We start from the raw sequence: 576,716 nt of genomic DNA on the forward strand, positions 1-576,716 counted from the left end.
TAGGTACAAATGAATTGTTCATTTAACTTGTGTACAAGAGTCGATATTGATTAATATCAAGGCAATTCACTAAATGAACCGATTTTTAAAAACACAAATGGCTGATTTACAATCCATACATTTCAAAAGCAAATTGCAAAGGTCATTAATAATTTTGTAAAAATCTGGCAAAAATTCTGAACAGTTCCTTGTATGTGTATGTGCCATTGGAGCCAGGCTTTTTATTTGCTTTTTAGCTTGTGTTCATCACCATCATCTTTATCGTTGAGAATGGTGTTTGGCCCTAGGTTTTATTTTAGTGACTGGCATCTGAAGAGCACTGGAAAGCTAATGCCAAGACATAGGAATGTGGAGGGGAAGGGAAAAAAAGCACCTTCTGTATGTGTGTTTTGTATCCTCTTTCTTTTTTTGACTGTTTAAATGTGCTTGGGAACAGATGTGTGATCTGCATTTTGAATCATATTGTTAAAAATATCCTCCCTCTTTTGTTGGGAAGCTCATGTTGATCTTAGCTGTGTTTGATTTGTTGATAGTTTAACTGGAAGAAAGTGACCACTTTTTTATATTCTCTCAATTAAACCTTCAACAGTTACAAGCTGTTGACAGTAGTTATAGACGTTTTCTATAATAAATGTTCAAGTATTTTTGTACATAATTGGTAAATTTTAATAAGGAGTGTACCATTATGTGAAAAAGAAGCACACAGTTGTGTATGCAGTAAGATTGTTATAATTATGCCAAATACTTTATGTATGGAAAAAAGAATATTTGTAAATATGTGCTTTTAACAATAATTCTGCCATATTGACTTTACAATTTTGAATGTCAGAAAAAAAATAATATATGTTAAAATATTTATGTTTTAGTGAAAGTATTCATAACTTGAAATGGAACATATGAATTTTAGCTTTGTATCTTGCTGATTTCAAAGTCTGAAATTCCTTGAACTAGCTCTTGCTTTCTACTATAACACTTTTGTGTCTGTAACCACATCATAAAACCTGTAGAAGGCTACATATTTATGCTGATATAAAGAAGTAATGCCTGATATTTAAATAAGTTGTCATGAGTAAGATAACAAAGCTGCTCTGATTTTTTTTTTCACCCATGTAGTTTAATAGATTTTGTTGACTAGTGCTTGAGCACAGTACAGTGTGAATCAGTGTTATTTGCTCCTGAACCTTTTTTTTTTTTTTTTTTTTTTTTTTTTTTTTTTTTTTTTTTTTTCTGGAAGTAAGCAGAGTTGATGACTTTATCATTTGTGTGCATTACAGGTCAGCTTTGCAGCAAAGCATTTCACAAAGTCTCTGTTTACCTAGACTCTCATGTTGGTTGCTGCATAATGTTAGTATGAAATAAAAGAAATTGATTAATCTTTACAGTACAAGTTGTTTTCTACAGAATGAGAGATTCTAATTCAGTTAGCCACAGAATGAAAGTTCTGACTCCTTGTCTTGCTAAATCCAGCGCTTTTTCTGTTAAAAATCTCCTGATAGATCAAATTTTCTCCTTCTTTAGACCCATAATTGCTTTGTGAGTCAAGGTGGGGAGAGCACTAACATGCTCTTCTGAACAAGTAAAGAACATAAAATTTACTAGAGAGTTCACTGTAAATTAATCTGCATGAGCATTCTTTTTTTATAACCAAGACATCAGAAATACTCTGAACAATAGAAAATGGTGTAAAATTGACAGAGTATTCTTAAGCTGAGTTGACACATTTTCTGCTTAGCCAGTTTTGACAAATTGATTCTGTAGATCAGTTTTTCAACCTGATTACCTATAAAAAATGTAGTATGAAATTTTGTTATGTATGTTGCAACACCCACTGCTTGAAAACCTAATGTAAATAAAGTTCTTGTTTGAATTTTATGTAGTAGTCATGAATATAATTTTATCACTTTCTGGGTAATGGTGAGTAATTCAGAAGCTCATACAGGAAGACCATTGGGAACAAGTTGCTTTTACATCTCAATAGCTTGAATGTCAGCCTGTGTGTGTATAACAGGTGACAATCTTGTATTCAAATACCATATTTGAGGTGGTGGTGTCTCTGGGATGCCAGAGAAGCATCCTCAAACTCAGCTGACCAGCTTCAGAATGATGCAGTTCAGACTGGTTCTCATGATGGCATAATAGCTCCATAGTGTGAGTGAAATCAGTTGTGATGTCGTAGGTCAAATGCTGTGTCAGGCCAATTGCTATGTCCTGAAAGAAGCACAGAACTGGAGTTACTCCTCTTAGTAAAGGTTCCAGGGCAGTACAGTTATGGCCCTTCTCACACAGAATGGGGTATAGCTACATGAAAATCTTCTGTATGAAAGTGCCACCTTGCCCTCCTGCGTGACCATTCTTCATGTTCACTGATTGTCCAACAGAACCTGCAAAAAGAACAGTGATGGAGCAAAATCATACCAATAGGCAGGAGTCAGTGCCTGAGATGTAAATTATGAAAAGCATCATGTTTTGAATGTAACTGTCAGTGAGGCATGTAGCAGCATTGTCTCAGTAAACCCAGGTGCTGACAGATTCAGATCTTTGCTCCAGAACTCTGCTGGTTGCTGGAATTTCTGATGATTTAGGCAGACATATGCTGGCCAAAGGGCAAAGTCCCATCTGGTGGAATACTGTGGAAGGATGGTCGCCACTGGATCCCTTGAGATTCTGACCTTGAACTAGATTCTGTGGGAGAAAGCCCTTTTCATATTAATTTGATTTGTCTTTACCTTCTTTCTCATTGACATTTTAATTCAGCTTTTGACATATGCTTCATACAAGAAAATAGTATTAGTTTGACTAACATTGACCAAAAAAAAAAAATAAAAACCAAAAAAAAACCCCAACCCATTGGGGATTAAACAGTGAAACCATTCAAACCTCAGGAATAGGAAAGGTTTAGAGCCGCATACCTCATGTGTGCCATGAGCACCAGGTTAAGGAGTCGTCCTGGGTGGTAAACTAAGGCTGCTGAAGAAAGAACATTAAATATGTTTTTATTTTTAAATGATTGCTCAGTAAGGAACTTGGTGTGTCTGTTTTGACAAGCTAAGGGCTGTCAGACTTAAGTGGGGATGCAGCCGACAACATGAACCTTACAGACACAGCTGGGCAAACTTACCTAGGTTAGAAACTGTGCTAAGGACACAGGTCAAAACTCCTCTTTAATTGACTGATATTCATCCCAGGAAGGCTGTGTTAGAAGAAGGGAAAAGAAGGTCAACAGTTGGGAAGAAAAATGAGGTGCAAATAAAACAGGCAAAACCCTTGATGGCTTGACAATCCAAGTGTGTTTTGACTCAGCCATGAGACAGGGTGGGAGAAGCTGAAATTTTACCTGAAACTGAAGCGTCAAGTATATTACTTTAGGCTAGTTTGTAGCACGATGTTATACCAGCTTAATTACTGGTTGAGCTGAAGGGAGTGGAAGGGAAGCTGGAAGTCCTGACAAAATAGAGGGCATTTTTATTTTACAGAGGCCTGGGGGTGGGGGGGTCTCCTCTTTTGCTATGGCTAACCAGAGGATAGACTGATAATCATAAGTTGCAAAGGCAAAGACTTTCTAAATAGCAAAGCCCTACAAAAGAATCAAATATTTCCCTGCTAAACAGTTATTTTCTTAACCCATGGTGCATAACTGATGCAGTGCATTTTGCAGTTAACATTCTCAGTATTTTAGAGAGCAAATCAATGTCAAAATTTTATAGTAAACAGTTTTTCTGATGGCTCATAAGCTGCTAAAATTTTGGTCAAATATTTAAATGTTTTAAATCACTGATTTGCTATTGTAACTACATCCACTTATGTATTCTAATTTATTTTACTTCTGGAAAATTCTGCAGAAAATCTCTGCAGTACATTCTTGCTTATTTGTTAGAGATTGCTATTGCTGCTGGTTTTCATTGACCTCCCTGACTTCCCTTGAAGTGTTTCCTCTTGCTTTTCAAAAGAAAGACCATCAGCAAGGAGCTACTTCTGCCTTTCCTGTGGGGAATATTTCAAAAGCACAGCCTGAAGGGGATGCAGCACAGCAACTGTTCCCAGGGGAGACTATAACCAAGAGCTTTGGGAACAAAAGCTGAGGGGGAAGTTTGCTCATAAAGCTACTCCCGTAGGAGTTTGTGTTCACAGACAGAGAAATGGATCAAGGACAGGGACTAAACTAATTTACTAAAATCAGGAGGGGAGATGTAGATAATGTCCAACAGGCTTTGCTAAAGGGTGAGGCTCAGTCCCAGCGTGTCTTATAAATGGGAATCCTTTGCCTTGTTTCCTGATCTTTTCATGGAAAATGTAATGCCAGGTAGACACACAAGGGTAGACCCACAAGAGTGTAAGTTTTGTTTAAGGGTTGCTGAGCATGGATAGGGGCAGGGAAGAAATGCTGAATCTATACTTCAAGTCCAAGTTGATTTGAGAGATCATTCCTCTGGGTCTTTGGGCCACATTATATTCAAGGGATGTAACTGGTGCAATGATTTGGCCTAATACTTTGACTGTGCCCTGGAGAGCCAGCTGCCCATCTGAACTCCCACACCAGTCTCTTTTTGCCATGTGTTGTGAAAGCAGGACTTGCTGCAGGTGTGCTGGAGCAGACTCTGATGCAGCCTCATCTCTGTGCTTCTTTTTGAGATGTTCTGTTCACCTTTGTAAGTACAGTGCTGTGGTAAATCCAAGGATGTGATACAACACCCAGTAAAATTTATGTGAAGATTTATACCAAGTTTTTAGAAATGGCATGTGTCCAAGAGGAGTTGGGTGAAGGCAGCTGGTACCTAATGAATTTGGTCCCATTTGAAGAAAATAAAGCTTTCTAACATGACCACAAATCGCTTTACAAGGAACAAAACATATCAATAAAGTCAACTTTTTTTTCAGCTAATGTATTACGAGTTGAAGGAACAAAATATTTCTGTGCTGCACTCTTCTCAGGCCATTAAGTTCTGCAAAGGAAGATTGTGCACACTGGACAGAGGCTTTTTATGTTGCCAAGGAGAGTTTTCCTGCATCTACAGCTCCCCATCCAAGTTCTGTCTCAGAACTAAAGCACATCTTGTCAATCCCCCTGAAGCTGTAATTCAGTGAACTTTTCATAGCTGTAAAACCTGAGCTGCATGATGATAAGCTAGCAAAATCAAAGCAAGTCATAACCTGTTATTTTGAACATGCAGACACAGGCTACAGGGGAGCAAGCAGGGAGGAAAAAAAGAGACAAAATTGGTTTTCAGGCCATAAAGATCAATTTTGACTTCTGGAATATTTTGAGAAGTACTGTATTTTCACCACATGCTTTACTGGGTTTTTCTCCTCTGTGTGAGGTAATGCTGGGAAATGGTTTTCTCTGGTGTTTGTGTAGATTTGAATTATGGTATTTTTCTTGTACCCAAAGTGGTTTTCATAGTTTTGTTTCTTTCTCTTCAGTCCTGTGACAGGGTAGGACAGCCAAAATAAGACAAAAAAGACTGGTCAGTGTACCAGCAGAGGTTGTCATGGATAAGGGGGAATGGCTTACAACTGAAAAAAGTAGATTCAGATTACATGTCAGAAAGAAATTCTTTACTGTGAGGGTGGTGAGGCACTGGAACGGGTTGCTCAGAGAAGTGGGTGCCCCATCCCTGGACGTATTCAAGGCCAGGTTGGATGGGGCTTAAGGCAACGTAATCTAGTGGAAGGTGTCCCTACCCACTGCATGGGAGGCTGGAACCAGGCAATTACAGTCCCTTCCAACCCAGGCCATTCTATGGTTCCATGTTCAGAGAAGAGCATCTGTAGTCTCTAGGAAGATGTTAAACTCATACCTTCAAAAGCTAAAATTCAGTTCATTGTGGGCCCCTCACATCTATGCACAACGACAAAAAATGGGTGAGTTCCATATTGCTGTGGGCAGTGTGCTTCTATATGTTGCTCAGGCATGGTGAGGTGTGGACATGGATGGGCACCATGGAATGCTGCCCTCTCTTTGGCGTTCTTATTGCTGCAGGAATAATGTGCTTGTGATGTACAGTGATGTTGAGTATCATAACTAGCTGTCACAATTGCACATCGTCTTACCTGCAACTAGCTGCAACTGTGTGAAGTACACAGAAACAATCAAAATGTCAAATTGTAAGACAAAATTGCTATCTATCATTCTCACCAACTATACACTTATTTATCTTGAAAACTGGGAAATTTGGTGGATTTTGCAAATTCTCTTAGTGAGCCTTTTCTGGTTAAGTGCTATTTTTACTGAAGATAACACCAGCCCATCTTGCAAGTGAAGCTTTCAGCAGTTGTGCTACATGAAACCAGGCATAGCACGAATGACAAACCCCCAGCACTGTGTGGGCGGTATTCCATGCTGAGCTGAAGGAGATGGAGTGATCTGGGAGACTCTGAGCAGGCACTAAACCATGGAAGCAAGCAGCAGAAATGACAGCAGATGGCAGGGTCAGCTCGTTAACTGCATTTATCTAATGGGAGACTTCCCATATATTGTCAAGCAACAATAAAAAAAAATCTGTCAGGAATTCCACCTGGTCATAATTGATCATCTTTAATAAATCTGTTCCAGAACAGGCTGCCAAAGTCTCAGCTATGATTGCATAACTGAAACTAATCAGCAAACTATAATTGCTGAGGTGAGTTGCTTTGGTTGGGTGACAAAAGGAACCAAAGCTGTGGCTGCTGCTGGCAGAATGGAAAGCTGTTCTGTGAAGGTATGCTGGGCTGACAAAAACATCTGGTGAGTTTGCTGTTTCGGTCTAGCTCTGTGTGCTGTGAAACACATGATTGTAACACTTTGTTCTAGAAACACTGATTATACATAAATGAATAAATATTGCAGCTATATTAACATAAATTTGCCCTGTAAACCACAGATTTATTCCTGATTTCCACCTTGGTCTCTACAAAAAAAGGCAAGAGACAGGAGTGTACCTGAACAAGAAAAGAGACTTCATTTAAACCATATTATGAATTTATTGTTGACATAATGCTGACAAGTTTCAAACTATAACTTAACCTTTCATGTAGTTATCCATGCAGCACCCCTGAAGGGTCCCCCAAAACGAGGTTCAGGGTGGGGCCAGGTTCCCAACCCAAGCAGGTGTGGGCCACTGCAGGTCTGATGATGGAGAGATGATCACTCCAAGGCTGCCGTGCTGGACTTCCAGGGCAATTCCCCAGCTCCTCTGTCTTGCCCCTTTGGAACACCAGACCCCTCACGCCCCCATGCCATCAGACCTGATGGCACCTGGTGCTATGCCAGATGCCAACATGGACTTTCTGTTCTGCAGCTCCACCAGTCAACCGGCAGCACACAGCACAGTACGGACACACTTTAAAACACGTCTCGTCCTGTTTGTCCCAGTCTCCTCAGGTACCAGCACCACCGCCTCAGCCGCGGGCAGCCGCACGGTGCGGCCTGCCCTGGACCTTCTCACTGAGCTCCGAGGCACTGGTGGTGGCACTACAGGGCTGCCCTCAAGGGCTGCCGCCGCCTGGCAGCTGCTGTCGCTGATTGCTGGAGAGCCCCCCCGACTCCCCACGGCAGCGTGTGCCGCGACACGGCTCTGCTGGGAGCGACCAGCAGCAGGAACCACCGGCCGGGCTGCTGGGCCCCGGGTGTGGATGAACACGAGGGTGAGGGCAAGGACCAGGGCCAAGGCAAGGGAACAAAGAGGACGAGGACAGGCACTAGGCACAAGAGTCATCCCGCGCAGCGGCTGCGGCCAGAAGCCTCCGAGACGGCGGCAGGGACGCGCAGTGCTCCCGGAACGGGCTGGGCAGCTCCGAGCTCCGGCTCCGGGCAACAACGGAACCGCGGCACCGCCCGCCTGCGGCGACACGATGGCCGGCGGCACGCGCGGGGACTGACCGGGGCCTAAACATACGGCACGGGCACGGGCGTGGATACTGACACACTTACGGCACGGGCACGGGCATGGATACTGACACACATACGGCACGGGCACGGGCGTGGATACTGACACACATACGGCACGGGCACGGGCATGGATACTGACACACATACGGGCACGGGCACGGGCGTGGATACTGACACACATACGGCACGGGCACGGGCGTGGATACTGACACACATACGGCACGGGCACGGGCATGGGCATGGATACAGACACACATACGGGCACGGGCACGGGCGTGGATACAGACACACATACGGGCAGGGGCACGGGCACGGGCATGGATACTGACACACATACGGGCACGGGCACGGGCGTGGATACTGACACACATACGGGCACGGGCACGGGCATGGGCATGGATACAGACACACATACGGCATGGGCATGGATACAGACACACATACGGGCACGGGCATGAGCATGGATACAGACACATATACGGCATGGACATGAGCATGGATACAGACACACATACGGCATGGGCATGGATACAGACACACGCATGGGCACGGGCATGGATACTGACACACATACGGCAGGGTCATTGATACAGACACACATACGGCATGGGCACGGGCGTGGATACTGACACACATACGGGCACGGGCACGGGCACGGGCATGGGCATGGATACAGACACACATAGGGGCACGGATACAGACACACATAGGGGCACGGACACGGGCACGGATACAGACACACATACGGCACGGGCACGGCACAGACACCGTCCCCCAGAAGGACGCTGCCCGCGGCGCCGGGCTCTGCCTCACCTCGGGCTCACCCTGCGCACGGTCCGGGCTGCTCCGGCCGGGCCCGAGGCTGCGGCAGGCGCCCGAGCATCTCTCGCCTCACTCGCTCTGGGTTCTTCCCTCAGCTCGTGGCCAGGGTGCCGCTGGGCACCACACTCCCCAGCAGGCTAACTTTGCCCGCCTCCCCATCTTTTGAGGAGCCGGTTTAGAAGTGGTGCCTTGAAATGTTTGCGAGCGCTTTCAGTTAGGCAGGATCTTATGGGCAAGAAAGCATCGTGGTATGCTGTCCTTGTATAAAGTACTCAGCAGCACTAAAAGTAATTTACTTTATAATGACAGAAAATTACAGTTTTTTAATCTCACTGCTGAATCCTCAGCCTGGCTCCAACGCAGTCAGCACCACTTCACAAAGGGTACTGCTGCAGTTGTTTTTATCTGGAGCAGACAAACTGCTGTGGCTCCTTCTCAGGTCTTCTGTAGCTGTCTTGTACTCCCTTGCCTGTAGAGCAACATATTGACAAGGTCATACAGCAGTCAGGAGAAGACTGAGCACTCTGCCTCACCTGCTTTGCCTGCATTTCACTAAGAGCCTATTAAATGATGCTTCAGCAGAGCACAGTCAGAACAGCACAATGCAAAGAAAAGGGCAAGCTCCCATCCTTAAGCATATTTCCAGCTGGAAATCATAGCATAGCAGAGCCAGAAAATAGGTGAATAAACAACATATAGGAAATATTAACTCCACAGCAGAGACTGCTCTTAGGCAAACAGGTTATCGAGTACATTGCTGGATGAGTTCTCAGCACCCAAATAAAAATATTGCAAGTAATATTCAGGTCAAAAAGATGTTGAGTTCTTCAAAAGGGTTATGGTTTTGCACAGATGAGTTGTAAAGGGACTCTTTTCTAATTTTTTTTTCTAAATATGTTCAGAATAAATAGCAATTTGTGATGGATAATGAAGGTATTTAGAGAATGTGTCAAATAATAGCTGTTTTTTATTATTATTTTAATTACCTTATAAAACTATTTAAGCAATAATAAATTTAAAGTTATGTTTTTCAGTACTTATGTTCTCATTTTTTGTCTTGGTTTCTCTCTTCAGGCTAAAGACTGTTTTAAATGTACTGGTTTATTAATAAGAGGGGTTTGGGTAGGCTTATGCATTATGCAGTTGGGAAAACCCACTAAATTCTTTGTATAATTGGAATTCTTCACAGAATGGGAACAAAAGTATTCAAACATCAAGACTAAAATATTTTTTCTTTAGGCTGATTACAGCCATATAATTTTATTTAAGCTCCTTCCTCTAAGATTACTGTATCTAACAAGACTATGAAAAAATTGTATATGGTCAGTTAAATACTTGGGGTGAAAGTCAAAGCTCTGTAAACCATCTACAATCAGACAGTTCAGAAGCATCATCTTCAATAGACTAATCTTGAAATTCTCAGATGAGGTAGAGAATTGAAGTATAAAATTGCAATTAGTATATAGTTGTGTTTTACTTCTGTGTTTTGAAATCAAGTGATGCTACACATTATAATTTTAAAACACTTGCTAATATACAGCATACAATTAATAAAAAAAGCAAAATAAAGGAATTAATATTCTTTCTAAGCTGTCAGAAATAAATGAGATCAATGTGGCATGTTATAATCTACACATTTCTCACATGTTTGGAAAAAAAACATCGAATGTAAAACCGTAAGTAAATTGATAACTCTAAAAGCACAATTAGTGTACTAAATTAATCAAATTCAATGAATTACCAGTGAAGCATTACACACAACATTACTGAAAAAACATGTTTTATTCCACTGAATGATTACCAGAGTAGCTTTGTGAAAGCAAAAGTTTGGATTCATCTGGATGCTGTTCCACAGATTTCAGAGGACTTATTTCCAGTTTGGAAGAGCCAAATAAATAGCCTTTTACCTATTCAGACCCAAATTGAGAAAACTTGCATTCCCATGCTGATTTCACACCAATCTACAAAGAAAGAGGTGAAAAAGCCCAATCCCCCCCCAAAATACACCCCCAGAATTTCAAACCTATATATACTGATCCCTAAAGGACCAACATTTTAGAATTATTACCTTTAATATATATTTTGTCCTCATACACAGAATTTCCCCTAGCAGAGCTGATCACTTATATTTTAGAGTCTCCCAATTGAAACTGTAATGGGGCTCAGTGCATATTATTTACAGTGCTATACAGAAAATACAGGAATTTTATTCTGATATTTAATCTTAGTTCATGCTATATTTTCTGTGCATCATATGAAAATACGTTTCATACCTGACACAAAACAAGTGGATATATGCTCTCACTTTTCAACCAAGATGTATTAAGGTGCTTTACCTTCATCACACTAACTGCATAAAATATTTGTGGTACTTTGATAATCTGTAGTGGTACTTATGGAAGATATGTTTTTCTATGCTTTTGACTTTTTAGTGTTTGCGGATTAGTTTAAGCCACAAGACATGCACAATTCTTTATTAAGAATAAATATTTTACTGTATCTTGTAAGCTTGAAAGTTCATGTTTAATGTTTCAGGGTTTGGTATTTCCCCCTTTCTTCTTAAAACCTAAGTCTCAGTCACTTGGAAAATCTGTAAAATTATGCATTCTTTATGCAAACTACCTCAAAAAAAAAAATAGTTCATGCTGTGGCTTAGTTGCAAAACTGGCATCAGCCATCTTGATCTTTTTTTTTTAAAAAAATATGTTTGACAAGCAGATTCAGTGCACTTACTTGTATTTACAGCACTGCAATTTGGAACAGAACAGTCTAACCTGGAGAGAGATAATGTATTTACCTTATTATACACAGTATATTACATGCAATACATTTGAAGGGATATATGTATTCCATTGGCACCTGGTATATGTAGTCATTGAAAGTTTTCAAATAAGAGATCCAAAAGTACAAGGCCTGACCTCACTCTTTGTTGTTGATACTTTAAAGTTTGTATGAACATATACCTTTGTATATATATATTTGTATATATATCTTTATATTTGTATATATACCTTTAGCATTCTCTAGTTTTTCAAACTTCCATGGCCAAGGCATGTTGGTGTCAGCACTACGCAAGAAGCTTAGCATTTAGCTCACATGCAGGTCTGCAGTGCTCAACCTAATAGTTCCCATGACATTCCTCCTAGAAGGGAGACACCAACCAAATATGACCAGGAGAGGCAGTACCTCCTCTTTGACATGGTAGTTCCATTGTTAAAGCACTCAGCTGGTCTGGGGTCAATCCATATGCAGTTTCCAGGTAAATCTTTGACCATTTTTGAGACTCTCATAATGTAGCTAAGGTTGTGGAGACAGTATCACAACTTCGGGCAAACCTGCAGCTCCAAATGTTTTCTCAAATTTTATGTTAAATATTAGGTACAGTTAATTATGTTGAGGTTAGTAGGTATGTATTAATGTTATATGTAATATGCTTAAAATGTGGTAAATATTAGTTGGTGAGCCTGGGACATGGATTTCCAGTTAAACCCATATGAATATCAAACCAAACAGAACGAAGATGTGCATTTGTTCTTGTAACGTCTTGTTTTGTCTCAGTTGTTGTATGTGTGGTGTGCTGGTTGCTCTCATTGGAAAACGCTCTGCTGCACTCTGTCATCTACAGCTTCCCCAGCACATGAAAATGCTCTCCTTAATAGGCTCCTAGCACAGGGTAAAGCACCCCTTGTACAGCTCTCTCCATTTATGTGACACAATCAGCAGTTTGCTGTATTGTCAAACACAGCATGATTCAATTAATGTGTTTCTGGGGGGAGCAGGACACTGTGATTACATACCTGCCTGCATTCTGCCTAGATAATTTCATTTTTCATTTAAAAGTTGCCTGCTGAAGCAGAGTCAGAGAGCAGCTCTCACAACTTGTTTATCTCCCTGGGTGAATATTTCAGTGAATAAGACATTGCCTGTATCACCACCAGCAGCAAAGTGCCACAGCACACAGCTCATTAAAAGAGCTAATGCAGGTGCCTGTCTTCGGCACAGGATTTGACACAGCACTTGGGACTCTTTCACCTGAATGCACTGAGGCACACAAGCCTTACCAATAGTGCCGCTCCAACCACAGCTGTCCTGCAGCTTTAGTATTGACTGAGGAAAACAGTGAGCTCTGAGAGGCTGCTCTGAGGACCAGCTGCCCCTGGGTGCTTCCATCAGGTCAATGCATTCCTGGGGCTGGGAAGGAGACAAGGCCAAAACACAAAGGCTAGGTACTGCTTTTGGTACTAAAGGTAGCCCTCAGTATATAAACCCAGAGTATATGACATTTGTTTCCCTGCAAGGGATTTATATCTATTTATCGACGAGTCTGCTGAAGAATTTACCTGGCCATAGATAAACAGATTTTCAGTTTTCTAAGATGCTGACAAGTAGACATTATATTCAGATGACAATCTTTTGATCTTGAAGTTCCAAATTATTTTTTGCTAAGCCTTAAGAAGTCTTTCAATGTGTATGAACTTTAATGGACATCTGAGATGAGTTTTGCAAAAGAAAATGAGCCCTGTAAGTTTACTTGTGAATGTACAAACATAAGCAAATTAAAAATATTACTGTTTTAAGGGGATGCTATCACTGAGTTTCATTTTAATGAGAGACCCAAACATCTGTGCTGCAATGCCTTCAGGCAAGAGGATATATGCATACATGTAACTGAAGTCTGGAAAAAGCTTTAGACTAATTTCCATTGCTTTCCCTAATTTCTACCATTAAGTTTCATACTTTTAGCTCCTGATGAGGCTGTTTTTTGTGAGTTTCAGCTTTAGTTGTTCATGCAGGAATGTCAAGATTAAGGCCTGAAAAAATGCATCTATAAAATGTTTTAAAATTATCAAGTATGCAATGAAAAAGAGACCTTTTCTCATTGAAAGAAAAATCAGATCTCAAGTAAATGGCTCCAAGGTCAGCCGATGGGAACTGAAATGCAGTATAGTAAAAAATAGCTGCATTAAATTTGACCAATTTATGTGGCCCTGAAAACTACAGTGTATTTTACTGGTGTGCCCCACAAACAAAGAGTCACAAGTGAGCAAAAGCCTTAACTCTGTCATGTCTCCTTTGCCTGTTGCTGTCCTGTAGCTTAGGTGGGGCTGGCACAAAGGAGTTTGTTTGTCCAGAGTACAGAATCCCAAGAGAATGGATAGACAAAGGTGTGTTGGGTGGACAAAAGTGGTCAGAGAGATGAACAGATGGGTAGGTTACACCCAGAAATATTATTGGTACAGATATATATATATATGTGTGTGTGTGTGTGTGTGTGTGTGTGTGTGTGTGTGTGTGTGAGATACTGAGGGAATAGATGGCAAGAAGAGACCCAATTCCACCCAGCCATAAAGTCATTGTTATCTCAGATATCCTCATATAAACTCATTAAACTTCAGACTGAGTATTTTACAAAAAGAGTTCCCTAATGACTCAAAATTTCTATCCAAATAACATGAATATGACTCAGAGGTATATGAAATTAAGCTATACAGTTGAGAACTGCTTCCCACAAAGTACCACAGCTAAACTTTATGCCAACCTGATTAGGTTTTGTAAATGGCTCATTTTGTCTTCAACCCTTGAGGTCCAACAGGAAATTTTAGAATAGGCATTGAGCACTCTGAAAGAGGAAGGAGCTATGTAAATTACAGGAGTAAGTTGCCATTTTCTTTTACATGTTTGCAACAGCAGTCAATATCTCTCTTGTACATGGAGTCAATCTAGGATGTATGGATTAACCCTAGGAACTCCTGAGCTTCAGCAAGAAACCAAATATTTGAGCAAGGAAACTGGGATCAAAACCCATTCCCTAGAGACTTCACTAACAACATTTGATGCTTGTACACTAAATGCTGTTATTTTAAAACAAGTTAGATGTTTTGACAGTCTTAATTCTTTGGGATAAGTCATGCTCTGATAATTCATATCAGATTTAAAAGTCTCATTTGTTCAGTGTTCTGATTTTGTGATGTGTAAGTGTTGCTTGCAGAAAAGGAGGATTTCACAAAGAAGTTGCAGGTCAAATGAGGAATTATCCACAAGGTTATACAACATCTGAGCAGTAGTGTTTAGACCATAACTCTGGATTGAAGTGTCTCAATTCTGATTCTGATGTCTTAGTCATTTATTGGCTCTAATTTCATGTGTTTGGAAGGAATTTTTCCCATAGGAGGTTTCAAAAAGACTCCAGCTAGTTGTTCCTTGGAGATTCTGGATTCAGATGGTGCTGATGTAATTTAGAAAACATTTTAACTCAGCCGAGGCTATACTATTAGAAGTAAAAATTGTTTCAGCAAACAAGATGTGCTCAGAACATGGTCACCTAACAACCTGTAATAAGGTCCTCAAAATACATGCTAAATGGAGGGAAATGGAGATGCCAATTGCCCCAGCAGTGATACCCACTATTCTCCTGTAACACTGTGTCACATATTTATTTTAAATATATTAGTAAATAATGCATTATACTTTCTAAAGTAACAATAGATGAGATATAATAGATGAGAAAGAAAATCAAAAGTTATGTGTAGTATTCATGAAGAAAACTTTTGAAGGATGATTTGATGGTGCCCTAGGAACTAATGGTGCTGACTATAAACTAATTACAGCTGCCCCTCCGGCCTTGGGTTTGCTCGCCGGGAGGTTCTGCTTACCTGGCTCTTGTGCAGATAACAAAGATAGCACACAAGCTGCTGCTAAGTGAGGGGCTGGGGGGATGAGTTGGAAACAAGAGACAGAAAATGTTGCCATACTCTTCAAAGTGCTGTGCTTGGGGTATGTGTCCATTCCGTAATTGCACAGGAGTTCGGTCACAGCAGGATTTTGTGATTACCCAGATTAATTGTTCCCGCCTATTATAAAAGGCTCTTTGTTTTTGCTATGTGTCTTTCATATACATCCACACTTTCTATTATGTTTCTGCTTGCTTGTCCCCTACCAATTCCTCCAGACTATTATTTGCCGTTTCAATACACTCCGCCACGCTCGCCTCAATTTAATTTTCTCATGCCTCTGCTCTTTCTGTTGTTGCTGTCTCGGTAACTCTCAGCCTGCTCCCCTACTTCTAATTCAGCTCCCACTCACTGAAAACCTCTCATGCTGATTTTACTTAATACAGGATAATTAAGGGTAGGGTTTTTCAGAGGTACATGCATAAGAGGATGGACTTTTCGCGGGTGCAACCTATTTATTATGCTTGTTAGAAACAATGTTAAAATAAATGTGGCTACAAACACTCCAGGGTGGACACCTTTGACAAGAGTAGACAATGGGGCCTTTGTGAGATCCCAGCAATGAACCTGTTTTAAAATGTCTACCTCCCTACTGCTTGGTTGAAGGGTGGTTTGCCCGGCATAGTTATTATTCTCTGGTTAAAAGTGGATAGGTGGGAGGGGACTGAGTAACAAACAAGATACAGTTCCTGATTTGCCTAAGTCTTCAAAACCAGCATATTATAAAACAACAAGCTGAGAGTGGTCAGATGGGCTGCTAAAGTCAGAAAAAAAAGTACTTCCTTAACCTGGTTATTCGTGTCAGGGACAGCAAATGCTGTGTTCATGTGGCACTTACTATGCTTTTGATTTAGGCTTCCCTGGACACTAATGTTTAATGGAATTTGAGGAATTGCAAATGGCTTCACAAGCCACTTCTTACTCTGAAGTGATGATGAAACAAAGAACGAACAATACAAAGGGTAAAAATGCTTTCACAGCCTGCTCTCATCAGAGTATTATGGGAAACATGTAAACAAAGAAAACAAATCAGCGCCTCGTTCACCCTTCATCAACTACCTAACAACTTGCAATCAGTTAATTATATACCTTTAAAATGCATGTACAGAAGAAATTATTCAGAAAAAAAGCCTCTGTAATGAGAAAGGACTGCACAGAAATACTGACTCAATACAGGTAAATTTAAGACTTTAAATTTGACAGTACTGAGAGAATGTACTGCATGTATTAGTAAACTGTTATCTGTTTTATGCTAAGCATTTACTAATCATTAATTTACAATGATTGCTCTACATTTTTTTTGTTTTTTTTTTTTTTTTTGCTAATCTTTGTAACCTCTGCTCTTCACTTAAAAGGGAGATAAGGACTTACACATTACATAGAAGAATTGAATGCTAAACTGATTACATATATTGAAGAGTATCAAGCAATAAGTAACATTAGGTTGAGTTACTTCCACATTTCTAAATACTTACGACCCATGTAGATCAGTAGCTCAGGCTCAGTAAATACATTATTGCTATGGCCAGCAGCACAACATGGACTTTATACTGATTTTGCAAATCTTCTGGACTCGTCAGGCTTTGCTGAGCTTGCTTTAGCATCCTTGCAACTGTTTTACTTTGCTCCTCTGTAACAACACTCTCATAATGATCAGGAGATACTTCTCTAATGTACTGACTTCCACACTGGTAACCAGTGCTAGGCACAAGGACATCAGGAAATGGAATGAATCTGGATCAGGGGAAGTTCAGACTAGACATAAGGAAAATGTTCTTCACTGAAACAGGGGTCAGTCACTGGAACAGGCTCATTGGGGGAAGTGGTCACAGCCACAAGCCTGCCAGTTTTCAAGGGGCATCTAAACAATTTAGCCACATGCTTTAGATTAGGTAGTCCTGTGAGGACTAGGTCCCTTTCAAATTGAGATATTCTATATTTCTGTGTTTTACTTTTAGGTAATTCTATATAATTGTGGGATACAACCTTAATACATTATAATAAGTAATAATAAGCAGTTGGTAGAATGAAATATCTATTCCCTTATCATAATAGTGCAATGGGGGGGATTAAAGTGTTGGAATGACAGGAGTGGGGGGAGGCGCAAGGTGACACTGGAAACTTCAGGGTTGTAAACAAGTAACTGTTGGTCAGCTAAAAATACACTGACCTGGGAAGCTGGGAAAAGACCGTTGCAGGGGTAACAAAGCAAACAACTCCTATCACACTGAATCAAACCATATGAAGACCTTTGGAAAACATCAAACGGTGAGCAAAACACCAGGGAAATGAATGTTAGGAAGTTGTTATAAGAATTTTAGATGTCTATAATAGACATGGATGTTTTCCCTTGTAATAGCATTGTAGTTTTTTTGTAATTACAAAATCTGAATGGAAGAATCTTTCGTGAACCTGTCAAGAATTTACCTATGTTGATAACCTACTCTTGACTTTGCAAATCATGTTTGTTTTCTTCTTTCAGTGCAAAAATATGAGTGTAATAACTGTTCCTTGGGGAATCCAACACAATTAATTTGACTATCATAACTTATTGATATATATTGATATATTTTCTGGCCTTCAAAGATTATGCTATTTTCACTGACCTGTGATAGGATTTCAGGAATAAATTTCTTGTGTTTTAATTCTTCTTTTTTTTCCCTGATGGATAGGTCACTTGAGAGATTTATATTCTGTGGCTTGCCTGACCAACTGGAAGCAAAATCTACTTTATTCTGACCAGACTGTGTTTCAGTGTGTATGAGGCATAACATGAACAATATGTGATGGTTAAAGGTAGCAGGAGTTAAGTTCCCAGACATGTAATGAAATGGAGATGTGTAATAATACAATATTGAAGATGCTGCAATCATATTTTTTTCCACTACAATAGCAAGTTTAAGACTTATTGCCCTCTTTTTTTGCCATATAATTGATTGCTGCCCTTGGGCCACGAGTTCTTCAAGCCACAGCTGAACTATACAAAGTGTTCATGTGCATTATCCATTAAGCAATCTGACTTTTTGATCCTGGGCCCTTTTTTCACTGCACCTTTTCTGTGCTCTGAGGTAGTTGATCTGGCCTAGTATTTTCCTCCAAAACACACTTCCTCAGAGCAGTACACTCAACACCACTCAAACATTCATTTCTTTACTACATGGAGGAAGATAAAAATGCCTTAAATACTCTACAGATAGTATTATTTGCAAATGTAAGGATTTTAACTCAAAGCAGGTCTTGAATATCTCCCATACATTTTCTGTGCTCTTAAAATGCAAAATGAAATTAACCTGGAGGAAACTGAAATAAATGTGTTTTGTAGCTTAAAGCTTGCCGTTTTGAGAGTCCGTTGAGAGTCTTTTAAATGGATATCGTAGTGCAAAAGTTTTCTGGATTGCCAAGAATGCTTTAATGGTACTCTTAACTGAAAAGTAATTGAAGAAGTGGGTAAAAAGGGCTCGCTTTTTCTTTATTTCAGTCACAGATGAATCAAAGCATAGAAGCAACAAAATCTTTTCAGTACCTCCTCGTTAGAGTTGAAAGTAAAAAACATTGTAATTTATTTTTGGGTACCAGCGCAGTTGCAGTAGGAATACTTATTAGAAAAAAAAAGAGAAAAATAAAATGGTGCAAACATTGGTAATGTATTGTTTGCAGATCATAACTTTAGTATCATCTTTGATAAATTTCACTTTATCCACAACTAAATAAACAGTAAGAATGGGCATTTCCTGCTAGCTGCTTAGCACATACCTGATTTCAAAATGAAGAGAACTGATAAGCCATGTTTGATCTTGAGAGGTTCATAGCAAAAATCTTTAATTTGAAAGAGTTTCAGGTCAAGAATTTCAGAGGGAATTATTTCATACTGTCAGCTTCAAGTGCATGGAAACATTGAGGCACATTCTCATAAGGTGCTTCTCTAATGTTATAATTAAAAAGACAATATTGTGCTTTGCAGCAATATTTTTGTAAATTAATGACAGTTTCACAGTAAAATTTTTTCATGAAAGTTGAGATGGTGGATAGCAGTGGCCAAATCCTCTCTTAATTTCTACACAATGCACTGATAACCTACTGTAGATTCTTAAAGACAGCACAATATTCAAATGTGTTAAAGAATGCATTAAATAAGAGTTAACCAACAACAAAATTAGTAAGACTTACTTGATTGCAAAGGTAGTGCTTGTTTTGAAATGTCAAAGGAAAACAAAAAGTGAGATAAGGTTACAATCACTGGTTTTCCCTGAGTAACAAATATGTTGGCATCAAGTGATATATATCAAATAATGTGCTTCAGAAAACAAAATCACACCAAAGCTAATTATGTTTTTTTATTTGTTTTTTTTTTTTCCCGTGGAAATGTTTTAAGCACGTCCTGGTTTAAAAGACAGGCGTCTGCCAAGGAAGGCGGGAACCTCCCTGGAATGGAAAATATGATCCTCTTCCAGTCCCCATGGCACCCCACGCATTGGCTCTGGAGCCTCAAGTGGCCGGGAAACATGGAGAAGGCGAGCCGGCCTGCAGTGCAGAGCCAGCGGTGAGTGAGCCTCAGAGCCTAGCGCACGGCAGCAGCCGCAGGGAGCAGGGGTCCGGCAGGACACACTCCCGGTCCTGGGTTTTGGCACCACATGCGCTGGCTCTGAGGTCACGAGTGGCAGGGAACCAGCCAAGCAACCGGCAGGCCCTGGTCTCAGTGCTGAAGGAAAGAAAAACAAAAAAAAAAACCCTAAAACCCCTACAGGGCAATAGGATTTCAGGTCAAATACACTCACTATGCTGCGTGGCTGTTGACCCAGGCCCCCACTGGAAGGAAGCTCCAGCCCCAGCTCCAACCCCTGCAGGATCCTGAGCCCCCTTCCCCCATCGCGATACCCCTGAGCCGTGCAGGGGAAGGGGCATGGGGGAAGGCGGTCAGGGCAGTGACAATTCCGGGCACAAAATGACTATGGGAGAGCCCCATCACCATGAGCCATCCCCCCAGCCCCACAAAACAAAACATTAAAAGCGGTAAGCGTTGCTGAAAGGTTTACAGGAGGCTGGGAATGTCGTGTTTGGAACAGAGCGTAACAAGAAATTTTATAGATTATGTGTACGTAATTCACATATCTTGTATTAAAAATGGTCTTAAAATGGGCCTTCCTATTCAATTTATTAATAAGTAGTCTACTGCCGTGTCTTCTAAGATAGTTGACTCCTATAAAAACAACTGTGGAAATATTTTATCTCTGATAAAATCAGATGAGAATACAGACAACTATTCATACTTTCATAGCTGAGCCTCAAAGTCAAGATCAATTCAGTTATGAACAATTTTATACTTGAGTTTAAAAATAACATTTTAGTAAAAAATTGCAAATATCTGACCACATAGGACTCAGGCAGAAGTGTCATCTTACACTGGTTTCCAACAATGGCCTAACTAGAAGTCTCCCCCAGCATCTAGTCAGGAACTCCCTGAGCCAGATATCGTTTCTATGTGTTTGATAATCTGTAATGGATTTTCCCTGCATGAACTTGCTCACTGACTCTTGAGGGTACGTGAACTACGTGGAAAAACCTCCTTCTTCAGACTATACTGTACTGCACTTGTTATGGCAACTGATAAAAACAACCAAACACTGAATGAAAACACAAGCCCTAGCGTATCCATCTGCACCAGCCAGGAAAACCCAGCCACCATCCATGAAGTCCGTACAACGCAGCCAGCTCTAGATGAAGTAGATGCGGCCGGCATCGGTCCCGATCAAATCTGGCGTGCTCCAAGGGAAATCATCGGCCGTACAAAAATCCTGCCCTTTTGTGTGGGTTACACTACATACAAGGTACAGAGCAGCTTTGTACTGAAATATTAAGAACTCCCAATATTACATATGAAAACCCATAGAGATTTATTGGTGTCCAATTGTCAGAAAATGGCCACAAGAACAGACACCTTGTGTATCTCAATCTCCATCCTCACCGAAGGAAAACACAGCCACTGCAATGCAGCATCCTCAAGTTTTTTGGCGAGTCAAACTGTAACTACAGGGGCCGAAGAAGGATGAGGCCAAGTACCTGATTCCGTGCAGGGCCTGTCCTGCCCTGTGCGCGCACACGGTGAGCCCGCCAGGCCGAGCCCGAGGCGCGGTGCAGCCGCCGCAGCCGCGGGCCCTCAGGGCGGCCCGGGGCGGCCGCTCCGGGAGCACCGCGGGCTCCGCGCGTCACGTGACGCGGCCGGCTGCGGCCCGCCCCCCGCGGAACGGAGCAAAGGGTGAGCGGCGGGAGCGGCCGGGAGCCGGGCGGAGCCACGGGAGCCGGGCGGGCTCGGAGAGCCGGGGCGGGGAAGGGGCCGGGGAGCGCGCTGGTGGAGGAGGGAGCGGGGACGGGCGTGAGCAGAAGAGATCGAGGTGCGGCGGCGGGGGCAGGCGAGGAGCCCGCGCGGCGGGCCCGGCCGCGAGCTGACGGCGGCTCTGGGTGCCGCCCCTGCCCCGCCCCTGCCCCGCGCAGCGCGCCCGCCGGGGCGGGGCCCCGTGGGGCTGGCGGAAGCGCCGCTCGCGAATGGCGGCGGCCGGGGCCTGCGCGCCGCTTGTCGGCTGCGTGGTTCCTCCCTCCCTCGCCCTTCAGATTACCGGGATATCTATTTCCCGTGGGAAGGGACTGGGTTAAAAAGAACCAGCGGAGTCAATAGCGGGAAGCAGCGCCGCTGTGTGCATCCTCCGCTTGTCGGAGGCGGTGCGGCAGGCGCTCCTGCCCTGCTGCCGCTGGAAGGCGAGGTGCTTGGGCGGGGGAATGAGCTCGGAAGCCACTCCGGGGTTCTGCTCCTGTTCCTTGGCGTCATGTCTGCAACTGGGACTTGTGCTGTACGCTGCTCTTGGTCCTGGACTGAATGTAGTTCTTACCTGACGTATTTCGCTGCTCTGTTAAAAACTTCTGTCACGTCTTGTATTTGTCCAATGCCGACTGCTATTAATGGCTGGCTGTTCTCTGGTACCCTGATGGAGTGGCTTTCCTGCTACCCTACATCCTGGACATCTGAGAGAGATTATTTTTTGTTGTTAGTTAGTTTGTTTATAATGATATTACTTGTCCTAAAGTGGCTGATTTCCCCCGTCTGGTGCTTGTGCTGCAGTCTCTTCTTAGTTAAATGCTTTTACATATAAAGTTTGCAATGCATGAAGCTGAAGAGGTTCATCCAGTTCCTAGACATATCTCTCTGGTGTTCCTACTTTTTTTTAAAGGCAAATTTTCCTGCAAGTTAGCAAAAAGCTTAGATAGAAAAAGTGCAGCTGAACAACAAACAGACTCTAACCTTGTAAAATCTTTTAATTAGCCAGTACTCCTTTACGGAAGTTTTACATTTTTTTAAATATTACCCTTCTTGTTCTGTGGAACTGGAATTCATCGGGCACACCAAGATACCAGAAAAGGCAAAGCTGCTTTGCATCTCTCTAAATAACTTTCTTCTACCAGCACATTTTTATTTTCTTCTTCTCCCCTAAAAGCATATGCCACACATACTTGTTCATTGTTCAGCTAGGAAGAAAATCGAAATTGTCAACAAAGTATGCTAGGAGGACAGAATGTCTTGAGGATTTTCAATTTAAATAATTTTTCTGCAAACTTCAGAATTAGACTTGAGTTTTCCAATATGCAGCTTTGTAACTGAATACATTTTGTAAAAAAAAAGTTAACATTTTTGACTACTGTATTTGGAAGATTTTCCTGGAGTCTTTAATTTAATTCATTTTTAAAATTACAGGATTTTGTATTTAACTTGTATGTTGTTACCAGAATAAATTTTCTTATGGAGCTGGTGATAAATTACTATACACATGGTATAGAAGTGGGTGATATCCAGATCCCTGAAAATAATATTTTAATCATGCTAGCAATAATTTTAAGATAATGGTTTTAATGGTTTCACGGTCACAGTTGTAATTTTGTGGTGAGATCTTTATAAGCTAACTAGGCTGCCACAGCTTTCATCTGTTTCTGGAAATCTATATCCTTATGCTTGTTTAGTTGTTTTGCTTATTCTTGAGACCTAATAAACTTACATGATAGTTGACGCTATCACAAATCCCAGACTCAAAATCAATGTGGTGGGAGTACACTAGGTCTGCTCTTAACGAGTCCCACAGTGACCTCTAGAGATCAAGGATAAAACGTGAGTTATTAAAATAAATGCATTGATTTTTGAAGGCATAATTTTATGTATTACTTTATACATTTAGTTTATTTCTATCCTCCAGAGAGTAGACAGTAAGTAGGTGGCTCGTTAGATTTTACTGCTGGGTTTCATGGGAGTGTTCTGTTGGGGAGTCAGTCCCAATTTTCCCAGCTTTGAATGAAAGCTTTTACAGCAGTTGTGGGAGAATCAGTTACTTTTGTGAAATATGCTGAAAATGGAAAATACCTTTCAAATAGTAAAAGCATTTTTCTGTTCTTTTTCTTGGCATCATTTTTTCAAACCATAATAAATATTATTTTCATTCATATGCTGTCCCTATACTCAGTGCGTATTGGCATGCTTTGAAGATTCATAGCTGAGAATCTTGTTTCTTCTGTTAATTTGTTTTTGTATTCATTTGTCTTTCCATTAGGCTAGAAGAAACTTCCCTGTTCCATATGAAACTTAGTTCTTCTTAATCCAAAAGCAAAACGTTTTAGAAGAATTTGTTTCTGATGATAATAATGTTTGTAGCTGAGTGCTGTTATTCTTAGGCTGTTCGTTGAATATTACCTGAATACCTAAAGTTATATATTTTGGTGAAAACTGAATATCCCCTTTTTTGTTGTCTTTTTTTGGCCTAAGTTTTCTTCTGGATAACCACAACTAACATGACAGTACTGTAGCGCTTGAAAGAATCCAGAGAGGTGACTAGATGAATGTACAAATTCATTGAAATTCAAAGGTTATGCAATTGTTTACTGTAAATATAATTCACAAATTCAGTAAGTTTCAAAGCAACTCCTCATTTATAAAGTCTGCTTGAGAGCAGAGCAAAGCAGCGGCTGGTAGTTGTTTGCAAAGGACTCTTAAAATTGATATAAACAATAAACTTTGGCTACAGGCATTGAATCCTTTGGCTGAAAGCAACACAACTTTCAGTTGTAAGAAGCTGAGAGTGTGTTATGTTTCTCTCTTAAGTGAGTTCAAAAAATCGATGTAATTTAGTACTTTCCTTTATCTACAGTATATAGTAACGATCCTAGGTTTCTTTGTAGGTGCAGGAACATGAATAAACCCAAATACTGTAACATTTACGTTACGAGAACTGGTACTCTGCCAGTCGCCTTGTGTCATGGTACTTGGAAGACATTTTATTACATCTGAAGTTTTAAGTGCTGGGAAAAAGTCTGATTTGTAACAATTTTTTTTTTTAATTGTAGTTCCTTTTCTTGATGCTTGTGTGTATAAAATGGAATCCTGAATAACTTGTCAGAACTGAGGGATGGCTGATTACTTGCCATCCTGAACTAGATGATTGCTGAGAGTAACTTTGGTCTACAGCTGTGTTTTCTTCCATTTTGCTTATATTTGAAGAGTGAAATGTTTTGTTTGGAAATACAAAATTGTCCATTAGGGTAAAATTTGTGTACTTGAAACACAAAATTAATTTTTAAGAATAAGCAATATGAATATCTTTCCAGTTAAAGCCAACACGTCAACTAAACCTTTGTACATGACATAGATCCCAGTGATGGGATAGCAATATTTTATTAAAAGAAGAATGACATTAAACTGATTTCCCCCCCCAGCAATAATTTTGTGACTGATTATGTCAATGTTTGTTGTGGTTTAAGCTTTTCTATTTAGTTTGTGAGCTGAAAGCTCATTATGGTTGATCTGGTTTTGTCTGCTTCTGGGAACTTCTCTGTATGTTACAGCACTGAGAAGATTAGAAAAATGGATTTTTATTGTTGTTTTTCTTTACTGTGGTATGCTGGAAAAAAAATTATGTATTTTATAGAGCTGGGAGCTATTACATGGATATTGTAAGTGCTTGAATTCAAGCAAAGGCATAAGAAAATGGTACAAAATGGAGTTGAAACTAGCAAAATCTGGAACAAGCGAAATACCTGGGTGTCAGAACAAAATGACTAATTTAGAGGAAAGAAAAAAGAACAGCAGAGCATACGTGTGCAGTTGCTGAACCTGCAGATTAGGTTAAGATTTGCTTCTTCAGTAACACAGCAGTTGTTTCCATGATCTGTGATATTTCCGAATTCACAGTAGAGCAGTGTTCTTTAATGTCTGTATGCTAGGGGATAAAGGGAGAGTAATATGATGGAGGAATAGGATGAGTAAAACCTGTGCAGAGTATAAATGCATTGATTGAATAGATATGTTACCACTATGGTGGAAGAATACCAGGATAGAGTTTGCTTTATTGAAGGATAAATGAGAACTCCTTCTGGAACTAGATAGGATTTTTAAATGAAAACTTAAATGCACTGATCTGTATTGATTATTTTTACTGAAAACTTATGGGCTAGTCTATTTTGATTCTTCTGTGGCATTCATCACCATCATGTCCAAAGCTGTACTTGGATAAATATACGTGAATTAAATTAGCCTACTAAAAACTCTGCACACTTGTGCCCTTACAGTAATCACTGTAATATACAAGTTATGGAAATGTACTACTAAAATGGGAACTGTGAGTCAGGCTGCATGGGAGTATTTAGCTCTGGCCATGTATCATGAAAGACTGTAGAAAACAAATGTGTTAAAAAGATCACACAAATTCTTACATTGGGCAGTATCCTGTTAATCATGATTGTTAAGTCAATGAAGAAGCACATCAGGGGCCATTCTGTTTCCTTTGCAGATGACTGCTAATGCCTTGTTTTTGCAGCTATTTTTCCTATCAAACTTCTGTGGGTAATTTTTAAGGACCTAGGTTTGCAAATGTATTGTAACCTGGGGCTTTTTGAATTACTTGATAATTTTCTGCAGCTGTTTGATAAACAGTGTCTTCAAATGTGCAGGCCAGTGGAAGAAAAAATAAACATTTTATACATAGAGATCTATCTAAATAGCATCTCTGCTCCATATGTTGTCATACCCACAAGAGGCTCATTATAATCCCTGGACCTTTTGTGCACCAAATACTTCAGTCCAGATAATGCTGTGCTCCATCTGCCTTAATCTCTGAGCTGCACAATGTGAGATTCTTAATGCTTTCACCTGCTATATGCTACCATTTTTGATCTTGCATTTTTCTTGTCCATGTTTCCATTTCAAACAAGTTTTCAAGGTTGTTGGTTTGAAGTTTGTCAGTTCTACTGAATTATTATTTGGGTTTTTGTCCCTAACCCAAGTGTAACTTAACAGTGCTGAAAAGTGTATGCATCTCTAAAATATATATACATATATATATATATATATATATATATATTTAATTTGCTATTGTTTATTTTCTTTTTTTCCCACATGTTTTAGGTGTTGTGATTTGTTGATCTTATTCAAGGTGCCAGCCTAGGCAGAGATCCAGAAATATGTGCTAGGGAAGTTATTTTTTTTCAGCAAACAATGCTTTGCTTGCATCACTGATATGCATTTAAACCCGTCATCATAAACCAGACACTGATTTATGAATGGCTCTTACACTCGTATTACTTACTTATACTGGTATTTCAGAATTTCACTTCAGAAACATGATGCTTTTAAAATCTACAGATGCTTTAGAAATCTCTAAGAGCAGAATACTATCTTCTGGAGTGATGGCTATCTTATGTTTTCTTTATTAAAAAAAAATCTCCAACTAGAATTTTTTCTTTTAATTTTAAAGGTCATTTTTGTGTCTGTCCTTTACCCCCTTAAATTCTCTCTTGTGACTGCAGCAAATACTTATCATTACTTTTCCCCCTTATTTTCTCCTACAACCATCAAAATATTAGAAAAGACAATACTGCACCTTTTAATCCAGCAGTATTTATCATCTCAGGATTATCCACTCACACATCCAGTTACTGGTAGAAGGTAGTGCTGCAAACTGCCTTTCTGCTGCCTATGTTCCAGCTCTTCCCCTGTGGCACTGAAAGACTACTTGAAGCCCCTTGTGTGGAAATAGTGAGGGGTAACTTCCAATTTACTGGCAGTTGGGTGGTGAACTGTTTTGTCAGCAGTCGCATGGCAACTCTGCATGTACATTTACTTGTCTGTGCTTTTTAGAGGGGAAAGCTTATGAAACAGACCTGGCAAAAATGTGTTCACTGTTAAGTCAGATACTGACATGTAGTAACTTACCTTTGTGTTGAAAATATATGAAAGGGATTGAGGTTAAAGATGGATTATTTTTAAATAGTACTTCTCAAATTGTTTGAAATGTGTATGCAAATGTTTGCTATCTTTTGGGAAGAGAGGCTTCTGCTGACTGGCTCAGTTTGTGTTATGAGAAAAAGCTGTCCTTTACTGTGGGAGGAGAGGAGCCAGGAAAAGTTCAGAATGTAGCACATCATTATAAATTAAGGATTCATCATTTTGGTGTACAGGGGAGATAGAACCAGTGGTTTCATCAATTACTGAGAGGAGAAAATTCAGGTCAAGTAGAGAAGTCCTTCAGCATATGAGCTGTTGTTGGTTTTGGTGGCTTTCCAAATTGATTGCTTGTAGGGGTGCTGCTGGTGCTTTTTCTCTTATATTTTTTAAAATCATTGTGCCATGTAATGCTACATGTGTTCAAACCCACAAAAGTAGCTCTTTAATTCCCAGTGCTGTCCACAGCTGCTAAAGACTGCTGGTGTTGCCTTGACCAAATGGTGTACTGAGAATGAAGCATTTTGTCTTAGCAGTTTTACCCTGACTGCTAAATTCTCCGTCACTATTAATTATCTTGTAGTTCTAGGAAGCATATGGTTGGTCCCCTGTGGATTGTCTGACCAATTACTTCTCTTCAGATTCTAGATTTTTCTGTAGACACTAGCATGGGGCTTCTGCAAGAAGTTTGTAACAAGATCTGTCCATGGATTTAGTAGAAAGGATGGGATGAATATTCATGTTTCTTTATTAATGAAAAAGAGGTTTGTCTCTGAGGAATTTTTAAAAAGTAAAGTTGTTTGATTTCTGAATTTTTAAAATTGATTCCTAAATCAACCATATTGTGATTGACGTGTCAAACAGTGTTTTCCTGCTCAAGTTACTCTAGAGAACATGGTGAATATATTTGTGAGTAAGGTCTCAAACCCATGTTTTGTGGGTAAGGTCTCAAAACCGTGTTTTGTGGCTGACGTTGCTGTTAGGAGGAGATCTGAGATGCCAGACCTCATAGCAGAGAAGTAGAGTTCTAGCTACAAAACTCAAGATGCAGTTCAAAGTGAATAGGTTGAAAGAAGGGTGTTAAGGTGGAGTCAATGATGGAGTCAGAAGGTAGACAAAACCCTGATTTTTAAAGTTTTTATTTTTATGTGGCATATTTTCCAAAGGCAAAGCTCTGCTGATTGAGGCAATAGTCTCTTTTGGCGGATTGATTATAATAACAAGTTCTGAAATGATAGCTGAGAGTAAATCCTTAAAGCTTTTTTCTTGAAATGGTGAGGTTTTTGTTCTGTTTCACAAGCAATTTAAAATTATTTGTAAAACTGGTTGATACAAATTGAGAATGTTTGTACAAAATATTCAGAAAGAAAATGAATTAATTATAAGCAGTGTGAAGATTTAAACTTATGAGCAAGTTGCAGCTGATGAAATATTTCCACTTAAATAACTAAAACCCCTTGAAGGTGGATGTCAGAAGTCATGGTCTTAGAAGACAGTTCTTGTCATTGCAAAGCTATTAATATCTATAAAGAATTCTAGTGATGGCTATGCAGATGGCTTACTTTGTAGAACTGAGTTTTCTAAGTTTTATGGTTTTTGGAATTAAGAAGCTCTATCTATGACAGATATGCTACCTTCAGTACTATTTCATCAGAGTGTTATGAGTTTATATTCTGCATGCAAATATTTCATTACTTTCATGTTTCTGAGAATGCAACAAAGAAAAAAATTATTATATTGTGAATTTTTAAATATTTCATAAGATGATTGAATGAAACTTCATATATTTATGTTTTCCATTATTTTAATTGAAAAATAACTCTTATGTTCTTGAATATAAACACAAGCTGATCTGCTGGTGATTCACTAGGTGTCCTGGTTTGAAAGACAGGTGTTTGCTAAGGAAAGCAGAAGCTTCCCTTTGGACTGAAAAATGTGATCCTTCCTTCCTACAGATTATTATGATTTTGAAATTAAGGGCGCTCTCAGGCAAAGATATGGGGTAGGAATAACAGTTCTTTACTAGTATATCTAACAAGACAAACAAGAACAACAACACCTATGAAATTACCCACAAAGAGAACAGTAACTCGGTCCCAGTGTTTTTTGGCTGCAGGCACCTTTTCCCTGAGCTGCAGTTCCCGGTGCTGGGGGCGGGCGGGTCCCGCAGAGCCGCAGGAGGGCTGGGGGTGATGGCAGAGCTGTCCCGGGGGAGAGAGAGATGGAGAGAGCTCTCCACTCACGGTGTGGGTCCTGGTGCTCAGAAGAGTGCTGGATGGTGGCAGGTGACAGCGAGAAGGCAGCAGGGCAGGGTCTGACAGCAGTGAGGATGGCTCCCAGTGCTGGGATGACAGAGATGGGACACAGGCAGTGATCGTCCTTCTCGTCCGAACTCCGCGGGGGAAATGGGGCGAGACCCAGCCTTCCGTCTGCTCTTCTGGATGTTTGGATATCGAGGGGTTTCCCTCCTCTCTCTCCTCCCCCTTGTCACCAGGGCCCAGTCAACAGGTATCTTAGCATGACAATGGGGAAAATTCCACAGAGGGAAAAGGGAAAGAACCAACCCCCAACACTAGGTGGAGGCAGCAGTTTAAAAGGGAATTGCCGATAGGCAAAGGGCAGCATTTCTTATACTGAAATGGCAGTTACATGAATTAGGCTTGAGTCTATGCAGCAGTACCTGGACATTCGGCTTGCTTTTCAGAGGTATGACTAATACAATCGAACAGCTGGTGTTTCTATGCACTTTGTAGGTGTTTTCCAAGCATGTTCAGTGGTTCAAGGCTAAATAAATACATGGGAGATAGTATAATACATGGAGTTGGAGTGAAATCATTCCATGTGTCATTTCATAGCTGCCTTAGTCTGCCAACAAGGTTTTAACTTTGTGATGGAGTGGTGAACAAAGAGTCATTGTGTTATGGTGTGTCCCTACGATATATGTGACAATTTGGACTGATTTTACATTTGCAGTTAACACCACTTTGGAAATGATGAATTTGTGCATTTTCATTTGTGAAAATATTTAATGAAGAAAAGGTGATGTGTTGCAAATAGCTTTGCTTATCACAATCCACATTTGGGGGTGAAAAATTAATAAATACCAGTGTATGGAGAGGAAATTATTTTCAGTGCTTATTTTTTTTTTCCAAAATGCATTATTGTATTTTGTTTTGTTGCATCACTTTTCTTCTTGTTTACCTGTCACATTCAGTCATTTTTATCATGTACTTCTGTTAGTACAGGAACACAAGCTATGTTCAAATTAGCTAAAGGGTATATGTGAAATATCAAGCTCTGTTCTGTAGAATAGATGTTTAAAATCTGATGAAGATTTCTGGTTTGTTGGTTTGGGGTTTTTTTCCTTTCACATGTTTCCACTCAATTTTTTTCCGCTCTGGATATTGTGAGACTCTAACAGATAATACATTTATTTTTAATTGTTCCATGTTCAATTGCTACATGTTGATGTTACTTCAAATTTGTTTTATAACAGTTTTTCTCTTTCTGTCATGTTTTTCAGATTATGGCACAGGCTCAGGGTTTGGGGAAGAGATACATTAAAGCCTTTCTTAAAGGTTTCTTTGTTGCTGTTCCTGTAACTGTGACTTTCCTGGACCGAGTTGCCTGTGTTGCAAGAGTGGAAGGAGCATCAATGCAGGTATTGCTGGAAATATCTTATGTCTGTCGGGAAAGGTGGCTCTCCACTGATAATAGCAAGGTGAAAAAAAATCATTTTATCAATTGCTATTAAATGACATTCTAGTATGGAATAGTTTAATTTCTACTTTGTTAAATATTTTGTGATGTGAAAGAAAAATTTTGAAAACAAAACATCCCAAAATTCTGGGTCAGTAAAAGGAAAATACATGGAGAAATAGTGATAGATTGTTTTGATATCTTCTTAAGCATTTAGAAATATTTGGAGCAAATTTGTCTCTTGGTGTTCAGTTGATGACTCACAAACAGGCGTTATTAATTTTTAGTAGCTACACTATAGTAACTGTATGGCAAAACTGTTTCTTGCTATACTTGTTCTTACTAATGAACACATTTGGCACCATTGCAGGGAAAAATACTGAAAGTGTCATGAACCTACTAATATTGCTTATGTTTATCAGGAAATAGGTATGAATTCACTGTTTTTACTTTGGTTATATTGAATGTTTAACAGCATAAGCAAGTAAATATAAATAGGATGTGTAACATTTAGATGATAAATTCTCAAGAACACTATTTCATTTTCATTGTTTATTTGATTTTGAAAAAGCTATATTTTAATGTAGATAGAAAATTTCCATTTTGTTACTTTGCATTTTAAATCATATGCACTGCACATTGCTATGTATCAACACTGACTACTATGATGTATTTTGTTCCAATGTTGCAACATTCCAATTAGCAGAGAGTAAGGATTTGATTCTTGGATGTCAAGCTCTCTTTTCTGATTGTCTTAATAAGCTCAGAATTTTGAAGAGAGGTTTCACAGCAATCAAGACCAGCTCCTGGAGTTTGAATTATGAAGAATTTACACGTGGGCTAGAAAACTCAGGCTTGAACCTGCACTTGGCTGATTTATGTTTAATGTTCTAAAAAGCAGGTGGTGGGGAGGAGGGGATGGCAAGGTGGAATTGTGTCTTTTGTGGCAGTCTGTAATCTGATGTTTAAACTCTGTCAAGAAATCTCAGCAGGCAGCTCTCACATCAAGAACAGAGATGAAAGTAAAATCATCTTACTCCAGTAATTCTACAATCCAAGGCCAAAAGCTAGGTGTAACGTAAGTTATCTTTGCCTTTTTCATAGATGTTATTCTGAATATCATTGATGACCAGTGAAAGAGAGGAGAATCTCAGGGCTTGCAGTTGCCGAGACAGAAATTTGCACTGAAAAGGAGAAAACTCTGAAAAACAGTTTTGGTATCTTTTTACTGTCTTCAAATAGGAGAAATTCAAATATATAGCATAGCATCTAGAGAAGTACAAAACCAGCCAGATAAGTGCAACTCCCCTGTTTTCCATCTTTCCATTTTTTTTTGCCTTGGCTGCAGGTCTAAGGTAACATGGAGCATTCAAGATGCAGATTCATGCTGGATTTTCTGGTTTTGGTTTTCTGTCCTTGTTTCTGCTTTTTGGTTTTTTTTTTTGCTACTAGTGAGTGTGACCTGAACATTTGAATTTTGAGGTGTTGGTTTTTTTAGCATGCCACATCGCCATTCATTGTTTGATCTTTTCTGCCTCTGATGTAGTGTTCTGTTTGACATCCATTATTGCTTAATAGTTTTGCTTCAGTAGCTGGAAAGAAATTTCTTAGATTTCCCTCTCCACAAGTCTGTTGTGCCCCTCTGATTAATACCTCAGTTTTATGTTTTCTTTGAAGTCAGACCCAAGTGTTTGAGAGTGCTCTGGCGTTGTTTTGGAGTGTTGCTTCTCTACTCACTCGAAGAGCACGCAGCTGACTGTGGTTTATCCATGGAAGATTTGAAAAGCACTGCAGTTATTTGCTTAGATTTATTCAACTTGACAAAGGGAATATTCACTGGATTATTAAAATTGAAGCTTTTCCCTTGTTGTATCTGCTAACTAAATATTCCCTCTGTTGATTGAAAAATGGATAGCTTGAAAGCTGGCATTTATAATTTTACTGACACCTCAGTATCTGTAAAACTCTCTGGTTTTATTCCGAAACAGAACTGAAATAGAGGTTTGTTTTAAACCTATGCATATGGCCATTTTTCAGATTGAGGAAAAAAAATCCTAGTGCTTTTAATAAAATACTAATTTCCTTGCCAAGATTTATTAGACATCTAAGCCAGTCTGACAGGGACACAATTATAAGGAATATATCCCTCTCTTTAAGAGTACCTTGAAGGAGTACTGGTCATGTTGCAATTCTGTCTATTAGCTGTGTTCTTTGGAGAGTGATCTATGTCAAACATATCTGAAAGCCATAGGTATGAGGAAGACTGAAGTTCAGTCAGTTTGTAGTCAGCATGTATCCTTCAATCACATGCTTCTAGTAATACCTTATTGTCCCAATTTGATGTCATGGTAAGATTCCCAAGAATTTGTTTATAATAGACCTCTAAAATGTCTAACTGGCTTTACCTACTCATAATTCTGGCTCCTGCTGAGCCTGAAATTAAAAGTTTTGACAAGAAGCAAGAAATACATTTCTCTGTGTCATGTTTGCTCTCCTGCTCTTGTTCTCTGCTGTGCACTCTCTCTTCCCCTACACTTTCTCCTTTTGTTCTGGACCAGCCTTACTGCTGCTTTGTAGTTTCTGATGACGAGAACAATTTTTTGACACCCTGGCAAGCATATGAATAAAGCTTCTAATGGAAATACATTTTTTTCTGACCCAGTCAATTAAGACTGACTTCATGTGTTCTATTGTCTCAAGCTGATTTTGTATTTGTCAGTACTTTCAGCCACCTGTTGTAATTTCACTTGTGCTGAGTTCAGTGTATATGTATATTAACTCTAACCTATAGGGAATAACAGTGAACTACTGCAGTTTATAATTTTAACAGTTTTAATAGTTTCATTACCTTCTATTTTATTTCCAAGTTTCCTGGGTTTTTTAACCATCAAATGATGTAGTTTTGTTTCTTAGGATTTTAGATGGATGTGCTCAGCTAGCATTCTACTAATAGAGGGTTTCTAGTGAGTTGTAATCTGTTCGCAACATCAAATGTAAGTGATACAAATAATTGGCAATAAGATTTTTTAGTGGCTTATTGTGGATTTTTTTTTGTGTGTGATTTCTTGTAGTGTGGGCTGTATACTTTTAAATGTTTTTTGTCATGTAGACATCTTGGTATTGGTTTATGTTATTTTTTTGAGTTTCATTGCTTGTCTGGTATTACAAGCTCTTCATACATAAAGATGTGGAAAAGGATATATAAAGGATATATCCCTCATGGATATATACATTTTTAAATTCATTAAATCAAAAGGACTGTTTTCAAGTGGGATAGAAGATGACAGTGTATATGCAGCTTTGTATGCAAGTTCTATTACAAACAGTTCAATAGCAATAATTATAGGAAGTAGCCTGACCAGTGATCTCTGATGAAGCACTCGTATTTATGCAGCAAACATTATTGAATGTTCTATTCCATTATGCATAATAGCAGTTGTAATTATTCTGTGGCAGATTCTCCTAACTTTATTATTAGGATTACTGTACCTAAGCCTGTAAGCTCATGTGAATATTCTTTGTGTTCCCCAAGCTACAAGCAAGTAAGTTGTGACCTTTGCTAGCAGCATAACAACTATCAAGTTAATCATTATTTATAGCAAAAGGGCATGTTTTTACCCTCGTACTTGCGGAACCTCATGTCCTATGAGGCTTCATCATTTGGCTAGGGATCTCAATTTGCATGCTTTTAGCATTAGATTAGTTAGTAATTGGAAGGAGTAATGTTTTGTGGCTTCTGCACCACAGTTTAAATTAAGACCTGTGTGCCTCATTTGAAGCAGGCTTTTATGCCAAAAACTCGAGCAAAGAAATTACAATGCTTCAGACTAGAAGGAAGAAGTCTCTGTGTCATTCTGTTTCTTATGAAAAGCCCTTGTGACCCTATTTGTTGACTCCTTTTGTAGAAGCTGTATTTTGATTTGCTAGACCTGAAACCTTACTGCTAGTTAAAATATCATGATGAACAAGTTGTATTGTTTCTATACTTGTTTGTTTTTATACTTGTGTGTATACTCAATTTGTGTTATTTACAGTAGAGAAAGGCTTGCCAAAGGATTTCACCTTGTATTTTTTAAAATAGACAATAGTGATTGTTGATGCAAATGAATAGTTTTCCTTCAGTTTCTTCTAACAAAATAGTATTGTCTGAACATTTATCAGGTTTTTTTCTGAGAGAGAAGAAAAAAAGCCTACACTGTTGTATTTTTCTCAAACACAGTTCTAATGTGTAATGAGTTGGATATCCACCCTGGATGTCAAAATGAGGTCAGGTATTGTTAAAAATGCATTTAGAGTGCTTTAAGTTAAAAAAGCTTATGAAATATCTAAATATCTTTAAGTTCTAAGGCATTTCCTTTGTTTAAATGCAGAAAAAAATAGGAGTCAACTGGGATAGTCCAACTAGGGCAATACTGTAACTACATGGTGTATTTCTCTGTAAGATGTTGGTGCAAGAAGTGTGTGAACACCCATTTAGATATTTTCTAAGTGTCAGCTATGAGATACATTATCTTTTGGAACAATGGTTTAAAGTTTCTATTTGTTTCGTTCTTCTCTTTTTGGCCTTTTAAGGCAGATACCTTTGGAGTACTAAGGAGTTTGCTTTGAGAGAATATGTCATGTGTATGATTCCTGCTTTGTAAGATTGGCTTCTGCTTTCTACTTAGTAGTGTTGTAAGCTTCTGGCCCCTATGTTATCTGCATTTGGCAAAGGGAGAATGACTGAATTGTTTGTGAATTTGTATCTAAGTCACTTGTATGTAAATATTTGATCCTTTGGTGGAAAATGCTGTAAAGGTGACAAATAATTCTGGGAATCCTGATTAAAAATTAATAATAAAATAACTGCTAATTAGCTCCTGGTTTTCATTTATCTGTTTCTTGCAGTGCATTGAGTCTAGTAAATAAAACAGCAATGAGCATTAATATATTTATAACTTAGATTCAGACCTTATCTCTATGGATGCTAAAGTGATCTGCTTTGATCCCCTTATTTACCCAACTAGAAATTTGCCTGTAGCCCAACATGTAACTAGCCTCATTTGCTCTTTATCTAAACGTTGTCATATCCCTTCCCCTCTCTGTACCACATTTATTCTTTTGACCTATCATATTGCTTACTGTGACTTACACCTACTAAGGACCCTACTACTTCATTGTGGAGAGCTAGGCTGAAAGGATAGTGCAGGAGGGAATCTTCCCCAATGACTTGCAGCTCTTCTGATTACTAAGGAGTGGAAGCATCTGTGTCTCACCAATCAGTTTGGGGTTATAAAGGTGTGTGTTAGTGGGGACTAGTTACAGGCACTTGCAGTTGGAGTTGAGACTGGCGGGGTCTGCTGGAGTAAGAGAAGGAGGCTGCTGGCTGTGCTATAAGGTGGTAAGGGACAGATAAGGTAAGAAGGTGTTGTGTGAGAGACAGGGTTAGGCAGCCTGGAAAGGGACAGCTTGGGGTTAGCCAGTCATGCAGAAGGAGTCAGAGTTGCATGGAACTGCCTGCAAGACAAGGAATCAGTACTGTGTGAAGCTGCCAATAAAGCAAAGAGTTAGAGTACCCAAGAGAGGCATTGGGAGTTGTAAGGTAAGAAGTTTGATGAGAAAAAGGCATGTAGAGTTTGTGAAAAATGGACTGGTGGGAATGCCAGCCCTGTCTATCTCAACTTAACTCTGACACTTTCTCTTGCATCTTGGAAAACTAATTTTTCACAAATCCCACTTGAACTATGTCAACTAGTCTGTTTAGCAATGTTGAATGAGAAACTGTAGTAAGGAGAAATCAGCACTTCTAAATTGCTTTTGAAGTTAAAAATAAATAATATTTAATTTTATTTGAGGGCAAAGTTTACTGAATAACAATAGAATGAAATTTGACACTGTATAATTACTAGTGTTGAGAAGAGTTAATTTCAGTTTCCCTGTTGGTTTACTTATCAGAGCTGCCATCAGTTTGGTGAGGGGACTATCAGCAGTGAAAGTCCAGTGGTTTATGTGATAGTTCAAGTTATAGTATAAATGCCTCTTCTGCAACAACAATTTTTTTAGCTGGTGTTGCAGTCATTGTACAAAGATGAGTAGCCTAATTTCAACACAATGTGCTTTATTGCATATGTTACCTAACTCTGGAATCTACATTAGTGGTTATCTCTTGGCCAACTTGGGAGATACTGTAGTTGTTTGGAGACTCTGAAAAAGCTTTCTGAGAAATAAACTATTATATAACTTCAGTCTGGAATACTCGAAAATAATTTCTGTTGAGTGAAAAGAGTCCCTGTTTTAAAGTAAACCTTGTAAACATAAGTAAAGACAGTACTGTGGTGGGCTTCTTCCTTCCTCTGCCCTTTCCCAAGAGTTTACTCCAACCCAGCATTGATATCCTGATTTTGTATTGTATCACACCAAATAAATTTGGGGAAATTGATGTACTTCCTAATTATACATTAATTACTTGGTTATTTTGATTCACGTCTTTTTGTGTGCTGTTATGGAAGGCCCACATTTATTGCCAGTGTCAGTGTGTGCTGTAGGTATAGGGCTTGTTTTTCCCCTTTGCAAAGAATGCTGAGGTTAGTATTGCTACAAGTACATACTTCATTTTTAGTGCATTATGCTTTTATAAATTGTAAGATGCCTGCAAAAAGCTTGTTTAGTTTTTTTTGTTTTCCCTTGTAATTAGTTACTTGGTTTACCTTTGATTTTAATATTAAATGCTAAGTAATAACAGCAGTCTCTTCTTTTCATCAGGCTTGCCATAGGTATGTATCCTATGTGATCTGATTTACATGCAGTAGTGCATTGAAAGATGTAAACTAGAGTTTGTCGTAAATTAATGATATTTGATAGGCCATTTAATAAAGAAATGTTTCTAATGTATTTCCTCTAATACAACAGATTCTTAGCCTCTTACTATAAGTGGGTATGTTTTTACTAATTTTAATGGGTTTTACCTGTTGATGGAAAGAGATTTAGGCAGAAGATTGATAAAGGAAAGGTAGATCTATTTTTCTCCCTTTCTTTCAGCCTTCTTTGAATCCTGGGGGAAGACAAGCATCTGATGTAGTACTCTTAAACCACTGGAGCATTAGAAATTATGATGTACAGCGTGGGGACATTGTGTCACTAGTGTAAGTAATTTTGCATGCATTTCAATACATGCTTATGTAGACGTTGAACCGTTGGTGTTTCATGTACAGTAATGTAGGTATATACATGAACAAGGAACTTAACATTTTTATAGTACATTATTGGTATTTCTATAATCTGTTTTTCAAAACTCAGGTGTTCAAAGAATGTATTACTAAGTTTTTACTTGAAAGGGATGGAATGTAAGAGGTCTTGTGTGTCTCTGTACCAAAACTGCCAAGAACAAAGAGTTGTGAGATAAAAAACAGATAAAACGTTATGTGGATTAAAGGAATATAGTTTCAGGTTGTACTTATGAGAAAAATTTTCAGTTTTCCTTATCGACTAATACTGTATGTTTTTCTTCCTGGTGAAGTATGTTTAATGAATAAAACTTCAGATCACAAAAATTTAGCCACCTCCATAAAGGACAAATGGAGCAAGATATAATTTTACATTTAAAATTGAGAGGTCTGTGTATCAAGCCAAAAGGTGGCAGTGTTTCTCTGTTGAAAATACTCAAGACTAACGGGGGACAGTAACTCCATTTCAGCATTAATATAATATAGAAACAGAATGTCAAAGTGCTCATAACTGATGCAGGGATATAATACGTACTCATATTATGTGCTTGGAGAGTTGAAGCTTAAGGTTTTAGTTTTGAGTGAAATGCACAATATGTAGATTGTAACAGAAATGGCTTCGGAAGCCATATTATCTGCCTGCCTTTTTGTCATATATAATTTTTAATTATCTCAATTTTTTTTTTGCCTACCTCTTCACTGTAGTGGTAATTTTCACTACCAGCCCTGAAAGCCAACTCTCTCATGTAGTCTGCTTTTGCTAGACACTTAAAATTTGCACTGTGATGTCTCATTTTCTGTCATGTAAAATTTTCTCTAAGTAGTCTAGCTACAAATATGAATTTATTCATGTTTGCTACAGATAATATTGCAAGAGGACTCCAATTTCAGATCACTTAATGATTGCTGTAAAATGAGATTCTGCCTGTGTGTGCATCTCTCTGCCCAAGTCATGCTCTGGTGATTGTTTAAAGGAGTCAGTATAACTGATTAGTAATTAATAGACTGAACAAAAAAGAGCATGTTGTCTGATCAGAAAACAAAATTAATAGTTTCATTCCTATTATACTACTTGAACATTTGTGATTCTGTCTGAGCTATCTGCATTGGTTATTTTCACTTTGTTGGATGTTTGAGCATGATAATTAGTATTTTAGATGCTGTGGGGATTTTTGTATGTTTGGAAACTTCTCCCTAATCTTGATGGAGGTTATGTGCACCTGTATAGAAGAAGTTGTGTTTATGCACTGTATGCAAGTTTTTCTTAGTCTTTGGGAAGTCCAGCGGATAATCAGATCAGAGTACTCCAAAAGCACTTTAAAATCAATACAAAGGAAGTTGAACAGTGTAAAATAATCTATTGTATAGCTTTATATTAAAATATCCTTCAATGTTTACATTTATCAGTGACAACTTTCAAGTATCTCATGATACGGGTTTGTAAGAAGTGGCTTTGGTCTACTTGGCTAAAATGTTTTTTTTAATTGTGTGGTAAAGTCTTGCAGGATATAGTACCTAGATGTGGTTTTGTACTTGTCAGCTTTTGAGGCTTAATTTTGCTATACAATGCTTTTATTGTATGAACAGGTTAATACTTTTATCTTTTTAATTTTGATTGTTTACATATGGTTTCTATAACTCCTATATATACATGAGTTTTACTTGCTGGTCCTCATTGTCTGATTTAGGTAGGCCTTCCCTGTTGATGCCTTATCTCCCATCAGGTGCTCCTTTACTATTCCTCTCAGAAATTCAGTTGTGGAAGTGTTGGTGTGACTGAGGTAGGCAAATGGATATGTAAACCTTTGTTTTACATCCTTGTTGGCTGCTTTACATTTGTCCACTGTCTCCTCTTTGCCAAGTTGTACCAGAAGATAATTTAGAGGTTGTGGAAAGGTGGTCTTCTGCAGAGCTGAAGTAAGATAATCCTTCATGGCAGCATGACTAGGGCCATTCAAACTCATCTCTTTGCTCCAAGTTTTGGCTGTTGACCTTCTACTTACAATGGACATTGCTAGGTGGGATCTCAACAATCCCTTTAGGAATTGTGGTAGGAACAGCAGCCATCCAGAATGACATGCTATCTCTGATGGTATGAAGAAAGCGAAGAAGTGAGTTAGTCCTGGTGATCCTGGATGCCTCAGAAGAGAATCAGTGAGCCTGTGGTCATGATCCTGATGCTGCTTGCAGATCTCAAGGGTTTTCCTCTGTTGTCCAATCTAGTTTTGATAAACATGTGTATATATATTTATTTTATGACTTTGATTGCAAATGAACACCCAAGTACTTGGTGGTGTTTATACCTAGTAAAGGTACTAGGTACTGAATGGAGACTGCCCGTATCTGTCATCTTGGTCAGTCATCTCAACCACAGCTGTCAAATTAGCCACTGTATGTGCACGTGTGCATTTACCTTGTTTTTGACAAAATACTTAGAATGGCATTCGTCTTTAAAAAGATTAAGTTAGAGTCATGTAAAACCAATGGAGATAAAAAGTTGTTAGCAAATAATTATTTTTTTAATTGTAGATTAGTGTTGTACAAGTAGTTACGGTACCTCAGCCTTTTGAGTTTTTTTTTCCCTTTAACTTGAACGAATTTTTATTGATACCAGAATTAGGAGAACTCCATGTTACATGCTGTGACTTTTGAACTCACTATTTTAAGTTGTTTCAGAATTAAGAAAAATGTTATCATTCTTAACTTGATCACTTACTTGAGTGCTTAGTTTAGATACTGCAATATTACTGGGACTTAATACAGTTAAGATCAAAGCTGTAATAATTTTTAAATAAATGAAATATTTTTAGTTATTCTGTCTACCAGAATACTGTCTTTCCATCTCTTAAACGTATTTAAACGAAGAAACAACTGTGTTACATTTTTAGTTTTGGAAATGCGTCTGTCTTCAAAGAGAAAACCTCATGTCCTACATGATTATTTATTTTTCAAAGGTGAATGCTTTTTTTTGCCAGGCAGACCTTGATTTTTCAATACTTTGTTTGAAACAGGCATCTCTTTTGTAAGAGCTTAGCTGAGGTAGATCTCAGTAGTTATGTAGAACTTCATCAGATATTGCAGAATAATTTACAAGACATGTAGTGTTCTCTCAGCTGGTTTTACTCTGTAAAGTTGGAATGCCAGCAGCATTGTAGCTAGAGCCCTATGTGTCACAGTGGGGGTTGCACAGCTCGTGCAGTTCCCTGGGAATACATGCTGCAAGCTGCACTTCCCAGTACTTATAGACATGGAGATCTTCTACTGCACATTAAGGGATTTTTTTACCAGCTTTACTTTTATGCAATTTTTTCCTTACTCTGTACAAATGCAGGCATTGTTATAAAATGATGTTGTCAAAGAGTGATTTCTAGGACTAGAACTCATTTTGGTTGCTGTTATGGAAAAACCTCCTGTCCTGGCTGGCTGCACAGTCATACCATCTTTTTATTCCAGAATTCCTGTCTTAATGTAGAAAAAGGTTGATGCTTAGTTTTTCAAATGATGAAAACTTAAGGTTGAAAACATTGATACATTAATTTTAACCTTGAGGTCAAAAATTAGAGGTTAAAGATTGTGCTATATCTGCAATAGAGAGAAGACCTTCTCCAGTGTTTAACTGAGAGCAGGAACCTGCTTTCTGTATAGGTTGCCAGGTGTGTGCCTCCACTGCGAATTTAGAATGTGTTCTTATGTGTCAAAAATAGCTATGTGAAATTAATTGGGGGGTGGGGAAGAGAAGAACCCTGCTGTTTGTTCTGTACATTCTGAATGGTAACATGCTTTTTAAAAGTATGAACTATAATAGCTAAATGGGTAGTATGTTTAAAAGCGTGTTTTTAAAGGTCAGCTATAAAAATAAGGAAATAAGTGTTGTATATTTTGTCAGCTTTTTTTCTAATGTAGGAGCATAATTGCTTTAAATACAAATTCAACTTTCTACATCTAAAGTTCCTTGGCATTAAAAATCCCCAAATCATACTTCTTGCCTCCTATCCTTATTCTCCTTATGAGGGATATTAAATGGCTTCTGTCACTGCTTCCTCAGACCTAAAGGAGTAAACTCCTTTTTTTTTTTTTTTTTTTTTTTTTTTTTTTTTGGGTAAACTGCTAAGCATTCATGCGAGCTTGATCTTTGAAAAATCCCGTGTGGGTCATCATTCCAGAGGTAGAATCAAAGTACTGCACTTAAGGTTGTTTCTACAGCCGTGTCCCTCACAGACATCTGTTCAGAAATGAGAACTGGACAAGATAATTATGATGATGATTTCATGTGATGGTTCAACATGTTTCAACCTATACACACAAATCTGAATAATGCAATTTTTGAAGGAATGTAGTCTTGTTTAGTTGATGAAAACAAGAGTTCTCAAATGGTGCAAACTGAATATGTTATTCATAGGAGATTGCTAATTGGAATTTCATTATTGAGACTAGCTTGGTAAAATAAATATCAATAAGAAGGTATTACTGCAGGAACTGCTTCAAACTTGAATTTGTTATAATTATGAAATGGTTTTCTAGTAAATTCTGATAGATATAACATGAATGAATATGTAATGGTTCTTGCATTATGTTTAAGAAAGCCTCTTTCTGACTAAAATACTGGACAACCTTTTATGAATGCCTCTGCTTGGGTTTCTTAAGTCTTCCAATTTCTGTTCTATTTTTGTTCGTACTTAGGTCTCTGTACCAAGTCATCTGTCTTCTGGCAGGTAGGACACTGCAAAGGAGGTTGTGCTGACACAGAAGCTAAATAATCACTTTAGTTTCTGTGCCTCAGTGACCTCAGAAAATCTTATCCTATTCTGTTCCTTTAGCTGGGGAAAAAAAAGCCCCAACCCTCTCATGTCTTTTGTTGATAAAAATCAAATATATAGCTCTACTTTTATTATCTGTGTTAGGATTTATTCTTAGTGTGGGTATCATACTATGTGTTAATACTGTTGGTGGAAGAAAGCTGTGCATCTTCTATTTATGAAGTAAAATCCTTTTTCTAAGGAAACTTTCCAGATACTGTACATGATTCTTGGTTGTATTATGAAGTGCTCAGGAGGGGTTTAATAGGCAGTGATTGTATTTCTGTGGAAACTGAGCAGTTGTGGAGGAAAGAAGTTGTTGCAGTTGAAGTTATGGTTGTTACATTTAAAGCCTATGCATATGACCAAGAAGTTGACAAGATTTAATTGCAAAAATCACTGCTGGAAAGAGTCTGGCTACATTCTTTAGGCCAAAAAGTCACAGAAATGAAAGTCATAGCTTACAGATTGTTTAGTGGTTAAATTTCAAGTTGGAGATTTAAAAATAACTGTACTTATTTTCGGAAAGGTAATGATAAGGAAATCAGATGGCCTTTGCTCTTTGTGAAAGAGGTATTGATTGATTGAGAAGACTACATTAGAATTGTAAGTGGTGCTGTGAAAACTTCATATTCTGGTTGTGTTTTTTATTGGACTTGCTTTTGAATTAAGTACCTTGCTGTTGAATTTAGAAACAAGTTGTTGCTTGCTGAACATTTATTAGAGTATCTATTAGAATACTACATTGGAAGTAAACTAAATCCACTTCATTGATTTGTTTTAGGTTTTGGGTTTGATTGGTTTGTTAGTTTGTATGTTCTTGGTTTTCCTGTGTATTGCGTAGTCTTTGTGTTTTATTTAAAATGCAACATTGAGAGACTTGATGACAATTACTCAGATACAGTGTGGTATTTGGTTGAATTTACTTCTGAGATAAGTAGCGTAAAGTTTCTTTAAGATCCATTGTAGTGCAAGTGGAAGGAGATTAGTCTTGCCCACCTCAGAAGCAAAATGCTTAAAAATGGAGATCTGTAGATTATCCTATATAGAACAACTTTAGTTTTGATGGTCCTGAATTGGTACTGTATATATAAGTATATTGACTTATCTATATTTACACTGGAATAACTTATAGTAGTGTTGCAACTCAGCTAGATTAAGATGTAAACGATCAAAACAATTTGAAGTTACACAAATGTGTGTCTGATTCTTTGGGAAGTGAGATGTGAGAAAACATGGTTGTAATCTTCAAATTTTAGGATGATCAGGTGTTAGCAACTTAATTGTTACATAAGGAGGCCCTAGGTTCTGCTTGGTTCTGTTCTGCTGTTAACTGTGTTATTTTCAATCTCAACATTCACTGATTTAGTAATTCAATGTAATTACTTTTACTTCACCTTTTAGTGATCAGGCAAATGAAGAGGAAGAAACTTATTTTACCAAATGACAATTTTTACCTTTTCAATAGCAATTTTGAAAAAAATGGAGCAGCATAGCATAGGTTTTATACTAATCTGGATGACGGGCAGTCACGCTATGTTGGAGGTCCTAGGTCTAAGTGGATAGCTGGTTGGAATGTTGCAGAAATTGCATCAGTGATTTGGTTGGCTGGAAAGCGGTCTCTGATCCTGTAACTCTGCCTTGTAGTAGGATGGCTGTCTGCCCTGTGGAGGTCATATTGAGCAAAAGGAGCTTGAAACCTGCCTTGGTTCAGAAAAATGTTGCTTTTACCTTTTGGAATAGTTATAATTTAGATGCTAGGAATATGCTTTGCTGCAGTAGAATCTGCTGCCTTGTATGTACAGAAAGGTAACAGTATATGTTTCCTGAACTTTTTTCTTTGAACCTTAAGAAACTTTGAAAACTCTTACAGGAAAATATTGGATACCTTTTTTTCTCAGTACATTTCCACCTGCTGAGAAGTAATTACTTGTTATTTATGACTGGCATTGCTTGTAGGTACTTGGAACCAGGAAAGGTTTTACAAGTCAGTGAAATAAGCTACAGTCTCATTGCTGGAAGTGGCAGGCAATATGATTTTCAGCAACTAATGTGAAATTCCAGTGCTTCTTCTCTGTAGGGTGTTCAGATTAGACACCTTATGTAAATTGAGATTGAAAATCTGTGGTGATATATAATTAATGGGCATTCATATTGTTATTCTTGCACTTTTGATCAAGTGCATTTTTTGTTATGATAAATATAGACGGACTGTAATTTTAAAAAATATGCTCTGAATACATACTGTGTTTAATCTGCTGATCAGATATTTTGATACTTTGAGATTGTTAAACTGATAATTTGTTGAAAGTAGTTTCCTTCCCTTGAAAGTGGAGCCAATATTCTGACTATGATTCCTAGAGAAGATAACAAATAAAGTACTTTGTGTTAGGTTCCACTGCACTTATGAAATGCCGAGTGCTGAATTTATGAAACACTAGATTCAGTTTAAGATAAACTCACTATTTTAAGTGTTTACCTTTCATATTGCTCTACTTGAATTGTGAATAGTCCACATTTTGGTCCTAATGATGCTATTTCACCTATTATCTAGAAATTCTAAACTTATGAAGAGAGAGAGTAATAAATTTTTTGTGTTTTTTTTTTTCTGGAATAACTCTGGAAATCAATGTATTCTTTCTTTTCCATATGAAATCATTATTTTTCAAAGAGATCCAGTCCATTGGCATCAAGGCTTGCATATTTCAATGCTAAGTTTTGCTACCTGCAGTAGTATGAGAGCTCAAACAGAGAAATATGGGTAGGATGTCACAGTGTGATTTAGCAGTTCTTGAATCCTAGAATACAGTAATTTTTCTGAAGAGGTGAAGATTGATTATTTATATTTTAAGTTCTGGATGTAAGCAATTAATCAAATTAATTTGGTTCTTTGTATGCAAAAAGATACCTAAATACATTTTATCTTTTTTTTTTTTCAATTTGCCTGTTTCCATTATGTGTACAGTTTGGGAAATACTGAGGTGATATTTTATTTTACAGGCGATCCTAAACATTGTGTTCTTATAGAAATTATAGATTAAATATTGCCACAGCTGACTTTGTATTTTTCAGTAATAACTTCCCCTAAGCCAGTTTAGTCAGTTGTATTATGAGCAACCATAAATATTAACTGTGGAATGTTTCTTCTAGGAATCTTTCAATTAAATACATGCATGCTGACAAAGTGAATTTTGCTTACACATGAAAAATATTTATTTCCAATCTAATTGGTCAAGTTTGAAGAAAAACCATGGGTCTTGACCTGTGCTGAGTATATTGTGCATGTGAATATTTTTGCATGTAATAAGCAGTCTTGGCCTTGTTTTCTGTTTTTTTTTTTTTTCCAACCTGTTAGCAAAGGCAAAAGCAAGGGAGTGGCAATTTATCAGGCTTAAAATTATGATTAACCTTATCACTGTATTCTCTAGGAAAATTATATTGATGAAAGTAACAGTTTTTTGTGCTATCAGCTGTTCCTGAAAAGTGTGATTGAGTAACATTTAGCTTTAAACACATGTGTAAGTATTTTTATTTGGCACTTCATTGTTATTGTCAACTGCCCTTCTGATGATTAGCTACAGAGAAAAGTCCTTCTCAGACCTGCACAGCGGAGGGATGAGACCGGTGCTGTAGCTGCAGCAATGGGCATTCTGACTATGCACATGGGGGGAAAAAAAGGCAGGATGAGAATTTCCAAGTCATTAGCCAGAGAGGCTATGAAACCTCCAGACTTAATTGAAACTGGACTAGCAAAAACCAGAGCATCCTCATCTGGCTTTCCAGTTGCATCTGTTTTGTCCATGAGCAAAAGTAGATGGCTTCCAGAGGTCCTTTTCAACCTGAATTATTCTGTTTGTGTACATCAAATGGAATTTCGGCAATGTAACTTTTAAAGTGGGAGGCATGCTATAGGCTATACATTATCAAGGTTAACATTACTACTTAATGTTTACAGTAAGCGTTATGATGTTTTTAATTTGTTTTATAGAATCGAGTGAAATTTCTAACAACCTCTTGTTCTGTGTATGTGGTTGTGATATTTGTCTTAGAACTGCTTCTAAAGGACCCAGCTATGCATTGAAAACCTATTCTGTTAATAGCTGAACATACAGAGAACCTTAAGATTGCATTTTGGTTTTATAACTAGATTGTAGATTCTCTGAAGGAGAAACAATGGGTAGGTTCAGATGTGTGGGGTGGGTGGCAGACCACAAGCAGACATCCAAAGATTGGGACAGTTTAACATACTATAACGAAGGGAAATGCTTGGCCAATATATCAGGACAGTTGTTCCCAAGTGAGAAGTGGAGCCTGCCCAAGTATACAAGCAATTGTTTGCTCACTTGTTAAATTTTCAATGAAGTCTGACTGGATTAATTCATAAAGGACTGAAAATCAGAGAGAAATGTGTCAGGAATAGAGTATAAAAGTATAAAATGAAGGCACAAAAGTTAATGTGAAAGAACACTGGAAGCAAAGACAGGGGTTACCTACATATTTTCATGTCATGTCTGCAATTTAATGACTTTATGTAGGAAGAATCAACAAAAATCTTTTTCATTTATTTCACAAATAGAAGTTAAATTGATTTGAACTTGACCTGTGTCTTCTGCCAATATGGAGCAGAACACTCTAGCCAGCCTATTCTCTTGCCACTCAGCTTTGATTTTCCCTGTTATTGTAGGTATATTTTTTATTGCTACCTTTGTGAAATGTAGAAAATTAGTATATAGTCAGAATTTTGGAGTAGGGAAGGGAAAAGATATGAGTAAAAACTTTAAATTATTGTTCTCATAAACCCATCATCTATAACATAATGCCATTTAGGGTTTCAGTAATTAATAGCGTATATCTTAAGGCAAAAAAAGAGATAGCTAGTGAGCATATTTCTTGTGTTATGAGTTGTTTTATATGTTTGCTTTAAGGGATAGATTACTGGCATTCTCAGAACAATAACTTTGATGTTTCCAGAACTAGGGCAACTGTAATGACAGAAGTGTGGTTTTGCCTTATAAAGGGAAGTATGTTGTCAGCAAGCAAAGGATAATAGCATCCTGTACACCCAGAAGGCCTGCTGTGATGTTTGCGTCTGCATAAGATCCCCTTTGCCTTCAGAACAGGCTATTTTTAAACTGGTGCTGAGTTTGACCTTAGTAAAGAAATAGTGTTGGAAGATTTTTAAATGCATGGTCATGCAGTGTTCCTCAGTCCTATAGGATGCTGACAGTAGTATTTTTTCCACAGGAAATTTGTTTCCAGTTGCACTTTACTTGAGTTCAAAGGCTTACCTGTTTAACATTACCGGGAAAAACCCGATTACAAATTATTTTCTGTGTCCTTAATTGATGTAACTTACCTGAATCCATGAGACAGAATTAAAGATTTAAATTCATTGTTCCACGCAGCTTATGATGAGTTGGTCACATTTCTGATTAAAATAGAAATAGCTTCCATAGACTTTGTTGTTAACTATGTTTTCCTCACTATGAGTGGTGATGCTGTAAAACTGTGGAGAATATTAATTGTTCCAGGTCAATGCTACTACTTCTTCATAGGAACAGCATGCATACCTTTGATAACTGAAGGAGAATGGTGGTGTAGTTGACATACATTTGTTGTAGCATCTTTCAATACCTTGCAATGCCAGGAAATCTTAGGAACAATCTTTCATGGGTCTCTTGTAACCTTCTAAGACCCTTGTTATTGCATTGTATCTAGAGACAGGTGTTAAAACTGACAGTGATAGGAATCATTCCAATATTGCATTTTCCCTACTGGGAGAAATTTATGATGTGAGAATAGTTAAATAACATTAAGTAAGGCCTGGCTTAGCAAAACAAAGGCCTTAAGGTGTCAGAACCCAGATTCAGCAGGAAAAAAAGTGCATCTTAATATCTGCACTTTTTCTAGATACCTCTTGGCTTTTATAATTGAAAGAGGTGAGCACATTGACTTGGAATATTTTCTCCCCTTTACTTCCCTTTTTGCCTAACTTTTTTGAGGAATTATCTCAGTGATTATCTTTGAGAGAGTTTTGAGTAGCTGGCCTTCTCATGTTATTTATTTTTTTTTTTCCAGTTCTGTTTTCTAATCCTATGGCCATTTGTGGTGTTGAAAAGATTGCAGGGTTTATGAATGCATAAAGTGGGCTGGAGTTAATGGAAGTATTTACAGTAAGTCTGTAAGTCTGCAGTTTTGGAGCTGTTATCTCCCACTCTTCTGAAGTCTGCTGCTTTTTTTTCAGCTAATTCTGAGTTTCACTTTTCTCCTTTAAAGCACTTAAGGGTTTTCTTTTGGGCATGTTTGTTATGTATGTTTTAATCAGTTATTACCTGCGGTTAGTGAACAGGTATAGCATAATATAAGTCTCTAATACATATGTGGTTGAATTGCTAAATTTGAGAATACTAAAGCTTGCAAAGACTCTTAAAAGAGTTGTTTCACATTTCAGCAGTGTAATTATATGCGATTCAGCTCAGCAAGGTTTTCCAGTTTGCAAGATTTGCTAATGCAGCAGCAGTTAACCACCAAGGGAAATTTGGACTTGAAGGGACTCTTCATGTCCTGATTTGTAAAAGCCCTCCTGGGCTATTCTAGAAATTTCTGCTAGCAACTGCATTTAGCTCTTCTGTGTGGCTTGTTTCAATTCTGTGTGCAGCTGTATATACTATTTGCTGAAGCTCATGAGGTATGACATGGCAGCAACAAGTACATTCTCTAGATGGTAGCAGCAGGGCTGGCAAATGTGTCAGCTCCTGGGATGCAGAGAACATCAACAGAGCGTTTGCTCTTATTAGCACAGAGCATTACTTCAGGCTAGAAGTAATCAGTCGTGGTATATCTAATCTACCAGTTATGCTCCTGCTTCATGATATATTAATAATAATAATGACTGATACTGGAATGGGCTGAGTAAAGGTTTTATTTACTGTTTTGTTCTTTGTCTCACATTTGCAGTTGATAAAGAGAACAGATCAATATTGCTTTTATCATGAGCTTCATCTACATGAAGCTAAAAGTTGTACAGTATTTAATGTTATCTCATGAAGAGCCATTTTGCACACAACAGGGTTATGATTGCTGTATTCATATATTTGATCGGTCTCCCATGTGTTTTCTAAGAAACTGATTTTTGGAGATTGCTATGGAAATTTGATCCAAGTAGGAAAGGTGAACTAACATAGGCTTGTATGAATAGCTGATATTCAGAATGATCTTTTGACTTGGGAAGAAAATAAACCACACTCAGATTTTGAGAACTGTAATAGCAAAAATTTCAACAAATATGAATTGGTGAGATTATATTTTTTAAAAGTATCTGATAGACAAACTGACAACTAAGAGCCTTGCATAGTAACTTAATGATTATTATGTGTATTTAATACTTGTAGAACAATTTCAGATTACGTGATTGATTTGTGAAATATCCTATATGGACACACAGGTGTCAAATTATGAAGCAGTTGGCATGTAGTAGCAGAATGACTGCAGCACCTTACACACCCTGTAAAAGTTCTTAAAATATGTATGTGCTTTATGAAAATCAGTAATTTTTCCTTTCCCCCACAACTTAGAACAAAAGCCATGGTTGGTGCTGCTGAGAGCCCAGAATCTGAAAGGATTTAGAATCCTTGCTGCCTTTCTTAGGGCAAATGAGGTTCATATTGCCTGTGAGAAGAGAGACTGTAATTCCTGTTTTGCTCTTACAAGTCCTGAATATACTGTCAACTTTTTCTCCTTAGTATCTAAATTCAATATATATTTTAAAATGGTTCAGAAAATCAGGAGACTTGAAAAAGAGGAGAGGGAAAAATTTAATTGATGTATTTTACACCTTATTAAAAATCAAATATAATATTTACATTATTTAATATATTAATTTATGGATGGGTTTATGGTCTATAGGAGTGTTTTAGATCCTAGAGTGACACACTATTGTATTTGAAAATAAAATCCATTTTCATCAGTTTGCATGGAGTGTGCATGCAGCAGCTGAAGGCGCTCTCCCTACTGTGGTAATCCTCTAGTTGGATATGAGGATAATTCACCATCTTAGTCACGTATAGGATATATACATGTAGGGATTTGTTCTATTTATGACCTGTTAAAAAAAAATAATTTTGACCTGTGTATTCCTGACCATAGCAGAAAAGCTGGACTACATGACCTTTCAAGGTCTCCTTCAAACCAACCCATTGCATGGCAATAAGATCTCTTCCTGAAGTTGTGTTCTTGCTGGTTTTGGGTTGTTATATTCAGGTTCATACTAATAAGCCGAAACTGTTTTCCACTTCAACCAGTGTAACTGAGATTTATATGGAGGTTATATGCTAAAAAAACCCACATGTTTAGGTTTGTCTCCAGGTAATGGGTTTGGATACTTAGATTGTATCTGAGGTCATGCCCAAGGCATAGATAATGTGCTACTGCAAAATGAGCTGCTTTGCATTCCCCGCTTAATTTGAGTGTGTACATCTTGGGATGTCAATCATGCCTCTTTCAACCAGTTGTAATAAATACATTCAGAGATATCACAGAGAAAACAAGGAAGCTGAGAACAGGCCTGTGATGAAGGAAAAATTATGATTGACACTATTTTCTTTTGTTGATCCTAGCTGCACTTTGGAGTGTCTATTCAGTAGCAATTCTAGAGGGAAGATTGTGACATCTTTTAGTTCTTATTTTGTTTTACTTTATCATTGCAGATTTTCTTAAACAGATTACAACAGGCTAGTTTATCTATTAAAGCTTGGCCAGTGAGCAAGCTTGTTTCCTTCCTTCATAGCATCTTGTGTCTTGTTTGTATTTCAGAAGTCTCTAATGAAGGCTGAAGAATGAAGCCTCTAACTTATTCTTATTTATGTTCTGTTGTGCCTAGGCATGCTGATTTTGGACAAAAGCATCATTATTAAGAGACTACGTAGATTTCTTTGTCACCTCAAGGGGGGTTTCTGCATTAAACTTACTCCAATTATCTCTATTGTTTTAATAGTTAGATATCATAAATCAAACCTACTCACCAGAATTTCTCTCTAGTCAATAGAGAAAAATGAGCACTTACAGAAATGACTTTTTATCAATTATCTTAGACATTTTATATTAAATTATGGGCCAAATAAATGGCATGTAATTTAATTAGAATAAAATAATACTTCTATTTAAGTTTTCTACTTTTGTCCCTGAACAAGGTGATCAAATAGTAATGAAATTGGGTATGTTTCACCATACGCTTTTAAGGATTATTTACATGCAATTTACTACTGCTCAGAAAAAAAAAATAATTCCATGTTATATCTTAAATTTCAGGGTGACGTTTCCTACTTTTCACTGTACCTACTTGGACACTCCTTTTGAGAGACTGTGATAGCTGATCAACAAGGGTCTTCAGTTTTACAGTCAAATTTTCATCCTGTTGAGATGAACCATCTGTTAATGAGCTATACATGCAGATAACTAAATAACATGGGGGAGCTTCCATACTGCTCTTGTGTTGAAAATATTTTTTTTCCCTTCCTTCCTTCCTCTCTGTTAAATCACACAGAAGAAATAAGGTCATAATTTAATGAATAACCCCTTGGATCACAGATGCTGACAAAATGAAGCCTGAACATTTTAAATTGGCTGGCTGCTGTTATCCTAACAGAGCCCATTAAAGTCACATAAGAGAGGATAACTTACTATGTCGTGAAACTAGACTTTTTCATGGTTTCTTTGTAAATGTGACTAAATGTATGGATGGCATTAGTGATACTAAGTTGACAGAATTAAAACCACTGTCTGTGGGCACCGTTCAGTAACTTGATTTAATTGAGTTCTCACCACATTGATCTAAGAGGATGTTCAGGCAGTATTTTATGATGAGGGTTTGAAAGAGAATGCTGAAGCTCTCACAGAAGTGAAGAAATAAAAGCAATATTTGCATTTAAATATGTACATGTTTAGCTAATGACTTCATTAGACTCTTGCACTTTGAAGCAGTGGACAGTGTTTTGTATAGGGGCTTCAATCATTGTCTAACCTGAAAATTCATCTTAAGCTAGTGGTTTACTGCATTAACAGTGAGTGTGTATAACAGAGCAATTCAGCTCTAACTCAGATAAACACATTATAAATGGGGTAACAAAATCTAAGCTCCATTGATAGTATTGACTATATTGGAACTCCTGACTCTTAGTTCCCTTATTGATACCTAAATTTAGCATGGGTTATGGAACAGTATCATAAGTAAGTGAGGCTATAAGGATAATCAATTATCTTTTCTGTCAGAGCAGATAATGCCTTTTCATTTCTTCTTTCCTGGTTTCTTTCTGTGTGTCTCAGGTTACCTGTCCTCATTATTAATCAACGTGATTGTGAAGCTACTAAGCATCATATTATTGCTACTACCTACTTTTAAAATTTTACTGAAAAAAACTGGCAATAATAATCCCTGGGATTTTTAAAATGAATCTTTTGTGCATTTAAATATGGTAAGATTTTGGAAAATGCAGTATAAGCCTGTGAAGTGAGTGCAAGGAATTATAAATTGAATGCAACTCAATACAAGAAAGTAGAAAATTTTCATTTAATTACTGATACAAATTTATGGAGATGTCAGTGTTACAGGAGGGCTTGTGGTCTGTTAAATACAGTAAATGGCTTTAAGGACATTACGATGTACACATCTTAATTTTTGACAGATTTTACTTGAAAAAGCAATGTTACCAAGAACTAACATTCATCATGTAGCAAAAAGGCTGTGTTTTATATTATTGCACACTAGAATGAGATTATAAATTAAAGTCAAAATTAATAACACTTTTAAAATAAAGTAATTTACATTCTTCTTCAGCATGGAAGGTTTAAAAGGAGCAGTACTTGCCAATACAAGAAAACTATCCTAGCCCAACTTTTTGCAAGCCCAAGTAAATCTTGGTATGAAGTACCTTGTTGAGGGCTCTGGTGGGAGGGTAGCTAGGAAATCTGTTAAACCACAGATTTATAAATTAAGGTTTTGGCACAGAACTTGCCAAAGTTACACACATTAAAAACTGGTATTTGGCAGAAGTGCAAGACCACTGAGATTAGCTCAGTTGGTGTTATCAGCATCACACTATCCAAGGTTGTGGGTTTGATCCTGGTATGGGTCACTCAAAAATCAGACTTGATCCTGGTGGTTCCTTCCAACTCAGACTGTTCTGTCATTCTGTAAATATGAGGCTCCTTACTGTAACTCTCTAACAAAGAAAACGTTTACTTCAGCATCTCTTTTCAGAACTGGCAAAAGAAGGTGCAAATTGTCAGTTGGTTTCCCTGTGTGCCCTTCCTGATGTAGTTCCTCAGTATTGAGATACATTGGATATGTTTATTTCCATTAAATAGTACCTAAATCTGTACAGCATTTTCTAAAACAAATTCATTTGATCCATAAACTGCTAAATGTTACTTCCTCTCTAACTTTCTGTGGCAATAAACAGCAGAACTTACCAGGTGTTTTTTATTTTTCATTTGTTCTTCATCCCAGGAATGTCGCAAATCCATGCATGTGGTTGCTAATTTCAGGTATTAATTTCAGATTTAGCTGAAAATTGTGCCAGTATTGCAACTCTCAGTAGCTCTTTCTGTAGAATTCAGGATGGGTTGGATGGGAGTCTGAGCACAGTCTTCAGAGCATTATTTAGATTTGAAGAATCTCTTCAGATTGACTTTTCTCAAAAATAAGTAATTGTCATTTATGTAAAAAGTGTATTTCTTGCTCATATTTCACCTTCCTTTGCATCAATATTATAAAAAAAGAGAAATACTCAGATTATCTTAATTTCAGTACATGATGGTATAGGAAGGTATCCATAGACCAGGTGTTGAGTCCTGATATTAACACTGTGTCTTCCATTGTTAATATTAGCTCTGAGCTAGTATTAAATTTGTATCTTAGTGATGTCAAGTTGCATATGAAGAAGTATTTCTGGAATAGGAAAATTAATGCCATGATAATTTTTCCTTATATCCATGATTATTTAGTGATGGCACACTTAAACAAATGTCATTTTAACTTTTATTTATTTTACTTCTGCTATGTTTTTCATATTGCTGACTTGTATCTGTAAAATTCACTTGGATTGTGAAATTGATGCAATGTAAGAAAGCAGGAGAAAGGTTCACATAATTCCAAAATTAAACTTCACTGTTATATTACAGTGAGAAATATGCCTGTATTGGCTTGATGTAGGGTTTCTCATGATAATTTCAAATTCTGCTATGAAACATCCAAGTTTACTATGGAATCTTCACAAAATCTTTTTCCCAAATGACAGAACAAAAACCACAAAGAACTCTACACCTGTGCACTTTTTATTTCTCATGCTAATAATTCATAATCTAACACTTTTATTTGTTGTTTTGAAAAAATGCTGCTGTGACACCTTTCTGATATCTGTTAAATTTAGTGGAAGTAGTAGTGGTTCTGGGAGAAGACCAAGGTGTATTGAAGAAAATGGCAGCTTTTAAAGCTAAGTGAATCTGGTTTTGTGGTTTTTATTGCACAGTAGATTTCTTTTTTTACAGATTCTGGTTTAAATTTAAAAATTCTCAGCCTCTCAAATATTTTACTGAAAAAAGTGTTCATGACAATATTTAAGGCTGCTGAGCAAGAGGAACAAAGATTTGGTTTTGCTAATTTTACCCAGCTCTCCAACACTTACATACTCACTCCATTGCTTTCTAGGTCACTTGGAAAAATAACCCAGCAAAGCTTCCTTCTTTGAAAGGATTATTCGGGGGAACATTTGCTTTACAAAGAATAAAATATATTCAGTGTTAATACATTTAACAGAATACATGCACAATCCTTTTCCTGTATTTACTATGAAGTGATGTTCTTAATTTGAGAGATTTTCTTAGAATGATATAAAAACAAATTCCTTAAGGAATTTCATGATATAAATAACATTTTATAAATACTTTCTTTTATAGTGTTTTTCATACTAAAATAGTAGAATCTCTAAGGCATGATGGAAGGTATATGGGAAGAACTGCTACTTCAATGAAAACCAGTGAAGTTTGAGGGGATTATACAGTTAAACAAGGCTCATCTAAGAAAACACAGCTAGAATATTGCTTGAATGTTTGTACTTTCAGGAATTCTACAGAATGTTGATGTAGACAATAAAAGGACATATTCATCAGAATGTATAATTTAACACACCCCCACAGCCTCCTCCTCCCACCCCAGCTCAGTTTAAGCATACTCAGATTAAGTACTCAGATTTCACATGATGAAGGAAAAAACCCGAAGGATATTTAAAATTTGAGGGGTCTTGAGATTTCATTAATTATGTTGACAATATACACAACTTCTTTTCAAAATGGATTGGCCCAGAAAAGGTGAACCAGACGCAGTTGAAAGACTTCCTGTAGTGTGTACTGAATTATGTGAGTTACTTCTGCTTATATGTTACCCCAGGGGACTGCTTAATGTGCTTGGTTATATAGAGCTGCACGTTTTTAGCTGTGGGCTGTTATCCATATTGAGCCATAAATTTATAGTTGATCTATTGCTTTCTGGGCAGACCAGTCATACTCAAATGGAATTAAGGGCAGTAATTGATTTCCTGCTCAATAAGACTCATGTTGGTTTAAAATGTAAAAAATGTAAACTAGAGTCTCTCTATGAAACAAATATATTCTAAATATTGGTTGTAGATATGAAAACCTATAGAAAACCAAATAGATCTGTCAAGTTACCTTCTGAATGGAACAGTATTTTTTACCATTTGAGTTTTGATTGACAAAACCATTTCTGCCAACAAATCTTTGGCTGCTGTGGCTACATATTTGTTGTGACAATGTACCATACTAACAATGTAGTTTTAGCTTGTATTAAGTACCAAGGTGAATATTCTGTGAGTTAGGGGTCTCATCCTCTCATATATACCATAACACAAACTGTTTTATAGATAAAAAAAATCAAGCAGTGATTGCTTATCAGTGATTTTATGAAATTTAGAACGAGGCTGATTCACCGAGATGCAGAGCAAAATCTTTTATTAACTGAAGCTCTCTTTTTCTGATCAGCAATTAAGCTGCCAAGTAAGTCTGCTTAATTTCAATTCCATCCTGTGAAATTCAGCTGCTGTTTTCATGATACTGATATAACAAGTAAAGGAGGAAAGAAATTACCTCTACTGACAGAATAAGGAAAACTTTGTTATTTCAACTTAATTTATATTTGGAATTGCATCCTGCTTCAGAATTTAAAAAGCATCAATCTCCCTTCCCCTCCTCTTTCCCCATGTACTCTTTTTCTCTCTTTTCTTTTCTCTGCCTTGTTTTTGCAGTGAAGAATGTGCTTTGTAAAGTTGAATGAACTTGGATTATTTCTCATCAGATAGACACTTATCCTGGAGGATTTCAGCCCACATTTTCCCTTTACTATCAACTTTTACAGTTGACATGAAGTAATTTGTATCCTTCTTGAAGATAAAGGAAAAGTTTTTCTATAAATATCATTTCCCAGTTGTAGTCTGATTTTTATGTCAAAGCTGTGTTTCTGTCTAGAAGAAAAACCTCATCCATATAGACTTTATTTTCCAGGCGAGTTCTTTATTTAATTAGTTTGTTGTTTGCACATATGGCTGAAATTACATATTAAATCTGAAGCAAAAGAAGCAGTGGCCATATTACAGTGTTTTGGTGATTTGGTTAAAGATAAATGCCCATTGTTTTTCTAGCAAATGCTAGAAAACATGTTCTGTAATTTGGGTTTATGAAGGAAAGTCATATATAGATATAGCTTTAAAAATTATTCCAGTTCACCCCTTCTTCCTAACCAGTGTTTTGTTTTTATGGGCAGATAAATAGTTTTGTCTTTGGCACTTGAAGTTCAGGAGGAAGAATCTTCCTCTTCTCTACTGGTTCGTTTTCTAAAGCCGTGGACCTTGTACCCTGACTGCTCCTTGTGCTAACCTGAGAGCCTGATCTACAAGAAGGGGCTGTGTCTGTGCAGCTGTTGACTCACTGCTCAGGCCTTTCTCAGCTCTCATACTTCCCAGAGCAAACACTGGGACAACCTGGTCCAGATTAAAAGGGATGGATAGTGGAAGAGGTCGCAGTTTCTACTTGTACTTGCGTTCTCTACATTGATTAAAATATTTGCAACATTACTCTTCTGGAAAGAGAAGACAGAATTTTTCTGAACCTCTTCTCATACCATTTAACTTGTCTTGATACAATTCATTTCAATTTACCCTTTTCCTGAGCTAGAAGTAGTAGAGGGTATAATATTATTTTTGAGAAAGCATAGTTTAGAAATAAAGGGTCACTAGACTCTTGCTATTTCAATACAGTTTCCTACTTATATATTTTTCTGTATTTTTATTAAACAAGATTTAAAACTTTTGAAGTTCTAAAAGACTGCATTACTACTGTTGAGCATGATAATTGAAAAGAAAAAGCTTGTCTAATTCTGGTTTTGCCACCTTGTTTGGAGTAATCCAAGACTTAAGATTACTTGTTTACTCTGAGCTCTCAATTTTAGTTGTCTTCTATGTCAAGCTTTGAGACTAGTAATTGTTTAAAGTATTTTCCAGAAATGACATTTCTCCAAGATGGTCTAAATTCAACTCTCAATTAATGAAACATTCTTATTTTGAAGAAGTACCACTTTCCAGGTTGGATTGTATAGGTGTGACTGCTAAGCAGGCATGCAGTGCTATGTCTGCTGCTTTTTGAATGCACTGTACATCCATCTGCTTGCTAGATGTGACTTATTTAATTTTTCTGTGAGTTGGCAGGTCTTGGCTGCATTGCCTGCAGTTGTGCAGTTTTTTTTTATCAAATACTGTGCCCTACATCCCACATGCTCATCTTATACTATTTCTAGGAGTATTTCTTTCATGAGGGTTTTCCTAAGCTTTTTCTTTGTGTTTCTTTTTTTCTTTTGTTTTGTTTTTGTTTTGTTCTGCCCCAAGTGTAAGTATACTTGCATTGTTAGTTTGGTTGGTTGTTCCCCGCCCCCCCCCCCTTCCTTTTCTTTTGGGCATTTTATTTTTGTCTTGAGGGATTTCTGAAGCCTTCCCTAATCACATACCACTCTTTTCCAAGTGTGAAGTCGTATTTTTTGTTAGTTGCTTGTGTCTTGCCCTCCACCCTGCAGCTTTGGATAACTGAACTGAGCTAGTATCTATCTGCTATAATGAAATCTGCCAACAGCCTTAATTATAGGTCTGACTCATTAGTTTAATATTAAGAAAAGATTCTTCAAGGGATTCTTTCACTTTTTTTTGAGTTTCATTTGCAATCTTTCAAAAGTCTCTTTTTTTCAGCATTATTGCAATTTCAATTCAGAGCTTGCACTTTGTCTTGCTCTCTAAACTGGTTTCCATCAGCAGGTGCAAGTTCAGCAAAAATAAAAATGTAGTTATTAGTGAAATTTTTTACTTAATGTGGATTCTAGCTTTTGTCTTACAGCTGTCAGATACTTACTTGACTTTGTTCTTGCCATCCATCAGTGTAAGATTAGTTTCATCTTTAGTGGCCTTTAGGTCCTGCACTGGTGTTATTTCTTCTCTCTCATTCTGAGGTGTTTGTCTTCCTAATGTCTCTGATAATCATAAAGTAGTTTAGTTCCTAACTGTGAATTTATAGACTTACAACTTTGGAATCCAAACACATGCCTAAATTAGAGCTAATGTTAGATCAGGTTGTAAAGGCACTTAAAGGCATTTTGACTATCTCCAGTGATGAAGTCTTGTGTGAGTTTTTGTATTATGTAGCACTGAGGAGAACAAAAAAGTGTTAAAGGAACAAGTGTTATTGGTTCAATCACTATAGTTGAGAGCTTGTGATATAGGGAGATCCTAGTTTTCATGCCCATTTGCATAAGAAATTGTACTACTTATTTCTGAATATGTTTACACTGATGTTGCTACAGAGAATGTGACAGTAATTCTGCTGGAACTGTGACTGTGGCTGATAGAGTGCAACTCTCCATGACTGAAATAAACCCTGTGACCAGAACCTGACCATTAAGTAAATAACATATTTTAAAAAATCCCAAAAAATAAAAACCAAAGGCAAACCAAAACAAACCACCAAATGCCCCACAAATTAATCCTTTGTAGGAAATTAATCTGTATTTTTTTGTCATGCTATGTTATTAGATTTCTTTAAATCCTTCTGTGTTAGTGGTCATTGTGCTGTATTTGATGGTGTATTAAAATGTTACTGAGAATGTTAATTTTCAGATTATCAGTCAGTTTAATATTTGACTGAATGACTATTGGTGTTATGCAGAGGTATGTTGTGCAGTGGCCAAGGCTTCTAATTTATTGTAGTCTGGAACAACAGCGAATATTACTTGAGTGGGGAAATTTTGTAGTTATCTGCTTGAGGGAGAAAATATAATATTTATCCGGTGGTAAGTAGAGAGATTTAATAAATGCTCTGTAGAATTTAAAAATAGTTCCTGTACACTATTTCAAACACTTTTAGTGTTGTTTGGAAATGGACACTATCCTTAAAGGACAGATGGCAATTAATTGCATGCAAAGCATGTTCTGAACTGTTTGCTGTCTCAGATGCCATGAAAAAATAGGAAATTTGACAATATATATTGTATTATCCTTTCATGGAATAATAATCACTTATTGCTATTTTCTTCTATAGGTACTTCATTTTAAATAGTTCACTACTTCTGCTTTCATAACAAAAAACTGGTTCTTGTTTGTGCCATTTAAATATTTGAGAGCAGCTTCATAAGCAGGATTTTGAAGATAAAAGTTGAAACTTTTTTTCTTAAGTTTTGAGAAATGATTACTCTGCTTCTGTCTTCACTGTAGTATTTTGTTTTCTTTGTGAATGTTTAATATATTGAGTATTTTATTACTTGAGTGTATTAAAATATTATATAAGTATGAAAATTATAATCAATACCCATAATATTATTATGGTATCTCATCCTTGCTTAGAATATGCTATGTTTTCATATACAGTGATACCTAAACCCTAATTTTGCTAACTCCATCTCAATTTAACTCTGCTATTGACGAACCAGACTCATGTGCACAATATAACATGCTTCATGAAACAATGGGATTAAGATGAAAAAAGCTGTTTCTAAAGATAACTCGTACTTACCACAGCAAAATGTGGAAAATGATATGCAACTCTGTGTGGGGTCTCTTTACACAAACCATTCAGTGAACTGCTGCTGATATTTCACTGACATGTAAGATCAGAAGAGGGAGTGCTAATATAATTAGCTATTAAGCCTTTTTAGAAGGCCCCCAAGTCCTGCTTATGTTTGCAGATTTTCTTTGTAGTGACTAAAAATGATCTGTGCAAGCACATATAAGACCTACCATGCTATAGTTTTCAGAAGATTTGCAAAATTTCCACAATTTCCTTTGAATGTCCCATCAGGTCAATAATCTAGCTGCCGGGGCACATACTGCCGAAAATTTTCATTCCTTTTTCTTTGCTGTTTTGAATATTAACTACACTGCATGCAGATCCCTTTCATATCTTTCATATATTTAGTTTTTCCTTGTTCTTCTATTACAAACATTCACCAGAATACAGTTGCAAGTTAGAAGCAGTTCAAGAATATATTTGTTTGCCTTTATAAAGCTTTGGCTCTCTAAATGAATTCAGGACTTCCCACACTGCCTACTGACAAATATTATGCATAGGAAACTCATATTATTGTAGGTCACTGAATTAATTTTTAAAATGCCAATTGACATGATTCCCTTAGGGACTTGTAAGTTGCTGCTATATATTATGTTCCTACAGAAATGTGGAAATTTTGAGTTTTGGAAGGGAAAGCATTTATAGTACAGAAACAGCTTAACATGTCAGGTAATGCTTTTCTAACGTTTAAATTCTAATAAATTGGAATAGGCGGACTTTCAAGACATTTTTTTCCTTGTCATTGCATGTTTAGCTCTCAGTCAAGTATTGAGATTGGTGTCCTTTCTTCTGGCACCAAATTTCACAACCTCACAGTATTTTGCATAACCAAAAATGGGAATTGGAAATACAAATAATGGATAAAGCTGGGTTCAGTCCATAGTGATACCAAATGCTGGAAGTGAAATAGCCAAAGAAAGATAAGCTAGCCAGAGTTTTTTTGAGTGATTTTTGATTGAAAAAGATCTTAGAGATGGTACTACTGCTTGGTATATCTTGCTGATGTATAATGTGTGTTTTATTTTTGTCAGATAGTCAAAAATAGAACACTGTCAGTGGGAGATGGTTATGAACCAATAAACAAGTCTTTCCACTTAAGTATAACACTGCCCAGTAGCAGTGTTACTCTAAATGGCTTGTTGGCAAATTCAGTGTTTCCCTTGTGCACTGAAATTTATAAATGTGGTAATTTTTATTTTGTAGAATTCTGAAATGTGGTATTCAGTATATGCCTGTGAATATACTGAATATATATTGCTGCCTTTGGCCCATCTTCCATTACATGAACTTTATTAACACAGCCTTGTCAATGTGAAAATTACAAGTTGTTTGGGACTAGTGCAAATTTACAAAAACTTCCTAATCACTATAAAAATGCTGTAAGTTTCTACAAGCACAGTTATATGCCAGCATATAATTCTCATCTTTTCAATATCAAGACTTTTTTTTTTTCCTCTTTAACTTTGCTTTTCTTTTTTTCAGTAGGGCTTTTTTTTCCATTTAAAATAGCAGAGTGATTGTGAACTTCTGAAATTTGTCAGTGATCCTGTTGAGCCATTACTCTTGAATTGGGAATCGTCACCTTAGTCATAGGAAAACACTAAGAAAACATTTAATCTACTTTGAACTGGCTAGAATAAAATGCTGGGTAGTACGTGGTATAGAATACTTTTTTTGGCAATGGGAAGAAAGACTTGATGGTATGTTGGGTAAATTTCCTTTTCACATCTTGTATGATTGTGTCCTAGCATAATATAGTTCTTTTTGGTGATGTCCACTGAGCATGAACAGGTATATTAACAGATGTATATAATGCATATTTGATTTAGTTTTACATTTTGTGACAGAATATCCAATATTTTTTCATGTTGATTTGGTTTCATAGCTTTCATTTCCATGCAGAATTTTTAAAGTCACCACAGCGTGCCAAGATATCATAAGCTGTTTTATGCTGATGTTAGCAAATGGTTTAGATTTTTTTTGTTGCATGGCTAATGAAGGGTTAAAAGCTAACACCAGTGCAGGAGGGAAATGCTTTCTTTGTATTGTTAAGAGAGAACATTTGAATTTTCACATGAGTGAATTTACATGGGAGTTTTATCAGCATTCTTGGTGATATGCCTACTCTGAATGAATTCCCCACAGATGCATTTTTTTTGACTGTCTTCTTTATTCTATCTTTCCTCTTCTGAGATACTAGCTTAAAAGGGTGTATCTGCCTTTTATGTCCAGAGAATGAAGCCTTGAGACTTACTTGCCATATTTTTCAGACAGCCTGTCTAGTTGTTGGAAGTTAAAGAGCAATTTTGCAAATAGGTTTGACTTGTACCAGGAGTGAGGTCAAAGCAAAGAATTAGGGAGGGCAGCAGCCACTTCTTTGACCACCATTTTTACTATAGTTCATGGAAATTACTAAAATTCTTCTGAGCTTTTCTGCCTGTGTATAAAAAATGTAAAGAAGCTAGACATCTTTTATGGACAAGTGTGCATGTCTTTATATCTTCACAAAACAGGAAGATATAGGTTATAGGATCATATCCCTAATCTTAGGGCAGTTGAGGTTATGACCACAGGGGGTTCAGTCTCTTACTCCATCAGAGCCAGCTATGATGTCAGATCAGATTCTGCTAGGCTTTATCCAGTTGAGTCTTGAAGACTTTGAAGCACAGGGACTGTACAACCTCTCTGGGCAGTTCTATGCAGTACTCCATATTGTTGGCTTCCAGGCAGAGGAGTATCTATCAGCCACTACCCTTTGAGCCTGATAATGCAACCTTTTTATCTTCCGCATTTGAGTTTTCATCCAATGGGCTGCAATGCCCTGACACAGATACAAGAATATTGTGGTAGACCATGTTCTGTATGTGAATCAAGAAAAATTTTGTGATCGTTATTGTTTTTTATTTTCTTTTTCAGTGTTTGAAAAAATTCAGTTAGTGTTATTGTAGTAAAACTTGCAGGTATAATACAATAGATGAACATATTTTGTAGTGCAATTATTTTAGCTCTCCTGTGTAGTTTACTAAGTTCCAAGTCATGAACATGAACTTGTAAAGAGAGAAACTGTTGCATTGACTCAGATACTAGTGATTGTTGATTTTTTTTTTCCTTTGTAGCTCTTTGCTTAAATTTTCAAGTCTTAGGAGATGTTTGAAGGACGTTTTGACAAAATCAATGCTTGAATGTGACATGGCAAAAAGCCAAACTGGAAAGTATGTTTATTTAAAATGAGATTTAGATTAAGAGTACTTCAAGGATGATGATGGGTATGTAGTGCAATAGTGTGGTGTCACTTGTTTTTCTAGATTGAGATTAGCTCTCTATTCTACTAAAAAGCCATTAATCAGCATCTGTATGGATCTTTGCTGTTGTTCATGTGAGTAGAACATGGGACTCTCTACATAACTTTGACTAATTAATAGCATGTGTTTTTTTGCCCAGCTTGTCAGCAATATAGAATCAAATGATTGCATTAGAGTGCGTTTGCATGATTCTTTATGGGTTTTTTGGTGTTTATTTTTTTGTGGGTTTCTTTTGTTTTAGTTTTGTGGGTTTTTTTCTTTTCCCTTTCAGATGGGACTACTGTGGAAGGTAAGATTTCATGGCTTGATTAATTTTGTTCTTTTTTGGAGAAAATGCTGAAGACTACATTAGGAGATGTAGAAGTAATCTTGTATAATGTTACAAAATCTGAAGCCTCATGTTTTAAGCTCTGAGGTTGGTCAGCAGAACTTAGAAAAGAGTAACTCTGCTGGAGGTAGCCTGGAATCTAATGCATTCACAAAAAATAATCATGGTTTGCCAATCTAAGTGAAAAATGACTTGAAGTCAGTGGGTGGTGTGTCAGGTAGCTCTTGCACTGTTACATGTCATTTGGCGTTCTCAGGCTAGGACATGTTAGTGACAAGTATTGGGATATTACATCTTCATTATAGAAAAGAGGCTGGTATTTTCTTACTTGAGGTTTAAGCATCATGAGGATGGCTTAGGGCTTCTCTCTGTTTTGATAAATTATAGAAGTTGCAACTTGGCACATTTTGTCTCTTTTTTTTTTTTTTTTTTTTTTTGTTATGGGAGTGACACCAGAACAGTGTCAGAATGTTACCAGAATGACTGCTATGGGCAAGAACATGAAAATGCTAAATAATAAATTATTTTAGAAAGTAGTTAGCATGTTTTATCACAGGCCTAAAAGATAACCTGAGGATTTGGGTCTTGAAATAACTCTTGATCGTGTATATTGTATACCAAGAGAGCTATCTCCTGTGGAAAGGTCCCCATGCTGGATCAGGGGAGAAGTGGGAGGAGTCCTCCCTGTGGCGGAGGCATTTGATGAGCTGACCACAACCTCCTTGCCTGTCCCCTTGTGCCACTGGGGAAGAAAAGGTAGAGGAAATCAGGAGTCAAGCTGAACATGGAAAGAAGGGAGGGGTGGGGGGAAAATGTGTTTTTAAGTTATGGGTTTTTTCATTATCCTGCTCTGATACTATTATTATTTATTACTAAATAAAATTTATTTTCCCCGCGTTCAGTTTGTTTTGCTTGTGACAGTAAGTGGTAAGTGATCTCTCCCTGTCCTTATCCCAACCCACAAACCTTTCATTCTATTTTCTCTCACTTGCCCAGCCAAGAAGGGGAATGTTAAAGTGGTTTTGGTGGGTACCTGCTGTTCAGCCAGGGTCAGCCCACCACAGATGTGTTATAAGGAGTCTCATCAGCACAAAGTTTCATCCTTTTTGGAAAATGTCATATGGAACAGATTGGGTTCATGGCTGTTGTCTGAGTTTTGAAGATTTGTCAGTCGTTGAGTTGACTTTCTTTCCTCCTGTACTTCCTGTGCTTCTTTGCTTCTTCTAGAAATTATTAAAATAATGGCTTATCACAGGCTAAAGGGAGATCTGATTTATAGATTTGATTATCATTAAAACCATAATCCTTCTCTCTTGGGCTCCTTAACACTGACATATATCTTGTTCAAATATCCAGTTGCTATTGAAGATAAATTGTTCCAGAAGATTGCCTAATGATGCAATTAATTGGGTGTTTTCCATTTTTCCTTTGTCACTGTAACAAACAAGAAATGTAGTATTTTGACATGTCTTTGTGAAATATCTTTTGTTTTTGAAAATTAATATAGAAGTTATTTCTTTTCTCGGCTTTGCATTTCTGCCATTGTTCTATGGATTCTGTCCTCTGACCAAGTTACCTTAAAAGTAGTCATTGTGCTGCTCATTATAACAGGCTTAATTTCTTTTATTGTCTTTCCATACTTATGTTTAAAAAAGGCAGGCAAACATCTCTTTGCCATGGTAGTGATGGCAACTCTTCTGTCAATATGTGGCTGAAGAATGGTGAAAGAAATTACATTTCAGTAAACTCAAATTTAGAAAATGGGGAAAAAGCTTATTTGAAGAGTGGTTTAATCTTGTCTTTTGTAACAGGATTCTTATTTAATGCTTTGACCTATAATCCTGTCATAGAATCATATGATGCTTTGCGTTGAAGAGACCTTAAAGATCATTTGCTCCAGCTCCCCTGCCATGGGCAGGGAACCTTCCACTAGATCAGGCTTCTCAGATCCCCATCCAACCTGACCTTGAGCAGTGAGGGAGCACTGATGTCTGTGGGCAACCTGTTCAAGTGCTTCACCGCCCTCACAGTGAAGCATTTCTTCCTAATATCCAGTCTAAACCTCCTCTCTTTCAGTGTAAAACTGCTTTCTCTTGACCACTATATGCCCCTCTAAAAATATATCCATCTTTTTTGCAGGCCCCATTTAGTTACTGGAAGGCTGCTCAAAGGTCTCCCCAAAGCCTTCTCTTCTCCAGGCTGAATAACTCTCTCAGCCTATCTTTATGAGAGAGATGCTGCAGCCTTCTGATAATTTTCCCAACCCTGTTGAGCAGGTCCATGTATTCCTTGTGCTGGGAGCTCCAGAGCTGGATGCAATGCTTCAGATGGGGTGTCACCAGAGTGGAGTAGAGGGGGTGGAATCACCTCCCCTCACTTTCTGGCCATGATGCTTTTGATGCAGCCCAGGTTAAAGTTTGCTTTCTGAGTTAATGGTGCCCATTCCTGGCTATATTCAGTTTTACGTGCACCACCATCTTCAAGTCTTTATCTGCTGCCTTTTTTCCATCCAGTCATTTCCCACCCTCCATCCATGTTTGGGATTGCCCCAACCCAAGCACAGGACCTTGTACTTGGCCTTGTTGAATTTTACAAGGTTTGTACATCATTCAGTGGGAGCTCACAAAAATACCTTTGTTGCAGCCTAACTCACAGTTACTCCTTAGCTGCAAAAATATATCAGAAACCAAGGGACTAACTTTCCTAGTAGCTTACATCATTCTTATGTTGTTACCCTCTTTGATGTATTCATAAAGCATTGTATTCATTGTGTGAACAACAAACCTTTTTATAGTTTAAAGCAATTTTCAGTAGCATTCTGTATGATGAGGCAATTTAGCTGACTTTTCTGAAGCTTTTAATATTTTCTCTAATTTGTCTGGTTCTTTGCTGTTTATATATTTTTAGCCTGAAATTACAATCCCTGTTTGGGATGTGTTATGTAATTTTGTCAGTGGGGGACATATTTAAAGTCTGCGTTTTATATCAATATGCATCTTTAAATCACTTGAATCCCTTGAGTTCTGCTTGAAAGATGAAGTGTTGGGCTGCTGAGCTGTGTTGGTACCTGCCTTCATTCAGACTTCTAAACAGATAGGGCTTTGCAGTGTGACTGTTCCAGATTTTCTGTGTGAAACATTTCTTCTGGGTACTGAACATTTGGAAAGGAATCCTTGGCAGCACTTTCGAAATTTGCTTCCATTTTACTTAAAATGAAACAGAAGAATGGCTAAAGACTAAGAACTTACATGAGGTAAAATCAATTTGCTACAGCTCTCACTTTCTCCCGTTTCCCTTCCCTCTGTATTCAGCCATGATTAAGGAACCATACCACATTCCTGATATGGTGTAACTGTGGCTTAGGTTTTTGAGGAGACTTCTATGTTAAAAGAACTGAGAAAATAGCTATGGAGTAGAATGATGTAAGCTGAGGAGGTCAAAATGAGAGATGTAGGTTGTTATGATGAGATGGAAATAAGCAGTAACACCAGTTACGAAACAGCAGCATGAAAAGGCATACAGACCTAAAGACAAAAATTGATTGTTTCCACATACCAGTGAAAGATGGCCCTCTCCAACATGAATGATTGCACTTAGGGGCAAAAGGCTCTGTGTCTTGACTGGATGTTGATAATGCTAATGCTTATTTACCTAAAAACTGAAGGTATGAAGGTGTATTTTGTGGGCATTAACCAACAAATAGTTTTACGTATCATGTTTACTGTTGAATAAATGTTGTTTGTTAATGGTACTCTAAGGTGTATGTCATCTGAGCTGACTGGGGAGTTTCTGTTCATACAAACCTTCTATAAATCATTCTGCTGGAGTTTTAAACATTCGATAAACTTGAGTTGTGTCATTTGCCATGCCTTTTTTTTTTCTCCTAGTGGTAAATTGCTCTCTATTATTGTGTAACGTATATTGTTCTAGTTTAGTCCTCATCTTGAAAACTGCTTTATTAGCTGTTTTGTAAGCAATAGCAAACATTAAAGTGAAATTGAGTCATAATATTACTGCACTATCACAATAATGTGATCATGTTCTTTCTACAGTAGGAGGTATACATAAATCTGTCAATAGCAAAACCTGCAAAATAAAAATAAAAATCCACACCATTGTATTGATGGTTTTTCTTGGAGGTCTCAGGTCTATCAGCCATCTAGCCTGCATATATTGAATTTATATTGGCTGCAGCAATGAAGAAATCTATTCTGTACTTTTGCATGTAAATGTCATAAAAATCAGATCTAGGATGTCATTGTGCTTATTTATAAAGAATAGGTTTATTATTTACATTGAAGTTGATAAAATACATGAATGTAAAAACCAGTTGAAGTAATGAAGATGACAGTTCTGAATTCCACAAAGCCATGTGGACATGGTCCAGGACAACTGGTTGTAGGTCACCTTGAGTTGGATGTTGGATCAGATGCTCTCCAGATGTCCCTTCCAAACATTCTGATTCTATGTATATAAAATGTAGAGGAAACTGAGGTGCCTCCTACCATTACAAATGGAGAATTTATGTACTTCTCTAACATCCTAGTGTATGTTTTAGCAAGGATGTGGGGAACTCATGCTGTGTAACATTGCTAGACTGAAGAGGTTCTGGAGGAACAAAAGACAGCACTGTTTTTTTAAGAAAAGCCTCATGAAGCAAGACAGAAACCCTGAGTTTAAGCATCAAGGAAATAAAGAAGATGAGGAAGAAACATAGAATTCTTGATGTAAAGAGTAAATTAGACCAAGGTCTGCCAGGAATAAATCAAATATTGATTACATCTCAGTGCAAAGAGACTCAACTCTATCATCTCCCTCTTTTTCAGGCCTGATTTTGACTTCTTGCTTTGCTCTTCCATGCAAAAGAAGTGCATTACTGTTAAAGATCAGAACTTATTTCTAACAATAGGGCCTTAAATCTAGGTCTTGTTAATGATAATAGTTCCCCTAAGTTAACCTGGAGATGAGAAACAGGGCACAAGTGCATGTTGGTCACTGTATTATAGGTTTCTGTCACTGCTGGTTGATATGTAGTATCAGTATTATCTGTACTGTGTTTGTTTGACTGATATGACATGTACTTTCTTACTACTGTCACTTACTAATATGGAGCAGGGTGTCTTGTAAAGTCTTTGTGGCTGTATTTTCTTACTGAATTCTCCAAAAGGTTTTACTTCCTGCTCAATCTTTATTTTCCAGACAGAAGCATATATTGCTTAAAAAAGGTGATTTAATAAAAATAGGGATGCTGACTACACAGCAAAGGATTACTTTTGTTACAGTTTTCTTTTGTTTTTCATCTTTAGTCTTAAATGTATTATTGGTGAGAGTGTGCTTTTGGTCACAGGCTTGAGAGGAGGCAAGAGAAAACAGTATTTGTGAGTTCAGTAGGCACAGCAGAAAATAAGTTTATTACTGTCTCTTCTTGCTATGTTTACCTGCTAAATATCAGGTTAAATAAAGCTTTTGTAGTTGCTATTTTGGTTTGAGCAGATTGGTTTCCTTTTAAAAGGTCTGAGCATGCTTATTACAATTTTTATTCTAAGTACATTTGATAAGGATAAAGCTTCTAATGTATAAAAACACGAAAAGGTGGTTAAACCAACATTGAAATATGTTTTCCTTGCATTTACTTCAGAATCAAAGTTCTGGCTTTACAAGAGATGTTTCAGTTCTCAAGAAAATTTACGGTGCTGAAACTGGCCCACCACACAATCCAAACCAAAGGGATGATGTTTGTGTACAGGTCTAGAAGTGTTTTTGTTTTTTGTTTTTTTTTTTTTTTTTTTCCCCCCCGGAATGTGCTGTTCTGTATTTCAGTATATTTCTTAGAATACTCCTTAAAGTTTGCTGTGGACTGCACTTCTGATTCTCACTTAAAGAAGAGTATAAACGATGAATGCATAGAATAAGCACTAATATCCAGCAGGGTTCTTTTGCATCTCAGAAACCACACTTAGGTGTAAAGTTTTTAAATATTCAACTAATATGCTTATTAAATAATTGGCTCAGCTTTCTCATAGTTGCATTCCAGGCCAACCTTATAATAATGGAATTTTTCCAGTGTAGCAGTGCTGGGTCGTTGTAGAAGAGCAGCAAACCAGCCAAAGGTGCTGTGCAGGCACTTTTAGTCTGAATTCTGCTCTTCTGACAGCACATAGCCCTTTTCTGCTTAGTCTGTGTCATTCTGCAGAGGTGATGTAACTATACTATCAGAGGTAATCCTGTTACCGTGTCATGGCTGGATTGTCTTATTTAAATGTGTCTGTTTGAAAATGAGCTTTTCAATAGGGCATAGTCACTTAGACTTCCTTTATAATTAACTGGGCAAGCAGGCACCCCAAGAGAGCACTATATACCCTTTTAAAGAGGATCTGATATAGATGGAATGAATTGTCTTCTTTTTATGCTTGTCTGTTCGGATAAATTGGATAGAGGATCTGGGTGATTAGACTAGACAAACCTATGTTTCAGATTGGTGAAGTTAAGCATGATGAATTTGACGTGTAGAGTACCATACAAGCGAATAACTGCAAGCCATTGTGATGGATAATAATTGCACCATGAATAAATTTTTTAAAACAAAATAATGAATTCTGTTATTAGTTAGAAAATAGGAGTGAGCTGTATGTAGGCAGTTTTATGCAAATTCCACTAAGACAGTAATGCATAAAATGGATTAGGCATTTCATAAAAAAATCATGAAAATGTAAGAATGACGTGTTAACTTGAAGGGGCTTGTTTATTTATTTCATAATAACATACACAAGAAAGGAATGTCTGAATTGCTGGTGTGTTGTAAAGGATATACAAACTCATCTCCTGGGTTATAGCTTCTAGTCATTTTTAGAACAGTAACTTGAAGTAGGCTTGGCTGCTTATAGGAATAATGTAAGTATGTAGAATGTAAGTAATTAAATCTAATGAGGGATTGTTATTAGGAGAATAGAATCAGAAATGCTTTAAGCCTTCATTTAATTTTAAAGAGAAGGGATGAAAATTTTAGAGAGCAAATGACCTTATCTGGCAGTATTACTACAACATGACCTTTTACTCTGTTGACATCAATTTTATTGTGCATTATATTTGTACAGATTTGAGCTGTGTGCCAGTATACGAACAACTGTAATAGTGTACAGATTAGCTGGTTTTGTTACCTTTTAATGATTAAGTATTTAGTCTGCTTAGTACTAGCTTATTGGGTTAAAAATTTCTGTTTCAGAAGAACAATCTTGAGTTTTTTGTTGATACATTGGTCTGATTTTCATGCGATGGGTCAGGTTTGTTCAATCTGTGAATGTAGGACAAATAAGAAAGGAAAAGGAGTGGAGTGAGATGATTTGTTACTTACTTTATTTCAAGCTTATATTGTCATTCTGGAATCATAGAAAGTTTTGGGCTGGAGGGGACTTGAGTGATTACCTAGTTTCAACTCCACTTCAATAGGCAGGGCCACTTTCCACTAGACCAGATTGCTCAATGTCCCATTCTACATGACCTTGACCAGGGATGATTTTTTTATATTGTCCCCTCTTCCACATTGCCCCATTTTTCTTTTCCAGATATCGATATTTTACTTCCTTATGTAACAGCTGAGAAGATCAAGAAATTATAGAGTACATGCATTTCTTTAAAAGTTGATCCATTAATAATTTGGCAGTATTAATAGTCAGTTTATTGGTATCTGTAGACTTTATAAACCAAAAAAATCTAAATAATATAATAATAAAAATAGGAAAAATGAAACAAGGCTGCAGAGGTTTACTGTTGTGCTGACTCCTAGTTTCTATCAATATTTGTGTTAATTCATATTTGTATTTTGAGCATTCTACTGGAATATTGATTTCTTTTGCCTGCTGGAATGGCTTAATGTCTTTGTAGAGGCCTGTAATAAGATAGGTTTCTGCCTTGTGTTACTGCAAATGAAGTAAGTTATGCAAGGGAAAGGAGAAGCAGATGGACAATAAAAATAGAAGGTGAGAAAGCATAGTAAAAAGCAGGGGAAAAGAGTAATGAAGCTGTATGAGAATAGAACCTGTATTGATAGTAAAAGGCAATGACTAAACCTTTCCCATTATATATACTGTTTCTTAGCGATAAATTGCAAGTAAGCCAAATGCAGAGTTTCTATTAAGGTTTTCATTGCTTACTGTAATGATTTCTAAGGTGTATCTAGCGAAGACTTGGTAATTAGTTCTTAAGGCTATTCCTTGGCTTTATACAAAGGAACATTAAACAGATAGGAGGGAAGTATACATGACTCTCTAGATTTGCTATATACCTATACTTCTCAAAAATCTTACTTGAATGAGAAATGTGAAAATAGGCTAATAAAAATTTCTGGAAATTCTTAGCTTACCCTTTACTCATCAGGTATAGCACACCTCAAATTATTTCATAGAATATGAACTAATTTTTGTTTGCAGTGTCCCCCACTTGGGAAAATTTTTAGTGCCACATCTAATGTGAGCTTCAAATTTCAGCAGGTGAGACCTGTCATACCTTTCACTGTGTTTTAATTAGCATACTGTCTTCTTTTGTGTTTCACTAGTATATTCTTATGTTGGTCCCACTGTGTGTATTTAGGGTCAGACATCCTGCATGTTTTCACTGTTATCTGCTTCATTTTTTCAGACAGTTTCAGGAAAAAAAACAGCATAAAGAACAGAATATTCTGCAGGTGACATCTGTTTTCAGTCTTTGACTTAATTTAGTGTCATGAAACTTTTCTATAGCTATTTTTGTGTTATGTTTTCGTGGTCTGTAATCTTTTTTTCTTGGGTTTAAATTTATAAAGTCTTTTCACTCATCTCTCAATTTCATGTGCTTTGTTGCCTAACATCTCTATTTCTCTAGCTCATTTTGTCATATAGTGTCAGGAAAGGTTTAGTTTAGGTATCAGGAAAAGGTTCTTCACCCAGAGGGTGTCTGGGCACTGGAACAGGCTCCCCAGGGAATTGTTCACAGCACCAGCCTGACAGAGATGAAGAAGTGTTTGGACAGCAGTCTCAGGTACATTGTGTGACTGTTGAGGCTGTCCTGTTGTCCTGTGTGGGACCAGCACTTGACAGTTAATGATCCTTGAGTCCCTTCCGACTCAGGATTATTCTATGATTATCAGACTGTATCTTCCAAACATCTTGATATTTTCAAAGGTGATGCTTGCCTTTGACTTTGCTCTTCCCCCCTCCCCCCCCCTTTTTTTTTTTTTAAGAGATAAATATCTGTATCTTATGCCTCATTTAAGAGGGGCTTAGGGACTAGGTCTTTGTCTTGCTCAGACTTTTTAGTCTCTGGAACTTCACTGGAATATGTATACTTTGGGGGACACCACACACATAATTATACTTAGAGGAAGGAAAATAGCAATCTCAGTTTTATAAAACATTAGCTGTTCCTAGAGAAAGGCTTTAATTAATTTCTAGCAACTTGGATTTTTAATAATATATGGAAGATGGAAATTTCTTGCTTCTATGCTTTAGCTTCTGTCTTTATGCCCTAATTGGGTTTTTCCATATTGAGCTATTACAGCAAACTCCTGGGTCAGCTACTGTGTGTTTTGTCTGCCATCTTTCTTTTCAAGAAGCCTTTCACAGGAATCTGCTAAGGAAAATGTTTACAGTTGTCTCTCTCTCTGAGGCATGCAGAGTTAGTTATTTTATTACGCAAAGGGCTTGGTGGGAACTATGTGCTTAGTCCAAAAATTGATAAGAAACCCCATTATGCTTCTGCCGTGATTTGCAGATTGCTTCATCATTGTCCAGCTTTCAATCTCTAACTGCTCTAGTGTGAGGGAGGGTGCTGACTATTATTTCTCCAAGTGTTGGATCCTGCTACATTTTGGCCACAACAACCTCCTGCAGAGCTACAGGCTGGGGACAGTGGCTGGACAGCAGCCAGGCAGAAAGGGACCTGGGGGATGGACAGCTGACTGAACATGAGCCGGCAGTGTGCCCTGGTGGCCAAGAGGGCCAATGGCATCATGACCTGTATCAGGAACAGTGTGGCCAGCAGGAGCAGGGAGGTCATTCTTCCCCTGTACTCAGCACTGGTGAGGTCACACCTTGAGTGCTGTGTCCACTTCTGTCCCCTCAGTTTAGGAAGGACATGGAGATTCTATCCTGAGAAGGGCAACAAGGCTGGTCAGGGACTTGGAACACAAGTCCTATGAGGAACGACTGAGGGAGCTGGGGTTATTTATTCTGGAGGAGGTTCAGGGGAGACCTTATCACTCTCTACGACTGCCTGAAAGGAGGCTTTAGCCAGGTGGGAGTTGGCCTCTTCACTGACATGCAGTGATAGGACAAGAGGATATAGTCTTAAGCTCTGCCAGGGGAGGTTTAGGGTTGGACATTAGGAAGAAGTTTTTCACAGAAAAGGTGATTGGGCATTGGAATGGGCTGCCTAGGGATGTGGTGTAGTCACCATTCCTGGAGGTGTTTAAGGAAAGACTTGGCATAGTACTCAGTGCCAGAGACTAGTTGACACCGTGGTGTTAGGTCATAGGTTAGACTTGTTGATCTCCAAGGTCTTTTCCATGGTAGTTGATTTGGTGATATTACTATGACTTTTGTTTCATAGAAAGTGGAATTAAAATCACTGTAATTAATGACTTTTTCCAGCTGTTGATGATATTCAAGATATTCTCCAGAGCTCACCTTCCTTTTATTGTCCAGGCCTTCATGCAGTATTTTGTTGTTCCTGTTACTGAGAATCATGGAGGGTGAGAAGAACCAGTGTGAGAGACACTAGTGCTGGGATATATGCAAACTAGTGCCTGGAAGTTCATATAAACTGAACACTTTAAAAGATAATTTTTTCACTTTGTTATTAATTAAATAGTCTGGCTGTTGTTTTGTTGATGGCAGAAATGCTATAAATATTGGTATGTGAATTAATTTTGACCCTAATTGTCAGCTGTTTAAACTTTTTGTTGTCTTCTATTAACTTTAGGAGAAACTTCCTACCACCTTCTTGGGAGTTGACCCAGCACTTTGCATATTGTCAATGCTAAACTTTGATATTTATGCAAGTAAGATTATTGGGTGAAAAGCCTAAAAATAAAAAAGCCTGAAATAGGACAGAGTTAGCAAAAATAAGACTAGGAGTTAGCAAAACAGTTTTCTTATTTTCTTTTAAGTAGTAAATAAAGAGTAGTTAATAAAGCATGATATCTTGAAAGATGGTTTTAGAGCATAATTTCTTTATGAGAAAGCAAGCATGGGCTTTAGTGAAATGATGCAGGAGCTTTCTGAGCTGAATATATGACAAAGATAATACAAGATACATTACACTAATTTCATACTTTTACATTGGCAACTTACCTTTAATGTGATACAAGTGTAAGGTGACAATTGAATTAATGATGCAGGAATGTAGGGAAGAAATGCAGGTAGTTTTTTTTTTAAAAGACTATTTATAAAAAAGGCTATTTAAGCAAAGTAGATTTCAACAAATAGGTAGAAGTGGCCTACCTTCATATAAAGCCTTCCTCAAATGTATATGGTTTGTTTTTTTTTTTTTAATGTGGTCATATGCTTTACTATGAGACAAAAACTACTATAATTGCATGGGTTTGTTTCTTTATATTCTGAATACTTGTTCCTGCAATACTGTTAATTGTATCTGCTGCTAAAATAAAATTGTTATGCTTCCAGAACTGGTCTTTGGGCTTTTCTAATTTCCATGGTGAGTTGATTTAATCATTCAGATGAATTCACTGAAGTGGCTGTTATACTATGACAGTGACAATGAGAGTCAAGAGAACTAATTAAAGTTAGAAAAATCAGACTTTTCTGGTTGTAGTCAATCTTTTTACATCATTGAAGATTCCTAAACTAACTTCAATGAAACCATTTAGTATCTTTGTTTTAAGAATTTTTTCAGAGTTACTACTGGTGCTGGACTATATTGGAGAAGGAAGCTGCACATTTTTTACTTTTTGAAAAAGTCTATTCTGTGATGGCAATACCTTGTAGTTTAAGCAAAATCTGGTTTTGTTCTGTAATTAAAGATTAGAATTCTATTGGAGATGGACGGTTATGTTGAAGTGCCCACTTGAGGGTATCTAGCATGCTAGTTGTTTAAAGTCCTGTGATCATGTCCTCTCTACAGCAGAGGTCTAGTTAGAACCATCACTAGAGGCTAGAAAGCAAATGGATGCTTATGCATCAACAGCTGAAAATGGCTTTCTGAACTCAACTGAAGTGTCTTAGTCCTTCTCTCAAAAAAATGCCCGTGCCAAACAATTATTCTTTTATTGAAAAGTCATGTAGTGTGTAACTGAATTTGTCTTTGAGAGAGGATGTTGAACCTTCTCCTTGTATTAGAGTACTGCTAAATAGCTGACTTAAATATATTCTGACAGCTTTGTTTCAAGAGGGATTGTTTGATTTTTCTGTAACGCTTCCTGTTTATGCAGCTGTAATCCAAAATGACCAGACAAGTTGAAGAATGTCTGTGGTTACTTAATTAAACAATTTTCATTTATATCAATAGAGCTCAAAAGCAACAACAGGAATATTACTTCTGAACGTGAAGCACAAAGGAATAGGAATTATATCAAATGTAAGGACTGTTAAGTGATAGGAAAAATATGTATTTCTAATATTTTTTGTTTTGTTGTGCCCTAAACATGGTTCCAAGGTGGACCAGGATTTTATTTTCAATGAGAGAACTCATAGTAAGTTCTTTACTTTTTTGTTTGTTTTTTTTCATCTTTCATGTATTGAGGGTGGGGAAAACTACATAATCTTGAGTTTTCTCACTTTATCTGCAAGGGATCTGTACAAGTTTTTAAATTATATATTTACAAAAAAACCCCAACTTTCTTTGCACTCATCCTAGTACTTTTGTGTATGAATACAGGTATAATATTTTGGTGTTTTTTTAAAAACTATCTACAACATAATTTTTTTTTTTTTTAGTTAAAATCCCCTAAAATCTATCCACTTAGCTTCAAATCATTTTTATTCAGAATAATTTTTTTCACTGTTTCAAGAACTTAATATATTTACATAGTAAGTGGCGAGTAAAGCAGGACCTGCTGGCACATGATATACTGCTGTGCCATACCTGTGTAGTAGATCAGTAATTTCCAGAAGACTCAGTTCTGTGGCTTGTTACACATAATGCTGCAGTTTCCCAAACATTCAACACTGCTGTTGCAAGAGGTATCTGTCCTCCTTGGCACACTGCATGAAACCCACCCAGTAAATTGTACTGTACTGGTTAACTGACAGCCATTTGCAATGTTATGTTCTGTTCATTTTGTGTTCTTTGTTCGATTTGTTGATTTTCTGAGAACATTGTAAAGCAGATCAATTCAGGTTTTGGGGAGCTCTACAAATGCTTTGTCACAGTTGTAATTGGATGTTCAAGATAAAAAGGTGAAGGCCAAGGGTTGCAGGATGAGGAGAATACTGTCTTCATTTGATGCAGTGTTGGGTGATGTTAGGTTAGTCTGTTCCTGAAATCACGTTACAAGTCAATGGATTTTGGCACTTAGCATGCATGTCTGCTAGTGTGTGTGTGTGTTTTAAAGAGAATTGGTGCTTGCAGAGAATATGGAGTTTCCTGCATATACATGTTTCTATTTAGGCTTTTCCAACACAGTTGGAAATAATTTTAATTTTGCAGTGAAATCTTCAGCTTGATATATTCTTGTAGATTTGAATTTTATTCCATAGTTCTGCTGGACATTGGTACATAAGTCTACTGACAAAATGTTTTAGTATAGTTGATGCAGGATTTCTTGCTTGAGATTTTTTGGTATTAATTGCAAGAAATGCAATGGATTATCTTCCAGAAAATATTGCTCATTCTCTCTCTGTGATAAACTTGTGATTAAGCATTTCATCTTTCTTCTAGAGAATATGGTCTGCAGTTTAGACATGGTTCACATGACTCAGTAGATAAAAATATACACCTAGAACTTATGTTGCCAGTAAAGTTTTTGAATTTTTTTCCTTTAAAAAAAACAGCTTACTGTATTTCAGTTAGAAGCCCTTTCCTCTCTGTGCTTTTATGGTTTACAAGGTATTAAATAACAAATTATAAACTGTAAAAATTCATTTTCCTGTATTATTAATAGACAAATAAAAAGTGCAATAACAAGATTCATACAGAATTGTTAATGTTTTCATTTCAGGAAGGTTGGGAACTCTCTCTGATATTTTGAACCTTACCGTCTTACAGATTTTTTTTCCAGTTGATGTATTTATTTTGCTGTTTTATCATCAATTGACAAGACAAATTGATCTTTTGCAATGTATTTCTTGCAATGAAATGTCAAGGTTTCTGTTCTCACTGTATTTTTACTTTAGACTTAATTGAATTGGATTTCAGTTTTTGACTTCCCTTGTCAGAAAACCTGCTTTATTTTTTTTCTTGGCAATAAATTTTTTTCTTTGCTTTTTGTCTTTCATGAAGATTTTTTTTCTTACATTCATGGGCTGAAGAGCTGATGCGTTTAGCTCTCTTCCTCTTGGTTCATGACTAATTACCCTGTCTCACAGCCAGTAACAATAAGAATAATTTCCTAGTACTCCATGGTGGTTCTTTGGGAAGGAGATGACATTTTACATGCTTTTTACTGTAGTGGGTAGTACTCATTTTCATTAGTAATATTTCTGCTTTCTGTGTCAATATTACAGGAAAGTAAAAGTTGAAGTGATTATTCTCCTTAGAGATAACTTTATTCTTCAACTCCTATTTTTCCAGATATCTGGTGAAAAAGGACACAGGGTAGGTTATTTGTCTAATCTGTGTACAAGGAGCCAAAATTTTCATGAGTTTCATCTTGTCTCAAAAAATGCTTGGTTACAGTACCCTGCAGGAAACTGTTGACGATAAGCATAATAATACTAATTTAAGATTTAATTTCTTTTATTTATTAAGCCTTAGGACGGACTATGTAACTTTATCAGGATGCATATTTTTGGGAGACATACATCAAAACATTTGAACAATCAGTAGTGAAATAAAACTAAGAATTTATTGAGGTTCAAAATAGGACAGAGTGATGAAAATAATCTACAGTAATAATCAAATAGGATTCATCTGAGTTTCCTCACTTTTGTGGGATGCATGGTACTAATTACACTGTGAGAAAGGATTAGGTCTAGGCGTGGCACAGCTACTTAAATGCTGGCTACAAGACACTCTTCACATGAAAAATGCAAGTGTTTTTACATTAAGGGTACATATTTACACTAAATAAATTTTAAGAAAATCATTGCTATGCAGAAATGTGAGTTTGTAAGCTATATTTATGGTTATTCCTAATTCATTGGAATAGTGAGAACTCTAAATTTTGTCTAGCACTACTGTGTTTATTTTACTCCTCACAATAGCTCAAGGGTAAACTAAAAGGCATAATTCATTTTGGTGGCAAGCACTTGGTAGGACTTGATTATGCAAATTGATTTAAATTTTGTAGTGCAAGTGTACAAATGAGCCTCTGGTACCAAACTGTTTAACTTGTTCACAGATAAATATATTTTAAAAACATATTTTTGAGAAATGGGCTTAAATAGATAATAGATGTGTTGCTCAATTCGAAGGGAATGCATTTTACTGTTTTAATGTTTCAATTAAACATGGTTAGAAGCTGCACAAATTACCAAGTTTTTAATGGCACTTGTGGTTATCACAATTCAATATGGATGACTGAATTTTAATGTCAGTTATAGATAGATAGTCCTGTATTGTTGTTTAGTAGGAAATGATGCTTCATCCTGTGTCAATTTTGGCTGAAATAAATGAAGAATTTGCTAAAAGTACTAAAAACAAATGGCAGAGCTTCTTCAAAGGAATTTCCCCAAGTAGTCTCTGTGCAGGACAGAGTTAAAAGTTAATCTCCTTTGCCAGAAACCAGTTTTTCAGTAATTTTAAATATTTGTTAGTATTTTTTCAGTGATATATCAAGGTAATATATGCTGAGTCTCAGAATGTGTTCATTTTTTAATGTCTTTTTTGCATTATTTAAATAAATGCAGGATGTGCCATACTTTGTATGTTTTCCATTTATGTTATTTGCTAGGTGGACATCTTGCCCTTTAAGGCCTGTTATTTGATCCCTTACTTTAATGCAGAAAATTTGAAAATGGGTTTCTCAAATGGGTATCATGTCTAGGTCCTATTCCAGGATTTGGTTAATTTAGCCCTCTTCTTAAAAAAGCATCTCTTCACATTAGTGTGCTTGACCATACACGTTAGCTGAGTTTGCAGTCACAATTCAAAACTGAACTTTTTACAGAATACATTGTTTCTAGTCTCCTCCATTTAAACTTGTCATAGCTCAATTATAGGAAGTCATCAAAATGTACAGCATTGTGGATTACTCTCTAAGAACAAAACTTTTTTTGCAGAAGTCACAGTTACTGTTGTGACAGTTTCCTGTTGTGGGTTGGTTTTCTTGCCTCAAACATGGCACTGCTGTCTCTTGCCAGTGATTCAGGTGGGCTGTGAAAGTTACTCCAAGATCAGAGATTCACTTACTGTCTTAGAAAACACAGTTTTAGCAGGACCTTTTTCTCATCTATTCCTGTTGAAAGAGGAATTCATTTTCTTATTTATGGTCCTCTTACCTATATTTAATTGTAACTTTATGGCAATAAAGTGAATTCCATGCTTAATTTACTTTTTTTCTGTGAAGATAATAACAATTTTAGAATAGCCAACATATGTATTTTTCCTTTATATGTAGCTAGTGTTCTACAGTGCATAAGAGTGAGACACACAGTGTAATACTTGCTTCTTGGTGTAGTTTTAGTCTGTAGTAAATATTAAGTATAGTTAAAGGATAAATATAGACTTGTGCATTATTTTCTGTGTTCTCACACATTCTGTGTTTTGTCACTGTATTAAATTTGCTCATTAAGAACCAATGTCCTGTAAATCCCAGGAGGCAAATTTAATGTTATCCATAGCATAGGGTGTATTCAAACATCTGTTTATTGCAGAGCAGTGGACCACAGAATATGCTTCTGATGTCCAAATACAAAATTATCCTGACTAGGCTGAAACATGCTTCAGTCTGAACTTGACTTTTAATGAAGTGCAACCAAAATACTTTTATAGTCAATCTCATCAGTGCTTTCTTTATATGCCTATGTATACAAATTATTTATGTTATGGTTACAATTACTGTCAGCTGTACCAAGGAGGTGGTTAAATCCAGTATTCCTTAATTGTTGTATTTATTTTGATCAACTATTGAAAAATATAACTGCTTCAGATTTTATTTTCAGATGGAAACTGCTAATTTCATGTCAAGTTAATGCTAAATAAATCTGTTAATTCTTGCAATTAAAATCCTGTCATTACGTGAAAATTGCTGTTTAGAATATACAGAAACACCACCAGTAAATGACTTTTTTCGTTTTGCTGGTTGTTAGATTTAGGACTGAGAAAGTATTCCATCCTCTGAGATTGAGGATGAAGTCAAGTATGACAAAACATCAGTGTGATGAAACTCTAGACTTGGTTTATATTTTACACTAAATGGAATTATAGGAAAACAACACCAGGCTACAAAATTCATTGAGATGAAAAATAGTTGGAGGCTGGGGAAATATGTGCTCAAAGGAGAAGGAAGAATAATATTAGGCTTTTCCCATCTTAAACACTTTTTGAAGGCAGCTCTTTTTCTAACTGCTGTCAGAGATGCAAAGATAGATGAGTTCTTTGATCATGGTCAGCATGGCCATTTTTACACTTTAAAGTAATTAGGAGAAAAAGTGATTGAAGAATTAAACCTTTCTTGTTTTGCTTATTTGCAAAAAAAAACCAAACAAAACAAACAAAAAAACCCCCAAGGTTTGATTTTTTTTTTTGTCTTTTAAAGGGTGCTGGACAACAGATGCACTAAAACAAGTTCTCGATTGGAAAATCTCTTATCTAATCTTGTGCTTAGGCAGTGTATCCTTGCTGAACTTGTCTGTAGAATGGAGTTTTTACTTCTAATCAGATATTGGGGGAAGAAAAATGTGTTATTGCCTCTATTCAGTTTGTTACAGCATGGCAAGACAATGGGTTCAATGGGGTGCCCTTGTTCCAGTGGGTAATTCCTGTCCGAGGAAATGCAAATGAAAAGCGTCAGAAAATGGCTTGTATTCGCTTCCTGATTTGAAATGTAAATGTACTGCTGAAAATCTACCACTGGAGACAGGAATCAAACAGCTTTATGAAGTGCAGGCTAATAGCACAAAGTATCTTTTGAGAGACTGATTTGTACACTGGAAATGCTGTTTGGGAGCAACAGACAACTGCAGTCGGTCTTCTCTGGAGCTGTATGACATGGTGAGCCAGCTGAAAAGGAATCTACAAACTTGTAAAGAAGTGCAAACTTTAAGGTTAAATATCATCTGTTATCTTAATCTTTTTTTTTTTTTTTTTTTTTTCCCTGTGTTAGAAATATGAAAGTGGTGCTTTAAATCCACACCAGTTTCTCTGTCACAGCCATTTGAAAGCACTGATATGCCCTGGGAAGTAGTTGGAAATGAGTTAATTCAGTGAATAGGGATGTTACCACTTGGGAGTTCAGACTCTCTGCCAAGAGGGATAGAGCAAAATAGTACCCATGGAAAACCTGAAAGGAGAATGGGAGTGTGAGTTGCTTTGGAACTGTAACAACAACTGCCAACCCATAAGCAAACCCCAGGACTGTTTGTGCATTATATTCCTTTCTGTTCTTCCAACCACCCATCTACCAAGTTTTAAATTTTAAATCCATTATAGTATAAAAGCCTTGATCTTCTGCTGTAAACATACCTTAACATTATAGGTTTGCAAATTAATAGGGGAGTTTTCCAGCGATATTCCAATAGCTCTTTTGTCATCTTATTAATACAATGCAGTAATACAGAAGATGTTCGGGACAACAATTCAACTGGAAGGTTTTGTATCAAGTTATATGATTTATATGTAATCTCTACACCAGTATAAAATATTTGTATACTTCTTAGAAAGGAGTATACACTACATGCTGTTTTAAAAGGTCAGCCATAAAGACAAGAAAGAAAATAAAGATGAATATCGTGAAGGTGAGTGAATGTGGACACATGAGCCATTAGTCACTCTGATAGAAACAGTGAAAAGATATTGTAATCTATAAACATAACTTGATTTTTTAAATCTCTTTCAGTTTTGTTATGGTACACCTGTACTGTAGTCATATTTATAATAACACTGACTATAATTTCTGACTCGTCAGAAATTGCTCCTTCTTAGGTTGGTCACTACGTATTGATTTAGGATTTGCCTTTCAGGGAGCTGACAGTGATTATGATCTTCTGTCTTTCCATCCTATGCCTCTTCTCTGAGTCCTTAGGATGTATTCACTATCTCTTGTCTCCTTACCTAGGTCATTCAACCCTGTTCTTTACCTTTCTGTAGAACTTTGGTTTATCTGCAGTACACTGTCCCTCCCTTTAGCTTGTTTTTATAATTGGCATGTGCTATGAAGTTGTGTGTGGAGGACCTTTATTCTGATTAATGTAATTTTCATTAATGTATCTATTTGTATAGGCCTTTTGTAATTCCTTTTTATTTCCTTCCACTCCTCTGTATTTATTCCCCTCCCATTTATTCTGCAGTCATATCAGTATTAACAATTCTCTTAATCTCTGAAGCTATGTGTTTTTCTAGGTCCATGTTTGCTTTAACACTTTTTATACCACTGTACCTGTAGAACAACCGGGATACTAAAATTTAGGAAATAACATTGCAGTTGGTGGTAAATGGCTCAGCAGTTATAATATAAGTGAAATGCTGCCATAGTGGATCAGTCAATGTTAGTCAGATATTTTCTCTAAGGCAAATATTTTGGGTCACTGGTACCTGTAAAATCAATGAAATTATGAGGAAAAAAGATACAAGTCTTACCATCTACCACCCCAAAAAGTGTAATAAAATGACATATCAGTTTTAGAATGGCACTAAAACCATCCTATTTTTTTGTCTGTATCAAATTTCCTTTTGCTCCTTGATGACTCTTTGGATATTGATTAGGATGGAAAGAGACACTGAATCTCTCAATATTTTTCCTTTTTTTTTTTTTTTTTTTTATGTTTTCCCCCACTTCTGCCAATGTATGAAACTAGTCCTCTACAATCAGTAAGACTGTTGAAAAGACAAAATTATTTTGTGAATTGCCTCAGGAGCTGATAGGCTCATCCAATGATTCCTGAAGGGATGGATGGATCTCAAGACCATCTCCCTCTCTCTTGGTGAGTGTTAAATATGTTCTTGAAGGAATAGCTGTGCTTTGAAGCATTGTTTCATCCTAATCTCATGCAGGTGGCTGTGTTGCTGGCAATACAGAAACTACTGCTTAGACAGAGGGCAAGGCAAGTGTTCCGTACTTGAAGGTCGCTGACTTTTCTGTTTGAGGGTGCAAACACAGGCATGTGATTAATCAGCATAAAACCGTTTTAGCCTGACAGATACCTATGTGTGTGGAAAGTAGGAGTATACCTTTTCCCTTACGTTTTTGTCTTTAAGACAAAACTAAGATGATTTCAATTTGGAGCAGCAATTGCTGCTAGTTTTTTTTCTTAGATAATATTCTGATTCCCTTATTACTATCTTTTTTGAAAGATATCTTAGACTATTAAAAGTATCAAACTTCTCTGCATTAGCAGATATATTTAAATAGTAAGGGTTTTACATACGTCTCATTATGTTTCTTAATTTTAAATGGAGGAAAGAAGTAGAATAAAATTACACTGTTTTCAATTAGATTGAGCAGACTGCCTGAGGAAAAGTCTGGATGCAAGTTCTGTGACTTAACCTCAGCAGAGGGATGACATTTTCCCCCCAATTTCCAGCTCACTGTAGTTGAATTGTATCCACAAAGAACAACATATTTTTGTTTGTTTTAAATCAGTTTCTAATCTTCAGTTGCCAATCATCGAATCCTGGAATCTGTTTGCTGACCTACCTGCAACCACTTTACAGACTGTAAACTGATCACCTTGAAAACAGTTGTATAGGTACAGGAGACATAAGCAATTTTAGGTTATTGAACTGCAACAAAGTAGAACTGTTTAAGGAAAATGCTTGAATTGGCAATTCTGGGTGTGGGAAGTTTTGAATTTGAGAATCGGTTACTGCATGAACTGCCACTTTTAAACTTCAAAGTATATCCAAGAAAAAAATTAGTTACTCAATATCATCCTGTAAAGCCCAGAATTGAGAAACCATGATAGAACCTCTGAATCATCTCTTTGAAACAAGAGTGGAGTGTTTTTCTTTCATAATTGACCCATGTGTAGCATTATTTAAAACTCAATGTGTGATAAGAAGTATTATATATATATATATATATATTTGTGAATACATAGCATATAATTATTCGGTTGTCAGGAAAGATGCATTGTTATATTTATAAGTTTCTTATCTGTTTTGTCATCATTGTCATTACCTGCTGAGAATGCATAAAGGTGGCAGATCTTCATAACTTCAAAGCTTTTATTTGACCAATCCCAGAATATATCTTTTGACTTGGAAACTTGTATTTTTTATATTTTTGTGTCAATCCATCAAAAATTCATTGTTATATTTTAGGAAATATTGAATATATTAATGTGAAGCGTTTGAGTATATTTCTTGCAATTGATATTTTCCATCAAAGATAACCCTAAATCACTTTGGCACTTACTTCATGGTAATAATTATTTATCTAATTTAAAAATTATTCTTTCCATATGCTCAGTTTTCAGAAAATACCAGTATTTTTAGATTTTTTTTCTTTTGTGGAACATCAATATGTCCTTTCAGGTAATAAACTAAAAATATGGCTATTTAGAGGTTTCTGGAGTTAGGTATTTGTTTCATATAACCAGTTGGTTCACAATTAAGGGTATGCATCAGTGAAGACAAGCACATAATGAAGGTAAAGAATGGCTGTGAAGGCTTCCCAATCCTAATATGAAATAATTAATTAAATTAACCCAAATATAGGAAGCTCTGGCAATTATTAAAAGGCTTGTAAATCTAAGCTGACTTCTGTGTATTGATGGCCTGAAGGGGCCTGCAATTTTTCATGACATATTGCAGATGCTCTCAGATTTTTTACAGAAGGTTTGGATATAAAGTTCAGCGGATCTGCTGCTGTTAATCATGCTTGAAGAAAATACCAACTTTCAGCCACAAGGAGGCTTTGTGAAGAAAGGCCACCCTGTTGGTGGAATTGTACTTATAGAATTTTAGCAAAATATAACTGGACAGATCATGAGAGAGCATGTAACTAAGCTTTACTGAAACTGTGAGTCCAAAGGACTTGTTGTTTATATATTGAGCTGTGTGCACTGATGAGATGTAATGGAGACTAATTCTTTATGAAAGAGAGGTAAGAAGTAAGAATAAGAACCTATGGACAGAGATGGTTCTAGAAGCTGGGCAGCCTGACATAATGGAGAAAGGATCTGGAATGAAACTGGGGAAGTAGAGCTAGTAATTTCTCACTGGAGAGTGTAGGGAGCAGCAAGTGATAGAGGTCATGATGTGAACATGGGACAATACAAGGTGATCTGGCCTGGCCAGTGTTTATGCTGGTTTGTAAAGTATTGTTTAAATTACTTTGAAAAATTCATTCTTTTGATGATCCCTTAGTTACCTAGGCATGCTATTTCAAGCCTTACTTATTGCTGCAAATGTGAGTTTTTTTCCTCATTTTCTTGTCTAATTGTATGCTGATGCCATTTCAGCCATTGCCAATAAGCCTGTCTTGTCTACAGTGGACATGAAGAACTGTTTATTGCTTTCCTCTTTACAGTTCCTTTGTGTTTATTTGAAGACTTCAGGAGTTTAAGTCTTTACTTCAATCATCTTGTTTTATTGTACAAAATCAACTAACTGTGTTTTTCTTATAGACCTTTATATTTTTCCTGTATTTAGAGCTGCTGATTGTACTTGCTGCTCTTCTCCAGTCTTCTGGATCCTCTGCAGTTGGTCAAAGTTTTCCTGAATGTTAGCGTCCTAAATAGGACAGAATATTTTACCTAAGAATAGTACTTATTAGTGCTGGATGCAGTGGAAAAGTTGCTTAATGCATTATAGAATTACTGAATGATTTGTCTGTTGGAAAGGACATTTAAAAGAGAAACTACTTTCCAGATTTTAAATGGGAATGGTCCCTTCATTCTAACAAGCATAACACAGTCTAACAAGAATGTTAGCGTGTAGTATATTGTGGAGAGGTTTCTTCACTTCTTTCTTTGATTGTTGCTATCTTCCTTGACATTTCACATGGTTCACCCCTTTATTTAGGATGTCTGTCACTTCTGTAGGCAATTAGATCCCAGTATCTTGTTTTTCCCCAGAGTGTCCCAAAATATCCCTGTTAAGGGATCAAACATTTTTTTAAGAAACAACATTGCAGTGCTGACTCGTGTTCAGTTCATAGACTTCTTTGCCGTAAATACTTTTTTCCATTGCAGAGAATAATATCTCTATTCAAATGGAAAGTGGCCATTCTAATCTCTGATGGTAGGCACCCACTCCTTCATAAATGGAATTTCATACTTGTGCAGTAGCAAAATGAAGAAAAGATGCAGATACTAAAGTATGACACTTTCAGAAAGTGTAGTCTGAAAGAAACAAAGACATAAACATATTTCTTACAATGTAAATTGTGTTTCCAGACGTCGTGCGTACAAATTAAATCATTCTGTTATCCTATTTACCAAGTCCATTTAGAGCAAATCTTGCCACTGGCAATCGGTATTCAAATAATGACAAGTTTGTCTTAGCTGATGTGTTAGAGGCAATGATATTCTGACCATAAAACATGAGATCCATTGTGACTTGCTCTAGACCAGCAGACATGTCATCATGGCTCCTGTAGTACTCAGCAGGGAGAAAATACCTTCTACAGGGCTTAGTTCACCACCCTGTAAGATTGCTAAGTAAAACTTCATGAATAATTTCAAAGATATTTCTCTTTTTCTTCACTAACTGAAGAGGGGATTTAAATCACTAGCATAAACCATGTATTGACTTCAAATTCTTAAGTTTAGTTGAGGTAAATCCCCATGTGGTTTAGAAATAGTTGTTTACAAAACATCCGTGAAGCCAGAGTAAGTATAATAGAAACATTTATATTGTGATGAAAATTATAATTATTTTTTGTAAGAGGCATTATGCATTTATATGTGTATAGTAATGTTAAAAGCAAACAGATTCTCTAAATATTTTTGTTTGACTGATAGTGTTAAAGTGTAAACTTACAAAGAATGTGTTTTTGTATGTGCCAGAGGATATTTTCAGTATTGTCTCTACATATTTGGGAAATATTCTGACTCTGAATGTTCTGAGTATTTGTTTGCAAAGTTCTCCACACCTAAAGAATACTGTTATATCCAGTTTTAGACTTGCATTAGCTTTTCAGAAATCCATTGTGGTAAACAAGAAATGATGATGTATTTGAAATAAATGGTTCTTCACGTATGCTTCTAACAATTAAAACATATGCTTCTAACCATCAGGTTCATAAAAGAAAATTTCAGATAATCAGGCTAATTTTGCAGCCAGAGTATGTTTATTCTAGAGACCTTCTTACACATAATGAGGAAGGAAAGAAATGGGAACTTGGACTCAAGAGAACTTATGAGGAAGTGATACTTGTTTACTACTGCTCCTGCTATGATATTTTTATCTTCTTCAGCTGCTTTGCTTGCTAGTAAGGAGTGATGATGAAGACTGTTTTACGTTAAGTGCTTACTGCATTCCTTGAAAGGTGTGAGGATAAAAGACTGCAGATAGAACCAGTACATTAGTCCTTCTGTAAGTGCACTCTGCTCATTATCTTATGAGCATAATGAAATGGAAATCAGAGAAAATTCAGTAAGTCATTTACTAGTGCCAAGATGTGAATCACTATGCTTTAGAGTTCTATTTCTGATCAAGAAAACAAATCCTTCCCGTAGTTCTGTTTAAAATGTCACCTGGGTTATAATTTTGACTGGATTTGTGCTGCCTCATAAGCAGGACATGAAACAAATTGTGCACATCAAATTAGTAGAAAAAAAAAACTTTCTGTTGTTTAAGAAACTTAAACTATAATGTGCCCTATTGCCATAGGAAATTAGGTAATTTGATACCTGCTGGCTTCCTTTCAAAATAATCTTTATTTCAATTTTTTAAACATGTATAACTCTGGGTAATTTCTAAACTTATTTCTGCTATCTAGTTGAGATATAGCCTGCTCTACCACTTGGAACACCTCTGAATCTGTCAGGCAGAATCAGTGGCTACATTTTCGTAGTCACCATTTTATTTCATTGTGGAGAACTAATCTTGGATAAATATAGAAGTAAAAGAACTTGAAAGGCATGTTGAAGTTGCATGAGACAGATGTGGGAATTAGTTGCAGTAATTTCTCTGCTGTTTAATGATAAAGTTGCACACATCACTTCCCAAGCTATAGATCTTGCTCTGACCATTCAGTGTTGTATAAAAGTCACTTCCCCCAGATATTAATTCTGTCCAAAATTGAACCATTACCTGATCCAAGAACCAATGTACTTCTAATTTATCTATATTGATTCAAGTCACACGTCTCAGATACATGCAGTTTATTTCGGGTTTTTGTTTGCTTGGCATTTTGGGGATGGGCTGGGGGTTGGGAAGACTTTGCATTGTCCTTAAGGCCTGGAGTTTTGAATTACTTTTGAGACATGTAAATGCTTCAGCAATTTTCTTGCTTGAAATAGGAGGCTCAATCTGGGACTCCAATGTGTCAGAAAAAACATGAGGTATTGCTTTCTGGTTAATATTTTAGGCTAATTATCTAATCAGCAGTGTAAGGCATATAAATGTGCATTGTGATTAAACTCTATTTCAATAGAATATTTCAGACATTTTTTTAAAAGGCCAGGGAGTATGTCAACAATAACAGCAACAAAAAGATAATAGAATGTATTTCATAATATTCAAGTCTTTGAGACCTTGACTGAAGCATTATATTGTGCATTTAAATTATGATCTTTGGACACCCTTTGCTAAGTGAAATGAACTTTTTTGCTTTCATATGCACTGCCTGTGAAGAAGGGCCAGGATTGTGATACCAAGTTCTGGCATGGTAGGTAGGGCATGAATTTAAATTGGTTAGTAGTAGCATAACCCTTTAATTCCTTGGAATTCAGGTATCTAGTCTAAAACAGCAAGTCAATGTCTGTCTTCTAAGAATCCTGAAATTCAGCCTGAGATTATTTTCAAGTCCACCTTGCAGAAATTGAACAAGGATGGGTAAAGAGGGAGTGAAGTTGTACAGCTTTTCTTTTTCAGTAGTGCCTCCTGCCCTGGGGACCTTCAGTTCACCTTTCGCCTGACAGAGCCAGTTTGTCACCTAGGACCACACCATGACTGTGCTGACATAGGGTGTGCTGAGGTGAAGGTTTCTTTTCTTCAGCAAACTTTAGCAATGGAATTTTAGGCACTGAGTTGACTGAGATGCCTGCTTGGCTTTGAAAACCTCAGAAATGTTTAAATATTGTATTTACAATTATTGAGGTATCTCGTCCCCTGTGTTCTTACTTGAAATTTTTCCCTAAGCACACAAAGAGACATGAACATACATACGTAGGAACTGCTGTTAGTTTAAAAATAACTGCATTTTAAATATATTGTTCCATTTTGATGTTCTTAGAAGCAATTAGTCTATTACCTTTAGTCAGTGGGTTTTAGAACCTTTGTACTTGAACTAATTTTTCAGGACTGTATCCCTATAATGAGTGTCTACCATTACAAATGCTGTGTTGGAGTCAACTCCCATGTCATCTCTTCTGAGAGCTGGTTATATGTCAAAAACTAAAGCTTGAAAAACTCTTAACAGATTTGTGTCAGATTGTCTGGTTATGCAGATCAGCCTATTACCACTGAAATTAATGGAGCTGTACTGACTCATACAGGTTATAGATTTGGTTCATTGTTTCCAGGTATATCATTCACAAGGATATTGTGGATTGTCCACAAATGCTCACTTCCTCTTGTTCAAATTGCTGATGAAGTAGGTAGCACTCTTTGAACTATATTCCTGAGTCTGAATTTCCTTTTTCGTTTGCTGAATGCTCTCTAAGTTAGAGTCAGAAAGGCACAGGTAAAATATTTAAGGTATGCACACTGTTGAGACCCCCACTAGCTAGAAAAGGTTATTAGAGCAAAAGAGATCCTTTTGGCCACTTGGTTCAAAAAACCAAATTTCTGTCTGAAGAACCTTTGAAATTATAGTTTCTTCATTTGCTTACTCTGCTTTATCCAGGAGTTACCTGAAAGAGGTGATCATGTTAAATATTGTGAAAAAAATTCTATTATTAACATTTCAAGAAATTCCCCTATAGTTCCTTCAAAACTTGTTTTTTACTTTGTTTCCCTATTAGAAATAAGAATATTTTTCTAATAAATGTAACAGTAGGGGAAAAAAGAAGTCTTAAGGTATTTTATAGCATTTTAAATATAATTTTTTTTAACATAAGGGATTTTATTTTAGGTATAGCTTGGTTTAGATACATTAGTGTTGAAATAGCTATAGGAAGTGACTGAGAAAAGATAAATTCCAACAGTTTGTCTCTTGTGTTTGGTAATATAACTGGAAATATCTACTCCTTTCACTTGGTATATTTTCAGATGATATAGAAAATACATGTAAGACTGATATATTATCTTGCTTTTATTCTTGTTGAAAATGGCATAGATTTTCTATTTAAATATTTCATTTCCTAACAAAAACTGCTTTTTTAATCCACTTAGAAAAGCATTGTAGAGCTTTGTTTGAAACTACTATTATCTTGTAATTTGGTAGTGCCATATATATAATTAATCAAATCCATTAAAATTGTTCTTTAATTTGTAGACTATGTAACAAAAAAAAAAAAAACAAGCCACATTCAAATTGTATGGTCCCTGATAGAAATTAAAAGAAAGAACCCCTGTACTCTAACTAGTAATCTTCCATAATGTATAAAATATGGTTAGAAACTTAGGGAAATCAGCCTTTTTTTTTTTTTTAATGGCCATTTTAAAATACTGCTGGAAGAATCTTTCTTTTGGAGAAGCACTTTTATTTTTATTAACTAAATATATTGTGACTAAGCACTAAATGTTGCTGGATTTCATTATTCAGCATTCTTGTAGGTTAAAAGCAAAATTTCAGATAAATATTTTTATGTTCTGCTAAATTATTTGGAACATCAGGATCATTGTTACCACAGCTTTGGATAGATCCTGGTATTGTAATCTGTGTCAAGAAATGCTTTTGACATACACAAAATAGCTGCTGATTATTTACAGAGAAGAAAAGGGCTGTATGAAGGGTGTGTGAGGTACTGTGCTGGGTATGCTGGGTATGATTTGAGGAGAGTGAGGAGGGAGTTGTTGGAGAGGGATGGAGCCTTAGCTGCCCTTTTCAGCTGTGAATCTCTATTGCAGCTCAGGATGTGATGCTTCCAGAAGTGGCAATATATAGCATATGCCTCTTCTGTACTAACTTTGATGGACTTTGGGCTTAAACAGGCATTGTAATTAGGAATTACCTTGCATCTGTCCTGTAAGCTTAGAATAGGAAAACCCAAACAACTTGAAAATCGTGTGGCAGAGATCTCTTACATGAAAACCAGGCAGTTCAGTAAGCTTGGGTTTTAATTTGTTCTGTCCTTGTAAACTATCAAATAAAAATTATTAATGTATAAAAAAATTGCTTGCTTGCATAATAAAATAACTATAGTGTGAGTTTAATAGCCCTATGCAAAACTACAAACATTATTAATAAGCTAATCTCAGTAGTTTGTTACCATGCTTGCTTAATAAGGGCTTGGCTTGCTGACTTAATGAAAGCAAGTACAGAAACAGTAACTGATCACATTTCTAAAAAGCCATTCTCCTTTAACTGAACCACTATAAGAATTGGTTATATACCTCTATACTGTGTAATTTACATGCATTTGTAAATTATAGCTTATAATTGCATAACTCTTAGTGTACTTCCTGTACTTGTTAAATGCTGGTTAACATCATTTTAATACTGCTGTACCCATAAAGTTTCAGCACATTTAAAATGAAATTTGCAGATGCATAAAAGGCCACTGCTTGAATTTTTTATAGTGTAACTGCTGTTAAAATATTATTATGCTTAGTTTGAAAACATTCCAAATATAATACTTAACTTACCACAAAAGTAATTGCTTTTGTTACTGCAGTAAGAGGCATGCATGCATTTCCTTAAATTAAACTAGTAGATAATTATCTTAATTTTATGTGCAGCATAAAATAATTTTTCTGCTGTAGACAAAAGAACATTGTAATCAGGTTTTTTGAAGCTCTACATGGTTTTATTTATCTCTCTTAACATGAGCACTTGCAAGTCTTTGTTAACAACAAATACTTTAATATACTCATAGTATTGTAACTGATTTTTTTTTTAAGAATAAAAGCTTTACAGATTTTGTAAGGAGATGGTAATATCCTAGGATTATTGCAATAATTGGAAAAGATGTCCCCTTTTGACCATGAGAGACTCTGAAAATCTGTAATACAAGGAGAGGTCTTGAAGAACAACTGTAAATTGTTATGAATTTAACCTGTTTACTGACCTGCATCATTTGAAAGAAAGAAATAATGGATACCTGTGGAGTAGGGGTGGAGGAAGGAGAAAGGATGTCATCCAGAGAAGACACAGAGTCATTAAGTTCTTTCAGACAGGGAGACAGAGATGAATATGCAGCTTTTTTTCAGAGACGAGTGAGAATTATAAAGCATTAGAATCCTAATGTTCTCTGTTGTGCTGCTTACCATCCTTTGAAGTTTGTTTTAGCTCTCAGGATCATCTGAGTTTTATGAGTTTCCCTCACAGTCAGAACTGAGAGGTTTAGAAGACTCGGGTAAGACTTGATGGATTTCTCTCAAGTGGTATGTTTATTTAGTTAAGGGTCTGAGATTGCTGAGCAGGGCAGTATGAGAGAATGATACACAATGGATGTTAGTGGTGTCTTAAGGCTTTCTACACATTATGGCTTATTTGGGGTGTTTCAAGAAGCACCTGCTTTTATAATGATGCATATGATACTTTGCCTGTTTTTCATGTATAGTAGTTTGTATGCTTTCTAATTTGTGTCGAGCAGAATGGCTAATAGGATACTGCTGTAGGTGTATTTGAAATGCAATTTGATGTAGAAGTAATGATTATGAAATTTTATCATTGTAATTTGAGGGAGTCCAGAAGATTAGAATGTTATCTGTGTATTTTATGTAAATAACAAAACTGTGCTGCATTTAGTGTTTCATTTGTAACTTGCCATGCTGTAGATCAGTCAGTATTGGCAGATAAGGTAGCCGTGAGTGAGAATGGAATAAATTCATGTTTGGGCAGAAAAACTGAATATTAGACTTGTTCTTACTGAAGATGGACAGTGATTTGTGTTTTGAATTGGCCAAGGTGATGGTGGAAGAAACCTATTGCATTCCCAGAAAACAAAACTCTTGGACAATTTGGAGGCTAGATGGTTTTTCCAAATTCCACTGGTTCTTGAGAGTATTCTCTATCCTGTATTATACATGTGGTAGGAATTTCTTCCTTTCGTTTTCCTTAAGTTGCTTGGTCTGTGAATGACAGAACAGATTGTATGCAATGTTAGGAGGTGGTGAGGATGGGGTTTACTGTCATTGACAATATTTTGAAGCAGGATGCAGAGTCTCTGTTAGGGCCTGGTACCAGCTGGGGTTAATTGATCATTACTGCAGCTTGTGGTGTAATATTAAATATTTCATTTGACTTCAACAGAAGAATGAAAGATGAAGTCATGAGTAAAAGCAGCCATCACTAGAACTTTTCTCCCACTGGAAAAAAAAAAAATCTATGAAGTCCTTGGCTGTGGTTCTTAAATCAGCAGAGAAAATACAAGCTTAGAAGAAGAGGGATCAAATATGAAGATGGACTTGTGTATCTGAAAGATTAGTTGTTCATCTCTTAACATTATAAGATTCCAGCTGAGAGGGAAATAAAGTGTGAGACTGAACTAAGTAATTCATGAGATTGATTTTATTTTCTTTCCTCATCCCTTTCCTTTCTTCCTTTGTGAAGAAGGATAACTTTTGAATTACATTTCAGAAAATGATAGTGGGAACTTTTACAAGCTGTGATACTTTAAATGATAAGTATATACAGATTACTGAGAGCAAAATTGGCTGGTGACTACAGAATGAGGATTATAAGGGTTCTTGAGAAAGAGCTGACATTAAACGCACCTCTACTTTTCTGAAATAACTCTGCTTTGTGAAGGCTGTGCCTAGGTGTCCCTGGTAGGTTAATTTTGGAGACATATGACAGCAAGCTGTAGCAGCAAGTCTTCAGCTGCAACTTTTCAGAGGTAAAGCCTCTTGGAGTCACAGCAGTCAATACCCATCATGATTGCTCCTCTATAATGACTTCCGATATCTGCACTCTCAAGTCTGTCTGGTATTGACTATCAGTAGTCAGAGAGTGTAGAGCTAATGAACTGCTAGCCACTGCTATGAAAACAAAGGATCAGATAATGCTTGGGGAAGGTTCAGCAGTTCTATATGTTTATCATTTTAGATGTGTTTTGACTGAGACTGGTATGCATGTGTTTATTTATTTTCAGTAGAAAGCAGTTTTTCAGTGTATGCAGAATCATGCAATGCTTGCAGAATTTCAGAGGCGGTGGATTTACAAGAGCCATGATGAGTAGGTCTTTACATGGATTTCTGTAGTGACAAATGGCATTTTTCTGTGAGGGAGAGCAGTAGCATCACCATTCCTCTGAGTATTTGAAGAGTTGAATCACTCCCCTTTTCTGACCTATAAAATCTGTTTTTCCATTTGTGAATAGAAGGAAAGAACAGTTTAACTTGACATAGTAAAAAGGAAATGTTTCTCTCAAAACCTAAGTTTAGGAAGAAGTGTCAGAGAAGTAGGTTGAGTGCTGTTGAGGAATGTGTGCCTCCTGACAATTGCTTACTATGTTCTGCAAAAATTAGGGTAGAAAAATTATAGTTACAGACATGAACAGACGGTTTCAATCTCAGAATGACTGGAGAATATGATCCCAACATTGCAGTTACTTGGGGGAAAGCACAAAGTTACGCATCACATTCCTTTAGTGCCAAGGTTAAGGCAAAACAGAGCCTCCTGCAGTAGTTCTTACTTGCCTATATAATTTACTCCTTAATGCAGGTCTGTGAGCATGTAATGTAATCTATAAGTTTATTTAATATTAGGAAGAATACAGCAATTTTTTGACTCTCTACATGAAACAGATAGCTTCCTAAATAGCAAGTAGTCAGAAATGTTTTAGGAGGCAAAAACCAGATGATATTTTAGTTACAAAACACATCTCGTGAAAAAGAGTAATAATTAAAAAAAAAATTGCTTTAGTAGGTGATCAGTGCAAAGAAACCTATGGAGATATTGTCTCCATATAAATGATATAAATAAATGGACTGTAGCCATTCCATCAAAGAGATGCTTCTGTCTGTACATGCTTCTTTGGGTCATATCTTTACTTACTCCTTTGCTAGTCAGGTAAACTGATTTCAAGGTTCTGATTTACAAAATCATACCAATTCATGAAGTATAATTACCCAGTAATCACTTATAAGTAAAATAACAGGGACAAAAATCTCTTGCAAGATGATGCTCATATGCAATTGGGATTTCAGTGTGTTCACTGCAATGTGACATTGAATCAGTGACCTTGGAGCAGACAGGTGTTCTGGTAGTCAGCAGAGCTGCAGGGGATGCTGACAGGAGGATCTGACAAGTGTGAAAGATCCGTTGCTGGGTGTAAATATATTCCTTGTTGTGTCATGTTTAAGCAAATCTGATAGTAAATTGTCCCTTTCTTTGCCCCCAGATCCCCATTTCAAAGCAGTTTTATTCATTCAAAGGCCAGATAATACATGAAAACTCATTTTGTTTATGGATACGTGTCTATATGTGAAAAAGACTGAAATGTGTAGGGGTAAAACTGCACCATAGGCACTCCTAGATAAATACTTCATATTTCTGCCATAGTAAAAAACATTTAAGCCATAGCAATGAAATAATTCCGTTGCTTAACAAAATTGTATTTGGCAAAATAATAAACCTAATAGCGCATCCTACTAGCAAGTGGGTCATATCAAAACATTTAGAATCACACTGGGGAAAAGCCCACTTTATAATGCTGTCAATAATTGAAAATAAAACCTTTTGATCATATAAATATTTTTTAACCTTCACATTTTTGTCCTTCTAGAATTAGGTATTGATAACTGAGTAAATGTTGTGTTCTAGAATTTCTGTTGCTTTCTGAAGAAAAGAGGAAATACATGTTAACATGTTATTTTCAGTATTTTCTTGAGCAACATTTTGATAGTATCAGGTTATTTGGATACCTTCTTTACATCTAGATAACTAGAGGTTATTAAAGCCAAGATTATGCAAAGCTTTTGCTAGCTTTGTATCCAGATATTTATTAAAGTGTTGAATTATAAGGAGTCTTATTATTTATCTTGCTGCTATTTTCCAAAACTTGATATTGAAGCTTTAATCTTCAATCTGGCCTATGTATTGATAAACTTTCTTATTCAGATTTGTATGTGGTTTAATCTGGCCTTTTTTCTCCAGCTTGAGTTCTTTGCATCATAAAGCCCTTATATTAAAAAGCAGATGATTTGCATTTGTTTCAACAAAATAATTATGAACAGTATTTACTTCGCTGGGAACTTAAACTTCCTTTGTTCCCTCCAGTAATTTGTTTTTATTGCTGTCCATAAATGTTTTAAAAGGAAATATTTAAGTGCCTTCTTTTTTTTTGCATTGTAGGTTATGTCTTCTCACAGGCAAAATGCCTGGTATATATTATATAAATTAAATTCTAAGCCATTCATGTACATTACTGCCCTGCAAGTATTATTTAATACACAAAATACTTCTAAAGCAAAATTCAGTAAATGTAGAATTCTCCATGGAGAGGCAGTTGAAAACCTCATAAATTTAGATTACACAGTCATGTCAGTGAATTCAAATTAATGAAATGGATTCCCACACAAGCACTACAGTAATTTGCATATTAATTTCTGCTAATTTTTTTATGTCTGTAACAGACTTGTACTAGTCATATTCTATAAAATACAACAGATTGTGAAACAACAAACAGTGAGCAGTTGGGCATGATTTATCTGTTGTTCCATTGGATCTTCATTTTCCCAGGAAAATGCTCTGTCTACATTATTAATGTCTGACGATTTTCTTGTATTCATGCCCTGAAGCAGAATGTCGGTTAATTTTGTGCAGTGGCTGCTTTCCTAACAAATAGTATTTGTTTTTCATGTGCTAATAAATAGGAAATAAAGCTAGCTTTTTTGGAATTGGGTGCTAAATGTGAAACACAGTTCTGTGTGTGTACATGTGTTTATTCTAGGTTACAGATTAGTATGTTTTTCACTGGATTTTGTATGTTTTCATTCTATATCATCATTCCTACTTTGATGTTAAATGTTCCTTTTAATTTTTTTTAACTGTGCCCTACAATTGTAGGCAAAGTACATCCTGTTGCAGAAAGTCCTAGTAAGGTGTTTCTCTTCAGAAAACAGCCTGTGCCAGGGCACTTGGAGTAACCTTCTCTAGAAGTCAGGTTTCTTCTCACAAGGTTTTCTTGTATTCACTGTCTCAGCCTGCCCTCTGATTGAGTGGCAGTGTAGAGCAGAATGCAGTGTGGGTGAAAGGAATACTGTTTTTGGAAGTTCCAGCACTACACTAGCTATCTGGTGGGTAAAGTCACATGCAAGGTCTCTAGAAAAATCTCAAAAGCTTGTACTAGATGGAAAAACTAACGCATGCTGTTAATTTAAGTAGTAGCTAAATATCGGGTACTTTGAAATAAATCTTTCATTCCTTAGTGTATTAAAATTACATAACTAGTTAAAGATACAATGACATGTATGCCTAGATTCTAGAAAATAAATGTCTTGCTTGTATGGAGTTGTGAGCTTTTGTGGGAGAAACATTCCATGAAATTTCTGAAGTTGACAGGGGGTTGATAGGGATAGTGAGAATGTGTTTTGAATAAATATTTTCAAGGAAGAGCTTAAAATGCCTGTATCTCTGTACTTGAATACAAAATATCATGCTCTTTTTCTTTCATTTCTTTCTTTTAATTTTGGCAATAAATGTGTCCCTTTGGAATCTCAGAAGACTTAATTTTTCTTTTTGCTACATATAATTTGCATTATTCAGTGCCTTATTTTATCATTGACTTTGACTTTAGAACTTCAGAAGAGAGATATCAGATAATTTTCATATCTAGATCAAAATAAAAGTAAATGAAAAACTAAACTTTTTGCATGTTTTTAGGCAAGGGAGTGTGTTAGATAAACTTAGGTGTGACTAAATAATGCTGTAATACTAAGTGGCATCCTGCAGTTACGAAATGTAATGCTTCAGGATGTGTTTTATGGGAAAAGTGTACCTAGCTATGGTCTACTCCAGCCACTATCTTTGATAATTTTTTACAGATATCTATTCCTGGCTATGCAGAATAATGGTCTCAGCTTCAGATAGGTGTTTGCAGTGCCAGCCCATACTTAGTTGATGGTTGTTAGCTGATTGTTGTGCCTTCTGCTAGCTCCAATTACTTATGTGTCTAATTGTCTTGTGTCTATTTTTAACAGTTTCAATGCTAAATAAAATCTTGGTTCAGTGCCATGTATATATTAAGATATAAATTAGACAAATTTTAGGTGATTAAACACTTTCAAGTTAGATTTTTTTTCTGCAAAGATGAAACAAGGTGGCTTTGCCTGCATTTTTCTGGCTACTTTGATTTAAAGTAATAAATTTCTGTCCTAATTTCATATCTCAGTCTCTGCCCAGCCGTGTGTTTTTTGCTTGGACCTGTCCCACGACAGGTAATACACATATCTAAATGCTGTTGCATCATCTTCAGTACAACTGTTATGAATAGAGTGAGAGCTTTAGACAAGCCCTGCCTTAGGCTCAGATTTTTGGCAGCAGCTCTACTCAGGTGACCTGCACCTAAATTGCTCTGGCTCACAGGTTCTCAAGAATGGCAGATCAGTTTTTGATAAAATGAGTCTATTGAATAGACAGGAACTTAACAGACAAGAGACCTTAAACAGAGCTGCTTACTACACAGGATAAAACAAAATAACTACTAGTAGATTACATAAAACAGTGCACAACATAAAGGCACCTTTATTATAACTAGCAAAGAAATAGTATATATTAGGAGTCTGTGACTTTACCACCAAATTGATGATGGGGTTCATGGAGTCCTTTCACTCAGTCCTTGAGAGAGTAACCATGAAAGTTGGCATCCCAGCTTTGGGGAAAAGACCCCACACATTTCCAGGGAATGTGCAGAAGACTTCTGCTTTGTGAAAGTTTGGTAGCTTTTATAGTTTGTCAAGTGGCTGTCAGTCAAATTCCAGCTTATCTTCCTATAATCTACCTTTTGAGGCAAGATGTTTGTTGTCAGCTGGGAATGTCACCTTCATGGTGCCAGAATAACTCACTACCAGGCAAGCTGTCCTGATGGAATTATTTCACCCATTAGCAAATTCACGTGGGTGAATTAGAGGGGGAAGATGCCCTGAGCTATTGCACCAGCTATTAGGCAGAAAAGGAAAGTCCTCCTGTGATAGGGGGAATGTCCTGCTACATTGACATGTGGTTGTACTACTCTCATCCTCCGATCTTAATAATGGCTACTTTTCCTTGGTTTTGGAAATGAAGAAGCAGAAGCTCTTCATATATGCTCTTGGTTTTTTACCAGAGTGGAGAGTTTCTGGAGTATCTTCTGAATGCTTGGAATGATTCACTGGTAGGAGCAGTGGCAAAAGGAACAGGAAGTGAAATCCTGTGATAATACACCTACAAATGCCTTTCCTTCACCATGGGTGTTTTCAGGGTGTGCTAGATCTGCAGTGTGGTGATGACTGTAGCATCCTAATATGGCTGTGATCTTATAATAGTATTTGAATTATTGCAGCCTTTGTAAAAAAAGATTATTTAAGAAATGTTGCGTACAGAGCTATTAGAAATGATCTTTGAAATGCTCACAATGACTAGGGAAAATAAGATAAAATTCAGAGTTTGTGCTTCTGTATTTTTCTTTGTATTGCACATTTTGAAATATTTCTTTTTCTTTCCAAGTATGCTTTCTTACTTTATCATTTTAATATGACTTTCATGTACATACAGAACTGACCTTTCTCCAAAGCAACATTAACTTAGAGTACAGGAATGACTATGCTGGCTCACAGCAAGGTCTTAGCTCAGCAGCACCTTATGAATATTATCTAGTCTTTACGTTGTGCCCTTTCCATTATAGTCAGATAATCTTCTTGTGTAAAAGTTACATTATATGGTGAGACACAAACTGTGCCAAAATATGTATTTACAGCTGTAAAATGATTTTTCTGTACTGGTTGATTCTGTATCAGCCACTTGGAAACTCCCCCTCCTTTTTCCACATGATATCAATATACAAGAAGCAGTGCAAACAGATAAATAAATTGAGCAAGATTACTTGTCCACAGAAGTCCATCTGAATTAATCAAACTTTATAGAACCCTGTGTGTATAGAAGTTTCAAGAGTTTGGGGGAAAATTTAAGAACAAATTTAAGTAAAGGAGACTAGATGGAAATAAATAAGTCACAAATGCCTTTGCTAATAAACAGAACAAGTTTTGAAGGACATATTTTTTCCTACTGAATTAAAAGTGGATTCTGAGGAAACTATTTTAATATGGGAAGGTCACTTCCAACCCAAATAATTTTGGCTCTGTGAGTTGTTGTGCATTTCTCTGTGCAAATATATGCTTTGTATCTCTTATGAGATTTAACATTACTCTTGCAGCAAAGAGAAAATACCTTGGGTGGTATGGATTATGCATGTTATCAATATCATAATAGTAAATCAAATTATATTACTTGATAACATTTTACAGATTTCTGGATAAGTGGTGGACAGAATTGCTAAGTGACTTATTGTCTCTAAAACATTTCTTAGAAGTATAGTTTGAATTATGATGAAATGGAAAAACTTAGTTGCTTACCCTGTCTGTAGTTAAATAACAAATCTATATTTAGTGACAGATTTTCTTAAAAATCAGGTCTTCAATTTGTACATGGAGTAAAACAGGAAACCACCTCATTTGAGATAATATTTAAAAAAAAATATTTTGAAAATTGTTCTAATTGCCTCAGAGGAAAATTTTCATAATGTATGTTCTTATGTTCATTCAACCCATGTTGTTAAATAACAAAAGTGGGCAAGAAATTGGACCTTAGGGATCTGTAATGTTGGTCTTCCCCTGGATGTTGTAATCCAGAAATAGATTGTTTTATGGTATGTCTAGAATTCTTTGAACCTATAGTTGTTTTGGCTATCAAAGTTATGCTAGTGATCTTAATAAGAGATATGAAAATCTTTATAGATTCTCAGAAAAAAAATGAAAGGAGTTTTAACTACTGGAGGTATTCCTGCAGCTGTGCTAATGTTTCACAACATATATTTGTACCAAGATTAGATTAGGTTTACAGAATTGTCAGTAAACAGTAAACTTTTATACAAATGTATTATTTTAAAAATTTTAATACATCCTTTAAATGACTGCTTTCTTGTGTAATGTTTTGCTGGCTGTACTAATAGGAATGCTTGCTATTTGTTACTTGCAAGTTTTACCTAATGGCTTTTTCTTCGGATGAATAAACAAAGCTTTTTGAAGTGAAGATGCACCTGAAAAATTTAAGTAGTGCTTGTATCTTTCTGACAGCTAAGTGAAGCATTTCATTATCTGTTTGTTTTTTTTCTTCTCCCTAAAAAATAGGCAGAAGGAGGGAGATGATGGGGGAAGAGGGCAAGGAGTAGAAGAAACAGAGAAAAGGAGACTGGGAGGAAGAGACCAGAAATCAAGAAGCCTTAGAAATTTTTCAAATTCTCAGTTTCACATTTTTTTCTCCTTGGATTTTTAAAGATTTTTTTTTTTTAAGATCTGTGTGGTGGTTTACTGTGCAGTGTACACAGTATCCCTGTACTTTTGTTATAACTTTGAGGGGTTGTTTTCTCCTCCCCTTTTTCTTTTTCCTCTGCGTAGGAATTGGAGTAAAATCTTTTCTTTCAGTCTAGCACTGGATCAACTGAATTTATAGCCCTTAGCTCACAGAACATTTTCTCATAGAATCCCTCTGTGGCATCAGGCTTGTTATTTGCCACAGACAAAACTTTTTCTTCACTTTGTTGTATTTATGAATGTTCTCCTTTTTTGTGGGAAAAGGTAGAAGAAAGAACATAGAGTAATATCTCCTCCTCTCCCCTTGTTCTTTGGATAGAGCGGGAGAGACAGAAGTCTCTGGGGAAGTAAAAGCTAAGTAAGAAGATAAACTACTTCTTCCAAGTTCATTCTTATCTATAATATGTGTTCTGGGTGAGTTTGGTAATGGATGAACAATGGAAATGTGGACCAGGACAAATGGGCCCTGACATGATACGCTAGACCTCCCAGTAAAGCCCATGTTCTCAGAAAGTTTAAAATGTGAGCAGGGAGACCAGATAAGAGGCAGCATATAAATGTTGCTTCATATGGATCAAGGAAGATGGAATTATTCGTATGGAAGCTCATGCAAAGGCTATTCTGCAGCCTGAGGCAAAATTCTATTTGAAGCTTTCAAGTTGTATGTACTTTGTAAAGTGTATTTTCCTTTTTAATCTTAATACAACATGGAGAAAGTACATACTTTTGTTTTTGGAAGTGACAGTACCATTTGGTGCAGTTTCAAATCTGTTAGAATTAATTTTACAAACTGTTTTTCTGGTGCTAATAATTCTTCATTCTCTTTACTAATTTATTCAAATGTTAAATACAAGCACTGATGCACAATTATGGTAACAAATAATAAGCGACTTCTGGATTTCAAAATAAGACTTGACTTGTACCAGGGGTGTGTCTGGTGAGCTATAGTGAGACAGATGGGGGGGGGGAGGGGGAGACTCTTCTGTGTCTATTGTGAATTTTGTTGTTTTGAAGCATTAAGCACAAGTTCTAACACACCACATGAGTTAGTAGGTTGCATTTATTTTATGTGCAGGTAGCTAGGGCAGCACATCACAACACCTGAACTTCAGCACAAAAGCCTGTGTGTGATCACAAGTTTAATTCTCATTTGGTAGTAATTTATTGTCCTAGATAGCAAGAAAACATTTTTCAAACATTTGCTCTGAAGCAGCAATATCTGTAAAAACGTTTTACAATTAAAATAGCAGCACCCTCTAGTGTGGATTCAGTTACACTGGTTAAAATCCCTCACGTAAGTTTAGGCTTTTAAAAGAGCAATAAATCCCTGTAGCACAAAGAATTTTATACTGGCATAAATATGTTGAAAGTAGAGGTTGTCCTGTAGACATGTGGCCCTGCTGAGAGAGATGTACAAACACCTGGTGGGCAGTCACATCTCAAATGTATAAATCTGTTTGGAAAGTTGGTCCTTGTCTTTGCCCTTCTAGAGATACTAAACTCTAGGTCAGGGAAAATATAAGTGATTGATTTGAATAATTTTAAAGTTAAACAATTGCATTAAGATTTAAGGCAAAATGACATCATATTATGATAGAATTGAAATGCTTTTTACTTTATTTGCCATGATTGTTTCTCATAAAAACTAATTTATTTTTCAAAAGGTTAAGGAAGGATGATAAATTGGCTTGCACTTTCCTGAGTCATTAAGCTGCACTTTTAAACCAAAGAACATATGGACATTTATGAGAACTGATGGAGATCTGAAAGTAGTGCTGACAATTAGTGCTTTAATAAATGTTCATCCAAATGAATCCAGCAGGAAGGCCTGTTCATTAAAAAATATTTTGTGATATTTAAAGTTTATTACAAAGCTTTTGAGAAACAACTTTTATATTTTTTGAATATATTGTTCTACAGTTGTGAGATAATACTCAAAGTCCATCACCTGGTTGAGGAATTGATCCAATTAGTTATACATGTCTTGTGTACCATCATGTTTATTTCCTACTTCTGTAATCCAAGTCTTTGTTGTTTAAACACAATAACAAAACCAACAATTGTCCTACTTCTGACCTCATTTAAACCTCTTTTTAGCTTCTCGATCTTGTAAGTGATCTCAACCTTGCCTTTCTAAGTGACCCTCTTATATTCTTTCTTCTGAGGTCCTGTGACCTTCACAAACTCTGATATAAATCCTGTGCTGGTGCCCAGAATGTCCATGTTTCCAGGAATAATTATGCCATTTGAATCTTCTCCTTGCTCCCAATTTAACATTTTTCTGTGGCTTATATTTCTTTTAATTTTTAAAGGTATTTTTTTTTTTTTTTTTTGTTCGGATGCCATAGAGTGCAAGATTTGGGCACTCAGAAAATAATTTCAAAATTTTATATTTTCCCCTTTCAAAAGGCTAACTTTTCTGTTAACTTTTTTAAGTTTAATATTTATGCTATTTTTGATGGAGGTGTTAATTCTGTAATTTTGGTAGGTACAGTTCTACTAAACGTGTATATATTAAATGTATATGTATACTCAGTGAATGTTACTTGAAAATATTTTTTAATGTTTTCCTTGAATATTTTGGGTTAAATTTAAGATGATCTCATAAATAACCTCGGAGTTACAATCCAAAATAATTTGAAGCTAGAACTAGGATCAGATGTAAAATTAACAATGCACCCAATTATAATAATTTTATAATTTAACTCGGGCATAATGATTCTAGTTGGGGATTTCTGACTTGCTTTTCAAACATGTATTTAGCGAAGTGTGAGGGACTTTTAGGTTGGATATTAGGGAGAAAAAAAAACAATAACACATGAGAAAACCACTTTCGGGAATAAAGTAAAAGCACTGGTTTATATTGTTTAAGGAAATCACAGATCTTTAGGTTTCTGTTGGTCGGTGAATAGGAAGAGACCTGAAATGCACCTATTGTGCAGTATAACAACAAATTTGGAGATCTCTAATTCTGTTTAAGAATTAGGCTTTCTCTGGAATGATGTTCCATAGTCCTTACATAACAATTTGCAGAAATTAAGGATATATTTCTTAAGAACACTTTGTAGTATTATTGAGGAGCTTGTACTGACTTTGTAAAATTCTTTTATGAAATTATAGTACAATGTACTGTGTTAATGATGTTCTTTTCTATGAATGCTGAGTAATTTTCTCTTTTTGTGGGATGGATATAGGAGAAATAAGTAGTAGTTCACTCATTCTCCATGCTGGTGATTCATAATATTGGGTTTTTTGCACTGAGGAGATGATCAAGACAGTGACTATTTCAAACTCTTTTCATATGTTCTTTAACAAATCCTTCCCCTTTCTTTACAGTTTACCATAAAGTTTTATCTTTTTTGCCTCTAGTGTTTAATTTTCTATAGTGTTTGTTGGAGTGCCATGTGTTGGAGTTTAGCCTGGGGAAAAGGAGGTTATAACTGGAGTTTGTCTCATAGAATTTATATACATGAGTAATGAAATACTAAAAAAAAAAAAATTAATGATTTTGTAATGCTTAATTTTTTCTCTAGAAGGATCTTATTGTATGAAAATATATTTTAAACAATTGACTGCAGGAACTTTAAACTGTTTCCAATGAAAACTGCACCATTCTGAAATGATACTTTTGAGCCCTGTTAGTCTTTCATTGTTGGCCAAATAGGAGAAAGTAAGCTCAAAGAACATTGGTTATGTAAGAGATGAGGAGAAATTTTTGATTTTTACTTCTTTTTTCCCCTTGCTTTTTCTACTAAAACTTTATCTGCTATATAGAGATTTTGCCAAGAGTTCTGGTGTTAAAAATCTGTAGAACTGCAGAATGCTCTGGGCAATGTTTCTGCCAAAAACATAATTATATTCTGGAAAAATATATCTTCAAATAGAAGGAGAGTACAAACATAGGAAAGTTGACATTTGGATGCTAAAATTCAGATTCAGACATTTAGATGTAAATTCAGATTTACACATATTTTGACCTATAATTCATTAGCTTTCCTTTTGTCTAAATTTGGAAGAGTATTCTGATGAACGTAAAACAGCGGTCAAGAATTTTGGACCTAAATGTAAGTAATTTTTCTGTCTCCAGAGACAGCATTGATCCCCCAATGAGGTATGCTTCAGTTTTGTTCTTTTTTAATATGAGGTTTTGGAGAGCCAGCAGTGCTACATTAGGTCTTAAAAAACATCATACATAAGTGATTCGCTTCTGTGTAAATTGTTCTTTGTGAGAAGCAATTTTATTTTATGTGATTCTGTTTAAATGATGAAATCTTGACATCTTAGAAAACAGATGTCAAGTCTGCATGCTGCCCTACACCAACTGAATGATTAGAATACTGTGATAATTGAAGAATTTTTTTTTACAGTCAATAGCCAAAATAGATTTTCTTTGGGTATAAGACCTTAAAGTTGATTTTTGCTATTACTTTACAGTTTTAATTTAAAAAGTTAGGGAAATATTTGGTTCAGCAAATAAAACACAAACATTTTAGACTGATTTATTTTCTTAATGTTTAAAGCTATAAGAATTTATATTTACCTTTAAGATTTCAAAACAGTTTCATTTTGAGTCTTTGGTGTGTAAGGGTGGATATGGACTTCCCGAGTGATATAAATGGAGCTTATTTCTGCATGCTCTTCTGTAAGCTATATTTTTTTTCTGTTTCCTCCAGGAAAAAAATTCTCCCTCTAGTGGATATGGGTCTATGATTTCACTTGGAATTTTTTTTTTATATTCCTTAAATTAGAGAGTAAGTAATTTTATAGTCAAGGTTTCCAATGCAGTTTTTAAGCTTTTTTGTTTTACTTCTTGAAAGTTTACTTTGTTTAAAAGTGCTTTTAATATTTGCATTTTTACTAAATCAAAATATGAGATTTTTTTTGACTTATCCTGGTGAGATTTAGAATTCAAGTTCTCTTAGTTTTCTGCTGGAAAATATGCAGTTAGTAGGACCACTTTGGCCAATACTTTTCCATTATTACAAGCTATCACACCCTATAATATTTTTATAAGTTTTTTTACTCAGTGCTTTAATTGGAAGATTGTTTCAGTGTATCTTATTGCAAGATCACGTACTAACATTTTCTTCAGTTAATTTATGATCAGCTGAATATTATACACACTTACGTACAGTGTGTTTATATTTTTGTATTTATTTGTTCTGGTGTTACTACTGTCTTCCACCTGAAATAGTTCTTCATTCTTTGTATATTCTTTCTTAATACACTTTAACATACAGTGAAATCCTTCCCAGTCTTCATTTGATGAGAACCAAAGGTCTTGCAATTAACATATAAGACTAACAATGTGATGCATTGTTACACTTTTGATTTCCTAAATACCATAGAAGTCATAGGACAACAGTTGTTAGCAGTATAGAATCATCATTCCAGTTTCTGGGTATTAATGCTAATCTCAAATTTGGCTGAAGTCTGTAAAAATAAAAGATGTGTTTATATGCTCACCAAGAAGAAGCTGATTTTGTTTATGTTCTTTTGAAAAATAGTGGGGAGAAAATTAACGGTATGGATCTATATAATAACCAGGAATTTCTGGTTTTTACTTCTTAAAAGTAAATAATTGCAGTGAAAAACCGTGTTGAAGTTACTTTCCATTTCTTGTGTTTAGCTCAGTCATGCACAGATTTCTGCCCGACAGCTCAATCTGCATTTAGGCAGCTGCTTTGTCACATGAACTGTGGGGTTTTTCATTTATTGGAAAACCGAAGAAGGCACAGGAAGGTTCTGTGTTAATCTGCTCCCACTGGATTCAATAACTTGTCAGATTTTTTCTGCAGTATGGTAATTAGTTTTCGTCTACATTTCCAAAGTAATTCTAATAAAAAAATTAGTATTTGTTAATTAAAGGATATTAATAAAATAATTCATACTAAAGTATCAGAGCTTGTTATTGTCAGATATTTCAAATTAATTTTTATATACAGCATGTATTTTGCAGAGAAATTGAAACACAGACAGGGCCATTCCAATCATGTAGATATCAAAGTAAGAAATGCCCTTGTAAGAGGGGAAACACCTTAAGCTGCCTTTATGGGAGTTTGGATAAGAAGAATACAATTTACACTAACTGCTGCCCAAATTTATTGTTAGAATGAAAGTTGGTAAAAGAAAGCAATGCACTATGAAAATACCTCCAGGGTGGTAGTCAGCCTTTTCCTTTGCTTCTTTTCGCTATCTGAAATAAAACTTAGTCATTTCAAGAATGGTAATGAGCAGCAAACTGGAATAGCCTCCCTATATTTACGTCCCTCATCTCCATGAAGGTAGATAAAAATGTGATGCTTTATCTTGTCGATTTCAAAATACCAAACCCTTTACACAGATTTAACTTCATGGTTTTCTTTGAGGTCAGTGCTTGAAGATTATTAAAAACCAGGGCTAGATTATTCCTTGTGTATTACTTTTATTGATGCTTTTGTAATTGATATAGTGGTTTGAAATAGGGAAGCATTTTGAAATGGAAAAATAACCTGTACATTAATTCAGATATTTTTAAATTTAAAATATAATTCTATAAAATAGCTGTGATCATTCCTAGTAGTTTTCCGTGTTCTACATCCTAATAAGATAAAGGTTGTATTTCTTCTGCAGTTGCTTTCTCTTCATTTCTGAAATGATGTACTATCTCTTAGAGTCAGAAGCCAATAGGAAATTTTGTAGGATGACTTGCAGAAGTTCTGGTATTGAAACTGTATGTCTTTTTCTGGGAGAATTGATTGCCATAATAAATTTTATCTTTAAAGACAGTTTTTGAGCAGTTTGTCATAATAAAGAATTCCACAACATATTAGATACACAGTCAAGAACTAAGTTCCTTTACTTGTATTTAAAATGGAAAAGTCCACTCATTTGCTCCCCAGTGAGTAGAACACTTTATGTAGTAGATGCTACTTAAGAAATAACTCCTTTTGCTTATGTAATATTTTTTTTTGGAAAAGCATATCTACTAAATAGGTGCTGATTTAACAGCTGATATCATACTTTTCTCTCTGCACAGGTATTTTGTAGTGGTGAAATAAAATCATAATTTAAAATATTATCAGTAAGACAATGGCAATTTAATTCTAAAAGGTAACACAGTCTTTATCAAACTACTTTCATCAACTTAACTTTTCTCATGTACAACCTTAAGTGAGGTCTATGATCTGAATCAGCAAGTTATTTTTAGAAATACCTGATCATCACACATCCCTCCATTCACTAGTGAATAGATTCTGCTTTTCCTTTGAGAGGTGTTTCCACTTCATATTTGCATATATGCATCTTGCTATGCATATTTTCACTTTTATTTAAAATGTCACACCATTACATAACAAAGATGTTACTTGCTATGTGAGTGCTATATTTGCTCTGTATTCATAGACGGGGAATGAGAACATTTCCCAGAATTAGAAAAGATTATAAGACAAGTTGCCAAAAAGTTCTTAGGGATTTTCTTTATTTTGATTCTGATTTGATTTTGATAAAAAACAAAAACAACAAAATTCCAAAAATTGTTACCGCTTTTCATCTTGTCTTTTTAGAGCACGTGAATAAAAGCTAAATTTCTTGATTTACTAAAGTTTAAATGCAACATTGAATATGGCTCACCACTGCCACATTTAATCATTCATGAAAACAGGAGATGAAACAAAGAAGCTAAGAACCACACACATATGACCAAACCAAATGTTTAACTGCAAAAAGAAGTTACACAAAAAAACTACTGGACTCAAGCACATTATTTTGAAGAGTTTATTTTCAAAATTATGAAACTACAGTGATCTAGAATCATGCTATTTTAAAACAAGTTACAATTTTACAGTTATGAAGGGATTTTATCTTTTAACAGCAGTACGAAAGATGTGTCCACAATAAGATATAGAAAAATAGGAATAGTTGGCAAGTAGTAATTATGCTCTTCTTATTCTTTTACAATGGAAAAAAACTGCAATATCCTGACTTGCTCAGTGTGGGACTAAATTCTCAAAAGTAGGATGCTTTTGACCATATATGACAGAAGGTCTCAGTTTAAGAAGTGAAATTACTTTTTAATATTACTATTTCATTCACTCTTATCCATAAGAGTGCTTGGCAAACATTTTAATTTGTTAATTTAATTATTACACTTCTACAGTGCTTCTCAGTAGTAAAAGATATGCACATATTTCACAAGCTACAGCAATTAATCTCAGAGGAGCTATCGTATTGTATAATTAATACCGGCACAATCAAAGTAATAGTTTCTTTTGCATGTCACTAGAGCCCATTCCTATTCTACATGCTATAGAGGGACATGACTGCTTGAAACCAGGTCTGCACAATAGTTTTGTTAGATTTTACTCATTTATTTGCTTGGTGCTAGAGCCAATCATGTTTTGAGTAGTTAAATACACACTTTCTTATAATAATTGAGAAAACCTGCAGGGATTCAAAAGATAAGAAATGACAAAATCATTATGTCATAAATGAAATTTTTGAAACAGTAAACTATACTGAGTGACAAAGTGCCATGAGTATATTGTATCTGAAAAATATATGGCCTCAGATTTTAACTGATTTTTTGTTTTTCTTCTCTGCCTGACAAATACTTCATACCAGTTTCTTTATTTCAGTTATTTCCATGTTTTTTTGTTTTTTTTTTAAGCAAAAACAAGCAGGCCTCAGTACTTGCTCTTCTGAATGCTGTAATTTTCCAGGCATTCTTTCTCAAGATTAGCATTTATTTATTAGTCCTAATGTTCCATATCTTGCCTCCTACTCAATTGTACATAACTTTCTCAGTCTATCTGCAAAGCATTTTTGTTCTGTACTTTCAAATCCTTTCTGTAAATTTTCTGATGCATATAAAGTATTTAGTAAATTGTCACATGTGGGTATAAATTTTAGGTCCATTTGTGCATGTGAGTTGACATGCCTTTGTATTCTTTCTTTCACTGTGAACACTGTCTGTTATTAGGCTGGTTGTTTATAGGTGTTTTTCAGCCAGCAAAATACTAAGTATACCAATGATATTTAAAAAAAAAAAAAACTATTTCATAAGTCTTTGTGGTGAAGTGGTGAAATATTTTCTATGCCCACCATGATTTTTAAAAAAGGCAACGAAGGGACTTTTTCCTATGTTCAGTCTGTTTCACAAGGAAGTGCTTTTCATTCCTTCTACGCAACAGCCAGGAAACACATTCAGATGTGTGGCAGTAGTTTGTCAAAATTTCCAAAACTATGCTCTTCAGAGCTATGCTCTCTTGTTTTGATTTTTTTTCCATATCAGTAAGGCAAGACGTACAGAGAGTGATAGTGATTTTTATCAGTTCAGGAGAAAAACCCACATGTTTTTTGGAAATACAGGCCCAATACAAGATCCTAATTGCAGGCAGTCCGTCTGCATGATTTAATTCAATAAAAGATAGTACTACTTCTTCCAAATCTTTACTTATCTCCTTAAATCCTCACAGCTATAACAACACTGTGGCTTTTGATCTTTTTGGCATTGCCATGTAGGCAGCACATGTAATATTTATCAAATTCTCTTTTCAGCTATAAAAAATTAAAATTTTACTTGAGAGTGCTAATACAGAATATGTTAGCTATTAATCATATTGTTGATGTAAACCTATGAGATTAGTCCTTCTCCTGGTCATGGTTAAATTTTACATTTCAATAGTTTACAAAGCTTTCTTAAAAATATTCACTCTGTCCTTAAATTCTGGAACTGTAGGCAGATTCCAAAACTTCAGGTTTCTCTTGAACTTTTTTCCCAGTTTTAAACATACATACTTTATCTTAGCATTGTAAGTCAGTCTAAACAGGAGATTTTTTTTTTTGCTGCATGCAGGCTTGAGTGATTAGAAAGGCTTATCACCTATTCCAAGAAAAAAACAAGCTGTTCTGTAATAATTAAGCTGTCATTAATATTTCTTATATTTACTGCTGTAGTAGGTGGAAAAAAATATCAGAAAGAAGAGATGAAATCTGCTCCAAAATGAACTGGAAAGGAGTGGAGGAAATGTGCCTGAAGGATATATGTTACTTTCCTTTAGCATTTTCTCACCTCCTCTGTAGAAAAGCCTAGGAAAAACAAAAGGTGTTGAAGGAGAAGCAAGGTTTCTCAAATGGGCAGTATCTGACAGAAAGAGTCAGTAAGTGTGTATGTTCAAGTTGTGTATTAAGAGCACAGTGTACTTCAGTTCTTTGCTAGGACCCACATTAGTATTTAATGTGCTATTATTAGCCAGAAAATGGAAGATGAACAGAGAAGTAGCAAATTCTGCAGAAGACACAACACTATTTCAGTAATCAGCAACTTAAATGGAGACAGTTGTGAAGGGCTCTAGCCAGCTGACTTAGAAAGTTGAGTGGCATGGCATGATTGCAGTAGAATTTCATCTGGATAGCTGCAGGGCAAGACATCATTGGCAATTATTAGAAATGTCTCTAAGTCCTACAGTTACAACCACTCAAACAAAGTGTTTGAATCAGACCAGACTCAGGAATGAGTGCTAATACATGAAACTGGCTAGCTATAATTTCACTATGTTATAGATGAATTCACGTTGCAGTTTTTTCCCCGTGAGCCAATCTCTAGTTCTAAAAACAAACAAACAAAAAACCTAAAGAAAATGTAAGATATAACACTTACTGATATTGAACAATGAGGAACACTAGAGGAAATCAAAGTTGGAACCACCACACTAGCATTAAATTTAAGAATTATCATAAGAAAGGCAGAGACTCTGGAAAGAGAGTGGCCGGAAATTACAAAAATCTAATAAATTATTGGAAACGTTGAGCAAGTTTACTTCATGTGGAGATCATTATCACTGGATGATATAACTTTATTTTGCAAAGATCATTAAATCTGTGATAATATGTAGCTGGAAGATTAGGTAATTTCTACTTCAGCATAGCAGGGTATTAATTTGTACAGTTGCCCTGGAGGCAAACTACTTTAGCCCAAGTGGCTTTGTGAAGTTCACCCCAGTGATCTAAGCACCAGTTTGAATCAAAGCATCCTTTTTCTGAGCAATGAAACTGTTGATTGGATACTCAGTGCAAGACTGCTGCCTGAGGAAGGAAGGACAAGCAATCTGCAGCTTTGTGTTCAGTGTGATGAGCAGAGGAGTCAAAACTCCGTGTTCACTGGATGTTTCTGGACGTCTGTTAGTCATGCGCACATGCACACATATGCATTAATATGCTGTGTGCTAATTTTGACTTCCTGTCTACAATGACAGCCTCTTGCCCCTGTGTCCCTCAGAAATTTCTCCAAGTAGAATTAGCATACTGCCAGGAATGGTTTAACCTATCCTTAAAAACTTCCAGTGATTAAGACTGTAGGCTCCAGGAGCAGTGTGTTTTCTTTTTGATGACTGTAATATGATATGGTATTTTTAAAAATAGATATATTTCAGTAATTTGCTCTTGTAACAGTGGAAACACTGGAATGCTCCAGTTTGATCCTGCCGTCATGGTATTGGCCAACATAAATTTATTTTTATCTCAAATTTCTAGAACACCACCAAATGAAGTGCCTGTGATTTGAGCAGTGATTGTTCCTGTTCTGAGATCTGATTACTGTTTTCCTTGTAACAGGAAACAACTTCCTGTCAGTCAAACATATACGCTAAAAAGTGTGATAGTCTGATCTTTTCAAGAGAGTAAAATCCTTTACAGGTGATGTGTGTACTTAGTATTATGGCTCTGGATTAATCTTGACATGACATCATCCTATACAGATAGGTCCTGAGAATGTAGGTTCTAAACCTAGAAACGAATGTAAAGGGAAATGGTTAAATATGTGGGGAAACTTAAACAAAATGAAACTTCTGGGCCAATGTTTTTTTTCCAGTAAGCAAGGATTTCTGAACTGATGGAGAGTTATAAGATATTATGAAAAGACATGAGCTTCAGATTGGTCTGGGGAAGAAAGGAGGATGAAGCCTGATCCAGAAACTGACATTTCTGCAAAATTGGGTGGTGTCTGAGATTAAAATGAGCTGAATATGGTTAAGTAAGAGACTTAAAATAACAACACTTTCACTATTTAAAGACAAGGGAACAATACAGTCTTCTAAAAGAATTACATTAATATGATCGTTATCTAAACAAACAGGCCAATCAAGTTGACATTAGTGTTTGAAATAATAGGAAGGTACTGTGATGTCTTTATTTTGTTTCTTTACATATTTCTTTGCACAGTTAAATATCGAGAAGAACAAAACAACCATTTAAATAAAGAAGTTGGCTTTTCTCCCCCCCAGAAAAGTTATTGTTTAAAGAAGAAATAGGGACAAACAAAGAGGTACATGCAAATGCAAGTCTGTGTTTTAGTTGCTGTCTGTGATTGTGTTGAAAGAATATTAGGCTATTCAGTAATTGCAAACTAGTGTTGGGCTATATAAGCGTGGAAGGATAAGACATTAACTTTGCTAGTGGCTTTTGCATGTAATTGGTGCCATAGGACTTAGTTTTCATACTTAACCCAAGTTGTGGTCTGAAAAGGAGTATGTAGGCTTGTGAAGACAATTTTCTGTGTGTCTTTTTATCCTGTTTTACTGTTATCTGCCCAGCTTTGCCCCAGGTTATTATCTGGTCTACTTCTCTTTTCAGCTCCCAACAAGACAAGCTACTCTAACTTTCTCTGACTTCCCTAGGTGCCTTTGTGGTAGAGCTACTGAAAGTACAGGAGAGGAATTCGGCTTCATTTTTGGTTCTCATGCTGAACCTCTGTATCCTCAAATACCAGGCATGGGGAACAATTGCATGAAGAAAATTGAATGCTTGGTAGCCCTGAAGCAGATCATGATACTAATAACCTAGCATGACACACATAGTCTTCAGTGTATTGAATATAGATATATTGATATAAGGACTGGCTTCTGGCATTATTAGTTTAATTTGGAGAGTCAATAAAGGTGGTAAATATGGCCAGTTTTCATTTGGGAGTAGATGAACCATGCTGGCTCTATGCGGGGATTGAATGTGTTCAATTTAAACAAAGTCGTCTCAGGGTAAAGTAGGTGGCCTCAACAGAGTATAAGCAAAAAACAGTCTGTAAGGGCTTGTTACTTTACAGGATATAAATAGGGTCTTGTGAGCTCAGAATACATTATAAATTTATAGGAATTTCATCTCTGGATAGATTTGACGATCTGGTTGAAAAGAAAGGGTGATTTAAATTTCTCAGTGAAATCATTTTAAGAACATCATAGTATTGGAAGAATAATATATTCTACCTCTACTGGTTTCCAGTAATAGTTGAGCAATTTTAATTGGAGAGTTAAAGAAAAAAAACCCCAGCTTTTAATAGATGCTCAGCAGGGAAAAATTCTAGTCTGAATAGCAGACACTGTAAAAGCTGACTCTGACAACTAAGGTGTCACCATACATTGCTGTCTGTAATGATCCCAAGGAAAAAAGTAATTTAGGTATCAAAGCGGGGAAGAAATATTTCAGATTACCTGTTTTTTTTTTTTGTAGAGGCTAATCAAACAAGTTAAAACAATTTACAAGCTGATTATAATTCCTTCACAGGAGCAAATGGTGCTGTGGCAGTGCTTCAGATAACTCCTCTCATTAATTCGGAGCAGGATATTTGAAAGAGACAGTGAAAATTCTAAGTTGATAACTATAGTTAATCACTTTGTTGCCAAGTGGGCTTGAAGAGTACAACTATCAACCACACATACATATGGACATAGTTTGGGACACAGTTCAAACAAACATTTGATTCACTGTAGTCTGTTTTATTAGAATCAGGGTGAAATACCTTCACTGACAAGTGTTATATTGAATCAATTTGAGTTCAGCATTTTAGGAAACTAGAACAGGATATTTAAAGCCCCTTTAATTGAGTGCGCTTCTTATCAATCTAAATACTTCTGCTTTTTTGTTTGTTCCTGTTCTTTCCTATATTTCATTTGCAAGGAATAATATCATTTGCATTGTAAGCTCCCTGGGCAGTGACAGTTCTGCCTTTGTTTAGAGTTTTGCACAGTAACTATTTGAGGCCTGGCCCTGCTCATTATCACTATCCTTCTATTCATGCAATTTGATATATTGAGAAAACCTATCACAAATGCATCAGGTCTGTTTTACTCCCTTCTCTTAAAATATAACATTATAAATCATATGTAGTACTAATTGGCACTTGACCTTTATTTTGTTAAATAGATTACTTTCTAAAGTGGTTTGGAGTGAGTACTATTTCTAAATGAAATATTTTAAGTCATCCTTCTGAATTGCATTAGGGATCTTTGTTCAGGACTGTATGGTGCCTTTAAAACCTGCTTCAAATATGTCAGGGAGTGAGATCATAATTTTTGACATGGCTGTATCGTGATGCAATGAAATCTAAGACTTTCTTTTATAAAAAATAAAATTTTTAAACCGGTTGGTTATAGTATAACCTAGTATTGCTATTTGAGAAGGAGAAATAGATGAGTATAAATGTAGTGTTTGTGATTACCTAATTTTTTTTTTTTTTTTTGGTACTCATGCTGTCTGACAGTGTTACAAAGTTTTGGAATTCAACAGAATCAAATATCAGCAAGTATCAGGAATTTTAGTCAACTCAGAAACCCATTTTTTTAACTAAAGTCAGAGATACTGATATGTACTTGTATTTGTGTGATCTCTAAATGTGACTTTGGTATTCTCTTGTCCTGCTTTCTAATCTACAGCTGTTTGTGTTTGTCTGCCTGGCTAGAATGCAAGTGCTGAAATTTATGGCTGTACCAAATAGAGCTGATGTTTAAGATGTTTGTGCCCTTATATGGGTCTCTGTTTAGTCATATTTTTCTACCATATGTCTTAGTCTTCAATGAAAAAGCACTTTACCAGTTTGTTGTGTTGTTTTTGTTTAACAGATAATAGATTAAAACTTTGATAACTGTTACGTGAGGAATAAACCTTCTTTCACTGAGCTCTTTGGCTCCTGCTTATCTTCCAGTTTCTCTATATTCAATTTTCTATGTCTCCTAATTTTATCATCTGTAACCACGATTTTTATAACCTCTGAATTTATGTAATTAGAAGTGATTCAAGAGTTTTGAGAGAAAGGAATTTCAGTTTCATAATCATTACAGAGTGCATTTTGGATAGGAGATAGAGAGGGCTAGGAAGGATAATTTAAGGGTGTTCAGGGTACAAGAGAGGCTGTAGAGTCTAAAGGACTGGGAGTAGCCCTGTTTTGTTTTTTTTTGGTTTTTTTTTTTTTTTTTTTCTGGCTTCTTGTCTTTCCTGCTGTGCAAATTAATTTGTCTTGCTCAGTCTTCATTCTTGGTTTGCATCAGGAGAAACATGACCAACAAGTTGAGGGAGATGATTTTGTCCCTCTATTCTGCTCTGGTGAGACCTCACCTGAAGTGCCACATCCAGCTCTGGCATACCCAGGGTAAGATGGACATGTAATTGTTGGCGTGAGTTCAGAGGAGGGCCACAGTGATGGTCAGATGGCTGGAGCACCTCTCCTATGAAGGCGGTCTGAAAGAGGTGGGGTCTTTCAGCTTGGAGAAGGCTCCAGGGGGACCTTATTGCAGCCTTTCAATGCCTAAAGAGGATCTTTAGAGATGATGAGAACAAACTTTTTAGCAGGGTGTATTACAATAGGGTAAGGTTTAAGGGTTTTAACTCAAGGAGGGTTGATTTAGATTAAATACAAGAAGGAAGCTTTTTACAAGGAGGCTGATTAAATGCTTGCACAGATTTCCCAGAAAGGTGGTAAATGGTTCATCCCTGGAAACATTCAGTTTGGGTGGGGCTCTGAGCAACCTGATCTGGCTGAAGATGTCCCTACTCGGGGGGGGTGATGGGACTAGAAGACTTTTCAGTCCCTTCCAACTCAAATGCTTCTACGCTTCTATGATCCTTTTGGTGTTGAGAATCTATGACACTCCCTGTGTTGCTTTCAGCAGTTTTCATTATGTAATAGCAATTTAATGATCTTTCCAAAGATGTGGGTTGTTTTGCTAGTCTGCTGTAGTGGGTGATAAGAAGGAGAAAGAAATGGAGAGGCCAAATTATGTTCTTTCCCTATAGAGTCACTTGGTCATAAAAGCTGCAGAGCTAATACAGTAGCCTGATTACCTTCTCCACTTTGTCAAGTGGATGTTTTCAAAAGAAGAAAAGCTGTCAATTATGTTAATGCAAGCTTAAGGGTGACTGACTAAAACTGTACATAGAACCTCACTATTTCTAGTGATCAAGTGCTCCCTTCTGCCTTTAATTACAAATATTTTTTACCATAAATATGATTATTTTTGGCATGCTTTTGAGTGGATTCGTTTGAGAGATTAATGTGAACAGATGGTAAGGTGAGCATCACAGCAAGCACCTAAAATATGGACTATGACTTCAAGGTCTCTTTTGTGCCTGTAAAGGACAATACTGGTGCTGTATAACTGTGATATAAGACACAATAGTATGCAAATTTTGTTAGAAAAAGTCCTGGTTTGTGCAGCTGTTTGAAGTTGAATGGCTGTGGTGGAAATTAGTTTAATTTGCATAATGTTTTCGTAGGCTAAAATATTAGCAGTCTTATAAATGACTGAAATGTCTCTTCATTAATGCAGACTATTTATGCAGTTGTTACAATGTCTAACATAATCTTTAGACTGAAATACAGACAGAAAAAATTGTGTATGAAAATAAAGCACTTTTTGATATAACTGTGGTGTTTCTGTTATTCTAAGGAAAACATTCAATTGCCTCTATCATTTTGTGTAATTGATCACTGCAAAACAAAAACTCTTCCTACTGCCATCTGAATACATTTGAAGTAATGGTTTTTCCTTTTCATTATTGCCTATTGAGTGGATAATAAAACTAATGAATGAATGGGTAAATATTGTATGCTTTTGGACAAGCAAACATAGCTGTTATAAGTGGAAATTTTTCATTTTTGATATTTGGTGCTGCTTTGAGAGAATTGTCTGTTATGTAATCCTGTTAATTAATATATTTGACCAGAATTTATAAAATATGTTCATTCAGGTATTTTACCAGAGGTTATAAGGGAAAAGAAATAGCTATTGTGTTTAAGTTTGCAAGGATAAATACTTGATTAAAATGTATGGTCCTTTGATCGGTGAAGAATGGTTTCCCATGAAGTTTGCAAGATCTTTATTGAACATAGGGCTTTGAATATATTCATAAATAATATAGGAAAAAACCCAGTAAGCAGTGATATGTTCCAATTTGGTGTTGACTTGCTAACTTACTCTGTGTAGGTAAGGTAGCACCAATGATGAAAATTTGCCAGGAGACTTTATTGAATTGAGTGTATGACAAATAGAATGAAAATCAGTATAGTCAAATTTAAGGTGGTGCACATGGCAGAAAAAAGGAATCCTGGCTCTCTATCTAAAATGATGGATTTCAGTTGACAGTTATCACATGGTAATGAAAGCATGAGATTATGACATGCAATTCTTTGAAAATGATGTTAACTAGCCAACAAAAAGCAAAGTAACTGGTATGAATTCACAAGAAAATAACAATGTATAAATCAGAGTATATAATGTTGTATATATCCATGTGTATATATAGGTATCTCTCTCTCTCTCTCTATATATATATATGTATATATGTATGTCTCCACACCTTGATAAATGCATGTGGCTTTAGGTACTATATTGAAAAGTATGTAGTAAAACACCTAAAATGCTCTCATTGGGTTAGACTGTTGGCCAAAAGCATATCAGCATGAATTATGTTTCCCTCTTTCTTACAGTTTTATGTAAGCACCTAGGGAAACTAGATGCTCCAGATAACTTTTTGGTGCTAGTCAAGCAGTGTGAAGAGAGTGAGATCTTCCAGGAATATAATTCAAGTATAGGCTGTTAGCAAATTGTACCAGTCAGGGAGTCTAAAGGAAGCGAAAGTTTATTGTCAATGCCTGTCGCAGGATTTTGGTAGAAATGTGTTGAAAATTAAGGAAAGTTTTGGAATAAAACCAACAAAAACTAGAGGGACTGCATGTTTTAGAAAGATTTTTACCTCTCTTGTGTCTAATACAGTTGTATGAAAGATCCAAGAGTACATAGCATAGAATGGTTTGGATTTTAAGGGACCTTAAGGAACCTCTAGTTCCAGCTGCCCTGCCATGGGTAGGGACACTTTTCATCAGACCAGGCTGCTCAAAACCCCATCCAGTGTGGCCTTGAAACTTAAAGACATTCACGGTTTCCCTGGGCAACTTGTTCCAGTGTCACACCATCCTCACAAAGACTTCTCCCTCATATCTGCTCTGATCTTTCAGTTTAAAGCCATTAACCTTTGTCCTGTCACTACAAGCCATCATAAAAAGTTTCTCTCCAGCTTTTCTGTCAGTACATCCAGGTACTGGAAGGAACAAAATCTCCCCAAAATATTATCTTCTCCAGGCTGAGCAACCTCTCAGCCTCTTTTCATAGGAGAGGTGCTCCAGCCCTCTGGTCATCTTTGTAGCCCTTCTCTGGAATTGCACCAACAGTGGCAATGGTAGTCTGGGAGACTGGACAGTGCTAGCAACACTATTCTAAGTGCAATAGTAGGTTTTCTGTATCACAGCAAAGAGTCTCTTAGCAACCTTTTATTGTAAATTTAGTTTCTGTCACATACGAAAGTTTTTCCGAACTTCACAGTCTTGGGCTGTAAATCATATTGCTTCAGAACAAAGTTTACTAACAGACAAATAGTTTATTCATTAGAATTGCATCTTTTAATGAAATGATACTATATGTGAATGCTTCTGTAAGAGGTTCTGAAAAAACTAAACACGTGGAAAGTGAAACATTTAGGTTTTTGTATACAAACAATTTAGCTAAAATTACTTTAAATGTTAAAACAAGTCCAAATTAAACCCATCAGCCAATCTTCACTTTCCTGCACTCTACAAATTACTCAGCTCTGCTAGATGCCAGACATAAGCATTCATGCTAATTCCTTCATTACTCTATTCACTTTCCAAAGAAAAAGTAATAATGGGTAGAAATCCTGTTTCTAATTGTGAATAGTCTGAGCCCAGCATTGTAGATTTTTATTTGTTGATCTTCATGGGAGGCAATAAAAAGATTCATTCTAACCCTTTCCATCTTGCCAAACAATTTCAAATGAGACCAGAATCTCTTGGTCTCTGATGGCTGTGTTCCTGGAATATTCAATTTGTCAAAAATACATAGTTAACACATGCCGAAAATATTTTGCTGTGTCATATTTGATTCTGAAGGATAGGGAATGTGTTCTGTCAGTGTGAGTAGTGACTAATTAGACACTCTTATAAGTGAGCAGAGTACAATTATAGTTAAAGACTGACAAGGACTTTTAGTACTACATATGTTGGGTTTTGAGAAAATTAAATTTAAGCTTCTCATTAGGCACATTGCACTGTATGCTGGAAATATTCATGTTTTTTTCATCCTGTTGAATTTTCCACAGCATATGAAGCAACTAAATTATGAAGAAACGTAAAGAAATTCTCTAGAAAACTAGGGAATAGAACATCATCTATTAACTCATGATGTCTAAATTAAACATTGAAAATGAACTCAAAATGCATGACCAGTTGTCATAGCAGATTATGCGCTACTTTTGAGATCAAGTGGCACCAGTTCATGTTGCACTGCAGAGTCTTCAGGTTCTTCAGATCTTTCAGCGCTAAATTAGAAGAGAGATTGTCCTCCAGCAAAAGTCTTTTACATTGTTTGCTCACAGGACAGTTGCATTACTTAGAAAAAGATGAGCTTTACTACTTTTTGAATGTACTGCCTTCTTAACAGTACTGGAACCATAAGTTTACTCTTTAGAGGGTACTTAGCAAGACTCTGTAGCCACATGCATGTGTCTGTTCCTTGGACAATAGAGAGACAGTGTGATGCTCCTTGATACTTTTATATATACTGTGAGTTTTTGAAAGACCTGGAAGTTTTGGAAGCAAAATCACCTTCATTAGTTTCTCAGGAAGGAACTGCAGAATGGGAAGTACTGAATACACATTTCTTTCATGACTGTCAGTGGAAAAGTGAGCAGTTATAGCTTTCAAGGCCTGCTTTATTTTGATGCCTGTAGTTTACAAAGGGTTTGGCTAATGGATGTAGTAGGGCTCACATCCTCTTTTTCTGTCTCATCATTTCCCTAGTCATCTGTCTGCAAGCATGGTTGATTTTGGATGTGCCTCTTTGACCTTGCTTGTCATCTTATGCACATGTAGCCAATGTCATTAAAGTAAAATGTGTTTAAAGTTGACGAAAATTTGTGGAATGTTTTCCAAACAACTTTTTCAGGCAGGGAAGCACTGTGATATTGCACAACTGGTACTGAAATATGGGGGTGGAAAAAAAATCCTAGGTTACAAAAGAGACAAGTTTGAGACAGCTCTCATAGTCCACCTGGAATCCCCACATACCTAGCACTCTTACTTACGGGTTTTATTTACCTTGTTTTGAAATTGTTTATGACAGATGAGCTGTCATTGTATAAATAACCAAATTCTATCTAACCTCAGGTTGAAATAAGTCTGAAAAGTTATATATATAAATCAAAATATTAGAGATTGGTAATGATGGTAGTTAAAGGTGCAGACATGATACTGGTGTGAATAGGTTATCAGAGTCTTTCTCTCAGGCTTACTTCTGCACGCAAGGGTTATGTATCTTCTGGACCTGTACTGTTGAGTGTCTCTATAGGGAAGCCGAGCTTTCTTTCCCGGAAATCTGAGGGTTGTCTCCAATAATCTTAGTGAAAGAAACTTAGTAATATATTCCCTTCCTTCCACTTGTCGTCACTTTGTAGTCAAGGTAGCACCAGAATTAATGTAGGTAAGTTAGGCTGGAAATACAATGCTCTGAGTATGGACAAAAGCTATCAGATGACTTGATCCATACAACATGAGTGAAATCAATGCAGTTTGCTTGTTAAATCTGTGCAGATGATGTAATTGTAAATAATAAGTGTCTGATCTTCCAAAAGGGATTTATTAAAGCATGTAAATGAAAAAATATCAAGGTTACTGTCTTTGTTCATGAACTTCCTTAAAAAGTTTTCATATGCAGTCAGCAATATTTTTTTTGACCTTGGATTTTGTTGCTGACAATTAATTTGGAGAGATAGCTTTGATTATTTTGAGAATTATTGGGAGGCTAAAACCTGAGCGTGTTTTCCCTAGTATGACCACATTGAAATAAACTGGAAGAATGCCATGTTTATTTCTGATGTACCTCAAATTTAGTATATCAACATACAAGAATAACAATTTTGTCCCTTGGTTTTTGTGTCTGAAACTGAATGTCAAGCAAAGCTACAAATGGTGCAAACTAGTGGTTTATATATTGATGGAGTCTTTAATGTGTCTCTGAAGAATTAATACTTTAAACAAGAAGTGGCTATAGCCCTTCTCTTGGGAATCAAGTAAAAAAAACAACACTTTTTGTTTTATTACTAGGCATTGAATTAAATATTTGTTTGGTTTAATTTTTATTTATTTTTTTACTCCAGTGTTGTTGAAGAGTTGTTAAGAAAATTAGAGCTGTAGTGTACTTGAACAGCTTCATCTTGGGTTACCGAGATTTAGCTATATCAGTGACTTATTTCTGTTTATTAATTGCAACATAGCAGCAATGTTAATTTGAAATACTTGTTAGTAACAGCCTGTCTGTCCTTTGAGGGATAATAGATAATCTGTGTCCTTCAAAGGGGTTAGCAAATGCCAGTCTGCGAATTAAATAATTTTTTTAGTGTAAATGAGTCTGAAAGCAACCTGTCCAAAACCCAAAATAGGTTAGAAATATGGAAATAAATTCAAAGCTATTGCTTTCAGCTATTAGCTCTGCTCATCAACCCAATGTTTAAAACTCAGAATTTCATGTGTAAAGTTTTTTAACATTTTGTGGAAGAAACATCATGTGAAGGACTTTTCCAAATAAAGGGCACCTTTTGTAAGAGGGAGTGACCTCATCTAAAACCAAACTGTTTGCACTTAACATCAAGAAGATTGCAAGAAATTTTTTAAATTGCAGAGCTGTAAGAAAGCTGTGAAGTATAGAAGAGGATGTGGTTTAAGGTGACATCGTTACAGTTGAAGATAATAAAATTATCTTAAGTGTAGTATAGCTCAGAGAATGAAACTAATTGAATAGGAACTGAAACCTAATGGGTTGCCCTTTAAAAAGGGCATTTAAAAAACCCCACAAACCAAGGTGTGGAATCAACAGAACACCAACTTCGATAAAAATTTAGGAAGCTGAAAAAATGAAGGAAAATGGCTAGCTCTAGATCTGCCCAAATTTTTGTGAAAGCTAAGCTATATAACGCTGTAATAGCAGAATCAAAAACATACAGACAAGAGAAAGCAAACTGTCACTGTTGAAATAATGCTGTCTCTTAGAGAGTTTGCAAGCAAATTACTAGTGACTAGCTCAGGGAGTAGCACAGTGGAACTTTGTCAGGAAACAAGGTTCTATTATACAGGATTTAAAAGCAAAAGGCCCTTTGGGCATGTGAAATAGAAATTGTATCTGGAAGGACTATAAGCCTGGGTTTCATCTGGCTGAATGAAGGTGTCTAAATTTGAGTTCATTGTTCAGACTTCTCTCCCTTGCACTCAGTGGTGATAAATAGGCATTCACAGGTGAGTAAACCATCTCATTTTGAAACAGACATCTAAAGTTACATAAATTGGGTATGAAAAGTGACCAGTTGCTCTCTATCCACTATGGAGCACAAGGGAGCTAGCTGAGATACACCTCCTGAGTAGATGACATGAATCCTTCCTGAAATGGCAGTGAAAGTAGGCCATGCAGATCTCCAAGTTTGTGAAGTGCCAGGAGAAAAATTAAGTCATGCAAATTGACAGGAAACACAAATGAGTTTATTTTGCTTTTTAGGTCTTATTTTGTTGCTGTTGATTTTTTTTTTGTTTGTTTGTTTGTTTACTTTGATCATTTTCTTTTAAGTCTAGGAAAAGCTATATGAGCAAATTAAGAGTTTTTAAGAAATTGAAAGCTGGGAAGTAGTTTCTGTTCCAGATTTTTAAAGAAATATTCTGTTGAGTCTTTTTTGTATTTGATGCATATTACAGCTGAAGCAATCCACTTATTCAAATTATTTTAAAAATTTGAAGATTTTTAATTTTTTTAAAAATGAGCAGTGGTTTCAATAACAGGAACATGTTCTTAAAAACAAGTATTAATGCATATTTTTTCTCACTGTAATAATTCAGTGTTTAATGGAGATTTAGAATATAGACTGGCATAAAAAGACAAAGAGTTTTAATTTAGGATGAAGCTAATCACTAGGCTGAAAAAGAGGTACAAAAATTGATAGAATTTGCCTCATGGAGAAACTTGAGAACTGCTTCCGTAAAATCCCTCAATGAACAAGCTTTTGTTGGCCAAAAAATTGTGGTTATATTAAAATTGAGTATTTCTTCACCTTTTGAAATCCATGCTACTTGAACTATTGTTCCATAAGGCGCTGGCTTATTTAAATTAGCATTATTACATATAGGGAGACACTGTGAAAGAGGAATGTATAATATATACGTAACTTAAATCAGTCTATTTCGCAAAATGCAAGCCTTTGAATTTTTCTTTTTTTACATTATAAGAATTTAGTGCTTTTTATAGTGAGCAAATTCCTTCCACTTTATCTTGTTCAGTGAAAAAACTACACATCTCAGTGGGTATTAGTTTGATTTGTTAGGTCATGCTTGTGTAATCATGAGAAGAGTTTTTAAACCTTTCTGTAGTCTCTGGAAACTTTTCTGTTAACTTCATAGCAATAGAACTGCTTTAGTACTCACATGAGCCTGAGCTTTCCTCACTCATTGATACCTTCTTTGTGCGTGGGCTACAGTTTTGGCCAGAATAAGGCCATTTTCTTACACAGTAACTACTCTTGTCAGTTCTTGTAAATAAGACGAGCTGTCCAGACATGAATTCTTGAGGTAAGTGGTAGTAGGACAGACAGACATATTGACTAATTCTGAACTTTCATATAAAATTGAAACATATTTATTTTACAAAACTGTTGAAAAAATGCCATTTAGATTATTTTTGCTTTTCATTGAATGGAAGATGTATCTTCTTATTTGAAGAATCCACAACAAATTTAGAAAACACCAGATGAGATGAGAGCTCCTCATTGATACAGAACTAGCCAATTTCTAGATAAGCATAGTGAGTGATTTGCGTGGTTGCAAGAAAGTGTCAATATGTGAGACTCATCCCTTATTTAGTCAGTAAGTCACTGTGTATTCTGACAGTCCTCCATGAAGACAGATTTGTTTTACTTTACATACAATAAGTTGTTTCCATAACTGTTACTGCAGAGAATTTTGTCATGTAGTCATTTTTTCATGTAGTTTTTACTGTACATTTCCCAAATCAAACTGCATAGAAGAGACAATAAGACCATTCAAATGGAATATATATATATATATATATATATATTTATGAAGAAGAAAATTAAAGTATTTAAAGTTGTGATTTTCCTAAACTTAAGTTAAACCATCTTTTGTAGTGTTACTAAAAATGGTGGTCAGGTTCTTTGCACTTTTACCTTTCCTGATATTAGCTGCTTCATTTTACATACTTTTGCACTTAGTAGAATTTAGGGGTGTTAGTACTACTTATTTTATTTCCATGGCATATAAAGCAGATATTTTTCAAAGTATCAAAATAAGATATTAGGTAGCTACTTGCAAGCATAGATATGTTTCTCATATGCAACTTATGTTAGTCTTAGGATTTCCATCTCTCTACTTTGATTTAAATTTTAACTGCATTCTCTCAATACAATTTTCCTCTTTCATTGTTGTTTCATTAGCGTGGAAAATTCTCTCCCTTTTGCAAAGTTCAGTTATCTTTCAATGTCTTTTGAAGTTTTGAAGTTCTCAATTAAAAAATACAATGCACCTCTTGTAATTCTGTTATAGAATTTTTTTTTTTAATGCTTGAGAGAGGCTCTTCTTTTTATCTTCAACTTTTGGGCAAGCAGTCTGGTTTACTCCCTTTTTATGTTTTACTTATGGTGGGTTTTGTTTTGTAAATAATTCTGCACTATTCTTTAGTAGGTGCTAATTTATCCTATTTCAACTACAGATTCTCTAAATTGTTTAGTTCTCTAATTTTCACCTTTTGCCTTCCTGCTATTTAAATGTTTGCAATAGCTGCTTGAAATATCTCTTGAATTGTAATCTCAGGGTGGTTTTTTTTGTTTGTTTGTTTGGTTTTGGTTTTTTTTGTTTGTTTGTTTTTTGTTTTTTGTTTTTGTTTTTTTAATTTGAGAAGTATTTTTTCAGTACCTGAAAAGCAAATGTCAGTTTTCAAAAGCTCTGTTGCTTTGCTGTTTTTTAAAAACAGTATTTAAGAATTGGAATTTACAGCTTTGCTTCCAATTGTTGAAAAATGGCTATTTTCTCTCCTCATTTTCTGTGGACCTGTGGGGTTTTTCTAGAACCACTAGCTACTGCGTCTGAAAATTTCAGATTTTCCCTACTCTAATTTCAAGTCTGTAGCAATGCCTCTCATGTAATCTTGTCCAGTCTGTCCCTGAATATTTTCGTTTATGATTTGATGTATGCTCATTTTTTGTTCATGCTCGTATGATCTTTGCATGGAGAAATGAAAAGTATTGCTGCAGATATGGACAAGACAAGGAGCAGAAATTGACCCAGAATTGTAATTAGTGACCAAAATTCCTTTCCAGTTTTTAATTTGCCGTTAATGTACTTGAAGATAATTTTGAATAAAATCAAGCCATGTGATAAAATATGGATTGATATGTTAGCCAATGTTACATGATTTTAATGTTTTCACAGTCAATCCAATTTCAAATGCAAGCACTTTCAAAAGGACTGCTTTGAAATAACACATATAATAAAATTTAAATATAAATCATTAGAAAAGCACCTTTCCAGGGAGGTGCCTTGGATGCAAGAGCTGTCCCCTGGATGCCCTGCTCCCTGGCCAGAGATATTGGGAAAAGCTCTGGCTACCAGGATGTGCCCTTTGGAAGCTCCTACTGCTTCACTGCCCACAGGAAGCTGCTAGTACACACTGTGCTCTGGTACTTAAAAAACCCCTAATCTTAGAGGATGTTTTACTTGTATATAAAACAAGAATCACGTTCTAGTTCTCAGAGTTCAACAAAATTTGCAATTTAAGCATGTAAATTGGGAAACAGTAATATAATGAGACAAAGTATGGATTCTAAGCCAACAAGCATACATTTATAAATCTGAAATAAAAAGTTCTCACTTTACAGATGTGATTCAAAGGCCTCCTCTTTCAGAGAGTTCTCTGCTTTCAAAAATTGCTTTATCAATCATTTCTGTAAGTTAGTCTGTAAATTGGTGTGTAAATGAAGTGCTGTGTCTGTTTCTCTCTTTTGTTTTCTTTTATACCCTGAACAAATCCTCTACAAGGTAGATTCATTTGTTGTTCAGTTGCAATGGAATGACTACAATTCCATAAACAAATTGGGCCTCAGTTAGGGGCACTTTGTCATAAATAATCTCTGAGGAGATTGGATTTCTCTCCTTGCTGATGTATTTCAGCTCTACATTAATCTCATAGCTTCTTAAAGGGACTGAGTTATTGCTTAGTTGAGCACCCATCGAGGAGCCCACACTTGTCCTTGTTCTCCTGTGTTGTAGCTGTCTCTATTTTCCTTAAGCATATTCAGGAAGGTTTATGGTAAAAGAAACTACCAGTACTTTTATTTTGTTTTATTTTATTTATTTATTTTTTTGTTGTTCTTTGTCCTTTTTTTTAATATTTTTGTTTTTATTCAGCCCCATGATACACAGCTCTTTCAGTGTATATCAGTGTATATTTCTTTGTGATCTGGAGAGAAAAGCCATTTCATAGATTGGTTAAGGGTATTTTCCATGCTCCGGTCACCTAATACTCATATTTCACATTCAGCAGTAGGCCCTTTAAAATGTAACACAATGTCTGTACCAGCTGCAGGAAATGTCCTTTACATTTTCATTTATAAATTTCACAGGTGTTTATTTTGCTTTGTTGCAGAAATTTGCTCTACATTTCAATGTGGGCTTTTCACTGTGTTTTTTAAAAACAAACTGAAACTCCATGGTTCTGTGGTGGACATTGCTGAGGTGCTGACAGCATGATAATGAAATCTCTGCTTTTCCCAAGCTACAGTCTGCAGGTTGTGTAAATGGGTTGAGCAACATCTGCAAAAGTATGGTTGTTCTATTCTAGAACTGTCTACCTCTGAACTGTGTCATTTCTGTACACAGCCAATCATACTGAGCAGTCTGAACAAGACTTTATTTAGATGGGATTATGTAACTAGCCCATTGATAATAATTGAACTGAATTATTCCCACAGGGTAGCAAGCTCTAAATCTTTTCATATAATTAGGGAATTGTTCATGTTTGATAGATGGCATGTTCATTCTTCTGGTTTCTTTGTATTTGATTTATTTTTCATCTGGAAAAAACTCCAAACAATATATAGAAGGATAGAAAATAATAGAATACAGCCTAATTCTTATATAAAATCCTAGAGTAATGAAATAGCAGAACTCTTTATTGATGAATGAGCTAATTTTTGATGCATATAGTATGTATGGGGCTCATTTAGAAAACAAATGAGACACAGTTCTTGTCTCAAATCTGATCAGGTGAACAGATGCAAGTGTGGGGACAATATCAGGTATCTCCACTGCAGAACAGTATTTAGGAAAAATTAATTGAGAAAGCCATTAATGTAAATCTATTTGTTAAGGTGAGGATGAGTGTCAAGTGTAGCAAGCAGAGTAGTATCTACTCAGATGAAATAGTCCTTCAACAACATTACCCAGTAATCACAGGCATTACTGATTATCTGCACCTATTTTATAATGTAGTATTTCAGGAGTTCAGAAGCAATGAAATTCTGTCATGCAACATATATGAACACGTAGAACGTGGGTACAAGTGTGGGCAAATACTATAATTGCTACAAATTGTATGAATGTACTGCTAATAAGATAAAAAGAGCAGTATATTTATACACACTTTCTTTTTCTTTCTTCTGCCATATCGTACTTCATGTAGCTCAGGTTGCATTCCTGATATAAACCACTCAGCAGCCATGTCAGATTGCACATGGGTGTGAGTAAGTAGAGCTGGATGTAAGTGCATATACTTGTCAGAATGAACCACTTGGCTGGCTTTATGCAGGCTGAAAGTAGGTGTTAACAAAAGAGGCCTTTGATGGAGGAGCTTAACAAAAGGGATTTGAAGAATATGTGGAGAACCTATGGTGGGTTGGAGGGTGAAGAATTGGGCTCTAGAAAACAGACTAAACACAGTGTTTTCAAAGATTTTATGACAGTGTTATTAATCTAAATTTTGAAATGGCAACACAGAAAGTCTCACCAAAGAGTCAAAGCTATGTGGTTGGACAACAATATATTTGCATAAAAATTGTCACTGAGACAGAAAGGATTGGTGAGAAAATAGCTCAGGGCCAGAACAAGGCCCTATTAATAGAAGTGAAGAGTTGGTGAATGTCAGTGGTAGCTGAAATGTGTATGGAAATGATAGGTACTAGAGAGATATTTTTGGATAGCTAATGAGAGGAGAGAGTAGAAAAAATATAGTGTATAGTCTTGAAAGATTAAGATAATAATAGTTGTAATAGTGATGGGAAAAAGGGCAAAAAATTTGAAGTGAAGATGAGAGACTTGTGTTTAATGTGACAGTGGCATTTAAATAGGAAATATAAAATCCAGTGTAGAAGACTTCAGAGGAATTGTGTCATGGATTTTTCATAGATGCTCCTTGTTATTAATTAGGCAGATATGTTACATAGAGAAAAATCTATTATTGTGAAAAAAGAAGCAGAATGGTTTTAAAAAAAAAGTATTATGAACTTTTTAAACAAAATTGTTCTGTTATTCATGTGGTGCAAAAGGGGGTTTTTACTATTTAAATTACACATTGCAGACATTATTTTAATTTTAGTAGTGTTACTACCCTGCAAAATAGTTATATGTAGTTATGACTAATCGTTATATATATTAGCAAACCAGGAATTAGTTCTGGATAATACATACTCCTATTTTATCCATGCAGCCGGTGCTTCACATGCTGCTCATTGAAGTAATAGCAATTATTTACTTTCTGTTGAATATCATAGATACTAAATATCCATGATATTTAGTTATCAGACTTATGTGCATAATTTAAGTATGTATTTTAATATACGGTAAAGGTCTTTGTCTCTTCTGTGATGAGATGGGCAGAATGGTCTGGGGGAGCAGGGCTTGAGATGAGCAAGTTCTGAATATTGGTTTTCCTTTCTTCCTTAACGTCATTATGAAACTCCATACCCAACTTTTATTTTGCTTCAGTTTCCTCACTGTGCAATATGGATAGTGGGAGCTGAGTGAGACCAACCTAATTTTAATAGGCCTTTGAATCTGTTGATATGGAAAGTTTACTGTCTTTTCTCAGGTAGGTTTATATTATTATACTTCAAATTTCTTGATGTTAAAAAAAAGGACAGGGGAATACTCATTTCTCTTGCTGTGATGTGGGACTTTGGTGTGATTATTGCTCTTTTTTATCATATATATGTCTTTTAGAAAGTACCTGGCAACAGGAAAGAAAAACTACCTGGGATTACTTCTGTCAATTTCTCCTATTTAATTAGTGAGAAGATCACAAAATTTAGTTTTCAAGTTTTTGACAGTAAATTCTTTAGGATTGTATTTTCTTTGTATTATGGCATATAACTTACATGTTGTCTGGCCACCCTAAAATTCTGCTCTATGGTTCCCTAGAAATTATATATAAGTTTAAACATATTTGCAAAATTCTCAGTTCTTTTTCCATTATTTTAATTTTTCTGGTGTTTTTCCTAGGGTCCTATAGGGAGTTAATATAAATTATAATTTGACAGATGAAAAATTCACATTGGGTACATTTCTTTAAATGCAGATTCTGTCTTCCAATAATTTTGTAAGAATATAAACAGTGGAGACCCATGATTATTTAAGCAATAATGTTATTTTAATGGTAGGATTTTTCTTCTCAATACGGCTAAGTAAAGAAATATGGAAATAGTAGCAATAATTCTTTGACTGTCTCACACAGAACGTGTGTTAGTGAATAGCTTTATGGTGACACTAATAGCATTCTCATATTTATTTATTGTCATAAATACATTATTAAACTGGACTGTAATGTCACATATAATTCCATTATATTTTTAGGCATGTTTATGTTCTTTACACAGGGATCTGTATTCTTTGCTTTCGTAAAGATTTAAACGCAGATTTTTGCAATTGTTTGATAGCCACAGTAGGGACACTATTATGGGAACTACATCATCCATCTAATTTTCTAAGCCCAGTTACGAAACCAGTTACTCCTGGACAGTTTCTATTGAAAAATCACCATGGTTAATGCTTCTAACTGCCCTAGTGATCTCTGAATATGCCATCTGGTGCTCATCAGCTAAACTCAACATCCACGCTGAAAGTGTTTCAGCTTTTTTGCCACTGGAGGCTTCCAAAGTGTGTAAAACAGATCTGTTAATGGTGGCATATTGAACTTTGGCTATGTGTTAGGCTCTCACTTGGCCATTTAAGGCTTTTCAGGCCTACATCTGAATTAGGTACCTAGCATGGTTACATTATGCAAATGTTTTAAAGAGTCTTTTCCTTAATTCCCTTAGTTATTCTGAAAATTTATTCAGGTCATAATTTTTAGACTTCTATAATCACAGTAGAAATTGATCATGAGACCTCTTAATAGTGAGTTGACTATTTCTTATCTCAGTTGATTCCCATGTTACCTTATATTTCCTGGATAATATAATTAATTTCCTGGATCCTGTATTTATAATATTTAAATACTGCACCAATAATATAGTAATATATGTTAGGAACCACTCTATGCAGCTTTCTGTCTGAGCCTCCATATACATTCCTGTGTGTAACTTCAATTAGTGCTGATTTCTGTCCTCTATGGGGGACCAGTTTGACTTTTATTTTTTCTCATGTAGAGCTCTTACAGTTGACCACATGTGGTTTCTGTTTATAATAGAAAGTATTATATCATGTCAATGTCAGACATGCACAATTAGTTGAATTCATCTCTTTTGATGATATTATTAAAGTCACTGTTAAACAGAAAACAACAGAAGAGAATATATTTTTCATGGATTTCTGCATTTATTTTCAGGACTGTATTTTTGTAAGCTTTAGCATTTAAACTAAAATAAGTAATAATGTCATATGCTGGAGCAGCCATCGCAACCATAGTACATTCTCAGATAGAAAGATAATGAAATGTCTACATCTTGAAGCACTTTTTTATCTATATTATATTATTTTGGAAGACTGGCACTTTTACATAACAATACCTTTAAGAGCTTTACTATTAAAGTTTTATCTCAAATTTTCATGCACCTTTTCCTTTATAATAATTTAGTTTCCATTTTTACATATTAGGAAACATAATATGAAAATATTTCAAGATAGAAAAATCCAAGAAACTTCTTTATTTTCTGTGCTATTATCACTTTTAGTTTTTAAGAACAGGAGTGAGCTACTTTCTAGGCTTTACAAGCAGGTTGAATCTTCTCTGGTGTGTGGGTGTTATTAGTATTTTTAACAGTCTCAGCAGTTGCTAGAGTTGTTTAATGCTACAGAACAGGGCTTGTTAGACTCCTACTGTACTATGATATAAGCTGTAAAAATGTCTGGATTACTTAGAAAAATTACAAGTGCATAGGGAAAGCTTAACCTGCTTTAGCTTGCCTGCAGTGTTTATGGTTTTGATAGAATTAACAGTATGATTTTTAATGTCTAAATTATGCAGATTCAGACTCTGGTAATACTGTAGTACCAGGCAACATCTTATTTGGAAAGATTCTATAGAATTTCAGTCTAAAAATTAATTTTTGCTGAGTACTTCTTTATCTTGCTGTGCTACTTGTCACTGTGTGAGGAGATGCTGCTGCAAGTTCGGCGCCTTCTGCTGTAACTTCAATGTCTCCAAGGCAATACCATTTGGCCATTGTGTTCACTTTCAGAGTTATTCCTGTTTTCTCACAACACCCATGTAAACACCAAATGCATTTGGCTTGATAATAAATGTGACTGTATTGCTTAAAACAGAAAGAACAGTGCATCAGTGGCTATATAGGAAGTCTGGGATACAAATGCAAATGAAGCTTATAAAGTAGGTGGTGTAAATGATCCCCAATTTGAAATACTCAGTTTCCAAAGGTCAAACCATTAATATGTTGTCACCTTCAATTCAAATGCATACTGATGTGTTGAAACAACTAGTAACACAACATGCTATTTTTTTCAAAGATAAAATATAGTAGTTCATGGTTCTAAGTTTTGAGTGAAGCCACCAGTCCTTCATGAGTATTTTCTTTTGCAGTGCACAGTAGGAGAATCTGTAGTTGTGCATCTGGAGAGACAAGTGAGATGTATGTCTCTGATTTCAAGATTCTGCTGGAAATCAATTGCTGCTGATTTTTATCTGGCAGCTTGCCCTTGGCTCTCTGAAGGAGGTCCCAAATGATCCATCAGGACAATCCATCAGGATAGTGTTTGTGGTGGTTGTTTGCACTGGTGACACAAATAGCCCACAGCTTGTAGATAACCTCAGTGAGGTAGATAAAGACAATCTCCATGAGATATAAAGTTTAGGGAAGCATAAACAGCATGGAAGAAAGCTGCCAATAAGTTGTGACTACTTTGACTAATAAGAGGGAGTGGTATAATCGGATATTTTTGTATGGAATAAATGAAAATGGAACAAATCACTGAATTACAATGGCAAGTTTTTATGAAAGTATTTGTACTGAAAGTGATAAGGGAAGGAAAATTGATAAAAAATACTAAACAACTCCAACCATTTGTGTTTTAATAAGTTTTAGGTTATGCTGCAACCTCAAACATTGCTTGAACTTGGTCAGGGGGTGCATATCCAGTATTACTCTAAACTGATGCATAAATGTAAACATGTGCTACATCCCATTGAAAGCAAATATATTCTTTCTGTTAATGGTCAAAGTAGGCCACCTTAGCCATTTAAAGAGAGCCCCATGGGGCAAGTTGGTTGCCATGAATGACCTGCAGCCAGCACAAGAGCAGACAAAGGGCAACCCCTCCACTGCAGCAGGACCCATGGTGACACAGACTCCAGCAGAGCTGACGATGTCCATGGACATGCTTCTGGAAGGTCAAATGCATATGAAGGAGACAGGGTTAGCAGATCTTGTGAGTCTGCTTGGGGGGGGGGGGGGTCTTCTTGCTTCGTTTTTATCAGTAACCAAATTATTCTGTCATCTCTATTCATTTTCCAGTTGAATATGTACTTTTGGTCACCAAAGTAGTCTAGGAAAAATCATCCATGTTTGCTTAAAAAAGAGGAAGGACTGACTCAAAGGCCAATTTCTGTAGTCCTGGAAGAGATAGTTAACATGGGTGGTTTCAAACCCCCTTCAATGTACTGCCTTTCCCAATTCAAATAATCAAGAAGAAAACCCCACCTATCTGTAAAAAGAGCTAGCTCTCAGTCACGGGATTCTCTTCAGTACAGGCAAACCCATGATTAACTGTGGCATTTGTATTCTCTCCAGATATTTCAGTTACCTGTAGTTCAACTTAAGAAACAAAATAATCTCTTAAGCATGCATTGCATAGACATCATAAAATGAGTTTTAGAAAAATAATTCAGGAATTTATTTTTTGGATTACTATATCTTTTAAATATTTATTTCAAAGTATGAATTTAAAAATATATTTCTTCATCTTCAATCTTCTGTCTTTCTCTATATGAATGCAACTTAAAAAATTAAATGAAAATAAACACATCTAATTTTGCATTCACATCTCATACAGGCAAGAAAGGACTTCTATTTTCTGTTCCATGAACCTTGGCCAGTGAAATTTGACAGTTTTCAGGCATTTATGCATAGAAGATTTTTAACTCCAAATGAAATAGTTTAATTATAAGTTTTTGTCCTCATTCATGGGTTAGAATGTTGTCTTGGAAGTCTAGCTGAATAGAGATATACTGGTTTGTAAATTGTTATAAGATTTTGGAAAAAAAACATTTCCATTTTGTTTTCAAAAGGGGAGTTACTTCTCAAATTCTGATAACTATTGATGTATTGATGGAAGAACCACCTCTTTGTTTCTCAGAATTTAGGAAATACAGTAGTAAACTGTACAGACACAGCCTCAAGAAATCTGAAGTCCTCTCTCATGAGGAATACATTTATTTTCATGAAGTACATTGACAGGGAGATGGATTAAATGTAAATGGATGTGCATATAAGCTCCTCTGTTTCAGCTGGGCAATTAAAACCTAAGACATAATATTGGATTCTTTAAAATTCTTTATTAAAATAGAGAAGTGACAGAACATTGACAAATGTTTGCTTTTGGTTGCTTTGATTTCATTAAGAGATGAAACTGTTGAGAAACCAAAACTTTCAGAATACTTGGCTTGCTTCCATATCTGGAGTAAGTATCACTAAATATATTTTTTATTTTTTTGCTAGAGATATAGCCTACAACCAGGCTCTTTAGAAAATGTTTATTATTGATTTTATTTTGCTATTGTTTGAAAATCCAGAGACAGAATGTGTCAACAACTTGTTCCTGCTACATCCAAACAACCTCTTTTTGAAGATATTGTCAAATCAAGAAAAGACTTATACATTCATGGAATAGGTCCAGATTAGGTTTGCAGGTGTTATGGTAAATTGGTGAGGAAATGTTTTTATTGGTCTAATACTTTGAAATGCTCTGCGTGTTTGTCCATCTTATTCCTTTAACTTTATATCAAAAATTGCATAATTAACGTTCAAGAATCATATTTCGTAAGTACTTTTGTCATTTTGACTTGCTTTACTTGGATCTCAGTTGCAATTTGCCAGTATTACAAGAGCTTATATAAATAAAAATGGCAGAAGATTGGACGTTATTAAGGTAAAAATACATATATTTCAATTTAAATAACAAACCAGAAAATTGTGTTAATTCATGGACTCCATACATATTTTCAGATTTCCTTTTTAACTATTTGGGTATCAGATGTTTAAATTAAGCCTTTTGGAGTTGAATAATCATATCTTCTGAGTTACTATTTTGCTGATAGGCCTTTTTAAAATTTTGGATTAAAGTTAAATGTTTGCCTTCCTTTATGTAGAATGTATGTAATGAGTAAAATTGAATTAGGTAGAAACGACATTTATAGTATAGATGTATTTTAGTGGAATTTTAAAATTAGCTACATTATAAGCTGTCTGTTTGCAAGTCATAATTCTCTTAGTTCTAATGCTGTTACACAGCAGGTAATAAAACTTGGATTATTCTTCTGTCCTCAGAGTTGTGTTTCAGAAGTATAGCAGATAAGACATTATTAGGCATTAATTTTTTTCTTATGGTCTTTCAAACCTGATAGAACTGAGATTTTTAGGATGTGTCTTTTTGATCCAGATGTTTTCTGGGGAGGGCCTTCTACAAGAACAGGGAGTAAGAAAAAGTACTTACCTACTTTTGATTCCCCACATGTTGGAGTTGTGAGGTTTATCTGGTACCCTCTATAGTTCATGAAATGTGCTTATTATTTATATTTTATATCTGCACCACTCTTAAGGCACAAGAGTGGAGCAGATATAAAACACAAAATGCAGATGAGGCAGTTTTGTTGCAAACTTGGGTGGATTTCAGAAGCAAGACTGAATTCTGTCAAAATTCTAGGAATGGGGAAGTAGTGCTAGGATTTTGATGATAACTAAAGAAATAAAAAAACACAACTAGTTTGTGAGCAAAGTTCAAGTCTGATATAATGAGGGTGATCTGAGTACAAGAAAAAAGGTCTCTCCTGAAATATCTATTAGTTAGATAGTTAGATAAAACTGGTAGTTTTATCTACCAGTTAGGAAGAAAGTACTTTTTAAACCAAGGATAATTCTCATTTGGATGACATTTTGATAATTAGATTCACTATAACCATTTTTTATGAAACTTAAATAATAATATTTAAATTATTCTAGCCTCTATTGGTATCTCAGTTCCAGCAGTATTTTAAATTTATGAAAAAAAACCTCCAGAAATAGATTTAATATAGAAAAATGATCATGCTGTGTAAAATGATAGGACCATAAAAATATTATTTGATGTACTGTTTAAAAAGAGAAACTGAGTACTAAGCTACTTATTTGAATGCATTTGTTTGTGTTCTTTGTTTAAAACAGATGCCAGCTGCAGGCTAATCCATGGAAATCTGTTATGTACCTAAAATGTCAAGTCTCCATCAAGCCAAATGAGACTGTAAAACTTGCCCTTTTAGGACATGAGGTCCTATGAAGGTGTGATTGCTACACTGATGAACAGATTTCTTTCAGTCTTTCCTGGATCTGCTGAAAGTAACAATATTAATAAAAGTATCCTAGCATGTGTTCTGGCTTTGGCCAACATCCTTGCTGTGTACTGAGTCTGCAACAGCCTTGTTGCTAATGTGTTCTGCATTTTCAATGCCAATACCCTTCTGTATGATGGCTGTGCTGTCTCATACTGCAGCCCAGTATTGTTTTGCCTGGGGAGATACACCAACAATTCTTAAAAATTGCTAAAAGGCTTTTAAACAAGTGGTTTTGGTGAAGGACTAATTTATTAAATATAAGAAAAATCTCAAAACTCAAATCTACTCAACAGTTTTATAGCTCAATCATTTCTTTGAGAAGTGATGTTATGCTAGGCTTTAAGTCAGCTGTAGACAGTGTCAATGGCATAAGCTGAAAAAAAGCTGTTTTGAAAAAAGCTAGTTTAAATGGACAAGCTGGTTTATTTCATTAAGCCTTATAAAGTCTTGAAAGAAAAACATAGACTTAAAATTGCAGCATTCAGCATTCTGACATTTTCTGTTCACACATGTTCTTCAGTGCATAATAACTTTACTTTCTTGTGGAGTATATAAACTGAGGCATAGCCCCCAGTAGTAAGGCGATGAATGTTTAAAGCATTTGTGAATAAAGCTACATCAAAGGGTAATTAGGTGATTATAATGGCAATTTCTTTGAGAGAGCTAATTTTAAAAACTCTATTGCTCCCAAGCTTAATTATTTTAGTAATGCCAGCATGTTAGTAATGTCAAATTTGTTGCAGCCCGCTACAGTTAAAAAAAAGCAAGTATGAAATTTGAGATTTTTGTCACATCCAAAAGGAAGCTTTGCTAAATTTCGATGTTAATAATTTTCTTTTTTATGCACTTTTTAGCTCATAACCAGATATTTAGAATTTTTATAATGATTATCTGCTGTTGAGCCATATGTGAATGCCAGAGTATTTTGATGTGTTGTATGATAGTTGCACAAGTGTCTGCTCACTGTTATTTCAGCGGTGGAAGGCAGTGATGCATCGGCTGCCATTGACAACCTCTGTTACCACTTGTGTAGCTGTGAAGGCAGGTCTGATTTGTATCTTTAGCTAGCCAGTCTATTGCCACCTCGGTGCTGCAGAAATAGTGGGTTGCATGCAGTTGTTGCAAGCTGATGTTTCTTTGTGACATCACCCTTTAGTTATAAGTAAATGAATTAAATAAGTTTTTGCTTATTTTTTTCCAGCTTAAGATCTTTGTAAACACTTCATCTTATTATAAACACTTTCCTGATATCATGTTACTCTGATAAACAGGAAAGTGCAAGAGAAAAAAAAGTTTTCATGGTTTCTATACCAAGACAGCTTTGTCATCTTTACCTATCTAAATTAATAAGTAGAATTCCAGGTTGCCAATATACTTCAGTCAACTGTTTTTTGGTGATGACGAATTTCATTACTTATTAAAGATTTCTCATGGTTCTATAGACGCTGCTCTTTTCCTGTTTTCCCAGTCACAGGTAAAATCAGAGAAGAGAAAACAGTTTTATGATATCAGAGCAACCTTTCCTGTCTGCTCTAAAACTGTAGAAAAAAAACTAGATAGCATTTCAGAAATAATATTTAAATTTCTGATGCTTAACTATTTAAGCCATGGTGAAAGAAAAAAAGAAGAGCATAGAACAAAATATTGACTTTTTCTTCCCCTTGAAATCAGTGTCAGCTTCCTAGATCACCTAATAGAAAACTGTTTATGTCCCATCTTTTCATTTTGTGATCTGATGTGAACACTCTCACTGATGTCAGTTAGGGACATGATATTAATGTGTAGGGAACATTCATTCTACATATTGTAGAGAACATTGAATTCTTCTTCCATGAAAATTCAAGGAGTGACAAAAGCTCTGAAATCAATGTGTAACAGCATGTATTACTTAACTCAATGTGATCACTGATAACCATTTTATAATGCTTGCATTCATCTATTCTCAAAAATGTTGTTAGCTGTATCAGCCTAGAAAGGTGATTAAGTATTTTTTTTTATTTTCCTGTGATTTTCATAATCCTAGATTGTATATATCAGCAAAAAGGACTTCATACCTTTATTAAAACCTCAGTATCTTCATTTATGTTTATAATGTTGGACACATAGCATTGAAACCTGCAAGTTGTGAAGGATAAAAAGTCATGTTTAACTAGAGAAACTAAATTACTCCTTCCAAGAGTCAATAAAACTGAAAAGCATTCACTATGAAAGTAATAAAAACTTATGAGTCCCCTTTTTATTAAAACTACCATCCTCTTTCCTGATGGAGCTGGATTATTTAAAGGATAGACTAGTGACATTTTAGGTCTAGTATGCAATGGGTTTGTGTTTAACGTGAGGTCTCTTGAAACTAGTATAGTCATTATTACCACTAGCTGAACTAATCATTGAATATTTTAATTCATTGATTACCCACATAACTTGACTGAGCTATACTGAAACAAGGAAAGAAAGAAAAAAAAGGATATAGTGATGGGTAGGTGGACACTGATTTACATGGGAGAGTTGGTGGACAAGAGTCAACCATTGTATACAAACTGCCCGCTATTGGTATGAAAGGAAAAAGAATGAGGTCCGGAGTACAACTGTTTCTCTTGGTTTGAAAGAGAGAAAAACACAGGAAGTTAAAAGTATGTGTCATCTGATACTAGTAAAAGTTCTTTTTGATGTGATCAGAGACCTGCCACTGAATCGAGTTTGCATGACCAGGTTTTGGTAGCAGGGGAGCTACAGGGATAGCTTCTGAGGAAAGGTGCAAGAAGCTTCCTCTGTGTCCAACAGGGCCCATGCCAGCTGACTCCAAGATGGGCCTGCTGCTGGCCAGGGCTGAGCCCATCCATGGTGGTGATAGTGCCTCTGGGATAACAGATTTAAGCAGGGAAAATCCTGCTGAATGGCAACTTCAGCTGGAGAAAGTAGCAAGACTGTGTGAGAGAAATAAGTCTGCAGACAGCCAGATCAGTGAAGAAGGAGGAGGTGCTCGAGGTGTCAGAGCAGAGGTTCTCCTGCAGTTCATGGGGTCCATGGTGGAGCAGAGATCCACCTGCAGCCCATGGAGGACCTCCACTGAAGCAGAGGAATGCCTGAAGGATTCTTTGAGGAAGCCTGTGCTGGAGCAGGCTCCTGGTTAGATCCATGGAGAGGAGCCCATGCTAGGTCAGGTGTTCTAGGAGGCTTGTGACCCACTGGGGGACCCACAGTGGAGCAGTGTGTTCCTGAAGGACTGCACCCCATGGAAGGGGCACAGACTGGTGCAGGGGAAGTGTGGGGAGTCATTTCCCTGAAGAGGAAGGAGTGGCAGAGACAATGTGTGCTAAACTGACTGCTGTCTCCATTTGTGGTCCCCCTGTGGCACTGAAGGGGAGTTGATAGAGAATTTGGGATTGAAAGTAGGCCCAGGAAGATGAGAGGGGTAGGAGAAAGGTGTTCTAAGATTTGCTTTTACTTCTCATTATTCTATTTTTCTGTTAGATTGGTAACAAGTTAAACTGTTTCCCCATGTTGAGTCTGTTTTGCCTGTGACTGTATTTGACGAGTTCTCTCTCCCTGTCCTTATCTCAGTCCCTGAGCCTTTCATTTTATTTTCACTTCCCTGTCCAGCTGAGGAGGAGAGTGATAGTGTGGCTTTTGTGACCACCTGGCATTCAGCCAGGGTCAGCCCAACAAAGCTGCTTGAGTAGTCAGAAGTCTTCTCTTTCAGGCATTCAAGTAATGTTGTTATAAACTATATAGACATTATAAAATATTCTGGTGCATGTAAATGACCAAAGGAAAACTGCAATATTCTTTTTTATCTCACTGTGTATCACATAACATGAAAAGCAGAAAGGGTCCATTTTTCCAATGAATTGAACTGCATCATCAGTTCTTCTTCAATGGGACCTTATTATTTGTCTTTGACTGTAAAACTTACAAGCCCCTTCTTTTAATACTCTTATTATCTGTAAATAGTAGTATCGGAAGACAAACTCAAAGAAGACTGTGTTGTGAATGTGCAGCAATTACCCAGAAACTGGAATTTTGGACTATTAGTTAGCCACTATTGAATTTATTTGTTGTTCATTATGAACTCTAGCAAATAACTGTCTATGGTATGCATGTTGTTTATGAATAAAATTGCTTTTCTTTTAATTCAGCGTGATGTAAACAAGCAAGCATACAAAAGGGAAGTATCATTTAAAACCAGTTAAACAATGGCTTAAATTATGTAAATGTGCATTTTTATTTGGCTAAAGGTGAAGAAAAATCTCATAAAAATCTTCTAAATTGTTGAGTCTCTTATCATTGATTGGTGCAAGATTTCTTTTGTGTTATTAGAAGATCTTAGAAACTGTCTTCTGTCTTTTGACATGTAAAACTTGATGTCATGAAATTAATCTTTAGAATCAGTTGCTTTTCTGTCAACCCAGTTTGTACAAGATGAGCAGTAGAAGCCATCAGATAAAAGACAGTTCTAAAATGCAGCAGATATTCCATAGGTAATAATGAGATTTCAGTTCCTCCTGTCTGTATCACTTAAATCACAGTAAATAAGCTCAAACAGACAGTTGTAAGAAAAGCACCTTTGATATCCATGTTATTGCAAGTTTAAAAGTAAAACTTTGAATTATTTACTCCGCCTATTTAAAAATATTTTAACCCATAAAAAGTACTAAATTCTGTTTTGTTTGAAGAAGGGTAGGAAAATAGCCTCTTTCTGATAAAAGAAAATTTATACTGAAATTATTTCAGTACTCAAATACTCATGGTTCATTAAAAAGAAAGCAAAGATATCTAAAATTTATTGTCTGTATCTATTGAACCTCAAAAAATTTGTGACCTATGTGTTCTGTCAGATTTATTTTCCTAATGTGAATCATTAAATGCGTCATCATGAAGTTGGTGATAATATTTAATGTTATTATGTAAAATTCACAAATATTTTCATTAGCTGATATTCCTGTTTCAAGTCGCTTCTTATTGTAACACACAAATTTGTGATTACAGCTAAAGTCCTTTAGTTAACAAGGTATAACACTGTGAATAGGTCAGAATATAACTTGTATGAGTAGCTAAAAGCAAAGTAAGTATCTCTTTAGCTATAGAATGTTATTTATGAAGTGAGAAATTTGCGATAATGTTTTCATTATATGAAGGATTATGGTCATGCTTCAGTATAAAAGCAGCATTTTCTGAAAGTTAAGCATCTTTAGGTGAGTCAGATTGTACTCTCAAAATTCTGGCCTTTGCTTTTGGAATATATGCTGCTAATGGTAGAAACCTGTCACAGTTTAAAGTGATTCACAAAATTAGGTGTTAAAAAGAACAGTGCAGCAACTTATGGTTTAGTACTTGATTTGTTCTCTTGGTGAATTTAAAGGTCAATACAGGATTGCATGAAATGAAATAGATGAAAGCAATGGTCAAAATGTAAAAGTCATATGGAACAGTTTGGGCTACAAGTTGTGGAATCAGTTGTTGGCAAAGGAACTATGACAAAAGTGACAGGGCTATATATAGTACCTACAGTTATACAACATAATATGAGGAGGAGTAATTTGGATATTAGTAGAGCTGGCAAATATTGTATATTTCCAGGAACTCTGTCCACATCTAAGGGACAAGACCTGCTATGGTAATGATAGAAGAATTTGATTCTTCATGTCTTGAGAGACAGGATGAGTATCCTTTCCTCCAAGTTGCTTTTTCAAGTGATTGTCCATTTCTTTGTTTTTTATGAATGCTCTAGAAAAACCACTGTGACATGCATAGTTTTCTGTTTGCCAAAGCAGAGTGCTGTGCTCTCTTTTATTCAGCTGCAAGTATCTCATACCTTTGACAGGCAGTGCTCATCAAGGAGTTTCTATCCAAATTCTGACTTTTGGAGTGAACGTTTTTTTTTTCCACTTTAACTTTGGGTTTCTCAGGTTCTCTATAGTACTGAAAGCTGGCAATAGATATGTTCCAGCACGGTCTGGCAGTATGTAGGAGTCACATAGCATTTCCAGGAGTGGGCAGAAGAGCCAGTTAGGGCTACAGTTGTGTTTTATGCTGGGGAAGACAGGAAGCTGTTGAACAACATAATATGGGGGGGAAAAAAAAGTTATTTTAGCTTGTATTTAAGGCTTTTGAGGTTTCTTTGGTTATTCGGAAAATTGTCAGGAAGTAGAGCTAAAAGTTGAACTTGAAGAATTTGCCTTTTAAATACTTTTACATCTACTTAAATTTGTGGAGGTTTTGTTCAAATACTAGAGGAATGTGTCTTTCAAATGGTCTTACTGTATAGACTTCTTGCCTTCTCCATTTTGCCATTGCTACATTTTATTTTGCTGTCCTTCCCTTTGCCTTTAAACACTGATGTCTTCTACTTTTTCCACTCTGAACTAAACAGAAGATCTTTGGGGTTTTTTGCACTCAGGTTTCACACAGAGCTAGATGACAGGTTTCCTGAAAAGTTACAATATAGCCCTCTAAACATCTCAGCTTCCTCCCTGTTTTCCCATATTTTTCTTCTCCTTGGTGGTATTCTAAATTCTCTTCTTTGCCATCTCCCACAGCAGTAACTCCATGTCTCTCCCTGCTTTGTAACCACTATACTTCTAGTTTCCATCTAACACATTGTATAATACCCACAACCATGCTGGAAATTCCAACCCAAAGGGGAGGAACTATGACATGGCTTCTCTGACCGCAGCGAAATCCATGTGGAACATAGAATGATTCTAGTTATTCTATAGTCTTCTCCCATGAGGGTATTTAATTTCAGTGCCTCCCCTGCTGCTTATTTTCCTACATTTGCAAAAGCTTAACACCATGAAACTTAACACATTGACATTTCATACTCCTCCGCTAAATTAGGTGAAAATTGTTCAACAGATTAAGAGAAAATCTTCAGATGGTAGATTTGTGAAGGTAGGTAATGAAATAATATAAGAGTTGATTCCTTTTTTGCTTCATGAATCAAAATCTATCTGTCTGTCTGTCTATCTAATCTATCTAATCTATCAGCTTTTGGTTTAGGTTTCTTCAGACTGAAAATTCCCCAAAGCTACAAAAGTTTTCTAGGGTAGTTTGAATACACAGCTACCCTGTTATGCTTTTCACTAAACGTTTTTGGCTGTTGTCAGACAGGATACTAGTTTAGGTGAATAATCCTTACTTGCTTGAACTAAATACAATGGAGTTGGTAGAAAAATTTGTCCCTTACAAATTGGATAGAGAACTGGTGGGACAGATAGGAAAAATTATGTAATTTTTTTTGATAACTTACTCTGTTACTCTCTTACTCTGTTAGACCTGGACACCAAATTAGCTGAATTAAAGAACTATTAGGAAAATACAAGGATAAGAGGGATGAAAACAAAATAGGACTAGAACCAAAATCTACAGATAAATGCGTGAGGCTGACCACAAAACTAGAAGGCGTGGTCATCTGAGCAGAGAGCTTTCAAAACTATTTTTTTTTTATTTCAGTCCGCTATAAGCATTTTAACAACTATAAATGTCTAGGCAGCTGTTTTTAATTTTTGAACATTTTGTGAACAATAAACAGTTTGCAAAACTTCTCTGTGATAGGTAAATTGTTCCCTTTTTAAACACTTTTTCTCATTAATGGAAATGATGGGAAAAAAAAGATTATTTGTCCTTTTGACTTATGGAGCAGTTTATTCTGTTAAAGAAGTATTTTTTAGAGCTTTTTTGATTGTTCTAGTTCTCAGCCATGTCACCTGACAAAAACATTTATTCTGTATGTTCATTCACTTTCTCTTATTTTTTGACATTGGTCTCTGTTGTGATTCACAGGTGTGCATATTCTTAGATTTCCTTTGTGCCTAAATATAGTAATACTGCCTGTTCTTAACCTATTTTCCCGAATTATGCCCTTGTAGATTCAGATTCACTTTGAAGATTCCTGGAGTAACTCTTCCTTTAGAGCTAAAAAGTTGGCCTGTACTCATACTTTGCTCTAGTTATTGAGTGAATACCACACAGGTGTACTGTATAGTAATTTTGAGTTGCTGTCATTTGCTATGTATTTTTGAGTGGTATGTGTAGGTGACGGTTGCCTTTCTCTTTAGCTTTCAATTTGTATTATGTCTTCTCTATCTGAATGCTATCTTGTCTGGGATGAGTAATCATAACCTTACTCATAGTAATAGCTTTTTTATAATACTTCATTTGAATATAATAGAAATTTGCATGGATATATGTTATCTTTTCTTGTCATGCAGCATTGATCCAATAAATCACATAGAGACAAAATTCCCTACTGGACAAATTCTGCAAAAAGAGAAAATTTAATATAAACTGAAAATCATGCTCCCTGGTAAGTAGTTGGCACAAATATTAGGTATCAAATAAATTAAAGTCTTTTCTCATCTACCTCAAGATTTTTACAGACCTATAAAACTATCTTCATATATTTTTTCTAAATCCCTATATAAAGCACATCTCTGTAAATTGTGTAAATCTAGAAATTGTAAATCTACAAAAGCTATAAACATATAATATTGAAATATTAATAAAATGAGGCTTGTTGCAAAATTCTAGTGAGCTCTCATGCTTCCCTGAGAAGACAAGAGCTTTGAGGAGAATCTGCCTTGACCTTCTCTTTATAAGGTGCTCCTGAAAAATATCTAAAGGTTTTTAAAGTCATAAATCCAGCATATACTCTGTAATTATTTTATTGATAGAGAAAAAACCCGAACCAAACACACCACACAGTTACCTTAGACAAAACAACATAAGCAAGGTTTCAGTATTACTCTTTCCATGCATAGCAAGTAGGTCCTTCATTCATGATTGGTTTCAACTACTCCTTGACTTTATGGGCTTAAGAAAATTTTGAATCAATGTCTTTGAGCCTTACTAATTTTCTTTCTTCACTGATGCCTGGTTGCATGTACCCTTCTTCTTGGCATGCTCGGTTCTGCCATATCTTTCTGTCTTGGGACTTTCTGTTCCTCAATGCTCACTTGGCCACGATGATGGCACACTCTTCTCCTAGCTCCATATAATTTTATCTGACTCGCTCTACTTGAAGAGACGCAGTAGATCATTAAAAACATGCAATATATTACATCACAGATATCACAGAAGCCATAATTTAAATGAAAAGTAATTTAAAAGTACAAACTTTATATTATATACCAGGACTGAAGTCCTGAGAATCTCATCCCAATATGTTTTCTTGGAACTCAAGAACACAGCATGAAATTGCTGTTTCTAGTGTAAATCTTTATTTTGGCATACTAGCAATGAAAGAGTCCAAATGAATACAGGGGGTAATTACAAGGAAGAAAAGATTATCGGTACACATGTCACTTAGAGTTGATATTTAGAAACGTCCATTATATGACCTAATGATTCATATATGTAACTTGATGTATGGAGATTAATCTACCACAGCAGTTTATATCTCTGCAAAATTTGGGTTGAGAACAACAGCATTTGATGTCTGAGTATAACTCTTTGAAACTATTTTACAACAGATGAAGAGCACCAGTGCTTTTGGTGTCACAATATGTGGAACATTATTTACTGGATCTCTTACAAGGAAAAAAAGTCTACTATTAGCAGAATGCCCCATTTATTTTTACCATATCACTAACAATCAATGAAAACCCAACATAAATAAAACAGAAACCATTCCAGATGTTGCATGTTATGGGGTTCGCATTTTTTTTTCCTTCAAGTAAATGAATTTTAATAAATAAGGAACTTTTTTAATAGAACAAAGACATAAACGGTACTTAAGAACAAAACAAATTCACATCAATCTGCCCAAACTGAAACATATGGAAGAAGCATCATGTGTTTCTTTCCCTGTGAATCTTACTTCCAACAGATAAACTTTCAGGGACTGTCTGAGTCACAAGTTGCATTTGTATTGTTTTGTTTAATACCTCCAAATAATTCGTTTTCCACCCTCCAATAATTCCAATAACCACTTTTCTACCTCTTAAGATTTTTGGTCTATAAACCATCCTGAGGCAATGAGCTTCTCATGGTAATAACAGTTGTCCTACTGGTGTTGACGGTCATTCAAAGTTATTTTGAATTGGAAGTTTCGATATTTAAATTTAGGCATATCTAAATTTAAATATTGTGAGGTTTTTTTTTCCCCTTGACTTTGCTGGGCATTTGTATTTTCTTTCCTCTGGATCACGTTGTTTTAAAATTTATTTATTTATTGATTTTGTCAAATGTCTATGCAGCACAGTAGAAAAGCAATAAGCAAAACTCAGAAAATAGCTATGTTCTTTTTAGTAATTTCTTGTCCTTAGTGTTGAGCTAATTTCTGGTCTGGCAGCCACTAGCAGTATTTCACTTTTTCATTAAAAATAGAGAGAGGGAGAGATAAAAAAAAGTAACTTAGGAAGATGTAGTAGATGATAGAGATTACAATACTGATTGTTGCAATGTTATAACATGCCACTGGGATAGTGTATAAAGCCTTCTTCCCTGAAAACTGCAGTTCAGCTACTACTGCTTGGGTACATGAACAGTGATAGAATTTACTTTTTCTCTAACTTATTTGTTGGAACTGAGATAAGAGGAAATGATCTTTCAGTTATGTGAACTGCTCACTGAACCTACCAAATACCAGTATGTGATTCCTTCCTAGTGATTTTCCACTATAAAACAGGAAGTATAATGAATTTTAGTCTTAGATGAAATGGCTGTTGCCAAGATGCTCCTCCCACTCCCTTCTAGCAAGTCACATTTAAAAATAATTTAACACATATAAATTGCCATTCTCAGTTTTTTCCATTATCATGTTTTGGTTTTATGAAGAGCTATTAATGAGGTACTTTTCTTATTTTACATTATCTGTTTGCATAAGTATTTCTGACGTTAATTTAATAAAGGATGAAAAATTCATGTAAAGCCAGTGGTTTTTCACTCCCATGAAAGTGAAATGTGCTCAGAAAGTGCATTCATTGTGTAAATAAGTGTCATAGCAGTCAAACTCCTTTAACTGCTGGCCACTGCCTTCCTTCACCCTATTCACTTACTACTCTCTTTGAAATGCTTCAGTTCACATGAGATGCTGAATGAGCTCTTGCAGCACATTAGGGGATCAGGAAGCTAACCTGGCCACCAAAATAAAACTGGCTTTGATAACTTAGCTTGCTGAAATTTCTCACTAATGGGCCTGATGGACATCAAAACCAGAAAAAAGAGTCAGGAAGGGCCATAACTAACCCCCAACAAAGCTGGTTTTGAGGCATATCGTCAATATGTATTTGCTATGTACAGTTTAATTCTGCAGCCCAAATGCAGATATTGGGCTCATCCAGGAGGTAGTACTATTTAAAAGTATATTTTTACTGGGCAATGGATAGCACTGTACAAAAAGAGAACTTCATTGATGAGGGATGACCTCCCTGAATCAGTTGATGGTAATGAGAGCTATGGGAAACCCAAGTTAGTTTGCCTTGAGAAGCAGAAATGCTACTGAGAACAGATGACCCACAGCAAGCTTATACAAAAAAAACAGTGTTCATTTTGTGGAAGAGGTGGGTCTTTTTTTTTAAACATTCATCTAATTTCTGGGTATTTGTTTAAATTGCAGAAACTTCCCAATACCTGGAACAGAGAAATCACTTTGAACTGGGATCAGAGTGCAAGATAGCTGTCAAATATAATATTGCTTTGTGTTTCTGTCACTAAATTAAGAAAATAGTGCATTTGGCAGAACAAACTAATATTTTTTTCACTTGAAAATTTATTGACTATTAGGGGCTCACAGACCCCACTTATGTCTTTGCCCATGGTTTGGCCATTCAGAAATAAAATAAAGATGAGTGACTTCCTATCAAAAGCTTTAAGTCCTTCACTATTTTGTGAAGCTGAAGTCCAGTGCCTGGCTTGGAAACTTACTTGTGTGAGATACTGGTTAGTGACAATTGCTTCATGCTGGCAACCGTTATCCAGAACTTTATTGGTATCCATGCTGAAAATTTGAATTTTTCCACAATTTAATTTAAATAAATGTTATAAAAGATAAGTGGCAACTTGGAAATAAACTGTATAAAATTTGTGTGTTTCCTTCATGCCAGATTGCTTTCATTGCAGAGTTTGGTAAGATACCCATTCTGTTCTAAGTGCCTAAGTATCTTGAATTCAGCTAGTTTTAGCTAATTAGTAATTCCTGTAAGTATGTTTTCTTCTATCAGGAAAACCATATGTTTAGGAACAGTTTTGTAGTCTTGAAAACTATGTGTTCTCCAAGTGCTTCTGAACTCTGGGCATGACTATCGAAGCATTTATGTCTGGTGATAAGTTTTCTGTTGTCAACCCCCCCTTTTTTTCCTTTTTCTGGCCTAATGGCTGTATGTCAGTAAATGGGGATAGTAGTTGCATGATTCTACCTATTTTGCTTCTAGTTACTGAATTCAAGAAATACAGATTTGAAAAGGTGAATTATAGGTGATTGCTTTTATGTATTAATGGTGCCTATGTAGGATCTCATTAACACTCACAGCATGGAAAATTCCTGCAGCTGCCCTACAGAGCAATGGAAAACATGACTGCTGAGCAGGCTTTATTGTTTATGCTTAATTTTTCTAATTTATTCTCTTAAAGGGTATTTTTGCAACCTCCATATGACAAATAAGATACCATATGGGGGAAAAAAAAGAACTGGACAAAGGTAACAGGAATACTATTTTCTTTTATTTATCACAGGGGTGTTTTTTGTGATTTATTTTGGGACTGAGAATTTAATTTTAATTGTATTCTTGTGAATATTTAATTTCCAAGCTGGCATTTGGTATATTATTAGAGCAGCAATCAGTGATAAAACATCTTGTTGCAATATTTGCACTTGGGAAACTGAATTATATATGTGCAATGAATATATATATTTTAGTGCAGAGTTGTTTTTTAAGTTGTAGCATGTTTTATACATGTTCTTATGAAATTATTAAACCAAATCTAATGCTACTGCTTCTTGTTGAAAAGGCCTTATTTGAGGCCAATTTTGTACATTCAAACTATTTTACTTTAATTAAAAATTGCTCCTTTTTACAACAAGAAGGAAAAATATTTTTACACTAAAAAAGGGCTTATTCCTTTTCCTATAGTAAGAAACAGGATATACCTTGTAATTCGGTGGTTCAATGTGTATGCATTGTGGTAAGGAAATAATTTTCTTCATTTCATATCATAGTGCTTTGGATTGTTATCTACGATAGAGTGTCTATGCCTTTCTGTCTCAAAACTGTATTCCTGGATGTTTAGCTGGAAGAGCTAAATGGTTTTATTGTGGTAGAAGTGATCCTTTTGTTGCCCTGTGAAATAGCCAGCACAGTGGTACAGCAACGTTTGGGCGCACATTGCCCTGAAGGCATCAGTGTTCTGTGATGGACACCAGTGCATCCATTCCTGAACTGGGGAATTGTACCTGGCAGCAGAGCCACTGCATCAGCCACAGCTTTTTATATAGGTTGCTGAAAACCTGTGCAGCCTAACATACACTGACTTCAGATATAACCTTATCTTTTATAAAGATTTGCCACTAGAATATATTGGGACTTTTTGAGTAGGAGTTTATTTTTTTTTTTTGTAAGATTAAAAAAAAGGGGCAAAAAGAAGGGTGCAGACAGCTTTGTCCTTGGAGATGGTCATATTCCCTCTCAAGAAAACTGAAAAGTCTTGTGTTGACTCTAGCTTAAGTATTTCTTATTTTGTTTTCATGTTGAAATTTTCTGTTTGAAATTCTAATATTTGCATGAATGCTTGTGTCTCTCTCAAATGTGTACTCTTTCCCTGTTTGTGAAATGTACCAGTTTAACTGATTTTTCTCTCAATGCATTTAATAAAAAAATGTAACCAAATTGTTTGTGAATAGTTCCTTGTAAAGGTTGTGCATTCAGTGTTCAATATCATGATTTTGCTGATATATTGTTACTGGATAAAGTCACAGGACCTTTACTGATTGAAAGCATGTGTGCTTCTGTAAATAATTATGTATCTTCATACATTTAAAAACAATATCTTTACCTATGATTTTTGCTTTGTTTTTTAAATGTCATATTATTTGGCTTAAAAAAAATAACTCCTCAAATTTCATATAAATGAGAATTTGGAAACTAGATGTTGCCATCTGTTGTTGATACCATGAAAATGTATGTGAGGAGCCTTTTGATTTCAGGTATTCCCTTTGCAGTGACTCTTAATATTCCATCTTGTATGCCTTGAATATTTTAAGGGAGATAGCATTTCAGAGAAGGATCTGCCAGAGTTTTTGAATTCTGTAACTTGTGACTGTGGTACAATGAAGTTGAGTCCATGGACTTAACATCCTCTGGGAAATTAAAACATCTGTCTCTGTCTGCTCAGGAAAAGTGCAAAACCAAAGATTTTCTGTGCTCCAATCACAAAACAAAACCCCCAAAATAAAACAACAAAACCAAAAAAACAAACAAAAAAAGCCAATTCAGACATGTTCTCCAAGTCTTCTAGTCCTGTTTGTTCTTACTGCTTTATAGCTTGCAGGAGTCTGAATGGATCATAGTGCTTGTCATAAGGTCTTTTTTCAGGATAGAGCAATTAAAAGATAAAGTTCCATGGTCTCTAAAGCAGAGGAGACTGAAAGATGTGACACTTGCAAATGATCCCTGTCATTGATCAGGACCTTCCAGGAGCATTTTCAATATTCATTGCTTTAGGAAACAGGCATTTTGGTGGTTCTTATTTAGAGAAGAATTACTTAAAGTCAATGTTTTGTGGTTAGAGAAAATGTGTAAAGTAGTTCTAAAGAAAAATTCTATCCCCTCCAAAATTGTATCATATATTTTATGGGTTTTTTGGTTTTTGCTGGTTTTATTTTTTCTAACCTATATGGGTAGCCACAGGGCAATGACTGTAGTTTCTTTTTTCATATCCCGCTATATCTGATGTAAAACTAGCAAGCTTTTAAAGCCCAAGGCATTATATACTAAAATGAAGGTGGGTTGCTGCCACCTAAAACACATTTGTTTAATATATTTTTAATTGATGCTGCCATAATTTTTCCCTTATTGGTCTGAGGCAATTAAACACCCTCTTGCTTCGATTCTTTGGAATTACTACTCTTTTGTAATCTAATTTACTGAATATATTTCTGATATTTCTGATAAATGCTGTGAATAGCATACATCAAAAAGCTTTATTTCACTCAGTTCAAAGAAATGTTTACTGGTGTGAATTTAATGGAGATTTTATAGGTCTGTAATTATGCAGTGACACAAAGTATCACTAACCAAGTGTAGATAATGTGGTTTTTAAAAAATGCAACAGTTTTCTTGACTTCATTAGTTTAGGTGTGCCACATCTTGGAGCTACTCAGCAGTGTTTGAAGAATTGAATTTTCCCCCCTTGAGAGCAAAGATAAAATGCCTTTTCTTTTTTTTTTCATTCATTTAATGAATTATAAAATTTTGCTGAAGCAGAACAGCTGCTGTTCCCTGTCCTCCCTCCCCTACCCACTGGCACGATGGCCTCTTTTGTTTGAACTCACTGCCCCAGCAACAATCCAGCTCTGCTTGCCGGTATCCCAGCCTCTGCAAATGTCAGACCTTTGTACCCCACGCCTTTGCACAATGCAAGGACATTGATAAGAAAAGGACATAAGAGGTGCTTCACTCTGTCCCTGATCACCGGGCAACTCACTGACTGCTCAGCCTCTCTCTCCATGGGCTATGGATAGACTAGAGGAAAACAACTACAAAAGCCTGTGCCCCACAATGTGCCAGCCCTTTCCATTACACAGCACTGTGCTCTTGTTAGGGAGGGTGATGCTTCCATGCTCTCCTCCTCCACGTTTTGTTGCCTTTATTAGCCTGACAGTCCAAGTAATGGCCTTCTTTGATGATAGCTAAAAATAACTCTGCGAAAACATACAGCCCCGCTCTTATTCCCTTGGAATTTATTAACAACATAGCAATTGTGGATCCTTATTTGGAATGAATTAAATCCCTCAATTTTACATTTGCCAGGACAATGTTTTTCATGGCTATGCGGATGATTTACTGGTACCTTAAGTCAGACAAATTTCACTCTTAGTAGACATATTCCTATTTTGCTTCTTCCATACCTAAATTTTGATCAGAATAAATTTTGTGCTCTCTAATGAAGAAATAGTGGATGTAACTGTTGTTTTTTTTTTTTTTTAATGATCTGAGGTTTGTGTGAGATCAGCTTCTAAAATACAAATTTAAATTTATTTAAATTGTTTATTGTATTATATTAATCAAATATTTATTGTTCTGGTGTAGATTGGCTCTTTTAGGAAGATGAAACCAATTAGGGCTTGGAAGAGTGAGGTTAGAGAGTGTGAAGAATTGGCCAGGTTTGGGAAAAAAGATACAGTTTGTCAGTTTTGGCAGAGTGAGTAAAATATTTCAGACATTTTTCCTGATGGCTTGGCTAGGAGTCCCGTCTAACAGGGAATAGTAGCCAAAGGGGAATTGATCTCTGTATAGAACTTTGGCTACCTAACTAGGGAACTGTATATTCCTCTAATGTTAATTTTTCAGCATGAAATGCTGTTCTACTGAAGTCAGTGAAAAATGTTGACCTAGAAGAATTTTTTTCCCCTGCATATTGTAAAGATTTTCTATAGAAGGCTGTGATCTAACCTGAGTGTACCTTTGATATTTTACTGTTTCTGTCTAGCTGCTTAGTTTCCAGCTGTGTGTCTTGGACTTCTTGAACCATGCAAGGATTAAATATACTGCTTGAATAGCAAAATGCATAGAGAGGACCCTGAATAAAATTGCATGCTATCCTTCTCATCAATAGTGAGTAATATTTCATCTTCTTTGGAATTCATGCTTCTGTCATATGTAACTAACCTTGATTTTAGTGTAGTGAACCATACACTCACCTATGTAGCTTGTTTCTCTCTGGGCGAGTCATTACTTATTGATATTTCCCAGCATTAGGTCTGACAAATGAGTAGGAGAATATTTGGTGTCCAGAAATAAAGGCATATATTCCAAACTGTTAATTAAATTTAAAACTTCATTAAATGTTTTTAGTAGCTTATTGTGGACTATTTTTTTTTTCTTGAATGTGTGTTTTCATTCTTTATCCATGTAGTTTTAAAGGAACTATATAAATTCTTGGATTTAGTAATCATTAGTTACTTGTTAATTTTTCAGTCAGTGATTAGGTTTTCTTGATTTTTTCATATCTGCAAAATGAAAAAAGGCAAGAAACTATGGGTGAAATAGTTCTAGAATTTTAGTTTAACAGGACTTATGAAATTAATTGATTCTTGGAACATTCTGATTTGCAGCTATATCTACTAGCTCCTGGTGTCTCTCCCAGTATTAGTGAATAAAAATAATATGATGCCATAAATACCAAAGACTCCTGTTTCTTTCAACTAACTATATATATATGTTAAAAACGCAACTTCAAAAAATGAAGAAGTCTTAAGTTTGGATAAGAGTAGTGAATGCCTAACAAAACCTTCGAGCACCTTCTTCCTGGAGCTTGAGATAAAACCCCCAAGCCCTTCAGGTAGGCGAAAGCTGTGAAAACAGATGGATGTGTCTATTAAAAAATGTCTGTGCTACACTGACAAGTTAAAGGGGCTTTTAATGACATAAAAGTTTTGCTTGCATCTTTGTAGACTGAAGTCTTTCAGTTATTCAGAACTGGAAATGAAGTATCGTGATGTTGAGGTCTTGAGCATGGAAAGCCAGGAGCGTCTGTCAGTGTTAATGGCTGCACAATCTCTCTGCTACCCCTCTGCCTCCATTTGTGTTCTAGAAAGATTAAGTGTTTTTAGAGATTCTTAACTAAGTTAGAAGCTTTTTATGCTTTTATCTACACTGTCTCCTCGTTGATGGTGCCACTCTGTCTACTTTTATGTAGGCTGAAATCTGCAAAGCTGGTAACAGCTTTCAGATACAGATCCACTCAGTCTAAGCCAGCAATGCTTGGTGAGAGTGGCAACTCTTGTAAAACAGCCTAATGCTTTCAGGCCAAAAGTGTGCTTTAAGCTATGTGATATCGTTATTCTGTCATTCCCCTACCCCTTTTTCTACATTTTCACTAAATGTAAATTATCCAACATAGGTCCAGCTACGAGAGGAAAAAGTTACATTTTTTATTTAAAAAATGCGAGCAAGAAAACGGCATCCTGTTGTCAGATCTCACATCTGTGCCTGTTGCATATTATAGTACTGTTTGTTATGATATTCAGTGATTCTTTGATCAACAAATTTAGTTACAAATATTCTGTAAAGAGAGCTTGAAATCCCACCATTATCTTTTGAATCTGTGGCAGGCATTTCTTACCTGCGGGCTGCTTGCTCATGTGAAAGCAAGCACATTTTACATTTAAAAGCACTTCAGCTTTTTGCCTGGAGTGAGTTTCTCTTGCAGCTGGCAAAGTCAGGATGACCTCAAGGCTTTAGGAATAAATATGTTTGCTGTGTTTTCATTTTACTAAGTATGGAAGTTGATAAACATAAAATTTGTCTTCTAATAAATAAAACACCAAATATGCTCCTAAAAATGAAAACAACCACAGATTAAAAATAACTTCTGTCTGACACACCATCTTTATAATATTATGTAGCATATGTAATTTTTTAAAAGTCTAATTTATGCCTATAAAAACTGGTTGCAAGTCTCCAACTGTTAACTCAGCCTAATTTCTCTGATTTTTAGAGCTTCATCTCTAAGCAAAAGCACTGTGGGGTGGGTTTATCCCCTCATGGATATGTGGCCAACATTTGTGAGGTTAAGATTTTAATTTGGCCTGTTATGAAGAGGAGCAAGATAAAATTTAACTGTTCAATCAGCAGCGAGTAGTTTTATGTAGTGAAGTTTGCTATTTTGTTGGGCAGACACAGTAATCAAATCAAAATTGATTTGATTGTGATTGATGGAGGAAATGTCAAAAAATGCGATTAAGGATGAGAGGCTGTTATATTCTTTAGAACATGAAGCACAGTGTTAATGTAGTTCATAGTTTCCAACAAAGGATTGTGTAGAATAGATTCCTTGTCTTTAAATTTCAGTTAAATTTTTTTGTAGCATCTTTATGGAGTTTTTTTTAAGAGATAAAGCCATTGATGTAATTGTGTTGCATAAAACTTTTATTTAATTCAAATATTTTGAGTGTGTTCATTTTGTTTGAATGCATTTTCAGTCTTCCCATCATTTTTTTTTTTTTGAACAATAAATTGTGGTTTAATTTAAAGTGTATAATTATTTTAAACTTTCATAAAGACCATTTTAGAAATCTGAGCTGTCTGGTAATTCAATTACTTCTGATATTGATTAGGTGTGTTTGACTGTTAGAAAGCTGTTTTTCCTCTAAATTCTATTGATTTAAGCAGCATACCCTAGACAGTTGCAGTGGACTCCATTTAGTATTGCAACATGCAAAGATTCTCATCTATTATGCTTTATTAAAATATATTTTACTTATTAACCTTCGTGTTTAGAAAAAATATTGTTTTTCTTAATCCGAGTCCAAATCATATTTCTTCCAGTCTTCTTGGGTTCTGAAATAACTCTTTGAGGCAACAGAGTTTCTTTAGGTTCATGTAGCTTATAAAAAATAATTTCTTAATATACCACTATCTTCAAAAATATGTTACAGCTAGTGGTCTGAAGTACATTATACAGTGTCTGTGCTAACATCACTATATTATCTCAGCAACTGCACACATTTAGAACTATTTTAGGCATCTTTTGGATCCACTTCCAGAAGAAAATTGCTTGCAAAAATTAATGCTACTGGTTTCATTTCTCCGTATTAAATATGTACCAAAGAAGTAGATTGTGTATTTACAGAAAGGAGTTAATTACTTAATCATTGCTATTGTTTTCAACAAGGGCATAATTCATAGATTTCTCAGGCTACTCAAGTTCTGATGAAATGGACTGCCACAGTACAGCTTCAAACTTCTGTTCTTAAATTCATGTTTAATAATTTTTTTGTTTGTTTTTGTTTTTCTGGTTTTCTTAATTCAGGAAAAGTAGAGACAATAATATTAATGAAACAAGCAAGTAACTCTGTGAACTGAGTAAGGGGAAACTTTGGGGAGTCAAGTAGGAACACTTAAGACCATTGTGTGCCTTCAGGGCCTAGACATTTGTCTACAAAAAAAAGGCAATGCACCACTAACAGTCTGATGGTTCTATTTTTAAGTGTATATTTAAAGCCAAATGGCATCTTGCTTTTTTATCACAACATGTAAATCAAGTTTCTTAACAAAATTCCTGTAAAACTAGCAATGGTGAGGTAACAGTTTTTGCCCTTCAGTTTAACAACTTGCTAGTCATTCTGAGGCATATATCAACATGGAATTTAGTAGTACCTGGTACCTAATCTTTGTCATTTGAACACAAATTATAATGCCAAGATTTTAAAAGCAGATGAAAAACAGGTTGTTAGTCCCAGCAGGCTTTTTTTAAGCACTCAGGGTTTTGTAAAAGGGAGGTTCTTTAATGAGCCTTCCGGCATCTTTGTTTATGTACATAGATTAGATGGATTTAAGAATTTGCTTGAGTAAAATCAGAGAGAGGTCATGAGCTACTTCTGCTGATCTTGTTTCCAAAATAGCCCAAGTAACACACAGAAACTGTCAAACTAGAAACCCAAGTTACCATCTTACTTGTTCAAGTCAAAACAGATGTACATCAGAGATCTTAAATAATGCTGATAGCTCTGTCGGCTGACATTTTTTGCTCAGGATTTGACAGGATAAATTCTAAACCTTCTTTCAAGATTATAGTGATGTTATAACAATCAATTTCTTTACTTCAATTTTTTTGAAGCACTCTTAGAGAAGTAGATATATATGGAGAATTGTGTTAAGACTGAAAAAAAATCATACAAGGACCATTAAATTAGGGAGTACAGAAGATTATGTAGGGCTTAATTGGAAAAATGTCACTATTTTCCTTTCACCTGATAGTGATGAGAAATCCCTGGCATTACTGTTGCTGTTTAGATCTCTTTACCTTTGACAGTGGTGATCTTTCAGCTTATGCATTTCCATTTCTTATACCTATTTTTCATTTTCTTGTGCATGAAAGCATAAAGGTTGGGGATTATTGGTGTAGTTCTATGACTATAAAAGTTAAAATGTTACCGATAAAGAGCAAATAAGGACACAAACTCAAGAACTGATTGATGTAATGAGTGTTTTGCTTTCTCAATGACTTTTTATCATTATTATTTATTCCAATAATATGTATTTTGAAGCAATCCCTGTGTATGCAAAATTTACAGAGGAAATGCTTTATTTTTCTTTGCTTCACTTTGTTTCTCCAGCTCAGAAGCACACCAATGTCATACTAACTAAAGAAATCCAAACATGTATATGCCCAAGCCATGCATTCTTCTTGTGGGTCTTAATTCATTTTGCGATTTTGTGTGCTGATTTTATTGCTGTGTTTCCAGCCTGTAAAAACAACACTATTGAAATGTTCATGTTTCTGGGATCATATTCATAGATCATGGAGTCAAAGAATAATTTGGTTGGAAGGGACTTTGGAGATCATAAGGTTCCAACTGCCCCACCATTCCCACTGCAGGGAACCTTCCTCTTCCATTTATTTCTGAACTTATTAACTAGATCAGCAGGTCTTCCACAGGGTAATGCACTGTAGTCATATCAGCAGGACTGTGCAGTTTGTTATTCTCAGCTGGAGTTCTGTGATTGAATTAATATAAAGATCACTGAAGGGCTTATATGCTCATTTTCAAGATAATGCTACATTACAGCAAAGATACAATACTTCAGTCAAAGAGAAGGAACCTTCCTGAATCAGATAATATGACTAAGAAGTTTTGTGTGAAGTCTACCTTTTCTTATTGTTGTTACGCCAAAAAAAAAAAAAGAAAAAATACTGCTTCCTTAAGGTTAAGTCCTCTTTTATATATATATATATATATATCTGTGCTCTTTGAGTTTGTAAGATAAAGGTTTGTCCCATGGTAATTGTACATCTCTAACATGGCAATGACTATTATTTCTAAACACAGGATAAGATAGCATTAAAACGTTACATTAGTAGAGAATTTACCCTTGTAGTATATGGAAAAATATTATCCTTATTGATGCCTTTGATTTAGAAATACCCATTATTGAAAAAGTGTAGTATGAATGACTGTCTTCTCAGAGAAAAGAAAGTATATCAGTAGTAATGGTTTCAGTTTGCAAGACTAGTTTCTACTCTAATGATGTGAAGGTTTACAGTGTAGTGACCTATAAAACTGGCTCCCATCCAAACCTCCTGTTTCACAGTTGCTACTGGACTGTTTGCCTAGCAACGTACTTAATGGACCCATAGGGAATTTACACTTACAGCTAAATGAGTGTAGAATGCTGAAGAGAAAGACCAATAGTTTAGGTATAGGAAAAGGAAGAGAAAGCATTTTGGCTGACAGAATCCTGAAACTGAGTAATTTTGCACAGAAACAGCTCCTTTCACTTGCTTTCTAGATAAATATTAAAAAGTTCATACTATAAGGGGTAGGAAGGTAAGCATCTCTTAATTTTATTATCCTAACATCTTTGTCTTAGTTTTCTTATTTTTTTACTTTTTATCCCACCTCACCCACTCGAATTGAATGGAATCCAATGAAAAGAGCATTTGACAGTAAAAGGAATGAGACAAAAAAGATTAAAAAAAAGCCTGGCAGAAATAAGCAAGACTATTTCTGTTGATAATGGATGTCCTTGATTATGTTTGTCAGTTTTTCAAGAAAACTGCTATCTAATAAAGATTTTCTATGAGCCTGACTGCTTAATTAAAAAGGAACAAAAATGTCTTTAAATGTTTTATGCGGTGTCTTAGGTGATGTCATAGATACAAATCAAAACAGAAAGCTATTCTTTATATGGGGAGGTAGTACTTTTAGACAGTTAAAATATAAATTAAGTTTTAGTTAATCTTTTTTCTAAATCTCCCTCTTAGATGAAAATCTGTTTGTTTTTCAAAAGATATAATGTCTAATTTGTTTAAAATGAGAGGTTTTGCAGAGTTTCAAGTGACAGATATTGTTTGGAGGTATTTTGCATTTTTTTTCATAACTTAATAAATTAATTTAAAAATACAACAATTTTATTGTGACCTTTTGACTTTGCATAATATTGAAACAAAATTTTCTCATTTTTTTATTATTTTAATTTAAAAATATACTGTTTGAACTATATTCTGTAGTTCACCAGTAATTTTAGCTCAGGGACTGAAGCTGTGTGATTTGTAGGATGCGAGACTAGATTATGGCAGTAATTTAGCATCACTTTGTGAATCTATTAGTACTGTTGTAAGATAACCATCAAGCTCATTCCATGCAGAAACAACTCAGTTACAGGGCAATATTATTTTACCTGCAGTGCTGAAAAAAACATATACGTACTACTTCAAAGTTTTGCTTGGATCTGAAAATGAGCTGCTTTCATTAGACATAGAGACAAAAGGCAAAAATGCCTATCCCACTTGTATCTTAGTGTCCTCTCTGCAGGCTGTGTTCACTGCCCTCTTTAATATCTAGATTTCCATATGAGGAATCCAGAGGCTTGGTTGCTTTGTTTTTTTTCTTATGGATAGTTGAGAACTGACTATGATTGAGAAAGGCTTCTCCCTCAAGAGCTATTCCCAATATTTTTTGGATCCTGGCTCTCATAAATGGGGAAGTTATGCCTTAGATTTAGCTTGTTTTATTTAACCTCCTGCACCCTCTCCCTAAAAATTTGCTTTGTTTGTTGCTATTGATTTGTCTTCACTTGAAGTTAAAGTGGAGCACCTAAACATTCTGTTTCTTTTAGTATTTTAATTACTATTATTTGAGAAGGGTTACCTAATTTAGTATCAAGAATAAACCTACTATTGAATCTATTTAGGTAAAATGTCTTTCTAGAGAGAAAAAATTCCCTGAAATGGTAGAATCATACAATCATATAAGTAGGAAATTGCCTTTCAGATCACTAAGTCCAACCATTAACCCCAGCACTGACAAGTTCATCACTAAACCATGACTTTAAAGTGCATTATCCACATGTCTTTTGCATACTCTCAGGGATGGTGACTCAACCAGTGCCCTATGTTCCAATGCTTGACAATCCTTTCAGTAATGAAATTTTTTTCCTAAACTCAATTTAAACCTTTCTTGGTGCTACTTGGGACCACTTCCTCTTGTCCTTTTGCTTGTTGCTTGGTAGAGGAGACCAACACCCACACTGTGCAACCTCTTCTCAGAGCTGTAAGGTCTGTTCCGAGCCTCCTTTTTCCCATGCTGAACAGCCCTCATCTGCTTCTCATAAGATTTGAGCTCCAGACCCTTCGCCAGTTTTCCTGCCTTTCTCTGGACATGCTCCAGCACCTCAATGTCCTTCTTGTACTGAAGGGCCCAGAACTGGACACAGGACTTGAGGTGTGGCCCCACCAATGCTGAGTGTAGGGGGACAATCCCTGCCCTGGTCCCGCTGGCCACACCATTGCTGATACAGGCCAGGTGCCATTGGTCTTGGCCACCTGGGCACAGCTGTCACATGTTCAGCTGCTGGCTCATGCTGACTGTCAAACTGTACTCCCAGATCCTTTTCCATTGGGCTGCTTCCCAGCCATCTGTCCCCAGTCTGTAGTGTTGTATGGGTTTGTTGTGACCCAAGGGCAGGATGTGGCACTTCTTATTGTACCTCATACAATTGTCCTTGGCCCTTGGATCCAGCCTGTTCAGATCCCTCTGCAGAGCCTTCCTGCTCTCCAGCAGATCAACACTCCACCCAACCTGGTGTCATCTGCAAACTCACTGAGGGTGCAGTTGATCCCCTTGTCCAGATCATTGATAAAGGTAGTGTTGCAAGATTCATTACAAAAATACCCACATTAATTAGTTTTCAGCGCTTGATGACTTAAATAAACAGATAAATATTCCCTCTGCTCTTTTTTAAAGTTATTCAATGCTCTCTAATATTTTTATATTCTCAGCACCGTGGAGAAAAACCCTTTTCTGTTTTCTATAAACATTGGTAACTAGCAATATACTTTGGAAAAATGTTTGCTGAATTCTGAATTTTCTGGTATTTTCAAACAGAAGGAGATTCCATATCCAGGTGCAGAAAAATGTATTAGTGTGACTGACTGACAGTTTAGTGTGTCTGCAATTGTTTTCCTGAGAACAATATATATATATAAAAAATAAACAAACAATAATATATATCTATTTATATATATATATACACATATATGCACATATATATATAAAAATCAGTTTGTATGCTAGTAGGATACAGGAAAATGCTACGCTTGACGGTCCAAAGTAGTCTGAAGAATTTAAAAATGGACACAAAGAATTCAAAGAAGATATGTGATACAATAAATCCGTAAATTTTTTAGAGTTCTAGGGACGGTCAAGAGAAGCCCGATCAAGCTATGAACTTAATTTGAGCAGGACGATCTCCACAAGTGTCTACAAATGAAAATTAAACTGCGATTAATTTAGTAAATTTATATGTAAACAAAAAAATCTGGATTTTGTTTCTCTAAGGCAGCATCCATTTTAGTGGTTAAATTTATTTATAGTTAGGTTAATTTACCAGTACATAATTCCATAAGAAAAGTAGGTAATTCATGAAAAGTTTGCAGGGAATTAAGATAGAAAATTTCTACCACAGTTGAAATTTAGTAGCACACAGAAAGTATTTTTTTGCATATTTTGGCTTAATCAAAATGTGACAACTGTAAACTGGAGTCACCTTTTGCTTCTGCAATTGGTCAGTCTGCTTATTAGTAAAATACTTCATGGAAACAAATAGATTGTGTTCTCACAAGAATTTTACATGTCATTTATTTCCTTCATCAGATGCCTTTTCTCATTTAGCTGTTTTGTATAATACAAGAGATGTATAAATAATTCACAATTCTAAAATTTATTGCTCTAATCTTGACACTGGTGTATGACGATATCGCATCTTATTTTGTATTATAAATTGCTGTGCCCAGCAATTGTGTTACATAATAGCACAAATTTCATGTTACTGTTGCAGAATAGTTTTTGTTATAATTTCTTATTTATTTTTCACAAACTTTTCTTCTTTTGATATTCTGAATCTACATCCTTCCTTGTGAAAAGGACCAAACTAGTTCTTTGAATAACCACCAGAGTTGTCGTTGGAACAGAAAAACAAGATTTGGCCTTTTGCTAGATGCAGGTAACAGGCCAGCACTAATACAAACATTTCAAATATATAAAATTATGAAATGTTGAAGATTATGAGAACAGTTCAAATAAAGAAAAATTAAATAATGCAAATTTTATTATCTCAGAAGAGACAGAGTAGATCTAAATTTTTACATTATTTAAGAAAAAACTCTGACTCATTGCTACAGTAAGACTTTCTCAAGATCAAGTGACACCTTAATTATTCCCAAGGAAATGTGACAGGCTCCATTAAAATTGCCTTATTTCTATTGGTTTTGTACAGATGGTACTTACATACTGCGATAGTAGTTCTAAGATTAGACTGGAGAGATCAGATAAATGAACGAGTAAGGTTGAGAGATTTTTTTTTACTTAGTATAAAAATTCACTATGTAAATTAATATCTTACTATAATGTTTGGGCTGTTTAGGAATGACACTGTTGAAGAAGGGAAAAAATTTATATGCAATATAAAATTATTTCAATGAGAAAGTATCATGGAAGATGGAAGAACTCCAGAAAAACAGCCAAGGTGAATAGGCAGACTAATGGAATGTAAAAATTCATTAGTAACAGCTGAATAAAGAAGTAGTAAGCTGAGTTACTCTAAGAGTTCCTAAGTGAATTCATTAAATTTATTATTGCCATATAGTCAGGTGGAATGATGAATGCAGAGAGGGATTTTCTTGAGAAGAGAGATTTAAAAATTGCAGTTGTTCATTTGGTCAGTAGATGAATAAAAATGTTCTCTGGAGAAGTGTTAAAAATAATGATTGTTACAAAGAAGGTAATGGAATTGTACTGGTTGCTGCTTCTGGAAACAAAAGAACAAAGATAACTTTGAGAAATTCAAAACCCACAAAATTCTGAACTCCGTAATTAATAATTTTGTTTTTTCACATGTGTTCTTAACTTCTGGAATACTGGGCATCACTAACACTGAGGAGAATTACTCAGGTATAAAATACTGTCTTTATTTGCTTTTTCTTCCTGCCTTCTGCTCCGAGACAAATTCTGTCAAGTGCAGATATATTGGCAATTTTAAATAAATGGCCTTTAGCTGACATGTTGTGCCTGTGTAGCTCCCTGATCAAATTGAAGCTGTGTCTGAGTCTGTGTGTACTTAACCATACATAGAGGGAATTGATAAATATACATTTAATACAGCATAAATGCCATTCTTTAGAGGAAAGCAAGAACAAATTGAATGCATACTAGATGGTAAATATGGGGGTGTTTAGCACATGCTATTTATAAACTCTTTAGCAAGAGCTTTTCTTTTAAAAAGTGATTTAAAATAAAATACTTTGGTCTGATTGTCTAGAAATTCCATTAATTTTTCTTGTTATACAAAAGGTAGTAATTTGATTTCATGGTAAGAGTAGTGTTTGTGTAGTGATTCTGCAATAAAGTAGTAATTTTGTGAATATAAATAAATTAAACACATGCTAAAGATGCAGAGGGATAATTAAGATCAATTCACAAGATAAAAACCAAATATGACCATCTTTTTATGTCATTTTGATAATAGTTGACACCAGGGTTTTTAAAATTTTCCTAAACCTCTGTTGTCTTATGTAGCCATTGCATGTCACTTTATCAGAATAAGAAAGAAAAGATTGAGAGAGATTTATAAAAAAACACTCTTGAACATGAGACTTATTCTTTTCAAAGTAATATCTTCCTCTGGATTAGTTAATTTTAATTGAGAGTCTGAAAAAGTTTAATGAAACTGCTTCTTCATTTTTTAATGTGTCTGTGTTGCTTAGCCTGCATATAGATAGCTAAACTGATACCACTGAATTTATACCTTTGTGGAGTTAAATTCCAACAAAATAGTTTTCAAAGGCTAATTCCATTTTTGTAGCATCCTTGTAGGTGGTATAGAGTGTAAGGCTTTTTGAAGCATCAATTTTAGCCTATTATTTAAAGCAGTTATTACTGTTAGCCATGTTACTAACCTTTTCAAACTCTCTAATCTAGAAAAAAAATCTTGATTCTTCAATGTAATTACAGTTACTTGATTTCTAAAATGGCCATTTTTACCTTTCCTGCTCTTTTTCTCTTGCTTGTAGAAAAATCTTCTGACATGCTATGATATTAATATCTTAGGGGGAAAAAATAGGTGTTGCATGGCAGCTTAACTGACTGTAAATATAAGAGCTATTATTTTTTCAGTGTTAATATTGAATTTACCAATCCATGTGGAATAAGTACTTGTATATTGCCCAAAATCCTTTTCCAAGCTGTATATAGTTCATAAAACACTTTTAACTAAAGTACATCAGTTTTTTGGGTGTTTGTGGAATTTACAATTTCCTGATTTTTAGGAATGAGAAATTTATTTAGTTAGGTTTTCCATCGATAACGCTGCTTGTGCATTTATATACTCAGAATCTTTTGAACACTTGACTCTATCTCATGTTGAATGTAATGGTGCTTGATTTCTACTCTGAACAGAAGCTGATGGAACAAATGATGCAGCCACCACAGCGCTTCAGTTCTGAGTTTATGGGCACTTACATGCCTAAGTATGTGCTAAACTTTATTCTAGTATCAAGTCTTAAAGTCAGTGATTGATAGATTAATAAAGTGTGAATGTGTCCTTACATATATTAACCTTATAAGCATAATTTTAATGCTGATCTTTGTTGATTTTGTTGTTTTAGATGAGGGTGTCAAAGTTGTAACTTCTATTGTTTGTAGTAGTTACTGGTTATTATAATAACAATATTGTATGCTACAGGAAATATACATCTGCAATTTTTTATACGTAAAAAGTAGGGAAGGGATTGTGAATGACTCATTCTCCTATGAAATGATCAGGAATCAATCCTTTGGCCTTAAATAAAAGGAAGAGAACAAGTATGAGCTAACTAGTAGCTCATAAAAATTGAGAGAATTGTTCAGTGTAACATCTTGAGGCAATTAAAAAAATGACATATCTAGTACACAAAATTTGAATAAGCATTAGAAAATATGGATCTCTCTCTCCTGTTTTTAACTGGATACACTGTATTGTGCTGCGCACAAGGGAAAAATATCTATCTACTTTCTAAAGCAGTAATTCATGCTGAGTGGATATGAGCAGTCATTCAGTGAACAATTGATTTTACAGTATTGTAAACTGGGTTTGAAACTGGGGCATTCATTGTACTATACGCAATTAAAATTTGTATATAAAGTTCACATTAAAGTGGCTGTTTTATTAGGAAAATATTTTAAAAGGGACACTGGACCATCTTAAATGGGGAAGAGGTTCTTTTAGCAGTATTTACAAAGCAGTTGTGTGAAATCAGTGTAAGAGTGAATTATATTAAAAAATAAATTAAAAATATTACCAAATAGTTTGACTTTTTATATAGTTCTAAATAAGAACTATGAAAAATCTTTAAGAGCTTTGATATTTCCTAATGTGAAACATTTAATAAGGACTCTTTATAGTTATTATTTTGACTATAATATCCAAGTATCAAGCTTTCATAGAGTTAAAAAAAAAAGAATTATATAAGTGTTTTGGTTCAAAGGGAGCTTTAAAGGACATTAAGTTTAACCCCTCTGCAATGAGCAGGATCATCTTCAACTAGATTAGGCTGCCTGGAGGTCCATCCAGCCTGCCCTTGAGCGTTTCCAGGGAAGAGACATCCACCACCTCTATGGGCAACCTGTGCTAGTGTCTCACCAAGTTCATTGTAATGAATGATCAACCGAATACATGTTTAGTATGAAATTACATTAAATAAGTTGAACTTACTGGTCTGACTAGTATGGACCAGGAAGAACCTGAATCTGCTAGAGAATAGAGATTTCCTTGTCACTTATCTATCTGATGCTTTATAGTGGAATTAAAAACTAGATTCTGTGGAGGGGACTACACAAGTCAAAGGTTTTGAATAAACACGGACTTAAATATTGCATGTTCTTCTTTCATTAACAATTTGACAAAAGGAGGAAATGATTGCTTCTGTAGCACGATTCATTTGTTAGTTTGAGGAACAAGGATTAATGGAGACCTACCGATATGAGTCAAGATTTTAGGAAACAGATGCTCTAAATATAACTAAGTCATTGCCTCGCATATTTTCCATTCAGTTTCAGAGGGAAGCTAAGAAAATACCAGGAGTAGGGATGAAAGTAGAGTTTAGACTGTAGCAGTTTAAAATTTGGCAAGTGCTTTAGGAGAAGATGTCAAGATTATGGGCATCAGCTGTAGATACAGACTACTGAAGTAGTCAAACAAACTTACTAAACTGGCTTTTTGTGAGAGGAGGATACCATATTCAAGTCTGTGTTTAATTATTATTTTAAATGAAAGAGCATTATAATATCAAAAGTTAAAATGTAAATAGCTTCTTTTAAAAAAAGCTAATTAAGGTGTGGCTCTCCTGAATTGGTTCCTTAGGACATTTTGACCCTGATTGGTGCTGTCAATTTGAATTATTATTAGGATCTCAAAGGTTGTCCACTTTAGTAACAGGCAGTTCTTTTGCCTGTGGTTAAAAAGCAAATTATTTCAGTGGTGTTTGAAGTCCAAACACTAGTGACAAACACTAGTCAAAGTGTTTTTCAGCATGCATCAGATCCAATAAGCCTACCCTTGATCAATTATTATTGCCTGTGGTGGTGATGTTGTGTGAGAGTTTATTTTGTTCTGTACAGGGGAAAAAAATGTGATTAAACTTGGGAAAGTTCTCTAAAGAAATATTTTTTATTAGAAGCTATTTTTAAATTTGAAAAGCACATATTCACATATATAGTGATTGTTGGATTAAACCAGTCATCACCTCAGATACTGTTACTTATAATGCTTTCATTCATAGGATAACCTTAGAAATTGTGTTAGAGATGGTGGATCCTATGAGCTTCAGGTTGCTGGCAGGATTTTTTTCTTTAGTCTGCTTCTACCAACTTTGGTGGATTGTAGGACTCAGGGAGGCTCCTGTCCTGATGCCATAAATGAGATGTTGCTGTGGTTCTGTCTACCAGGGTCCAGCCAGTGGTGAGGCTAAGCATACATCCTGCACAGGCAGAAACATACCATGCACAAGACACACTTAAGTGACTGCACAGATAATACAGAGAGAAAACAGTTTCTGTGTCAGCCCCAGCACAAAAAATGAGCAGCATAGAGAGCCAACTGATGCAGGCTAAAATGTGTTATTGCTCACATTCAGACTCATCCACAACATACGTGTTTTATCCAATCAATTATTATACCCAGAACTGTGTTACAGTTACTGGCAATAAGAGCTATGGGACCCCCAGACCTGCAGTCCTTCTGGAATGTCTCATCCAACAGAGGCTTCATTTCAACCTGTAGTAGATTTTGCATACACACACGCAAATTAGGCAGCATACATACACAGAAAATAGTTGAGACCAGAGTTTAATAAAACAGACAGATTGTGGTGTTCAGGTACAATATTTTGCCAGCAAATGTACTGACCAGACACTGGCTTACATGTGTGGCCCCTTTTATCCTTATGCTTTTTTACTTAGAATCATAAAATGGTTCAAGTCAGAAGTGATATTTAATGGTCTCCTAGTTCAAACCCTGTGAGCAGGCTTATCTTTCACTAGATTAGGTTGCCCAAAGCACTATCCAACTTCACCTCATTTGCTTCCAAAGATGGACAGCGCAGAACTTGTCCAGGCAACATGTTCCACATAACTTTTTGAGCCAGGTAAGACAGCCCTAGCAGAGGGAATGTGTTCCTGCATCTGATGGTCACCAACATATGTGAGCTAAGTGCGGACATGAAGGTTGGAGGCAGCCTGAGTGGCAGTGATCATGCAGTGGAATTTGTAGTCCTGAGGGATATGGATAAGGTATACAGTACAGTCAGGCCCCTGAACTTTAGGAAAGCAAAGTTTCAGCTCTCCAAGTAGATAGTCAGTAGGATCCCCTGGGAGACTGACCCCTGGACAAGGGTGCAGATCAGAGCTGGCAGGTCTTTGAGGAACTCTTCCATAGAGCACAAGAGGTAGAAATGCCCAGGAGCATGCAATAAGGCAAGGAAGGCAAAACACTGGCATGGCTGAGTGAAGACCTGCTGGTCAAACTAAAGGCAAAGAAGCAAATCCACAGGCAGTGGAAAGAAGGACAGGTAACCTGGGAAGAGCATAGAGGTGAAGGTCACTTGTGCAAGGATGGGGTGAGGAAGGCCAAGGAGAAGCTGGAACTGAATTTGACAAGGTACATGAAGAATAACAGGAAGGGTTTCTGTACATACGTTTACCAGAAAAGGAAGGTAAAGAAGGTGTAAACCCCCTGATAAACAATGCTGATAAACTGGTAACAACAGAGGAAGAGAAGGCTGAGGTACTCAGCAGCTTTTTTGCCTCAGTCTTCAATAGCAACCTCTCTCTCCATGCTTCTGGAGTGGATGGAGAGTGGAATGGGGATTAGGGAAGCAAAGTCCCTGCTCTGTAAGTAGAGATCAGGTCCACATCCACCTGAAGAACCTGAAGGTACATAAGTCTATGGGAGCTGATGAGATGCATCCCAGAGTCCTGAGGCTGATGTAGTTAGTTGCAAAGTCACAAAGGATTCTATGATGGTACGGAACAAAACCATACCCCAAAGAAATGAAATTTTATAATAATTGACAGTACACAAGGAAAGATTTTTCTGTCATAAGTTACATGTTTTTTTTAGAAGAGAGATTAGGTTGGTTGATTAGAGCATGGTGTTAGGAATGGGAAGGACATGGGTTTTGTTCCTGCGCACAACATTCATTTGAGTTGGACTTGGTGATCCTTGTGGGTCCTTCCAACTCTGAATATTTTGTGGTTCTGTGAATTTGAATATTTTTCTCCCGTTCATGGATTTGTTCAAAATTTTTTACATTTCAGAAAAATATATGCTAGTTATAGCTGGTTACTGATGTCTGTGTTAGTAAATAAAGAAGGAAAACTCATATATTCACTTTCATCGGCTGCTCTCCATTTATGCAAAATAATACCATTTAGATATGTTGAAGAACATTATAATGAAAATAGTAGAGCATGAGAAAAGGCATGTAAGAAATTCCTAAAGATTTTGTTCAAAAAAGTTGAGTATATATATTTGACATAAAGTATGGCCACATGTTGAAAGAGTAAGAGAGGAAATAGCTGTCTGCATTAGGAATATATTTTTAGAATGTGGACATTTAAAAGGCCTAAACACCTACTGAAATTGTATCTCTTCAAGAACTCTTGGAATCATTAAAAAAAAAAGCACGATGACATTACTGTGTGAAACTTTAGAGTAATTTCAGCTAAATTTCTTTTTGCTTCTCTGAACAGGTTACATTGCATGTATAGACTGGGGATAAAATTCCTCTGCAGAATTATTCAGGTTAGAAGATAAGTCATCTATTGAACCTTATACTCAAACAGGGTAAATTATGACTCAGATAATTTTCCTTATAATTGCATACCATATCTCTGCAACCTATTCCCAAGATTTTTTTCCTCATAATTATTTATTTTTCCTATATCTAGTTAAATTCCCTTCCCCCTAAATTCTGTTTTAGGTTGTTGTCACTCATTTTCCTGCTGTGCCCCTCAGTAATGAGCCTGATTCTCTCCTCTCAGTAGCCATCTCTTAGATACAGAAGGGTTGCTACTTATTCTTCTCAAACCTGTTTTTTCCCAGGCTGAACAAGCCCAGCTCAGAATTTCTTCTTAGGAGTAGGGCTCTGACTCTTGACATTTCAGGAACCTCCTGCCAAGCTTGCTACCTTGATCAACATCTCATATGGGGCTGTGCAATTAGGCATCCAAAATTAGACACAGTATTACTTGTTAGAGGTAGTCTAACAAGTGTTGAATGAAGGGGCGTTCTTTTCCTCACTCTTCTATTAGTTCCGTGTTAGTACAGCCCAGTATCCAGTTAGCCAACTGTGCTTAGAAGCCCCAGGTCATTTTCAGCAGAGCTGCTATCCAGCGAGGCAGTCACAGGTTGGAACTCACTCAGGTGTTAGTCCACTCTAGGTGCAGGACTTTACATGTGTCCTTGCTGAATTTCATGTCAGTCTGTTTTCGCCATTGCATTTCAACACCTGTTGGCCTAATTCTCCAGCGTTTTTAGATTCCTCTAAATGTCAACCCTGTGGTTAAATATATTGACTGTGTTCTCCAAATTAGTATTGTCAGATTGATAAGGATTTTGTCTCCTCCAGGTCATTAATAAGCAAATTAAATCCCAGAGTAGAAGCCTGAGGAACAACACTTGCAACTTATCTCAAACCAGTACAAATCGTTGACCTCTACTCCTTGAGTGTGGAGTGATATTGTCTAGACTACCATGGCTAGCACTGTGTATTTTAGCACCTTTGTGTATACAATCTGCATGGGAGTGATATTAGTGTGCCTTTCTGTCAAACTAATAATGTCCAAATGTACTTGGACCTGGACTAGAAAACCCTTGAAGGATTTCCTATTTCAGATCTCTCCAAACTGCACCAGAGAGGGAGCTTTACTTGTAAATACATTGTCAGAGATTCAGCAGATCAGCTCTGTTTTAGATACAGACACCTAGCTGGCTTATTCAGTCTCTCTTACTTCCTCGATTTCATTGATTTTATCAGTTAGTTTGCTAAGAGTTTTAAAACAGGTTTTAAAAAATTATTTTTCAAAAAACTACATTTCTGTTACTATATTCTGACTGACTCTTTTGCGTTGGTCATTATTTTAGTATGTAACTTATATATATTAACTTCACTTTCATAACTTAATTTTAAACAGAATCATTCTTGTCTTCACTCTTTTCTCCTCTTAATTTAATTGATTTTGTTTTCTTTGTTTTTCCCTCTGCTCTTGGTCTTTCCTTTTCTTTTTCTTCAGGCTTTTATTCTATGTAATGATTGGCTTCTTTTTTTGGCAGCATACACTTGCTTTCAACATCATTTAAAACAAATTCAAATACCTTATAGTGTCTTTCATTGTTGCCTTAAAATGGATTTTGTAGTTAATCCTTCAGAATTAATTATTTTTAAAGTACTTTGAGGCTTCTTAGAAACAATACTTGATATTTCTTTGGCTCTTGTAATATTTAGAAAAATCACAAATCTTAATTGGTTATTAGTGGCATTATAATTGATACAGTTAAGCAGCTCCTGGACCTTGAGCTCTCTAATTAGAGGCTATAGTGTCTCCTTCCCTCTGAGATTTCCTTATGAAAGTATTTTGCTTAATAACACAGGGTTATCAGCTTTCAGTTGTCTTCTGAATGAAACCTCCCAAATGAGACTACCTGTCACTGCCTTCTGCATATTAGCCAGAATTTCTCAACATGCTCTTTTGTCATTGCTTAAGCACTTTTTTCACTTTCTAATAAATATTTTTGCTCTTGTTGTGCAATTAGTATTGTAACTTTTTTCTTGACACATGATCATAAGGTGTGGAAGTTATAGTTTGTCCCTTTAGCATTAGCTTTTTTCTGTACTAAATATTTTTGACCAAATCAAAGCACATAGGGCTGCTGTCTTTTTCTTCCCCACTTTTGTTAAGTCTTGTCTTAATTTGAAACTTTTATATATGTATTTCATGGTATCTTCAAGCTCACTTGTTTTCCTTGAGTCTTTCTTTATGTCTTTAGCCATAGTTTTTCTTAACTTCTGATAATACTGTCACTTCTTCTTGTTTAAAATTTGCTTCACTACTGACTAGTCTATTGTTATGTTTAATTATTGTGTTTCCAGGATGGGCTGTTAGGCCCAATGCCTTCACTTGTTTCTTTTCTTTCTTCTACCTTTTATCTATCCTACTTGCCTCCTTCATTGTCTTTAAACCTACTTGTAGCACCTCTTTGTTAATTCAACTTATTTTTTCGCTTATTTAGTGATTTGATCATGTTGCAGACTTGTTCTTTCAGCAGTTTTGGCCCCTTTGGCCACAATTTTACAGCTCTTTTCTGGTTTATTCTAAAGTGTTTGTTCCATCTTATGTTACAATTGGTTTTATCAGCTCACTTATCTCCCTTTGAGTATCTAAACTTTCTGATTTTTCCTCATTTTTACCTGTAACACTTACATAGTCTGCACTTTATTTGTTAGCAGAATATGAAGGTTTCTAATGTACCATTTTTTGGTTGAAGTATTTTTTTTCTTTCTTATATTCTGTCAATTTTCTGAATATTTTCAGAAAGGTTTCAGGCATCTGTTTAAGGTAAACCCCTTCTCACCACAAAGTCATCACACTATACATAAAGTTCGTCATTTTAATTTAAGTGTTTTAGCAAGAAGCATTTGGATTATTTAAACACAACCAGTGTGGTGGAAGACAAATTTTGGCAAGACAAAAGTAGAGTACTTTGCTAGAATGATAAAAAAAGAAATGCTGATAGTGGGATCATAATGTACTACATACAAGAACAGAGAATTTCCATGTGTAGCATAATATAAGCAAAAAAAAGTTCAAAAGAAGGAGACAAAAGGAAAAAGAAAACAAGCTGAAGCCTAACAAAATCTGTAGGATGATTGTCTATAGTTAGAGATAAATAGCAGGAGCAGACTTTTGAAAACCTTTTAGGTCAGGAGGAGGAAGAATCTGAGGTAAAGCTATATTGTTTGTGGTATTTTAAAGTAATTTAGAATATATTGTATGGTATATTATTTTGTTTGTAGCTAGATAATATCTGAATAGATAGACAATTTCTTACCTGGTGCTTAGTTTTCTTCAATATCCAGAATTTCTTTGATGGATATTGAATTATTTAATCTTGAAACAGATGCTCTCCAATCTATTCTAAGCATTTAAAATAAATAATATTGTTCATTTCCTATTTTGTCTTAATTAAAAACATATGTAATGTTTTCAATTAAATGTATGATGTGTATTGCATTTATATTGTCTTTAGTAGAGCTGTGCAAATGAAAATTCTTCGGGACTCTCAGGTGGACAGGTTCACATGGCCAAGCTTTTGGGCATACTTTATAATGTCTGAACCACCTTAACAGGTTGGAGAGTAGCATTTGTTAAATTCAGTGGAAATTGTACACCTAAATGCTTTCACTAGATGAGGAAGTACTGGTGGGTAGTTGTCTACTTCTCAGTGTGGTAGAGAAAAGATTTAAGTCCTTTGACAATATACTTCCGTTTCTTTTTTCTAAACCTTTAGTTAATTGCAGAGGTGTTTAATCCTTGGTGTATGTGCTTTGGTGTGATGTCTTTGTAGGTATATGCTTACAAACTGTTATGTACAATTTGAAAGGCTGGATGAATAATAAGATTATTCTCTTTCTGTTTTCTTTTTCTAATAATCCAGATATGGCAAAAGCTACAAATAACTTCAAATTACTCTACCTGATGTTGTGGAAATCCTCCACATTCTAGTCAGCTTTCCTAAGACCAAGGAGGAACTTTAGTTATGATAGTACTATTAAAGCAGAGCAGACTGCTGAAGTAGGTTGGGGAATGGAATGCAGAGTTTTCAGGGTTGCAATTTTCCTCTTGCTACGCTTGAAATTTGCCTTGTAATGCATAGAGCATTTCAGTTTTTGTTCTTTTTTTTCCTGGGATTTTTCTCTCATGTCATTGATAATTACAAAATGATAACAAATGTCATTGAGAAGAATATTCTAGAAGTAGTCTAGAAGGTAGGATACTCTGGAGGTAGCCTAGTTCATAGTAGGCTGGGGAAAAGATGAAGTATTAATAAAGTAGAAAACAGTTAAAAAGGCTGCTGCTGATGTAATTTTGTGTAAGAGCAAACAGTAGGTGATTGCTGAGTGAAGGAATGAAATGTGAAGGGTGTAAGAGAGGTTGAATTTCTTGGAAGGTAGAAAGGGAAGTAATTTTTAATTGGACTTAAACAGCCTGAAAGGTGACAAGGTGAATTGGACATGATACATTTTTAAGTGTTGTGACATTGGTCAGTACTACTGTGAACTTGTCAAAATAAAAGTCTGCAGTTCCTGGGGATACAGCTCATCCTAGCTTGAGTAAAGAAATCTCTTTACATTCCTGTAGAATAAATGGAATTGGGATAGTGGTGTGCATGTGCTTTATATTTTAGGTATTGATAGTTTAAATTGTGCAAGCAGATATTTTAGGAGAAAGCACTATTCCATATTTTGGAATGCACTGTGTAACACATGAATATTCAGTATAGCACTTAGTTTGCTAAAAATGGACATGCACTTATTATGAATAACTCAAAGCATTTATGAAATAAATTATGTGAGACTTTAATATCCCATTTTATATTAATTGTTAAGGCAAAATTAATCTAAGAGACTATACTTGATAGTGAAAAATTAACTTAATCCCTTTATTACCTGGTACAGAAGGAAAAACATAGCTGATTACTTTTAATTTAATGATGGCTGTTCCTTTACTATAGTGAGACTAACTCTAAATGGTTGGGGTTTTTTATCTGGCATAGTTATTGGGCACTTTGCATTTAATTTAAGTGATCATTCTGACTCTATTTGTAGCCACTTTATATTCCATTTAAATGTTGGAATATTCAGGAATAGATGATCTTCATCATCTGTTTCTGTGTCCTATGAAATCATTCCACCATTATGTCAAAAGTGTGTTTTAGCTGTCTTTAGCAGACTTCAGACAACAAACCACTTTCTCTGGTGTTATAAAGTATTCAGCTCGATGTTTTTAAGTTTAGCTGACATTCATGCTAGAGATAAATGGAAAGAAGTTATGAATGTTAACAGCAGAGAGTAAAATTTCATACCAAAAAGAAAAAAGTTATTCCCAACAGCTGTCTCAAGGAATCTGACTTGTGCTCACATGGTAAATGACAAAACTGTAAACTTTGACCTGTAAAGTGTAGTGTATGAATGCTGAAAGGCTTTCTTTATGGAATCTAGGTCTGGACAGGAAGAAATGTGTGTAGACAAAGACACCAGCACTGAATTTAATGTACTTTTGTGATTCACAAAAGCATTATGGTTATTTGGAGCACAGTGTGAAATTGTCATCAACATGGATAACGAATAATAGATATGTAAGGGTGAGGCAGATGGGGTTGTTTTCCACTTATCTAAACAGTAATGTAAAAAGAATATCAGCTATTTTAGGATCAGGAATAGGCCATCTGCCCAAATTGCATGCCCTTCCAGCTTTATCTAACTTCCATATTTTCTTCTGAATGTTGTTGCATTATTTCTGATTTGTTTCCTCATGAGACACTTTGTCGCATTACCTGATCACCTTTACAACTAGGTTCTTCTCTAAGAATATGAGATCTTTCTTCAATAGTTGTATTTCTCTATTCAAATATTTTGCCTCCAAGTATTATGTTTCATTGATAATTTTTTAATAAGTCAGACAACATCTGTCCTTACTGGAAGTGCTGGAAATGATGTGACAGTCTGGCAACAATAGTAGCAGGAAATAAACAAAGAACCCACAGGGAGGATGGAAAGGAACAGAGAATTTTCATCAAGGCAAAGAAAAGGGCTTTGGGAAAAAGGGTCTAAAAATAATTGAAGCTGAGAGACAGAAATATGAGCAAGTGAGAGACATTTGTAAAAAGCACTTTTTTACCTGAAAGAGGAATTTAATTTGTAGTTTTCAGCTTTGTCTGAAGGAAGGAATGACCAGCTTAATAAAAGACTTGGTTGCTTTGAAAGTACTTCAGTATATCTGCAGCTTTATATCTCTCTAACCATATTGTAGTTGAGTAGGTAGATGTACAACACATTTATTTAAAGTTTTTTAAGTCTTTTAAATATGATGTCCAATTGGCTTAACCTTCTATCTCTTTTTGGTCACCCTGACTGTAGAAATGAATCACTACTTAATGTAACCTGAAAAATAACATAACCATAGTCAGTCGCACAACATAGGGTACATTTTCATTATTCATACAAGTTTTACTGTATGCCTATGCTGTTTACCAAGGTTGCTTGTACATTTTGTCTCAGAATAGTGAAGTGCAGCTAACCATGGACAGAATATAGTCTTGTACTTCATTTTCACACTGCCCTATAATGGAAACATTGAAGAGGATGCAAGTCCTTTAGAATTTTTATTGAAGGTGAAGTAAATAGCTCAGGTCTCATTTTCAAAGCACAGTTCTGACTAGACAGCTTATGATTGTGTATTTTAACATTCCAATCATGCAAAGCTTGCCAAGTTCCAGTAATATATTGAATTTATCCATATAAATGACTAATTGCAATTATCTTGTTTAATATCTAACTTCTGTAGTTGTCATGTGGGAATGAAGTTTGGTGGTTTTTTCCTTTAATTTTCACAAACTTTGTCATCTAGATTAATTTTTGTTCTCTGTCTTGATTTCATGTTTACTGAATGTTTAGATTGTCTTTCTCCTGTTTTGACCATGCTTCTCTTTTTTTGTTGTAGTTTAGCATTTTCCCTGAGTATCTGTGTAGTCTTTTCCTGAGAAAACTGGTTCCAATTATTTCCAATGGTATTAAAGGAAAAGCTATTCAAATTAGACATTTGGTACATCAGTCAACTGACCTACCAAAAGCTGTATTTCAGAAAGATCTGAGGGGTTTTTTTCCTACCTAGTAGGCAATACCAGGGTTTATTTTTGACTCTGGATATATTTCTACTCATCTGGTTTCTGACCTCTACAAGAGCTGGATGCAATTGTTAATATTTTTTCAGGTATGTTTCCTAATCTTTAGCATGGGGTAAATTTTCAGTCTCTTTTTGGCTCTTCTGGGTTGTGTTTAATGGCTGTCTCCTCTATTCCATTTTAGCAATGAACTTTTCATACTTACTGTATACTTTACTCCATGTAAAATTTCTTGTCTTGTCAGTGCCACACATCCACTCTATTCAGTTCAGTAATAAGAATTAGTTTCTTCCTTATGTCTGACAGAAGGTTGCTTTTCAGATTTTTTTCTCGCAGCTCTCCTAGAATTGTCTGGTATGTGAACTTATTTTCTGTACCATATAGCAACCTTTTCCAGAAATGTTTCTTCTGGCTTCAGATAAAAAGAATATCTTATAAGATTATTGTTGATCATTGTGTCTTACTGGCCAGCACAAGATTGTGGGAAGAATCTCAATTTCTATTTTAAGTTATCTTGAGGTCTCTACTTCAGGCTACACAAGCAGAATAAGTTTTATTAGACAGTTTTGGAAATGGAAATTTCCTTTTAGGATATAAATTAACATATTTTTCTCCAATCTCTTATCTAGGTTTTATAGCTGCTTTTTTGAGTTATGATTTCACAGCATTTTAGCTAAACTAGAAACTGAAATATTCCTATATAAGGTAGCATTTAGCTGTGTTAGCCGGTGAAATACTGCAATTTATTTTTTAAACGGCAGAACATTTTTCACCAAAAAGTAAATGCTTATTCTTTTTATGAATAAAACATTATCTTTAAGGCTAGTAGCTGATAAAATTAATTAATTTATATCACTTTTTTCTTTTTTTTTCAGTATTATATTTTGGGTATTTCCCAGCCAGATATTTCAAATATTTATGTTTGCCTTCTCTCTTTCATTAGTGGTACATTTCAAAATGAGGTTTGCTGTCAAATGCCAAAGAAAAGTTAATCTATTTCTGCTCTTTTCTCATTTGCATAACCAGTAAGTACTGCTTTTAATGCATTAAAGCATTTTAATGCATTCCTGAGAGAAAACTATGAAATAAATGAAAACACAGGTTTGTAACAATACTTATATGTTTCTGAGGAAATTACATACAGCTCCTTATCAGTTTCTACCTCGATTAAAGGCAGTAAATATCTCAATTAAAGAAATAGATTAACATTTTAGCCCTATGCCTTGTGTAGGAAAAAAACAGCCTTCATGTAAATGAGGAGATTATGAAAAAGCATACTTTAGCACAGCTAAGTTATTTCTGTTTTTTTTAAGACATTCTACTTTGCTGAAAAAACTGCTTTTTTTATGTTTGTGCAAAAATGCAAGTTAATATACATTTTGCTATTAAAACTGCAAGGTGGATTTGGACTAAGGGCTTCAGGTTTATGTAGGATATCTGTAGAAGGAATAAGTTGTATATGCAGCTACACAAGAATTTTTATATAAAGCTACACAAGAATTCCACTGCTCACCTGTTGTTTCTGTGGGGATTTTGACAAAATGGCTAATATCATGGAGCTGTTTCTGTGTAGAAATCCAAGATGTCATATTCATATGGATGGTGGTTCACAGTACTGCCATGGAAAGTATTGCCATGTACTCTAGAAGAGACTACTGTGTGGGAATAAAATCACGTAATACAGATATAATGAAATAAAGATCTTCAGGCTCACATGTTGCTAAGAGAACAGAAGTGTTTCACACAAATACATAAATGTATAAAATAAAAGGATCAAAGAACCAATTAACCAATTAACCATTAACCAATATCCATGCTGAAATCTAATTAAAGTGGGTTTAAGTGGAGTCATCTTCAACATCCCTTTTGCCTTTATAATGTTCTTAGAGTAAATAAAATTTGATAAAATACTACCACTAAGTTTACGTTTCTGTTAGAAACATTATACAACCTAAAATCAGCAAAAATATCTTTTGCGCTCAGATTAGCATTTTAATTGGAGAATATGTAAAGAGATATTTTATCAGACTTTGGAATGTGTTTGTTTATTGTCAGACAAGAACTCCCAGAATGGTGGGGTGTTTTCTTTAGAAACAAACAAGACAAAAAGTATTTTGATTTTAATCAAAAATGTATTTTCTCATAAAAAAAAATTCACATACTCACTGTGTCTACTCTACAGAATTTGTCCATTTCATTACACCATATGTCAACCCTAGTATATCTGTTCACTGCAAAAACTCGTGGCTATTTTGTGTAATACAGCACAGGAGGAGGTATTGCTCAGTTCCACTACTTTTATATAATAATTTAAAAAAAAATACAGAAAATGTTCTTGGCTACTTCCACTGTATTCCAGACTTAAAAGTCCCATGAAAGTTCTAGAATATGAAGTTAATTTTATTTGGTTGGTAGAATACCCTTAGAAGCCAGTTAATTAAAATTCTTCTCTTATACTGAGTCATATATATTCCATTTGTTGGCAGCAACAAAATCCAGGAATCTAGTGCCTTAGAGAAATATTTTTTCTTGTTGTCTTTTTATTCAGCACAAATACAGTCATGTGCTTTTTAATTCAGAAATTAAGTGATATACTGACATATTTATGACACATTTGTTGGTACACCTATCACAGTTGCTTTTACTTCCATTGCTGTGCTTTTTTCTTTGCCCATGTCCCAAAGAGTGATTAGAGGAGGATAAAGCTCATTGAGTGAAAAGGATTGTTTCTTCAGGTAATTCCTTAGATAGCTGTGTCCAATGCCAGAGTTCATATCTTGAGAGATGCAGCTGTAGAGATATATCACAGAGATGATTCCCAAAAGAGCACCAAGGCAGGCAAGGAATCCTATTATGTTGTTCTTTTCATACCCTTTCACTTCCAAGTCCAGTCCTTTTGTGGTTACATTGACACATTGTTTTCTATTCTGAGAATAGACAGTGGGAATGTCTATACAAATTTTGTATTCAGTTGATGGATTTAGATGTGTAAGATTATATACCTTTATATCAGATGGTATTCGAGCACTCTGTGCAGCCCGGGAGTCTTCAGCTTTCAGAAAGGCTGTCCATCTAACGCTAGACTTCAGAATTTTAGAACTTGCTTTCCATGAAACCAAAACAGAATTAGATTTTATGTCTTTTATTTTAATATTTAAAGATCCATTGTGTTCCTGAGGGAAAGAGCCGTCCACTTTAATCATGACTGACTTTAGGTCTGCCCCAACTAAATTTGTTGCTATGCATGTGTATAAACCACTTTCTCTTTGTGTTACATCACTTATATCTAACGTTCCTTCAGAATGAATATAGTACTTATCAGAGACAGTATTAGGCAAAAGTTTGTGTCCTGATGGTGTTATCCAGTAGATTTCAGGTTCTGGTTCTGCTGTTGCTCTGCAGTGCAAAGAAATATGGCTGCCAGCTTTTAAATCCAGTGTAGATGGAAAACTTTCAGGAGCTATCAGGGGAAGACAGATTTCCATCATTTCTCGAAAGTGTATCTGTCTCACATTCTGACCTTGGAGTTCAGGAGGGTCTACACAAAACAGGGACTCTGGCTCCATGAAACGAATGTTTGTTTTATTCATATTAATCCAGCGGATGACACAGTCACACCTAATGGGATTGCTGTGTATACTGACTTCTTTGAGGTTAGGCAGGGATTCCACTGTACTGCGGTACAGGGCACTCAGCGCATTGCTGTTGAGCATGAGTGATTCCAGCTTGGGGAGTCTGTAGAATGCATTGGGGTGAATGTATGATAATCTGGGGTTATTGGTTGCTTCTATTTTTCTTAAATCTGGCAAATTATCAACAGCAAGGCTATCTATAGAAATCAGTTCAGGCATGTTATTAATTCCTAACTCTTTTAGGTGCAGCATATTGCTAAAATCCCCTTGTCGTATTCTGTTAATGGGATTCTTATTTAGATCCAGAAATTTAAGATTTGTAGCCTTTTGAAGAGCGATGTGGGGCACTCTAACAAATCTGTTGTCATAAAAGGAAATACTTTCTAAGTTGTCAAGGCCAGCCAAAGCATTATCTGGTATTTCAGTGAGATTTATACCTGCTAAAACCAGGCTGCGCAGATTGCTAAGAGGCTTGAAGTTCATGTCTTCAATTCTGATTATTGGGTTTTCTCCAATCATGAGAACTTCAAGATTAGGAGTAGCTTCAAACCACTTTCTGTTGATCACTTGCAGGCCATTTGAATTGAGATGAAGTCTGAGAAGGTTATTGAGGCCTATGAAAGCTCCTGGTGCAATCACAGAAAGCAGATTATGATTAATATAAAGTTCTTGTAAATTGTTGAGTCCAGAGAGACATTCTTCAGGGAGTTCAGTAAGTTTGTTTTCTTCAAGGTACACCGAAAGCAGCTGTGGTATCTTTCTAAGATTAATACTGGTCACCGAGGCTAAATTGTTCTGAGATAAATCTAGACCAGTTAAATTCACTGGGAGGTCTACTGACTGTTCAATTTTTACAATATTATTAGTTTGTAGAAGTAGGACTTGTGTGTCAGCAGGCAGTGTAGCTGGAAAATGAAAAAGGCCTAAATCATTACAGTCCACTGTTGGTGCTTCCATGTAGACAGACCTGGGGGTGAACCATGGTCTGATTTCACATATACATGACTCGGGGCAGTCTGCCTTTCTTCCTACAGCTTGTAGTAGAGCAGTGGTAACTAGACCAAGCAGTAAATTAATTTTGAGTTGCAGGTCCTTCATCTTAGCTCGAATGTTCAGGAAAGCAAGAGACCCTTTAGTATTCCACAGTTATGGTCTTGGAATTCAGTATGACCTGGTCAATTAATAAAGCACAATCTTGCATTTATCAGATGACAATCATGAAGGACTTCCTTCCTGAGTATAAGTGATAAATTGGTAACCAACTTGTCCAGTAGTAAGAAGCATTTTGTGGAAATGAAGGTCACTTTGTCCTTGTTGACATAAAATTGATGAGCTTTGTGAAGATGAAGTATGTATAGATGGTCATAGGAGATTAAACAATTCATTTATTTAGTAGTATTAACTTCAAATTCCATGACTGATTAGTGTTTGCAGGAATGACAGGATGACCTAAAATACAAGAAGAGGAAATAATTAGTATAAGAACCTATAAAGTTATAAATTAATTTAGCCATCTTTTGCTCTCTACTGTTAATTATTGCAAGTAAGAAAAGAAAATGACTGTGGTGTCTGGAGTATTGTAGTGGTATCCAGATAGCATAAATTAAGTTAATACGGTAATATGTCTTTAGACTTTTAGCTTGTCATACATTCAGTGGAGCACTGTTCTACAGAAAGATGAAGATCCACAGAGTATAAAGTAAAATATATCAGTGAGATTTTTCTACATATTTTATCCTCCTTTAAAATATTTTCTTTTCTCTTTCAGTTATCACTGGAAGCAGAATAATTTCTGTTGGCTTTGAAAATGTAAACACTAAAAGAAATTCTATGGAGCATGAATATTTGACTTTTTTTGCATAAAGTTTCTAACTATAAAGAATATAATTTATGTGTAATCAAAGGGAAATGGAATGGTTGAATTAATACACATTCCTAATGACATTCTTAGGAAAGCCTCTAAGATATTTATATAGAAATATATGAAATTGAAAATTCACAGGTTTTATAATTTTTAATACTTTTTGTCACTACTGTTTAGAAAGAAAACTTTTTTCCTTTTCTATAAAGTGCTATTTAGAAAGAAATATGTACCTTATAATAAATAGCTTGTAATCTTGACAAATTCAAGCTCATCATTGACTTTCTTATTCTGGCTTCAATAACCTCAGTTGCAAGGAATATTAGCAAAAGTGTCTACAGAATGATAAAAAAAAAAATTACACTAGCAATTACTTCTTTGCTCTGTAGTTCTGCAAGAGTGTAAAGTTTGTAGACTGACTTCAGGTCCTAAATTATAGTAAGGATTGAAACCTTGTGGCATCAATGCAACTTGTGACATCACATGTGTGCTTCCCAGGTTTTAGATATGTACTTTCCTTTTGTGGAGTAAAATAAATCTACCTTTGAGTGTACATTTTGTTCCAGTGACACAACACAAAAGCTTCTGTGTTTTCTTATATAAAGTAGTATACATTCACAGCTTAATTTACTTCAGAATACAGACTTTACACTTAATTTCATCCAGACTTTGTTTCTGAAGACTGTTGTGCAATACACATTTATGACCTTTCTCCACTTGCCTTTAGTGTTAAAATTCACATTGACATTGTTTGACAAACCGTAAGAACAGTGTTTAATTGACATTGATAAATAATTTTGAAAGGGTTGCTGATATAGATAAGACAGAATTGCAAAAGTTAAGTGTCAACCGTTTGGATTTTAGGTGTCCTTTCCAGGCCCAGGAGGATTTGGCTTAGTGACCACTTATGCATTCTGTAACAGTTCAGAAGAAAGGTGTTGGACTGTGTAAAGTAATAGGAGCATTGGGCCAATTTGAAGTACATTTGGCAAGTCTTTGAGGCTGTTCTTTGTGCTATGTGCATTTAAGGACATTTAATATTTTATTTTAACATGTAAGTTTATTAATAGAATGAACAGACAATGTGTGAGATAAACATACAGAAAACATTCTGCTGTTTTGAGGATCAATAGTATGTTTTTATGCACATGGCCCAGTTTATACTAAAATACTAAGGCATACTGACTGAAATGGTAAAATATAGTCTGTTTCTTTGTTCTGGGAAATGAGATGAACTTGAGGATTGCAGAAAAATAAAGGTTTGTGTTGAAAAGTTAATGCCTGCAACTTGCTCTGAAGTTTGCTACCGGGGGCAAGGTGATACCCCTACGTGGAGTGCTGTCACATTTTCCAAAGGTCTTAGTAGAAATCATTCTATGCCAAATGCACAGATGTAATTGTGTAAGGGGAAAAGAGGATGGCTACGTGGGGGAGAATTTTTTTGTCATGTTCTTAATACATATTCTTGAAGTACATTTCGTACTGACTATTGTATTCTCAATTGGATCGTATATTAATGATGGAATTTTAGCACGATAAATACAGAATGTATACCTCAAATAATTGAAAGATCATTGAAAATCTCACCTGAATTGTAAATTAATTGAGATTCAACAGACTGCTACAACAGATACCTTATCTCAACCTTCTGATCCCACTATGATGCTCAGGGACTTCTGCTCAGTAGAGGGACTTGTGAAAGCATTCTGGAGAAGTGTAACAATACAGCTGACCTGGTTTTCTGTCCCTCCCTGGAAATTTGCTATTGGCCACTGTGAAACATCAAATATGGGCCAAGATGGAGTTTTCATGTGTGTCCCAGGCACCTGAGAGGCTGTACCATTTAGTGTACATAAACTACATTTTTATATACTTTTGCGCCAACATACTCTGGTATTTGAATTTATACTCCTGATTTTATATTCTTGTTTCTATGGGAGTCTCAAACCAGAAGTAAGGGCACCAGTGGATATTTCCATGTCATACATATCAGATAAGCTTTCTGCAAAAGGCAGCAGAAAAAAGAAGAGCTGAGATCCAGGTTGAAATTCTGCTTCATTATGATTTAATCTGATGTGCTTTCTATTTCTGGTGAATGCTTTAGCTGATAAGTCACCAGCTCAAGCTCATATGGTGCTCTAGCATAAATCATCCTTACTTCTTTGGTTAAAGGGCTTCTGTCTTGTGTAAAATATTCACTGAGGTTGAGTAGCTTGAATAACAGATTGTAGAATAATTTTGACACTTCCAGCCTGCAGCTATCATTCCAAAATACACTGTTTCAACTGAGAATGATTTTTTGTTTTAAAAAGTGGCATATCTATGTATTCTTTTATATAAAAATTATTTGGTTTTAAATGTCATTTAAGATGTGTAATAACATAATGTTTCTGGAGCAGAACGGACATCCATGCTGCCTTATGAGATCATACAATCATAGAATAGAATATTGGAAGTTGGAAGGGACCCATCACCTGCATCTGGCAGGACAACCTAAAACTAAACCATATGACTGTAGTACTCTTTGCATGACAGAGTCATGCTTTGAGTGACATTTTTTAAACTCTTTTGTTTATAACAGTATTATAGTGCGACTCCAGTATACATCTTGACTAAGAATATGAGAAAACATGGATTGCTGATGTAAGTTTTCCATCCCACCTGAAGTGATCAAAGCCTAGAATCAAGTTTAACTGGTTGCACTGATTATGTGAGTGTGTCTGTGTGTATGTAGCTAATTTCCAATCTGGAGATGTCTTCAAATAATTTTGAAGTGATAAAGTGAGCTGTCATTTACTGTAACAAAACAAACCTCATGTAAATTGCACTCAGCAGCATAAACTGTACCCAAAGTTCAGTTTCCTTGAAAACTGTGGTATCACAGAGATAAGTGTTTTTACTGAGAAAAAAAAACAACCAACCAAACAAAAACTTTGTGTTACTTTCAACTTCTGGAATGCATTGATTCCTTTTCTTCATTAATGTACCATTAATAGTAAATAGTGTATAAAATTTGAATGTAAATGGTCTTATTAGCAGTGATTTTCAAGATTTTTAATGTGTTCTGGTGCTTTAAAGCTGAGTGCTTTGTACCATCTAGAGTTTTATGTGAAAGTTTTGTGTTTTGAAGGTACTAATATAAGAATGACACAGAGACCCTGAAATTTTTTTGTTCTGTTTCTTTGAGTAGTATTTAAAGTAACTGAGGTTTACATATATATAGGTTTATGTGCCAAGAAAGCATTTTCTTTCTTGCTTTGAAAAAGAAGTTCTTTCAATTAATGCAAGTATGTCACCATTAACTCTTTGTTAGTGGATTTTGGTGACCTCTCAAGATTATTGATGTGATATTCTAATCAATTCTTAAAACTTCTACTATTCTTAGAACTTCCTCACAGTAGAGAAGCTTGCACAGGTAAGGCTCCACAGCAGATTATCACCAGTAAGCTGAGGTGTGGGATAAATGCTTCTGCACAAGCAGCAGGAAGAACTGTCCATCATAGGTTTGGAGTCTTTGATATAATTCTTTACCCTGCTGCATTTATAAATCTTTGTGTGCACTCTGATTGTATTTGTATTTCCTCACCCAGATGAAATAGTATGGTTTGCTTCCTAATGTCTGCAAATAAAAAGGTTAAATATTTTATATCTAATAAATTAGTATTCCTTATTAGTGCTTCAGGATTTTTGTTCTTGCTTTCAGGTACTAGAACTTATGTACTAAAACTGCTTACATCTTTGTGCAGTGATTATCTGTTCTTTTCTGGAAGTCCATCCCTGCTGTCACCCATACTTGGTGTCTTACTAAATCTGGTGTGTCTCTTGCTTTTAAGGTAGTATCTCTCACTTTTAGGAAAATGTACCCTGATGTGTGTGACTTTTTACTACCTAATTATTTCTTATGTCTTAATTAGTTTTCTTTTATTTATGGATTTTGACAGCTGGAGACTTGATTTGCAAGAGGGTGTCACCATTATTTGAGCTGGAAAAGACATTCAGTGAATGAATAAACTGAGCAACATTTCTCATCACTGGAGCAACAAACAGCTAAGAACCAAGTCAGAGTGGGCAGAAAGGAAAAGAAACACGTCAGGTTTTGGCAATCGTTCTTTTCCACTTCAGCAGTTAGAGAGACAGTGATAAAAACTAAAAATGCAGCAGTTACAGTGCAATGTGCCCTGCTGGCAATAAGGCAAACAGTGCACTTCACAAGGACCAATTTAGAAGTGGCAAGCATTTTGGAAACACAGCTGTTGGTACAAAGCTACCTTTCAAACACGTCAACTGAAAGAGAGGTTCTCAATTCTTGTCATTATATCTACTTTGAGCAGTTCTATGGACAGAAATCTGGAAATGTCATTAACCAAAAATTGGGTGTGAAACATGCCATAACTTACTTGATTTTACTTAGGTCACTTAGGGTTTTTTTCTGATTTTCTAAATGTTGGTTATGGAGATATATAGACTGAAGTTTGAACTTCTTTCTGATAACTTAATAAGACATTTTTTCCTTGTTTGTTTCATGGTAAAAAAACCAAAAAAGTTGCTTTCTTGGGCAATTTTTTTATTACACTACAATTAATAAAAATATGCAACTCTTCTATATTTGACATATTTCATTAAAGCACAAAAAGTTAATATAAGCGATATAATAGATTTTCATAACACAATTGGTCTTGAAATAATAATTATAGAAGTAAGCTATACTAGCTGATCTGAGAGGATTCCTGAAAATTATACAGGCACTGTAAAAGTGGAAAGCACTTCTGTTAGCCTATGCAATTTTGCCTTCATTCCACTCTCTGGAGCAAAGCATTTCATTCTGTTGCTCTTTACCAATAAAAATTAATAGTTCACTGAAATACACTCTTAATATTTTATATTCCTACATGTAGCTAAGATATAGGCTAACACTGAAAGACAAATTAGGATTTTCTAGAAATTTTGTGTTTCTGAGGTGTTTGACTTGGGCAGCTGAAAGTGTCAAATGTCTTAGGTTGAAAATCCCAAAAGTGAGTACCTGAAATATCAGGACATTTGTGAAAAATTTGGGTAGGGACTCTCTATTGGAACCTTGACTAATTTTGGAAATCCACTTTCCTTTTTTTCTAATGATTGATTTTTAGAACTTCAGGCTGGCCCTGAATAGCCTTATGTGCGAGATGTAAAAGAAATGGCAAAACTGGTATTCAGCCCTAGAAGCAATTGGAATTATCTGAATAACTATTTCAGCATATGTGTTTATATTTATTTTTTGTGCTAGTTACACCTCCTTTTAATTTTTCTCCTTAAGTGGAGTAAGTTTGCCTGAGGGAAAGCCACAGTCTTGGAATGTTTAATATGTGTATGTAAAGTTGGACACGTTGTCATACTTTAGACCATTGCAAGAATGCCAAGGTCTTATAAATCATTACAATTTTTATATCAATGGACATTGTGTGGTAAGAAGTTATATTAACCTACAAATACAGATAGAGTCAGAAAAACATTATGATCAGCTACATTTACATGAGATTTAACCTTTCTCACTAATTGTGTCTGGCTTACTATTCTACTGTTCTTGTTCACTGTCTCTTAATGGAGTTTAGCAGATATCAGAGGAATTATTACCACATACAATAAATTACGATCTTACTATAGCTCTCATTCTTGTATCAATCAAAAATTACATTCCAGTATTTTGAAAACCATTGCAATCTCTTAAGTCTCACAGCTTAGAAAATAGAGTATTCAAAGTAGATGTGATAAAAGCAAAAAAATAAATGGAATTTAAAGTAGTATGTATATATATTAATTTATTGTATATGCTATTCTGGAATAACTTTTCAATGGATAGAAATGAACATTTAGAAAAACATTTTTTTAAAAATGGAGGATGGAAAAATGTTACGATGTTTACTAGCCTATTTTAAATGGGATTACTGTCACTGACCATGGGCTGGCAGACAACTTTGGGAGTACCTGTATTAAGATGTTTGTCAACCAAAATCAAAAAGCTTAATAGAAATAGTATTTTTGTTACCATTATTAATATAGTGTCAGCAGCATCACTGTGTATTGGAGCTAAAGCAGTGGGTCAGGACCCTATCACCTTGTGTGTTCACTTGCTGCTGAACAAAACCGTGATCTTTACTCCACGGAGCTTAAAATTAAATGCAAGGCAAGGGACAACTGATGATTCAGACAGGTAAGAGAAAAAAGTCACTGTGGCAGTTTCTGAATATCCCTGGGTTTATTCTTCTCCTTTGGCTGTAGTCTAGTAGTTTACTGTCATGATCCTGCATTACTTTTCTAGTCTTTGATTTTAGATCTTCCTTCTATTGTTCTGTCTCTCATGTGCTTTTAACTTTTAATCATACACTACCTAGCCATTGAATACATCTTTCCTTTTCACAAATGTCACAGCAAAAGATGAAGAAGAGTTACTTTGATCTCACAAAGGAATTAATCATTTCAGTAATTAGTTACCTGTTTTTTGCTTCTCTTAATATAAAGTGCACAAAATAATTTTTATCTTTTTTTAGTGAGAAGAGATTTTAGAAGATTATATGACAAGAGAATGAATTTCAATGGAAGCTACACATTTCTTTACCATTTTTAACTTGTAATTTATTTTCTAATTTTTAATGTGGCTTTCCAAATGCTCTTGCAATATATTCAATGTGTGTCCATTAAACTATATATAATTTTATGTACTTGGATGAAGAAAAAGAAACTTTAAAAAGAACCCAAACTGATGTTTATTTTATTTCTTCCTCCTGAATCAGATATTGCATGTGTAATTCTGATGTTTTTATATAGAGATGTAACACATTGCTAGAATTACATTATATTTTCTAGTTATCAGAGAAAATAGACCAAAATGTTACCAATAACTCTTCAAAATACTTAGATCCTTGGTATCCTTTTTGTAGTTCTTAGCCTTAGACAGATTTCACTGTGTGACTTTATTGCTGCCATTATTAAGCAATTTTGTACAAAAATGATGGCTGTAACTTAGGAAAGTAAAATGTTAATTTAGATTTATTCGTACATGTTCAGCTTCTTTCTGACAGTTGTCATGTTAGCAGTGGAGAAGCACATATTGGCAGTTACCTAGGCACATAGTTGGCAAGAGAGCAGTCACGTTCTGGATGTGGGTGCATGTACCCAGCTACCAGATGCTTCTAGCAGATGGCCAGAACTAAAGATTTCGGACCAGTTTTGGCTTGATTTGCTAGAAAGCTACCATACAGATTCTGCAAATCTGTAGTACATTTGACTAGTAAATAAGCCCAGCCAAAATCCAGCAAAGCTACTGGCAAAATCTACATATGTTTTTTCCTCTGGGGCTCTTAAAATGTAAATATTAAATATGCCTATACCATAGAAATATGTGTGTTCAGATACCTGTAATAAAGACAGAAACAGGTAGTGGCTATACTTACCACATGATATTTTCCGTAGCAATTAATTTGTCTCTCTTTTTCAATTTTTTTTTTTTTTTATCATGGGGAAAAAGGTCACTGTAATAAAACTAGCATAATAAAAAAGATAACTTTAGGAGTTACAATTTCTATTTTATAATTTGTCAGTAACAGAAATTTAGGCTTGGAAGACCTAAATTACTTTAAATTGTTGGTCTTTAATGGCAGCCTCTGAATATTTAGTGAATTCAGCTTTTAGTTTATTGGTATATTTATGGTTTGTTTGGGACATGATCACATCAAGGTAAATGCTATTATAATAATCTATAAAAAGTTATGTCCAGTGTGCATTGTATTGAGTATCAACTATAATAATCCAAAGATATAAATGACGTTAATGAATGCACTTATATCAGCAACATCCTGCTACAATGACAGCCAGCAATTGATGTATATACTTAGAACATATTACATGAAATTTGGTTTGAGATACATGAAGGGAAAACATTTATTGCTTATCATTATCGTAAGCAGAAAGTAAAAAACAAAAAGTGGTTTATTTTTGAGGTGCCAGTAGTGGATGAGATTTTATTATGTCATGAATATTCCTACCCAATTACACCGACTTGCCTTTTTTTATAATTGTGACTATATTGGGTGATTACTTCCATTTGGAGCCACCTGGAGAAGCAGGTTCGCAATGTATTGTGCAACAAAAATAGACAATTTAAAAAATATTTTTTTGTAATTTTTTTTTGCTTGAGGCAGTGTAGAGAAATGAACTGATGAAAAATAATACTTCAGGATGCAAGGACTGACAATTCATAAACCAAAATATTATTGTAAAGATCAGAAAATAAAAGATCTTTTTCTGCTGGGCTTTTTAACAATTGGAGTAATTTAGGCATACTCATAAATTACAAACTCATAGAGATACTGTCATATACTGGTTTGATTGCAGAAAGTATTTGGGTTTGTATCTAGTTTTAATTACAGTTTTTGCTCAACTGAGCATGTCACTAATAATATTACATGTTATGGTGGTTTTTATGTGATTCTCAAAACTAATGTTATATTTAGACCTAAAATTATAGGGTTTTTTGGCTTTTATCACCCATTTGTTTGCTGTAATCCACACTATATGTTTACCATGATTCACTTCTTATTTCCCCTGAAATACATACATTAAAATAGTGATATAATCTTCTCAAGATTTACTTTTTAAAATAAGACCAGAAGAAAGATGACAAATACAATATAGATAAACAGCAGTACTTACAGTTAAGTATCATATTCCTTCTACTGTGTGTGTCACTACAGCAAAATAATCTTATAGTTCCTGGAACATTAACTGAATCCTCTTTCAAGTGTTTTTAATTTCCTTTCAAAATTGAAAGTTTAGATAAACCTTTTCAGAATGTATAGATACAATACCCACTGATCCCACTCCATTATTTCCCAGTGTATAACTCTTCTAGTGTTTTATTGTTGTTTTAAAATATTCTTTTAAATTTTGTCTGAAATGAAAGATTGACTCAATTCCTTAGAGTTAGATGATTTGGCTCATTAGAATTGAACAGGATTATTTCAATTATGAAACTTCAATTATGAAACACTGATATAGTCACATTTTGATTTTGTATTTGTTTCTTAGCTTTACAGAATCTATCATCTTTGCATCACTTTTCTAAATTTTGGACGCCAAATTTGACATCAGCACAAAGTCTGACATTCTGACCTTCCAAAGAATTTTGACCAGTATTTATTGTTCAAGAATTCATGCCAATCAACCAGATTGCAGTCACTGCAATCAAAAGTTTGCATTAGTTTTTCCTTGGCATGCATAATTTCTCTTGCATTTTGTTGTGATTCCTACTTATGATTCCAAAGCTTTGGATAGACATATCTGCTGTAGGTGCTTATACAGAGACATGTAAGAACACTACCTCGCACATTATGATCAGAATGATGGAGATTCAGAGATGTATTTGTGCAATGAAATGCCTCTTGCTATAGAAATGTTGCTCTTCAGACTGAAGAAAAGGCAAGTTTGAATTAAGATGCTGAAAAGATGCTATTAGTGGTGATTATGGAACAGCTTTTTTTATCACACATATTAAAGTGGGATGGGACAGATAAACCATTTCAAACTGTCCTTCCAGTTTGTCCTTCCAAAGATGGATTGGGCATAATTTTGTAATGATGTTATGCCAAAGCAATCTGCATTTTTATTCTAAGACATTTTTTTAAGCCTGACTTGAGCCTTCATGCTTTCAGAAAATAGCATGGTTGTCTCTTTCAGCAATAAAACAACTTGAATAAGTAAAGATAGATCATGCAATAGTGTGATATTTCAACAATGTAAAATGATAAGTTATGCTTTCAGGGTCTAGTAGTAATTCCTGATGCAAAGCTGGAAGTTACAGAATGAAGGAGATAGACACAGCATGCTTCCTTACTCATAGGGGGACCACTGGCACCAGAATGCCTGTGAAACAAAAATTATGAGCCCAGCAGATGCCAAAAATCATGTTAGCTTATTGGTTACAGGTAAGAACCCTCATGAAAGGCTGTATATGGTGCTGGTCACTGAGGTTCAATACAACAAATTGGCATTAGGGCAGAATCAGTTGGTTTGAGGAAAATTACAATAAAATTTCTGAAAGAAACTAGGAAAATGAAGGTTGCTTACTCTATAAAACAGTTTTAGATTTGTTGACAGCAGAGGAGAGTTGTTAGTTCTTTGTACAAACATTTAGTACAGTGACAAATAATTTACAACTAGATAAGGAGTAGTTGTATTTATTCAATAAACATGCAGTTGTTTTTCTCCCTGTATGTGCATCATAATTCTATAATAATATGTCAACTTTGAGGGGCCATATGAGGATTAATTCCTGGTGGTCTGTTGAATTAATAAATGGTTCTCCCCAGTTAACTAAGAGTATGTATGGAAACTAACTGGAACTAATTGAGAATACATACTGCCACATATGGAAAATAATCAGGAGTATATATATAGAAAACAGGTGAGCAAACATAATGGAAGCATACTTAAGTGTCCCAGGTAAAGTGTTTAAATGCATAGAAAATCCCTAGATACATGCTGAAAGTGATGACTTAGGTATGTTTTTTTTTTTTAAATCCTACATGCAATCTGCAGTATTTAAAACTATATTTGTTGCTATAGTTGTGAAGAAAAATATGCATATACCATGGAAGAGTTTAAAGCAGCGGACACTGATATTTGGAAGGGTGTATTGACTTTTTAACACATCCTTCATTACCTAGTATGTTAAAACTAGGCAGACAGCATCCCTATAGCATTTGATTGACCATCTAAAAAAAGAGATTAAGATGCTGAGGTGTTTCTCTAAAAATATATAATAGGTCTTCTATGTTGCAGCAGTGCCTAACAGGTAGATTATTATCCGAAGATAATTCACTTGATGGAGTTAGCTGATGCAGTACACACACCAATACCAATAAAAGGGAATTAAGGATTAATATGGTTAATCATAATATAAACAGGTAAATGAGGATAATTCAGCTTTGGTGTGTGTCTTTGTTCCACCAGTTCTTATACATGTGAACTAAATATATAGTTTAAGTTCTCTTGTAGTGTAATTATTCTTCCTTCTGGCAATAGTTTTCACCTTGTTTGATATTGTAATGATGGAAGTTATAAACCACCTGTCTGTCTCCTTGCAAATGACTTTGTGTCCTCTGTTAATGAGCTAGGAAATGTCACCTTAAGCTGCCTTTATCATTCCTAATACAAAGAAAACAAACCATGGAAAGGATTTTTGAAGATCAGAATCCATAGCGGTCCTTAGGTTTGTTTAAGTATGCTTTAAACTGTCCTTATCATTGTATCCTATTGTATGTGGGAAATGGAAATTTTTAAAGTAAATCCAGATTTGGAAAATGGAGTGTGGAACACTGAGTCTTCTAATTCCTGTATTTTTCAAGCCTTAACCAATCAGGTTCACTTTCCTCTTCTCATTGTGGAGAATGATCCTGATGTAGTTCTGATATGTCACTTCTGAATCTCTGGTGCCATCCAGTAATTTTCAGTTGGTTAAAGGTTGAGATTATTCTGTGATTAAATGAATAGGCAAAGCATCACATCTGAATAGCTGAGAACTTGAAAAGTCCTGAAAAAACTCCCTTGAAGGTGACAGAATGTTTTTTCTGTCTCTTGGTATTCATGAGCAATAATGTGAGCAACATCCAGGGAAGATGAAATAGCATTTGAAAGTTATAGAAGTAATGAGTAGAAAGTCATGTAGTTATGAGGTGGAATAGCTTTGTTTGGCAGTCCTTCAGGAGCAGGCTTTTAGGACTTGCATTTCAAGCAGTAAGGAAAATACCCTAAAGGCCATAAAAATGTTTGGCTCGAAAATTGGGTTTTAGTTTCATTATAATTCCCAGGTTGCTGTGAAAAATTAGAATTGAATGTAAATTGTTAAGAGATAAATATTTTCGCTGTTTAGTTGCCTTTTTTCTACAAATGCTTCTTTAAAAAGGGTCACTTTAAAAAATAATTTTAACATTTTTTTGGTAGTTGCTAGGAGCCTATCTTGGAACAAAATACTTAAGATTTATTGAGATATATTCTCTCCAAAGCCAGGATGTCTCAAACCTTTTTAATGTCCTTGTAGTTTATAGTCATCTGGACACAGAAAACTGATATTCACGAGAGTAATGTTTTAATGAAAGATGAAATTTCTACTGCCGGTGGAGACATAGTTACTTAGTTACAAACCCCTATAATTAGCTTGAAAGAAATAAAAATGGAAGACTACAATTACATGTTGATAAAGATAAGAAAGACAAGGCTTGGTATTCCTTCAAACATTGCCATATAGTGACCTGCACCGGTCCAAAATTTTTGAACACGTTATTAGTAGCTTGATCTTTTACCAAACCCTTTTTTTTTTTGTCAAGGGATCTCATGCTTTGAAGTCAATTGTTGTTTTGTTGAGAGTTAGTAAAACACCTGAATGTTTCTTCAGAAGGATTAGGCATCCTTTTCCTTATCGTGACAATACAGGATGATAATGTAATAAATAAGATGGTACCAAGGATATTTTGGTTATAGCAACTGCTGGATGCTTGTGAAACAAATGTTAACTATTAGCTATGCTTTACTGGTAAGCATTCATAGTTTTTTTTTTCTTAGGCTGAATAATCTCATTTTAATACTATGTAGCTACCAAACTAATAACTAAGGAAATGGTAAAATGAGGAAGTCTTGATAAGTTTCATTTTTTTTTCCTTCTGGTCTTCCAAGCTATTTTCAGTGTTTTAATTCTTTCAGGAATTGCTATTAGACTTCCCCTATGTCAAAGAATATGAATTCTATTATTTTACAACAGAAATGCTTCTAATAATGTACCCAAATACTTCCCTATATGTGAATTCAATTTCTAGAACTGTTAAGGAGAAGGAGGCAACATTTCTCTCTCTTAATTTGTAATAAATGTAAAAGAAACTTACAACAAACTTTTTGATGAATGGAAAGGTTTGTTTTGATTTATTTTATTGTACTTTATATATAAAGATTATACACAAATGTGTTCCTTGAAATCCAGTGGAAAGATAAATCAGCACATTCCAGTTAAAAAAAATCTTTCTGGTTCATTTGCTTAATTGTGAAATAGCATATTTTTCAAGCTTTTATTAAGGTTTGAAATAATTAGCCTTCATTAGTTTGGTAATTAGTTTAGGCAGATTGTTTTGGAACAGGCTCGTTTCTATCTTACTGCTATTGAGTCTCTAATACTTTTGTTATGAAAGTCACTCTTGATGAATTTTTCACCATGGTTTTAATTGCTTTCTCTTTGAAAAATAATAATAGCTAAGCAGCATGAAGCAGAATTTGTTTCATGAGAAGAAAAATCCTTAGAAAAATCCATGTTAGTTTGATATTTTAATGTTTACAAGTGTTAGGCTTCCATTCTTTGTGTTATAGAAAGAATTTTCCAGTGTTACAAACTATACCAGACAAATACAGGTAATTCTTTGGGACTATCAGGCAGCATACTTCTAAAGCAACAGTTGCTATAATCGTCTTTGTTATATACCCTTTCTTAATTTTAATATTCAAAATTATTAGCATTGGATTTCAGTGACTTCTGTTCGATATGACAGTGTTCATGGGGGCACTGGCACACATTGCAAAACTGCATATATTTCTTCATAAAGTAAACCTTTTCAGTAGAGTTAAAAATAAAATTTCAGTGTCTGCCTGCAGGAAAGGAGGATACAGATAGAGTGAGTATTCTGCAGTATGGGCATATGTCAGAATCCAGCTGAGGTTAACTGTGGTCTCATTTAATTTTGTGCCTGGAAAATACTCAGAATACTTATTGACTGGAATTCAACTTAAAGAAGCTCCATTCATGTCTCCCAGCCGTTCACATCCTAATTTGTGGGATGCTGCTATGTGCCATTCATTATACTCATATACTTCCTGCCAGCCAGGTTCAGAGTTTAGGAGAAAATATATTTGGTAAAAAAAAAATTTCAAAGTATTCAGAATGACTATGATTTTCTTTAATATTTTTACTTTTTAAATTTGGTCTTCTCAGCTGCACCCTATGTTTGCTAAATAGCTGTGGAATAATAATGAATTACTAGGAATTATAGAAATTAACTTCTTCCTTCCTGGCTAGTATTCTGAGTACAATTTAAATATATAATATTACATTTAATTGTTGATTATACTGAAAGGAATAGGTACAAACAGATTTTGTCTGCCAGAGGCAGATGGGTAAGTAAGATGAGGGCAAAGAGAAGGGTTGGGGTTTTTTTCCTACTTTGAGTTCAAAGTAAAACCAAATTGATGTTAACTTAATTGTAATTCTGCTCTACACAATGATTTCTAGTACTTCTCATTAAAAAAAAAAAAAAAGAAAATTAAACATTGGTTGCTTTGTCCTTTGAGGGCTTTTTTTTCCACTCAGACTAAGGCTCTATTCCTAATGGCTGTTTGGGGACCCATGTGGTAAAAATTAGACTTCTCAATCCTTTAGGCCTAAAAGAGATGAATGAAACCAGCATTTACAATGCCATCAACCTGTTAAGAGAGCTCAGTGTTTTTCACACATAACCTGAAAGGTTTCAAATTCTAGGCCAAGCTCCATGTCTCTCGGGGTTATCAATGTTTCCTACTTTCTGCAGTTTGCTGTCGTATGTACTAGATTTCATTTACCAGTTCTTGATTTAAGTAGTTAACTGCAAGGTTTTTTTCCAACACTGTTCCCCATCTAACCAGTCTGAAAAAACACAATAATTCACATTTGTTATTTGATATTCTGAGTTTACTGTTACCTCTGTGTAATACTTTGTGTTGGAGGTACTTTCAAAGTAAATGACTCACTTTTCATAAACTGTTGCTTATGAACTTTATTGAATCCCAGCCAGAATATGCTTTACAGCTGAACAATTTCAAGTAATAGACTTGGAATTCATTTTGCATGGCTTTTTGTGTGAAAACAGATTTATTCCTGCAAACAAATTTGAAAAGCAGGAAAAAGCATATATGATTCAGGATGTCTGGATTCTGAATGCAACATAACTTTTGCAAAAATCCTTAGCACTTTTTTCGATGTTTACATTTCTGTGTTATAGGCATAAATTCTAAATATACCAGGAATACTTCTAGAACTACTTGTAAACTATTTATTGCATTCTTAAATGCAAGGAATTTGAACAGAATGATCCAGTGCAGTATTTTCTTTCTGCTGAGAGATGCTTTTCATGCCACTTAGGAAAGTCCATTAATTCCTGAGGGCTCAATTCTGTCTGGTTAGGCATAGATTGTAGAATTGTGTGGTGATGAGCTTTATTTTCTAAGATAACCACATGGACATAGAGTGCCTCTGGGGCTTAGGCTTGTACAGTCACAAAAGCCTTATCTTTCTGAGATAACCACATTGACCTACACTGCCTCTGGCTGTGGAAATGGTGGATTTGAGGACAGGAACTTCAAAAAAGAGGTCTCAAACCTCATTAATGGTATGAAAAGCAAAAATCATCACAAGCCACTCTTTCCCATATATGCAATAAGATTTCTGACTGCTCTTTCCCCTCTGCCTTCTCTCAAAGATCTCGTCAACAATCAGGTCAAATTTGCATCAGTGTGTTTCTAGCGTTAAAAATAAAAAATTAATTTCTGTTAAACCAAAACATATAATAATAAAGAACCTACAGCTTAAGAGACTTTGGTGTTTCATTGATGAGAAAAGTATTGCACAGAAAAATCATCTGGAGGGTTCATTAAAGACACAAAATTGTTGCTCTTTCGTCTTGCACCAAGCCCATGGCCCTGACATTTAATCAGAGCCAGAATGGCATTTATTGAATCTCACATTGACTAAGTCTTGAATTAAAGTGACTTACTTAATAAGCCAAATAAACTGCAAAATAGTTATATTTTTACTTATTTTATTAGTTTATGTGCTTGTGCTTTCACTTGAAGATGTGCTTGGAGAATCTAACCATAGAGTGACTAAAAAAAATTATTTCTCTCCCTTTATCACGTATATTTAATATACTTATTTTATCTGTTTATCAACCTAAACCAATATAAGACAAACCAAATGCAGGATTTTGTTTAAAAATAAAGAGAATTGTTTTTAGACTTATTAATAGCTCAGTATTTTTTTCTCTTGAGAGTGTACTTAGAGCAGGTATTGTTTATCTAAGACCTAAAGTAAGCAACAGATGGGTAGCTAGCACTGAGTTGAATGCTTTCATACAGACAGACTGTACAACATGAAACCTTTGTGCTGTTGAGTGGCTTTGCATATCTGTACTGTGTGCCTAAATATAATGAAATTATTATAAATTCTCAAGACTTGATGGAAGATATGATGCACTCCCATAGCTAATCTGAATATTTCTTGGTAGAAATTAAATTTTATCTAGTATTTTGACTCTACTTTTACTTGTAATAGAGGTGTAGATTACAGTTTGTTGGCATTTACATCCTTGATAATTGTTTTGCATCTCACTATAAAAAACGAGGTTGAAGACATGCATAACATATTAGAATTGCTATTAAGCAAATGATTCCAAATTAATGTTTTGCCTCTCTATGCTATGCCAAACAAATTTTCCCCAATTGATTACTCTATAGTATGTCCCAAGGGAATGCAAAAAAGGTCTGTTTATATGTTCCCTGCTATTGTGTTTCTGTAGTTTGATTAAACTAAGCATCACAAGAATCCAAAGGGAAGCATATGCTCATAGCAGTAATGTCTGAGACACTTTTAGTTTGAATGCTTCCCAAAGCCTAAATACAGAATTAGCCTCTATGAGTTTACCCTTCCAATCCAAGAGGATGCTGCCAGATCTGTTTCAAACTTCTAACCTGTTCAGGAGTTGTACATGTGCTTTTGTTTTTCTTGTCAATCTAATGCTATAATTTGCAGTTTTAGCTACATGCCAAAATCCCCATCCCTGATAACTGTAGGAAAAAAAAAAAAGTTTATTTTTTACCTGGGTTTATTTTCTTCTGATAAGAAGTTCCTTAGCGTTTGTATTCTTTTCAGGTGTGTTATGATTTAGAAGTCAGCAGAGATAAGTAAAACAGGCAGTGCCACATTTACTGGTTAGAGCTTGTGAAAATAGCTAGCAGGAAGAATATTCAAGCATACAAATGCTTATTTAAATTCAAAGACTTTTTAATTTTTGATTATTCTGTTTCAAGTACAAATTTAGAAATATTTTTATTATCTTAATGGGCAAAATCATGTATTTGGAATGAGGAGTCAGAATGTAACAAAGTATTTTTCTCTATTCTATTAAAAAATATATTTTCATGTGGAAACCAGAAAAAAAAATATTGGAAGATGGGAAAAAATGCTTAATCTTGACCTATAAATTATGAGTCCTGGCTTGTTTCCTGTGCAGACCGCTTGGATAAAGGCCTGTCTCTAGGACCAGGGGCTGTGAATCTCCAGTAGACACAGAGGCTCCTTTCCAGGCTTCAAAACTCAATGTAAGAGTTTTCCTTATCATATGTTCGTTAATGGCTAACTTCGGTTCATTCCCTTTTTATCATTCTGGTTATTTTGTACTACTTTGCAAGACATCTCATAAATTATATAGGGCCTAGATATGTAACAAAGAGGTCTGCATTTTGGGGAGGGAGGGCATGTAATTAATGAGCAACTGCAAAATCCTTTAGTTCTTTGAACTAAATCTTAACCTTTAACAGATCATGAGAATTTGAGATCTTCATAATGATTATCATAGAATTATCACAGAATCACAGAATAATTTGTATTTAAAGGGATGTTAAAGATCATCTTATTTCCAACCCCACCCCCCCATGGGCAGAGATGCATTCCACTATACCAGGTTGCTCAAGTCCCTATTATGCTTTGGAAGATGATATCCTGTACATTAGAGAAGTTTTGAAAGCTGTACTCATTTGCTATAGATATTTACTAGACCTGTAATAAAAAAAAAAAAGAAGAAGAAAACAACTATCAGGTTGGACACAGTATACATTTTTCTCCATATAGCTCCTAATCTTTGTTTTTAATTTGCAGATAAACCATAAAGCGAAATGAGTTTACAAAGTACATACCATACTCTTTCTTTAATATGCTTTCTTAAAACCTTCAAAAACACCTGCACATTCTGGCACATGAAGTTGTGGATTCTCTGTGGTGCTGAGAGATCCTAATAGAAGTGCACAATATTATTCTTTTATAGGCTGCTCTGTACCTCAGAAATAAACTGAGTAACATGTGGCAGTTGCTAGGGTAACCAGTTTTTGCATTTTGCAGAAAAAGTCCAATAATAAAACACAAGTAAATTGGCAGTGTGGAAAGCAGTATCATACACAGTCTCATGTTCTCAATTTGTTCTTTATGGTTTTCCTCTATACTATTTACATAACAATGACTAAGATCTGCTTCATCTCTTACTTTTAATCTCCCATACACTTGTATTTTGCATGGCTATGAAAGGCATTTAAACATTCAACTGCTAAGCTTAAACTAGTTTTTGCCCTGTCAAACTATCTAGATTTACTGTCAGTAAGATATAGCTGTGGTTGCTGTAAGTGCTGATCATGTTTTCTGTGTGTGATTATCAGGGCATGTAAACAGAAATTAAATTTAATTTTAAAAGTTGTCCTTTGCACTTAAATATGATTTCCTGTAATTGTTCAAATTATTCAAATTCCATTAAGCATTTATCTTGAATATAAGAGTCTGAGTTAAAAACCAGCAGGCATTTAGAAAGACAAGATTTTCTTGTTCGTACAAGAGTCCTATTAAGGACTGAACTGGAATTCATGTTAAAGCAAACCTTTCTGTCCTTGTTTTGGAAAATGTTTGTTAATAAATTCTTGAAATTACTGCATAATGAGAAATGCATCCTCATTACAAGAAGAAATAATTTTATAATGAATCATAAACATTTTGAGTTACATTCAAATACTTAAACCCAATGAATGCCAACATGCAGACTTTGTCTGGCAGATGTAACAGTCATAGATAAACACAGTCTATAGTAATTATTTTGTTGAAATTCTTCTTCTAAAATTTCATTATTCTTTGCATTTTTGAGTTTAGAGTATTCCAGTGCTAGAATGTTTACTTAGGGAGTTCATATAATACCAGTAATAAATATCAGCAATATAACTTACTTTTTTCAGAAACATTTTTCTTTAAAAAAATTATTGAATTATAGCATTTACCCATGCTAATGAATAGAAATGCAATCTGTCTGCACGGGATGGTTTTAATATGAGAAAAGTGCTTTAAAGGCCTTCCCAGCACTCCCTTTAAACTTAGTACTAAGTAAATATCACGACAATGATTTTATGCACATGCAGAACTAAGAACAGAAAGGGCTGTTATGTGTTATCCACTGATAAGATTAGAGCAAAGCCTGGAATTTAGTGCTGACGTTTGTTTCTGTCCTGCTTTACACTTCATGGCTGCTGTGAGGTTGTAGGTAGTATTATTGTGTGGATTTAGTTTGTTGTCCTTTGCACATTGCTTTTTTCAAAAATAGGTCTTAAAATGGTGTCAGTTTAATCATTTGTAAAATGATTAACTCTAAAATTCAGGCAAATTTAATTGACCAATTCGTGTTTCTTGAATTACTCTGGTAGAGTATCTTGATAATCTTGATATTGGAGTAAGTCATCTTGATACTGGTGATAACTATGGAAACTCAGCATAAATAGTACCTTCAAACTGACAAGTTTTCTCAACAGAACCACCTCTCATTAAGTTCACTGCAGGTTCATAACATGTAGAGTGAAACAGTTTAAGTATATTCACTACATGAGGTAAAATACCACTATAGGAAGTTTAAGCCAAAGTTTAGCACTTAATGTGAAGTGCTTATTATGCTAACTCTAATTCATGATTGCTAATGCTGTGGTTTTGAAGCTGTGTATAAAACTGTAGTGTATTTAGTCCCAGTTCTGTGGAAAATACTGAACACCTGGCTGAGCAGAAATGCGGAGATTTCAAATTAAGATGGTAATGTTTCAGGGAATCATGCTTCTCTCTTCCTTAAAAATAGTTGCTTTCTGTTAACTGAATAAATATAGTGTGTTATTTTAGAATTTTTAAACAAGCTAGTAGGACATTTAAACAATTTCAGTGTCCTGCTGGGATTTCATTGATTTACTCTTCACTTGGTAGGTAACAGCAAAGCAAATATTGCCTTGTGACCAAATGGAGTTTTATTTCCTTTAGCAGTCCAGCAGACTGTCTGCCTTTTCAGAATTTTCAGCTCGAGACAGCTAGCTCAGAGATCAATTGAACAGTACCCTTCACCTCCAGTAACATCTAAATTGCTCTCATCTGATGCAGTCATACCAAGACATCTAAGCAGGTTCTGATGACAGTGGTGCTGTGTATCGTTACCCAAGGCAGTGTTGGCAGAGAAGCAAGCCTTTCTCTTGAGAGGATCATGATGGAATAGTCAAGTGGAAGGGACCTCAGGAATTCTTTAGAGTCCAACCTCCTACTCAAAACAAAGTCTGCTCTTATGCCAGACCAGCTGATGGAAGGTAAAAATCAAACTGGAGTTTGTTACTACTTCCAAATCTTGTTCTTTGACCATTCCATTGCAAACAGATCATGGTGCATTCAATATTGTACTTTGACATGCCAAACAAAATGTATTTTGAAACCATGCTAATGCAAATTTAATTTTTTTTTTATGGAATTGGATATTTTCCTCAGCCCTGAGCATTGATTACTCTTTATTGTTAAAAAAGAAAAAAATACACTGCAATTAATGAAGGAGTAGATGGCTTTAACAGAATTTACTCAGGCTTTCTGAAAGTTTGGCTAACCTCTATGTGAGAGATTACATAGTAGTATAGTGGATTTATGCCACAACTTTTAATGTACTTACCACTGACTTGTTGTAAATGGGTAGTCTACAATCTCAACATAATTATTATTGTTTCCCTGACATATTTGGGTCAGGCACAGATATTGTGTGTTTATTTAAACTTTTAATAATTTTTTCTTCACTTTCAGTGTTTTCTGTACTTGTTTGTTGTTGCTAGGATTGACCTAATGGTGTACCAACACAAGATGCTTTTTGAAGAACTGATATATAAACCAAATTTAAAACAAATTAAAGATTACAAATACTTAATCTACATTCATCTAAGATAAATGAGATTTTTTGTTTCTTTTTGTGAGTTTTTATTAAACCTCAGAGGCTGTCTGAGCAGTAGTGAGAATAACATTTGAAAACCAGCAAGTTTATATATTTTCCAACCCTTGAAAGAGAAAAGGAGCTCTTCAGTATGGAGCAGAAGGCCAAGACCTCCAAGTATGCAAGTTTCAGATATGTGAATCTATATACTTTGCTTGAACTGAAATGACCAGAGATCCTAAATGTACTTAGTAATTTGGACAATATATGGGTAAGATTTTAAGATTTCAGCATTTAAAACTTTTAAATTGTCTATAATTTTAGGCATCTATTCTAGCTACAGTTCACTGTTAAATGATACCTGCTGAAGGCAATATTTAAATGCCTAATAAAGGCACTTGGGATCTGCATTGCCTTGAGTAGCCTCATTAAAAGGACTCTTTGCACTAATATCCAAGGTGATTGCTTCCCATCAGAGAGAGTGTAGGGTTTGTGTAATGTGTCCCAACATGCATATTATCCTTGGGTGGAAGAGAGAAATGCAGAAATATTTCTGTGCAGCTCCTCAGATTGACTGGCTCTTCTTTCTGCCTAGGAAAGAGCTCAGCAGTCTGCTGCTGTTGAAAGACAGAGTACTTTTCCTTATTTTCTGGAGCTTAGAGTTTGGAGTCTAACCCTGGAATAGTATGATGAATATCCTTTTTGTCTCTTATTTTGCAATAAAAATAAAATGATTGAAAGTGTGTTTGTCTGACAAAATATTGATGACTGGATAATCTATAGCAAAGCAAGATTCAGAAGAATGTTATCTGAATTACACATGCTGGGTGAAATTGCTATTCAGACAAACATTTCTAACTTAACAGATCATTATATTTGCAATTACCTCATTTTGTCTTCTTTCACCTCATAAGGATACCTCTATGAACTGGTATAATCATTATTAATCATTCCATTTCTCTCTTGAGTTTTAGCCTTGTATTGGGCTTACCAGCAAGTACTGGCCAAACATATTAAAATGAAACAGTAAAATTGTGAGGGTGTGATGAAACACTGGCTCCATAGTCCCAACTATCTTTTCAGAAAGTTAACATGGTGCATCTGGTGTAAAAAAGAAATATATTTTCAAAATGCTGTAATACTTGTGATATAGCTAGGATAATATTTTAGTGTTACACTTAGGAGGATAACCTAAGTAACTATGTTTTGTTATAAAGTGATATTAAATAGGAGTTGTACAGATAATGTCCCTCAAGATACAGTGGTAGTGAAGCACCACTTGACTGTAATTATATTTTTCATACTGAAAGGCTTTTAAAAAATTGTTTAGAATTTGACAAGAGAAAATACTGCACTTCATAAATTAATTGACTTGTTTCAGATCATCCTTTTGCAGTGCAGTGGGAGGAAGAATTTTTACAGCATAGCCTGGTTTCTGTATGGAACACAAAAAAGAGAGCAGTTTAGTATTATGCAGCAGGTTTGAAGCTGTTGTTACACAAAAAAAGATGTTTTTTCTGGAATACTGAGCTCCCATGTGAGTTTTGACCAGAGTGGGCTCTCCTGTCTCCTTCCATGGCATGCAACATAGAGCCAGCTGGGGTGGGGAGCTCAGCAGGTAATTTTGCGCTTTGGTGGAAACACTGCACTGCACTTGGATGAATTAGCTCACTGGGAAGTGTCATCTCCAAAAATTGCTGATGCTTGACATGACCTCTAGAGAAAGCTGCTTTCCAGAGAGGAGAGGAAGTTCAGTGACTTGAGAGAACTTGGCAGCAGGAATGACCTTGGGGTGAAGAAACAAATATCTCTCTCTAGTATTTCTATTTACAGCTACCATGACACCAGCTAAAATCTTTGAGAAAACTTTCTGTTTTCACATAAAATTATTCCTGTCAAGAAGAAATATTTTATTAGGTCTTTAGGTACTGAATAAATTACATAAATATGATATAAATAGTGACATACATATATATATATATATATATATATATATATATATATATTATATATATGTTTTCAGCAGAGATATGCTACTATTCTAAAGTAGGAAACATTTGTATTTATCCTTATTCAGGGAATGAGTCCCATTATTTAAATGCCTCCCAAATCTGGTATACATTTCTCATTCTATTTCAAATAAGAATGACTTTTTTGTTTTAGCACCATGACAAAACTAGACAACTCAGTTTCTTTTAACCTCTCAGCAGTACACTAAGTGGTCTGATCATCATGTTGCTTTTTTAAAGACAATTTGGAGTCCTCTTATCCAGGATGATGTTATAATAGAATACTATAGGAAGAGTACTAGGTCAATTTTAAAAATATCTGAATGCCCAACTTTGCTCTTCATTGTGTGTTCTATTACACCATGCTTTTTTTTTTATTTATCATTCCATAATTTATTCAATAGATAATTTCTGAAATTGTCTGATCCCTCGACATGTAATTGTTTAAAAAATATTTTTAATATTTTTAAAATATTAGTAGCCGGATGCCTAGGGATTTTTAAGATTTGTACCTTTTTATGCCAAATATTTAAGAGAATTTAAAGTATTTCCTGGCAGACTGGTTGCTGTTTGCATAACAAGAAATGTCTATTAAAAGACTCTTGGGGTAATACTAATAATCATTTGAAAAAATATTCCCTGTAGCATTTTATTCTGCTTTGAAGTGTTTACCTCTAAATACAGATGCTTATTCAGGAAAGAGAAAAGCTAAATGATTTCTTTTGTGCCAGTGTTGTCAAAAAGCATTTCCCAGTTTGACTGAGACTGTGGGAGCTGGGAGCACAAAAGAAGCAAAAATACTTTTCTACTCTAATACAGAGGTCAGTAGAGTTAAACTACCATTAAATTTGGGGGAGATATTTTAATGAATTCCACAAATACAACAATTGAATAAAAATAATGTGAATACAGAGATCTTATTTCTTATTTCCTTTGAATTAGACCACTGTTGCTTGTGGTCAAGCTGAAAGAGAGTTGAGATAAATCTTCTGTGAAAAAGAAGTATTTCAAAATGAAAGATAGTGGTTTCAAGGATATGCTGTATAAATTTGTGTTTATAAAATGAAAATTTCCCTTCATTTTAATGTCTGCAGTTGTTTTTACTTTGAGGAAAAGTAAGCAGTTTGGTGAATGCTAGGGATGAGAGCATGCCCATAGCTTGTATTACAGTTGATGTTCCATGTATAAAGAATATGAAATCCTTTTGGGAGAGGGTAATTGGATCAAGCAAATTTGTGAAAGTAGTTTGTATTTGACCCTCATGAAAATACTCTTTCTCACAAGGCGTCACATTGAGCTACTCCACAAAGAACCCAATGTGAAATAATCTTATTGAGATCCATATTGGATCTTTCTGTGGTGCGGATGTGTATAGTTCCATGTGCAGTGCTAATAAACATGTATCAGTTCAGTTAAGGATATGAATTTATTGAGGAAAAAATGATGAAATAATTTATTATAGATTTTGTGTATACCACTGAAGGTCATACTGTTTATTTAAATAAGTACTTTATGAACTACACCATTTCACAATAACGGCTTTTAACAGTTTGTGGACTGGTCAGTTGAATAAAAAGGCACAGTAATTCCTTTTTACAGTTACATTACAGTTTTAATGAGAATCATTGATTTTTCTCTTAATACTAATGTGTTTAATGACTTTTCTAATGACATCTGTCACTACTGTTTCTTCTCAAATTGTACTGGCTTTTTCTTTCAATGAAGCAAAGGATTTTAATTGCTTGTTGTGTTGTTAGAATGAGAATTAGTACTCTTTTAAAGTAGTATGAAGGCTTGTAGAAGGCTTATTCTGTTAAAAAATAATTAGAAGCTGTCTGATTTTTGATCTTCAGAAAAATTTTAGAAACTGTCCATTCCTTTGCCTTCAAAAAATAGTTCATAAGTGCTACATGTGAAACTGGTTTTTCATTATCAGTTTTTGCTACTTAATATCAAGTAGATTTTGTAGAATTTGACATGGAAAAGTATGTTAAGGTAGTTTCTGACTATGACTCCCTCAAGAGTGGAGTACCTTCCACTTTTAATGGTACTATCTGAAGAAAAGATATGTGAATTAACTAAAACATTAATATACCTGAATCACTAAAACCATCTATATACAGTTCCAAAAAGGTACAATTTTTCTCTCTGTGGTGACTTTTGTTTCAATTGTAGATAGGGCTTGTCTTGAAAAACTCTTTTGTTTTCTACTGCTTACCTTCAGTTGTTTTAGTACTCTAAAACTTGGCTATTAAATACCAGCCTAACTTTAGTTGAGTGATTGTCAGCAAGAAACAAAGCTTTTGGTTAGCTTGAAATTCTTATTATAATAAAAGTTATGGGTGAGAGTCAAAGAAAGTGACTCCAACACTCCTAAAGGGTTTGGTCTCTTGCAAACACACAGTCTGCAAGACTTAAGTGTCAGTGACAAGGGACAAGTGATTACAAGTGAAAAGCAGGACGTGAGTATTTTCCTAAGATGCTCGATCTCGTTCAGTTAACAGAGACTATACAATCTAGATTTGTCCGCATGACAGGTAGCAACGTTGCTTAGTTGATCTGGTGTAAGTCAGATGTAAAACTGAAGTACTCGCCCACTTCAGGGCACTCCAAGCAGGCATGCTCTGATGTCACGCTCCGAGCTGCCACCCTAAAAGGCGGGACTTCGGGGTTACCATAACAACATCAGCCCGTCGCTGGCTGGCACTACAACATTATTGCAGGAGCTTGGAGGGAGTATTAACCAAAATACAGTCACCATACATTTTGCCTGCCTTGCTGGTTAGAAATGTCTATACTGTGTAGAGATGCTTCATCTATCGCATATGTTCTCTGTGCATGCGTGATTGAAATGGCCACATCTTTCTGAAGCTCTGACATATCTGTATAGAATTTTGAAATAGCACATAGCATATTAGAGTGCAGGTGGCAAAACCCAACATCCATTTGTGTAAAGTTACTCATATTCACTTATTTTCTGCATTAAAAATCAATAAGGATAAACATTCAGAAAAGCTGAGCAGCTATCGAGGCATGTAGAAAAAGTTTCCTCTAAGTAGTCCTTTGCACATAGCATGAAGAGATCAGAATCAGGTTTTCTCTACTTATTTTATAGCACCCTTTGTAAAATCCAAACCGGGAGCTAGAAATGCTTGTTTTAATAACTAAAAGGCACATGCAGTGTGAATGAAAACAGGATATTTAATTAATTAGACCAGAGATAGTTTCATAAAATAAGTCAGCTTGCTTTAAACAGGTTTCACAGACCACCTAAAATAGAGGAAGCAAGCTTGCCAATAGCAGGAGCTAATGCTTCAATACCTTTCATTTTGTTCTCTGAAAAGAAAACCTCTTCTTAAGCTCATTCATTTTCCAGAGGGAATGTCGAATGCTGTGGCATATTGTCAGAGCTGCTTTATTGTCACCATTTACAAAGGTCACCTGAATTAATTGACTTCTTATCATACATATTGTTAAGCTACCCATTTCCTGACATTTTTGGAAAGGTGACAGACTTAAAGCCAGTGGCTATCTGTTGATGGTTCTTTTCACAGTGTTTGTTTCTCAGAACACAGCAGCTCTAAAATTACAATCAAATAATTATATTGGTGCAAAGGAACAGAATCTTTATTATGTTCTCCAGAGTTTATAGGAGTGAGGGGGCTGGAGGGAGAAAAATGGGTAGGAGAAATAATCAAAAATACTAAGGTATTTTTAATACAGATGTAGTACTCTAAAAAGCAAACAAAAGCATACGGGAAGATGCAGATTGTATTTTTTTCCCTTTGAGGCATGCATTAGAGGGCTAACGTGTCTTTTTCATGGTGTAAAGTAAAATTTATCTCTGTCTTTCACTGATGCATGAATCACAGATCCATGCTGATGCACTTTACCAAATGTGTTTTCATCTGAAAGGATACAGAGGTACTCTGATACTGCATGGAAGAAATGACATACACATGCATAAGCAAAAGCACATTAGACAACTGTAGTGCTAGCCTGGAATTTTAAGTTGAATGGATTGGTTAAATAAAAAATCACTTGTATTTTTCTAGCCCCCTGCATTTGCTGCCTTCTGCTTCCCCCTGTGCTGGGCTCTCTTTCTCATCAGCAGTGCTGGGCAAAAACTCCAGCTAGACATGTGAAAACAAAGACATGGAAAGCAAAGACAAACAGTTCTGAGCTTTGCTATACTAAAACAGGCAAAGCTTTTATAGTGATGGATTTAAACACTCTCCTTCCTAGTAAATAGAGGCACCCTGCTGAGATGCTGTTAATTACCAAAGATTAGAACTCCTCTGCTTAATGTGATCCTTTTCACCTAACCATCAGTTCCAGCTGCATCAGTAATCAGACATTCACGCTGTCCCTTCTGACTGGAAAAGGGATGTTTTTAAGTGAAATCATTTGCCACAATCCTTAAGATGTAGCCTGGCAGAAATTCAATAACTGTCTGTGATATGCTCATTCAGCCTCATTGCTCAGTGGGTTTTAGGTCTTGAAATAAACAGCATTTCCCTTAATCCTTGCACTGGAGAGAAGAAAGGAGGCTGTCCTGTTTTTGTTTTTATTGGTTTCAAAACACAGAGCGAGTGTTTAATTTGATATTGCCTCTGAAACATCAGTGGAAACATTCTCCTTTTATGTTTTTTTATCCTTCGATGTTCTTTCAAGCTAACAAATGCACAAATCTGCACTATTGCGAGCATATTTAGATAGTCTCTGGCATAAAAAGCATATTGCATTTGCATTTCTGTTCAGGAAGTTAAAATGTGAAAATACACTAATAAAATAACTTTACGAAAAGAAGAAAGGGGAAGAGTCTAGAAGTTAAGATAAAAGTCGGGGTAAAATTGAAAATAAAGAGGAACTTACCCTATATTAAGAGTAGTTTCAGAGCTGGAGGAGTTCTCGCATCTCAGTAATTTTGAATCCTTAGTTCAGGTAGCGACATACTTGTATTAAAGCCAGAGTCTGTGCAGATGAGCACACACGTACGTGTGGCTGTGACTCGCTGTGCACGCGTGCGTCTAACCGCCTGTAACACAAAGATGTATCTATTGATATCCTCCAGCACGGGAGAAATCCGTGCTGCCAGCTGAGATCCCTTGCGTTTGCCAGGCGCTGTTGCTCCCTGCCTGTCTGAGGCTCGCAATCCAGCGGAGAGAGAAAGGGTGGGGGGAGAGAGCTGCTCGCTAGCCGCTCCCGTTTCTGCTGGTTTCCATGGTGGTTAGCGGCGCACGGCTCGGGCTCTGGGCTGTCACACGGCCCCGGTGCTCGGGCTGTCCCCGGTGCTGCCGGCTGTCCCCGGTGCTCGGGCTGTCCCCGGTGCTCGGGCTGTCCCCGGTGCTGCCGGCTGTCCCCGGTGCTCGGGCTGTCCCCGGTGCTCGGGCTGTCCCCGGTGCTGCCGGCTGTCCCCGGTGCTCCGGCTGTCCCCGGTGCTCCGGCTGTCCCCGGTGCTCGGGCTGTCCCCGGTGCTCCGGCTGTCCCCGGTGCTCCGGCTGTCCCCAGTACTGCCGGCTGTCCCCGGTGCTCCGGCTGTCCCCGGTACTGCCGGCTGTCCCCGGTGCTCCGGCTGTCCCCAGTACTGCCGGCTGTCCCCGGCTCCCCGGGAGCCGCGCCGTGCGGAGCGCTCTGTGTGTGAGCCAGCCTGGGCACGGCCCCGACACCTCCTCGCGTTCCTGGCAGCTGCAGGGCACGCTGTCTGTCTGTACAGAGCGCGTTGGCAGGGCCCAACTTTCTCCCCCCACCCTCTTTTTTATTTATTTATTTTTTCTCCCCCTCGCTTTTTTTTTTTCTTTTAAGGGCTGTTATCTGTGCTCGGAACAGCTTATTAGACCGCACTGAAGTTCTGCGAAGGCTGCTGTGGTTCAGAGGATACTGTACGATGGAACCATTCAGGAAAAATCTGTTGTGCATTGCCCCCAGCTATGGTGCCTTTTTTTTTTTTTTTAAGCTTAAGGCAGGAAAAGATCTTACATATTCTTCCTCTTCCAAATTTTGTCAAATATTACATTTTACTGCCTGTGTTTATCAGTAGATAGTAAGAGCAATAGTACATCTTCCCGAGAAACAAAATTTCAGAATGAACTGTGAAAGGGGTTAGTTAGTTAAATAATCAGTTTCTCTCAATCTTTCTCTGCCTGAGTGTGTCTTTTATGGCCATTCAATTATATAAACAATAGGATGACCAGATTTTCCCCTCCTTTCTTTATTCTTCTCCCTTTATGCCATGCTCTTTGGTGAATGATTTGTTTTTCTGTATTTCTTCTGTGTCCATGACCAAAGGGCATGAAAACTATGAAGGTTTCAAGAACTGTAGAATAATTTGTGATTTTCATCGCCCCTTCTTGTAGATATACAAAACAATAAATGAGATAGATGCTGTTAAGAAAAGGGTTTTTAAATCATATATATTAGTTATATAAAATAAATTGCTTTATAATAGGAGATGATTAATAATGAAGTGCAAAAAATTGGTTATCAACAGGTCAAAACGAAGAAAATATTGGATTTCTTGTGTGAATTAGGTTCCACAGCCCTGAGCAAGTGAGGCCACCCTCTAGTGGACTGAAGTGAGATGAGGTTCTCATTTCGCACTCATCTGCTTTGAAGAAAGGCTCATGATCTTGTCTAGTAGTATGAAAACTTTCTAAAGATTAGTAAATGGTGTGAATTAGTGTACTTTTTGCAATAGCACCAAAATTTTGCAATAAAATGGTTGCTATTTAATGAATACTGAGTCTCATCTCAATTCACTTTGAGTCAGATCTTGGACTGCATTATTTTTGTTTCCATTTGGTAAGAAAATAATTTCATTGCTCATAAACTCAGTTATTTTGAAAAGTGAATTAATACCACCGTTCTGAATAAATTTCAGGAGGTTATAATTGGTTAGGGCAAATTTTGCAAAACTACTCCTGTTAGACCCACAGGTACTTATACTGTGGCTCTATTAAAGCAGTCTTCCTTCTGCCTCAAATTTTAGAACACTGCATTTAAGATAACTACAATGAAAAAAATGTTAAAATTTTTCAAAGATTTGTGGTGTTCATTTTTCACTCATCCAACTGAGCAGGACTGTTTCATAGCTGAAATAATAGCATTTAAGTGACTGATTAAATGCAAATAAGTGAGATACTCTAGGCCAGGGAAAGGCCGAGCAGCCGTTTCATTTTCTCTCATTCTTTGTTACGGATATTCAATCTTTTTTCTGATGTGAGTTAAAGAGTTATAACAAAAAGTTTTGGCTAACTCATCTTTAGCTGTCTTTCCAGTCTTGCCTGAGGCTGGGACAGGGAAAACTAAGATGAGAAAGATGTCACATCATCTTTCTGTAGCCTCGGGGCTCATTGGTGAAGCCTTGTTTCTCCTTTGCCCCCACGAGATGGCTCTTGGAGTGTCTGATGTATGTAATGTCCACCACCATGAGCTGCAAATCCAAGCCATTTTGAACTTCCTAGTCAACCTGTAAGCCTTTCCTGCTGCACAGCATAATGTCCCATGCTGGATGGGATAATGCTCAGGGTGTTTTAAGTAACCACAACCCAAAGCACAAAGAGTAAGACATCTTGGCATTGTAGCTCCCACAAGATGGAAATCCTTCCTGATCTCAGCCCTCTCCTACCTCTCCCCCTCAAAAGATATTAACCTGTGCTACAGGAGTGGTATTCTGGGTAGAGTAAGAGACAAGAAAATTTCAAAAAGTTTGGACAAAGCTGAAAATGTTGTTTTAAAAACAAATAAAAATGGCTATTTCTCCAGATCATCCAGTGGAGAAACAGATGATCTGGAGAAAGGTAAATAGATAGGGACTAGCATTGCCCTATGTGAAATCTTTCTTGGGTTTTACCCCTAGCCTCCTCATGAGCTCACTGTCATTCATTCAAAATCTGACTTTGTAATTAAAATGAGAATCATGCAAAAACATATTCAGTTATTTGACATGTGAAATTAAGATTAGAGAAGTGCTTCATTTTGGTTGATTGGTGTGGACTGTGTAATTAGAGGTCTAGATAATTAAATCAACTAAAGTATACTTGCATAAAGTGAGTTCTTATGATAGACTATACGTGCAATTAAAGTACTTCCTTGATAGGCATACATTTACATATTTGTTAAAATGTTATTAAATCATACTAAAATTCTGTTTAGTAAAAAAAAAAAAGGTGAAGTAATTGAATTTTATGGTTTAGCTAATGCTAGAAGAATATATTTTTTTCAAACTATATTCAGGAGAAAAGCATCTTTTATAACCAAAACAATTATGATTAATAAAGTTCATTAAGGTATTTTTCTGCTGATTTCACTATGATGCTTGGTGGTTTTAAAATAGCAATGTAATCTATTTTGTAAAAATCATATATATAGCTTAATAGGTTACAGGATAGAAAAAAATTCTCTCAGACTGATAGAGAGACAATGAAATTAATGCAGACTAACTCCAGCAATTTATTTAGCATACATTTTATCTGATTACTGAGTGCACATTAAATAAACTAAGTAATTATTTGTTTGTAATGGACAATGAACACAATCCATAAACCCCTTAGTTATTAAAATACAATGATTCTGTGTCTGCATTTTTCTGAGAACTGGAAGGTGATTTCAAACCTTTCCCCCCTTTTTCATTATCTAGAAAAGCAGAGCATCCTTGGGCCTCCATATCCTTTTCTGGGGTTCAGGATTAACCAGAACCACTTCTAGTGTTTTCAGTCTGTGAGAACACAGTTCTGTTAAAATACAGCAAGTGTAGTTAAAAACTGTAATAAATGCTATGCAGTTACAGTAAAAATCCCATAACTATTTGATTTAAATTCTAAGATGATGTACTTTATATCAGAAATTGGTAATTAAAAATTTTAAGTGTGCATTCATACAGATTCTGTCCATTTGTAAAAGAGACAACAACACTTTTGGAACAGCTTTATCACTCATGACCACGTGTGCTCCCATTCTGGTTCCCGAGGCAGCATGACTACAAGAAGGAGGCTCAGTGGTGGCTTTTCTCACTTTCTTCTTGTAGCCCGTAGAGTAAAAAAAGAGCTGGTGTTTATTTGACAGATTAATTCTCACCAGTTTTGCAAAGCACACCCTTTTTGTACCTTCCATGTGGGAATTTATTCCTTACCTAGTGAAGGTCAGTTTCAAAGAAATCTGTGTTGTGGTGTCATCAGTTAATTTATTAATTGACCTATTAATTATAGCCAGTTGTCATTGTGTGGTTTGGAAGAGAGAAAAAAGAGCCACCGCATCATGGAACCCTGTTCTGCCAGCATTTTCAGTGCGATATCATCAACCTGACATTGTCATGTGCATTTTTAGGTATTCTGGCAAGACTATTGACATTTTCCTAAAAGGGCTAAGCTCCCACACAGACTAATTTTTAATAATATGTATCTTTCCAAAATCGAATCATTTTTGCAGTGATAAACAAAAGCAACGTTTCTGGCTGTTGTTCTTTCTCTTTTTTGGAAGATGAAAGGCTTGTTGCCAACAATGAATTCAAATTTCTAGAGTTGCACTTCCTAATGGAAGATGCTGTATCAGATTACTTAAACTGCTATGAAATTTCTTTTATCAGATCAGAGAGCTAGTGTTGATACAATAGAGCAAAAACAGATGGAAACAAATCTGTAAAGAATTTCACATAAGAAGAAATTCACATATACTCAAAGCCCCAGTTACTTCATTAAATGCTATGTAGGTAGTAGGTGCTGTATGACTTGGCAAAATCTGGAGCTGCGTAGTAAAGAGCCTTATAGTACTGGCAAACTCAGTCATGTGTGATGGGGTTGAATGAAAGCAGGGGTGAGGAGCTCATCTTGATCATCAAGGAGGTATTTCCTGCTCCAGAAAACTTGCCTATTCATATAGTAACTGTTTTCTGTGAAACAAAAGGTATGAGATCCCAGGTAAAAGCTATAGTTTCTTTCTTCATTTTAGGTCCCAGAGCCATAGTCAGCCTTCTGCAGGACTGGCTTGAGGTCTGAAAAATCTTAAGTTTTATCCCTACTGGGTCCAACACAGGGAGATATCTGAGTTCTTCTAATTTTCATCCTTGACCCTATTTTAATGGGCAAGAATCCCTGGCATACCATTATCTGCAGAAGGCTGGAAGTGAGTCACACATAGCAACCACAGCCTTGCTATGTCACGTGGGATTCTTAATGAAGACAGAGTAATGAAAAGCAGCTAGAGAATATTTATATGCAGCTGGATAAGGCAGGTGAAATATTTGTAAAGCAATTTCCAAGCTCAGTGTATATGTTTAAAAATTGATTTCATCTCAGTAAGTTTATATCGTACTTATGGTGACATCTCAGGTTTTTAGACTTTGTTAATTGGATATAACTTATTGGGATCTTCTCTATGGTGGATCTTTAAGACTGAGATACCCTTGTTGATTTCTTAAGGATCTGCTTGTTTGTGGTCCTTGTTTGGAGGACCCAGAATGTGCATGGAATATAGCAATTAGTGTCATAGCTCTTGGAGCTAATCTGTATTTAAGGCTGATGAAGAAAATCGTGGCAGTAATGATTTGAATGCAAGGCCTAGAATTTCCATCCTGGTGTCACTTTGTTGTAATTGGGTAGTGATAGGTCTTGAAGTTTCTGTTCTTATAGAGAAGCCATTTTGCATTTCTGTGCTCATATCTATTTGCCTTTCTGTGGAACATTAACTGATATTTTATCTGAAACAGGTTTGTACTTATCCTGTTGACACTATGTGGTGTGGAAAATCGTATGTGGTCAGTGAAAGGGAAGCTCCTTCTCCCAGTAATAATTTTATTTTAAATTTAGCCACCTTCCCTGAAAATGCCACATTTGTGGCAATAAATGCCATATATATAGTGTGTGTTTCTCAAGGGCAGAACTTCTGACTTGAATTTCTTAACTTTTCAATGAAATGAAACAAACTATTCTTGTTGTGTTTTATCGTGGCTTAATATTAAAATGGATAGTAATAGGAATTCTAAATTATCTGCTTTTCATAACTACTTGCACAAAAGCTATATTGGTGATTTAGAAAACTTAGAAAAATATTAGAATATTAATATTACTTCTAAAATTAAAATATTAGAACTAGAATGTCATTTGCTTTTAGTTACTTTTACTTTGAGACTGAGAGAAGTATCAGTTATTTTCCCATGCCATCAGTAGCATAAATTTGTCCTGGTGATGACAAGAAACAACACGGATAAGTGCGGTGTGTGTTCAGAATATGGTTAACTAATGTTAGTTTTAATGAAGTACACTAAGCTGTCAGAGTGTAATGGGTACCTAAGTGAAGTCCTTAGTAGCTTAGTTATACAATTTCTTTTTTTTTCACCTGGCAGATCTAGAAAATTAGTTGAAAGGTCACTGGAACGTACAACAGCCATACTGATTAAAACCCAAACAATGTAACTAGGAATGCAGTAAATGTTTTCCCTCTCATCTCTAGTTTCACTGCCAAAAACTGTGCACATTAAATATTTAAATATGAAGCCATCTTTCAATCAATAAGCTGAGGGTAGAAAGGATTGTGTACACCATGACTTACTGGAGGAGGAGTTGTTTCAGAGGCTTTCACATAGTTTCCATTACTAAGGCAACCACTTATTTTGTCTGTGCATGTTTTGAATAGATCTCTCATTTGAAGTCTGGTGCTCAGACACAGGATTGCATTATAGCACTGAGAAAGAAGCAAGGGAAACAAAAGAGGCGTAAAACCACTCCATCTTTAAAGAATATAGCATATTGTATTACATGTTTATGAAAGTGTACATATCTCTATATGTTTGAGACATCTGTCTATATATGTATGCATTTTGATTCTTTTGTTCCTACAAAAACCAATGTGAAAATATTAATAAATTAGGCAGGGAAAGCAGATCTTGTTACTTCCTGTACTTTGCATGTCTCTATTGTAAAGATATTTGAAAAATCTGGTGTACAATTTAGGTAGCAGGAAATATGAATCCTGATTTTCATTTCCTGAAACAAAACATAGTGTGAGGTTGAAAAACAAAGAAATCCCTATCCATGGTTATGGATAAAACAAGGCTGCAAGGATGGCTCTGCATTCAACAGTTGATCAAACCATTGCTTGGAAAGTGAGTCTGTTTTGGTAAAATTCTTGATGAAGGGTAAGACCTGACTGCAAATACACACCCAACCATACTTATACATATGTTATAGTTGGGTCAGCATGCTTTCCTCACATGAATAGCACATATATTCTATGTTGACCAGACAGTTGCATTAATGAACAGTTGAATTAATAATCCCTCTATTACAAATTATGTATGCCATCTGATATGCTCAGAAACAAAATGTTTGGCCTTAGTACAGCTGGATAAATCTGATTTAAAGTGTAAGTATTTCAGTAACTTGGAACTGATTTCAAAGTATTCTCAAAGTTGAGAGTTGTTCACAAATAAGCTCAAAGTGTCAGAGAAATGTAGAAGTCCAGGAGATTACCAGAGATCTGTAGGGAAATGAAGTCTTTGGCTAATAAATGTTCTTATTCAGCGTGTTCTACTACATGAATTAGTTTATCAGGTAATTTTTTTTGCCAAACAGGGTAGAAAACTGAAGACAAAGATGGAAATTCCCATTTTTAACAGCTACTAAGCCCTCTGTAGGGTTATGTGACAACAAAACCCATACCATAGAAAATAAATTTCCCCTATGTTTTGTGTGTTAATGTAAATTTATTTTGAAATTAAAGAACCCAAGTCATCAGTTATTGCTATCTGATATGTCTAATGAATAGTTATTTGTAATATATGCTGCATAGTTCATGAGCCATTTTGGGTGACAAAAGCTTACTTTTAAAGCTACTTTGCCTCAAAGAGGTTTATGTGTGTGTTTCTGTGCACAGTTAATAAGCTCTCTTTCCCTATAGATTTTTTGCTGTAGCTCCTTGACTGTTAAATGCATGGGAAAATGACATCTGTGGTAAAGCTGACATGTCCTTCTCATGACTTACTTGAATACTTTTGGGTGAAGCAAAATAAATTAGATTACATAGAGATATAAGAACACATTTGTCTTGGCTGAGAAATATCAGTGTTTAATATTTTAGAATATTTGTGTTATTTCAATACTGTAGTGGCTATATTTTCTTTCTACTGTTGAATTGTAAGAATTCACAAGATGTCTCAAGGAACACTAAAAGCATTGATATTCATTATCATTTTATTTATGTCTGCAGCAAGAAATAAGATCTTCAGTGTTTGGTAATAGTAACCATTTCCTTTATGGTGTAACTGGTGTGTTTTCAAGAGAGTGCATTGAGCCTCTAGCTCCCATCAGTATTATCATAAAAGAGATTAAATAAATATTTTTTAATAAAATAACAGGGATAGGTACTTTCAGGTAAAACTTTTTTTTTTTGTTTGTTTGTTTGGTTTTTTTTGTTACAGTAATATCACCTGGTGAGGACCAGGACCATTTGATATTGATAAATAATTAAGAGTTAATTAAGAGTTAATAATTTAATTGGGAATTCTAATTACCAGAGAAGAGAGACTAACATTTTGTTAAAATGTAACTATTTGGTAATTGTGTAAAAGTATCATACAAAATGCACTAGAAAATATAAATTATTGCTTAGTGCCAAGTAAATCTTTCAGTGACATCACTGCGACAAGAAGGCAAAGGATAGGTTGAATGGGTGGAGGGTGGTTTTCCCATAATAAGTAGCTCAGAGGAACATAGGAGTATCATTCAGAAAGGCTGCTTGAACTTCAGTAATAGGAATGGGATTACATTTTAAGTAGTTGACGATGGAAGGTCATTTGGAGCCAATAAAATGTAATCCTGCTTTAAATTGTGGGCTTATTAGAAATAACTGAGTGGGAGAACATACCTCTGTATTATTGGTTGACCAAGAGGTAAGAGACAGGGTGGCACAGCTGTGAAAAAAAGCAAGTATGTCTGAGGATGCACCAGGACTGTTGTTCAGAGTTGTTCCAGGAGCGGTAAGGAACTGCTCACTTCACTTAGAGTAATTAATTCAGTTATGATTTTATTCTGCTTGAAAATCTACTAATTCAAAGTGGAACACGTGCAACAAAATGCTATTCAGGTGACAGCAGAGCCCCCATTACTTAGGGGTTTATAAAACCTTGTGTTATGTAGTGTAGGAGAGTCAGGGAGAAAATAAGATTCCTGCTGATAAATACATCCTGCTAGTACATAATGAGGAAAAGGTAGCAGAAGAACAAAATCTGTGTGTGACTGTGATTAAATTTGTTTCCCACCCCCCATCCCCCACCCATGAGTCATCACATCCTGGGATAAATTTTCAGTGGAAATAGTTTGGACAGAAAATCAAAACAAGAGCAATCCAAAACAACCACGACTCAGGTGAAATAAATCACTACCAAAAAAGCCTACTTCAAAAATACTGATTGGCATATTTATAAAAGAGGTGTGTTTACAAATAGCTGACTTCATGCCTACAGAAGAAGAAGCTAAACTTCACATTTTTAGAAGATCTTTCCAGTTCTTTTTTGCTTATCAAAAATTAAGCCTACTTATCAGATTTCTATATTAATCCAGTCCTTATATGTGCATTCTAAAATCTATTAAACTCTTTTTGATAATTTTGAATTTTTGTGACAATGGGAATTTCTAACTCCTAATTGGTGGGAATACTCATTTTTTCAATGTTAAAACAGCTTTTCTCAATACTTACCTAGGTAAGTATAAATAAAGTAAATATGAGTTTAGTATTTTACATTTACTTGGAATTACAAAGTAGTGTTTACCTATCTCTGTGTCAAAATCAGTTCAGTGGCACTACAGAAAGTTCAGAGGAAAAATAGGAAACTAATATCTGTATTTAAGTCTTTCATTTCCACTTTTCTAGATTGTTCTGTAAACAATAATCTTTTTGGTAATACTCTCTAACACAAATTGTCAGGCCTTAGATTTTACCCAAAATTTTGTTCCATTCTGCTGTTTTGATCACTAAATAGAAGCCTCACAGCCTCACTCAGCTGGTCAAGTACTGTCATCAGTTTCTTCCTCTGTATATTTTTTTTGTTGGTTGGGGTTTTTGTTTGTTTCTTCATTTGGGTTTTTTTTTATTGTGACAGATAATCCAAGTTCAGCTACAAGGAAGGAGCAAAAAAGCCTTAAATTCACAAAAAAAAAAAAAAATCATGTAAGCCTAACTATTTTGTATGCAAAATCTCAAAGCCCCAAAATTGTCTAACTTTTTTTAGTGTGGTCTTTCAGTACTCCTGATTTTGCTGACATCTACTTTTTCTTTGAGTACGAGAAGAAATAGCTGCAATAAATCTCCTTTTTAGATACATCTGTATTTCTTCCTTGGGCTTTAGGTTAATTTTTCCTTTAGCTAATAGGCCATTCATATGTTCAGCCATCTCCTGAAGTGCCTTTAATAGGCAGGTACATTAACTCCTTTCATATTTTTCTACAGAGAGATATTCATCAAGGTAGCAAACTTGATGATGGAAGAGCGTATTCTTCTCATTACTGCTAATTCAAATGTTATGCCAAATAGGCTTTCAGGAACCAGAACACAGATAGTTATGGCTTTAATGAAATAGTAATAACATTCAAACTGGAAACCCAAGAAGTTAAAATGCATGGGTCGAAGAGGGAGAAATCAAACTGCTGATACATTCTAATATTTCCCTATCGGTACCCTCAGGACACATATTTTTTGTCTTTGCTTCTGTTATGTCACATGGAGAATATTGAACTAAACATAAAGGAGACTCAATATTGCTATTTAAAAATGCACCTCAGGAGTAACCTAAATGGTGAATAATTTGGTACATTGGGCAGGAGCACTAACTTCTGACCAGGAGAGGAAATTCTAGTAATTTCATTAATTTCACTAATCTCTCCTGAGACCATCCATGTTCTGGATATGAGTGCAACTACTTTTGGAGAGAAGCCAAACTTCATTGCTGCCTACACTGCATTTAAAAGCCTTTAATTGATTATTCCTAACTGAGCTAATTATAAGCTACCTTAGGCTTGGAATCTCACTTTCTACAGATTCATCTTTCCCATGCCCAGTCTTTTCCTCCTCTTTGTGATTGTGCAAAGAATATGCAATTTCTTTCTCCCACCCAGCCCAAAATTTTTAGTAAAAGGAGTTTACCTTCCTTTCTCTGTAGTCTTCCCCACTGACTGTTCTGGTCTCTGTCTTTGCTAGCTTCTGTCCAGAGGACTGCAGATTTCAGTCCTCTGCTTCCTCTTTCAAGGTGTCTTATGCATCACACACTTTCAAGGATGTCAGAGGCAGGTCTGGTGTGTAATCTATTCCTTCTTTTGCCTGTGGCAGAAGGACTCCTGTAACCTTGGCTTATACACTGGTCCGCCTTAGTAGGGCTCTACACTTGCCCAGTCTGACCCTAGGACATTACTGTCAGCCTAAGACCTACTTGCTTAATAGGATCTGTTTACGTGGATTTCCCTTCTTTGCAATGAAGTATGTGCATGGGACAAGCATGAGAAACACTTATGGATAAGTGCTGCCTAAACAGAAGCTGACCCTCACTCTCCTGGAGTCAGCTGCTACAACCCCATTTCTCAGTTAAAATCATAGAAAGGTAAAATCACAGATGCAGTCCATTTTTCTTCTTTTTAGTGGAAAGGAGATGAAGCAAGGTATACACATTTTTCATGGGTAAATGCTTTGAAAGCTTGTAAGGCAAATAAATTGAAATGTCAGTGTTCTGGCTTGGATGAACTGTTGAGAAGAACTTTTACTTGGCGTATACCAGCATGGCTTTTTCTTTGCCCATCATAAGCACAATTCTGCTCCAAGGGTTCTAGGGTGCTGATTGCACCAAATATCCATTGTTGCTGTAGAAAAGCCTTGACTAGATCTCTGCCTTAATTAAATTTTGGCTCTACAGAGCTTGAAGGTCTACATTCATAATTTACCAAAACCCATTTAAATATATTTTTAAAATTGTTCTGACATCTTCAGTATATTTATGATCCACACCTATTTCTGTGTTTTAAATAAATATTCTGCATCTTCCTTTTTAAAAAAAAAGTGAATCTAAAGTTTACGATCCTGACTAATGAGGAATACAAATTATTATCTCTATTCTTTAGTTTTTATGGTTCTTCTGTGTCAACCTTAGTGGCAAAGGATTTTTAAAGAAAATCAAATAACAACAAATTAGGCTTCTCCCCCACCCCCTTCCCTTCATATCTGTTAACACAGGAGAGTGAAGATATGCCAATTAAGTGAATGCAATACCAGAAATTGGCAGGGTCCAAAAAGGTCCAGAATTTAAAACCAAGTGTCCCAACATCTAAGCTCTCTGTGGCACAGGTTTGTAACTATGAATTACTAGCTTTGCCTGCATTAGTTTTGGCATATATGTGTCACAACCTTTAAATAGTATGATTAATCAATCCTTTCAGAAGAGCTCTGGTATTCCAGAGCTCTATAATACATGGACAATCTTTTTGTTCTGACAACCATACTTATATTATTTTACCTATGTGTAAATCCTATGAATATTAAAATATTCATAGACTTTTGAAAGGGTTCAAAGAAAGAGAGAAACTGGTTTTAAACAATGAAATACTATAGGTCTTTATTTTTGAAAACATTCAATAGGCTCTATAAACACGTACCTCACCTTTAATACCATGTAATTCTGTATTTCAGAAGTTGAATGGGAAAATGCACTGGCTCTCTGAAGGGCTTGTGGAAATGAAACATTTAGTATCAGCATCATGGAGCTTAATTGGAAGTTCATTTCAGTTACTTATTGATAACATCTCAAGGAATCATTCCTGCTTTCATTGACAAATCATATCCAAACATACTTGTAGGGAATGAGATAGATGTTGTAGTAAAATGTTTTACCTGATTGGGTTCAGAACTAAAATTGTAGAAAGAGGAATTCACTAGTGGTTTTCTTGAAGGCATGAAAAATCTGAAATGGAGGATTTTGAGGAAGCAGTTACTGCATATGCTGTGGTCACTTTCCCAAGGCCTATTGTAAACTATTTATATGCTTGGAAACTGAATTACCCATAAGCTACAAAAAAATAAAAATTGTGAGGTACCTATAAAACTGGGGGACATATATAAGTAAACACCCAGGCAAACTGTTGGCTTTGTTGAAGAGAATTTGTGAATTACTGATTTCAGTGTGATCAGAAATTCACCTATAGGTTTAAGAAATATTAATACAAAGGTATTTTAGAAGGAGGAGTAGAAGAAATAAGTTTTTTTGAGATCTACAACTCATTAACACTTAATTTTCTGTATGTCATCCTGGATGGAATTTGCTGTAATCGTTTCTCAGCTGCTGTTTTTGGTATCTGTGCATCCATGTGTGTGTGATAGGAAATTCTAGTGAACTTTGTTTTAGATAACGTGTTTCTGCAGATGAGAGGATTCCAGTACTTAGCTAGTGTTAAATTAGGGAAAAAAAATTCAGAAAGCATTTTAAATTTCAATGGAAGAACAGCAAAAGTTTGATTAGTAAAACTGCCCTTTATTGCTATTTATACAATTACCTGCAACAGCAATAGTAGGGTGCATGCCATTAAAATAGAAATAAAAATCTATCTTTTCATAAGGATGTAGGGTGGCTCAGGAGGAGATTAATCTGTTAAGTCTTAATCCTGGAATCCATTTCACTGATTCACAACAGTACTTTGCATGTAACAGGAGACTTGATTAAGAGCACAATAAAGGTATCTGCCAGGTACTAGCTGTTGCCTTGTTATGCTTAGCAGTTGTATCTTTTACCTTCCCCCTTATTACTCTTTCATTTGTTTTTGGTTTTCTATGTTAGTATTTGGCACACACTGTGTGTTTTTTTCATTTATTCCAAACAAATAAAATTGACATCCAGACTAAGAATATGTTCTGGTACCTCTTATACTTCTGAAAAAAGAAGTTAATTGTAACTGCTCCTTGTATGTTTTTCAGTTTTGAAGTAGCGCTGAGTTTGTGTGGGTTTGCGAGTTGTACAGATTTTGGCCTTCAAGAAAACACCACTTAGTCTTTTTAATAACTTTTTTGTATTGCCAAAAGGTTAATTGTGTCAGAACCTGTTTTCCATTCTCAAGTCATGCAATAACTGTGGGACGTTTTCTCAGCTGCTACCTTGGAGATAAAGTTTGTTTCATAAGTTTCACTCTACTGCCTCCTATACTCATTAAACTTTCATGATTTTTTAAAGCAGAAGTTCGTCTTTATATAAGTAATTACATCATAAATATTTGGACAAGAGACTTTATTGAATGATATAATTCTGTATCAGTAAGTATGCCTGCACACTGAAGTGACAAGATGGTCAATGCCTATTTCAGTGTTGCAGTATCCCAGTATATTTCTTATATATTTTCCCTGAACTTTCCTAATTGACCTACCAGGCAATCACAATTACCATAAGCTCATATTGTGGAGTCTGGCTGAGTGAATAATTTGCATCTTCCCAACTCCTAAATACCTTTTGAACAATTAAATTGGTATATTGTTTTTAACACTGAGTAGCAGTGACTTGGTATATGAAAAGCAACTCAAATTTGTTGCTTAGCTGCTCATTATTTATACTACTTATTCTTCATTTGTATTACAACCCATTGATAAAACACCTGAAAGGAGAACATAGGGAAAAGAAGAGAGCTGCATGGTTCTGCCTCCATGTCTCTCTCCCTGCTGAGTGCTCCTGTTGGACAGCATACATGCATGCAGTCATTCCCAGTGTCTCAGGCAGTCCTTGGCTCTGAGGTGGTGGCAGTTGACAAAGGGACTGAGCAAAGCCCAGGGCGGAAGTGCATGGCTAGAAGCAGGGAAGAGGAACAGTAATAACACAGAAAGGAAAAGGGTGAAAATGATCTGGGCCTTTGAAAGCAGCAAGCTCTTACCAGTGTGGTACTGGGCTGTAGTAAAACAACCTTTGCAGATTAACTTACTGGATGAAGTTTTTCCAACTTTCTGCCATCAGCAGCTGCATTTCTACCCCCTCCTCAGGCTCTTCTCTCTGACCCTTTGCTTAGCCCTGTCCGGATTGTGGCAACAGCTGAATGATGATCTACATTCTTAGTATCCTGAAGCTGTGCAATGAGTGATGGATCAAACCGAGGAAAAGATAAAGGCCAGTGGCAAAGAGGAGGTTATGGCAGTCAGCTGTTAGACAGGCTGAGGCTAGCGAAGGACTGCTGGGTAGTGCTTCTGCAGCAGGCTGATGTGTCTGTGCTACATTGGTTGAAAGAAGCACATTCTCCCTTCTGGGCTTGTTTTTGCTCTCATGTCGACTGTTGGCAGAACTTGTATGATAAACTGGATAGGTGATCCAATATGGAGCCACAATTTTTTCCACTCCTAGATTAGTTTAATTCAGATCAGTGATACTGAAATTCATATTGATCTGTGCCCTAATTTGGAGGCAATAAGAAATATTTCTCTGAGTGAAAAAATAAAGGCTGGAAAAATGGCTGATAGAAAAAGAAATGAAAGATTAAAAAGTCAGAGGAGGAAGGGTGAGTGAAACAAAAAGTATGTAGTACTAAGTCTGATTAGGAACTAATATGATTTTCCTGTTGTAAGCTGGGAGTTATAATTGAAAGTGTCAGATGAAGAGAGAGATCTGGCTTTATTAGTCTCAGGGTGACTAAAGCCATAAGTGTGACATGGCAATGAAAAATAGACAAGTGTAAAGACATATCAGAATGTATTACAGCATTTTTAGAAGTGGAAAGAAAGTATTAAAGGCAATGTACATGGTACTGGTGGGATTTAATCTCAAATTCTCTTTGTAGTTTGGGTCATATATGATCGAAACATGAATTCTAAAAGGAAGAAGTGCAAGATGGGTAGCTAGAGTTGAGGAAATAGAGATTCTGTCTTAGGTATTATTAGGAATTATTGTCTCTCTATGTCTCTTTATAGAATAAAGAAATGCACTCTCTTTTTATTCCACTCGAAGAGAAATGCACTGGCAAAGTGAGAATGTGTTTAAGATGTAGAACAATGTTAGCAGAAGAACAAATGTGTATTTGCTGGCAATGATGTCTTGTTTCATAGAAATGAGGGACAATAACCATCTGGGAGTAAAATTCTAGATTAATCAGTAAATGTGCTAGGTAGGTTCTTTCTCCTAGTACTGTGAAACAGCTTGATATTTTTGTCATATGAAATATATAAAATACATAATTTGAAAAGATGGAAATTAGAAAATAAAACCTCTTTCTTTCAGACTTAAAAAACTTTAATCTCCCTCCCCCCCCCCCCCCCCCCCCCCCATATACTAGAAATGTTAGAGGGTAGAGGTGAATTGGGAGAAACTAGGAACGTACCTCTTTCATTGGGGAAAGAAATTAGATATAATTACAAATATTTAGTGAGGCTGAGGTTTATTTCCTAACACATAAAGGACACTTTTTCTGAGTGAAAGTTGTGTCTCTTGCAGTAATTCCTCCCTGAAGCCTTCAAAGCCCCAAAAGTCAGTCTGTACAATGATATCTATAATGAGAAATGTAGTCCTGTTTAAGGGCTGTGAGCAAATAAAAATATTTAATTTGTTTAGTAGTTTATAGCATTCATATGACTTATAACACAAACAATATATGTGTTTTCTTTAATAATTAATAACACTAAGTAATAAATTACAATAAAAATAGATGGAAGATCTTTGTATATGATATCTTTGGATATCTTCTGCTTTTTTGATTTGGTTACACATCTATGCATAAAAATAATTATTTTCTGCAAATATTTTTCTATTGATATTTTTTTCCATTGGTGATAGAGATGTTGGCATTTTTCTTTTCTTTTAGAAAGATGACATAGTAGTCTTCACTAAATGGCTTTCTCACATAGGTATGTGGATTTGCTTTTAGAGAAATTGCCAGCTTAATATATCTATCTATCTATCTATCTATCTATCTATCTATCTATCTATCTATCTATCTATATATCTATATATCTGAAATACATAAATTTCAAAATTTCGGCCAACGTATAAATATTCTAATGTTTTCTTAATAATAAAAATATGCATCTCATACTTATTTTAGTGACTATACACTCATTCCAATAAGCCTCATTGCTTCATTGCGTCTTTTTCCCTCCAGCCTTGCAGTGAAGAGTGTATCAAATATATTTATAGTCAACTTCAGATATGAGTGTCAATACATATGAAAATTGTATATTTCTGGAGTTGTTAATCACATCCTGTTCTTGCTTCTGTTAAATAGTAAGGAAGTTGGATGCATCAGTTCTCTGAGCACTCTGTATTGAATAGTTTTGTGTACACAAAAACCAATAATAGATGTTTTTCTCTGGCCCTAACTCCACAAGGCCCCTAGGCTCAATTCAAGAAGGTATTCTAGCCAAGAGGGCCCTTTAGCACCGTCCTTAAATGCTTTGTTGAAGCATGGCCAGTTAGAGCAGCTTGCTAACATTTTCTGTCATGGGCAATAGCCTACTCTTACACTCATCTGATTTCTCTGCAGCTGATGGGTTTGCTTAATGCAGTTACTGCTACAAATCTAGATGCATTTAGGAGTCCTTTGCAAAGCACATCCTTTATCTTATAGCCTCCCATGCTTTTTTGACTTGGTTCAGGGGCCCCAGGTTTCATTCTAGACCTTGACGGTTACAGAGTAATAACCATCTATTACCTTGTAGTACTTTAAAGTGGGAATGTCTAGGTATAATTGGGCTGGGAGACCAAAGCTGTTTTAATCTTTTTCCTCTTGCTAATTTAATACATTTAAATTTGTAAAACTAATGTTTTAGTAAAGCTGTATTTCTGTATTCAAAATATATCTTGGCAGCACCATGAAGTTAGTTTATTATGAGAGTTAGCTTATGTCATATATTCAAAACATTTGAGCTGATTGTTTAATTAAACATCAATGCTGACCAATATTGGGTCTTTGAACATTAGGGAGGTGGGTTCATTCCAGAGTGAGGTCTTGACTCTCGATTCCATAGTGAAGATAAAAAATAATGTTGATTATAATGTTTGTGTATAATATAATAAACCTTTTTTATGCATTTTTAGGGTTTTTTCTAAGCAAAGAGATGATAATATAACTCTCTGTAGACAGGGACTTGAGGCCTGGTCTTGGGAAAAAATTTAACCTGAATAATATTGTGTAGTGTTGAGCCTTTGTTTAGTAGGTGTTGTCAGTACTGCGCCTTTCACTATCGATTGTTAAAAAATTTTGGTTCATTACATTAAAAAGCTAAATCTATGTTACACCACAAATGCTTATTAAATGTTACTTAATAATGTTTTGTTTTAATCTTGTTTTTCACTTGTGAACGTTCTCTTGCTTGTTTCTCTTAAAAAGAGTATTATGCTGAAGTAGGTGAGAAAGTGTTCGCAGTGGTTTTCTTAGCTTTTAAATTTTTTATCTGTGGTCACAATTGTTGTATGATGTGTAAGAGACATTTAATTGTACCTGTAGTATTTTCATTAAGTAAGGAATATAGGTAATTATATGGATTTCAATATAGTGTAAGAGGTATGGGTTTTATTAGAACAAGTGAGTCCAGTCTCGTGATGATGGACTTCCTTGCCGTGTTCTTTTGCTTTTGTCCTCATCTATTGCAACACTGTAACATAGGTGTATTGACTGTGGCTGTAGCAATGAAATAATGCAATTTTGTCATTATTTTCTAATACAAGATCTTATAATTTTACTAGTTTTTCCTCTTCTAGTGTTTTTATTGCTTTTCAGATTGAAAATTTTTAATTCTTAGGCTCTGAAAGGCCCTTTTGGCCATCACATCATAAATTCATTTGATGCTTTGAATATGATACATTTCCATAAAGTGTCTTCCTAGTACTGATCATCCCTATCAGAAAAGGTAAAGTCCCAATGCTTTGGCTCTTCCCTAAGTGTTACATGGTGAATTAATTTTGTTATGTGTTTGTAACCCCAGGGGGCGGCTCAGCCCTACACAACTGCTTGCTCACTTGCCTCACAGTGGGATGAGGGAGAGAATAGATGGGTAAAGGAGGGAAAACTCATGAGGTGAGATAAAGGCAGTTTAACAGGTAAAGGGAAAACCATGCACGCAAGCAAAAAAACCAAGGGATTACATCACCACTACTCATGGGCCGGCAGATGTTCAGCCATTCCCAGGAAAGCAGAGCTCCATCATGGGTAACAGTGACTGGGGAAGACAAACATCATCACCCTGAACATCCCTTCCTTCCTTCTCCTTCCCCCAGCTGTATATGCTGAGTGTGACACCACATGGTCTGGGATATCCCTGCGGTCAGCTGGTGTCAGGTGTCCTGCCTGTGTCCCCTCACAGCTCCTTGGGCACCCCCAGGTTTGTCACTGGTGGGCTGGGGTGAGAGGTAGCCTTGACTCTGGGCAAGCTCAGGTCAGCAACAGCTGAAACATCCCTGTGTTATCAACACTGTTTCCAGCACTAATCCAAAACACAGCCCCAGACCAGATACTGTGGAGAAAGTTAACTTTATCCCAGGCAGAATCAGCACGTTATGTGAGAAAGCAATATTCTAATAGAAGGACAAGCTCTCAGTTCGTGTCATAATAACTGCTTATTTTATTGGAAGTGAAGTTTGCTTTAGCTTTATGTATGCTGGCCTATGTAACTTTGCCCATTGCTATGGGAAAGAGGTCTCAAATGAATACTAAATTTTTTTGTAGAATGTCTGCACAACTTCCACATGTAAAATTTTATAGTGGTGTTTTCATTAGTTGTCTTTCCTTTGAAAGTAAAACTACTGGAAATTGCTTGTGACTGGAGTGACATAATGAATTAGAATGGACATGAATGTAGTCTTTTGTAGAGACAGCTGTGTCTGGTATTTTAATATGGTTTTGAAGAGAAACAAAGGAAGGCTAATTAATGTGTTTATGTAAATTCTACAGATGACAGTGTTTAGCCATAGTCAGTTCTTTACCATGGAAGCAAATGATGGTTGTCCTGTGCATGTCTGTTTAGTGATTTAGGGCCTACCCAAACATATAATTAAAAACTGGATGCTGTGGTAGCTAAAGACAAAAGCAATTAAACAAGAGACTGATGAGAAGAAGCTTCTGGCAAAATAATTTTCTACTAAACAAAGAAAGAAAGATTTCTGTTCAGGTGGTGCTGAAGTAATTGAATCGCAAAACACAGTGCCACATTATTATGACCATGAACCAATACATTTTGTTCTATGGAAACTGAACAAAATTCTTAAGTTTGATAACACTGATAAATACAGATGTGCCACTGAGAAGCATACTTTGCTTTATGGAACCAGTGAAAAGCTTTGTCTGCTTTTTGAAAAGTCTCACCATACTATTTTGATTTCATATTTCTAGCAATGGTAGCAACAGAAGCTGAGCCAGGAGAAATAAGAGTTCTGTGACCACCTGCATTATTGCTACCATGCTCAGCAGACTTAGGACATTGGTCAAAGTCCATTATACTCACTGTGTGATGTGCCAGCTATTGCTTATGTCTTAATTAATTTGTACCTTTAAATTTTGAATCTGTCGCATAGAAATAATACTTCCAGTTTGTGCTGCAAATTGGTTCTAAGATGCCTATAATTTTAAGCATTCCTATTCCTAATTATATTATTACTGGTCTAGCTTTTATAAAAATCAATGCTAAATGCTTTGTCATAAAGAGTTATACAGAGGAAGAAAAATATGAAATCTAATGTGAAATCTAATATGGAATCTAAAATATGAAATCTATGTAGTGCTAAGATTCACCTTTCATTAGGATTCAAAGGGAAAAAACAGGCCACAGAAACTCAGTAAAGGCAAGCAAATGCTCAAAAAATGGAGTTTTGCAAAGATAGTAATACCATAAAATAATTATATAAAAATTAAGAGAGAGAGAGGAAATAATTTTTAATACACATAGTCTGGGGCAAGTATGATCAAATTCATAACAATGAAATATTTTTTTATGTTTTTCTAATGGCTAAACTTCATTGCAAAGCAACTTGTATTTGAAAATACCAAAGTGAGATCAGTAACTCTCCAAGTCTCTTACAGTTGAGGTAAAGATCACTAGCTCTTATTTTTTTTCCTAGAGGTACCCTCCACTTAAGAACTCTTTCTAAGAATGATGTCAGCTACTTATGTTGTGTGATGTCTTTCATCTCAAGGCATCATGTCTGAATTTATTGCAGTTATTTGGTTTCTTTGCTGATACTCCAGACTCAATATCCTATTTTTACCTTTTTATTCTAGTTTACATTCCAAAATTCTTCAAAACAGATAGAATAATTCAGTATTGTTTAAGACAAGAACCAGCTTTTCCTTCTGGACGAGTTATGATATTTTTTCCTGGAAAATTGAAAAACATTGGTCTTAAACTGGCGTGAGGAACCCTGACTTAAAGATATTTTACTGGATGCCAGTGAAGCTATCCACTGTATGCAGTTAAGTGTCCATTTAGACTGACTTTGTGTTGCTGCAAGTAGGAGTTTTGCTGTTGGGTTTTTCTTGTGGCAGTGACATGGCAGCTGCAATGCATTACTTTATCTGGACAGAGGGATCAGTGACATTGGGAACAGCCTTGGGCATGAAGCACTTTGGTTGCCAGTTGAAATTAAGCCAAAGAAAGAAACAAATATGAAAACTTGCAATGAGATGAAATTTTCTTTTGCAGAGTGTTACATTTTTATGAAGTGAAAAATCAATATGTAGAGGAACATTAATTTTATTGCATGCTAAAACTTTAACGGAGTGAGAGAGCCTGGCTTAATGCAGCCTTTGTTGGAATCAAGACAGTTGGGATGAGTCTGCTCTAGTCCTCAGAGCTGCTTCTTTCCCAGGTGTGCCATATTTAGGTTTTGCCTATTACTGCAAATTACCACTTCATTGATTCTTGCTGATACTAAAGATCTATAGATGACATCTCATTTCACTCTAAAATTGAAATGCCTTTAGATCACTTTACATCAGAAACTGTAAAGATAAGTTTTGGGTACTAAATGTGACATTATAAAGTAGAATTTAAGGGTTTTAAACATCTTTAGATTTTAATAATGCAATTATTCACTTTCCTTATTGCTTGAAATCCAAAATTCTCTAAATAGGTATAAGATCAGTCATATAATGAATCAAAGTATGGTAATTATTATATTTGAGTAAACCATGTGTTTTCCATCTGCTAGACTGTGTTACTTGGAAATGGCTTTGTAATAGGTAATTTGCAATTTATCTATTGTACAGGGCCTGTTCCACAGGCAATTGCTGTTGTGAATTTTTCAATCCTATGTGCTATGAGAGACCTCTAGAATTCCACACAAGAATAAAAATGTTTCTGATACTTTTAGCAGCTTGAGATATTAAACAGAGCAGGGAAATGGCAATTTTAAGACTTTAGTTGACAAACAAGATTGATAAAATATTTAAAAGAAAAAATATGCTAATTTGGCCTTATGTGTCCAATAGTATATTCTTCTTTAAGAGGAAAAAATAATACTTAAATTATTAATTGTGTCTAAGAATTCTCACCTCCTTATTTTGTATTAATTAATTTGAGTTTCACTTAGATAAGTAGTAAAAGTATATAGCAATTGCATAAAAGGTTTGTCCCTGTGTTTTTCCAAAGCAAATATTCCTGTGTAGTATCAATGTCCATTTGTATGTATATATGAGAAATGTGGATCTTGTTTTCTGCATTTTTATGTCTAATAATTCTATATTTATTCTTTAAAGTAGCATATACTTACTGATGCATAACAAAACTAAGTCATCAACTTTTTAATGATATAGGATTAATTGCTACAGTTGTTATAATTTCATTAAATGAACCATAGAAAGCAGAACTGCCTGACACCCGAGCTGCTTCTAATATAGCTACCTCTCATCAATGAAGAATCAGCTTTATCTAAATTATATCTGACAGTTTTCTGCCTAAACGCAGACTTAATAACTTTCAGTTACTGAGCGGTTTAAGCTAGAACATATTTCCTGAATTAACTTCTGTGATAGCACAGGAGTCAGTAGCAAAAGTCTAATGTCATTAGGTTGTAGAATATTTTAAATTTTTTTTAGACATGCTATCTCTTTTCAAACTATGCTCCTGACATTTAGGAGTGAGATTTCACTTTTTCCATTAGACTTAAAGAAAAAAAGAAACCTTGTTTTACAAAATCTATTATGAATACAGACTACTATATAAGTGAGATAGTTTATAACTTAATATTTTGTAGATGCTACATTGTTATATAGATCTATTAGATATAAGTTTTCACTGTTGTGTGATAGAAACAACGACATTCCTTACCAGACTGTAGATGCAATGCCATCCAAACACACATTAATCAATATCCCAAAATGCTGTTGAAGATGATTTTATGGTAAGCAAAAGTGAGGACAATGGAAGTTTTGCTTTAAGAGGGAAATATTAAATATACATTAATATCATGCATATATATGCTTGTCTGTATTTATGTATTGTGTATATATACATATATATAGTTCAAATTATGGGTTCAAATTATACATGCAGTCATGTTATAGTTCCTTGTGTTTTTTAAAAATAAATGCTTATATATAAGGTAACAGATTAGGAGAGGATTAAAGAAATTACTGTGAAGTATTTTGTAGCTATTAAGACCAAAGACAGGAAGGAATATGTAGGGTATCCCCACACAGGATGGTGTATGGTAAAATTAAAAGATAAAATATGGATAGAATCTTGAAGAAAGCATCTTCAGAAATATATGCTAAGCGGAAATTATCTCCAAGAGGAATGATAAAGGTACTGTTTAGCACATTAAAAATTTCACTGGTGGAATACTAGAAAATGTACCATGGAGAACAATCTTGCTCTAGTGCATAGAGAGCATAGGTGGCCTAGGTGGCCTGCTAGGCAATTTTATCTGTAATACATATGATTCTATTTTTTCTGTTCACATTTTAAGCACCTCTTTTCAAAAATGCCTGTTTTGTAGGTACTATTCTGAAAGGGTATGCTGGGGAAAGCAAGAGCTGTAGAAAAAGGACAGCATTCATTTCATGTGCATTAATCAGATATGTACCCAGTATGGTAGTACTTTCCCAACAATGAAGAACACTGTTGCCTCCCTACACAAAGGCAGAGGTTATAAAATTGGGAATAGGAAAAAAATGATTTATGTACAGAATACATTGCTTTGCTTTAAATGGAGTTAGATCCTTAGGAAGGCTTTTCATGTAGGTTTTATACAGTTATTTTAATATGAGCTAATGGAAGCCACCAGGACTGCACATTAAATAAAAGAGACTAAAGGGATTGTGTAAAGAATGTCTTGTTTGAAATATTTATTTGATAAGAGATTTAACCAATTTATCTAACCTCAAGCACATGACCATTTTAATTGACTTCCGTAGGTCAACAAATTGTTGATATAGGGCAAGTAATTGGGTATGTTGTGGCCCACCAGCTACTGTTGAAATCAAGTAAGATATCTGCCTAACAGTGTAACACAGTACTGGTACCCTCTTTATATTTGGGAAAGATGCAAAAATATGTTTGCAGCAATCATCTCTTCTTCCTTGTTAGAAGACTGTCTTCATAGTTCTTTGTAATAGGAATAATATTGCTCTTTGTTGCAGTTACCCTGACAAATCAATTCAATCTTTGCCTTTCAGTTTTCTTTTTAGATCTTAAGTACCCATCTGTACTATCTGGAACATTATGAATGAGAGGAAAAAAATAAAGCTTGAAGTCAGAGTACAGGCAGTTTGAAAAAAACATGGAGTCCACTTCCACTTGCCACATCATTTGATTGAGCCATTTGATCAAATAATTCAATCTCTGTAGAGAATGATTTCATGATGTATTTTAGAACGCTTGGTCAGTGAGAACTGCCTTAGAAAATGGAATGAGAGTCACACTGGGAAATTTTAGCTGTATGTTACTCCTAATAGAATTCCATATGAGTAACTCTATCAGGTTCAGCTTCTGAACCTCAGAGGATGTTTCTTTAAGCCAGTCAACAGAGTTGATTCTGTGTCTACTGTAGAGTTTCAAGTAGGGTAACACTTATTAAAATTGGGTTTGTTTGGCAGGTGGTCCACCTTAATTCAGCAATAATATTTAATCAAATCTTCCTTGAGAAATCACAAAGGCACTGTTAAAAGTGGATCTCTAAGTTCAAGAATTTATCTGTTCTTTAAAATTATTTTGTATTACCCAATAACTACAGCTGAATTAACATAATTAGCAATCAACCATAGACTAGGAACTCAAAATAGAGGTTACCACCTTTCTTCTGCGTAAATAGAAGGACAGAGGAGATTTTAATATTCTTTTCTGTTTAATGTCTGTTCTGTCACTGATGAGTTACTTTTCTTTTTACATTGGGCTTATGTTATTCTTAAGCATAAGTGGTTGAACAAGTGAATAACACATCTGAGCCCTTGAATGTTAAGAACTGTAAATGCAGCTATCCTAATTAAAAAAATTATTTTGATTAGCATCAGTTCCACATTAGCACACATGACTATTCACGCCAATTCTGCCTTTGGATTGCTCCCTAGGCTTACAGGGAAAACTTGTTGGGAAAATTTTACTGGAAATTGCATGTGCTTTTCTATAGCAAAGTGAAATGACTTGAAGAACTTCAGAGCATAAATCAAGATTAATTTCTGGACATGCATAGCAAGGTGATCTTGAGATCAAAACATTAAAAAATAAGAATGTAGTACTCCTGATAAGAGGGATTTTTTTGAAGATAATGGATGAATTCTATTAAAAATATAATTTAAAACTGTGGAAAGTTCTTTCTGCTATTTAGATATTTATGAAGGAGTAGCTATTTCTACATACAAATTAAATTTGGACGAGAGTAGAAATTTCATTTAAAAATCTACAGCGAAAACATTGGGAAAATATTGTAAGACAGTGATACGGTAAATCACCACATAGAGAACTAAAATACTGAAAAGTCTTTAGGGTGGCATTAAAATATACATGGACTATTTTAAATGAAGACATAAGCATTTCTATGGACACGTGCAGAAAAGCAGGAAACAGGAATTATTATTACAAGGTTTGGTATTATGTTTGAAGATAATAAAGATTTCAGACAAAGAGTATGCTAATAATATGATCCAAGTTAGCCACAGTACTCTTGAAGTGTAGGTGATGATTATATATGGAATATAATGAGAGTTGTTTATTTAGAGATAGTTCTTTCCTGGGGTGAAAAACTGATTATGTATATTCCTTTGTATCTTAAAGAACAATTGTGATGTCGTATAAATATTATGTGAGTGAAGAAATTTAAATAGCTAGTCACAGATACTCAAGTCTGTTGGAAATTTAATTAAAATCTAGACATATTTACCATTGTTGCTAGTCTTGTGATTGAAACACAATAGCTGATCTACATACTGCAGTGTTATGCCTACACTCAAAGTTTTGAACTACCTCTTTGTTCTTCTTTGTCATACTAAAAGTAATATATTAAGTAAGTCTTGTGTTCTCAGTATTTTATTTTTACTTTTCTCACTCGATAATAACCGGCTCTCAGCTGTAAAATAAACGTACTCCTTGTTCTGTTAGTTGTAAGTACTTATGGTAACAGTAGAATGTATTTAACCTCATTCCTACAATCTGCTATTCTTCCGGTAGACAAATCTGTTCCTTAGTCAGTGGTGGTTTGGCACTGAGGGTGAGGTGTGAATGAATCTATGTGTAAAGAGGAGGTAACTTGGATTCAGAATATTCAGTTCAGGCAACTCACGTGACTCAGAGTTGCAATGGGTAAGTTTCAGTTGACAGCTGCAACTTTACATTCCATTTAATGTATTTTCCTGAAGGTATTTTTGGTAGCATGTAAATAAAAGTGTTAGGTTGTTTGTTGCTAAGCACATTCAGAACTGTGAAGCTGCTGGTGTACAGCGTTGTGTCCTAGCGCATGTTCATGCATTAATAGATAATCTTTTGAGAGAGGTGTTGCATATACTTGGCTAAGACCTTAAAAATAAAAATGATAGAGTATGTTTTATGCACTGAGCTTTTCATCAAAGTTTCCACAAAGTGTAAAACCTGCCTGAAATATCTGGGATCAGTATCCTAGTTCAGACTAATAGGGTTGTAGCCAGGGGGGGATGGAGCTTCACTGATCCTAAGCCATTACAATACACACTGATTTCTGTGATTATCACAATAGGACAAACTTGGGAGATTCTCCAAAATCCTTTGTATTGTCTTCAGGTGAATTTTAAATTTACAGGCAGGAACTTCAGAGTCTTAGGATAAAAGTGACTCCATTTCACTTACCTTGAGTATGAGTAAATATCATATAATATACTCATTTTCATAAAAAGTTCAGAATGTAATTCAGAATGAGAGTAACATCAACACACACTTCAGATTTCTTTCTGAATGAATGCTGGTTTAGTTGAACTGTCTTTGAGTTCTTCAGGATCTTTGCATGTTTTAAACACTGAAACATCCATGCTTACCAAAACTCTCTTTGTGAATTACTTAGTACGAGTTACATGTTAAGTTGAAGCTACTTGCCTAGTTTTTGAAAACACTATTCTGCAGGTACCAGGCTGTTTTTCTGTTGACAGTAGATCCTCTGAAGGCAGTAGGAAGTGTAGTTTCCTTTTCAAGTCATTTGCGCTGTAATAGAAGCACCCATCATTTTCCACTTTCTTGCTTCAAATTACAACAATATTTTGCTCTAGAAAAAGGCTTCCAAAAATAAGAAAAATATATTGGGTTTATAGCAAAGAAGTTAACTTTTGGTCAAGAGCTTTGAACCCCTGAAACTATTCATCACAGCCCTTAAAAAATTAATTTCATAATTAGGGCCAAATTTAGCAGTGGCAGAAGATTTAGAAATGGGACAGTCTTCATATAAATATTTTGTAGCTAAGGGAAAGGAAGAGTCATCATAATTTCTGCAAATAAAAACCTCAAAAGATCTCTGTAATTTCTAAATACATTGAAGAGAGGACATCAGAATATATTTATGCTGTTAATGCTATTTCACAGTTCAATCAGTTATTTTGCTGTGTAATAAAAGACCCTGAAATTAAAATGACCCCTCTTTTCAGAGTTTAACTGTAGGATTTTGCTATAAGGCTGCCTTGATTTGATCTTATTGAAACAGAAAATGATATCCAAGTAATGCATCTGAAGTGGGTTGTTATACCATCCAAAGCTCTCTTGTGAAATTAATGGCTTCTGCTTCTCGCCTTGATTTCATCTTATGACTCCTCTCTTCTCCTCTCCTCTCCTCTCCTCTCCTCTCCTCTCCTCTCCTCTCCTCTCCTCTCCTCTCCTCTCCTCTCCTCTCCTCTCCTCTCCTCTCCTCTCCTCTCCTCTCCTCTCCTCTCCTCTCCTCTCCTCTCCTCTCCTCTCCTCTCCTCTCCTCTCCTCTCCTCTCCTCTCCTCTCCTCTCCTCTCCTCTCCTCTCCTCTCCTCTCCTCTCCTCTCCTCTCCTCTCCTCTCCTCTCCCTTTCAGTATGTTCTTGTGATATTCTAAGTCAGTCTGAATCACATGCTTCAGATACAGAGCATATTTACAAAACAAAAATGACCTACCCAGATTTGAAAATGTCAGGAATATGATTAATGTTCTGTGCTATGTGTAGTAATTGAGGATCTTAGTCTTTTAAAGCATCTAACAGCTTGATCAAGAGAATCATCAGCAGAGCAGTATAATGATTGTAAAATATTAATTTATTTCTCCAGTGTTAACCCCCTGCATTTTCTGACAACAGTGTTCATAGATGGAAGCTAAATATCTTCTTCCTACCTGTAAGAAGTCGTTAATGGTCCCTCTTACTCAGTCTACATGTGTACTTTTTCCTCTTCAAAACAGTGTCATACAAATAAAATTTAAAAATATATATTACTTTGTAGCTGCAAAACCCACACTTGTAGCTCTTAGTAAAATGTAACTAATGTGTAATGCAGACTGTTTGTTTATACATATTGTAAATTAATGATTATTTTATTTTTTACTTTTATTCTTTATAAAAATTATGAAAATATGTTCTACTCCTAATGTAAAATTTGCTGGTTTTAATAATTTTTTAAAAATGAGGGGAATATTTATTGTGTAATTTCATTCACTGAGCAAACACGAAGTCTGCAGTTGCCAACGTGATAGATTTTCTGATTATGATCTCGTAGCAAAAAGTCCTTTTATATTTAAGAATTCTCTCAAATATTGTGTGTGCAGTGTTCATATTTGCAGCTCCTTCCTGAGGAGACTGAGCTCTTGTCTTGAAGTTAGAGTATTTAGACTTGATTTCTCTGTCAGATTTCAGAGTCAGGTCTAAACTCTTGTGTTTAGTTGGATGCATTTACCTCTAAAGTATTTTCCCTCATGTCTTCTTGCAGTGAAGAATAGAAAGAATGGTGATTTAGACCAATGCTAGAAGTACTGTTCATTCAGTGGATCCCATAATCTCAGTTATCTTCAGATTGATTTCATTTTGTCTTGACTATGTCAGTTGTGTTATATTGTATGAATGGACATCCTGTGATAAGGGAACAGGAAGAAATAAGGAAGAGAAATCATCATAAAAATTGAATTGTGAAGCTAAATGATTGTTTCATACAGAATTTTTCTGCTTACACTATTTGATTTGAAGTAGATAAAGAGTATTTTTTTCTTTCATTATAGCATCTGCTGGTTTTTAGTGAGAAGAAATATAATAATTTTATTTAAAATATGAGTTAGATGAATCTGATTTAGCTCAATTGAGAGCTCCTGTAATAGCAAAAATGTTTCTTGTGAACTGATGCTCATCACTGGAAGTTTAGAATGGTTCCACTCTGCTTCATTGCCTTATTTTTGATTTGAAAACTGGTCTGTTATTAATTGCTACACAAACCAAAAAATACTTTTCCCCAAGTACTCCTCATTGAATCCCAACTCCACTGCCCATTCAATGCCTCCTTTCAAATTTGCTAATGTCTTTTATGTCCCTAACCTTCTTTTTCTAGGCAGGTGATTAATTGCAAAGCTTGGCACAACAGTCATAATTCTAGACCACATCTTCAGTTCAACTTAACCAGAGTTAAGAATTGAGCCCTCTGTGGTAGAAAGCAGGTTGGCCATTTGCTTGCAAAGACATATTTTAGTGACAATTGGTGGCAAAGATGATTAAATCCTTTGGACCCCCTTCTTTGCACTCTGTCAATATCCTTTCCTCTCCTTTGAATGACAGATAAATGTTTTATTTGTTGTTCTCTCACTGCCAGTGTATTTATGGGGGTCTGTGTTCATATTAATCTTGTTCCTTTCTTATTTGTGTTCCATAATGTGTGTTGGCATTTCTTATTTTTCACTGTGTGCTTTTGTGCTTGTAATACTTTATGCTTGTTAAAGATCTGTGAAATATCTGATTTTTTGCGATTCCTGCCTATGTCTCCATAGGAAAAAAATTACTCTTTTAACTTATTTTTGCTGTCTTTCCACTGATTCATCCAAATTTTTTTGCCTTCTTGAAGTTAGTTGTTTTATTTTGCTGTTTATTTCTTCCCCTTTAAAGGAATATGAACTCTGTTAATTATTCATCAGTGTCTCCCAAGTTGCCTTCCACCCACCATGACATTCTTGACCAGCTAGTTCCTTGGGGTTAATATCCACCTCTAGAGCAGCCATTCCTCCATTTTTTCTTTCTAACTCTTGTTAAACTGTAAATACAAAATGTTTGTGAAACTGTATAACTTTAAAGAAAAATACAGTATTTTTAAAAATTCATCAGTATTTTTGAAGACTTTTCTGGCCAATATACCTTTTCCTGTATTTTTTCACAACATCTTTCCAGCAAAGCTTGTGCTTTGCTTGGTTTGGCTAGTTGCTGTCTGGCAAAAATATTCATAAACCTCATCCTACCATTGCTAAGATTAATTTATTTTTTAAATGTTTATTATCATGACCTGCTAAAATTTCTCTGTTGCATACTGAGAGCAGGGCCATACATTTGCCCATCAAGGATTCTCTGAATGAGGGTTATAAGGTTATATAGCCTTAACATTACATAACATTACAGTTAAGTTAACAGTCTTAGTAGCAGTGGTGGTAGCAGCAGCTGTCGGGTGGTGCTGGATCATGAATCCTGTTTTATGAATCTCTGGCCAGTGTAACTTGTTTAGAAACTGCGAGAAATGCTCTTTCAAGAATTTTGATAGCAGTGGAAAATTTATTTCCTGTGGTATATATCACATATTTTATAGAGGTGTTTCTAGTACCTCTCAGGGACATATTTTAGTGTCAAGATCAATAGACAATTTTGTGAAAATTCTCATATAAGAAAATGAGCTGCTTTCTCCTGTAATTTGAATGTAAAGGTAATTTGTGTCTGTAATTGCATCCAGTGACTGACATTGACACAGAGATAACAACGGTGTTGTCTTTGGTGATGGTTCATGTTTCCATTCTGTATTCCAGTAACATCTCTCAACTCTTAGGTGCTGTAAGAAAGACAGAATTTTTCATTCTTAGTGGCTCTACTGCCAAGGCCACTGATTTCCTTGGGTATTGCTTCTTATCGGTCCACTGGGAGCCAGGGAAAAGCGAGTCGAGCGCTCATTTCACATGGGGCACTAGACAGCCATCAGATGGCCTGGGAGAATCTCCACTGCTCATTTCAGCAGCTGTTTCATACCTGCTCTAACATTTATAGATGGTCCCTGTACCATTAGTAGTGGCTGGTTTTCGAACATGATAGAAAACATTTGGCTTGTGCTGTGATTTCCTGGCAATGCTGTGAGAAATGGAAGTGGTGAGTTTTATTGCCAACATGCCTCATGAGCCTTTAACCAACAACTCTGACATCTGAGTATGCAAGCAGTGGATCTTTGCATAAAAGAGGAATGATCTGAGCCTGGTGCCAAGCTCTGACCTGAAGCTGAAGAGCACAGTATGCCATTATCTTTCCCTAGAGCTATACAGTCCTGCTCAAGAATTTACTCTGACATTTGTCCTGTCTCTATAGATTAAGCAGTTTGCTGTTTGCTGCAGTCTCACTATCAGAGAGTAATGTGCTTTGGGTTTTCTGGGTGTTTTTTTTTTTGTTATTTTTTTCCTTGCTTTCAACCTTTATTGCTATCTAGTAATATAGCAAAAATTTATTTACAATATATTTCCTCATGTGCTTTATATATCTCATAATATTAACACAATTGAAAATATACTTTAAATGATTGATGTTGCAGTACAAATAGAAAAATAAAATGGCTTTGGTCTCTAAAACTAATGAAGTAGCTGATTTAATACAGTGCAAGTCTTCAGTGGGATTATATGGTATGGAAAGCCTTGTAGTATCAAAGAAAACAATAAAAACCATTATAAATATATAAACCCCACAAGTATTGTAGGTGTTCAAGTGTTAAAAATAAAGACACTGCAATTTGGTTTATTTCCTTGATAAATAATGTTTATGTGGGTGCAAAATCTTAACTTCAAAATAGTAGTCTTACTTGTGAATTAAGTTATTTTCACAGTATGACTAACACTTCTGTTTTAGAATTAAAGTGCCCAAGTAGCTGGAGGCATTATAGTTTGTATATAGACATTTACTGTATCAGTGTTTTTTTAAACCATATATTCATTGCACATGGACTCTGTCTCATATATCTTACTGAATTAAAAAAAAAAAAAGTTGGGCTAGACTATGGAATTTGCAGTTGTGATATCCTATCTCCATAAGATCATACCCTACTTTCTATTTTTAGCTGTTTTTTTATCACTTGTTGAATATATTTAACTTATAATTCTTTCCTGGTTAAACATTTACAGCAGGAACAGTCTTTAGATCCCTGAGTATATATAGAATGGGGGGGAAAAGGGAGACAAATGTTTCTTCCTTTTCAGCAGATTGCTATTTCAGTTAAACCTGAGCGTCTTCATGAAGGTCTTCATTACCTATCATAAGACTTTTTTTAAGTGTCCCACATGTTCTTTCTCAGGTCAAGAGAAAAGTACATGAAAGGCTTTGATTTTTCTCCCTTCTTTCTCACCTCAATCCAAAATTAGTTTTCACTGAGTCAGACTATTGTCACATTTTAGACCATTCTTTGTCTTTCATGTTGGACATTCCTTTTACAGCCTTTGTATGCACAGCTTTTCCCACAGCAGTGTGTCATATAACAGATGCAGTTCAAAACTAAAGAAAGAGAAATATTTCTAAATTGAGAAAAGGAAATAATTATCTTACTGATACATATAACTTTACAAACTTTCCCTTAAAAGGGAAAAATCCTGAGGAAAATTTTCTAAGAGAATGAGATGCATGTGAGAAAGTTTAGATAATTATTTAATGCTGTTTTTCCTTTTGGAAGAACCTTTTTTCAGTCAGCAGTTGCAGCCATGCTTGCAGAATACTACAGATACATTTTGTAATGCTCCCTTTCCATGTGGATTTTATGGTTAATTTCTTGTGTTGGTTTGTGTGTTCTTTAGAGGATAACTATAAGCAGATTCAAAGGTGGTGACAGCTGCATTGCATCTGCTGATTGCAACAGCTAGTTTGTGAAATTTGCAGACCAAATATGTCCTGAAAATATTGTGACAGTTTGCTTGCTGCAATATAAAATATAACTTGCTGCTAGTATTTGTTATTTGGAGCTGTATGCAAAGTAGGGAGTGACTAGAAAGCAACTATTATAATAGCAGAAATACCACATGTATTATAGCTGGCAAAGCATTTTTTTATAAGATGTACTTCAAGAGTCATGTTCAGAAATTTATTATCAAACAATATTCAACATTATTTTTTTTTCCTTTGTGAGTATTTGCCCAATCATGAATGAAAGATTATCGGAGATGAGAGAGTGGCTGAACAGAATACTGTCAGATATTTGCTGTTTCACACTAGTAGCTATTTGTTATTTGTCAAAGTTTTTAAATTTCTGAGCTTTCAAATTTTTCTCAATTTAAATTTCATTAGCTATTAAAGAAGATGTCTTTAAGCATTCTATTGACTGAAGAGTTCTCTGTATTTTCCTATTTGTTACAGGTCTGCTACTTGAACTGACACTTAATGTAATCTAAGTAAGCATGTTCAGTGCTTTCAAAAAAGATGATCCATTTAATCCATTTAATATTGGGACAAAAAACATGCTGATAAAATCAGAAGCTGCATTTGAAAATATTTTGCAATTTTAGTCTCTGAAATTACTATCTTGTATTTGGGCTTTTGTCATTTGGTAGCAGTGCAAGTACTTACCAATCCTTTTATCTGACTAGGTATTTGAAGTTAGGAGAAGGAAAAAGAGCATAGATATTCTGTTTTTGCTGTTTCTTTTGAATTTGCTTCTTGTACTTGGTCAGTAGAAAAAGAATGCCTATGACCTTACTCTTGCTGTAGTAATGTAGCTGTGTAAAAGAAGTGCAAAATTGCCCTCTTTGTCTGGGAATCCCTGTTGGACACTTTTCTTACACTACTTTTTTGTGATTGAAAGTTTTGTCTCTGTGGGACAACCTGTATGAAACTTTCCTTAAGAATTCTGAGACTCAAGTGGTCTAATTAAAACCAGGATTTATTAACAGCACAGAAGCTGCTCAAGATTAGAAGAAAAGAAATGTTTTGCAGAGCATATCTAGCCTGACACTCTCCAAAGCTCATCTAGATAGGTCTCCCTAGGGTTTAGTTACAAGGAATAAAAATATTTTACATTTATAGAAGAACTTTTTTTTTCTTTTCCTTTTTGGAGGTTTTTTTTTTTTTTTGGCAGCTTAGTTGCAGAAATCTTTCAAGGGACTCAGCCTTTCTTTTTCAGCCTTATATCCTGCTCATTTTCATTTACGACCTTTTCTGTTGTTATTAATTTTCAAATTGTTGTATCAAGTCACTATTAATGTATTTATGCCTTCTAAAGAGAGGTCACCCTCTTCCTAATGACAGAATTCACCATGCTTCAGAAACTCTCATTCAAAGTAATTGAACAACAGCTATGAGCTGGCATCTGGTCATGTCTGCATTCGGTGTTGTCTCTGACAACTGAGTGGTCTTGATCAGTGAGTGAGAGAATGTAGCAGAGACAGCTGTGGATCAAACCCTTGTTGCTAAATGACAGCATTTTTGATCCCATTATTCACTATTGCCAATAGGACTACTTTTCTTTGTCAGCAGGATGTTGCTGAAAAAACATGTCCGTAAGAATTATTGCTATTGTATGCATTCCGAAAGTGGGTTAAAAGAATCCGGATGTGGCAGGGTGTTACAAGACCCTTTCTGTTTTTTCTTTTCCTGTTTCAACCACAGTGGTTCAGGAAGACTATGGAGTGATGCTGTTTCACTAAAAGCTGTGGTACAGTTGCCATCTGTGTGAAACTGGAGAACACAATATGGATTTAATTTTTTTTTAATCCAAATTCACTCGCTTGAAAATAATTTTCTTCCTGGCTTTGTGGGGAAATGTTCAATCTGATTGTTCATAGGACATATACATGCCCCACATGCTTTTTCTTTGTCTTAGGGCTATTTTTTTCGTAGGACAGAAGTATTATTTCTTAAACCACAAATCTCAGAACTTAGTAGACAAAACAAAAACCATAATTTTTATCTTGAAATCTTAGTCCAGTTTTAATAAAATTAAAAGAAAATAGGCAAGCAGCAATACTATAATGGCAGAATTAGTGTTTTATATCTGATTGAGAAGAGTATCTTTGAGTAATTTTTCATATGTAAAGCAAGATATTATATCTTAGCCCTTTATCACAAAGCACTGTTAAATATATTTAGCATTTACATACAGTACATGTGAGCTCAGTAGTTCGTAGTTGGTGGGTTCATCTTAATGGCATGGAATTAATCCATAGAACAGTGTGGATTCCATATATATAAATACTGCTGGGCCTACTCTGTGCACTGTACTCCTTGTGCTGGTATCAACAGGAACCAAGGCAACAGCAGGAACTGTCAAGAAAAGGAAATAAGCTGATCCTGGTAAGGTTCAGATTATTGCCATCTTTCTCAAGAGAATATACAAATAGTAAGGGACTACTGACTTAACTCGTAGATATCCAACTGACTAATCCCTGGGCTATTATTAAAGTACTTCTAGGCAGAAGGAGAGATGCAGTGTGTTTAAATTATGGTCTCATTATTGTTCTGTATATAAGAATGATTGTCTGACATTAGAACTGAACTTTTCAAAAAAACAGTTGAATTGAAAGTCAGGTGTTCATGGTAGTGGAGCTCTGATTGTTGTAGAAGTTATTTTGTAAAAATCCATGTCTCTTTCTCTTCCAATAAGGATTTCATAATGACTTTATATCTCTTTTGTTTCTTAGATATATGGCTGTGGTAATCACTTTACTAAGCACTGAGCTTCACCTAAGCCTTGTTTTACTGAACTTCCAATTTTATGTCTTAAGGTAGATCATATTTTGAAATTTCTTGGCTATTTTTATTCAAGTAAGTAACTTTTCTATAATTGCCACTAGAATAACCTGCTTTCAGCCCTGTAATCTAGTCTAGGTTGCAACTTTTTATTTTTACATGATCCATTCATAATGGCATTTTGGGACAAATAGTTGATACATCTATCAACATTAGTGCAAGATGAAAAAGAGGATTTAAATAGTTTTCTTCAAATAGGCATAGGAAGAGGAAAGAAAGTTAAGTAGGATTTATTTGAGATGAGAGACCAAGAACAGGGTAGTGTACATCAGACAGATAAATAACTTCGGAATGTAATATTTTTTGTATTTAATTCTTAAAAGCATATCTTCCACCCCAGAACTGATTCAGAACTGTTCAGTCAGTGGATAGTTTCAACCACTTTGAATGAGTTAAACAAAACTTTAGTGTATCTGTACTGCTACAAACAGGAAAGTCATATGTTCCATCCAGAGAATGAGTATATTGAATGGAAAGAAATGCCTATACAAGGCTCTTCCTGGAAAAGAAGTGACACTGATCTACATTACATTAATATTTAAATCAATTTAGTTAGATTGGTGCAAGTTTCTCCATGTATGCATTTGAATCTATTGCAACTCATGTAGAGGAAATAAGTTTACAATGTGGAGTTGCCTATTTCATGTCATTTATGTATAGACACCACAATGTGATTTTTTATGTACGGTGAGGAAGTGATTGACAAGTCTATTATATTCCTCTAGGAAGTGGGTGTAGGGGGCATGAAAAATAATATTCAGAGGGTAGATTCAAGTTGCCTTATTGGTCATGTCTAACAACTCTCACTTAGAAGTGAGAAGAATCTCACTGGATTTGATTCTTTTCAGTGTCCTAAGATGAGGGAGTGCTGGACTGTGGGAGGAACCCCGAGAGCAATCTGCAGCAAGGAAGAAGTTGAAGTACAGGGAGCACAAGTCTTATGAGGACTGAGGGAACTGGGAATGTTTAGCCTGGGGTAAAGGAGGAAACCTGATTGCTCTCTATGACTAGCTGAAAGGAGGCTGTAGTGAGGTGGAGGTCAGTCTCTTGCCCCAGGTAGCAAATGATAGGACAAGGGGAAATGGCCTCAAGTTGCATCAGGGAGGTTTAGACAGCATATTAGGAAAAAAAAATCTTAATAGAAAATATTTTCAAGTGCTGGAACAGGCTGCTTAGAGAAATGGTGGAGCCGCCATCCCTGGAAATGTTCAAAACCCATGTGGATATGGCACTGCAGGACATGGTTTAATGGTGAACATAGTGGTGATACTACTGTGATGATTGGACTTGATGGTTGGACTTGATGGTTGGACTTGATGATTTTAGAGGTCTTTTCCAACCTTAACTATTCTGTGATTCTATGTATATGCTATAACAGAGTGGAACTAGCATGTAATTCCTAGTAGTGGAGCCTTAGTTTTATTCTGAAATGTGGGACAGTTGAATTTTTCACAGAATATTAACACTATTCTTAGATAAAAAAGCATGGGAGAGAATGGGGAAGTTTTTGAGGAATGATTGCCCTTTCCAGAAGAAATTAAAGAAAAACTGAGTTTATATACAGGTTATTGTGGTATTATTGTTATAAGGATCTATCAAAATCACTTGTCTCAAAGATGTGTCATTATAGCAGCAGTTCGCATGCAACTATTTGCCAAAACAAACTCAAAAGCATTATTCTGACTAGGAAAATTCTGTCCTCTATAGCAGCAATTGGAGGCATTTTCTGTAATTACTTCTCCTCCAATGATGCTTGGGTTCCAAAGGGAGACTTGCAATGCTTGATAAACCTTGAAGAGAAATGACAACATGTTTTCAAATGGTACCTTGAAGAAAAAGCTACTAGAACATATCTTAGGAACGTGGATCAGAAAGCTTTTGTTTTCCTTCACCATGTTGCTTAAGATGGCTAGAAAGTAGACAAAAAAACCTTACAGAATTCTATTGACTGTGTTAAATGTTTGCAAAGTTTAAGCATTTAAAATGTCAGCAGCAGGATTCCACATGAAACACTTGATATTAAATGATTTTGGTTTTCTCTGTCAAGTCTGTGCATGACAGAAACAGAGAAATGGGACTAATATTTTTCATTTTTTATGACGTGCTCATTTACTAGGACAAATCCTCTTTTCGCTGTAGATGCACATATGGGAGAAGGAAGCAAAATAAATCTGGTTCCTCTTTGTAGAATGGAAAAGGATGTGGAAAGCTTATGGAAGAGTGTAAGAGGGCTGAGCCTTTCACATCAGGGACATATGCTTGAAGGGGATCCATCTGTACTCTGTGCAGACGTGTTATCAGGGCTCTGTGACTGCACTGGGCAGGAGCCAAGGCTGCTGCTGCTGCTGCTGCTGTCAGGGGCTTCAGCCTCCTCCCAGTGGGGGCTTGGAGTGAGTGAGGCTTCTGCACCCCCTTGAGGGCTCCTTTGTCAGACCGACCTTCTTCAAATTGATGTTTAGCTCTCTCTGTGTTTTCAGAAAATGATTTTTAAAAATTTGTCCTCAGATACTTGCTGTGAAAAAAAAAATCAAAATATCCATTCTTGACATGAGATCAAATGCCTCCCAGGAATACATTTTCATGGGTGAATTTTGCACCTCTTCATAGTAGAGAATTTTAATGGAAACTCAGAACAGAACTGTTAGTTTCGTGTGCAGTTGTAATGTGTTTTCTGAGCTGAATAGCATGCACAGTGCAGAGCTTTAAACTTAACTGACAGATAAATAGGAAAACAGGAACATTTCTTACTCTTGAACTTCTCTGTCCTTAAGCCTTTTCTTAACATGATGTTATTAACACTTTATTTTAATGGAGAATTATTGGACTCTGGGTGAATAAAAAAGTGATTCAAATTCAAAAATACTAAATTGCATAAAATAGCTACCATTCACTGACTGTAATTGTCTTTGGTCAAAGGTCTTTTGAGGTAGTTTGAATCAAATTCAGAGCACACAGTTGCTGATTAAATATAATCTTTTCATTATGGGGAGAAGGAGGTTTATGTTTCTTGTTACTAGGTCATCTTACTTTTATTTAATTTCCTTTCATTTTTCTTGCCCATGTTGTCGTTGTCAGACCCAAGCAATTGCTGTAGCAGAGCACTTATATTAACACAGGAAAAGAAATTCAATCATATGATTGAATGTAAACTGCAGAACTGACATGGTTTATTTTGACTAGCTGCTTCCCTGCTTGCTTTCCGGGCATTGATAATATACTTCCATGTATTATCAGAACTGCCACAGCTGAGGTCAGTATGGATTAAACTTCACTACAATATAGTAATAGTATGAGATTGCTGTTTCAGTGCTCTGAAATAAATGTTTTCATTACTTCCTTAAAATAAATGCATTTGGTGCCTTGAAGGTAAGCAAACCCATAAAACTATCTTTAGAAGTCTTCACTGCATGTAAATATTTTCTTCTTCCTAGTGAAATATTTTTACCCTTTTATTTGCCACAGTTTCTGTCCTATGCTGCTCTTAATGCCAATAAGCACAATTTTTCTCAGGGCCAAAATCATATTTCAAAATCAATTTCTTGCTTTAGACTCAACAGCTCACTACTTGTGTAGTCACAATCTGTCCTACTTTCCATGTGCTGTGCTCCTAGTCCAGTCTTGTTCTTTGACTAGAGTTATGGGGACTGTCTCCCACTGTGGAACATAGACATAGTCCAGCCACATCCCCATTCTATTTTAGTCCTAACTGCCCCAGAAAGGAAAGCTGGGTGCCTGTGCCAGAGAAGACACCTGCATGTCGCCTGTACTGTGCATCTACCAGCTGTAGATGGTCAGAAGAGCAGAACTTCAGAACCTTTGCAGAGGCCACCTCTTCTGTTCTAGATGTGCTGGGCAGGTTGTGTCTGTCTTAATCAGAATATGAGAAGGCATAATGAGCACACCAAATATGTCTCTGATAATAGACTCTCCAAATACTGGCTAGAAATAGGATACATATGGATCTACATCTGTAGTGTAGTCTGAGAAGATTGTTTCCTGGCCTGATCTTAGGAAAAAAGAAAGCAGATTATAATACTCAAAGATGACCTCAATTCTTTCTTCCAGCGTTGTCTGGAATCCTGTACTGTAGTAGGCATAGTTACTCTGCTTGAGGCAGAAAGCATTTTCCCAGTGATTTCTTTAAATAAAAAGCATCCTGTCCTTCTGCTTTTCTGGCACAAAAAAATTGGTTTTGCAGTATCCACAAGAAATGTGTGTGTCTGAATTGGTGTGGTGGCGGTGTTAATCATTGTTCGGTTTTCCTTTTGTGTCCTGCACAGTCAAGTCACTCTAGTTGGAGGCTATAAGCCCTTCAAGCAGCTAAAAGACTTTGCTTTCTGTGTTGAATGGTTTATACAGTGTTGGCAAATATTACAAATAAGGACTAACTTTACATTAGACAAAGCAAATGGATTTTTGGGGTAATTTAATTTTACATGGGCTATACACAAGTAGCTAACTGGATGTAAGTCATTCCAATACAGAAAATAAATAAAAGGTGTGTCAGAATAAAAACAATGAAGTTATTTTCTCTTTAGAATAATACTAAAGAAGTGAAAAAAATATATATAGTTTAAAGATAATGAAGTGATGAAACACAGAAGTGATAGAAACTAAATTTTAATAATTTATTTTGAAGTTCTTTGGTTAATAATATTTTGCCTATTTTAGTCCTATGAAGTCTCTAATATGTCTTGGGAACCCAGCAATTACAGTTGAACAAAACATTCAGTCACTAACTGACTCTTATTATGTATTGTTATTAGGAGTTTAAAACTTAACTCTTATTCATAGTGATGATGAGAGGAAAAAATGTGTCCCAGTTCTCTGCTCTTGTGAAATTGGAAAGGAGTTGCAATTGCTTGTTTGGCTGAACACTTCCATGAGTTGGCCTTCGTGAATCGTCATCTTTTTAGTCTGTTCGCATGACTGCAGCAAATTCCTAATTTTTCTTTTTACTTGTTTCCCCCTTGTTTTCTTTCCCTTTCCCTCTCCCTTTCCTTCTCCCTTTCCCTTGCCTTTGCCCGTGCCCTTGCCCTTTGCTCGTCTCATGAGACTCACAAAGCATCTTTAAGCTTATTTTGTTTTACATGTAAAGTATTAAGTTTAACTGTAAATTTAATAAGACCCTTATATGATTCTGAGAAGGTTCTACTTTTCTAAGTTTGCTATCTCAGAAGGAATTCAAACAGAAACAGAAATGCAATTGTCTTTGTATTAATATATTTATTAAATTAATGTAATGGGTACATATGTGTGTATATGTAATGTAATATGGCATGCACACATTTGCTGAACTTTTTTAGGAATAGTGGGGTACAGCTCTCAGGTCACCCTGTGGTTTTGCTCAGTACAGCCTAAAGCTGCCCAAACAGAACAGCTCAGATTTTGCCCGGGTTAGGATCTTTTCCAGAGAGATGAGACCAGTATCATTATTCCCTTTTCCTTAGCAAAGGGTGTCTGTTAAAAGTTGACTAGAGAGTGCCAACATGCTGCTTTTTTTGCTAATCTAAAAGCCCACTTAAAAATCTCTGCAGGTTATAAAAGCAGATAGGTTGACCTCTTGGAGAGGTAATTGTATCCATGACTTCCTGAATGTTTTGAGAAAAGGAGAATGTGACCGAGAGCCATTGATTTAGGTATAGTTAGGCATTGAGTCTATTGTGTTAAATAAAATTTCCTGCATGTCATCTACAAGATCTGCTTATAAATAGAGGAATTATTCTGGAAACCACTCAAATGCTGTCATCACTGGAATATGTTATATTTACCTCAATACTTCAAGCTACTAAAATTGGCGTGGAGCTATAATGTTGCAGTGGAGAAATATGCTATATCCTTACTTCCCAAAGCTTTGGGAAGAGTAGCTAACATGCAGATGTGTCAAGTTCTTTATTGCCCTTTCTATAAAATCTAGTAAAATTAAGTAAACCTCAATGAGGTTATTATTTTTTTATCTTACACAGACATTCAGGTAGAAACATGTAACAAGTTATCCCAAGAAAAGCACTTAGTATTTGTCATTGGTATGTGACTATAATTAATAGAACTAAGCAAGTGAAAAAAATTGACATTTCAATAACTGTCCAATACACTTTGGATTTACTAGACTTTTATTTGCAGCTATTTCCATCAAACTTGGATCTGACAAGCATAAAAATAAATTAAGTCTATAAGTGGGAATGCTTATTATTTTATATTTGATGTGAAGTAGTCTTGTAATAATTGCAGTCACTTAGAATTGTAGAAGCATAGAACATCCTGAGCTGGAAGGATCAACAAATATCATCAAATCCAACTCGTTCTGCACAGGACACCTCAAGAGTGACACCCTGTGCCTGAGACCATTGCCCAAATGCTTCTTAAGCTCTGTTGGTGCTTCCCTGGGGAGCCTGTTCCAGTCCCCTACCACCCTCTGGGTGAAAATAATTTTCCTAATATCCATCTTAAGCTTCCCCTGGCACAACTTCAGGTCATTCCCTTGTGTTCTGTCACTGTCACCTCAGAGTAGAAATCAGTGTCTGCCCCTCCTCTTCACCTCACAACGAGCTGTAATTGCAGTGAGGTTTCCCCTCAGTCTCCTCCAGACTGACCAGACCAAGTGACCTCAGCTGCTCCTCCTACAGCTTCTCCTCAGGGCCCTTCACCTTCCTTGCAGTTCTCCTTTGGACACTCTCCAATAGCTTAATATAAAGTGATGTGGCTCCCAAAACTGCAAACAGCATTCAAAGTGGGGGCCACACCAGAGCAGAGTGCAGTGGGACAATGAAAAACACTTTCATATGTTGAGGTTGGCTATGCTTTTAATTTGTTGTATTAATCTAATTGAAGAATGCACCCAACTCACCACCCTCAAAGATGCACCCAAAGGCAAACATGCACACGATCTAACATTGGTGATGCTGTGAATAAATAAATACAGCCTCCAGTGACATCAGTATTCCTTTACAAATATTACATTTACATACACACAGAAATAATGAAAAAAAAAAGTATAGATAATGGGCAAAATGTGAATTGCATCCTTGAGGGTGGTTTAATTTTTGCAAGTGCTTTACTAGTAGTTTCTCTGATAGAGCAAAGAGCCCAAATACTACTTTGGTACATGATCTTGAAGAGGAACCATTATACATTAGTACCAATTTTATTCACTTATGCAATCTGTGGGCATCATTCAGTTGGTAACAACTTGCCAAAAAGAACATAATGGCAGAGGTTGTGTTCATGTGTCCATGTGTCATCCCACTGTTATTGTGAGATTTAAGCTTTTGTAACCCTAGTGTGGCGCTGGCCAAGGAATAAAATTATTGTCAATCTTGCATGTCACATTAATTTGTGATGGACTGAATTAAAATAACTGATCCATGGTAGCACATGTGACTGCATATAATATATGATACATTTTCCTAATCCTGGAAATAAAATTATGTTAATCAGGGTATACATTGTAGAAAAAAGAACAGGGATGTAATTAAGAGGTAGATGGAGTAGGTTTGAAGACAGTAAAAAATATCCACCCTGACAAGAGTGGACATATCAATAGGTGATGCTGATTAGAATAAACAATGTGCACTGTGAGATTGATGTCTGCATATATTAAATTTGTATAATTCATGTCCATTTCCTTCAGATTGAAAACTGAAATGGCACATGATGAAATATGGACATTGCCACGTTAATATTGAACATTAGCATTTGGGATAGTGAACATTTCACTATCCAGTCAAATCACACTGAAGATAGTATCAAAAAGAAAACTGTTTAAATCAATGTCATTTTAGAAATTACCTCTGCTGTGTTCCTAAAAACATTATTTTTAGCAATGTTTCTGGTTTCTTTTAGAAGAGTCAAAATCATAAATGCTTACTTGTCAAGAAATAAGCAGGAATTGTGATTTGCCTTGACAAACTCCAAAGGGATGTCCTCACTGATTTAAAAATGACTGATTGGGAGAGGAAATGTTTGCTAATGAAAGTAGTGGGCTAACAATCTGTTTTCATAGTATATGTATGACTATATAATATTTTTGTTCCTAAAAGCTAAGTTCAAAGTCAGGACCAGAAGAGTACCCCTGTTGTCACACACCATATTATTTTTTCTTCAATTGATGATAATTAAAAAAAAAGGCAAAGGCATTAGAAGTTTGGTGAAAATTATTATTACATTGCTGTTTATTTGTTTGCTTGAAAGCACAGGATAGATTAGTACTAAAGTTGCAGAACCATGTTCAGATGTACAGTGTTCATACTACTAGTGAGTGCTCATTCTCAGCAGAGATTGATTTCACTGAGCACACAAGTACAACTGCTCATCAATGTTGATAAAGGTTTTGCAGTTTGCCAATGTGATTAGATTACAGGCAGATACTAGAGCTACCTCTGTGACTTGCAGTATGTAAGTTACCCTATTGCAAAACAGCGGTGTCTAAAAATACACGGGAAGTGTGCACTGGTGACTCAGGAGTGACAGTTGTATCTAGTTCATTATTTCTGTGTTTGCTACATGAGATGCCAGCTGTATAAAACTCGCTTCCACTTCTCAAAATGGAGAATATTTCAGCTGATTTTCTCTTATCTGAGAATGCAGCAGATGAACTACTATTTGATGAAATAACCAGATATTCTTCCTTAAGTTCCTGTCTGAATAGAGCATTTAGAGCAGCTGAAACTGTGCTCATCAAATAACACTATCTTCATTTCCGAGGAAGTGATGAGAATGAATACAATTTGGTACTATCACAAAGTATGTAGATCAGTAATGTTCTGGCATTTCTAGGGCAGCAGTATGAAGTTTGCTCCCCGCACATGCAGGAAAAGGAGGCTAAATAGACCTCTTGCTTCACAAAAATCTGTCTCTGGCTATGTCCAGGATCAACATGATGTACTTCCAAAAATTCTCAAGTTTTATCTTGTAATAGGTTAGGTTTTGGGGGGCATTTTGTCTTGTTGTGTGTGAGGATTATTCTTTGAAAATGAATGCAACATTTGTCTAATCCCAGGCTAAGTATCTTTTCTGTAATTTCTAACATTTTCTATCCTCACAGTACTTAAATCAATAAGCACTTCTTCTACTTTTTGCTTTGATTTCTGCCCACTAGTGTATATAATATCATGGTCTTCTGTTTTTGCTTCGCTGGACAAATCAAATCCCTTTCATTTTTTTTTTTTTTTTGTTGTTGTTGTTGTTGTTTTTTTTTTTTGTGAAATTAGTGTAATTTTTGAATTAGTGTAACTATTACCTCTCTTTGTCATGTGTTCTGAATTGCCTCAGAATGGACAGCTGGATGTGTATGTGGTATCAAAGTGGTACTTCCTGTTCTTTGCTGCAAATAAATTACACAGGTGTATTTCACAGGTGCATCATGGTGATGACTTGTAGTCACCTTGACAGTCAATTATGCCATATTTTATTCTGCTGCTTTTTTGTTCTTTTGGGATGTATGTTCATCTTGCGTAGGTGTGAAAGGAAGAATTTAATTATTTTGCTCTATTTTTTAGAGCAAGACGGCAAACATGTAGTTCATAAACTATAATAAAAAACCTGGTACATCTTTAAGTGAAAACATGCTGGTGATTAGTGATAAGGTTTTAAACCCAACTCTTTTAATAAATTGCATAATATTTTTAAGAACATCACATCTATTTTATGTGGACCTTTAACAGTAGTATTTTTTCTATTGAAATATTCTTAAGAGCACACATGCACCTTTTTTTCTCTATTGAAAGAAACTGTTGTGATAGGCTATTGTTTTTATATGAATTATTTTATGTTGTACTGGATCTAGCCTTCCTCAAAAAGTACATATAGTTCTTCTCGTTGCCGCTTGCATCTGTGGAAAACGTCTTGAATAATCATCTACAGAAGCTAGAGCTATGGCACTATGGTTAGATCTATAACTGACCAATTAGAGCTAAATTGCCAGTCAGCCTATGGCTAGGTTGGCTAAATAAAGGACATGATGATACAGAGCTTTTATTTCTTAATTTTTTTACACAAGTAAAAGAATATTTTAAAAAAAATAAGTATTGCCTTAAAGCAGTGACACAGTACACAAATGTAGTCCAGAACTTATTTTTAATATCTCTTCAGTGCCTGTAGCATTGCACAAAAACTACATAATTTTCAGTTTGCACTAAGAGTGCTATATGTATGTAGAACAGATTTTCCTTAGGTTATTCTTGAAGTTTGCCTGACTTTCACTGATCAATGCTATTTTACTTCAAATGTTCACTTGGACCCTGTCAGTGTCACTGCAACCAGAACACTTAGCTGTTGCACATGGACTGAAACCCATGACTCATTTTAGAATTGGTTAGCTCAGTGACTTGCTTAAAGCTCCTTAAGCTTAAAAAGCTCCTGCTTTTTAAAACTGTGAAAGCCTTTTACAATTTTCTGATGACATGCAAATGCTGGAATAGTGCTCCCAGTCTATTGAAAATAATCTTGCATTTCACCATCGCCTTGTGCAGGCTCCTTAAAGTAACTTGCAGCCTAAGTCCTCTCTGTGCCTCTCAGTTCCTGCAGTTCCTCTGTTGCTGCCCTAGCTGAGCCCCAAAGTTTCATAAGTGATTTGCTTGTGCCCTCTGTATCTTTAAAAGTTTTCATCTCTTATTGTTCATACTTGAGGTTTATGTGTTAGAGAGAGTGGCTGTAGGAAGGACCCCATTTAGGATTCCGGAAGTTCTTCTTCCTGGCATGTCAGTTGTTTTTAGGGAGGGAAAAATCTTTGACTTTCAAAAGAATTCAAACTGAGTGCAGCATGCAGCCACCCAGGTCACAAAACTCAGAAGGTTTTCCCCTGCTGCCCAGCCATACTCCTTTAATACTCCATACATGCTAACCTGACAGTTCTTGTATCTATTCTGAGGACCAATAAAATGTAGAGCAGTAGTCTGCATGCTGCAGTATAACAGGGACAGCACTGACATGATCTAAGTGACAAAGTAGGACAGTCATTTTTGGAGCAACATTCTGAGTGGGTATGAGTGGAAGAAGATTGCATTTGCTAAGGGCAGAGAAATTCCTGCAGGAAATGAGACATGCAATGCTGAATGTGCAGTTGGGAGTTTTAAATGTATGAATTTCCATAGACAGAAGTAGAAAACAAAGTATCTCAAAAGGAGAAGTTGTTTTGAAGAAAATACCCAAACTTTATCCCACTTGAGGGTGAAGGAGATAATGGACAAGGGCTGTATGGTCTTGTGTTGAAACAAGCAAACAGGGTACAGCAGCATAACTGGAGAAGCCAGGGTATGTGGAGAAGATCAAGTCTGTTGAATGTTTTTGGGAAAGTGGTGAATTTGGAGACGAGCTGCAGTGGGTCAGCAAGGAAATGACAAATATGTGAGGAGGTTAGGAAGATGATTCAATTAACATAGAAATTAAAGCTAAGACTAGAGAAGAAGAGTATATAGAAACAAGAACTGAAAAGGGAGAACTGATAATGAGCAGTTGAGTTTAAGTACATGGGTATAAGTACATGGGCATTAGTACATGGAAGAGGCAGAGGAAAAGAAAGGAAGTTACTGCTCCACCATTCCAGAATAAGAGATAATTTGTACAAGAAGTGATTTAGAGAAGGAGAAGATCAACATACCTTCTTCACCATCTGTTCTGAGAGTGGTAAGGCAAGTAAAGAAGTTACCTCTCACTGTAAGGTCTGTGTCTTTAGAATAGAAAAGAATTTGGAAAAAATAAAATATGTAAATTCTCTGGGATAGTTGCCAGTGGCCCAGTTGCAGCAGAGGTGTTATTCAGAGTTATTGTGGTATCAAGAATAAGTTGGGTGCAGAAAAGCCTGTTTAGGGGAGGTATTACTGGAGCTGGAAGGAGAGATCTAGATATGTTCTGAAGGAAGATTAAGAGAATAGATCACAATGTGATGGTGGAAAAATGGTGGAACCTGTAATCATCTCTAAATGACAGTGAGCTATACTTAGAAAATGTTTAAACCAGAAAATTGTTATAAATTTATATGTTTACTACATTTGAACTCCTCTTATGAAGGCTACATCTGAAATAGCACTGGTAGAATCACTTTGTAAACTGTATGATCTCCACTTTTGAGCACCCAGTAATCTGACAGTTCTATTATATGAAATATGTAGTATTAGATTATATGTATCAGAATTAGAATAGGTAAATGCTGCTTGTGAATTGATGTACTTACTAAATGTGATGAGCAGTTCAGGTAATGAATGACATTGTAATGGTGAATATTCCTAAAGAATCACAAATTAAATAAAAAGTAATAAATGAGGCAAGGTAGATGGAAAGACAATAATACTCCCTTTACAAACCTATAATAGCGATAAATGCTGAGTCTCAAGCCAAGCAGATTTTTGTTAGAAATGTTTATGACAGACTAATTTCTTATGGCATCTTTGAATATCCTGAGGCAGAAGGGTCCCACAAGGATCATCAAAGGCCAACTCATTTATTCCCTTGAACATGACACTATCACAAGTGTGGGTTTTCTGATTAAAATGTTAGTGTTTTGATCTTTAGGACTTAATCTTTTTTTCTTCTCTTACAAGGCAAAGAGATCAAGATACTGAGAAAGGGAAGAATAATACTTAGCTGTCATTACTAAATAAAATTAATTTAAAGTGTGTAGGAGTTAATCCTTGAGTCATCACTGGCTTGTTTTGATAAAGATGTTGGTTCTGTGCATAGATACCAGTTTTAGCTTTTTCACTTATTTTTACTATATTAAATACAAGCCTTTCCAAACATACAGAAATACACCGTGGTAAAAATATAGAATTATTTTTCATTATTTATTACCTTTAACAGGTAATTTAAACATTCCTTTAATGTTTATTCCCTAATCACCAGTATGATTAGTAGAGACTTACATTAAATTCATTATCAGAAATTAGATGAGTAAACTGAAGAAGATATATGTTTTCCTGAATCCTTCAGAAATATACACGGTTACTAAAATACTAAAAAATAAAACCAACACAATGAACAACCCACAAATACTAGCTATTAACAGTAAAGAAATATAAGTAGAGTTTTAGTCTGCTAAAGATGATATGTAAAAGGTGGTGAAATGGTGAAAACACTAGTGATGTTTCTCAGCTGTAGCAGTCCTTAGATTTCTTTCACCAGAATAGTACTGCATATAAATGTAGCCAGACATCTTTCAGATAACAATTGTTTCTGAGTCCTTTGTTTTAGAAGCTTAAATATAGGAAAAAATACATAAAAATTGATAGCATTCTCCTTCTTTGGGTTCTGTTTTGTAGGAGATGGCCTTAGGCCTGAATCTGAAGCAGATCACATTTAAGATGTAGCAGGAATCAAATGTCTTCCCAGTAGTGGTGATGGTATTCCATCAGACCCTTTCATATGGTTTTATCTGAAACAGACACTGTATTTGACATTCTTGTATTCAAAATTTTAGCCTCTGAAATGTACCCAAATGTAGCCTCAGCAGTATCCAAAGAACAAATAAGAAGTTACCTTTCTTTTACTTCTCTGTTTGAATGTCGCTAATATTTGTTCTTTTTAGTAAATTCACACGTAAACACATTTCAACAATTTGAATAAAGTACTGAATAGGCTAACAAAGCTTATTGTTTTTTTCCTTGGGTGCTATTACATGTAGTATGCATTTAACTGGCAAAGTATTAGTGAAAACCTTTTTTGTTTTCCTCAGAGTTTATGAGAGACTGTTGTTTTTTGTTCTCACTTTCTTCTTGCTAGTCACAATGTTTTCACCTTGTTTTTTGATTGTTTTAAAAATTAATTCAATTATTTTTATTGATTTAATATTAAAAATTCACATACAGCTTTTAGTGGGCATGGCCTGCAATCTATCATTCATTAGTCATTTGTTTTATGTAAATCATTTATTTATGTATTAATTGCTATTAGTGCAGAGACTATTATCTGTGAATAGAAAAAAAACCAGTAATTTTTAGATAACACCAAGGTCAGGTTAAAGCTCAAGTAGAAATAAGTTTCTTATAATCATCTTTCATTTTTTATTTCCTTTCTGATCCATTGAATATTCACCAAGAGAGTGATAATTTTAACTATGTGATATGTAGCTGGATGTTAGCCAAATTAGTTTAACTCTGGGTATTGTATAAAAGTGACATACAAGGACAACACCACTATATTCACTGTGAAATTGATAATCTGAGTAAATATAAAAAGTAGTTGTAAGCCTGAATGTATCCCTTAGTCATAAGTCTCTTGATATTTTCTTAGAATTTTGATGCTTTTGGATGAAGGTTTCATATAAACAAATGACTGATCTTATTGGCTACCTAATGAATCTGCTGTATACTGTGAAATTCTTGCCAAGACATTTAGAAATGCAATTAACCAATAGAAAGGTGTAATGACAGAACTTATTCTGCAGGAAAAGAACACATTTATTTTATTCAAATTTATTCTTAAAGGCATTGGTGAAAACATGTTGTCTTAAAGATGTTTTACTTGACATGTTGGATGATAATGAAGCATCACACCACACAGTAATAGTGAATGAATAATTCCTTTACTTATTACTAACAGACAAGTCTGTGGTTTCAAATGCTTTAACATATTGCTCTATTTCAGTTATGTTTTGAAAATTATTCAAGTGTCATTTGCTTGTCTGTGGATTTTTCAGGTAGATCCCCAGGAGGACTAAAACTCTCCTCTTTGGAAAAGACAGCATTTAAAATTATGTCCTTTGAAAGATGTCTGCATCAGGACTGATATGATTTATTTTTCTCAAAATTTGTCTTGAAAGCTGCCTTTCAGTTTCTGAATACAAAGGTAAACATCCTAGGAAAAAAAATAATCCCTGTACCATAATCTTTAAAGTTCCTAAGTTGGTTGCTTAAACTTAAATCTTGAGCCACCTTTGAAGACAAGACTGTAGGTAATAGTTCAATAGTTATTTACAGTTTTTCTTGTTATAGTCATTAGGACTGCAAATGAGAACTACAGGTTTGGTTTTGGCTTGGCTTAATGAGTGGAAGTTTTTCCAACATCTATTTCCATGGGAGCTAAACCAAATACAGTAATTTATTTTGTATTGACTTGCTCTGTCCTGGAAAAGAATACCATCTTAGTTTGTTTATTTTTTTTCTTTTTTTTTTTTTTTTTTTTTTTTGTAAAAGCAAGTAAATTGTCCTTAACAGTAAAAAGCTGCTTATTTGGAATTGAATAGCCGAAGTTCACAATGGGCAAAGAGTCTCTTTCATTTCATACTGTTTGACTTTTACTTTCTTTTCAGAGTAGCTAATTTCTCAGGAATAGGGGCAAAATTTCCATTTGCGTTCTTCTTGATCCCTTTATAATTAACAAAAGAGAAACCATTAATTTTTCTTTGTATTATTACTAATTATGTTTGTGCATTCAGGTGATTTTATATGCTGTTGAAAATATTTTCAAGTTAAAAATTCAGTTTTGAATATTTTCAGTATTGCAAAATCCTTTTTGGAGTCTGTTGATTTCTAGTGTGTCCTTTTGTTTCCCATTCTATCTAGCAATATCTCACCATACCTCAAAATTAGAAAAAGAGCTAAATTGAATGTAGGTTCTCAGTAAATTGCATCTTTGCAAAGAGGAAAAATACAGGCAGTTGTGGATAAAAAAAGAAATAGACTTATTACAGTGAAACTATGGAAAAAAAAATTCCATTGAAAAAGAAAAAAAAAATTGTCAGAAGCCTTCCAATAAGCCTCAGTGACAAAGGAGAGGTAATATGACTTCTTTTGAGATATCTCTTCACCCTTTCACTTTAAAGAGTTACTTGGTTAGAATTCAATCTTTTCCTCACTCCAAAGTAGGAATGGCTTGGTGTGCTACTACTCTATCTTCATGTTTGCTTTGGGGATCACATAGGTAATTCCTAGAAAGACAATTGGCAGGACAGGATATAATCTGTTCTTGAATATGGAGCTCATTCCTCAGCCTTAGATGTCAGTGGGCCTTATTTACATGATGGTATCTTTTCTGGAAGAGAGACGGAATTATTAGCACCTGCACAGTTGAACACATTGTGCAAAGTACTTGGTCTATAATACCTGGCAAGTCACTTTGACAGGTGAGCTCCTATGTAAGCAGTGATTAATTGCAGACATCTCTGAAATTTCATTTTCAATGATACATAATTTTTTAAATTATGTGGTTACTTTCTCTAAGTATTTAAATGTAGCTCAATAGCCTGTATTTTACAAAAACTTGAAAAGAGTATCTTTGTGTGATTTTCCAACTTTTAAAAAAATCTATTGTGAAGTTACTTGTAAACTATTGTGTAAAAAATAGGTTTGTGCAGTAGCATATTGTATATATGTTATCTGTCAAAACTGTTTGTTCCTGCAGGATTTTATTTCAGCAGGTACAATTCAAAGTGAGAAAATTTTTAGAAGTGTCTCATTACCTTCTGTAATCTGCTAAATCACCTATAACCACACTGGCCATTCAGTGCTACAGTAAATACTGTAAAAATACCCCACTCCCACAGATGGAACCCAATCTGAATGTCTGCTCAAGTTAGAGAAGGCATGAATTGCTCTTCCTCTTACAAAAAAAGTAAACAGAAATGGAGTTACTTTGGAAATGTGAGAGTAAGATTCTACAGACTTGTATTAATTACAGAGGAGAAAAAAAGAGCATAACCACTTCCCAACTGTGGCCTGCAATCAGAGTCCTTTTAAGGTTTAATGAAGCAGAGTACTTGAAAATAGCAGGAACGTAGCTGAGGGAGGGAGTGGGTTGGTGATCTGAGACAGAGTGTTGTTCTGCTCTACCCATATGATGATGAACTCAGAGGCATTGGTGCAGGAGGCTATCAGGGCCCATTCCTCCCCCTTCTGTTACCATAATTATCATGCCCTGTGATGGCCATATCTACACTTGGTAGAAAACAGGCTCTTGGTTCTAGTAAAGTTGTTCACTTTTAACTTTGCTCATGAACTAGAGTAAACCAAACCTCAGAATTGCTTTAACTGATTTAACCAAAAACTGTGTTTGTCTCAGTGTAATCAGAAAGTTAAGAGGATATGAGCCCTAGCAATTAAAAAAAAATTAATATCACTCTACAGGAGTTGCTACTCTCAGCATTAATTAAAGATAAAACAAAACATTAATGCTCAAAACAAGCCCCCACCCCCCAAAATCTTTGTTACTAGTTTTGTGAATGCTCTTAGCTACTGATTTCGAGTCTAAGCTTGTAAATTCTCCCAGAAGTTTGGTGACTTCATAAACCACCCCTGTTGTAATTGTCTAACCATACCATTGCCAGTTTCTGCATGATAAAACTATTTCTGTCCTTCAGTCCTGTTCATCATCCATCCATTGCATCCCACAGTTTAGTAAAGCTTAGTCTCCTGCTCGCTGATGATCTAGATTTCAGCATGTGGTTGCTCATTGCCCCAGAGAAATGTCAAACTGTGAAACTTCCTGTTTTCTGCTCAAATAGCAATTTTCTTTCTTGCCCTGAGCTGCTCATCTAGCTTTTGGAATGATGTTACGGAAGCAATCTTTTTACTCAACACATGGAAGCTTTCGGTTTTTTGCCATCCTCAAGGGATTGCAAAGAAGAATCGAGAACAGGCATGGAAATGAACTAGATCTTTGTTAAACTGGTTTAAACACATCCGCACTGGGGAATTTGCATTTGTTTAATTAAAGTAATTAAAAATTTATTTCAGTTATGTTGAATGCACTTTGTCATTGCTAATCAGGTCCCTGTAGCACTTTAGAGCTATATGAATTAAGACAAAGGCATTCTGGCTTAGTGGGTGGCCTGACAGCATAGAGCCCAAACTGCAAACCCTCAGGGAGCAACAGGAACAGGCAGGAACAGAAGGGGCACAGGGAACAGTGTACAGTTGGGTGCAGGGCAGTCCTTTAGACCTTGGGGACAGGTCTGCAGCCCTTGCAAAAAATATTTTATGTTAAAACTGCTCCTTTTAAAAGGGTATGTAAGGCCCTATTCTGTCCCCTCAAAAGAACGTGTAAATTTATTGTATGGGAATAGCTAGTGCTGCAACCTGGAGGAGCTGTGGATTCTCTCTGGGGTAGAGAGGCCTTACAGAGACATCTGGATAGCCAGGGAGCAAAGCAGTAACCTACTGCCAGATTTGCCACCTGGGACAGGGTGATCCTGGTATTTGTACGAACAAGAAGCTGGTGAGAAGCACCCAGAAGAAGATCAGTGGGTCCTGGTGGGTGGAAAGTTGGATATGAGTGAGCAGTGCCCTGGCAGCCAGGAGGGCATCAGACACAGCATCACCAGCCAGGCAAGGGAGGGGATTGTCCTGCTCTGCTCTGCAATGGGGTGACCTCACCTCCAGTGCTGGGGGCAGTTTTGGGTGCCACAGTATAAGATATAAAGCTGCTAGTATCCAAAGGAGGGCTACAGAGATAGTGAAGGGCCTTGAGGTGAAGCCATATGAGGAGTGGCTGAAGTCACTTGGTCTGTTCAGCCTGGAGAAGGGAACAGGGAAGGCTGAGGTGAGATCTCATTGCAGTCTACAACTTCCTCAAGGTGGGCAGCAGAAGGGCTGGCGCTGATCCTCTCCTGTCACCTGTGATAGGACACAAGGAAATGGAATGAAGCTATATCAGGGGAAGTTCAGATTGAATGTTAGGAAAAGGTTCTTCACCCAGAGGGTGGTTGGGCACTGGAACAGACTCTGTCCCTAAGGAAATGGTCGTAGCACCAAACCTGAGAGAGTTCAAGGAGCATCAGGGCAGGACTCTTAGTCGTACAACTTAGTTTTAAGTACTCCTGTAAGGAGCAGGGATTTGGACTAGATGATCCTTATGGGTCCCTTCCAGCTTGAGATTCTATGAAAAGTGGTGTGGGACGAGGCCAGAGATATGACTGGGGCAGACAAGTCTCCAAGCATGAAGCCTCAACGTCCTGTAAGGTCAAGCCAGGGAGTCAAATTTGTGGATCAGGACTAGTAACATCCTATAAGAAAATAATGTATTTGTCCGTTAAGTGTTAGAAGAAGGTTCTACTTTCTCCTGAGGGCAAAAATATCGCTAGCTAATTGGAGGTTTAATAATTATCTCATTCTTGTTTTGATGTTTTATGCACAAATTCACAGATCATGCCAATTCACCAATGCAAGATTGAGTGATATAAGCTCCTACAAGTTATGTATAACTCACCATTAGTGGTCCTTCAGATAGATAACAGTTGACAAAATCAATTTTCTCTCTTTATATAGAGAAAAAAAAGTATTTTTCTTTTTTTATTCTTATGACTTTTTGATCCACTAAAAAGTAGAAAAGGAGCTCTTAACCGAGAAAATAACAAGACCCTCAGGCATCTTAAGTTCGGCATCTAGTACCACTGCTCGTTTTATAACATTTCACTTGAACTATGCTAGTACTTTCTAATTTTTATATGATTATAAACTGATCAATTGAGTAGAGCACTGCATTTCCACACATGATAAAGACCATTAAATACACAGTGCACATTAGTGTTTATATAGCTAATTTTCTTTCCAAAATTTATTGTGCATTTAAGAGCTTGTTATATTAAAATGGAGAAGGTTTGTCTAATTTCATTCGTACATTTTCTGCTTCACTACATGAGTGATGAAATTGTTATTCAACAGTTGAGGAGAAGACTGCATCTGTCTCATTAAGATACTCAAAGTCTAAAATTTTTCTGGAATATATGCAGTCTCATTGAACTGCTGCAGGCAATATACAATTCATTCACAAATGAACTCAGTGTAAAAAATTCTAGTTTACACAAGTTTTTATTCCTTTTTCACCTTATCTCTAAACCCAACATCTTGATGCCATTAATTTTTTAAGAAAAGAAATAATACATTTCTGTTCAGAATATGATCAGGAGCTGTTACTGGAGCTTACAAAATTTTTCTTGAGGCAGCACTGTTCTAAATGTAATCCATAAACTTTGTACTTCTTTATATTTAGAGTTTTTTGAAGGTAGGTTGTTATTTTCCATAAGATCTGAAATACTTTTTCACCTTTTTGAATATAGTTACAACGCTGTTAACTTTTGCAAACACTGGACTACATCTAGCCAAAGCTGAGAATGTGTTTAAAAGACTCAATGCGATCTGAGATCTGGCAAACAAGTATGTTGCAGAAATTTATTTACTCAACCAACTGTCCACTGGATGGACCAGAACTCAGCTGTTACGGGTCTAAAAACTATTTTTATGAATCTCCTTTCATATGACTGTTCAAATGAGTCAAATAACAGTTTTAACTTGATGCTTGTTTACTTTATTGTTTACTTGGGTCATATGCTGTTAGTCAGGTTCCTATTCGTCTATCTGACCTTTTGAAATTTTTCTCCTTAGATGTCTATGTTCTTAATTCAACCAAGTTAACCACTTCAATGCATCAGAACATGAGAGCCAAGAAGAGAGAAATCTGTTACTGATTCCTCAATTTCCCACTCACTTAACACAAACAGAAGCGACACCATTTTTTAAGGTTACAGTGTGATTTGTTTAGTGCACTTTTCATTTTTTTTTTCTTTTAATGGGGTTTTCTGTTGGCTCCATTTCTTCTAGTTCACCCAAAGTTTGCACCAGCTAATGTAAGCTAGTGAAACAGAAGTGGGGACAAAGTTTAAAGAAATTAAGATGAATTACTATGGGAAATAATGTGAGGAGATTGCAAGTTTTATTTTACCCTGTTTAATTGTTTTCAAACAGGCAGCATTAAATTATTCATAAAGTAGTAATGGTGAAAGCAGAGAAAGTTTTATAAACTTAGAAAAAAGATCTTGCATCTGTCTTTCAATTTGATAAGGAATCTCAGGATGTAAAATAGTTTTAAATGTTTCTCATCTGTGTCTTGAGAGAGAGAAGCTCTTTTAAAATTATACAGAGTTCGTCATGCATAAAGATGGGCATTGGAAGTTTTTCTATTTGACCCTATTCTGTACATCAAACTTCATTTTGAGAAAAATTTTAAAAGATGTTGGACAACTTCAAATGTGAAAGTGTTATTAACACTCAGAGGATAATTGTGATTAACCAGAGGAACAAAAATGCAATTGAAAGTGACTGTTTATTAGAATCTTCAAATTAAAGTAGGATGCCAAGCTGTGTTTTAATCAATCACAAGTTATATGGTAAAATCTCATGACCTGAAATCTCAGGCCTATGTGTACATTATCAACATAGTTGTTTCATGGCAGCTGCCCATGTTTTCCTCTTTAGCTCCTGACAAAGAAAAAATAATTTGATCCTTCTTTTAGTGGAAGTTAGAGTGACTTTGTCTTATAGTTGATGCTGACTAGTAGACGTGATAAGGATAATTGCCATCAACCAGCTAGAAGACTTTTGTACATATCCCATTTTTGTAGGCAAGTTAGAAGCAGCTTCATGTCATGTACATTGTTAGCATGTACACACTAACCATGCACATGTAAGAAGTCAGGCTCGAGGTTTTTTCCCTTCCTTATTACCCTAAAGTATATTGAACAAAGAAAGAATGAAGTCTGGTGAATAACCTGTGAAGTCACCCATTTGAGCCAAGATGATGCCAAATGTTTTATCGTAATGTTGAAGTTTAGCCACTAACAACTTGCTTGCATTGACAAGGTCAGCCCAGACTATGTCAAGTTTCTTTGAGATGCCTATCCTTAAATCTACTTTAGATCTTGCCTTCAGATTCAGAACAGATATTCATGGTTTGTTTTTTTTTCTTTTTTCATTGTAGATACCACATGAAAATCCTGATATTATGCAGTTTTATTTATAAAGGATAGGAACTGAAAAATAGCACAAATTAGCCACATCATTCTTCATATTTTTTCATGACTGTGGCTTTGCTGCAGTCACAGCTATTTTTTTATCTAATTATCTAATGTCTGTATAGAATGTGTGTACTGTACATTTCTTTCTCAGTTAAAGACAGCATGTAATGATAATGGGGAGACATTTCAACTATTTATTTTATGCATAATTCCCCATACTTTCTTTATAAAACAGAAGTATCATAAAGAAAGTTAAAAAAAAAATCTATTATTTCAGTGGTTGCATTGACTGAAGTGACCCATCTGTGAGTGTTGCCCTTTGTGTAAGAGTATAGGACCCCCACCCCTGTGAATGAGTTGGCTTGCCTTTGTTGGGGCACTTGCTCCTCACTACATTCAAGGAGTTAGTACTGCCTACTCCTAGCACAGACACACGTGTGAACATCTAATGGAAGAACAGCTTTCATTTTTTTCCTCCTCCAAGCTGATAAACAGGCAGGAATTTGAGGGACTCCCATTATGCTTTGTATGACAGATTTGTACCACAAGCATCCTTGCCTCCTGAACACTCCTTGCCTGTCACTAGTTGTTTTGCTGCTGGCAACTCATCTTGACAACTTGAACTGATCACAAAGCAGAGAAATATCTAGTGCTTCAAATGTGACAACTATTTTTTCAATAACATTTTGATTATGTTCCAATTAATCATTTATAAAGCTTAGTTCCATTGCATATTGTCTGCACAGAAAACTTAAATAGCATAGATGAGTACACTAGTAGCTTTTTATCAAACACCATAAATCACGAATGTCAGTCACTTAGTGCTTTGAATGTACAGAGAGTTACATAAGTAGTAAGTCTTAGTATTGCTCTTCAGTTAAAAAGAAACTTAGCCTAATCTTACTGTTTCTGAATTATATAAATAAATCCTTTAAACAAATCTTGTAGATGCCTTTTTATGCTTTTGCACAGCTTCTTTCAGGGAAGTAAAGTTATACTTCTAACATTATGGCTCTGACAGCCTTACCATTATCCTACTTTCTAAACATATTGCCAGCTTGAATTTTAAGGAGCTGTGTTAGTAACCATTTCTGTAGTGATGCGTCATTTGAAGCACATATGCAAAAGCTATCTTTAGTAGTATCCAGCTAGTGTCTCAAAACACTACATCATACAGCTTAAATACATTCCAGTATATATTTTATGCTTTTTGACTGCAACAAATACTAATCAGGAATGTGTAGTAGAATAACATTTGGAGAATCACAATTATAAAGTTAGGCTGTTCTAAATAATTAATTTGGGATGCAGTAGTCACCATTGTTGAAAAGAACTATGATTTCCCAATTTTTACTCTTACTTTTCAGCTGTTCATAACCAAATAATTTGTATTGTTGTTCTTGCTTTCTTACAATAAGTATGTGAAAGTGTTTCTCTCAACCCCACATGTATGAAAGTCTATGTTTCAAACTTGTTTTGGATATACACTATTAATGAAAATGGGAAGGCTTAAAATTGGAATTGCAAAAGCAACAATGCCAAGTTTGAATTAGCTGAATTAACATTTTTGTGCTTCTAATTGATATTCTCTGTCAACAGAGACAGTTAATACATTTAAGAATTTGTCAAGATTGTCTGAAATATACAGAATAATATGCAAACTACATATTTAAAATATTCAGCAGAAGAATTTCTAAAATGTTTTGTTAATCCCACACCATATATTGCATTTTTTCCTCCCAAGTTTTCATGCTGCTAATACTGCCAATACTTCCAGTCACTAAAAAATTTAAAAGAATTATTCTTCCATACTAATTTTTCATACAAGGTTGTGTAATGAGTCCTTCTGGCTTGCATTTTATTTTGCTATCTTTCTGACTGCTTTCTGTGAGAGGATTTTTTTTGTTCTATAAAAGTTTCAGAAATAAGAAATTATGTTAAAAAACCCCCCCAAACCAATGGATCAATGGGTTAAAATAATTTTAAGATTGGCACACACATTTCAAATTTTAGTAAAACTGGAATTCACCTTGTTCTTCATGGATTCAGTTTAAAAATATAAAGACAAAAAAAATTATGAATAATTACTTTGGTCTCATGGTGAGGGGGGAGGATGAAGGGGAATTAGTCTTGAGAATATGGAAAAAGTGTCTTCAAGATTTAGTCTGTTCTTTCCCCCTCCCTTCCTGTCTCTTCTGCCAGTGTCTCCCTTACCTAGCAATATTCTGAGCAGCACGTCACTTCCTTAGAGAAAATGGTGATAGGGACCTTTTGTGGAAAACTGTCACATAGGTTTGAGTTTCACAGGCTGGATGGGGCTAGGATGGGGTTTGCTGCTGCCTGAGACTGAAGAATTCATTTTGGGTGGAATAACCGGAGCGGACTGAAGTGTGGGAAGAGCTGGGAAGCAAGTGTGCAGACCAAACCCTGGGGCTGTGTGTGCAGCTGGGGCAGAGAGAGAGCAGATTGGCCTTCATGGCAAAGGGGAGCTAAAAAGCTTGTAAACTGCTAGGTATGGAGGGAGAAAAGCATCTGTAGATAGAAATATTTTACTCATTTATGCTGTTCACTGTTGATGATACTTCTTATTTATTTAATCTTCCTTTCTTAATATTTTAAATAGATATATTTGTCATCGTAGAAGAGGAGAAATGTCTTACAGCTCAGAAATTATAATTTTTGATCATGGCAGAAACCAACATGGCATACTGTTTTATTCTTGACAAATTCTTAAAGTTCTTTATGCCTGCTCAAGTGATCAAAGTCTCTTAAAACAATATCCTTAGTTAATGTGCAGGGTCTCTTCTTTCTGTGGAAGCACATAAATAGAGGATAATGAAATTAGTACCAAATGGAGCAAAATGCTTGCTGACCTGCTGACACACAAGATCACATTTTGGAATGGAATTATCATGTGGAAAAATACTCCCTATTCAATTTGCCTTTGCCTCTCTTTGCTAAAACCCCATAAAAAGGTCATAAATTCTATTACTACAAGGATTTCTGTCACAGCAGCCAATCTATAGTTGATTCAGCTTGACGTCATCTGCAGGATGGACACCTGCAGTTAATTCTGTATCTAAGATAAAAGTGGAAGCTGTGAAGTGAAAATATCCAACTTCAGGTTGGTTTCTTTTTATTGTGAGAAGTTTTACCTTGTCCAGTGATCTTGTTACTGTTCTGTTTTTAAAGCATGTCTTGCAACTTTGGCAAATGACATTTTTTTAGCTGTGGTTGTGTTTTGCTACTGTTTATTCTCACTTTTTTTTTTCCTGTATTCTATTACAAAAAAATACTATATTTCCAGCTATATAAATCAGTTATCCATAGCAGCACTCTTTATATCTGAAATGTTATTTTATGATATAACTGTATACAAGTTCCAATGAAGTTAATGTTGTACAGTCTGAAAATAAATTATATATTTGTGTGCTTAGGGGGAACATAGAGATATTTAGTATTTTATTGTATTGACAGGTTTTTTAATGACCATAAATAGAGGTACAAATTTTTTTTCTTAGTTAAACCTCTGTATTTACGTTCTATGCATTGAAAGATAATACATTTTCACTTTCTTTGTCATAAATATGGAAACAAGTACTTGTATTGCATGCAGCACTATTTAGAAAAAGAAAAAAAAGATAAATAATTCTGAAGTCAGGACTTCTACTGACCCCTGTAGGGAACTTTAAGTTGGTGGTTTATTTGGTTTTCTGTGAACTGATGTTGACATGTCTGTACTCCTGAACTATTTTTCACTAAGAAGGTATATTACAGCTACATAAAAAGTATACATTATATTGTTATTGGTATTTTCCTTACCTCACTGTTAATACTTGCTTTCTGATGTTATTTGAAAATACAAAATCTGCTACAGATACTTATAAGGTAGATGAAATAATATTTTTAAGCAGTTTATCTTTAATAATTTAAATATTAAGGTGGCTGGACTGAGCTGATGTCTGTCTTCTTTTGTTGTCATTGGTTCGAGAAATACTCCTCCAAAGATTGATTTATCCCACTTTAATTGTTACATTCTGTGCACTGACTACAACAGACTTGACTCATCTGAAAGGCTTAGTTTCTTCACTGTAGCTGAGATTACATTGGAGAAAATATATCTAGCTACTTAGAATTATCAAGAAAGAGATTTTCACAAGAGGTGCTTGAAACAGCATTAGAAAAAATTTAAAAAGCTATGTGCTGATGGAATTAAGGTGATTTCAAAATAGATAAAAAACTGGCTTCTTTAGAGTCATCATTTTTTACACTAAATATAATGTTAATCCTATCTGACATGCTAAAATTAGTCTCCAGGAGACACAATATGAGAACCAGACTTCTTAATGTTTATTACCTCAAAAGAAATAATGTGTTGGTTCCTTGATCAGTGATGTTTTTACCGCCTAAAAATGCATCCAGTACTTTTTTTAATAGTTGCAGTAATATTCTATAACTAGAGAAGTTTTCTGGAACCCTATCAAGAAAGGAATAATGATTGAAAATTGCAGCACAATGTGTGGCATGTAGATATAATTGCAATTTTCGGGTGAGCAACTGATTACTTAATTTTGTATGCTTGGAAGAGATGCCACTGAACACAGGTCTAATCCCAGAATGGAAGAAGGTATAAAAGTGCATATTACAACATGTACAATAATTTTTTGGATCATTTTAGTAGGTAATGTATAGATTATTTAGGTTATTTCTATCTAATATCCCGTATGAAAATGTAAGAATTGTTTTCAGGCATTTGATTAGATTTTGCAGTTCTCTGTGCATTTCCCTCTGTTGACTGTTGCGATGGAATTAAGTAAGCTTTTATTTCCATTATAGAGTAGAATGTTTGGGCAGCTATGGAAAACATGAAATGTGGCTCCTACACTACAGCACAGTGGTTATTGAAACAGTGCATGTATTACTGTTTTTGACTTAAGCATAGAAACCCAGGTATTCTCATTCCTAGATCAGGCTAACTTCCTATTTGGTAGATAAATATTTCTATGTATACTTCCAAAGTCAAAGATTAAGTTAGAGTTTCTCAGCCCTTTTGAAAAAGGTGAAGATAAGGTGAAATGGCCAGTTAAAACAGCAAGTCATTAATTGAGTCTCTCTGTTAACAGGAAGAAGGTCAAGTGCACATAACTATTGTGATTACACAGCCTGCATTACAAGCAGCTGAGTCATTTAACCTCAAAGTGCTTAGATTGGAAGGCTGAGAAATAGTTTAATGTGATTTTATGTCAAATTAGTAGCTATACTTCCAAGTTACTATAGTATTTTGAGGTTTTTTTAAGAATTGTTTTGCAGTACCAATTAGTTTTATTGCTATGAAACATTTTATTTAGAGTTTTCATTTGTCCTCCTTTCCCCCCCTTGTCTTAGTGTTGCTAACTAGATGTAATTTAAAAATGGTAATTTCTAATGGAGATGTATTTTTGTATTATTTTTTTAAATTTTGTCTCATATATATTTCTGAAAGTTTTTGAGATACACAATTTTAATTGCCTGATCCAAAATGTAGAAAAGATTGCTTAATTTTGTCATCTAGGTATCATACCTCTAGTTAATAATGGGGAGAATCTGTAGTTATCTGCTGATGAAGATTAAATTATTTGCAATATCCTTCCAACACCTATGAAAAACACTGGAAATCTGATGCTGCTGATGTCTCATCATATATCGAGGTTGCAATTCTATAGTATGCTGTAGATATACCAGAGAAAACTTAGTTATTTTGAAATTATGCAGACCTTTATTAATTTCCCTACAACTCCATCCTTAGTGTAGGAGGTCTCTGCTAAATAATGTCTGGTGCCAGGAGATAACATTATGGATGTTTATTTACATGGAAGCTAATTTTTCACTTTAGAGAGTTACTTCCTGCTCTGCTTGAAAGCTCAAGACTACATCGGAATGTAGAGAGAAGGAAAGGAATGGAAGCCTGTTAGAAAGGGAAAGGAGCAACATGCATGCAGGAATCATAGAATTGTTAAGATTGGAAAAGACCTCCAAGAACATTGAGTCCTACCCTTGACTGAGCACCACTTTACTGATTAAGCCATAGCACTAAGTGCCACATCCACTTGAACACTTCAAAGTGCAGAGCTTGAGACAATTATTTGCTCTAACTGTGGCTGTACAACAAAGTCTATGACTTCTTTTCTGAGGCTTCATGCAGGTGTTCTATACAGATTGTTATTTTTGTTTAGAGGTTGCTCAGAATTCACCAAGAAATTTCAAGTGAGCATTGCTCTAGGTTATACACAAACAGTTTGAAATGTAAGAAAAATAAAACACTACCTTTCCACCAGTGCATGCTTGGAATCTATAATTATTATAAAATACTGCTTTCAGTAAAAACAAAATGGTTTTTTGGCAGTGAATGATTTTGCTTTTTAACAGAGGTTTAACTAAGAAGTGTTAATGTAATATGGAGTTAGGAATTACAGGATGTTCCTAGAAGCAGTTTTCCTCATATTTTTAATTATATCTTTGTACATGTTTTGCACTGGAGATGCTGAGCAAATCAAGCATCACCAGAGCTTATGCCTAGGCAGTTGGTGCAACTGCTGTCTTTAAGTACTTACTGATTTTGTAAATTATGAGTAAAAAATGGTGAACATTCAAAACGTTTTACTAAACTAGTATTTATTAAGTCTGGAGCCTGCTTCCTCAAATTTAGTCCAAAGGAAATCCAGGAGCATTTGAGGGACTGTTTTTGATGCTCTCATTATCTGTTAACATTCTCAAAATTGAATATAATTTCAGCATAATATTTCTTTCTGAAAAAATTGATAATCTAATCTATTTCACTTCCTCTAAAGGTATAACACAGTTTTAGGCCCAAGAGGGGTTCAAATATTGATACTGACAGGCAAGCATGGTTCAAACAGTTTCTGTGGTGTGGAATACCACTTGGAAAATGCCTCTTTTGAAGAGGCTGAAAGACAAAGGAGAAAATGCAAATCACTTCATGACCAGCAATAAATTCCCAGCATTCAAAGAGAAAAGCCTTAGAAATGTGTTATCTGAGCAAAATAATCACATTATTTATTTCTCATTCTATTAGTAGAAACCAAAGTATACTTAAAGGTGGTAATTCAGGAATAGATTTTTATCAAGAAAACCTGGTATGATTAATCAGGAAGATTATAAAACAGATAAATAAATATAATTTTGGTACATGCTATAATATAGATATTTGGCTTCTTCAAGCATTCTTTTTACTGCCACATTATATTTTGATCAAGAAATTTGCCTTTTATGGAGTTAATAGGGAGCATTAGACAGATTACAAATAGGATCTGTTCAGCTCTGAAGGTGTAGATATGGCTGGAGGCACATTTGTGAACAGTGATCTTTCCAGCAGATGGCTGTGCGTTCCAAAGCTCGGTGCTGGTTTTGTCAATTGTCTTTGTAATCATTGGCTGAGTGTGCAAGCAGTGCAGGGAAAGGCAGAGTAGCGCGATGTCAATCACATGGTTGGTGTTCACAAACATGCTCTATAGAATGCAAAGTGCAAGTAGTGATCTAAACTTCATCGATCAATTGCTTTAGCAAGGAGTTAACTCAGAGAAGGTTTAATTGTCACTTTTGGTATCTTTTTGACACCATCTCTTAGGAAGAAAAGGATGGGCTTTTTGCCTGACTATACAAAAATAAGTGGAATGTTAAGAAACAGGAAAAAATAATTTGACTGAGCCAGCAAACAAGGCCGTGTAGTCTTAATTGATTACTAAGCATAGTAATAATCCAAGCTGAATAATGCTAGATTCCCATGTGAGCTAAGAAGAAAATGGAAATGGTGGATGAGTTTGAAAAATAGTAACAAAAAGGCATCCCAAAATTGGAAAACTGTGTGCTAAGAAGTTTAGGCAATATAAGCTGATGAATCCAAGAGAAATTTAACACTTGATGTACCCGAATCTTTCTTCATGAAGAAGAAATAAGATGTTGAGGGCTTTTCTGCCTTGGAGGGGAAAGCATGAAATTGAAATTGAACTAGGATAAATTCAATTTTGAATGCAGACGCAATTTCCTAATAGCAAGGATAATTAAACTGTGGAGTAATTTCTCTGGATGTTAGTCTCCTTGCAACTCAGACTGTTGAGACATGATATCATAACATTCTTTAAAAATGCTTTATAATAGAATTAGATACCGCAAGAGAAACACAGAAAAAAATAATCTATGGGCTACAGCAAATAAATAAAGTGAGCAGTGATCAGAGCTTGCATCCATGACAAAATATTTTGCATTTTAAGATATTAACATCCAGATTCTTCATGCACTTGAATAAGACTAAAGGCTGTAGAAGTGAAAAAGAATTTGTCTTAAGGCACCTCCAGTAACTGTCTAATCTTACCAACTGCTCAAGGCAAGTTAGACTCTGAATTTGGGTCAGACTACCCAGACCTGTGTCCCATTGAGCTCTGAGTGTGTCTCAGCCTCTCAGGGCAGCCTGCACCAATGGAATTTCCTTTGTTGCATCTCATGTTGTTAGCTAATCTCTTTCATTGTGTACCTTTCCAAAAATTCTAAATTCCTAATTAGCGATTAGATAGATGACAATAGCAATTGAACCCTTTGCCTAATTTCTGATCTGCACAAACCTGATTTCCTTAGCCACTGCTCTTACATTGCTCTTCTGTTACTATTATTTCAATGTCACTTTTTCCAGTTGTGAATACCTTTCTTGTACTGGTGGGTCCACAGATACTAAACCCAGTACTGGATACATTTAATGCAGTAATTCTGTACGATAGAAATTGATAACAAGAATAGCAACAAATGCAAGAATAAAATGTGTGAACATTTTTTTCCTTCACTGTTATATTGCACGTTATTTACCACAATATAGAAATTGTGTCATAACCTATAATGTAATTAGATATTACATTTGTTATGAGATTCTCTGTCTGCATAAAGAAGCATGGAATTTAGATGAAAGTTATGGACTGGGAAAAATACTAAACAAGCAGATTTAAGATATGTTGGTTTAGAAAATACGTGCATATATTAAGTAAATTGCCATTCTTATGCAATATTTAGAATTGTCTATGCTGGATCTGTTCTATCATAGCTATGGTACTAGGAGGAATGAAATAATGGATATTGCTTCATATTTACTACTTTGAGCATTATCTACTATGCTGACAACAGGAAGTAAGGATGAGCAACAGGAGAAAAGAATGAGGTAGCTCCCTGTTTCTGTTTCCTCTTCCTCGAAGCATTTTTTTAGGTAAAGCCACCCAAACTATGCTGTGAGTTCCCCAATTCTTTAGGTATATTAATGCCACTAATTCTGGCCTCAATCTATATTTTAGTTACTTCTCTAGCTATTTATTGGCTCCACAAATGGCTTGAGAAAGAGACAAACAGTATGTTATCCTTCCTGCATAAATCCTGGAAATTCTCAGAAGCGTAGACTCCAGCTATGCTGGAATTTTTGATGAGAGCAGAATTTGTTTTGGGAAATGAAGAGCTCACTGAGTGAATGTCTTGGGTCACAATGTTAGGCTGAGATCTCAAAAATTCCCTCTTATCCTATTTTGCGGAGCTAAGTCTTTTTTAGTATCTGTCATTAGCAGCATAAATAGAAGCAGAAATTTTAATTTTGAAGAAGATAGTCTTCATTATTTCAGTCTGTTTATGCTACAACAACACAGTCCTAATTTCTTCAGTTGCCTCCATATAAATGATGATCAAATCAGATAACGCTAAATCTGAGGTAAACTGAGAATAATCTGAAGAAGACAAACTCCAGGCTGCTGCCCAATCATCTAGCTTCTATCTCATAAACAGTGAAGTAATTTCCTAACAGTAATATACATACTTATGCATATAGTTAGATGCATATATATAAAATTTGAAAACTTTAGGCATTTTTTTCTGCAACATTTTAATAAATGCCTGTTATTTGTTCTGTTCTAGAGGATGCTAAGTTGGTATAAAAATTCCAATAATTTTCAAAGACTGAGCACAAAATCTTTCCAGGTTGTCTATGATAATGGATAGGTAACATTGAACACATGTAGGTCATCAAAGTTATCTAGTTGAAGCTATCCCTTTAAAATATTTTGTCTGCTTTTTCATTGAGTTCACAGTATCAGGTCTCCTTCTAATGTAGGTACAAAAAAGCCTGAGTGTTTATTCAAGGAAAAAAGTATTATTGTGTGTTGTAGTATTTATTTAGTTGGACTGTGCTTCACTTATTTTGCTGGGTTGTTACGACATTTTCTAAAAGCTTTCTCTCTAGAAAAGCCTAAAGAAACTGAAGTTAAGCATGATTTGCTGCAGACGCTCTTGAGAAGAATGTACAAGAAAGAAGGATCAAATGACACATACAAAACCAAGAAATGTTAGGAAATTTTTTTGTTTGATCAAATTTTATTTAGCTTGTGGAGCAATTATTTAAAATTGGGCAGTATCCACTAAAATAAATAAATAAATAATCCAAGTGGTTGAAAGGGAGATGTTTAGGAGTAATATTGATTGAAATACTCAGTTGCTAAATATGTGAAGAGAAAACTTGCAGGAAATTGTCACTATTTCTATCTGACAATTGTTTGCTAAAAAAGTGGATTTTTCTGCTGGCTATATAATTTTTTCTGTTTTTCCTGGGAAATGTGCTTTGTAGTAGTGTGACCCCACACTGTTCTCTGTAGGATTGAACATAGAAGGCAGAAATGGGCTGCATGTTTTTGTCATTTCAATAATCAGTGACACCCCAGTGTTGTGCTATACGCCATTCAGGAAGGCATCGATATCCATCACTTCAGAAGGAGTTTCTCTTACCTCCTGGTTGCACACTGGCTCTTGAAAAAAAAAAAACCCATTCTGCTCAGCTCTTGAAAATCCTTGGTCTAAAAGTGCCTGTATTATTGGTCACTTTGAGCCTGCTAATCTGTCTTTTACCAGTCTTTTGCCATGTTAATGAATCATAATGTTAGTATGAATTTTATTTAAAAACTATTCTGGATTCCAGTATTAAAAATATTACTCTTTCATAATAATATCTGCAAGAAATTCCTTGAAGTTTTTCTGATAAGTTATGTGTTTGGTTTAAATATACCATTGCTAGCAAAAGTCATTACTCTTAGAACAGCTACTCGTACCTCAAATTTAGAGAGATGCTTTTCCAAGTTTAGTAAATATTTTTGCACAAGGGAAGAAAATTAAGGGAGATGTCAGTAATTGCATTACAATATATATATACAGTGATGTAATATTGTCCTAATCAAGTGGAAATGCCTGCTTGGAATTTGCTGAGAACCTTACTTTGAAAGTTAGGTGTTAAAGCAGAGCAGAATTTTGAAAGAGCAAACATAAAATTTGTTTTCATTCAATCTGTAAAAAATGCACATTTCATCGCATACATTATGCATTATTATTATTATTATTTCCATTGTTTAAATTTTACATGAAAATATTACAGCCTGAGATTAAATGGATTCAAAATTAAATTAATTACCAGTAAAGTAACTTTGAAAATATTTTAAATTTATAGCGGCTTGTAATAAAGGTGTGTTGTCTTTAGACCGTGCTTTGGTTGAGATTAAGACATGGCCAATGCTCAAATGAGTGCTCAACAAAGTAAGTGTTGCTTGCAAGAAGCAGCATCAGAAAGTGTTGTGGATATTCCATTTGTTTAAATCATACAAGCATCTAAAACTTGATTAATTCCTCCCAAGATTGACACATAAAATATGATGAAATTGTGTGTTCCTACCTTAAAAAGGAACATGAAATGCAAGGCTGAACTGGAATATACAGCTATTCAGGTAAAATTAATGCTAAATGAAATACCACTGTAAATTACATGATGATTTGAAAATTCAAGGGATGACTAGGGAATAAAAATATGCTCTTTATTCGTGTTCACTGTTCCTCATTGCTTGTTGAAAATAAGGCTTGCTAAACTGTAAAGGGAAGCTGTTTGATATTTTGAAATTCAAAATTTGGCTTCTTGAATTTTATTTCATTACTTTGAAAGAGAAATTTATTTCAAACGTATTGGCATGCACACACACGAAAAAATATTAAACCCTCAAATTAATTTTAAAATATTTGTATTTTTTTGGCATTACATTAAAAAAAACCCCAACAAAACAAACCAACAAATAAGTCTGAATCCATTTTTCTTTTTAGCTACTGGAACTGGAAGTGAACCTCAAATGCCTTTAGTCATGCAGCAGTGTGGGCTAGCTTTTCATCCAGACTTAGCTCAGCTTTGCTTTTTAAAGAAGTGTAATCCTAGTGTGCTACCATTTGACCAGAGATGAGCTCAAAGACAGTTTTAACCATGAAAATGTAATATACACCTCTGTCAGTGGTGTGTCTAGCAGACTGTACTTGAAGCCTTAATAGGGAGAACCCAAGCATCAACAGAAAATAAAAACAGTTTGTTCCTTCCCTGACTTTTCTATGTACAAGCAGCAAATAAAAATAATTGGTTTTGGTAACATGAAGATATTATTCTAAGTTTGCATAGTTAGATAATTAAAAGTGAAGAGTAAAAGAAAAGAGGTAAAGTATAAAGAAAAAGAAAATTTGTGGTGCATATATATGCATGATATTACATTAACCTGTCAAAACTACAGTGGAATAATTCTATTAATAGTCTATCTGATCATATGCATCCAGGAAGTTGAACTATTCAGGCTGAACATGCAAGTTCATCTTTGCTTTCTCATGTTATGTAATGTATGATCAGAATCTACTCAATGAAAGATGCAATGGGAAAGAAAGAACTTTTAAGTGAAAACTGGATTCAGAAGCTGCAACTTTCAGGAAATTTCGCAACTTTTATTTTTCAACTTCCACAATTCCCTAGGCAAAGCTAACCTAAATTAGTGATAGATATTAAAATTACATAGGAAGATTTTTTTTCTCCCAAATTGATTGAATGACATAAATGTTTAACACATTTTCCCCACAAATTATGGGGAATTCAGGTTATGATACATTAATCTATTTGTTAAAGGTACCCTCCTCATTGGTAGTGGGATGCTTTACTTTTAATGTAGTGGAATGTATTTTTCATGATAAAAGGTGTGTTGATTATTGTGCTGTTTGTAAGCAGGTCATCAACTGCTTTTCAGTGATGCTCTGCAATGACAGGGATTGCAGTAGCTTCACTTCACCATTGCACACAGAGACTGATGCTAACTCAAGGAGAACATGGAACCTTCTAATGACTTTCATAGTGTCTATTTCTTTCCTTTTCTTAAAACAATGGGAATGTTACTGATTGTGTAATCTTATCCCCTGTCTCAGGTCTCCTAGAAATCCTGAACAGAAGATCATTAAACGAGTGATTGCTCTTGAAGGAGACATTATCAAGTAAGTATTTTAAGCCTTAGTCTCTGAGTCTGTATAGGAGTAGTGCTGCTTTTTAGTATTTTAAATCAGTATCCTAGACAACAAGTGCGTTCTAGCATTTTCTGTCTATTATTAACAAGGATGTCAGCATTGTACCTGCCTGTTTTTTAATGACAGGAGGAATACTACACAAAACTACTCATTCTCTCATGAAATGTACATGGGTACAAATAATGCTTGTTTCTGAGAATATCTCTGCCACAGATCAAGGCAGGTAATTGTACAGCAGTTTTCAATGAGATTATAGGGCTGTGTTTTTTTCATTAGAAACTCCAGCTGCTGTTTTGCACTGGGGTGGGCAAATGAAAGTAAGATGTTTTTTAAGCTTTTGTTTATTTGTTTGTTAGTTTCAGGATCTCATGTTCGATATTTTATTATATTTTATTTTATTTTACTTTATTTTGTTTTATTTTATTTTATTTTATTTTTGAGACAAGGAACCCTTATAGATTGCTATCTACACTGCAGTGTGTAGGCATCTGTAGGGAATATGGTGCAACTGATTTTGAGTAAATTATTCTATCAGAAAAAAAATCCCATTGTAGCAAGAGTATACTCTAGAGTACTTCAAGACTTGGTTTACTCTGTCAGATATAGCTTCCTACTGAGGCCGGGTGGAAATAAATTACCACTAGGTGTAAATAAAATTTTTGTGGGAACAGTATTATTTTGAAGAAAATGCTTGCTTGAAAAGGTTTCTTTTTCCCAGGTACACAATCGAATAGGCATAGAAGTGGAAGGGTAAATCCCTAGTTTCCCATGCTAAGATGTGAATGACCCTGGGAGATCTCAGACAATATGGCAGACTGTGACTCAATTCATTTAGATAATGACTCCTGCTCTGGTATGGTGACTGCTTAAGAAATACTTGAAAGCTGCAATTTAAATCAAGGATTTGAATTTGATATCAGTGGGCCCTACTTAATAGCATGGGCACTGTGGAATATGTCTATGGTTTGGTTTGTTCTTTTTTTTTTTCTCTTGCGGTCAATACAATTTCTGCTTTATTGAAAAATTCTGAATTATCTCAGTTTGAGAAACCAAAAGAAATTGATACCTCTCTGTTGAAGCAAAATGTCTGAAATAACAGGCACAAAGAAGATAATTTGATGTCCAAAAACTGCAGACATCATCTACAGCTACAACTAGCTATCACTTTCAAGAGCTAAAGGCAGAGAAGTGGGTGTACTCTCTTTTATTGACCTGTGTTCTTAAGGTGCTTATTTCTTGCTGCTATTGATATTAGTACTGTAATTTGTATAAGTGATAAGAATGTTATTAATGTCTCTGTATTCCTCATTCATTTCTGTGACAATATCAGAAAGAGATTGCAATATAAGCTAACTTCAAGGGTTACTTTACGTTGTTCTGTATTAGTAGCATATTTGCCTTTATTTTTGAAACCGAATGTAGATTTTGATTTAAAAAGGACATTTAATAACATAAATTCTAGCTTTAGGAATTTAATGAAGCTGTACATTCAAACTATTTAAGACTTGGAACTTTTTATTAACACTTGTGGGTGTTCCTGGCTAAATGGACAAAGGTGTATGGCACCAGTGTGTTCAGAATACTGATGAGCCTGCAGGTTAGTGAATCACTCATGGACACAGAAGGCTGTACAATGATCTTCATTTTTCTATGGTAAATCTGGTTAGATTATTGATAGAAATACTGACAGAAATATTGATAGAAATCTCAGTAATTCAGACATGCACTTTTTTTTATTATTATTTGAAGAAGTGACAGTTGTCTCAGAGCTTTTTGCTGTATGTCTTGGTTTTGGCTGGGATAGAGTTAATTTGCTTCCTGTAGCTGGTACACTGCTGTGTTTTTTGGCTTTAGAATGAGAATGATGTTGATAACAATGATGGTTCTGTCTTTGCTGAATAGTGCTTACCTTAAGTCAAGGACTTTCCAGTTTCCCATGCTTTGCTAGTGAGAAGGTGCACAAGAAGAAGGTGCACAGGATGAGGAGCGTGGCCAGGACAGCTGACCCAAACTGGTCAAAGGGATATTCCATACCACAGAATGTCATACTCAATGTCTAAAATGGAGGGACACTGTCTGGGGGGACACTGATCACTGCCTGGGTGAGCAATTTTGCAGTGCATCACTTGCCATTCTTTAATTTTATTCCTTTCTTTCTCCTTTCTCCTTTCATTATTTCAATAATAATAACAAAACAATAGCAAATATAGTAGTAGGGAATACTATTGTATTAATTTCTGTTGTTGTTGTTGTTGTTATTAGTACTATATTTTTTTCCTTTCCATTATTAAGCTGTTCTTTCTCAACCCGTGAAGTTTACCTTTTCTTTCCAATTTTCCTTCCTGCCCCTGGCAGGGAGGGTTGGAATGAGCAACAGGCTGTGTGGCATTTTGTTTCCAGCTGCAATTAAATCAGACAAACAGTACTGCCGTGGGTTGAGATGAGAAGAATGATAGGCAATATGATCTGTGATTCTGTAGTTGTGCTTTCTTAGCTGAACAAATTATCTTTATTTGATCAATCTGGAGCATGATTAGGGATAATACTAGAAAGCTGTGTTTTCTCATGTTATCAAGTAAGGTAAGTTAGTTAGTATTTTACTGTTTGTCAATTACTGAAAGGCATGAAAGATCAAATAAGCAGATCCATTAGTGCCATTGGAAAAGTCCCTTATATTTTAAATTGAGTTCAGGAGTTGATGCCAATGCAGAAAAATCCTGTTTTTCAAATTTTAATTCTAAAAGGATTTAATGAAATGAAAATTGCGACATTTTAAAAGTAGCAATGAACGACTTAGAGGAAAAGGTGTGTATGTGAAAAATCTATAATACGTCCATTTTCACCTTTAATTTTCTATTTTTCAGGTAGTCAGACATTATATACTACATAATAATTTACCTTTTGAATTGTTATTTGAGGCATTGCAAAATGCTACAAACTCACTGAAATAAAAATGCTGTCTTTACAGATTTCTATTCCTATTTCCAGTCTAGTTGCTCGTGCAGGTGAAGTGAGTTTGGTAGTATCTTGTAAATTATAATACATGCCACAAACTTGTAACAGATAATTTAATTTAGATAAGCTGGTACAACTTCCTCTTCAAAAGAATTCAAAGAATGGACAAAAAATTTGCCAATTAGTCCTTGCAAATGAGTCTATAGTTCAGCTTGTATACAGACAATATTGCAAAGTGTAGCTCCCATAGATCAGGATTTGTTTTGTTTTCCATGGGTTCACAGGAGAATTAACTTTGAGTAGAAAATCGGTTTCTGAAGACTGTTTAAATGTAAAGTCTTCCAAAGGAAGCCTTATTTTAAAAGTCAACAAAATCTAATTTGTTAAAAATTAATGTTGCTATTATAAAACACTCGGAAAAACTTGTAATTAAACTTATTAAAACTCATTTATCTTAAATGCATTACTGGTAATTCAAAAATCTATAGTAATCTTTCACAGATGAGTTATGTTATGTCTTCAGTAACAAAAATAAATGACGGTTTATGCGAAGGAAACCAAGATTGGTATTAAGCTAGTATGATTTCAAATTAACTCTATTAAGTACTTTGCTGAACTAATTTGTTTTCCTCCTGTCTGTCATAGCTCCACAGGTCTGCAGGAGCCTGTTGTGCTGTTACATTTTTTTCATCTTTGCTTGTTAATATTGTACCTGAGTTAAGAATGATTAGTGAGCCTCTAGGAAGAGTAACTTTTAAAAAAAGATTATGTCTGTGAATATTGTTAGGCTCTTCAGGAGTTAGTGTTCCAAACTGAATGCTTCAGGAAAATGTGTGTTTACATGTTGCATCTTGCAAAATTACTCTGAAGACGTGAAAAAGGAAATACTCCTTGTTTCTCAAAGCATGGCAAGGTAGACATAGATCATTACCTTATTAAGCTGTAGGTCTAAACCGACTTTTCTACAATAACTTTTCAACTTTTATTACGAGTTTTATCATTAAGTTGCAGAAACTATTGCCACAGAAAGTTAGGGAGATATAATATAATGGGATTTGAAAAAGGGTAGAGAATTAATAGAAATAAAGGCCATCCAACAGTAGCTATTAAATGCAGCAATCACTGTTATTAACTTTATGTATTCTTGTTGTCAAGTTCATGGAGGCTGTTTTATTTCTTCCAGTCAAAGATCCCATACTTCCTTAAATTATAAGCAAAATCTGGTCATTCTGTCTACTTACAGGAGAACCCTTTCAACCTCAAACTGTCATTACTCCATGCAGGTGTTGGGTTGCTTTTTTTATTCTCAGAGAGTTGGTTTTGGTGGCATCCAGTATGCCTTTAGAAAAAGACAATCATTAACAGGCTTTTATTGCTTTGGGCCTTTTTTGTTTTGTTTTCAACTCAATTTTGTCAGATATTATGGCTGCCATTTTTTTTCCACTGAGGTCCAGGAATGATTTTCCAACAAAACAGCTGTCTTCACACAGAGACCATACAACTTGATAACAACTTGTGTTAGATTATATCAAAAAGTCCATGCCTGCCTCTAGAAAGCAGAGCAGCCTTCAGAAAAACTCAGACTGCCAGTGTTGGAGCGCAAGAATGTCTCTGCACATAACACCTTCAGGGCAATCACCAGTCAGGAATTATGTACAAACCTTTGCAATTTAATCATATAGAAGCAATTTATGTTCACTAGTGCTGTAGTAATACTCCAGTTGTTCCCTCTTTCCTCTCTGCCCCCAGCACATGGGCCCCTGGTAACTATTCTGAGGTACTGCTTGTGTGGTAAGGTACTGCTTGCAATGGCTGATAGTTAGAATAGGAAAATGTATTATCAGTAAAACACATTAAAATCTAGGAATCTCCGTAGATGATGACACACAGGGTATGTTTATGGCAGTGTTTTATTCTCTTCTTTGTCAAAGTCCTCTGTGTCTGTCTTTGGGTTATGATATAAATCTCTGAGTGGTCAGAGCCCCATTGACAGGAGTGGTAGATCTGCAGAAATGAGAACAGATTGTACTCTACAGAGACACAGCACCATCCTCAAAGATTACAAATTTTGCAGTATCTTTTATTTTGACCATCTTCTTCATACTATTCTTAGTTCTTTATGTATCTAAAGGACATGGTAGCAGTCAAAATACCTTAGATGAAGTCTCTTTATCCTCTAAAATATTCTTATTTTCTGTCCATGTGCACAGAACATATATCTCATCAGTTTATACATCTCTAAAGTTTATTTGGCAGTACTGACTTTTACTTGCTGATGGGATTTTTTTTTTACCAATGAAAGTTTCCTTTTAGGCTCAGCTGTACTGCTCTGTTATGACTCTTTATCACTGATTGTATTCTTGCAAGTCTCCTAGAGTTTCCATTGATTTTTATTCCATTTCTATATGCAGAGTCCTTGCATGACTGGAATCCATTTCTCTAAATGCAAATGGTGGGAATATGTATTGGTGCAGTATCTTTAACCCAGAAAAACAAATTGAGAAATGCATGATAAAGATTTTCTGTGTCCATAATGAATTCCTAAGAGTCTGTCAATCTTTAGGTCCAGCAGTTAAGGTACAAAAAGATAGATTTCTGAAATTTGACTTAATGACTAGGGCTATGATAGAGACAAGTGTTTTAGGAAAAGAAAAATACCATTGTGTCATAGATCACACATAGATTTCAGTATGCGTTTTGGGGTAGAAAGACAAAAGTAATACATAAAAAGTACAATAGAGGACCCTGTGCCCTCAAGCTCATCATGGGCTGCAGCAGTTGCAGAGATGTTGCCCCAATGGGGCTTGTTCAGCCCGGAGAAGAGAAAGCTTTGGGTTGACCTAACAGAAAGCCCCCAGTACCCATGGGGAGGTTGGCAAGAAGGTGGAGCTAGGCCTAGTGGTGCACTGGCCTTAGAGGTTCAGACCAGATTAAAAAAACCTTTCTCTTTAAGGATGGTCAGGCAATAGGGCTATTGCCACAGGAGCTGTGGCCTCCATCCTTGGAGGTCTGCAAAGCCCAACTGAATAAAGCCCACAATAATGGACCTTGTAGATCACCGTGGTTTCTGGCAGGAGTTTGGACTGACCACCTCCTGATGAGCCCTGCAACTATCCTATGATTCTACAATAGCAAATACTAATTTTCAAACGTGTTACTTCACATTTAGATGAATGTTTTCTCTGCTAGATATTTAAACAAATGCAGTGTAGTCATCTCCTTTAAGACAACATGTCTTTCATAGATATTTTTCTTAAAAGAAACACATTTGATTTCTGTTTCACTGAAAGTTGATTTGCTGCCAAGACATCAGATGGTAGAAAAGACATGCATACAAGTATAATCAATGGTAAGCTCAATAGGTTGTCTTCATGAAGATTTTTTTAAAAGTGAGCAGCAAGAGACTAAAATGCATAAACACTTTAATAGTAAAATGCCTTCATGTATTTCAGTTTTCAAAAATTACCTTTTCCCCCGCAACCTATGGATACAAATGTCATTGGTCAAATGAGATTTGGCCCTGAAATCCATACTTTGACATTTGAATAAAGGCTGTGTTTAGTAAAAATGCCCTTTGTTCTGAACAGTTTAGGTTTGCATCTTCTCAGTGTTTAGATATCTGGTTAAGCAGTTTGTGGATATAAGCTCAGCTTCATTTCAACTCTGGTACTCATCTACGTGTATTGCATTAAAAGCTCACTGTGACAAGAACAAAGATGAGGGTAGGAGGAAGGAAAGAGTATTAAACCCATTTTATAGATGAGAAAATCAGGATGAAAGATGTTGTTGTAGGCTTATGTTTATATAAGAAGCTTGTGGAACCAGATATTAACTGAGTTCCCTAGGCTCCTCATCTCAGAAAATGAACAATAAGTTCATGTATTTGTCAGCACAGATTTTTCTAGGTGTACTGGAAGGCAAACAGGTTCAAAACCTGGAAATTCATGTGCTTTCCTCCTGTAAACTGCAATTTTTATTAACTCAAGCAGTATTAGGACCAGACATATTCTTATGTTTTCAATTTGAGGAAAAACATGCTGAAACAAAATACTCTACTCTGAAAAATGTAAATAAATCTTACTGGTTATTTTATTTTAAAGCAGTGTAAAAGTCCTCTTTCTGTGGTACTTGAATATATTTTATGTGCTGAACTCAGTCAGTGACACTGTGAAGGTGTTGTATCCATGTAAGTATAATAAGTAGAAAACTGTCTTACAAGGTCTCAGTATGAGGTTGTTTTATTTTCTGTATCATTATTCTGTCTTTAGAGTCCCAAATGATGACTTTTGTTGTTTGTTTGTTTGTTTGTGTTTTGGGGGGGTTGGTTTCTGTTTGAATTTCTTTGTCTCCTTTGAAGAAAGATTAAAGCAGATTTTCTCTTCATTTCAAATTGAGTAATGGTGAGGTAACTGCAAATGACTGAGGTGGTGGTTTTTAAAAGGTATTGCTTTTCTTGTTCCCCTTTCATTTCTACAAGCACACACAAGCCCACTCTTCCCTCCTGACATCCCTCCCCAAGAGCTGGAGATACTACTCTCTCATGTGAGGGATTTAAGTTGATCATATGCATGATACTACTCCAGTCTAATGATAAAATTAATTTCTCCACACATGTGCAGGAAAACAACAGCAGCTGCATCATTTTTGATGCTGATAAAAAAAAGGCAAAGCTTGCCTCCGGTGTTCTTCCTAAATGCTCATAATTCCACTGCTTTCACCTGGGCTACCTTTTGGAACTGCTGAAAGCAGCTTAAGTGAACACCATGTACTTGTCACTGCAATGAGCTGACAGGGACCACATGTCTGCTTACCAACCCCAGCTGAAGCACAGTAACTTCTTAAAATGCACCGGCACTGCCACTTGGGATCATCTGAACAGACTCTCATAGGATCAGAGCCTTAGCTGGTATGACGGCTTTCAGCTCTATTAATGTTAAGAGAAATAGGCCAATTTAGTCTAAATGAAAATCTGATTAAAACTTTTTTTTAAGGACAAGAGCATATGTAAAGAAAACATTAGACTATATGTAAAGAATACAAAAATTTCATCTCTTCAAAGCTGATTTTATGCATTTCGTATTTTTCCATTGAGTGGAGTAATGAATGCACAATTCTACACATAATCAACTGATGATGTTTTAGCTGTCTATTATTTTTTTTTAGCTTAGAAAATTTGTGTCGACTTTTCCATTTGTTTGCTTCATTTCTTCATGAGATTTATAGCCTGACAGTTTTTTAGTGCTCCTGCCTACTTTACTGCACTGTTTGTCAGCCATATGAAATAATTTGCATGTTTTAATTTGAAAATTTTTACGTAGTGTTTTTTATTATGGAAAATTTACAAATATATGCTGTCAGAAATATTAATTGTAAATTGTTAATTTAAGAAGATTGCCTCTGAAGTTTTGTAGTTCAGACCGATCTGATGTCCTGAATAGTTCACAACAGCAGAACTAATAAGGTTTTGAAATTGATCACCCCACTGGTTATGAGATTCAAATGAGAACAGGATGGAAAACGACTATTATCTTTTTAAATTTTTGTAAAATCAACTATTGTTTACATTCTGTTTCTGTGGAGTAAATTGTGTGATGAAACTGTAGTATATATTGTGTGTAATGGGTGACAAGTCATTAAGTAGAGTCTTCAGCATCTGTGCACAGGCAGACGGGAAATATTTCTTGCTTTACTGTAGTCTGTAGGCAGTGATTACACAAATAATTTCTGTTCGCTGACCATTATGCCATGAGGTTTTTAATATGCAGCCAAAAAAAGGTTATGATCAACTGTATGTTATGTATTTCTAGAACTTCAGATAGACTCCAGCTAGCATGTCTAATGAGTGTGTTTCGATTTTGTATGTGTAGCAAAATTAACTTAATATTTAATAATTTATAATAGCATCAATGGGAAGAAGTGATGAATGCTGAAAAAGACTGTGATAGGATTTGCTGTAGTTGAAAACCAAAGTAGAGTCACCTGCTAGTAGAAGTGGGAGTCTAATAAGTGATGGACCTATTAAAGAGATAAAATAGAATAATGAATGAGTAAATCACTGAACAGGCTAGAAATAGGTATATGGCAAAAAAGAAGAAAGGTCAGTTTTAATGGAGTTAGGAGAACTGACTTGTTGATTGGCTAAATTAATCACAATCAATCTGCTTGTGCAAAGTCCCCAAAATTGCCTAGTTGCAGCATCATGGAAATGAGGGCACATATAATGAAAAGGACCAGTACTGTGTGTGTACTCAGGAGTATTATGAGCATGTCTTGTCATATTTCTGGTATAATATATGTAGATATGATCGTATTAAAAAGAAGGGTTTAGGCTTATAGTAATAAAAGTCATTGTACTGTTTCTAAAACTTATGCAGTAGTTAAAACTTTAATTAAACAAGTTTTCAAGAATGGGGAATAGAGACTGAGTTCATAAACCAGACAGATATGCTTTGTAAATGAAGAAGAGAGCTAATTAAGCCAAGCATAGCAGCATAATATTAATTTTTAAAAACACTTTGAGTATATTTGTAGTAAATCTTGCTGCAGCTACTGCATATTTCCAAATGAATTATTCTAGAGTTTAGATTCATTGTCTGTGCTGCCAATACTCCATGGCCAGGTAAAAAATTGTATCCTTAGGCATTATGCTAATGTTTATTTCAGCACAATTAACTCTTTAAGCTGAATTTATGGGAAGATAAAAAATGGCATTAGGAATGTTTAAGCACCAGAATATCTTTAATCCTTATAATTTTTATTCAACTGATGTTATTTCTGGTTTCTTTTGTGAGGAGATAGAGGTGAATATGGAGCTCTTGCTGTTCTCCATCAAGAGCTCTGTCACATGGGATAAAAGAGGCCTCCGTTTGTTATATGTATGGCAGGAAAATAATGGAGTTAGTGAACTGCTACATTTCCTTCCATAGGAAAAAACTATTAAAATCTGTGTCTTTACGTTGTCAGATAGTTAAGTCAAAAGCACTTGCCGATCTTTGGCTGCAGTGTTTGCTCGTGTTTCTGTTTCCTCAACATGTTAGTTCTTTGTTGGTTGATGTTAATTCTTTGATTGAGTTTCTGTATTTCTTTAAAGGAAGCTCTAGTTTCCTAGTAGATTGCAGAGAGGTCCTAAATTTTGTCTTCTTCTGCTGGGAAATAGTGATGTTTGAACAGGTGCAGTTAGATCAGCTTTGGATATGTTCTTTTGAGATCTCTACTGCAGAGAATATGAAAATTTGGGTTAGTTTTTGAAACAGTAACAAATGCCTGAGGACTTTTAAACCAAATTGTTTCCCTCTGTCAATTCAAATACTCTAAATGCTCTTTTTTATTTTTTCTGGAGAATATTAGGGGTATAGTTAATATCGAATTTTTCATAATTACTTTCCTTCTTTCTGGGCCACATAGACTTAAACTGTTTCACTGTTTTAATTAGTAGCATCCTTATCCCTTTTACCACTATTCAAGCTTGAGAATACCCAAACATGGGCAAAGATAGCAGACTTACCAGGAATGCTACATATGTCTTCTGAGTTTTGTAGAAAGTTTCTTAAAATCTGGAGTATTCTCTGTATTTCTGAGTATTCTCTGTCTGCTGAGCAGACAGGCTTTCCTGGGAGCTCCCTAAGTGATATGTATGGTGATGTGTGGTATGTACAGTCTTAATGAAGAAAACACAAACAATTATTGAAAATAAAATCTAAAAATATTTTTAAAAGAGCATGTAACAGAAAGAAAAGGGGACAGCTATACCCACAGCTGACTGGAAACTTATAAAAATCAAGGTAGAAAGTAAAAGGTGAAGGAAAGGTGGGAAGAGAAAAGGATGAGTTAAAAATCAGCCATTATCTATTCCTGTGTGAAACACCACAGCAGAGGCCTATCAAAGTCTTGCAGTTCAATGACATGATGCCATGAGGACAAAAGCATTTGGGAGTAAGAGGTAAAAATATTGCCACAGCAGCCTTGGGATACATCAGTGCAAGACAACGAAGCCAAAAGCAAAACTTCAGTCCTGCAAATGAGATGTTACAGGTCTCTAAAGGAAAAGCCCCTAGTGTTACAAACCTTAAAGCACTTGGCAGCATCCCCACATTTCATTTCTCTGTGGATAATGTGATTTTTTTTTATGATTTTGAAAAACAAGAAAAGTCAGACCATTTTGTAGATAATTTGAGACTCGTTATTTTAATATAGACTTAAAAATTCTGCCTGGACACAACTAATGATTTGCTGTAGAAATATCTGCATCAACAGTTAATCAGCTAATGCAGTGCAGTGTAGTGTAACTTATCCTATAACCCCTCTCCTTTTCCTTTTATGTTTAGGGAATGTGTAGGAAATTATGTTCCTGTTCTGCCTGCCCTGTCCTCAACTTCATGCTCATGTATCCCTCATGTATCTCTGTATCAATGCTAAAGTCAGTCTGTAAAACCCTCTGCCGAGGTAATTGAGTTCTGTTCCTTTGTATTCTTTGATGTACATAATAGAGTTTAGAAGCGTTAGAAATATTTACAGATCTCTTTACACTATCACTTGATACACAGGTGTGTAAAAATAATTTTAAACATGCTAAGGTATGTTGGACATCTACTTTTGACCCAGAGCTGTCTTTTAGGAGAGCCTAAGAATTTTATGGCAAGTTTCACCTTTTAACTGCTCAGTTTGGTTCTACTGTACTTAACTGTTAGATGTGGACTTGCTGCCAGAAGAAGAGCAAGAGATTAGCATATGTTGATGAAGTGTGTTTTTTCCTTAGTCTCTTAGTGATTACCTCTTTACGTGTCTTTTCTGCTATGAGAACTTTCTGTGCTGTGTATTCAGCGTTGGAAGATCATGCAATTCATATCTGAAATTGTTGCATCAAAGGTCTTCTATAATTAAATATTGAAAATTGAGTAATGAGTTTAAGAAGCCTTTTGGTACAACCATTAATTTCCAAAGTAAAACTGAGTTTCACAGGCTTAATGGGTGGGATTCAGTTGCTTTAAACATACCGGTCCTGTGCAATTTGAGATGTCCTAGTTATCCTGTCTGTTTTTACAAACTACAGTTTCAGAAAGGCACAAATCTCTTGAACATTGTGTTATAGCTGCCCTTGTCATGAGGATGTCTCAGCAAACTACCTAAAATAGCACCAGTCATTTATGTGTAGGCGTACAAGTCACTCTTCATAACAAATTAGATGGTTCATGAAAAGCAATTAAAAATATCATGTTGAAGTTTTGGCGAACACTCAGCAACCTTTTGGGCTTAAATCTTTGACTCATTTGCTATATGAAAATTCTTCTTTGAATTTTCTTACATGTACATAAAGTTAGCTTTTAGGGATGGTGGGCCCCTTTGTGGTGTATGTAGGCACCTTTTACAGCAATGAATGAAAACTATTCGATTTTCACCCATTCTTTGTCTCCCAAGTATACACACTGGTTGATATTTGAAGGATGATCAATAATAGAAGAGTATCCCTGATGTTAAGGTGTGTGACAAGCTTCTAGTGTGATTGTCTTGTAGTCATTATTGAGCGTGTAATTACTGGGACAACTGCTTTGTGCTGGAGAAGAAATTTCAACCATATTGCATTACTGTGACAGCCTACTGTAATTTATATTTATAATACAGTAATTTATAATCCCAAATTTATAAACAAGCCCTTCTAAATATTTCATATAATGTACTTGGAATTTCAACCTGACTATAGAGCAGACATATATACATATGTCTACTCATATAAATATATTTTATGAATATGTATATGCAATGTATACATGAATGAGAAAAAGGCCTGCCAAATTTCTTAGGAATTAAAAGGTACATGATAGGTCTGCTGAACTGAAAAACAGATTGAAATTAATCATGATTCAGCTTTTCAAACCTTGTTTCTGTGTTGTCACTTCCCATCAACCGAAACTTTCAGTCTAAATAGAACTTAAATGTATAATATATGCTTAAACATCCTGTCTTTAATTACAAGAAATTCAAAATATCCTTACTCACTGAAGACAAATTCTGCTTTGAATAAATAGAAGCAGATTGGAGGAATAAGCCTCATATCTCTTACATCAAGGAAAGATTGCTAACCTGGTGTTCTCAAGTACCTGAAATGCTCTGACAGTGACAGTGTCTGGCAATAAACATAAATTTGAAAACAAATGAAATTTCTTCCCCTCTTGTTGGGCTTGGCTTGCTAAAGTATGCCTAGAACAGGACATCTCTGAGAACAGGATTTGCATCCCTGTAGATCTGCAGAGAGAATGAAATGTTTCACTTATCCTGAAAATGAGAAATTTACCAAAAATTGCCCCTTAAATTCAGATTAAATTGAGCAGAGTTATTATTTTTTAACTTTTACTTTACTTTTAAAGTACTGCAGACATGCAAGTGTGATTTGCTACAACAGTTATTTCTAATGTCAGGCATGTAAACATCATCAATTGTGATCACCCTGCAAGGTTCTGTGCAGAGAGATTGCTGGATAGGTGAGCAGTTGAGAGAAAATCAGAACCATTAGTCATGTTTATTCCCTGTCAGCTTTTCAGATACTGTAATTAAGTTAGGGCTAAAGATCTTAGAACTGAATGGGGTTTGTAGTCCCCACTGGAAGATGCATTACAGGGGGAATCTCAAATTCCAAAATAAAACCTATGATTCAAATTAGAGCTTCACAAAAGAAATCTTGTTTAAAAAAGAATGGAGTTCCAGTATCAGACAGACGTGTCACCACTCCACCTCAGCCATGTTCTGATTATACCTGTCTTGGGATATTGAAAATAAAATGAGTCTTGATTTCTTACCAAATCACCATCAGGTACTTTTAATGTTGTTTTTAAAGTTTCTGTAGATTTTGACTATGTAAGTCTCCAAGCCTCACATCAGCATAATATTGAAACCCCATTAGTTTCACATTATTTGCTGCATCAGATCAAGTCCCCGGTTTAATATAAAACCAGATGATTTCAGACACACAAAATCCAGTTACGAACTGCTTTATCATGAAACTGGCTGTGCTGCAGCACAGACATACAGACTGTCAAAAGGATGAAGGCAAGACTTCAACAAAAATTAAAGAAAGCCAAATGTATATAGCAGGAAAATAATTTCTTAAGTTGCAGTATTTAATTCCTGACATCACTGGGTGATAGGAAATTAATAACCTTGTGTTTTTTAATTTTCTCCAAGCTTGTTTAGTAGTTAACAGTTACAGTGATTTTTAATGAAAACATAATGTAGACTATGTATTTATTTATTTATTTATTTAAAAGCCTTCAGAGGATTTCTGATCACCTGATCAGAATTGGTTATAACAAGTACTCTGACCTACAAAGTTATGAAAGCAAATAAGCTGTCTAGTTTTGCAAGAGATAGTTTCTCCTCATTTCAGGGAAGAAATAATTAATTCCTTCTTTACTACATCCAGTCACTACAGACTTAAGTGCAAAAACTGTGTGGTTGTTTTCTGAGTCCCATTGCAATCACAGATTCATCTCTGCTCCCAGGAACAGTGCTTGTCATTTTGTCCTTGTGAAAATGGAAAAGCTCAACAACGATGACAGTATGAGGAACTGAAAACCTGACACATTTCCACGACTTGCTAAAAATGATAGGAGCAGATGTCATTTTTCCTTTGCACATCTCTGGAAGAGACTCTGGAGGTCTGTCACAGTGTGAAACATCTCCACAACCACTGTGTTACAACTTCTGGGCAATGGCTGTAGCAGAAGCAATAGCAAATTTTCTCTTGAGTCTTGGCAACATACTTTGATTTATACAGATATTATGAAACAGTAGTTTCAGGATTTAGATATGTTACTGGATGCATGATTGTATACTAAACAGCTAATATGGCTGTAAGTAAGTCTAACAAGTCCAAGTCTAACTCAAACCCTAATTGTAATTGTTTAAATAAAAAGGTGGAGCACTAATCTTGAAAAAATAAAATTTGTAAAAATCGCAAATCTGCAAATACATCAGAGATCTGTTCCTGGTATAATATTCAAGGTATTTTTTGCATGACTTGTCTGCTTTATTACAGTGAAACTTCACAAAAATAAATGTAAGCAGAGAGTTCTAGAATTTCTAGCCCAGGAAAAGCCTATGTTAAATAGCTAATTTATGTTTGTTTCAGTTTGTTTAGAAGTATTGTCTAAAAGAAATATCCAGATGGAAGATTCTGCTCTGGTAGATTCGATTCCCAAACTAGGGAACTTCTTGTCAGTTAGATGATGAATATATGGCACTATATCTGTGTGAGGCAGAACTTGCTTTTCTTGGCTATGCATATCTGTTATCAGCAGTCCTTTTAGAATTGGAGGTGCTATGTGTTCGTATTCAAAGCACATCAAAATATAATAGTATCTGCCAATACAAAAAGTAGGAACATAATTTTTTTCCCCAGGCTGCAGCATGAAATACAGTAAAATTTTTGTCCGTGGAACTTCCATTTAAAAAATTATCAGTCAAAGAATCCTGCTTCTCTTAAAACAAATAAATAAATTAAAATTCATACTAGACCATATCTATCCTGTATTGATGCATTAGTGTACGTAGCATTATGGAGGTGATGAGGTAGTTTGTCATGTGCTTTCTATTTGAAAAGCAGCATCATTCTTGTCATTGCATTTATCATGAAAATTGCAAGGTGTGCGATATTTGCTAGGAGATGTTATAAATGAGATTAGAGTGGGGGGGATTTCTGTGCCATAAAATGAATGAAAAGCAAGAATATGCTAGTTTTACAGAAACTAAACTAAATTAAATAACAGAAGCATCATTTTAAGGCATAGTAGATAATTATTTTATTCAGTATGGAAATGGACAAGCCTCTACAGCAACTGCAGTTTGATTTCTGAGTGCACCTAAAAGTTGCCCACAACAGGGGTAGATGAGGGCATGCTGTAGGCATAAGACCATTCAGAAAATATAAGATTGATAGAGGAGACCTAATAAAAAATTTCAATATGTAAAAAGTTTGCTGCATGATTGATATGATTAACTACTCCTCATAGCTTTAGAAAACATGCCAAATTAGAATTACTGTTTGCCTTAAAGTGCTAAGAGCTATACATTAAATATTATGAATAATTTCATAACTAAAGGATTTTTATCTATTAAATATTGTTTATGCAAAAATTTGTGCTATTTTTGTCACTAGAAGGTTTTAATTCCAGTTTAAACTAACTTTTGAAGAGCTAGTGAAATTTCCTTAGACTTCTGTTTGTTGAATTAAGTGTGAATGTCTGTAGCATGGATAGTCAGTGTGAAGGGATTGGTCCCATCCTGTCATTTTGGGGTGAGAAAACAAAGGTGAATGTATTGTTTGTGACAGTACTTTCAAGATTACTTGACCTAAAATTTTTTCACTAGAAGGAAACCCGCGACTGCATTAGAGTCATCAGAGCTCTGAAAGCTGTATGTACAGTGTTACAAAAGCAATGGTGTCTAATGAACATAGCATTTATTTACCGTAATGCACTCATTGTCTTTGCTTCTGTGTAGCTCATGCTATGTCTCCTGTCTGGCCACTATACTTGATTTTCGTTTCCAGGGGAAGAAGGGAAGGAGAAATTAGGATGTGCTTGTAGGTCTCATGCAAACATAGGATCAGGGATGATCTGGAAAGCCAGGAAGAATCCCTGAGCCCCACAGTTTAGTGCTAGGCTGAGTGTCATAATTTTAATAGACTAAAGAGCTACTTAGAAGCCAAGAACTTAAAATACTGTGCACCACAGAGGAAACAGAGCTGAATCAGTTATAGATTCCCATAGTAAGGCAATAAAACAAAAACAGAATGTATAAGGTAGTTTCATTCCACAATCACAGCTTTTCAAAATGGCATGGTTTAAAAGAAATTTTCATCCATTTTCAGTGATTGCAGCTGGCAGTGCACAGAGACCCAATTGAAGTGGGTCTAGATCTGGACATGGAAAGCATGTTATTAACTTAAACTCCAGTTTCCCCTATTTGTTTTGTTGTCAAATAATATGGAGATTTAGTTGTATAGAAGAATATATATGTACACAGACATATATAGTCAAAGTGTGAAGATAAAAATATATAATATGCAATATTATTAGATGTGCTTATATATGTTACATATATATATATATGTATATATATGTATACACACATATACATACATATATATATATATAATTTTATATTGTGTTCCCACTTGCCTGGTGGTACCCCTGGCTAGAGGAGCAGGGTTCAAAAGGAGTCCAGTCTCACTGCAGACAAAGATGCAACAGCTACTGCAGTCAAAATTATGCGAGGGAATGGAATTAAAGTCTGTTGCAGACATTGAGTTTTATCTTGCTACCTGGGAGGAGGAGGAAGCACAGCTATTTGGAAGACTTTTGTTGGTTTTACATGCATATATGAGAAGCACTTCTCCAGGGAAGACAGAGAAGAGAAAAAATTGAGCGATTTGGATATTTTCTGCACATGCTTCTCTCTTACTTTACCTGTTTCCCTAGAGATTTTGTGTGCGCCAGTTGTTTCTTTTGGCACTGCCCTTTTTCTTCCTTACTCCTGGATGCTATTGGAGGAGGTCTAATTCCTTTTGGACAAAAATTGTTCTAGTAACTAATAGTGTTAATGGAAAAGGGTGCATTGTGCATTGAATAGAAAGTCTGGCTAAGCATGCTTTTGCTTCATGTCTCTTTATGTAGTAGCATCCATTCTTTTGTGCTGCTAGTAACTTCTAGCATTCTACCCTCCCATTTCCACACCACTTTTAAAAGAGATGTTGATAACCCATTGGAAGACAACTGTATTTCAAGATTTTGCCATCATTAAAGCTTTTACCAAATAAAACATAAACATTTCCCACATTCTATAGATGTGCGTGCATCTTCTCTCTACTCTGTAAGTTTTTATTCAAATACAGTGATTTCCATCTGATAAGGGTAATTCCTGGTTCCTTCTTTCTCCATCTTATTATGCCTCACTCTTTTTCTAGAACTTTGTCTCATTCTTTCTTCTCTCACAGATGCAATAGATTTTGACTTTATTTCTCTGTCCCTTGTGGTCTTTAAAAAGTTTTTATACTTCCTCTTTTTGTACTTACTCTTTTGAATTTTTAATATTTCTTTTATCTGTTACCTACAGCTTATATTTTTACTTGCTTTCAAAGCTTATATCTGGTATTAAATTCAAGATTTTTTGATTGTTTGTTCATTTTTTCTCCATCAGTGAATCAGATTTATGTTGTGACCTTATACTTTGCATAAATTATTTTCTTGAATGTATGTCCAGGATTTTGGCTATATATTCTGCTGTCACCAAATCTGCTTCCAACTGTACAAAATTAAATCTTGTACTGCCTCCCTGACTGTTTCTTGTATATCTCCAATCAACAACTCCCGTTTGTGTATTCCAGGACTCTTATTTTCTCTACATCAGGCTGGTCTAGCTGATTCTCTTCTCAGTGCGTGTCATGCTGTCTTTGGCTGTGTTTCAGCTCACATGGGGAACTGTGTCAAAATCCACTGTATGATTTTGTGAGTCCTAGTATCAGGCTCCAATTACACCTCCTATCTTCTCATCATAAAGAATATTTCATAGTTCTAAAATATGTGTGGGTTCCTCTTTCTCTTCAGAAGTAAATGCAAAAGGCTGAGTATGTTTAGAACTGATTATTGTAACTGATTTCTCTGGTCTGGTGAATATTAGGGGACTTTGGGGGTATCCATAAATTGTCTTGTAAATTATCATTCTTGGCACTTAGTTTTTCATTTGTTTTCCAACCCTTCATAATTTTATATATTGTCTTGAACTACACAGAGCTTGACTCCTGCCTCTTCTCAGCCTGAGGAAGAGCTTTGGGAAAATACAAAACCAAAAACAAGCAAACAAAAAAACCTCTGTAAATACTTCACTTAACTGTTTATAATAAACTTTATTAGAAATCTGTTTAATATTTGTGACTTTGCATAAAATAGTTTTGTATTTATTTTTTATGATAATCTCATTTCTTTGTATGCCTACATATATACCCTAATTTGGATCCAATGAAACTTCTGTATCTCTTGGGATACAGTGATATCAATGAATCATCATGAATATCATGAATAAAATGAAAGCTGACATATTAATTCTTAATCAGTATGGCACAAATTAGAGACACCAATAAATAAAGGCTTTATTTAGTGACAATTTCCTGTTTGCATGACATTTACAATGTGAATCTGACCTGTGTAATTGATATTCTGTTCATATAAAAAGCTTAAAGAGTCTTTTAACATTTATCTGTTAGGATGTAGATATATTGAAGATGTGTATTGAAATAGTTAAAATAACTTCAGACCAAAAAAAAGAAGTGTGCCTCTGAAATTCTAGATAGCACTAGTGTTGTATTGCCCTATTGTTCTTTCTTTTATTAATGCCCTTCTTAATTTTATGTATTTGTCTCCTTTTGTTTTTGCAAATCAAATCTATGCTGTGGTAATGTGACGAAGGAAGGAAATGTAGAATAAAGTACTACAAATGAAGTGCTTTTAAACAAACTAATTAATTACATGTACAAATGCATTGACTAAGTTTGGGTTTTCAATTAGGTAACTAATTATGTTGAAAATGGCGTAGCATATTTAAATAGATGCCAGTGCCTCTGGCTCATCCAGTTCTCTCTCGGCTGTTATTTAAGTACACAGCTAATTCTCTTGCTTTTAGGTATCACCTGTTATAATTTAAAAGCATCGTTCCATGCCTAATTAAACATATAAATTAATGTTTACAAAAGCAAAATATAAATTCTTTATATTAATTTAAGGTGCATTTGTCTCCTTCACAGAAGCAGAATGCTGTGTAAAATACCTGTTTATTACTGCAGCATTCTTTTAAAAAATGCCAAAATTTCTTACTATAAAGTGCAGAATTTAAATTGAGTTTGCTTGTATAATGTCTAGGAGCTATTTAGTAATTACTTTGGAATTAGTCTTTTGGTTAGCTGTTTAAATCTGGTTCCAGCCTCGCATGATCTTTCAATGTATTTGTTTATACAAAAAAAATTTGACCTTCCCATATTAAGAAAACTTAGAGATTTTTAAAGAAAGAGCATAGACAGTTATCTCTGAGAAATAATGTAGATCCAACCAAATTGCCAAAGATAAAATGAGATTAATCATGTCACCAGCATATGTTTATGAATCATGTCACCAATTTCTTATTTTTTCAAATGACGGTACATTTTGCAAGGGATCATAACATTACTGTTTTGTTGTTTTGTTTTGGTTTTTTTTTTCTAATTTGATTGTTGACTTCTAAGACATGAGGACCATATTTCTGATAAAGAATGTCAGAGTTATCAGATCAGAATTAAAGGTAGATTCAGGGATATTTTGTAGCAGAATTTTTGTATATTAATGGCTAGATAAACTGGATTCTAAATAATAAATATCCCTTTTCATAGCCATTTATTTGAGATGTCTTCCAAAAGAAAATACAGCTTGTTTACATTCACAATATCAAGAGATAATTGAAGCATTCAGTTAAAGTAACCCATTTATGATACTGTGTAGATATGCTCATGTGGGAATGATTTTATCAAAATACACAGTATTGATTGCTTGTGCAGTAGCTGGTATTTTCATTGTTTTAAAATGAAGACAGGTACTCATTTAACATTGAGCTCTTTTTAGCATTATACTTAGGAGAGAGGCTGAGGACAATATTTGGATTTTAAAGTTGTTCTATAATTACATAGGAACACCTTCTATATGAATTGCATAAGATTTTTTAAAGAACTATTATTACCTTTATCAATTTGCAGATGGTGCTGAAAGAGTAGGCATCTGGTGCAGATTCCTGTCTGTAAAATCCAGCCTTTTTTTTGTGAAATCTTTTTGCTTTCACATTTACCAATCTGGGGAAATATCAAAAACTAGTGAACATTATGTTGGGCAGAGCACACACCCTTCAGTAAAAATCAATTGCATCATAGTATTTCAAAAAAGATGCAGTTAAAATTTACTCATATTTTAGATAGTTTTGTTAAATGCAGCCTTGGAGTTTTAATGGAGTGCTCATTCTGTTTACAATTTTGCCCCCAGAGAATAGTTCCAGAGCTGTTCTTTTGTTTGTTGATGAACAGCACAAAGCAAACAAAATTCATAAATCATACTGTCTGAAAACATCAGTCCTGGTTGCTGCTTAATGAAGCTTTAATCCATTTTGAGCAGTTGAGTTTTTGCTGCTTTTTGGATTTTTTTTTTTTAAATTTTTTTTTTTGTTTTGGTTTTTTTGTGTAATGCAATTCCCTTTTTCATAAATTCCTAGGGGAGTAAAAGAGGGAATATGGTTAGAATGCTAGCATGTCTTCTATCTACTTTTTAGGGAAAGCAGAGATTAGGGCTTTTTTCCCAAAAGATTTTTCAAATATTGATTTATTTTTAATATATCTTTTCTGAGCTCATTCATGATCTCAGAGAGCTGGACAATCATAGAATGACAATTACAATTGAGGTCAGAAGTGAACTCTAGGAATCATCTAGTCCAGCTTCCCTGCTCAAACAGTGCCAGCTACAGCATGTTGCCCACCCCCATAAGCAAAGAAATATTTGTGGAGCACCCATGGTATCCTGTGAGAATGAATAATTCTATGAAGTCTCTGTAAAAGTTAACAGGTACAAGGACTTGGCACAGTCCACAGGGTTAGGAAATAAGAAGTAGAAATCCTATGCTGGGATGTGTTGGGGGGATGATATGCCGAGGTATCTGGCTTTAATTGCAGTCCAGAAAAGTGATAACTTTTTATCAGCTATTACATTTTTTAATATTTATTGTGCTACATGAAGCACCGGCACAGAAAAGATGAGTCATCATCTTTCTATGTCGTTTTCCAACAAATTTCATAAGATGAATATGACTGAACTGTGTAAACCAGAGAAAAACAGTTCTCCCACAAGTTCAGTGTGTTTAGTGCTATATTTTACTTTATTTTTTTTCATTTTAAGCATATATACATACATGCATATAGATTCCCCAGAAAATATTGGCTTCATAGGATAAAACCACCATGATGATGATGTATTGAATTCAGAAAATGGTTGACCAAAACTTTTTTTATTATTATTACTGTTTCCTGCAGGAAATTTTACTCAATAGGATTTTCAGAAAAAAATTCTTCAACTCTCTGAATTTACTAGAAGTCCTCTATCAATTCCTCTTTAGTGCAAGAGCCATTACCTTCCTTTCCTTCCTCCTTTCCTCATCTTTTCTTAACAATCTATGCACAAAATAATACCTTAGGCCTTTCTGATAGATTATTTTAGTATTTAAAAACATTGCTACTAGACATCCACTGTGCATTATCTGTGATGAGTTTTCTACAAATGGTACAATTGCATTTGTACAGGAAAAAGAATCACATCAACATCACTATTTTATAACAATTTTCCTCTAAGAAAACCTAGATTGGTTTGGCTTCATGAGTGCATCTCTCATGGTTGACTGGCTTGATATTCATTGTGTCAGCTGCAATTCGAAGGTTATTAAGCCTGACCTAGATTTCATTGCTGTATAGGCTAATCTGCTCCGTTATCTTTTTGTGTATGTATGTGTTTTAGCTCACACCAATTTCTACTTTCAAACTAGTAATTCGGAAACTCTAAGACCAGCACAGTCATGATAAGGAAGACAATTACTCTTTCTAAAATCTAATTTCATACCTTTTTGTCCTTTGTGTTGCATCCTATTTGAAAGCAGTTATCCAAGGGTAAACATGGTAAAAATAGTGATGTAACATATCCTGGCATCATGCTTCAATAATTTGCTACAGAAACAGTCACCAGAGGAAGTCAGATCTTTATCTCTCATCCCAACCCATGCAGAGAAGACAAACTGAGAGGAAGAAGGTAAATAAAGAGGGATTCAGTTAATAGGCAAAAAATTAAGATAACAGTCAGATGGAGTCAACAGGAGGACGTTGTTGAAAATGTATCTATTCCCACTCTGAAAAGTAAACAATCCCTTCTCTGGAGGGACCTCACCCTGCCTTCTGTTTTGAAGTTTTGTTCTAAATTAAATGGAAGATTTTAATCTTAACACCTTTATGAACAAAACTGGATTTTTTTTGTTCCTCATTAAAAGTTTAAATTTGATTAATTTTTAAAAAATGCTTTATCATTTAATTTTTCAGTGTTTTGAGTTCTTTTCAACTGAAAAGCACTGCCTGGGTAGCTATAGAGTCTGAACTATGCTATATTTATCCACAAAATTTATTTTGTACATGATTATACTGGAAATTCTGTACAGACTAATTCTCCCTTTATTCAAGTGATGACCATTCTACTGAAATCCATCCACTGAGGCTCAGTTCCATGCTCATGTTTAATTTTCAATCACTCAGTCTTTCTTCCTCTTTGTATCTGGTAGATTTTAAATGATAAAAAAATGCCTGAACATTTTTATTCTAAAACATTTAGATCTGTTCATCACATCACATTTGAAAGAGTGAAGTAACACATGTGTTGTCTCAAACCTTTTTTAATTAATTCATTTAACTTGTAATTTTTTAAGGGTGCACTTTTTACTGAAATACATTTTCATTTTTTATCTATTCTTCTGGAAATTGTAGACATAAAATACAAATTAATCTGGAAGAATGGGTAATCAATTCTCTGGGAAAGAAGAAAGATCAAGTATATTCTAACAAATGTTTGTCTGACTTATTATGTTAAACCTTGTCAAAAGTTATTCTACAACCTCCACAGGAAGACTACTCTAGTGCTTTACTATCTATTTAGCCAGAATATTTTTCATAGTAATTCATAATAGTAAATTATGTCAGTGAAAATTAGGCAATTATTTTCTTTTTCGTCCAAAGTTATTGAAAAAAATTATCATTGTTCCTTCTAAAAAATTTCATACAGCACTGTAGTTTATATGATCTGCTTCTTGCACTTAGTCTAATTTTTCCAGGAGTTAGCATATATAAAGGCTTTCTATTTTTCCTGACAGATCTTATTTTTCCCAGAATAACCCTGCTTCCTCAGAGAGGAATTTGAAGAGAAGGCAGGTGCATAGGGATACTTTTCCATGATACCATCCTGGCTTTGAGCAGCATCCTACCTTGAGGCTGATGGTATCTTTGAATAAACTTTTTACTAGACTCTTCCTCCATGGGTTTCAAGCCTTTTGAAACCTGTATCATCCAAAGCATTGTGTGTGCTGTGCCACATCTGTGTCAGTGACACGGACACTGCCATCGGGGGCACCTCAGCAGGTTTGGCTGTGTGGTGTGGTCAGCACGCTGGAGGGAAGGGATGAGACCCAGAGGGACCTGCACAGGCTTGGGGGGGGGGGGGGGAGGGGAGGGGAGGGGGGTGTCTGTGCAAACCTCATGAGGTTCAACAAGGCCAACTGCAAGGTCCTGTGCCTGAGTCAAGGTAATCCAAAGCTGCAGACAGTATTCAAGATGAGACACATGGCAGCTTTTACATTAACAAAATGGTGGTTTCTGAGATATTTTTTTCTGCCGTTCTTTACTATAAATTATGATGGATTTGACATATTTTACAATATTTGACATATTTTTCATAGTAATTCATAATAGTAAATTATGTCAGTGAAAATTGCTAATAGACATTAAGCTAACCGTTGTTCAAACTAGCAATAATTTTCCCAATTATACCTCTACTGTATGATAACAATTAGATCAGAACCTATCCCTGTGTGCATAAAATTAGGACATGGCTTTATTTAACTTTTCCCAGAAGCATTCTGTTACCTGCACTGAGATCTACATCTTGTTGAGAACATCCCTTCTTTACCCTATCTTGGATTCTCTCCAATAGATTTCATTTTTTCTTAAGTTGTGGTACTCTAGCAGGGACATCAGCAACTGATAGAAGATCAAATGAATTGTCCATTTCCTTTATGTTTTATATGAACGACGCATACATATACAACACGTCTCTTAGTGCATCTCTGTATTACATCTCTCAAATGTGCTTGTCTTTCTTTTTCATTAACATTCTCTCATATTTTGTTTTTGATTAGGTGTAATGCTGAAATCTTTACTGCAAAATTATTCAGAAATATTGTTCAGTTCCTTACTATTGTTAAACATTTTTAATGTAATATAATGTTAATGTTTGATAGTAATGTTTAGCATGTTAAACTCAGTCAGAGTCTGTTATATATAACACATTCCCTCCTTACTCTGGTTTATGATCCTAGCCCATCGTTAAAATTCTTTCACTTTAGTGTTTGGTCATGAATTAATTTTTGTGAATGCTGAGGCCTATAAAGTTCTCACCAGCCTTCTGTCTGCTCTGTGAACAAAAGAATCTTAGCTTACTGTGCAGTATAAATACAATGACTATTGAGTAACTGAAGTACACTTTCTTTTTACTGGGTTACCATCACAGCCATGGATTGAGGACTTCAAATTTCTTGTTTCAATTACCTTTTCCACTGAGTGTTTCTTCTAAAAATCACTATTCTATCTCCTACTTTTGATATGTAGAATTACATCACATAAAATAGGTTGCTAAGATAGATGCAATGAATGATAATTCATCTGAATGTGTTTCCTTTGATAGTAATGAATTGAAAATAGACTTGTAATTTTTAAATTTAGCTAAGTGGAATCCCAATTAATGGGTTTATACAGTACTTAACAATGGGACTCAAATCTTGATTGCTGCTTTTAACATCTTAGAGAACAAGAATCACAGTGGAATCTAATTATTTTGAGTATGTTGACCATTCCTCTAAGACATTACCTAGAATGATATTTGCAATAATTAAAGGGATTTTTTGAGACTATTTACATAAATGCTTTTTTTAAAAAATTATAAGGCTATGATCTTTATCAAACATACATCAATGGAAAGTTTCTGTTAGTGTTTGGTCTACTGGTTAGCAGTTGATGCTGCTACTAATACAATGAACAAAATGGAGGAAATAACACTGACAAAATGCTGAACAATTAAAAAAATATTGATTAGAGATTTTTATTTAAAAAATGCATGTCAAGCACCATGGTGTGATGAAAATTAATTAATTAATATATATTTTGTATATGCCTAATATCTGCTATTCACATTTAAGTCAGTTGCAACCAAAATATGAAGTGTGATAATGTTTGAGGAAGAGTCAGGCATGTGCTGAAAATAGGTGCAATGTGACAAGTTAAGTTGGGCTGTAATAGATTAAACATCTGCAGCCAGACTTCACCACTTATCTGCCAGTTTCCAGGACTAAATATAAATTCTGAGGAGGTCATTATTTTGAAAAATCTTGAATGCAGACAGATATCACTGGTGCACTTTCTTATAGCAAACTGCAGAAAATAGTAGTAGCCTGAAAGTCTGCAGACTTTCTATGGGCTGGATAAGCAGTGTTACACAATTAAACATTCACTTTCTAATTGTGAAAAGACTTTCTAATTCAAACACAAATTATGCAAACATGTATTTTTATTAAAAGCTGTACTAATACTGGATAGGAACCCAGTTCTTCCTGCTGTAGACCCCAGCCTCCCTTCCAATAATGCAAAAGAAGACCAGATTATTTTAGATAGGGATTTAGAGTCCACAGAGTGGACAAGTGGACTGGATGGCTGAAGTGACTCAAGAAGTACCATAAGTCAGTTTATGTGAATTCAGACAAACAAGAATGATTGCATTACCATAAAATACTCAATCTTTAAAAGAAAATTCTAAAGATTTTTAGTAAAAACAATCATCTGGGCTTGTCCACAGAGGAAAAGCAATGAGATCTAACATAAGATTCAACTGGGACTGTGCTAAAAGCTGTGTGAATGCTTAATTGAGTGTACAATAGAAAACCACAGACATTGAGATTTTAAAATACTAATATGACATATGTTAAATAATGTAGTCTTGTCAGCTTTTTTGAACCACTGATGTGTTTCCATGCTCTCTTCAAACAGTTTTAATGTAGTGTGTTATGTAGAAAAGGAGTGGATTTTTGAAGCTGGAGAGATTTTTATTGTCAGGAGCAACAAAGTTTAAAAAGACTTGGCTTTCATTATAGACTGTACAGCCAGGTTCATTTTTAGCATTTTAGTATTTCTAATCAATGTTTTCTTTTTTAAAGACTTTATGCATTATAAACATTATGGAAGAGTAAAATGAGTTTCATATATAAAGTTATTTCTCTGAAACTACTTTAGTTTACTTTTATTTCTACACTGTGTGCATTTCACTCATTGTTCCAAAAGCATAAAAATATCTCTTTTGCAAGATGCTATTCAATTTTTTATTGAAGATTTCACCAAACAGTTTACCACCTGAGGTAAACTGAGGTATTTTACTATGTGTTTTGTAGGTAGACTGTTCTTCTAGTAGGGTATTTACTGAAATTATTTCTTACGAATGTCAAATAAGTCTGAGAGAGTTGGAGTTTTATCATTCACATTCATCCATTTCTTTGACCCCATCACTCATCTTCCTCCACTTAAAAGATATAAAAATACCAAATAAATGAAAAAAGAAGCCTGACATTTGGAGATTGACATAGTCTTCAGCTTTCAAAGATGGTTAATATCTGGAGCTTCTCCTGACTGTGAAGTGAGCAGAGTTCAGTTTTCTAAGAGTCACTCACAGGAGTTTACAAAATAAATGTTCTTATTCATTCACCGTAAAAGTCACTGTTTTTAAAAAAAGCATAGCAAAATCTGAAACATCTCGCTTATTACTTACTGTGTAGGGAACCTTCTGTTAGCTGGGGACTGGGATAGCCAAGGAATACATGGTCCCTGTTCATCACACAGGAGTCCATGTATGGAAGTACACACACACACACACACACACACATACATTTGTAGGTCTAGGTAAGTTCTGAGACCTGAGTGGGCCTTCAGGAAGCTAGAGTGCATCTCCATTTGTACAGCTCTAACAGGCAATTGGAAGATGAGTTAAAATGCTCAAGTAGAGAAATGCCATGTCAGAGTCTGTAAATGGCAAAGTAAAGCAGACAGGCCCATGAATTTTGATGTCAAAATATTGCCATAAATGCTCCCTCTTTGGACGCTATTTCCTCTAGATATGCCCAGCTATCACAGCATATCTGAACTTATGTTTAGAGCTGTAATAGTTGTCTGGCTTCATTTTTAAAAAGAACAGACAAGAGGTCATTGACAAAAACCACACCAGTTAGTTCTTGAGACATAAGAACTCTTCTGATTATATTACATTTGGATTTATACTGTTAAGCTGAATGATGAGAAAATTGCCAAAGAAATCATATAAACCATGTAAATCTGACGTGGAACAGAAGACTTGCTTGGTTTCTTGATTTCTCACTTTGTGACTTTTTCTTGCTTTCTTGCATTCATTCTTTTTTTCTCTCTCTCCCCCCCTGCCCCCTTTTCTGTTCTGCATAAGTGAAACCAGAATAAGATCTTCAGGGCATGTCCTAAGCAAATGTATTTGGAGCAGAGGTCTGGAATGAAATGATTCCCCCCTTCTGAAGCAGACAGTAGAACTCCCATTTACTTTAAAAATGGCAAAAATTCAACTGGCAGGGTAGTCTACCTCTTGTAAGAAAGTAGTCCCTTGAAGACTGGTGGGAAAAGAGAAAATTTATTACTAAACAGTACATAAGAGCAGTATTATATCTGAGAACGTGTGTGCAAAACTCACAAAATTTGATATGATTGTTCCCATAGCAACAATAACTCTGCCACGTTACACACTTCTAAGAAGGTGTAATTTTTACAAAAGCATGTAGTATAATCAAAAGTATCTGATATGCAATGTATGAGAAGATGCAGCTATATGGTCTATAAAATTGAGTTGCTTTATGTTGGTGTATTTAAATCCTTAGGTGTTTTTTCAAGAGACTGAGTAATTGCTATCTAGTTTAATTTTTATAGCCCTTATTGCATGACCATTAGTGTCCTGAAGATAAGAGAATAATCTGAACAATGTTTTAGACTTTGTGCTTGTTCAGATTTTGGTAGCTGATAAGACATTTTATTTAGTATATATTATGGCAGTAGTTTTTTTGGGGAGGAAAAAAAAATCCAAAAATATCTCCTGATTTATAGGCAGCTTAAATTATAGGTGATTTAAGTTTTGAAACTCAGGAGACATTTGAACCAGTGACCCGATGGCAGGGGGATTGGAACTAGATGATCTTTAAAGTCTGTTCCAACTCAATCCATTATATGATTTTTTAAATGAGAAAGTTCTCTATTATGAGCTATCTAGCTTTTCAAGGAAAGGATATTATTTTACAAGATTCAAGCTCTTTGAGGTAAAGATAATATAATCACATTTGTGCATTGCTGAGCATGTATTGACAATACTGAAAAAAAAAATCTAGTTGAAGAAGTGTCCTGTTTGTATTCTTGATATTCTGTTTACCTTTTTACCATTTCCTGTTGTTCCTCTCCTTTGATTAATAACATGCATCAAACAAGCATAAAAATGTAAAACTGATACAAGAAGTACTGATAAATGAAATTCACTGTTTTCTTGGGGTTTTCTCACTGAAGATGTATAAGCTATTAATATTAAGACTAGTCAAATATTTGTCTGATGGATGGTGAAGTATTATCTATGCAGAAATCATAAAAGGGCTAATGAGAAATTCTTCTTTATCTCTGCTACACCTGCTTCTAGCAGGTTAGTAGTTCTAACCAAGTTCTGAAGAAGCCTTTTCTGGACTTCCAAAAATGTGTAGAAAACACTGCCATTTTCTAGACATTTGATAAGTGAGAAAAACTTCTCTCTGAATTCAGTATTCTTGAATTCCAAATTTCTTCATAAAGCAAGAGGTGTAATAGCACTATGGTTCACAGTAATCCACTTGTTGGGACTCCTACCTGTAAAAGCAGTACATCAGAAAATGGCTTGCTTGTTTGTTTGCTTGCTGTCATATAAGGAATGAGGGCAAATAGTTTCCAAGTGCTTCCTGGTTGTTATGAAACAAATTATTTTCCTGCTCTATTAATTCCACATTTTTTGCAAAGATAAAGTAATGTATATTATTCATTCCATATGCTGTATTTTCTGAATAGGGACTGATGTCTATCATGTGATCCATCGTCCAAACATACAGCAGTCAAACTCTCAGACTGAGAACTGAATTTCATAATTGCCACAAATGCTTTAAATTGAAATACGAGATTGAAGTGATTCATTGCATTAAGAAGACTTTGTGTCATGGAAATCTACAGAAAACTAAGAATTGTACCTCTTGTCTCAGCTATATATCAACTCAATAGCAATGGTTTGTACATCAAAATATTATGTACTTGTCCATTTCTATTACTGACACATCTACAAAAATACTGTTTCTTACAATTAAGCTGGAGCTACATTTCACTCTAAAGTATTTAGTTTTCTTTCCTGGTGTCTTCCTTAGCTTTTGTACATTCTTTTTTGTGTAATATACTACTGATAATAAATGCTAATGCTAATGTTATGGATGCAGGAAATGTTCCTTTACTGGTAGCTTATGCTTATGTAAATTACCCATTCCAGACTTTTAATAGCATTTTCATTATTTTTTTCAGTGTGTTCAAAAGTTGCTATCCATGTCTTTGCACTTGAAGTCTATTTATGCTATATGTATCATTCACACATACATATTGTTTCCTAATTATCTCTAACCACAGGACTATCAAGCAAGTCTGGAGTTGTACTTTCCTGCATGGAAAAAAACATTTTAATTTCCCAATATCTTCAGCCTGAAAAATCTGATGCTTTCACCAATTTAATGCCTTATCACCTACCTTTTACTGGGTTGGTGCTTGTACTAATGTGCTCTCAGAGACACTATATTTTTTTATCAGAAAGGTTGTCATTCTTGAGAAGCGGGTATGGCCCACAGCAGAGAGCTGTGTTGACAGAAGAATTTGCAGATAAAGGGTATGCTTTAATATGCTTTTCACAAAGCTATGCTTTGCAACCCAATTTATGAAGGGGCTGTATCTCATATGGAGGAAACTTTCTGGCTGTTGTGAGTAAATGAGATCCTATGAAGAGAGTAGAGATCACAGAATCACAATTAACTGTTGAAAATTGTTAATTCTAACACTACTTCTAACTAATTGGAAAGACATTTGAGATCATAAATTCCAACTTACGATCTTAAACCACCTTATCAACTAAACTATGGCATTAAGTGCCATATCCAATCTTCCTTTAAACACCTGAAGGGACAGTGACTTCACCACATCCATGGAAGCCCAGGCAGCTTAGGAGTCCAGCTCTATAGAAGGGCTGTGTCACAGTGAAACAGTGCTTAAGGTTTTATGGTGTGTTCAATTGGAAAAGACACTAAGAATTTATTGGACAGACCAATCAGCCCTTACTAGGTGCATCTGTCTATTGCTGCTGAGGTTCTTAGGGCTGGTGCTTATTCTTAGGGTTGTTGAGAAAAAGTTGTGGAACAGTTCTAACATATATCAGCCTTTCCCTTGAGGATGCATAAAGGAAGGGGGGGAAGTGTATATAAGGCAGTATAAAGGCCTGTAGGAATGTAACAAGAAAAAGAACAGCAAAACAGAAACAAAAAAATCAAAAGCTACAAAACTCTGAAATAGAAGTTACTGGTTTGAATCTAGTCCTTTTATTTTCAGGTTTCCTCATAGCTGTTTTTAAGCTGTTATTGGTATAACTGGGAGGCCACTCGGTGCTGACAGTGTGAAAGACTGGGTTAGAAATCCTGCTTTCTACTTCCTCTTCAGTATCTCTACTGGTAGATAGTTTTGATGCTGCTAATACTTTTTCTTAGTGCAGCAAGTGCTGTAGTATTTCCACAGCAATATAGCGGGTAGATTTTTAGATATGAGGATTATTTCTGAAATACCAGTTGTTTTGATAGTTATTGCTTTCTACTGATTTTCTATACTGATGTACTTGTTGTAACTTGTCAGCTCAGAAGCTGAAAACTGAACTGCTTATGCACTGTACAAAAGCACATATTGTGCTTTTATGTCTTAGGAATTTTGCTGATAGGACATAACAAAGTATGATTGTCCCTCTTCTAAACTAGATGTTAACTAATTCATTGAATAGGAAGAGCTGGAAATTGCCTGACAATGACTCTTGCTTTCCTACGCTACATTTCCCTACTCTCAAGGCCTGGTGAAATATAATAGAGCTCTAAAGGCATCCTCTCAAGAAATTCATGTGTGCATTTTTTGCTTTGAATCAAGTGTTTGAAGGGGTTTTTGAGCTGTCACGTGTCTGTCAGATTATTCCTCTTTCTGTTGTAAAGATTGTCTGCTGTGACAGAGCGAATGACTTGCTGAGGATTATACTGTACTGCTTCCTTGCATAGCTGGGCATGAGGAATTAATTACAATCTTAATGCTCAGCAGAAGTGACAGATTATGACTGATGGGGAATTGTGCTGGAGCCACTCGTCTGAAAGAAAGGCAGGAAGAGTTGGCTCCCTTGGCTCCCCTTGCACAGTTGGGAAGTATGTGTGTTTAAAAGCATGGCAACTGTGATAGGAGTCTCTTCAGCCCAGCTCTACACTCCAGCAAAATATGCAGACCCTTGATTGCTTGTCTGCTGTATGCCAGTAGTTTATCCTTTGCACAGACACATTCCCAATAGCCGTGATGTGTCTCTGTCTGGCCACTGAAGAGGTGAGCAAGGTCCAGCATCTGAGATAGAAGCTCTTGCTGCTGGTAGTTGTGACTGACTAGTGTGTGCCACCACAGCCATGTTATTTTAATCCTACCTCCTTTTCTCTCTTGATGTACCTTCATTCCTGTAGGGGAAAACCCCCCTGCAAATTCACTCATCCATGAGCTTGAAGGAAGAAACTTGTGGAAACATGTTAATATCAATATTTCTGTTTTTCTCTTTGTGGTCTGTTGCCCCTGGTTCAGACAAAACTGTTGTTTTTTTCCTGGTATTGAAGAGTAAATGTGAGGAGATGGGACTGAGTCTTGTACACTTAAGTTATTTGGACAATGTACACAAATTATTTTCTCTTAATGTATTGTAGTAACAATGATTGCTGGGAAAAAATAATCAAGAGAATAACTGCAGATGAAACCAGTCCTTACAAATAAAGCTGTACAAGTGGCCAAATACGGAAGATAGGGTCTGGTCTGTCACTTAGGAAATCTGAGTTTTGTTGAACAACCTTGCACAAACCTATTAATCTTCATTAAAAATTATTCTAAGTAGTCATGCTAAATCTTCCTTACTTTTCACTGGCTTCTGTATATGGATATTAAGGTCTTCTATGCAGAAGTTCATATTATAGCTATATTAAGCTCTTCTGAGCACAAAATGACAAGCATTTGAGGAGCCTCATTTTGATTAGGACAACATCGCAAAGTCCTGTGGAAATATGCAGACAATTTCTGCTGGTTTGAGTCACCAGCCTATGAAAACTGATTTAATAATCTGAAACTGAAATTTGTTATCTTTATATAGTTTAATTCTACAAGACATTAGACTGAAGTCTTATTCTTGCTGTTTTTACTTTTCATGATACCTGTAAAATTTCAGCTTTAAAATGTATACTGACAAAAGGCAATGAAAATTTTTGGAGTAATATTCAAGAAGTGATGTATTTCGTGTTGATCATTTTTTCTTCTTTCTCACACCTGAAATTCAGCTGTTGCCTGAATTGCTGAGCCTTACACTTTGCTAAAGCAGGTAGAGCCTGATATTCATTATTTCAAAATACATTTAGCAATATATATGTTGATGTGTTTTTGATCCTAAATTATAAATCTCTTCTGGCCATCATTAGTAGAAATAGTTTTGACTTGCATTGATCTTTTTCTTATTTTCTTTAGTTTATAAATAAGAATTTGGAATTTGTGTCTGCCTAGGCTATTTTGACTAGGAGGCTTCCTATCATTGTCCTCTAACTTATTTAGAACCATCTCATCATGCTGATAACATTTTTCTTTCTAGAAATACCAGCATACTGGGATTTTTTGTTGCTATAGAAAAATATCTATTTTTTCCCAGCCTTATGCTGCAAGATTATAAGGTAAAGACAGAAATACTTCCTTTGTAGCACTCTGTGTCTTAAAAGAAGAAATACAAGAATTTCCTTCTTCACATGTATTTCTTAACACTACATGACTCAGTAGACTGTTCAGCATGCTTCCTGCTAACACAGGGGAGTGACAAGGAAGTTACTGTTATGGCCAGACACAGAATTAGATTCTCTGTTGATATTTAAAGTGATCAAAGAATAATACTGAGGGGTTTTTCAAGAATTACTATTGAATGAACATTTTCTTGGATCAGTAACATTAAATGGGAAAACATACTTGAGAAGGAGAATGTGAGAAATACAGCAATTTAATGAAATATCAATTGACTCAGTGTTGTGAGGTTATTGAATGCAGTGGAAGTATTAACGAGGGCAGTGCCCTTTTCTTTTGCAGGTAATTCAGATTATCTTTTTGACGATCTTTGGTTTGTAAAAGTTACTGCTTTGCAGGCTTTTCCTTTTAACAAAGCAATACAAAATTTCATTGGTTTGGAAAAAAAAAAAAAGAAAGAAAACTGGTATTAACATCTACTCCTAAGAGCAACAATCACCTTTCTAAATCTTTTCAGGCTTCATGAAGCACTTTACTATTTCCCAGTACTGGACCTCATGTTACTGAGCTCTTCCAGAAAAAAAAATTATACATGAGCTCATGTAGCAAACAATAGGCTGCTCTGAAAAGTATTAGACTTTTTCTAAATTAAGGGTTTCTGTTTATTAGATTTCCTCTGATCTAAATTGTAATTCCAAAGCCGAAAAACTAAGAAAATATTCAAAATATAGAGCTGCCTTAACAGCGTTGGAGCATAAGTCCCTTAAATGTTACAGTCAGTTCTTGCTTCTCGAGACATGATTTTAAAGATGAACATAGAAAGAGATTAAAAACAACAAGAACAAAGCTGATGGACCAGCTGCACTATTCATCAAATCCCACAATACAGACACAGAGGCATTTTACGTGGGAGATGGGTCTACAAAAGACAGAAGAAAGTCTTTGTGCAGCACATAGTGAACTTCTGGAATTTGTTGCCCCAGGATGCTTTGAAGGCAGACAGTTTAAGCAAATAAAAAACTGTTTAGACAAATTAATGGATACCAGATCAGTAAGCAGATACTAAAACAAATAGACAAGGATGTACAATCAAACATCTCTGATAGATGAAATCTTGATGCTCATGGAGAGTAGTAAAGCTAATGTGCTTTATCTGGGCACTGTCTGCTTTTCCAGTTGTCTGGAGACAGACTATTAGCCTATATGGACTGCTGCTCAGACCCAGAAATAAAGTATTACTTACAATCCTCATAGAAGTTTAATGATAAGTAATGATTTTTTCATATACCATAACATTGTTTTATACACCAAGGAAAAATAGCATCTATGTTTAGATATGCATCTAATAACAAGATTTTTTCATGGTGCTTACTTCAAATTGCAATTGTTTATTTCTGTAATTTGAAAGTTCAGTCTGAAAGACCACCACCAGTTCAAAAGTAGGTATCTGCAGTCTTCTACATATATATGCTCATATCTTTTAATAGAAGACATATGAAACCTATTACTTTTTAAGATTTTTTATTGCATTGAAATATTTTTGAGTTTTAAAAGTCATAATTATAACTTGTATTGTAAAATAAGAATTCATTTTTTCCATACAGGTTTAATATTTTTATGACTTACTTGTATGCTTCTCAATTATCTTTTTGATAGTAGTGTTCTTTGAAAAAGAAATTACACTTCTAAAGGAAAAGTCATAAAAGGATTTTTTAAATATGATTCCCCAACAAACATAAATAGGAAATGGGAAGTTACAGGCTTCCATTGTACAAAGAATAACAACTCTCCCCCTTCCATAAATTAAAAAAAAAAATAAAACAAACAAACAAAACCATCTTGAAAACACTTATTACACTAAGGGTTCCTCATTTTGCATATGCTGCCTAAAGCAGATTAGAAAATTTAATACCTTTGGTTAGTTCTAAGCAATAAAGAAAGTATAACAATTAGCTCCTTTGTGAGAAGTGTGTGGCTAAGGAATTATTTCTTACTGTTGTACCTTGGCTCTTTTAGCTGCCACCAGTCTACAAGAGTCTATCCCAGTGAGCTGTAGCAGTGATGAGGAGGCAACACTGCTATGACCACCTCTGTCACTACTTTTTGAAAATAAGAGCATTTTTCATCATTTAGAATTTCCTTAGGAGAGGAACTGGCCAACAGGGCTGTCCAAGGTGGTAGGTGCTGTGATTTTTCTCTCTGGGATACAAAGAATTTTAAAACCTTTTATTTTTCTCCTCTGCCCCTCTACACCTCTTCTTGCTCCTCTCACAGAGCCTGTTTGTTGGAAAACTGGCCTGGCCAGCAGCCTCCGCTCTGAGGCTGAGAAAATGCACGGAATACATAACCAAAGGTCACTTCAACCTCTCCCTTCATAGTTTCTGTCACAAAACTAATGGCAGAACAACTGCTGAGGGAGAGGATTTGAGTGAGTAGAAAATGTGAGTTCAAAGAGGAAGAATTTTACAGAGAGCTGTGTTTAATAATTGCAGATTCTGCACACTGGGATTTTGCTGTTGAGTCAAAATTTAAAATCCACAACTTAAAATCTAGAAAAAAGTTTAGTCTTTTCTTTGGCTGCCAAAGACATTATTGAGAGGAGATATTTCTACATATACTGCATAAAGAAAGAAAAAAGAAACCATTATGTATCAGGTGAGATTTTTTTCTTAGTAGCACCATAAATCTTAACTTTTGAAATTCACTTCAAAACCATTGTCTTTGACTCCTTAAAATGTGCCTAAAACTAAAATGTTCTCAGTTAATTCAATGTTAATAAAAAGGGAGTGGAAAAAGAGCAGGAATTAATATTTTTGTTAGCAGTTCCTCTTTGGTCTGTATGTGTCCTCCCATTAATACAGATATACTTTCCAATTTGACAGTGATGTCAGGATTTGGTAACTCGCTTAGATGACCTAGTAAGTTTTTACCTTGGTCAAATGGTGAAGCTAATGATAATGAATGAATCGAACAAATTATTCCCATCTAATGTATGATATAATATGATACTGTTAATATCTGCTAATGATATTAGCAAAAACCTGTCATGTTAATTATCAATATAATCTAGTAGAGAAATGTGAGAAGGTAATGAAATTATATACTTAGGTGCTTAATGGGACTTCTATCAAAAGAACCAAAGTGAATAATTTTCATAATCTTAACTTGAAAGGGCACGGTGTTGGCAGTTGGAATGAGACAGATTCACAAGTGAAAGATTTGTAGAGAAAAATGGGATATTGAATGTTTTCTTTCTCCTGAATCAATGAGCTGGTTAGCCATCTAAATGAAAGCTATGCAACCAATAAGGATTGCTCTGTTTTTCAACACAAAATTACTGCTTTGTCTTTGCTGAGAATTTTATCCTGAAAAGAATTACAGTTCTTCTGATTAGAAGAACATGGTGAGCAGAATAATGAAGTAGTTTCAGTATTCCAAATAGGAGTGACAGATTCATGTAAAAGTGTGTAGTAATTTCTATTCACATCCATCTAGTGTATGCAGTCATCTTTTGATAGTATCCTCTGTTGAATAAATTGAAAAATACATATTGATTTTAAAGATAGAATTTTCTAGTACTCATTTTAAATAATTACACTCTCAATATATTTAGAGGAAGTAATGTAAATTATATATGGACCTTGAAAGGAATATGGTCTTTGAACAGATTTTCTGCAGTACCACCTTTGCAGTATTTTGCTTTAGGTTTAATCAATCTGGAAAAAAAGCCCAAAGGAAAAAAAAAAAAAGAAAATCCAAAACCAACCAAATAAACAGCAACACTCCACAGAAAAAAACCCAACAAACAAACCAGCCCAAATCCAACCCAGATTCAGGACTTATCTTTATTTCAAAAACAGGCTTGCAGAAGTCATCCATAATTTCATTAAAATTCACCAAAATTGTATTTTCCTGAATAGGTTGAGGAGATCTGCTTTGGAAGGGATCATAAAATAAGAATGCTGCTAGTGCTAGAACAGATTAAACATACACCAGGAAAAGAAAGCGCCCAAGAACAAAACTCGTAGGAAATGTTGTAGGAGACAGTGTCTGTGAGGGAAGCTACTGGTAGTTGATCTTAGCAGTTGGAGCAAGATTAGTTCTGCATTTTTGGGACAAGCAATATTAAATGTTTCATGCCTCCTGATTAGGTGAGCAAAACTCTCAGGAGCAGAGGGAAATTCCTGTGCTGCTGAGTGTTATGTGCGTGGGGATCTCCAGTGGCCTTTTACAGTTTCTGAAGGAAGGTAGTATGAATTTTTTAAAAAGTACAGAAAAACAGTGTGAGGCTGGAAATGGGAATCATAAAACGTACCTGCAAATGAATGAAAAGAAATTTTACCCAAGGAGAAATTATTTCCTTAAAATCCAGATCCCCTGGCACTGCTGGTAAATAGTGCCTTGTGGAACTCTATAGTTCACACAACCTAGAAAAGAGCTTCTGTCAGCTGTAGCTTTTTTGAATTAACTTATGGAGTGCTTGCCAGCACCAGCATCACAGACCTTTGTGCTATAAATGCCTGCATTTTGGTGAATATATCAAAAGGGTCAAAACTTAGGCCCTAGATATACACTGTATCTTTAAAGCACAGGAAAATAAAATAAATTCTATCAACTCATATAATTATAAACCAGGATAAGATTAAAATATAGGTTTGGGAAACATTCTTAGTGAATGGTGGAATGGTGGAAATAATGAAAATCTCCAGAAAGAGATATACGAAGGTAAAGAGCATTGAGATAAAGCATTTATTTTATCATTTATATTGATCATACAAAACAGCAGCAGCTCCACAGCCTCTTCCTCATTAAACAACTTAAGAGCATTTTGAGGATATTTTGAAAATTCAGGAAATAAAAGAAGAAAGAAACAACAGAAAAATGAATTGCATTGACATATGCCTTGAACATAAGCTTGATCAATTATCTGGGAAGTTATGTGATATTAAGGGAGTTAAGAGACGTTAATTGCTCCTTCTAGGTCTTTGGTATGTTTTGGTCATATATATCTGGATTTAGAAGCATCCTTTTCTGATAAATTGATCTATAAAGGATACTTTTTCCTCATAGCAATGATGCCATAAATTTTGTGAATCTTACAAGCAATGATCTCACATCTTTTCACTCATAATTATTTCTAGACTCTTGTTGCAGTGTCCTCTCTCATACAAAATGGGATGTTAACAAGGGAATGTGAGGCTTGAAATTAGTCCAATCTCTCTAGTAGATGAGCTGTTTTATTCTTTGTCCTTTCAATCATATCATCATTTTAGATAAATATGCACAAATCCAGTAATTTTCCTGAATAGCATGTGTTTTAAAAGTTATTAACTGCATTATGATGATGTTGGTGAAGCAAGTAATGGGTATATCATTATTTTTTTTAAGAATGACATGCTTTGTGAGAAATTATCTAATTAATGAAGCAGAGCTACAAACCTGTCCTGTACTTTCCATATCAGATTTCTACTTCTTTGTAGCACTTTTGAGTTATAAGAACCTGTACTGGTACACTTTACTAGGAATGCTTTAGCTGAGAAAAAAAGATAACATTTGTATTTCAGCTTGCTTTAACTGCTTTGCTTACTTACTAAAAAGGGGGTGTTTCTGTAATCATAATTCTGTTCCAAATGAGGAAACCAGTAAATTAGTATTCATTTTGCCTGAGACTTCAAAATATTTGATGGCAGAAGTAAAACAGAGTTTATATAATCAAAAATTTGCCCAGTTACAGGCAGAGGGATTCACTGCCTCCATAATGGTTATTCCTAGTATAACTGAATGGGAGTCTTTTGTTTCAGATTCTGTCATCTCTGTCATTTACATGTGTATTCCTTTGGGGGTTCTCTTCTCAATACAGCAGGTCTGGCAATGCTTATGAAAAAATACCTGAAGCATTAGGGATCCTCCAGCACTTTTCAGGTACTGAGTTTGGATGCATTTTTTATTGTCAGGCCTCTCAATAACTGGTAGATCTGCAGCTTATGTGGAAAACAGATTTCAGCTCTGAGGCAAAAGTTAATAGCAGCACACAACTGGAGAATATTCCCTAACCTATTTAATTGCATAGTCTGTAGCTGGCCTTCAGAAAAAAAAAATATTTAGTTGCTTCATATATATAACCCTGCCTTTATGTCTTTATGTATGTGTAAGGGAAGAGTTAAAGTAGAAAGGCACAGATGGCTGTATGTGCGTGTTGGAAGTGAAAAAGGAGATTTCTTAGGAGCTGGAAGGTGTTTAGTGTCATGTATAAGATTCCCTGCAGTGATACTAATAAAACTTACGTGTTATATTACAGTAAGGTTCATGTTTTGGGATCTGGGTGTTGCTTGAAATTGAATATCCTGGCATTTGTTCATTCTGTGAATTTGATTAAGATGGAGGTATGTGCAAAAACTTCCACATTATGGTGTGTTGACCCTGGCTGAATGCCAGGTGCACACCAAAGCTGCTTAACACTCTCCTCCTTATCTGGACATGAGAGAAAATGTAGAACAAACGTCTTGTGGGTGGGGATGAGAGCAAGCAGTGATCACTCACCATCTACCATCTTGGGCAAAATGTACACAGCTTGGGGAAATTAGTGTATTCTTCTACCAAGCAAATCAGGGTAGGATAATGAGAAATAAACCCAAACCTTTAAAACACCTTCTTCCACCATTCCCTTCTTCCTTAACTCAGCTTTACTTTCAAATTTTTCTCCCTCTTCCCCTGCAGTGGTTCAGGGGAACATGGAATGGGTGTTGTGATCATTTCATCACATCTTTGCTGCTCCTTACCCCTCAAGGAGAGGACTCCTCACACTTCTCCTGCTTGATCTTGGTGTTTCTCTGATGGGACAGTCTCCACCATGAACTTTTCCAGCTTGACTCCTCACACTTTGCAGTTCTTCATGAACTCCAGCATGGGTCCCTTGCATTCAGTGCAGTCCTTCAGGAACAGACTGCTTTAGTGTGGATCCTCTGCAGGAAAACCTACTCCAGCATGGACACCTCTCTCCATGAGGCCACAGGTCCTGCCAGGAACCTGCTCCAGAGTAGGCTTCCCATGGGGTCACAGCCTTCTTCAAGCATCTACTTGATCCAATGTGGAGTCTTTCATGGGCTGCAAGTGGAACTCTACTCCACCATGAACCTCCATGAGCTGCAAAGGGATGGCCTGACTCACCAGGGTCTGTGCTAGGATCTGAAGGGGAATTTCTGCTCTGGTACCTGGAGCACCTCCTCCTCCTTCCTCACTGACCCTGGTGTGTGCAGAGCTAACATATGAATGAAATTGGAGAAATGACCATTGCACAGCAACTTTCCCCCCTTCATTTCTCTGTTATCCCGCAGGCCCTACCACTATTGCTGATGGGCTTGGCCATGGCCAGCAGCTGCTCCATCTTGGAGCTGGCCAGCATTGGCCTTTTTGGACACAGGAGAAGCTTGTGACAGCTTCTCACACAGCCATCCCTGTAGACCTCACGCTACTAAAATATTTGTGGCCACACAAAATAAGCATGTATACCAATTCATGTTGCTTGGAGAAAGTTGTTCTTAAGTATGATAAAGACTATCTGTTTTACAAAAGAGTTTGTCTTTTTGTTTTATCTCCTCTGCAAACAGGACATTGTCTACAGTGTCTGTTTGGGATGACACCCAAAGATATACAGATTGCTGAGACCTTTGGATTTCTCAAGGTCAAATCAAACTGAAGGCAATCGTTCCTCATCCAGCTTAGCCGAGCCAAGTTGCTTGCTTTGGCACTGCTACCGCATCCTAAAAAAGCAGATTTTTCTTGCTTGTGGGCAGGTGGTTAGAATACCATATAGAGCTCATTTTTGACTGTCAAGATTGAAATTATTTCTCAGCCAAGGATAGCTATAAGTACATCTGTTAGCTATTAAATTGTGGAGAAAAAACTTCGCAAAGGTTCAAAATGTACCTCATATGTAAGAAAAAAGTAAATCAGAATTTCAGACCAACTTCTGTAAAAATGTCTAAAAAGATAAATGCAATTCCATTATGTTCTGAACGAGAAAATTACTGGAACTCTGGTAGACCCTGTTCTTAAGCCAATGAGACTTCAGCTGCAGTTTGAGCAGCAGCAGCAGCATAGGTGATTATTACTAATGTGTCAAAGACTTCAGTAAAACCTGAAATTACTTTTTTTTTTTTCTCACACCAGGTTTTTAACAATGTTTGGATTCTGTGTGTCAAAATCTTAATGTAGTTGCCTGTGGTATTGCTAAAGCAAACAATTTAAGTGGGAAGAATAAGAGGTGTTACATACTTTTTTTTTACAGGATAGTAAATTTAAGATAGTGAAAGACTACTCTTTATTAGTAGAGGCTTTATGAAGTTTAAGTGATTGTTCAGTAATTATAACTCATGCTAATGAGCTAGATATGAAATTAACAAATACTAAGTTAATTATTACTTACAGCAATTTTTCTCTTAAGAATTCATTTAGTTATCTTCCAAATTTAATTAAAAACTTCATGTGTGAGAGCTAACAGAGGTCATGGTTACAGTCAGAGAAATGAGTCTAAGGATGATCAACTAAGAAAGAAAAATAGAAGTTTGCATTGCTTTAAAAATATGTTATATTATTGACTGCAATTCCTTTGTAGCCAAGATCTCTCACAAGGAATTGATGTAAAATTCCCAATGAGCTAATAGTGCTTTAAATTGATATTTGCCTTGAGGATTTTTAGTTTTGCAGCCATTGCTGAAGAGTGCTAGAAGATTCTAAAGTATTTTTTCACTTTGAATTGTATTTATTTTTCACAGAACTATTGATCATTACACTTAAAACTGATATTCATTTACATAGATCTAAACCTACAAAGTTGATAGCAGTAATCTGCAAGGCTATCCTCAAGGAAAAGGGTGGAGCCAACACTTTTCAAAAATGATGTTTATGTTAGTAATTTGGTCTTGTAGGATTGCACAAAAAGATGGACAACAGTTTTATTTCAGCACGCCCAGCTAAAATGTTTAACTTGTGAAACAAATAAATGATAGAGAGGGCCAATGGCTAATTTTGGCTATGAGTCAATTTGGGTCCTCTTCTTAGGAAAGAAAACCAAGTTTGTGGGTTTTTATTTTAAAAATATCAACATAGTCTTTGCAAGAGTAATTAAAAATAACCTACCATCATTAACTAAGCATGTCTTTCTAAAACCTGTAGTCTGGTTTGTTTGCAAGAATACTTTATTGCTCTGTTGTGGAGTAACTCAGCAATGAAATTATTTTAAAAATTAAAACCAATATCAAGAAACAGATGATCCAGTTCACTGTAACATGAGACTTGGCTGTGGTTTGTTACTAAGGCATGCTGTGAAAATATCAAATAAAACTTTGCTTTCAAATTCCTGGGTGTTCCACAGGACAGTGTTTGCAGTAGAAAGGTAGAAAGGATACAAAGTCCCCAGATAACCACCCTATGCAAATACTACAGTAACATTTTGAAGGAATTGTTATAGAAAAATATATTTTCTTGTTTCTATTCTGTTCACAGGTATGCAGGCACTTATTTTTTACAATATATATTTTTTTTCTATTGAGCCTATGTGTGGGAAAAACCTGATGATATGTATAACCTGTACATGAAATGGCAGAAGGTTTATGGGATTTATCCATTAAGTACCTCTCCTGTCTTCTGAAGTAGGCAATTAGAACTTCTGCTTTTGTTTCTTTTCCCTTTCTTTTTTTCTCCCCTTTCCCTTAATATGTTTATTAACATTGTAAATTTTAATTCAATTTCCTCTAAGTAAAACTACTTGTGTACAATAATCTGCTTTTTCCAATATGAGAACTTGTATATAACTCCTCTTTAATCACTACAGCAGACTTTATTTTTGCACAGTTATAGAAAAATATTCTGCTTTATGATGCTTATTTCAAGAGTAGGATAGAAATATGTATTTACCATGTTTTCAAAATAATAAAATGCACCAATTATAATTACTGAACTCTATAATCTTTCTCTTTATGCCTTAGGCCTTAAAGAGCACACCATATACCTGTGTTAAACCCTTAGATTTTCACAGGGTCTCTGAAAACCTTTTAAAATCCCATCCATGCAGACCATTTCTTTTCTTCCAATTTTGTTTCTAAGTACTTATTACAAATCTCTTCCCCCCCCCTTTCCTCTTAGTGATTTCCCAATCATAATAAAGGAGGAGATTATCTGGGGATAAGAGATTGTGTCTGGTCTGAAATTGTGTCACTAACTGGCCTTTGCCATATTATTTTCCTGACATTTATGAGGTAAACATGACAGCAGAATTAACTTTCAACTCCTTTCAACCCTCTGAGTGAAATTCAGTCTTGTGCATGAAGTCTGTAAGGGTACAAAACTTTATTACAATATACTCTTGAGTATTCAGGAAGATGAATGGAAGAGAAAATTAAATATTTTTTGAGCTATTGTTTGCCTTTATCACTGATGGAAGAGACCCATTTAATCATTTTCAGAATTGTCTATTCAAACAGCAGAATTAATGGACAACTAGTAACCTATACTTTAAAATATTTTACTAGTAAAATATGTGATACTTTATAAAAGAAACTATGAATGAGATGAAGTATTATGCAATCTCAAAACATAAATAATTTTATTGTCCAAACTGCATGCCATACCTCTGGGAAAAAAAAAAAGAAAGAAGAAAAAAAGATTTGAATAAAGTGCTTTTTTAGAATAATTGAATTATTATAGCATACTCTTTGTGTTTAGGAAACCATATATTTACCAACTAGGACAGTTTTACATTTTTGTTTTGAATGATTTAGGAATTTAGTCTTGAATAACATGCAATATGGAACTGTTCTAGAAAAAAAGGAAGATCAGTCTTTTTGTTTTCTGCAAATAGGCTATTATTTTTTCAGCTTTCAATGAAAGTACATGTAGAATTCCATTAAAATATAATACTGGAATGCTCATCCTTTTAGCTGCCAAAAAATAGCTGTTTGGAAAAGGATTAGTCAGATTTTGTGACTTGCAAATGAAGTAATTATTATTTTTATTTGACTAATGTAGTCAAAGTTAAGAAAATGCACTTTTGAGGATTCCTTATTCATCTAATATTTCATGGCCTCCAGGTTATTGATTAGCTTGTTCTTTTCACATACTCATCCTCCTCCCCAACCAAAACAAACGTCCCAAAACCCATTTATTTTTTCATTTTGACTTGTGAATATCCCTGATTAGTGCTGTTGCACAGTTCATCTGAATCTCCTGGTGAAAAATGGTTTTCTCTCTCCAGTTGATTTCTTATTTTAGTTTCAGAGTGTGTTCCTTCTGCCTCATGCTCTGAGGGCATATCTTCTAAACAGTGAAAAGCAATGAGCATCTGGAGGCAACAAGCTAGATCAAAAGTCTGTTTCTGTCTATGGACAGACTTGTTTATTCAAAACTAAATAAGAGGTATCACTATTCATAGTCCCATCTGTAAATGCTTCATCCTGGTAATAATTCAGTGTGCATGACAATTGCTATCTGGGGTTAAAGCATGACAACTTCTCTGCATGAATGATTGCAGAATAACAGGTCCCATCTGAAAGAAAGCAGAAGTGTGCAGTAGAAGACAGACTGGCATTATAAAAATGACAGCTACTTGGGGAACTAAATGCAGGAATTTTGCATACTCTACACCTCAACTTTAGTACTAATCTGTAGTTTGTCATTTTGTAATACTGGGACATGCTGCAGCAGTATGATTTTCTGTGGAGGATGGCATCAATGTAATTTTTCTTCATCACTTGGCCTTCTCTGAATTTTTTTTTTTTTCAAGTTTATCCATTTTAGCTTGTTACAGCTGAATGTCTCCTACTCCCAGGACAGAATAATTGCAGGAATCTATGCTCTGAATCTGAGGCCAGTTCAGATAAATCAGTATATTTTTGATGAAGAAAAACAGTCTTAAACAGTATCTTTATGTGTGTGCAACATATGAACATTCACTGGTATTTAAGATGAGATGAAATCTGATAGTTCAAAATTTTGTTACTATGGAGGTGAGTTAATAATCTGTTAATTATATTCAACTGAAAAGTCTCTTCTTCCTTTCTTGTGTTGTGATTTCTGACAAAACAAGTAATAAACAGGCCTTGAAAGTGCAACCAACTCATACAAAATTTTTGCATATTTTGAATTTGAGTCTAAAGGACTTCAGTGCAGGTATTTTTAAGCTGGTGTTGAGTTGTGTGCAAGGTCAAATTCCAAACCTGGAAATATGTGAATTTTCCTAACAAAACACTGTTGAGTTTGGGAGGTTTTGTTTGTGGTTTTGGTTTTGGTTTTTTGGAGGGTTGTTTGTTTATTTTAAAAATCTTTTTAACTAACCATTTTTTTCCAATTCTGCTTAGAACCATTGGATACAAAAAGAAGTATGTGAAAGTTCCACATGGTCATATTTGGGTGGAAGGGGATCACCATGGACACAGCTTTGACAGCAATGCTTTTGGTCCTGTAAGTTGATTCTCTGTATGTCACACTTTGCAACCAAAAAAACTGTGTATATGTGGAACACAATGAGTATGAATTGATTCTGATTGTAGTTTTATTGTTTTTGTGATAATTATTAAACTTTATAAAATATCTTTGCCAGCGGATATTGAGCTTTTTCTTAGCTATTCTAAAAAGAATAAGGACTTCTTTCAATTCTCCACATGGAAGATATGGTAGAGATTTTAACTTTGGAGGGATCTAATGGAATTGTAGCCAGAGGGTGAGCCAGCTTCCTGTAGCTGACACATGATCCCTGAGGACATTTTGCCAGCTGATACAATTTGGAATTATTCCCTCCTGGGAGCTTTGTCTTGCTTTAGTGCCAATGCTGGGGTAAAGAATTGGGAAACTGTAACCATGCTTTACAAGTGTTAACTGGTAAATAGGTCAGTGGACAGTAGTAGAGGTATTTCAAAACTGTCCCCAAAATAAATATTTAAATTTTCTTTGCCTATTGAATGAAAAGAGAATGTAACCTGTAAAATCTGTTTCTTGATGGGTAAAACTGTGCATATTTTCATCAGGAGGGCAGTAAGTTATTTCTCTGAACTCTGGTTTGGGTTTTGCCTTTGTTGTACTTTGTATAGATTCTTGTTCTTGTTTTAACTTAATCTAGCATGCAGGAAATAGTTGCATAAACTGTGTATCCTTCTGTGCAAATACAAATTCTTTTAGCCCTATTCCACGTGCAGGATTTCTCTCTCTTTTTAAGAGAGAATGTTCCTCTCATGTTATTTAAAAACCCACTGTTTGTCACAGGGAAGTTGTCAAGATTGGATTTTTCTACCATTATGCATTTCACGTCTATTTCATACAGAAGTCATCCCACTGACTAATTGAATTAATGACAAGAAGGTCCTGATGAGTTTGTCTGTATTCTTGAAGCTTTGCCCAATTACTAAATTGAAATAATTTGTTCTCAGGAAATAATACAAAAAAGGCCTACTGTCTGATTTGGAGTATGTAATAATGATACCTTCTTTTAGTTTGTCTTACTTGTTTTATGCTTGTATTTCTTGCTATTTTTCATTATTGTTTTCCTTCTACTATCTTCTAAGATTTCTTTCCTGCAGAATTAATTCAGTCTATCCTGTGCACGTATCTCTTTCCTCCCTTAGTAAGCTTTGCTCTGTCACTCTGTTCTCAACATAAATCTTAGTCATAAAGCCACTAATCTTCCTTTCACTTACAAATATATTGCTAATGTAGGCTCAGAGCATAAAGAAACTTTAGCAGTTGGACATTGGTTTCAGATTTACAGCAGCTCACACAGAAATTCATACAAGGTAAAATCCTCAAGCTAGGCACCATTCAGCTTTCATGCAAGATAGAATGTTGGGGTAAATCTAAATACCCTCCATTTTTGCTCAAATCACTGATGTTTATAAATATTAGTAAATCCCCTTCATGAGGCTTTGACCTCACATTAAGCATCAATTGTTAGCTAACATCATATAGTATGTCACACTTCTTATACAAATGGCACTTTTGAGAGCTAGTGGGACAGGTTTTGAGTGAATTCTTTATCTTTCTGTGGGAAGAATGACCTTTGTATTGCTTTGATGAATACATTATGAGCAAGTCAGCTGTAAACAGGTATTTTCCTCTCAAATTAAGTTAGAACAACAATTGCTGAATGTAAGCAGAAGGGGCAGAAGAGATCACAGGGTTTGAAAATAGCTTCAGAATAATAAAACAGAAATTTCTTGTCTGTAGAAGAAAATGGAAAGTGTATTTAAAAGGACACACTGCACTCCAGGTTCTTTTCATCCAACACATGTAAGATTTTGGGTTACTGGGACATTCTCTACTGCTCTTCTGTACTCTGGAGATTATTTGCACCAGTGAATTAAAACATTAAAATCACTCTTTCAAGCCATTCAGAAGATATGTACTTTTTGAAAAAGGACTTCTCTCATAAGACTGCAGCAGTGGTAAGGAACAGACATGGTAGGACATGGAAAATTTTTCTCACTTTTGTTACTATGTAGGTGACTTTAGACATTAGGTTAAGCATTATGTATGTCACAATTCTGACTTTCAAAATTATGTTTTCTTTGATCAAAAGATGCAGTAGAAATAGTCGAGGGGTTATGTGGACTGTGTTGTAGGCTGCTATTTATTTTATTTTCATGTGATCGTATAGTAGAAAGACATTTATAGTGCTGATAGACTCAGTACTGTTTTGTAGATGAACTCAATGAGCTACATGGGGCATAAAAGGAAGTGATGGAAAAACAGATTGAGAACAGATGTTAGAGTAATTTTTTTCTCTTGGAGAATGGCGTGGAATGTGGAATGGTGTATTGGGTTAGGTTGATAAAGCAAAAACCCTGATACCAATCAAGTTCTAAATTAGATGCACCTCTGGAGAGATATGAATTTCTAAACTGTAAAACTCAGCCTGATTAAATTGTGTTTATTTAGTTCATAAAAATGTTTTAAAATAAATAGAATATTGTTATTGCATGGTTTTTACAGGGCTGAAATTGGATTTTTAAAGAATAGACACATATATTTCCTGAAGTGTGTAAATAAAATGAAAATGTTTAAACTAAGATTTGCAAACGCATCCTATTCCTTTCAGCTTAATTGTGTCTTTGAATTAAATTAATACCTTAACTGATACTACAAAAATAACAGGGCATTTGTGGTTAGTGCTGAATTAGAAATGCTATTAACTTTGTGTATGATCAAAACTGAAATACTAATTAACTTTCCTTAATATGGGACTAAATTAATTACTTAATGGCTATTGTACATTGTCTTTTAAAAAATGCTTTGTGTGATACTGAACGGCAGGGGATGCATAATTCTACTGCTTTAATACTGATGTGTTTCAGGTTTGAAAATCTGTCGGCCATTCATAAGAATGAAAATAGCTGTTTTGAATAGAAGCCAATAAACATCTAGAGAACTTGCATATTTTTACTATTATTTAAAGGGTAAAAAATGGCATATTGCTGGAATTATTTTTCAGTTACCTGGATGAAGACAGGGATTTCTGTTGACTGTAGCTGTTTCTAAATTCTGAGTGAAGTCGAGCTTTTATAATATTAGGTTAGTATTCCTTATTTAGCATACTACAGAAATGTGATAATGAATGCCTTATATAATTAAGGTACCACTTTTTGAAATTTCTTCTTTTGGTTTTCAGTTTCGGTAGTTTTCCTACTTGATGGACCTTTTTACTATAGTAAACTGTAGTTCAACACCATAGGAAATATAGAAGTAATGTTGCTGGCAATGCTTCTCCTTTATTAGATCAGAAATGCAGAAGATATTACAAAGAATTGATGAAATATTAGAGTCCTCTGCTGCTTCAAATTTCTTAAACATTTTAAAGGGTTAACTTCATGACAGGTCAGGTATTGTCTTTGTATGTGTAGTTGGGATAATTTCAGCATAAAAGCAAAGTGACAATTTATATTCTGTGTCCAATATTCTGGCTAAATCATGGGAGGACTGATGTATTCCTGGAAATACACGTGCAGTGAGAAGCTCTCTCCTAATTTTCAAAAGGAAAATGGGCAAATTTTATCTTATAAGGCTCTCATTTATACATTTATATGTTTCCAAATGCCACCAAGCTGAGGATATGAAAGAGCTTTACAAAATTAGGGCTTGCAATCAATGGCACTCTTTCAGCTGTCATGTAAAAGACCTGAACAAAAGCTCATTAAAATCAGTGAGTGATTTCTATTGGCTTTAATGGCTTTGGATAAAGTTCTTTATGAGTTAAGCTTCACAGTCCAGTGTAAGGGCAAAAATCCATTATCCTTATCTTCCTAGGAAAATTTTGATACAGGTAGGTTGAGTACCTTGTCAAAAACTATTAGTTTGGCTGATCCAGGTCCCTGTCCTAGACCGTTTCCTAAAAATATATCTAACTTTAATGTGTTTACTTTCAAAACTAAATATTTTTGAACCTGAGCCTAGACTTTTTGTTTGACAGAAGCTTTACATTCATAAGCTTCAAATGAGTAAATTGCTTTTAGTCAGCATTACTGTAGGGGCCGATTTTTATGATTGCCTATTCTGTACCGTAAATTCATGCAATGGAATATCTGAAAAACATTTCTATCCATTTAACTACATTTTCATTTAACAGCACAAACCTGTAGACTGTGGTTAGGAAGCTATAAACTAGGGTGACGCTGAACAGAATATGCTGGATTTATTAGTTATTTTAATTTGATTTTCAAAGATAATAATATTTTATTAATCACAATTTTGGCTATAAGATAGGAATGGTTTAGCAGTTAACCCTCAATGGGCAAATTCAGTTGCTAACAGTAGTAGAATGTGGCCTCTCATGATTATTTTTTTAGGCTGATCTAGTATTTCTTTCTGTAAGTACTAGTGAATACAAGTAGTCAAAAGCAGAAAATAAGAAAATTACATTAAACAGTAAGTTGAACTGAAATATTGCACTTCTAGTGGATTGCAGAGGTTAATGCTGGTGAAGGAAATATTTAAACAAAGGTGTCTGCAGTTTATGAGAGTACCTCTGCTTCCTTTGCTCTGTCATCTTCTGAGGGAGGTTCAGTGGACAGCAGAAGGAAGAAGCAGATCACTTTCTGCTGTTTTAAACCACAAACAAAGAATGCCAAATGTCCCAAAAGTGCACATCATCTTGCTGATGATCTTGCCATCTGGTGAAACTTTCATGTGTGAGCTATAAACTAGTGCAAGGATTACATATCTCCCTGAAATGGAGCAGCCTCTAAGACAAGAGGTGGGAAGAGTTTAACAGCTCACAGCAGAGCACTGAACATCACTACATTAAATTGCACAATAATGCACATAGCTAGGGCACACTTCCCACAGAGAGCTCTGCCAGGTCTTGAAATATCTGCTGACTCCATTTGTCCCTATACTCCAAACTGCCATTCAAAGAGGCTTAAGACAAATATGTCAATAGCAGAGTACCAAACCATGTTTTTCTTAGTTCAGAACAGTCAAGAATAGATAGTCAAGGGTGGCAGCACACAAAAGTGTGATTTTAACAATAAAACACGTATCTGTACTTATACTCATAAAGTTAATGTAGGTGAGGAGAAGAGTGATGGCAAAGTGGTAGTGAAGGCTGGGGATGACCTGCTGGGGACTTGTCTGCATTAACTTGCTAGCAGATGTTGCAGATACTTCTATCTTTTTGCTACCACTGCCACCAGTGCACCTCCACTCTGCTGTATAAATGTAGCCTTGGAGAGTTGCATGACTCTTATGGGGCCAGTGACATTTCTAGTTCTCTCTTGGGTATTAAAGAGGTAATGAAGCCTGTGTTTAAACAGGATGCATAATGCAAATATGCAGTCAATGTCATTTCCATATTATTTATCTCTTGCTACTGGCAAAAATGAAATAGGTGAAACTGTTTACAATCTGAAAAAAGACTTTGCATATGGAGCATGAAGTTACCAGTAGTAAATAGCATGGATGCACAGCTTGAACTTGTAAAAATCTTCAGTGAACAAAATGGATAGGACATTATGTGTTATGACTGAGGATAAATAAAGCTCGAAGGGTAAATATGCTTGTCCCTTTGAGAGAATACTATAAGAGAGATGCAAATTGGGATGGTGGCTTTTCTGTGGAGAATGACAATTCACTCCAGGAGCTGCCGAAGGGGAGCCTTGCTAATAAGATTGTGTGGCCTGACTGTCCATTAAATTATCATGGCTAACTGAATTTGCACTATAGGGAATAAAAAGTCCCCTATAGCTGACCTAATTATTTTAAAAAGTAAAATATTTAGCTTGGCTCTAATTTAAACCAATGCATATGGCTGGCTATTATCATGTGACTAACAGCTCTCAGTTAAGGCTACTCTATTTCTTAGCAATGGAAAGTTTGCTTTTTGTCTTAGTTATGTCAAATCTTATTTTATGCATTCTAGCTAATTTTCTCTATTACTTGTAAATGTAATTTATTTAGCACTGATAAAGCTTCAGTAATTCTGCTTAAGGAACAGGTTTTATGTAGCAAATTCAAGCACAGTGAATTATTAATGCAAATATTTTGCATTTCTGAATGCAAAAAGCTTCAAAGAATTTTTCAGCCACATTGGAAAGAATGGTAGTCTGAGCTGCCTACAGCTGGTTTTGACATCACTTATACTGAAATAAACTAAGAAAGATGTTGAAACTGTACTGCATCTATTTAATGAAATATTATAAGGGATCAGAGAGCTGTCAGAATCATGCCATCATTCTTAATTATCTAATTTGAACAGCTCTGCATTCAAATATAATAATTTGCAAAATCCTGTATACTCCTTCATCAGTTTCCTTACAATTCTATTTCTCTCAAGTTACTGCTTGAAATATCCTTATATTTGTTAATCTCTCTGCAGGATTCATGACATTATATTGTCTGTATAGAATTTTAAAAGATTAGTTGTTTTAATGCATACTAGGCACAAAGGAATCTTTGCTGACTTCTGTATAGTTGAACTGTGTAGGGAATTTTGATTCATGCTGGCATTCATTTTAAGATTTGCCAGGACGTAATTTAAAAAAAAAAATACACTTAATGTATTTATTTCTTTATATTTTTACCTCCTTGGACATGGATTATTGTCAAAGCTCAGACAGTGATTGCTAAAAAAGTTCTAAATTTTATTTTGCAGAATTGTAGAAAAATTTTATTTATCTGATTCCATTTCTGGATAAGATACATGCTTATGTGTAATAAATACTCATGTCATTAAAGGTTCCAATCCTAAAGTAAGACTATTTTACTCTAGCACCTTGTTTACATGATTGCACATCATGTAAACATGATGAGTTTAACCATGCAATAGGAAGGTTAAAAGTGTGCATTTGTGTGACAGTGAATGTGCAAAGCATTGTGTATGTATTTATTTAGAAGTGTAGGTTTATTTCATTTAGAAGCAAAACATTATTGAAATATGATGAATAGTGTACCAGTACTTCTATCAGTTATTTGAGCGAAGTGATGTTTTCCATCCACTTGGCACACATGCACTCAGGATAGTGTGCTTTGGGGACTCCCTGCAGAACAGTTGGTAAATAAGGCCTGTGAAAGGTCCCCTGTGACTGACCTGTAGCACCCCAGGTAGAGCTTCAAGGACAGGGTTTGCTCAGCCTTGGGTGGGGAAGGCTGCGAGGAGAGATCACAGCTCTGCACAGTGCGTGGGGAAGGCAGGGTCAGACTCCTCTGAGAGGCAGAGTCGTGGTGCAGGAGACAGCAGGCACAGCACTGGAAGTTCTGAACAGATATTAAGATATATGTTTTCTTTTTTTCATTGTGGTAAAGTCATGCGTTGGTTATTGGAAAAGTGAGGAAGATCTCAATTTTTGGAGACAGTAAGAGATTTTGGAGAGCCCCAAGCAACCTGAGTTGGCTGAGTCCTCCCGTGCAGGAGGTTAGACAAAGTAATCTCCAGATGTCCCTTCCTACCTATATGTCTGTGCATAAAGGAAAACTATTTTTATTTTATCAGTAAGCTCTTTTATTTAGCACATAGGACAATAAACTGACAAAAGTTGTGTTAACACTGATGGAATCACATTTATCAAGAGAGAGAATATAGTAAATTTGCTTTTCTATTGCTGCAGTCTCTCAGGGGATTATCAAGGGCATCAAATTGCATTTTAGATTGTACAAAGGTTTCTTTGCAAACCTTTCTTTGTATTCCCTCTTTTCTAAAATGAATAGTGTGGACAATATACTAGATATCATGAATTTTCCTAACCTGGCCATGCCTGAGCAGAGAAGAAAAAATTTCCTCAAATATTAGCACCGCTTTTTTTTTTTTTTTTTTTTTTAAGAAATACTTCAGACTTAATAGGTGTGGTATGGAGCAAATAACAGTATCTCATTTGAGCTAAATCTGTTTTGGAATAGGATCCTGATCTTGCAAACTTTTGTTTTTATATTTTAATGTCGATAAGGTCTTATTAATAAAGTCAAGGGCCTGCATGTTTCAGACTGCTTCTCTTGTTTATATTGTGTCTTTTCTCTATCTCTTATGTTGAAAGACTTAAAAAATTAAGCACCCCAGTTCAAACTGAATCATTTTGCTGATTCTGTTGTTCACAGCTGATTCAGTAGTAAATTAAATTTTTAATTAAGCAGAACTTTTGCTCTTAAATAATTTGATTTCTGATTGTTATCCAAGCAATCAAAGCATTTTCCAAACTGTGTGGGCTTCTTTTGAAAAATACAATTGTAATGGGCAGGGTTTTTTTTATTTAAATTTCAAACTATAAAAGTATAAAAATAGTTTTCTGAAGAACATAATCATTGCCTTATCAGAGAAATGTTCAGATTGATAGCAGAATTTTAAAGTTGTTTCTTCTCTCTTTCACTGCAGGAGAGAAAAGTAAGAATAATTCTTCAGAGATAATTCCCAAAGAATGTTACATTTGGTGAGAGGGATAATGTCTACTAACAGAGTAACAAATATGTTTGTAAAACAAGTCATAAAATATCTTCCTCATTCTTTGATTGGTATTTGAGATAATGTTACTTAATTAAAGTTGGGGATTTGGGCACTGCAGATTAGGGTTTGAAATTTTATGTAGATTTTAATTAAGAGCTCCTGCAACTCAATGTCAGATTCAGGAACCAGCAGAGTTTTAGTTCTTCTCTTGTCAGTCTGGAGATTTAGAAAAGAGCTCTTTATAATAGGAAAGCTGCTATTATTAGCAGCATGAGGTAACAGTAGTAGTTCCTCTGCAGTTAATACACAGAGCTTCCTCTTTCACATAGGCACCATTTATGTAGCTCAAATGTATGTCCTGAGGAATTATTGAAAATGTGTTTAATTGCATTTGATGCAAAATAGAAATCTCCTATCATGTGATCATCAGCCCTCTATGGTCATGAGGATAAGTCCCATGTAAACTCTTGGTTGTGAACCTTGAAAACAACGCCTTCAAGCTGCAAGATCTCTTATTCAATATCACATTTTCTAATTGCAAAATTTCATTTTTACCCCAGGTAATCAATCCCAATCTAATTTTAAGGAATGCTGTTCTGAAATATGTATGTATTAGAGCTTATACCAGTGCTGTCTCTTCTTCCATGCAATATATATCTTCTTGAAGCTGGGAAACTAGATTACAAACTTTGGAGGTTGTTAACTTGTACACCTCATATTTGTGAGATATCACTTGTTGAAAGGACAGTAGAAGGAAACAGAAGTAGTTAACATAATGTGATTACAAGATCTAATATTTCTTTCCTAGCAAAGATATAAATCTGAAGATGATAAAAAATTTGCACTGTAAATATGGGTCATTGATCAATAATTGATCAATAATTAGAAAGAATGAGGAAGAAAGAAAGAAAAGACAAATTTAAAATTCCACAAAATAACACTTCCACTTCTGGTGGAAGTCGTGCAATTTTAGTTAACAAAAAATCTGTGCAACATCAGTCAAAATAAGAAAAAAAAGACTTCCAGTATTCTCTGATAGTAAAATGAATTATAAGGTATTTTCTGGACGAGTCACTCCATGGTGTTTCTTAAGAGCATAGTAAATGGTCTCCACAATGGCTTTGCAGCCATTGGATTAATGTATACGTAGGGGTACTTAAGCAAAGGTGTTAGACCTTTTTAAAACCTTTAGTCAACGCTGCCAGAGTTATTATTTGTAGAATATAGCTTTGACTTGGTACACAACCAAGATAAGAAAGCAAAGAGCTACAAACCTTCCCATTTTTTTTCTTTTGGATCACCTTAGAAGGGCTCAGGTTTTTTGTAGTTTAGCCAGTCAGAAATCTTAAAGCCAAAAGCTCATCTTCCTTCCACTAAAAATGCCCAAAAGAAATACTAGAAAGTTTTAAAGTACTATCAGTTTAACAGTTTAATATTTTCAATTCTGTATCATGTCCCATCATATTCACATACTTTCATTTTATGCAAATTAAAATTCAAGTTTAATTTGCAACTTATTATAAACCAGGATTGTATCATTTAGATGCCAAAATAACAGACTCTGGACTACTCTGTAGCAGATGTGAAACTGGTATCCAACACTGAATTTTGGCCATATACACCCTACCTCTAATGAAAGCCAGGGGAAGCCTATGACCAAAACAAGATGTTTAATATACTGAATACACTGAAAAAGGAGAGCAATCAGAAGAAGTGACTACCTACAAAATTCTCCATGACTGCTCTTTGGCCAGTTATAGCTCCACCTAATGTAATGATCACCCTCACATTTCAGAGGCTTTGGCAGGTAGAAAGAGAATACCAGATGTTGTTTTTTACAATTTTAGTGATTAGACACAGGCATTCCAGGATCCATTTTTCAAGATTCTTATAATTCTGTCACAACCATGAGACACTAATTGAAATTTGTGCTTCAAAATGCAGCTAATGCAGGTTTCCACACATAGCATGAGTCAGAAATACCTGTGTTATTCTTCCAGATTGAATAGTAAAAAAATGAACATGCACTTTTAGTGAAATTAGGCATGCTGCCCCAAAAGTTCTGATATTGCCATGTTCTCTGTATCCTCAAGCTGTGAGGAGATGTAACACTCCCCTTCGACAAGCTCAATATACTGTTTTCTCTCAGTCATGCATGGTTTCCTGGTAAGTCCTGTAATACAGGACTTAAGAAACTGTTTCATATTTTTGGTATCTGTACTCAGATAAGTCTTATGTGTTGTCAGAGGAATTTTAGAGCCCTCAGAGTTCTGCACGCATCAGTGAAAGCATCAATTCAAAACATTCCTTAGTTAATATAAGATCTGATTATACTTAGTGAGTGGAGCCATGTAAAGAATAAATCTAATTTTCACAGTTATTAAAATATTTGTAATATCAGAATGAACTTTTGTTCACATCAATTTTCAAAGAAACAATTGTATTTTCAATTAAAGAGTTTTATAGTATTACAAAGTAATTAGCTTTTAAATGAAAAATATTTAGATTGAGCAAGACAAAAAATGATAATGAAGAATAAATTCTTCATGTTTACACTTAATGATGTGAGGTAGGAAGAAAGGTCCTTTAGTCACTTTGGATCCCATTCAGAACTGTCTTACATCTCCCTACTGTTAGGTTCTGTGAGAGAGTTTTCCTGTAAATCTTTCATAAGTACTTTTTTGTTGTCACAGCATCTCAATTTCAAGAAGCAGCCATGGTAAATGCATTTGTTTAAAATCTGCAGTTCATTGTTTACTTATACTGCTGAGCACACTACTAGCACCATTAGTTGTGCACATACCAGTGCAAAACAGGTATGTTTGAGCAGTGAAAACTTGTTCAAGAAATGGATTTTACTACATAAGTTAGAAACAAAGTTTGTATCAAAAAGCTCATATCTCTTCCCTTATATAATATTCACTATTCCCTTCCAAATTTGTTCAAAACTGTGTGCTTTGCAATATGCTTAGAAAAAGATGCAACTCACATAACATTAGAAGCAAACCTTGTGTTTCTGTTGTAGCATTCATCTCATGTTTGAACTACATTCTTAAAAAAGAAAATAATAAAGATACTATCTTGATAGTTTATATTCATTTGCATGCAGTGTGGTTTGTATGGAAGGCTTATTTTACATCTGTATTTTAGTTTGAAGCTTCAGGAAGTGCTGCAGCTTGAAGTAAGTCATGCAGTAGAAGATTATAAAATAAAATAGAAGATTATAATGGGATATCTATTTTCCCTGGTTTGCTTTTAGAATTCTCTCCTGGCACATTTTACACAAATTAATTTGACAGTAACAAAAACTAAAAAGGTATTTGGATTACTTCAGCAGTAAACTAGCAACAGAGCCATGTCATTTCAATTTATCACTTGTCTTTAAGTGTGAGAAACCTTGGTGCTTCATCACATTCAAATAGATTGCTTATGTATAGAAAAAACGCTGCAGACTTCACAGAGAGGAAAAAAAAAAATATCTACTGCCAGATGAGCTTTCACATTCTCCCTGACTTGCAATTTTTTAGTGACTCTCACACTACCTGAAGTAGAACAGCATAGTAACCTTAGTTTTACCCCTGTTACTATGTCTCAAGTTATTAGGGATTTATCCATCAAAAAGAACTCTGGCCCTAACAGCACACTGGGCTTTTGAAATTATAACCTGAGAGGCAAATCCTGTGAAACAAAACTTAATCTCTACATTTAGCTTTTATCCTGCTCTAGTATAAATCCATGTTTCTTGGTACGCTGAAGAAACCAGGGTTATACAGGAAAAGAGAACTTACTCACTTTTTCAATGATGCTTGCACACACACGTTGAAAACAAAAGGAGAAAACGTAAAATACAAAAAGTTTTAAAATAGAGGTTTGTATTTTTTCCTGTAATAAATTCTACAGAGACTGAAAAGTGGAGATAGGCTAGACAGATGATACTTTATAAAGCAATTGTTAAAAAAAGCGTAAATATTCTTTGAATAATCTTACCTACAGGTGTCTCATGTTTGTAAGTTCAGAAAAAAAGAAATGCAATTTGTTCTAGTATTTCTAATCTGAAGTTTTTCCTTTTTTTGGTCAAAAAATGTGAGGTCAGAGCAGACATACTATTTTTACAGAATCCAAGATTTAATGATTGATATCTTGAAAATCCAATGTGATTTATTATGCATAATTAAAGAACTAGCACACTTATAATATAAAAAGCCCCAGTGAATGAATTCTTCCAACTCAATGATAAATACCTATGTAAAATGAATTTAGTAAACACCATCACTATAATCTCTATTTTAAATTCTATTCCTTTTTTCAATGAGACTTAATACTATGCTTCTACATGTGCTAGTTTTATTATTGATCGCTATGGTCTTGTGCTTTTGACAGTGTCTTGCTGCAGAAACCAAGACTAGTGAAACAGAAAGTAGTTATAGTATAACACCTTTAGGTTCAACAAAAAATTGATACAATGGATAAAAATAAGGTTTTATTATTCTTCAGAAGCTTTTCCCTTGTCAGAATACCTGGGTTCTTTTTCTGAAAAGTGAAATCTATAATCAAAGGAGAAATAGCTCTGTTTACCAGAAGTAGACATAGTACTGGTAATATCTGGGAAAGATTCAGTTACCTTGGGATTAAAAACATTAACTTTATTCTTTTTCCTGAATTCCACTTTAAAACCTTTATTCTTAGCTCTCTAGAGAAAGTCCCAATTGACATTTAAATGCATATATTTTAAAATGAGATTCTTAAGAGATTAAATCTATCAAAGTTTTCTATAAAAAATTAATACAGAGATGCTTCTTATAGGTTATGAAGTAAAGAATTAAATTATATGTTTAAAATGGAATGGTCTCCAGCTTTCTGGAGACTCATTTAAACTTTTCTTAGAATAAGCATTACTTAGAATTAAGACAGGTAGCTTTAGATTTCATGTTTTCACTGCAACAAAGGGTAATGTGTTTTTTTTTCATTGAATTTGGATTAGGACAAAAAATATGTAATCTTTTAATTATTTTGAAATTTCAGTAGAAGTCTAAATTAGAGTCCAGTATTAACAGGGCTTTCAGTGACAGCACAATGATGACATTAAGCAATCTCTTAGAGAATGATGCACTCATTTTTCTATTCTATATAGATATAAAGATACATTCCACTTAAAAATAAAAAATTATATACCTCCTTGACGTCTGGGACATTTGCAATAGTTTTCTTACCTAAGTCAGGTAAAAAATTCCCAAACCTTTGGTAAGCTAAAATGGGTATATCTTGTGTCTGGTTTTATAGTATGTTAAAATATTAAAAAATTGGGGCAAATCTTGTTTTTGGGATTTTTTCCAGGGTCGGTAATGTCAGGACTTCATCCCCCAGCGGGATTTTCCTGCTGATGCTGTGCTGCAGACTTATGGCCACAGACTGTCGCCAGCAAGGGACAGCACACAGCTCTCCCAGCAATGCCTTCCTCCAGCCCCTGCCATGCTCCATCTGTCCAGGGCTGGCAATGTTTGTGGAGAAAAAGATCATACCTTTGTCATACAACCATGCACCAGAAGATTCTTATTCCTGTGTCATATTTAAAGATTTCCTCTGTTATTCTGATGTTTTGGGCATATAAACATAGCAGAGCTAATATTTCCATTTGTATAGTAATAGCCAACCTGTCCTTCAAACCACCGTAGTCAGAGGTAGCACTTTTGTCAGTGAGGAACATCTCCCAGTAACGGGGGCTAATTCTAAAACTTATATCTCATGCTTTAACACTAAGAAAAGGATTGCATACCATAAATGGAATACCTTTTTCTCAGTTCTGTATGTGAAAAATGTTTGTAGCTTCTGAACAATTCGTTAGAATTCACAGCCTCTGTGTATCGCAAGCTAAAATTGAAAATAGTCAGCAAATTGCAAATACATTTGCTAGATAGGTACAATTTGAAGTATGGAACAATAAACTGAAAAGTCTCTTGGGGTTCTGGGTAATTCACCAGAAATACACTTAGTGTGGCATTGCTAAACCAGTTATGTAAAGAGGAAAAGTAATTGCTAAAAGTAACAACTTTTATTAGGCTTCCTGAATAAAATGCACAAGGAGCCTCTTAGGAAAAATGCTTTTTATTTTTTTTTTTAATGTGAAAATTTTAATTGTCATAAACCAAATCTTTTTAAAGTATTATTATGTCTTTTTGTTATATTTTTCACTCCTAATTTGTTCTATCAGTCAACAGTCACAGACTGGGGTAAGGTTTGCAGAATTGTTTGGCATTAAGTACAAAAATGTCTTTCAGGCCCCATACAATCTCATCTTGTTTAATATTTTACTCATCCTACCTTTTTTTTTTTTTTTAATAAACTGTATGAATACTCATGGCCACATTTTTTCTTGATCATCTGAACAATCCTAGATGCATTTGAAAGAATTGCTCTCATGGTGGGTCTCCTGAATTGCATTTCATCTGTCATGCAGCAGCCTTTGTTAGCTCACAGCAGAAGACACTATAGATTTCTGTTTACATGGATAAAATAGAAAAGAGTTTGCTTTTCTATAATACCTTCTCTATTTCAAGGTATTTCAAAGCACTTGAAAGAACATCCTGACTGAGTTCAATGCTACTGCAGTGTGTGAGTAGGCAGTTGCACAGCCCTTCAGGACTGTGTATTTATTAAGAGCACAAAGCCAGACATTTCAGATAGGATAACGAAAGGAGGTATGTTGAAAGGATGGTGAAAATGAGTGCAAGGGATTTCACTGCGGGAAAACAAGCAAACTGACAAAACCATCAAAAAACTATGTGAGAGGCATAGCATGTTTTGAAACATTTTCCTCATATATAAAAGATGTAAAAGATTATATGATTGCAAGATGTTTCATGCTGAAGATATTTTCGTGTTTAATAATCTCTGTTCTCTGAACTGAGTTCATATAAAACTTTCAAGAGCATCAAAAAAAATAAAACTAGTATCATGTTGTGCTTTAAGGCTTCTCTGCAGAAAAGACAAAGAAGCAAAGCACTGCAAATATTGAATTAGATTTCATTACTGAATGTAGCAATTCCTGTGTGCTTTAGAGAGTGTAAACTTTATATAGATTTGGCATTGCTAATGTCTGTTCTCTACATTTTTGTGGAGTTGACACTTGACAATTCTCAAATTAGCACCTTTCCTCAACATTAGTCTTGCAGTAAATATATGGGTATCTGTACATGTAATGATTTCACTCTTAGTTATTTTGACACATTTGTCAAATTCCTAGAGTCTGCTTTCAAGTGAAGGCTAATAGAATGTCCCACGACAGGCATCTGCAATGTGTATGTGCTATTTTTGTAGTAGGGAAGAAAATATTGGTTAGCTAAAAATCCTTGAGAAGGCCTAACCAAAAGATCAAAATATGCTGTTGTATGCACAGGCAAGGAGGAAGCTGTTAGCAGCTTTTCTTAGAAATCACTTTTGTGGCTGGGTTCATTCCTACCTCACCAAAACTCAATTAATGCAAAACCAGCACAGCTGTTTCAAAAAATATTGTGAAAAAAGGTTTTATAAATAATGGAAGCATAAGGTAAGATGTGCATTGAAATCTGTGAGAGATCCAGCTTTCAGTAATATGCTGGATATATGATTCTTTCAGTTCAGGAATCTTCCAAAGAAGATCATGATATTTACTGAAGTCAGGTGAACTTTGAATGTAGGACCCACTCTCAAGACCTGTATTTACAAATAAACATGAATCCACCTTTTATTTTTTTCTCTTCCCTATTTTCACCTGTCCTTTTTTTTTTCCACAAAAGAAAATACCTTTTTATTTTTTTACAGTGAATTTCATGCATTGCTGAAATGCAAGCACCTACAGTTTTCAGTCTCATATCTTTAAGCACAAAAAGTCTCAACCTCAGTTGTCTGTCTCTTGAGGAACAATTCTTATTCTTCCTAATGGAAGTAGCAGTTCTCAGACCTTGGGATTAGGAATTCACTATGGGTTTTAGAAGTTTGGGGTACCTGTGGGCTTTCAGATGCTACCTGTAGTCCTCACTTTATTCCACTAAATTCCGTCTGAATAATTAATTTTTGTCTTTGAATCATGACTTCACATTACAGATATTTATACTATTTTTTAATTTCCTCTTTATTGTATCATTTATATTTGATTCCCTGAGTGTGAGTCATTCTGTGAGATGTTATGAACAGAGGGTGTATGTCATACATCTGCTAAAGCTTCAAACACCTTGGGCACTCTGTAGGAATTAAGAAAATAAGTTTCCTGAAATGATGAAACATGACATTAATATAGAAAATGTCAGTCACTTGTTATATTTTGTCGGATATGTATTATTTGCTGTGGCAGAGTTCAGTGCTTAATAATACATTGTTTTTGTCAGTGCTGTTTAAAGTGCACATGATTCATACTAAACCTTTATCTTAGCTGATAGTGGAAGTAGGCACTTAGCATTTTCTGATACCAAATCTCAGTTCAGAAGTTTAATACACTTCCATATTTCCTGCAATAGGAAAGAATATTCTGCCTTCTCCAGAGATTTATTTATCTCAGTAGTATAGAAGAGGTTTGTGGTGCCAGTGCTGCAGTTTTGCAAGATCTACTGAAAGAGTATTTAACAATGCACAGTATGATAATGCAGGATTTACATATATTGGAAAATGTTTTCTATTGAAATTTACTTTAGAATTAAAAAGTGTGCTTCCTAGCAGAATGAAAATGGGAAGCAATGTTGCTTGGTAAAAAAATTAAGAAGCTTTGCAAAATATCTGTTGTTGGAAGATAAGTAGTTGCAACATTTTAGAAAAATAGAAAGTGCTGCCTTTCCAGCATTTTGGGTTTTGCTTATCTTCTAAAACTTTAAAAATAAATATAAGAGTATTTTAAATTTTATTTCAATATTGGTAATTTTAATCTGTTTATCTCTAAATATAAGAGTGAGCATGCTCTGATAGAAAAGACATTTTATCTTGGACAGTGTGAATACCTGGAGATGTTTTACAGATTTGTCCAAACTCAATTAGATTTGCAAATGTTTGCAGATAACCTGTTTTTCCCAGATTTGCTTTCACCTTTCAGTAATATGAGGTTACAATGGACAAGTATACCTTTAAACATCTTCTCCATTCTATTTAGCAAACTTCTAAACATTCCTATTCTTACACAAATAATGCATGTGAGGGAATGGATTAAAGTTGCACCAGGTGAAGGTTATACATGGCATTAGGGAATGACTCCTCATTAAGAGGGTGATCAGTTGCTGGAACCTGCAACCAAGAAAAAGGGCCTGTGGCCACAAGCCTTTAGGTGTTCAGCCATTTGGACAATGCTCTTGGTTTATATGGTTTAACTTTGAGGTGGCCCAGTGTGGAGTCAGGAAAGTTATCCTCATGGGTAGCTTCCAAATGGAAATGTTCTATGGTTCTATGGTTACTTTTGTCATAGAATGAAATTTTGTACACTGTTCTGATCTGGCTGCTGTATAAAAATTTTAAACATAAGGAAGGTATCATATCTTAGACTGTGAGTTTTAAAGGTTTTCGAATACTTAAACTTATATATTGATATTAAAAATATCAAATCCTTCAGTAAAGTAAGCTTGCAGCAACTTTTGCTGTCAAGAACTGCTGCAACTTAATTTGTATCCAGATTGAAATACAGGTACATATGTTGGTATTTTCCAGGGAATTGGAGATTGTTGTGATATATTTTAAAGACTGACACATCAGGACAGTTTCAAACTTTAAACAAAATGTTACTAAACTCATTCATTAACAGCACACAATGCTAATCAAGTTCATTTTATGTATTATTAACCATCAGCAGTAAGTATACAAAACTGTTACTGTTTCTACCTATTTGATGGGCTTTTCTTCCTTCTTCATATTTCCTCCTTGTGCTTGATGCTTTTATGCTATTTGGGATTAAATCTGTCAGTATTTAGGAGACCTTTGTAGAACCCTCTCAATAACATTTGGTTAGCCCTGAAGTGGTCAGACAATAGGACTAGATGGTTGTTGTAGGGCCCTTCCAACTGAAATATTCTATTCTATTCTATTCTATTCTATTCTATTCTATTCTATTCTATTCTATTCTATTCTATTCTATTCTATTCTATTCTATTCGCAATCTTGATTTTAATTCAGATGATATTGCACAATACTCTATTATTCCCAGTAAATATTAGGACTAATTTTAATCATATTTCTCAGTTTGATTGTCCTTGGTATCTCCTGCGTCTGATGTCCACTGTTTGCACCTTTGGTAGTCAAGTTGCTGACATGTGAAATGCATGAACACTGTATCTGGCTACACATTCTTAGAACCACCAAGGACATACTGTTGCTGGTTACACTTTTTAGTTGAATTACTCTTGGTTTGCAGACAAAGCATAATGATTATATCTTGGTTTATATTTTATAACTTACAATGTCACGTGCTTCTGCTTTGGCTGCACTGTGTTGCTTTGCCTGCCACGCTAAGTTCAATAAATCATCTGTGATCATTTTTTTACCTGTAACACCTCTAGAAGGTGATTCTTCTCTTTAAAAAACAGGGATTGTAGATGGCTGGATGAATAGTCCTCCAAAAGTGCCTAGAAGAATCCAGGACGCTCCATGACTAATATAGGTTACACAGGTCCCATCAGATGAGAATTCCACCTCTGTGGCCCCGTCAGCCTTTCCACGGATAAGCTGTTTTCACATGCAGGAAGTTTTCCAGTATTACTTGTACTAGTGCTAAGTAGGAGAGATATGTCCCTGTTAAGTGTTGCAAAGGTAAACATTTATGGACATATACAATTGCAAATTGTATTGCCACTGTTGCACTTGAAGTAAACTCAGTACAATTTACTGACAGAAGGGAATTCTAGATGAGCACTTTTCTAGTTATTCTCAGAAAGTATTTATTTCTATTTTTCAGATGAAATGTGATGCATTTATAAGGTGAGATTCACTGTTGGGTTTTCCTTAGATTTTTTTTTGTTTGTTTGTTTGTTTTTGTTTTGTTTTGTTTTGCTAGACCTGTTTTCCTAGATTATTCAGGGCTCTCAGCTTGCAAAACTTAGCTGAACTAATTCAAGTAATATTGTCTGCAGTCTAAGTCATGGTTGAACTTTCTGTAATACCAAATGTCAAATGTCAGGGGAAAAAATACCTTATCCCGAGTCTTATTAGAACACTGCTTTGGTTTAACAAATATTACAAAATAATAACCAAAGCCATAATCATTTAAAATGAATACTCTTGATGTCCACTTGTCTGTTTTTTTCCCTTTGTCAGCTCAGAGCTCCTCAACTTTTAGTGCAAAACTCTCTGTAGCATCTCTGCTCTTGCACTCTCTAGAGGTCACTGAGCTGTAGTTACTTTTGCTTTTCACAGTTGTGCAACTCCATTGTTTGATTTTGTTTCTCCCCCTGTACTGCTATGCCTTTATTTCTGCCTTGGGAGCTCTTGTTTCTCTGAAAAAATCTTTGCCGTGTCTGTTCAGATGCCTAATCAAAGCATGTTACTTTGTGCTCAGCCTGGCAAAAATGGCATCCTGTATTTTTTTTTTTTAATTACGGAACAATAAAATACAAAACAAAGAAATAAGTTGATGCCTTCTTTTATAATTTCTACACATTTTATATGCATTATAGAACTTATAATAACTAATATTAGGCATAATTTCTAATATCAATTTGTAGTTTGTATCACAAAATTTTAATTCATGGCTTCTGCCATATTTTATAAGCTGTGACCACACTTGAATTCGTTATAATCAAACACAAATAAATCATGAAGCACTTTGAGAGCTGATTTTAATAATGACTCTTCAGGCTTTTAGCTGTGCTGTGACCTGAGGTTGTGGCTGGAATTTGAGTACTCCCAGTCTCCCAGTCGTTCACTGTTGAAGTGTTGTAGTTTCCTTGAGGTCTTTATATGCATGGCCATAAGAATGGGCTTTTGCATATCTTACAGTTGCCTTGAAAAAGTAGGTTGGAAGGTGCCCAGATCTCCCTGCTGACACATAGACTCAAAATTAACTTTAATTCCCCTAGTTCTTCCTTGTCATTTGGTGTGGAGTTGATACTAATGTTGGGATACAGAAGCAGCAACTTTGTAACTAACTAGGATTCATTAGTAACAATGTCTGTTTTTACTGTCAGTGCTGCAGCAGCCAAAATGCTTGGGATTTCTCAGTAACTTTTAAGTGCTCTTCGTTTCTCTACTGTACACAGATGCTTTTTTCAGCCTCTGCTTGTCAGCTGTAGCTGACAGATTCCCCTTTTCTCTTTGAAGGGCAGACCTTTTAAAAGATCAGATGTCCTTTGATCTCAGGTTTGATGATTTTTCATATTCTCAACAGTCAGTTGAGAGACTCCTCCTTGATTAGAGTCTTAGCTGCTGTTTTGAAGGAAGGTTCTAATCTGGTTTATTTTTGATAAATAGCTACTGTTGTTTATAAAGGAATTATTTTTAAAGTGCATAAATTATATGCGAACAAGCAATTACAGATTACTTTATAGCAAATGAAGGATTGTAAATGTAAATACAATGGCAATCAGTGTTGTACAAGGTAGAGATTGTCTGTTCTCCACACAAATTTCACTGAAGTTTCCAGCAGCAGAAGCCAGAGAACCATCCCATGGAAGCCCTCTTGACTCCTTTAGCAGAACACCCCACTGGGGCATGCTGCTATCCAACAAAACAGTTTGTCTGTGATTTTTTTATACAGCTTTCAAGTCATGTTTTCAAGAAAATCTGAAATAGTGTGATGCTTTGCAAACATCTTACAGCTCTGTCTTTATCCACCCACTGTTAATTCTGTGAGATTGAACAATGTACATTTATGTCATTGCTGTACTATGTGCTGTGAAAATATAAAGAAAATCATGGTCGTCTTCAAGAAACTTTCAGTTTAATCAATCATAAAGTAAGTTAAATTGTATATATAGGGATAAATTTATCCACACCTCCTAAATAGCTATCTATAATTCCGGAAAACTTAACATAGTATATACATTCCTCTGGGGTGTGTCCCCAATATTCTGATTACTTTGGCCACCCTTATTCTTTAGCAATTAGTCAATTCTTATGTGTTGCATATTAAAAATACAATAATTTGTTGTCATCTAGTCTTGGACTTCTATTCCCCACAGTGGACATTTTTTTCGAGTATTTCTGTGGCAGTCTATTTCCACTTGAAAAACCTTTTATTCTGATTACAGTTCCTTGAAAATTGCTTAAAGAAACCGACCTCCCTGTTTGGAAGGAGAAATGCTGTGACAGTCCCATTAGTTCTCATGAGAAAAATGAACAACATATTAGCAACAATTATTTAACAGGAAATGGGACTTTAATGTGTTCTGTATAATGCATTTTGAAAAATTTATGTGGGGGGAGAAGGGTAGATGGGTGGGTGGGTGGATAGTCAGTAGTAGCTTGTTTATAAACAGCCAATCTCCAAAAAAACAAAACCAAAAAATCTTCTGCAAGATCATCTTGTAAAAGTTATAAGTATGTACTGAGAAGAATGCTTTAAAAATATTGAAAAGGGGATTGGTATTCAGGAGCAGAATTTTACAACCCTTGCTGGTGTAGGACTGAAAGCATTTTTTCACACTTTCCCTTACTGGTTTCTGAAGTGTAGCTGGGAATAAAGGCGTATGGGTTGGAAGACTACATGTGTGTTGAATAGCCATCTGTTACAGTATCCCTTGGGGATAATACATCAAAGGAGATTTCAAAATGGAAATGCTATATGACCATTGCAGTGATGTCTTAGTTCACAGAAAGACTTAAATCATGACATGAGAAAGTGTGAATTGCTTCTTCTCTTCTTTTAGGTGTTAGTCTTGTAGCCCAATGTTCACAGATTAAATGTCAACACTGTAAGATATCATCCTGCTTATCAAAGTACCAAAATTTCCAAAACGTGTGTATCCCCAAGCAGTCCCCTTTGCCAAATCCTTAAAGTTCTCTGCTCAGCTCCAAAGCCATTTCTCTTTACAGTGTCCTACTGTGTCTTTGATATGAAAACCTTACCACCCTGGAAATGGAGCTGCAGCCAAATTGATTTAATAAAATAAATAATGTAAATAGTACAGAACTGATTGCATTAGCCTGTTTCATATTTAATTCATAAAACTTTCCATGTTTTAATTTACTTGCTGCTGCTACTGCAAAATTTACATTCTTCTTCACCGCAGGTTTGCTGGAGAAAAGAAACATTTTCAGTAATAGAATACAAAGTAGTAGGAAAAGATAAAGGATTAAATGTGGAAGTGAGTTAAATTGCATCACTGTGTGGAAAACAGATGAAATGCTGCTGTTCTGTAAAAGTTAGTTCTCTAGCAAGGTTTTTGTAGTTTTGTGATAGTTTTTGTGATAAAATGAAGATTGGCCTTATCTGTATTTTTATTAATAGTATTGTTGCTGTTGTTCTTCTGACGATAACACCGCAGATGTAATGAACCCTTCACAGACACACAGAGCAAGGCCAAAGCTTGGCCCAGGCTTGAGGCAGGTGCCCCTCCATTCCAGTGGTGTGCAGCGCACCTGTAGGCCAGGATGCAAAGGTGCACCTGTGCAGACTGAGGTGCAAACTTCATCAACTCTAAGGGAACACTAAATGAAGCCTGGGCAAGGAGCCTTGCTGACTTTCTGTTCAGAAATTTTACAGCTCGTTGCACTGCATGTTTTTCTGAACTTAGGTTTTTGGATCATACTGATAAGAAACCCTTTCAAATCTCTTTTTCTATTTGTTTCAAAGGACTTGCAGTGACTTGGAACAATATGTTTGCTAGTTTCCATCTGTCATTAAAATTATGTTTAAAAGAAGAGACATATATAGATCTTATGCTGGTCTTTATACTTCTGGGTTTTCCAGCTCCCCCAGTGCAGTTTCTGGCCCAGAGCATCCTCTCCATGACAGCCCAGCCAGGTGCTGCCTTCCTCAGCTTCCAGCTCTCGCCCTTTAGAAGCAGCTGGCCTCTCTGTTCCCTCATGAAGGCTTTTTACCTTTCTTAAAGAAGCAGTTTTAGTCCTACCTGCCTTAAAAAGTAACGTGCAACTTACAGAAATATAAAAATGGTAGAAGGATTCCCAGAGAAAGTTTCATTCTGATTCAGCACTCCTGATTTAGATTTTATGATTTCTGGCTGCAGAATGTAGTTGAGACATCTGAAGCTCAATGTCCTGCCAGGAATTTTGATTTGCAGGACAAATACATTGAGTTTCGATGATAGTTTTCTTCCCTCATCCACCTCAGCTAGAGCTGCCTTCACTTAAGCACTGCACAGAACCTCAGCTACAAGGATCCATAATGAAATGGCTCACAGAGTTCTTCTTTTGTTTTCAAAAGCATAACGCAAAATTGTTAATGAACAAATACTCAGTGCAATCTGTTCTCTTCTGCTGAACTCTGCTAGGTTAACAGAAATTTTGCATCTTTCTTTTTTTGTTTGTTTGGTTTGGTTTTCTGTACATCTAGGTGAGCACTTTTTCAAGCAAAAGTTCTCCTTGTTGTCCACAGTAGCAGCAGAGGGGCTAATCAGGCAGAGGATGAGGGAAAGAAAAGGGAGGAAAGCAAGAGTGGACGAAAAGGAAAAAACCTAAGAATAAGCAACCTGTGGTGATCTTCTAATGACCACCTCTGTGAGCTGAGTGCAGTTAGACTGATCTCTTAATGCATGCCTTTGCTTTTGTCTCCTATCCAACTGTCTTCCTTATGTTAAAAATCTTACCATGAGAGAGGCAAGAATCATATCTTGTTTAGGAATAGCCTGGCAGCCTTCCCTCTCTACCTTTGGGGGCTCCCTGTATCCTTTCATCATTGTTGTTCCGTGGCCTGTGAACCTGAACTCAGATTTCCCAGCTGGTGAGATAGCATGACGTTTCTTACCATCTGGCAAGTCAGTACTTTCATACAAAAAAGTTTTGGATTAGTGGTGCAAAGGAGCTAATTATGTTCAGCGAGTGTTTCACGGCTTGCAATTATGCCCAAACAAACATGAGATTAACTGTGGAAATGTTTCCTCCAGCAAGTTCCTTCTCAACTGATCCAAAGATAAAACAATGTGCATAAAGAAATAGTGATTTGAAAAGCAATGAAAATGATATTTAATACCTACAACATAACTTATTTCTCTATATGTCCTGAATTACAATTCTTTTGGGGTTCTGGTTAGGCAAGTATTCATAATGCCTTGGGTATAGTTCATTTACAGAGAATTCCACAGCAAGTCCTTTAGCATGGTCCTGTGGCAGTAGGGCTTTACTTTTTACTCTGAGGTATCAGAGTGAGTTTCTCAGGTGAAAGAGTTCATTTCTTATTTCTGTAAAATCCTATGCAAATGCTTGTTTGCTTTCTAAATTTTATTTTTCATCCTTCTCAAACTGAACTACACAAGAATAATGTGCATTTTTAGAAAATATGCAGGTAAAATTGAATACTACAGGAGTTTGTCATGAGTTGAAGATTATTAATTCTTTGAGCTGAAGTTATTTTTTGTGTTATCATTTATGATATTTTATTTCTGGTATGTTCTTTTTATTTTTCCTTCAAAATAAATAAGTAGTTCCCTTATAAAAAGTTGAAATGTAGGTCTGTATTTCTGCTTCAAATTTGTGATATCAAAGAATTACTGAAGAAATTATAATTTGTGGTCATCTACCCTATATTTCTTTCACAAATTGTGTTCTTCTTTCTTGGTATCACACGTAACCATGTGCACTTCTGTGGGGAAAGCCTCATGAATGCTGCATAGAGGAAAATTACTGGCTTCTGTGTGTCATGCATGATTCCATTTTTAAAACAGACAAGAACAAGATTTGCTGTTCTGCAAGTGTTACAGTGTAGACTTGTCATTGACTGCCACCCTCAGACCCTTTACTGGGGATTTTAATGATTTTCCCTTGCATAGTGAACTTTAATGTACATGTCTTATGTACATTAGAGCCTTGCCTTTAAGGTCAAATTATGGAGGAAAAAATCCTGATGATTACAAGGGAAATACTTGTAAGGAAGATGAAAATACAGGGTTTTCCTATTTTTACTGATATTTACATCTGCTGTTTCATCTGAAATTTATGTGAGAACAATCTTTCATTTATTCTAAATCATCAAAGTGCAAGAGAAGATGAAGTGTTCTGTACGTTTTGCATTTAATTTTAAACTAAGTTTCACTGTTTATTTAAGATGAACCTGATAACCTGATGTTAAACCTTCTTCTTGTCAATTTTTTTTGTCAAAATTTTCTTGTCAAATGTTCCTGTCAGATTGTTTCCACTGTCAGAGCCCTTGCATGTGCTGTTATTGCTCCTCTGTTTGCAAATGACTGTGGGAAAAGCTAATGCACCTCGTGTATGCTTGAAGTATGGTGGGAAATATTTGTGAACTAGTAGCAAACAATGTTATTTTTTAATAATTAAGATTGTTGAATTATATAGATAAGAGCTGTGACCTACTGATATTTAAGCCAAGCTTACTCTTCTTCCTTTATTGCTCAGATCGACATCTAAGCAGTACTCACATAGTGATTCCACACTGAAGGAGGTAGGAGAGTCCTTGGTGTTGGGCTCTTGATGGGAGGAGAAGACAGGGCTAGCAGGAGTCTGATCATGACTGCCTGAGAACATGACCAATTCAGCATAAGCTGAAGTGGCTGAACAACTACTTCGATGTCCAATACTAATTCCAAATGACCTTTCAGTGTATAGTAGCAAAGTAAATATCTGATTACTGCAGGAAGATCTATAGCAGAATGGGAAGCTATGAGAACATAACTTTGTTTTTTATAGTCTGACCTTTGTACAATAGTTCAGGATCGAGAGCTCTAATAGAAGTGGTAGACTGTACCTGGTCACACACACTGTACTCTGTGCACAGTCCAGTGGCAAGGTATTCCACACAAATAGCAGATACTAATTTGCAAGTTTCTATTTAGAAAGATGATGCTGGAATTTGCAATAAATTTGAATAAAGTCTAATGGAAGAAAGTTCTACTTGTACTTAAAATTACAGCAAAACACAAAGACAATGTTGAAGTCTTCCTGATTTTTACAGCCAGCTGTTAAATGCATATGTTTTCTCCAGGCATGGGATCTGCCCGCAGATTTCACCAGAGAACAACACCAGAGAAGAAAGATGGCAGCAACCACGCACTGAAGCTGGGGAATGTGTCTTGTGGTGGCACATTCCCTGACAGGCTGCAGTGCCCTAAGCCCTCTCCTGTCATACAGTTTGGCACAACTGGGACATATTGCTGTGTGTGGCCATGTGTGGGTGTGTCTGTTGTGGGCCCATATATGCAAGGCATCTTCTTCTGCCACTCTGATGACTTGTGAGGCCTGAGCAAGAGAAAAACGTGACAGAAGAAATCATAGGCAAATGTGTCCCACCTTACTGTGCTAATTTGTAGGACGTAACAAGTCTTAGTGTTCAGTTTTGCAGACTGCCAAAACACAATGCTGTCTTAAATGGAAGTTTTATACTTTGTGGAACAGAACAGTCAGAATTAGTGAACCCAGAATATCTTTGAATTTCTGTTGCTATGCTAAGAATCATGAAAAGGCAAAGGATTCATGAATCAATTATAATTTATGTTTCTAGATGTGTACAGGTATATATGACTGTTTGGAAACCTGCTATTGTAAGATAAAATAGGTTATCTCTTTTTTTCTTTTTTTCTTTATTCTAAAAATACTTTTTTTCTGCAGAAATGTCTTGTATTCTCTGCTGCAAACAAAATGTCAGTGCTATATATTCTTCAATACAGGAGGATTCATGTATCAATTATTGTACATTATTTATGTACAATTCCTTAGCTGGAAGATATATTTTAAGAAATAACAAAAGTAGAATCTCTAGCACAGACTTCACAGTTAAAAATGTCTGAGAAAGCTGAAATGCAATATAGTGATAGTATAATACTTGGTCTCAAAAGTCCAATCAGAAATTTTATTCTTTAAAAATCTCTGCAGCCCTACTGAAGTCTGTGCTGCTTCACATTTATGTCATATTTGCCTCTATCTGAAGTAAGAATTTCTGTTGAAAGATGAAAAAAAAATCCAGATTTTTTAGAATATTGAGTCTTTAAAAACAAAAAAAAAAAAAAAAAAGGAAGAAATATTTGACATAGGAGAGAAAAACTAGGTCTTGGAATTTGCTAGCTTTGTTGGTGTGTTTCCAGAAGGACATTAGGTTGACCAGGGAGATTGTGGTGTTGCCATTTCTGGCTATATTAAAACATCATTTGGACATGGTCCTTTGCAGCTGGGTCTTGGATGGTCCTGCTTCAGCAGGGGCCTTGAATCTCTAGATGACCTCCAGTATCCTGCCTCAATAGTAACCCTGAATACTGCAAGAATGTTGTTGTTTCATTATAAGCCCATTATTGTTTCAGCTTCAAAGACAGGCCAAGATTTGAAACAGAGTTTATTGTTAGCTGAACTATTTTGCTATGCTGACCTTTTCTAGTTATATCCAGCAAAGCCTCATTTTCACCAGACAGTATTTCATATTGCAAGTATAATGTGATTTTAAAAAACACAACTTTTTCCAGGCTGAAGAGTTCCAGATCTCTCATCCTAAAAGGGTGAGAGATCTGGAACTCTTCAGCCTGGAGAAAGTTGTGCTGTGTTTTAGAACAAATCTCTCTTAGGAGAGATTCTTCAATCTCTTAATTTTCCTCATAGCATTCCCTTGGACTCCAGTGTGTCCATTGCCTTGTTCTGAGGAGTAGCCCAGCACTGCAGGTGTGTCTCCAGGTGCTGAGCACAGGGAAAGGATCACCTCAGTGCTTTGTCTAATGCAGATTACCAACGAATTAATTGAATGAACTGAACCCAGTATGATGTAATGAAGTAAACACACTAAAAAAACTGAACGAGCTACTAAGTTTAAAAAAGTACAAAGAAATTCTCTGAAGGATATTATCAGAAATATTAACGTTCTGTGATAGAAATGCAAAATTCATGCTTCTGCAGTTCAATTTTGCCTTTTTCAAGTTTAGGAAATTTTAGCTGTGCATCCAAGTTGATTTGAAGTGCAAAAGTCTTTGTTGGCAGATAGCCTAATCAACTTGTTTTGGTTTTATATGATGACATGCCTTCACTTTATTATCAATGAATTCCTGAAAATAAATGCAATCATATCACTAAAGGAGGTGAGTGAATCACTCAGTCCTGTTAAATTCTAGTCTTGTGAATACTCCCAGTAGCATACACTGGTGACACTGCTGTAATTCAGCTGTCACATAGAGCAGAGCTTCAAAAAATATTTCTTAACTTTGGGGGGGGGCAAGTAAATACTGTACAATGCTCTGAATCTGTAATTTAAAAAATATAAAGTTTTGGCACAAATGTTTAAAATAGGCAAATGAAAAAATAATTATCTTTTGGTTGAGATTGAACTTACCAGAGGAGTAAGCTGGGTACAACCTTAGTTTTATTCTCTGCTTTTGACATGCCATTGACTAAGTCCATAAACATTCTAGTGTTTAGAAAAACACTTAAAATAAATAATGAGAAAGGAGGCAAAATATAGAATATGAAGGCTTTTGGTTTTTTAAACAGAATTTATTATGTTCAAAGTTACAACTTGATAAAAGCCAAGCATAACTTGAATTAAAATATTCATCCATCCATGCCATTTAGTTCTCTGAAATATTCATGGCCCTTTTTTCGTGGTCAGGGATTGTGTTGTGGGGGCAGTAAAGTGGGGGAGGCTTTGATGAAAAAAGGCTTTCATTGAAACCAACACAGTCAAACTGACAAGAATGTGAATGAATTTGGAAAATCGGTCCAGTTGAGAGTTACATTATTGTACAAATGTCCTCTTTAAACTTCATAGTCCATATTCATAAAACACTTGGAACACCATCAATATCTTCCTGCAAAATCCATTTCTTTCTATCTGTTTCTAATGTGGGCTTCCAGCTTGGTCTTATTTACTCCCCGATTTGTTTTCATTTCCAAGTACTATCAGTACTATTCAGCTGCCAAAAAAAATAATATTTTCCCTGTGTGTTTAATTCTTGTTTTGCCTGCTCTTTTCCCTCACCCTGTGTTTGTTTTTTTTATTTCTTTTCTTTTCTTTTCTTTTCTTTTCTTTTCTTTTCTTTTCTTTTCTTTTCTTTTCTTTTCTTTTCTTTTCTTTTCTTTTCTTTTCTATTTCTTACTGTGTGATCTTCATGATCTTCAAGGCAGAAGTACTGTATTTTTAATTTTTTGCATTTATAAAGCACTACACTGACTTCTCATGTGAAAAAGGGACAGCTGACAGTCTGATTTTATTTGTGACGGTGTAAGTTCATGCAGGGTGGATAGGAGAATTAAATATGTGATGACACTGCCTTGTAATTAGATGGCTTGACTATATCTTCTTTTATACACATTCTAATTTTTTAAGTCTGCTATAAAATATAGCTTGCATTCTATTTCAAGATTCTTTGTTTTTGCTATATACATACATTTAAAAAATGAAAGTTTAAAAACTTCAATTTAAAAATGGAAATTCAAAGATAGAAGAAAGAAATGTTAGCAGAAGATGTCTGAAGAAGATAACTAAGAAGGGTGCTGAGTACAGCTGAGCATATGAAAAGCAAGGCACAAGCAAGAAGTCAAAATAGGTGACTAGAGGAGGGAAAGATAAGTAATGGAGGGTGACATAAGGTTAATTGCACAGATGAATTAATCTGGTGGCTGGAGAAGCAGTCAGTAGTTGCAGTGACGTTAAGCACAAGTGGAGTGCCTCCAGTTTCTGCTTGCCCTTTTACACTATATCCTAATTATTATATTCCCTCACTGAGTCATTCATACTCTTTTCTAATAAGCAAAGCTAGTACAAGAGGCCAAGGAAAGATCTGTAGGATATGTTATGGAGGAGAATGCACTGAGCCTTTTTCCTCTTAAAATAGAAAGCTTGATCTTTTTAAGCAACAAATGTGTTGAAAATGATCTGTTTAGAGGCATTTGTGAAATTCACCCCAAATGTATGGTTTTATCTTTGTGTCACTCCTGCTAAATGAAGAACAAAACCTTTTCTGCCTCTTCTTTTGTTTGGTGGGGGAGGGTGTGGCAAATACATACCAGTATTGGTAAAATGCAGTGAACTTTTATTGTCAAACAAATTAACTGTAAGGAAACCCAATGATAAATAATAAGAACAACAATTTAAAAAAATAGTTTAAAAGACATACTAAAAAACCTTTAGATAAGTGTCTAGTGTTTAGTTCAAAGTGATAAGAGTATTATGTTTATCTTTTGTAAACGTTGTTGGGTTGAGCTTTGTTCCTTGTGTATAAAAATAAAGCCAAATCTTTCTCTCAGTGATTTCCCATTTTGAATTGCAGAAGGAAATATTTTCCAGAGTTCACACAATAATTACATACTACAGACATTTTCACTAACATTGTAGCTAGAGTTCTTTAAATGGCCTTTTTCAGTTGTAGAAAAAATCCTCAATTTATCTTGCTAAAATTACGGAGAATATGGGGCTTCTTATGTGGACATTTTATAAAATAATGTCCATTGTCAAGAAAAATAGTTGATTATATTTTTAATAATTTGTTGTAAACACTCATAGGACATCAAACAATGTGGTAAATTCACAGTATTGTTTTGGAAAAGGAAAACATCCTTACCTTTATTGTATTTTGGAACTGATTTGCTGTGAATTATATGAATTTTGTCAGACCACTTCTTAAATTTTAGGAAATCCAACCTTATAATTACCATAAAACTATCTTGTAGAAGGAAGTCACAAGAAATATCTTTATATTGAATTTTAATTAGTTGTGATCAAAATTGAAAGGAAACAGAATATTCTAACTGCTGACATTCCTATATAATCGTGAATTCTGGACTTCATGCTTATCCTATAAATCCTCTTGTTTCATAATTATATAAGGGAAATAACTTCTGGGTTTTCTTCCCTAGCAATGTATGCAAACATGACAGGCTGTAAAAGTGTGTGTATGTAGAGTTCAAGATGAGCTATTTCAAAACCACTAGGACTTCCCTTAACTAGTGTTTTTTATGAGAATCAAGGACAACTGCAAATGTATTCATCACTGGTATTCTGAAAGACTTCAGTGTTCAAGGTTTTATAAAAGGTGGTAATGACATTGTTGTAGCCTTTTCACATTGTTTGAAAACAGATGGTATAAAGTCCTGAAAAATTCTTGCAGTCACAGTTAATGATGGAGCCATGGACTACTTTCCTGCACACAGGTCAAGGAGTACACATGGCCTGTACCTTGGCACTCTATTAGGGTGAGATTGACATTCTCTCATTTTTCTTTAGAGAAAACACAAAGTGTGCTCAAAAAAACAGGATTTATGCTGCTCCTTGAGAATAAATTTCATGATCTGAATAATTGGGGTACCAAATCAGGCCACATCTTTTCTGTGCAGGTAGTCATGTGAATTGTAATGCAATGCTTACTAAAAATACAGCAGCAAATAGGAAACTACAGGCATTGCAGTTATACACAAGTAGACAAGACAAACAAGGTCGAGTGTTGAAGTAAACAATGAAAATTCTGCCCTAAAATTCCTATGCTTTCCAGAAGAGTTGAAAAGACAAAAATCTATTTCTTGCAATTTGCTTCCTCTTATTTTAATTTATTAATAAGTTACCCTCTACCACATTTCTCACAAAAAATAATACTTTGCAGTGTAACCCTGTAGATCCAAGTTCCAGGTTTTTCTGGGACACTCTCTTTTAGCCATAAAAGCCATGCAAATATTTGCAAATTGACAATTGGTGTTTATAAAGCCTTATTACACTTGAAGAGGGTCCAGGAAGAATTTCTAGTATTTTCCTCTGTATTTTGAAAAGACCATAATTCACATATCTGAAAAGAGTAATTTTAGTTATTATGTCATGCTGTGAAGCTCATTTTCCCTATTCCTAGTTAGTAACAGGATATAAAGATTTTCCATGTTCAAGAAAAGAAAAAATACTGTTCAAATGGAAATGTGAAAGGGAGACATATAGATAGATTAAAAAGGTCTTGATAGTTTAAAATAATTTAGGGATTGGAAGAAAAAAGCCTGCAAAGTTCTTTCTCTTTTTATAATTTTTTTTCCCTAGACCACACTTCTGAGGTATTTATACAATGTGAAATAATAGAAGCAAAAGGGCTACAAGCATTATTATCAGATGTAATGGATATCATGAGCACACCTGAGATCTGCCAAAGCCCTGCCGTTGGGAAGATATTTCAGACAGAAAGAACTCTTTGGCATCCTGACCCTGAGTATGTTTGAAGGCCATTTTCTGCCTGTACAGGAAAGTCAGCATTGGGCCTTTTAACTTTGCATTACAGAATGATTCAATCATAGTCTGTGGTGCTTTGGGAGTCCCTGTGGTGCTTTGGGAGTCCCTCTGGTGTCAGGCACTCTTCTTGTGCAGATGTGTAGAGCGTGCGAACCTGGTTTAGCCTCGTTCAGGGCAACTAAAAGTATAACCATGGTAGAACACAGAGGGAAATAAATTCTCTTCAGTACAGGGCTGAGGTGGGTTACATATGCCTTTATGCTGGGGTTATGGAGGCCTTAAAGCATTTGCCTTTGTCAATGTTTGATTTGTGATCTGCTGCAAGACAGGATGGCTGCAAGCTCTCTTTTTTTCAAGGCTTTTTCAATTCTACTGGCTCTTGTTCTTCGTTTCTTTGTATTTTATCATTATGTCTCAAAATAAGCATTTTTTCAGAATGGAAAACTATTTTCAAGTTTATCTGACAAATTTTAGTTGTATCTTCTTCTGTAAATGTATATGGAAAAATCTTCCACCCTGCTCTATGAGCTCAAAGCTGTATTTTTAAGAAGACAGGAAATGCACTGTGAATTTTCTAGCATTTGTTGACACAATATGGAACAAGGACATGATAATAATGTTCAGATTTTCCTATGACCCAAGCACTGGCTGCAAGTAAAAGGCTATTATTTGAGCAAAACCTTAAAGAAAAAGGAGCAGCAAAACCCAACATGTCATCTATCAAAGCACCAGTGAAGTGCTAGCACTGTTCAAGAATTGAATGATGATTAATTCCCCTGAAAGAAATTATCCCCATTCAACTTGCTCTGGATTTGTAACTCCTTGTGAGGGACAGAATCCCAAAAGAAATTAAAGCTTCCCTATTTCAGTGGCTAAAAGACTAAATATTTAGAGATAATTCATGTACACAAGACGTATCCATTCACTGGTAAAAGAAGGAAGAATATATCAGAAGACTGTACAAAAGTATAGTAATTGCAAGTACTACTTGAGGAAATTATACTGAGGCAGTCTTAAGGGAACCCAAAACTGTTTAACTAACAATCCATTAATTTATTAAGAGAAAGTGTATTTTTTTCTACTTCAAGAGAAATAATTTACATTTGATATAACACTATATGGTTTCATTTCTTCTGAACACTGAAAAAGTGAAGGTCAATAAGAGTTAAATTATAAATGTTGAAAAGCATTGCAAGATAACCAGTGGCCATGCCCATGTCATGTTATAGATGCTCACATGCCAGAAGCACAGAACTGGGTTTGTTTGCTGACTCTGTCCCATCGTACGTGCAGTTTGAATGAGAAATTTGGAGTAAATTGCGGTTCCGTAGTCCGATCTTTATGACAGCCACAGTGAGCTGAGTGAACTTTGGATTGGGATTTTGTTAGAAGTGAATGTTTATAACTTGATGTCATTGTACTTTAAAAGATTTAAAGGGTTATGAGAAGTCAGAAGATGTGGTATCTATCCCACTGCACCCTCCAGTTCCTCCATGTGCTGCTTTTGTGTAACATTATGATACCAAGTTAAATGTCTCAAAGTGGTTGAGTTTTATTTTGTTTTGCACAACCTGGGAAATCCTTTTACTAGTATGCAGAAGGGTGTGTTCTTTGCATTCCCCATCCTGCAGAGGTTTTCATTAGTATCGCCTTTTTTATTAATCATAGTAAGAATGTAAATATGTAATTATGTGTAATTTCAAAATAATTATTTTCTCTGTTTTCCTGAGTATAGCTTTGTCATTTCTTCATCTTTTTAAATCTCATAGGCATCCAGTCATTTTGAATGTGTCTATCTGATAGATGCAGAGGGCTTTTAGACTCATTTTGTTTATTACGCTTTCAAACATTTTGAATATCTGTTTAGTATTCAGTGACAGAGTATAGGAAAAAAACCATCTGTACTGCAGCTGCAATAGCACCACCTTTATGTTTGATTTTCAGGGAATCCAATGTATCAATATATTTATATTTTTCCAGGTTTTTAGTGGTTTGGGACTTTAGAAATAATAAAAAAGTGCAGAAATTTTAAACTTTTAACTATATATAAATGAAGCAGCTCCATAATGTAAGTGCTGTACTCACTTTAGTCTTCTCATCTACCTCCTTGAGTGCACCACAAAAGATTGATTTGTAAGAAAACACTTTAAAAATTTTATTATTCTTTTATTTTCCTTTTTATTTTTTTTTATTTCTCACAAGTATTAATCCACAGGAGAAGTACTGAAATTATCTCAGGTATTTCCAGTGTCTTTAATGAGGAATCTTAATGTAGAAATGATATGTTGATTAAGAATTGCCACTCCGCAGAGGCACTTCACCACATTAAGTGATCAAAATAGCAGAACATTGTATGGTCTTCTTGAACCTGTTTTAAGAAATTATTTATTTTTTTGTACTATATAAATAATAATTACTTACCCACAAGGCTTCAATCTCTCATTTATGTTTAGATTGAAGAAGCTTCCTAGTTCATCAAAATATTTTCTAAGAAATATATAGAGAAATGCAAACCCAAAAATTACCCATCTAAAAATTGCTACTGTTAAAAGTTTCATCATAATCACTGAAGTTAGGTCAGGAACAAATGTAGTCTATTTACCTTAAATTCTAAAAATTATTTTATCTGCAATGCTTCAAGAAGGAAATGATTTTTTTTTCTTTTATTTCGGATTACTAAACCGCGTTGGAGCTGCCATTTTAGTGTTTTGAAATTTATTTTTGTAAACTTTTTCTTTTTTTTTTTAAATAAGGTTTCTTATAAAACCCTTTCTGTCTGGTCTTGTTCTTAGAAGACAATAATTAGCATGCAGACAGGGTTTTGTTTGTTTTTTCCTTGACACAAAGTAAATATCTTTTATATATAGTTAAAGTCTGAGGGCAAAACCTGAATATTAATATTTTCATGCACAAACTCTGAAATCAAATTTGTTGAAGCTATTCCTTACTCCCAGCAGCAGTGGCTAGTAGATTTACAGTGATCTGCAACTCTGAAATAATCATGAGACATCTACCCCATTAGAGTTGTATATCTAGAGCAAGCCTTGAAGAGCAAAGGAAAAGGAGGTTTTCTGGCAGAATGACGCATTTTAAAATGTTATTTTTCACAATTCTGGTTTTGATAAAAATAAAAATAAGTATATTATACGATGAGCAACCATACCCATTTTAGTTCAGAAGGCTCCCAGTGAAATTCAGGAACTTTTAAAGGAAGCGTAGAGGAAATTTCTCATTTCTCTCAATTTAGAAAGATTTAGAATTGCAGGAGGCCAAAAGAGAATGAAAATGCTATTTGTTGTAGATATATTGTCAATTCTATACTGTGTAGTTAGAACAGAGATGTTTTGAAAGAGGTCTGGTCATGAAGTGAAAGTACGGGCTATCCTTTATAGGAAGAGTATCTTAAGAAGGCTGAGGTTGCTGCTACCTCACTTTGTTATAAGCATACACAGAAGTAAAATTGAGTTTCAGTGATGCTTTCATATATAATTCCCATCACATACAAATTTTCCATTTCCTATTCTCTGTGCTCCTCACTGACTGAACAGTAAATAAAATCTCAGTTGGCATTTCTGCACTGATCTCTTCTTGGGACTGTATTTTAATATGAGCACCTCATCCATCTGCTTGCTCTCAAATTTCCTCTTGGGCTTAGAACACAGGTGCTACTGAAAGAGAATTTGTTGAATATTTGATAAAGTTTGCCTTATGTTTACAAGTAACAAAAGGTCACCACCCTTGTTTATTGGGATTTTAGCTGTCCTGTGCTGACTGCATGGAACTATTGATGTAAAAGGTATCAAGCAAATAGGTGAGCACAACCTTTAAGGTAAAAGTCAATACTTTTTAAGACATAATTTACTACAGTACAAATTCACTAGTATAAGACCACAAACATTTCTTGGTTTCAAGAGGATCAAGAACTGTACTGCTGTGAATGGTATCTTGAAACCTAAGAGCATTCCTGGAGTGAACCCAATCTGATGTGTCTGAATAGGCTCTGTTTCACAAAACATTTCAGAATATCATTACACTTTATTTGCTTTCTATTCCAATAAAGAGATTGCTGTGTGTATTCAATATTGCAACTAGTTAGCCCATTTAAGACAGACACAACTGAGTAGTACAGAGCAGGATTTTCTTTCTATCAGCCCTTTTATGTTACATGCCCAGTTTCACCTGAATTTATTAAGATCCTTTGAATCTGTGTTATTGCAATGAAAGATATTGAGGATCCAGACAAAAAGAAGACACTGATGTAAATCATACTAAGCTGATGAACATAGCATTACTTGGTATTTAACTAAAACAGAATATTTGATACTGCCTTTGGCTTAACCTCTAAAGGTTTGTAAATTGTTAAAGTGAAAATATACAACTGCATCTTATCAAATGACAAATTGAAAATTAGACTTTTAGACAGCTATGGTTCATACTGGAAGGATTATTTTCATTTTTGAAAACAAATCTTATTTATGGAATAGGGAGTTCTCTTAAAGTAGTCAGTGGGAATATTGTCAAATACCAACTAACTGTGCTTTCTTTTGAGTATTTAAAATTTGTCATGTTTTTATTACAGGATTTATTGCAGTGTAATTTTAGGAACAGTTCCTGCATTTTTTCTTTAAGAGTAAAAGCTTCAATGCAATTTACATTATTTTGATTTCAAGAAATCTGACACTTTATCTTGGTCTGAGAGCTGATGTTAAGATCTTCTAAACCTGAATCCATTTATCAATACACTAATGCAAAGATAAGCTCATAATTTGTGCATTTGGCATTATAGTGTTAATTACCTTGCACACACCTAAATGTTCTTTCAACCTTAGCCTTAATGAATTGAAAAAGAAAACACAGCTTCTTTTTTTCTATGTCAATCACAACAGAACATGAAATTAATGCTTTTAGTTAAAAGTTTGCTTTCAGTATGAATCTTACTGCTGTGTTCGGCATGTTTTATACTCTGCCTATCCAGCGATGGGCCAGTTTTCCAGACCATCATTGAATTGAAGCTTATAATGCCTTTCCCTGAGCAAAGTAGAGTTTAAGAGGCTTTACTGAGAAAATGGAATAGGGGTCAAAAGAGCTGAGTACATTTCAATCAGCACTTTTGATGGAATAGCCAAAGTTATGTATGGTAGCAAGCCAGATACACTTTTTATCTCACAACACCATCTTTGTGTCCATGAAAGACTTTTAAAGGTGTGAATGTTTTTGTTTTTATTTTAGGTTTGATAGAAGAGATTTTATTAGATTTCAAGGGAAGATTATTTTCAATTTCTTTATTCTTAAGAAAAAGGGGGACCTTGAAAGAGTCTTAATAAAGATCTGTTTCAGATACAAAATGATGGCAGTTTTCCTCCATGCTGCAACTGGCAACAATCTTCTCGAGAGTTTTATATCTGCTGAGTTGCAGAACTAGCATTCTATCCTAAAGTTTTTCAGCCAGCTTATGGAAGAAGCCAGCTGATGGATATCTATGTTTGGTGATATGGCAGCTTTATTACCAGTTTTGATGAATGAAGGAATCAGTGTCTGCCTGAATCAGATGTAGGTTTTGGAAGAAGATTTAGATAGTTTTACATTGCATTTTTCTATTGTCTTTGTGTCAATTCCAAGGATATATATGAACTATATAAAATAGTTCCCTCAGCATGGCAGACACTTAACTAGAAGTATGATCACTATCCTTCTGGTAGGAACCTGCCAGCTAAAAAACAGCTCCTCTCTTTGCAAGTGACCTAAGATCAGATGCCACCAGAGAGAGGTAACTGCATCTGGGACTATTTGCCTTATCTGAGATAAAAAGAAAGTGCTTGAAGTCTATATGTCTTCTGTGTGGGGACTTGATCCCAATAAATGACACCGTTAGACACTGAAAGAGTCTCTGTTTGCAACCACTGTGTCAGTGGTGATATTTCTGAAACAAGCCAAGAGCACCTAAATTAGCTGTAGATGCCAGGAGGACAGGCTAATTCAAGATGCCATGGAGCTATAACACACATATCTTGAAAGTGTCAGGTGTGTAACCTGTGTTGTAATCCACTTGCATTTGCTGAAGTCTTCCTTGTAGGTCCTGCAAATCCAGCTGATAAACTTGAAAAGGTTACAATTAATCATCTACTTCTTGTAGGTTCATTAACTAATAGAGACTTAGGAGCTAATATATCATATCTAAGAAATTGATGGCTCAGTATTCTTTTCACTCAGTTTTGCTGAAGAATACATAGCACACCAGATCTTTTATATTCAAATATTGGCAACAACCTGCAATCTGTTATTGGAAAAGTAGTTTCATATGGACCCAAAGGAGTCCATGTCAGCAGATGATAAAATTCACAAAAGAAATCTTTGTCACAAAAGAGAATACTGAGGCCCCAAATTTTGTATTCCAAAGAGGGTCAGGAGCAATTTCCCAGATATGCTTGCTCTATTATGTTAAGACTTTTTTTTTTTTTTTTGTCCTATTGATCAAGGATATTCTGTAGTATAATATATACTTAATCATCCAATGGGGACTGATAGTGGCACATTTCTTAATTATAGTATGGTATATATGTTTGGCTAACAGTAATTCTTTCTCATTATGAGATCTGGATCATTGTCCCCTCTTTTTTACTAGTGGTATTCTCTCAGGACTGTCAGATTGATGACATGTAGCCACCTCCCCTCTTATATCTTTCCAGAGGATGATGATGGTTGCACAAAGCCCATATTTGCTGTTCAGGTTCTTAAGTTTTTTTATCCTGATTCCTCTGTTTTCATTTTGTTATTGGTATTAGTCTACCAAAAATTAAATGGATTTTAAAACAGAAAATATCTACTTATTCTGATTTTTAATTAGGAAATTAAAAATCCAGGTTGTTTTAAACATATCAGTTTATGAAACTGTTTTATATCCAACCTGATCTGTCATGACTGTTTTAACCTGAGTACATACATTTCAAAGAAGTCTGTCCCAGGTTAGGAGTATAAGTTTCTCAAGATGGAAATCATCCAAGATTTAAAAAAAAAAAAATGGATTTTTAAAAGCAAGATTTAGATCACTTTGTTGGCAACTTGACATTTACTTATTAATTGCTGCCTTGACATAAAAATTTGCTAATGGTTCTGAGTTAATGTTTTAAATCCATCAGTGTTATTTAGGGTCTTGTTGGAGTTGGTGTTTGCAATCATTTGATTTGTGAAACTTCCATCTTCTCCACCCCTAGCGCAGACCAAAGAATTTTCTATTATTTTCCCTGTGCCTGCACAAAAAATAGGTTCTAACATCTTTTAATGAGTGATTTTCTACATACAGTTTCCCACTCTCTGGAGTGTGATCTGCTTCTGTGCTGTTCTTATTTCTTTTGTCTGCAAGCTGATCTGTTCATTGTGCTTGTATGTTAAAATGTGTGGGTAACATTAGCTGACTAAGATAGAGGGATAGTATTTTGGTGTAAAATCATCCAAATGTCAGGCTTGGATCTGCTGGACACATGAATTCATTCCTTGTAACTCAATTTTAAAATAAATTGAAACATTTCTTCAGATTTGTGGGCAAAATCTACAGCTTTCCTACCACTTATACCTGTTAGACAAGATTTAGTATCTGACTAGTCATGATCCTGAATTTCATCTTTCAAATGAGCTCTGAATCAGTGTATGGACCATTCACATGTTTCTAAGTTTAGGCAGGTTAATTTTGAAGTAAATATCTAGGGAGATTGAAGTTTGAAAATGTGGAGCAGCTGTTTTTATATTTGCTGTGATCCCATTCTCTTGCAAGCTTCATTGCTGAGCCTGTAAATCCCACTGTGACACAACTTCTCATGTTCCAGGTATTTTATGCCCATAAATTTGTGATTGTTACCAAAATTCAAAGTATTGCCTAATAGAAAATAGTGAATTGTGGCAATAAATGGAAAAATTATATGGGTGTCATAAAGGGAAATTTCTTAAAGAAACATGAATCACAGATAATAACTTAAAAATATAGTCAATATAACAGTTCTGAATTTTAACAGTTGACTTACACATTTAAAATAATACATATTAATTAATCTTAATGTTGCAGTATTATTTGTTTCCATGGGCTTGAGAATTGGCCTTTCAAGAGCTTTGCTAAAGAAGCTAGCACTTGAATATAAGAACATTCCGTGTCTGCATTGGAATTTAAAACTGGAAATAATGCACAGTTACAGAACATTTAGAAAGGTTTATTGAAAGGGTCTGCTGACACCATTTTACAGTGTAGAATATACATAAACTTATGAAGTGAATGGTGAAGTATCACTTAGAAATTGATGAGAAAAGCTTTCATTAATTTGGTTTCATTTGCAAATAAATTAAATGTGCTTATGTAGAGATAATGATAATGTAAGGTCCCAATTACGAGTGTGCTGCTTCTGTTATCTGCCCACAAATGCATATTGTTAAGTTCTCACTGTGGACAAGTGTTTTGGTAAGTCTTGGGTATGACTGAGGTTGATTCATGTTCAGATTCACTTAAGGAGAGAAATACTTCTTAATCTTAAGATTAATTTTTCAGAAATTATTTCAAATTTCTTTTCCCAAATTTAGTTAGAAATTTACTTCTGTAGGTATATACCAATGTGGTGAGAACTGGAACAAAACAAAGCTTCATCCAGATGGGGTATAAAATTGTAAGGAATCTTTTGTGTAGTCCAAAAACATTTGGCCACATTCATGTAAGTTTTTTTTTTTACATTTTCTGATTCACAGACTCAGTTGTGACTAGTACCAAAAGTTCTAGAGTCCTGCATGAGGCTGTTCTCAGTTTTTATTGCTGCACTGCAACAAGCCAGCTTATACAGCTTTCACAAGCTGTGTATCCCTGTGAGATTTCCACTCCAGAATTAGGTTCCATAGACTCAGGTACTGTTAACTTTCAGGGAAGCACTGAAGTTGTACACACATCCAAGTCTATCCAAATCTCTAAAACTGGAAATTTGCTTTTCTCAAATTCTTTCTTCTATTATGCTTTGCTGAACAAAGTGGAATATATGTTTTTATGCCATAGTTAGGTTGTCCAGGCTCAGTTGAGGATTCTTTGCTTCTATGGCTGCAGGAGAACACTGCACACAGTTGTTCCTGCAATATTGAATGATAAGTTGTGTTCAAGTTAGTAAATTTTTGTTATTTTTGCCGTTGTCGTTGTTCTCTATTAGAGTGCACTCTACTCAACAGATAACTAAAAGCAATCTCGATGTTTTGATAGCAATTAAAGAGGCATGGCCTCTTATGCTCCTATAATAGCTCATGGTAAATATATAAAGGACAGATTTTTGCTTGAAAGAGAACTAGATATCTGTATGGAAGGGTATGAGGTAATTCAGTATCATCCCAATCAAAGAGATTAAAAGGAAAATAAAGTTTGAAAAAAGCATAAACAGCGTCACAAGTCCAGAAGTGTGATTAAACTTGAAAAACTTAGGAAATTTAAAGCTAGACCATTGTATTGCACAGAAACTCTGCAAGTCTTCAACTTTTATAACTTCATATTTGGCAAGCTTGCATTTGATAGATGAAAGATCTGCCTTGCTCTACAATCCACAGAAGCCATGTATTATCCCTGGGGATTTGGCAATGTAGCTTGGATTTCACAAGTGAACTGAGGACATTATAATATCCTTTGCTTCATTAGAGAAGAACAAAAAAAATAAATCAAACCCCTCAAAAAAAGTTAAATTAAAAAGAGTAAATGAAAAAAAACATTCTTTAATATTTGATTCAAACCTAGCCCGCAGATACAATTTTTTTAGATAATATTTAATAAAAAATATATCTAAACACATGTAGTCTTTATTCAGAATGTTGTGCTTAGACACGTAGATTTTTTAAAACATGTCAGAAGTAGCTGTAAGAGAAAAAAAAAAAGTATGCTACTGTTTTCCTGTCTTCTTATGGGTTTTTTTTGTGTGGGTTTGGGTTTTTTATTTCCTAAATTTGATACAATTGATAGGTCATTTTGTTAATCTTGTGAGAATTTTTTCATTCTCAGCAAGGATGTCATTATGTATCTATCTTCATTTTAACCTGAATCTCTGAATAAAACTACATATCTCCCAGTAGGTTATCACTGTGCTATTTTTTTTAGCCTATAGGCACTTTACAAGCCTTTTATAACATCATTATAATGAAATTGAATTGGTGGCTACTTGGTAAGGAGACCAGACAGGAGACGACACCATTCTGTGGGAATCACCCTTTCATTATGCAATTACTTTTTTACCCTACACCTATAACATTTTAACACTGATTAGCTATAGTACTTGCACGAAGAACTAATTTTGTGGTGTAGGTATGCATTTGTAAAATTGTATCTTCCATGATTGGTATTGTATAGCGATTTTGAAATCAAATATATTAATGCATAACATTAAAAACATAGTTTATTTTTTTAGTGCAGTGTCTGACATGATTCTCTGAGGATATACAGGCTTGTTTGCTTCTATTTTCTTGTCAGTACTTAAGAGTTTAACTGGTCAATATTTTTACTTTTTATTACATTACAATTGTGTTATCTTTTCTGTGAGTAATTACATTTCCTAGATCTAGGTACTACATGCAAGTAGTTTGCATGTTCCTTTTAATGGATGATGTTATACCTGTGTCAAAATTGAATTTTATCTGTTGTCATATTTCTTGTTCACCTATGTTTATTAGATTCCTCTGGGGTTTCTCTCCCTCATTATCAGTTTCTCTCATTTCAATCATTATCGGTTTCAAATTGTGAAGCAGCTCATGAGAATTAGCACCAAATGACATCACTCCTGATGCCACTGGCATCATAAGCACCGCATGAGAGAGATAAAATGTGCACAGGTTTGAACAAGAGAAGGGCTGAATTCTGGCAGCCACTTAACGTGTGTGGATGCCAGCTATTTCCAAATCATGGGGTTGGGAACGTGCCCAGCTGCATCGCTGCAGGGGGTTTGGATGATACCTCCATGTACATCATCCTCAGCCCTCCTGCCCCATCTTCTGTTGACAAAAAGTGTGGCAATTAGACTAGAAAGAGCCCATGTTCTTCTCAAAGTCCTGATCTGTTCTGCCACTGTGAAACCTGGGATTTCCAAATGTCCAGAGTGCCCATATTCTGAAATGTCTTTAGTACACTGCGGCTTCTAGGAAAGCAAGAGCAAAGGTTTCAAAGGGGGCTAACAATATTTGGGGAAAAACCTCTCACTGTAAGTGCTGTCTAGAGATGCATGTTTCCCCAGCATATTTCAAAAAGAGCTTTACTTCATAATCAAATACTTGGTTAAAGTTGTGTATGTGAAATACATGCATATGGATTGTACATCCTTGAAGAAAACAAAAGATTTCTTCCTATATAAGCAACTGCCTGCATGAAGCAAAAACATAGAAATTTATACCGTAGAACTAGAAGGCTCAACACAAAACAGAAGGCTTTAGGTAATGACAAGTTCTGGTACAGTTAATTTTCCCTGGTACCAGGTTACTTTAAGGCTCTTGATGAAATTACAGTCCTTGGAAGACCTTTCTCAGTTATGGTGTCTCTGTTACCTCCTTGCTTACCTGCTGTTTATTGCAGCTCTAGTCAAAATCTCCTTTTACTGCTGTCAAACACATATGTCCTGTCACTCTCAGCTCCGTGATCTGTTGGAGTAGTATTTTGCCTTCTTCTCTTGGCTGAATAAATTTCTCCTTTAGAACAGGCACTTTAAGTTCTTTAAATTTGTGTAGATTACTTAAATGAAGGTAAGAGCTGACTCCTTATTTGCATGAATATTTTAAATTGAGTCTTTAGTTCCTAAAAATTGATAATTTCTCTTTAAATTCTTCCCCCCCAATTTTCAAGCACAGCTCTCTCCTAGAGGCTACTAATAATTATTTAATGAACTTAGTATATTCACAACAATGCAGTTACTTTGATTGTTGATGTTTCATTTAGGTTCATGAATCGACACGTGTTTTAAAAAACTGACCATTCTTGTTCATAGGTTAGTATCTATGAACAGAGAAATAAGAGTTAATGAAATGAACTGTTCTACTTAGAAAAAAAATAAGCCTTAACACGATATCTGAATGTGTACTTTAGCTACAATTATCTCTGTGGTTTTTACTAGTTCAAATGTTTTTAGTGTATTGGTGTAATTAGGCCTAATCTTATGTAGAACACATAAGACAGAAAATATGTAAACAGTGTTGCATAGAAGCATAAAATAGCAAGACTTGAAGTTTATCTGAAATTATATGATTTTTTCTGTTAAGTCTTAAAATATTCTACCCTACTTATTGGCAGTTTCTAGATGTTCCTATTGAAAACTCAGGGTATCAACCATATGTATAAGAAAGGTAGGAAATCTGACTGTACATGCCAGCAGACTACCTCCTCACAGATTTTCCAGTGCTTTATCAGCCCACATGTTTGAAACTGCAATAAACTATGAAACTGATCACCAGGAGTGATTGGACTATATTAATATATTAGTTTTGAAACCTTTACTGGAACACAATGGATCAGAATAAAGCTCATCATTATCCAGATGACTGTAGAGATTCTCCATTTCCTGCCCTGAAGTGAAAAATTCAGAATGTTCTCTGGCTTCAGTACAACTGATAAAATTGCATATGACAGTGACTGCAGAACATTTTGTACAAAGGAAGATTAATTACTTTTCTTAATATCAACATGCAGTTCTTTTATGAAATATTATTTAGCGCAAAAAATGCCATATGATGTTGATGAAGATTCAAATTAGGTGTGACATTTAAGTTTGGTTGCTGTTTTTATGGTCTTTAAGAAAAAAGAGCTTATAAGCCCTAAATATTTCAGCTTTTTTAAACAGAGTTGAAGATATCTCTTATTATGTGGAATTCAGGGGGAGAACAGCTTCAATATTTGAATTTCTAAATTATTGGTTGCAGTAATTTCATATAATTGCATCTTTTCATAATTGCTTTTAAAGAAAGGTAGATCCTAAGTTGAAAGGTAAGAAATGGGAAAATGAGGGAAGTAACAGTTTAGTTAGGTGAAAGAAAGCTCCAAAACACACTTTGGAAGAACTGCACTCAATGTCCTGATCTGTTTTAGATTTTCCATTTGACCTTTGGAAGGGAAGTTAATGGGCATACATGTCCATTTTTCATATGTCTTCTCTACAAGTATATTTAAAATACTGAAATGCTTTAATGTCTAGTGAAAGGTCCATTTAAGTACCTTCTATTATTAGGAAGAGCAATTACTGAAAAGGCCTTCATATATTATTGACAAGTGCAGGACAAAATAGAATAGACTGGAACTTTTTTGTAATTTAAAATACCACTAATATATCTTTTATTTGTTGTTGTCATCATTTATCCTTTATGTGGCATGCATCATGTTTTCTTTTGAAGCAAGCACTATGAAATTGCTTCAAAGCAATAATTCTAAACTGCTAGGTAATATATTATGTGTTGTAAGTATTAACTGTGGCAAAGTGATGAGAACAGTAAACAATTTTTAGGTACCCCCTGAAGGAACTATTCATTTTTTCTATCACATAAAGTAGAATTTCAGCCCGTAGGTTAAAAATAAGTAGTGCCTGACCCTGAATTATTATCTACCAGTTTTCAACTCCCTCACCTCCCCAAACCTAATACTATTTCTCTGTGATTTCAGTATTTGACTTCCCTGAGCTTTTTTTGCCTCTTGCTACTGTAGCTCAGCTCTGTGCAATGCACTGGCATTCTAATGCTTTGTCAGTGGTTGTTAAGGGAGAATGTAGGCAGTCCATATGCAACCTCTCAAAAGAGCATGCAAGTTCTGCTTAATGATAAAATGTCTTTACTGGTACAAGATCCTAAATTATTCCTAATCTTAAATGTTCTACAAGTTTAGTAGTACTTCCGTGCTTATTCTTTTATCTCTGGCAGCATCTGTCCCCTCGACAAACTGAATGCTGAAACCATTTACAATGGTGAACATTAGGCTTTTCCTGAAGGACACCACCAATATTCAGTGTGTTTAGATGCCGGAGTGGAGAGGGAACTGCTTGGATGCCTAAGACAGTATTTGTGCCTGGCTTTTTTTCATGCAAAAGCTTCCTTGGATACATATAGATATGCTCCTTTTGTCTAGGTCTTTAAGTATTCTGATTTTCCTGATTTTTGAAATGTTCAAACACGTCTAGGACAAACAGTTATCAGTGGTTTCAAGGCTTTCTTCTTCCTGAATAGATTTGAAAACTTCACTTCTACGTGTTATGAGTATCTTAATTGCTGAGCTGTGTACTAATCTGGTCTGTCCCTCTTGTTAGAACTGGGTCTTCTGCACAGGCAGGAAAGAAGAAGTGGCATTAAAGTGAGCTAAAACTGAGCTTTAAAACACAGGAATTCAGGCATGGAGTCTTAGTGGGACCTGGAATGCCTGCCACCATTAAGAGCTTCCATCATTCCTTCTTTTCCTGCATGCGATTTAGACTGTCAGTATTCAAGACATTGAGCTTTGGGAACTACAAAACTTTCTTCTGTACCTTCAGGAGAAACTTGAGTGACTACTGTGCAATTTGCTGCAAGAACCCTATGTATTTAAGTCACATCTATGAATGACTACATAAACATAAAGAGTAATTCCTATGAATTAGTTTGACCCACTTTTGCTTTTGTTTTATTACTAATAAGATTTTCTGAAGAAGCTCTGAGATATCCAGAATCTGGTCTTTTATTAATTTTGGTTGCATAGTAGCAAAAGAAATGATCACTCCTATATGCCTATCTGAGCAGTATGTTTAACTAAGGAAATATTCAGATACAGTAATCTTCCAGGGCATCTAAGTAATCTTTTTTAAGATTCTCAGACTCTGTCTAGTACTAACTGTCTTGGGGAAGACAGTCATTGACTTTAACATGTATTTTATCAGGAGACTATGCCAAGGTAACAAATAACACTTTTAATGCAGGAATTTGAAAACAGTATATGTATGGAATGAACCCAAAGTTCACAGAGGAAATTGTGTTTTGATTCAGGAAAAGAGGAAAGTTGTATCAAATTCCTCAGCCGGTGATACTTTCCACCTACAGAACAGTGTGAAGTTTATGACAAAAAAGGCTGTGGGTTTATCAGAAACAAATACTGTATACATGTACAAATATGGGGCATAAAACTTGGACTGCATGCTGTTGAAACATACAGCAGCATTCCTGTTAAACTTGAGAGGCTGTTTGGATGAGGAGCTTTAGCAGTGCAAATGACTTTGTTGTAGCTGTTAAAGTATTTGTAGCCACTTCAGCAAGGAGAGCCAGATATAAACAGGCTTTGACAGGTTGCTGCAAAACATCACTATGGCTTCTTTTGCCAGTAATCATAAACTGAAAGGGTTGTTATCTTGCTGTTTTCTATCATGCAAAGTGCTTGTAGGGAGACTTCTTTTGCTAAGGCAGTTCTATATATGATGATAAACAGTTTGACAAACTATCAAATGTGACATTAAGGACAAAGAAGAAAATGTATGACAGTGTACTGAATCTTACAACTTTTTTAGCAGTTTATTAGGGAGAAAGGGAAACTTCAAGCACAGAAGTAGCAAAAGTATCCCCCAAAACATGCCTTATGCCCTGTTGCCTGAAGCTACATTTACTCTGCATTCGTATGGACAAGTTCATATCTGCTTTTTGAACTACATGTTTTTTTAACTCTTAGGATGTCTTTCCTCTTTCACTGATGTCTTTACAGTCTCACATTTTGGAAAGGGAAAGTTTGGGTATACACCTTGAACTTAAACCCAGCTAAAATCAGAGAAGCCTTCATTTATAAATGTTTGTTTATCTTCACTTTCCTTGTCAGAATGAGGTGTGGGCATTTCTCTGGGTAAGTCTGCTTGAAGTAATTGGTGACCCACCCTGCAGCTAAAGAAAAATACTAAAGAAAAAAATGTAGTAAGTCAGACATCACAATGAAGGTTTGAAATTAAATTGCAGACATATACTGTGGTACTTTTCATCCCATGAGATTGTTGGCTTCTAATGTTATGGAGGAATGCCTGATTAAAGAAAAGGTTGAAAGTTAATACCCAACATGCTATTTGGCAGCTTTTTCATTTCACTTATAGGTAGGAGCAGGTGGCATCATTTAAAATTAAATACTTCATGTCTATGTTGGCAGGAAAGCAGCATTTAGAGATTAAATATCTCTGAAATGAATATAATTAATTTTTCTCCAATTTTATTTATTATTTGCATGCTATGATGCAAGTACAATGAAGCACGATCTATTTAAATTGCACATAACCTGGGATTCAACTGCATTCAGTAAAGGACCACAATAATTTCAGGAAAAAAATCTTATAGAGATCCTGCGTCCTTCTTACACTGAAATGAGAAAGCAATATTTACTATTTAAGATGAGATTTAAAGGAAAGATCTTTAAAGCTTTGTAATTTGTCGTATTACAGCCAGTTTTCTTGTGTTGTAGTGTTAACCTATCTGAAAATGTATATACCTTACTAATATACTATGTAGCTGGTTTCCATTATGTTGGATAAAATGGTAATTATCTTATATTTATATGCTGGAAGTTGATGTCATTATTGCCCTTTAGGGTTCTAATGGTTACTGGGTGTTCCTGTGGGAGGAAAAAAAAAACAACAACCAAACAAAAACAAACAAAACCAAAAACAAACAAAAACTCTTTTAAAAAAAATCTTTTTTAAAAAATGACCAGTTAAGGACTATTTAAGATAAGAAATAATACCGAGAACAGAAGGTACTTTGTCTTAAAAGCTAGTTTTAAGCAAGTGAAATTATCTGTTCTCTTCTGTACATCCTGTTCTAGACACTCAAGTGGTGCTGCAATATTTCCATTTGGAGTAGTTTAGACCAATCTTATCACTTCAACCACTTGTCTTCAACATTTCTGGCAACTAGATCTTTTTGTCTGTTGCTGTCTCAGTTGGATTTACCTCATAAAGCTTCATTATGTTACTCAAAGAAAATTTCTGTGTTGTGTAAAAGCAATTAGCCTAAAGAGCACCTTACTACCCTTATTTCCTAAACAAATATGTTGCATAATGAGACTTAAATTAGGCTGAGCAGCTCAGAGTCTCTGGACATGACAACTACAGCTTGGAAAAGTTTCTGTCTTACATTTTCTTTTTTCGAGCAAGTATCAAAATGGTCAGGAAATACCTACTAGTTACTGTTCACCTCCAGCTACCTGGTAGTTAAAAACCATTTTTATGTGCATAAGAGATGCTCTTCCACTGTTACTTTACACAGTTTTAAATTTCATGTTACAAAGTCTTCTGCAATAGAATAAAGCTGACCTCAATCTGCTAACATTTTAATTCCCTTGCATGATTTTAATACTGACAGACACAATGATTATAGTAATTAATGTTATCATAATGACTTTCCTGTTATTATTATTGTGATCCATTTTTTCATTATCAGCCAATAGTAAGATCTAATTTACTAATTTAACTTACAAGATACATATCAAGCGATTAATGTTGAAATAAAAACAGCTTTACAGTTTCATTAAAACTTATCAGTGTTATAGTTAAATACACTGAAAAACCTTGCAAATTTAAGAAAAATTGATTGCATGTCTTATTTATTTAATAGTTGTTTTTGGAACAGAAATATTGACACATAAGAGCCGTGATGTAATTTTTCTTTTAAAGAAATCTTAAATTTATTTATTTATTTATTTATTTATTTATTTATAATTATATTTTTGCATAAACTTTAGACTGCATGCCAGGAGGCAACTGGGTTTGGGTGTTCTGGTTTCGATAACTCAACTGAATAATATAAAGGAATTGCAGCTCAAAGGCTGGATGTTTTGTGTTTACTTGAATGCAGTTGCCCATATATAGTTATATTGGTATATTGTTCAGTAGTTCAGAACTGATGCACCTAAAATCATTGTTGTGTTTATGAATGTAGGCTGATTACAACACTCTTTTCTTTGATACTTGAGATATATAGTTTGAAAATGATTTGCCAATTTTTTTTCAAGTAATAAAACTGTAAAATATTTTAATTGAGAGTCATCTATGATTTCTTACTGAAACCTTTTCAATCCAGCCCTTTCACTGTCATAAATACTTTTCCATTATCATGCCCCATTTTTCCTTTATACATACCATGCTTCTAGCACTACATTAAAAAAAATACAGTAATGCCAAAGCTTTCCAGCATTTTGCTCAGAGCTACCTATTTCATACTCTTAATCTGTGTGAGAAAATGTCAGCTTTAGATGGACAGAATGGCAGAGAGACACCTGCTGTTGACAGGTAGTAAAGTGACAGAAAGATGGAACAGTGGCTCCTACAGTCTGGCCTGAATGAAAGCATGAAGTAGGTGCAATTTAGAACTGAAACTGTCTGTGAGTGGAAGGGGAAAAACAGCTAGCCTAGAATAAAGAGCATGATAAAAAGTTTAGAAGAAAAATAATAAAAGTGGTTGTCAAAGGCGTATAAAGTAGAAGGCACTTGGTGAACTATTTTACGTCATGATTTTAGATCATAAATTTTCAAAAAATTGTCATTGAGTTGGGCCATTTACTTTTTGTTCTAATCATGTGGGATTGAGATATATTACTCTGTTGTACAGAGAACAAGTGTCAAGGCCAAAACACCTGCACATGCTTGCTTCAAAGTCACCATTCTGAATCCAGCGTGCTTCCCACGCAAGAGGCTTTGAATTTTCAAATCTCCTTTATTCTGTTCTCCAAAAAGATTGTCTCCGTAAGCTCTGTGCTAGCTGTATTCATGCTTCACATATCCATTTGCTTGCTTGGTCTTACTCCTTAATTCCTTACTGTTTCATGTGTGAAAACTCACACAGTGTTAATTCCTATCTCAACCTGCTAGTTCTATGAACTGAATCTGTTAGTTTAAACTGAACCACTCTCTTATAAATTAATCTTTCCAGCTTCGCTAAGAATTCTGTTGATTCCTTTGGTCTTTTGTTCTGTGTGTTTTAGATAAAAAGAAGCGGAAGCAGGGGTCAGGTGAAAGGAAGGTGTAATACAGAAACACAACAATTTTAGGAAAAAATTCCATGAGGAGAAAAAGAAGCAAAGGAGGAAGAAGCAAAGAAAGACAAAATTTGGGAAACCTGAAAGCAGCATTTGAATAAAATGTAAAATAATTATTCCTATGAAAACTGGATTATAGGTGCATCTTGACCTGCTTTCACTTGTTCCAGAGAGAGGTGTGTTTACTGTCAGCATTCAGCATTGCCCCTACAGTTCATTGTTGTGAGATTGCAATTACACACCTATGAACTTCCTGTTATTACTTGTCATCAGTGTGAAAATGAGCCTCCAAGGATGCTGATTGCACACACCTCTCTGCCCATTTAAAGGGTTCAATGAATTCTGAGTGGTGTAAGGAGTGTTGTTACTCCCTCCCATTCTCATTATTTGTTTGAGCATAAAGCAGTACAGTTCTTAAAGTAAAAGCCTCTGTTATAGGTTTTCTCCTTTTTATTTTAAGCATACATTATTGAGAAAAAAATAGTTTTATATTCAAGCAAATCAGTGTTTAATCTTGATTTCCAATATAGCAAGTAAACCTGCTCTACCAACTAAATTTTTCACTTTTCCATTAAAAAAGCCAGTTATCATTAAATAAATATGTATAAGTAAGATGTTTGCAAGAAGTTCCTTTTGAAAAAGCAGTATTAGATATAAACAACCTTTAATGCACATATCCTCACTGAATTAGTTTTGCATTTCTTATTTTTAAACCTGTCTGAAAGGTAAAAATCAATATTAATGTCCTCAGAATTTGTAGTGTGGTATAGAGAGTAAGCTTTTATATTCTCTGAAAGACCCAGTAAGGACCATATTTTACATCTGCAATTCAAGAATACTTATACATTGAAGAAATCTATATAAGAAAATGCAGAAAAATTTCACCCACTTTGATACTCCAAATGTATATAGAAGTTCTGTGCTCTTAGAAAAAGGTGCCCTTACATTTTTTCTACAACTGTCAAGTTAGTAAGTATATTACTTGAATCCATTAGGAAAATAAAACCAAATACATTAATGAGGAAAAATCCAACCTTTATGGTTTATTCTTATTACTGTTACAGAAAATACAATGTATGCAGTTTTCTATAAAGAGATGCAAAACTGTGAACAATAACTAAAAGAAGACATTTCAAATACATGAGTTTTTTAAAAAAATATTGCATAAATAGTATTATTTACTGGTATAAAATACTAATATTAAATTATTGCATAAATAGTATTATTAAGCTTATAAAATTTTGGACACCATCATCATGCATGGCTACTGTAGGCATGGTGTTCAGAATGTACTTCTTTTTCCTTAGACCTAAATAATTAGAGTTATAAATTAGTTCAGGGAAAGAAAAAAAAAAAAGAAAGCTCTTATGTTAGGTATCATCTTATCTAAAAATTAGACATGTATGTCTGAGTTGTGACTCAAGGTTGTCTGTTCAAACAGTGAGGAAGAGAAGCATCCAGATGAAATTTCACAATGAATAAAATGACACAACTCAGGATAAAGTAACTTTTGGTTGGGCTAAATAGCTACAGTGGAAGCCAGGATTATTCTGTCTCCAGCCTTGAAGTCCAAATTTTAATAACTAAAACATAGGTTGGATGTATTGAATCACTAAGCACAACTCCAAGCTTCCTACTCAGTTTGATGAAGCCCTCAGATTTGCTGCGTTTTACCAAATTCCCAATGTTGGGCTAACAAATCTTGCATAGAAATTCTGTCCTTTTTCTTCCTTGTCTCATCAGCTTAACTTTGAAAAAATAATGGAATAGCTGCTCAGGTAAATAAAGAATTAACCTAGTCTGCCTGAACCAATTTAAATCAGCTAGGAATGATACAAAATACAGTAGAGTTTACAGAATCAAAAATTTCTAAAGAACTTGCCAGTACAACTGTAAGAATAACTGATATTTAGTTCCTGTGATGAATTACAAAGCATGTAGGAAAAGGGAATCTAATTAAGTTTTTTTATATTTGTTTTATAATACCAAAATACTGAAATGTACTTTAGAACAATATGAAACTTTTAATTTGATAGAAAACAAAAGTTTTCATTTGGGACATACAAAGCCCCCAAGCATTTATTTTAATGAAGTCTTGCATTGCTGCAGGTTAGCTCCCCATATTCAGAATGCCCTCTGTCATTCTGTGCTCCCAAACAACCTTTTCAAGGCTGAGGCCACAGAGGTGTTCTGAGCATTGTCATCCTGCCCTCCAGCAGCTTGGGTCCTGGGTCTTTTTCATTCCCACTGATCAATGAAGAAACCTCAATCAATTTTGCTGAAAATAATTTTTCAGGGAAAAAAAAAAACAAAACATTGAAGCATTTTAGTTAAAAAGATGTGAAAATTGGATCTGGGTATATTCCAAAATGATTCATATACACAATCAGAAACTTTGGGAACTATTTTTTGCTGCACCAAGATTTCAGTGATGAGGTTTCCCCAGTTTGAGAAATGATTGATGCTTGGCTAGATCTTATCATAAAAAGGAATCAGGAAACTATCAAGTGAACATCTTCTATTTGAAATGACACCAGGATGCATCTTTGGGTTTAGAAATTGACATAGCCTAAATCTCCTTACTTAAGAACTGGTATTTTTTCAAGGTAGCAGTGATTTCACTTGAGAGAACTAGGTTTTACTGATTTTTTAATTGATCTGAATGGTTGATCAAATTGGATGCAGCTGGATTTTTATTATGTAATTTGAATATGACTGTGTACCATAATAGATAGTGCCATGTTTTAGACAAGACTAAACAGTAAATTTTCTCTCCTTTTGTCACTTTTGATTATGTCTATTGTGTAAGAAACATTAAGATTTGTGATGATAAAATAATGTTTTTGAAAAAAATATTAACTCACTTGTTAAATATTTTATCAACATTGTTTTCAGTTCCAGGAAAACCCCTAACAATCCAATTATCTTCAATGGTATTAACATTCATCGGGATATTTTCATGTGCAGTAATAAGTGACACTACTTTGAGGGACATATTACACATGGAGGAATGTGTTTGTGCAGTCATGAATTTACAGAAATTTATGCTCCCATGACTCATTTGGCAAATCAGAAAGCACTAGTTTTCATCATTGTGTATATCAATATGTGCATGTGTACGACAACGGAATCTTTACATTTGTGTGGAATAAGAGTACACATACTTTTGAAAGTCAAGGCAATATGCACCTGTTAATAATTACTAGAATTATGAAAAATAAATAAGAGTTTTTGAGGTTTAGCAGGAAGATATTTTGACCTGCCATCTTATCAGGAGATTCTGCAGTCCTGCAGAGAAGCTGGGTGGGTGAATAAAGTCAGTCAGGCTCTGCACAGTCCTCGAGACATGGTTATGGGGTCTCATGGGCTCTTCCCTGTTTCCTAGTGATTTTGGATGCTTCTGCAGAGTCATGAAGTTTCCCTCCCAGACACCTTTACAAAAACTCTAGGCAAACTGCAACACTCCCTAAGTGTCCTCAGTTATAGGATTGGGTAGAGAACAACTTGTTGATGGTTAGTCTGTTCAAAATGTGATTTTTTTTCTTATTTTATGGCATTTCTGGTGGTGCTCACAGTCTGAACATTCCATTCATGCTTTTGTACTTCTTGATGGTCAGCAAATCGTTGGCATAGTTTGTCTCTGTGCTTACTTGAGTACATAAAACCTATTTAAGATGCAGGCTGTTATTTGGGACAGGTGATTGATCACATTTTGTCTGTTTCTATTTATACAAAACCTTTCCTAAACCCTGCTACTTTTTCTGGCTTGAAAATCTGACTTTAGCTCATGTGGTTATGCTGACAACTATGCTAAGCAGGCATAACTCATGCTAACTGCTGTGCTCAGACATTATGGAAAAATACTATGGCAATGCCAACTCTTCTTTTCTCTTCATTGTTGGACTCTTTGGCTTTTTTTCCCCATCATCTTTTTCTTGTATGGTTGCAGATGGTGACTGTACAGTGAGGCTTCATAGTGTTGTGATCCTCTGCATAAAGGTTTTTACTTAAAAATCTTTATCACTCAGTTTTGAAAAGTTGAATTCGATTAAGCTTTTCACTTAAAAACAAGGCAAAAAAAACCCAACAAAACAATGTAAGTAAGCAATGTAAGCAATGTAAGTTCTTTTCATAGTGCATTGTTCAGTCCAGATGGGTGTTTGAATTTCAAGAGAGACAGTAAGTTTCCTTCAGTGTGCGCAGTTTTGATGTAATGTAAATGTGGAAATAAAGTGAATGAAAAATAAGATGAAACTGAAAATATAGCTTCCTTACTAGTAAGCCGTCATTTAAACTGCTGTCACTTCTGACTCAGAAAACCTAGTAGAGAAACAACAGTTTTGGCTTCTGCCTGACCGGAGATGTGGTGACCTTTCCACATTTGTACTGCTCATTCCCAAATTTGAGGCTTTGGGTGGTAATTGACACAACATGTCAAACAAGTAGGATAGCTTTCTGTTTTGAATAATAAGATATAAAAGTCAATGCCTTTGAAGTACTCAAAATAACCAACAGTATCCAGGAAAAACACATGTTTATGTATTCAGCTGTACAAAACCTGAAAGAACTTTGTGTTACAGCTTCAAAATCTTACACAGTACAAGAACCATGCTGAGCTGCTGAAGATCTTTCTGCTCTTGTCTTCCTGTAACTCCATCAGTGAAAGTATATTCCTGGTCATGGGTCAAAGATGAAAAGACTGGATTAAGTTGCAGTATGGGCTAATTGAGCAATACTAATATTAACAAAATACATTTTAATGAATCTTTCAAAAAGAAAGGTTAGGTCCATAGGGTATCAATATGATTTCAAAAGTTATTTTCCTTTTTAAGAGAGCGAGTTAAGACAGGCAACATAACATGACTGCTGAACATAGTGTCTCCTACCACGTCTATATATAATTCTGGAAACAAAACAAAATTTTGAGTAGAATTTTTAGAGGTTTACATACAATATCAATTATGGTGGAATTAGTGAATTTAGAAAGTTGTGTGTACCAAACAGAAGTGGATCTGAACAGTGATAAAGAAAGCCCCAATGAGCTGTCAGTCACAAGATACACACTTCTTGCTTTGTATCTTGGAATTAACTCTAGTGTGATCCCACAGACCATTTGCAATATGTAGAACTTTAAGTACATATTACATCTCAGTTTCATTACTTCTGGAAGTAATTGTATGGCCACTTCCTGAAGCTAATAATTTGCACAACCTTAAATGGGTGCAAAGAAACACTGCAAGCAGAATATAGAGAAATATACATGTGTGTGAAGTGCATACACATATATGCCTGTATGCAGGTTCATAGTGTATAAAACAAAGTAAAGGGAAAAACATCTGTATAAAGGAATGAGCTATTTCAAACAGAATCACCAGAGAACTAGTTGGTGAATAGTGACTTGAATTTGTGACTTTGTTTTTAAGAAGGATGTTAGCTAGTAATCTTTCAGAAAAATACCAGGTATGTCTTGTGTTTTAACAAAAGGAAGGGTTTCAAAAACATGACTTAATGGGATAAAATGATTGGAAACCAAATTTGGTAGAATTAAAATAAAAAGTAAATTAAATTAATAATGATCAAGGGTAGTAACCTCCAGGGCAGTTTGCCTGAGACTACTGGAGTCTTATCACTTGCAGTCTTAAAATCAATATTTTCTCTTAGTAAGGAATTTTTCTATACCTCATTAAGTTAAAGTTTTGATAAGTGCTTACTCTAGAAGTTCATAGCAAATTAGCATAATTATTTTTAAAGTACATGGCTCTATTAAAGAGTATTTAATATATACACTTTCACTCATTAAGGTCATGTAGTTTCTCTAAGTTTCATGGAGGCTAGAAGGGATCCTTGGATGATTTAGTCTCATCTCTGGAATAATGAAGTCCATAGAATTTTGCCCAAGGATCTTTTGCTTGCGGACAGGTTATTTCCTAACTCAAAAATGCTTTTTAGAGAGAAGAAAAAATATTTCAGTATATGGAAAAGGTGACCTGTGCTCAATGCAGTCTACCATAATGTTTCTACTGTTTTTTGAGCCCAATACAATTTCTCTAAGATTGCCACTGATAACATACCTATTATTTTAGAAGAAATGTTTCTAAATTGTTTTTTTTGGTAATTAGAGATTTTAAACCAGTGCCGTGCTGCCCCTCAACCTTTGATTCATGTTTAGCATGATATGAAAATGGCTAAAAGGATCACTCACTGAGGGAGCTCAGAATAAGCTAAGATGGAAATCTAGTTATACACAGTACAGGAAGCTCTCGCTGTTTGTTACTTTCACTATTTGTCTCAATAATCTTAAAAGCTCCACAGACACACTTGCATGGATATAATGAGCATGCTGTGTAGAAATTTAGCTGAAGGACTTCAGTGAGTAATGCAAATAAACTACTGCTTGCAACTGTGCATCTTTTAAACTGCTTCTATTCCAAGCAGGCTACAGCAAGAAAAATGCCTTGTAGGTGGGCTGTCTGCACTTTGGTCAATGATTATATACTTCTGGGTCTGTGTGGAAATAGATAGAGCAGGAACAAAATAGCAGATATTTAGACACAAACCCGTTCAGTGACAGAGTGTCCAGAGAGAAATGCATCTTCTGCAAGCCAGTCCCTTTTATTTGTAAATAAATAAAACCCTGAACTGCAACTGGGGTTGGAATTTATGACACGTAACTTGAAGCTTTGTAAAATTAGCTAGCTGTGTTGGCTCTCTCTGCCACCAGTGCAGAGAAAAATTCATTCCTGAAGGTAAATCTTTGCCTTGGACACATCCTGGAATGGTGTGAATGGTTAGGTACTTAGGCTCAACTGTATAAACTCAACCTGTATAAAATATAATAATGTAACAATGATATATTTATATAGTTTTTTCCTAAAAGTCAACAAAACTGGCAAAATGCATAGGTTCATGCTGCAAATTCATCTTGCAGCAAACAAATCTAAATAATTATTTTTGTAATTCTTGTAATCCGTGTTCCACAAAAGCAAGGGCAGTAGATATCACTGTTCAAACCAGCAGATCTATAGGGAAGAACAGATGATAGGTTCTTTCCTCACAGGAGAAGATGAGATGCAACAAATTGAAGAGAAAGCTTTTACACCTTTCTTTCATCCTATTTAAATATGGTCCAAACATAAGTATTTTACTTATCCCTAAAGGCAATTTTCCTAAAAGTCTGCTGAAATCCTATTGTGCTTGGTCTCTTCCTATTAACTGTCCAAAACTGTAAGTAAGAAAATGTCTGATCAAATCCTTTCCCTTGGTCATGCATTCTCACAAAGCTAAGAGGATTGAGATACCTCTGCTGCTTTTTTTTGTATGACTGTACTTTAGATAAAAAAAATGCAATATGCAGAATGCTTTAAAGGCATGCACCCTTTGAAATAAGTGCTGCTGCTTAAGAGCATAAATAGTCCCACAGACAAATTGACTTCCATGGAAATATTAAGTTATTTGCAAGACTTTACTCACGGTGAGCCATAAGTGAGGTTGCCTTAAAAAATAATATTATAAAAAAAATCTGTCTCTCTATCTACTTTCCAATTTACCTACCAATCTATCTTTTTTTTCTAGTATAAATATATGAACTGTCCAATTAATATGTTATTAAGTAAAACTTGGAGATTGCAACACGGGTCATTCCAGTCCTTGAAGGTCATTGCTGAAATCTGAAGGAAATGGGAGTATTTGAGAGTGTAATTTCCTCATGTTCAATCACCTTCTTTTCTAAATAGTGATCACAATCCTGTACTTATGTTTTATAATCTGTTACCGTGGAGATATTACCATATACACAGGATGGTTGCTCCATTGTATACAATAAAGTACGATAAACGAGTTGATTAAAATGGTTCCAAAAATCTTCTTAATTGTCATAAAACATTCCTTGCTTTGGCTCTTTTTCACTATAAAAAGCAGTCAAGATAAACAAAAATTCTTGAAAGGACTGAGTTGAACTTGTTACATAAATTAAGATTTAATGCTTTTGAATATTTCCACTAGTTTATTAGAATTCTTTTCACCTTTCATCTAATGTTGGTGTGTCCTAGACTTCTCAGGGCTGTGGGTCAGATGTTGTGACCCCTCCTGAAGAATGCAAAGTCTTTAGGATCTATGCCCATATTGCAGGAGATCAGCTAGAACAGAATTATCAGTAGAGAAGGACACGTGGCTGTCCTTAATAGAAAGGAAGAAATAAAGACATAAGATTGCTAGAATGATGATGTGTGTATGTAGAGAGTGCTTATAATTGAATCTGTTGTTGATAAAATACTTATTGCTTGAATACTTCATATGTCCTAGAAAAAAAACAAAACAAATAAACAAACAAACAAAAAAGAAACTCTTTTACCAGTAATTCTCCATCTTTATTTTAGGTGTTTGCAGTAAGAATGTTTGAGTAACTGTTATAAGTTTTAGGACTCAAATAATGGCAACAGTATATACTAGATGCCCTTCATTTACTCTTTAGAGGAAACCCAGTTTGTGGAGGCATATGTTGTGCAAACTGAGCCCACATCCTTGGGTAGCAATATATACAGTCCAAATCTGTCAGCATATCACAACAAAACTGTGTGTATCTAACTAACATGCTGACAAGAATACCAATAGACACAAACAGGAGGCCAGAATTCTCACTTGTGTTTAAGCTCCATTAATTACATTGTGGACAGCTTTTCAGCCTTTTGTTTGGATGGAGAAAAATCCTACAACTGCCATGCATTTGATTGTTCTATCATGTTCTAGCTGTAAATCAAATTTACTTCCATAATGGTAGTTTCGTTTTCTAATACTCCTCAAAAATGAGAAGTTTACACCTTTTGTAATTTTAAAATTTTCATTCTTATTGGTAAATACATACTGTCTGTACTGAAAATGGAAGTAGACCCACTGGAGTCTGCAAAAATATAGGTTGCTGTAAGTTAACTGATGGATTTTCTTTGTTACTATAAAGAGTTTTAGAGGAAAAAGGTCTGTATAGCCTATTTGAATAAAATTATATTTTAAAATTAGATATCTTAATCTACTCAATACAAATAGCATCCATAAACTACCTTTATAGGTGCAATTTGATCATAGGCAGTCATTGTGGTATTCACTAAAGAATAGAAATTATTTTTGTTTAGAATTACACTTCTACTTTAAATATTATAGAAATATTTCACACAGATATTTCTATTCACTATCTGTGCCTGAAAAACACACTGATGGTTGTCTCAGCATTTTCAGAAGAATTTATTTCCTTTATCTAATTGAACTTTCAAGTAGCTTTCCTGAAGGCTGGTGTGAGAAACTAGAAGTGGTTGTTGCTATGGCAGATTCAGAAAGCAGATGACAACCTTGATATTTGGGCCAGCATTACTTGTTACAGGAAAATAGGTTTGTATGTAAAAAAAACTGGGAATGTTTGAAATTTTATTGAGTATGTTTCAGTTTAGAATTTTTTGTTTTCCTGCCCCGTCTGCTGATACAAATGGGATTACTCTGCTCTTCAGAGTGACATGTTCTAGAGAAAATAATGTAGAGTATCAATCTAACAGCAATTATGAATCAGTGCTGAACACACTGGAAAAAAGCACTTGGAAGCTAAATATTTAGGTAAATAAAGTACTGGTCTTAGGCTACTAGTTTGTCTATCTTTATCTTTTTCTTTACAGACTACCCCAAATTCTGATAGTCTTAAAATAAATTTCTGAAAAGCCCTCAGATGACCTTCTTTACCATATTCACAGCATGTTTCCTTGATATAAAACTCAAGTTGACAGCATTGTGAATAGAAAAGTTAGCTGTAGATTCTGTGTGATTCACATGTTACCTTGTGAATGTGCTCACATTAGATTCCAGAAACAGACATTAGTATATAATGAGATAGACCCTAGTGGGCAGCAAATCAGATGTGTTTACCAAGTGTTTGAAAAGAAGAACTTACAGTTTAAAATGTAACAAACTTTGTGATGAGAAAGGGAAAATCTCCAGATTGTCTCAAAATTGAGCATTTTGTTGCCACTTGGCTGAGTGGGAGTTTGAAAGGTGTTGGAAAGATGCAAACACTATAGAGTGCAAAAAGCAGAAATCTCAAGCTAAAAGGCAGGGTGGTTTGAAGGGTGGTTTGGGTTTCTAATATCTGAAGCCCGAGGGCATTAGAAGAGTTTAGGTAGCCCATTTTCCCCAAAAGTTGTTACTGTGGTTGTGGGCTATTAAGCCCCTTTTGCATACCAACTTGGGAAAAGAAAGCAAGAAAGCAAAGAAAAAGAAAAGAAAAGAAAAAGAAAAAGAAAAGAAAAGAAAAGAAAAGAAAAGAAAAGAAAAGAAAAGAAAAGAAAAGAAAAGAAAAGAAAAGAAAAGAAAAGAAAAGAAAAGAAAAGAAAAGAGAGAAGGAGAGACAAAGAGGAAGGAAGGAAGGAAGGAAGGAAGGAAGGAAGGAAGGAAGGAAGGAAGGAAGGAAGGAAGGAAGGAAGGAAGGAAGGAAGGAAGGCTTCATGTATCTGTTGTTACGTGCAATAGAAGGTTCAGGAAAACCCTGTGGAAGGAAGGGCTGCTTTTCCCTGAGGTGTTTCAATCAGTTATAAATCCATTGCTTTATGCTGAGATATTTTTAATGAAACTAATCCTTATCCTTGAAACTGCTTTGTATGAACTTGAAATCAAACATGTTTTCACTGGTTTATGGTTTGGTTTTTCTCCATGAATTCCACCTTTAAGTTTCGTCACACATACTGCTATTAAATTTGGGGTTAAAGAGGAAAGGATGGGTAGAATCTGTTTCCAACTGTACTCTCAGTATGCTGTGCGATTCAAAACTAAAGGTAGAAATATATTTTAAATGTAAACTGCATTTATGCCTATAACACTGCTTAAAGTAATTTCCACACCATTGGGACCTCTTCTGAGGGAAGCAGGGTGCAGCTGCAGCAGGGTTTCCCTGCAACTGTGTACTCAGTAAGAATTTTCCTTCTAGAGAATGTGCAATTTCTAATTATGAGAGAATCCTTATTTGGCATAGGAATGGCAAACTCATCTGCTTGTTAATAAAAGCATTTATTGTCCACATTATAATATGGTGTCTATTGGAGAAGAGCTGTCTAAAATCATTATGCAGGCTTTATAGACTATAGTCTGGAAATGAAATCCCTCCCTTAAAATGCTAGTCTTAGTCTGTATTTAAGATTAGTAGAAAAAAATATGTAGCTAGTTTTCCTTCACTTTTTTTTTTTGTTTGTTTTGTTTGTGCTTATGTTTACAATTTGTGAGTAATTAGCAAATCTGTTTGGACGGTTTGATCTTGGCCCGTAATTTTCTCTAAGTGGAAGGATATCTGCCACTATGGGAAACCCTACTGAAATCGGCGGGGATCTGCACAAATCACACTTTTGTTCTCTGGTTGTAGGTAATAAAATAGTTTTCCCCGTTGATAATTTTATTGGGAAAATAAATTACTCTGTATTTATCAGATTCATAACAAGCATAAAATATATTTACTCATTGCCATCCTAGGAAAGATCCCTAAGGTGGAAATTCAATGACCTTCAGGCATCTAAACCTGACATTTTAATATAAACTCCACTGACTAATGCTTACCTAACTCTCAGGGTCCTAAGCTTTCAAAGTGTCTTCCCATCTCACACCAAAATTCATTAGTTTTCTATAGTGTGCCATACATGTAATTCTGTGAGTACTGTGCTTTAGGAAGTGCCTCCATCCACCTTGTCTCCTTGGAATCCAGAAGACAAAGATTTTGACCTGGTCAAACTTCTGTGGAGGGACATGTTTGTATGTGTGTGCCTGGATATAACCTGCTAACTCAAAGTTCCACGTACGTGCTGCACAGTCCTGACTGCTCTTCCCTGCTTTCTGTGTTACTTCTCTTTTCTGTGCCCAATCTTTGGTTTACTGTCTCTTCTTCAGAGACTCGTGAGGCTGTCTTCCTGTGGCCATAGAAATTTTGTGTCTTTCTATAATGTTATGCACTTTCAGTGGGCTACCACAGTGCAGTAGTAGCCCATTGAAGAAATGCCTTGAGAAATGCTTGACACAGCTTGAATCTCCTCTAACTGTATGAAGGCTGGTATTTTCAACACACCCAAAGCATGTTTGCTTGGCTCTTTTAATCTCTTTCCATATACCTTTATGACATCAGGTGTTCAAGTTTTTCCCCATATATGAAGGTCTCTAATAAACATAGGGTACAGGGCCTCCTGGGCTTAGCATTTTTTGCAGCATCTTTATTTGCTGCCTATTCTGAGAAGGGAATCTGGCCTTTTGAAACATTAATTAGATTATTTTCTTAATATCATTCTCTATGCAATCCTTCAATTCTACTTGGAGAATATATGTATGCAGTAAGGTAGTCAAATGCATTCCTTATGTAGGTAAAAACCCTTCAGCTGTTCATGGCAGTCCTGGAATTTTAGATCTAAGTGAGTAGGAGGTCAGCAAGAAGGCACTGAGCAATCAATTGTTCTGATATATCAGAAGAGACTAATTTGGAGCCAATCTTTTCTATATGGCAGAAAAACGTTAGAGTAATTTGTGCTAAATAAAGGCCAGTCAGAGCCACAGCTGAGGGGGCTGCAAATACTTATCAAAGCACAGAAGCTTTTGCTGAGGTACTTTTTGATCAGAATATCTTGGCAATCATGGAAAAAGGTGAACTCTTCTGGGTCCTTGTCCTCACATTTCATGTTCCTTTAATGGGTAGTGTCAACTGCTTTACCCTTTCTAAAACTGGCTGATGCCATACAAGTTAACAAGACTCTTTACATTGTCACAGTCCAGTCAAAATGATTGCCTCCTTTGAACCTTAACAAAACTCTGGCCCTACTGAAATTGCCCAGGTTTTCCATAGATACCACTGGAAAAAAGATTGACACTTCTGTGCTTTTAACTCTGAGAAGCTTTCAATTCTGAGAAGCTTTCTCTAAGTGGTTTTCTTTATAATAAAGATCTGATTATATATTACTTGTAGATATTTATATAAAAAATAAAATATAATATATTGTATACAAATGCATTTATAAAGCACTGCAATGTGTTTGGAATATTTTGGTAGCATCAAGTATATGGAGATGAGTTTTGTAATCATATAATTGCTAAGTATTAGGTTCTCTACTTCCAACAATCTACTTTTCATTTTCTGGATACCTTATCTTCTTTCCTCGAGGTCTCCTTGCTTGACTGTGGAATTTGAGGAAAGGAGTTGCCTGTTAGAGAGCTTAGTCAGGAAGGACTAGGCAAGTCAAATATATTTAAAAAAAAAATCATAGATATGCCATTTTTTCCTGCTCTTGTGAAGACAGACCTTGGGAATGCCATAAATTCTTTTAACAATAAATAGTAAAAAGTTAAATTTCCAGTCTATCTTTTTTGTCCATGCTTATGTTTCATTTCAAAGCAATTTAGGAAAAGCTATATTTTCCTTAGGCAATATAGCCCTCAGCACACAGAATTTTAGGTTCAGGCATACAAGGTCTAAAAGGTTAACCAACAGAGAGATATCATTGTTATAATGAATTTGTTCTCCATCTGCCCTCAAGCTGAAAATCATATATGAAGAGACAATTTTGTCTGAAGCCAAACTAATGTGACAAATTAACAGACATGGTCTCTATATGACAATCAGTGTTTTCTGATCATTGGTTGTATTTGCTTAAAGCTCAGGAGAGTCCTGCTGTGCCTATTTCCACACCTCTGATGTGAGCCTGATGGTACCATATTATGAAGTTTGCTGTGATTCCCTGAGGAATAGCTCTATAAAAATGTTGGAATTATCAGTATTTTTTAATAAATTCTGCATCAGAATGTCCATTTGTTGTTTCAGATACGGCCTGTATTTTAGAAAGAGGCCGGTAATAAAGCTTAGAGTTTTCTTCCTGCTGTTGTATTCGGGCTAGCTCTAGATTTTATTTGTATATTGAACCTCAAGCCTGAAACAATTTTAAATTTCAGAGTGATGAGGTTTCTGAGCTGCTTAACAGTCTGTGAGAATTTTTTGGTTTTGTTTGCATAGTCTCAGTTAAAATAACCCTTCTATGCTGTTATAGAAGAGTTAGTGAAGCAATCCAACCAAGACATCAGTTCCCTCATGGTCTGAGATAGTTTTGCTTGACAAACATGCTCTTGCAAACGGTTGTGATAAGCTGAATATGTTGATGTTCTTCTCAGTGCACACAGATCAGTAGGCAGCAGCTGTAACTGTGTCTTCATTTTTTTAAAGTGTGAAGAATGTACGTGTTATAGAGGGAAATATGCCTGAAAATCATAACTGTCATTTCAGATTTGATATCCCCCTCAGAGTCCTAAATGAAGTGGTCCCTGAATAGTTTGAATACTGAACACTTTTATTTTAGAGGTGTACATGTGCTTCTGCAATTAAAAGCATGCCAGACTTACTCAGAATGTCTGTTCATCAAAAGGTGGAATTTGGATGTTATGAAATGTTTCTGAGCTGAAATATGGCAGATAATCTTATTTCAGAAGCAATTTATTGTGAAATTAAGTTTAACATATTTTTGTCATTTTCAAGTAGGAATTTAGATTACATTTCTGTGCTGCCAGAACAAGATCACTTAAAAAAGGTATAGATATTTTCCACAAAGCATTATTCCTTTTTTTTTTTTTTCCCCTGCACACTATATCACAATTGCCCATCATGAGGCACTAGGATGCATAAAATTTACGGAAGCTTTAATGCCCAGTATTACATGAAAATTTGTACAAAAAGAGTTGTGAGAGAAAAGCAACACTTACACATCTTTGCAGCTTAGCATGTTCCTTTCATTTCTTTTCTGATTACATTTACCTGATTTAAAGCATGACTATTACGTTTGAGATAATAGAGATATTGCATTGCTCAAATCTTGTCTACAAAATATAGGAATAAGAATGTAATGACAAGGGTTCATTTAATTTAATAGAACTTCCCAGCTTGTCTTTGAAATGTCTCAGTGACATGTACCAAATAAGTCAGTTCATTTGGTACAACCTTAATACCACCCAGGAGGTATTTTGTATTAATTTACACTGCCATGACAAAGCCTAGATTAGGCCATTCTGGTGACAAGCCCATTCTGGTCTCGCAATTGTTAACACAGGTAGAACTGCAAAAGTCATGGGAAGTTTTGAGTTTGTGTTTACAGATCTAGAGATGCCTTTGCATGCAATAATAGAGTTGCCTGTATGGCTTTTATATATTTAAACCAAGTATTTTAGCTTTTGAGACAGATGGTAAAATCATCAATGAATTGCAAGAGTTGTGAGAAGTGTAGAAAGAGGCAGCAGCTAAAATTGCTGCATCCCAAGATTGTTTCTAGGTTTATGATTCTAACCCACACTTTTACTACAAACAGGTCTGATTTGCTTACTACTGGTTATCAAATTCTTTGTGATCACAGGCATTGTTTGGGAATATGTTAGGTAGTTTTTGATCTTATCTTTCAACAATGTATGTTTTTGTCTCTTCTACATCTGCATAGCAATGTATTGGAACACTTGAACCTCTGTCTCTGGTCAGCTGCTTGGGAAATTAGCTAAAAATGGCATTGCTTTGTATTCCCAAAAGCTAACTTTAGGATTATCTCTTTAGGGTGCACCCGTGGTCAATGCAAAATTGGAACAATAAATCAGCTCTGTAGAAAGTGTTTCAGCAGGCTCTGGACGTCTGTCATCTTTAAGTGTAAAGAGAGTGAAGATGAAATAGTTAGTGCCTAGATTTAGCTACAACACACATATTGTTTCTTGCATGTATTTTTGTCACCTTATTACTGAACTTTTGTCAACTATTACTGAATGCTTCCTTGGAATTAAACTGTTGTTCCAGGTTTCACAGCTTAAGCTTTGCTGTGATGCTGCTAATCTAAAATACCAAGTATTCAACCTTGTTAATTAATATGCAGTATGTCATTGTGGAAAGGGCTCTAAATTTGGATTCTTATGATTAACCTTGTTTAGTTTTAATTACATACAAGCTGCCAATTGTTTATATTTTAAATAACTTTCAAGATTTTTTTTAGTGTTTTGATTTGAATCTGCTTTCTAAGATATACAGGACTTATTTCCAAATTGAACAAGAAAGTATCTCCTCAACTAAGAGAAATAATTATTGACTTGCTGTACAGATGCCCTAGCTTTAAAAAATCTTAAAAATCTAAATCTGTGTCACACTAAACCTGTTAATATTGCTTTTCTTTAGATCATGTGTGACAACACAAAAAATTGTGGAATTTATTATGAGGAATGAGAAAAGAGAGGAATGTCTGACAGTAAGTGGGTTTGTTCATAAGCTCCAAGATATTAAGATCCTTTTCCTCAAGGCACAAATGATAACAGGAGAAAATGTCTCCTTAGAAATAATAATATTTATTTGCTGTATGCTTTGGGAATAAAACAAATAAATGAGGGAAAGAATGTGCTTGCCTGTTCACAGCCATGAATTACTCATTGTTCATAATAATTTGAGTTGTCAAGTGTACAAGAAATTATCTTCTTTCATATGTTACTGTATTCTCCTTAGTTCATGCTCTTTTTCTGGTTGATATAGTTTGTTATTTTCACTGGTTCATGCAGAGAAGAATATGTTCTTTCTATTTATTACAGCATAGACACTTCAACACATAATAGAAGTCACTAAATGGGGACAACATAAATTTCTCATTGTCTTGCTTGCATTTATTGTCTGGTATTGATTTATCATAGAATCATCGAACCACAGAATGTCATGGGTTGGAAGAGTCCTTAAAGATCATCCAGTTCCAACCCCCTGCCATGGACAGAGACACCTTCCACTAGACCAGGTTGCTGGCTATCCAGCCTGGCCTTGAAAACCTCCATGGGCATCCACAGCATCTCTAGGCAACCTCTTCTTTTGTCTTAACACCCTCATACTGAAGAATTTATAAAAGATATCTAATTTAAATCAACCTTCTTTTAGTTTAAGGCCATTATTCTTTGTCCTATCAAAACCTTTGTCCTACAAACCCTTATAAACAGTCCCTCACCAGCTGTCTTCTAGGCCTCTTTAAGTGCTGGGAGATTGCTCTGAGGTATCCTCAGACCCTTCTCTTCTCCAGTCTGAACAACCACAACTCTCTCAGCCTCTCTTTCACAGGACAGGTCCTCCAGCTCTGTGATCAATTCAGTTGCTCTCTTTGAAATCCTTGCCAGGTCCATGACCTTTTTATGCTGGGAGTCTACTGCATGGCTTTCTGGGATTTTTTTTTAACATGTTATTAGTGTAAGTAACATAGAAATACATAATTCTGTAAATTTATTCAAATTATTCCCCCCCTCTTGAGCTCTCCCCCCCCCCCCCCCCCCCCCACCCCCAGTTTATATAAAAAATAATTCAGGAACTGTGGAAGGTTTTGATCAGTCATTATTAGGCATACCAACAACACCAGAATTAGGATTTCAGTATTTGCAAGTATTGCATTGCTATTTAAAAGAGCTTTGCTTTTAGCAGAGAAAGGATTCTCTCTTGCAATTTAGGAAAAAAATAGCTTTTAACTTTGCATGATAGTTTAAAATAAACAAATAAAATATTAATGTTTCCTATAGTTCATAATATAGTGCATTTCATAATACTTTATTACTTACCCAGCGTAAAACTACTTTTTACTGCCTCTAGGCCATGAGAGATGTAATATTCTAGGTATTTGTAAGTACACATTTCTAGTGGAGCATATTTTTACACATAGTACACCCTTATCATCTTATCATAAAGGTGTTGAATTTGAATTTAGCAAATCTACTGAAAAAGGGCCCCATTTATAAAACATAAAATTGTTTGGAAAGTTACATAGTACAATGACTCAGATAAAAGCAAAATATTAGATAAATGGAGAATCTAATTTTTATTTTCTAATTCTAGCTTTAGTTTATATCGTAAGGAATTATATCACTAATGCCTTGTCCTTGTTTACTAGAAATTAATGATTTTACTTGAGTCTGCAGGGACATTCAGAATTTCTATGAAACTGAAGGTTTGTTTAATCCAGCCACACAAAATTTTCCAGGGTTGTTCCTGGAGAAGTGATATGTTAAGGTATTTAACCACATTTTCCTCCTAACAACAGATACTTTCACTTTTATGTTTAACATTCATGCAATGATTTATGCATTCATGTAGACTGTAATTCATTGTTAAATTTTCATGCCTGTAAGAGCAAAGCTCTGTTCCCAATGAAGACACAAGCTGGGACAATATGAAAACGGGTGATATGGATTTACATAGAAAATTATAGAGTTCAGTCATACAATTTGTTAAGCTGGGGTTTGTTGAGTCTAGAGATGCCAGTCATTTTTACCCTGAGTAATTGGACTTTGTGGACTGATTATTACAGTGTATTAAAAAGTATCAAAAATTGAAATGGCCAGGCACAACAAGAAAGCTGTGGATTACATGCCTCTTGCAGCAAAATTAATGTTAAATAAAAAGAGAAAAAGTGAAGGTGACTTCAACTTGGTTCTTTGTTTTTGTGAGATACGAAGTGCAACTTAATTCACAGATGGAACGGCATTTCCAAAGTATCCTAAAATTAGTGTCTCCTTGAAGAGACAAATAGCACTGTTAAACAGAATACTCCCTGATGCATGAACAGTGAGAGATGCCTTGCTGTGCAGTCTAATCTAAGTCTAATCTTTGCAAAAAGTTGCAGCTTCCCCCAGCTGAGAAACTCTGAGGACCTGCACTGGGTCCTCTGAACAATGCCAGAAGTGCCAGCCTGTCTACAGGCTTTGATGTCTTAGTTCTCATTACTTTTTAAAAAATGCTACAATTTCTGTAGATATTAAGTTTGGTGATTTATTAGCTGGACTTTTTAAACAAAATTTTATTTTTGGGGAGTGAGGGTGAATTTTAAGACATGTTATTGACTCAGTATAAAAATAGTAAACACGTGGCATTCTTTGATCTTCATTTGGAAAGGCTACAATATTCTAGGAACTTTATAATTTGTTCCAGTTATCCATAAAAGTCTCAGCTGTTGATCTGCTTGATTGTTGTTATTTTCATTTTAACCTGACTTACCTCTCAAAATAATTTTCAAGTTGACTTTCCTTTTTACCTTGGGCAAGTCTATGATGGCACCAAGTGACTGTTTGGATGATTCAATTTTCCTTGCTTCAATCTGCCTCTAAAAAGTTTAGTGACTCTTGCAAAATAACATAGGCAGCCAGTGTGGATTCTTCTATAATTAATAGAACAGTATAAAATGCAATAAAATTATCTCAGAGATACTGCTTTTCAGAGAAAATATTCATCAACCAACTGCAGAAACAAAGCTCCAGCACAAATCCTTCTGTAGAACTTTTTTCTTTTTTTCCTTTTATTTTTTTCTATTTGAGAATAAAAATGAAAACCTCAAGTTTATTTAAACCTGACAAAATTGGGGAAAATTAAACCTATAATCCCTATTATTTTAATTGAAAGTTTTATAATATTTATAACCATAAATTACTATAAGCATTGCATGTTAATTAGTCAGGGGTAAAACTAGGCTCAACTGTCATCTAGGAACTGGTCAGTGACTTTATCTTGTATGTAAAAAAGAAATAAAAAAAGATAATTATTAGCCCTATCTTTTTTGTTAAAACTCAGCTATTTTATGTGTTGAAACAGTTCTTGATTAATTTCGTATATGATACTCCTTTTAGTATCCATGCACTCTGGATGTAGGCTGGATACACAGAATCTTCTAAAAACAGACAAAACTCTAACTTCCACTAGCACACCAGCTTCTGATATTTTCTAGCAATTATTTCTGCATCTCACAATTGCATCTCTGGCAGTGAGTCCTCAATATAATTTTATTCTTCACTGGCTGCAGATTGCTCAGGCTTCACACAAAAGATTCAATCTTAAGGTACTTTTAGATGAAGTTCTTTCAACTGTGAGTAGTATAGAGAGACTGACTCATTTCAGATGTAGTCCCATAGAGAAAACATGGCATATCTACTGCACTGGAAGTGGAATCTAAAAAAGAAAACCTGGGAACTCAGGTTAAATAGAGAGTTTTTAAAAAGAAAAAATTGTGTGATTAAATGCTAGCCAATAAATCTTTGGTTTTAATGTGTTATGCTGTAATTCTGAAATGAATGTTTTTAATCTAGTTTTGTATTACTGATTTTTAATTATTTTTACTTTTTCTTTTTTCTTTTTTTTCTTGTTTCTTTTTTTTTTGTGGCAGTGTGTTGCCATGGTTAGAACAGAGGCAGTATACAACAATGCCTTTGTGATGACTGAGATGAGGTGATTTCTTCCTCTGAATTTAGCAGCTTCCTGAGCAAACCATTTTAAAGCAACAAAACTAGATATAACAAATGTGTTTTTTAGACAGGTTTTGCTACATTTTATCAGACTGCCCCAAGGGATTTTGGCTCTACTATTCTCTTATTCCCTGACTCCCAGAGTTGTCACGTAACATAGTGGTGTTTAACAAATTTCATTTGGAAACGGATTCCACTCAAGGTCACTAAGATTTCAAACCCTGTAACCTATGCTCAGTAACCAACCTGCAGTTATTACTGCTCTCCTTTAGCATCGCAGTATAAGAAGAAGGACTTCTGAGAATTTTCTGAGGAAGCAAAAAACCCACAAATTATTCATTAAACTGGGAAATGCAATATCAGTTAGTGTATGCAGGTTCTGGGCCAGTGAAGGGAGCTTTGCTGTTGTCCTCTCTAAATTTAGTACCAAGTAATTTAGATACTAATTTAATGTCATATGGTGTCTTGCATTGATTTTGAGGATATCTTTTGAACAGATTTTAATGGAGAACATTACATGATTTTTAAGTCAGTATAGAAGCCCAGATTCTTTAATCTAATCATAAGTCCTGAGCAGATACACCCACATTGATAGCACAGTTGCCTAGCTTCCCTCTAAAGTCAAGGGAGAGATGGGGAAAACTAACACAACTTACTACTGGTCTACATCACAATGTCAAGGTCCTCTCCTTCCACTGGTTGTCTACATAGCTTAGCATGATTTGTATTTTAGGCTATTGGTTTAGGTGAGAGAATCCAAGTTTGCTGAATATCTCATGGGATTTCAGGAAAATGTTGAGAGAAGGTATAGCAAACAAACAATTCAATCATTCTTCATTTAACCTCAGGTCTTAGACCTGAATGTTTTCTCAAACTCAATTTTACAACTTTAATTTACTAACTTTAATATTAATTTCAAACTTCTCCAGATGAGGTTAATATCTTAACAGTAATCACTGCTCTCTCACATTTGTCTCTCTTTGTTTTGGGCATCAGAGCACTTCAGCAGACAGTATTAATTGCCAGCTTGAATCAATCTTTTTCTGATGTCTCATTCTAGTACATGTAGTTAATTTAGGGCTATCAAAACACCTAAGGTATTTAATTTTTTATTCCTCCTGCATACAATGAAGTCTTTTTGGGCGAGGGAGATGTTTGTGTAGGAAATCTCTCTAAAGAAGGCATGATTGCAACATGTATTCCAAATACAGAAGAATTACTTGAGGTCATTCTCTGGTTATGGCTAGGGAACTTTTCCAATGTGAAGATAAGTATCCATGAATTAGGAAAAAATGCAACAGTATAAGCCAAGGGTGATAGTGCTAAAAATTTTTGACAGTATTACTTCATCCACCCAAAGAACTCTGAATAAGGGTCTGCACATGATTCCTTTTGTGGGTATTTGTCCATGTGCTTCACTAGATGTTGGAACATATCAATGAGTTTGCATCCAATGTCTATGGAACCAAAGGCAATTATGCCCCTTAAGTCTAATAAGCTCTGTGTCAGTCTTATGAATGTTAAAGTAGTCTTCCCTGTATTCCAATAGCTGTCTGAATGTAATGTCTATGAGGCAATTCGCTGCTCATGGTTTGTCTCTTGTCCTACATAAATGGACAGAAAATTCAGAAATTTTGGAGGGAACAAGTATTCCTCCTTGTTTGCGTAAGGCTTTGTTTTGTTAGATAAACAAATACTCTAAACAAGTCCCTTAGGTTAGTGACATTTTTAATGCTGCAAAGATTTTTTTTTATTTTTAGTATTCACAATTCTGTAATAGAAAACAAAATATTTGAGATTTGGTTTGGGGTTTTTCCCCCTTGGAAAACATAGAATTTCTCTAAATATTTTTCTCCTTTTTTCCCCCCTATGAATAGGAGTAGGTTTACAAAAACATTTCAGTAAGTACCATGAAAAACAGTGCCTGTGTAATAGAGACATTAATAAATCTATTTCTTGCACACTTTGATGTTTTTCAGATAAGTCATGACAAGCTGTGGTGTTTTTGCATATTATGACTGTGGGAAATAATAGTCCTCATCAAAAGCAAAATGTAGTGAAATACGTGTCGTCTACTTAGATTAATAATACTTTTAAGCCTTGTTGTTCACACTGCTCTATAAATTAATATTTGAAACCTGTATGATTCAAGAGATGAAGTTTGACATACACGTTTTACAATATCTATAAATCTGTTGCTGCTTTCTTTCCTCTTTTTTTTTTTTTTTACATCTCCCGTTTTGCAGAGGAAATTAAATAAATCTTTAGGTCAGACTCAGGTGTCCTTATACATGAGCAATAGCCCTGGTTTACAGGAATAGCCCTCTCAAATTATAGCAACAAGCTTTCAAGTAAGTAACTAATCAGTTTGAGGACAGGTTCCAGGCTCCATTCAGTGTTCAAATTATACCTGAAAATAAGCCGTTAAGAAATTCACAGTTGACTGTGAGTTTTTGTATGCAACATATATCATTATTTAAAAAGAAAATAAACACATGCACACATACGCACATATATACATACATAATTAGCCCCGGGCAGCTTTGTTTTCTTTAGTGAACAATACTGAACTAAGAATTAATCTCTTAAAAAGCCTTAAGCATTATTATCACAATCAAGAAATTAAAAAAATAATAATTCTAGGTTTAATTTCTACCACTGACCTTGTTTTGTTGAATAAAGATACTCTTATTTTTAATTTGACTTTATTTTATTGACATCTAACTGTCTTTCTGTAGAATAGCAAAGAAATACTGTTAGCAGAAATGAAATTTCTATGTTTTTGTTGGCCAGCACATTTTCTAACACTCTGCACTTCAAGTGTCTTATTTATGGAAAATAAAGGGCACTTCATATTTAAGAATATTTTTTTTAAGACAGTTTATATACTGCACTTTGAAAGCTGAGAAGTTTTCAGAATCTTTAGTGTAATCCTTGCCATACTCTTAAAATGGCAAAACAAAACATAAACTCACACCCAAGCTTTCCCTATGGGTGCAATGTCATGAGCAAAATGTTGACTCCTGAGTGATAGAATGTGACACACTCCAAATCCAAAAAAGGATTTTACACAAAAATGCCATAGCTCATCATGTTAGTGTCTCTGTCAAACAGCAAAATTACATTTTCATGAGCAGTTGGTTACCTTTTCTGTTCAATTTATGTCTCTCCTAGATTGTAACAGTGGCATTTGATAGTGGAAAAGTTGGAGGACACAGAATAAGTAATTAATGGTTTTCTAGTGTTCAGCAAGATAAAGTCAATGACCTAGGTGTCATGAAGTAGAAGGGAAAAGGAAGGAAAAAATTAATTGTGAAAAGAGAAATTTTAACTTTGTCTTTTTCAAGAGAATAGTAAAATTTTCACTATTTAGTGATCAAAGTACTCATGTGTCAAGCATAAATTTATGTGACATGCTGTCTTCTGAGCACTATTTCTGACATGGCTTTAGGATCCAATCACAAGATATTTAAAAGCTATCATTTTTAATTACTTATAAATAGTTCTAATGAGTATGTTTCAGAATTTTGCTATTTTTAATCCTTTTTCAAAAGCCTCATTAAATAAGAATTAATTTTGACACTGAAATCTAAAATTATAATTATTAAATAGGCTCAACCTTGTTTCTGTAGGAGCAATACATTTTGTTAAAGCAAGATGCAATTTGAATTAATAAAGATTCTGACTTTTTTTCTTACTAGCTTCATGTCTATGGTGCTCAAGAAAATGAGTATGTTAGATGTGTTTTGTCATTATGCAAATGAGTATGTATAAAGTACTAAAGAATGGTAAGTAGAGACTCAACTTTTTGATTGTCACACCTCTGAGAAAGTTGTTGATTTGAAAAAGAATGTCTTAATTTCTGTGTATATATATTTTGAAGAACAAGCTGTTTAGCATTTTCATTAGGTTGAGGCCTTGGTTAGCATTTTCAGAAATGAGTATTAGGGACTAAAAAGTGTTGGTAGCAATGTCATGGTACATGCTAGCAAAAACTTTAACATAGAGTTGTAGGGAATGGGTTTTACTTAGTGGATCTTGAATGTCTTGTAACCTAACATTTGATAGCCAAAAAAGCATTGAAACATTTTTTAATAGCTAAAGCTAAAATCTGAGGCCGGCTGAAATATTATCTCTGTGAATAAACTGTTTTTTTTATTTCTATTTTCTGCTGTGTTTTCTGAATAGCAGCTCTAGCATATAAAATATGTATTTTACAAATTTCATGTTTATTTTACCTTTCTTTAGAGGAGAATCGCAAGTTCTCTTTAAAAAGCCTAACTTTATGATTTAAAGATGATCCTAACAGTTTAGTTTCATTGCAATCAGACAGGTGAGATGGCTTTCCTAATTCTAGATGAGGTTTAAAAAGCCAAGAGAGATAGGCTATGCCCCATTAATCTCAATTAGGGCCTAATCTGAGGTGATGTTCTGTGGTCAGAGAATTAAGTATTTGTTCAGATGCCATGGGATTTAGCTTTTTCATTGGAGAATTTACCTTTTGGCTGAACTTGGAAATTAATTGTGTCTTAATTTGTCTATTCTTTGTCATCCACATTTCTGCATGTGATTATGCCTTGCTCTCCAGCCATCCTCATAAAACAGCATTTGGGGATTTCTGGTTGATTCCCTTGCCATTGTATAATGGAGTGAGGCAGCAGAGAATCTGGGAACAGGAGCTGGGTCCTGCTCTGCACAGCAGTGGATGAAGGTTTCTGGTTTCTTGTGCCTGAGGAATGTTCCCAGCCAGCAACCAGAAAGCCTTACAGATAAATGACTGAGTCCAGCTGGCACACACACATGGGCATGATAACAAGCCTGGCAGAATGACACTGTAGGAGAGGTCACACAGGAGTTGTGGCTGGAATTACAAGGGAGGAAAGTATCAGGATTCTATCCAGATACAATCTGTACATTTAAAGTGCCTTACATAAATGTGTACTAAAGGGGTTTGGACTATCTGAGAATTAAATTCAGCTGAGTTCTTGCAGAGACAATGAAGAAAAATGATATAAGGTAGTGTTTTGAGGTTGAAGAGAAAGCTGCCTTGCTGCAGAGCACAGCAGGTTCTGCACTGGCCTCTGCTGTTGCCATGGATGCTCAAGGTTAATCTTGTTCAGTATAAGTTTGAAACTCTTGGTTTCTTATTTAAAATGCTAGTATTAACTGGAAATGTTTTCCAGTTGCAGCTAATATTGATTTTATATAATTTCTGATGTTTGGGAAGGAAGTGTTATAATTTCAGGATGTGGGTTGTTCAAGCGTCTCTAAACTCCTATTAAAAGACTGTAGATGCTATTTACATGTTCCTTTTCTTTCTTTTTTTTTTTTCCCTCCTCTCTTAATAGTCTGTCCCTTTGGCCCTGCATTTGTGCATATTTGATATGAACTACACCTTACCTTATAATTAGCTAATAATTTTCATCTTCTTACTTTCTACATTTAGAGAATCATGATTTTGAGCAATGTATTTCACTCATCTTAGGATCACATCCTCCAGTCTACAAGTGCACAGTGTGGCTGACTCCAGTTTAAGACTGTTTCTCTTCAAATGGGCTAATGGTGCATTCCACCAGACTTCCCAGGCTGAGGCAGCTTCTGATTTACTTCTGTCTTTGTGTGGCTCCAGTCAGCTTGAAAACTTAGGTCACTGTGAGAAAGTCAGAGTAAAGCAAACATGGATCTCTTTTTTTTTGTTCTTTTTGTAGGTTTGGTGGTTTCCCTGTTCAAGAAAAACATGCATTAGATTCATTGAACAAGAAAATGCACAAAATGTTTGGAAATAAGAATGTAGAGTCCTTACCAAGCTCAGACTGGGTTGCTTAAGCTGTGCAGTCATGGGAGAACAAAGATGCTGTGGTGAGGTTGCCAGAATCCATTGAAAAGCAATTGTAATAGCCATCTTCACATTTCCTTTGTCTGTAGCTGATGGAAATGTAGTATTCTAGCAAACAAGAAGATGAGCTATTAATAATGATCGCATTAAAATATGATGAATTTTTTTGACTGCTTTGAATCCTAAGATCCTGGAAGAAAAAAAAAAAAACAAAACAGCTCAGTAAACATACAGGAATATATTTTCTCCACAGCAGACTGATGAAAATGTATGATTGTGCTGTCTGCAATTTTACTGCTGCTGTCTCCTCAGCTAATTTGAGAGTCTTGGATCTTCAGGCATTGTAGCAATGGTGATGGCTACATATTCTGCTGCTGACAAAAATGGATTTTTGTCCCCCAAAACGCTGAGATGCAACATAAGCATTGGATTTCTAGCATATTTTATATGTGATTTTGTTATAAAGGTAAGCACTTAAAAGGAATTTTAATCACATTGATTTCCTTACTAGAAGTGAAAGAGCTTCCTGTAAAAAATTACTTGTAGCGGTGTTAAGTTTTAACATGCATATCTTTCAAAGCCTAAATGTGCTAATCCTTTTCGTGTACTGATGACCTGGCAGTCCTGTGTGGTTATGTCTTGCTAAAATAGCTTAATAGCTACATATAACCTGAAAAATGGAGTCATTTAAAGAGTTAATAAATCTAGATCATCAGCTCCCTGGAAATTTATTCATTTTATTTTATTTTACTTAATTTTAATAATGTACTCAAGTGTATTATTTGAATATTTAAAGTTCAGCACATGCTTTGCTGAACTATGGCTTGATTATTACTATGAGAATATTTTATTACATATGCAGAGACCTGAATTCATTAGTCCTCACTACTTTCTTGCTTATCATGTAGAGCTTAGGGCTAGTTTTAGTTTCTCCTTGAGATAAATGTAAATCTTGATGGTAAAGCTGTAGATTACACCTTCTCTACAGGGTTTGTGTGGCCAGGTTTTGGTGTGACTGGGGGGTGGGGACAGGACTCTGTGGCTTCTGTGAGAAGCTGTGTCTGCTAGAAGCTTCCCCTGTGTCCAACAGAGTCAATGCCAGGCAGCTGCAAAATGGAGCTGTCTCACATTAGAGAAGTTCATGGAGAATTTTCCTCCACGAGAGGGCTGGACACTGCAGCAGGGTAAGAGTGTGAGAAGTTTTCCCCCTGAGCAGGAAGGAGCAGCAGAGACAATGTGTTATGAACTGTCTGTGGTCCATTCCCAGTCCTGCAGTGCTGGAGGGCAGAGAGAATTTGGTAGTGAAGTTGAACCAGGGAAGAAGGGATGGGTGAGAGAAAGATGCTTTTAAATTTTGAGGGGTTTTTACTTTGTTTTTGTTTTTGTTTTTCTTCAATTCCCTTCCGTGATTTGTTTGGAAATAAATTAATTTCCTCAATCAAGTCTGTTTTTCTCATGTCAGTAACTGGTGAGTGGTATCTCCTTGTCCTTATTCTCAACCACAAGCCTCTTGTTACATTTTCTTTCCTCTGTCCATCTAAGGAAGGGAGTGATAGAGCGGTTTTGCTGGGCACCTGGCCTCCAGCCACAACTGGTTACTATATTTGGATAAAGATGAAGGTACCTTGTTTTTAATTTTGAAATGATGCATTATGTGACTAAGTTATTTGGTTCAGTCTACTGCCTTCTTTTGGAGGACACATCAAAGAAGGTTAGAGATCAGGGGTAAAACAGAAAAAAGTAATTGGTGAGTATGTGCCAAGAAGAATACCAAAGGTCTTGAAGAGAGCCATGGGAGAACTCTAGCTGTCTACAAAGCTGTTTTTCCTATGCCCTAGAAATCTTACACCAATTTTATGTACCTTGTGAAGGTATAGCACAGGGCTTTGAAGAAGCCTCTGCCCTTCTGAATGAGAGGTCTCCTGGTACATCCCAAACGGCAGAAGGCAGCTCCTCTCTTTAGACCAATTAACTGAACCTCCAGTATAATGGTCAGGGAACTCATATCTGGGCTTCTCCCATCCTTCTTTGCTTTTCTGATGTGCCCATAACTAAAGGGAGGTGACTGCTGGTCCCCTGCCCCTCCTCTGGTTGAGTCTGCTGGGGCTGCTGATGCACAAGCCAGGCCTGGGGACTTGATGTGTCATGTATTAAACTATATACATATACAAAACTATATACTCTATAAAACTGGCTTCTCCATAAGCACTGTTGTTCCCTCACTGAGGGGCTTTTCTGTGGAGAGCTTAAACAGTCATCTCACATGTAAGACATGCAGTCCATATAGACTCAGGATTACAAGACAGAACTGCAACAGTATTTGATAAAGATTGTATCGTGATAAGGATGTATATCTTGTTATATTTCTGATATATGTTTGTGAAACTTTTTTTCTCTGTAGAACCTGTTATGCCATTATCCTAAGCTAATCAGGAGTGAAGTAAAGAAAAAAAGTTGAAGAGGATTAGTTATGAAGGCTAGAGAAAATATAAGTATATAGTGTCAATTATTTAATCATAATTTCTCTTATGAAGTAAAAGGATAGCTGTATGATTTAAACTATACAGAAGCCTCCTATTTTGACAAATGTCACAGTATTATATAAACACAGAATGCTGAACAATAATAATAATAATACTAATAATAATAATAATAATAATAATGTTGAAAAAGAAAAATATTAATGTTTTTGAGAATTTTTTTCCACGTAAAGGCTGGGTTTAGTAAATTTAATCCTCTTCTCCACTGTTTTAGCAAAAATACAGACTAAATCAGATAAAGAAAAGAGAGAAAGTATTTACTATTCTTAAATTCATAGCTATTATTATAGCTTTAAGGAAGAGAAAAAATATTTATATATATTTGAAGTATTTCTGTGGGGTTTTTTCCCAGTAAATCAACTTGGGGAGATGATATATATATATGGAATTATCTTGATGAAATTTACCAATTTAGATAAGGTCTAGCCATCGTCCCATGAAGAGCTCTATTAAAAAGTCTTTTATAATTTTAATAACATATCACGCAGCTATTTAATGACATTTTGATATCCTAACTTCTCACTGAATATCTACTCCCCATTGCTTTTCATAGCTCATATTGCCAACAGCATGTTGTCTGTAAGTCAAACTGTTTCTGTCGCCATTTTGAAAGGAAATATAGGCAAGCCTCACAGCAGGATATTTTGAAATATTTAGTTAAGTGGAATAGTCCATTGAACAGTTGTTTTTTTAAGGTAAGAGAAAATAAGGATTATTTTATGAAGGGTATTGCAACAAATTCATTTGTATCAGACAATCTAAAAGATGTAATAAAACCCACAGAAACTCTGAGCCAGCTGACAGTTGTGTTTGCTGTACATACAAGCTATGGTTGCTGAAAATCTCTGAGCAATTTAGGTTTTGAAAAGGCTTGCTTTGCCCAGTAACAGTTGTAATATCATAAGGTCTTGTGCCATTTTATTTTAATTAAGAGGTAATTTTTCACTGATTACCTTAATTAACGTTTCTGTCTACTGCTGGTCTTTTTCTTTTTTTTTTTTTTCCTTTCTTTCAGTATTTAATAATTACTGTAATGCGTCTGCCAAGGAAAATTTTAAATAATGAACTTTCCCAAATACTCCCAATGCTGTCCCATCACAGTGCTCGCTTATGGGGCTGGAGTTCAGGCTGGAGCTACTCCTACAGACAGAAAAGACATCAGTGGGATGAGATGTTGTCCATGATATTCTTTAGTTTTGGAACTTCTCTAGGTTCATAAATCACCCTGGTTTTTGACCCATGAGATCAGGTACTTTTCTGAGCTTTTAGGAAATATATGAAGAATAGAAATTAGCTGCAAGTAGTATGTGGGGCGTTTTCACGTCACCTGTCTTGAAGAATTTGAGTGCATATAGAAATTAAAGCCTACTGCTTCCTTCTACGGTAGGACTCCTCTCCTTCTTAACTCTCCTGAATGAGTCTGAACTGCCATCTCTCCCAGCTTGCAGGCATATGATCCCTGGCACAGCTGTGCATTTCCACAGAAATTTGGTGGAATTTCACCTGTCATCTTAGGTTGTTTGCTCAGCTTTGAATACTAGCTGCTCACCATTAGGGCCTGATTTATCTGCGAGCATGCAGTGGAAGCAGAGCAGAAGCACAGCAGGGCTTTTGCCCATATTGCACAGAGCACCGTGGTAAATCTCCATGGCCAGAGCAGTGCCAGGATGCGGAATTTGGTTCTCCTGGAAGCCCAGGGGACTACAGAGGAGGGGTAATAGAGCAGAGGGCTTGGTCCTCTGCTTGAGGACCAGCCTGTGGGGATGAGTTATGTCTGTGGAGGAGCACAGTAGTGAGAGGAGGAGTTGAGTCCCTGGGTAGTGTGTGAGCACTTGGGGTCACTCAGTCACTCCTGTGCTTGAATGGCTGCACTGCACCGCTGTGTTTGCCAAAGCTCCAGGCTGAAACTGAATTAATGACATGCAACGGCACCAAACTGGAAATCAACTCAATTTGTCATGTACAGCAGTTCTGTTTAGTGTCCTAAGTGTCCAGTGAAGAAAGACAATGCACATAATCAATATCAGTGTTGTAAGCTGAAAAATATCACTAGGCCTGACATTGTTCTGACTGGTGGCACTGATACAATAGGTTGCTGAACAGGAAATCACATTGAAGTCTTTTATTTATTCCTAAATAATTAATATGCATAGATTTTGGAATTAGCTGATACTTTATAGGTGAAGATAATATTTTTAAAATAATTATTTCCTGTCTAGCACTATATTTATCAATTCTTAAAATATTGAATTGCAAATGTGTTATGGCTTTTTAATGTGGGTCTCTCATGACAGCTGCTAGTACATTTTGTTTTTCTGTTGAGTTACATGACTTAGTGACAATCCTATTTAGTAAGGAACTTTGTGCATCATCCAGTGAAATATTAAAAGGTTTTAACTATCAAATGATTTTTATGTGTGTGCAGCACACAGTACTGTGCATATTGTGCACTAAGCAAATTCTTTTATCATTTTTATTACTAGAAATCTAAAATAAATAACAGATTAGTTTATAAATCCTTCTGTAGACCTATTTAGCATAATGACTCCGTTAATCATAAACAAGAAAGAGTATTTGCTATGACTGCTATACGTACTGAAGAGAAGAGTAGTAGTGCTGTGTTATATGTTAACCTCTATTTTAAAAATAGAACTATAAAAATAAACAGAAAACACAGAAAAATCTGTGAAGGAGTGAAGTTATTTAGATATAGTGGCCTTTTCAGTAATGTATCTATGACAATTTCAAGGAAAGGCATTGCAATAGAATTCAGTTCATGGAATTCTTGTACTAAGGCTGTTACTGTATTTAATTTAGGCAATGGCAGTTGATTTCTTCAAAAGGTGAATAAGCGATGCACTACTTTTTACTGAATTCCTTTAAATCTGCTCTGCTTTTTTGAATTTCAATTATGGTTAAACATTAGCTAGTCTTTTTCTGCACATTTAACTGTAAAGAAATCTCATATATGAAATATATTCTATTTTCAGTGACCTTTTCCTTCCTTTTCCTCTTTGGTAACTGAAAGTTTATATAATTATGTAGACATGATAGAAAAATGAGAGTGCAATCCAGTTATTATGATATTTAGTACATTTTTTCAATTCAATCAATAACCTGAGTTATCATTACAATGCAGTGCTCAACTCTTCTTATATGAATAGCTTAAATGGCAAAACTGTGTTGGATGGGTGCAATCACAATTGTTATAGTAATGTCACACAGCTATTCTGTGCTAACGTTTTATTTATTCTGGGAATTTTATTCATTCTGGGAATCAACCATTGCATTAGAAATACATTTCTCTCTTGTACATGATTTCTTGTGATTTTGCCTGAGTATATATGTGATATGGGCATCATTTTAAAGTGTATATTTTCACTGTTTAAGACATTCTTAAAATTAAATAATTGTCATTTATATATTTTCAGATTTTAAAAATGTATTTTCTACCTAAATGAGCACTTCTGAATCTGATAACTAATACAGACCTTTACTGATTATATACCAGCTCTGTGAAAGAAAACACATATAGGATGTTTTATCTGTATCTGGAGCTTCTGTTTCAGCTATCAAACTAATGGAATTGTAATGGAACACTTAGCAACAAAATTAATGGGCTGCATTCTTTCCTCTGTCACTAGATCTGTGTGACTCCATTAGATGTGATTTCTTCAGTTACAAGAAGAAAGAACAATGAATATGCTGGCACTTTGCTATGTATTAGAAAGGAATCTATCACTTTTTGTATACGGGAGCTAATTGGCACCTTGTTACATAAACCTTCAGTGAGCCAATATAAATTAAAGAACATCATTCTGGTATCGGTTTATTTACAAAATAATTTATTGATTCTAATATTTGCGTTATTCTTGGTTTCATAAAAGAAGGAGGGGAAGAATATTTGTTTCTTTTGTCACTGTTCATTTTCACAGATATTTCTACTAGAGGAAGTGGTTTCTTTGGGATTTTACTGTAATCCACTGGATTTTATTTTTATTGAGCTCTTTTCCTACTACTGCACTTGATAGTACTTGTTTCAAGGTTCAACCATGTACAAAAGATGAAATGTAATAGAAATCATGTTTACTTTCTATTAAAGTATGGATTTTTTTGGTGAGATTAATTTACCGGGACAATTCTGTGTGAGACCATTTTACAGCTACCATCTAATAGCAAAACCCAGTGCCACAACCTTTCTTAAAGACATGCAATCTAATTTGACACAGATTGAAGTTCCAGGCTTTCTATTTCTGTTAGGGTTATAGGTGAAACACTGTGCAGTTGCATAAGTGTTTCTATCTTAAGGATTTCTTTTGATTTTGAGGGCTGAAATGTTCTTGAACTTTTTCTCACCTTTCTCATTAGCCTGGTCCCTTTACACTCTTTAATCCATGCAAATTTGCCATTCTCAGACTTTAAAAATATCAGTATCATCAAACTGCAGATGATTGACTGACAGAATATGGGTAATGGGGCAATGAACTACTAGATCTGGAAAAAAATATTGAAACTCTATGCCTGCTCAAATGGGGCCATCTTTAAATCACTCAGGGTTTTTCCATATTAGAGGATTTTTCATCTTATATGTATTGGCACTTTTGAAAGCCTCTTTTGGAACTGGAAAGTATCCAGCCATCAAAATATATCTGAATAGACCTCTGCTGCTCCAGAGAACTACTCCTGAGAACCCCCAATGAGCTTGTGTTACAAAACAGAAAATTCGAGAAGGAAATTTTTTATATAGCTGATGTTCCGTAGTGCCATGTGAAAGGCTCTGTACAAAGCTTCTTATCTAACCTGCGTGTGAGGGAAAAATATGAGAATATGTTACATCAGAGAATAGAAAACATAATTTGAAACACATTTGGTGTGAGAAAATGTTATTTTTTTTGGTTTGCGTGTTAATCGTCAGCCATGACATTTGAGAGGCGTGTGCAATATTTCTAGAATATAAAAAGCTAAAACAAAAGTGAATACAAAACCAGAGACTGGCCTTTTAAATTTTAGTTCTGTCACTGTTGACTGAATTTCTCAACTATACAGGTAGTGTGGCACTTGTCGTTTAGTTCTATTTCTACTTTATTGGGTAGCTATTACTTTTCTCTTTCAGTGGTATTTTAGGGGATTTACACAATTTAAACATTTATTAATGAGACTGGAAGACAGGAATGTTGACCATTTGCTAGTTGAAATATGATGAAACAAGATAATCTTTCTTCTTCAGAAGTATATTCATACCCAAGTACTTTTTCTAGTACAGCCTCAGAGAGGACTTTCATGTTGACTCAATGTTAAGGGTTACTGCTGTGCTTTATTATTTTCTTCATATTACATTTGTTTATTATTATCTTCTGTGACTGATCTAGATATTCCAAGATTTCCAGTTTTGCACTTTGTAATCTGATTATTACCTCTTCTGTTACAAAGATGCAAGTGTTTCATGTATATTTCAGGGTTTTATTGAAATAACTAAAATTTCAGTCACAGTTCTCCTAACTCAAAATACATTCTAAGAAAATCATGAAGCAGTACATTTAATTTTCTAATTTTGATTGTTTTGGAGGATTTTTAAATGGAAGAAATAGTGAAAAAAAATACTAACATTTCATCAAAATCACCATTTTGGTTTCAGAAAAACATGAAAAGAAATATCAAGTGAGAAAAAGAAAGATAGCTTTTCTTAACTGTGCAGCACTTAATGAGAATTTATATAGGCTCAGAAAATTAAAAGTAATATAATGTTGCAATCAAAATTTTGTTGTCAGCAAACCAGGAAAATTCCATGATATGAGGCCACCAAGTCACAGCTGCATTAAAATCACAACATTTTAGAATATTTTACTGACTGTTAATAGGGTTAGTTCAGAGAATGATAGAACCCTTTGCACTACAAATTATCAAATTAGCAAACAAGTCTTGTCAAAACAGTTTAAAAATGTCACACGACCACTTTTGAGTATCTATCTTTATCTCAGTGGTTATGCTGCCCCTTTGGGTCCCAAGCTTGGCAGTACCCATCCTCTTCAAAAAGACATGAAAAGGGTGCTTTCATGAGTTGCTGGCACCCTGAATTCTTCATTAGCAGAATTGTGATGTTATCAATCTCTTCTTAATTTCCAATAATTGAGCAGATTTTCTAAGGTTTCTCTTTATTTATTTTCACTTTGTGTCTCCATTTATTATATATTTTATTTTGTGCTAGTATATTCCTTGTTATTCTCCACTGTTTTTTCTCTTTGATCACCTAAAAACATTTTTGACAGTCAGTTGGGTTTTTTTATGACTTTTGATAGGCTTTTTCAGTCTGTTTTTATTATCCCATGCCTACAGTTGTGTATACCTCATTATTATTTGCAAATCACAAACATTTCATCCTACTGAAATTGAAATACAGAATATTTAGTTTTTAATGTATGTGTCTGATTATACCACAAGATCATGCAAATATAAGCGGTATAAGCAAAGCTGTAACAAATTAGTCAATAGTCACCTGATCATCAGAAAATTTGTTGCAGCTAAACAAGCTGAATCAGAACTCCAGGAGAAGTTTTAGGCAGGAGAGGTAAGTTCAGACAAATTCTGAGAAATTAATCTTGAGGCCTTGCAGAGCCAATGCAAGGTATACAGCTTGCTAGTGGCAGTGGCTGCGCTGAATTACAGGGCTATGACACAGCTGTAGGAAATCCTTGCAGTTTTGTTTTGTCTCTTTGTCTTATTACAGGTTTGGAATTGTTCAAAATGCATGTGAGTGTGATGCGCGGGGATATGGTTTAGTGGTGAACAGTGGCTTAATTGTTGGTGTCAATGATCTTAGAGGTCAGTCTAAGTAGTCTTTAGTTCTATGATTCTATGGTTATTACTTTCAAATAGAAAACCGACAAGTTAGGAAGTCTAACTTTTTCTAAAGTTTTAAAGGTTTGGATTTTTTGGTCCTGCAGTGCTGTTTCTCCGGGTATATTTAGTGGTGTTCTTCGTTGTTTTGGAGTTGTTACAGAATTTGAAATCTTGGCTGTTTAAGGTACAGCAAAATAAAGAAGGCTTAAGTAAAAAAGAAGCAAGGAAAAATCTGTGGGGAATGTTCCTAAACCAAAGTGACCTCATGACTAGCAGCTACTTGAATTTAGCTGTTCGGGTAGACTTTACATTCTCTGGGAAAGTTGAGAATACCCTTGTTAGGGCGTGGTGGTTTCACATCAGCCAGCAGCCCAGCTCCACATAACTGCTCACTCACTCACTCCCCCACCAGCAGAATCTGGGAGAGACTTGGAAGGACGAAAGTCAGAAAAGTTGTGGGTTGAGATAAAGACAGTTTAATAGTAGAAGCAAAAGCCATGCACACAAGCAAAGCAAAACAAAGTATTCATTCACTGCTTCCCTCTGCCATCTCAGGGAGAGTAAGGCCGCATCACATGTAAAGGTAACTTGGAAACTCAAACACCATCACTCCAAACCTTCCCTGCTTCCTAGTTTTCCCAGCTTTACATACTGAGGATGATGTCATTTGGTCTGGAATATACTTTGGTTGGTTGGGACCCTTCCTGGCTGTGTCTCCTTCCTGCATCTCAGGCACCTCCAGTCTCCTTGCCAGGAGCAGTGGCAGTACAAAAAACAAAAAAGGCCTTGGGTCTATGTAAATCCTGTTCAGCAATAACAAAAACATGTCTATTTTGTCAATCCTGTGTTCAGCACAAGCCCAAAACACAGTCTAATACCAGCCACAGTGAAGAGAATTAACTCTACCCCAGCCAAAACCAGCACACAGGATCACATCCTTATTTGGATTTCCCCTTTTCTTGAGATCCAAACAGAATACCTGTCATTTCCATAGAAATTTTGAGGTGCTCTACTGTATGGTACATGTATACACACTCCTGTACAGTCTGAATACTACTTTTCCCATTTTCATGATGTATTTTAGAACCAGAGGAAGTGGGATTATTGTAAGACTTCATACTAATAGAGGTGGTTTATCCAAGCCTATTAGGACAAAATGAGCAAGATTGTTGTAAGTACCACTGCAGATAGCACTATCAGTCTTAGGTTTTTCTTTTCCTAATGCAGTGCCAAAACCAATCAGTTTCCATACAACTAGCATACTATCAACAAGCAGACACTGAGGAGATATGCTTTTAGAATGGTAACAGTGTCAAAACAGTATTAATTCAAAGCGTATTTTGCAGATAAAATTGCTCTCCTAACAAAGTGAGTTCTTAGTTGCTCAATTTCATATTCAAAGATTTTAAAAACTTTAAACAGCTCAGCTTAGGCAACATAGTATGGGTTCCATTCAGTATAGTGGCTGTAGTTGCCACAGCAAGGATAACAAATAGGTAATAATGGGGAAATAACCCCCAACTATATGTTGGCATCTCTGTGATGGAAAGGAAACACACTCCTCAAGGAACTTATTTCTGTTAAGTGCTGATTTTTCTTAAGACAGTGTTTCAAGGGCATAAACTTATTTTCTTAGGTAAAGGGAGAAAATAATGTCTATAAGTGAAGTGATTAATAGATTATCTCAATATTTCACTGTTACAACAGAAAGTGTTGCCTTTTAGTTCACTCTTCTTAGTTCATTCGCATCTAACCTTGATGAGGGTAAATCCATTAACTAGGGCAGGTTATTCTCTGCCAACAATTCTGTTCTTCCTCAGTGAAATTCATGGCTGCTGTTGTAAGAACAGAATAATAATAGGCAATGGAAAAAAGTTATGGTTGTTTGCAGAAATCAAACATCAAGGTGCTTTTAAAGTGAACCTTTAAGTTATTATAAAAGAAGTCTTATAGCATCAGTGTAATTTGTTACTTAGCAAAGGCTTCCATCACCCAACAATATCTGTTTTTTTCTTTTTAACTCTAGTCATGTTGTAAATCATGTTTATAGGAAGGAGAGTTCTTTATTAGTTTCAAGGCAGATGATGGTCAGTAGAAGCAATCCTCTGGGCAAAATTATTCCCAGCCTCAACTTAAAACATGTTTTGATTCATTTGTTATATTCCCAGTCTGTTTGCAGACCTCCTGCTGACATCAGTAACAAGCAATGTACTGAGAAAAACACAGAGCTTTGAAAATGAGATGTTATTTGTGTTTGAAAAGAGTATTCTAACATTTTTTTCTCTGTACTAATGCTGTCACATTTTATATGCAGCTGTGGGATTTGCTGTGGTTTTATATTTTGGCATCAGCCTGTAATGTGTGTGCTATCATGCTGTATGCTCAGGGAAAAAAACCCAACATGGTAATATTATATTTGCAGCCCGCTTTCTGGGCTAATTAAGATAAAGGATGTTTTGAATTCCATAAATATCAACCGAACTGCACAAAAGTGTGTCAAGACATTAAAAAATATTGCTCAATGCTATTGGAGAAGAGTTGTCACTTAGCAGCCTGTCCTTTTCTTAAATGTAGGGGGAAAACTGCAACGGATCTGGGAAAAAATAGGTCCCTACAAGGGATCAAGCAATTGAAATATGATACTAGACCTCAACTCAGTGATCCACTTCATATTCTTTTAGATATCATGGGTTATTAAGTAACCAAATTATATTCAAGTAATGCAGCACCTGCTTCATCAAGCTACAGAATATGGAATTAAATATATACCACTTCAGCTACAGTGATTTGATTATGTAGTAGAGAGAGAGAGACTGGTGAATATACATTAAGCCTATGAATTAAATCAAGAAAATTAGCTGAAGATATTCCTAGGGGCCTATTTGGTGTCTGTTTGCATAAAATGCCAAATTACCTGCTTACCAAAATCACTTTTTTTTCCCAATGAGAAATGGAATGGAACTGAGTTTACATAGGAATTTAAGCAGCAAACTGCAAATTCAAACTAGAAATCTGTTTAATTCCTGGCTCTTACAACAGTCAATACCAGATAATTGAAATATAAGAATAAAGCAAGTATACATGTTTTCTCTCTGTGGTTCCAAATATGGAGTATAAGACACTATACTGTTAGTTTATGTTAAATTACCTGTGTTTGGACTTTGCTTCCATCATTATTTTTTGAACCAGGTTGCAATTTTTTTTTCTGGTCACTTCAGTATCCTGTATAATGTATGCAAGTATGGTATAATATTGCACATACTGAAAAGCATTTCCTTTTTGATGGCTTGAAAATTTTTTTAGGATAATATCACTGATGTTTCCTTGTTCTTTTGAGAAATAATGACATAAGAGTCAAATATTTTAATCCATGCCATTACTAATTCTGTAGACTTGTAACACTGTTGTGTGTTTAGGAGTCTGAATTATTCAATCTCTTCGCAGACACAGACATTCTAGTATTTCTAACCATGATTTTGTCCTGTTTAGAACTTTTCTGTTGGTGCTGGATGCTTATTACATGCTATTTTCTCTACAACTCTAAACAAATAATTTGAGATGCAGAAGTTTATGCTTCAGGCTTTTCAATTTAACTGAGATTAACTCCATACAAAATGACTTAATTTCAGTGTTAAGTATGGACGGTCCTGTCTCAGTGCGAAATTGTGACTATTCTTACTCTGAGTCTAGCTATTTTTATACCATATATGAAAAATCTTGTTTACAATTTACTTAAGATTTTCTAAGCAACTCTGTTTACTATACTGTGTTATCTGTGATTCATTTGTAAGCAATATCAGAATTGAATTTTATCTTCATCTATTGAAGTAAAATATTAGTGAAGTAAAATTACTGAAGTAAACAATAATAAATAATAGATGGTAAAACATGTTTGCAAAATATATGAATTAGGTTTAAGTGTTCTTAACACTTCAAATGTTTTTGATCTGTAGAGAAATACATTTTCATCCTCAGGGAAATCTTTACAATTCACAGTGATTTTCATTTTTGGCTGAAGACAAAACAGAGTTTTGAAGGAGAGTGATAAATAGTAAACACAGCATTTTTAGAAAAGCCACTGTCCTGGTGTGGTTAGTACACATGGCTCAAATCCAAGATGCAGATTCTGTTGAATTTATTCAAAATAGATACTTGAAATTTGTTCTCTGGAGCCAGAATAACTAATAACCAAAAAGCTTTATGTGGATTGTAGATGCCTCACCTGTTTTCAGCAGCTTTTTTCCTTGAAAATTTAAAAAAAAATCCTACTTTGTTACAGACAGTGCATTTCAGCAAACTGTTTTCAGTTCCAAAAATGTTTTATCAAAAAAAAAAAAAAAAAGAAATTGTTACTAAAGACATTTTCTTTTCCCCTCATTACATGCATGAGAGAGTACTCACTCTTCTGCTTTGTATTCTCCCTCTGCTGTAACAAATCATCACACACTTTGAATTTTTCACATTCTGATTTCTCTGTACCTAATAACATCTCTGGCTTATATTTTGGTTACAGGTTTCTCTTGGACTTCTACATGCCCGAGCCACTCATATCCTCTGGCCTCCACAACGCTGGCAGAGGTTACAGCCAATGCTGCCTCCGGAGCGCAAACCACTCCACAGAGAGCAAGAGTGATCTGAATGTTCAGACAGGAAAGCACTGCCATGAAGTTCAGCCAGAAAGAGTTGCAGTGGTTATACCATCACCTCTAAGAGCTTTACCAAGTGCTTTGACATCAGTGTCATATCAACAAATACACGTGACATCTTAATGTTACAATGCCACCAGAAATTCTTCATGTTTCCTTTGTTTGTTTGTTCTATTGTTTGGTGTGTTTTAAATACCTCCAACATTAGGGCATTGTATATTAACTCAGTTTGAAATAATTGGTTGTAGAAGGACTGAATGTTCATTTTTTTTTCTGGAAGCAGTAACATCCTTGGCTTATGTCTGTACCTGTGCTTCTCTGGACTAGAAGCTAGTAAAACCTTCAATAAACTATTTTGGTCTTTTACATTCCACTTGTTTCTTTTGTAGCTGCATGGAAACTTTATTAATATTGATTGCATATGAAAAAAGATTGTCCTATAATTGCTAGTAATGAAGAATCAATACTTCTGTAGGTGAAAAGTATTTAATGCAGCTTATTTCTGTTATTAAACTGAGCACATATTACTTATTTTTTTTTATTTTTCAGGATAAAAATAATTAGTTCTATACAAATATTCCCTGTATATCTTTCTGAATTAGATATTCAGTCAAAATGTACAAATGATATTACATTATCTGAAGGCAGTGTTTAATTAATTTTTCTAGTAGAGTAAATCTTCATTAGTACCGATTGCCACATTTCTTTGAAACTATGTAATTAGGTAAGAAATATGTGATTAATATTCTAGTATATAGTTAATAGGCAGTAAAGCTTCTGCACACATTATAAGTGAAAAGAACTTGGAAAAATTACACATTTTCAATGTGACAATGTGTGCCAATTTTTCAATGACAAATCAGTATGAGCCAGCTTAGGTTCATATTCATTGAATTTTACTTCGCATAGGCTAGTACTTAAACAAAATTTAACAAACCACACAAAAGATATTTAAACATTTTCAGCTAAAAACATTCAATTATCATGAATTCAGGCAAGACTAAAGTAAGTCTACAGCTCTTTGAACACACACATCTGCCTTGTGAGTTAGATGATAGCTTCTATCACAATGAAAACTATCTATTACTATCTAACTTTATTCTTAAATGCTCCAGCTCTGTAGACTCCCTGATTACTTTGTTGTCTATGTGTCAAGATCTTTCTTTGTTCCAAAAAGGTGTTCCACAGGTCTCTGAACTCTCCCAGTTAAACTAATGCACTTGGTATCGGTATTATTGCAGCGAATTCAGAATTATTCAGGGACAGAAGGAGATCCCAGGGAACTCTGTGCCTGTAAGCCTGCCCTTGTGCTGGGGAACATTATGGAACAGATTATCCTGAGTGCGACCACACGGCCAACCAGGGGGTCAGGCTCAGCCCTCAGCCAGCATGGGTTTAGGAGTAGCAGGTGCTGTTTGACCAACCTGGTCTCATTTTATGGCCAGGTGGCCTTCCTGGTGGATGACAGAAAAGTTGTGGATGTTTGCATGGACTTAAGTAAAATCTTTGTCTCCCAGAGCATTCTCATGGGCATGCTGGCAGCCCACACCTTGAACAGGTGCTCTCTTCACTGGGTTAAAAATTGTGTTGTTCTGTCTATATTTTTCCACCCTTGATCCTCCCCAAACCATCGTCATGTCACTGACTTTGATCCCCTAAACACCTCAGGAGTCTTGTGCAGTACTGGAATGCTCTGCCTTGCACTCCACAGCAAAACCTGTACCCGTGTGCAAGTCTGCCAGGCAGCCTGGCCAGCCTCCCCTCTGGCTCCTGGTGTTAGTTGTACCCAGTGGGGCGGGTCCAGGGGCCTCAGTGCTCCTTCATAGCTCTGAGGTGAGATTTTCACAGTTTGATGACTCCCGTAATAGACACAGAGGAGTTAAATCATTGTGTTATTTGGCCTCCCACAGCTTCCATTGTTCCTTTGGGCTCCTTTGTCTGTGTGAAGATCAGCTCATTATCACATAACTTTTACAGGCTGTGAAAATTTAAGTGTCCCAAGCATTCCACCGTGACATGCCTCAAGGAATATTTATTCACCTGTATTTGCATACATATATTTATAAATATTTATGCATTTATATGGAGATGTATGTAGGATATACATGTTGAAATGATGGAATAGAGAATATGCCTGTTAAGTCTGAAGATGGTTGTAAAGACTGATGTAACTTTGGAGAATGGTATTAGCCTGCAGTAATCTGAATTTGATAATGATGAGCAGAGAGTCTGGTGCATTGCCCATATACATGCTGGATTATGTTAAAAGAAAATTTGGATATTATAGTGGATTGTAGTTGAGCATGAGGCAATAATATGCTGAATAAGGAAAATACACGCTTTGTAAAGAGCAGCCTGCTTACAGGCTGTAAACACAGCAAATAATATTCCTTCTACATTAATGTATAGTATGATTTTAGGCACCAAATATTTTAAAAAAATGTATAACTGGAATATTTAGAAAGACACAAGAAAAATAGAGAGAAACAAAAAAAAATGCCACCTTTGAGAAATGTTGGAAGGACTTGGGTTTATCATTTAGTCTTCAGAGTCTGAGACAGTCTTCAAAATCATGAAAGATTGCTGTGAAGTGCAAGACAATCATTGGTCCTCAGAGTTCGTCATGTGTGGGAGCAGAACTAATAGATTTATAATGCAACATTTGGACTCTTAGATTAGACATAGAGAAAGAAATATCTTAATTATAAAATATAATGAAACACTTGAATAGATCATTTTTATTACAAGACTTTTTTTTTTTTTTTAATCAGGCCTGTTGGAGAAAGAAGAAGGATGGATGAACAAGACCTGAGGTCCACATCAGCTATTTTATATATTCTCTGATTAGATCTTCTGTGCTTGGTAAATTTGGTAGTGCCTTTGATGCTGGGCAGGCAGTTGCATCAGTATCTAACTCCTTTACACTGATAATTATGATTCTTTTGATTAGATTTTTTAGTTTAACAGTATTACAGTACCCTTATGTACCACTTTCCTGTAATAAGCATCTAAGGAACCAGTTTCCTGTAAAGAAGCTATTTTGCTTCATATTGTCATCATATTAATGTGCATGACATTTTACATTATCATGTAGGTTGATGAATAAAATAGCCCAATGAAATCAAAAGTATAATAGAAAATTCAGTATCCAGAGCATGAAGGGCAAACCTTTCCTTTCAAAGCAGAAAGGACCAAGATTGCCACACATGAGCACATATTAAAGTTGTTATTTAATTGATATATTTCGGTTTCAAGCTTCTGATGTGAAACACATAATGAGAAGTCTGTTCTGGAAGCAATGAAATCAGTAGCAAAATTCTCATGGCCATCACAATTAGCTTTCTAAGGCCTCTTCACGGGCCTTCTGGTTTTTGGTGCTGGCTTATATCAGTAATGGAATAAGGTATGATTTCATGTGAGTAAAATAAGAATGAACACAAGTAAGGAGCAGGACACTAAGAAATGGAAGGATGACAGGATATTTTAAAACTTGATTTTTTTAAAATGTCTTAGATGTCACATAAACACCTCCCTATCACCCGAGAGAGAGACTAGACTGCCAGACTGCACTTGTAGAGGAAAGAGAGATGTTGCAAAAAGATCAGGAATTGATACTCTTAGCAGGCATGCACAACTACATCTAAAAGAGTGACAGAGCAAAGCTGTGTATCTCAGCAGCACAGCCTCATGCAGAAAATCAAAGCACCAGCCGAGAAAGTGGAAAGCTGATGTAAGTAAAGAATGATCATCTAATGAATCTAAAGGTCTTCAATTAGCTTGTCGGGATTTCCTGTGGCAAGGAAACATCATAGCATAGAAGATGTGCTGAGTTTCATTTCTCCCATTTATTCATCCTTTAGAATAACATACCTAGATGATGCAACATGAATACTGACAATCTGTCATTGCATTCACAGAGCACTAGCTGTTCAGGTCTGAAGCAATTGCAAAATGGATAATTTAGTGCAGAACTATCCAAGGAGAAAAAGGTAAACCCAGGAAAATAGATCATGCTTTAGTAAACAGTTTACACTGCTGGAATCCTCAAGTATTAACACTGATGAAATAATGCACCAGACATTACAATCACAACTAAGATATATGAACTCAAAGTACCACAGTATAGTCAAGTCATGACAGATATCAGCTCTTCCTATACAGAATTAAATTTTCCCATATCCTTTTCATTCCTTTAGTTTTGTTTACCATGCAAATCAGACAGGACTCTGAACACTTCCAGCATATTACATGTAGGTCAGCTGTCAGAGCTATCTTTCTGTAGCTGTGTTGCTCAGGTGTCTAGCAGCTGATGAACCTGCATGCTCTTGTGCAACTTTGGTTGTCCTTTGGTATTTTACTATCATGTGGACTAATTGTCCGACTTTGGAATATTTTACTAGCACTTCTATTATGATAAAGAAAATTATTACCTTCTTCCTTTTCATGCCAACATGGTCTATTTTTACCATGGTCTATTTAGCATCTTATCCAAGGTCATAAGATATATAGGATAGATTTGGAAAGAAATTACAGATTTTCCTAGATCATAGTCTACCTATTTATTGTCTTTCATTTACTGTCAGTCATTACCTTGCACAGTCAATGAAAAAATGTACAATTTGTGATATAAAATACAAATTTTAATGAATTCAAAAGATCAGTGAAAACCAAAATTCTGAGTAGACAGCTTAGCCTTCCACAGTTGTATGGTGAGAGGAAAATATGAGTCTTTAGAGCTAAAGTTTCCTGTGGCATTATAGGCTCATAGAATATGTAATGGGCCATAATAATGGCAAATATCTTAGCATATATCCTTTCAAAAATACCCATTTCACCCCAAACCACTGGATTTGTGTAAATTTGTGCAGCAACCATTTCTCACCATCCTATGGAGGCTATGCTTTTGTGCAGAAATAAATTGAAGTTACTGAAAAAACTAGAGGACAAAGGCTGCAAGACAACCACATGGCAGTGGCTATGGGGATAGACTGGGAATTCCAGAGGTTGCAGAGCTGAAGTTCTCATCACTACATCTGTACTCCTTTTCAGTAACTCCCTTGTGTGAATTAAATGCTCAGACTATTAAATCTGGTACCACAACTACAAATTTAATTTCAGCTAGTGTTTTCCAGTGTTTTTTAATTAAAAAACTACTGTGTAACCTATTGTGGAAACTTTAGCAGTACACCTTATGACCCTGAATGCCGTGGGATTATTTGTGTGGGTTTTAGTTTGTGAAATAAAAGATAAACCAGAAGCTGATTTATGCACCTGCACCTCAAGAGACTTTTAAGTAGAACATTACACAGAAAATATTGCCAATACTTATACTATGTCATCATCCAAATATTTTCTTGATTGAAATTCATTACTTGTGTTATTGGATGAGGGGTTTGCCCTCTGGAAGATTCAGTAGTTAACACCCCAAAGGTGTAGAATATTTTAAAAATGCAGCAGCTGTATCTGAATAGCAGGTTACCCCAAACATACAATGAGGAAAGCTTTAATTAAAAAAAAAATATTTAATTTGTGATAACTTGTTGGAACTATATTAACCCAGCATATTATGTACTATCTTCCTATTCCACCCCACTCACAAATGTCTCAGCATTTTATTTAACATCTAACCTTTTCTCATATCCTCCTATTAAATGTCAAAATTGAATTTTACATCCTTTGGGAGCTAAACACATCATGCCCATATTTTTTTCTTACACTCATTTCAATTAATAAATGAAACATAAAACAGTTTGGGTTTTGGTGTTTTCGTTTTGTGGTTTGGTTCTTTTTTTTTTCTTATTTTGCAATCTCCAGAGTTTCATCCATTTGATTGCAAGTATTAATCACACAAATGGTCCTGTTTTCTGTAGGACTTGACTGCCTCAGGATCTAAGATCAGGCTATAGTACTTAACTTTCTAACCTCATTTTGATGAGCCTGTAATTAAAGAAATGTTTTTTCTTTATTCTCCTTTCTTCCCTCATTATGGATAGATGGTTTCTAAATCTGACGTGAAATATCTTAAGGGTTTAGATAAGTAGTCCGTTTGTCCAGTAACCTGTTCCTGACAGAGGTTAGTAACTTACATTTCCTATAATGAAGAGTTTGGAATAACCTGCCAAAAGCAAAATTACTTTTCAGCCCCAGGCAGTTAGTGTTATGCCCTGGGGCATGAAAGTTTAAATTTCTTACTTATCTTATATCTTTTCTAATGTAACTGAACATTCCACTATCTTTATAAATGTTTAGTGGTCTCTTTAACAGCAACATTTGAGAAGTCTATTTGTAAACAGAAAACAGCTTGAATAAAGTTTTAAAGTTTTATCTTTAACTTCTGTTTGCTTGGACTATCCTCTACGTTAAATTGAAAGCAATTATCATTGTTGGCATTGTAACTATATTACAATGGTAGCAACTAAATTAAAAAATCAATTATATGAGCAAGTGAAGCCTTTTTATAATATGGGCTAAACACAGTAGTACCTAACAAGTTCAACAGAAATAGAGGTTTCTGTTCTCTCTCTACAGTTGGTTAAACTTATTTGGGTCACTGACCAGCACAATTCCAAATCTTACACTGAGTCTTCAATAACCACATGCCAAAAGTTAAAGTGCGTGTTCTTAAGTGGTTTACTTTTAAAAGCATTTTGAAAATCAGGTGGTTTTCATATTAGGTCATCTGAAATGAAGTGCCTGACATGCAATATCACTAATCACTATTGAAAATCAGTGCAAGGTCATGATAGTAAATTTGAATATATTTCCTCTTTTGATAACTGACTAAAAAGAAAAAAATTATTTCCTCCACCTTTTTTCTATTAATAACCTGTATTTTAAACAGACCCTTCTCAGTTAGAGGGAGACCAAATTTTTAAAGACACAGAAAACTCTGATGGGATTTTCTAAAAATACTTCAAATACTTTATTGTACAAGTAGTTTCACTGCCTTGATTGAAGGGCAATGGAACCTTTTATACTAAATAATTTTGTGCTAAATTAATAGAATGATTTAGTTGTCTAACAGTCAACACAAGTTCTTTTAGCCTATCATGTAGGTGCAGTGAGTCTAATCTCTGTTGTGTATTTGTTTCTCTCTGTCTCTCTTTCACCCACTCACCCCCACATACACACCCACCCAGACCCACACAAACACACACACACCCACAATACCTAATCCTGTGGTATCTAAAGAATGAAAAGCTACATTCATGTAAAGTTTCAAGTGCTACAATACTTGAATTAATTAGCATCTTCAGTATGAATACTCAGTGTCCCTATTTAGCATAAGAAAAATTAGCTATGGAAGAATGAGATTTTCAAAGTGCACTGAGCAGGGCAATGCCCAAATTGTCCAAAGGCTAGTTAGTGTCTAAGGTTGCATTGGTCCTTGTTAATTAAAACTGCCTCAGGAGACTCTCAAGAAAACGAGTACTTTTTCAAAAAGCAATGAAGGGTTGGAAGTAGTCCTTGATGATCATACCTAATTTTTCTTCAGATGACACAAATTGTATCGTGAAAACTGGCAGGGTAAGAGGAGTTTGTAGAAGTGTGCCAAGAAGCATAAGTGCCATGAGGGTAGCTGCTGTTGAGTCATACATCGAAGTTTGTTTGGAATACATAGTTCCAGTAATTCAAACTCTATTTGGAAAGAAAACAATATGGCAATCTGATCAGCAGACACTTTTACATAACTTAAAGATTTTTAACTTCTTCCACTCATATTTAGCTTCTACTTGTTTTATTTTTGTAATCTTTCTGTTTGCTTTTTCTTTTTTCTTATCACAGTATTTTCACATTACTGATCAGTTTGAACTTTCATTATAAACTTTCCCTCTCACTGGAAATGGTGAAAAATCCTCTCTTACTTTCAGAAAATTTTATTCTCATTTTTTCTAGTTTTCACTCTGTTGCTTAGTTACTCACTTGGAGTATTCCCTTTTTCGTATGTGCTCCTTTTCTTCATGGTCTTCAAAACATTTATTTTGATTTTTCCAAGAACTCTATTATTCAATTCAACTTTGTAAATATTATTGAATAATAATCCTGAAATATGATATGATATGATATGATATGATATGATATGATATATAATATAATATAATATAATATAATATAATAATATAATATAATATAACATAATATAATATAATATAATATAATATAATATAATATAATATAATAATCCTTTGGAATAATAGTATAAACCATTGTTTCAGGATTTTATTCTCACAACATTTTTGAATACTGAATTTTGAAATTTATCCAAAAATGTGTATCCATGTATGAAGGCATAATTATCTAGCTACATGATGAACCTAATTTGACATTCTTCATCTCAGTATTGATGTATCAATACAAGAAAATGCTGCAAAGTTGAAATCCATATGGTGCATGCAGCAAATCAAGCTGAGATTTAGAGCACAGTTGAAACATGATGGGGGATAAAATCTTATTGATAGATACCTTGTTTAAACAAAGTGGTCCTTGTATTCAAGTAGATGTGTCTACTATTTCAGCTAAAGATTCCTTGTTTTATGTTTTTATAAGTCACCATTTCTTGCCTTTACCTGTACAAAATTATTAAAGAAAAGTGCGACAGGTTTGGTTGGTTTTTAAAGGCAAATTATCTTGTTTGACAGATTTTGCTTTTTATGATAGGAGTTGCATAGTGACCAATTGGAATGCCATAAAGTCATTTAAATTCTGAGAGTATGAGAACAGATTGGTCAGAAATGTAGAGTTTTTAACAGTGGCTAGGTCAAAACTAAAACATTCTCTGAATGTGATTAAACAGCACATTGACCTGTAAGTCAGTCTATAAACATATTGTTGAGATATAAAACATGCCAAGGATTTGAACTCTAACAAGAAGTTTGAATTAACTGAAGAGTCAGCTGGGTACATTTTTGAAGAAGGAATTAATTGGAGGGCAGACTGAGGCAAGGGTTAAGAGAGGTCTTGTATGGACTAGTTTGATTTTTTCTAGATGAAAATGAATTAAGTTAAAAACCCCAAACTGAGCAATAAAAAGATTTAAGACTCAGTGTATAACAGGGTTTCATGCCTTATGTATTCGTATGCTGTGGTCCTAATCAATCTCAGTTATAATGACAGAGCTGTAAGTGCCTCTAAAGCAAATCAGATACTGTAGGTAGAATGGAAATTATTCAACATGACCAAGTAATTTCTTTGAAAAATATGTATCCCTGGGCTGCAAGTGCTCAAAATCAATGCTCAGTGCTCTATTACGAATGGCGGACAATATTGCGGGGCATATAAAAAGTATTCATGATGTTAACTTCCTTTGTCACTGGAATGCCACTGGCTTGTCAAAATGAATAAATGAGAATGTATGTATTTAGTTTAAAAATCTCTCTATGGAGAAATTATATCTGGCATATTAAAAAATGGCATTCCCATATGAATTAAAGTAGTTAAAGGAAGAAACAATAAAGGAAATAGTCATATATAGAATAAATATTGTATGGCTTAAGAATTCTAATGAAATATAATAATTAAAAATTTTAAAAAATATTCTTTGTGATCAGGTCCATGAAATAAGCTTTCAGGGAAGAAAAAAGCATTGCTAAATTAGCGATATGTAATTATTTGTAGGTAAACATCTCATAAGAAGAACTATGCTCAAGAGGCCACTCTCTTTGGGGCTTTCTGACAAACACAATATTGAGAATTATTTCTTATGTAGTAACCCAGAGAAGTGGAACTGGAGATTAATGAACAAGCAATATATCTCCATTAAAAAATGAATACACCTCTTGGTTAAATGCATGTGGAAATAATTTTTATATTATAAAGATATTTATCCATTTTTATCAATGCATATTTTCTCATTCACAGTCAGAATCTACTAAACATCATTTGCTTAAATCATTCTTTTATCATTACAAATTAAGGGACTGCTAATACTTTGGCTTACCTGGAAGAATACTAGTACATAAAACATGCATTGTTCTTCTTTTCCTTTGCAATGCTTCAGGACCTTTTCTTTTGTTTTGGCTGTATGGAGTATATTAGCTCAAATACACAGCAATTAGGGAAAAGAATCTATTTTGAAAATACCTGTGAATCTATTTATTCCAGAGCTCATTTTGCTACTACCAGCTAAATATCTCTATTCAAATTTTGACAGGATATTTGTATTAAAATTCACACAAGAGGAACAGATATATTCCAAATGTGTACCAGTATTTATTCTCCCAAGAAATTGCACTTTATCCAATTCATTCTTTGGAGACATTTGAAAATATACTTGTTCTGGGAGATATTACAGGTTGGTGTCTGAATCCCTATTTGTAGGTATGTAACCACTGATCTCTCTTTACAAGAAAAATTGTCCAAGTATTACACAAATTTCTGAATAGAAAAAAACTGTATAATCAGCCAAAGACTTTGCACCATACCTTGATTGCTGGCTAAACTCTGTTCCTGAGTCATAATTTACTCATTGAGGCTAAGTCATCTAGAAATGTTTTGCTTTGATTTCTGAAAGAAGATTATTTGTGTTCTTTCCATCTCTGTTCCAGGACTTGTATAAAATGGTTACACATGAAAAAACACTGAAAGCCTTTCAATATTTTTTTTCTGTATTGGGAATTTGACCTGCAAGATGTTGAACATCTGTTACTAGTGTTTATCTGGGATTTAGATTTGGATGGTGAGTTAATATAAGAATAGACAAGTGCAGTTAAATACAAAATGTAGGGAAGATTAAGAAATATAAGCAAATTGTTTGTGTATTACTGCTTTTACTTTCTTCCACTTCTCCTGCTTTATAGCACTTTGACTATCATTGGTCAGATTAAAGTGAAATGATAAATATATATATATATAATTTTTTCTTGCCAAGTATGTGTGCCAGACCTCCTATTTCCTTGCACAGTGTGCTACTTTACCTGTCTCCTTATACTGACCAATACCTGCCCTGTGGTACTGCTTTTAGAAATAGAACTATAAGCTTCTAACTTTTCATATTTTTGCATTAATTTTGTCAAAATATTTGCTCCACTGTGAGATTAAAAAGGAGTAAAAGGTTATTAATAACATATTTAGTTTAAAGCTAAATGTATTTTTTAAATAGCTTTCTGAAAGCACTCCATTGTATACAATGAAGTTTTATTTAGAACACAAAAATTTAAGTCCACACTCACTGACATTCATGCACAGGAAGAAAAAAGCATGTTAAGAATGGGATTAGGACATTAAGGTGGTTTCACTCTGAACACTTTTTCATCCTATTTCAGCAGGACAGGAAATCATTCTTTTAGTTATAGTTCTTGAATTCCATAGGAAAATCTCAATCAGAAACATATAATCACCTGAGACAGAAGGCTTGGAAACAGTATCTTTTGCAAACATCCCTTTACTTTAGAGAAAATGAGAATACTGACCTTGTAGTTTTTAGTCTATATCTGATTAGGTTTTTTCCCCAATGCAAATATGGTAGATTAATGGCACTGCATATTACAGGACAGAGGACTAAAGGCTAAGGGCTGTGTGACTCTGAACAAAGGATCTAGACCCTGTATGCATACCAGGTCATTACACATTTTGGAACACTGGTAGCAAAATAAATTTGCTGTTTTGACAGAAATTGAACAGAACTTGTTTGGAATGAATAAGCAGATACCCCCTCTGTCCCTTCCTTGTCATTTGCCAAAAACCAGTCTATTGATCTGGTTAGCTCATGAAAGAGGGAGAGTATCAGTTTCAGATGAATGATAGAATTCAGCAGCTGTTGGAATGATACATGCCAACTCTCTTGAATTGTTTCTTAGTGAAATTGCAGAGATGAAAAACATGTAGAAGTTACCATGGATTTCATTCTGACTATGCCATGACTCTCCATTTTTGCTGCCTGGATCTTGAGGAATACCAAGTATTTTACCTGATCTTTCATAATTCTTTTAAAGTCTTTGATTCTATGAATTGCTGTGCTTTGTAAACAGTCCTTTATATGCCCTGATTAGTAAATCAGCAATATCCAGTTCCACTATATGAGAATGATTGTTTTGTCTCATCAGGCAAAGATATTTGCAGAAATATTTTGTGATTTTTTTAAAATAAGTTAAAATAAGTTAAAATAAGTTCATAATGACCCTAGCAGTGTGAGTGATGCCATGCTGATGGACAAATTTTGGTTCAGTTATCAGCAAGTGTTATTCCATATTCTTGAAACATGTAAATGCAAGAAGATCTGCAGATACCCCATTGACCACTGATCACCTTTCTACAAAGCACAGTGACCACTTTTTTCTCTACAATAAAAGCCCAAGGCCCAGAAATTGTGCATCCCACAGGACAGATTGGCTTTGTAAAAGTCCCCCATAGTGTCCACTAAAAACGTGTGATAGACCCTGCCAACAAATTTTCTTATCTTGGTAATGAAATGTTGTGATTGCTGATGGTATCACAAAACATATCAAATTGGCTAGCAACATTTTGGTAAATTATGGTTCCAGCCACTGAGTTCAAAATTAGTTTTTGAATGGAGATATTATGCTGCTGTTGCCATAGTTTTATGGCTTCAAGATTTGGGCAGATTGCTATGTAAATGCCTCATACACTTCCACCTATGCTGTTTTCAGCAAATGTCTGATGTCAAGTGGCAAAATAAATAGAACTGAAGCTATGCAGATTTGTAAAAGCTTTGACATTGACACTCTAATCATAACTTGGATGTGAAAGCAATGTCATGGAGTTCATGTGCCTGAGGGAAGCATCCCGTTGTTTTGATATCCTTATCTCAAGGATAGTCTTAAAGTATCTGAAGTAACCATATTTAAGACACTTTGATGGTGCCAAGTTCTGTAATTCTAATGACCTTGAGGAACATATTGCTGCTCATACACTGAGCTAAAAAATCTTCAGTGTGGAGCAGCAGAAGAAAATAAGAACACAATTCAAAAAATAAGATCAGAAGGTCCGCAATTCACAGATGCCTTCAGGCTGTCCCAGGTTTTACCTGTGACACATCCACTGGGTACTAAACCTTCCAACTGATCTCACTCTCATCCTAAAATTTGTCAGTGAACTTTGTAAGGCAGGTGCAGTTTCATTTGTTGATGACAAGGGAAAGTTTGTTCCCCCTGCAATAGTGCAAAATGGGATGTTCACAACTCCCTCTTGGATGACTCTTGACTGCTCCAGAGGATTTATTGTCTGCTATTTCTCTATTGCCTGCTTGCTTTGAGTATGAAAGTGGGAAATGTCAGATTTACTCCTGAAGCAGAATTCACATTAGTGAACTTTAATGAGAGGGTGTTAGTATCCAAAGAAATTTTACTTGAGTATTGTGTTATTTGGGAGCTTCTCATATTTAAACGCAGAACAAAACCAGAAATTTAAACTCTATAAGACTAATTGTAAAATGCATAACTACAGCACACTTAAATGCAAACTTTCTATAATTAGGAAAGATGAGTTGATGTCTTTTCATGCAATAGAAATGTTCAAGTGCCAAAATTACAATTTGAAATGTTGCCTAGTCTTGAAACAATGAAGAAAAAAAATCAAAAGACATAAAAATTTCACCTTTCCTTGGATTTTTATCTCATATTAAAGAAATTATAATTGCAGTTTAAATTTTAAAACTACATTCTAGTTTCAGTGCAGTACCACTGAAACTATTAAACTTATTCATGTTAAAACAAAGACCGATTTATTCAGCTTAATCTGGTGCAAAGAAAAGCATCTTGTGACTTAAAAGGGTCATAAGGGTTTCCCCTCTGTCCACAAGAAGCCTGTTGTAGGACCTTAGAGGTGGTTGAAAAAGTCAGATATATTAAATCTACCCATCTGAAGGTTAAATTAAGAAAATGAAACCCACTCAGGTTAAGTGATGCTATTAATGCTATACTTGACATACAGTCTTCCTAAAGCATTAACACATGATCACGTTGTCACATATGCTTTCATTCCCCTTTAACGTCTGCATCTATTATGTGCAGCAGAGTGTGCAGAAAATGGAACATATACCTTTGAAATAATGCATTAATATAATAAACGTTTATCTTTCCTCCTGTGTCTAATCCTGGAGACCAGAGGTGAGATATTTTGAGTTGCTGTCTTTATTTTCTCCCTCCATCTCCCAGCATTTCAGGGGGACAGGGAATAAGGGCTGTGGTCGGTTCATCACAATGCTGTCTCTTTCACTCCTTCTCCTCAGGGGGAGGACTCCTCACGCTAATCCCCCAATCCAGGGGTCCCTTTCATGCAGTGAAGTCCTTCAGGAACAAACTCTTCCAGTGTGGGTCCTCTGTGAGGTCACAAGTCTTGCCATTAGCCTCCTCGATTGTGGGGTTCCCATGGGATTGCAGCTGCCTTCAGGCATCCACCTGCTCTGGCATAGAGACCTTCTCAGGCTGCAGGAAGATCTCTGCTCCCCTATGGATTTCCATGGGCTGCAGAAGGACACCCTTCCTCACCAGGATCTTCACCAGGGACTGAAGTGGAATCTCAACTTTGGCGCCTCCTTCCCCTCCTTTTTCACTGACCCTGGGCTCTGCAGGGCTGCTCCTTTCGCATATTTTCACCCCTCTCACCTGGCTGCTCCTGCCTTGTGGACTTTTCCCTTCTTAAATCTGTTATTCCAAAGGCCCTATCACTGTTGCTGATGGGGTCAGCTTTGGAGAGTGAAGGGTCTTTCTTGGAGCTGGCTGGCATTGACTTCATCAGACGTGGCAGCTTCTCACAGATGCCACCTTTGTAGGACCCCTACTACCAAAATATTACCAAGAAAACCCAATACACATTCTTATTTTCAGAATAGAGGAGGGTGAGGTTAAGTGGGCTAAAATCTGTGCCTCTGAGTAGGATGCAGAAAACCCTTCATTTGCTTTGAGTGATGTGTTTCTGATTTTTATTGGTAGGGATATTGCACAATTCTTTCTTTTTCCATTCTGTTCTTTGTAGATAGAAGAGGTCTTTAAAGTTTCAGAAGTTGACACTTACATAGAAGATAGCACACCTTGTTGTCTTTTGCTTATATCTGAAAATAGATCTTCTTCAATCCCCCCACACACTATTTTCTTTCTTTTCCCCCCCTTTTTTATTTTGGGGAGTGGGCATGACAGCTGTTTAATCTTCAGCAGAGTAACATTCAGAAGATGGATTAGAATTCTTATCTTACTAAACCCAGCAGCATCAGAAATCAATATGAGTGACTTCCTGAAGTAATATTTCAAAGCAGAACACAGTTTTTGTAAGTTTATAGAAATGATCCTAACTCTAAAAGATATGTCTGTGAGGTGATATGGAGAAATTAATACAGTTCAGGTTTTTACAAAGTCATGAGGGGTGAAAATTTCAGCCCAGGCACTACTGCAAATAGTCTTTTGCTTACAATCTTTGACAGCCATAACTAGATTTCATTTTGATAGATGGGCTATTATCCTTTTTGCTTTCTTTAATTCTACATCAGGCACAATGAATTAAATGCAAATAACACCTTCTTCATTCATCAGGTTGCTCTAGATGGAAAATGCATACACTTTGCATTGGTAAATAACAAATATACCAAATTTCTTCTATACCAAACTAAAAAAAAAACCCCTAAAATGTCTTTTGTAGACAAACTTAGACCCCTTGCATGCAGGCAGCCCAGCTCCTGAAAGTACTTAATGGAATGGGAATGCATGTGTAGGGAGGCTGAGACACAAAAGCTCAGTAAGAACTCAGTGAATGTTCTAAGGTATTGTTGAGCCTGACCTTTGTCTGCTGTAGTTCCACTGATATAAAGGGATCTTTAACAATTTATACAGAGTGAGAATACAATCCACATGTTTATTAAGAATTTCTTCTGCTGTGGAAACAACTAGGCACCCAACATAAGTAAATCAATGTAGTTTCACTGAAATCTATGGAGACATGATGATTTTAAGAAGCAAAGACCTGGTCTTCATACGTCTCACAAATGAATGCTCTCTTCTTGTTGCTATTTTCTTCATCTATTTATGAAATTCTCATATTTCAAATTTGCTTTTCTCTCTGTCTTTCTGCAGTAGCAGTCTCAAAATATGAGCACCTCCACCATCTCTGACTGTCACCACTACAGCACTGTTAAGGCTGTCAACTTCCAGGCTAGAGATTTCTTCCATTGCTTCCTGTGGACACTTTCCATCATTGCCACAGAGTGGGTGGCAGCACTGCTCACAGTTCTGAGCATGACTGTATTGTAAACACAACATCAGATCTGCAATGAACTGACTGATGAGGCCTTCTACCTTCATCAGGTGTAGCAAAGGACTCTCAGTCAAGGGAGTACATGGCAAAAAAAACCTTTGAAGCCTTATTAGAATTTGCAAAGTACTACAAAGCCCTGCACTGAAACAGTGAAGATGTGTTAATCACCACAGACCTCCTAAGGCACTGATGGTTATCCTGCAAGGTTGTATTGAAAAACGTTTCAGTATCTTTGTCATGTTTAAGGGGCTGTTTGCAGCCATTTTCTTAACTCTGCAGCTCCATCTTTGGAACATGGAGTGGATGAAGGATATGCCAAAAGAGTAAAGAGTTTCTGCCTTTTGCTTTTGCAACCAAAGTATTGCTTTACTTTCTCTTGCATGTGCTCTTCATTCCAGTGTCTAAGCTCTAGAGGAAAGAGACAGAGAAGGGATGGTTCTTCCCAGGGTTTCTGCGGAGCTTGTCATTCATGTTCTCACTCCTTGGTGAAGGCACAGGCACAGATCCTGACTGTGCACCTGCTGATGTGGTGGAATTAAGTGTTTCTGGGAGTGAACTGCTGCTGCCTAAAGCAGAGACTTACGGTCGGTTATGTGGTGAGAGAAAGCAACACACTTGAAAAGCTGAACTCCAGCTACTGACCCCTTCCAGCCTCTGTTGGCAGTGGTAAAGTCATGAGTGAAGAACTAGCCATCTTGGACCTGGAAGGAGATAAAACTGGATCTGGAGACATTTGAGACAGTCTCTGTCTTCTCTTTTTCAGACCTCATTGATAGAGATGAATCCATGCCACCAAAGCCCTCATTTTGCTCTGATGATATTCCTGTTCTGTGTTTGTGTCTGAAGAAAACTCACATTCTCCTTCATAACATGGTTCCCATGCTCTGAAGTTGATGAAGGGGATGCTCTACTGAAACAAATATTTCTTTTGCTTTGAAGTCTCAAAATACATTGCGCTGAAGAGGGTGCAGATGCATACAGAATTGAACAGAAAAGCTGTGTGCTATGGCTTGTACAGTCTGCTCCACTGGTTAGAGAACAACAAACAATTTTTACATTTGCCTTTGTCTTGTATCAGTTTGCATATGGTTGAAAGTGAACAAACTCAAGGTTATTAAACTTTAAAGGTACAGAATGAGCGAAGAAAAATATTGATCAACAGGACTACTAACTGTATTTTTTTTTTCACTTTTTGATTCTATGAACCTATTCCCTGTGAACAGAAAATGAAGAATATATAGTGCCATAAAAAGTGCCTTTAACATAAACAACTGTCGCAGCAGCATACAACTTGAGATCTTCCTGACCTTGCAAGTTTGCTCAAGGTGTTAGGAATGGAGTTGTTTTTTCTCATCTTGGAATATAAAGCTTGAGAGAGTGCTTCTGGCTCCATCTCCTAAGAGTGTCTGTGGCATGAGCATGATATATACACAGCAACTTTATATGTATCAGAAATAGAAATACCAGGAAGGTCTGCAAAACACAGACCGTTCTGGAAGATTTTCCTTCTAGCAGCTGTTGAGCTTTTCATACAGATGGAGTCTGTCTTTGCTTTTATTAAATCCTACGCAAAGCTCTCAGCAGACATTTTGCAGTAGATGGTTCTCCTTAAAGAGCAGTAAAATTCTTGTTTACTAGAGGAAATCCCAACATTGAAATGTTTGTTTACAGTTAGACCAGGTATTTGGAGGTCTATTTTATGCTATGGCATGTATTTATTTCACACATCTTCAGGAAGTATCTATATCTCAGGGATGTTAATCCTCAGCTAAAGCCTTATCTACTGGAAAGCTCTGAAGCAATCTAACTTATCATAATTGCTGCATGAAGTGAGGTAGGTGGGTGTGTCCCCCTCAGCACAAGGCAGATTTAAGCAGTAAACTGTTTATAAACCAACAGCTCTTCAGAGAGGGGAATCTTTTCTAATAAGATTTTTTTCTCCTACAGATATTTCAACAGTATTTCACGTGGAAAATGCCGAAATCTCAGGTTTTTGTCACAAGTTAAGGGTTGTAGATGTCTATAAGATAAACATAAGAGGCATAGGAAGTTGAGAGTCCTAGGCAGCAAGTCGACTGTGGTAGTAAAATCAAAAATAATGATTACATATGTAGCTGTGCAATTTAAATGCTAAATCTAATACAGAAATAAAAGGATGTCATGGAAACTAGGCTGTAATGGCTAAGCTGAAAGTGACGTGCTGAACTGGAGGCTTATAAGCAGGCTCAACAGGGCTCAGAAGATCCAATCGTCCACCTGATAGCTGTGAATGAGCATTTTACTTTGAGGTCAGTACTGGACCTCACACTGTACCTCATACATCTTCATTGATGCCTGAGTTGATGAGGAGTGCAACATCAGCAAATTTGTAGGTGGTTCTAAACTAGACAGAGATTTACTGACATAGAAAATAGCTCCAGTTTGAAGGTACCTCCATAAGCCTGAGGACAGCTGACAGCAGTGCCAGGAAAGACAGTATGGAGAAATGCAGAACTGAGCACCTGGAACAGAAAGCTTGCGCTGTGTGGTGGCACCAACTGGGAGCAAATGACTGAACATCTCTTACATCTTCCGTCACCTGGATATGCTGCCATGATGGGACAACTGGACACCCAGGTCCTCTGTCCTCACGAACCTTTGCTATAGTCATACATTTTGCTGGTTGAGGGCCTGGTGCAATTAGCTTAACTCATGCAGAGTACTGAGTTGATTCCACCAACATTGTGGGGAGAAAATGTTATCTTTTTAATATTTTTTTTCAGTAGTAAAATATGTTCTGTTTCATTTAGAGGTGCAGTGAATGCTCTACATAAAAATTTATGACCTATCTTCTTCTATGTGTCCAGTTTATATTGATGGCTTCTAGGCCCCAGTAGATCACAGCAAGACTCATTATATTGGTCTTGAAGTGAAATGAGTTGGTAAATAGAAATTCTTTTGTCATCAAACCATGGTAGACATATCTGTTGTCTGTGACACAGAAAAATATCCACAAAAAGGCAAGTTGGCATACTACTGTGTACTAAAAATTCTAAAGTGTCCAAAACTGGCTCTGGTTCAACCTCAGCATTTAGGATTTTATCCTAGTATCAAAGATCACTGCTAGAAAAGCTAAGTAGCTCACTACTTTTCTTCCTCAACACATTGTTTTTTAGTAAGATTCTGTGCTAAGATTGGAACCAAATATTGTGTCATATGAAGTCAAATTTGAATTAGGAATTATTTTCAGCAATCTCACTGAAGAAATAACCTCCTTTGATCATGTAGTTACATATTTGCAGTCAATTGTTTTCTATTATGTATATTTTGAATGACTTATATTAGCAACAAATTGCTCCAGGTGAACACAATATTATTTTCATTCCTACCATCTCTTTTTTTTTATTATCTCATAATTCCTGGAATGTTAATTCTTATTGTTTGCATGTTATACTAATAAATCTAAAGTTTTCTACTATAGTCACATGCTTCTTGCAACATTTTTATTTCTTGAAATGTTTCAAAAATGGGAAAAATTTAAATACATTTCTGTAGTAGTATACATATACATTTACACATATTATAAAATATGTAGTTTGTTAGACCACATATTAGAAATACAATTTTTAAAAAAAAGCTGGAATCTTACACAATTCAAAGTACAACAAGAATTTTCCAGACTTTCTTTGATAACTGCAGCTGTAATGTAATACAGCAGCAGAAAAATAAATTACACACAAAAAAATCCATTTTCATGCTAATGGAGTGTGTTGTATAAGACTGTTAGCATGCTTTCAGAGAGCAAAGAGATGTTATTTAAGAAGTTTACTTCTTAGAATAAAGGTGTACATTAAAATTGTTGTATGAAAGATTCTAGTCAGCTAAAAAAATCTATTTCTTCTTAATGAAAGCATTTATTCCTAAGTAAAAAATGCAGATGAGAGCAATGACTGGATAAAAAGCAGTGAAGAACTGTAAAGCCTGGGATTTTCCATTTCAAAGTCCTTTAACTGGTTTCACAATAATGGTTTAAAAATGAATAATGTGAGATCAGGAAATTCTGTGGTTGTCAACTGACAAAGGTTTCTTCCAGTTTTCAGCCTGTACAAATGAAAGTCCTCCTGAAAAACCTTTAACTGAAAAAAAAAAACAACCCAAAACTACAGAGGGAATTTATCTGATAACCGTAATAATCAAAGCTGAACAAAGAAAGAAATGCTCTGTGTGTGTGCACGTGCATTTGCATGTGCATCAAGACTGATTGAGACTCAGAAAGAGAAGGAAATTGTGTTCATACAAGAGCAGTTCTTTGCTTACATTTTTTCACGTTACATAAAAAGATTAGCAGACTTCAAAGCAGACAGGTAAATGACACAGTTTTGGCTGCCTGTTGATAAGTTCTGCCCTCCAGTAGTTCTACTCAGTCAGTCCTCCTGCACTATGGTATACAGCCTATAATATTTTTTTTTATTAGAAGAGAGAGAACACTGTAAAAGCCAACGTGGAAAAGGGCTGGGAAATGCAACAGCAGAGTGATTCCTTCCACATGCAAGCTGGTAATTTGCTTTGCTGGAGGTGTTGTTCACCACCATTTTTATTGCAATCATTTAGGGAGATAAATGTGTGCTGCAACACAATGTTCAAAGAGAGCAAAGCTGTTAAAAATTTGAGAGTGTTTCCATTAGAAGTGCTTACAAAACTATTTTGAAAATCTATGTTTTATCTTTCACACACAGTACTAGCAGTATTTGTAAAGCATATTTTTTTCCTTGTAGTTTGGGTGTTATGAAATCCAGAAAATCCAGTGCAATTCCTTACTCTGTTTGATTTTTAGCAATGTTTAGGCTCAAATTTTCCACCTAAATAATGAGTAGATGAAGCATATTTGTATGCATCTTGTCTGCTGCTGTTCTGCTTCACAAATTAATATTAAATACCTTTTGGAGAAGGCGGGAAGCCTTTCTTTTTTTGCCCAAATACCCTAACAATGTTTACTTTGCATATGAATGAGTTTCCTTCACCCCATAAAATATTTTGAGAGTTACCAGATTAGGCCCTATAGATTTAAAAGTGGAAGAAATTGAAAAATCTAGGCCCATGGAAGGACATTCCAAGTAAGCTAGATATCTAACCTGTAAATGATAAATAGGTGAATGGGCAACAGCAGAAATGGTGTAGAGTCAACAGACTTGCTTGTGAGTTAGGTTAGGAAGCAGCTGTTCATGTTGGTTTCCCTCAGTTCCCATTCTAATCTCATGGTTGAAACTGTGGGAGACTTTTTCCTGTCCCTGCAAGGCAAGATATATTCTAGTCTGTAATCCTCCCTTTGGATACTCCTGAAAGTCACTTGAAAGTCTGATTATCCCATGGAAGATAATGAAATATATACAGTGTGGTGTCTCCCTGGGAGATATTCAGTACACCAGCACCTAGACAGCATTGGTTAGTTTCTTCTCATCTCAGCTGCAACAGCCACAGTAGACCATTGTGACTATGTATGTATTTGGCAGAAGGATTGATTTAAGACAGATTACAATGATTATGCATAGACATTGAGTTTAGTGAAGGAATTAGCTGTCCCTAAAAGCAATGTTCTATTTTTACATTGCTCAGACACCCACAAAATGGTGTGGCAACAAGTGACAGGAGAACAGATGCATCAGGGGAAAGGGTTTAGGGTGTATTTTTTAGAGTGGGACACTCTTTCAACAGACAGATTTCAAGCTGGTAAAAGTGATAAAGGTGTCCTGATGTACTATTAGAAGACCTCAAAACCAGACTGGAGCAACTGCGTTTTCTTTCTGAGCTGAAAACTTAAGAAAGTCTCCAACCCTTTTTGTCTATTTTAACCTAAACATTGCTAAAATGTTGTGGGATCAAATTCTAATTCCAAATCCCTTAAATCAGAAATTTTGAGCTTGAGTTTTTCCCAAATTAACTCTCCAAACATTGGGTAAATGGCTATGTATGAAAATTTGTCTTTCTTTTGCTTTGTTTTGTTCAAGGAAAAAAGTAGTAAGAGTAATTGGCTTGGGATATTTTTATACCAAAGATTAGCAAAGCTACTGCCAATGGAAGTAGCTGCTGAAGTTGAAGCAGTATATGCATATGAAGGCAATGTGGCACCTGAGCTACTTAACTGTACTTAAAAGCAGGGTTTTCAAGCTTTCATTGGCTGCTGCTTTAATTGTTCATGAAGCTGTTGAGACTAAAGCTGTTATCTCTGCATAGCATTGCTCTCCACCATACATTCATGCCAGCCTAACTTGAACTAGCTCAAGGGTCTTTACAACATCTTTTGCTTCATGGAATAAACACCCTGCTTGATTCTTCCCTCAAAAATGTGAAGCCTTACTAGAGGGGATGTTTCAATCTTTGCCTTGGAGCTAGAAATCCTAGACCTAGCTTTCTTCTTGGTATCTCCTGCTATCATGTAGCATCATACAAGAAGTGGAAGTAGGGTGAGATAACTCAGGTATGTAGAGATACTGTGCAGGTGAAAAAAGATGGAGTTAAGAAAGCTGAAGCTCTTCTAGAACTGAATATGATGAGGGTTATAAAGAGAAGTAAGAAGGGCTTCTTCAGGCATATAAGAAGAAAATGAAGGTTAGGGGAAATGAGGGCACAGTGCTGATAGGATCGGGTGACAAAGGACATAGAAAAGGCTGAGGTACCCAGTGCTTTCTTCTACTCTTACTAGAATGACTATTTTTTTCAGGAATCACAGACCCCTAAGACTAGATGGAAGGCCTGGAGAAAGGAAGCCTTACCCATGATATGGGAAGACTCAGGCTTTGGAATGTTTAAAGAAAAAGGACATGCACAAGTCCATGGAACCCGATTCTTACAAAAATACAGTTTTGGCAGTTCTTTCTGAATTCACATGTAGTACTTAATATATTACAATAAGATACACATTTTCCTTTTCTTGCAATATTTACCTAATTTGAAGAAAATTCCTAGCCTTGTTCTTATAATTGTATACACGTTCACACAGTCTGACCTCAATTGACATCCAATAAGCAAAGAATAAAGAAAACTGCACACACTATTATTCATAATCTTTAAAATTTGGTGTGAATTAGATTTATTTCCTCTTTTTATCTTCACTTCTTTCTGGCCAACCTTTGAATATGGTAACAGTTCCTGAGTATTAAATCTGTCTGTTAAAGCACATTGTCTGAGGCTGTTGTTACTGTTTAGGCTAGTGGAAAAAATTCTGATAAATTATTGTTCACTGTTTCTTGTTTATAAAATGCTAACAATGTTAATTATTCTACTCCATAGTAATTATGCCAGCAGTAGAGTGAACTTTTTGTTACTACTTGATATCTTGTTTGCTAATGTGAAAACGATTGCTATCTAAATTTGATACTGTAAGGTATTTTCCTGATGCAGAGAGATACTGTTTTATAGAAATAACATACACACTGTCTACTCTCTCCCTAAAATGAAATGGACTTATATTTTGGTTGTTTTCCCCTTTGCTAAGGTACATAGTATTATTGAAACTTTAGAATGACAAGGATATGAACATAACACATTGGGTGTTTAATAATCTGTCCCAAAATTTTTTTCACATTCTTTTTGAAAGGGAGCATGACATTAATATTGTTAACAGTCATCTAATTCACACTGATTTCTTTCAGCTTTTGCTGAGATCTATCCTCTCAAAGTAGATTTTATTCTTTTTCTCTTGGTTGATTTTCATGTAACTTCCAGTGAACACCCCAAACTTTCAAAAGATTCTTTAGTAACTTCCATATTGCTGAATGAAACTGTCAATTCCAATGTTAATAACCCCAGAAACTTCTTGTGTTCCATCCTAAAATTCTCATGAAAATGCCCTTCCTAGTTTATTTACTCCAGCGGAGGGTATAATACAGATGCATTGAAATAAGTCATAAGTGTTATAAAACATACAATTCAAATTACAAAAGCCAGAAAATTTTTATAAGGTGCTTTCACTGCTGCTTTGGGGAAAAATAGATGCTTCATCACTGTCATTTATCAGTCCTAAAACAGTACACCTATCTTGAGTGAAGTTGATGTCCTCTGCAGTTTATTCTGTGGTAGACTTACAGAAATTTATATCAGGTTTACAAAAAATTATTTTCTCTTATTTTGTTGTTTGGTTTTTTTGGAGCTTTTCCCTCTTGAATTTTAATATATTTATGCATTAAATGATCTGCTGAATAATGTATATGCCTTCAAATACATATGGAAAAACCTTCTCATCTGTAATGGACAGAAAGTTTTGGAAGGTCATCATGCACATTTTACAAGCACAAAACATGAAAAAATTACATTCATTTTCTTGAGGAGCAGGCAGAAATTCTTGGATGAATGGTGAAGCTACTTTCTCTTAACTTGCAATAGAATTGTCTGTGCCTATGTTTAAAGCTAGTTGGTAAGAATGATGGCATTAATTGCCACTTATTGTTATCTAAGAAGATGATGAATTAGTCCTGATCATTATAAAATTTCTTGAAAAAATACTGTTACTTCCTTTACATTTTGGAATTACCATACTTCTGAAGTTTTTTCCTAAAGTGATTCGGTGTTACTTCATGGCACCCTTAATATTATTATTTTAAAAACTGGTGAAAAGAAAAGGCCTCCCATACCACAGACAAAACTAATTGTGGGAGTTTTTTGACCTAAGAAAGACAGAGCACCAATATTTGCTTGTGTTCTTAGTATAATGTCTATAACTCCTACTGTGTTTGCAAAAGCTCACTGCATTTTAAAGCCTCTACTGAAGGTAATAGAATCATAGGATTGTAGACAAGCCTGGATTGGAAGAGACTTTAAAAGACCATCTGGTCCAACATTTTGTTAGGAGAAGGAGCCAAGATAAGATTATCTACCACCCTGTTCCATTACATCCTGAAAATCTCCAGTGACTACCGCGTGCCACGGGAGGCTGTTCCAGGGCGTGGTTATTCTTACTGTAAAAAATAAAAAAATGCATTTCTTATATTGAGATGAAAGCTCTCCTGGTACCACATCACCCCTTGTCTTGTCTATTTAAGTCTTATGAAGGGAGAGCCTCTGTCCTCTTTCTAACTATCCTGTAAGGACTGGAATACTGTGATGAGGTTCCCCAAGCCTTCCCTTCTCCTGGCAAGAGACCTTACTTTTTTTAGTCTTCCTCAACATAGCACATTCTCCAGCCCTTCAATCTTCTATTTCACTTAGAAATTGCAACATATGCTTATAGATTAAAAATTATTAATAAACGGGAAATTTGGATTAATGCCCAGCAGTTAGAGTGGGGGCTGTTGAACATGAGCACAGCCTTGACATAGGTCTCAGTTGAAACTGAAGGGGTGTAGGAGTGGCAATAAGATCACTTTACATTGCTCCCCTTTTCGCATGATAATCATGGATAATTTGGATAAAGTAAATGTATGAAATAGAAAGGGTTAGGACAACATCAACTTAGAGTACTTCATCAGATTGACGTAAGTAAGAGAATAATTTAAATAAAAAGCTATTCTTGCTACTACTTCTGCTGTAGTAATTGTGATCTAATTTAAATAGGTCCCTTGTATATTGTCTTTTTCCTTTACCCAATATAGTGTTTGCAGTTCTCCTAAGGGCCCTGAAAATGCATTCTGCACAGCATTAAAACAGTTAAAGCTGGCCACACAATGTTATCTGTGAACACTTGGGCTCTTTTCCTGTCTTTACTGGTGTTTCTTTCTGATGGAATTGTTATGTGCAGCATGAAGAGATACACAAGTAAGTAAGTAAAGCTGTTTTTTAGGAATTTCATCCTACTTGTAAATACTGAACACACAAATTTCTCAGATTTTGTTTCCTCACCTGCTCTTTTTCTCTTTCTTTACTCTAGCATCCTACGCAGTGTCCCTTTGAATGCAAAGAGATATTGTTACCAGAAAAAAATTAAATTACTTTTGCATATTTTATTTATCTATTATGAGTCTTTAGTAAAACCTCTGAAGTAGATTTATTTTTTCTCCCACCTGGATGCTGTTGTCAAAGATGTATGTCTTCATCTTGCCAAGCTCTATTATGCTGTTCCATTGTCACTAACACATCTGAAATCTAATACATTTTAGTCTACCATAAATGATGTTTTCATGGCATGTTTAATGCTTTCATGCTTCTCCTAGACAGAAATGGAGTTTTGGAGCTTAAAAATAATTCAGTATCTAAAATATCGAGAAAAAGGAATTTATTCCTGTGGAACAAAGAAAACTTGGATTTCATAAATCTGACTAAAATCTAACATGACTGATGTGTTAACTTCAGAGCGTCATTTCAGGTTGATCAACAGGTAGACAGACAGCAGTTTTGCCTTCCAAGGCTTTATATTGCTATTTCCTTGTACTAATATTCTTCCATATCAGTTCAGATCACTTAGCTCTTATTTAAATGGAAAGAAAATTTTGAAGATCACCTCAGTCAAGCACTATCCTGCTTATCAATAGAATGATGGGAAACTGCAAATATCAATGCTGCCAATGGAAGAAAATTATTGTTCTAAGTTCACTCAAAATAATAAAGCAATAAATAAGTATTCTACAGGTCATGCCCTTAAGGGTCACCAGAGGTTTAATGATTTCACTTGTATTGCAATCATTTCAGGGCAGTCTGGGGAGAAGCTGAGTACACAGACTTTCCTGCCACTTTCATCTACATAAGATAGCCTAATGTAAGATCCGTGATTGCCAAGCCTGCTTGAGGGCTTCAGAGAGCTGACTGCTCTTCGGTTTGGAAACTCAGTAGGCAGAAATCATCACAGTATGTATATGCATGTGAGATTCAAACTATCAAATTTGTTTTGTGCTTATTTAATTGAATTCTGTATCTTTTGCATCACAGGACATGACAATTTCAGTTCAATGGTGATATGCAAAACTAGGAAAATACAACAGAGATCTGTTTTTGCCTTTTTTTGAATACAACCTCCCTCTGGCAAGATGAGAAAGACAGACCTTACACACAGACTTTCTCATACTGTTTTGCCATCCTATTCTCTACTTCCAGAGGTGAAAAGGCTGTGTGAAAGCAATTTTAGTAACATGTGCATGAGATGAAGTTCTTCTGTAGATCTACATGACTCACAGAAGAATGGCTTGAATCAATCCAGGGAATAGGCAAAAATGTTTGTTACGTCCTTCATTACTCGAAGTGATTAAAGCTGTAATTGGAGATGGCTTTGAACAGGCCTAACAGGGACAGCAAACTAACCTCCCTTCCAATGAGGTTATATTTTCTTGCTGCTATATCTGGCTTCTGCAGTGTCACAGCTTCCCCTCAACACAAGCTGGGAGAGCCAGATCTGCTTGCCTCAGGTTGCTCTTCTGCCTAATGTAGTTAGAAAGGTTCAAGTTGTACCAATTTGCAATGACACTCATTGGCTTAGACAAGGACAGGTCTTGATTATTCATCTTTTCCTTATTCTTGCCACGGCAAAGGAGGAGCAGATGTCAATTTTCCAAAAATCTCTCATTTTCATGCATGTACAATTTTTTAAAGAAGGACACAACCCCAAGATAAGTTAAGCTGCCTGTTATTTTACACTTTTTACATTTAAATTAAAACTATGCTATGTCTTCTGAAAATGCAGGACATTATTTGATGCTCTCTCATACAATCCTTCTTTAGGAATTAATTCTTCTTTTAAAGAGACAAAACCAGAAAGAATAACTTTTTTCCCAGCTCTCAGACAGCTTCCATGTCTTCAAATCACCATTGTTAACCATGGAAAACATTGTGTACTGGCAGGTAAACACAAAATTGGACTTTTTAGCTTGGGATGTTTCCTCTGGGTGGTCATTTCTAGACTCTTTCAATTATAAACTAGCAGATAACATCTAATACATAATAACATATATATAATAACATTAGTTGTATAAGCTGCAGGTGCACCATTTCAGAAGCATTCTTTACAATAGCAACTGCATAATTTACAACTTCATATAAATTTTTCTTGTCAAGGAAACAGATTAAAACTGGTAAGTGATCTATTTAGCATGGTAATACACAAAAATCCCCAACTTCTTCAAAATTAACTAATTTTTTACTGTGCAGTTCTGTAAATTCATAGGAAATTCATCCGGACCTTACACAAGAAAACGTTTTAACGAAGGTTTGCTAAATCTAAATTTGTGAACCTTCCTATGCTTTTGATGGTTATCCTCTCTACATCATGAGACATGGCTTCTAGAAATAGTCACCCTGAACTGGTTTTTCCTTCCCCAGATTTAAGTATGTTTTATTGACAGTGGCCCTTTTTGTAGAGCACAGCTTTGTGATGAAAAGGCAGCAGTGACCGTTTGAACTATTCACTGGGGAGGGCAGTCCAAGAACCAACCAAATTTGTGAAAGCTTTTGACCATTTCTTCTACTCAATTCACCAAGAAGTACATTAAAAGCTACAGAAGGTTTGCTCTGTTTTTGAGTGCACTGTACCATTCATGTCTGCAGTGTGGTGTTTAGTTGACAGGTTTAATTGTTCCCAGATTCAGCAATCCTCATTAGTTTGCATTTAGTGCTGTGTCTTTTATGGATGGTAGATTATTTGACATGACTTGCTATTGCAGAAGTAGTTATTTCCAAGCTGCTGCCAAGAGACTGAAAATTATTTTCATCTCACACTCACAAGTTTATACTTTCATGTTCTTGCACCCAATCCTAATGAACCTGACTTAAAAAGGTAAATTTAGGCAATTACTATCTCCTCATTGTAATTTCACACAGATTATCTTAAACAAATGGGAGTGCCTTGAGACTTTCACAGTGCAGATGCCATGGAATGCCCAAATGCTCATTGATTAAACTAACAGTTTTGGTCATGGATGGTGTAATTCTCCCCTATGACAGTTCCTAACACAGAAATACAAAAGAGGTGGTTGCTGGATTGCTTACATTCAATATTAAAATACTTAGCTGTTAGACCAGGTGAATTTCAACATTCTGGGAATGACGCTCTTCTTTTCTCTGATAGCCACAGGAACCAGTATCTTTCTTGTATAATGATAAATAACAACAATTATTATGCTGCAATAATAGTTTACCTATAAACTAAGTTAAGCTTGCTTCATGTCATGTTCATATCATTCATAGTAATACATTCAGAATCCTTTTAAGGTTTGAGATTTATTTTATTTGTTTATTTACTCTTTAGCAGACATCCAGTACTAACCTGTGTCCTGCCTCATGTTTTTACACTATTTCTAGAATTGTATATCTTTATAATATAACTCCCTATAGAGAGGTGAAAATCGCAGCCAACACTTAGGCTGTGTGGATACAAAGCTGATTTTTTGGCTGCCTTTCATTCTAAATTCTTTCTTCCAAGTTATATTCGGGTAGCTACTCCTTCCTTGAACAATATCTGTAGTTATCTTGAATTTTCTGTGACTATTGCCTGAATTGATAGGGCAAGAACTGATAAGTAAAGGTGGTGTCACAAGTATACAGCCTTTATTAACAGCTTATCTAGTTTTGTCCACCAGATCTTCGTATTTATTGAACAAGTTACTGTTAATTCCTAAAATTTACTGTTTGAGTTAAAGCCCCTGATTTCACTCTGGCTTTTGACTTGCCTTTGCTCTGCAGGTGTACTTGATTTTCTACTGCCCTGATTTCTAGTTATACTATATACCCAGGATTAATCTTCCATTATTTGCTTTGTGTGAGTGGTTGTGTATCTATAATGAAGCTTACAAATTTTCATTTTCTTCTGTTGTTTTTGTTGAATCCAAATACATGAAAAATATGCCTGAAGTTTCCCAGTTGGTTCTCAACTTAAAATGCATGAAGATTTTTCAGGAGTGAATGTTCATTAAACATGGATTGGAAACGTAGTCCTGCCTATAAAAATTACGTCTGCCTTAGTTGTTCCAACACCAAGTTGTGATTTAATGATGTTGGAGAGTTTTATGATGTCTGAACAGTTGTGCATTTCCTGCGGTTCAAAATACATGTTCAACAAATTCATGGCCTGTAGTTATGACTTTTGGCTTGCTCAGTGCATATTGGTTTACGTTCAGTATGAAATGTTTGCTCAGTTAAGTGTCAGCTCCTACAACACTGATTAAGTCTGTCTTGCATTCCCAGCTCATCCACAAATAAGCTAGCAGTGGGTAACAGCTGCCATTATTGTTGGATCCTGAATTCTAGAGTATATATTGTTTTAATGGATGAAGCAGCTCACATCAAAGTCTTTTTGGGCTGTTTGGGGCCTTCTGGAGAGATGACAGCTACTGTATCACATGGATTATGCTTTTCTCCTCTGCTACAGAACTGCTGTCTGGATAGTGTCTGGATTTTGGTCTGCAGTGCACTGTCTGTTCAGAGCACTTTTTTTCTGGCTTACCTTCTCATTGTATCACTGTAGGCTGAACTAGAGAATTCAGAACTGGCTTTTTCTTGATGCTTTTTTGTATGATGGATGTGCAGATCGTGGAGAGGGAGTTTACCACTCCCGGAAATTGTTAAATCTTATTTATTTATTATGATGTGTCTCATTTTTCAGCATTTCTCTTTCCCTAGGTGTCAATATAACTGAAACAGAATGGTTCAAGTGTCTTCAGGTTCAGCTTGCCAGCACGCAGTCATTCCTGGAACCTGCTTGGTTGTCAGTTCAAATTGGTGCTGTGGATCTGGATTGCTTTTTCCTTGGCTTCTATTTCTACCACAACAAAAAATACCATCAGAAATTTAATTCCTGGGAGATCCTTACTGCCTGGTTATAACAGCTACATTTTTGGCCACAAATTTATTTGATGACCATTTAACAAGACCTTGGAATTTGAAATAATTAATGCCTTTGCTCTGAATAAGCGTGTTCTGATTTTCTTGACTATTGTTATTGCTTAGTGAAAATGCAACACAGCTAGACTCCAATTCATCTTTGATCTTGTATTACAGTTATAGTTGAGTAGCTTGCAGTCTTCTTCAACGTATCTCATAGGAAATCTTAGATTTTCTTAACTCACTCTTGGCATTCACTTCTCTGCATCTCCAGTGATGACAGATACTGCTGCTTTTAAATCTTTCATCATAAGATAGCACAAGAATTGTTTTCAGACCATGTTCGGTGATAATACAGCTGCACACCATGTTGGCAAACCTTGAGTGTTGGCCTGGAGATTAATTTACTGGTGATACCAGAGGGGAGACAACAATTTCTGGCATGACAAGTAATCTGCACTTGAAGATTGCATCAACCACTTTGAGCCTGCTCTAGTTGCTTCAGTGAACTTCAGTTAACCACAGGGCCAAGTCAAAGTCGAGCAGAAAAAACAACAGTAACTTTTTCAGAGGATTCCAATCTTTACAATTTGCTTCACAAAAAATGCCCTGACATTAGTTTTTATATGTCACTTTCAGGCAGCCTGAACTCAGTGTGAGTTCACATTGCTGACAAAAGCATCGTGACTGTAGAGATCCATGCTTACTGCGGAGGGATAGCCAAAGTTTTCTAGTGCACCTTCCCTGAGATGTCATTCCTACACTATTGCTGACTTTGCTCTTGCCACTGTGTGCTATAGTCAAATATTTGTCTATGATTAAATATCTTTTTTTCAATAATTTATCAAAAAAATTGTGGCTAGTCTATGACATGGAAACTTCCATGTCTCTGGAGTTAAACAGAAACTCATATTCACAGTCTGTACTCCTCCTGCACCCAAAGAGCACTCGGGCACCCATCAGCTCTAGCTCTAAGCTCAGTGACCTTGGCATTGCTGCAGCAGAATGGATATATGGCAGGGTAGCCTTTCCAGAGATCTGAGTGGGACAGTCACATTTATTGACTTGTATACATAAAATAAATATTGCAGTATCTCTTTAAATTTCTGTAACTATATTCCATAACTATGGTTGATGTTTGCTACAGGAATAAATGAATGCTTTAATAAGTAATTAAACCTCCATCATATTAGTGATGTTAGACATAAAATGTGGCAGTTACAGTTTTTTTAAAAATCTGAATGTATCAGAAACCTCTATTGTTGCAATATAAATGGAGCACTTCAGCATTTTACTAAGAAGCTTTGCTGGGTAAAAACAATTGCATTTAGCATAGTGTATTCTATCAAGCAAAATTTATTAATAATTTTTTTTTTGCAATTCACTTCATCATTTTTTTTTAATTAAGATATTATTTTAAGAATTCTTTACTAAAATGTTGCATTTTAAAATTTTGCTTTTCTAAGTACCAAAGCAAAGAAGTGCTTTGTAAACCTGTAACATTTTGGACACTGACTATTTTTTTTTTTAAAGAAACTTTCAAAAAAAAAAAAAAAAGTCTGTTGCACAATTTAAAGGAACAGGGTAAGTCTTTAATTCCTGGTTTTATTTAATTCCTGGAGTGTCAGGAAAACTGTCAGTGAGAATTTTCTAGAAGTTCATTTTATTGTACTATGAACTTTGAAGTATTGAATATAATATTTTTCCATTTTTCAAAGTATTCTTAAAAAATAATATTGCAAACCTTTTAATGTTTCTGTACCTGAGGAACATTTAACCTTAAATAATTTCATGAGGTCAAATAAAAAAGAAGAAAAGGACAGGAACATTGCTCAAGTGCTGGTGGCTTGTCCATGGCAACTGTTGGTAAGGGATCATAAGTCAGGTTCTAGGATCACACCAGTTTTACTGTAGAACTGGCACAGACAAGAAAAAGCAGTAGAGAGATGAAATAGATGTTTCCTTGGATGGAATAGGTAGCTGGGATAGGCAAAGAACAACAGCCACCATTTCCACTCAGCTTAACAGAGAGGTAAATTTGGTGATTTTATTTGCTATAATTTTGGCCCTTTTGCCCTTTGAGATTTCTAACATCGCCCTCCCCAAAGTCTTCAGTTTTGCACCACTCTTATCTCCAGATAAATTGTCCAGATAAGGACCGTTATCAAAGACGTAGAGAGACAGTGTCCTCTGGGTCTGCCATGGTGCGTCTTGGCCCCAGACACATCACATTGATTTTTGTCTCACTCATCTCTTCAGGATTGATTTGCTAAGTGGAGGTTAAAGTCCTCAACGTTGACATTCATAATGCTAAATATGGTTGCTAAACCTCCTTCCAAAATGTGGGTGTTAAGAATTTGGTCTCCTTTACACTGAGAATAGAAAAATTAGGTGTTTGGGTCTAAGTGAGCACGGAGAATTCTTAACAGCTGCCATTTGGAGAAGTGATAACAGGTTGGAAGTGACAAGGAAAAATATGGCTTTTAGCACATAGGTATATGCAGCCAGTTGGCATTTTGGAGTTATATACACCATATTCACCAAAGCACAACTTTGACTTAGATTTTTCTCTTTGTAGCAAGGCTATTACAAGCAGGATATGACATAACCTTCTCATGAGATCTTACATTTTGATGTAAGGTGATGTGGATAAGGTGAATTACCCACAGCAGGAAAGACAGACAGAGTTCCACTAGTGCAGGTCACCCAGTTGCTGATGAGGCCATTTCTTGGAGTAGGAGTTCAAACTCCTTTTGACAGGGGTGATTTGGACACATGCATGATGAATGTTATAACCCATAAATTAATGGATGAAATGAGGGTGGAACATCATATACACCACTGCCAGCTCCACCTTTCCAGCTGTATTTTCTAGTGATTTCTGCCAGGAGGTAATGTGAATAAATGAAGCACTCTTGCATGCTGTGTAAAGCTAGACAGAAGACAAGTGTTAACAGGTAAGTGCAGTAGAGATAATGATGTAAAGTTCACCTCTGAGCCTAAAAGTTTTGTGGGAATTTTCAATTGGCTGAATATCTACAAAATTGGGCAGGGAGTTTGAGACTATAACTGATGCCCAAAATAGCTGATGTGACTATAACTTTCCATAGCATGATTTCAACATTAATGGCATAAGACATAAATAACAAATGCAAGGTTGTTATCTGAGCTACCTTTTGTTTTGTTGCACAGCTTTATGCAAATAAACATGTATTTTGAGAGTATGGGTTAGAAATTAAGACTTCGGTAGATTTTTTGTACTTAACAAATTAAGAACTTCCATTCTTAGAAACCTGTTAGTCATTGCATCTCAAAGAATTTTATCAAATATGATTAAATCTAGTTTCAACATATAATCTGAAAGAGATATCTTAGTATTTGTATTTATTATCCAATCAGATACCTGACATTTTACCAGTTCTTGCTATAAAGAAAATGAGGGAAAAAAAAGTAAAAGAAAGCCATAAGAGAAAAACCAAAAGGATATATATATCTGAATGCAAAATAATTGCAATTGGCTTTGAATTCTGTTTCACAGTGCTAATGTTTTCTGAGAATTGTTGAAAATTTAGAACTTTTTCTTCTGTAGAGAGGTAATCATACTTGTAGACTGCCAATCAGTCAATGTAGTGATGTCTTATGTTTTAATTTAGATTGCTTTTATGGCACTGTAGAATAACATACAGATTAAGCTTAAAATCTCATATACTGAATATGGATCTCTGGCGATCTCCAGCCTAAATGCTGCATCTGTAGCTTTGGTTAAAAATATCCAACACAGTATACTGAAACTTCCTTAATTCACAGGAGAACATTTTGGTATTTTTCAGCTGTGTGTCTTTGAATATGTGCTTGTGTATATGTATAGTGTTAAAGTAACCCCTCTACATTTCCCTGGTAAATCAGTGCCTGATTAGTTTACAGATTCATTATTTCTGGCCTTCTAATTAACCCTCTTACCTTTAGCCAATTAAGAGAGTTGTTTGTTTGCTTGTTTGCCTTTAAATTACCTAAAACTGAGCACATAATGCTCTGAAACTTACCTCTTTAAATTTAATATACTGGAGCTGGATATTAAATAAGTAATCAACTAGTTGAGTAGCTGAAAAACTTTCTTTGTCACCAAGTCTCCCAAGGCACCCACTTCTCTTTACAAGTGCTGTAGATTCTCTTTGCATATGTGTTTTATTTTCTATTTATATCTGTTTGTATATTTATATCTTATGATAGGGGAGACAAAAGCCTAATTTAACTGCAGCTATGGTTTGCCAAAATTGGAACAATCTTTTTAGTTCGATAAACAAAGATGATAGCATAATGAGAAATAAAGAATGGTGTGATAATGAACCTTTATTTTGGTAGGTAACATAAAGAGTATGTTCCCAAAAACAAGTCTTAGGTAAGCCAACTTCTGGCACCTTCTTCCTTGAAATGCATCTGGACTTCAGGGGTCTAAAAAAATTATTCAGAATTAAGCTTCTTAGTAATGGAAATAATAAACAGAAAAGATGTAGCATCAATGCATCATTCCCAGCAGCCTTAAAAAACCCCAACATAATAAGGATGGAAATATTCAGATTGTTTTCTTTTGCATGAACTGGATAGAAGAATCTTCTAACTGACCAACAAATTCTTGATTATGACTGAGACCACTAGTAATTCTAGAATTATATAAATTAGGCTTTATGTCTATATGACTCTCTATTAGAAAGTTTAGTTTAATCTTCCTTATTACCAAGAATTTCAGATCATAGGTGTTTTAAAACAGCAAAAAAGAAATATAAAATGAAAAAAAAAAGAAACAAAAAAACCCACAAAACCAAAACACACAAAACCCTCCAACCCCAAACAAACAAACAAAAAACAAGAAAAAGCAAAAAAACCCCAACTCCCTAGATTCACATATTTATTATAAGAAAAGTAGTTTAGGTATTTCAATGTTTGAAGTTAAATTTTAGAAATTTAAACACCTCCCCATCCCCAGTTCTAAAACAATTTAAACTATCTTATGAAATCACTGAATTTGTTTTCATTCATATTTCAATAATATGTGAAATTATTAAGTGCATGACCTCACATATCTGTATCTCTGGTAAATAGCAGGTTTTTTTTCTCTTTGATAGCTTTCTGGTAATGTACTGAATTAAGAGGTTTCCTTATCAGTGGGAACCATCTTCTACTCTGCAGTAGAGCATGTCACACAATAACACACTGGAACCATGCAATTTGATAGCATTTTAAAATTTGCCTCCTCCAGTATTTGTTATTGCGTACAAAACCCCACAAAATAAACTTCTGTGGCTGTAAACAAAGATATTCTTTTTTAATTGTCTTGCTGGAAAATGTCTAAACTTTGGAAATTCCTGCATTTTTCAACAAAGATTATTGGATTCAGATTTAATTCTTTCTAATTATAGTTAAAGCGTAGTGTTTGTTAATCTGTTACTGAATTTGTAAGAGGATAAGATTTTTATACGTGTGAAAATCTTAATTCTTAAACTGACATAAGAATATGTTTTCTCTTAGAGCTGATGCAGAGAAAAAGCCCTGTAGGAGAAGATGGTGTGGGAAAAATTATGTCAAAACGAATTTTTTTTTTTCTTAAATAATGACCTGAATTTTAATGGACGCATGAATATTCAACTATGTTCAATAGTGATAACGCGAAATTACAAGGGAAGGAGAAATTGTCCAATATTTCTTTGTAGGTGTTAATTTGCATTCTGGCAGCTGGCCAGTATTAGATGACTAGTATATGACAGGTTTACAGAAAACAAAGTACTGGTGTTAAAGCCTAAAGTATCAAAATAAATTAATAACACTAGAAGTCTAAGGGACGATTTTCCCATTCATGAAGATCAAAATTCTGAGCCTTACTATTAACTTATATCAGCTTATATTAATGAATATTCTATGTAACATCAATCTTTAAGTTCATATTTGTCTTGTTACTATTATGGGGAATTGTCTAATATTTCTTTGCAGGTGTTAATTTCCATTTTGGCAGCTGGCCTTCAGTAAAAATTTTAGTGTTCTTTCATTTGATATGACTTTGACATTTATTCTTAGAAAAGTAAATAGTGTTCTAATGTCTTTCATTTTTTAGAGTATACTTACGAAAAGAAAGATGATGCAGACACAGAAGTGATTTGACCTTTCAAAAAATATTTTCAGCGACTTGTTGCTCTGTTAAACTGCTTTGCATAATTCAAAACATGGATTCCAAGAACTAATTATCACGTCTATATTTAAATCAGTGTTCACTGAAAACTTACAAAATCTTGTCACAAACATTTTTGAACAATTTCATGATGAGGCAGAGTGCATGTGGTTGTGAAAGGAGAATGCTGATATATAAATATATAGAAATTTACTGAAGTGAACTATTCTACACATATACTTACTTAACTTGTATCATAGGTGGGTGTAGAAACGAGGCTGCTTTACAGAGGATTTCAGTAAATAACATGTCTGTTTCCTTTACATAAATATATTGGTAGCTAACTCTGTTTGCATGACCTGGTGAGAATATCATAGTTTCAGTTCAGTGACTTTAATTTGTCTGAGTATTACAACATTTTGATAAAACCATAGACATCTTCAGTCCCATGAGGATCATGGACTCCTCCAACTCCCTACTCCTTCCAGGATGACCTAAAGCTAAACCATGTGAATAAAAGCATCATCCAGATGCTCCTTGAACTCTGGCAGGCTTCCTGCCATGACCATTTCCTTGGGGAGCCTGTCCTATGCCCAAACACCTCTCAGTTAAGAGAAGACATTTTCCTAATGCCCAGCCTGAAACTCACCTGATGCAGCTTCATTCCATTTCCTTGAGTCCTGTCACTGGTCACCAGAGAGAAATCAGTGCCTGCCCCTCTGCTGCCCACCTTGAGGAAACTGTAGACAGAGATGAGGCCTTCCCTCAGACTCTGAACAAATCAAGTAACTTAAGATGTTCCTGATATGTCTTGCCCTCAAGGCCTTTCACAGTCTTCATAATCCTCCTCTGCATATATTTATAAATTTATGCCCTTCTTATACTGGAGTGCCCAAAATTGCACACGGTATTCGAGGTAAGGCTGCACCTGCATGGATTTGAGTAGGACAACCACATCTCTCAAGCAGCCAGTGATACCATGCCTGGTGCCCTTTTGGGTGCCAGGGCACACTGCTGCAATGTGTTCAACCAGAGTCCCCAGTTATCTTTCCGCGGAGCTCTTCTCCAACTTCTCATTCCTCAATTTGTGTGTATAAACAGAAAGTTTTATTTAAATTACAGTCACGTCATCTTACTAAACCAGACTGTGGATATTTTGACTGTTTTTTAGTTTTGTTTTTTTTATTTTTATTTTTTTTGAAGTTTGTTGGTTTGTTTGCTTATTTGTTTGGGTTTTGGGAGGGGGGTGAATTTGGAGCACATTTTTAGTGATTATTGTTTGTTTAATTTTTGTTGTTGTTGTTGTTGTTGTTGTTGTTGTTGTTGTTGCATGGTTGATACAAAAGAAGGAATGACACACAGCAGTCAACCTCTGCCCAACCTTTATTGAATAAAAAAGCTGAAGCAACAAAAACACCAACACATTTTCTCATGACAACACATTACAGTCATCTGCAGTAGTAAGACCGATAAGTCTGACCATACACTGTCACTGGCCACAGAGTAATATTTAGAGGTTTTGTTAAATTCAAGTTTTTTTAAAAATATTTCATCTACAAAGAAAGAAACCATTATTTAGCTATTTGATTAGTGCCTGGTACTTGAAGAATGGGGGAGGCCTGTGAAAATTAGAGTTTATGCATGCCTCATTTTCTTTTAAAGTAAATAAAATGTTTTTATTCATGCCTATAATTTGAGAAGCAATAGGCATTTCTACTTTCTAGAAATTTGCATTTTAAGGAAGGAAAGCTTAGAAAATTAATCCTATTTCTACATAAAGCATTCAAACAGGAACAGTTTGCTCCTTTGGAAATAATAGAATAGAGCTCTTGAACATTACAAGATAAAAATACTTGTGAGAAATACATACAACAGAAAACCTAATCTTTAGCCAACACAGGTCAAATTAATGTTGCAAAATTAATATCTGTGGGGTGTTATTAACCCCTAGTTTTGCTTCCATCGTAGCAAATATATGCATTTGGAAGAATGACACCACCGAGGTACTTGCCACATAGCTAAGAGTTAAGAATAACCATTTTTTAAATATTTAGTTGATGTAGTTTATCTATAATGCAGACTGCACTTTGTGGGTGGTATTCAGAGATACAAGAAGTGTTATTCATAATACCTCTTTTTACTGGAAAATGTGTGGTCTCTAACTTAGTTTCAAATGCTGCTAAAAGAAATTCTGAAGACAGATCAAAAGGGCAAAAGGGTGACATCTGGCATAGCAGACTTTCTAGGATCGTTTTGGCACACAGCCTGCATTAAACGGCAGACACTTAGGAAAAAAAAATTGGAATTGAAAGAAAAGAGAATACAATGAAAAAATTATTTCTAATCTTTAGCTATTGCAAAGATTACCACTCAAAACTAGTCAAAGCACTTTAGTTTATTGTCTGCATGCCTTGCACTTGGCCATTCTGTGATCTCTAAATTACCCAAAACCAGGTCTGAGGTGTGACATTTTATCAGCCTGATTACAGCTACTCACTGCAGCGTTTTCTAATCACTATATGCTTGATTTCACCTTTCCAATTTTCACCTGAATGAGTGATACATAAAAACATCCTCAACATTACCAGCTCTCATGCACTTCATTTTCCAGAATGGAGACAGATGATACACATGCCATGCTTTTTGAAGTGTGGTAAAATGCATTTTATACTTTAAACAAAAAGTTCTGTGGAAACTATGAGATGCATGTCCTTGGAGGAAAACAGTCCATTCATTTCATGTACACAGCGAAAGAACATAAAAAGAAATATGTAGATGTTATAACTATTAAACCTACCTTGAGGCAGGGACATTTTTTAGAGACCATGTCTGACTGAGCTAAAAAATAAAATTAATGATCACAATTGCCCTTTTTATTTCACTGTGCTCCATACTGGACATCTTTGTTTCAGTTGTAACTAAGAAGGAGTGGAAAGGAGGGTAGTAGTTTTGAGTGATCAATAACTCACTGCTTTACGATCCGAAGAATTAGGTCTTCCAAATCGTTGAGTTACTGATTCTTTCTGTTTAGAGTCTTTGGTGCATCTGAGAGTTTTTGACACACACATACACCTTAGGGAAGTGCTCTTCTGCTTTCTGTGGTGATGCTGAGAAGCCACACTGCAAATTAGCTTTCAGAACTGTGTTTGCATTTATGTATGTGCTAATCTGAAAACTTAGCGCCTCCCTCTTTTTTGATCTGTTCCTGTCACCTTAAATGAATGTGGAAATATAACACTACACAAAGTGTAGTATAATAATAGCTGTATGATAGCCAATATACATAATAGCTATAATAGCTATAACAACAACAACAATAATAATAGCACTTTTTTGTATGGCCATGGGTTTCTTTAACTACTTTTCTCTGGTTGTTCTGCATGAATCCTTGCCTCACCATGTAAATTCCTCTACTTTGGCAGGCAAAAAAAATTAAGGTTTTTTGACCTCTACTTTTGGAATCAGCTTGGACTGATTGGGCACTTGGGGAGTGAGTATTTGTTCTATGGTGCCTGGTATACCGTGAATTTAAGTAGATGCTATGGAAATAGTATTCATAGGTCAGGGGATTTTACATTTTTGCTAACAGAAAATAAAGTTTGATTCTGAGCTCCTCCAGATTTCAAACAGTTTCCTAAAATACAGCAAATGGCATGGAGTAACACAAGCAGTATATTTGGATAAAACTGAACAACCAACCAAGCAATCAACAAATATAGTAAATTTCCTTTTCACAGAGGCTGCAAAGAAACTTGGAAAAGTAAGTTCATTTCTACAGCTCTGTGATAAGCTGTCAGAAAAACATGCGTATATGCTAGATATTTATCTTAGTCTAAATTTCTTTACTCAGTTCTTAACGACATGAGTCATCAAGTTAAATTTTGCACTCCTATATTAAAGCATCACCATGAAGAGTCATATTTCATAAAATTGAAAGGAAGACATTGATTCAAGTGTTGCAGTGAACCATTGTTTCGGGGAAACAATGAGAATGAAATTATTTCCCCATTGAAATAAATCTTGAAATCTTGACTTTATTTTCTCAAGAACATCTGCCTTTCATCTGATATAAACATAAGATTTGGCAGAGTTTACTCATCCTTGCTCAGATGAAGCCAAGAACCAAAATAAAAATGAAGAATAATTCAGTGTTGAATGCTGATGACAGAGATTTGGGCATAAATTTTACAGTGATTTTAGCTAGTGCTATTAATTCTTCATGTTTAACCGAAAAGCATGAGTTGAGAAAAAAACTAATAAAAAATTACATTAGAAAAATACATTCTTTTTTTAGAATCCAGCCTTGTAGTTTAAAAAGTACCTTAAAAACTCCTTCTTTCCCTAAAATAAAATACAAGTATCTAAATTAATTTTTCAAAAATTTTTCCACAGATCTTATTTTTACCTTTATTCATCTTGTTAGATTACTAGTTCATAAATTTGTTCCTAGCCCTTCTTGAAAGGAGTCACAGCTACATAGAAATATAAAAAGTGGGTGAAAGTTAATAAAACTCCTTCCATTTCTTCCTTCAGTGAATTATAACCGCATAAAAATAATACTAGCAAGGTATGTCTAGGAAAGTTACAAAACAGAGGCTTTTTAAAACTGCTTCATATCGCTTCATATCTGGCTCTGGACTGATTTTTCATCCTCTTCCCCCCATGCTAAAGAAGCTACTACAAGTAAAGCATACACTAATATGGAAGAAATTACTGAACATAAATTTATTTAATTTGAGATATTTAAAAAATGGTACTTGGTATTAGTCTATACATTGTTCTGAATAGGTAGTGAGATACAAATTTCTAAAATGAATGGCAGGAAACCATCTCTACACATATGAAAGAAGGAAGTATTTCAGGAATACCGAATTAATTTTTCATGGGCTTTGTCACCGCTTATTACTGTTCATAAAACTATCCACACATTTTCATTCTTGCATCAACTGTTCTGTCAAGAATTATGTTTGATGGAGGGAAATTACCTACTTGCAGCATACTAGTTGTGCTAGTGGTAGTATGAAGCTAATTTTTTCTAATCTCAACTGCAACAAATTAATATTTTGAAAATTCTTCAGCTTTATTGCCCTTCTAGCTGTGATATAAAATCTGCCCGATACTGGCTATTAGAACATACTGTAAGGACATGATCCTAGGTGAAAAGGTGTGGGGGAACATTGCTTCCCAGTTTGAATTCAGACTTCTTTGCTGGCAAAGGAAATTGCTTGTGTACTCCAGGAAAGAAAGGAAACAAAGGTTATAGAGGAGGGAACTCTTCTAAAAGAAGATGGCACAAATGTCAGTATGCATCAACATTGTCATAGGAATATATTATAGGCTTAGTGTATTAATTTGGAATAAATTTCAAGTTACTTCCCATTCTTCATTCAGCTTATTGTAAGAAAGAGACAGTCACATGATAAATTCATCAATCCAAATACTGCAAAACTTTTGCTATGTCTCTATTATCTAGTGATCCAGTGCAGTTCACTGGATATAAATCATGAATTTGTTGATGTTGAAGACCACCTCTTACATTTGCTTTGGGTGTTGTGTTCCACTTAGGCTTGGATTGGCCTAATGAACTGACATCCTGCATGTACACCTCATTTTTTGGCACCTCGTGTCATGGTTTAAGCCCAGTCAGCAGCTCAGCTCCATGCTGCTACTCAGTCACTCCCCCCAGCCTCTTTCTCTCCATCTTGGTTGGATGGAGGAGAGAACTGGAAAAGTAAAAGTGAGAAAACTTGAAGGTTGAGATGATGACAGTTTAGCAGGCAAAGCAAAAGCTGTGCATGTAAGCAAAGCAAGAAAAAGGAATTAATTCACCTGTTCCCATGGGCAGGCAGGTGTTCAGCCATCCCCAGGAAAGCAGAGCTCCAACACAGGCAACAGTGACCGGAGCAGACAAACACCATCCCTCCAAACATCTCCCTCTTCCTTCTCCTTCCCCCAGCTCTGTAGGCTGAGCCCAACAAACACCACATGGTCTGGGATGTCCCTGTGGGCACTTGGGGTCAGGTGTCCTGCCTGTGTCCCCTCACAGCTCCTTGTGCACCCCCAGCCTCCTCACTGGCAGGGTGAGGTAAGAAGCAGTAAAGGCCTTGACTCTGGGCAAGCTCTGCTTGGCAGCAGCTGAAACATCCCTGTGTTATCAGCACTGCTCCCAGCACTAATCCAAAACACAGCCCCAGACCAGATACTGTGAAGAAAATTACATCAGTTGTAGACAAAACCAGCACACTTTGCCTCTCAATCAAAGCTGTCCAAAGGCCATCACTTTTTTATTTAGAATACTCATGTTTCCATCAGGGGTTTTAAAGCATTTAGTGTATTTCAGGATTCTAGTTTAGAGTCCACTGAGAAGGAACTGCCCTTCAAAGTGAATCCACTCACAGCAAGTGAATGCAGAGTTTATTCACAAGAACCACTCCAAGACAGTGATAAAGACTCAGGCTTTATTAATTCCAGTTGTATTCAAAACATAGCATAAAAATTGATGGCCCTGATGCCTTAAATTTTAGCTTTCACATTTTCCAGATTCTGTACTGCATTAGTATGTAACTCTGAACTTCATATGAAGTATTAGCAGTTTATTCAGACAGACAAAGCAATCCTTTTCCAGCCCGAGAAGCAAGGACACCATTACAGCTTCAGGCCCAAAATTTATAAACAACAGCAAATTGAGGAGAGCAATCTGAGAGGATGGGACTTCATAACCAGAAGCTGTAATTGGACAATTGACCCCAATATGCAAATGGACCAAAACTTACAAAAGTGTGAAAACTCATGACCGGTCATCCATCCTGGGTGTAACAGCCAGGCTCTTGTACCGCCCAGGGTGTATCCTTTAAAGGTCTTTTAGTAAATACCTCCTTTATTCCTTAAACGCTGTCTAGCCTCTGTTCTAGGTAGCCTCTCACAAGCATCAGCCCCTAAAAAAAGTCATAAACTCTGGTTTCTTTTCCTCCAAATTCACATATTTAGCAAATAGTACATAGCAAACAACTTCGGGATTGTTTTCTTGCCACTGGTTGTGTAGGAAATGTTGCTTGCTTTACATCTAGCTGCCAGAGAATATGGTATCACCTCCAAATTACACTACACCCACATGATTTCCCTCTCTGAATTGAGCTGGCCGTGTATGGCCACCATTCCTTGAGGCTGGTTTGTGCTGAAGCTTGAAACTGGACTGAAATCTACAGACTTGATTGCAGTCTGTAAATAAGGATACACTAATTTGATTAACTTTGGAAGCAGTTTTCCTTATTTTCCTTGTTGTTATTCACCTAATTAAAGTAATTGTAGTTAATTGAAAAGTCATGATTGCCTTAATTAGATCTGAAGATGCAACAAAATCACTAACGATGAAGATGGAATTCATTTGATGGAAAACTACTCCAAACAAAAGTGTGATCTGAACAGTATGGATCTCTTTTGAGGAAAGTATTCAAGAAACATCATCATTTTTTTTTCTTTGCAGAAGCAATGAACAGATGTAGGACTGTTGTACTGAAAATAAGTTGAAATAGTGTTGATTTGACAAATCTGTCCAGCTTTGTCTTCTCATATAATGAGTCACATCTTTCTAATTGTATTGCCAGCTGCTTTAGTTTTCAGGAGATGGTGGGGATGGAAATTTTGTATTGTTTAGGGAAGTAGGTTGTACCAAACATTGGTCTTTAGGAGGACTGAGGTATATTGGGGGAAAGCTGAGACCACATTAAAATTATTTGGATTTTTAGATATCATGGTCTCCCTTGATTTGATAAGGTCCCTTTATAATAAATTTATGTAGAGAAAATGAGTGAATCAAAATGGTCTGGTTTTGTCCCACAAGAAATTAGCAGCCTGACATTGGAAGTGCATGGCTTTGCTGAAGAGTCAATTTTATGGTTAATGGTCTACAATCTGTTTCTGAGGGATTAAAGATATTTCTCAGTGGAAATGAAGTAAAAATGCAAATGTTAGCCATCGTCCACTCCAAACAATGTTACAAACTATACAGGGTCTGCTTTGCACAAACTGTCACAGGACCACAGAAGAAAAATGAGAATAATTATCGCAAGAATATATTAAAAACTTCATTTTTATTAAATAATTCAATATAAGGGGGGCCAACAAATGTATTTTTTCATTGGCTGAAAATTATGTTCATTCCCTCTAGCTCACTGAACCAAAAGACAACACAAAACACTATGATATAAAAAGAATAAGTTTAATAATTAATATGATAGCACTGAAAAACATAGGTTAAAATAAAGGAGTATCACCTAGCCTAGATAAAAGAAAGGCTTTGGGACCAGTGAAATTTAAATGTTGAACTACCTGGAGAAATAATGAAGACATTTACTAGTTTTAATTAAAAGCATTTAAAGTAGAAATGAAAATGATGGAAGTGCTTGACCATACCAGATAGAGCATTACAGGTGTAAACTGATGCAGTTTCTTTAAATCAATGAAGTGATAGCATTTACATCAGCTAATTATTAGGGAAGGAATATTTTCTCTTCTTGCCTACTTGGAAATTGTGTCAGTAATTGTATTATTTTGAGATGGCATTTCAAAAGTAAAAACAAACCCTCCAAAAATAGATTTGAACACATATGGCTTTTGGAAGAATTGAGAAAGACCTGTTGTTCTTCAGAAGACCTCTTAGAGAACAAGGAACACACTGCTCTGAGGAGAGCTTATTGGCTATGGCTAGTCTCATGTAGCTGCACTACTGAAAGCCTGTGCTGGCTCATACCCTTCAAACAGGGACCCCTCCACACAACAGTTTCCCAGTTTTATGGGCATTTTATGTGTTATCTTGAACCAGTCTGCACCCCTGCATTTTGATAGGTGCTGTCCTAATTGAAGGTGAAAAAAATTGCATTTGAAATAGCTCAATTTTGTTTGCTTGACTTGAGGGATCAAGCAGTCTTGTAACACAATCTTGCCAAAAATTCTTGGGTCTTTCCAGTGTTCCTTGGAAGGCCTGTGGTGCAAAGGATTATTGCTTGGTTTGTTCTACTGACTAATTATTATTTATTATTAAACTAATTGTTAATGTATTAGTTTTAGAGTGTTGTGTAGGTGAGGGATAATAGGAGGATGTGATTCAAAATAGGGGTCTCCTTTAGGGAAAAAAATATTTAGAGAAAGATGGGAATTTTGAATCAACACATTCCTTTACAAAAATAACAGCCACAACTAATAGCAAGTAGCAAGAAAAATAACATGTTAGTTTTACTTTAGATCCCTGTATTGATATCTTCAGTATTTAGCATCTGCACACAAAGCCTAGAAAAAAGTCAGAAATTAAGCTATAAAAGCTGAATTCCCATCTTTAGGGCATAATGTCAAGGAAGCTCATCGAAGTGCAAATATATGAACAGAAATAAAAAATGTCTTTAGGTCAGTGAATTACAGAACCTGCTAATTTGTCTCACAGTTCCATCTCTGACACTTTCCTCCCTCAGCAAGTTCCTACATGAAAATTTAAAAAATACATTTAGGGTGGAGGAAATTTGAGAAAGTGAAATATGTTAAGTTAAATGTAAGGGCCTGAATTTCAGCATCACCTTTTATAGTAGTGAGCATAATTTTTTTCTACTTATAGGTCAAATTTCATATTCTAGATTCCCAAGATTCCCAGCTGGTGGTAAAGTTGCTAAATACTCTGAATATTTTGGTGTTTCCTGCACTGGGGACTACAGAGATGGCTTCTCTGAGAAGCTTCTAGAAGTTTCTAGAAGAGACATCAGCTGGCTCCAAGACCAAGTCCTTCCACACCTAGAACCTTGCTGAATTATTTTCTCTGTGAATGCATTAAGAATACTCTGCTGTAATGCAAAATTTTACCAGTATTATTTCAATAACATTCAAAGGTGTTTTTCTTAAAAGTTACAGTGACAAGTTGTTTCATGGCAGATGAACTCTAACCTTCTTTTTCCTTTTCTCAAAACAAAACAAAAAAAGAGCATGCAAAGTAGAGGGAAAGCAATTTTATGTCAAATGTAAAGTCTTTCTGTTGCAGAGCTTGATTCAAAAGGGGCAGCTCTTACATAAAAAATGATCAAGTGGAAAGAGTCAATGGAGAAAAACACAGTTCTCTGTTACTACAGAGATAGAAAATATTCATTTGTTCCATCTTTAGCTATTGATGTTAAAACACAACTATAAATTTTGAGAGTAATTTTTACACTGTATAAAAGAGAGAGTATTCTTTTCCCTTAAAATAGTAGTATAAAAATGTATAGCAGCAGGCAATTTCTAGGAATAATTACTTTTTTATTATGATCATATAGCACCTTGCCTGGAGTGAAGTTCATGGACACTGGATTCATTTTTGAGTTACAAAGTCATACTGATGTCAGTTTTGTGTAATAGCAATATATTTTGTGTGACAACTCCCAAACACGTCTCCCAACTGAAATCTCCAGCTCATTTGGATAAGTGAATCCTGATACATTGATGTTGAACAGTACAAGGTCATCACTTTTTTTGAGGTGCACAGAATTCCTGCTGAACTTCAGCTTGGAAGCTACCTGCAACAATGTACTTGAGAAATGAAAACAGAGTGTGATACCATACACTGACTATTTTTCTACAATATAAAATTGCTTTTTCACACATGGTAATTACTACCTGATAACTATATGCAAGCCATTTTAATGCCACAACACCATATTTTAACATCATTATAAAAAGTGTTCAGTCCTGTCTTTGTCTCATAGCAACAAGAAATTTAAGTAACATTACAATTTTTTTTCCTTTATTGAGAGAGCAAGCACTTCTTAAAAGATTTTAAAACTGCATGACAGTATGTACATACCCAAATATAGTTATGTACTTCAAAACAAAAAGAAAATGTTAGGTGATGTGAAGAAGATTTTACTGACCTTCAGTCATAATAGACATGATATTCACAGTGGCAATATTTCCCCTGCGTTTTAATGGAAAACACAGGTTGCTAGCTGCTAGACCAGGAAAGTTCTCAAACATAAGGACCAAGCTCATAGGTCATTATTGGTGGTGTTCTAACTGTAGTATCTATGATTTTTCTCTTCCATGGGAAACTGTCCAGGAAAATGTCACTAATATTTTCACAAATGCTTTAATATACACAAAAAAGTTTAGATGATGGCAAATATCTGGGCCACTGCTTGTCTTAGAAAAGATCAAACACAAGATACTTACTTGAGTTCCCATGACAATATAAAATAAACAAATAAAAAACAGGAGACTAAATTTCTGTACACAGCAGCCTGAGGTATCATCTTGTCTTCTTCCCAAATCCCCTGGAAGAATAAATTTCCTTCCTTAATAATAATAATCAAGAACTGATAGACTAAGGCATTCCTTAGTGAACAGATTCCTTAGAACAATCCTTAGAGGCAAATCTAATTGAATTTATGTCCTGTCTAGAGTGGTGGTAGTATGAAAGTAGGTGTGTACTCTACTTGTATGTATGTATATATAGATGTACATTTAGGCTTGCTAAGGAAAAGTAATACTCTTCCATATACATTTCAAACTTTTAAAAGAAAGCCAGGGGGTTTTTAGTAAATATTTAGTACTGCTCTGTTTGCAAAGATGAAATTCAGCTACATAAAGCTCCAAGAGTGGTGTTAGAAATCTCTGAAAGGTGTATCTGTAACCCCTGGCTGGCACAGTCGAAGTCACAGATAAATCTAATGGCATAAGTTAATCCTTGAAATTAGTAACAGTAGGTGCAATCAGTAGCTTGTTTTTGATAGGAAACACTGAACATTGTAATACACGTCATATCAGTAGGTAGGTAGCAGAATGTCAGGAACTTATTTCATCAAATGGTGAATAAATCACAGTTCTTTCAGTAATTGATGCTTCTGTGTTTGACCTAAACCAAAATAAGAAGGCAAAAACCAAACCTTTAAATTAACTGATGTTTTAATACTTTTCAAATTACCCATTTAGTTTGAATTGTGATCAAAGACTTCAGAGAGATTTTCATAATACCACATGATTTGTGGAAGGCTTTGCAGTTAAGTCACTCTGCCTTAAAAAAACTGTTAGTTCATTAATGATTGACAAATGGTCTGATGCATCAGAGATACAGGTGTATAAAGAAGGCTTACAACTGTGAGTTGGTTGGAACAAGTTGCTGCAATATTCTGTCCAAATCAAGACTTCATTAGAAGGTTAGAAAGTTATTTATGGAGGAATCCCACATTTGCACATTACAAATTTGCACATGTAAGAAGCTCTTAAATATATATGCAATGCCATCCCAAACAAGGTGGTAAACTAGAAATCACTCACAGTCATGATGTTCTCTAAATTATTTTATTTCTTATGACAATTTGAATTTTACTTCAATGTGAAATGGCCAAATTACTTATGGGATCATCAAATTGTCTCAAATTTAATCTCTATGTGTTCTCTTCTATAGCCTTGCAGAATGTCTCCTCCAAATCTGTCTCATTTCATTTCTTTATTTCTTATAGGTGAAAATGTCAATGATGGTTTGATGAATGGACATGGAACTGTGATGAGTTTTCTATGCTCCATTGCTCTCTGTGTCCAATCTCTGTGATTTCCATTGCAAGGGTGAGACCCAAGGACTTAGTTGTGTTTAGTAAGGGTAGTGTGGCTGTAGTTCACAGCTTACAAGAGACTGCTAGGGATCCTGTGCTGTGAGTAGCACAGAACAATTCACTGTGTGATGGAGTGCAAAAAGCAATTAATTGCTACCCTCTAATGAGACAGTAAAGACGATTGAGGTAACAGGCTTAAAGTCTGAGAAACCAACAGTGGAAAAAACAGGGTGAAAATCAAATAGGAGTTTTACTGCGGCAAAGCTGTGACTTCTGAAAGCATCTACAGTGAGATTAGGATTTGGGTGCAAAACAAATGAAAGTTTCAGAGCAGAATGCCAGTAACTAAGGTTAATATTAGACAGAGATGATTAGATGCGTTGAGGCAAACTAGTTACTGAAGTGAACTGAATAGAGGAGGTGTCCTTAATGTGTTTCATTAAGGAATAGGTACGACTTTGTTAAGAAGGGATGCAGAACCTGGGGAGGAAAAGATTTTCCTTGAGAATGATGACAGGGAGTCCTGCAATGGAAAGGTTTCATGTTGGTGAAAACAATGTCTGGACTCTAGTAAACAATAGAATCTCAACACCAAAATGTCAGAAAAACAGGTCAATATGTTATCATGCTAGAAGGAAATTGCATATAATGATTCTTCTGGATTTAACTCTGGGTTCCTACCACCTTTAGATGAAGATGCTTTTGGATGAGGTAGCAGAATCATTCCTCTGCTTGCAGTTGTGTGTATTATATAAAGGAATTGTCCTGACCTCAGGGGGTTTTTTGGGTCTATATATCACTGCCATCTGACAGCATTCCTTTAGGCTGATTTTGTCCACTTGCTGAATCAGCCTAATGCTTTGGATAACAAAAAGAATTTTTTCTAGGAGATACTTCATCTGTGAAATGACTAGTGGTACTAGCTAATGACAGGATTACAGAATGGCTACCTTCTATCACAGAGAAATGATCAGGAAAATTCAGTGGTGATTCTAGTGTATCTAGAAGAGAGGTTTTCTCAGGAGATGAATTGACAGAATGAAGTCTATATCACATTTTAAAGGCCCAGGTGAGATTTAAAATCTAATATCTTGTTCCATTTTTGTCAACATACTAAGGAAAAATGAACTGAAATAATATCTGAAGATGTAGAGTTTTTTAAGGAGACAAAGAACATTGATCTCAGGATAAGAGATTAATCTAGCAAAAATTAAACATGAGGGAAGATATTGCTGTATATGAGTATGCCATGGTGGCCAGCATGTGCGAGAGAACTGTTTTTTAAGATAAAAGATCTGACTGCCATGGGAACAGGTGACTATCAACCTCTATGAATAAGCTGAAATTGGAATGAGAAGACATGTTCTAACTCTCAGAGCACAGTTCTGGGCCAGTCTTCCAGGCACAAGTACTGAGGGCAAATCACCCCCAAAATGCTTTAAAGATAGAACTTGGAGAGTTTATGAAAGTGATTTCAATTTGATTTGTCTGCAGGGAGGTGACCCAAGAGGTCTCTGGCAGCCCTGTGAACAGACCATATACCTTTATCTCTTCCCTTAAACCCTTTCAGAGGCCTCGTTTATTCTAGGCAATCTTCCCTGCATTACTTGCTACTATTCTCCCTGCAGTTTCCCATGCATCCTGTGCTTTGTCTTGTTTCCTTTGTATGGAGTACTATTATGAACTCCACAGCACATCAAAGTTATTTTTCATACAATGGCACTTATGTTCATAGTACTATATAGATTATTAATTAATTAATTAATAGTACCATCTGGGCTATCAAGCAGTAACAACTATATTACCATCAGACTTTCACAAAATATTCTTACTTGGAAGGAATCCACAAGACTCATCGAGTCTAGCTCTGAAAAGAATGGCCCATACAGGGATCAAACCCATGCCCTTGGCATCACTAGCACCGTGCTCTAAAGAATTAGCTAATCCTCCTTTCGTCTCAGTCTTCTAGACAGCTATTCCATTAACTCTAAGTTTTCAAAATATAATTCAATTTTTTAATTTCCTCAAAGAAAATATATATACTGAATAGAATGAAAAGGTTAAACTACTTCTGTATATGAATTATTATATGCATAATATAAATGGTTAGATATAATGCAAATGAAATCTATATATAAGAATTAAGTGAAAAAAAATAAAAAAAATCATTTAAATAATGGGACATGATGAATCTAGTATACTCTGTTATTCTGTATCATTCATGAAAAGCACCCTATGAAAAATTGGTTATAGTGGATTGACCCTGGCTGAATTCTAGGCACCCACCAAAGTTGCTCTGCTCCCCTCTGCAACTGGAGAGGGGAGAGAAAATATAACAAGGGTTTGATGACTTGACATAAGGACTGGGAGAGACTGCTCACCAAATACTCTCATGTGAAAAACAGGCTAGAATTAGAGATATTGCTTTAATTTACTACTAGTGCAATCAGAGCAGGATAATGAGAATTAAAATGACATCCTAAAAACACATTTCTCCCACCCCTTCCTCCTTCCCCGCTCCACCTCTTCGCCCTAACAGCACAGGGAGACAGGGAATGGAGCTTACAGTCATCACAGGTTGTTTCTGCCTCTGTTCAGGGAGAGGAGTCCTTCCCCTGCTCCAGTGTGGGGTCCCACCCATGAGAGATAGTTCTCCATTAACTTCTCCAACATGAGCCCATTCCACAGGCAGCAGTTCTCCAGAAACTGCTGCAGTGTGGGTCACTCTTCCATGGGGTGCAGTTCTTCAAGGATGGGTAGCTCCAATGAGGGCTCCCCATGGGATGAGAAATACTACTGGGAAACCTGCTTCAGCATGGGCTCCTCTCTCCACCTGTCTGCAGGTCCCAGCCAGGATCCCCAGCACAGGCCTCCCATAGATGCACAGCCCCCTCTCAGGCATCCACCTGCTCTGGCATGGGTCACTTCAGGGGCTGCAGGTATCTGCATCCCTCTGGATCTCCATGGACTGCTGGGGACAGCCTGACCCACCACTGTCTTCACCACAGGGTGCAGAGGAATCTCAGCTTTGGGGCCTGGAGCACCTCCTCCCCCTCATTCTTTGTTGACCTCAGTGTCTGCAGAGCTGCTCCTCTCTGTGTTCTCACCCTGTTCTTCCATGGCCACAATTACTTCTGCACAATAACTTTATTTCCTTCTTCTCCATACATATATTATCACAGAGGTGATACCATAACTTCTGATTGGCCCAGCCTTGGCCAGTGGCACATCTGTCTTGGAGTCGCCTGACATTGGCTCTACAGGACGTGGAGGAAACTTCTGGCAGCATCTCACCCCTGTAGCACCTCTGCTACCAAAACCTGACCACACAAATCCAATATGTTGGCTTAGAATGGAAGTGTTCATAGTTAATTTAATTTGGAATTGTTATGATTATGCCAAAGCCCATTTTCCTCTAAATGACATTTAGAGGAAATCAATCTAGGAGTGCACTTAACTAATGCCTGTGGTAATACCAAAAAAACTCACCAATTTCTGTTATTGTTTATAACACCAAGTAGGATTAATCTTTCATTGTCTGCAGATTATTTCTCCTGGGTTTTGGGATAGTCTGTTGTCTATGATGTCTCTGCAGGGAGGTGTATTAACATGTTTTTCCCTGTCCTTCTGTGTCACTTCCTCCCCTCATATTGAGTAACTTAAGCAACATTGACAAGGCAGCAGTGCTGTGAAGTGCTATTCATGCCCAAAAGCCCCAAAAGCAATGTTCCACAGAATCTTTAAAAACCAGAAATAGATAAATCAGAATCAGAATTCTTGGCACATTAATAGCAGTCATTCATTGAAGCAAATTAGTTTTGAAGAGGGTAAGGGTGGCAAGTAGTACCTCTGTTGTCACAGTGGTCACACTGATGGGCTACACATGCTGTTCTCCTGACCTCTCTATAGTTTATGTAATCATAACAATTAGAGACACGCTGAAATAAAACCTAATTTTTTCAAATAGAGTTTATGAATAAAATTTCAATGAATGCTAATGACAGAAAGATTGAACAAAGGTTATTCCATTTCTATGATCATTTGGGACAAAATCAAGACTCACACTGTTGCCAAAATTCTTAAATACCCTGAGTTTTTAACTGATTTTAGATAACAAACTAATGGATATGCTTTTAAATTTTAAAAATATGGTAGGGATATGTAGTAACATACCTGATACGGCTTCTGTCTAACAAAAAGTGTATTTTTGCTCTATATAACAGATATATTAGATTGACTTGACAACATTTGGGATTGAAAATCTTGTCACACAGTAGTATGAATTGCAAGATGGCACACCCTCTTGCAAAGGAAATTTTCCTGATTGAGAGCTATTTAAAAGTCATCACTTGAACCACAATGTCTAATGTTGCCACTAAATAATTTATTGAGTATTTCAGAATAATTTTCTCTGCAATGTTATAATGGGTATAATTTATTCAGAAGCCTACTTCTAGGAATCATTATTAATCTGATGCTTATAAATGTTATCTTAGTTTAAGGAATGATAATGAAAAAGGTACTTTACAAATTGCTATTGAGCAGCACCTTTTCCATTTATTGATGAAGTAGCTTTGTTTCATAGAAAAATTTTCTGAAGTTCTCAGTAAGATTTTCTGTCAAAGACATTGAGAAAAAGATCAGCTCTGCTGCCAGTTTCATGTAACACATTTTTGTACTACTTAGCTTACACTATTCAGAAGAAATAGAAACTCATCAGGTAGCTGTACTGATAAAACTGGAGGAGAAAGGAGAAAAAACTGTCAATATCTCACAATAACTGGACAGAATATTTCTTTGTGCTTTACAGAAACACTTGATGAAGTCATTATTATATTTCTTTACAGTTTCCATAATTTTTGACATTTACCACAATCTCATTTGTTGCTGTATAGTTGAATATATATTCTTCAGTCTTCGTTAGACAATCCCAGGGCTGACACAATGACTAGAAACACAGGGTCAGCCTTATCACTGTCCTTCAGCACTACAAAAGCAGCAAACCTGCCAAAACTTAACACAAACTAAGTTATGCAGAGGACTTCAGAGTAACTTTGTGTCACTGCAGAAACAAGAAAGAAACAAAACATGACAGTGAATTTATCTTCTGGTTACAAATTAAATTTAATAAAGAAGGTGGAGAAAACCTGCTACCTTAAGGCCAATGGCCCATGTACTGGAGCCTGAGCTTTTGTCTGAGAGAAAGATGATGCCAGGTTGTTGCTAAAGCAAGAAGACATTTCAACCTAATAGAATTCCATTCCACTAACAATTTTCTCTGCAGACCAAGATTTTGGAGCCTTTTATTCTCTGAAAATGGGTATACGAATAGTATTTCATTCAAACCAAGTAAAGTGATATGTTCAAGTTTTTCCCAAAGATCTCAGTTTCTTATGTTGGGGAGTTCACCACCCTCTTCTTCAGCTCAGAACTCAGTGAAACTTGACGTTTTGCTTCACATCTTTGTCTCACAATTTTAGATCCTAGAGTGATTTACAAGTGTGAATTTACCGCTGACACATCCTTGCAGTAGATACCATTTATGACTATATACTGAGTAACATTTCTCACAATGCTACCAGTATGATACTGGATTCAATTCAAACTGATCTTCACCTTCCAATGTCCTTTGTAAGGACAAAGATGAAGGCCATCTTTACGCCTTTATCTGGATATTTTTCAAAATATATTTCCAAAAAATGAAATCATGTCCTTCATTTCTTGGCTTTATAGCTTTAATGTGATTTAGACATAGACAGTCTTTTATGATGAAAACTATGAACTGAAGAATTTTGTGCAATATTTCCAGCAGTGCACAAAACACCACCTGTCTAGTAATAGTTTCTGCAGAAGGAATTCTTGTGGTGGTCTCTGTGACTCTTCTGATGAGAAAACCTCTCCTGTTTATTAACCAGTAGGGACTTTTATCCTTTGATTTCACTTGGAACAGGATCTGACCCGATCTATCACTTGCAAAAACAGCTATAGATAAATGGAAGGCCCAGCTTGCCTGTCCATATTTAACATTTTCCCTTGCGTATGTTTTCTGCCAGGTCCTCCAGATGCATATTTTGGGTTGCCTGTGTTGCTACTGTTGAAAAATATGCAGCCAATGCACTCAATCTGCTGTATCAAGAATCATGCAAAAATGAAAAGAATTGAAGTATTTATGACCAGGCAGAGCCCTTGGGATATTTTCCTGGTCAAAACCTGTATTATTTACTGATATTGCTTGGTAACATTTGATTTATGGTGAATTTGCTGTTTTCTCAATATATTATTCTTTATATTAAGTTTATATTTACACTTCTTGACAAAGACTCTCTACAATTCTTCCATTTGTCAAAATTTTGCTATGTGGTAGGGAAATTCTGAGTTGCCTCATGAATTGCATTAGGTACAGAAATTTAAAGGTGATGTTACTTAGACTATCCTTGCCAATCTTGGACAAGGAAGAATTAAGTTTTCCTGACATTAGCATGCTGATAATTTCATATTTTTTTAAAATATTCTTTTGCATAAGCAAAGGAAATATTCTTATTTTTAATGCTTTCACATTATTTTCAAGATATACCATTTTTTAAATTTTAATAAATCCTTGAAAACAAGCAATATATTTTATGGATACAAACTTACCAGAGAGACAGGGTAGCTGTCAATCTACACCTGTAGTGTCAGGATGGCAGGTGTTGTATATCACTTAGTGGTGAAAATGCTGCTTTTTAAATACAGCCACATTATTTCCATGCTACAGCCTGAGTTCAGTGTAGGTAATGGAACCCCGCAGAACTACTAAAAATCTAATGTAATACGTTCAGTCTACAATAGAAATTTTCTTCTCATTTTAGAAGTTTGTATTCTATTGTTTTCTATTTAAAAACATTTTTTTATTAAGTAACTCCCATGTTCTTCCTGCACCTTATCCAGAAATTAATCCATATAAGGGGTTCTTGTTTAGTTTATGTGTGGAAAGAATAGGATTTAGTTTTGTTTTCCCTATCCTTGTGAACTTACAGCTGCCAACTACTCACATTATGCAATGGCTTTATTTGCTCTGCTTGTTTTAAAGATCTGTACATTCTTCTGTTTATGCTGCCATATCTGCATTTGAAATCACTGCCATCTGCCTTTTGACTTTTGCTTAATCTCATTGATTCCTATGCTGCTTTCTGACACTTAGATTTTATGAGTATTAATAAAGATTTTACGCTATCTATTCGTGAAATATGTTCTGGTTTTTTCATTACACATGTTCTGTACAATAGTTGACTGCAATCATCTTTCTTGAACTCATTACATATTCTCTGCAAATCTGCCTTTTAAATTTTAATATCTTCAGCTCCTGTCTTTCCCAGATAAAGTCTGATGATGAACTATGCAACTGTATGAGTGCTACATAGGATATTTCAGAATGTATTTTCAATACTGCTCCCTCATGTAGATCACACAGCATTCTCATTTCATTAGAGCATCAATGTGTTTTCTTTTCTCCAATAATTTTATTGCTTCATGGGATGAAAAGGAGTGACTATATTCCCAAACAGACCTTCTGTCACATTTAGCAGTTTAAAAGATACTCTTTTCTAATGTCAAGGCATTATTTGACAACAATATCATTTATTACACATAAACACCCTGCAAATTATACCAAAGCATGTGTTGTGTGTACTGTCTTTGTGGAGAGTATATTATAGAGACAGAAATACATACAATTTATGTTTAAATCAGACTTTCTAGGAGTAATATTCTAAAGTAAGAAACAAATTTCTTCATTGGAATATCTAATTTCTAACATAACTTTGATAAGCAAAAACCTGTTTATAGCTTAATGAAAGGTCTGGGCTCAGAGAAGTCTTTGAGATAGTAGAATATCTTCACACATACCTTGAGTCAGTGTTAAGTAATAGTCCTTTTATATTTTCTCCACATACCTAATACAATCCTTAGATCCATCTCAATCTCAGGAGCCCACAGAAAACACACACATGCCTGTGAGTGCATGTTAACCAGTAGAACATTTTATTTCACCCTTTTGAAATGATGTCTTACTTTTTGTTCAACTATTTTTTTTAATTTGAATTGCCAGGCATGACTGCTAGGCTTCCATTTCTTTGTAATAGCCTACAGGAGAGATTTTCAGTACTTCTAGAAGCACATCCAGTACTGTCTGATATTGAAATTAGTGACTCAATCTATCCAAAAGATGGTAACTTAAGTCTCTGATCAGAGTATGAACTCTGCTCTTGTTCTATTTCAATGGCATTGCATTTCTTCCTGTACCTTCCCAATTCCCAAAGTTCCATAACTAAATATAAAGCAGACTGAAGAGGATCCATATCAAAATATAGTTAAAATATTATTCAATATATTTATGGCTTCTTTTGTTATGCTCCCAAGTAACCCCTGACTAACCTTAAAGCTATGTTGCCAGCATAATTTTCTTTGCAGTATCATCTTTCACAAAACTCCATTATGTGTGTATTCATAACAACTTCAAGTAATTTATCCCTCCTATATAATACTTATTTTGCACTCAAAACTTCCTGATTTAGGCAAAGTCTCAGTTGTCTCCTTATCTGCTTTTATTAATTATGGTGGTTTTGCAGCAAAGTATCAGTAACACTATCAGCTCAACAAACCACATACTATCACAGAGAAAATGATGAAATAGAGCAAGAAGAAATAAAAGATAGAAATAAAAATCCAGATGATAAAATCTTTCAGTAACCATGGATGATATATGCCTATTGGTCATTATATGACTCTAGATATCAAATAACATATTACTCAATATAAAATAGACACTAGCTCTTATCTCAGTTGTAGCAATAGTGGGAAATCATATGACTGATCTAAAACATCGGTTAGTTAATACAAAAGATGTGTCATTATAGATTTTAGGTCCTATTTGATGCTGTTTATTATTGAAGGAGACAAATGATGGTAGATTAAGAGTTTTAATTTAGCTGTATACCTTTCCACATCACCAAAACATAGACATTGTGATGTAGCTAGAGCATCCATTAGCTAGAGCAGGGTGCTCCTCCTATATGTTTGGCAATGGTTACTTAGGTATCAGCTCACAATATCAATGCCTTAACCTTGTTTTTCATACAGAGAAGTAGGAACATCTCTTCATTTGACACTAGAGAACTGTTCTAAACCCCAATGTGATTCAGCAGAGCCCTAGCATGACTGTTGCTGGGCTAAAATTCTCATTCCATTTATTGAGGATGGATTCAAACTGTTGCTGTCATCTAGTTAGAGCCACAGAAAAATAAAACAACCTAGGTTTTCCAGTGTTCAACGCAAGATATATATATATGTGTCATTGAAGCACCAGGCCTTGATAGGGGAATATTCTGAGCTACTGATTAACTGATTAATGTAGGTGATATGAATAATCTTCTGAGGTATAATTTCCTTTGACAAAATTCATTTGTTTACAGATAAGAACTTCATGCCATTTTTGGTACACTAAAAATTTTTACCTGGTCTATATTTGCCATAGTGAACAGGTCTCCTATAGATTCCATGTTTCATAAGGATATAATGAGTTTAGATGCCTCTGTCAGGGTGACACAGAGGGAGATGAAGAAATAAGGAATCTACACACAAACTAGGAGAAAAAAATAATTTGGCTAAACATGTACATTTTTGGGATCCTATGTTAACTGAAAAAAACTGCTATGGTTTATCTGATACACTAATGGATTCATGGGTAACACATGGAACTTCTAGAGGCATAACTGTAAGTCAAGTGCAATCACCAAAGGAAGTCAATTTGGCTGTGTGTTTAGAGAACTAAATTCTACCTCAGCTGCCTCCCTTTCAGTGTTAGTGAGCAGTGCTCTGAAATTGTTGTTGCTTAGGCAAAAGAGCTTAGTGTTATCTGAGATACTTGTTAATTTGAATTATTTTTCTTTTCTTTTTCATTTTCACAATCTCTCATGAGAAAATTTCAAGTTGCTTTACAGAAGCTTGTGTTATCAAATAAGCATTTGTCATTGATTTCTGAGAGGGAAAGTCCAGACTTATGACTTGTCCATTATTGTAACATTCTTAAGCTAAGAAGATTATTAGAGGACTGGAACAACTTTTGTACAATAAGATCCTGAGAGAGCTGTAATTTTTTACCCTGGGTACAGACAGCTCAGGGAAGGGCAGCCGTTCTTTTCCAGATGTATTTTTATATATGTATGTCATGAGAGGATGTGAAGAAGAGGGGTACAGACCTTCCGCAGTAATGTTCACCAACAGGACAAGAGGTAAGTGCACAAACTGAAAAACATGAAAACATGTCTGAAAACACAGAACACTGGTTGTTTTGGGGTTTTTTTTGTTATGAAGTTGTCCAACACTGTAAGAGATTTTCTGATAGGTTATGGAGTCTCCATCTGTGGAGATACTCAAAATCCAGCTGGATGTGATCCTTGGCAACCAGTCTTAGCTGACCCTACCTGAAGAGGGAGTGGGACTAAATGTTCTCAACTGGTTCCTTCCAAACTCAAATGTTCTGTCATTCTGTGACACCTGACATTCAGTGTCATCACAGTGGCATCTGTGGATTGTCAGCAGTGAATCAAATTAAATTCTATGTTTGGGCCACAGAATACAGTGTCATGGTGGCTCAGGGCATCCTGCCTGCTCAACAGCTGCTGTGCCAGAGGGATGTGGGTATTCTGTAGAGCCTCTGCCATGACTAGCAGAGTCGTGTGGGTGCATCAGTTCTGCTAAGGCACCTCAGACAGCACTACAAGCATTTCCTAGACCTATAGACAGCCTAGAATGACCTGAATTTATGTCATGGCCCTACTAAATGTATTGACTAGACCATCACTGGTTATGATGGGTTCTTAAACCTCTCTCATCTCTCCTGTCTCTCTAGGACATTTAACAGGGATAGTTAAATTAAGACCTCCTATTACGAACACGCCCTCTTCCTGTTCTCTACATTGGTATGCTAATGTTGTTAAGCTATTTAATTTCCCAGAAGACTGTAAAAAAAGAGTAATGAAAGCCATAGTTTGTGGACATCTGCAACCAGAAAGAAAGCAGAAACTGGAGACTTCATCTGGGAAACATGGTATATGATGAACATTTAATAGTAGACTTGAATTTGTTTGCTCAGGGAAAACAATTTTTTCTTTTTTTCTTCTTTTCCTGCAAGAAGTACAGGTGATTCTTGATGCAGATGACTGGGAACCCTCCAATACTAACATTTTTTTTGTTGAAAGTCATAATGAATAATAATAAAATAATTTATAATAATAGTAAAAACAATCATCATTATCATCAACATCTGTAAAGAAATACAATATACCAACACAAGCTGATGGAAAATAAAAGGAAAAGTTCTTGAATGTACCCTCAGAGTTTTAAATAGCTGATATTTAGAATTTTTAAATGTATGCTGGTTAAAATATAACTTAGGAGAACTGTTACAGTGGCCTGTGACATTACTAACGTTATCAGACCGCACTACTGCAGATATATTAAAAAAAAACTATGGTAAATTAACAAAGAAGGCCATTGCCCATTTGTTAAAATTTTCTACCATTTAGAAGTTGACTGGATATCAGTAAAGGTGTTCTTTACTTCAAAGCAAATTAAGCAATTAGTTTAAATACAAAGTAATTAATAAGGATATGTCAGCATCTGTTTCAGTTTTTATCTGGGTACATGGAAATTTCCATATGAAATGCTTAGTACTAAAATATATAAATAAGTAGTTTGAATAAAGAGGTCTATTATTATATATTCTTCATAGTAATAGTAGTTAATATTTTTCATTATAACCAAAAGCACCAGTATGGCCTCCTCACCCAGATTTACTTAGTCTTCAGCTTTGACAGCACACTGGTTAAATTAAGAACACTACTGTAATTTAGAGTCTTCTCTATCCTAGCCCAGTTTTCTTTCAGTTGTTCCTATCCATCGAAGAGCCTCTGTTTCCACTTCAAATTTACATCTTTAGGGTTACAGATGCTTCGAATAATTAACAGAACCAAGTTGTCAATGCCTATGAATTCATCTTGGCCATCATTATCTACTAGGTATCTGTTTGACTATGCTTTGAAGACACAGCTACACATTTTTTCTTACAATAGACAATGAAAATTGTCCAACATTGGGCTGTCCAAGATAACATAGAATTTTAGCAAGGTGACTATTAACAAAAAGATTATTCTCTGAATGGAGATACAGTTCAAGCCCTAGAATTCTAAACCTGTTGGGTGAATAATAGTTCAGACTTCCAAGACTAGCTTTATACTAGCGATTAGAAACTTTAAAAAAAGATAAAAATATGTTAGTGCATATACACATGCACAGAAAAGTAGTGTTTTTATTAATTAAAATAAAATAATGTTTGCTGTGAACTATTTTAAAGGTGGCAACAAGTATTTAACTAAAATTTTCCAAATATAGTTACTGTCACATCTGTTTCAGTACTGCAAGGTAATGAAACTCATTATTCTTTCCTGGAGAACTTCTAAGCTGTTTTACAGGATTATTGCATGTTTTATATTTAGCAGAAATAAGGATGATATTTTTCAATTAGAAGCTTTAAGAAAATAATTCACACATTATAATTTACTTAAAAATTTTTGGATGACATAATTGCCAGCATCATAGTAGAAGCCAAAGCAAAGCAAAGTCCAAAAGTTAACAAAGTGATATGAAACAGAAAGAAAATTACTGTTTATTTTCAAATTACTGTCTTTTTTTTTTTTTACCAAAGAAGGGATTTTTAAATTTAAAGAGAAAGCTTCTTTGAGACCTTATGGATTTGCGGTTTTCCAAGCGACAGAACAAACCTGATGAAATGGACAGCTTTCTGTGATGAAGTAGGGGACTTTGTGGGAGGTAAATACTGTTTACCTTGCTTTAAGGAAGATATCCAACCTGTTCTCTCATAGTATGCTTAGGTTCATATAGATTAAATATTGACAGATATCATGTTTGATGATATGTAACATGTTTTTGAGTGGCCTGTGCCATGGGATGGGATGTTAACAATATGTGGGTTATACCACTGGAGAACAGGTCTTCTATGTACTGAAAGAGCTATATAGGCTAAAGAAATAGCCTGGCAGGTATCTCAGAAAGTTCATCAAAGGCCAAGTCCTGCACCCTGTTTTTAACTGGGAGTTGATGGAACAGAAAGCAAGTGCAGGAAGTCCTTGTGCAGTGCTGATAGACAGCAAGCAACCTTCCTCAGCAGGATGCCCCTGAGGTAAAGGAGGCCAGTTGCATACTGGGCTGTGTGGACAAGAGAGGACATTTGGCCACGTGGGCAGAGGAGCTCATGGCAGAGCAGGTTTTCTGGAAGGATTGTTGACCCTGCAGGGGACCCACGCTGGGGCAGTCTTTTCCTGAAGAACTGCACCCCATAGAAGGGACCCACAGTCAAGGAGTTTGTGAAGAACTGCAGCCCATGAGAAGGACTCAGGTTGGAAAAGCTTGTGAAAGACTCCTGTCAGACTGACCCATGCTGGAGCAGAAGAAAAGTGTGAGGAGTCCCTGTGAGGAGGAAGAAGGAGCAAAGAGTATTGCACAGGTTAATGTGCAATAACCTGACTGCAGACCCTGTGCCTGTACCCCTGTGTCTCTGGGAGGGAGGAGGGAGGGAATTCAGAATTAAAGTTGTGTCCAGGAAGAAGGGAGAGGTGGGGGGAAAATGCTTGTTGAGGTTTGGCTTTATTTATCATTATCCTTCCCTGATTTGGTAGGCATTAAATGAAACCAATTTTCCCAAGCTGGTCTGTTTTGTTTACCTGTGATGGTAACAGGTGGGATCTCTCCCTGTCCTTATCCCAACCCATGAGACTTTCATTCTATTTTCTCTCCCCTTTCCAGCCAACAGGAGGAGTGATAAAACAGTTTTGGCATTCAGCCAGGGTCAATACACCACAAAAGTCCTTAAGCATCCTGCTCTGGCTGGAACTGCTCTGAATAGGAGATTGGACTGGACAGAAGTCTGAAGATAGAAGTCAGAAGTCCCTTCTACCCTTCATGAGTTTATGCTTCTATGGAAGCTATTTTTTGTCTTGTATACGGTATGGATCACACAAGTGTGACAAGTCCAGTGGAATTTAAGTTATAAGTATGAAAACAATCTAGCAGTGTATCAGCAGTTTTAAGTTGTTAATTCCTTGTGAGATTTGCGATCTCACCAACTAGTCTGTTGGCAGGCAGACTGTGGTGTTTAGCTGCCTTCTGGAATCAACCCACAACAATTAGATTTTCAGCTTTTAACAAACTCGGTCTGTGCAACACAATTTCCCATCCTATATGTAAACACAAATGAAAACACACTTATCAAAAGGAGAAAACCAGTAAGATTATGCATTGTAGAAGGATATTTCTATTACTGAGTTCTCCAAAAGGATTAGAACATGATGCATAAAATTATACTTTATATTATCCAAGTCCTTACAGGTATTTGTCTGCTTTCATTTGATTCTAAAAGGAAAAGGCTTTGAGAGTAATTAGGTGGCATGGGTAAGGTGAACTGACTTCCGAAACACATGCAACATCTGTGAGCATTTAGAAATGCTAGAAATTGGAGTGATGTTTCCATTTTTTGTTTCTCATTTCCACTATTTCCCTTTAGGTTGTGAACTTATTCAAGTGAGTTTACAAGCACTTTATTGTTCTCTAGAGTTCAGATAGCTGCTAGAGTGCTCACTGCAGCTTTACATTTAAAACAGGTGTTATAATTCTCTACAGAGTAGTAAAACATTATGCCTTTCCCCCATTTAAGCATACAGAAGAATTCTTTTAACACCTTTGTTATTGCTGCTATTCAAACTAATACATTTACTAGTCAAAACCAATTGCCGTCACTTTGTAATTAGAAAACAGTGGAGTAAAGAAAGCCCTCCGTAACAAATAGGCATTATGATTTTCTTCTTTGTGCCCAAAGGACAATTCTACACAAAAAAATTACAAATTGAATCAGAAACATTCAAATAATCACATACTTATGACCCAGCAAAACCACTAATGCTATTGTACAGATGTAGAAGAGGTTTGGATTCCAATAATACTTCAAAATTTAGTTTTATGTTTAGTCAATTGGAAAGCCATTAGCACCTCACATTACTCTGATTTCTACAGAAATCTTCTTGTGAGGACAAACCAAGCACACAGACACAATGCATGACTAAAGAGATTACAAGTATAAAAATGTACCAGTTGGGGGAATAAACAATGTTAGCTTAAAAAAAATTGCTGCCATCAGCCTGAAATAATTGAGTATTGTAAATTTAACATAAGTTTCTGTTTCTGTACCTAACACATACAATGAAGTTAAAGGAAAAGCTTGTGTTGTTTACAGTCCACTTGTGACACTTATATTGAAAACATGATGATAATTCCACTTTAACTTGAGTAAAAGTTAACATATTTGCTGACTAATGAGAATGTTCTGAATTCATGATTCCAACCACAAGAAAACATATGGAGATACGACTTGCAATAAGAATTACAGAATTACAATACATTTAGTAAAGAGAAAGGAGTGACAAAACCAGATCAAAAAGCAGAGTTGCTGCTTCTGGATTTTGACCTCTCTGGTCAAAGTCATGATCAATGAATTTGTCTTTGTATTGACAGTGAAAAAAGGGATGATGTGAGGAGTAGAAGTTGGCTAGTCTTGCAATAAGCATACTCCATACTACATGAGATACATTTGTGTCACAGGAAAGTGCATTAAGAAATCTGTCAGACATTATTAAATGCTATATATGTTTTCTTCTGAATGTCTGTCAAAGTCGGATGCTTCAGAACTCCCATAAGGCAAGACACAACACACGCATAAGCTTTACTGGGCTAGGTGATTAATGTAAGTTAGTCATCTAAGTTTATTCTTCAGGTAGTCAAAGGGATAGGCACCTCTAGAAAGACATTTTCTTTCATAATTTTTGGGACAAAAATATTCAAGTCTAGTGGATTATCATATGAAAAAATAGTTAGGCAACTAGAATATTTTGGCATTGATATTATGCAGATAATGGATAAAATTTAGATTGTGATTTTAGAAATGTCAAAGACATCTGAGGGAAGTTTATACTAAAGACTGAACTATAATGGTTCAGGAATAAAAGGAAAGAACGTACATTTGTGGTCATTTAATAGACAGTATATGTCATAGCTGGGAATTTGTACTATACCACTGAAATAAATAGGAAGTCTAATTACACTGGATCTGAACCAATCCCTTTGAAAACTATCATACCTTCATAAGTAATGTAGATGCTCTTGCTGTTTGGTGGTATTTTTTCTCAGTGATCTCCTATAGATGCTTAAATTTGAATAGAAATAACCCGGTCCATAATCGTTATGATTTTACATCAAAATACACCAGTAGCTCTTAGCATAAAAATATTCTGGCTACTTTTGGGGATATAATTCATGAATAATGTTCTGCATTATATTTAGGACCTTGAGTGGATGGACAGTCAAAAACATTAGATCAGGTCTGAGCTAAGAGGCATTTTACTTGCAAGGTTTTCTCCTTGGAACCAGTGTGACTACTCAAGGAGTAAGGAAGGGTTACTCAGCATGTGCACTGAAATGGAATCTGACCTGTGATGTATCACTTCTGATTAAAAAACAGGATATTAAACAAGGTGCATTAGATGACAGTAATACTCAGAATGCTCTTTTAAAATTAGCTTTCTTGAATGACGGATTATTCTCTGCTGCAGACTCCAAGATAAAAAGGTCATTTGAAATATATTATAAATTCCTGCTTATGTTTCCTGTTACTTTCACACTTTCATATTAATCTTGTTATAATCCCCTGCTTTACAATATAGAATCTAAAAAGTAATCTTATTTATTCACCTTTTCCTGCAAGCTGCTGTTTCATTTCCCTCCTTTTTCTTTCCTTCTCCTTGCTCCTTCATTCCTATTCTTTTCTAGTTGCTAGTCTCACTTAATTAAAATATAAAAATGTCACTCACTTCTTTACAACATCAAACTAATTTAATCTACCTCATTCTCCTACTGGCTGCAGGCAAATTCCTTGTCTAAATACCAGTTGAACATTGCATATAAATCTGTACTCCCGTCCCCTCCCCAGCTGCAGTCTTCTGCACTTTGAAGCTGTAATGGTAAGAGATTGAAGGAGCCTGGAAGGACAAATGGGGCAAGGTTCTGGGGATAACTGACCAAAGCCAGAGGGTAAGCATTAAAAGAAAAGGGTAGCTTTGCAGCTGGAAGAATGGGATTTGAATGGTGTTGGATAAAATAAAGTGGTTAACCAGTGGAATCCATTTATTCACAATTTTTTTCTTTAGAGGAGGGAAGTACGCAATTACTTGAAATGAGAAAGAAAGGTTATTTTGTAAAGAAATTGCTTTGTAAAACATCCCCCCTTGTTACAGAAATTTGTTGGGAAAACACAATGATAAATATCTTTCTACCTCAAGAAGTAAATCAGTGAAGGTGTTTTGCTTTAGGCAAACACTGTTACTTCCCCTGCTTGTGACCTGGAAGCAGACTCAGTGGGCTCCTACTAACAGCACATACCCAGTACAATACCTCTACATATGCAGTACATAATATGCAGTATGCAGTATATACGCAGTAATATATAATATGTATATAATATATAAAATATGCAGTACATAACCTCTGCATGAACATGGTCGCTGTTCACCTGCTGGTGCAAAAAGAGGAAGGGCAGCACACACTTGTAGCAGTGCAACACAAGTAAAAGCAGAGAAGATCAGGTATTCAGTGTGTGGAGAATGTGTATAGGATGACACTGTCTCTATGACCAGAGTGTAGTCATTGGGAGAAATTTTTCTTTTGTTTGCTTTTATTTTAAAAATTGCCTTAGAAATAATTACAGGCACTTGTTTTCTTCTTTGTCCCCATTGACCCACTTTCATCTGTTCATTTAACTACAGTGTGTTTGTGTAGCAGTCAATAAAGACATGCTTCATCTCACCTAAATTCTGATATCTATAAGCTAGAGGCAGGTAATTTCCTTAGATTACCACTATAATTGTTGCAGAGAAATGGATACCACAAACTGAGTGAGCTGCTCTTTCCCAGATACACCCACCACAGCCAAGAAAATTGTTTCCTGATAATTCCTGTTTCTTTCCTTAACAACATGTTCTTAGCTGGGATCCAGTTGTATCTTTCCATACTGACATTAGAGCAGTAAGTCCTACCTCATTTCTATATTCATTCTTATTTGTTCTATTCTAGCTATTTCACAGAAGAAAAAAACCGTATCATTTGCATAGGAATTGAACCTTGAATTTTCAGACGAGAAGCAGATCAGAAAGAAAGAATTAATTTATTCTGATAATTTTGAATTTCCAAAGAGTTGTATGAGGTCTGAGAGCGAAAAATCATGTGGAACTGAGTATTGTGATGGCTCTGAGTGGATTGTGCTGTAAAATGACACATGAACATACCTAAAACCCCTTTAACTTAGAAGAATGATATGTTATTTCAGTTTCTAATTGGGGCATAATTTACTGCTTATAACACAACGAAAATCAAGGAAAATAAAATCTAAAACATAAAAAGTGTTTAGAGACCAGTTTTCAATATCAGACTGCTTGTTAAAATATGTCATAAAAAACAGGATAAATAAATACATGAGAAAAATGTTCCTCACTATGGAACATGTGATTTGGAAGGATAATGCAATGCTCAGGTGTCGGGGAGCAATCAGTGAGCAATTGATTCATGTGAGATACCTGGTTTAAAAAAAGCCTCAAAAAGCATCAGAGGAAGAGATGTTCTCTTGTAAGGATTAGGAAATGACTGAAGAATATTAGCCATAAGGTGGGGATTGGTGAAAGGATTTCCTGCTGGTAGAAAAGTTACACCCATGATTTTGTGCTTAGTTTTCTGCTGTCCTGTACCTCATTAAATCATAAGGATGAAGAATAATGAAGTGAAAATTGTCATATCAAATACATAAAAGCAGCTGAAGAACACTTACAAGGCATTTTCAGGGTCCAGTCAGAGTCACTGCACAGAAAACCAACCTGATTGCCAATAGTTACAGGAAATGCTAATCACCCTCCTTATCACTCTCCCTCTCCACATCCCACCCAATCCCAACTCACCCCACTCCAGGTACAACTCCTCTAACTGCTTTAAGTATCTGAACATGGACACACCCTTTTATGCTTTGTATACTCAGAAGATTATCCTGGGAATCTGAGTTACTTCATGGGCATCTTAGGAAACTATTCATTCCACTTTTGTGTGGAGAATGTCTTATTGTTAAAATGCATCAGTTGTGTTTCATGTGCCATATATGTAACTCCATAGTAAGTAAAATACAGAATAAATTCTTTTCCTTAGAATATGTAAAAGAGGCAAAACAGCTACAGAAGATTAAAGGGGGGGGGGGGGTGTGAAAGTAAAACTCTGCTTAACCATCTTTAAATAAGAATGATATTTTTCTTCCTTTATCTCATATTTAGGTGATTTGTGATAAGCTGTCCAGACAAGGTGATTGTCAGGGGCTTTCTATTTTTGCTTATCATGCTGTTTGTGCTGCATTACTAGAGAACACTCTGTCTTGGTGATGCATGTTAGCTTTTATAGCCAATCTCTCCTTTGAAATCCCTTAAGGTTCCAGACTTATAATCGCTTACCTCAAAACTTTTTATGTATTTCTTCTGCTAGAGACAGACATGTCATGTCTCTTAAACCAAAGAAGTGGATTAACCCAAATCCTTGGGAATGTTAATGTGCCTTTGTTAAATCAAGTGGTTTTTTGTCTACTTCATGAGATAATATACAACTTTTGACTTATCAAGAAGTAAATAATCCCACCTCGCCCCAGCTCTCTTAACTCACTGTGTACATTTCATTATAAAGTATAATTAGAATTAAAATATATATTTCAAATAAACCTTAATTTTACATCAGTCTGCCTATAAAGATACTTCTAAAGATATAAAGTAGATAATATATGTACCTTCCCATTGATTCTGGAATACTGGTCAGAAAAAACAGTAACTAGTTTCTTTCACATTACTATTGGTTACCATAATTTACTCCTGTTAGCAGCCTGTGAAACAATATTCTTATAGTAGGAACTCCAACTGGTTGCCTAGAGAGACAGGACAGTTTTACAATAACAAATTACTAGGTGACAAAAAATGACAAATGAAACTCAGTGTAGGCAAGTGAGAAGCAATGCACATGGAAAAAAAAAATATCCATAATGAAGGACTTCAAATAACTTAACTCAGAAAAAAAAGGACCTTAGATAGTTTCCTGAAAATCTTATCACATGCTTCACAATGGCCAAAAAAGCAAATATACTGTTTAGGATCATTTCAAAAGGAATGAGAAACAAATGGAGCTATCATGCCACTGAGAATCCATGATTTGCCTTTAACTTAAAAATTTCTGCAAGTTCTGGTCTTGCTTTATCAAAAAGAAACAAAGAGCTCAGGCACAGGGAAGTACAGTAAACTTTATTAAAGGTTTGAAGCAACCACCTATGAAAAAATGAAGACTAGTTATAAAATGGATCAGACTTCTTCAGATTAGAAAAACTAAAGGAAGGTAATACAATAGTTTTTACCATTGTAAATAATGTGGGACTTTATTTTTCTCATTTATTTAACTCTGGAATTCATTGCCACAGGGTGCTGTAAAAGCAGAAGAGTAAAGACAAACAAAGCAGTCTACGATGCTTCAGAATGGAAAGAGAGATGAAGGGAAAGACAATGGAAGTTCATAAAAGCGTATATTGTGTGGAGAAGGTAAAGTGGGAACAGTTTTCATTGCATCTCCATTATTAAACTCTGGATCTCATTAACACAATTCTCATGGAGGTTAAAGTATAAGCGGGTTCAAAAAGAAATTCATAAAGCTAAGATCCACCAGAGTACGTTTAACATTATGGTTCAACTACCACCTCTGGTTAGAGGTACTAAATTACACTTTTCTAGAAATTATCATTCTGTACATACCATGCTTCTTGTACTTTCCCCCAAGAATAGTTTTTCAGTCACTGTCAGAGGGAGAACACTGAGCCAGACTAATATTTTCTTCTTGTGCTCCTATGATTGTTTTAACTAATCTTAGAACTTTGGGAGCCACAACTGCTGTCCCACACATTTATTTATTCTCAGATCAGGGAAGTGTGCGAGTGAGACCTGCATGTACTGTTTTTCTGTCTGTACTATTTGTCATTGCTGCAGTTCTGTTACTAAAATTATTAGAATTGCCTCTGCCTGAATTACGGTGCAGATCAATAGTATGGATTTTATTCGATAGCAAATATGAAAGAGAGAGGGAAAAGAGAAATAGAAAAGAGGGGGACAGAAAGGTAGTGACAGAGACAAATCAAAGAAAGTACCACCACTGTGGATTCCACTGGTGTCCTGGATCCTCTCCAGCTGGTCTTCTTGGTGGTGAGGGCACCCCCAAAAAACACAGAATCCAATGGATTAATATATGTTCAGGCCAGGTGGGAATGCCCAGGTACCTCCCCTGCAGTGGGGAGTTCAACACAGCAGATTCTGGATCTGTTGCACCACTTTGCATCATGTGTAATCCTGGGATGCAAGGCCTCAGGGGAGCACTTTGGGGGATCTTTGATGGATTATGACATTTCCTCAGCTGCCTGTCACGTGAATGTCCCATGGCCTCTGGGGTTTGTATAGGGGAGGATGGGGATGGGTGTTCAGTGCCCCTGACCAGAAGTTACACCACACACCTGAAACTTTCTCCTCCCCCATCATTTAGGGGTTTATGTTAACCTAGCCTCTACCCCAGCCCAAAGCCAGGGATGATTTCCTGCTGGGTCTGGCTTTCTTGTGGATGTATTCCTTTCCCTCAGCCTTGTTTGTTTCTCCCCAGACCTGAGATAATTGAACAATAGTGTTTCCTTGATCTTTTCTAGGTGGCTTAAGTCACAGTCCAAAGTTACAGTCAGGTGTCTACAGGGAGGTGTGGGCTATGGGGGTTTAACTTTTTTATTCAGTTTTTGCTATAATGGGCAAAACTGCTTCATAACAATGTTTAAGGCATAAACCACTTCAGTCTCTGACAGCCATTAAGCACAGCTAGAACATGCAATTGGACCTTTTCTCCCTGATGAGTTGCATGGATCATGATATACTTAATAAAAGGAACAGCTTTACTTACTCTAAAAACGTTGAGGTTTTTCTTATACTGAAATACTTACATTTAGGAAGTTTATATAATGAAACATTTTCACTTATCTACAGCTTTTATATCTGAAGTCTGTGTGATTTGGTGGGTTTCATCTCTGCCCTCCCCCCCTGCCCCCCCCCACCTCCCAGCCCCTCCTTTTATTTTGGAAATAGGGAAAAAGTAGAAATTGTCCTTAGGAAAGAGACTATTTCCTTTCAAGGCATGAACCTTTTACTGGATTGAAGTATGTTACAGTTTTGAAGTATAGTCATTGCCACTTTGCCTCAAAAATATTTGTTTAAGAAAAGCATCACTAGGATAGGATACAAACTGGGAAGGTGCCAAAAACAAGTGAATGAAATGTTCTACATCGACAATGTTGAAAAAAATTAAATTAAAAAGTGATTATAACTATTATTATTAACATTGGGCACATTATTTTGGGCCTTATAGACCATGCAGTCAGTAAATATACAATTTAGGCACAGGACATATGCCTCTCAACAAAGGTCTGTGCTTTTGCAGTGTAATGAGTTTTAAGAATAATGCAGAAATCTCTACAAAGTTAAAATGGTGAGGCAAGTTCTTGCAATAGTATCATTAAATGCAATGAAGTTGCAGGTCACAGTGAAGTAACAAAATGTTTCTGCTATCCATCTCCTCTGTTGTTAGGCTAATATTACTTTAACTGCTGATATTTGCAGTATTTATAATTTAGATATAATTTAAATAGATAAAGTGCCAGAAAAAATCCATAATGTGTTGCAGATCATGATTGATATGATGGTCTTTTCATTTGAATACATTTGTATGTGAACAGTCATCCAAATATATCTATTAGAACTCCAGCAGTATGACAGAATCATCATTTCTTAAAATCTCTATTACTAGACTGTAAGTGGACTGTTAAACCTTGGCTCAAGGGCACAATAACCCTCACATCAGCATAATTTAATCATAAGTTAATGGAAAGTTAAATTCAATGTTCAAGACAGTGTAATTCTTTCCTGTTTCATATATTCCACGCCTATAGATTTTCCAAAATTGATAAGACTTTTGTATTGAAATGCCTTTCCGGACATAAATACTTTAACACAATTTTATTCTTTTATTTTTCTGATGGAAAGGAAATTAACTTATTTTTCATCTATCTGCCTTAATAATGATGTCTTCTTTCTTCTGGAAAATATTTTCTGATACACAGTTTTCAAGAAATTGAAGTATATATTCGTCTGTACTGTGTACTCTGAAAATAGCTCCCTTTAACTGACAAAAGCTTTTTCTGGGATGCTGTTGACAACTGTATAAAATATGCTAGTTGGCCTACAAAAGATTGTGAACTTTTGTTTATAAAGGGAAGTGACCTAACAGAAGTTCATAAATATCCTTTTCTTGATATATGGATCTGCCCCAAAGATGTTCTCTGACATGTTATCACCAAGGGGCACAGAGTAAAACAAGGACATGACACATGGGAAGAGAGAGCAAAGACTGTGTATCATCCTGATAATGTAGATTGAGGTAGATCATAGCTGCTCCACACATTTCAGGGCATGTCTGATGAATACTAAAACATTGCCCCATTTTCTGGGGACAACTGAAGCATACAGAAGCTTTCCTGGCACATCTTCCTTCCTGTTTTTATTCTCTATGTCAGCAATACAAAACTAGCTGTGTATGGGCAATAAACAGCCTCCACTTGTGGCTGAATAAATCGTGCCAGGCAGGTGAGCACTAGAATACTTTGCTGCACTAACGTGATGTAAACCAAGTTAAATGAAGAGGGAGATTGGGACCAATATCTCAGTGATATACCGTGGGGTTGATATGAAGAAAGTAATGATGGTTTTGTTGCAGTAGCCCCATTAAATGATTTTTTATGTTACTTGAAAAGTGACTTAATTTCTTCAAATGGTAGCACAATTTAAACTGACTCTATTCTTTCAAAAATTCTTTCACTCTAAAATTTCCTCTTATGTGTCCATCAATGACATTACCATAGCTTTCATCATAGACACTAAGTTTATGCTTAATATGTCCATTCAGTAAAAAGGTAAACCACAGACTCTCATCTTTAGCCTTGTTTTCCAGTCTTTTTCTAAATTTTCTTTTTCACTGAGTGATTGCTTGACCTCTTGTGATTTCCTTTTTTCCTTAAAACCAGCTGGGTACTCAGCACTGATGGAGTAGCCTTGGATGAGTCTGATTTAGATTCTGCATGTGAGTGTGGAAATTAAATATAACTTAATGGAATTAGACCCTTAACAATGCTTAAATAAGAAGTCAGGGCATATAAATTCTTGGCAATTATTTTTCTCCCTTTAAAAAATGCAATTTATTAATTAAAAATATGTTAACCCATGCACATATTATCTGATAACCCAAATGCATCTCCAAAGTTTAAAAGATCTAGGCAATCCTAGAGTATTTGGATGGAATGCTGTCAGTGTGTTGCCTTGTCAAATAGGGCATTTATCAGTGAAGCTTTTAGTTAATACCTAATATTGCCTTGTTATGTATTGACCGTATTTATTATTACAATTGATATGAAAAAGAAACAATCTTTCTTTGGTACACTAACAATGGAATTTTAGCACAAATGATGTCAATTTTATTGGCTTTTTTATTATATATTCAAATCTTATGGGTTTTGGAGTTATATTTTAAATCACAAGACAGAAGGGTACTGAATGACTGAGAAAGCTACAGTTATATTGACTAAAATGTCTGGAGTTTAACTAACACCTGTTTACTTCTAGTAGTCTATACTTTTGTCTGATATGAAATCTTTGTCAAAATGTCAGCAATGGAGCATCTTCAGCTATAGAATGATCCTGAAAATTTTTGAGAGGTTTAATATGATATTCTTACAAAGCTAAAGAAGAAGAAACTTTACTTCCTTATAATTTATAAATAGAAAAAAGAAAGGAGAAATAATGTCTTCATGAAAAAACAAACTAACAAAAAATCCAAACAAAAACCCACAATGTATTGTCACCATATATGCCCATGAAGAACATCGCTTCATTAGTTTTGTGTCATAGTGTGGCAGACAACAAAACAGGTATTGAAAGGGGAATTCATGAAAGCAATGCATAACAAAAACTGGGTTTAGAACAATTGGATTCCCAGGTTAGAAGTGCCAAATTAGTCCTCAGTCTCTATAAAACTCCTGATCTTGTATGATTAAAACAAATTAATAAATATATCAGTGCAACGTTGTGGAAGTATTGTTACATTAGGGTTGGTGGTTGTTTACCAAAATGGCTGAATGAGCATGAAATTTATTAAAGATTAGAAGGTAGCTGTTTGTCAAGAAAAGAGAATGTAAAGCAAGGAGATATGAGTACTGCACTCCTCAGCTCATGCTGGTGGCAGGAAAACTGGTTTGCATTGCTTACATTCGACAAAGACAAGTTCAAGAACATTGTCAAGGAGTAAGGTATTGAGTGAGAAGAGTTAGATGCTATTGATCCAATAAAACAGCAAAAATTAATCAAGAAAAATTAAAATCACTTTTTGCGTCTAGCTGTTCGATTATTCAGCAGAAGAAATGTGGAGTATATTAGACAGTCTAAGATCCTTATTAACAACACATACATTTTAATACTGAAAGAGTTAATTTATTAGAAGTTGCTTTAGTGATGATATCATAACACATGTGAGGATCATCATAATTCCTTTAAGAGACACTATTGAAACTTCACTGGTAATAATGTACACCTTGCAAATGTGTTCAAGCCAAATGAGTTTGGAATGAGGATGTGAAGAATGTCTATTTGCTGTATCAGAGAAGGGAATCTAGCTTCTTCCCTCCACTGGTGAAGGCAAGCTAACTTGCTCTACTTCCATGAAAGGTAACTGGGATTTTCTCACCCCACATACCAAGAGCTCAGTCACTCAATCACTCATGAGTTCTGCCCACATATAGGCTCACTCTCTGACATAATAAAGAAAAAGTGAGGCAGCTTTTAATTCAGTGGAAGAGGGGTTAGCTCTTAACTGCAGGGCATCAGTGTACCAGCTTTGAGTGACCTCTGCACAGAGGACTGTGGACTGCAGTTTACCATTGCAGGATGACTCTCTAATGGACAAATCTAAAATAACCCCTGGGTATTGCAGCCCTAATGGATGCAGAAATGTCATGTTGCATAAAGATAAATACAGTATATGGCATGACATAATTGCCTGAAGTAGTAAATTACTGGACTGAATGATCCAGGAGATTCATATTCATATGTATTACCTGCACCTTTAAAGTACAACATTTATTGTAGAATTTAGGTTGCTAAACATTTGAAACTGTGCAACACCCAGATCTTCCTAGTTTCAATTAAATTCAGTATTTTTACAGAATAAAGTTTTTAATGTTTCCTGCCTGTTGTTGCCAAGGAGTTTGGAAAATGTTGAAGCACAAGATGACTCTATGGCTAAACCTTTACATATAGTGAAGAGTAATATAGAAAATAGAAGTTATTTTTAAATATTAAAGGTGAAGATCTTGTAGTCAAAAAGGACTGTAACACAGCTATTCAGTTCAGAGAACAACTTACAATATTTGTTTCCTCTGGTCATATCACAGTGTCATTCTTTAGGCAAGCTTCTTATAAAGAGGTTATATACACTGAGGTGTACTGGAATAGAAAATGATCTCAGTAGGAGCTTAAAGAAAAATCATATGTCATAGACAGCAAATTATACTTGAATGCATGAATGTTCACTAGCAAACTCACATAGAACCTTGTGAGTAAAATGCAGGCTATGAGGTGGTGAAATGAGATTAGAGTTGTCAGGGAGCCTATTACAGAATTCATTGCTCTAGTTTGTTTCTTCCAGATGAAAACTAATGATGGGGACCACCCAGCCCTCCTCCATGTCAGAGACAATATATATGCAAGTTCTAAGTGATTTAAACAAAACAGGAAAAAGCCCAGTCAGAAAATAGCTGTTCTGACTGTGAAAACAAATGACGAATATCAGAGAATGAGCACCAATGCTTCCTCCAACAAAACCAGAGAAGACTAAATTCTTTAATGAAAACTGTTCAGAAGTGACAAAATTGATAAACATGCTATGGAATATCAGAACAAAAATGAAAGAAATCCAATTAACTAATTAATTAATTAGTGAGATGCACAGATAAACCATGATTGTGCCTTGACACTCTTTCTATTTAAAGTTTTCAGTACTTTCACTTAAATGAATGACTTAGAAAATCACCTTGCTGAAGAGTATTTCTTTAGTGATTAATGAGATTAATTTACAGGTAGCCTATGGTTTAGGATAAAAGGGCAGACTAGTAAGGATGACACTGCTGTGGGTGTTTGCTACAGGCTACCTGATGAAAAGGAGAAAATGGATGACACCACCTAGAAGCAGCTGAAAGCAGCTTCAAAGTCACAGGTGCAGGGTCTTGTGTGGAAATTTAGCTACTCTGACATCTACTGGAGAAGCAACACAGTGAAGCACAAACAATCCAAACAGTCTGATGATTTGGTCAGCCTTTTTTCCTATTCTCCATTCATGGCTTTTGATTAAAGAGTCTTTGTTTTACAGGGTTCTTTTTCCCCATAGGTTAACAGCAATCTGATATTTTGGATGGATTTCATTTGTGATTTCTCTTTACCACTGGAATTTTTATTTCAATTGCGCAGGAGAAAATATTATTCTTAGAATAGTAGTTTCCCAGAGAAGTACTGAATGTATCTGAGATTCCTGCCTGTAGAACATTAACGTAACATTAATTCACTAGGGAATGATTAGATCCTAAGAGAACAGATGAGTTATAGCCTATTATTTCTGTGAACAGCATACTCTATGCACCTCCAAATGTTTGAGCCAGTTTTTTTGAAAAGTAAGCACAGACAGTTTATGTTCCATTCCTCTAAACGTAAAATTAAATTCAAGCAAGTAAGTGGATATGATGGAGCTATTTCCTAGAAAGATTAATCTATTGATAATGCTTTGTGCTTATGAAATATGATGATAAAGGGAAAATCATCTTTTTATTCCATGGTCATTTCATAGTGTCAAGCAAGTTTTGGATTCAACAATATTGCCAGTACTGCAGCACTGCAATACATGGCTGGGCACAGAAAGATGTGGCAATTGCTTCCCATGCTACCTATATCTCTTAGCCTTAGTTTACCTTGGAGCTGATGCAACTGTAATAATTGAGAGCCTTCTTCAGGCAAAAGCTGCTTCAGAAAGTGTGAAAGCAAATACTACATGTGTGTTCCTTTATAGCTGTAGTGTCTGTCCTATTATCTCTTGACTGTTGAGATATGAAAAAAAGAATTTAAATTGCATTAAAATTCTTGTAATTTTCACACAAGGCAATTTCAGTTTTATAAAGGAAATGTATTCCTTCATGTTCAGTTTTGTATCTGTTTTCTGGCGTCTCTGAAGAATATTTTTATTCTTAGAGCTTCTGTAGTTTCAAAACACTATGCCAGACAAGTACTACAACTTCAGAACTCCGTAGGGAGAAGGCAGACCCACTGGAATAATAACCATTCTGTCTGATAAATGCTTTCAAAATAAAGATAACTCTACACAGATGCAACATATATTTATAGGCATATGGCCACATGGCACCACAGATTTTCTTTGTTTAATAGGTCTAAAAAGTGTACTGCCTTATGTTAGTTGCATGTGAGGGTCTCTCTCCTCTCTCAAGAATTTAATCTGTTCTGTATTCCTGAACATGAGTGGGTTTGTTTGCTGTAAGTGAATCCTCTCTTCACTAAATGTTAAGCACAGAGACTTAAGCAATAAATTTCACAACACATATAGTGTGTTACCCTTTCTTCATGCCAGGCTCTGGGTATGGAAGTCACAAGTCAGCATGAAATATGTGATTATCCAGAACAAATGCAGTAGTCCAGAGGGTGTTTGCATCCAGCCTCATGCTGAAAAAAACAATCATTGGTCTACCAGGAAATTTTCTTGCATTTGACAAAACTTCAGAGACTAAAGACTTTTTCACTTCCAGTGTACCTCATCTATGTCTTGGAATTTGAATGATCCCACACAGATTTCTGCCCTCAGCAATGTGGTCTTTGTTGTCACACAAGCATATCTGGTTTCAGACTGTGCCTACTAGATTATCAGAAGATTTAGGTCTAGTGTTATCTTAGAAATAATTCAAGTGAGGCTCTCTAAAACTGCTGAACCACTCCATGAAGGAGAACATGGGCACACACAACAGGCAACATATTAAGTTTTCAAATAAAAATGTAGACCCATTGGAGTCTGAGTCATCTGCATAAATATGTATGCATATTTAGTAGACTTCTCATGGTCAGTGTGTGGGTGCTTCTATGGTATAATCTCATCCTAATATTAATGGATAAAATAGAACTGAAATGTACTTTATGCATTTGTGGTCATTCATTATAATGAGCTCTGAATGACCTGCTCAGACATAAATGCTGATACTGTAGGTTCAAGATATGTGAGAGGAAATTCTCATGGACTCTGTAGATGTCTAGGTACCTAGGTCATTAATCCCATATGGGCTGCTAAACATTTAGATTGTCTGTAAGCTAAACAGTATTCTTACAGTTTGTTCTTTTGGATGTAGATTACTAAATTTTACTTAAAACATACTGTAGATACTGGACTTTTTTTAATACCTTGGCTTAATACAGGGAATCTTATAGAGGACTAGGGGGGAATTGTATTGTAATTTCTCCTAAGAAATTGTAGACTAAAAAATTGTGACCCAGGACACTGTACCCATGTTCTTATTTAAGTTTCACTATCCTCACTATACTGAGAGAAGGACTCAAAATATATTCTGTTGCAGATGCAGAAAAATATATGTTACCCATCTCACTGAAAGTAAAGCCTAGTTTTTAAAGGGTCTGTTTATCACATTGTTCATATTCTTCAAAACAGGTTAAACATGAAAAAGAGTACCCCCTTGAAGATGCTGCTCCTGGTTAAATATAGCATTTTAAAAATTGAATTTTGCCTATATTCAAGAGAAGTTTTAGGTGGTAATATCTGATTATAAGAGATGCCTCTGCCTGAATTAAGGTGCAAACAAGACCATATGCTGAAGTCAATAACACGGATTTACTTAACAGCAAATGGGAGGTAGATAGATAGAAAGAAAGACGAAAGGCTGAGGGGGTACAGGGTGGAGGGAGGAAAGAGAGAGTGAGAGAGAGATAATAAGCAAAAGATATTACCACCACATGGGCCCCTGAGGCATCCCACTAGTCCTTATTCACCCTGGTTTTCAGTGGTAGGGGTCCCATAGTCACTTTTCTGGAGGTACTGCTTTTATAAAGTCCAGGTCATGGGTATCCATGGGGCAGAGATGCTGTTTCCATAGCTTGGCCTGGCATGTGTATCCTTTCACACAGTTTTGCCATTGTGCTAATTTTTGGTCTGGATAACTGTTATTTTAAATTCCCACAGTCTGCACAGCAGAATTTTGTCTGTTGCGCTAATTCCAAATCATCACCTTCATTAGGACTGGGATGCCTGGTTTGTCATCTGTGCTTATTCCTGTTCTGGTGGCTTATTTCAGGGGAACCCCCTCCTCTAACAGTGTTTTGAGACATGCAACAGCATTCTCTAAGTCCTCACTGATGGTAAAATATTTTTTTTAGTATTTCTAGAAATCAAGTGACACCCATATATCTAAATCTTTCTCTGTCTAAAGCACTTTTTCCTTAAATTTAACAATTTAACAATTCCAGACATCAACCTAAGACTTCAGAAATTCCTCATTCTTGTTACTTTGGTGACAGTCAAATGCACCATTGTCAAAGAAATTAGTGGAAGGTACAACACATCATAAACAAGCTGACCTGCTGGAGCTATGTATTCTCTGCTCTAGTTTCCTTTCTGGTGAAAGGAGAGTCTTCTCTCTCCAACTCATCATTCTGTCACAGCACAAGGGGCTGGTTTCAGTGTCTGTACACAAAATCAGAGAACTCAGAAAAGACTGCCTGAAGATTGTAACTCATACTGGTTTCATTGCATTTATGAAGGAGACAAAAATTTAAATGAAAATTTTTTTCATGAAGTGACTCTGGATAACATGTAACACCTTCCACTGGACCAGAATCTGAACTAATTTAGTGATTTGAGATATGATGGAAACTGAACAGACGTCAGAGGTTGGTGTAAAGGAAAAGAGAGCAAAAAGTTAATTTATTTGCAATTCTCCAGTCATTAGAGCATTCTGTGCATGATCATTTCCCAAAGTTGCTGATGTTGTTACTGTCATTATCTATATTAGCACCAGTCCTGCTCATGGACTAGTAAGCAATTGTATAATAAAGTACTAACAATAAAAGCAAAATGTCTCTTCTGCAGACAATCAATATCCTAAACATAAGGCATGAAATAACAGGTAGATACAAACACTGGAAAAAGACCATGCACATCAATATGACAGGTAGTACTGTTACTATATCTGTTGCTTGATTTTTTCATTATTTTTTCCCCTAGGAAATCAAATAAAAAGGAGTTTACTTAAAAAGGATAAAGACCAACACAATTGTGTAGAAGTAACTCCTCCCAGTCAGTGTAAAGAGAAGTGTTAAGCATGCAGGTAATTAGTTGAAATTTTTTCCAAGTGGAAAGAATATTTTTTTCCAGATGGAAAGAGAATCTTTCCAAGGTGACAGAGAATATAATTGTGGTCCAGTCAAGGAATAATTATTGGCAAGACTGGGTACAAACTGGATACAGAGAAGGGAACTATACTTAACACAGTATGGAAGGGGCAGGCAGAGGGAGAAGAGTGGATGAAATGGATGTCTAAAATTCAGTGGTGTGGAAACAGAATCTCTAGCAGCACCTCTATGGTTATTACTTAGGAGGAATGCCCTCTCTAATCTGAAATTAAAAAAAAAATCCTTCCAGCTGTTAGGATGCAAGGTAGTGAAAGTTTTATCTGTGTGAATGGACAGGACCGGCTGTCTCTTAGATCTGTCATTCAGGCTACAGGTCTTAAGAAAATCCTTTATATGGAATGAGAGAATGCTTTTAGCCAAAGATGAAATACAGGGTGAGGATGCTGACCTGCACTTCTTGATAAAAGAGCTAGCAAGAAATGTTTTTAATAAAATGAAATAAGGCAATTTACCTATAATGCTTAGACATTCTAAAATATAAAGTTGGAAAAATCACAAATATTTTGGATTGGATGAAAAAGCAAAAGTGGAAAAATTAATAATGCCTTTAATAATGCACAAGCCAAAATGCTACCTTATGGAACCACTATCCAGGTACCTTCCACAACTTGATGTCAGTATAGCTGAATGATTAAAGATTTTTATTCTGACTTTTAGCAATTAAACCACCCCTATGTTGTGTATAAAAATTGTATTGTCATATCAGATTTAGCCCAGAATCTTCAAAAGAATACCAAAACTCTTCACCAAGAATCCTGACAAATAAAATCTGAATAAAGAAACAAGATTTTATGTACTTATCCCTGAAGTCCATAACAGCCATTTTTGATAAATATTGATTGATTGATAATAAACGTTTATTTACATATGAAGAAATATTAATTGAGAAAAAATATTTGTGTTCATTGCAATTTTTTGTTGAAGTGTTCACTCAGATATTTTTCAGGAAGAAAAGGATCTGCTTGTAGGAACTTATTTTGTTCTTTGTTTAGGAAACAGAATTTTCACAAGACAATTAAGCTCTACTAAGATGAGTTGCTAAATATCAGCTGCCTGTATACAGTGACCTAGAGCTCACCATTGTATGAATAATGGAGGCTGAACTGGAAGAAACTACTGAAGTGGAAGAAAAGAGCAAATTACATTTTAATTTATCTGTACTATGAGTAGACATGCTTGAAAAAATTTTGAGCTTAGGATAAAATGAAAATTCATTCACTTGTCTCCTTTGTTCTACTTCTCTGCATGATAGCAATCAGATTTATTGAGACTGGTTGAAACTAACAAAAAAATGTATTTGACAGAAACAAATCATCTGTACTATATAATAACCTGCAAATAATTATGTTGTCTGGAAAAAAAGAATACTTCTAAAATTCAGGTTAATTACTTAGGATGCTGATGTCTGATATTATAATATTCAAATTAATATATGGGTTTACTAAACACTGCAGTTTTAAATTGTGTAGTATCATAAACAGATTTTATTTTCCAAGCTGTACTGGGTAGGACTTATAGAAAATAGAGACACTGGCCTGAAAGATTAACTTAGCCTTATGTTGTTAATTTATCATAAAGCAGCAAGGACTACTAGTAGGACAGGGACAGGATTTATACAGGTAAGTGTTGATTGGGAAAATCTGTAAAAATGTGACAACTAATCAAAATTAACTGATGGAAACATGTTTTCAAGAGAACTGTGGAGAAAATTTACGGCATCAAGTGAAATATGACTGTAACAAAGTACATAGATACTTATGCAAGACAGGGAACCACAGGGAGCAATATTCTGGATATAAATGTATGTGCTGTGCTCTTGAAGGAAGTACATGTTAGAGCCCTGGAACCAGGGGAAACACAGGGGATGCACCAAGCTTCTGTGAAACACACATATAGATGAGGCTGACAGTGCTGAAATGCTGTGAGCTGTCCAGGAGGTCAGAGCAGAGATGGGAAAGAGATAAGGCTACAAGCAGATGCAGGCATGGACTGACTGCTTCTCCCCATCATTTGGCATGCGCAGGTGGAGGGGGTTCTGTGATAGATTTTCAGCAGCACCCCTTTAGCAGTACTCAGAGGAACAGCAAGACAAAAGTGGGTGAGAGAGAGATACAAAGAAATCAGAGCTGGTACAACAGACACTTACTTGCCTACATCTTGGATTCTCATAAAAAGATGAGTGTTCAGAAGTATTTTTAAAATTGATGTACACGTGGTCTTGCTGGTTCAGAAAAAATTCTGAAATCACCATTGGAACATAACTTAGGAAGTGCTCATGGAATGTGTGTGTGTACATGCATCGCAAGAGAGATTGGTAAAAATTATTCTGATGGGATGAGCATCTCATTTGGTGTGAAGTAACAGACAGCATTCCGTTCTGTGCCATAGTTAAAACAAGAGGAATAGAAAAAAATAAATGTATTTTATTAAATACAAGTGCTGTGGAGGCTGATGTGTTGACAGTTTTAATAATTTCAAGATGCTATTTACCAGAGAATTTGAGTATGATTTTATTTTGGCTTGGAAACAAAATGGAGACTGTCCAAATGAGGCCATAATATCCAAGGATTGTGCCTGAGGGTTCATATCCAGGTCTCACAGAATGGACGAAAACTTGCTTGTAGGATGTTGCCATGCACAATCGTGGTGAGGGCAGTGCCCACTACCCAGCATCTGAGAAAATGATATCCCACTCTTGTGCACACACACACACATACACAGAGACACACACTCTGCTCCAAAACGAATCCTCTAGCAGTTTGATGCATCCTCAACACTTTATCAGAACAGGGATAAGCCCTGGTGAGGACACCTTAACAAACCGTACTGCTTAAGATTTTAGGAAAGTAACATTTCTGTCCCTTGTATACCATCAATGAAACAGTGAATTTAATAAATGCTCTTTAAAACCCTCTGAATGCAATCCACATTAAAAGACTCTTCCAACATCTAAGCATGCTACAGGGCATGAGAAGGATCATCTATGAAGTGCTACTTTTGTAAATTAATTCCCAGCAGTCAAAAAGCCTGGATACACAGCTAATGAAAAAAATAATATACTTAGGCCATAAACCTCAAGGCTGTTATTTACTGAGGTCTCAAAAATAACACATTAAGGAATAAATTTTCAGCAGTTATTGGAGTTGTATAGCTAAATTTCCATAAGCACCACTGTGAAAATATAAATGCAAGACCATGCACAAACAAGCATTTAACAACTTTTAAAATAAGACTGCAATTAATTTAACAGTTATTTCATTTAAGCTCTAGGTTTATTTTACTGGAATCAAAACTTATTTTTCTTCCCAAGAGGTAACCTGCCAATACACAAATGGGGCACTTTTAAGGCAAAAATTATCTGAGTGCCTTATGAAACACTGACTATGGAACTATCTGAATGATTCAGAGTTAATAAATAACATCAGACAATCACTGCGCTTGTGACCTTGATTTTACAAAATAGACTTACAAATTTTAATGATCAAAATGATATGACAGTATCATTAAACATAATATTATTCCTATATAATTACTGAAACTACTTGAAGTATTGTCACAAGAAAACTTGTCACTTCACCATGATAAGACTATTTCTTTATGATTTAATCATCTTTCATTTATGCTATGAATCATTTTAGTTTGCTCTGAATAATGACTTGCTACTTCATGTATTGTAAATAATAGCAGATCTATCTACACATATATATATAACTTTTCATAGTTTGATGATTTCACATTGTTAACAAGAAACTTGTGCTGAAATTCTGACATTTCAAAGAAATACTTCCCTAGAACTGTACTATAGAAAATGTTGACATTTGGATTTTTCATTTTAATCGTAATAAGAGCAGATTTCAAAGTGTCAGATTTTTCTACAGAATGGTAATCCACTTTTTGACCACCTCTAATATGTCTACTAAAAAGCTGGTAATGGTTCAGTGGGTAATGTACTGTTACGTTGACTTACTCTGCTTTGCTACCATGCCAAATTGGTTCTTTATTATTGTTCTCCTGTACTGTTTTAAACCCTCTCTTTCTCCTTGTATTGCATTACCATTATTACAGAAAGCTCACTGGATATTTATTATTTTTTAAATATATATCCTTCCACACTGGAGCCTTCATCTGCAGCTGCTGTGTCTGGGTCAGTTAATGGTGACCAGAATTATATCTTCCTCAGACATCAAATTCCCTTGTGGGCATGAGATGTCATTGCTGGTCAGCAACTTCTGTTTGAAGCCAGGAAAATCATCTTCCCAAGAGAGGGGCACCCAGTCACAATCTATTGTTGAATGCACGCTGGATACTTCTGCTGGCATGAGCACTATGGTACAGGTGGTAATTATTGGCTGGTTTATCTCTAGAAGGGCCTGCAGGTGGTGAATAAAATGGCCAACAAATGATGTAAAGGGCAATATAAAAGGTAGACACAAATTAACAATATATGCTCCTATGATCTTGTTCACCAGGAACAAAAGCTGAAAATTAAAAGTCCCTTACAAGAACTAAGGAGTGAAGGATAGATGCCAGTCTGATATCCAAAGACATGTACTAGTAGACCTTTTGATACTCCCCAGCTCTATAGTGCCAGTGCATTTCTGTGATGTGCAGAAGATTCCATGTGATCAGGAATTTCCATGTTCAGTTCCCTTGCTGTTTTCCTCTCACTCTCATGTAGAACTGGTGAATATTGTCAATGACTCAGAACTTACCTTGATCTTGTACAACATAAGTTAATAACACCTGAAGAGAACAAGAGCAGGAACTTAAAAAGAGGTCATAAAAGACCTTTGAATTACCCACAGCAGTTTTAGATCTCTATTACAAAAAGATAAGCCATTCTTAATATGCAGAGCACTCCTTTACAGCATTATCTTGATAAAATCTGGATAGTTGGATACTTGCAGAAATGTTAGTCTTCAATCACTGCTCAATTTGACCTACTTCTGTGAAATATGTAATTTGGAAGGATATTGGATATCTGTAGAAAATGTTCTCTGTGATCACAGGGCTACAATGACTCATCATATAATAATGACTTCTTCTGCCTATGATGTTAAGGTGAATGTACATGGGACCAAAATGAATCATTGGGCCTCTCTGAAGTACTTAGTACAATAGTTCATTATTTCAGGCAAGAGTACCATTTGATCCTGTTTTTACATTCAGTAACTTGTATCTTTTTTCAAGGCAAAATGGTAAATTAACTAAAGCAGATTTCAAACAGATATCAAAGAAAAAATATCCTAGGTAATGGGACAATGGAGTCATATGGTGTTGGCCATGAACACACATGATGGTAAACAAAATTTTATATCTGATAAAATATCCCTTGGTGCAGTGTTATGTGTTTTATACTGGTTGGTTGAAAGGATATTTAAAGAACAACATCTCTCCTGGAATGCTACCTCATATCTTTTAAAATCAGGCAAAACAGCTGGATAAATTATTAATATGCCTATAGAAATCACAGTTGTAGGTGCACTACTGAAAATAATTACTAGAAAGAGAAGTGATAACTGCCTGTTTTATAGCAGAAACAGTCATAAAACAAATAATTCCAAGACAATGTGACTGAGACCAGCAGTATGAGGTTTCATAAGGTGTTGGGTCTTGCCTTTGGGTAACAACAACCCCATGCAGCAGTACAGGCTGGGGGAGGAGTGGCTAGAAAGCCACCCAGAGAAAAAAGGGCCTGGGAGTGCTGGTAGGCATCTGGCTGAGCCCAGGTGGCCAAAAAGACTAATAGCATCCTCCACTTGTTTCAGAAGTTGTATTGCCAGCAGAACCAGGGAGGTGATTGTTTTCCCCCTGTACTGGGAATTGGTGAGGCCACACCTTGAGTTCTCTGTCCAGTTCTGGGCCCCTCTATTCAGGAAGTACATTGAGGTGCTGGGGCATGTCCAGAAAAAGGCAATGAAGCTGGTGAAGGGTCCGGAGAGCGAGTCATATGAGGGGTGGCTGAGGGACCTGGGGTTGTTTAGCCTGAAGAAAAGGAGGATAAGGGAAGACTATTACTCTCAGCAAGTGCCTGAAAGGAGGTTGTGTCCAGGCAGGGGGTTGGCCTCTTTTCCCAGGTAACTAATGACAGGGTGAGAGGATTTAACCTCCAGCTGCCCCTGGCTCCATGTCTGACTGCTTGGAGCTAATTGGTGTCAGTGTCAACACCAGCCCTGCCAGAGCCAGGCTTGAGGTGTTGCCGTGCTCTGTGGCTTTCTCTAGTGGCTGAACTACTGTGCCAGCTTGCCTCCTCTCACCATGTAATCAATCATTCCTAGCCCTGCACCCTCCGCTGCTTGTGAGGCTGGTGCTGTAAGCTGGCCCATGGGAAGGAGAGAAACATGCAGAAATTGCTTAATATACTCAAAAGGGTGTTATTATTTTTTAATATTGATGGTATCATTAGTCTGGTTCACAGCATGAATGCGCATGCAGAGTTGAAACAGTTTAACTGAATAGGTAGTAAAATGTGTAATGGAGGAAGATTCATTCTGGAAGATGGTTGGTCAGGGACCTCAACTAACCAGCTTTTTTACTGCACATGGGGAAACTTGAAGATCTTCTCTAAGCAAGTCATCTCAGATACAAAATTTGACCTGACTCATCAGAGCTCTTCACGAAGCAGGGTAACCTTTGACTTCATCATAGTTGTGAGAGCTGAGTACTTTGAAACTGATTTTCAAGTCAAACCTCTTGAAAAGCAGACTCAGTAATTACTATCTACCTGGTAAGAGTTTAGCAAGAAATACTCAGTTGCCCTAATCATGGAGAGATCTTTCCTATTGCTACAGTACAGGTCTTTGCACAGTTACCACTTTTTGATCTCATTAGTGCATATAAATATCTCAAAGGTGGGTGCCAAGAGGATGGTGCCAGACCCTTCTCAGCAGTGCCCAGTGGCAGGACGACAAGCAGTGGCCACACGGTAACACACAAGAAGTTCCCCTCAACACGAGGAAGAACTTTACCGGTGGGGCTGCCCAGGGAGATCGTGGATTCTCTCCTCTGGGGACATTCAAACCCCACCCGGACACGTTCCCGTGCCACCTGCTTCAGGTGATCCTGCCTCGGCAGGGAGCTGGACTGGATGACTTCCAGAGGTCCTTTCCAAAACAAACTATTTTGTGCTCCTGTGATAAATCTCCAGAGATTTTTTTTTTCTATTATTTCAGAAAAAAACAAGATGTGCTGGTAACTCACTGTAGTATTCTAAATATCTTTACATCTGAGTATTTGCCTTCGTAAACTTAATAACATTATTTCAGTACCTTTCTCTGTGTAACTGTGTGGGTAGAAGGTGGAGCATCAAGATGGGTCCCAACACATCCTTGGTTTCTGTGACTCTTTGCCATGCTATCAAAGGGTCTGTTTTCATTTTCTCTGTTACATATATGCATATTTATTTTAAAATCTAAAATCTCATTGATACATCGTTCTCAATTTTTATGCTCAGTACATTCGTGTGTTGCAGGGCAAATTACTAATGTCACTACAATAATTTCAAAAATGACTTTAAGATAAATTTTTCCTCCTGTCACAGTACATTGTATTAATAAAGACAATGAGACATTGTATTAATAAAGACAATTATGTTGTACTAAGTAAGTAGCATAAAATGCTATATTATGTTCTGTCTATTCAGTTGTAAACTCTGCAAACAAAGACTTGGAGATTAAAAAAAAAATTACAAAACCCAAACCTTTTCTGGTGTTATTTCTCTAAGGCATTTTCTTTTGAAATTACTTATAATATGCAGAAAAATCTTAGAGTTTTTCCTTCTATTCTTTACTAAGTATCCTCATTTTGGGATCACTTTACTGTCTGTGTAAGTTTGGAAACATGACATTATTATATTATACACAGGCTGGAATAGCGATAGTATTTGATTCCACCCCCCAAAAGAGCAAGTTCATGGGAGGAAAAATTCCATCAATGTCTTTTCATATAAACATACACAGCAACAAACACACAAACTTGGACTCAGGAAGTCCCTAAGCATTAAATTGTTGAAAATTAGGACTGTGCACTGGAATTGTAATTTGTTTATGCTGTTTTCATACTTATTTTGCAAAAGCAGCCATCTTTTGTCTGTTAGTAAAAATTTGAGTTGACCAGATTTTTAGTCTGTCCCAGAATGGCTGTGATGTTATTTTGGTGTGTTGCATTGCCATATAATGTCATCTTCTTTTTCAGGGCAAGGCAGTAGAAAAAGAATTATTTGATTCTTACAAGGTTTACAGTGAAGTCTGTTTCTGTGAAACATGTTTTCTTAAGAGTGTTATGTTTTGTTAGTTTGTTTTCTTTATCATTATATGAATGCAATTAACTTGTGTACGATACTAACAGCAGCACCAGCAGAAAAATACACATTTCAGTACAAATAAAAAACTCTCAGTAGCCTCTATGTCTAATTAATCCTGAATTTTCTTTCAGTTGATGTAAATTTTAAAATCAATAAAACATAAAACAGTATTACAAACAAGTTTACTGATGACACAAAGCTGAGAGGAGTGGCCGATACCTGAGTGCTGTGAGCCCTTCAGAAGGACCTGGAAAGGCTGGAGAGATGGGCAGAGGAGAACCCTCTGAAATTCAACAAAGGCAAATGCAAGGTCCTGCACCTGGGGAAGAACAACCCCCTGCACCAGCAGAGTCTGGAAGCTGACCTGCTGGAAAGGAGAAGGCTGACCTTCTGTGGAGAAGGACCTGGGGGTCCTGTGGGCAACAAGCTGTCCCTGAGCCAGCAGTGTGTCCTGGGATCCAAGAGGTCAGTGGTGTCCTGTGAATCAAGAGTTAAAGGGTTAAGAGCTTAGCTAGGGAATAGAAGCTATACATATAATGATTAGAGTAGAAGCAAGGTAGAAAAGTTAATTATTAGCTGATGGAACTTAGAACTAAGAGGATGTATCATTTGCTTGGCTTTGTTGTGTCAAGATGGGAGGATGGAGTATTGTCAGGATGAAGAAACCATAACTACACCTGGGCCCCAAAACCAGCCAGAACTAGTTGGGGAGCTAGGACTATGGCCAAAGGACCAGAGGGCTTGACAACAAGACAAAGGTGAAAAGTTTAACATGAGGAAGAAATCCCTGACTTCATATTAGAAGACCACTGACCCATTTCACTTCATTTTTCTAGCATTGTTTTCCACAGAAATTAAAGTAAATAATGTTGTGAGTTTTTTACCGGTTCTAAGATATAGGCCAGGTCAATTTCTAGAAGTCATATCTCATAAATTAAAGTCAGCTAATATAGAATGCTCATATATCCAAAATTTTCATATGCACTCAGAGAAGTATGATATTCAGTAGTTTTTTAAAAGTTTCTCAAAATTGAGACTTTTAGTCTCATGTGCTTACATACAGTGATGTGAATAAATACAAATTTGTCTATGCATACCAGGTTACATTACCTTAAAATAATCTACAATCCAATCCCTTCTCTGTTCTCAAAGTAAGAAAGAGAGAAGCACCTGCATTTCTCCACCATTGTCTGGACTCTCACAATTTTCTTGATTCATCATTCCCATAACAAAATCAGTACTTCAAATTTTCACAGTTCAAAAGCTACATGGAAACCATCACATGAAAGATTACTAAAATATGAGTATACTTCTACTCGATATTTGCTACTTTATGTCAATTTAAAAATAAAGATTAAAGGTATTTCCATAGGAAAATAGAGTAGGCTCATAGACTTGTGGTACTGAATAGTCAGATTCTAAAACACATCAGTACACATGAATGCATTTTTCCACAGGCTTATCTTCTCTGATTTAATTGAAAAGGCTTGGAGAAAGTTTATTATGCATGTAAATTGTAATGGTAGTGATAGAATATTGGTGACATTTTTACACTGAGCATGGCAGTGATTTTTTCACTGACCAGCTGCAAGGCATTTTTTTCTCCAGGCACTGCAGAGTGCCTGCAAAGCACAGCTGATAGCCTTTTCAGCTCCATCTGGGATCTGTTCTGATACTGCTTTCTTTGTCACGCTTTAGGGGCTTTTCACAGGAAAACTATGGCCCAAAATGATCTTACCGTTTTTCAGTGCCTCTTCTTAAGGTTCTATTTCTTCTCTTCCCACCTTCACTCTTTACCACAGAAATACTTGATACCCTTTCTGTAGAGTTGCTCTTCCCATGCCAACAGAGCAAATAGACTTGGCAGGTAGTTTGGCTATAATTGACCATATCCAAACAGTAATTGAATTTTGTTTGCTGTCATAGTGGAAGAGCCAACACTATGCTGTCCATTCTGTGATGATGGGCACCAAATTACATTGCTCATTTCTTTGCTCATGCTACAATCCACATATCTGGATATGAAACTCTACAAGTTACGTAGGTCGGAAAGGGAGAGAGAAGGAAAAGACTGAAGACAGTGTGGCTCAGTGCAGTCACATTGATGACTGGAGCTGTCACATCCTCTCCCAAGGAAACACATGGTGCTTTGGTTTCAGACTAGGATTTTTGTTCATTTCACATTATCAACTCCACAATTTTCAGGGCAATAATTTCAGATTACTATCAGGGGAAAATATCTGCAATATTTATTTATCAGTGGGCCAGATAATCCACTTTGGCAACTGTGTCAAACACCAGCTGGGGCTTGGGCTCAGTTTTTCTTAATTACAAACAGTGTAATTGGCTGTGTATTGTAACACAAGAGATATTTTTGTGTCTGTTACAATACAACACTTTCCACCAAGATTTTAAGGTTTTATTTACTGACACTTCTTTCAGATGTGAATAAGAATAAAGTAAGGAGACTGGCAGTCCTGTTCCCCCACACCCAATCGCTAAAGTATACTAAATCTCTCCTAGTGTGTTAATAGTTTTAATAAATTAACAGGGACTACCAGAGACACAGCTAGAGGGAGGAGAACAAATTGAAGTTAGCATCCACATTCATGGGCCATTAAGTGGATGTGAGTAGGCCCTGTCAACTACCCATGGGCAAGAACAGAGCAGCTGCAAGAGAGGAAGAGTACATGCTGAGACGAAAGGTGAAAATCTCCCAGATGCTGACTGATCAAAAATTTGTCACCCTGTTGTACCTTCAAGAAATGAGAGACCCAGAGCCTGTGGCAGGTGTGTAAGGCCCCAGGCCATGTCAGTGCCAGCGAGGGCTGTGCAGGTCAGTCCCCATCCCAGGTGGCAGCTGCACACCCTCAGAGACACCAGGTCTGTGTGTGCTGCTGGGGGAACAGCGAGGAACCCTGTCACACCTGCCCAGGGGTCACTGCCACCAGTGCGGCTGCCCTGGGGAGCCAACAGCCAGCTGGGCTCCACATGGGTCACTGGGAGTGACAGCGTGTGTGACAGGGACTGTGTGACAGGGACTGTGTGACAGAGACTGTGTGACAGAGACTGTGTGATACTCTGTGTGACAGGGACTGTGTGACAGAGACTGTGTGACAGGGACTGTGTGACAGGGACTGTGTGACAGGGTGTGTGTGACAGGGACTGTGTGACAGAGACTGTGTGACAGAGACTGTGTGATACTCTGTGTGACAGAGACCGTGTGACAGGGTGTGTGTGACAGGGATTGTGTGACAGGGACTGTGTGATACTCTGTGTGACAGAGACTGTGTGACAGGGTGTGTGTGACAGGGATTGTGTGTGACAGGGTCTGTGTGACAGGGATTGTGTGACAGGGATTGTGTGATACTCTGTGTGACAGAGACCGTGTGACAGGGTCTGTGTGATACTCTGTGTGACAGGGTCCGTGTGACAGGGACTGTGTGATACTCTGTGTGACAGGGTGTGTGTGACAGGGTGTGTGTGACAGGGATTGTGAGACAGGGACTGTGTGATACTCTGTGTGACAGGGTGTGTGTGACAGGGATTGTGAGACAGGGACTGTGTGATACTCTGTGTGACAGAGACTGTGTGACAGGGTGTGTGTGATGGTCTGTGTGACAGGGTGTGTGTGATACTCTGTGTGACAGGATGTGTCTGACAGGGTCTGTGTGCCACTGTCTGTGTGACAGTAGGCTTGACTACCAGAAAAGGGTTTAGGGCTTTTTTGGAGAGTTTTCCAATGCTTTGTAGAAGCAATTACAGTATTGAAAGGAAAAGTCTCAGATTATCATTATACCTGACTTAATTTTGTGAGTTAGAATTTAATTGACTTCATCAAGATTGAAAGAAAGTCATTTAGGACAAGAATTGCTGGACAAGAGTACAATTGCTGGACAATTAGGACAAGAGCAATGGATACATTACAAGCTGGCTTCCATTTCCTTTTTGAAGAAGTTGTGGAAACAATGCCATTTCAAAGCAGACCTTTTGCATTTGGACCAAATCAAGAGGCCATCCTATGATGTCTTCTAACACGGTAGCACTTGATCACTTCTGAAATAATTTAGCCTTTGTAACTAGCTGCCAGTAATAAAACAAAAGGGGCAGTTACTAGTGAATAAAGCAGTGGGCTTGATTTGGAAAGTACCATATGCCAAATCTATCTTTCTTTTGGAAGAAAATGACTTAGCTATGTTTGGACATGAAACTGTCATTTCTGTGTGATAACACAGGATTAAAGAGTACTGTTTCATTACTTATTATTATCTTCAATCTACAGGGCTCCTAAACTGTGGGTGAGAATGAAGTTGACTTGTGAGTCCAATCTATTATCCCTGTCAATTCAAGGAACCTCTGAGAAAAGCTTGAAAAATATTGGTAATCCAGATTCTTTTGACATATGGAAGAGAAGAGCCCCAAAAGAACATGAAGTCATTTTTGGTTTTCAGTCTGTAAAGGCAGTAAATTTACCAGAATCCTGGAGAAAATTGGTGCAAAATTAAAATCCATGAATTTAAGAGAACTTGCCAAAATGCTCTAGATGAATCAGATCCCCTTGTGACTGTAGAAACATCTGTATAATTTGTGAAGTTTTCTAAAATAAACAAAGATTTTTATGAATTTATTTTGTCGTGCTTCTTTCTCTCTTTAAGTTATCTCTTAGTTTTTTTCCTTAAACAAGCTGTATTTGATCTTACTCTGGAGAGTGTCAGAGGCACTCAATTTTTCCCTTGAAGTCTGCTGTACTGGTAGCTCTGGAGGAGAGGAAATATTCCAGAATCTTTCTGAAAAGGAAACATAAATGTCAGATGATGAAATCACCCCTAGAACTTGAAATTAACATACAGAACAACTGAGAATAGGTAGAAATACAGTACCTCAAAAACCTGTAGGTCTAAGATGCTCTTACTGGAGTCTACTGGAAATTTATAAGGGGAAAACTGCAGTGGGTCCTAATATTCTTTCCATTAAGATTAATCTAATACACAGATATAGGTCTTATTTTCCTGTTACCTGAGAGGGGATCTTCTCTCATGTATGTTCTCATCCTTCTCCTGAGTTTTTCCCATTTCTCTCCTCCGCAGTAGCTACTGGCCTGACCTCCATGGTCCAGTTCTCTCTCCTTCTGTGCCCCTGGTGCTGTGCAGATACTAAGCTCCTGGGTAGCATCCCACCTTTGTTTACTTTAGCTATATTTTTTAATTAGGCAAAATTAGTTAATCTGATCATGATTTCTGACAAATCATCCTACCAAAGTAGGGAAAATAATGTGTATTTCAAGAAAACCACACCATTCTGCCTATTGAAAAATCTTGTTTTATGAGCTCATGGAAAAGCTGTGCTGTAACTTTGTGTATATCACTCCATCTCCCCTCTTCATTGCAGATGTATTAGGATCAGATAACTGATACTGCAGAAACCCTGAAAGCATGGTTGTACTTGAACTTGGTAAATATGAATACTTTGCATAATTTAATGCAAGCATCAGTGAATCTAATCAAGAATGGAAAAATGGTACACTGCAAAATGGCTAATATTTTCTAGTTCTCAATACATTTCTGTTAGAAAAGTAAGGCATTACTAAGTTGGTTTTCTGTTGAATGTGTCAAAAAGTACCTTGGACCTGGATCTACAAATGAAGCTCTGGCTCATTTCAGAATGAATTATCCATCTCAATAGGTCTGAAGAGCTGGGCTTGAATGCTTGTTCGGAGTAAATATAATAAAAAACAGAATAAAAATAAAATTGGTTATTTTATCATCCTCTTAAAAAAACATTCCAGTTATGGTAGATTGAAAATGGTTTAATTCTAACTCAGGAAAAGCAGATAGATTTGTAAATAAAGAATGGTTATTCCTACTTAGCAGTGCAATTATTTTTGTTTTTTTGTATTTTTGTAAAGTTTGATTTTTCTCTCTTTACAAAATTAAACTCAATATTTTTCTGAGAGGTAGAGAAGTGCATTGGCACTATTTTAAACATGAGGAACTGAGGAGTGTAGAAAGAAAGAGGCAGATCTTTTTTAGCTGCAATGTTTTAGTACCTGCCTTTATGATACAGAGCTATTTTTTCATCTCATCTCCAGCACTATATTCAGCATCTTTGTTGTCTGTCTGCAGTTAGCTTGGCACTGAAGAATAAACTCCTTTGACAATTGCATGTTGAACAGAAAAGCCACTTAAATTGGCTAGTAGAAACATTAAAATTACATTTAATGCTTTGCGACTTAGCTGGCTGCAGCTAAGCCTCCTATGGTTGTCACTGGAGGGAAATGGGAACTCACAAAATATGTTTCACTGGACCAAAAGAAGATGTCTTCTCTCTGTTTCTCACCAGTCGTAGTTAAGGGGCCTGAGAATGACTAGCTCAGATATGGCCATCTACTTTGCAAATACCAGGGTGAAGCCTGTCAAAGTGCAGAGCAGTTAGGCTGGGATGCTCAGCTTATCAGAGTTTGAACTGATGGGTCTGCCGGGTAGAGATAGTCAGAGTTTGAACACTTATACTGTTTTCTTAATTTACCCCAATTAAAATGCCTAAAGCACACAGAGCATGGATCTGAGAAGGCTTTACCACTGGAGTTCCTCACTTTTTTTGCTGAATGGCAAGTTTGAGGCTACATATTTTCTACAGTGATTAAGGGAGACATTGTCAGTTAAGCAAGATGTAATCCATTGCAATGTTGAATTAGGTCCCCTATGACTCCTTAGTCTTGGTTTTAGTCTCCTATGAGCAGCAGGTTAGGATTTTCTTCCTTTGTCTTGACTCTGGGCCTCTGTTCACTGAGGGTCAAAAAAAAGGTTTCTTAAGTCTTTTGTGGGCTGAGTCACTGACTCAGGAGATGCAGATCTCATCTGTGTTTCATTTGCTCATCAGCCATTACATCCTTTTGTAGATGTCTGGAGAGATCGGCATGGTGGCTGTTCAAGCAGATCACAGCAGTCACTGACACACAACCTAAAGTCGATTTTCTTGGCAGGACAAATAAAGTCTGACCAGCGATGCCTGCCCTGCAAACACAGACCTCACACAAATCAGAGCTCAGCCCCGCTCATCCAGCCAGTTCAGATGACCCCAGGGAATGGAAAGCTCACTGTGATCATTGCTGACAGATCAGGTCCTGTATCTAGCAATTTCTCTCCCCAGCCTGCAGCTTTCATATGGTGTTGCAGATTTGAGTATGGTGTTCTTCCTGAGTGGCAGGTGCTATTTACTGCTTTCTGAGTTAGGTGTTACCTTATTATCCACCTCCTAATGGATTTAGGCAGCCAGTTCCAGCTGGGGACATGCAGTGAGGTCTCTTTTGTCCAGGCGGGTAGGATTTTGGTTGCTGTTGCAGGAATTCACTCAGAGCCTGGGTGATGGTTGCAGTTTTTCAGACAAAAAAAAAAAAAAAAAAAAAAAAAAAAAAAAAAAAAAAAAAAAAAAAAAAATCTGTAGGTGGGTACATCATTAGTGAATTTTTTGAATATATGCTTTAACAATTCAGTACAGTCTGTCCATTACGTTTATATAGATAGAATTGTATAGAGTGACTGGCATAACAATATAATAGCAAGTTCTAGATTCCTCTATCCCTGTGCAGAATTAAAAACTCTGTTTTTTCTAATAGAATACTGGAAGTCTTTCCATGAATATTCCATCCAGTATAATGTATTTATTCAGGCCTTGAATAGAAAACATACATAGATCCACAAAAAACTTCTGCAGCAAACTTCATATCTAGAATACTAATGGAAAGCAGGTTTGAAAAGGATATGAAACCATGTGGATTAATTTAAAAATCAATTAATGTTCAGAGATAATGTCTTGCAGTACATAATGAACTTTATTCCTGACTTTTTAACAGTTCCTGTATTCATTTTTCCATGCAAATTGACATAATATCGTATTATATCAATGTTTACAACAATTCTCTTAATTTTGGTTTACAATTATTATTTATTTGCTGGATAGAGTGGTTAGTTTGAAATACAAAGAGTAAAATTAATGAATAAATATCATGAAGCAGTAGGATGCCACAATTTTATTAAAATTTAGGTGACCTTTTCTTGAATCCTAGTTAAACTCCCTAATACCAATGTAGATTAAAAAAAAGGGATTGTATCACATCTATACAAGGTGATACTCAGAAATAAAACTTACACAATAGTGCAAATCTACTTCAACCAAACACATCTTTACCTCTTTTAAGATCACAAATTGCCTTAAGATTAGAAAAAAATTTCAGAGATCAGAAGCTGTGGACAGAAATCCCTGCAAGCCTCGTCTTGTATTTCACCTTTCAGAACATTTATACTGTTGTGGCAGGGGCTGTACTGTAACTGTCAGTCTGAGAGAAGCTCCTCACTATTAATGGAAAATACATTTTAAGGGCAGATGGATAATAATGACATCATCTCTGTCTATGTGACAGGTATAGAGGCTGTTATCACCATGTATGCTTTTATGAATGAGTGCACATGCTTATTTATTTACATAAAAGCAATCATTAAATTGGTGGGTTGCTGTTTTTGTTCCTCTCTTTTTCTTCTTACACAGAAGAGGTGATATCCCACTTAGATGTTGACAGTATAAAGGATGAACACAAGCATACTTTAGGAAGGGTAATTTTAATTTTTGACAGTTTGATTTAACTTCAGTTTTTCCTATCACAAATTAAACAATATAACATTTATTTCTGGTGCCGCCTTGTACACACTATATATTAATAGATTTATTTTTGTCCAACTTCATTTCAGATAGCCTTTTTAAAAAAATATAAGTTATTACTACGGAATGGTTTAGATTACTTTTTAAAATGGAAGATTGCCTAAGTGTGAAAATTACGATTTCTCATACACTTTGTAAGTGATCTAGATTTGGAACAGAAACTCCTGTCATATGGTATGATAAAGCCTAATTGATCATGCCATGTTGAATAATACTTTCTTCTTGAATTCTTGAGAGAAAACCAATGTATATATGGATAATAAGGATCTTTCAAAAGCATTGAAAATAAGGATAGAACAGCCAGTGGTTCACATAGCAGCCATTCTTGCCAGTTTCTGGAGGAAGTGAAGCCATTATCTGCTTTCTCATTCTAAATCAGTTCCTGTAGAAAAACAGCCATGGAAGAAAGGAAAAAGCATCTGTGCCAAAGAGAAACGATAAGAGCAGCTGTGATGTATGCTCTAGCTAAGTTCTGCATTAGGTATCTCATGTTTCCTCTACTTCCACCATTTTCAGCAGTGGTGAATGCGGAAACCCCAATCACACTAACAAGTATTTATGTGGAAATACTGAAGGCTGAAATATGTTCAGTCTTAAAAGTCTAAAAAAACCAGGACTACAGTAAACTCAGATTAATTATTTTAAATAGTGCATCAAGCGCCAGAAACATCTTTTTTTGTCTTTTTTGGAAGTCAAAAGCAAAATCTACCCTCATTTTGAAAACAAACCAGGGCTATGCAAAGCAGAGCTTCCTTTTCTAGATTCTTTGGAGTGCAAAAACTTGAAAAGGAAAATAATTTTCACTACCTAAGATTTATAGATGGGTAGGATTTAAACCATGTCAATGTTCTCAGCATTGTGATGTGTTAATTCCTGTATCCAGGATACAGGTCTTTTAATAACCCTGTTCTGAGATACGGTTGTTGCTCCACTGCAACATTTAGATCCTAAAACTTCAGAGCTGGACTTTGAACATTAGAACATAGGCGTATATTTGGACACCTGGGATTGTCAGGACATAAACTGAAGGAATAGAAGAATGAGACAGACTGGAAAGACATAGTTGAAGGTTAACAGAGAGAATAAAAATAAGGGGGAAAAAAAAACAAGGGCCACTTTTCTTGAAAGAACAAGAAACAATCTGTTGCATTCCTAATAGCTATGAAAACATGTAAGCTTGAAGGACTGAGCATAAAATCTCTCTAGTTTGCCATTAGGAAGGCAATTTTCTTTTTTGTTTTGTTTAGCTTTGTTTGTTTTAGTTTTATTGTTTTGTATGTTTCTGTTTTTTGTTTGTTTCGTTTTTTGGCTTTTGTTTGAGATATAGTAGGGGGGTTGTTTGGTTTTCTTGTTTTGTTTCTGGTTTGTTTTTTTTGTTGTTTGTTTGTTTGTTTTTTGGTTGGGAGCATTTTGGGTGGGCCATGATACACAGAACCTGTGTTTGTGTTTGATTAACTTTTCTTTCCCTCATGACTACCTGCTCCCTAAAATTTTGGCTACTAAGTAACTCCAGTACCTCTTAGAAACTTATATGGGCGAAGACACTTGGCTGCTTTCTCCCTTCCTGGGTGAACCTAGGCTACATCAGCATTTCTGTTCCTTCATCAGTTATGTTCAGACCACAAGGAGAATGAAAATGGGAGGTGGGAGCACCTCCAGTTCATATTATGAATTTCCAATGTGCCTGGGGAGGTGGCAGCAGGAAGAGAAAGGCGAACATAAGGAAAAATAAGAAAATCTTTAAGCGAAGATGTGGTCTCATGCCTGAAAGAAAGAACTGGCTTTCCCATAGGAGCAAACTCTTTGGGATTTCAGTTCCTGGGAGCTGGAAAATCCAGGAAAGGTATTGGTACAGCTGCCAGCACTGGCAAGAACATGGGTCCTGGCCATTTGCCTGTGTTTGGTAGATGTCCGGAAATCTGCTGCTTTTCTGCTAATCATTATGATCTGCTAAGTGGAGATAGACCCAAAAGGAGATGGAAATGCTGTACACAGTGTGTGAAAGGCTGAGCTGAAATTTTCCTGATAGTGCCAAGTATCTATTTAGTCTGAAGAGATCCTCTCTTGTGCAAGGTCATGGGCTAACTCCTCTTCAAGCAGGGCACAGTCATACACTGGCAGTGCCTGACAACAAATAAAACAGAGCCTCTTGCACTTGTAGAAGAAATTACTGACTCATTTTTTTTCTGCAGCAAAATTGCTGCAGTTTTGTAGGTGTTCTTTTAGATGTCCTTTCTGTAAACTGCAGATAGGTTTTTTTTCACATTTAAAACAAAGTTTCAAGCTTCCCTAGTTTTTTTGTATTTTTGGTTTTGGTTTTTGTTGTGGTTTTTATTTGGGTTTTTTTTAGATCTGAGACAGAGGCAAGAGATCTATAATTTTAAATAATTTGGTAGGTAATGTAGTTTTATAATTTTATTTTCCTAGTTTTTAGTTCTTCAACACAGAAAATCAGTAATATTCCTAATATATTCCTTGTAGTCTCAATGGAATATCAGCTTTCAGTTACTGCTGCATCTCTCAGGCAACAGCTAGACTTCACATTATTTTGAGTAAAGGAGCAGGGAAACATCAGAGTCCATAATAGCAGAGTCCATAATAGCAAAATCCATAATTAAAGATATCACAGATATGTGCAACCTATTATATTCTTTAACAAACTAAAAAATTTTGCTGATGTGAATTTTAGAAGTTAGAAGTTTAGAATTTAGAAGTTCCCTAATGCTATTACAATTTAATTAAATACCTACTGAAAAATATTTCTTGAAATACTTCTGTTGAAATACTTCAGCAAATGGCAGATGGCAAGACCCAGTAAACTACAGCCTGTAAAATCTTGAAGGATTTAAATAAATCCTTCATTGCATTGCAAATTGAAACTTTAAAAGTTTTGTGTTTCATTTTTTATGCAGTATGTCACTGGCCACCCTCCCTTCTCAATTCCCACTGTTCTCCTAAGTGGTGCTCTTTGATTACATCATGTCTGAATATGTGATTATATACAATTAGTTTGTCTCTTTTTTCTACTCAAAAGAAAATAATTTACAAAAGGTTAAATTATTTACCAAAACAAATTACTGTTTTCATATTTCAGCAAAAGCACACACTAGGGTAAATGGACCCATTAGGAGGAGGATGAAAAATCCTTTTTTAACATAATTCCACATTAATTCAACCAGAGACAGTCATAGATGGTTTATATCTCCCAACTATAGGGCAAAGTCTAAAGCTGTGCAGTCCTTCCTAGCCCCTCATGCAAGATCGAGTTTGGGATTCTGCTATCCTTCTGAGAATTACAAATATTTTCTTCTGTTTTAAGTCATGCATATTTCCAATCTTTGCAAAAAAAAAAAAAACCAACAAAAACAAACAAACAAAAAAACCTCAAGAATATGTTTGCATTCCACTGAATCTATTAGACTTTGGCACTGATTCGAATGATTGTAAAGGGAGGCCTCCAACTGGGAACATTTTATTCCTATTTAGAAGGCAGTTTCACACTGTTAGAACAGTGATCATTAAGGGACCTAAGCAAGGCAGCACACAATGCTCCTAAGCTTGGCATGAAATAACAGGACAGTCAACATTTAAATCCTAGCAAGTCCCTTACAGGCATTTACCCTTATAATCTTTGATTCCAATTGTATGATAATTATGTTAAGTACTCCCTGGAGTGTAGGCACATTAAATGCAGACAAAGATAAGTTTCAAAACAGAATTATCAGTATAAAACAGAACAATAAAGGGGCAATGAATTAAGCCTGGGAAATCTAGGCTTGTGTTGATTTAGAAGCTGGAATTACCTCCACCTGGGACTGAAAACTTGTAACATCTGTATTCAAAAAACAGCAGAAAGAAAAGCATAAAAAAGATACCTTTTAATGCCTGACATGCTTCAGGAAAATAATTTTGAAACATTTTTTATAATTTAGAAATGTATGAATTTTATACCTTTTCATTTAATAATTAATGTAACTGATCCATATAGGGTGATACTGGTTCCCCCTTGTCTAATTACCTAATGCTGAGAGTGACATAATGGAAAATTATGGAGACGGCATAAGATATGATTTGTATAAACCAAACCTTTCTCTGTGGTCTTCTGCTTAGCTATAACCAGAAATCTCTCTCTCCTACCTTATTGAAAATCTGCATCTCATGTAAGCCTGATTATCCCTTAAGGTTCATCCCTCCTAGACAGTAGAAATGAACATTTCCTTGGAGAATTTTAGAGAAAAGCAAACCACCCTGCACCTCCCCTCCCCCCCCCCCCCCCCCACTTTGCATGTGCTTCCACTTAAAAATTATTGTCTGATTTGCTATATTTTTCTCTATCTTTATTAATTGCTGTGTTAAGTCTTCTCATGAAAATATTTTAAGGTCTATTTTTTCCTTGCTATCAGAAAAGGATTAGTCTGCCACTGCCTGTACTAACTAGTTGTGATCGGTGATATATAGTCAATTATATACAGTCAGCACTTTAAAAGTTTACCTCTTAAAAATAAATGTTTGTCCTCATTTGATGAAATTTTGATTAACTGGAATTTCTTGTTGCTTCTGAAAATGCCTTAAAGCCTACAATCTGCCAGGCAGAGATTTAGTGGCTGAGCAGGGGGAGAGATGATTTGCCATGTCCATTATTACCGATTACATGCTCGTCTTGCCTGACCTGCTGGCTGAGCAGCTCCCCTGAGCCACCAGAACATTTTTATCCACAGCAGTGATGGTGCCAGGTAGGCTTTCTGTCTACAGTAAGTGCAGCTGTTTGCATTGTGGCATCTTCCACTCTGCAAAACACATTTTCTTTTAGGGTCAGAGGATTAAATGAGGATTGGCAAGAGCAGTCTTTAAGTATGAGAGGTCTTGTAATGACCTACTCATAATCTCAACCTTAACTACAAGTAGTGTTTGGTTTTAGTTTTGTTTTTTTTTTTTTTTCGGGGGGGGGGGGAGGGCTGGTTTGTTCAATTTTGTTTGTTTGTTTGTTTTTTGTTTTGATTTGTTTTGTTTTGTTTTGATCATATTGCCATTAGCGTTAGGCTGTTTCAGAAGAAAATCTATTTTCTCTGAGGCTTAGAGCCTTTCTTTTTCATTGCATTTGGCCATTCTGTTCCCAGTTTTCTGTGGTGTAGTTTAATTAAATGGTGATCACACTACTTTTTAATATGTATACCATACCTCATGTATGCCCATATTTGGCTAAGTTATAAAAAGTACATTGCTTCCTTCCCTCAGGGAGCTTTTTGGCCCCTTGGTCATCCTAATAACTATGTCTCTTCCAGTTTGGATTTCTCTTTCTAAAGAATTTTACATAAGTTTCATTGAGACAGCTGATATCCCTTAGCTGTTGCACAGGTGTAATTATTGAGTTGCAGAAGAGACATCAAAAAGGAATGCAAAAAGAGAGACAAGAGGCTCCCTCCAAACACTACCTTTCCAAACCCTCTGGTAGTGCTAGAGGGAAAAAAATGAGAAACTGTCTTCAGGATTTGATCTTTATGAATCTAACTAGCCTGTCTACTCCCTCCCTTCTTCTTTAAGATCATTTGGATGTTCAAAGAAGCAAAATGGCAATATGCACTCTATAAAATGTCCTTCACATAGATCAAGGAACCTCTGTGGAAAAACTCTTCTGGAGCACCCCTCCCTGTCTTAGAGTTTGCAGTAGCAGGACCTGGTTTAAGTTCAACCCTGTAAAAAAAGAAAAAAAAGTAAAAGTAGTACTACAAGTAAACACCTCAATTTTACATTTCATTATGGAGTTTGATGCTGACCATTCATAAGCTTTGAAACAAAATCAAACCTTTTGTTTTTGAAACACTCCAGCCTTTCCACTCCTTTGAGAAAGACTGAAAAAGAATAGCAATAATTTTCACCTAATTACAGATTTTGGACACAGCTCAGTCCTTTTTGCTTTGAAGATTTTATTTGTTTCTTTCATTTTAATATTACCATACTATTCAACAGTGTTTGTATGCCAATAAATTTAACAAAAGAAGAGGTTCTAGCCTGTTTTTTTCTCTAAAAGCTTAACATCTTCATAACATACTTTTGTTCATCAAAAAGTGATAGAACATTTTATCTGTCTAAAACGCATCTGTAATTTGGATGCAGAATTTAAGATTCAAGGCACAAAGAACTTTAGGCCTAATCAAGAAATTACTATGATGGCATGTGAATGAAACTTGCTGGCAAGGACTTAATACAAGAAGTGAGAAGTCTGAGCATCTTTTCCATTAAAATCATTGCATTATTTCAGCATTGTACAAACTCAACAAAGGAAGTTACTCAGCAATTCTAAGCAGAGCCATGTTCTAGCGCTTTGCTAAGTCTCTGCATAAAACTTGTCTATAAAGCTCTGTCAAATTGCCTACTTTTTTCTTTCATTCCTTTGGCAGAAGCACGTTAACTTAAAACCAAAATAGGAATATTGCCAGCAAACCTTTTAAGGTGAAATGAGCTTGGGACTTAAAGCTAAAATTATTAGAAGTGTGAATCTTAATGCAAATTATACACATTAGTTTGAATGTCTGATGAACTGCTAAATATTTTACATAATAATTTTGTTATACCTGTACCATTTAATTACCACTTATCAATGGTCTGCTTAGGGTCTATGTTTAGCTGCTTGCCAGACAAGCAGCTCTATAAAAAAAGACTTTAAGACAAGGATTTCCAGATGTGCCCAAGGGAGCTAAACATCTGGCTTCAAATGATCATGACTCTTAAAGAACTAAAATGTTTCTGTAAAGGACTGCAGAGTCCACTTTCATTTTTATTATGGTAGTGCTTAGAAAACTCACTTGTGCTGGCTGTTATGCACAAAAAATGATACTAAAAATCCTTAACTACTTCAATTGAATGTTTTGTTTTATTTTATTTTGTTTTGTTTTGTTTTGTTTTGTTTTGTATAAATAAGTACATGACAACACTGTCCCTAGAGTTCAGAAGTGGTTTAATCCCTTGGGTAAGAGTGGAGTATCTTATGAGTGCTTGGTGAACCACAACTGGTCATGAATGCAGTATAGAACAAGACAAAGGCTATACTAAGGCAGGGAGAGACTAAGGGAGGGGAAGGAGAAAGTAGTAAGAAAGCAGTGAAAGGAAATTAATTTTCTGATTCAGTATCCAAGAGAAAACTATTGCTTTCATTTGTTGGTGGCAGCTGTGGAGGGAGCATAGGATGCCACATGAGACCTGAACACTCCTGCTGCTGCTCCTAGTTCCAGCTACTCTTGGAGAACACTTCCAACTCCTAAATGCTGATTTCTGTCTCTCCATGCATGTTTCTAGGGGAAAATCTGAAGGGGGAATTTTTATCATTTGTTACCTTACTGTCTTCTGAAGAGAAAGCTTGTTTAACCCATGGGAGTCAATTTACACCAGAAGAAATTACCATTTCATAGAGGTCATATGAATTATTTTAGTATAGTTTATGAATAATTAAATAAAGATCTTGCAATTCAGAAGACAGAAACCAGAGACAGAAAGATTTAGTTCATATTGTGAGTTCTACATCTTGGGGAAAATGCTGTCTTCTATAACTTCAATATGTATTTTCACTTAAGAACAATTTTTTAATTATTTCTCTTAAAAGTATTTTTGGTCTCAAATATATTATGTAAAGTTAATTTTGTAGCTTTTAAAAAAGTGCCCATGAAAGACTAGCAGTTTCAAACCAACTTAGATAAAACTGTGTGATGTAGAAGCAATTTACACTTTTTAATAACTACATTGTTCTTGTAGAAAGAGATTGTCATATTGCCTGACAGCCAATTTTCTAGTGATGAATTGTCTAAAACCCATCCTTTCTGATATTTTTAGTAAGTAGATGAATGAGTAGTAAGCTAATTTTTCTGTTTTTCTTTACGATCAAAGCATTCTTTTAATTATATTTCACACTAGTGTTATAGATAAGCATATGACTGCAAGAAACAATAGCCATGTTATACTGTTAGAACAGTAAATCTGTCTCCTGTTGTTTAGAGTGATAGCTCTCTATTTGTTTAATTCTGTTATTTGTTCATCCGAGGCATGAACCAATGGCCATGGGAATCAGTGAGAAAATCCCTGCCAATTTCATAGATTTTGTAACAAAACATAATGCCAAAATTTTTTTCCTTAAATTTAAATACTTCGGGTTTTTTGCTAATTTTAAAATACATTTACCAAGGATAAGACATCTAAAAAAAACCTTGTTGCAGGGAAATTATTTTTTTCAGAAGAAAATCCTAATCTGTGGATGTCATCTCATAGTCTCTTGATATATTCTGTTCACTACTTTTTCAGTCAAGTCCTGTTAAGTAAAGTAACTGCCAAATTTATACAGGAGTAATAAGTACATAAAACACTGACTTGTGTCCCGAATGAGAGATTTAAATTGTAAAGGGAAAGTATATGTTGGTTTTTTTTTTTTTCCTATTTCTTTCTCCTGGACGTACAACAACTATGAATGAACAAAATCAAACACAATCCTTGCCTGTTGAAAATACTGAATGTCCTTTTCTCAGCATCTGCATACTTGCAGAACTGCAGAGAGCTGAAGCATAAACCTGCTCCATGACTCTCCTTGGAATACTTTGGTGAATTGTGGACCATTGGTGTATGGTCACCTGCTGAGGAGCACTAGACATAATTTCTGCTGTTCCTTTTCTTCCAAGCTCTTCTGGGCAAGATTGGAAGCTCTTTTTCCCCTTCCTGCTTCAGGTGGTGCGATGAAAGTAATCTGTATGCTGTGGAGCAAAAAAAGAGAGAATGTGTGTGGGTAGCAAACCTGGCTCCATTACCTGCTACTTTTGAAACATATTATCGCTTTCCAGGAGTCTTGGACATTTTTGAACAATATGGCCCTGGAAGGATGGAAACAATAGCCAGCTGGGAAATAGGAGCAGTAACTGGGAAGTGAATATGACATCTGAGTGTCCCCTCAGGATTTAATAAAACAGAACCTGGATGCATACTGCAGCTGGGAAGTTCTCAGGCTCATAGCATCAATGTAGTGTTTTGGGTTTTTTAAGAGTCCCATGTTTATTCCAAATTTTTCCCTTTGGCTCTGGCCAGTAACTTCAGACTAGCTTGTGCAAATCTGTGACTACATAGGAAATAAATAATAGAGATTCTGGCCCCTTTTCCATTTCTCCTCTGTCAGTGAAATTTGATACCAGTTAATAAAAAGACACGTTGAAAAATGAGGCAATCTACCTGATTAGGGTATGGACAGTTACTTTTAGTATAACATCATAATATAGAAAAATATAGGCATCTATTGAATGGTAACATTAGGATTCTGTTTATAGCCATTATAGCGCAGTACTAAGTGCATTTCTTTAAACTACTAGACTGTCTACATACTCAAAATTTTTATAAGGGACATATTGACAAAATTCAACCAACTTCACCTCACAATATGCAGATATTGTAATATCTATGTACAGGCTACTAGATCATGTATTCTGATGTACAGCCAAGACATAGGACCTCAAATTTAGGTGGCATCCAAAAGCCTGACAACAACACATATTTCTGTCTCATGAAACCACCTCAAACGCCCTCATTAAGGACAGCTTATGCATCAGCATCATTCTGTGGGTAATCAGGAGCTATTTGCAGGGGTTTAACTTCAAAGACTGTTTCACGAATAAATCTGCCCAAAAATAAATTTTATTTATTTTTAAATTTTATAATTATTTATAAATTTTATTTATTTATTTATTTATTTAGCATCAGAGCACCTCTGAGGTATTACAACACTCTCCTGTACTGTGCAGTTTATTTCAAATATACTGGGGTTTTTAAAAGATGCTTATTTAGATTGTTCCTGTTTATTTGGAAGAGTGCAACATTCATTGGCTAAAGCTCAGTCTGTGGCTTTGGAACAGGTCTATCAAAGCCTTGTTTGCATGAAACTTCAAATAGGTAGAATTTTCTGCATGAAATACTGGACTAGTAACCTACCATTGTTTCAAACAAAGAAAAAACAGGGCAATTCCAAATTTTTCACTTATTCTGGTATCTTAATTTTTTTTACTTGAACTTAATATTCTTGACTATAATTGAGGGGAAAAGGTGAACCTTCTCATAATCAGCCTCTGCTCTCCTGCATGCTGAACATCATAGTATTTCTCTACCAGTGCCTGGTAATTACATTTATACTGTGCCTTTGACTGCTGTGTGTCAGACTAAGCCAATGACTATTGGAGTCAGACACTCAAAAAAGACTAAAGATCTCAATCATGATGACAGATCTACATGTGAAAGGAAAATGCACAACTATTTTGCCAAGTGGAGATAAAAAAATGCATTTATTGTCACTACTGCAACCTAATTGCTCTGGAAAACATTGATTTGAAGAGCTCTCAGTGGCTATACATCCAGCCATCAGTCAATGTAATCCCTCAGTGGAACAGTAATATATCACATTAACAGTATATTGTACACTTTTGAGGAATGTAACACATCTCACACATGTCAATTAATTAATTCCCCAAACTACACTCTAAAGCACTATGCCCTGAGAACTAACCATTATTCTCCTGGTTTAGGGTTAAATAAACAGAACAAAAGCAAGCAGCATCTCATGCAAAGTCAGTGAGCTAGCCAAGAACTGAGGCTTAAAATCTAGATTTTTAACCATATTTTACTAATCAAAACATACTAATGCCAGTTATTGATCTTAATTACCCTTGTGTTTAACAAGTTACTTACCTTTTCAGAAATACAGAGTTAAGAAACCGTGTGTAGATGACTTTCAAATACCTCTTAGTGCATAAACACTTTTCAGTTATATTTGTTTTTACAGCTGCATAATGTCTAGCGTACACTAGAGCTTTGCTTCAATCTGTAATCATTGGGAGTTTTCAGACTTCTAATGTATTGCCCAGCATTTTGTATTTATAAACCATATTTCACCTAAGAACTTAAACAACATAATTTAGACTATTTTAGGACAGTCATATTTGGTACGAATTGATATGCAATAATGTTTAGAGTTTATGACAGAAACTTTAATGTGAGCAGTTCTTAAAATGAAAGAAATTATACACACACCGAAGACAATTTTTACATAGTCTCTGAAACAAAATGAAACCAAGGGAAGGAAAATAATTAAAAAATAAATAAAATAAAATAAAATAAAATAAAATAAAATAAAATAAAATAAAATAAAATAAAATAAAATAAAAGTTATTGAAGTTATTGGCACACGTATACATGTTTAGAGGCCTTTTATAAGCAAGAGACATTTTTATTTTTCATCTTTATATCCAAGCTCATGTTTCCTCCAACCATGTCTTATTTTCTGGGCCTTATTCAAAGTCTATAGTGTCACTAGTGCGTAGAAGTTTGGACAGTTGAAGTAAGGTATGGAAATTTCAGAAAAAAACTTTTTTCTCTTTATGTAGTCCAGTTGATGTGATGAAAATATTGAAGATGCTGAAGTCAACACCACACAGACAATCTGAGATACTGTCTATCTCAGGAAGAAGCGGGGAAAGCTGTGTCTAAAAACCTCCATTTTGTAAAAACTAGGCTTTGTACCTGAGCATTTGAAATCTGTGTTGATTGGGAAGCAATAAGCTTTTTCACAGAACATTTCTTTTCTAAATACAGGGGGAAAAAACATAGTGTGAAGACATTCTTCCTACTTAATGCAGAGGGACAGCAAATGACCTAGCTTTCATGACACATCTGATATCTAGACTCCTAAGTGGAGGAGGTGAGTTGATTAGACTTCTCATTGATTTCAGTAGCTGCAAAAGACAAGCAAGGAAATGGGAAAAGAAAAATTTTTCTTTCCTCTGGTCCCAAGACTCCAATTCTGGAACCTCAAAGTGTTTCTATTAGCATAAAATAACATATAACTAAATGCTACAGGTTTCTACGAAAGATCATGTTATTTCTATCATACTCAAAAAACTGGAATAAGCATTCTTTTACTGTAATTTAATGTCTGTCTGAATGCATGACTATTAAAGAGATATTTAGAAATTACCCCATTCACAGTAAGAGGATTTTAGCAGATCACAGAAACAGGTCATGGAAACCAAAAGCTATGTTTTTGTGAGCAGACCAAACAACTAAAGACTCGCCACCAAGAGGGAAGATTTTGCATCTTTTCCCTTCACAAGTCGTATCTTCCTGCACCTCAACAAATCCCATTCATGCTGTCCTGTCAGCTTCCTGAAACTAACTTTGAAAAGTGTTGCAAGCCTAAAGGACATTCATCTCTCCCCTTCCCTTTTCCCTTTTTCAATAGATCTGCTCTTAGGGAAGACTAACAGGCACAAGGTTCATAAAATAAGATGAGGGGTTTGGAGAGGAGAGGAGAGGAGAGGAGAGGAGAGGAGAGGAGAGGAGAGGAGAGGAGAGGAGAGGAGAGGAGAGGAGAGGAGAGGAGAGGAGAGGAGAGGAGAGGAGAGGAGAGGAGAGGAGAGGAGAGGAGAGGAGAGGAGAGGAGAGGAGAGGAGAGGAGAGGAGAGGAGAGGAGATAAAATCTAGTTTAGGTAGTTGCAAACACTCAAACTAGTTTGCTGTCCAAGTGCTGGTGCTGGTAACCTTGGATTTCTACTTGAAGATGAAACAGCTCTAAATGTGAAAAGATAAGAGGAATATGCTTACAGAGAATTGGGGAGACTTCTAATTTGAAAAATGAACTCATATAATAAGATACAGACAGAACTTTATTTTAAACATAATGCAAGGTATCTGTCATACTGAGTTGAGAAAAGCCCACAAATTACTAGTAAAAATGAATAAAGTTAGCAGAAGTGATATGAATTCCAGGCTAATATTTTAAAGGCATTTCTCTTCTCAGCATTATGGAACTATTTGACCAGGGGCAATAACACTCAAACAGTTTCCAATCTCTGGTTGTACTTTAATATGACTGTTGCAATCAGTGAACACTTAACTTCAGAGAGCTTTACAGGCAATAAAAGCCTAATCCTGCTCCTAGTTATTGTGTTCTGTGATCACTTCCTTATGATGGGGGTCAGGGCAGAAAAATCATAGACTGGATCCACTGCCATTGTTCACATTGAGCTGCCCTATTCTCCACCTTCTGACTTTACACTAACACTAGGAAGTGGGCAAGAGGTGCAGTCGAAGGGCTTTGATGTATTTCTCTATACCGTTCTATTGTTGTGATGTTGAAGGTGATTTAAAGGCATTTTCTCTAAAAGAAATTATCAGAATTCAAAAATGGTTTTGATCTTTCTGAAGTGCAACTAACAAATAAGGGTGGTAGCTTTTAGCTGCTCACCTTATTGGCAGTGGAATTTAAGAAATGTATTCAATACTCTACAATTCAGAACCGTGTATATAAAAAGCTCCAGTATAACCCCCACAACCATTCTCTCTAAAGCTTATGATAGATTGCTGGATTCATACTTCAGTACTATTCTAGCATCCAATTTATAATGTTCAAAGTAAATTAAATTAAACTTATTGCTCTCATCACCTTATGCTTATAAGCAGTGTATTTTATTTCCAACCAAACATATGAGTCTCCTGTCTGAAGCCAAGCTTGTATTATTTAGCTGAGGGATTTACTCAAAAAGTAAGAGTTTGGGGAGACAGTGAAATATGTGCATTATCTTTAGAAAGCATATATTACCATATAATTACTGCAGAAAATAATTTTTAGACTTCACATCTTTTTCCTATTTGTATTTGTTAAAGGTGTTATTTATTTATTTGGAGGTATTTATGTAGTCTGCTGCTGCAAATAGGATAAAGTTTGGTTTCTTATCTATGATTACGTTTTTGTATGTTGAGTTAGCAAGCTGTAGGGTAATATCTTCTGCCTTATCACTAATATATTTATGGATGTTATTGAAATGAAGGCTGTTATCAAATCTGTTAAAATTTCTTACACATGTGTATAGTTGGCAGAGAGAATAGGAGGAATTTGATGGAAATGTGTAACTTAAAAAGAATACAAAAGAAAGAGAATTCCTAGTCTAACGCTGTCCCATATATTTTGAATTTTGGAATGAGAAGAGAGAGACAGCAAATCCTGTGAATCAGTTTTCGTCTCTTTACTGTCTGATTTTAGAAAGAAATATTAAGATATCTGTTTAAATATAGTGAGAGTAAAAGGACTTCACCATGACAGTCTTACCATTAAAAGTACCATGGAAAAATCTAAGAAGAAGGTAGATTTGCACAACTGACCAAAAAGTGTTATGAAAGCAGAGCCATTAGCTTGGAAAGGCAGAGGCACAAGAAAATTAATTTATTGTCTTTAGTAGTAGATGACACCATAACTTGCAATTTTATTTTTTTTTTTTCCGTAATGAAGAGTTTCTAGAAAGGTTTCAAAACTTATCTTATGTGGTCTAGTCAATATTTATTTTGAAAATGCCTGAGACTTTCCCACTAACTTAACTAAAATATGTGGACTATCACAATTATTACTACTTGCTGTGTGAGTAGAAATTTGACTGAAAATGCATTAGAGAGAAATGGAAGACAAGTATCTAGCTCTCATTCTCATTTTTCTCAAACCCTCAGGTATTTAGAATTCACAGGAAGAAAAGCCAGATCTCATTACATCTATTTTTGATATTTTGTCATCCAGTTAGGGGAATAAACATGTACCCTGGATTAGGCTAGGGCCATCAATGCAGTGTGGAACTGTTAATTCCCCTGTGGGCTCCCTTACAGCAGTAATAAGCAGTGTCATATCATTCCACTAAGCAGCTTTGTGTACACAGCAAAGCCAAGGCATATTGTTCTGAATTGCTGAAGAAGTGCTTTTACTCAGTAAGTCTAAGAATCCCTTTGTTTTATAACTGCAACAGGAATGTGCCCTTCTTTGTAGGAGATGATTTTTATTTCTTAATGCTCACTTGCAGCAGGTTTAGCACACAGTAGTTATAGACCCATCTCTTTGAGCTCAGGAACAGTTGTGCACACCGTGGGTAAAGTTACCAGGAGCAGTTTACAGTACAGCTCTCTTGCTGTCTTTGCTGATACAAATATTGAAGATGTATTAACACTACATCTTCCCTAGGAAACCTAAACCCCTTCTTTTTTATTAGAGCCTCAAAACCTTATAGCAAGAAGGACCTGTTTTCCCCAGAATGTTAGAGGTGATTTTTGTTTTCTGTTGAGAGTTCCCTGTACATTTCACTGGGTTTCACATCACTCTGAACATAATAGTAATGCCTTTCTCCACACATTGTTCTCACTATTAGTTCTTAGTGAGATAAGTGCAACTCCTGCTTAATCAATTGAATAGCATTCAGCTGATGATCTGACAGACCCCACTGCAACCAGCACTAAATTACTAGCTTGGCACATGTTAAGTATTCAAAAGATCAAATTCTCACCTTCTCAGCAGTTGCCAAAAGAAAAATAGGTCATATAGAGGTATCTGATGAAGAGGTAGACTGTTTTGAAATATATCTAAACAACCTATTTACACAAATGTACGAGCAGAGTTAAATGTACTATTAGTACACAAAGAACCAGCAAAACCCAGAATTTATTATACATTTTAATGTAGGAACACTGAATTAAATGGCCTTATTTGGCTTGACAGTTTTATCTCGAGGTAGGTCTGTAGTTCACCGAAGTTGATTCATCAATATTTATGTTAAAAGGGCAAAGGGGTTAAATTGGAAAGTTACCTAGAGTATTTGAGAAAAAATTACTGCATCACTCAGTATGAAACAGACACATTACCTAGATATATTATTAGAAAATTGGAAGAATTTATTTGTTGCCACAGAGACAGAAATAATCTGCTTGATATAAAAGCTCTCTTCAATCTCTTCTGAGGAGGTATCTCACTCCCTTGCATCCAGTTTATTAAATATATAGAAAATCATGGTACATCACAGGAAATTTAAGAATGAAATGAATGAGATGGGCTGACAGTTTTCTAACAATAAGATTCAATAAAGAGGAAATAATGGAAGCAAATATTTAAGCATTAAAGAAACCACATAAATCGCTATTAAAGAAATCTCTATGCCTAGCTTATAACACCAGTTAGGGAGTTTAAAAAAAATACAGGGAAATAAAGCATAGGCAAAAATTATTACATATCCTGACAATCGATTGTCTGTTCTGACAAATTATTAGAATGTTTATCAGGAATTAGAACAGCAATTTTGGCATACCAATTTTAGTAAGTCTAAAATTATACACAGCCTGCTGTGTGAATATCATTCTCTCCTTTGATCTGGTTCACCATCCAGCAGAAAACAAGCAGAACACAGTTATTTCATAATAGCAAGCACAGTACTGAAATTGCTGGCTTCTTTGTAGGAACCCCTCAAAAATTTTAATATGCTATCTAGCATAGCTGTACAAAGCTTGAGTCATGATCCTTCCCAGAAAGGCACTATACAAATTAATTTCTCAAGTCTTTCTTCTAATAGGCCAGGGGATAGCTTTCATGTCTTCAAGTGTCCTAGATGAAGCTGGAGTTTATTTGCCTACTTAGTGTTTGGATTGGTGGGTTTTTTGGATTGTTTTGGGAGGGGGTTTGTTTTGATGGAAGCCAACACTGAAACAGATCATGAGTTTAAAGGATTTTAATTCAGGCACAGATGCTGTGGACAGTGAAAAATTACTGGTGTTGTCTTGCTGAATTTCCTAGAAAGTAGTTCAAGAGTAGATGAAGCCTGCACTTACAGTTTCATCATAGCATTTAATCTTAATATATTGTGATGGGGACAGTACCGCCCAATAAACTATAGTACAGTGAGGTTATGCTAATTAAGTGGAAGTGGATTTCTTGTTTGATCAGACTGTGGCTGGTTGATCTGTGATGGGGATGACAGCAACAGTAATCTAATCTCATCCACCAACCCATCTGGTATTTCTAATGTGTTTATTGTGCTGTTGTATATACATCATCAATCATGGATGTAAAATATGTAAATACTGCAAATATAAATAAGGGATGACATATTAATTGTGCAACATGCAAATTGCTACATTCACAGAGCTGGGAAGTGGGTGCTCTAGGGAACTTCTCATTACAGATCAGCTGCTGATATGCAGCTATTAACACCCAGCTGCTTGCTTCTGCCACGGAGAGCTTTGTGCACAAGAAATTAGTTAGTACCTCACGATGACTGCAATGAAAAAAAAATATATTTGCTGGACACTTAAATGTGTTTCTGGAAAACAGTTGCAAGAAGAGGGATGAAACAGGGTCCAGCACTATTTCATACACATTAAACTAATTTACTCTCTTGATATTTGCTTTTACAGAGAACCCTCAGTTACAAAGATGGTCAATGCATCAGTACCTTCTCTTGCTTTATTTTTTGTTACTGCCTGCTTTGGGGCATCTGCATACTCACTCAGTCTTTCTTTTTAGATAATTAGTCTTCCAAATAAGCTCTGTACTGTCCCTCGGGCTCTAACTATTAAGGTCTCCTTACTGCTTTTCAGTCTTTTCACCATATCTTATTTGGTTTTATGCACTTATCTCCCTGCTCCAGCCTTATCAGGCAATTCCTTTTTGACAAGAATTTAGGGACATTTGTATCACAGTTGCACTATTTTCAGCCTCTACATAGTGTTATCATCCTAATGAAATCAGATGTTGGCTAGAGTGGAGATCTTGGTTCTTTTTTTGGGTGATTAGCTATTTTGAATACAATTCCATCTCTTCAACTTCCTAACTGAAAGGATTTGTTTTATATCTTGCTTCAACTTACATCTTTCTTTTCCATGCATTTCACTCCCTGTCAAACACACTAACATGACCAGAAGTTTTATTTTGTATTTCCTTTATATTTTAAAACTTAAACCAGCAAGTTAAAATTATCTGATGCATGAAAATGAGAATTGTTTTAATTTCTGTTTGCTTTTTTATGATTATGTCTTAATAACGTGAAAGAATATTTTTAAGGTAAAAGATAGAAAGCCCTTTAAATGAATGTTATGTCAGGTAGGAAAAAAGCTAGACTTGTATAAGCAAATTGTTTACACAATAAAACAGACACGTATGCAAATTTGTAAATATATATTGACTCCATCTGTCTCTCCACTTTTCCCAAGACTTCTTGTATATCATGGGGAAAAACCCAGTGAAAATACAGATAACAATTTCTGTGCATTCATATTCTATTACGTAGGTGTGAGCTTGAATTAATTCGTATTTAAAAAGCATAGAAGCATGCTAGCACATTTGAATTGTTAGAGCACAGATTCTTTAAATTTCAAACACCTTTTTTTCTCTGGTGGACAGAAACCTTCATGAAGAAAATATTGATGAAAAAAGTAGCTGGCATAAATCATTCAATTGCCTTAGACAGAAAAGTCAAAGATGTGAAAGGGCTGGTGCTGGAAGGTTCTTGTTCATAGTCCCTAAGACTGCAATCCCTAAGACAATTTATGGTTTCCTTTGGCTGCACTAACTGTGCTGCGGATATAGGTTGTGATCAAAGCATTTGGTACCTATGTCAGCAAGCACAAGAGCTGTCCTTACAAATGTTGCACAACCCCAATCAAAGTCACAGAAAAAAGATGAAAAACATAACTAGGTAGCACCTAAATTGTATTTGAGTTTCTGAACTTAGCTTCCACTACTTTCTAAGCTTTTGAAAGCATAACATGAAAAACATTTCTGAACATAATTGGATATTGATATCTTCATGTGACATAATTAAACCTTGACAATTTTGTCTTTGTTAGCATTAATATGATACAAATTACATTAATTTGTATTAATATATAATATGTTACACTATATATTAATATGATGCATCCAAATAATATGTTGCATTATTTGTAAAAATAAATTGTGTTGCCAGTAAATGTTTCCATATCTATTTAAGGAACAAAATAGAAATGTGGCATTTAACAGTGGGTGTTACGGTATATCAAGAGGATGATGTTTAACCAAGATGTTCTATATAACCTCTATTTGGCAGAAACAAACCTAACCAATAGCTTCAGTGAACATTCAAGTGTGCATAGATGCACATATTTGAGCATGGATGGCCTAAACTATACTTTTGATTAAAAGAGCAATGTTGAGCAATCTAACCTGTCGCAATAAAAAGTGGACCTAAAAGAATAGAAGATCATATTTTCTTCTTTATTATGTAAGAAACTAATTTCAGCATTCTTTACCAATTTAAAGTACATAGTGTACAAATTATGTCCAAACTGTACACGTCTTCCATAAAAGCATGAATTGTTAACCATAACATGTGTGAGGAACTTAATGAATTGAATATTTAAATCATTCCAATAGGTGTAAAGTTTTAAAGCATAATTATTTTTTTGAAAAAGGACATTTTAGAAGAAAAAAATCTCAATATGCAAAACATTATGCTTAATTAGATTATTTAAAAACATTATATGTGTAAAAATAATTAAGAGATGTCCTGAAAGAAGCATTACTTAAGCATTTCTTAAAACATATCAAAAGGACATTTTATCTGCTCTGCACATCACTAGAAACAGAGCATTTTCTTTGGTGATCTGGTAGCAATCAGGGAAAAATATTGTACCATGGGGAATTTGTATGAAATATTCATTCAATTAAGTTTTCAAAATCCTTTGAGCCATTCAGCTACTGAGTCAAAAAGAGCATATTAAGGAAGCAGAGACATTGCTTTTATGATGATGCATGCAAACAGCTTTCTTAAACAAATGCACTTTTTGACTCAGATATTGACCTAACAACAACATGATGACATAAGCTTATTCCTTATCCAGGAATTCCAGAAATCTTTATGTTGCTTCTGCTGTACAATAAATGCAATTACCTGTTCTCTCAGTAAAGTTGCTAAGATGTTATATGGCCAGAGCTACTGCTCTGAATTAGGGTGCTGTAGTTTGCTGGGTGTTCAAACTTGTGTTGGGATGCACAGCCTTCCAGTTTGGCCATTTCTCACTCTAATCAGCATTTTTTTTTAAACTATGTTTAGTACCATTGTGATACTTTATACTGAGGCTTTTATCTGCTTTCTTTCATTTTCTTGATTCCAACGAAGAATAGAGACATACCTTTTATTCTGGAGCAGGTTTCCAAGGCTGTGTTAAGACCTTTTCCCCATATTGATATAATACAGCTCTAAGATTCAAAAACTACTTTACATTATGGGTCTGGATAAAAGTTCACTTAGTCCAGTTTTTCTGCATAAAAATAAGGACAAATACTTCACAAATACTTCAGACAATCAAGGAAGAAATAGAGGACATAGAGATCACTTTTCTTCAAGATCTCATTTTATCCCTTAATAATATTATTATAAGTGTGTATTTTCTATAAGAAGTTTATTGTCTATTCTTTTGCTTTTAATTGTTTCTCAAAGAAATTTTGACATATTTTAGTAATTCATTTGCACTAGTTTGCATAAAAATTTTTATTTTTCTCATTTGAATGGGAAAGGGTTTTTAAGTTGGTTTTGGGTTTTTGTGTTTTGTTTTTTTTTTTTTTTTTTTAACCAGTAAAATCAGTTGCATATTTGACTAATTTAGTCTTAACCCTGATGGAATTTTTTTGCTGAACCTTTGTAAATCTTTGTGTAATTTTACATCTTTGTACCTGTCCTCCAACTTGAAATGTGTCCTTCCTCTTGAAATGTTTAAACAGTCTTTCTGTTGACATTTACACTATGATTACTCTATTATAAAGTGGCTATTCTGGAAGCATGAAATGCGAACTACTGAGAACTAAGTAAATTTTCTTTTTCTTTTTGAAGATCTCCACTTACTCTGAGAATGAAAGAAAATGAAAATGTTAAAAGAAAGAGAAAACAATACTCAATATTGAGACAAATACCTTAATGCTAAATTATACAAATATATCTATTTGAAAAATTAACCATAAATTCATTAGCATTTGTACTTCACAACAGTATAGCAAGAGGTCTTGCAGTTGATTCAATGCATACATTCAATGCTAGTGATCCATCTGACTTTGAAGAGAAAGAAGTGATGTTAAATTTCTGTGCTCCTGTGTGATTCCAGGACCATGGGTGTACATTGCACATTTACTAGCAAGGAATCTCAGACCTCTCTCTGTCTCTAAGCATTCACTCCCCGTGCCCTGGGGTAACTGCTGAGAGTCTGACCCAGGGGCTGTGCCTGGGATGTCTCAGTGGCTCCTCGGGGTGTGACTCCCACCACTGGCCTGGCAGCAGTTAACAATTTCTGAGAGCACCAGAGAGAGAGCTGACCCTCTATGTGCCCTGCTAGCCCAATCTGGATTGATCAGGACAAACCATAACCTGCAAAAGTTCAAAACAGTTTCAGCAAAGATAGCAATCTTCTGTTGCTTGTGCAACCATCTGTACTTCCTTCAGCAGCTTCCCTCAGCTGCAAAGGTTCTTCATCGTTCATTCTGTCATTGCATTGCAACCATTATATTTTTATAATATTTTATGCCTGATTTGTTCAATATTTTTTAATACAAAACTATTTTTTCTGAGCAAACTTTTTACAAAGCTATTCAAGCTTTATACTGAATTGATTCTGACAATGTCATTTTTGCCATATTTTGACCCTTATTGAAACTGAGTATCTGTTAAATGCAGCAAAAGATAGTAACAATAAATGTAATGACATAAATTTCTTGTGTATCACTGACCATCTTACTGTAAATATATTGACATCACTGGTACAGAAATCTAATTTACATATGATCCTAGCTTGATTTTTTTTTTGTATTTTGAGTAGGTTACAAGTTCAAAATAATACTTAAAAAGTCTGAAATTTAAAAATTATTTTGGACAAATGGAGTCACTATCTCTCTTTGTTTCTTATCTATCTAAAATGTCTTCTTAGCCCTGGATTCATGCCACATAAGCTTACGTAATCAACCATAGTGACTAAATTAAGAACATGCTCTCTAGTCAACAAAACAGGCTTATCACCTTCAGAAGAGTATTTAAAGAACTTAACTTGGTAATTTCCTTTTAAGTTGGCACTTGGTAACTATTGATCACTGGGGAAACTGTGACTTCCAGAGAAGGCCACGTTGCAGTCAAGGTAGCACAGAATAATGCCTGTTCCTAAATAGGAAGAATTAAACAATAAAGTCTAAAATAATATAAAAAGGCTTGTTGCTACACTTGATTATTTTAAAAGGCTTTGAACAATTTACATACATTTCTCCAATACAGTATATTTCCACACTGATTATTCCTGAGAACCAAAAGTGATTCAGTCATGGTATAGTCCTAAAGCAGGAGTATTCAAACTCAAAATCCTTATAGGAGAGAACAACCTTTGCTATATCTTTGAACTGTAGAAAATGAAAATGACACAAAAATGAGGATAGTACTGAAAAGAAAACTGAAAGAGTAAGTTGAATTTCCAACATATAAGCACTGGAGACTGTTCAAAATAACAATCATATTACCAAACAGAAATCATCAAAGGAAAAAGTCACCAAAAGGGAAAAATAAACAGCCAAAATGAGTAAACATCTGAGTTAAAAAAAAGTGAATAGAGGCAAAAAGATGCCCTTCAACAAATGGAAATTGTGTTCAAACAAAGAAAACATGATCGATGAGGTATTCTAGGAAAGTAACCATAAAACAAGTATAATAAAAATTATAATAAAAGTATTCACAGAAAATCATGTTAAACGTTGAAAAAAAAAATAATTTTTAATATATCTGACTGCAGTAAATACAGAGAGACAGGTGCCTCTGAAGAACAGCCCAAAAAAAGACACATCTTCAGTGTGCTTTGAGAATGAGAGAGAAAGCAGCATGCTTCTCTGGGACTGACATGCCTGAACCATCTATTAGAAATCCTGTCTATGAAGAAAAGCAGTAAGGAGTCAATCACCTTAGAGGTGATAGCTGGTGCAGAGCATTCCTCTATCAGGAATGGAAGAAGGTTTTGCTGTTACTCCTTTCTGAGTAATAAGTCATGATTATTGCACCTGCTTAGAACATGAGATTTGAACTTAAATACTTTTCCAGACCACAGACTGAAAACCATAGAAGGTTTTCTCTCCTGGTTTGTAGTCAATGCATTTGAAGATCAGGGGAAATACAGTGGTTTCTGACAACTCTCTTGGGTGTCTTCGGCCTCTCAACTTCTCCATTTCAAGAACTCCATTTGCCATCCTGGGACTCAGATGCACCTACCCCTCCTCTTGGGGCAGTGAGAAGGAAAGGAGAAGGGAAGAAGTGTGACATGGGGGAAGAACTGGAAGATCCTCGCAGAGATGAAGGCTTTCTGGTGATGCAGCTGTTTGGGTGAGATTGTAGAGGCAGATCACATTTTCTATTCCTGAGACAGATACCCAAACTGCACAGCTTGAGGGTCCTGTCTCCTGGTTGTAACAACTGGAACAGACACTGGGCAACCAAAATAAGAGCTCTTATAATAATGTATAAGATAACAATTCACCATAATTCTTTGCAACATAATTCCTTGCTGCCATATATGTCTATGCACTGTCTGCAGTAAGTGCCCAGTGGAGATCAATTACTGTCTTCTCTTGGTTGTCAACCAAGATTTTGCACGTTCACAAATGTATAATTATTTTTTCACCATATGTATAGTAAATTTTGTATCCAAGTTCTTGCTGGAATAAAGTTTGGAGTTTTTCAATGACTAGGTTATTTTGACAATATTTGGTCTGGACTTGTATCAGTGACTCTTGCATTAAAGCTAAAAGTGGCTGCCTTAACAATGTTTCAAACAGAGCTCAGCAAGAAGGTTTTTGTTGCAGTAGCTTTATACCTATTACAAAGTAAATCTCCCAATTAATGTAATTTACATCCTTATTACAAATAGAATTTTGCACTGCACTTATCTGAAAGCACTTAAATATCAAACATGGAGGTGTAACGATTTGATTTTTAATTTTTTTTTCTCCTGACACTCAAATGTCTATTTTTACTTCTTTTTCTTTCTTTTTTTTCCCCCTCACACTTGAAAGTATGAAAGATTCTTCTTTGATGTTCGTGTCTCTATATTTAGGAACATTAATTTCTCAGAAGTTATTGGAAGTTGCAGAAATTAATCTTTCTCAAGGTATCACTGTCTCCTTGAGCCTATATCCATTCATCCATTCAAAGAAATAAGAAATATCCTTTTTGATATAAGGTGTCATTACATTTTTATTATCTCCTTTCTACTGAGCTTGAAATTTGCAGTATTTTTCTTTTTGTGAAATTAGGCTGAAAAGCGCCACTCAGCTAATACAGAAATTAAAGTCACTCTGTGTGCATGTGCAACCTGACTAAAATTTATTTCAGGTAATGGGTGCGCTAGTAAAAATAGGAGACATTTAGGAAAACAGGCTTGCTACATCCATACACTCCAAGAATTAAAAGCTTACAATTTCTGGGTTATATGATCTGCTTTTCTCAGTTAAGCTAGTCCTAGGAAAGGCAAGGCCTTATCTGAAGAATCAATGTCTCTTCAGCTCCGGGTGTGACTTATGATATAATACCAGCCTCTATCTGAGCATTATTTAAGTTACTTTCCTTCCCCATGCAGGCTTGATGACCATTATCCACTGTTATGTCTCTTTCTTCCAGGATAACATTATGTATGGAAGAGACATCATAATTTGTTGAAATGCAACAGTGCCAGAGTTACAGTGCCAGAGTTTATTTTAAGCATCCCCAAGGTGTATCAAAAGATATTTCCTGTTCTCCTAGTAACTGTCACAGTTGTAAGAAAAATGTCCAGAACAAGAAGTTAGGACAAGAACTGAGATTAAGATCATTGAAAAGGATGTGAAAACTACTGGGGTGATTTAGAGGACATGACAAGTAGCTGAACTTCATGGATGATTGAAAGGAAGTGCTACATTTATTTGAAAAGCTAAGTCTTGCAAATCCAACTGAATCCAGATAACAGTATCAGTGATGTCATCTTGGGGAACCTCATTACTGGAAACAGAAATATCAAAGTTCGGAACAGATGTAAACCCAATGGCAAGGAGAAAGGAAAGGTGGAAAGCTGGGTCATATCAAGATTTTTCTGTGAATAAGCAGAAATCTGATTACGAGGCTTGTGTTGTAGAAATTGGGCATTCTAGCCTTACATTTAGCCTTGCACAGGCTTTCTCTATAGTCAGTGAGACAACGGCCAGGGAAATGGTCCCCTTGAGGAGGAAAGCCATCTCCTCTGCAGAGATGGAGTTAGCATGAAGGTCTCCTAGAGGACACACTTTTCCTTCCTGTCTTTATAGCTGCATATCCAGAAGCTGCATGTCTGCACAACTACCTACACACATTATGTATAAGACAGAGGATATATAAAACATAGCACTTGTGCATTTTTATTTGTTTACGTCTTAAGCATTATAAAACTGATAAATAATTAAATTAAATTACACTCTATTTTCTTCCTCTTTCCTCCACTTACTTAGACTAGATATCCAGTTATGTGACTGAGGTTATGTAAAGGAACTCCAGCAAAATCTAAACCTATTATCTTGAACAGGACAAGAGTCCATTAAATACAGAGGGAAAACCTCTTACATGTGCTATGTATTAATAATGAGAATACATATTTAGATTAGAATTCTTTTCATAACCATTATTACTAATAAATAATTCAAAATAATATATTATCTCACTATTTTCCAAATCACTAGATAAAGACATAACATATTCATGTGCTGAAAAACTGCTAAACAATATCAGAGCATATAGCATGCAAGAAAAGTAGTCATATGAAAGTTTATCCAGAATGTGCATTATTTACATATATTTTAAAATGGATATATTTGTCTTACATCATTATTTAAATGGATGTATGGGACTTCAGAATGCATAGTGGTTCCTCTGGCAGATAAACATTTTAATAACAAATGCCTCCTTTCCTCCTCCCTTCTCTGAGCTTTTATGGGTGATCAGGCATCATATGGTGTGGATAACCCCTTGGTCAGCTTGGATCAGCTCCCTTTGCTATGTCCTCTACTAAGACCTTGCCCACCACCAGTCTACTGGAGTGTGTGTGGAGATGTTGAAGACTGCACGTTTCCAGCTACAAGTGCGAAGCACAACACTGTGAAGGCTGCTATGGGAAAACTGAACTCTATCTCAGCCACACCCCATACATACCTTATACAGCAGAAAATTCTCTCCTATAGTTTGCCTATGAATTAAGGAAAAAAGGCCATGTTTTAGGCATGAAAGCAGCATATATATCATGGAGGTGAGCAAGAACACAGAGCATAAAGTTGCCAGGAGCTGTCAGATTAATTAGGTCCAGTTTCCCTGTAATCACAAACTATCAGGTTATATACTACCACTGACAGGTGTACGAAGCTTCTCTCCATCTCCTGTATTGTACTGGAAAAAAGCTGCCCTATCAATAAAAAAAAAAAAAAAAGCATCAATGAGGCATGTAGAAAAATTTTATTTAAACACTCAGAACACCCAGAAAGTGAAAGGTAAGACAAATGGCTCACTTGGGTACATGAATAAAATAATCTGCTCTCTCATGCACAGTTTAATCCCTGGCACAACCAGTATGGTAACTGGTGAGTGTGTGAAACTGCAAGAAAACTTCTGCCATTCACTCAGTTTCAGGAAAACAGCATGTTCTTCCTTCTATTTATTGCTTATTTCATGGACAATCTCATAGCTGTTTTCTAATGGAACATTGTATTGGTAATTACTCCCCACACAGTTTCAGAAGCAGAAAGGAGGTCTCAAGCTCCCTGTAGTTGACAGTCATGACCATAAAGAGTGAAAATAATATAACTCATTATACCTCTGTTGAGATGTAGTAGAACTTTGTGAAATTCAGTTTCTTGAGATGGCTCTACCTGTGATTTTTCATAATGATCATTCTTAAACCATCAAAAACATGTTCAATCTCCAATTGTAAATTTTAACATACATAAGACAGGCGTGTACGGAGTTTTAAAGATAAAAACTCAGGTTTGGTAAGTAAGAGAGAAGAAAAAGAAGAGTTATCTTTTTTCCAATCCACAGAGCTCTTGCTGACCACTTTGCTTTTCTACATAGCAGCTCTCAACGGCTCCTGAAGTTGTTATAGTCTCTGTAGATTAGCAATTTCACTGGGTAGTTTGGACTGGAATTGGTCTCAGAAGGTCTCAAACCAGACTTACAGCTCTAAACAGGGTTAGTTACTGTATCTGTCAAAGTTTTATCCAGTCAGGTCTTGGCAATCTCCAAGGACAAAGACTGTATGAACTGTTTAGTCAGCCTACTCCATCACCTAACAGTCCTCATGTGGAAACAGCTTTTCTTTCCATCCAGTCAGAACTGCTTTTGTTTCAAAAAATGTCCCTTACCCCTCATCATCCTGCCATGTACAAATCCCCTGTTTTCTTATGGTGAGGTTGGCAAGAGTTATATGATTCTTGCTAACCTCCCCACAGGCTCTAGAAAGGCAGCTGCCAGGTCACCCCTCCCAAAGTCACCCCTTTTCCAAGCCCAGTTCCCTCAGCATCTCTTCAACAGGCAGTTGCTGCAGCCCCTTCTGCATTGGAGGCCCTCTGCTGAACTTACTCCAAGTTATCAATGCCTTTGTACAGCGTCTCTGCTCCTAAGGTTCACTGCTGGCTTGCCTTCAGTTTGTTGCTCTCCAGGATCCCCAAGTTCTTTTCACAAGAGCTGCTGCAAAGTTATTGAGTTATGAGTCTATCACATTCTGTACCATTGTGGGTGATTAGTTCACATTTGATGCAGGACTTTGAATTTGTCTTTGTTGATTTTAAAGTGGATCACTTGGATAATCCCTACAGCTCTGAATACCTGCCCCGGTCCTCAAGCATATGAATTACACTCAGCTGTTGGTTGCTGTCTCTAGACCTGACAAGTGTGCACACTCTTATCTCCCCCAGATCATTGACAAAGACATTAAACAGGGCAGGTTCCATATAGACTCTTACAGTAACTGCCTCTGTGTAGATTAGACTTCATTAATCAGTGACTTCTGAGCTCAAGTACTTGCACAATTTTTCTTCCATCTACTTTTCTATCTACCTATACTGTAACCCTCAAACTCAAATGCAGGAATATAAGCATATTTTGTCAAAAGCCTTGCTAAAATCAAAATTGTCAAATATTCTCTACCTTTGTCAATCCTCAAATCTCATCAAGGCAATTAGGCTGGTCAGGCATGATTTGCCCATTGTAAATTTGTGCTATGCCATTGCTCAGAGGCTGGATAGGCATCAGTCTGTTGGTGGGAGGTGTTGAGTGATTGCCTTTTAAATTCTTGGGTTTTTCTTTCTTTCTTTCTTTCTTTCTTTCTTTCTTTCTTTCTTTCTTTCTTTCTTTCTTTCTTTCTTTTGTCCTTCCTTCCTTCCTTCCTTCCTTCCTTCCTTCCTTCCTTCCTTCCTTCCTTCCTTCCTTCCTTCCTTCCTTCCTTCCTTCCTTCCTTCCTTCCTTCCTTCCTTCCTTCCTTCCTTCCTTCCTTCCTTCCTTCCTTCCTTTCCTTGTCTCTTTGTCTCTTTGTCTCTTTGTCCCTTTCTCTCATTTCTTTCCTTTCTTTCTCCTTTACATATGAAATTGTCTTTCTCTCAACCCATTAGTTTTCTTGCTGTTGTCCTTCCAATTCTCTTCCCATCCCACTAGGGGAGAGTGAGGAAGTGATAAAGCAGAGGCTTATCTACAAGCCAGGGTCAACCCATCACACCCCATCCATCACAAAAGATGAACAGGAAGCATTATGTTGCACTAATTACTTATAATGGCCTGTATTGTCATCCTCATTCAGTGTGACAGAGTTCATAATCTATATGTGAACTAAACTTTGCTGTTTCCTGGCCAATGTGTGCTTAGTTACTCTGCTTTAGAGATATTCATTAAAAGTGTGTATTTAAGTACATGCTGACTTGAAAATATTTTTTAAGAGATGTCCCTCTGTGGTTTCGTGCTTAATGCATTTACTGATGGATATGTAATAATGATCAAAATCTCTCACAAATTTAATTGTTGAAGAGATTATTGCAGAGGTTATACCATTGGCATTGAGAACATTTGCAAAGCAGTTGTGCATTGCTCCCTGCATCTCTGCTGTGCTAATCTGGGCAGGTATCTACTACTTAAGGTGGAGTGGGAGAAGGAGAGAATCTTAACATGCAGCAAAGTGCTGCCAGGCACTGCTGTTATTAGTAATTTGAGTGAGAGCACAGAGTTCAGCACAACTGATACCTTGTTAGAAGTATGGGTCTCTAGGTGCTAAAGAACACAGCCATAAAAGGATGTGTCTCTGTACAGATGTGCAGACAAAGAAGAAAAACAAATTGATTAAAGCATCCTGCTAAAGAACAAAAAGCTCTCTGTGGTCTCTTCTGTCAGTCTTTGGAACTTTTGTCCCATTTTTCATCATATTAACATACCAAACAAAGATTCCCAGAATGCAACCCGTATTTATAAATATTTTCAGCTTTATTGACATCTCACTACTTTCAAACTTACATGACATAATGAGTATGTACACCAAATTATATCCTAGGAAACAAAGTTAGCAGATTCCAGGACACCCCAGAGCTGTACAGACCATACATTCACAAAGAATGCCTAATCAAGGGCACAGGTGATTTATACAGACCTGTTGTTCAGCCCCTGGGGATCTGTTCAATAGCAGGTGGCAGCACAGTGATATTCTTAGGTCACAGAGCTGTTGTCTCTAGCTAAGCCAATGCAGCAGAAGTTGGAACTCTCCTTTTTGACCACATCTCTGATTGAATCAAAAAAAAATTGTATGCCAATAATTTCAAATAGAAGATAATTCAAAGCAAATTTTATTCAGCAGGGCAATGAATTGGAGCAAGCCTGAAGCAGCCAAACTGCAGGTACTGCATATGGCAGGGCCGTCAGCAATTTCTAAGCCACCAGCACAGCTGCCTGAGAAACCTGCCAAGGGGCCAGATGTCACTTTTGGATAGCTACATTACACAGCTTGAAGTGTGAATCTTTTGATGGCAAACCATTTTCACTGGGTCACATTCTGATCTCATTTACATTGTTGCAAAGCTGAGATTTCAAACAAAATAAATGAGAACAGAATTTCTTAAATGAAAATATAAATGGCAAGTCAACTGAATTTCTTAAAAGAGAATTAGTGAGACAGAAAAAGTGTTTAAAATTAGATTCCCAGTTTGCAGGAATATAACTTTCCAATAAAAACAAGCACCTATGTGTTTAATTTAAATAATGAAAGCAATAAAAGTAATTAAAATTACTGCACATATTTTCCTAACAGGGTCTTAAAAATTTAATTGCAGATCCATGTAAATTACCTTTTATTACTATTTGATGCTAGCAAATAAGTGTGTTACTAAAAATCTTATGAGTTTGATGTGCTTAGCCCTGAATATTTCTTAAGTAATTTTTAAAATAATCTGTCTATCAAAATGCTGTCAAGTTACAACTAAGGGGCACATATAAAGGAATAGGCCTTGTAAAAGCAAATTCAGACTCTCAGCAGCAAAGTTTAACTCCAGAGCGTAAGCCTGGTGCTGTCTCTCACATATGCACAATAAACCCTGTAGTAAATGTAACAAATTAATGCCACATCAGCACCATTACAACAAAATTCCACACCTGCAGAAGACTTAATGAGAGAAATCATGATGTTCTACTTCTAGGAAGGTAAAGGACCTGTAAAATTTTTAAAGATAATTTTTTACAGAAATTAACCTTTTTTGTTTGTTTGTTTGTTGTTTCTTTTTTTGTTTGTTTTGGTTTTTTTTCAGAGATAGTTCCTATTTAAAAAATCTGCTAATCGGGTACTATTTTATTTTTGTTTGGTTTTGTGTGAAAACATGAACAGCCTGATCTGCAGTGCTGCCTTAACCTCTGCGATGTGCTCTGTGGTAACCAAAACACATCCTCTTTATCCTTCTAAGCACCACTTTGCCCATAGATCTTATGAATATAAGGCTTATGAATAAAGCCTTATGAATATAAGGCTTTAAAGTTTATATGAAGAGCACCACAGCCCAGCTTTGATCACACAGCACTAACAGGTCTTGCTTCTGTGCCTCTCTCCATGTCTGCTAACCAAAGGCCTCTCACAAGATGACATTATGTTTTCTGGAATGACAAGATTCAGAGAGCATGGAAAAGACTCTCTGGGGTTAAACAATTATGAACATTTTCTTCAAGAGGAAAACCTGTTATGCATTGGGCTTTTTTAAGACCAGTGGGTCTATATTATTGCCAAATCTATGTTATGTGAGCTAAGACCAATTCTTTCCTGGATAAACTAAAAATATTTTTAGTTGTTTAATCAGATAATCAATATTTTTGTTGCTTTAATGTTTTAGTTTTTCTACACCTAAGACAAAAAAAAAATTACATTCATTACACTATTGCAAAAAGTCTGTGCAAAATTCATTAATATAATTTGATAAACATTATTTTCATGGCATATGTTAGAATTCATTATATGTATTGCATGTTAAACCTGTAGTTTAGTATTAAACATGAGGAAAGAAAAAGAGGGTCCATTGTCATACGTCTTATTAAGCAATTAAGAATATGCAACTTCAGATAAATAACAATTACTATTGCAAACCAATATACAGGAAATACAAGCAGAATTTTTTATTCTTTTTACATGTTAAATGGATCTTTTGCTTCCATTCAGCTTTCAGTGGCAATTTAAAGGACTTCTTTAAATTTGATAACAACTCTTTTTTTAGTGAAATAGAAGTTTATTTGAAATTCCATTATTTTTTTAGCTAATTTTTTAAATACTTAATTGATGGAAAAACTAGGAGAGAATTTAATTTCTGTCAAAAATATTTTTTGAATATTTTTGTGCCAACTTATTATAAATTCATATTCCAAATGAGTTATTTTCTTCAGAACAGAAAACTAGATGGTTGTAAAAAAAATTCTGATTTTCAGTTATATTTCATGGTTTTGTTTATAATATAGGCCTTTGTGTGACATTTACACCATTTTACTTCCTTGTAATACCTTAGTTTTCTTAATCACATTCTGGTAAACAGGATATTTATATTCTAGTTAACAGATCGCAGTAAAGAGAACATGCCTGAAATTTCAACAATGGGAAGAATCATGTGGGTTATGACTGTTTCATGATGCTTAAAAGGGTTTCAAAGCAGCTCATCCATTTTCTCTAATCCTCTGCCCATGAGCATTTTCACTGTAACTTGGCTATTCCTAGCAAACATTTATCCAAAAAGACTTTTCATTTTCCAGCTAAAGATATGACTGAGGGAAGATATCAGAGAGGCCTGAGAGTGGTATCAGAACAGCAGATAAGGAAATGTACTTAATTTCCTCTTTCAGGAGAATTAGCTATGGGCATTGAATGGAGATGCCATGCAGGTGGCTTAAAATGATCATTAGGACATGGTTTACATAAGGCTGTGAAAAGTGTTTGTCCTGGACGCTGTACCAGCTGAAAATGTTGAATGGATTCACAAGAAAAATTCAGAGGAAAAAAAACCTAAGACTATTAAACACAATTAAAATGGTCCTGGTTAATTGTTCTTCCAGTCAAAAATTTCTGGGGCTGGATTGTGTGTTCTAGTGGAGACTCTTAAATCCTCTGCCACAAACTAACTTAGCCCCACCCCTCCAGGACTGCGTGAAATACTGTCCCATCCACTGTGGAGTAACCTGCTTCAGCTATTCTTATATTCTTATATCTGCTAAATGTCTGCTAAATATCTCCAAGGAAGTATATTTCCAAAATTTTCCTTGGATTAACAATTTCAGTGCTTGTCACAGTATTAGAATGTTTCTTTTTGTGACAACCAGAAATATCTTTTTACTGCTAATCAAAGAGATTATGCTTTTGTCCTTGCTTTAGTAGACTTGCAAAACACTTGATTGTAGCCTATAAAAATCTGAAAGACAATTACAAGTCCTCTTACACAGTCTCCTATTTAAGAATCTGTACAAAATTAATCTTAGATCACATCTACTAAATATATTTTTCTGCTTTATACCGTGACTGGTCTGTCTGCATCAGTGTCGTTCTCAAAACTGGATACATTTCATATTAAGCTTTCCCTGTACTTAGGGCAATAACTTCTTGAGTTTTACACAGAATACTTCTTGGAGAACCATTCTGAAATGGTATGATAGCCTTGAGTTCAATTAGGTTCATCCTAGAGAACCTTTGTGTCCATAGCCTATAGCCAGTTTGTCTTTATGCAGCATTGATTATAGATTTCTTTATTCCTGGAATGGTACTTTGCAGTTTTCTTAATTGAATTGCCTCCTGCTGATTTTTGCTATCATTCCAATTTGCAAAGATTGTCCTGAAGTCTGGTCCTCAACCCAAGGATTGTTTTTTCCTCCTCTTTTGAAGTGCACATATTCTCTTATTTAAGTTAGTGTAAGTATGGTATAAAATCACAATGAAACAACCCCATAGAAGAGATCTTTTGGATTAATTTGCATCTAAATAAAGAATTGAGAAAAAGCCCTGCTTTTTTTTTCTCAGAAAAATAGTTTCTATTAATTTGAATTTTAATTTCTATTAATCTCACTTTATGAGAATATCCTATATAACCTATTTGTAAGAAATGCAATAAATCATGAAATATTTCCCATTGTCCACTAAAGCGTCCATTCTCACAATGAAGGAAATTACATCATTATTGACATAAGGATGCTGACAATTTTTTGAAATCTTATTATGTCCTAAGAGTTTACAAAATATTTGTTTTAAAATTAGACATTTTCTATGTACTGAAATTAGACTGACACCTATAACTTTCTGGTTCTTCTTTCACCTTCATTTTAAGAATAAATACTGTGTTTGGCCTTCTTCAATACCCTGGGACTTTTCTCATGCTCAGTAGTTTGTCTAAGGGAATGACTAATGATTACAAGATTGTATTAGCTAGTTCCTTAAGTACCTTGGGGAGAATTTCATCTGAGCCTGTGGATTTGAATGCATCTGATCTATGTACACTTTTAAAGCTATTTTTTTTACACATTCTGCCTGTGTCTGTCTCTATGTTAAAATTAATTTTCCTTAGAGTCTGGTCATAATTAATCTTGTTTCTCTTTTTTTTTTTTTTTTTTTTTTTTGGAGGAGTGAAGTGAGACAGCATTGACTACTTGAGCTTTCCCTGCAGCATTCATTATGTTTACTTTTCTCTCAAATAAATAATAAGACTAAGTTGTCTTCTTCTGAGTTCTAATGTGTATGTGGAACTAGATTTGTTGCTTTGTTTGGTGTCATGGTAGTTTGAACATATTTTTGTTTCTAGGCTCTTTTCATACTGTCTTTTCAAACTGCACTCTTTTTAAAATGTATTTGTATTTTTTTTTCTAATGCATTTGCTATTTAGCTCAGTTTTATAAGACTACTTGCAGATTTAAAAGCCTTTCAAGACTCTGGAGGTCATCCAAAGGACACAGTTCTTTCTAGGTGGATTTTTTGTGTCTTTATCTATATTATACATATACACAGTGGGATATGTACATGTATTTATATTTTTTGTTCCAAATATTTATTCTAAACATATTTAGCTGTTTTTAGTAGGTGTAGTGGAGACTTACATCACTGAAGAAATGTACATTTCAAATGCTTCATCCTTGATGTTCACTCTTGTAATCTGCACATGCTGGAGACCATTATGTAGGACAGAGACCAGCCCCTGCAGTGATATAAATGCATGTGACCCATTATGTGGGTGATAATGCCAGAAAACAGAGGTAACAACTCAACATACACAAATATGCCTTTGTGATAGGACCCAGTGCAATCCATTAAACTGTGATTTTCTTTGAATTTCTAATTAAAAATTCTTTAAAGTTTCTTGGAATAAAAAAAATTATTTGCAGTCACCTCCTGACTCACTCACCCACCCAACCAACCAAAAATACACTTGGACATAACTTTAGAAGGTAAAGAGGTTACCATTGAGGTGGCTAACATTTTGACTGTAGCAGTGAGAAATTGCATCTACTTTTGAAGAAAAAACCTCTGAAAGAGGAAAGTATAAAATGGTCTTCCAGAAAGACAGCTAGAAAATATCACAATTTTGCTAAAATACCACCAAGAAAAGAAGTTGAGGAAGATGACACTACATTTGAAATGTAATTGAATGTGTATTTGGACAAGTGATTGGATTCAAAGTTTTCTTCACCCACATTTTTTTTACAAAAGACAATCTTAAATTCTTGAATTCAGCAGGTTTGCACAAAGGTTTCTATCACAAAAACCCTTTCCTTCTTTTTTGTCTCATGAATGTTAGCTGAAAGAAGGTGGTCTTACTCAATACAAATAGATATGTTTTACAATATTCTATTATTCATTCTTTATTTACTCAATGCATGTTAGCTTATTAATTTCACAATTGCTATATGGAATTAACTGCTTGGATATGAATTAACTAATCTCTGTAAATTATATTAGCTGGAGATATTATAATTCAGAGAAAACATTTTTAAAAGCCCCTAGAAATGCTATACATCATTGCTTCCTAACATATTCTTTTCATTCTTTTTCTTCGTGACATGCACTTTATTTTCTTTTTGTCAGTCATGCGCATAATCAAGTTGCAAACCACTGATGGGACCCTGCCTGTTACAGGCTTTCATGTATAATAAAACAATTGCATACTATATTGTAATAAATTGCTTAAAGGAGTGACAACTTAATTATCAAGACAGAGCAATGGGCTAGAATTGAAATACCTCATACCTGCGGATAACGACACAGTTAATCTTATCAGAATAGTATCTGGAAGACAGCAGTCTGATTTTTGACACCCAAATTAATCACCCTGAAATATCCACCCGAAAATGCAAACAAATGTTGATATACCATTAAGAATGTGGGTACATGGTCACAACCAGGAACAGCAATATGGATAGCATATAGCATAGCAGATACAGTGTAAAACAAAGAACAAGAGAAATGATAAATGATATCTTACTATACACTTTGTGGACTCAGCTCCCTATCTTTTTTTTTTTTTTTAATCCAGTGCCCTCCTACGGCATATCTAAGTTTCCTATAAATATTTTTTATATTGAATCCACTGAAATTTCCATACAATGAAAATCATTAGGATTGAGACATCATTGTATAAGAGAAAAAATAGTTCTCCAATATCTACATTAACACACATTTTTCCAAGGAACTGACTGAACAAATACTGTTAATCTCCCTATAACCAGTGATGAAGATATCCTTGAGCTTCAAACTGCTATCTGCTAATGTCTGAAATTTGAACTTGAGATTTGAAATAACATTGTTTATACATGTGTTTTGCTTAAATGACTACATGTAGTGTACTTTCTTTCTTTCATTCTTACTCTGCAGCCGCCATAAGAAGAGATGTATTGCTCAGATCAAGCTCAGGCACTTCATCATCATGGGTTTGATACGGCAGGCCAATTGGTGTGAGGTGGTGTAAGGCAAAGACACAACTGATGCTATGAAAAGTTAATCAAAGGCATGGCAGATGGCAAATTTCTTGAGTAAGAAGTTAAAAAGTAAACAGCTATAAGGTTTATTCAGGTGACTGTTTCATAAGACATTTAAACAATCAATTTCATGTAAAAGGTAGACTACTCTGATTTTGTAAAACACTGTTGGTGGATTGAAAATGGAACACTTTGGTATGTTCAAAGAATTTCAGATTAACATATTTCAGGTTCAGAATTAAGTACTTTCCTAGTTTATAACTAAATAAAACTGATTTTGTTTTCTAGACTATGCTTTCTTGAATAACACAGGCCATATGCCTTAATGCCAGATTATCTGTCTTTGGAGCCTCATCAGTTTAAGGACTATCATCTAGAAGATATCAAGTCCTGATTTAAAAACTCAGAGAACAGGAGTACACTGAAAATGGTAGCAGAACTGTCAAGGTAAAAGGAAATTCTGAGGGTAAGTACTTATCTATAATGTAGTGATATCTACTACACTAAGACAGTGGAAAATGTGCGACAATGTCACTCCATTTTATTTTTAGTTGTTGCTTTTTAAGCATGAACTATCAGTAATATTAGTGGCTAAGAACTGTTTTGCATTTAGATAGATAGTTTCTGTAAAATGGTAACATATTTATTGTCTACATTATAGAATAAAATTTTGAAAGACAGGAGCATGATATAAAAGAACACCTTATCATTTTTAATTTAATGCTCTGGATGGAATAACATGATTCTAAAGTCTTATTCTAATACATGGAAGCAGTTGCATATTACTTTTCCATAAAAGTAATTTGAGCCAGCCCATTTGAAAACTTTTGTTGTTAACACAATAATTAATTGCTTTAAGAAATAGTCTAAGGTTGTTGCAGAGTACGTTAGTATTTAATAATTATGTGTTATTATTTAATACTGCCTGAACAGGTTAAAACAACCTGAGAATAATTCTGCAGTTTGGGAAGAATATTATAGGAGGATAAAAAACCTTGGGATGTTAAATTCCAATTCCACAGCATGAAAGGCCAAAAGCAAAAGCCTACATTTTTCAAGGAAAAAATCAACTACAAAAGAAAACTTTTGCCATGCTTTGAAAAGTCCAAAATAGCATCTGACTTCTGCTGACTGTGAATATGATGAAGCAAGGTGTTAAAACTAGATTGTCATTAGCAAATTATGGCAACTATGTATCACATAACAAATTTTTAAAAAATTACTGTATCATAAATTTATGACAACTGCATTTGGTTACAAAGCTCCCTGCTTATCACCAAGAGATCAGTTCTCAAAGAAATACAGTACCTGGTAGAGATGTCAACATACAGGCTACTTGTGATTACACTCTACTACATTGATTAGTTCATGTATCTCAGAGCAGAATCAGATCCAGGCAGTGGATTTTTTTTTTTTTAGTTTAGCAATAGAGGCACATGTTATATGGAACTAAGACTGATGAAATATCAAAAGCTCATTTAAAATATCCCAAGGCCTATGAATCATTTTTTCAGAGAAAAGCTTTTGAGTCTTGGCTAAAACTATGCACTTCAGATATCCAGTAATTATTATAGCTACTACAGTTATTTCTGCCAGCTGGGCAAATAATTTCCTGTGAATATTCACTGTTAAATGAATCCTTTCACTTCTACTGACGGCTTTATGTTCGCCTTCTTGTGAATATTCTAGCAAATGAGTTGTTGGAAGGAAGATGTGCCAATGAGAACAATTTTCTACAGAAATGACAGATTACTCAAATAAAATGAATAGTTAATTCAACAACTTAAATATTTATACTTTCCATTCTGGGCTTCTCAAGCCCCAGAAATTATTTGTGTTTCAGAAAATTCCTAGTGTGTCCCAATTGCTTCAGTTGTTTTGTCTTCTACTCACTGATACAAGAAGTTTTTTGTTTTTTTTTCCTATGGACTTGTACCCATGGAAATTAAAACAGAATTGTAATTTTATCTTTAAAATACATTCACAATCCTTATTTTGTGAACAAGTTATTCACCACTCACTACAGAAAATAGTCTTTGAATAATTACTCTATTTGAGAAATATGGCTGTGAATAATTCATAGAGAAGGAAGATAAATTGGTCCATATGTTTAATACAAATAAATAATACCAGACTCTGAGTTTTCTGCCTGAATAGAAAAAATACTGAAGAGAGCATGATAGTAACTACTGGTCAACAAGAATCATATAAGGAGATTCACTGTTTGTGTGGACACTGCAGCTGTATTTGCACATGCAAATTTTAATGTTTTTTTTTATTATCTCAACTCTTCTAAATGAAATAATGCATTTTTTACCCCTGCCTTTTAAGCATTTTTTTTTTTTTAGAACTGAGTTATTCTTTCTTTACATTAGGAACACTAATAATAATAAACTAATGATTGTTAGGTTGAGTTTAGGAAAAATGTTAATTACTTATTAAGGTCGCCTTTTCGAAAAATTACTTGTGGTGGTTACAAGATTAAAGAAAGAAAATAAATATTCAGGAATATGGAAATTAAATTTACATTAGTTAAATTTCTCTGCGTGACAAGGACTAATGATATTATTTTTAAATGAGACAGTTACTCTTGAGCTAGTGTTTCACAGCTGACTTTAATTGTTGTGGCAGTTTCATACTGAAATTTAATAAAGCTATATTCACTATATCAGCATGTCTTTCAGGTATGAATCCAAAAATAATTTGCTATTAGTTTCATGACTGTGTTACTTTTTTTGTATACAACTAACAAGCAAACAGAAAACAAAAAGTCCTTATTTTTCTCAGAAACCAGATATAAACAGAAGCACTTTTTAGAAAACATTTTTTAAAATGTTGTATGTTGGCTTTGTTAGAGTCTTCCAGATTTTTCTCACTCACACTTGCAATAAGGATGTTTCCATAAAAACCTCCCTCAAAATAATGTAAAATGATCTGATTTCTCCATTTCTTCTAATTTGAGTAATGGCACGGCCAAGATTAGAAAAAAGATATTCACAGCACCAGACATATATAAAGCCATTTTTAAAGAAACTTACCAATCAAATATAAAGTCTTAATTTAAATGCAACTTTCATTGTTTGGGAGAACGTGCAACTGTCCCAGCTGTAGAACTGAAAGTGTGCTTTTTAAAGCCTATTTTGACATAAGGGGGTTTTTTATCCCCTAAAAAACAGCACTGTTTGAGTATTACAAAGTGTATAGGTTGGAAGACAAAGAAGTCTTGTGGAAAGTGAACCTTCTGCATTTTTCCCTCATTTAAACTGAGATGTTTACAGATGTTGAGCCATTAGTGACTGTACATGTAAGATTTCTTTGCCTTAAATTTTAACACAAACTCTGGCATTTGCAGATTTTTTACAAGAAAGAAGTTTTTAGTTTGTTTTTGGTGATATTTATACATGAAAACAATGTTCAGTACTGAAAAAACAGTCCTCTAATTCAGGTAGGTGACTATGATGGTTCTTCAGTTTCCTTCAGGAGCTTATTTGAAAATTGTTTTCTAAACTCGTATGATACTTTATTTTTCTCAATACATTTCCTACATAGTGTACTAGGTTTATTCTGATTCCATGCATCTCTTGGGCCTATTTAAATTTCCTCTTCTATCTGAGATGTCTTTAAGCCTTTCAAGAGTGTAATCATGCCTGAGGAAGACATAAGACCTTTTCATTGCTTTTACAGACTGAGGAGTCAGATTGAATTTGGTTTTGGCTGTAGCATACAAAATAAGCTTAGGCATCTCTCTACCTGTAAATATGTCCCTAGGACAAAAATTGGCAGCCATCAGCATAATATTTAAGAGCCATAGAACTGGTAATGGGTTTACTATTAAATCCAAGTAGAAACAAAATTAAATGTGAGTTTTATAGGGAGCTGCATTACTTACTCAGGGAACTGTGGCCAAATTTGTATGAAGGTTCTGAAAATTTGAATAAATGAGAAAATTATTTTATAATATCCTGAAATCAGAATTGATATAATCAAAAGATTACTAATTCAACTAAATACCATAATATAATCCCCTAAGTCATCTCAGCTCCAACAAATGAAACTTTGATCTTGACAACAACATCACAAAGCTTTACAAACATCTGTAGCCTCATAATCCCAAATACAAGTAAGAGAACAGAGTCTTTGCTAGAACAGCAAAAGTCTCAGGATCTATCAGGCTTTCTCTGAACTTCCTTAGCCCACGTGGAGACTGACCAGATCACTATTATATACTTAGTTCAGTTGTAAATCATCTTTGCCCAGTGGTGTGAGGTGATGCCTTCTGTTATCATAGTATTGATATATTTATGTAAGTAATGGATTCCCGCAGTCTAACCCCAGCCAGCAGTCCAGTCTCGTGCAGCAACTTGATCCTCTGGGGGAAAGACAATTAAAAGGGTAAAAGTGAGAAAACTTGTGGTTGAGATTAACACAGTTTAACAGGTAAAGGTAAAGGAAAAGGCATGCACATAAGCAAAACAAGACAACGAGGTTTTTCACTATTTCCTGTAGGCAGGTCAGTGCTCAACCATACCCAGGAAGGCATGGCTTTATCAAAAGTAAGGGTGACTTTGGAAAAAAAATGCCATCACTCCCAAACATCTTCCCCCTTTCCTTCTTCTTCCCCCAGTTTACATGCTGAACATGATGCCAGATGGTCTGGGATAACCCTGTGGTCTGTTCGGGTCATGTTGTGTCTGTGTCTCCTCCCAACACCTCTGTGCAGCCGCAGCCTCCTCACTGGTGGGGTGGGGTGAAAGGCAGAAAAGGTCTTGACTCAGGGTAAGCTCTGCTCAGCAGCATCTGAAACGTCCCTGCCTTATCAACACTGTTTCTAGCATAAGTGCTAAACAGAGCTCCACACCCGCTACTGTGGAGAAAGTTAACTCTATCCTAGCCAAAACCAGAACATAACTAAAACCAACTTGTAGCTATGGTGTGCATTAGAACAAGCTATCTATGAAAGAAAAGGATTGCAGCATAGTTGAGTGGTGCCTGGGGTAAGCACAGGGGCCTTCAAAGATCAGACCCAGATCCTCGGCTCTAGAAAATAATTACAAATGGTCAGCAGATGAAAAAACCAGCTTTAGGGTATCAAACACAATAAAGAAATATTCCACATACAATACATAACGATTACATAATATAATTGAGGACATATGAAGAACAAGCAAGTAATTTGATGGTTTTGGCAAACATATAAAAATAGTCTCATGTAGATGCAAAAGCAAGTCAGCATCCAATGTTACCAGTACCATCATACTCTTTTTGGATTTGTGATACTGGTATCTGGCTTTATTAACACACTGGAGGAATGAGAATAAAAGGATTATTAACTGTACTATTATTGCGAATTAGATGTAACAAATGTATAATTTGGCATATTGGTATTAGCATTAATTTAAGTGGACTAATAATAATTTTGATTAGATTATCATTAATTTCTTCACTCTTCCTTGCAGAGTCTGTCAACTGCAAGTGGTGTAGTGCAACACACCAGAGAAGTATCTTTTAAAAAACAAAAGCCCCATCCCTGTGGAAAAAGAAGGGAACATATATTAAGTACCATACAAAAAACTAAAAAGAAAGCACAGAGGTATAGGAACAAATCTGCTTCCGAATTTATAATTGTGATATGATATTCCTGCTGAGGACTATAGGAGTTGGGTAAACTGGTAAATTTAATAAATATAGCTGCCATCAAAAGACATAAAAAACTAATACATATACAAATGCACATATGTGAAAGTTTCAGGCGAGAGAAAATCTCAACTACTAAGTAACGTAAAAATAACAAGGGAAACCAAATTATGGCTTTGACTCAATACTGAATTAGAATTCTAGTATGATTATCCTTTACATTTTTCAAACAATAAATATGAAAGTGTGAATTTTAAAGAAAAAGCTAGACAAGTCATACTTTGGCAGAGAATTTAAATATATAGCTAATATGATGTTCATTAGCATTTACTTAACTCCCTTAGACCTCAATTATAGTATTTGTGCTTAAAATTTGTCTGAATGAATTGGCATTGTCTGATTATATGTGGTTTCACCAGAAAAATCCTGAGTATATATATAAATAGAATAAATACTGAAATAAGTGTATTGTAACCTTTGAGGAGAAAGAAGTGCCATTTAATTAGCACAATAAAAATGCCTGCTTAATGTACAAAAGAAGAAAGACAATACATAGATTTACAGGGAAATTAACAGAAAACAATGATGGCAATATTATATTGCCATTGTGAAAAATAAAAGGCAGATTTTGCTTTTGAACCTTCCCAGTCAGCATGTGTGCAGACATTATATATATTTTCTAGCCTTAAGAAGTTTAAGAAGAGTAGATCAAAATAATACCACAAAGGAAGAATACAATGTATTTTATATGTGTGTTAAGAGTGGGCACTCCCTTTACGCATTACCAGCTCTGGTATAGCTGCTGTGAAAAATAAGCTGAAATAATTTTTGTCATGTCTATTTTAATGCTGGCCTGGGGTTTAAGCACAGAAGCACGAACAGGACGGGACTGCTGTGGAACACGTCTCGAGATGCTTTATTATTATTTTTTCCTCCCAGTCATCAGTCTCATTACAAGGTTGGGACAGTGGGAAGGTGCCAGCAGCTCATATCCTCAGCAGCAGCTGCAGAACTCAGTGTTACAATGTACTTTGAAAGTTTTTTGACCAACCACAAAAAGCAAAAACATATTGACAATAGTTCTATCCAACCACTCTAAGTGCACATACCTTTGGTTAAAACAACGCTTGCTTATTTCAAATACAATACCTACTTGTAAACCTTAAAATACAATGCACAGAGCTCCATTATTAAGCTTAGACCTTCCTAATATCTTGCTAGATATACTTTTATTATTATTCTTGCAACTTACTACTTTATTATTCTGAGTTATTCTAGCCAAGCATTAATTAATACACAGACCATTATTCTATTTGTCCTTGCTTTCTACGTCTCATATCACTTTTCTGTTGACATGCTTTACCCTTTCTGCTTAGCTCTAATTGCAGATTGCTCTCTGAGGCCTGATTTTTTGCAGCTTTCCCAAAACCCTGTGATTTTAAGGATCCCTGCACTATTTCTGTCATTTCTCAAGCCTGTAACACAGCAAACCTAATCTCCAGTGTTCTATGGCAAAAAAATGAAAGTGTACAGCTTTTTATATTTAAAAACTTTTAAGAAATGGTAATGGTGGAATACAGTTGTACACAGACTTCTACAGTGTCTCTGCCTGTTAGGGTTCTGCAGCGATATCTGAGTACAACAGGCCTGAGAAGCTGCAGCATTACCTACCCTGGTATAATCCTGTCTCACTGGGCTGCCACATGCCAAAAACACTCCTTGAAGAACAGAAGAAACAGGGTCCATCCTTAATGGTAAAACCAACAGCACACACATATACTCTCATTTCCCCAGTGAATTTCTCATTTTAATTGAAGTCAGAGTAAAAGACTACTCCTTCTCAAAAGATTAATCTCATATGAATTTTCTATGTCCAGGCCTAACACAATTTAACTTAAATTAACATAATTCATTTAAAAAAAATCCATGTTTTTTAGTCTTTAACTTCAAGCAAGTTATTTTAATTATTTGATACTTGGTCCATGCTCAGGGTTGTTCCTGCCCTGTAGTTTTATTGGATTCAGATTCTACAGAGCTTGGAATTTTTTGCATATTTTTTTTAGGCATAGGAAAAGAAAATTCACAACCTTCTATCCAGAAAACTTGGAAGTTTTAGCTTAAAATATTTTCCAGTATTTTTAACATAAAAATGTTAATTTCCTTGATCAAATATGGGATTAGATACTATCAAAATTAATAACAAACCTTCCCCTGATCAGTTTTATGAAAATGCTTCAGATATTAAATTTATCTGCTTTTGCTTCTGAATATTCATAAAAATAAATCCATGAGCTTTCTAGGACTTTTGAGGCGATGCAATAAAAGAAACTTTTAAGGTGAGGCAAGCTTGAAGTTGGTATAACTGACAAGAAAAGCAGCAGCCAAATTTGGGTTCCTATCTTGTCATTCATGGGGCCCAGTGAATTTTACTAATAGTTCCCTCTTTATCAGTGGCTAAGCAATATTCTTAGAAGAAAAATAACAGTTGTCAGGGCGAGAAAAAATGGAATAGCCTTTCAACCAAAAATTTTTAAGTGAGGTAACTAGCTGATTTTTAAGTGGGTTTTGACAAACAAATGAAAGGAATTAAAATGATATAACTTCATGTAAGGGCTGACCAAGGAGATCTTGTCCAGGTTTGGTTTTTTTTTTGGTTTTTTTTTTTTTTTTTTGGTAGCATTTTGGACATGTGTAGTAACATCAGTAATTTAAATAAAATTAGGAAAACTTAATCTCATATAAGCAATTTACTTGTGGTTGTAAATGTGGTTGCATTAACTTTTGGAGTATGAATCACAAGAATTTTTAGTGGATTCCACATTATCCCAACAGTCAGACATTTAGTGAAAGCCTCTACAAGGTTTGCAAGACAGTGATACCTTGTCTATAAATTAACATTGTTGGTCAGGCTGTAAATATCTGTCGCTTTCTTCTGCTCTGAAATGAACTGACCTGGACAACTAATTTTTCCTAAAGGCTCCCTCAAATGAAACACAAGCCTTTTCCTTCCCAGTAGGAACAACTGGACTGAAACATGCTCTTAGAAGAATTCTCTATTATGCATCAGTGAGGGCAGAAATTGAATTGAATTGTCTTTTGCCACAAAATCATGCAAGTCAAGGACTAATGCTCTGGGATAAGAATTACCACTCAGAGTTGTTGAAATACTTTATTATTTGTTTACTAAATAAATACTCTGTATGTGTGCATGTGTGTGTGTGTGTGTGTGTGTGTGTGTGTGTGTGTGTGTGTGTGTGTGTGTGTTTGTGTGTGTGTGTGTTTGTGTGTCTGTGTCCATTGCTAAATAAATACTTAAAAAATGCTCCTATTAAGTAACTTGGAATATATTCATCTTTTTCAGGCTGAAAAGAGGAAAAGATAATTCTCTGATTACTAGGTAGCTGTGGCAATCCACTGATAAGTAGCATATTTTGAACCCCCTCCCTTCTCCACAATATATGAAATGATTTTTAAAAGGACTGTGGTAGGAAAGCAAATCACCTCTGCAGACTCTGAAGCATAGGAAATTCTCTTGGGAAGTGAGATAATTAGTTATTCCCTAACAACATGAGATGGGAGAGGGAAGGATGACAGGTTGGGGAAAAGAACAAAAGATAAATAGAAAAAGAACAATCTACTTACTATGTATATTCTTTTAGCTCAAAATATTTTCTGATTTTTTAAAACATTTAAAAATTATTTTCAATTGACCAAGAGTACCATTTCAGTGAATGCATTACTAACTATAATTAAGACCATTGAAGAAAAATTGCAACTTCCTATGATTAGAACATATGCATTTAAACCTGAAAAGAGCTGAGCTCCACTGACAGGAACAACAAAATTACAAATTAAATATTTTAAGTCAGTGTGAACTTTGCTTGTGTAGTTTTGAATTGGTTAGCATAAAGTTAAAAACATATAATAGTCATAATACTTTTCAAATATGCACTCTTAAAACTGTAAAAAGAGTATTGTCTTGTTCTAAAATATTTATCCCATATTATTTTGATATTATTTAAAAAATCAGGAATAGATTTCATTACCAATTATGATAATCACTCTTACCTTAAACATCAGCAGCATCAGAACAATGGACAGCATTCTTCTGTAGAGTCGCAATTCTGAACAGAGCCAGTAATTTCTAGCTGTCAGAATAAAAAACCAGATATTATATTTTAATTAAGAGGTAGTATAAGTTAAATATATCAATTATCCTATACAGAAAGGAGTACACCTGGGATAGAAATTATATAAGTATATTAGGAATCGCCTAATTTCCAGTGAATATAATTTTTCCTCAATAACAACTAATAATAAGAACATCACTGAAGACCATATCTTCCTCTTTTATTTCTTTTTCCTTTTGAATGCTTTAGCTCTGTATCTTTCAAAATCAGTTACACTTTTCATATATTATGGGTACATAGGATTGAGATCTTCCAGGAACTATGTTTGGCATATGGCTAGGCATATGGCTATTGTCTGTATTTCCCCATTATTTTCTCTATAATTTCTTAAAGATTTTTTGCACCAAAATTTTTGATTTTTCTGTGAGCCAATGACTTGCACCCTAGGGATAAAGGTTAGGTCTTCATTGCTAGAATTATCAAGAATATTTAGCATGTTTTTGTACATCTTATGCATCTTTTATTTTATAAATCATCTTTGTATTAAAGTAATTTACAAACAGTTCATCTATGTGTATTCTACAAAAGCTTCAAATTATCCTGTTTGAATTCTAAACTGAATTAACTTTAGTCTTCTAATACATTGCATCTCTGTCAATTGCTCAGTTGACTTTATATGAGTAACCAAGCAGTCAATTTGTACTGTAACTCAAAGGTAACTCCCTGAGAAGGCTGCAGTTCTGTTTCCTGAGAAGAGGTTTTTGGTATCACTGAAATCTATTGTGAGTTTACCAGCCGAGCTCTTACACAGTAAAATTAGCAAACTATGCAACCACCTAGATAGTAGTTTACTTGTAAATATATATATACCTAAGGTGGTATGGTGCTCCTTACACTTCAGAATTCTGAATCATAAATCAGTAAAAAAAACAAACTTCAACCCTGTTTCTGTTTTATTTATTTATTATTTTTTTTTTGGGAAAGATTTGGGCTGGGCGAAGTTTTACATGCAAATGCTAAGTACCATATTTCTCGGTAGTGCCTCACAATCTGTTGTGCCCTAGACTTTCAGAAAACTTGATTTACTGGTTACTAGCATATCAGATATTCTGATTTAGAGTACTTTGTTGCAAACAGGCAATAGGGTGGAATAACATGAATAAATAATTACTACTAACCTGGTCAAACTTGTATATTTGCCATTTCAGCTGGTGTCCCTGGTTCCAGAATGGAGTAGGTGATACTGTAAGACTAGTGTAGGGCCTCTTCTTTTGCACCTATCTTTTCTTCTTATTCCATTCTGCCATCCTAAGATGCTCTAGTCACGATGGAAATTCTATCAGTCTTGGCATATCTCATTTTCTAATATGTAATATTACATTTGATTGTGGACATACAGGACTGTAAGTCAGCTGGCATCTGTTAAGCTACAGATATAATAAAAGAGTGGAGAAGGTCTTGTCCTGTTACTGCAGAGTCCATATATTCAGTTGGCCATATTTATGTATGGTAGGGTTCCAAAACACCAAGCTGTCTTTTCAGTTATAGTTTATCCTTTATATCTATATATCTATATATATAGATATATATATATAATCCAGACTCGTGCGATTAATACATGAAACAATAGTGTTCTAGTCTGTACCATCTTACCTTGTCTCAATGTTGAAATGAACTGAGTGACTTTATTGGACTTCACAAGTGCGTAATACATCACTCTATAGATACGATAAGATATTGATACAGCAAAATGTAAATGTAAGACATCTGAACCTGGTAAGAACTATATTGACTAATATATATATATCTACTGCCGCTTGAGAATTTTCAGGGCATCATATCTGGGCTCATATCACCCTCTATAGATGAGTAGAGCTTTTTTAGGTCTTTTATCCTATCTGAAGGACAAAGAGTATATTATATCTGAAGATACATTACATAATGTAAACTACCTACATCTAGGCAACTTAACCGTGTTGTAGGTGTCAACATCTGAGTCAATGTCTAAATTTCCATAGTGATCAGAGTTCTGGTGAATATAGACCTCCAGAGATACATGCATGAAGTTGGCAGATAGGAAAGAAGACTAAAAGGAGTCTTGTGGTTTGATGATATAATAGCTGAAGACCAGGAGAAATATATTATATAATCTTAAACATCCATCTTAGGCAACCAAATTGCTTCCTTAGTCTATTCAATCAATTCAGCTAAGAAGATTTGCCTCACCCTAAAGAAACATCTGGCGATCAATCAGCTAAGTGCTTCTCCATGGTTCCCTGACAGAGCTGTGTGTCTCCTCACTGGTTGTTATGGGAGCCCTTAGATTGTGATCCCTACACACTAGAAAGGAGATGAGAGTTTATGAGTCTTAAACAGAATCCTAGCATGCATTGCTTTCCTAGATACTGAATACCAGGTTTTAAAACTATATGAGCAATATTTTTATATTTGGAAATCTGTTGTGGACTTGAACATCTCTGTGTTTAATGCTCTGACAGGAAATGTACTTCATCTGTTTCAAGACAGAATTAATATTGAGTTAGGAATAGATTACCTCTACAGGGACACATGCAATAGATATGCATATATGAGTCCATTTTCACTATTCATATCATATATTTATGTGAAGAAACTAATAAAAGTTACATGCCACTCCCCTCCCAACCATAGACATTCTAATTATCTACAGGACATTGTAGTACAAGATGACATATTGCTAATCAAATTATTTCTGTAAATGAAAACAGCCAGTCAGTTGGTACCTGAGACCCTGCCTCTTGGAAAATAAATTCAGCAGCATCTGAATATAGCACAACAGAAAAATGATTCAATGAGACCTGTGGGGCCTAAGTCTACTCAAGGTCCAATGGGATTATCACTTCCTAGGTTGCTGGAAAATAAAGGTGAAGAATATCTCAAGGCATCTCATGATTTAGTTTTGGAGACACCAATGTATTCACACTGCAGGGCAATGAACCAGAAAATATCTTAGAGCTTCCTTATGATTCAAATTCCAGGGTATGGTGTGCTTGGAATTGACAACATTTCAACATAAAGGGCATTCTTAGAGCAACATAATATGGCATTTTAAACTGATTTATTATATTCTTTCTTTATCCTCATCTGCTTTTCCCCAACAGACATAACAAAGTTTATGCTTGTACATTATTTTAAACTGTGTGGCCAACTGCAACAGAAAAAGAAGCAAAAAAGAGTATTTTTTTGCACATCTCTCTATATATCGTCTTGTTTCCACTGTATTAAATCTTGCTTTAGTTAGAGACATCCATGACAGACATTCCAGAGATTTTGCTGAGTTTAGATAAGACTGGACATGATTAATGTCACTCTTCAGCTGGATACTCAGTGTGGGGGTATTCTGTCTGCATTGGATTCCAAACCCACACAATGAATTTTCCTCCAGTCTTCTCTGCTGTCATCCAGGAAGATAAAGAACTACTCCTGTTAACTCCCTCCCTGATAGCTAATAAGATCTTTTGGTTGCCTAAGGAATTAAAAAATGCATCTCAAGGAGTGAAAACAGAAAACCAGACCTGAATATCTAAGTGTTTGCACTGGATCTGATCTGGGCTCTATCTAACTCTGTGTTCTGACAAATGAGCAGACAGGCACTGAACACCTCAAGGGAAGATATTTTAAAAAAGCAGCCTTTTAATAGGTAAAAATTGACAAAAATTATGAGTGATATCCTGGTACACAAAAATAGCAATGAATACTAAGGAAGTTTTGTTGGCTTTATTTTACTATTTTAAGCTTTTTTTTTAAACTTTACCTTGGTTACTACCTTCTTTGACCTCTGGCACGTGGATCTCGGGTATTTAATGCCATTTCTTATATCCTGGTATGCTGGAGACATGCATTTGTGGCAAGGATCCAAAAAAGGGGTGACTCTTCCCTTTTTTTTTTTTAAGTTCAATTGATCCCCCCAGAAGTTTCTCCATTATTCATGGAAAATTTCATGTTATATATGTCATATAATATTTTACATATTTCATACATATAAAAGTGCTATGATTCATGCTAAAATATTGCCTCTATCTTTTTCTATCCTATTTCTTGCTCATTCTGCTTCACCTTCTGGACACAGCTGTGTGGAGGATGTTTACACTGCGCCTAAGAATAACTACATAAACGTTTCAATGAATGTACTGTTGCTGTCGATCCCAGCAATAAAGGTAAATGTTAAGATCACTACTTAAGACAAGTCCAGGTACCTGTTGCATATCTTTTCCAGGAATTTAAGCGACTATGTTAACAACTATGTTAATTATTTTTTCTAAGGTTATTGATATTTTCAAACCAGAAGATTCAAAATAGTTTGTTTAATAATCTTGCTGCTGTTTTTAAAAGTTACACAAAACTGCAGAGAATAAGCATGTATAATTCGAAGAAAAATAAGTACATGGTTCCTTTAGTATTAAGTAAAACTATCAGTGAAGTGTGACATTCTTCCCATGAAAATTGGTCATGCAAATTCATCAATACATTAACAGATTATTCAGTATATATTTAAATGTATTCTGTTAGATCAAAATGAGTAGTAGATATGCAACACAATCTTTCCAGATTTTCCAGCAACTTTTCCAGTATAATGCAGAACCCAATGATACAAACGATTCCAAAGTAAGCTGCATATCCCCCAAACATAATTAGAGAATCCAGTGAAAATCTACAATTACTTATGGTACTGAAAATATCAATATGCATGATATTTTACTTCTGTTGAATACAATTACAGAAGGTGGAGATTTTGGCAAAGAGGGACTTAGAAAAACAAAGTCAAAAAAATAAATGATGCAGCTGTATGCTCATGTATCACACTTGTGAGGATTTGTAGGAGGCACAGGCTCCCTACATTTGTTAGGAGCTCTCTTGAATCCTAGTCCTTCTGTAAGTTATGATGTAGCCATGTGTGTGCCTGGACCTGTACCTCGGATCTGTGGATCCTACCTCCCAACATAACCCCAGACCTGCCAAGAAATCCCTGGGCTGGCTGTGCTCTGTGCAATGTGTGGCTGCACCTGGCTATGCTGACATTGCCTCTGCCACACTTGCTCTCAGGGGAGGGCTGTAAGCTGCAGCTTTCCCTTGCTGCGCCCTGACACAATATCAATGAAATAGAATTTTTTAGTTATGATTATTTTTATTTGGGAGATGAAGAAAATTAAAATTTGAGGACACGCTTTTTCAAGGTGAAAGTAACCACCGCAGCCAAAATAAGCCTTTACAGCTTATGACTTTTAAAAGATTAAACTCAAGTCTGCAAACCATGCATTTATTACCAGTACTGTTTGCTGAAGACTTCAGATAAATTTTGTCACAAGAAAAACAAAGTTGGGTGAGAAATATCAACTGTTCAAAAAGGACAATGGTAACAATGGACAACAGGGATTGGAAAGAAAAGGTTTTGTTAAGTCTTTTGTGTTTGTCCTACTGAGCTATGAAGCAAGCAGAAAGGCAATACAGAATATGAGAGAGAAAAACATATTTGTTGTTTTATCTTTTTTGTTGGGGGTTTGTTGTGATTTTTTTTTAACGTACCCAGGAGAAAGGTAATTGTGCAATTAATTTTCATTTGTGTTATAAAGCTCTTTTGGTTTTATGGACTGCAAATAAAAGACCATAGAGATATTTATGCTCTTGGTATTTGCATGCAGTGGGGCTGGCAATGACTATGTTCCTGAACAATATTTTAGCTCATAAAGTTTGCAGTATGCTGAGCTGACCAGCTACTATACATAATAATCAGCTAGGATTCACCATGGCATTTGGATCTGGAATCTGAATAGCCATGCAGGTGTTCAGAGTAATTTTTTATTAATTCCCTAATTAAAACTAGAGACTGCTTCCCAGTTTTGAAAGTAGTTCAGGATTTCATTTTTGAATTATTTGATTCCTCTCAAGGTTTGGGCTTATTAATTTTCTTATTTATACTTACTTCACCATTCACTGAGGAATACAGTGTGAAAACTGTGCAATAATTCTGGTCTTCACTTATTTAAAACACAATTTTTTTAGTGGATCCAAAGAGCTCTTTCTGGGACGTAATGGGGTGAACAGAGAAAACAACCATTTGGTGTGCAGCAGCAGTTTGGCCTTTGTCAACTTTTCGTTTGCCTTTTACCTAGGTTATGGAGGAGATGTAAAGATAATAAACTTCCAATCTTCAAAAACTATGTTAATAATCAAGAGGGAAACCCTTCTGTCACTAATGCCCAAGCTAATCCACTGTGAGGTGAAGTACTGAAAGTAGTAGTTGAGATCTTTTTACATTTTTTTTTCTTTACCTGTACATTAGACTCAAGACTGAAAGAAAGAAGCATTTTTGCCTACCCATCTCACTTCCCTGATGGCCAAGTTTCTGAATACACTGGAAACAGAAGTTAAACTTCATGTACATATATATTAATTTCATATCTCACAATAATCCTGATGCATAATTCTTCCTCGTTATTCCTGATACATGCTTCTAAAACACCTTTGTGACAAAAAGAGATTAAGAGAAAGAATATAAAAAAATTCTAAGACTTGTATCTAGCTTGGTGCAAGACTAAATGAGGATGACAAGTGTCTTTATCCTACTTTTTTTCCTTTATTTAATTTGATAGAGAAGTACCTGAAGCACCCTACTACACGTTAAACAGCCTCAGAGCAAAACACAGAAAATGCTCTGAATCCACTAAGCACCATATAGAAGTCTTTTGGCTAACCCACTTGCAATGAGGAACATATTACTTATTTTACCACACAATGTCATGCATATAGTCCCCAGAGCTCACCTACTGGGGCCAGTTCTGTTTAATATATTTAACAACTATCTGCACAAGGTTATTAAGTGCACCCTTGGTGAGTTTGCAGGAGACACCGAGTTGGGTGGAAGTGTTGGTCTGCTGGTGGGTAGGAAGGCTCTGCAGAGGAATTCAGACAGCATGACGTTCGACAAGAAGTGCTGAGTCCTGCTCTTTGGTCACAACCACATGCAGCATTACAGACTCAGGCAAAAGTGTCTGGAAAACTGTGTGACAGAAAAGGATCTGTTTGGCAGGCAGCTGAACATGAGCCATCAGTGTGCCCAGGTGTCCAAGGAGACCAGTGACATCATGGTCTGTATCAGCAATAGTGTGGCCAGCAGGACCAGGGCAGTGATTGTCCCCCTGTACTCAAGGACGTACCTTGACTCCTGCGTTTAGTTCTGGGATCCTTACTGCAAACAAGACATTGAGGTGCTGGAGCATGTCCAGGGAAGGGTAACACAGCTGGGGAGCGGTCTGGAGCACAAGTGGAGGGGTGGCCACGGGAGCTGAGGTTGTTTAGTCTGGAGAAAAGCAGGCTGAGGGGAAACCTTATTGCAATCCACAACCATTTGAAAGGAGGTTGTGAAGTGGTGAAGGTTGGGCTCCTCCCCGGCATAGTTAAGACAAGAAATTTACCAGTGGAGGTCTAGATTGGGTATTAGGAAATATTTGTTCACCAAAAGGGTTGTCAAATATTGGCACAGGCTGCACAGGGAAGTGGATGAGTCACCATCCCCAGAGGTATTTAAAAGACACGTAGATGTGGCACTTGGGGGACATAGTGGTGGACTTGGCAGTGCTGGGTTAATGGCTGGACTAGAGGAACTTCAGGGTCTTTTCCAACCTAATTTATGATTCTACCCTTAGGAATTTTATCCTGGAAATCTTACAAGAT

At 35.5% G+C, this 576,716-nt stretch overlaps 2 protein-coding genes across 2 annotated transcripts; one reads left to right on the top strand and one right to left on the bottom strand.

Moving 5' to 3' along the window:
* The first annotated feature begins 31,190 nt into the window (after positions 1–31,190).
* Positions 31,191–424,553, top strand: IMMP2L (inner mitochondrial membrane peptidase subunit 2). Its single transcript, XM_062491103.1, has 5 exons — positions 31,191–31,325; positions 38,381–38,484; positions 286,136–286,201; positions 332,546–332,648; positions 424,324–424,553. The coding sequence occupies exons 1-5, from the start codon at positions 31,191–31,193 to the stop codon at positions 424,441–424,443; spliced, it is 528 nt and encodes a 175-aa protein (XP_062347087.1). The 3' UTR covers positions 424,444–424,553.
* Positions 183,846–185,972, bottom strand: LRRN3 (leucine rich repeat neuronal 3). Its single transcript, XM_062491102.1, has one exon. The coding sequence runs from the start codon at positions 185,970–185,972 to the stop codon at positions 183,846–183,848; it is 2,127 nt and encodes a 708-aa protein (XP_062347086.1).
* Positions 424,554–576,716: the final 152,163 nt, after the last annotated feature.

The sequence above is a fragment of the Cinclus cinclus genome, chromosome 4, assembly GCF_963662255.1.
Source record: "Cinclus cinclus chromosome 4, bCinCin1.1, whole genome shotgun sequence".
In the NCBI taxonomy this organism is placed as follows: Eukaryota; Metazoa; Chordata; class Aves; order Passeriformes; family Cinclidae; genus Cinclus; species Cinclus cinclus.

Excerpts from the sequence above, each read along its gene's own strand:
- IMMP2L (XM_062491103.1), top strand. The coding sequence starts at position 31,191 with ATGGCACAGGCTCAGGGTTTGGGGAAGAGATACATTAAAGCCTTTCTT. Across the intron at positions 31,326-38,380 it reads TGGAAGGAGCATCAATGCAG|CCTTCTTTGAATCCTGGGGG; the intron begins GTATTGCTGGAA and ends CCTTTCTTTCAG. Across the intron at positions 38,485-286,135 it reads GGGGACATTGTGTCACTAGT|GTCTCCTAGAAATCCTGAAC; the intron begins GTAAGTAATTTT and ends CCCCTGTCTCAG.
- LRRN3 (XM_062491102.1), bottom strand. The coding sequence starts at position 185,972 with ATGAAGGACCTGCAACTCAAAATTAATTTACTGCTTGGTCTAGTTACC.